The sequence below is a fragment of the Schistocerca gregaria genome, chromosome 2, assembly GCF_023897955.1.
Source record: "Schistocerca gregaria isolate iqSchGreg1 chromosome 2, iqSchGreg1.2, whole genome shotgun sequence".
NCBI classification, from domain to species: domain Eukaryota; kingdom Metazoa; phylum Arthropoda; class Insecta; order Orthoptera; family Acrididae; genus Schistocerca; species Schistocerca gregaria.
The window spans coordinates 283,212,397-283,789,112 of NC_064921.1; the positions used below are offsets into that span (position 1 = coordinate 283,212,397).

The following is a 576,716-nucleotide window of genomic DNA, read 5'->3' on the forward strand; positions in this document are numbered from 1 at the left end:
AAGAACGCCGTGAATAAAACACGATTCCCTTCTCAGTCGCCATCTGAACTGGACTAATGAGCATTTCACTTTCATCGTTGAAACGTTTATCAAAAACGACCGTTCTGTGACAACAACTTAGGCAGTTTTTTGAGTATACTTTCAACCTGGTCGACAAGATGCCGTACATGTTCGAAACACGATATTGCTGTGGGTCAACAGCTTCCGCAGTATTGGACCCGCACTGAAACGAAAACAATCTAAGCGACCTCAGACGACCGGAACCACTGAACATGTGGCAATGGTAAGAGAGTTCATCCAACACCTTGCTATAAATTTCCTTTAATTTACGTCTATGGTCACAAAATTTTTTGGTCACAGATTACCGGTTTCGGTCTATAATGACCACCTTGATATATGTGTTTTGTAAAAAACAGTGTCCTAAAGTACTGCAGTCATAGTGGCATCGTCAAATGTTAAATGAAAAATCAGCACCAGCATCATCAAATATACACTCCTGGAAGTGGAAAAAAGAACACATTGACTCCGGTGTGTCAGACCCACCATACTTGCTCCGGACACTGCGAGAGGGCTGTACAAGCAATGATCACACGCACGGCACAGCGGACACACCAGGAACCGCGGTGTTGGCCGTCGAATGGCGCTAGCTGCGCAGCATTTGTGCACCGCCGCCGTCAGTGTCAGCCAGTTTGCCGTGGCATACGGAGCTCCATCGCAGTCTTTAACACTGGTCGCATGCAGCGACAGCGTGGACGTGAACCGTATGTGCAGTTGACGGACTTTGAGCGAGGGCGTATAGTGGGCATGCGGGAGGCCGGGTGGACGTACCGCCGAATTGCTCAACACGTGGGGCGTGAGGTCTCCACAGTACATCGATGTTGTCGCCAGTGGTCGGCGGAAGGTGCACGTGCCCGTCGACCTGGGACCGGACCGCAGCGACGCACGGATGCACGCCAAGACCGTAGGATCCTACGCAGTGCCGTAGGGGACCGCACCGCCACTTCCCAGCAAATTAGGGACACTGTTGCTCCTGGGGTATCGGCGAGGACCATTCGCAACCGTCTCCATGAAGCTGGGCTACGGTCCCGCACACCGTTAGGCCGTCTTCCGCTCACGCCCCGACATCGTGCAGCCCGCCTCCAGTGGTGTCGCGACAGGCGTGAATGGAGGGACGAATGGAGACGTGTCGTCTTCAGCGATGAGAGTCGCTTCTGCCTTGGTGCCAATGATGGTCGTATGCGTGTTTGGCGCCGTGCAGGTGAGCGCCACAATCAGGACTGCATACGACCGAGGCACACAGGGCCAACACCCGGCATCATGGTGTGGGGAGCGATCTCCTACACTGGCCGTACACCTCTGGTGATCGTCGAGGGGACACTGAATAGTGCACGGTACATCCAAACCGTCATTGAACCCATCGTTCTACCATTCCTAGACCGGCAAGGGAACTTGCTGTTCCAACAGGACAATGCACGTCCGCATGTATCCCGTGCCACCCAACGTGCTCTAGAAGGTGTAAGTCAACTACCCTGGCCAGCAAGATCTCCGGATCTGTCCCCCATTGAGCATGTTTGGGACTGGATGAAGCGTCGTCTCACGCGGTCTGCACGTCCAGCACGAACGCTGGTCCAACTGAGGCGCCAGGTGGAAATGGTATGGCAAGCCGTTCCACAGGACTACATCCAGCATCTCTACGATCGTCTCCATGGGAGAATAGCAGCCTGCATTGCTGCGAAAGGTGGATATACACTGTACTAGTGCCGACATTGTGCATGCTCTGTTGCCTGTGTCTATGTGCCTGTGGTTCTGTCAGTGTGATCATGTGATGTATCTGACCCCGGGAATGTGTCAATAAAGTTTCCCCTTCCTGGGACAATGAATTCACGGTGTTCTTATTTCAATTTCCAGGAGTGTATATAAATAACAGTATATGCATGTTGTCAGTGTCTCACCACTAGCTCGTAAACAGCCGACCAGCTTCCACTTTTCCATGATGCTCGTTCCCAAGCACCAGGTCATGGAAATCTGTCGAAGCTGATCTGTTAATAGATTTTTTCTTCCATTTGCGATCGATATAGTCACTAGAATGATTCCTCATTCATCTCCGTTCCATCGACAAAATTTCATATCAGGCGACATTCAGACATTTATCACAGTGTATTGGCTCATCAGTTCACCGGTTACATATTCTCTCCCTGGAAATGAGCACACTTCCTGGAAATGAATTCAGTTATATATATATAGATTAAATTCACTTAAATAGACCACGACGACTTTGAAATATATTTGGTGCAAATTGAGTTCTACAGCTCATATGTAGCCCATATTTTGAAACAACGCATTTCAAAATCGCCAAGGTCTGCTGATAAAATAATTTGTTTTGTACTAAGTTTCGATTTTCTTCTTATCTTCAGAGATCATAAAAGTATTTACAATGGCTTACGTGGCAATGTTCTTATTGTGGCGTCAAATAAAATAATACTCTTGGTAGATCACTGCCATCAGCTGTGAAATACAAGGGTCTACATTATACGTCGCTAATCTCATAATCAGGTTCTGCCTTTTGTGTAGAGTACATTCTTCATACGTAAAAATAAAAGTGCTTGCAAAGCAATCGCCTTTGTAGATCGACAGTATTTTCTCAGCATCCTGGCAATAAACCAAGGCATGCGACCTGCTTTACCTGCGACTGGGCCTAAGTTTTCATTCCATTTCATACACCCACTAACTGCTTTTGTCTGGAATTTGTTTGAGTTAACTAATTCCAACTGTAAATCACTGATATTGTACTCACAGCATACTATGTTTATTGAGTTTTGTGTAGTGCATTATTTTACATTTAACATTTGAAACAAGTTGTCCATCCTTGCACCACTTTCGAGGCGTATCTGATACGACATTTGTGCAGCTTTTTTCCAAATATTTCTTCATTATAGACAACTGAATCGTCTGCTAAAGGCCTGAAGTTACTGTTAATATTGTGGTTAAGCTCGTCAGTAAAGCAATACAACACAAACAGTAATCGTGTGAACACTTGCCCACGGGGCACGTTTGAAATTACTGTTACATCTAGCGACCTTCCGTCCAATGAATGCTGCGGCCTTCCTAGAAACAAATCCACAGCCTACTCACAAAATTCGTTTGATATCTCTTTTGATCATACTTTATTTAATAATCGTTGATATGGTGATGACAAAGGGAACTCTGATACAATCGAAACGTCGCTTGGTGAAAGAAGGGAGAAAATAAAGGACATCTATTTTGGCTTAGGTTGTCAGCCCTCAATAGTTTCCAGGAAATGACAATCAACGGAACTAGACCAGTTGGTTCACACAGCATCTATTAAAAGTGAGTTCGGAGCTCAGCGGTGAGGGTACAGCTTCGAAATTTTTTTCAAATTTTGTTAAACAGTAGATTTTATCATCACAAATCTAATATAATTAACGCCAAGTGAAAATTAAAAACACTTAAATTCTAGTATTTTAATTTTTGTTTTGATTTTTATTTTTATGCTTCAATAGAACCAGGATACTGTATGTATCACCAAAAAAGAAAAAAAATACAAAGCATAAGACTTCGAAGCACATGAACAACGTGTTTAATGTGAATGTATTTAGAAAGAGTCCTCTTTAACGTAGCTAAATACTTTTGCGACAAGCTACGTATATTAAAACATTTTCTCGAAAGCTCGAGCCTGCAATTGATTATGGGTCAAGCAGTGTATTTTAGTTCCATCACTTCCACTAGCGGTTTTGTTTTGCTGTGCAATGAAAACAGAACTCCTCTGTCATCGGCGAATGTCATTCTTCACCTGTCAGCAAAACTACACGTCGCAAGGCTAACATAAAGGCATATACTTTGGTGGTATTATTTTTAACGACAACATTGATTTTCCAATGATGGGGTACTCTGAAATATACGACACTAAATTTGCTGCAAAATGCTACATTGCTACTACTCTACACTCTGTGTACTGGGTTTAAGGGTCACGAGCACGCCTTCAGTTGTGCACGTTTTAAGGAGCTTTTGAGCATGCGCAACTGGCATGACGTAATTGCCTTATGGGCCAAATACACAGGGATTTGATAATCAACATGTATGGTTCACGGCGTGCACAGCTACCCTTATCACTTAACTACAAGTTTACGTAGCTGCCACCAGGTGGTAGCACACTGCATCAAACTACCTTTCCTGTTCGCTTGGCATAAATCCCGCTAGATAGCAGCACACTCCCTAGATCCACCAATTCCGTCACTAGATTGTAAAATTAGATCGCACACCAGTATATGTTACAATTACACTGACAGAAAAACCTATTTTGTGGGATTCTGAATCATATATAGGACATCAAGTTATGGATTTTATCAGATAGTTATCCAGCTCAGAAGCTGAGAACTGAAAAGTACATCATAGTCGATTGTGAGACTGTAGCATTTATACATGCTCCGAACATCTATTAATCTTATGGGGAAGTCAGGTTTATCTGTAATGTACACCCACACTGCATACATCAACATTCATGAAACGCTGTTTCTCGTTGAGCAAGGTGGTGCAGTGATTAGCTCACTGGACACGCATTCGGGAGGACGATGGTTCAAACCTGTGTCCGGCCATCGTGATTTAGGTTTTCCGTAAATTTCATCATCCAGGTTCTCTTGAGAGGGCAAGGCCGACTTTCTTTCCCATATTTCCCTAATGTGATGGGATCGATGACCTCGCTGTTAGGTCCCCTCCCCCAAATCCACCAACAAAAAGCTGTCTCACTAGTTTCTCTGATATTCACTAAAATGTGGGATCAAAGACGGCGTGTTTTTGGCCCATATGGCTCTCAGCGCCTCATTTGCATTTTAGGCAATTTCCACAAACGACAGTTTGTATTTGACGATGGGTTAGAAATTGGGTTTCGTATGCAGTGTCAACATAAAACTTGTTGAATTTGTTTTAATTGCCAACAGAAAAGAAAATTACCTGGAAAAGTTAACCGCAATGGAACTTGGGCCTCACACACAATATATGTGACCGAGAAAGTGACAAAATCAAATAATAGTGACTGTAAGTGAATGTTAAACAAATAAATGTATAACAGGCTTAAGTTATGTGGATGCAACATAAGATTGCCTGATTATCAGCCCGGAAGTTAATTCATTTACCAATTCATACACTAGGGATCTTGTACATCTGTCCGAAAAAAACAAACAAGCATAGAAACTCCCATTTACCCAAAAATGCGAAATCGTGAGTAGTAAAAACGTAAACATTATTTCGTTTTTGCCCTAAACTGTACTTACTTATGTATAAAACAACAGAATTCCACTAAAGCAATTCTTTCTCTTTTCAGTCAAGTTCCGCACATAATTATTATTATTATTATTTCTATTGGCAGTGGTTGTTGTTGTACAAATAAGTTGATAAGCATAACTGTTATACAGCAGATGCTATTAATTTCACATTCTCATATTTACCTGAATCTAAACATCTGTGAACACCCAGAATGCATAACTAAGAGCTGCCACTGGTCAAGCCAACAGACTCAAAACTGCTTTGTTCTGTTTCAAGATACAGCATATAATGGTGTATTAATCATCAGCTGTTTAAACCTACCGGTACAGCAGATAATGGTATCCCTTAGCAAAGTGACAGCAAGGGACTGGAAGGAACACCAACTGTGCTCAATTTGTATGCCTGGGGTCCCATTCTAAAAGTTAAAGCTATTCCAACAGCTACTGAGGGAACAGGGTGCAGCCAATGGCAGTTTGTGATGCAAATTGGAACAAACAATGTCTGTCAACTGGGCTCCGAGGTCTCACTTAAATCATCCCAGCGATCGGTGTAAAAGATTGAGAGGACTAGCATTGCACTAGGAGTTTAAGAGAAGCTCATAATTTGCAGCATTGTCACCAGGGCCGATTTAGATTAGATTAGATTAGCACTTGTTCCATACATCATGAATACGACACTTTGTAATGATGTGGAACGTTGCAGGGTAATAAAAAGTGTTTATATAAGATATTACATTAGACAAAATATTACATGACGCTCAATATTTTTAATTTTATTGTGGGGGTTGGGAAATTACCCACTTACTATATCCAAAAATTCATCTAATGAGTAGAAGGAGTTGCCATTAAGAAATTCATTTAATTTCCTTTTAAATGCTATAAGGCTATCTGTCAGACTTTTGATGCTATTAGGTAAGTGACCAAAGACTTTTGTGGCAACATAATTTACCCCCTTCTGAGCCAAAGTTAGATTTAACCTTGAGTAGTGAAGATCGTCCTTTCTCCTAGTGTTGTAGCCATGTACACTGCTTATACTATTGAATTCGTTTGGATTGTTAATAACAAATTTCATAAGTGAATATATATATTGTGAGGCTACAGTGAAGATCTCTAGCTCTTTAAATAGGTGTCTGCAGGATGATCTTGAATGAGCTCCACCAATTATTCTGATTACACGCTCCTTTGCAATGAACACTCTTTTACTCAATGATGAGTCACCCCAGAATATGATGCCATACAAAAGCAGAGAATGAAAATAATCATGGTAACCTAATTTACTCAGATGTATATCACCAAAATTTGCAATGCTTGTGTCTGTATATGTGCAGATGGATGTGTGTGTGTGTGTGTGTGTGTGTGTGTGTGTGTGTGTGTGTGTGTGTGTGTGTGTGCGCGAGTGTATACCTGTCCTTTTTTCCTCCTAAGGTAAGTCTTTCCGCTCCCGGGATTGGAATGACTCCTTAACCTCTCCCTTAAAACCCACATCATTTCGTCTTTCCCTCTCCTTCCCTCTTTCCTGATGAAGCATCCGTCAGTTCCGAATGCTTGAATTTTGTGTGTGTGTTTGTGTTTGTTTTTGTGTCTATCAACATGCCAATGCTTTCATTTGGTAAGTTACATCATCTTTGTTTTTAGATATAATTATGTTCTATAATAGATTTGTGCTTTAGAATTTAATATATATATGCCATGAGACAAAATGAGTAGATCTTTTTGCAGCTCTGAAATGAGACAATATTCATAATTTGTACTGAAAAAATTAGGAATAGTATCTGAGCATACCTGTGTGTAATACCTTAATAGTCCATTTTTTATTGCATTTAACTGTGTTTGTTAATTTTCACGACTGATCAATTTTTAATCACAACTGACATAAATTCCATATAACTGATTTTAGAAAATGAGTAAGGAGAACATCTTGTGTGATGTGAAGAAGGTATTGAACAGCATAATTAGTACCCAAAACAATGTTTCAGGATTTGATGTGAATGCTAGACAGGAAGTTGCCTATACGTTGGAACGTGTGATGAGAATTCGAAGGAGAAAGCTGAAAGATGTGGGCGGATCCACTTCCCACACTGCTGTAGGGCTGTATCCTGCAAGACTAGTCAAGTTGCAAGAGGTGGTAGGTGCTGGATAGCATACTTGAGCATCTGTCAACTAAATCAGTGTTGTGACTGATATTTGTGAATTGTTAGCCAAGGCTGCTAAAGACAGTGTTATTCAGCATAAATGCTTGTTTTTTCAAGTGCAATACATTATGTAACTTTCAATCAGTATGTATTTTTTTAATCATTTTTAAATGAATCTTCTTGGTCTTTGTGTACATAGGTTATTTTTTATGGACAGTTATCAAATAATGAGGAAGACATTTACTAGTAAGGAGAGTATAACAGGATGCATGCATCTCTGCTTTCAAACCCTGATTTTGGTTCTCAGTTTACTGGATTGTGTCATTACATTTGTATTTATTTATTTATTTATTTATTGTTCTGTGGGACCAAATTAAGGAGAAGTCTCCACGGCCATGGAACGAGTCAATACATGAAATTATAACATGATAGTAGAAACAGATAAAATGAAACATAAAAAACATATTCAGGCAACAAGTCATAAGTTTAAATAAAGAAAATAAACAATGTAACACTGGAATTTGCTTAATTTTTTAGCTCTTCGAGGAGCTCCTCGACAGAATAGAAGGAGTGAGCCACGAGGAAACTCTTCAGTTTAGACTTAAAAGAGTTTGGGCTACTGCTAAGATTTTTGACTTCTTGTGGTAGCTTATTGAAAACGGATGCAGCAGAATACTGCACTCCTTTCTGCACAAGAGTCAAGGAAGTGCATTCCACATGCAGATTTGATTTCTACCTGGTATTAACTGAGTGAAAGCTGCTAACTTTTGGGAATAGGCGAATATTGCTAACAACAAATAACATTAAAGAAAATATATACTGTGATGGCAATGTCAGAATTCGCAGACTGTTGAATAGGGGTCGACAAGAGGTTCTCAAACTTACACCACATAGAGCTTGAACAGCCCGTTTTTGAACCAAAAATACCCTTTTTGAATCAGAAGAATTACCCCAAAAAATAATACCACATGACATAAGCGTATGAAAATATGTGAAGTAGACTACTTTTCATGTTGAACTGTCACTTATTTCAGATACTGTTCCAATGGTAAATAAAGCAGCATTTAGTTTCTAAACAAGATCCTGAACATAGGCTTTCCACAACAGCTTACTATCTATCCGAACGCCTAGGAACTTGAACTGTTCCGTCTCGCTTATAATATGCCCATTCTATCTGATCAAAATATCGGTTCTTGTTGAATGGGAGTTAGAAACTGTAAAAACTGAGTCTTACTGTGATTTAGCATCTAATTATTTTCTACAAGCCATGAACTTATTTCATGAACTACATTATTTGATACTGTTTCAATATTACACACAAGATCCTTCACTACCAAGCTGGTGTCATCAGCAAACATAAATATTTTTGAATCACTTGTAATACTAGAAGGCATATCATTTATATAAATAAGAAACAGCAGTGTCCCCAGCACCGACCCTTGGGGAACGCCCCACTTAACAGTGCTCCATTGGGACTGAACATCACTACCACTCTCAATATTGCGGAGAATTACAGTCTGCTTTCTGTTCTTAAAGTAAGAGGTGAACCAATTGTAAGCTACTCCCCTTACTCCATAATGGCCCAACTTGTGCAGTAATATTTTGTGGTCAACAGTCAAAAGCCTTCATTAAATCAAATAAAACACCTAGTGTTAGCAAACTTTTATTTAATCCATCCAGAACCTCACGAAGAAAAGAGAATATAGCATTTTCAGTTGTTAAACCATTTCTAAAACCAAACTGTACATTTGACAGCAAATTGTGTGAATTTAAATGCTCCATTAACCTTGTATATACAACCTTCTTGATAACTTTAGCAAACATTGCTGGCATAGAAATAGGTCTAAAATTGTCAACATTATCCCTGTCTCCCTTTTTATAAAGTGGCTTCACTACCGAGTACTTTAATCGGTCAGGAAACTGACCACCCCTAAAGGTTAAGTTACAGATATCGCTAAGTGCTGGGCTAACATACATAGAACAATACTTCAGTATTCTGCTAGATACCCTGTCATATCCATGAGAGTTCTTGGTCTTCAGTGATTTAATTATTAACTCAATCTCCCTCTTGTCAGTATCATGGAGGAGCATTTCAGGTAACAGTCTCGGAGCACTTTTTTCTACGAGCGCTATATGATTCCCTGTTGGGACAAGGTTTCTATTTAGTTCAATAGTTCAGAAAGTGATTATTAAATACTGTACATATATGCAACTTATCAGTAACATGGACATTCCCACTACGCACTGATTCTATATCCTCGACCTGTCTCTGCAGACAAGCCAGTTCCTTTATGACTGATCATACGGTTTTAATTTTATCCTGAGACTTAGCTATTCTATCTGCATACCACATACTTTTTGCATTCCTAATGATATTTTTAAGCATCTTACAATACTGTTTGTAATGGGCTGCTGCATTTAGATTTTGCCTCTTTCTAACATTTTGATATAATTGCCACTTTGTTGTACAAGATATTCTTATCCCTCTAGTCAGCCACCCAAGCTGCCTGTTTGTGCTAGTACCTTGTTTTGAACGTTCTAACGGAAAGCAACTTTCAAAGAGCTAGAGAAAAGTCTTGAGAAAAGCATTATATTTATCATCTACTGTATCAGCGCTATAAACATCTTGCCACTTTTGTTCCTTGATAAGGTTTACAAAGGTCTCTACAGCAACTGGATCAGCTTTCCTAAACAGTTGATAATTATATTTAACATGTGTTGCAGCACAAAAATCTTTTAGAGTTAAAATTTGTGCATCATGATCTGAAAGGCCATTCACCTTTTTGCTAACAGAATGCCCTTCTAGTAATGAGGAATGAATAAATATGTTGTCTATGGTTGTTCTACTGTTCCCTTGCACTCTCGTTGGAAAGAATACGGTTCGCATAAGATTATATTAATTGAGGAGGTCTACCAGCATTCTTTTCTTTGCACAATCACTTATAAAATTAATGTTGAAGTCACCACTTATAACTAACTTTTGCATTTCCTATAAAGTGAACCAAGAACCTCCTCTAGCTTTAGCAAAAATTTTGTAAAATCGGAGTCTGGGGATCTATAAATAACAATAGTTAAAAGTTTAGCTCCATTAAATTTAACCACACCTGCACAACATTCAAACACGTTTTCAGTGCAGTACTTTGAAACATCAATTGACTCAAATGGGATGCCAATTTTCACATACATGGCTACTCCCCCACACCACAAAGAGCTCCTAGAAAAGCTACCAGCCAACCTGTATCCTGGTAAAGGAAGCCTCTGAATTATCTCCTTATTTAAGAAGTGTTCAGATATACCAATAATTTCAGAGCCAACATCTATAAGCAGTTCACTAACTTTATCTCGAATACCTTGTATATTTTGATGAAATATACTAATTCCCTCATTACTCAGATACCTAAGCTTTGTCAAAAGTGGTTCCTTTGTTAGAGAGACTTCCCTTAAGCAGGAATACCTGTCAGCTGACTTCAGTCTAAAAATGGTGCAGCTCTAATACCCACTACTGCAGGAATTTTCCCACGAGTGATTCCCCCCTCCCCCCCCCCCCCCCCCCTACGCTGTCACCTACAAGCTTTGCCAATCTCCCCTTCCCATACCTGTTGAGGTGCAGGCCATGTCTAGTGAGCCCCGTCCTGCTGATAGACTCAACCGACACCATTGAAATGTGACCCATGCTTTCTGTCATCATCGCACCCCCAAGTCTCATGTTATCATGTCTGACGGCTGTATTAAAATGAGGCCGATCGTGACGCTGAAACAGTTCCACGAAATGCACATTTGTGTTGCCAGTCTGAGTGGCTATCTTTTCCAGGTCACCATCTGTGTCAAACTCCCCATCCCTATCAATACTATTGCCAGCCCCACCCACTATCACTGCTTGATCTTCTTTAGTAAAATCCCTACATAAGCCCCCTATGTTAACCATCACCTGAGCCAATCCTGCATTAGGCTTCACAATGCTGGTGACCTGGTACTCACTCCCCAGCACTTCCTGCAACTGCTGACCTACACCTCTGCCATGAGAACTACCTAACAGCAGAACCTTCTTCTTCCTCTTTGACTTTGCAACTGTCCTAGCCACCGTAGCTGCTGAGGTCTGCTGCATACTTCCTACATCTACAGCTACTAGAGATTCCTCTCCACTAGACTCTGACAGTTGGTCATATCTATTGCAAACACCAATAGTAAAACTAGTAAAGCTAATTTATTACTGTTTACATGTATTTATCCTGAGTTCTGCAATATTGTATCTGATTGAAATTTGCGTTGTGGAAATATTCATGCTTAGCTCTATTATGGGTATCACGACTGTGTGTGTGTGTGTGTGTGTGTGTGTGTGTGTGTGTGTGTGTGTGTGTGTGTGTGTGTGCATACTCAAGAAGAGTGTCAACCATTGATTGATGCTAGATGCTTCTTACAATTACTCATTGCATATTATTGAACTCATTGATATGATTATGAACTTTATTCATTTTGCTGTGTCGAAACATTTTTTGCTGGTTTGTACCCAGTGTGGTTTGGATTCATGGGTCGATCCCTACATGATAAATTTAGGTGCTAATATTTTTCAGTTATCTTGTTCTTTCATGAGTCAACATGTTCTTGAATACTCTGGTTTATGTGTCTGATTGATTCCCACTCATGATTGAGTATATTCTTCTGGTCTGTACCTGTCATTGTGAGTTTTTTGAGTAGGCTCACTCATCATACACTTAGGCTCTGACATTTTTCTCTTCTCTTTTGAAGATTTGGAAGGTTTGACTGCATGGATTTAACTTAAAATTTGTAATTTTAGTAATTCACATTGTCTCTGTAATTATTTCTATAGTTTAGTGGTGTGATATTGTAGTTTTGACCTTGTATTATTTGTCTTGTGACAGTATGTTCCACATAACTGAAAATCTGAATGCCATCTCCGGATACATGTGCAAATTATGATTTGTATAGTAGATATTTTCTTATGTTTTCTGTAATACATTGTGAATCAGATACTCCTATGCAACCATCTACTATTCCAAGCATCATTTTGTACACCATTAGTCTGTCACAAAATATTGTAAACAATGTTTCCAGATTTTTTGAGGGGGATATTGGAATGGGACACCCTCCTCTAACACTACCTTTTTCTTATAGAAATAACCAATATGATGTACACTATCAATTCTTGTATAGGTGAACATTATATCAACTGTTTAAATGAATGAATTTCATGTGATTTTGTATGCAATGTATTATATTTCAGGCTAAAATGTATAAAAGGAAATTAATTTGTTACAATCAATATGTACTAAGTGTTAAAATTATTCTTATTTTAGAAATATTTGAAATTAGAAATTCCAGCATATTTAAAATTCATATTATTAATTGCACAATCTGATGATAGTTATTAAATTTATTTCTGGACTCATTTATAAAATAAGGATATAACTTGGTGATGATTCTTCTTTTGTCGAGAAAGTTTGTAAACTCTTTTGCTGTGTAAACTCTTTGGAATATTGTGAGTACTGCAGAAAGTGGGAGTAGTGAACACACCTCTGATGGAAGCAGATGATTTTCTAAGTTTGTCAACAACAATTTAATTATTGTTTTTTTTCTTTTTTTTCTTTTTTAATGCAAGACTGTACCCCTAGACGTAAGACTTAGAGCCAGCAACAAGAAGAGAAAATGAAGATAACTAAAAAGTTTTTGTTTTGTACATCTTATGTCCCTCGAAGCTTTTGAAACTAATGAAGATACTAAGATGTGAGGGAGGGTAAGATTACAAGGGGCATCAAAGGGAAGTAGTGGTTGAGAAGGGAGTAAGAAAGGGTTGTAGCCTGTCTCCAGTGGTATGCAATCAGTACATTGAACATGTAGTAAAGGAAAAAAAATTGGTGAAGAAATGATAACTTTGAGGTTTGCCAGTGATAGTGTAATCTCCCCCCCCCCCCCCCCCCCCCATAGCCAGTAAAGGAGCAGGAAGAGCAGTTAAATGGAAAGTACTGTGTCTGAAAGGAGGATATAAGATGAACATCAACAAAAGCAATAAGGATGATGGAATATAGTAGAATTAAATTAGGCAATACTGAGGAGACTAATTTGGGAAACAAGACACTTAAAGTAGATGAGTTTTGCCATTTGGGCAGCAAAATAACTTTAGCCAGCATGGTAGCTCATCCTGTTCAGTCAGAGAGCTGGCTGTTCTCTGTAATAAAGAACTGAATGAAGGGATCAACAACGAACTTCAGTGGATGTCATGTGACATCTGCTATGACCAAATGCAATGGACAATAACGAACAAAATTCCAAAAAAAAAAAAAAAAAAAGAAGGGTAGCATCTTTGATCAGTAATGAAGATCTCCTTGGTTCCAGACTTGAAGCCCACCTGTGCTTAAATTTTGATTAATAATCAGCATTGGCAACTTAAGACTTCCAGCATAAGAAATCAACCTCATTCTGGCAATAGTCTTGAAGGGCGGAGGACCAGACAGAGCGTCAGGGCACTCTTTAGGCCTTTGGGTGGGAAACTCCGCCTAAAGGCAGAAGAATCTCCAATGATAAACAGCATGAGGATGCAGAAAGCAATGGAAACCACTGAAGTAAAGACAAATAATACGTATCTGCAGGACATGTGGCATGTAATTGGAAAAAGTGTCATGATTATCTCTCAATTGGCAACAGATTCCAGAACAGTCCCCCATTCAGATCTCTGGGAGGGGACTGCCAATGGGGAGGTGGCCATGAAAAAAAGATTGAATAACCAATGAAAGGATAACATTCTATGGTTCAGAACATGGGATGTCAGAAGCTTGAACATGGTGGGAAGCTAGTAAATCTGAAAAAGGAAATGCAAAGGCTCAATCTAGATGTAGAAGGGGTCAGTGAAATTGTGAATTGTGGTTTATTGTCTCGTAACATACACTTACAAATCATGTGATTATGCTATAGGAGACAAGTCAAAAATTACAAACTAGAACCTAATATTAATTTTTAAAACTATATTTAGTCTATGTAGCAGTATCTACACTCCTGGAAATGGAAAAAAGAACACATTGACACCGGTGTGTCAGACCCACCATACTTGCACCGGACACTGCGAGAGGGCTGTACAAGCAATGATCACACGCACGGCACAGAGGACACACCAGGAACCGAGGTGTTGGCCGTCGAATGGCGCTAGCTGCGCAGCATTTGTGCACCGCCGCCGTCAGTGTCAGCCAGTTTGCCGTGGCATACAGAGTCCATCGCAGTCTTTAACACTGGTAGCATGCCGCGACAGCGTGGACGTGAACCGTATGTGCAGTTGACGGACTTTGAGTGAGGGCGTATACTGGGCTTGCGGGAGGCCGGGTGGACGTACCGCCGAATTGCTCAACACGTGGGGCGTGAGGTCTCCACAGTACATCGATGTTGTCGCCAGTGGTCGGCGGAAGGTGCACGTGCCCGTCGACCTGGGACCGGACCGCAGCGACGCACGGATGCACGCCAAGACCGTAGGATCCTACGCAGTGCCGTAGGGGAACGCACCGCCACTTCCCAGCAAATTAGGGACACTGTTGCTCCTGGGGTATCAGCTAGGACCATTCGCAACCGTCTCCATGAAGCTGGGCTACGGTCCCGCACACCGTTAGGCCGTCTTCCGCTCACGCCCCAACATCATGTAGCCCGCCTCCAGTGGTGTCGCGACAGGCGTGAATGGAGGGACGAATGGAGACGTTTCGTCTTCAGCGATGAGAGTCGCTTCTGCCTTGGTGCCAATGATGGTCGTATGTGTGTTTGGCGCCGTGCAGGTGAGCGCCACAATCAGGACTGCATACAACCAAGGCACACAGGGCCAACACCCGGCATCATGGTGTGGGGAGCGATCTCCTACACTGGCCGTACACCTCTGGTGATCGTCGAGGGGACACTGAATAGTGCACGGTACATCCAAACCGTCATCGAACCCATCGTTCTACCATTCCTAGACCGGCAAGGGAACTTGCTGTTCCAACAGGACAATGCACGTCCGCATGTATCCCGTGCCACCCAACGTGCTCTAGAAGGTGTAAGTCAACTACCCTGGCCAGCAAGATCTCCGGATCTGTCCCCCATTGAGCATGTTTGGGACTGGATGAAGCGTCGTCTCACGCGGTCTGCACGTCCAGCACGAACGCTGGTCCAACTGAGGCGCCAGGTGGAAATGGCATGGCAAGCCGTTCCACAGGACTACATCCAGCATCTCTACGATCGTCTCCATGGGAGAATAGCAGCCTGCATTGCTGCGAAAGGTGGATATACACTGTACTAGTGCCGACATTGTGCATGCTCTGTTGCCTGTGTCTATGTGCCTGTGGTTCTGTCAGTGTGATCATGTGATGTATCTGACCCCGGGAATGTGTCAATAAAGTTTCCCCTTCCTGGGACAATGAATTCACGGTGTTCTTATTTCAATTTCCAGGAGTGTATATTTTCTTATTTTCCAGCATAGATAAATATCTTTATTGATGATGGACATGTTTTTTGACAATATAATGCTAATTTGTCATCAGATTCTGCTCAAATTATCAGTTCACCTTCCATGAACTCTTCTAATGAGTAATAACATTTGTGTATAAGAATTTCATGTAACTCCATTTTTTTGGTATCCCTAGTTCCACATTAGAATGTTTTTGCCTTTAAGTTTGTTGTGGGGATTGAGCATATAATTTCAATCTATGGGCAGGAAGCAGAAAATTATCTTTATTCCTTGTACTGTATGGATGATCAAATTGGTTTTTACTGAACAATTCTGGTTTGTTGTGTAAAAATATCATTAGCTCGTATATGTATAGGGAGGGTACATTCAAAATTTTTCGTTTATGTCATAATGGATGACATGATTCTCTTTTCTGTGCAGTGCACATATTTCTGATAATTTTCTTCTGGAGCTTCAGTACACGAGATATATTATTGGAGCTCCCCCAGAAAATAGTGCTGTATCTTATCACTGATTCAGAGTAACTTAGATATGCTACTTTGCGAGTAGACATGTTAGTAGCACTTGAAAATATATGCATAGCATGTGCAAAGCTACCTAGTTTGCTGCACAGGTACTCAATAAGTGTGTTCCAGTTTAAATTCTTATTGAGGTGTAGACCTAGAAATTTGGCAGAATGTACTTCTATTAATTGTCCACTTTTATGATTTATACTAATTTCCTGGTATCTTGACTGTTCGGTCATGAATTCAGTCAAGTTTGTTTTTGATATGTTAAGCTTCAGACCATTTAACTGGAACCATGACTCTAGCCTGTCTAATGACCCAGTGACTCTATCAGGAATCGTTTCTGTTTCTTTGCTTTCTATCAAGACAGATGTGTCATCAGCAAACAGAACGGATGGTGAATTTATGTTTAATGGTAAGTCGTTGATGAGGATCGAATCTTGCAGGACACCCTGTGTTATTGTTTTCCAGTCTGAATGGTAATTTACACCATTTGAAGAGATGATTGTTCTTTTTTTTCTATTAGATAAGTAGGAAGTAAGCTATTGAAGTACTGCATCCTTAATCCCATATTTTTCTAGTTTGTGGATTAGCAAGGAATGATTTACGGAATCGAAAGCCTTTGTCAGGTCATAGAAAATTCCGGCTACTTCTTTTATCTAGAGCTGCGCTAATTTTTTCTATGAAATTATTTATGGCATCTGTTTTATTTTTCCCTTGCTGGAAGCCAAACTGATTGCACAAAATAATCCCCTGTGATACAATGAAGTTTTGGATTTGCATAGGAAAGAAGACTCTGCAGTGGGAATGCATGCTATCTACAGTTAAACAGTTTTTTTAATGTGGTCAAACAGATAATAATTCAAAGCACTCAGGTTGTGGAAACCATGAATCTACTTCTCCCCAACTTACCCATGTGTCATGATATACCAATCATTTACAGTGTAACTGACATCTGCTGAAGAATTGTCATCTATAACTCACATGCTTCCTCTGAATTGTAGGGGCACATCATGTAGCTAATTTGGAAGAGTGTTCTAAACAGAATCACTATAGACAGTACCTGTAAGACCTTGCAGAACATACAGCCCCACAAGACAGTCACCTTACAATTCCAGTCCCTGCATCAATCTTAAACTGCTGATAGTATGTACCCTGAATTGTAGCATGTGGATTTTTGTCCAAATGTGAGAATTCATCACAGGAATGTTGTCTCAAATGTAAAAAAGACTATCAGTTTATGCAATAAACCATCAGGCAAAGTTCTCATGTTATAAGTGACTGGCAGGGAAAAGAAAATGCATGAGTTGAGGATGGTACACATTCAAGAATGGCCCATGAATAAACTCCCTTGTGGTACCAAAAGATGCACCATATGCTTCTGTCATATATGAAAAGGTATTTTTTCTTGTTAGGTGTGTAAATGAATCTTTGTGTACCTCATATCACTATCTGAGATGCTATGGATCACGTTTCAACAATACAGTATTAGAAAACACCAAAGCTGGAATTTTTTTGGTTGAACATCTCTTCCTTGCTTTGATGTGATGAATACACCTCCAAAGTTTCTGATACAGTTTTTTTTATATAATCTGTATAAATCTCTGACTACTAATCAAAATGTCTTGGTTCCCAGGTTCAGACCTAGTCAGGGATTAAATTTTGAATAAAAATCATCAGCACTGGTGGCTAAAGACTTCTGGCATAAGAAGTCACCCTCTTTCTGCGAGCAGCATTGTCAAAGAGGGTGGAGGAGTGGATGGAGCACTCTCTTGGCCTTGTGGTTGGAAACTGACCCTAAAAGACAGAAGAATCAGCAATGATCACTGGCTTGAGGATGCAGAAAGCAATGGAAACCACTGCATTAAAGACAAAAATGTGTATCCACAGGAGACGTGACCTGTAACTGAAAAAAAGTGTTGTATTAACCTCTCAATTGGCAGAAAGATTCCAAGCTAGTCTCACATTCAGATCTCCAAAGCGAATGCCAAGGGAGGGAGGTGACCATGTACATGTACATGACAATTCAGAAGATCACACTTAAATGCATGGTAGAGGGTTCATCGAACCACACTCATGCTAATTTTCTACTATTCCACTCTCAAACAGCACACAGAAAAAACAAACACCTATATCTTCCAATATGAGCTCATGAGCTCTGATTTCCCTTATTTTATTATGATGATTGTTTATTAATGTGTAGTTTGGCATCAACAAAATATTTTCACACTTGAAGAAAAAGTTGGTAGTGGAAATTTCATGAGAAGATGCCTTTGTTTTAACGGTTTCCACCCCAAATCCTGTATCATGTCCCTATTTCTCGATAATACAAAATGTGTTGCCTTCTTTGAACTTTCACAATGTACTCCATTAATCCCATCTGGGAAGGATTCCCCACTGCACAGCAGTACTCTAAAAGAGAATGGATAACCATAGTGTAGGTAGTCTCTTTAGTGATTCATTGCATCTTCCTAGTGTTCTACCAATAAAATGCAGTCTTTGGTTCATTTCCCACAACATTTTCTATGTGTTCTTTCCACTTTAAGTAGTTCATAATTACAATTACTAGGTATTTAGTTGAATTTACAACTTTTATATTTGTTTAGTTTATCACATAAACAATGTTTAATTGATTCCTTTTAGCACTCATGAGGACAACCTCACATTTTTCACTATTTAGGATCAATTGCCAATTTTCACGCCATACAGATATCTGTTCTAGTCATTTTGCAATTTGTTTTGATGTTGTGATGACTTTGTTAGACGATACATGACAACATCATCTACAAACAACCTAAGACAGCTGCTGAGGCTGTCACCTAAATTATTTATACAGATAAGAACAATCAGAGGGTCTATAACATTCTCTTGAGGAATGCAAGAAATACTTCCACTTTAGTTAATGACTTTCCATCAGCTACTATGAACAGTGACATCTCTGACAGGAAATCATGAATCCAGTCACATAACTGAGACAATATTCCACAAGCAAGCAATTTGACTACAAGCTGCTTGTGAGATACAGTGTTAAAAGCCTTCTGGAAATCTAGTGCTCAACACTTTGTCTGAGTAAGGAGCCAGCTGTATTTCACAAGAATGATCCTTCCTAAATCTGTATTGACTGTGTTTCAATAGACTGTTCTCTTCAAGGTAATTCATAATGCTCGAACACAGTTTATGTTCCAAAATCCTGCTGCATATCAAGATTAATGATACTGGTCTGCAATTTAGTGGGTTATTCCAATTGCTTTTCCTGAATATTGGTGTGACCTGTGGAGCTTTCCAGTCTTTGGGTATGGATCTTTCATCAAGTGAAAAAAGGTGGAAGAACTAACTGTGAGATAACATTCTATGAGTCAGAGAATGGAATGCCAGAAGTCTGAATGTCGTAGAAAACCAAGAAAATCTGAAAAGGGAAATGAAGGGGCTTAGTCTAGATGTAGTGAAGTGAAATGGAAAGAGGATCAGGATTTCTGGTCAGACAAATGTAACATAATATTAACAGCAGCACAGAGTGGTATACCTGATGTAGTCAGACAGTTGAAAATTCAGGACAGAAGGTAACAATGGCAATGAGGCTTTGGTTGCCTGAGACTGCAGTCCTGTGTGTGTCAGTTGCATTTGCACATGTGTGTGTGTGTGTGTGTGTGTGTGTGTGTGTGTGTGTGTGTGTGTGTGTGTGTGTGTGTGTGTCATCTATTTTTGACGAAGGCCTTACTGGATGAGAACATTATTTTTGTGACAGTCTTTTTTTGTCCTATGTGCAACTCAGTATCTCCACTAACTTGATGCAGTATTTGTTATGAATACAAAAGGAGGGCAGAGGGTGAGCTGATGTGGACAGTTTAATGATAAGGTTGTTTTCATCAGGTTCTATAGAAAACCAACACTGACGAGGATAGTTCACATATACATGGTGATGATTCAAGCAGGAGATATAAAGATAGAGACAGTATATTTGGAAATTGAGCAGGTAATTCAGTATGGAACAGGAGATCATAGTTAGATTATCATGGGGGATTGGAATGCGGTAGTAGGGAAAGGAGTAGAAGAAAGATTTCTTGTAGAATGTGTGCTTGGTAGGAGGAATGACAGAGGAGAGTCTAATTTAGTTCTGCAATAAATTTCATATGGTAACAGTGAATTCTTTGTTTGAGAATCATAGGTGGAGGAGGTATACTTGGAAAATGGGAAATATGGGAATGTTCCAGCTCAATTACATCAGGGTCAGGCACAGATTCCAAAATGAGAAAGTGGATTGTAAGGTGTACTCAGGTGCAGATACAGAACCAGATCATAATTTAGTAATGGTGAAGACTAGACTGAAGGTTAAGAGAATCATACAAAATAATCAAACAGGAATGCAGCAGTATACTGAAGTTCTGAGGAATGATGAGACGTGTTTGAAGTTTGCTAAGAATGTGGATACTACAAAAGAAACACCCAAGTAGGTAGCTCAGTTGTGGAGGAATGGGCACCTTTAAAAAGGACAATAATGTATGTTGAACAGACAACCATAGGTACAAGGAATGTAACTGCAAAGAAACCTTGAGTAACAGATGAAATACTTCAATTAGTCGACAAAAGAAGGAAGTACAATAATGTTCAGGGAAAGACAGGAATACAGCAACATAAATCCTTTTGTAATGAAATAAACTGAAAATGCACGGTAGCCAAGGTGAAATGGCTGAGAGAAAGATGTGGAGAAATCTACAAAGAAATGATAATCATGAGGACTGATTCAGCACAAAGAAAAGTCAAAACAATTTTTGGTGAAATTAAAAGCAACAGTGGTAACATTTAGCATGCAATGCAAATTCTGCCATAAAATTTACAAGAGAGAGCAGGCAGATGGAAAGATTACAATGGCCTCTATGAAGTGGAGGATTTGTCTGATGTCATGTTAAAGAAGAAATGGGTGTCAATAGAGATGACATGGGGGATACACTAGTAGAGTCAGAATTTAAAACAGCTTTGGAAGACCTGAGATTAAATAAGGCAGAAGGGGTAGATACCATTCCATCAGAATTTCTAAAATCATTGGGGAAAGTGATAGTTAAATGACTGTTCAAATTGGTGTATAAGATCTATGAGATCAGTGATACAACATAAGACTTTTGGAAAAGATTTATCCACACAATTCCAATGATAGAAAGTATAGGTAAATGTGAGGACTATCACACAATTATCTTAACAGCTCATGCCTCCAAACTGCTGACAATAATAATATAGAGAAAAATGGAAAAGCAAATTGAAGATGTGTTGGATGATGATCAGTTTGGCTTTAGGAAAGGTAAAGGCACCAGAGAGGTATTTCAGACATTGGGGTTGATAATGGTAGCAAGACTGGAGAAAAATCAAGACAAAATTATATGATTTGTTGACCAGGAAAAAGCATTTGACAATTTCAAATGGTGAAGATGTTTGAAATTCTGTGAAAAACAGGGGTAAGCTACAAGGAAAGATGGCAAATGTGCAGTATGTACAAGAGCCAGGAGGGTACAATAAGAATGGAAGACCAAGAATGAAGTGCTAATATTAAAAAGGCTTAAGACAGAAATATAGTCTTTCACTCCTACTGTTCAATCTACACACTGAAGAAGCAATGATGGAAATAAAAGAAAGTTTTAAGAGTGGGATTAAAAGTCAAGGTGGAAGTATATCACTGACAAGATTTGCTGATGATGTTGCTATCCACAGTGTATGTGAAAAAAAAAATTACAAGATATGTTCAATGGTGTGAAGTCTAATGAGTACAAAATACGGACTGAGAATAATTTGAAGAAAGACAGTAGTAATGAGAAAAAGCAGGAATGAGGTTATCAAGAAACTTTACGTCAGAAAAGTGGAGCACGAAGCAGGCAAAGTTAAGGAATTCTGCTGTCTAGGCAGCAAATAACTGACAATGGACAAAGCAAGGAGGACATAAAAAGCAGACTAGCACAGAAATTTTCTGAGAATGTACTGTTAAAGCACAGCATTGTATGGCAGTGAAACATGGACAGTAAAGAAGCTGGGACAGAAGTGAATCTAAGCATTTTGAGATGTGATGCTACAGAAAGTGTTGCAAATCAGGAGGACTGATATGATAAGGAATAAGGTGTTTCTCCACAGAATTGATGAAGGAAGGAACATAAACAAAATACTAACAAGAAGAAGAGACAAGACGATAAGACATATGGAATAACCTCTATGGTTAAGAGGGGACTGTTGAGGGTAAAAACTGTAGGGGAAGACAGATATTTTAATGCATCCAACAAGTAACTGAGGACGTATGGCACCACTGTTGTAGAAAAAAGGACCTAGTAGAACATTAGAAGGGTTGTTCAGCAATGACTGACACTGATTTTGTTTTCATAGATGTTTATTACTCCATTTCACTATTTACATGAATTTTTCCAAAGTACTCTCCTCCTGAATGAGAATTTCACTCTGCAGCGGAGTGTACACTGATATTAAACTTCCTGACGGATTAAAACTGTGTGCCAGAGCGAGACTGAGTGCCGGACTGGGCACTTGCCTGTGAAAGGTAAAGGTCCCGAGTTTGAGTCTTGGCCTGGCACTCAGTTTTAATCTGCCAGGAAGTTTAATATCAGCGCCCATTCCACTTCAGAGTGAAAATCTCATTCTGGAAACATCCCTCAGGCTGTGGCTAAGCCATGTCCCTGCAGTATCCTTTCTTTCAGGAGTGCTAGTCCTGCAAGGTTTGCAAAAGAGCTTCTATAAAGTTTGGAAGGTAGGAGACGAGGTAATGGCAGAAGTAAAGCCGTGAGGATGGGGCGTGAGTCATGCTTGGGTAGCTCAGTTGGTAGAGCACTTGCCTGCGAAAGGCTTAGGTCCTGAGTTTGAGTCTTGGTCCGGCACACAGTTATAATCTGCCAGGAAGTTACTCTCCTCCTAATTGAATGCACTTTTTATGGCATCTCTGCTAGTCGTTTGTCAGGTCCTTGAGAACTGCCTGATTTTCAGAATTCTCAAAGCCAATGACCAAAAGTTTTGCCTTTAGTGATGGGAATAAAGAAAAAAAGTCACAGGGTGTAAGATCAGGGCTCTGAGGCAGATGCAGTACACAGATGATGTTGAAGCTCACTCAAACAATAATTCAGAACAACTTCCTTTAAATATTCTTTAAAAAATAAAGAAAATGGAAATTCCAATTAAAAAAAATAAACTTATTTAAATTGAATAAAATCCTTAAAAATTCTGTGTACACATTCAAAAGATAAATGCCAAAATACAATTATATAAAAATAATTCAAGAAATTTAAAATCAGTCTCACATGCCCAGTTGCACGGTACTTCAACATTTGAAGGCCTGGTTACATTTGAATCCAACACAACTGTTAACTAGCCATGTGCCTGCATCATTATGGCTTCTGCAAATGATAAGCTCAGCAGAGGAAAATAGCCAAATATAAGATTTCCTGCAGCACATGAAAACTACTTAAGTGCTGAAACATGAAATAAATAGATGAACTAAATTGATTGCAAAACTTAATCCAAAGTCACAGAAAATTATACTACCAACAAACAAGGTGAAGTAGCCACAAGATTGATTATTATCATTTAAGCATGCCTCAAGGGTACAACAGTTTTAAACATACTATTTTACTGTGATCATGACTTTGTGAGGCAATGGCCCTGCCACAGTAGATACACCGGTTCCCGTCAGATCACCAAAGTTAAGTGCTGTCGGGTGGGGCCGGCACTTGGATGGGTGATCATCCGGGCCACCATGCACTGTTGCCATTTTTCGGGGTGCACTCAGCCTCATGATGCCAAGTGAGGAGCTAATTGACCTAATAGTAGTGGCTCCGATCACAGAAAACCATCATAACGACCGGGAGAGCAGTGTGCTGACCACACGCCCCTCCTTTCCACATCCTCATCTGAGGATGACACGACAGTCAGATGGTTCCAATAGGCCACTTGTGGCCTGAAGACAGAGTGCTATAACTTTGGGAACACAAACTGATGGAAAATCTACTATGTACCAGCTCATTTCAGAGGCCCTTGCCCACTGATAACAATGTCTGAAGATAATTATATTTTTAATAAAAACACACATTAAACTTTGTACACTGCCTTAACTGACATCAGTGTGAGAATTAGATTATGGCACTCATTTCACAGTTATAACATAATCATAAAATTACCAAATACAAAATTTACTACTGAAAGCCAGGATGGTGGTGAGTAACAGTTTTATATTTGCAGACCAATTTCATTACTTGACACCTAGCAAAGTATAAGTGCTCACTACATTGACATAAGTCCATACTGCATACACAACATTTATGGTGGACGTCCAAATGTTTGCAGACTTTTGCAAAATCAGAGTGGGGATCAATACATGCCCACATTCCCATCCAAGGAACAGCAATGACTCCTCCCTAGGTGTCACACCCAAAATCATTGCATTCACTTACTTCCCAAAACAACAAATCCTTGGGGTGCCTTCCTGCCTTCTTCAAGGATCTTGAATCAATTGCTCTCAGTTGGCCAGTTTCTCTCTCTTTCTCTCTCTCAGCAGTATAGGGAACACTTCCCATACTCACTCTCCATCATGAAGCCAACAGCCATAAACACACACAGCTATACAGCCATCTGCCACTATCCACAGCACTTCATATCCCCCACTCCACTTCCTGTGTGCATGCACTCGATCTTCAACTTGAACTCATGAGTCTCCACCACTTGATGAGGACCGCCACACAACCAACTTGCCACTCACAAGTTAAACATCATATTGACTGAATGTCTGTACTGATAATGACCATGTTGTGGCTCAACTCTTCCCCATTGAAAACAAAGTGAGGGAGGGGGGGGGGGGGGGGGGGGAACACTGAGTAACCAGTGTACTTCCTACATTCTGGTTGCCAAAACCTATCATAACTGACTAAGGTAGGGCCTTACTTGTTTCCTAGTGCTGTATCCAGGGTAGGACAGCTTATTGGGGAAAATACTTTCACCACATTGTAATGCCCAACAAACCTTGGAAGCATCTTTCCTGTAATTTTCAGTCTCCCTTTACTCTGGGGTCCGAAATTCTGTAAGAACACGTCATCACCTTATTACAACAGTCATCTCTCCTCAGGTGTGTCAGCTGGATGTTTTTCCTAGCAGCCTCCCAGTTCTTTTTGATAACATCCATTTGGTTTTTATCCAGAAGCCAATCATTTGTAGACCAAAGATTTGACAATGGTGAATTAACCTAGAAGGTAAACAATAATTTAGCTAGAAAGGATTTATGTCTGTTGTGAACTGCTATGTTTAAGGCAAAGTTAATTCAGGAAATAGATTTATACCACTTCATCTGAGAGCTGGTATGGTAAATTATTGAGGCTGACTTTAAGTTCCTATTGACCTGCCTCACAAATGATGATTGGTGATAACACAGGATTGTGGTAACATGCAAAATCACACTGTTAAAACAGACATCCATGAATTGTCTGGACCAGTGGTTCCCAACAGGTGGCCCGCAGACCCCAAGGGTCCGCAAGCTATGCTAGCGAGGTCCACAAGTTGCTATTAGAATAAAAAATCTATTAAATACATTTCGTATGATAACAGATTTTTTGTTTTGGCCATTTCCTGCATGAGCAGAGCTTTAGCGGAGGCTAGCTTCTGCGTCCAGCGTCTTCCTGGAGCCAACTGACACTGGCACACTCTAGCGCAAAACTAGAATTAGATAGAGGCAAATAGTTCTGCTGTATGCCATTAGACTGATAAGGCGATGAAAAGATCGTTCCATTTGCAACCACATATTGGTGTGAGCAAGCATTTTCTTCCATGTGTTTCATGAAAAACAAGTATAGGAATCGGCTTGACATGCGGGCGGATTTCAGAGTGAAAGTTTCAAGTTTGGAACCTAATATTTCAGAAATAATGGACTCATAGGTCAGAGTGAACTCATCGCATTAAGAACTGAAAATTAAAACTAACTGTATACGGATGGAGTACTCTGTTGTAACTGTGTTTTTTCAAATAAATAATACCTTGCATGAAATTACTGTTTTCTTATTTTTCACACATGTCTACTGAATGCAATCTCAAGTGTAGTACACTTGAAAGACCAACACACTCAGTTTTCATGTTTTCCTGTCATTTTCAGTTCATACTCAATTTTTATATTTTAAAGGAATTTGTTATACTAAACACTCAGATTTGAAGAAAGAGATTTTGAGCAATAATCAAAAATTTAACAATAACAGTGATGGCTAAATTGAAAAAGTTTTAAGCTCGATATTTTTTCAATAATGAATATGTCAATGTTTTTTAAGTACCAAAAATAGAAAACATATAAAGGCTATTAATTTGGCTTTTTTAGGTACTTGATACTGTGATGTGACAAGGTACCAATCATGCTCGATGAGGGGTCCTCGAGAAAATTTTGTTGGGAACCCTTGCTTTAGACAAAAGGTAAGAACACGGTTGCTCACAAGAGCTTCAGTGCCCCATACATCCTACTCAGTAATTTGATTTGACTTCAGTATTCATGCACATATTAGGGAGCAATCACACTAACCTGGAAAAGGCATCCATCAGTACAGGACAATAACAGTTGCCTTGCTTCACGTGGCTCAAGGGACCCAAGTAGTCAATAAGTATTTTATCCATTGGGCATTGTTCTCTACTAGACTGAAGCTCTCTCACCAGAGGTTCCCTTAAGGAATGCAGATGCCCACACCTGTTCCACCTTTCAGATGGCCTTTTTGAAGTTTAAGGCTTTTCTTGAAATGTTTGACAGATGAGATAACCATCTGCATTGAAACTGTCGTAGAATGGAAATGATATGTTTCTGGACGTGGATTCCCATTCAAAATGTAATGTACTCACTACCCTCTACATGTCCTAGAAGTTTGTAATGGGAATTTCCGACCACCCTGTATAGCGGTATGATAAGGATGAATTGTATATGTCTAATAAAGGATACAGTATATATATTTCTGTCACTTTTATAATATAATCTGAAATATCATCTATACCAGTTGAATAATTACTCTTCAGTGAATTAATGGCATTTAGGAGTTCTGTTGGGCCTATTGAACTGAGGAATGTGGATATATTATTTATTTCAATAGATGAAAGTTCTTTCAATTTTGTATTAGGTGGATTACCAAATTTTTGCTTTACTAATTTTCTGGCAACAGTTGCATAATAGGAACTGAAGCTGTTTGCAACTGCTATAGGGTCAGTGACATCCTTGCCATTGTGCAGCATAACACTTGTCCATGTTTACACATACTTGATCAAGTGGAGTGAACTAGTTTTTGTTACATGTGGTGCAGAGCTAACAGTCAGACACATCCCTTTCTTGTGACATTATTCTCATCGCATAAATTGATTTTCTTTTGTTATGTTCCCAAAAACTATGCCTGCCTAACACTACACCAAGAAAGACAGTTGAATCATCAAATTTTTTATGTACCATCATCAGACACAAGATCCAACTGCACTCCATCAGGTTGGTGGTATATTTGAAAGTCCCTTTATGTGTGCTATGAAAGTTTAAGCTCAAGCAACTATTTTGGAAACAATTCTTCAAGCCAAGTATGATACCAGTAGAATTCAGAGCCAGATTATTCTCATTTGCACCCCAGTTAGTAACTGTTGAGTCATTTTCATAGTTAAGTACCTTGCTATTGTGCACTGTTAGTAGGAGATTAATATACACACAGTTCAAAAAAGTTTTGCATCACCCCCATTCCCAGAACTCCTGAAGAAAGATGTTGACTGTGGATATTGTATCACAGACACAGTCTCTTTGACTATTCAGAGTTGTCACTAAACCTGCCCAAAGATGGAAACAACCATGCATCAGCAGCACCTATTAGATGGAGGGGGTCCAACAGCCAATCAGTTCTAGTCATCCCACCGGGAAAGAGGTACATGCCTCATGTTGTCTGTAGTTCAACCAAGCCTAGATGGTCAATACTGCAGTTTGATCACGTCTACATTGTTACTTTGTGCCAGGAAGGGCTGTCTACAAGGGAAGTGTCCAGGCGTCTCAGAGTGAACCAAAGTGATGTTGTTCGGACATGGAGGAGATACAGAGAGACAGGAACTGTCGATGACATGCCTTGCTCAGGCCGCCCTAGGGCTACTACTGCTGTGGATGACAACTACCTATGGATTATCGCCAGGAGGAATCCTGACAGCAATGCCACCGTGTTGAATAATGCTTTTTGTGCAGCCACAGGACATCATGCAATAGGATGCATGATGCGCAATGTCACTCCCAGTGTCCATGTTGAGGTCCATCTTTGCAACCACAACATCATGCAGCTTGGTACAGATGGGCCCAACAATATACCAAATGGACAGCTCAGGACAGGCATCACATTCTCTTCACCAATGAGTGTTGCATATGCCATCAACCAGACAATCGTCAGAGACATGTTTTGAGGCAACCCCATCAGGCTGAATGCCTCAGACACACTGTGCAGTGAGTGCAGCAAGGTGGAGGTTCCCTGCTGATTTGGGGTAGCATTATATGGGGCCGACATATGCCGCTGGTTGTCATGGAAGGCGCTGTAATGGCTGTATGATACTTGAATGGCATCCTCTGACCTATAGTGCAACCAAATCGGTAGCATGTTGGCAAAGGCATTCATTTTCATGGATGAAAATCAGCACCCCTATTGTGCACATCTTGTGAATGACTTCCTTCAGGATAACAACATCGCTCGACTAGAGTGGCCAGCCTTTTCTCGAGACATGTACCATATTGAACATGCCTGGGATAGATTTAAAAGGGATGTTTATGTACAACGTTACCCACCAGACATCCTTGGGATCTACATCGAATCGCCATTGAGGAGTGGGACAATCTGGACCAACAGTGCTTTGATGAACTTGTGGACGGTCACGACGAAAACAAGCATGCATCCATTGCAAGAGGACATGCTACTGTGTATCAGAGATACCAGTGTGTACAGCAATCTGGACCACCACCTCTGAAGGTCTCGCAGTATGGTGGTACAACATGCAATGTGTCATTTTCATGAGCAATAAAAAGGGCAGAAATGATGTTTATGTTGATCTCTATTCCAGTTTTCTGTACAGGTTCCAGAACTCTCAGAACCAAGGTGATGCAAAACTTTTTTTGATGTGTGTATTATGAACTATAAAGGTTCCAGAACTGAACCTCAGGGAACACCACACTTGACTGTAGCTGGACTGAAGCTATACTTCTTAATAATGTCACCCACTTGATCTGTGCCTTGCGTAACCCGATATGTCTTGTAGTTAAGGTTGGAGGATACTTTTAGCATATTCTTTTGATACCTTAAGTTTCCATTTTATCATGTAGAACGTCTTGGATATTGTTGCAAATAGATGTGATAGATCTAGGAAAAACAAGCCAACCCGTACTTATCATCTAATTTCATTTATATTATAGGCACTAGATCACATTTAGCAGATGATGTTGAACAGTCTTTCTTAAAACTGTATTGGGTTTCTCATAACACTTTTTCTTTGGCAAAGTATTGTTCTAATTTCAGTGTTTTTTTTTTCATAACATTTTACTTAGAATTGAAATCAAATTGTTTGATCAGTAGTTTTCAACTTTGTCATTATTACCCTTTTATGTGATGGTTTGACTGTTGTAAATTTAAATTTGGACGGAGAACCTGTACACGAATGAGTGAGCATTTGCATCATTTTAAGATAACGGGGGATATTTCATCTAATCCAGTAGAATCTTTATTCTGCATATTATTTGTGATTGCCTCTATTTCAGTTGAATGTGATTCATAAATATACACAGATTTTTGTGCTTGAAAAGTAGTTATTTAATCATCAGAACTAGAGTTCACATATGAGTTATTGGAATTTAGGGGGACTGGGACTCCAATGCAAAAACTTAAACTTTTGGTAATTATCAAACAAGTCCTATAATGCTATACCTTTTTTCTGGTGTAAAATAGCGTATAATTTGTCACTATATGCCCCTTAGATATATTTAATTTTTCATTTTATTACAGTAGTTGCATATCACTGAAACTACCTACTTTTGGACATGCATCTCTTTATATATGGATATCTCAAAAACTACTCTGCATAGAAGTCTGTGGTTTTCATCCATCAGTAGTAGATATGTAGTGCTCATTGTTGGATACCTTGCTGTTTACAGTATCTCCAAAACGGGAATGGATACACATCTCAGAAAACTGAAGCAAACTCTGAGCAACACCAGACTGTCAGTTAGAAGCAAAGCCACCGAGGCAGTGAGTTGCTGATAAAACACTAAGTGCACTTTAGCAGTATTATGGAATGGTCATTTGGAATAATAAATGATTTAGGAAGGTATGAAGAAAAAGTCTGAGCCACATACTTCCATGAACTTTCAGATGACAAGAAACAAATACATTCGCTTTAGTTACTTGACCCTGAATCATGGTGTACATTTTGGAAGGCTTAAGTTTCGGAAACTTGTGTTGAATTCAGGAATAACATTCCTGAAAGTGTTACAGAAACCATCAAGTAAGTTTATAGGGACCTAGTTCCCCTAGACCTCCTCTGGTAGTGTCTACATGTGTGCACTCAGAATCCCAATGAGTCGGGCAATAATATGATTTGGATACTAGTGCCCAAGAACATCTTTGTGGGGTTAAATACTCAGAAATGTGGAATAAGTAATTGTGTTTTTTCATTTAATGATGGAAAAACAGGAAAAATATGAGTGCTGCTTCTTCTCAACATCATCCCTGTCTGTCATACTGTAAATGTGCTGCAACTTTTTGACAAATGAAGAGTTGCCAAGTCACAGCATGCAGCTGAATTAAACACGAAAGAAACAAGGATAGTCCAAAGGGAGATGCTTTTAGAGAAAGAGAAGAACAAGGACTATGCTTATGGGCACTTTTGCGTTGTCCTATAAGAATCTGAGTGAGATTTTATTGTGTTCAGCTTTGAGCTCAATTTTCTCAACATGATTTCTTTACTGTTAATGTTCCTATATGCATAAAACTACTTGTGATAGATATGGGAAACTTCATGAGTAGCTTTATTATAACTACTACACCTGCTGAAGCAATATCGTGGCAGTGGATTGAATAGGTATGATGTTAGTTATTTGGTTGTGCAAGTCTTGGATGTAAGAGACTGCATATTTTCAGCAAATTAATACCCTTGATTCTTTTGCATTTCATTCCTTTGTCCTGCTACATTCAATATAAATTTGTTACCCATAAAAAATTTAGAGCATTATCATCTTCATTTATTCTGAAGATAAAGTTACATTAACTTGCTTTATTTAACATTGGCAGCAGAGGCCCTGCAAGACCTTCTTCATGAAACAGATATTAAAAATGCTACTGACCATATAAATGTCAAAAATACATATTATACTATTGTCAGGTTTTAGTTTCCTGCTGAGCCTCTTACTTAGGCCTAAAAAATTCTATATTATTTTGCTAATTTTACCTGAGTTTGCTATTTTTGGTGGTGAAATTTTCTAGTTATTTATACTCAACTCAAAAACTAGGTAGTGCATACTTTGCCCAAGAAGAATCTCTTCCAAGATATGGGATAAGGTTTTGGGTAAGTCACCTGTCAGTAGAAGTTGCTCTCTAGATCGAAAAAGGATAGTGAGAACGATGTGAAATGCAGGACCCAATACATGCAGGTCTCTGTTGAAAAAAACTTACATGTCAAGAACTTCAGGCATACATACAACAGTAAAAAAAACTGAACTGTATGCTGACTATGCAAGCACAAACTTCAGACAGAATGGTCAATTTCATGCCTCAGACAGATTGGTCAATTTCATGCACGCATGGAATTGAGATAATAAATTACATGAGCATATAAAAGAAATAAAATAGAATACAAAATTTAGAGCATCCGTGTACAATTACCTCTTCAGTAAATATTTTTATGGTATAAATCAATGTTTATTGGTGTAAAGAAGTATAATATAATGCAACACATTTTTATCATGATGTCATACAAATTATAAATACCTTTTAATTTTCAAATTTTTGATGTACAAATGCAGACTGCAGTGACAAGTGAAAATTTGTACTGAGGCCATGATTCAAACCCAGTATAAATTTTTATTTGTTGTGTTAGTCTGCATAACTTGAAAAAGTCTCTGGACTATATAGTTTCATTTCAAGTTGAAGTTTTAAACTATAGTCATGAAAATGCTGCATAAATTGCACATATTCTTTTGCTGTTTTTAACTAGGTTAACTGTAAATTCATAAGAAGAATATAATGATGCTGTGTAAATTTGTATCCTTTGTATGAAATCTATATATTGTTGTAAAATATGATCAACATGATACTGTACGACTTGTAAACATTTTTTTTTTTTTTTTTTTTTTTTTTTTTTAATAACTAGACTATTGCACGTTCTTAAAGAGTATAGGCATAGCCATGAATGGATGTACATTTTGTGAAATCTAATCACAGAATTAACTTAAAAAAAAAAAAAAAAAAAACAGAAAAATGGCAAGGAATTTGGTTGTGAACACCATAAAATTCGGCATAGAATTTGATTGTGAACGCCATAAAATTCTACTAAGGGAAACTAAAAGACATTATCCCTTGGATGGATAGAGGCTTGGCTTAGATGTGAGCTCTCTTATAGCCTTCAACACTCTGCAGTTGGAAAAAAAGAACTATGGCATGTTTAATAGCACTGCATCAAGAAAACATGAGAAGACAACTGTAAATATCCAATAAGGTAAAAGTGATCATGAGCAATACCAAGGTGACAAATCATTTGTGAAGTCTTTGGTTCAGTTACAACCTATAACCACAGCCATCATCATAGAATTGCAACCAGAGAGAAGCAGTATGGATTCAGAAATAACAGTTCAACAGTAGATCTAATTTTCAGTACCTACATGCTTGTGGAAAACTAACGGGAGAAACAAGAATTTGTTAACTGCATTTTTAGAAATAAACAAGGGAGAAGATTTGGGAGTGTCTCAGGAAAAGTAGTGAACCTGAAGACTGGTAAAGAAAATCTAGATGCTGTATAAGGAGTGTACTAGCTATGTACACATGGATTCAGACCAAAAGTGACTCCAGGAACGCATTGCACTCTCCCCACTGCTGTTCATGGTGATATAGTAAAGAACACTAAGAAAAGTTTTGAGGAAATTAATGCAGCTCCCTTTACTGATAATGTCATGATCAAAGATGAAATAGAAGAGGAAGTTCCGATAAGACTCAATGTACCGAAATTTTAGTGCCAGACATACAACCTCCACACCAATGTGGCCAGGACTGTGGCGATGACAATCAACAGAGATGGGCATCCTGCAACTGCGGAACTTTGGGACCACCTCCTAGAGTATATGGACAGTTTTCTATACCCTATAAGTATAAGTACCAAGGATAATTTGATTAGAGAGGAGATTATGAAAAGAACGCAACACAGTTCTAAATTCCTTCAACAAATAAGAGCCCTTGTATGTGATGCTAAGATTCCAGAAAAAGCAAAATTTGTGAAGCTCAGCAGTTACTGCATACAAATGTTATTCCGTGGTATTGAAGCGTGCATCCTCACAAAGAGAGAGTCATCAAGATGCCAGGAATCGGAAATGAAATTCCTGAGATCTGTCACTCACAGAACAAGACAGATAACTAAGGAATGAGGAGATGAAGAAGAAAGTTTGACTCAGGACATCCCTTTTAGGCTGAATCTGCACATACCGAATATGATGATATGGTTATGTAATGATGCTGGAACCTGTAACAACAGACTGAATAAATTTGGAAAGAGATATGGATAGAAAATGTCCTGCAGAAATATCCAGAACTATTTGGTTGGACATGATCGAGGAAGACCTCACTGCCAGAGAAGGGACAATGGATGATGCTCTCCATAACAGACTACACATGGACAGAAGGGAATGGAAGAATATCATTGACAGTACTTGGAAAACTAGAACTGTACAACAATAATGATGATGATGAAAGTCCAAAACAGCCCACAAGAAAGTTCATATGGCTAAGATAACATCAAAGGCACGACAGTAGCTGGGAGTGACTCTAACTTCTAAAAGTCTGCAAATATAAGAATAATCATGTTAAAGCTTTTGGAATTAATGCTAGAAAATGTTCTCAAGAAGTGTAAGCAAAATTTCTTAGATGTGATACACATGTAGGGAGGCTAATGGAAAGAATGCTGATCCAGCAACTTTCATAAGAAAGGATGTTCACAAGAAAGAAATTTCACAAGAAAGACACCCACATACATGCATATGAAGATGATAATGTGGGGCATTGGAAGGCATAAAATGAATTACCCTGTGGGGAAAGTGATATCCAACTCCTTGATAACCTTAGCTGTAAGAAAGATTATGTTTGATTCAAAAGATCAGCCAAATGTTTGTCTATCAAAAGGGCAATGTGTGAAACTTTCGGTAACTACTACAGCAGACTCTTGAAACATGCAGAGGTGAAATCATACCACTTGTTATCATTCTGTCTGATTCCAGGATTTGACATTATGCTTTTCTTGCCCTAAGTTATTTTATCCTTTGCATCCTATTAAGAAATAGCTCAAATAAATAAGATAATGAACATGGTGATTTTATTTGAAAACAGAGAATCTACCACATGTGCATACTTTTCTAGTCATCTATCATGCAGTTAGACCTAAACCAAATTATTTTTGGAATCAATAGATTGACAACCGATCTAAATATTCCCCTTGCATTATTATAAACCAAAATGTCATCACTGAGTTCACAAAATATCATTATGCCAGTCTTTGTGTCCCACCACATTTTCATGTCAGTTCCCACAACAATGTGTAGTCTCTGCCTCATTAAGAGTCTCTGTTTAATTAGTAACTGATCATCACCTCAATGTTAAAGCCTGAATTAATTATATTATTAATTCTTGAATGTCAACAACATGAACATTTGTGTATCATTATCAGAAAATCTATTGTGTTCAATGGCTGTGTAATTAAAATCAAATATATGATGTTCTGTCAGGATTCACTTGATAAAAGTCCACTGTACAAACCGTGCCATAGTTTAAATGTTTCATAGTTTATTGGAAATGTCTACCTGTGATTAGCAGTCTAAGTGATATATGAAGCTGGTCATCATATGGTAAGGAGTGATAATTAATGTAAAAAGCATTCAAGTTAACTAAATTCTGTATTGTATCCATTATTTAACAGCATATTACATCATCATTTCATAGCAAAATGATGGGTATTTGGCAACACACTACCCAGAGAAATCAAGAAATCACAGGTAAGGTATAGTGTGGTCTTATTGAAAGACCTCTCACAAAATCCAAATTAACTGCCCTCATAAGTTAAAGCTATCAGTGACATCATAGTTTCCAAACACTCATACATGATTCAGGAACCAAAATAGTAGATGGAATAGTAAAATCGAAATTTATGATGCTTTCCCTTCTTTCCCCTTGTTATGTTTCCAGCCCCTCTGCTCCCCCTCCCAAATATATGTATATTTATTTATGTTTTGCAAATACCTTCAAGATTCTCACTTATATGGCATGTGCACTGTACATAAATCTCAAATATTAACTCAGGACTTTATTATACAGTCCAAACATTTAATTATTCAGAACCTACTGGTGTGAATAGTTTACCTAAATAAACACTGTCATAATTATAAATACCAGTAATTGCAAACTTCTTATCATTGTTCATATGTAAACATAGATCCCATTATTAGCTTCCATATGAAGTAGACCAAAAATATATATAAATCTACATCTACATCTATACTCTGCAAACCATCATGAGGTGCATGGTGAGGGGTGCATCCCACTATATCAATTATTGGTGTTTCTTCTTGTTCGATTCATATATGGAGCACGGGAAGACTGATTGTTTGAATGCCTCTGTGCTTGCAGTAATTATTCTAATATTATCTTCATGATCCCTATGTGAGTGATATTTAGGGTTTGTAGTATATTCCTAGAATAATCATTTGAAGCTGGCACTTGGAACTTTAATAGACTTTCTCAAGATAGAAGTAAACTATCTTCAAGTTAATGATTTCAGATGTTTCTCAACACCACTGATACAACTGATACATATTTAATTCATCTTTTCAGTATTACAAGGATTAAACTGGAGCGTTTCTCTTGGCTTTTCTGTTGTAAAGGAACATTTGAAAATTGAGTTAAGCAGTTCATCTTTTGCTTTTGCTATTCTCAATTTCACTTTCTGTCTCATTTGCTAGTGATTGGACACTAATGTTGGTGCCACCAAAAGGCTTTACATATGACCAGAATATCTTTGGGTTTTGTGAAATATCATTTGACAATATACTGCTACAGTAGTCATTGAAGGCACATTGTTCTCTTGACAGCCAAACATGTTATATTTGGCATCTCTCTGTCTACAGCCCTAAATTTTATTTTACAACTACTGTAGCATGCAGTGATCTCTGTTTCTTTACAGTGACTGTATGTGATGGAGGTTCCCTCCTATTATGAATTGTTCTACTGGCTACATATCTCTCCAGTGCATGTTCAACTATTCTTTTAAACTTGAGCCATAGTTCTTCTACATGCCCCTGATGTTTTGAGTTCCTCATTGAGATATGACACTAATGATTTTTTATATAACTTACTGACCATATATATCTTTCTGCTCGTGTTAGTTGTCCTTTGTACTTTGGTACATTGTTGTCACAACCATGTCATGGTCACTGATACCAGTTTTGATGCAGATGTCCTCAGAGGTCATGTCTATTTGTTACTATTAGATCCAATATAATTTGATCATGGGTGGGGTTCCTAACTATCTGTTCTTGGTAGTTGTCAGAGATGGCACTTACTAATGTTTCACAGGATGTCTTGTTACACCCACCACTAACAAAACTGTAATTTTTCCAATTAATTGTAGGATTGTTAAAGCCATCTATTTATTTTATTTTATTTAGCATCCAATAGGTCACACATGTGATATTGGATTTGTCATTTGATTACGTGTAACACATAACAACACATACACATAATAAATTGACAAACACATACAAACAGCAAACAAATTACATGCACATAGTACATAAGTAGTGTACAAGAACTTATTACACAAAAACAAAAGTACGTGCTCATGATAAAAAATTATAGATCATGAACTACACCTTATACACAAAACGTATTATGGATATTTAACAGTTTTTTCCAAGTATCATAATTATGAAGTTGAAAACATAATTAAATTAGTTTGAATTTTTAAAAAATATGTACTTGTTTCAATCCACAGTCTGAGACAGGTATTCATTTACACTGTAGTAGCATTTTTCCATCAAGCATTTTGTTACTTCCTGCTTGAAATTATATTTGCCTTTCAATTCTTTAATTTGAGATGGAAGTGCATTTAAAAGCTTTATTCCTAAGTGGCTAACATGTTTCTGACTTCTAGTTTTTGCTACATAGGGAATGTGGAAGTTTTTACAATGCCTTGTATTATGATCATGGTAGCTTGAGTTGGTTTGGAGATCGCAGTTATTTTTACTGATCATTTCCAGGCATTTAAAGATATATATATTGACGGTATTGTAAGTATCTTTAGTTGGCTGAATAAGGGTCTACAGTGAGTTTGTGGTGGGCAGTGTGTCATGATACGAATAGCTCTTTTTTTGCGTAATAAAAATGTCATTTAGTATCGACCTGGTTTTTCCCCAAAAACTTATGCCATAGCTTGCAACTGATTGGAAATAACTAAAGTACACTGCTCTAATATATTTTTTGCTACATACCTTGGATATTATTCTTAAGGCTAAACATGCTGAGCTGAGTTGCTGAGTAAGATATACACTGTATTCATTCCAGATTAAATATTGGTCAATTCGCATTCCCAGAAACTTTGGGGGGCACACTTTTTCTATTTGTTTGCTATCCAACATAAGGCACATATTTTCCCCTTGACACTTGCTTCCATACTGTATAAAGTTTGTTTTCTTTGTATTTAATGTCAGCTTATTTTAATAAAACCATGACTGTATGTATGAGAGCTTTTTTTCTGCTCTAGTACACAATGATTCTTTTATATCATTAATTATGATACTCATGTCATCTGCAAATAGTAGAATTTTGGCTGAGCTGTCTGGAGCCTGTATATCATTGATATAAATTAGAAATAAGAATGGGTCCAGAATGCTGCCCTGTGGAACACCTATTTCAATTTGTTTTGGTTCAGATCTGAGTTTAAAATTTTGAAGATTGTTGGATGACCTCAGCTCAACAAGTTGTAACCTGTTTTGCAGATAGGATTCAAACCATTTGTTAACAGTACTCCTGATGCCTATTGCTTCAAGTTTCTCTAGTAATATTAAAGTGGTTCACAGTATCGGAGGCTTTGGATAAACCTAGATTAATTCCAACAACCTGTTTATTTGACTTCAAATTTCTTACTAGTGATTACAGTACGACTGAGAAACTTGTGTACAAGTGAACTGAGGCTTTCCCTAAAGTTTTTGGTTACATCAGGGTATGAGTCTGGTGAGTGAAAGAAGGATTCAATTATCATTTTATGCCCACCCCTGATACTGAGTCTTTCCCAGACAGTCTCACTTGCAGCTTCAATTTCTGTCTTGGTGGATTTGGGTTTCTTGTCTATAGGGACAAATACACCACCTCCATGTCCCACCTGGCTATCCTTTAGATATACACTGGGAAAAACTTCACTACTATCAGTTTCAGGTTTCTACCTCCTTTCTGTACCTACTATTATGTGAGTTTCACTGCTTTCCATGAGCACTCCAAACTCTGGCACTCTGTTATGAATGCTTAAGCAGTTTACCATTACAATTTTAATACTCTTACCTGTGGGAGGCATAAATCAGTGAGATATCTAGACAGCTAATGCCGGAAATACATTGGAAATTATTGCACTCATTTAGTTTCAAAGTAATTAGTTTTCTTATCTAAAACATTGTTACTGAAGTAGAATCCCATATTTTGGCAAACTAGACAGTGTAATCCAATATCATAATTCTTGTTTTATGTAAAAGTTCTCAGTCAAACAAATCTTGTTCCTCTCCTCAGATATTCAGAAGTAGAAAGCTTTAATTGTAACTTACAAGAACACAGCAAACAACAATAACTGAATGTACTGCTAATTATTGTAGTCTTACAAAACAGAGGCTGCTTGGAGTCATTTTAGTCAGTCTGTGGAGGTGTATAATATGAGCAAGATCTGTGCCCCAAATTAATGCACAATGTATACAGACATGCTGTCACAAATCACAAGTAGTGGAAAGATGCTGAGTTTTATCTAAATCATGTGTCTGAGGGTTTACACAAGGACTGTGAACTTGCAGGTAGTTACAAGACCTGTGATAGCTTTCAGTAATGCTTATTGTGAAAACAGGATCAGAACTTGAAGTGTGTTATTTCCAAATAAAATTTACTGCACATATAGTTTTTGTTTTGATGTAACTGCCTACTTGGAAGTACAATTTAATTAAGGAATGTGTTAATGATTTACTTGCCACATGTAAGCTTTTGGGTCATTCCAGTTTGGTTACTGCACTTGAACAATCTCATTATAGGACATAAATAAAGTGCAGTATGTGGCTAGCTGTTTATGATAGATGAGTCTGAACCTGGCCATAAACCATAGGTTATCTGCCATCAAACTGCAGTCAAAATGGTTAAACTGTAAATGTTGTAAAGAACAATTATTTAAAATAGCCTACCTCGACAACCACTTTTCAGCTAGATTTGATAGGGGCACAACTAACAATGGAAAATTAGTACAAGTGAAAATAGCAACACTCCGTTTGATGTCCCATTGGTTCAGAGGACTTTATAGTGAAAGTATCTTGACTACATATTGCTGTGAACTTGGCAACTACTCACAGTGACAAGATGATTTTAGTAACTGATAATGTGTCTGTTATGTAACGAGAGTAAAGTTAGTTTACAATACTGGGATTTGTTGCTGTGGAGTGCAGTGTAGTAGATTCTTTCTTTGCATACGAGGGGCAGAGCAGGTACTTATTTATTAGCTTCTGGAGAAATTAGGTAATAATGAAGGTTTAGTGATGTAATGAAGTAATGAAGTAAAAATGAGAAATGTTTTAGGTAGTGTATTAATGATTAGGGACTTTGTCTTTGCAGTAGAGTAATTTTTGAGACTACACTCTTTTAGATAATAAGGTTATAACTGAAAGGTTATGATAGAACTAACAGATATGAATGAGTGATGCAGTGCTAACAGTATACAGGTAACTGTGGTTTTGTTATAGTGAAAAACTGTTTGAGGTAGGCAACATTTGGTACTATTTATATTTGTAGTTATTGTTCATGAAACTGGAACTAGAAAGTTAACCAAAACTGTAATAATTTTCTAAAGTACTTGTTATATACTGCTGAATATTTGGTTTTACATATACTAAAAATTGGTGTTTATGTTATGGTTAATGACTGGCATAAGGTACTGATGAAAGAATGGAGCAGAAATTTTTTGCTAATTTGCTGTTTGGTAACAGTAACTCATAAATAATATGAACTGTATGACAAGAGTGAATTAACTGGTGACAGTTCTGGTTGAATCCAGTCTGAGTGAAATAATATAATCATGTGAAACAGCTTCCATCCCCTTAATTAGTAATTATGTAATGGTATTGTGATCATGGTTTTGTTCTCTTTGGAATATGTAAAGCAGTTGCTTAGTCATTTGAAATATAAAATTGGATACTTGACTTTTGAGTTTGAAGATATGAGGCAGTGATTTGAGTTAACAGGAGAACATAGAATGGATTACATATTCTTGATATTATCTTTATAGGTAAATTATTGTGACATTTTGAGGCATATGTTACACATACATACAACATCATGTAATGAATATATCTGAAAAAGGAAACATTTTCTTATAGGATCAGTTATCATTGTTGTTTGTATACTGTAATACGATGTTTTGTTTTGTTTTGCTTTGCTTTGCATGTACAATGACAGGATAGCAACCTCCAATGACACTGGTGAAACTGGTTTTCTTTTCTTTTTTTTTAACCACTATTGTTGTGTCTAATTACACAGGACAACAAAAATTTTTTTGAAACCTTTTTTTTACTTTGATAGCTGATCTTTATAGATTTTTATGAGCTGAATCCAAATCTAGCCTTAGTTTTATTGTGTCACCCATAGTTTTAGAGCAATATGCTTTCTATTATATAGTATAAGAATCCTACGCTATTCGGTAAATGCGGAAATTAATGAAATGCTTTCTTACAACCTAAGCAAGATTTGTATTTACAGTAAGATACTTAAAAAAAATCCTTGGGTAACACAAGAAATATTGAATTTAATTGATGAAAGGAGAAAATATAAAAATGCAGTAAATGAAGCAGGCAAAAAGGAATACAAACATCTCAAAAATGAGATCGACAGAAGGTGAAAAATGGCTAAGCAGCAATGGCTAGAAGACAAATGTAAGTATGTAGAGGCTTATCTCACTAGGGGTAAGATAGATACTGTGTACAGGAAAATTAAAGAAACCTTTGGAAAAAAGACAGCCACTTGTATGAATATCAAGAGTGCAGATGGAAACCCAGCTCTAAGCAAAGAAGGGAAAGCAGAAAGGTGGAAGGAGTATATAGAGGGTCTAGGGGTAGCGTCTTTGATTCATAATCAAAAACGTCTTCGGTCCCGGGTTCGATCCCCACCACTGCCTAAATTTTGATAAATAATCAGCATTGCCGGCCGAAGACTTCTGGCATAAGAAGTCAGCCCCATTCCTGCCAACGGCCTTGTCAAAGAGGGTGGAGGAGCGGATAGAGGTTCAGGGCACTCTCTTGTCCTAGGGGTGGGAAATTGCCCCTAAAGGCAGAAGAATCAGCAATGATCAACGACATGAGGATGCAGAAGGCAATGGAAACCACTGCATTAAAGACACATAACTTGTATCCACAGGACATGTGGACTGTAGTTGACGAAGTGTCATGATGATCTCTCCATTGGCAAAAGATTCTGGAATAGTCCCCCATTCGGATCTCCGGGAGGGGACTGCCAAGGGGGAGGTTACCATGAGAAAAAGATTGAATAATCAACGAAAGGATAATGTTCTACGAGTCGGGGCACGGAATGTCAGAAGCTTGAACGTGGTAGGGAAACTAGAAAATCTGAAAAGGGAAATGCAAAGGCTCAATCTAGATATAGTAGGGGTCACTGAAGTGAAGTGGAAGGAAGACAAGGATTTCTGGTCAGATGAGTATCGGGTAATATCAACAGCAGCAGAAAATGGTATAACAGGTGTAGGATTCGTCATGAATAGGAAGGTAGGGCAGAGGGTGCGTTACTGTGAACAGTTCAGTGACCAGGTTGTTCTAATCAGAATTGACAGCAGACCAACACTGACAACGATAGTTCAGGTATACATGCCGACGTCACATGCTGAAGATGAACAGATAGAGAAAGTGTATGAGGATATTGAAAGGGTAATGCAGTATGTAAAGGGGGACAAAAATCTAATAGTCATGGGCGACTGGAATGCAGTTGTAGGGGAAGGAGTAGAAGAAAAGGTTACAGGAGAATATGGTCTTGGGACAAGGAATGAAAGAGGAGAAAGACTAATTGAGTTCTGTAACAAGTTTCAGCTAGTAATAGCGAATACCCTGTTCAAGAATCACAAGAGGAGGAGGTATACTTGGAAAAGGCTGGGAGATACGGGAAGATTTCAATTAGATTACATCATGGTCAGACAGAGATTCCGAAATCAGATACTGGATTGTAAGGCATACCCAGGAGCAGATATAGACTCAGATCACAATATAGTAGTGATGAAGAGTAGGCTGAAGTTCAAGACATTAGTCAGGAAGAATCAATATGCTAAGAAGTGGGATACGGAAGTTCTAAGGAATGACGAGATACGTTTGAAGTTCTCTAACGCTATAGATACAGCAATAAGGAATAGCGCAGTAGGCAACACAGTTGAAGAGGAATGGAAATCTCTAAAAAGGGCCATCACAGAAGTTGAGAAGGAAAACATAAGTACAAAGAAGGTAGCTACGAAGAAACCATGGGTAGCAGAAGAAATACTTCAGTTGATTGATGAAAGGAGAAAGTACAAACATGTTCCGGGAAAATCAGGAATACAGAAATACAAGTCGCTGAGGAATGAAATAAATAGGAAGTGCAGGGAAGCTAAGACGAAATGGCTGTAGGAAAAATGTGAAGACATCGAAAAAGATATGATTGTCAGAAGGACAGACTCAGCATACAGGAAAGTCAAAACAACCTTTGGTAACATTAAGAGTGCAACGGGAATTCCACTGTTAAATGCAGAGGAGAGAGCAGATAGGTGGAAAGAATACGTTGAAAGCCTATTGAGGGTGAAGATTTGTCTGATGTGATAGAAGAAGAAACAGGAGTCGATTTAGAAGAGATAGGGGATCCAGTATTAGAATCGGAATGTAAAAGAGCTTTGGAGGACTTACAGTCAAATAAGGCAGAAGGGATAGATAACATTCCATCAGAATACCTAAAATCATTAGGGGAAGTGGCAACAAAAGGACTATTCACGTTGGTGTGTAGAATATATGAGTCTGGCGACATACCATCTGACTTTCAGAAAAGCATCATCCACACAATTCCGAAAAAGGCAAGAGCTGACAAGTGCGAGAATTATCAGACAATCAGCTTAACAGCTCATGCATTGAAGCTGCTTACAAGAATAATATACAGAAGAATGGAAAAGAAAATTGAGAATGTGCTAGGTGACGATCAGTTCGGCTTTAGGAGAAGTAAAGGCACGAGAGAGGCAATTCTGACGTTACAGGTAATAATGGAAGCAAGGGTAAAGAAAAATCAAGACACGTTCATAGGATTTGTCGACCTGGAAAAAACGTTCGACAATATGAAATGGTGCAAGCTGTTCAAGATTCTGAAAAAAGTAGGGGTAGGCTGTAGGGAGAGACGGGTCATATACAATACGTACAACAACCAAGAGGGAATAATAAGAGTGGATGATCAAGAACGAAGTGCTCATATTGAGAAAGGAGTAAGACAAGGCTGTAGCCTTTCGCCCCTACTCTTCAATCTGTACATCGAAGAAGCAATGATGGAAATAAAAGAAAGGTTCAGGAGTGGAATTAAAATACAAGGTGAAAGGATATCAATGATACAATTCGCTGATGACATTGCTATCCTGAGTGAAAGTGAAGACGAATTAAATGATCTGCTGAACGGAATGAACAGTCTAATGATTACTCAGTATGGTTTGAGAGTAAATCAGAGAAAGACGAAGGAAATGAGAAGTAGTAGGAATGAGAATAGCGAGAAACTTAACATTAGGATTGATGGTCACGAAGTCAATGAAGTTAAGAAATTCTGCTACCTAGGCAGTAAAATAACCAATGACGGATGGAGCAAGGAGGACATAGAAAGCAGACTCGTTATGGCAAAAAAGACATTTCTGGTCAAGAGAAGTCTACTAATATCAAATACCGGCCTTAATTTGAGGAAGAAATTTCTGAGGATGTACGTCTGGAGTACAGCATTGTATGGTAGTGAAACATGGACTGTGGGAATACCGGAACAGAAGAGAATCGAAGCATTTGAGATGTGGTGCTATAGACGAATGTTGAAAGAACCACTTGCATGAATATCAAGAGCTCAGATGGATATCCAGTTCTAAGCAAAGAAGGGAAAACAGAAAGGTGGAAGGAGTATGTAGAGGGTCTATACAAGGGCTATGATCTTGAGGAAAATATTATGGAAATGGAAGAGGATGTAGATGAAGATGAAATGGGAGATATGACACTGCATGAAGAGTTTGACACAGCACTGAAAGACCTGAGTCGCAACAAAGCTTCGGGAGTAGACAACATTCCATTAGAAATACTGACAGCCTTGGGAGAGCCAGTCCTGACAAAACTCTGCCATTTGGTGAGCAAGATGTATGAGTCAGGCGAAATACCCTCAGACTTCAAGAGGAATATAATAATTCCAATCCCAAAGAAAGCAGGTGTTGACAGAAGTGAAAATTACCAAACTATCAGTTTAATAAGTCACGGCTGCAAAATACTAACATGAATTCTTTACAGAAGAATGGAAAAACTAGTAGAAGCCAACCTCAGGGAAGATCAGTTTGGATTCTGTAGAAATCTTGGAACATGTGAGGCAATACTGACCCTATGACATATCTTAGAAGCTAGATTAAGAAAAGGCAAAACCTACATTCCTAGCATTTGTAGACTTAGAGGAAGCTTTTCACAATGTTGACTGGAATACTCTCTTTCAAATTCTGAAGGTGGCAGGGGCAAAATACAGGGAGCAAAAAGCTATTCACAATTTGTACAGAAACCAGATGGCAGTTATAAGAGTCGAGGGTCATTAAAAGGAAGCAGTGGTTGACAAGGGAGTGAGACAGGCGTGTCACCTCTACAAGATGTTGTTCAGTCTGTATATTGAGCAAGCAGTAAAGGAAACAAAAGAAAAATTTGGAGTAGGTATTAAAATCCATGGAGAAGAAATAAAAACTTTAAGGTTCGCCGATGACGTTGTAATTCTGTCAGAGACGGCAAAGGACTTGGAAGAGCAGTTGAACGGAATGGATAGTGTCTCGAGAGGAGGATATAAGATGAACATTAACAAAAGCAAAAAAAGGATATGGAATGTAGTTGAATTAAGTCGGGCGATGCTGAGGGAATTAGATTAGGAAATGAGACACTTAAAGTAGTAAAGGAGTTCTGCTATTTGGGGAGCAAAATAACTGATGATGGTTGAAGTAGAGAGGATATAAAATGTAGACTGGCAATGGCAAGGAAAGCATTTCTGAAGAAGAGAAATCTGTTAACATTGAGTATAGGTTTAAGTGTCAGGAAGTCGTTTCTGAAAGTGTTTGTTTGGAGTGTAGCCTTGTATGGAAGTGAAACATGCACGATAAGTAGTTTGGACAAGAACAGAGTAGAGGCTTTTGAAATGTGGTGCTACAGAAAAATGCTGAAGAATAGATGGGTAGATCACATAACTAATGAGGAAGTATTGAATAGGATTGGGGAGAAGGGAAGTTTGTGGCACAACTTGACTAGAAGAAGGGACCGGTTGGCAGGACATGTTCTGAGGCTTCAAAGGATCACCAGTTTAGTATTGGAGGGCAGCGTGGAGCGTATAAATCGCAGAGGGAGACCAAGAGATGAATACACTAAGCAGATTCAGAAGGATGTAGGTTGCAGTAGGTACTGGGAGATGAAGAAGCTTGCACAGGATAGAGTAGCATGGAGAGCTGCATCAAACCAGTCTCAGGACTGAAGACCACAACAACAACAACAACAACAACAACAACAACTTAAAACAATGTTATTTATGTGTTAATAGAGGTTTCACTTGTCAGCTGGAATTGGTTTGTATTTTCTTTCTCTTTTTCCTTTGAAGCCTTTTGTGTAGCTTTTTCTATGATAAGTCACTTGCTGAACTTCTCGGTGACGTGACCAAAAGTAGTCCCCCATCATGTTGGTGTTCCAGCAACATTGATAGTGTTTTTCCATCACTTTAATGTCCTGGTGAAATAGCTCTCCTTGCTCCTCACTAACATCTCCCATATTGCCTGGGTAGTAATCAAGGTGGCTGTACAAAAAGTGAACTTTCAGGCTCATTAAACATCCTAAAGTAATAAAGTTCTTTAACATTGTAGCTATAATAGAAACATATTCTGGGACTTTTTCATGCCCTAAGGACTTTGTGATGACTTACTTGAATGATACCCATGCATCTTTCTCATTTAATGTCAGTGTGGATTCAAAGTTAACATCAAATTTCTATTTTCTAATGTCAGGTCTGACAAAGATGCCTTCTTTTACTTTAGCTTCTGAAAGGTAGTAATAGTAGTAGTAGTAGTAGTAGTAGTAGTAGTATCTTTATTCGTCTGTAGATCTCTTTTTACAAGGATATAGGGCATGTAAAATTATTTACAAATTTTGATCAATTTAAGATAAGCTAATTCACATATATTTACAGTCTTCTAGGTAGAGGGAATCATTAGATTTAATCTTGGTTCAAAAATGGCTCTGAGCACTATGGGACTCAACTGCTGTGGTCATCAGTCCCCTAGAACTTAGAACTACTTAAACCTAACTAACCTAAGGACATCACACACATCCATGCCCGAGGCAGGATTCGAACCTGCGACCGTAGCAGTCGCACGGTTCCGGACTGCGCGCCTAGAACCGCAAGACCACCGCGGCCGGCATTTACTCTTGGTATACAATACTTTTTTTTATTTTTTTTACCAATAATTTATTAAATAATGTAAAGCCACACTGTCCACTCATATCTCACTATAAGTCACTGCACGCACTATTCACACATTGTTTCATAACACTTCAATCACTACACATACACACACACACACACACACACACACACACACACATACACACACGCTGGTGATCTCTGGGCCATTTTCTGCACCGCAACTTCAAACCCTTACTCTGTTTTATCTAAGTAATCCTTCAATGTATAAAACGTATTGCATAACAGGTACTTTTTAGCTGCCTTTTTAAATAAGTGTATTTTTGCCATTTCTTTAATCTCTCTTGGTAATTTATTGTAAAGTTTTATTTTTTGGTAGAAAATGATGTTTTGAGTTTTATGTTTATTTTTTTCTTGGTAAATGTGAGGAGTCTATCTCTTGTTGTATGGACATGGACAGAGCTGTTTGTGCAGTAATTACCAATGTTAGTTTTGATGTGCACGACTGACTGGTAAATGTATTCTCATGGGGCAGTTAAAATTCCCAGTATTTTGAACAGATCTTTACGATGGGCCTGACTAGTATTTTTGGTTATTATTCTTATGGCTCTTTTCTGGAGTTTGAAAATTGTGTTCATATTTTGTGCTTTTGTTCCCCAAAAAAGAATGCCATAGCTAAGAATTGAGAGTACATATGAATAATATGTAACTAAAAGACACTGATTGTTAAACATGCTGATAACATTTTGTTTGTAAGTACCTTTGTGTGTTCACACCACTTCCACTAAGAATCAATATTCATTCCTAGAAATTCTGCATTTGTTACACAGTCTATAGAGGTGCCATCTACATTTAATCTAACATAATCATTTTTCCGCTTCAAACAAATTCATGGCATTAGTTTTCTTTATGTTCAATATCACTCTATTGCTTATTGATCAATCATAAACTTCATTTGCTTTCTTGGCAAGATGTTCTCTTGTTTTCTCAGTGACTATAATATTGCTGTCATCAGCAAAGAGAATTTTTGCACCATGAGTAACACTACTGGGAAAGTCAGGAACAGTACTGGTCCTAATTTGTTACCTTGTGGAACCATTATGTTAAGGTATTTTAATTCCGATAAGTGTTTTACTAAATGTTTAGAGCTATCTGAAGGTACTCTTTGTACCCTATCTGTTAGGTATGATTGAAACCACTCATTAGCTACACCTCTTATTCCCAATGTTTCTAATTTATTTAATAGAATCTTGTGGTCGACTGTATCAGACGCCTTAGAAAGATCCAAAAATATGCCTGTGACACAATATACATAAATGACCTGGTGGATGACATCGGAAGTTCACTGAGGCTTTTTGCAGATGATGCTGTGGTGTATCGAGAGGTTGCAACAATGGAAAATTGTACTGAAATGCAGGAGGATCTGCAGTGAATTGACGCATAGTGCACGGAATGGCAATTGAATCTCAATGTAGACAAGTGTAATGTGATGCGAATACATAGAAAGATAGGTCCCTTATCATTTAGCTAGAAAATAGCAGGTCAGCAACTGGAAGCAGTTAATTCCATAAATTATCTGGGAGTACGCATTAAGAGTGATTTAAAATGGAATGATCATATGAAGTTGATCGTTGGTAAAGCAGATGCCAGACTGAGATTCATTGGAAGAATCCTAAGGAAATGCAATCCGACAACAAAGGAAGTAGGTTACATTACGCTTGTTCGCCCACTGCTTGAATACTCCTCAGCAGTGTGGGATCTGCACCAGATAGGGTTGATAGAAGAGATAGAGAAGATCCAACGGAGAGCAGCGCGCTTCGTTACAGGAGCATTTAGTAATCGCGAAAGCGTTACGGAGATGATAGATAAACTCCAGTGGAAGACTCTGCAGGAGAGACGCTCAGTAGCTCGGTACGGGCTTTTCTTAAAGTTTCGAGAACATACCTTCACTGAAGAGTCAAGCAGTATATTGCTCCCTCCTACGTATATGTCGCGAAGAGACCATGAGGATAAAATCAGAGAGATTAGAGCCCACACAGAAGCATACCGACAATCCTTCTTTCCACGTACAATACGAGACTGGAATAGAAGAGAGAACCGATAGAGGTACTCAGGGTACCCTCCGCCACACACCATCAGGTGGCTTGCGGAGTATGGATGTAGATGTAGATGTAGAATCATTTTTACCAAAAGCTTCAAGTACAACTTTCATGAATTCTACTATGACTGACTCCATATTTTTTCCACTTCGGAAACCAAACTGTGACTTGCTTAAAAAATTGTATTTATTCAGGTAATTCATTACACTGTATTCCTCAATTGCTTCTATTATTTTTGAGAATGCTGATAGCACGGAAATGAGCCAATAATTTTCTATATCTCCTGCATTACCTTTCTTAAGCGAAGGTACAATTCTTGCTCTCTTTAACTGCTCTGAAAATGTCCCTGATGTGAAGGATTCAGTCATTATATTTGTTAAGGGGCCTTGTATTATCCCTGTGCATTGTCTCCATACACAAATTGGTACTTCATCTAAGCCTACTGACTTTTTATTTTTTAATTTTTGAACAGTTTTATTGACTTCAGTCTCTGTGGTTGGAAGTAACATCACTGCATTTAGTGCAACTGTGGAAGGTGTCAGATAGACTATATAATGGTAAGAACCATGTAGGAACCAGATTATAAATTGTAAGACATTTCCAGGGGCAGATGTGGACTCTGACCACAATCTATTGGTTATGAATTGTAGATTAAAACTGAAGAAACTGCAAAAAGGTAGGAATTTAAGGAGATGGGATCTGGATAAACTGAAAGAACCAGAGGTTGTAGAGAGGTTCAGAAAGAGCGTTAGGGAACGATTGATAAAAATGGGGGAAAGAAATACAGTAGAAGAATAATGTGCAGCTCTGACAGATGAAATAGTGAAAGCAGCAGAGGATCAAGTAGGTAAAAAGATGAGGGCTAGTATAAATCCTGGGGTAACAGAAGAGATATTGAATTTAATTGATGAAAGTAGAAAATACAAAAATGCAGTAAATGAAGCAGGCAAAAAGGAATAAAAATGTCTCAAAAATGACATCGACAGGAAGTGTAAAATGGCTAAGCAGGGTTGGCTAGAGGACAAATGTAAGGATGTAGAAGCATGTATCACTAGGGGTAAGGTAGATACTGCCTACAAGAAAATTAAAGAGACCTTTGGAGAAAAAAGAACCACTTGCATGAATATCAAGAGCTCAGATGGATATCCAGTTCTACGCAAAGAAGGGAAAACAGAAAGGTGGAAGGAGTATGTAGAGGGTCTATACAAGGGCTATGATCTTGAGAAAAATATTATGGAAATGGAAGAGGAGGTAGAAGAAGATGAAATGGGAGATATGATACTGCATGAAGAGCTTGACAGAGCACTGAAAGACCTAAGTCAAAACAAGGCCCTGGGAGTAGACAACATTCAATTAGAACTACTGATAGCCTTGGGAGAGCCAGCCCTGACAAAACTCTTCCATCTGGTGAGCAAGATGTATGAGACAGGCGAAATACCCTCAGACTTCAAGAAGAATATAATAATTCCAATCCTGAAGAAAGCAGGTGCTGACAGATGTGAAAATTAACAAACTATCAGTTTAATAAGTCACAGCTCCAAAATACTAACACGAATTCTTTACAGACAAATGGAAAAACTAGTAGAAGCCAACCTCAGGGAAGATTAGTTTGGATTCTGTAGAAATGTTGGAACACGTGAGGCAATACTGACCCTATGACTTATCTTAGAGAACAGATTAAGGAAAGGCAAACCTACATTTCTAGCATTTGTAGACTTAGAGAAAGCTTTGACAATGTTGACTGGAATACTCTCAAATTCTGAAGGTGGCAGGGGTAAAATACAGGGAACGAAAAGCTATTTACAATTTGTACAGAAACCAGATGGCAGTTATAAGAGTCGAGGGGCATGAAAGGGAAGCAGTGGTTGGGAAGGGAGTGAGATAGGCTTGTAGCCTATCCCTGATATTATTCAAGCGGTATATTGAGCAAGCAGTAAAGGAAACAAAAGAAAAATTCAGAGTAGGAATTAAAATCCATAGAGAAGAGATAAACACTTTTGAGTTTCGCCGATGACATTGTAATTCTGTCAGAGACGGCAAAGGACCTGGAAGAGCAGTTGAACGGAATGGACAGTGTCTTGAAAGGAGCAAAATGAGGATAATGGAATGTAGTCGGATTAAATCGGGTGGTGCTGCAGGAATTACATTTGGAAATGAGACGCTTAAAGTAGTAAATGAATTTTGATATTTGGGGAGCAAAATAACTGATGATGGTCAAAGTAGAGAGGATATAACATGTAGACTGGCAATGGCAAGGAAAGCATTTCTGAAGAAGAGAAATTTGTTAACATCGAGTATAGATTTAAACATCAGGAAGTCATTTCTGAAAGTATTTGTATGGAGTGTAGCCATTTATGGAAGTGAAATGCGGACAATAAATAGTTTGGACAAGAAGAGAATAAAAGCTTTCAAAATGCGGTGTTACAGAAGAATGCTGAAGATTATATGGGTAGATCACATAACTAATGAGGAGGTGTTGAATAAAATTGGGGAGAAGAGAAATTTGTGGTACAACTTGACTTGAAGAAGGGATTGGTTGGTAGGACACATTCTGAGGCATCAAGGGATCACCTATTTCACATTGGAGGGCAGAGAGCGTGAAAGGTAAAAATCGTAGAGGAAGACCCAGAGATAAATACATTAAACCGATTCAGAAGGATGTAGGTTGCATTAGGTATTGGGAGATGAAGTAACCTGCACAGGATAGAGTAGCATGGAGAGCTGCATCAAACCAGCCTCAGGACTGATACCACAATAACAACATTTACAGGTGTTATATTTGTTTTGGAGAATTTTTGCTGTAACTTCTCTGCAATGCTTGAAAAATGCTCGTTTACGTAGTTTGCTAAGTTTTGTGGATCATTTATTACCTTATCCCCCTCCCTGAGCAGTATGTTATTCTGCGTTTGTTGCCTCTCCCCATTTACTTTTTATAGCATCCCAGACTGCTTTGCTTTTATTCTCTGAATTAAATATTATTTTGTAATTAAATGATTTTCTTTTTGCAACAATCAGCACCTTCTTGTAGATCTTTTCGTATCTGTGATAGAAATTTATGAATTCTGGATCATTGTGAATCTTTCTCAAGGAAATGAGGTGTTTAAGTGTTTGGAAGTACTTCTTAATACCTGCTGTTATCCACCTGTTTTTGTGAGATGTTGATACAGACTTGATATTTTTGGAAATACTTTTTCAAAGTTCAATTTAAACAATGTGGAGAATTTAGAGAATTTCATATTCACATTGGTTTTGTTATACACTTCATCCCAGCTTTGTTTTTCTAGTTCTTTTGAAAAATCTTTTATTTTGGTTTCTGATAGATGTCGTTTGTAGGCCTGTAGTTTAGGGAATGATTCAATGCCTGATTTTACTGTTGTCATTTGACAGAGATGGTCTGATAGTCCGAGATCTTTTACAGCTATATCACATTTTTCCCTGTCCATATTTGTGGCCACATGGTCAATTACTGTTGCAGTTGTTGAAGCAACCCTTGTTGCGCTATTGATCAATAGCAACATGCCAAAACTTTGAAGGATGTTTATGAAGGAGCTGCTGGATTCATTTATGATATTAGTGTTGATGTTAATGTCCCCACACAGAACTATGTTGACCTTTGTACTTGAGACTTTAGCTAGAACTTCTGTTAATTTATTGAAAAAGTGTCAACACCACCACTGGGAGATCTACCCACACATGAAATAATGAATTTCTTGGTGATATCAAGCCCTGTTAATTCAATAGCTGATATTTCAAATTCTTTGTCTTCAATTACTGTACTGAGGTCATGTCTTGATTTGAACTTTGTTCCTTTTCTGATATAAATGCATGATTCTCCACCCTGTAATGTACCCTCTTTTGTCTGGGGTGAAAATCAAATATCAAGCGACAAACTTTCAATTCATTTAAATGCTATTTCAAACCCTGAAATTATGATGATCAATTGATGACACCCCGCCAGCTTGGGTGGTCTGTATCTACAACAGATGATGTTAAGCTAAATATTTAGACAAAAGAATGATACATCACAGAATACTAAAACTAATTAAAATACCTTACCTTTAGATGCTGAATTTGGTCTCATTGTCTTGATTCTCACCATGGTGCATTCCATCCATCTAACATTGTTAATATTAGGTCCGGGTCTTTGTGTGCTAATGAAAACTGGTACTCGCTTTTTGTTTTACTATTGATTCTTCATTTTTATTAATTTAACTTTTTCACAATAATTTCCATCTTCATATCATATACTATTTATAGAAACTCTCTATATAAGACGACAGACTTCCTTCTGTACTCCCATCAACAGTCCACCTCACAAAACCATGCTCTCCCCACAACAGACCAACTACCTCACTCCAAGAGTCACCTTAACAATGTCAGACTCTCTACCTTTCACACACAAATGTCTTTGGCTCACACTGGTGCCAACATATTCTCCAGAAATAAACAAATAAAGTTCACATTATAGAATAATATAATAAAAAAGATTTGGGCAAAATTAAATACTACATACAATAATATTAAATAAAAAAATCATAGAAATGAAATTGGAGCACTGACCCTGCAAGGGCAGATGCGACTGTAAGGGTGGTATCGCACTCTTCAGTAGTCCGTTACATTACATACCCCCCCTCAAGATCTCGACAGATACGCAAAGCAACGAACCACTGTTTTTTTCTTTTTTTTTTTAAATTAATGTAATCTTCAATAGTTGTCTTCTCATCTCTTTCTGCTGGTCTTCTCCTCTTGAATATGTCCCCTTAATCACCTCATCTGTCAAATTATATCATGGTAATTTTCCTGAAATCATACAACACTTAATTAGTCACATATAAATACATTGGTATCTCACCCAGGATGCCTCTTCCCTGCCATACTGGGTTTGATTACCAGAGTTCACTTACATATTTATATAATGATTGTACAAATATATTAGACACTAAAAGTAAGACATAAAAGAGATAAATGTGGTCTTATATCGACTTGGTTTTATCATCAGCTAAAAAGGTTATTTGCAATTTAGTTCAGACATCTATTGAGAAATATGTGACTAATATTTTTTTTATGTAAAGAGTATCATTTGAACAATCTCAGTTAAAGAAGCGTCTCAGCATCCTCATATCAATAAGTTTTCCATAATGTAATGTAAAATAGCTAAAAAGTGAGAGTTTAGAAATGGCAGTGCAAGGGGATCATGTTAACCCAGCCATCATCAGTGGTATCATGCTTCACTTGTACATATGTGTAAAATAATTCAAATGTACAAATTCAGAGGTGGCACTGCAATGGGAATCTGTAAACCCCGTCAAATGTATTGGGAAAACACTTTTCTCACAAATATAAATTAAATAGTAATAAAGTGAATACATGTAAATACTGCACAAAGTTTTGTGTTTGTCAGTTCCTGCATGTACTTTATCCTCTAATCCTAATCCACTCCATGCTGACACTCATCCAACCTACCCTTATCTCATATTCTGTGTCTATACAAGATCAATTTCTTTCAGAGTTAGCCAGTAAAACATAAATCTGCGGAGATACAGAGCTCCATCCACATAAAAGTGTTGTTGTTTTCTCAACTGATCAGAACAGAAGCTAGCAATTGCTTGGTCAGGTCAGTTTTTCAATATAAGGTAATAAAATAGCAAACACACTTCTAATCCTAAAATTCAAAGAAAATATAAATACATATATATGAAAATTCCCTCTACTCATGGCATAGGCAATGTGTAATCATGTGAAGTGTACATCTATGTACAGTGTGTAGTCCTCTCTCCATACCCAGTTCCTTTGTCACATAAAACATGTAGATTAGTTAATTATATTGCAGAATCATCCACCTTGTGCCACCAATACTCAGCCTTCAATCAATCTTGGCCATATGCACAGGACGCAAGACTAAACAGTATGCCGAAGTCCAACCAGTACCAAGGCGCACGGTGTCTATGTGTCTCCATGAGAACCACATAGTATACACAACTGTGGCAAAACAGAATCACCATCACTATTAGAGTATGAACGCTGGTTCACTCAAGATTAATTGCAGTTTTTCATCCTCGTACTTCAACTCACATAGTTTGTAGTAAAGACAGGTTACTCTGGTCATAACTTCTCGCAGTCACATATCCATATCGTAGCATATAAGTCACTTCACAAGTGTAAATTTGTGGTTAGTGTAGTTGCCTATGTCATAAGACATGACGTCTACTCCCCATTTCATTAACCCCTACTGAGCTGACCACACAACAAAACCAAAGTTTCATAGCTTTGTGCATAAGTAAGTGAAATAGTCAGCATTTTGATATCTGCAGTTTCAATGTATATCTTCAATAAGTTATTAATTCCAGATTTCTAATGCTATTTAGAGTGTACAGTTTTATCATATATAGACTGCTTTCACAGTTATTTCATAGATCTCAGAATCAAATCTTAGAATTACCTAAGTGTTTGTGTATTACAGACACAACATTGTCAGTGGTAAGGTAAGTTTCAAATGAGATGTCTCAGTGGTATAGAACAAATGTCACACCTCCAGAATTTTGACTAAGTAATAACACAAGGCATAAAGAAATTTAAATATTACATAAAAAGGATTCACGAATAAAAGGTTACCACTGAAAAATCTCATCTACTGTTATTTCTCTCCAGTCCTATCATTGTGTTTTTATGTTAGGTATCAGTAAATCAAAATGTACATTTCTAAGGGGTATGGTATCCTATTAAATCCATATATACTTGAGGTAATAGTAGATGAGCCTCACAACAGGCAATGGTACAAATTATTATACTTCAGTACTCATATTTTGTGAGTTATGCCTCAACAAGAAAAACAATGTATAGCATATATATAAGTGTTCTAAAACTATAGTTCAGGTAAGTTTCTCACAGAAATGATAATTGTTTCACTGGTTCAAGAGTAAATGCCTGTTCAGGTATCTACTTATGTGCACAGTGCACATGTTTTCAAACAAGATAAGACTAGTGATCTGTCTTGAAGCAACATGGCCCAATAGTGCGTTAAAAGTCCATAGTTATTGGACAAGACAAAGTTATGCAATAAAAATGATAATACAAAAGTTAAAACTCCATAAGCATAAACAAGAATAGAAACATGAAAACTTCTCTCCCCAACACAAATACTTAGCATAAGAGTATGTTGGCCAGTTACTCATAAAGTCTGGTTCATAAAGGATCTTCATGAACAAAATGTTACAAACAGTTTACACTGTGTATAATAAATATCAATAACAAAGATATTAAGCATAATGTCTAAATGAATAAGCTCTTTTGAGCACAACATAGCCATATTCAAACAGATAAAGTATGGCCTCATCAACTTACACTAACATAATGATACTAAGATTAAAAATTTATATTTTCAAATCACATGAGTATAAAGAAACATTTAAGTTTTGCACTCATCGTGCAAGGCAAGAGCATAAGATATTCATTGTAATAACCATAAATATATACAAAGCAAAATGCAAGATTAAACACCAAAGATACAGATCAAGACAGAGTCCCAAGTTTTCAAAATTGTGACACTGTAAACTTAGCTTGGACTTTTATAATGCTTCAACTCCATGATGTTACATAGACAAAAAAGTTTTCTAGATTCAGGATAGATCAACCTATAGGCATTTGGATGTGGGTTCTCAGATATCGCAAATGGTCCTATATAAATATCAAAGAATTTTTCTACTATTTTCACTAGGACTAAATCTCCCACATTAAACTCGCACATTTTCCCCCTCTTATTATGTCTACTTTTCCTAATTTCCCCTTGCTTTTTCATGTTATTCCTTACAATCTCCTCTCTTTCTTCTTTTGACAAGCTGTTACATGCTGGAAACTCAATCAATTTCCTAATAAGATTTGGTGGCTTTTTATCATAAAGTATCTCATGTGGAGAGAATCCTGTTGAACTGTGCTGTAAGCTATTCATCACATCTTCAAGTTTGCTAATGTAATGTATCCAAGTGTTGTGGTCAGTATGACAGTAAGTCCTAAATAATCTCCCAATTTCACGCATGTATCTTTCGGCTGGGTTGCTGGATGGGTGATAAGCTGAAATAAGTATGCGGTTGATCTCCTCTCTATATATAAATGTTTCCCAACTTTTGGATGTAAACTGTGATCCATTGTCACTAAGAATTGCCTTGGGTACACCTACACATATAAAATAGTCATGGGTAAAACATGAAATAATGTTTTTGCTAGTAGCATTCCTCAATGGGTACAACTTAATAAATTTGGAAAATAAGTCCACCACTACAAAAACATACATAAACCCTCCTCTAAGGGTTGGCAGTCGCCCATACAAGTCAATTGCTACAACATCAAGCTGCTGTTTTGGAAGTATATTTTGCATCAGACCTCTACTCGTTTGATTGGTTACCTTGACTCTCTGAAACAAGTCACAAGTGGGCAAGTTTTTCCTCACAGTCCTTGCCATATTGTAAAAGTAAATGTTTTCTTGAATCTTTTGTATACATTTTGCTGCCCCACAATGACCATAACTTTCATGGGTATATTTTACAAGTAATTTGACAAATTCATATGGCCAACATAACTTCCATACCTCACTATCTTCCTTCATCCTCCAAAATAATATTCCCCTATGAACTTTGTAATACTGCCCTACTTTTTCTTTTCCCTTCTTTCCAAAATAACTTTTCACCAGTTTCCACTCTTCATCATGATTCTGAAACTGTCTAATGTCACTGCAGATTTTCACAACATCTTTCTCCTCATTTATCCCTTTTAAATACATAATTTTAAATTCATTCCCTCCTTCATCACCATTGTCACCAATAGATTCTCCCAAAGGATGCCTTGAAAGAGCATCTGCTATGCAATTTTCATCACCTTTAATATATTTGATGGTGTAGTTAAACTGCTGAAGAAAAAGTGCCCATCTCGTGATTCTACTATGGTATAATTTACATTCTTGTAAGTAGGATAGTGCTTTATGATCTAAAAAGACTATCACCTCGTGACCCAATAAATAATTCTTAAATTTGGAGAAAGCCCAATGAACGGCTAATAGTTCCTTTTCTGTAATGGTGTACTGCCTCTCGTGTTTCTGCAATGTCCTGCTGGCAAAAGCAATAGATTTATGTTCTTCCACCCCATTCTGACTTCTCACTTGGAAAAGGTGTGCCCCTAAACCATAGTTACTACTGTCAGTCTTAATACAGAAAGGCAACCCAAAATCTGGCCTACATAAGATTTTACTATTTACCAACTGGTGTTTAATCTCTTCAAAAGCAATCTGACAATCTTTATTCCAATCCCATATAGTATTATTTTTAAGCAAATTCCCTAAACAAGGTGCATTAAGAGCCTGAGTAGCACAATACTTCCTATAGAATCCACACAGTCTGAGAAATGACTTTAGCTGTTTCTTATTCCTAGGTGGTGGAAACTTTGCAATTGCTTCAATTTTCTCATCATCTGGCATGATTCCATTGTCAGATATAATGTGCCCCAAAAATTTTAATTGTTTCACTGCAAATTTACATTTCGATAACTTCAGTGGCATTCCTCGTTTTCTAAACTCCTCACAAATTTCCTTAAGTAACCCTATGTGTTCTTCCCAACTTTTACTGAATACCAAAATATCATCTACATATTTAGTTAATTTATGTAACAATTCCTTTCCCGACACATAATCTAAAGCTCTGATAAACTCTGCAACAGATACATTCAGCTCAAATGGTACTACACTAAAGGCATAACATTTTCCATTATATAAGAATGCTGTGTATTTCTGAGATTCCCTTGCTAATGGTATTTGATGAAATCCAATGGTCAGATCGAGGCTAGACATAAACTTTACATGTTCAAACTTGTGTAGTAATTCATCAATGTTTTCAGAATGATCAGTTTCCCTACATAATAATTTATTGAGGAACCTAGAATCTAGGACAAGTCTTACACTATTATCCTTCTTGGCAATGGCTATGATAGGATTATTATATTCGCTATTACACCTCTGAATAACCCCCCAAGTCTGCATCTTTTCCAACTCCCTCTCTACAGCTTTCCTCCTGCTTAATGGAATCCCATAAGGTTTAATGAAAAATGGATCATGCGGTTTGAGTACAAGTTTACATTCATACCCTTTCACTCTGCCTGGACTGTCACTAAATACATCAGAATATTCCCATAAAAGTTCCATGACATCAGATTGTTGTTCCCTAGTTAAACTCTCTGCTTCTGCAATCTTATTTTCTACTATGCTTTGATAATTTTTGTCATCAATATAAGTCTGTTTTTCAAAAGGATCAGTGCATCTCCCATCATCTAAATAATCCACCCCCATGATCTGATTATGACTATTACTATTCTTCTAAATGAAGCTCTCTGTATACAACTTATTTTTATCTGTTGGTTCCCTAAATTTGACAGTTTTGTTTTTCCAATTAAATCCCATATCCACTTTTACTATCCAATCCATACCTAGACTTATGTCCTCACTCAGGTCCGGAATGACAAGACAACCCAGATCAAAGACCACATCTCCCACTTTGAAAGACAAAAGAATTTGACATTTTACTGTTTTACTGAATCTTCCTGTCGCTCCCCTAATTTTAACCCCAACTACTGGTAATTCTGCAAATTCATAGTTTTTATTTATCCTATCCCTCAATTTTTCACTGACTCCTGATATCAGGCTTCCAGTATCAATCAAACAATAACCTGTCCAATCATTAATACAAATTTGCATGTATGGGCCTCCTACAATTTCACTCTCCTGCTCACCAACATCTTCATGCATCAAGTCATCTTCTACGCTTTTAAAATTCATTTTGTTTGACATAAGCTAAACTATTTTCAGTCTGCACATTGTGCAGAAGCCAACTAGGATTCCCAACACAAACATAATTAGACAGATTATTATTATCAGTAATCATAGGCAATTCTTTACATTTTATGCCTGTTTTTGCTTTTTCCCACCAAATAGGATATACCTGGCAGATGGATAACAATTGTTTCCAAAACATATTATGTTTATTAGCCTCATTAAGGCTGTCCCACAATCTACAAATGAACTCTTGTCCCTGGTTTCCTAAGTTAATAATTACCTTCTCTTCATTCGCAATATTAATGTCATCCCTGTCTATCCCCTCGATTACTGGTGATGTATTAACCCATGTGACTGCAGCCTGATCCTCTTGTACTGAATGATTATTTTCCCTAACACTATTACCCTCCTCCTTCATAACTACATCTGCATCATTCTTAATCACAACAAATACTCTTATCTCACTTCTATATTCCATATCATCACTATCATCAACTGCCTCTTCCTCAGCATCGTTTAACATCTCACCATTTGACTCAACTTCCCTAACCTTAGCTACTTCAGCACGACTTCTCACATCAACATCACACTCTACTTCTTCTAATTCTACAACCTTATTATTCAGTACTTGATTGACATTCTCACCCACAGAAGTTTTTACATCACTCAGATCTCGATTTACTGCAATATCATCAGAATACATTAATGCATTTATTCCGAAGGTATCATAACTATTATTAACATAGGAACACCCACCTACATCCCCCTCACATCACTTTCTTCCTGCCTAAACAACTTATTCATTATCTCCCCACTAACCTCTGAATCTTCATTACTAATGTGTCTAGAATTATCTGTGGTCACAGCCTTCTCACTGACTTGCTGCCAAAACTGTTTATCAAATGGTCTCTTATCAATTTCTGGTGCTCTTGTCATGTTATTACTATGTCTTTTTCTGTAATCATTTTGCTCATACCTATTCTGATTCCACTTAGCCTGATTTCTAGCATTATATCTGTTCGTCCCAAACTGACAGGCCCTCATTGCGACGGCTCTTAGTTTAACCGGCCTTGCCCATTCCCATCTTGTCTTCTATCTGGATTTTCCCATTGTCTATTTCTGTTCACACCATAATAATTACCTCCCTTATTCTCATGTTGACGCCAGTTGCTATTCTCTCCTCTATTGAAATCTCCCTGAAAATTACCTTGATGATCCTGCTGATTATTCCCATTATGATTATTTTGCCTACCATTATTCCCATTATTAGAATTTTGGTTCCACCCTCCATGATTTTGTTCATACTGATGCCCATTAAATCTTTTGCTTCTTTCTAATGCACGATCCAATTTCTCCATGTAATTCAAAAATTCTTCAACTGAATCATCTGGCCCATATACCAAGTCCCACTGAACTCTATTTGGTAACCTCCTTTTTAAAGCAACTATTTGCGTTAGTTCATCAAAAGGTCTGTCTAAATGCGCCAACTTTCTTAGCTGTTTCTCGCACAATTCCCTCATTGTACCAACACATTCTTTATAATTAGCCCCATTAAGAAAATCGCTTTTGATTTTGGCCTGAACAGACGCTGAGAAAAATTTGTTCAAAAACACTTTTTTTCGAATTGACTATAGGTTAAATCAGAACTGGCCGTTAGATTAGCCCACGACAATGCTTCTCCGTCTAAGAATTTTTTAACAAATTTGATCTTTACAGTGTCACTCATTTCGAACGAAAAATTGTCACGACAGTTCATAATGAAATCAACTGTGTGTAATTTTCCGTCTCCCGGAAAATTACGCACGTTTGTACCTGGCCGTTAAATGAAGTCGCTGCCGATTTCATAGCTAAATTATTCCAAATTTCATTTAATTGTTTCTGTAGTCGAACTACCTCATGCGCATTGTCTTTAATTACATTGTTACAAGAATCTACATTATGTTCAATAATTTTCACTTTTTCTGTTACCTTGTTTTCGAACAATGACAATTTGTCATCGACATTTTTCGTATGTAAGTCACTTCTGGTAATCATTTCCCTATCTTTAATTTTTCTCTCACTCGAAAATGATTCAAAATACTTCGCGGTTTCTTCCACTTCCTGTTTGATTGTTAATTCGACTTTATTGAGTTTATCTTCCACATTGTCTATCCTATCTTCAATTTCGTCTGTTCGCTCCTCCAAACTGGTTTTCGTCTCTTTCATTTCCGATCTGATAGTTGATCATTCATTAAAGAATTCCTTAGCCAATTCGCTATTTTCTTTTAAAAGCTTCTCTTCTAAATGAGACACTTTCTTTTCCATACTTTTCGCGTTTTCTGTAATTACATTATTCAAGAAACTAAATTGTTCAGAACATTTCTTATTCAAACAACTAAACCGTTTGTTCAAAGTATCGAATTGTTCAGCATTCTGTGTTAACAGTAATTGCAACATAGCGGACATATCTAATTCTTCAACCTTTCCTTCCGATTTTTTTACCTGCCATTTCTGTACGAGCACTTGCTTGAACACTATCGATAGACTTTTTATCCCCCTGCTGACTTTGTTCCAACTCGTCTGTCACGGTCATTTTTAATCGAATTAAGAAACTCTTGCTCCGACAAAACGCCCAAAATGTCAACAATACAAATAACTTAATAGGTGTACTTATCTCGTTTTTCCGCGTGGTCCCACGTCCGTTATTATTTACTTTTCTTATTCTTGTTGGGTTGTTACTTCCATTTGTCAGTAGATAATATTTCCTTTCATTTAGATCGTTCTCTCTTCTTTCTAATACATTATTAGTCCATACCTGTTAACATAAAACGAGTATCAGTCCAATAATGCAACAGATCCCGGACAAGAGCCCCCAAATGTAATGTACCCTCTTTCGTCCGGGGTGAAAATCAAATATCAAGCGACAAACTTTCAATTCATTTAAATGCTATTTCAAACCCTGAGATTATGATGATCAATTGACGACACCCCGCCAGCTTGGGTGGTCTGTATCTACAACAGATGATGTTAAGCTTAATATTTAGACAAAAGAATGATACATCACAGAATACTAAAACTAATTAAAATACCTTACCTTTAGATGCTGAATTTGGTCTCATTGTCTTGATTCTCGCCATGGTGCATTCCATCCATCTAACATTGTTAATATTAGGTCCGGGTCTTTGTGTGCTAATGAAAACTGGTACTCGCTTTTTGTTTTACTATTGATTCTTCATTTTTATTAATTTAACTTTTTCACAATAATTTCCATCTTCATATCACATACTATTTATAGATACTCTTTATATAAGACGACAGACTTCCTTCCGTACTCCCATCAACAGTCCACCTCACAAAACCACGCTCTCCCCACAACAGTCCAACTACCTCACTCCAAGAGTCACCTTAACAATGTCCGACTCTCTACCTTTCACACACGAATGTCTTTGGCTCACACTGGTGCCAACATATTCTCCAGAAATAAACAAATAAAGTTCACAGTATAGAATAATATAATAAAAAAGATTTGGGCAAAATTAAATACTACATACAATAATATTAAATAAAAAAATCATAGAAATGAAATTGGAGCACTGACCCTGCAAGGGCAGATGCAGGGTGGTATCGCACTCTTCAGTAGTCCGTTACATTACAACCCCTTGCAGTAATTCTGCAGTAAGAGTTTGCCTTTTCATACAATGATAATACCACATGTTAGATTTCTGTGTCTCTACACCAGTGCTCAGTAATATAAACTACTGTGCAGTTCAAAGACTGGAGCTCAACTTCTAATAGTTGTATTTTATTTTTTATTGATCGCATGTTTTGATGGAGGATTGTTAAGTCTGTGAAATGCCTCATGTTACTCTTTCCAATGGTTTGATTTTCTTTGTGACATCTGGTATATGTGATATTTGAAGTGATAACATCTGTCTTGTGAGTGATTGTATCAGTATTTTCTAAACTGCTGGAGATACACTTTAGGTAGGGGAACCTGTTGTCTGGATTCATCCTAAAAAAGACCTACTTTTCCTACCTATGACAACAGGTATTTAACCATGTGAGGGCCGAGATCCACCCCCTATATTTTCATGAATTAGCTGTACCATATCTTCCATTCCTAGTCCTGTTTAGGTGTAGGCCACACCTAGTGACACCCCATCTGTAGATAGTTCCGATGAGCAAAGCTGGCTCTCCTCAGAGCCATCCTTAAGCCCACACTGATTCACCTCACAGCTCCATTAAGGTGTGGTTGATCATGACACCAGGACAACTCAAAAAAGTGTATGACAGTGCCAAGTGACAGGGAAGCTATCTTGTCCAGGTCACCACCTATGTCATATGCCCCATCCCTGTCCAAACTGATTCCCGTCCCACCCACTATCACTACATGGTCCTCTTTTGTAAAGTCCTTGCATAAAGACCCTAGGTCCTCTATCACATGACTTAGCCCTGCATTTGGCTTGAAGATACTGGTGGCCTGGTAAGCTGCCCCCTGCCCCTAAACTTTCCTGTAAATGAGGGCCTACACCTTGCCAATGGCTACTACCTAGCAGTAGCACTTTCTTCTTCCTAAGACTTTGTACATTCCTAGGCTTCTTTGCCTCAGTTGAAGTGTGCTGCACATTTCCTGTTCCTCATTTTACCTGAGACTCTGTAGTGTGGAAACTTTTGGCAGAGATACTTAAAACCTGGTCCATCTTTAGGCAAAGCCTTTACAAACTGTTTCATTAGGCCTAACTTTATATGTAGGGGTAGTAGGAGAATGTTTTTTTTTTTTTTTTTTGTATCTACAAGTTTTTTGCATAGAAAGGTCTCCGCAGGTTTTAAAGACTCCCTCACAGGCCAGACCTTTCTGCACCAATTTTGATCCCTAGCCCAACTGTCCCATTCACACAAGAAACATGGAAATTTGGTAAAGCTACCTTGCTCACCAAGGAGCATGCATGTTACTTTTAGATTACCACTTATCATACAATCATGAGCAGAATGACCTATATTATGTACCACTATTTCTAGGTTTTCATGTACAGGATATTCAACAGGTATAGATGATTACATGTTACCATTATGTGATAAAACAGTCTTTAAACTAGTTTTGGATGAATCAATAAACAGCCTCCAGTCTTTCTTTTTGTATTCAATACCAAACTCATTCATCAGACCAGGAATCTCCAAGCAATACATTAAATCGCCTTCTTGTTGAAAAAACTTGGAAAATTACTGCTCTCTCTTTCTATACACGTATATGGTGGCTCCAGCTGCCAATAAGTTCTTTTCTTTTAATCTAGAACCAAGTAATTCAGCTTTTTCTTTTGTTAAGCCCAAATCCCTAACAAAATTGTTTAGGTCAGTCTTAGAAAAAAAAATTGGGCTTTACACTTTCTGTATTACAATAGAATTCATCATCACCTGGTTCATCTAAATCAAATTGTACATCAGAAAATACTTCTGTTGGAATAGAATTTAAATCATCTGGTGGTTCATGAAGTGGCAAATCTACACCATGCCCTACTGGTTGAATGGCGGATGGAAGGTTAGGGTAGCTTATTACCTTCTTGTTTTTCGAATTATGACCGGTAATACCACCACTCCAAAAGTAGCAGTCATTGGAATGATTTCTTGGCCCCATCCATATCGTCGGAACAGCAAATCTGAAAGCTTTTCTCTCCTTTTTGGACCTTTTTCTCAGATCTTCAACATACACATAGCATACCTCATGAAGCTCCCAAGATTTATCTTTATCACCAAGTTTAGATCCAAAGTATGATAGATAAACCTTTTTCACAAAGTCTGTGATGTTTCCGTGGTGTTTTTAAATCACATATTCACCACAAATGTAACAAAAACTGTCAGCAGAGTTTTTGCAATCATGATTAGAATTGTACTGAGCACATATACAGGAAACAGGAAAGTGAGGTTAGGCTGACAGTACAAAAAACATCATCTGTTAACACAAATATAGAGTCGACCTTTTTTTTGCAACCAAATGTTTTTCAGCAGTGCTACCAATGTCATCTACATTCATTATACCTCCTTTTTAAATTATATAAAAGCTGTTAAATTCTTTAACTGTAAAATGTGAAGAAATGGTGGGTGATACAGTTTTTTAGGTAGCCTATCATATTTCGATTTCCCACCCTAAAAAAACATAAGAATAAGGAATTTTCAGCAAAAAAGTTTTTCGTTGTTGACCTGTGTTATTATTTTTTTCTCTTCAGGCTATGTAACTTCTGATTTTCAGGAACAAACTTTTGACACTGAAATATGTTTTTCTTTATGAAATATGATTTTGTGTTTGAGTGTGGTTTGAACTGTTTGTACTTCTTTGTATTAGAAGTTTATGGGCAGTTTAGGCAACCATAACAGTTTCAAAACTTAGTATGTAGCTGCTCTGTAAAAATGTTGTGGATTGTTGTTTAGATATTGTATTATACAAGGTAAATATTAATAAAACTGACAAATGCTAGGGGCAAATTCCTGACTGGAAGTGGAGGAAACAAAGGTTCTATGAACATATGTCCGGAAATGGACTGTGTGCATGCAATGACAAGCAATTGTCCCAGAGCACAGCAGAGTTTCATCACATTTACATCACAACATATATTCAAAGTCACCTTCATGGGATGCAGTGCACACATTCACAGTCAAAAGATGGATTGCCACACTCCTTCACACACCCTGGCCTCTATCTGAATAGTGTCACAGGAGTCATGAACATACTGTTGAAGGATTTGTACAACTGGTTCAGCATAAACAGTCTTTTCCAAATGCCCCCAGAAGTAAAACTGCAGAGGTTTTAAGTCTGTGATCTAGCATGCTAAAGGCCCTCTGTGTCCTATTCAGTGTCCAGGGAAGACATTAAGGTGTCAGTGAACTGTAAAGCAGAAGTAGAGTGGTGCTCCATAATCCAAAAACCACATAACCTGCCGTATTGCCAGAGCCACATTCTCCAGTAAACCAAGTAGAGTATTTCCACACTAAACATAGGTACATTCCCTTGTTGAGGTGTTGTGGAATGATAACCAGTCAAAGTATGTGGTTGCCAAAAATCCATGCCCACACATTGATGCTGAACCAATGCTGATTAGATGCCTCAACTTTTCCCCGAGGATTGTCTGTAGTCCACAGATGATGATTATGCAGATTCATGATGCCATTTCTGGTAAGGATTGCATCATCACTAAAAATGAGTGGTGGCAGAAATCCCATAATTATGATGGTCTGGTGCAAAAACCATCAGGGATGGTAGCAGTTGTCATACAGGATCTACACAATCATACTTTGGCTTACACTTTGTTGGTGGGCCACTTGCCTGGAATTTATACTTTGGTTCATCCCAAAGTCCTGTTGAACCTGGTCCTCAGAAACTGGTGTAAGCACAGTTCACCACATCCCTGCATGTTCATCTGTTTCAAAAGATTGATGATCACACAAATACTCTATAAGGGCTTGAAATGTTGTGTGATATGGTTGTTGTCTATGAAGGTATTTGTTTTGGTATAGTTACACTACCTCTCAATCATTTCCATCTGCTTGGCCTTATAGAAATACCATCTTAGCTTCTTCCCTGGATGAACACCAAACCATTCTGCTGCTTACAGTATGCTGCATCAAAATAACAGCCTGCAACACACAAGGAACACATGGCACATGACACAGGAACTTTCATTCGTTCACGCCATTTATTAGGGCATTGATGCATTACCAGATACATGTTCATAGACATTTTTCCCTCCAATCCCAGCCAGGAATCTGTCCCTGCAGTTTGCTGGTTTTATTAATGTTCACCCTCTACAACCAGAAATTAGATAAATACCTGTATGAGCCATGTATCAACTCGTGCTGCACCTTGTGTTTAAATTGCATTGGTCTTCATTTTCTTCCCCTGACATGTTTGTTTGATATGTTGTCTGTCATTAAGTGGCTGCTTGGTTGTCTTTTCACTCTGTTATCGATATCTGCATTCTTGCTTCCGGGAAACTGCTGTGGAGGAAGTGAGATCTTTGACCATTGGTAACTTCATCTGGTGGACACGGGAGGGAAGGGAGGCTCACCAGTGCAGACAAGGCATGGTTGGTTGAGTGTAACGGGTGGGTTAAGTTGATGGAAGAGCTCCCTGCAGGTTGGTTGTATACAGAATTGTCCCATGAGTAGTTGCTATTCATTTCACCTTGGTGGGACATTAACAAGCTTTTTTAAGTCCTCCGTTTCAACACTGGAGTTAAAAAAGGAGACACCTAACATGAAGGAGTGGTCACTGCCTGCCAACGTTGCAGAGAAGCCGTGAACTCTAGCGACAGAGCATGTTGTCATGTGACCGTGGCATGTTGGGTACACTGGCGATGTGTGTGCGGTCGGATGTGTGGATCCTTGCCATCGGAGGTTGTGTACTTCCTGTTCGAGCATTATTGCAAGTTAAGTTATTGGAAGGTTTAATCATTAAGTAATAAGTTTGCGTAACCAGTGTCTCTTCTGCCTTGTGGCCTCCGGCAATCAGGTTTCCTGTCCCTGGCACCGGTGTAACTGAAGACAGTGATCTTTCCTCCTCCTCTCGTTACAGCCCAGTGAGAGCTGTAGTTTTGGCAGTTTAACTGTTTTGCTATTCTGTCGTGTGTTATGAGTAAATTTATGCATCTTGTTGGTTCATCATGTGGTCACTCATTCAGAACTGTGTGGTGTAACGTTTCCTTGCATGAGGTTAGCTCTAATTCTGTCAGCAAGTTAAGCCATCTTATTACAAATTTTCGCTGGCTAAAAGTCAGTGCAGTGACCAGCCTAAGAGTGGCAATTATGTTTATGGGTGTATTTAAATTGGTCAGTATTCTGCCTAGCCTGAGAATCCCTTATTGGGTGATTTGTGGCTGCCTTACACGGGTCCGTCATATCTGTTATGTTCTAAAGATATTCCAGGACACTTTTGTTTAAAAACTTTTTAAATTCCTCCGTTCCTTTATTGCCATTAATTGTGTGTTTGCTGAGACCTTCAATTTTTTATTTTTTTATTTTATTTTTTTATTTTATTGGCGGTGTTGGTAGCTTTACTACCTCACCGTACGTTATTAACGAAGTTCCCTATTTACTTTAGTAGCTTGTTTACTAATGTTCTTTAATTTTTTAAATCTGTTGTATTGCTATAAATTACTTGATTGCCATTAGTGGCATCTTTTGAAAGGTTGTTTATTGCCGTACCGCTAGCTTCTGTGTTTATTTTTAAAAAAGAATTTTTTTTTAAAATTGTGGTATTGCTATAAATTACTTGATTGCCGTTAGCCGTGTGTTTTGAAAGGTTGTTTATGGCAGTACTATTACTACATTTTTTAAAAAAAAAATATTTTTTAAAAAAATTGTTGTATTGCTATAAATTACTTTATTGCCATTAGCGGAGTGTTTAAAAGGCTGTTTATTGCCATACTGCTAGTTTCTGTAAGATATGAATAAAACATTTGTGTGTGAAAATCTCAATTCGACAGTAAACTACTAGAAATTTGGCTCCGTTTCACAACTTGTGGTGTGGCTTATAGTAACCATAACCACTGTGTGTGTCGCTGTCCTTATAATCCAATGTGGGGGTGTGTAACACAGTAGATGGATTCCTTACCCTTGGTATGCCTTTCTTCTCTCCAATATTGTTCTTCTTCTTTTGTTTCAAAAATAGCTACGAGATTATATGGCATGTGCACAGTGCCAAAAATCTCAAATATTAAATCAGGACTTAGCCAACCTGACTGTATTATCTGGTACATTCATTTAGCTAATCAGAATCTGTTGGTGGGATTAGTTTACCTAAACAGTGTGGTAATTTCAAATACCAGTAGCTGCAAAATTTATCAATGTTAGATATGTAAACATAGTTGTATATGAAGTAGGTCAACACATATACACTCCTGGAAATTGAAATAAGAACACCGTGAATTCATTGTCCCAGGAAGGGGAAACTTTATTGACACATGCCTGAGGTCAGATACATCACATGATCTCACTGACAGAACCACAGGCACATAGACACAGGCAACAGAGCATGCACAATGTTGGCACTAGTACAGTGTATATCCACCTTTCGCAGCAATGCAGGCTGCTATTCTCCCATGGAGACGATCGTAGAGATGCTGGATGTAGTCCTGTGGAACGGCTTGCCATGCCATTTCCACCTGGCGCCTCAGTTGGACCAGCGTTCATGCTGGACGTGCAGACCACGTGAGACGACGCTTCATCCAGTCCCAAACATGCTCAATGGGGGACAGATCCGGAGATCTTGCTGGCCAGGGTAGTTGACTTACACCTTCTAGAGCACATTGGGTGGCACGGGATACATGCGGACGTGCATTGTCCTGTTGGAACAGCAAGTTCCCTTGCCGGTCTAGGAATGGTAGAACGATGAGTTCGATGACGGTTTGGATGTTCCATGCACTATTCAGTGTCCCCTCGACGATCACCAGAGGTGTACGGCCAGTGTAGGAGATCGCTCCCCACACCATGATGCCGGGTGTTGGCCCTGTGTGCCTCGGTCGTATGCAGTCCTGATTGTGGCGCTCACCTGCACGGCGCCAAACACGCATACGACCATCATTGGCACCAAGGCAGAAGCGACTCTCATCGCTGAAGACGACACGTCTCCATTCGTCCCTCCATTCACGCCTGTCGCGACACCACTGGAGGCGGGCTGCACGATGTTGGAGCATGAGCGGAAGACGGCCTAACGGTGTGCGGGACCGTAGCCCAGCTTCATGGAGACGGTTGCGAATGGTCCTCGCCGATACCCCAGGAGCAACAGTGTCCCTAATTTGCTGGGAAGTGGCGGTGCAGTCCCCTACGGCACTGCGTAGGATCCTACGGTCTTGGCGTGCATCCGTGCGTCACTGCGGTCCGGTCCCAGGTCGACGGGCACGTGCACCTTCCGCCGACCACTGGCGACGACATCGATGTACTGTGGAGACCTCACGCCCCCACGTGTTGAGCAATTCGGCGGAACGTCCACCCGGCCTCCCACATGCCCACTATATGCCCTCGCTCAAAGTCCGTCAACTGCACATACGGTTCACATCCACGCTGTCGCAGCATGCTACCAGTGTTAAAGACTGCGATGGAGCTCCGTATGCCACAGCAAACTGGCTGCCACTGACGGCGGCGGTGCACAAATGCTGCACAGCTAGCGCGATTCGTCGGCCAACACCATGGTTCCTGGTGTGTCCACTGTGCCGTGCGTGTGATCATTGCTTGTACAGCCCTCTCGCAGTGTCCGGAGCAAGTATGGTGGGTCTGACACACCGGTGTCAATGTGTTCTTTTTTCCATTTCCAGGAGTATATAAATAACTTAAGTATCTAGACAACTAATGCTGGAAATGTTGGCAAACTTTTGCACTCATTTAGTTTCAGAGTAATTAGTATTATTTACTAACACATTGTTACTGACGTAAAATCACATATTTTGGCAAAATAGACAGCATAATCCAATAGCAATTATTGTTTTATCTACAACTTCTCAGTCAAACAAATCTTATTCCATTATTCAGTTATACAGAAACAGAAATCTTTAGCTGTAACTTCAAAACAGGCAGCAAACAACAGTAGCTGAATGCATTACTAATTATTGTAATCTTATAAAAGAGAAGCTGCTAGAAGCCATTTTAGTCAGGTTGTGGTGGTGTATGATGTGTGCAGGATCTGTACCAGAAATTAATGCACAATGGATGCAGAAAAACTGTCTTAAAAAAAAAAGTAGTAGAAGGGTACCAAATTTTATTTAAATCATGTGTCAGAGTTTTCACAACAATTGCTTTTAATGACTGACTGTGACAATGGGCTCAGACTGTGAAGTGTATTAGTTTCAAATGATAGTTACTGTGCATATAGTTTTCATTTTGATATAACCATCTGCCTGGAAGGACGGTGTAATTAGGGAAAATGTTAAAGATTTCCTTGCTGCACATAATCTTATGGGTCACTTCAGTGTTAGGTTAATGCACTTGAACAATCTTATTGTAGGACATAGAGCATAGTATGTGACTACCTGTTTATCTGAGATTCAATCTGGCCCTAAACTCTAGGTTATCGAACACCAAAGTGCAGTTGAAGTGTTTAAACTGCAAACTTTGTGTGGACTAATTATTTGTAAGACCAGTAACCTATTTCAGACAACCACTTTCGAACCAGATTCAACAGGAGTGCAACTTCCAATGACAAATTAGTTCACGTAAATACAGCATTATTTCAAGCCATTTTAAAATGTTTGATTAGAAAGGTAGATCCTGATACTACCGCAGTTTAATTTTTGCACCACTACAAGGATTGTATTGTATTGTATGGAACTGGGGATCCACAAATGACGGAGCGGCTTTGTCCCGCCGCAGTCCTAAGTGGTGCACACCCCCACAACAGGCTACAGCAGCGCATTCACTCTACCGCTGTCCCACACCGAACCCAGGGTTATTGTGCAGTTAGATGAATTACAGTGCATACAGAGACATTTCAGCAATAATTCTTCTTGTGTACCGTGTGTCAATGGAATGGGAGGAAACCCTAGTGTGTATGTAGGTAGCACAAAGAAAGTAGCCTTCGCCATGAGCTTTACAGTGGTTTTCAAAGTACAGAGTAGTTATTGATGCTGATATAAACTGATTACAAAGGTAATCCAAGTAGAATGCTACAAACTCAGCAAAGATTTTACTACTTTGGTTAGAAATAGAGTCATACACAGAAGATATACTGCATTTCAGTGACAAAGATTTTTGTGGTCTCATTGACTGCTGATACTGCCATTGTCCATAGTGTATGTAGGATGGTGCAGTGATTACTGTTTGTTTTCTTTGTGTTCAACGTTAATTTATTATGTACTTCCAATTTGTAAATATCATTAAGGGTTTCATTTGCTTTTTCTAATAGGAGTTCTGATGTTTGATCAGTGACTATGATGTTGCTTTCATTGGCAAAGAGAATTTTTCTCCATGTCTTACACTGTTTGGAAAGTCATTAGTATATATTAAGAACAGAATTGTACCCAATACATTATCCTCAGGAGCACCTGTGTTTATATATTTCCTGCCTGACAATTGTTTAGCTAAAAATTAATCATCCACAGATGTGTGTAACCTTTTGTACTCTGTTTTCCAAGTAAAACTGAAAGCACTCATTCACTGTTCCCCTTATACCTAGTGCTACTAGCTTGCTCATTAGTATTTTATGGCCAACAGTGTCAAAAGCCTTGGAAAAAATCTAAGAAAACACAATCATCCCTTCCAAGAGCAGCACTTTTGTGAGCTGTGCAGTAGCCAATATTTTACTTTTTCCACTTCTGAAACCAAAAACCAAATTGTGCTTCATTAAATAGGTTGTGTTTACTCATGTAACTTATCAATCTATCTTCCATAACAGCTTCAATTATCTTTGAGACTGAAGATAGTTGTGAAACAGGTCTGTAGTTTTCCATACTTTCTGCATTATCTTTCTTTAGCTTGGGCACCACTCATGCATACTTTAGGTATCCTGGGAAAACACCTGAACTAAAAGCTCATTTATTATGTTAGTTTATGGGGCTTTGCTATCTATGTACACTTTCAGAGCAAAGGTGGAACCTCATCTATGAATGTTTATTTGATTTGATTTGATTTGAATTGATTTAATTTGTGTTCCATAGGTTGTACTGTACCTCTTTCTCCAGGGGACAAATAATAACTGTTATCAGTAGTAGTATATTAAGCTGAAAATTATCATTTTAAACCTGTGTGGTCTCCCTGGTGTGCCTAGTCGACCACAAGTCCCCTTCATGCTGTTCGCTCTAACAACGGCGTACATACATGGTTGAAGACATGGGGAAAGAAAGGTACCATCACAATTTGAATTTAGAGTAATATAACTTTCTTACCTCTATTGGTTGTTGTTGCACACTTATGGTCCAGTGATGAATCTCGCCATCCGCTGTTTGTTAACACAATTTGAGGTCCAGGGTGTGTATTCTGCTGCGTAAGAACTGACACATATTTAAACTTCCAACTTTTATTTTATAAATGCTGATCGTGATGATATTCAATAATTTTCAATGTAACAGCTTTTCCAAAACATCATTTCATTCCTTCTATCCTTGACCTTCTCAAAGCAAGCGTAATACAAGACATCTCCACACCAACTGCCCATTGTCTCTACACCCGTCAACAACCGGCTCCTGTTCACCGAGCTTACAAACTGTGTAGTACTGCCAACCATGGTTGTATATCGACATTTTACACATCACACATATACATATATGAAAAACATAGTATGAAAAATGAAAAGCGCTTATGATATAGTTATGTGGCAATATACCTCATGATTGTCCTCATATTAATAGTTTTGTAACAAAATAATAATATTTCAGTTTGTGATTATGTAGTTAAAGTTCACTTGCTCCTTCAAGTTGATTGACGCCACCACACACCTCGCCAGCTGGTGGTATCAGTAGTTTCAGTAGTCCGTTACATTACAAGGTCCAACTGTGTTGAATTCACAAGGATGTGGAACGAGTCAGTTTCTTATTGTTTAATTGTCATACTGTCTTCCTTGCTATATGTTCTTCAGAGAGATCTTGCTGTAGCTTCTCCACAATACCACAGGAATAATCATCTACTAAATTTGCTATTTACTGAGCACTTTCTATTATTCTATTCCCATCTTTGATTTTTATGTTATTATGCCTGTGTCTGCCTTTTCCAGTCACTTGTTTTATAACCCCCTGAACTACTTTGTGTTTACTCTCTGCCTTCTATATTAATTTGTCATTGAATGATTTTTTTGCCACAAGAAATACCCTCCTATATATTTTTTTGTACCCATGATATCACCCAAGAAATTTTAGATTAATGCAGTGATTTGCAAGGAACGGTGGAATTTAAGTGTCAGTGAGGACCTTCTAGTACCCTCCATTATACATCTATTTTCCTTACTGCAGCAGTAGAAATGGCTGCTTTTGGGTATGTCCCTCAAAAATTAATTTAAATAATGTGCAAAATTTAGAGACTTTAGTATCTATATTGTTTTCCATATACACTTCATCCCAGGTTTGATATGCTGCACCCTGGAAAAAGCATGTATCTTATGATCTAAGAAAATCCCTATGTAGGCCTGCAGTTTTGCAGGTTTTGCTGACCCTGCGTTCGCTTTGTTATCTGACATTAATGATCTGAAATGCCATGATTTCTTATAAATACTGTACAATTTTCCATGTAAATTCATGCTTAAAACTGAACCTGAACATTTTGAAACCCTCATAGCAGTGTTTAAAATTTATACCATACCAAAAGTGCTCAAAATGTTGAAGTTATTATTAATTTCATCCTCAACACTCTTGTTAATACTCATGTCTCTACATATTATTATGCTACTTTCAGGGTTGAGATCCTTTCCAGGACTTCAGTTAATTTGTTGAAGCTAATCATGAAACTAATCATGCTGTTGCACCAACCCTGCTATGCTCACATTGGTGCCACCAGTTAGGGAAGTTATGTTTGTAATAACTGAATATTCTGGTATATTCAATGTTTTTATAGGATATTCAGTGTTTGTATAAATAGCTGCTCTTCTGTCCAGGAGGTCAGTTCTGTTCTGGTTGTTTGTTGGTATCAGCAGTAAACATGCTTCCAGTCACTGATGACCCTAGCTTCAGATATGGACTTGATTGTGGTTTTGACATGACACTGTTGGGTGGAGACACTGGGTGCTTTAAAACATGCATGTCATTAGGCAACATAAAAGCCATTGCCTACATGGTTAGGAAATGGAATACAAACAGTACATCATTCATAAGGCCTGATATCCAGCACACAGGTGGATTCCAAAACAGAAGTAAGTCAGCTATTCAAGAGCATTTACTGGAGACACTGGTCAGGACCCAACAAAATTGCTGAAAGGATTCACCAAATACAGGAGTCACCAAATACAGCCACTGAGTTAACATGATATTTTTTTCAAACATGTATTTTTCCTTGGACAGCACAGCCAAACAGTGGTCTGAGGACAATAAAGAGAAGCCCAGTAGCTGGGACAAATTCTAGGCTGAACTGAAGAAAATGTTTGCTGACAATCATTACCAAGTCTGCTTAGCAAAAGAACAACTGACGAATAGGGGACAACCTCATGGGAAAATGACATAACTCCACACACAGAATGTTATGGCGCTATGCCACATTGTCATTCCACATATGACATCAGCCAACAAAATCTCATACTTAATTAAACAAATGGCAGAAGAATTGTACCAGACTCTTCTCATATAGTATGTTATAACAACCAAGGAATCCATCAAGTGATGTGATATGACTTGGACTGAACAAGTCACTGAAAGTTCCCTGCAGATATATTGAGCCATGCACCATCCATAAGTGCGAAAGCATTGTCAGCACAGGATTTTGTGCATGAACTAATCTCTCGATTGCAGCCCATGAATGTTCAATTGGATTCAGGTTGGGTGATCTGGGTGACCAAATCATTAAGTTGAATTGTCCAGAACGTTCTTCAAACCAGTCATGAACAATTGTGGCCTGGTGACATGATGCATTGTTATCCATAAAAATTCTATCGTTGTTTGGAAACATGAAGTCCATGAATGGGTGCAGATGGTCTCCATGCAGCTGAACATAACCATTTACAGTCAATGATTGGTTCAGTTGGACCAGAGGATCCAGTCCACACCATTATGGAGCAACTGCCAGCTTTCACAGTGCCTTGTTGACAACTTGGGTTCATGGCTTCATGGAGTCTGCACCCATTCTTGAACCTTACCGTCACTCTTACCAGCTGAAATCAGGACTCATCTGACCAGGCCATGGATATCCATACAGTCTAGGGTCCAACCAGTATTGTCACAAGCCAAGGGAGGTGCTGCAGGTGATATGCTTTTAGCAAATGCATTCATGTCAGTTGTCTACTGCCATAGCTGACTAACATCAAATTTTGCTGCACTGTCCTAATGTATATGTTTTTCATGCCTCCTGCATTGATTTCTGTGGTTATTTCATGCAGCGTTACTTGTCTGTTAGCACTGATAACTCTATACAAATGCCGCTGCTCTTGGTTGTTAAGTGAAACCTATCAGCCATTGCATTGTATGTGGTGAAATGTGATATTTGAAATTTACTGTCATTGGAATACTCTTGACACTGTGGATCTTGGAATACTGAATGCCCTAATGATTTTTGAAATGGGAAGTCCCATGTGTCTTGCCCCCATTACAGTTCCAATACTGAAATCTGTTAATTCCCAGCCTGTGGCCATAATCACATCGACATCCTTTTAATGAGACTCACCTGAGCACAAATGACAGTTAAAGAAGACTATGTTTCAACAATGGAAAAGCCAGGATGTAATGTAACAATATTATGAGAAGGAAAGTTGCTACTCATCTTATAGTGGAGATACTGAGTCACAGAACATTGTGAATGGGGTTGCAGCCCATACTGACCCAGAGAAAATAACAGCTGTCACAGATTTTCTGACTCCTCAGCACATTCATGATATGGGAAGTTTACTCAGAATTTGCTTATACTACTGGTACCAGTGATTCATAAAGGACTTCTTTAGCAACACATGTCACTTGCAACAACTACAGCAAGGAAACACCAAATTTTCTTGGAATGAGGTGCAAAAAGATTTTACCTTGCCCTTAAGGAAGCACTAGCATCTTCTCCAGTCCTACCATTGTATGATGAGAATACTGAGACAGCACTTCACACTGATACTAATAATTGTGGGGTAGCTGCAGTTCCAGTACAAATTCAGGAAGGTGCTGAAAAGGTGATAGCTTAGGCTGTCAGAGTACTTCTCAAGTTCAAGTAACCAAGTATGAGGCCTTGTAGTTATTTGGGCCATCAGCATGTTGTGGCCTTATTTGTTTGGCAAACTACTCATTGTTGTGACCATTCTCTATGCTAGCTGATTAGCCTGAAGCATCCATTGGGTCAACGGGGAAGAAAGGCACTAAAGCTTCAAAAGTACAGTGTCACCATGGTATATTGACTACCAATCAAGGAATCCTATAGCAGAAAACAGCAGCATGGATAAAATCCCAGTTATTGCTGCATTAAATGACATTGCTGCTGAACATTGGGGAGATCGAGCACTGCTGAAAACCATAAAAGCTTCTCAGAGGGAGGAATCAACTAAAGAAGAATTCCAATTAATTTTTATTTGTTTTATTTCTGTATTTTATATATCCATAAAATAGAAAATATATCAAAATTCTGCCATGCACTGTTGATTTTCTGTTAGATGGACTGTAAAGTTCCATAGTTCCACTACATTTATGGTCTCATCACTTGCCAGATACAAATCTTCTATGGTGTAATGATCAGGCAGATTTCTAAATGTCACCACACTCAGAGAATTCATCTTCAGTCAAGAAGCCCCACCTCCTGAGGCTCACCTTGCATTGTGGCACTCCTGACCTCAGTTGGTTTAATCCCTTCCATATTATGTGGCAGATGAAAGTCTGCAGTAGGTTCTTCTTCAATATTTGACCTAATCCTTTTGGCTAATGAATTTTGCCATAGCTCTGGTTGACAAGTTACACATACTAATGGAACTGCTGATGATGTGCAAATGAAGCTCCTCCTCGAACTCAACCTAGGTTTTTGTGCCAGATATCCAAACAGGGGTGCCTGGATCAATTTCCTGCATATATTTCTCCATATCTGCAGCTGTTCCTCTGTGATTTTCATGTGATGCTATACCCATGGTTTGATAAATATTGTTCACAGGAGTTGGACACACATGGAATTTTGCCAGGTTGGTGCTGTGCATTCTGCTGCCGAGAAGCATAGTGCCATAGTAGATGTATAGACCTCATTTGGATGTGTGCCCCAGGTGGTGCCATTAAGTTTATGGTAATGTTCCAGGTAGATACTTTTAGCTATGTTTCTTGACAATGATATTTGAATGGAGACTAAGATCCAGCTTTGCTCTCAAGTTTATTGGAGTACTGTGGTGGCATAGTGCTTGCTCTCCAGCTATTATTGAGTTTCCTCCTAGCTTTCTGGTTTCTCTGATGAAAGGCACAGACATGCATCTTTCCAGGATTTGGCCTGAGATGGTTATCATCATAATACTTGCCAGATTTTCAATGGCTGGCATCAGCAACATCTCCACTTCCTGCAAAGTTCTGCCTTCAGCTACAGTTTCTGTGTCATCTGCGTAAATAAATGTTTTTGTTCAGGGTTGATTGGTTGGTCATTAATATAGGTGTTGTACAGCAGGGGTGTCAGTTCACTGCCCTGAGGGAGACAATTCTTGAAGATCCTCCATCAGATCCTCTTATTAAGCAGAGTGGCAAGAAACCTACTGTTTCACTGGATAAACTACTCTAGATAGTAATCTTTGTGATTGAATATATCTTTCTAATCACCTTCTTTTGGTTGACAGTGGCATATGTTGCTGACAGACCTATGAATGCCTCTCCTGAAACTTATCTTCTTACATATCCATCTTGTTTGTACTGAGTCAAATTAAGGATTTAACCAAAGCATTACATTCTTGACGAACATGTGAATGCTCATTTATAAGATTTTTATCACCATATTGTGAGATGAAAGTAAGAATCAGCATTTCTAATGCTGTATGCAATTGTCAAAGAAGAGAATCTGGTCAGAAGTTTATACAATCTGTTAGTTCCTTTCCAGGCTTCAGAAATGCATGAGAGTTGTAGGTGTTATTGATACCTCTGCATGTAAATGTAGCCTCTTATGTAAATACTGCATGATGTCTCTGTACAGCCTGCCATTCACAAATTTGTTGTCTGCTTGCTGAGTCACCTGGATACAGGTTTTGTGTGGGCTGCACGTCGAAAGGGTACAAGCCCTTGAAATGTAATGTACACCACACTTGCATTTGTAGAATATTGAGCTGACAGCTAATGTGCCATGTACTATTGCAGTAATGTCATCCCTTTCCTCAGCTGACTGGATGGCCTCACATTCTAATGTTACATGTACACTGGGTAGTATTCTAGAGTCTTGAAATGTTTGAAATGCCCTGTGAAATACCCTGGCACAGTGGGTTCATTGATAAGGGAAACGTCTCTGGTATTTTGTCACAAGCACACAGGCACTGCCATTACAGTACTCATACGCAAACAATATGTCTGTGTATCATGGATGGGTGAACATATAGAGCTTGTTGATATTTACAGACACAATGGACTAACTCAATCAAACAACATTCAAGCACAACATGCACATGGCTGTCACGACTGACTGCTCATTGATCGAAAACTCCACACTATGTATGCTTGCAGCTGTTGCCTCAGAGTGGCATCACAGTGCTGCCACCTGTTGGAGAAACGCTGCACCTCTTGTCAGATGGATCAGTTGTCCATCACAATGCCTACAGAGCACTTTGGTAAGTAATATTCACATTTCTCTTCATATCTATTATGGACAGTGTAGTCTTCAACCCCTCCAGTTCCACAGTGATCATATGTTCACAGGACTTTTTCAGTTTATTTCCATATGTCAAATCACCTCAAGAATTGTGTCACATTCCTCCTGAATCACCCTGTATAACAGCAGTAGCTGTAGTGTCTCAGAATTACACCAGTTAGTCATGTGATAGTATTATATCAGTTTTAGGCCAGTTTTGTGTTAGTCCTGGGTGAAATGGGTGTATGCTGTCAAAGAAATAAATTCGTGATAGAATAATTCCAACATGTTGATTATATCATTTTAATAATTAGAGTACTACAAAAAGGGTTCAAAATGGTTCAAATGGCTCTGAGCACTATGGGGCTTAACTACTGAGGTCATCAGTCCCCTAGAACTTAGAACTACTTAAACCTAACTAGAACCACTCGGCCATCCCGGCCAGCTATAATATTGCACAGTTTCATCACAAAATAAGTGAGAAACTACTACAAAATTTAAGAATTCAAATTTATTCCTGGAAATTATAAATATTTCTTTGAAACTTTATGTTCATAGTTCTTCTTTTAGTTTTCCTCTTCAGAGGAGGTTTGTGCAGTTTGATCAAGAGTTATTCTGGTTCATCTGGTGCCAACCGCCCTCCCTGCAGCAGTGCTATTCTACCAAATTGGACTTGACCTCTTTGGAAGGTTCCCAAAGGCAACAAATGGAAGTCATTGGATAACAGTTTGCACTGACTACCTCACCTGCTACCTGCAGCAGCGCTATTCTACCAAATTGGGCTTGACCTCTTTGGAAGGTTCCCAAAGGCAACAAATGGAAGTCATTGGATAACAGTTTGCACTGACTACCTCACCTGCTACGCTGTCACCAAAGCTGTGCTGATTGCCAAAGCTCCAAAAATGGTGTGGTTTGTTCTAGAAGACATAATTTGGCACCCAGAGGAGCCTGAGTAATAATCTCTGAACACGGAAAAGTTTTACAGTTGACACTAGTTGTTGTTGTTGTGGTCTTCAGTCCCGAGACTGGTTTGATGCAGCTCTCCATGCTAATCTATCCTGTGCAAGCTCCTTCATCTCCCAGTACCTACTGCAACCTACATCCTTCTGAATCTGCTTAGTGTATTCATCTCTTGGTCTCCCTCTATGATTTTTACCTTCCACACTGCCCTCCAGTGCTAAATTTGTGACCCCTTGATGCCTCAGGACATGTCCTACCAACCAATCCCTTCTTCTGGTCAAGTTGTGCCACAAAATTCTCTTCTCCCCAATCCTATTCAATACCTCTGCATTAGTTATGTGATCTACCCACCTAATCTTCAGCATTTTTCTGTAGCACCACATTTCAAAAGAGCTTCTATTCTCTTCTTGTCCAAACTGTTTATTGTCCATGTTTCGCTTCCATACATGGCTACACTCCATACAAACACTTTCAGGAATGACTTTCTGACATTTAAATCTATACTCAATGTTAACAAATTTCTCTTCTTCAGAAACGCTTTCCTTGCCATTGCCAGTCTACATTTTATATCCTCTCTACTTCGACCATCATCAGTTATTTTGCTCCCCAAATAGGAGAACTCCTTTACTACTTTAAGTGTCTTATTTCTTAATCTAATTCCCTCAGCATCACCTGATTTAATTAGACTACATTCCATTATCCTCGTTTTGCTTTTGTTGATGTTCATCTTATACCCTGCTTTCAAGACACTGTCCATTCCATTCAACTGCTCTTCCAAGTTCTTTGCTGTCTCTGACAGAATTACAATGTCATCGGCGAACCTCAAAGTTTTTATTTCTTCTCCATGGATTTTAATGCCTACTCCAAATTTTTCTTTTATTTCCTTTACTGCTTGCTCAATATATAGATTGAATAACATCGGGGAGAGGCTACAACCCTGTCTCACTCCCTTGCCAACCACTGCTTCCCTTTCATGCCCCTCGACTCTTATAACTGCCATCTGGTTTCTGTACAAATTGTAAATAGCTTTTCGTTCCCTGTATTTTACCCCTGCCACCTTCAGAATTTGAGAGTATTCCAATCAACATTCTCAAAAGCTTTCTCAAAGTCTACAAATGCTAGAAACGTAAGTTTGCCTTTCCTTAATCTTTCTTGTAAGATAAGTTGTAAGTTCACTATTGCCTCACATGTTCCAACATTTCTATGGAATCCAAACTGATCTTCCCCGAGGTCAGCTTCTACCAGTTTTTCCATTCATTTGTAAATAATTCGCGTTAGTATTTTGCAGCTGTGACTTATTAAACTGATAGTTTGGTAATTTTCACATCTGTGAACACCTGCTTTCTTTGGGATTGGAATTATTATATTCTTCTTGAAGTCTGAGGGTATTTCACCTGTCTCATACATCTTGCTCACAACATGGTAGAGTTTTGTCAGGACTGGCTCTCCCAAGGCCATCAGTAGTTCTAATGGAAAGTTGTCTACTCCCGGGGCCATGTTTCGACTCAGGTCTTTCAGTGCTCTATCAAACTCTTCACGCAGTATCGTATCTCCCATTTCATCTTCATCTAAATCCTTATCCATTTCCATAATATTGTCCTCAAGTACATCGCCCTTGTATAGACCTTCTATATACTGCTTCAACCTTTCCCCTCTTTGCTTAGAACTGGGTTTCCATCTGAGCTCTTGATATTCATACAAGTGGATCTCTTTTCTCCAAAGGTCTCTTTAATTTTCCTGTAGGCTGTATCTATCTTACCCCTAGTGAGATAAGCCTCTACATCCTTACATTTGTCCTCTAGCCATACCTGCTTAGCCAATTTGCACTTCCTGTCGATCTCATTTTTGAGACGTTTGTATTCTTTTTTGCCTGCTTCATTTACTGCATTTTTATATTTTCTCCTTTCATAAATTAAATTCAATATTTCTTCTGTTACCCAAGGATTTCTACTAGCCCTTGTCTTTTTACCTACTTGATCCTCTGCTGCCTTCACTACTTCATCCATCAGAGCTACCCACTCTTCTTCTACTGTTTTTCTTTCCCTCGTTCCTGTCAATTGTTCCCTTATGCTCTCCCTGAAACTCTGTACAACCCCTGGTTTAGTCAGTTTATCCAGGTCCCACCTCCTTAAATTCCCACCTTTTTGCAATTTCTTCAGTTTTAATCTACAGTTCATAACCAATAGATTGTGGTCAGAGTCCATATCTGCCCCTGGAAATGTCCTACAATTTAAAACCTGGTTCCTAAATCTCTGTCTTACCATTATATAATCTATCAGATACCTTTTAGTATCTTCAGGATTCTTCTTTTATGATTCTTGAACCAAGTGTTAGCTATGATTAAGTAATGCTCTGTGCAAAATTCTAACAGACGGCTTCCTCTTTCATTTCTTAGCCCCAATCCATATTCACCTACTATGTTTCCTTCTCTCCCTTTTTCTACTGTCAAATTCCAGTCACCCATGACTATTAAATTTTCATCCGCCTTCACTACCTAAATAATTTCTTTTATCTCATCATACATTTCTTCAATTTCTTCGTCATCTGCACAGCTAGTTGGCATATAGACTTGTACTACTGTAGTAGGCATCAGCTTCAAGTCTATCTTGGCCACTATCATACGTTCACTATGCTGTTTGTAGTAGCTTACCTGCACTCCTATTTTTTTATTCATTATTAAACCTACTCCTGCATTACCCCTATTTGATTTTCTATTTATAACCCTGTATTTACCTGACTAGAAATCTTGATCCTCCTGCCACCAAAGTTCACTAATTTCCACTATATCTAACTTTAACCTATCCATTTTCCTTTTTAAGCTTCTAACCTACCTGTCCGATTAAGGGATCTGACATTCCATGCTCTGATCCGCAGAATGCCAGTTTCTTTCTCCTGATAATGACGCCCTCTTGAGTAGTCCCCACTCGGAGATCCAAATGGGGGACTATTTTACCTCCGGAATATTTTACCCAAGAGGATGCCATCATCATTCACCCATACAGTAAATCTGCATGCCCTCGGGAAAAATTACGGCTGTAGTTTCCCCTTGCTTTCAGCTGTTCGCAGTACCACAACAGCAAGGTCGTTTTGGTTAATGTTACAAGGCCAGATCAGTCAATCATCCAGGCTGTTGCCCCTGCAACTACTGAAGAGGCTGCTGCCCCTCTTCAGGAACCACACGTTTGTCCAGCCTCTCAACAGCAGCTACGGTACGACTATCTGTATCGTTGAGGCACACAAACCTCCCCACCAATGGCAAGGTCCATGGTTCATGGGGGGAGGTTGACACTAGTATCAGGGGTAATTTCATGTCACATCACCCACAGAATAACAACTGCCTACATCTACAGACAAATGGTCTCACTGAATGCTTTAATAAGACATTGGCAGATATGTTCTTGATGTATGCTGATCTTGAACAGAGAGATTGGGATTCAGTACTATTCACCATGACAGTCACATACAACACTGTGAAGAAACACAATAAAGGCTTCACACCAATGTTTCTGCTCCACAGTCACAAGGCTGAAATGATAATGGATAGACCTATGTTCACAATTCCTCCATATGATGATTCATCCAAGGACCAGAACGCTTATGAAGAGACCCAGACCTCATGTTTTGGCTTTTTGTGACAGATTCAAATTTGCTGGTTGGTTGGTTTGGAGTGGAAGGGTCTAAACTGCAAGGTCATCATTCCCTTCATCCATTAAGTGGCAAACTATGAGTTATAAACAGAAGGAGGCAAAAGGAAAACCCTGGAAAGCCAAAATGCAACTAACACAGTAAAAATCAGACATAAAGCTCAGAAAAAAGACAGCACAGACAATTCGTTGAAAGATTAGTCAAATTATTAAAACCAAGAGATGAAAAAGAATAAAGAGAGTAAAAAGGTGGCACTGCAGAGTCCAGGCTGGATCACCCAGAAGGGCTGTCAAGAGAGCCCAGGGGCAGAGGGGAGTGGAGAGGGGTGCTGCTCCAACTCTATAGGCAGTCAATGATGCTAAAAAGTCCTACCTTATAGGGATGAGTAATAACTACCTTTGCAAGCAAAATGTAACACCAGGTCAGCCAAGTTGGCTTCATCTCCTAGTGCCAGAGGGAGTGTGTCAGAAAGATTAATATGCCATCTCAAAGCAGCCAAATTAGGGCAGTCTATGAGTAAGTTGGCCACCATCAGGTGGGCTCCGCATTGGCAGTGATGGAGTCCTCACATCTGAGACTGTGGTAATGGGTCAGCCAAATGTGGCCAATGCAGAGTCTACAGGGGATATTGGATTCCCTTCAAGAAGCACACAGGAAAACTACCAAGTGGTCATACTCTCCTTACTTGTTTTCAGTTTGTTTGGGGAGATCAGGGCAAACCATTCTGAGTTACAGACTTCTACCAATCAATGGTGTATAAATGACCGAAGGTCCAATTCTGGAACCCCATATCCAGAATTTGCATCCTGGTGGCGAGCATGACCTACCAGTCAGCTCAGTCATTTCCTGAAATCCCAACATGACCAGAAGTCAAAATGAACACATCTACCCGCCCAGCTTGATGGAGGTCTGAGACAAGATCATGGATAGCTGTGAGGAGAGTAGTGCTGGTCTATAGCCTGAAGGCTGCTAAGGGAGTCACTGCAAAGTAGGATACTCTTGCCACTGCGAGAATGAAGATTGCTAAGGGCTAATTTAATGCCCATCAGTTCAGCAGTGAAGACACTGCAGCCATATGGCAGAGAGAGGAGTTCATTACATGATGCATGTATGTATGCAATGTCTGTTAGTCCATAAACTGTTGAACCATCAGTAAATAGCTCATCCAAACCCAGATAATTCTCAAGGACAGCCAAGAACAAGTGGTGAAAATCATGGCATCAGTGAAATCTTTGAGGCAAATCCAAGGTCAGGGCACAAGCCATGGGGGGCAAATTCAATGTGTTTCTAAAGGCTCCTGCTCGCTCAAGGCCTACAAATAAAAACTACCAAATGTGCCTTCACCTCCTGAACCAGTAGGAACTTGTTGGGCTATGTGGATCGAAGCTGTGTTGTTTTACAATGAACATTTTGAGGCCATTAGAGGGGTAATAAATGACTTTGAGAGGGCAGAGGCTTTCGCAGTTTGTCAGTGCAAGGAAACTTTAAACGATTAAAGGTATTATAAAAGACATTGCTGTGATTAGCACTCATTTTTCCCACATGGCTGCAACTATTAAAAAGCTTGAAACTCAAGGTTTGGTACTGAATGAATCTATTCAGTTAATGAATAAAATTATTCTAGTGAACTACTCATTGCCATAGGTATTCCCAAGAAAACTCCAGGAAAAGTTTTTCATGAATATTTTAAGGTTTTTATGATGAACATACTCCAGTCTCTAATAATGACTAGTTGTCATGCACTTGCAGAAACTGTGAGATTGTAGAAACATCACAAATTAGTAAAACTAGTACACCAGCAACTTGGTATCATAAATCATCTCTAGTTTTGAAAGCAAACATCTACTGTGGTGGGACCAACCTCTTTCAACTGATAAAAGCATTGACTATGAAGGTGGTATATTGCTACAAGTGACAAAATTTGCAGGATGTCAAAACATTGCTACAGAGATTTCTGCAGAATGATTGTTATTGTAGACCCTCTGGACCGTAGAGCTACTGGAGAACACTTTTGAACAATGTCAGGAAATTGTTTTATTACAGGCACAAAAGATGATCAGAGAATTCAAGTGTAATTAAGTGAATGAATTCACTCATCACAAATGGTCTTTAATACCTAGTGAGGAAGCCAGCTACCTTACACAGCAGCTGTTATTCTGTAGTAGGGAGTTTGCTTCCTAGGTTCACTTGATGTTGGGCATCAGACTTGCTTTGGTGAGTACAACATCCAACATAACTATTACTTCGGTATTTCAGAGAAGCTGTACCAAAATTTCCCTAAATGATGTACATCTACATCTACAACTACATCCATACTCCGCAAGCCACCTGACGGTGTGTGACGGAGGGTACCTTGTGTACTTCTATCGGTTCTCCCTTCTATTCCAGTCTCGTATTGTTTGGGGAAAGAAAGATTGTCGGTATGCCTCTGTGTGGGCTACAGTCTCTCTGATCGTATTCTCATGGTCTCTTTGCGAGATATACATAGGAGGGAGCAATATACTGCTTGACTCCTCGGTGAAGGTATGTTCTCGAAACTTCAACAAAAGACCATACTGAGCTACTGAGCATCCCTCTTGCAGAGTCGTCCACTGGAGTTTATCTATCATATCAGTAACACTTTCATGATCACTAAATGATCCTCTAATGAAGTGTGCTGCTCTCTGTTGGATCTTCTCTATCTCTTCTATCAACCCTATCTGGTACCGATCCCACACTGGTGAGCAGTATTCAAGCAGTGGGTGAACAAGTGTACTGTAACCTTCTTCCCTTGTTTTCAGACTGCATTTCCTTAGGACTCTTCCAATGAATCTCATTCTGGCATCTGCTTTACCAATGATTAATTGTATATGGTCATTCCATTTTAAATCACTCCTAATGCCTACTCCCAGATAATTTATGGAATTAACTGTTTCCAGTTGCTGACCTGCTATATTATAGCTAAATGATGAAGGATTTTTCTTTCTATGTATTCCCAGCACATTACACTTGTCTACTTTAAGATTCAATTGCCATTCCCTGCACCATGCATCAGTTCGTTGCAGATCCTCCTGCTTTTCAGTACAATTTTCCATTGTTACAACCTCTCGATATACTACAGCATCATCCGCAAAAAGCCTCAGTGAACTTCCAATGTTATCCAAAAGGTCATTTATATACATTGTGAATAGCAATGGTCCTACGACACACCCCTGCGGCACAACTGAAATCGCTCTTACTTCGGAAGACTTCTCTCCATTGAGAAGGACATGCTCCATTCTGTTACCTAGGAACTCTTCAAACCAATCACACAACTGGTCTGATAATCCATATGCTCTTACTTTGTTCATTAAACGACTGTGGGAAACTGTACCAAACACATTGCAGAAGTCAAGAAACATGGCATCCACCTGGTAACCTGTGTCTATGACCCTTGAGTCTTGTGGACGAATAGCGTGAGGTGGGTTTCACACAATCATCTTTTTTGAAACCCATGCAGATTCCTACAGAGTAGATTTCTAGTCTCCAGAAAAGTCATTATACATAAACATAATACATGTTCCAAAATTCTACAACTGATCGATCTTAGAGATATAGGACTACACTTTTGCACATCTGTTGGACGTCCCTTGTTGAAAACGGGGATGACCTGTGCCCTTTTCCAATCTTTTGGAATGATATGCTCTTCTAGAGACCTATGGTACACCACTGCAAGTAGAAGAGCATGTTCCTTCATGTTGTTATTGTGGTCTTCAGTCCTGAGACTGGTTTGATGCAGCTCTCCATGCTACTCTATCCTGTGTAAGCTTCTTCATCTCCCAGTACCTACTGCAGTCTACATCCTTCTGAATCTGCTTAGTGTATTCATCTCTTGGTCTCCCTCTACGATTTTTACCCTCCACACTGCCCACCAATACTAAATTGGTGATCCCTTGTTGTCACAGAACATGTCCTACCAACCGATCGCTTCTTCTAGTCAAGTTGTGCCACAAGCTCCTCTTCTCCCCAAATCTATTCAATACCTCCTCATTAGTCATCAGATCTATCCATCTAATCTTCAACATTCTTCTGTAGCACCACATTTTGAAAGCTTCTATTCTCTTCTTGTCCAAACTATTTATTGTCCACATTTCACTTCCATACCTGGCTACACTCCATAGAAATACTTTCAGAAACGACATCCTGACATTTAAATCTATACTCGATGTTAACAAATTTTTCTTCTTCTGAAATGATTTCCTTGCCATTGCCAGTGTACATTTTATATCCTCTCTACTTCGACCATCATCAGTTATTTTGCTCCCCAAATAGCAAAACTCCTTTACTACAGTAAGTGTCTCGTTTCCTAATCTAATTCCCTCAGCATCACTCGACTTAATTTGACTACATTCCATTATCCTCATTTTGCTTTTGTTGATGTTCATCTTATACCCTCCTTTCAAGACACTGTCCATTCCGTTCAACTGCTCTCACAAGTCCTTTGCTGTCTCTGACAGAATTACAGTATCATCGGCGAACCTAAAAGTTTTTATTTCTTCTCCGGGGATTTTAATACCTGCTCCAAACTTTTCTTTTGTTTCCTTTATTGCTTGCTCAATAAACAGATTGAATAACGTTGCGGATAGGCTACAACCCTCTCTTACTCCCTTCCCAACCACTGCTTCCCTTTCATGCCCCTCGACTCTTATATCTGCCATCTGGTTTCTGTACAAATTGTAAATACCCTTTCGCTCCCTGTATTTTACCCATTCCACCTTCAGAATTTGAAAGAGAGTATTCCAATCAAAATTGCAAAAAGCTTTCTCTAAGTCTACAAATTCTAGAAATGTAGATTTGCCTTTCCTTAATCTTTCTTCTAAGAATAGTTGTAAGGTCAGTATTGCCTCACGTGTTCCAACATTTCTATGGAATCCAAACTGATCTTCCCCGAGGTCGGCTTCTACTAGTTTTTCCATTCGTCTGTAAAGAACTCGCGTTAGTATTTTGCAGCTGTGACTTATTAAACTGATAGTTCAGTAATTTTCACATCTGTGAACACCTGCTTTCTTTGGGATTGGAATTATTATATTCTTCTTGAAGTCTGAGGGTATTTCACCTGTCTCATACATCTTGCTCACCAGATGGTAAAGTTTTGTCAGGACTGGCTCTCCCAAGGCTGTCAGTACTTCTAATGGAATGTTGTCTACTCCGGGGACCTTGTTCGAATCAGGTCTTTAGTGCATTGTCAAACTCTTCACACAGTATCATATCTCCCATTTCATCTTCATCTACATCCTCTTCCATTTCCATAATATTGTCCTCAAGTACATCGCCCTTGTATAGATTCTCTATATACTCCTTCCACCTTTCTGCTTTCCCTTCTTTGCTTAGAACTGTGTTTCCGTCAAAGCTCTTTTTATTCATGCAAGTGGTTCTCCTTTCTCCAAAGATCTCTTTAATTTTCCTGTATGCAGTATCTATCTTACCCCTAGTGAGTTAAGCCTCTACATCTTTACATTTGTCCTCTACCCATCCCTGCTTATCCATTTTGCACTTCCTGTCGATATCATTTTTGAGAAATTTGTATTCCTTTTTGCCTGTTTAATATTTTCTCCTTTCATCAATTAAATTCAATATTTCTTCTGTTACCCAAGTGTTTCTACTACCTCTCGTCTTTTTACCTATTTGATCCTCTGCTGCCTTCACTATTGCATCCCTCAATTCTACCCATTCTTCTTCTACTGTATTTCTTTCCCCCATTCCTGTCAGTTGTTCCCTTATGCTCTCCCTGAAACTCTGTAAAACTTCTGGTCCTTTCAGTTTATCCATGTCCCATCTCCTTAAATTCCCACCTTTTTGCAGTTTCTTCAGTTTTAATCTACAGCTCATAACCAACAGATTGTGGTCAGAGTCCACATCTGCCCCTGGAAATGTCTTACAATTTATAACCTGGTTACTAAATCTCTGTCTTACCATTATATCCATTATATAATCTATCTTGTGATAGGCGAAGAAAATGAGGAAAAGGAAGGACGGAACTAAAGGACTGGAGACTACTAAAATGCGGAAAGGGTACAAAAAGAAATTAGGAGGTTAGAAAGTTTAAAAAGGGAAATGGATAGTTTAAAGTTAGATATAGTGGGAATCAATGAAGTTCCGTGGCAGGAGGAACAAGACTTATGGCCAGGTGAAAACAGGGTTATCAATACAAAATCAAATAGGGGTAATACAGGAGTAGGTTTAATAATGAATAAAAAAATAGGAGTGCGGGTAAGCTACTACAAACTGCATAGTGAACGCATTATTGTGGCCAAGATAGGAACGAAGCCCACACCTACTACAGTAGTAAAAGTTTATATACCAACTAGCACTGAAGATGATGATGAAATTATATAATCTATCTGATACCTTTCAGTATCTCCAAGGTTCTTCCATGTATACAACCTTCTTTCACTATTCTTGACCCTAGTGTTAGCTATGATTAAGTTATGCTCTGCGCAACATTCTACCAGGTGGCTTCCTCTTTCATTTCTTAGCCCCAATCCATATTCACCTGTGATGCTTCCTTCTCTCTGTTTTCCTACTCCTGAATTCCAGTCGCCCATGACTATTAAATTTTCATCTCCCTTCACTTCCTGAATAATTTCTTTTATCTCATCATACATTTCATCATTTTCTTCTTCATCTGCAGAGCTAGTTGGAATATAAACTTGCACTACATTAGTAAGCGTGGGCTTCCTGTCTATCTTGGCCACAATAATGCGTTCACTATGCTGTTACTAGTAGCTTATCCATACTCCTATTTTTATTATTCATGATTAAACCTACTCCTGCATTACCCCTATTTGATTTTCTATTTATAAAACTGTATTCACCTGACCAAAAGTCTTGTTCCTCCTGCCACCGAACTTCACTAATTTCCACTATATCTAACTTTAACCTATCCATTTCTTTTTTAAAATTTTCTAACCTACCTGCCCGACTAAGGGTTCTGACATTCCACACTCAGATCCGTAGAATGTCAGTTTTCTTTCTCCTGATAATGGCGTTCTCTTGAGTAGTCCCCGCCCGGAGGTCTGAATGGGGGACTATTTTACCTCTGGAATATTTTACCCAAGAGGACGCCATCATCATTTAATCATACAGTAAAGCTGCATGCCCTTGGGGAAAATGTACTCTGTTAAAATCAAACTGGTATCCCATCAGGTCCAGTAGCCTTTCTTCTTTTGAGTGATTTTATTTGTTTTTCTATCCCTCTCTCATCTATTTCAGTATCTACCATTTTGTCATCTGTGAGAAAATCTAGAGAAGGAACTGTAGTTCAGTCTTCCTCTTTTTTTTTGATCCACCTACCACTTTGACATAAGACTAAAGTTTCTTAGGATTTTCTGCCAAGTCAGTACAGAGAACTTTACTTTCGAATTTGTTGAATGCCCCTCAGGTAGCCCTCCTCACACTACACTTCACTTCATGAAATTTTTGTTTGTCTGTAAGGCTTTGGCTATGTTTATGTTTGCTGTGAAGTTCTCTTTGCTTCTGTAGCAGTTTTCTAACTTGGTTGTTGTTCCAAGGTGGCTCTTTTCCATCTCTTATGATCTTGCTTGGCACATACTTATCTAATACATATTGTGAGATGGTTTTGAACTTTGTCCACTGATCCTCAACACCATCTGTACTTGAGACAAAACTTTTGTGTTGAGCCATCAAGTACTCTGAATCTGCTTTTTGTCACTTTTCCTAAACAGAAAAGTCTTCCTTCCTTTTTTAATATTTCTATTTATGGCTGAAATCACCGATGCTGTAACCACTTTATGATCACTGATTTCCTGTTCTGCATCAACTGTTTCAAATAGTTCAGGTCTGTTTGTCACCAGAAGGTCTAATATGTTATCACCACAAGTTGGTTCTCTGTTTATCTGCTCAAGATAGTTTTCAGATAATGCACTTAAGAAAATTTCACTGGATTCTTTGTTTATGCCACCCATTATAAACATTTGTGTCTCCCAGTCTATATCTGGTAAATTAAAATCTCCACCCAAAACTATAACATGGTCAGGAAATCTATTCAAAATATTTTCCAAATTTTCCTTCAGGTTCTGTCACAACAGCTGTTGAGCCAGGGGGTCTATAGAGACATCCAGTTACCATGTTTGAGCCTGCTTTAACCACGACCTCCAACCAAATTATTTCAGTCAGGAAATCTGCTAATCTTGCTAACAAATGAATTGACCTCCTGACATATTTGGCACATTTCCACTCAATTACAAAAGTGGTACTTGAAGCTTTCAAAAAAGATGTCTGTATTACAAGCATATAAAAAACTAGAGCAAGGTACAAGGAGAATAACTAATGAATGGTTCATGGAATAATGGAATATGGGGTGTAAAATGTAGAGAAATCCTACACTTCAGATAATGCTGAATTTTTAATGGAACAATTATCAGAACCCAAATCTACTGACATTGGTCCTCAGCAGTGTATATTGTGATTAATTTTGTTACTAATATTCATCAGTGACTCTTCTGACAAAATAAGACATGGAGAAAACATTCTCTTTGAAGATAGTAACATTATAGTCACTAATGGAACACCAGAACACCTAGATAAGAAGGGAAATGAAAGATTTGAAGATCTGTATGGTTGTATAGTATGTAATAAATTAATACTGAATACAAAGAGAACAAATAATGAGAATTTCAGTTTAAAAACAAAATATTCAGACTCTTTAAACAGAAATTACAGATCTGTTGAGTGTGTAACAAGTTTTTAGGGATGAATACTAAGTCTTAACTGACATGGAATTAACATTTGAAGGTACAGGGAAAGAGAATATCATCGTCATATTATGCTCTTATGATTCTATCATCAGCATGTAGAAGCCAGTCCTTTGTGGTGGCGTAACACTGTTAGGTATATTCAGTTCTCAGTTACATGTAAAACATGGACACAGTCTTCAAACTGCAGAAAAGAGCTGTAAGGATGCTAAATACAAGTTAAATTGGACTTCCTCTAAAGAAATATTTAAACTGAATGAATATCTTCACTGTATCAAGTGATTTCATTTACCAATCTGCCATGTATATCAGGGAAAACTTTAGCTAAGTATACATGAAATATATTCACATTTGCAAATGTGGACATCCATCAACTTTACAATGGAATGGCAAAAATGAGAATTTATGCCAGACCAGGACTCAAACCTGAATTTCACCTTACCGTTAAGCTACCCGAACGTGACTCGTAACCGGACTCAAACTTCCGTATGTAGTCAACCATCATTACAGTGCTTTTTCTTCATACATGTGTGCATATCTGAAAGAATTTTGCATCATACTTGTGAACAACAAAATCACTGCAGTATCATATTTAGTTAAGTATGACACAAATAGTTACATACACAATCATGGAACAAGAGCCAGTCTGGAATTACACTTGCCAAAGAGAAACAACAAAGAGTGTCTAAACAGCATTTTCTATCAGGAAATAATTCACCCAAGGATATGAAAGAGATAAATACTGCATTTTTATTTAGAAAGGTAGTCAAGGAGTATTTCTTAAATATTGAATGTTATATGGTTAAAGATTACTTAGAGAACTCAGAGTAAGGGTTATTCATAACATAAAAGTGATTGTAGTGAATAATACAAATGTTTCACAATTTTTATGAGTTCAACATCTTATACTATATGAGGGAATATTAACTCAGTTTATCAGACAGGTAGAAGGAAAGGCATGGATATGTAATAGGGGCATAGAAGCATTGTCATGATCCTAAAGTCAGCTGCAACTGTATGGGATTATGTGCATTGGCAAGACTAAATGAACAGTGCATACTTTTTTGTTTCATTTTATTATCTAACTTATTCCAAGAACCTACAGACATAAGGGAACTGTATAAGATGCATCTGAACATTAACAAGTATTTTGTAGAATGAGATTTTCACTCTGCAGCGGAGTGTGCGCTAATATGAAACTTCCTGGCAGATTAAAACTGCCAGGAAGTTTCATATCAACGCACACTCCGCTGCAGAGTGAAAATCTCATCCTGGAAATATCCCACAGGCTGTGGCTAAGCCATGTCTCCACAGTATCCTTTCTTTCAGGAGTGCTAGTTCTGCATGTCTCGCAGAAGAGCTTCTGTAAAGTTTGGAAGGTAGGAGACGGATACTGGCAGAAGTAAAGCTGTGAGTACCGGGCGTGAGTCGTGCTTTGGTAGCTCAGTTGGTAGAGCACTTGCCCGCGAAAGGCATAGGTCCCGAGTTCGAGTCTCGGTCGGGCACACAGTTTTAATCTGCCAGGAAGTTTCAAGTATTTTGTAATTTTACATGTTGTATTAGTCTGATCTGTGCAATTTTTGTCATTGTTGTGCTGGTAAATATTTCTAAAACCTACGTGTACAGTGTTAGCTATATTAGTTATTTGGGCTGCTGTCAGCTGTCAGAATGGTTACTTCTCTCATGGTAACAGTGGTTATTACTTATTTTGTACATAAATGTATCAGACAATTTGTATTAAATTTTGTTATAAGAACAGCATAAAGTGCAACAAAGTTTGAGAAATGGTAAATATTGCTTTTGGTGAGTCTGCTATGAGTGAAACAAGGAGTTAAAAATGGCATATGCATTTCTAAGAAGGTTGTGAAGAAGTTGAAGATGACAAGCATCCTGGATGCACCAGCACACAGTTAACCAATGAAATTTTAGGGAAATGGAAAGATATGGTTATGAATGGTCACCACATCACTGTCACAGAAGTCTCTGAAGATGCTGACATGTCGAGTGTCTCATGTCATCAAATTCATTGGACATTTTTTAATGTGAAACCTGTGACAGCAAAATTTATTCAAAAATTATCAAATTTCAGACAAAAACTGTGTGGAATGCAAGTTGCTTAGGAGTTGCTAGATGACTTCAACAACAATGTAGAACTACTGAAATGAGCCATTACACACAATGAAATGTGAGTTTATGGATATGATGTCAAGTGTAGGATTGATTCATCCCAGTGGAAGCATTCTGGATCAGTAGGATGAAGAATTATCAAGTGTGGCCACATGTGGAGGTCATGCTCATTGTTTTCACAGAATCTAATGGCATAATGCTCCATGAGTTCTGTACAGTGGGGGCCATTACTGAATGGATTAATTAGTATAAAATTTTGATTTTTATTTTTCACTTGATGTTCGTCAGTGCCTTCTGCTTGGCGGCTAGTTGCAGCATCTGTCACGTTGCCCAGAACCAGACATAACCTCTTTGAAACTCACATGTTGAACCATCAGCAGCTAATCAAAATATCCACGGATGTACTGCCGGTCTATAGTGTCCAACGGGCACAATATTTCGGCGATCAAACATGTCGCCATCATCAGGTGAACTGACGGACTGAGCTCCTGTGAACGTGCCCGTTGGACACTATAGACCGGCAGTAAAACCCGTGGATATTTTGATTATCAAATACGCCGGGAGAAACTCAAGAATCACATCAGCAGCTAAATTCACAAGTTACTGACTTGGTAACACTACCAAACTATGCATCTTCAATTTGGTCGGAGGTGGTCAAGTAGGGGTGGGGCCGCGGGCAGCCACTGGGAATCGACACGCCGTCTGGTCTCTTCTGCTGACAGATGCCATCCTCTCCTGCTCTCTTGGGTGGCAGCCCATCCAGTCTTGGTGGCTTTTCCAGGCCTGCCTTTTCTTTTTATGGCATTAAACATTCATGCAGTTAAAATATGTTTGATTTTTCACCTCAACGTGTGCCTACTGCTTTCCCCTCCCGGTCAATCATGACATGTTAACAGTTCTTACTGTAAGGTCAAAAGATCAGTAAGGAGTATTACTCGTACATTCAACATCATTTGTCTGAAGCAATTGAAGTGGTTAAGCATTTGAAGCTGTTCCATTACATGTGATTTTGCCATCATGATATATGGTACAGTATGTAATGCTATTTATTATAATGAATGATAAATAATTTTGTTATCTTTTATATACTTTCCACAATAGTACAAAATATTTGTCCTTTTTTCTACTTGTTTCATGTGCAGCACAGGCTCCTTGGCATCAGTGGAGGCATCTTCTGGTACAGTTTGTGAATTGTGTTGCCAGCCCTAACTTTTGCTGAACTATCAGTCATTCATCACAAGAAGATGTTAACAATTGTGTCAAGATGCCTTTGATAATTTTTAAAAGAAGGCAAAATAAGAATACCCTATATGTTATAAAAAAACTTTTATCAGTTCTGTTCAAGATTAGCCATGTTTGATTGCACACCTTAGTGAATTAAAGTAACTTTCTTAATACATAGCAGTAGAATGTATATTGCAAAATGCCAATAAATCTTTGTGAAGAGTTGAAAATTAATCAGCTGTTCCACAAAGAATTATTATTGAGGACCTCTCTTGTAAAATATTTGATAATTATCTGATGAAGAAATACTTCTTGAAGCATTAATAGATCATAATTAAAATTGAAGTCTAAATGTGAGAGTGAGATGTTAGTATAAAGTAATCTGTTATTTTCTGAATTAAATTGACTAATGTATACAAAAGAAAATTTGTGTTTTTCAAACTGTACATTATGGACAGCATGTTTTTAATCTTCAGTACTGATTAGGGAAGACAGGTAATTGAAAGAGAAAAGATAAGTTTCATCTCTTTTAACAGAGGTGTTGTTGTATAGCTATCATCGAACAGGCTATCTCAGAATATTGTAGCATTGCAATCAACAACAGTATATTCTTATGCAGATTCAGATGAAAAACTTTAATAGAAAAATATGAAGGGCTATAGTGGCCGCTATTCTATAAATGTTTTCTTAATAAGAGCCTACAGTACTGGTTTATCTTCAGAAAAATATTTCTATGCTCACGAAATAAAACAGAGGCAAACAGGTTACAAAGCTATTTTTTGTTGAAGATGCAGCATTGTACATGCTCTTTCAGAGCACAAATGGTTCAAATGGCTCTGAGCAGTATGGGACTTAACATCTGTGGTTATCAGTCCCCTAGAACTTAGAACTACTTAAACCTAACTAGCCTAAGGACATCACACTCATCAATGCCCGAGGCAGGATTCGAACCTGCAACCGTAGCTGTCACGCGGTTCCAGACTGAAGCGCCTAGAACCGCACGGCCACACCAGCCAGCTTCAGAGCACAGCAGTAAATAATAATGGTAATAATAATAAAGCTTGATTTCTGGTGACACATTTCATGGATTTTGCGCCACAGTAATGTACCTGCTCACATGTCGTCGCTTGTCCATGAATTTTTGGAAAAAAACAGTCTCCATATTCGCCATAAATGTCTCCATGTGTCCTTTTTTCTGTTCCCAAAAACCAAAGAAAACCTGAAAGAGCCATTTCACCAGCACAGATGAGATTAAACATGTATTTCTGAGAAACTAAGAACTATCCCAAGGGAAAGAGTTCCAGAAGTGCTTAGAGAATTGGAAAAAGTGATGGCATAAGTGTATAATATCTAGTGTGGACTATTTTGATGGGGATAGCATTGATGGAGAAGAATAAAACAATTTTTTCAAAAAAAAAAAAAATCCTACTATTTTTAGAACGCATTTTCTATGTTCAATATAACCAACAGAGTTAAGGTATTTTCTAAAACAGAGTCCTCAGATTTGAAAAAATGAAGGCTTATGATCTATCCAACCATCTTTATTTATTATTTTTACTTTTCCTAAATCACTTCAAGCAAATCCTGGCACAATTCCTTCAGTAAGAACTCCCCTCATTAAATATATGGGTACATTGAAATGTCTGTATGTATGTAAGATTTACGTTTTCCTTACATTAAGCTGTCAGTACTCATAACACTGTAAAATGATCCTTTTGTCAAATGAAGGAATCAGATATCTGAACTTGAGGTTCCTCTTGTTCAGAGCAGAATTATTATACAAGGGTCACTCCAAAAGCAATGCACACTATTTTTTTTAATCCATCTTTTATTCTACAGGTTTGAAAGTTTTACAGTGTGTAGATATATACTTTAGGAATAATATTTTCATTTATCCACATAATTTCCATCCAACTGCCTTATGCCATCTTGGAACCAGCGCCTGTATACCCACATGGTAAAATTTTGGACCACACTGTTGGATCCACTGTTTGGCAGTGTGCACAAGGGAGTTATCATCTTCAAACCTTGTTCCATGAAGAGAGTCTTTCAGTTCCCCAATGAGATGATAGTCACAGGTCAGGACTGTAAGGCGGGTGTTTCAGTGTTGTCCATCCGAGTTTTGTGATTACTTCCATGGTGTTTTGACTGAAATGTGACCGTGCATTGTCGTGACACAGCAAAACATCCTGCTTTTGCCGATGTGATCAAACACGACTCAGTTGAGCTTGAAGTTTCATCACATATGCATCAGAATTTATGGTGGTCCCACTTGGCATGATGACCACAAGCAAGAGTTCTTTGGAATTGAACTTTTCCAACAGAAGGTGTAGTTTTGAATTTTTTTTTCTTGGTTGAATTTGTATGATGACACTCCATTGCTTGCCTCTTCATCTCTGGTGAAAAATGATCGAGCCATGTTTCATCACCTCCATGTTTCATCACCTCCATGTTTCATCTCCACCATTCTCGTACTATTTCAAAAGTTTGATGCATACCATTTTTATGGTTTTTTTGTGAGCCAGTGTCAACATCCTGGGAACCCAACTGGCACAAACCTTTTTTAACACCAACACTTTCAGTATTCTGCAAACACTTCCTTCCCCTATCCCAATGTGGCGTGATAATTCATTCACTGTGATGCGTCTGTCAGCAGTCACCAATTTGTTAACTCCCTGCCCATTGACTGGAGTGTGTGCAGCATGAGGCCTGCCACTGCAAGGACAATCCTTGATATTGCCGTGCCCGCTTTCATCATGTAACCTGCTTGCCCACCAACTAACTGTACTGCAATCGACAGCAGCATCTCCATACACCTGTTTCAACCTCTTATGGATGTTTCCCACTGTCTTGTTTTCACAGCACAGGAATTGTATGACAGCACGTTGCTTCTGACGAACGTCAAGTGTAGCAGCCATCTTGAAGACGTGCTGTGATGGTGCCACTCATGGGAACAGGTTGAATTGAGTTTTAAAACAAGCAGGAAGGATGTATCTACACACTGTACAACTTTCACACGTGCAGAATGAAAACTGTATTAAAAAAAAAAAAAAAGTGTGTATTTCTTTTGGAGTGACCCCCGTAGCAGTGACAGTCTTTTGTAAGCAGAAACTAATCTGCCTCACGACATATAATGCCAAAGCTGTGCAGCAAATTAATGCAGATCTGGAGGTGACACCGATAAAAAATGACTCGGAGTGCACTGCTGTAACACCTGTTGCTATTGTCAGTAGATGGATTTTCATCGTACAGGTCTAAAGCCAAAAGGGGAGATTTAATTTATGAAAATGTAAGGTGTCTTAAGTCATTCACATTATTTATTATCTGTCATTACACACTGAAGAAACTGACCAGATACTCATCACAGCCAAGGCTCCAAGGTGGTGGAAAGACTGGCAAATTGCTTTAAATGTTCAGAAATGTTGCAGTTAAAGCATATAGTAGATATTGGTTTGTTGGTGAAATACTATGGAAACACAATCAGTCTATGAAGGAAACTGTTTACAAATCGCTCATGTGACCCATCCTAGAGTACTGCTCGAGTGTGTGGGATCCATTCCAGAGCAGTGTAGCATGAAATGTCACAGGTTTGTTATATACATGGGAGAGTGTTACAGACATGCTGAGAAACTGAAGTGGCTGTCTCTTGAAGACAGACATAAACAATGCCAAGAAAATCTACTTATAAAGTTTTAAGAACTGGCTTTAAACAATGGCTTTGGAAATATACTTCAACCCTCCACATATTGCTCCTGTAGGGATCATGTGAACACATTACAGCACATGTTATAGCACACATGGAGGCATTTTAATAATCATTCTTCCCAAGTTCCATACAAGAAAGGAACAGGAAAAAACTCTAATAACTGGCTCAATGGGTGTTCTAACTCCAAACCCAACAAAAGATACAGTTTTAAGAAACCAACAACAACTTACTAGGTCAAGATTCGACAATGTATGTATAGGTAGTACAATACACTTCAGTGACAGGTACAAAACTGCTGACTGGAGCCAGTGCACAGCAATATACAAAGCAGTTGCCCACTAGGAGTCGCTGGCTATCAGCTGCAGTTTGTGATGCATGCCGTGGTAGTGCTGACACAGATGCAGCAATGTGTGGGTTACTAGAGTGGGACATACCTCTGCCATGCACCTCCCTGGGGTTTGCCAAGTATAGATGTAGATGTAGATGATGTAGATGTAGATGAGCTTACCACTTGGCACATACATAAATGTGGGAACATGAATATATAAGAGGCTGACAATTTCAAATTCTAGTGATTATGAGGACAGTAATGTCTATTGCAAGGGGTATATCAGAGAACTACTGAAAGGTGTACACAAATCTTTAACGTGAATTTTGTTATACATAGGCATTAAAAAATAAAAACAAAGATGTAATCTTTATGTTACTTTCATGAAGTGTCTGCACAAGTAAATGTGATAGATCAGTATTTGGTGGTTTGTTATTGGGTGCAGATTTTGCTGACACTGTGAGAAAGGGAACATTGAATTGGGTACCCTGTTGTTTGAATATGTTCCCAGTTTTTCTTGCGAGTTGCTCAGTTTTGTTTGGATCACTAATTATGTTTGTTTTTGATAATGATATTTTGTAATTTTTTCCAAAACAAGTTTTTCAGTTATTTTGCACTTTTTTTTATATCATCCACACATAATTAATTTGCAGTCTGGTTTTGAATAGTATTTTTTGCTTATATCACACTTTGGTATCTTTCAATGACAATTAAAAAATATTTAAGGCTGTGCAGAACCATATAGAAGGTAATGTGTTCTGTGAAATATTGCCTTCTTAATGGGAATCATTGGGGGTGATCTTTTTAACATAAGGTGAAGACTTGTTGCCCATGTGTTTATCATCATTTCCAGACAGCAGATTCTATAAATTTAGGGTGAATTAAGGAACCACAGCCAAAGGCCTTGACATAGTGGTAACACCAGTTCCTGTCAGATCACCACAGTTAAGCATTGTTGGGCTTCACTAGCACTTGGATGGATCACCCTCTAGGTCAGCTGAGCGTTGTTGATGAACGAGTTGCACTAAGTGCTTGTGAGGCCAATTGCAGAGCTACTTGATTGAGAAGTAGCAGCTCTTGTCATGAAAATTGACAACGGACAGGAGAGTGATGTGCTGACCACATGCACCTCTGTATCAGCATCCAGTGATGATCAGCTGAGGATGACACATTGGTTGGTACCAATTCTGAGGCTCTTTGGACAGAGTAAGGAACCAGTCATGAGCAACTGAATAAAAGGTGTTGGTAATGGCAACGAAAATACATGAAAGTTCTATTTCTTAAACAACACAATTACTCTCTGATACATACTTGCTGTTTGTTTTCTAATCCCCCTCTCACCCCCCCCCCTACCCAATCACCCTCCCTCTTTAGGCAACGTACCCACTGAAGTGTGCAACAGGTCTGGTGCATGGCATGGCACAAGTGAAGTCTTCAGCTTGCAACTTCGGATAGGACAAACACAGTGTAAATCAGGGCACCCACAGATCTGATGCAACAAGTGACATGGCAGATACATCACAGTAGCGTTGCATGCATGCAACCTGATGCCAATAGACGCGATTTGGCCTTAGTAACACAGCTCCATGTTTTCTTCAGATGATGAAGGTGCTCTCATTTGATTCAACTTGATCAATGTTAATCAACAAAAGTCCTTACTTGTATGCCAATGTGAACAAGTGTGGTGCTTTCAAGGTGTTTAAGGAACTTAATACATACTGTGACAGGTTTCTGTCATTATACACAACGAGCAGGATGACTTTATTTGTTGTGTAGAAATAACGGACTATCAACTCCAAATTTGTTTTTGAAAACTCATAATGAGATCACATCCTTGTAAATAATTAACTAATGGGAGGTACATATTAAATAACACATTATCCAGAGGAAGATGATCTGCAGATATTCTTTTGGTGTGCCAGTGTCAAGGATACATGTGTTGGAAACTACAATAAATTGTTTTGTGAATAAAGCTGATTTGGTAGCTTAAGCTATTTGTGTGTTTCATGACTTCATACTGTTCATGATAGAGTACACTGTAAGTCACCTGTGCAGAACAATGTAGCTCAGTCTACTGAGAACTCTTATAAAGACCCAGGAAACTTACAACTATTGCTGTGAAGTTGGAACATTATCTCTGTAGTTTCTTTTTGGGTCCAAGTGGAGAACTGTTTTGTGACAATGAAGTATGTATGTAGCTACATACTGAAAATATTTATTAAATTTAATTGAGAAAAATCAGTAAAAATATTTGCTGATGTGTTTTATAGACAACCATATCACATATTTCTATTTAACTCTGTCACTTCATTCTCTTCCACACGCAAATTGTGTAAAATTAAATTGCTATAGCCTAGCTGTCTCTGATATTGGAGTTGCAGTCCTTTCTCTCACTTTATTTTGAGCATTTCTGTGGATGTATTCAGCATTGCTGTGTTGTAAATAAATGGATATCTCTCCCCAAGAGCACAAAATGAATAATGAACCCAGGATCATTTCTAATTCTCCCAAGGTCAGGGAGAATGGCACAAAAAAGCATAAAAGTTCATAAAATGTCACCAATACTTAGCAAACATCAAGCACACCACATTCATCTGGTAGTGGTATGGTATGCCATGTGAATGAGTTATAGTGGATCAGACTGGTAGACATCACTCCATTAGATTGTGTTTGTTTCATCTGGACTAGGAAGTTAGATGCAAGGCTTATGTCAGAGAACTTGCCACATCACTCCAGTGTGTGCGCTGCTTAATGGAGTAGAGCTTACCCGACTGACACAATGTAACTGAGTTGTATGACATACCATGTCAATGTCAGATTAGTAGAACATGCTTCACTTTTGGCATCACTTCTGGCATACATCAAGCATGTGCTAATAACAGTTTTCAAAAGTTTCTGCTTTGATTGTGCCATTATCCTGTCCCCAGGAAACTGAAATGGTCTTGAGTCCAGCATTCATTTTGTTGACATTGAGGAGAGATATCAAAGTATTTACAACCAAAGCACTGCTGAATGCAGCAACAGGAACAATGAAGATAAAGCATGGGAAAAAAATTGCAAATGAAATATCATAGCCAGATACAGTAATTGAAATGAATTTAATATTTGTGAAGGTGATAAAGAAAAACTAAAAGGAAAAACATAACATAGTTTTCTATAAACATGTCTTCAAATATTGTTAGTTTTGCTGGATCTCTTGTAATATTAGATCCTTTCAGTATGTACCTACAAACATACTTAGCCTCAAAGAGATAGGTATACAATTGGGCTAAAAAAGAAACTACAATGACAAATTCTCCATTCCACAGCATTGTTCATAGATCACTGTTAGTTTTCTGACTTTTGATGTGAATGCTCTACAGCCTGGTCTACAAAGTGCTGTACAGATCACTTTGAATATACATCACCATAAACCCAGATGATGTTATGAAACAAATAAGTAACTAGAACCATCACATGGTTTTTATTCACATAATAATTACCGAAGTATCTAACAGCCAGATCTTCAACACTAACGTAACAAAAACACACTCTACGGACCATTCCCTGCAGTTAAATACAGGTTATTCAGTAATTAACTTCCTTGAGGATATAGTCTCATAGATGCCTTTGCTCCCCTGCCCCCTCCCCCACATGAACTCTGTGGCTTGTGTGTTGTCCTGCTGTACTTTTGGTCCCTATCATATCCTAGATATTTGAAAAAGTTTTCTTACAAGTGTAGGAGATCCATGGAAACCTTTCTTTGGTCATATTCTCAAGACACTGTGACTAAGGAATCTATCTGAATTCCCATAACCTATTACTCTTTTTTATTCTTTATTAATTCATTAATACTTCTCCTCCCTCTGAGAGACTTATTCAGTGACAACACTGTCCCAGCTACAGGCATTACTGCAGCCCCACCTGTGCTGTAAAATAATTATCTAGTTCTCACTACTTCTTCCCCAACTATTGGTGCTATATCAGCCCGACCTGTGTCATATATAACAAAAATAAATCCCTTTCATTCCTTTACTCCCACTTATCTTCCAGCATCTGATAGACTTTCCTGTAATGTTACTTCTTTTGCTTGGTTGGCTATTGTTGCTGGATCTGTGAACATTGCTATAATGACCATTGCTTCTTGAGGGACCTAACTAGTTTAATTATCATTATCATGATCAATTATGCAGCTCGCATCATTGTGGCATCTCAGCACTTTTGCTCTTTTGAGAAAATGCTGCCTGATTAAGATGGTAACATCTAACTATATCACATCTTAGCAATTAGGAAATGTTGATTTATAAGAGTAGGAGATCCATGGTAAACTTTCTAAGATCATATTCTCAAGACACTGGAGCTGGGGACTCTATCTGAACTTTTCATTCTTTATTAATTGAGCCCACACATCATAATCCCAAGACGGCAATAAAGTGCTGAGCTGCCCAAATGTACAGGGATTTGTGGCCCAGCAGTGGTATATATGGCTGCATCATCAGCATCATGCTGTTCATAACATAGCTGTCACAGCTGTTAGATGATGATGAGCTGATTTTATCAGGTTTAAATGCTGTTGCTGCTTGTTGACTTTGTAGTAGTAGAATCTTAGAACATATTCTAAGCTCAAACACAATTAGATATCTTTCATAGAATGACTTCCTTCATGCCAACAAGAATAGAATCCAAAAACATTGACTATGTGAAACCGAATTCTCCCTTTACTCACATGACATACTGAAAGCTTTGGATTAAGGCAGTCAGGTAGATGCAGCATTCCTTAATTTCCAATTTGACTCAGTACCACATGTATTCTTATTCTCAAAAGTATGATCATGTGGGATATCAAGTAAAATTTGTGACTGGATTGATGATATTTTGGTAGAAAAGACACAGCATGTTATCTTGGATAGAAAGTCATATTGAGATGCACATGTAAGTACAGTTGTGCCCCAGGGAAGTGTGTTGGAACCCTTGCTGTTCATGTTTTATATTAACAACCTTGCAGAGAATATTAATAGTAAGCTCAGACTTTTTGCAGATGATGCACTGATCTATAATGAGTTAGTGTCTGAAAGAAGCTGCATAAATAGTCATGTCTGGATGGGATTTCAAGATGTTGCAAAAACTGAAAACTTACTATAAATGTTCGGGAATGTAAAATTGTTCACTTCACAAAATGGAAAACACATAGTACCCTGTAACTGTAATATCAATGAGTCACAGTTGGAATCACAAGCTCATACAAACACCTGGGTGTAACTCTTTATAGGGGTATGAAACGGAATGATCTCAAAGGCTCAGTCATAGGTAAAGCAGGTGGTAGATTTCAGTTTATTGTTAGAATACTACAAAGAAGATTGCTTACAAATCACTCATGAAAACTTTCTGGAACATTGCTCAAGTTTATGGGACCTGTAAGGACTAACAGTGGATGCCAAATGTATACAGAGCAGGGCAGCACAAATGATCGTGAGTTTGCTTCACCCACGGGAGAATGTCACAAAGATTCTGGAGAAACTGAACTAACAGACTTTTGAAGACATAAAATATCCCAAGAAAGCCTACTTACAAAGTTTAAAAGATGACTTTAGGAATATGCTACAACCCCCAGTGTATCACAAACATAGGGCCCATGAGAGCCTGCATAGAAGCATACACAGAGGCACTTAGTCATTTTTCCTCCTGCACTCCATACATTAGTGGAATAGGAAGAAACCTTAATAACTGTTGTAATGGGATATACTCTCTGCCATGCACTTCACATTGGTTTGCACAGTGTAGATGTAAATGTAGATTTAGTAGTGTTTGTATGTAAAGCCAGACAATCTGGAACAGAAGTAATGACTGGCTGTGGTCTTTGGCGGTTAGTCGGACTCTGGACTGGTCCAAAATTGGCACATGGAAGTCCAATGACACAGGGGCAGTTGTTTCCACTGGTCATGCAGTTCATTGATGAATGCCAGATGACTGTATCAGTGGTCTGATTACAGCTCTGAGCTCTGCTTCCTGCTTCAATTTCTGTCATAGTTTTATTTTCTTATGTTCCGCATGCTTCTAGAAATGAGAATCTAGCCATCAATTTTGTGGGATTTAAGTTTTTCATGACATCTATAAAATTCAATTCTTTGAGTGTGATACATCTTTAAACTAACCAACTCATTTACAGCAGAGAAAATAGCAATTTTAAGTTCTGCCTCCACAGCCCCTGCCCCACCCCCCTCCAGATAAATTTCTGCAGATGCCCATGTATGCCATCTTTATGCACCAGGTGATCAAAAAGTCAGTATAAATTTGAAAACCTAATAAACCATGGAATGATGTAGATAGAGAGGTAAAAATCGACACACATGCTTGGAAAGACATGGGGTTTTATTAGAAAAAATTAAATAAATAAATAAATAAATAAAATAAAATAAAATTCACAAAATGTCCCACAGATGGTACTGGACAGAAAAATGTCAGTGACTGCGCATGACAATTGTGCATAGAAGGAGCTGTAATGAGAGAGAGAGAATCAGATGCGCCAGCAGTCGCAGCATGTTGACGTTACCTGAAAAGATGCTTTTAGTGAAGCTGTATTATCAGAATGGGGAATGTGATAGTTCAGCATTACAATACTATCACCATAGGAAGGGGTTTCGTATGGGTAAAGGTCCATTGACAAATGCAGCTGTGGCGAGAATGATTTTGAAGTTCGAAGCCACGGGTTGTTTAGACGATAGACCTCATAGTGGCCCACCAAGCACAAGGCATAATGCTGCTGAATCAGTTCAGGAAGAAATGTAGACCGTAGCAGGGAAGTCAGCGCTCGTGCAGTCGCAAGTCGCACTGGCATTCCATACACTACTGTTTGGTTGGCACTGAGGCATACCCTCCGATGCTATCCGTACAAAATCCATCAGCATCATGAACTGTTACCTGGCAATTTAGTGAAGTGGAGGGCATTTGTGGTGTGGGCGTTTCAAAATATGGCGGAAGATGATGATTTGTTGAGTAATGTGTTGTGGACCGCCGAAGCTCATTTCAGGCTCCAGGTCTGTCAACGCCCACAACTGCAGAATCTGGGCTACCGAAAATCCTAACTGTTGTGGAAACTCCATTGTCTCACAAAAAAGTCACGGTATGGGTTGGATTTACCACATCTACCATTATCGGGCGTTTTTTCTTCAAGGAAATGTGTGATTCTGGTTTTGTAACTGCTACCGTGACAGGTGAGAGGTACGCCAATATGTTGCAGAATCACATCATCCCGAGCCTGGATGATAAACACCTTCTGGAATGTACGATGTTTATGCAGGATGGCACTCCACCCCATATTGCAAGACATGTGAAATATCTCTTGCGTGCTTCCTTTGGTGATGATTGTGTGCTCAGCCGCCACTTTCGTCATGCTTGACCTCCCAGGTCCCCAGACCTCAGTCCGTGCGATTATTGGCTTTAGGGTTACCAGAAGTCGCCAGTGTATCATGATCAACTGACACCTCTAGTGATGCTGGAAGACAACATCCAATGCCAATGCCTATCATAACTCCAGACATGCTTTACAGTGCTGTTCACAACATCATTCCTCAACTACAGCTAATGTTGAGGAATGATGTTCGGCACATTGAGCATTTCCTCTAAAGAACATCATCTTTGCTTTGTCTTAATTTGTTATGCTAATTATTGCTATTCTAATCAGATGAAGTGCCATCTGTCAGATATTTTTTGAACTTTTGTATTTTTTTGGTTCTAATAAAAACCCCATATCATTCCAAGCATGTGTGTCAATTTGTACCTCTCTATCTACATTATTCCATGATTTATTCAGTTTTCAAATTTATACTGACTTTTTGATCACCCGGTATGTTGTGAAAGAAAAAGCTTCTTCTACAGAAAATAATAGGATCTGCAGTCTTATTCAATCAGAGGTGCAGTTGCTGGAAATCTGAACATACCTCCAAACAATGCTTTACCCGAAGAACTTTCTTTTAATATTTTCGACTATTGTGGCAATGCTCCACAGTTTCATTTGATAAGAATAATCTATCTGCATTCAAAATGGGAAAGTGGTTACCAAGACTAAGGATTGTAACTATATAATGTTGATTCAGATTAAGCAAGTGCTTTAACTACGGTGTGCTCTCAGTGGAATTGCCGACACAGTTCGGTGCATTTGACAGTTCTCAGCAATGATATTCTGTTTTCTACCAAATTATTGAATTGTTAATGGTAAATATTCAGGCTGCAGATATTCTATACTGCGTTTGACGTATCATCTGCAGTACTTTGAATGACTGTGTGTTCTCAGAAGAAAATAAAAGCAAAGTGGGATACATATTTAACTCTTTAAATCCTTAAAAGCACTATGTTAATCTACATTAATATGCCAGTAAGGAAGCACCCAACAGCATCTTGTAGACCTTTACTAGTTAGTGTTAATCAAATAGACTGAAGCCAGCACACCATCTTCCAATGAAGACATGGTACCATGCTATTAATATGGCATCATTTCAACTGGCATCAAGTCACGAGCATGTCACTGACATGTATCTGCCACACCATGCCATGCCACTTGTTATGACACTGCCATGCCATGTCAGTAAGTGTAGATATTGTCACTTAATTCATGTGTGAACATTTTTTGCATGGCAGAGAGACATGTTGTTGGTTGAGAATTCGTAGGATTCTCATTACTTCTATTTTTAGCATATAAATATCTATTACACTACATTAGGTGTATAGGTAATTTGGAAGGATGTTATGTTGTTCCTGAGAAGCATTTTGGCAGTGCTACATGAATAGATATCAGTTACTTATAAAAGAAATTTTATATTTTATTGAGGCTTGGTGCTTCAATGAAGACATGCTAATGTGACTTGTTGCCTATGTTGTAGTCCTTATTTTAGATCACAAAAGGCTCTTGTTAACACTTTGATAAATATACTGAAATAAACTATAAAAATGTATAATTCTTATGAGTTAGTAATCTTGTGAATTTTGCAGGACTACAATGAAAACAGTTGGAATAAAGACAACATGAATCACAGTGGTGACGCCTTGAAGCAATCGCTTGGTTGAAAGGTATCACATACACTTTGTGATCAAAAGTATCCGGACACCCCCAAAAAATACGTTTTTCATATTAGGTGCATTGTACTGCCACCTACTGCCAGGTACTCCATATCAGCGACCTCATTAGACATTGTGAGAGAGCAGAATGGGGCACCCAGCGGATCTCAGGACTTCGAATGTCATCAGGTGCTTGGGTGTCACTTGTGTCATACACGTGTATGTGAGATTTCCACATTCCTACACATCCATAGGTCCATTGTTTCCAATGAGATAATGAAGTGGAAACATGAAGGGACACCTACAGCACAAAAGCATACAGGTTGACCTCGTTTGTTGACTGACAGAGACCACCAACAGTAGAAGAGGGGTCACTATGTGTAATAGGCAGACATCTATACAGACCATCACACAGTAATTCCAAACTGCATCAGGATCCACTGCAAGTACTACTGACAGTTAGGCAGGACATGAGAAAACTTGGATTTCATGGTTGAGTGGCTGCTCATAAGCCACACATCACGCTGGTAAATGCTAAATGATGCCTCGCTTGGTGTAAGGAGCATAAACATCATAAACATTAGACGATTGAACAGTGGAAAAACATTGTGTGGAGTGACAAACCATAGTACACAATGTGGTGATCCGATGACAGGGTGTGGGTATGGTGAATGCCTGGTAAACATCATTGCCATTGTGTGTAGTGCCAACAGTAAAATATGGAGGCAGTGGTGTCATGGTGTGGTCATGCTTTTCATGGAGCCCCTTGTTGTTTTGCGTGGCACAATCACAGCTCAGGCCTACATTAATGTTTTAAGCACCTTTCTGCTTCCAACTGTTGAAGAGCAATTCGGGGACGGCGACTGCATCTTTCAAAATGATTGAGCACCTGTTCATAATGCACGGCCTGTGGCGGAGTGGTTACATGACAATAACATCCCTGTAATGACTGTCCTGAACAGAATTCTGACCAGAATCCTATAGAACTCCTTTGGGATGTTTTGGAATGCCAACTTCATGCCAGGCCTCACCGGCCAACATCAATACCTCTCCTCAGTGCAGCACTCTGTGAAGAATGGGCTGCAATTGCCCAAGAAACCTTCCAGCACCTGATTGAAGGTATGCCTGTAATATTGGAAGTTGTCATCAAGACAAGACTGAATTCCAGCATTACCGATGGAGGGTGCCACGAACTTATAAGTCATTTTCAGCCAGGTGTCCAGATACTTTTGATTGCACAGTGTAACACTAAAGTGGAACTTAGCAGAAGTAGGCACAAACGTCATTGTAGTCAAATCCCAAACAAACAAAGCTGTAAAATGATCAGCCGAGTAGAGTAGAGTGCAGAGACATCATCAACATTTCAGTTGTCCATGCGAGAAACACATTAGCTGTCAAATAGAAGTCAAAGTGATGGCTGCTTGGCTTTAAATGGCCAGCTGATAGGCCCATGTGACCAGCTGTCCAGAAACGCTTTCTTTTCACAGTCTGGTGTAAGCCTTTTCTAGTTCTTTGGTGGCTTGTACAACAGGTATCTTTAAAGTGGCTTTAGCAACATTAGTGAAATGTGTGTATGTGTGTGTGTGGTGTGTGTGTAGTGTAGTGTAGTCTTATCTTTGTGTTGGTGATGAATGCTGGGACATAGTCTACTACTCTTAAATATCAACAAGTGAGTCAACAAAAACGTAACATGAACAACAGGTGGATGGATCACCATCAACAGTATTGCATGTTGTCACTTTGATCACTTAACTTGATGCTGGCATTCTCCTCTTGTCAGCCAAATGGTACTGAAAATATCTTATAGTACCAGGATTCGAACCCACTACCTGTGAACCAAGTGCCACTGCACAAGATGTGTTGATAGCCTCAGCTAGAGACACAGGTTGCCTTCAAATTATGTACCCTTTTACAGCTTGTAGAGCATCAGCTTAATAATTTTTCTGAAGTTCGTTGATTATACTTCATAGAGGTGTCTTTGGATGTTTCCAGAATGAAATTTTCACTCTGCAGCATAGTGTGTGCTGATATGAAACTTCCTGGAAGATTAAAACTGTGTGCTGGACCAAGACTTGAACTCAGGACCTTTGTGTTTTGCAGGTTGTGGCAAAGCCATGTCTCCGCAATATCCTTTCTTCCAGGAGTGTTAGCTCTGCAAATTTTGCAGGAGAGCTTCTGTGAAGTTTGGGAGGTAGGAGATGAGGTACTGGCAGAAGTAAAGCTGTGAGCGTGGGATGTGAGCTGTGCTTGGGTAGCTCAGTTGGTAGAGCACTTGCCTGTGAAAGGCAAAGGTCCTGAGTTTGAGTCTCGGTCCAGCACACAGTTTTAATCTGCCAGGAAGTTTCAACTTTGGATGTGTTGAATCTGCAAGTATATTGTATCTCTCTTACAATATTTATGATGAGATGATTTTCCATTCCAGTAATTTATAAATGTGGTAGTATTTGATAGAGCTATTTCATAATTCTCATATTCATTTTCACGTTTTCTCATGTTTTCCTATCTCCAAGGATGCGTCCAGTGAGGAGCAGATCCTTCAAACTAGAAAAATTTTTGCAAACAATATCTGCCAGCCATTTCTGAACACTTCTCAAAACCTGGCCCAAATCCTGTCCTGGATATGCTTTTGCTTCATATGTTGAAACAAAGGATTTGTATTTTCCACTTAGATAGCTTAGATAGCTTGCTTTAGTCTTGCAACTTTTACTTTGAAGCTTTGTCCAGCACATCTTCAATATTAAGTAATTATTTTACTATTTTGCTCTCATAGACTATTCCTTGATTTTAATTTAATTGATTAAAAGCAAGGGCATCAACATTAAGAGTACAGGAGAAAGTCCACTGTCGGACACAGATGAGAAAGTGGATAGATCAAAGGAGTACATTGAAAGCCTCTACAGAGAGGACTTGGTTGACGACAGGATATAAGAAGAAATGGAAATCAGTATGTAAAACATTAGGGATCCAGTATTAGAGACAGGATTTAACAGAGATTAGGAAAATTAGTGTCAAATAAGGCAGACAAAATAGTGAAAGATCTTCAAAATCCTGAGAAAAATGAACGAGTGAGCTGCAGCAAAAGACTGGTAATGTATGATGTGTACAAGAACCAAGAAGGAGCAATAAGAATGGAAGACCAAGAATGAAGTGCTTGGTTTAAAAAGGATGTGAGACAGAGATTTAGTCTTTGAAACTAGTATTCAATCTAAAAAGCAATGGTGGAAATAAAAGAGTGGTTGAGGAGTGGAGAAAGGAGATAAATGATAAGATCTGTTATAATGAAATTGCTATACTCAGTGAAAGTGAAGAGAAATTACAGAATCGGTTGAATGGAAAGAGGAATCTGCTACTGTCAAGTATTAATGTTAAAATCGGGAATTAGTTTCTGAGAATGCATGTTTGGAGCATGTCATGGTATGGTAGTGAACCACAGACTGTCAGTAACTTTAAAAGAAGAGAATCGAATCATTTGAGCCTTAGTACCATAGAAGGTTGTTGAAAATGACGTGGACTTGTTAGGTAAAGAATGAGGGTGTTTGCCTGCAATCTGGAACTAGATTTTCTTGATCTCACTGATATCATAGAATATTTGCATTATTTCCTTACTCATTTCTTGTATCCACTTAATATGTGTCATTTTGTTCCCTCTTTCCTCTCCTGGCAGGATTGAGAAGATGAGCCAATAAGTGAAGTTGCAGTTGAAGAATTTGCCAGAGTACTTTCATCTTCTTCTAGATGTTATTCGCAGGGTCATGGGCCCATTTCCTCAACTCTCTATCTTCCAAACCACTATCTCCAAAAACTGCATTTTGAATGATTTTCCGTCATGGTTTCATGAGTAACTCAGGAAGGTTTGCCTCATGTTGCAGCAGCAATGATAATTTTGCAGAAGTATTTGTTTCAATTTTTGTTTTAGATTATTTCTCCAGATCTGGTATATTTTCTGTAAACACTGTCACCTCTTCTCAAGCGCAGTTCTTCACCATGTGTGGCTGATCTTGAAGCTAGCTTCATAACTCACAAAGCTCTTTAATCTCTGTTCAGATTGTCTCTGGAGCGATGAGAATCATTGGCAGTTGTAAAAGAAAGGAATATGAGTGGGGAAATAAAAATTACTTATAATTGTTTCCATCCAAACAATAATGAAGTTCAATAGATTTGCTTCGTCAGATTTTATTCCTAGTCAGTGCATTATCCTGATGCATTTTCAGACAAGATGACAAAGGGACTGCTGACTAACTACAGCTAAATACTTTATTTTGTGAAATCAGTGAAACAAGGCTTGACGACTGAAGTTACCACTTACTTGATCATGCAGCATGTAGGTAGCTTTTCAGACACTTTATTGTAATTAGAAGAATTGATGTATGGCAATTAATCAACTTCAGTTGTGTTCGAAACAGAACTTAACTGAAGCAAAAAAGAAATGTGGCCATAGAGCTGAGAAATCAATTTATCTTTTCCTTGAAGTTGCATATTTAGATTATTAGCAACATCAGTCAGAATTAATAAGAAGTCACATAACCAATCTGGATGAATAATTCAATAATTTTCTCTTTTTCTCAATCAGGAAAACTTCAGTTTTGTTGGCTAAATTTAGAAATCACTCAAATGCTTTACTACTACTTTGCTATGTTCTTCCTTAGTAAAAATCACTGTATTCACTGCAAATGTCTACAAGGAACATTTTGAATGGTCTGTCATTGAGATACTGAGAGCTTATGAATTACCTAGAAATCATAACTTTCATGAGATGTTCAGAATCTCATTTCCTCAATCTCAAATGTTTCTGAAAAATTTATACAGTACAGTTACATCAGATCATCAGTGTGCATTCCTGAATGCTATTTCACTAATGGTACCAAACTTGAAGTTACACAAAAGTGGTAATATATGCAGACTGACAGCATTTTCAGATGATATGCTATTCATAGTAAGTGGTGACACCGAAAGAGTATAGAGGACAAATGTAATGCAGTACTCCATGAACTTGACAGATGGTGCTGAAGTGTTAAACTGTCACTAGCACCTTACAAAACTATGTAGCTACTTCATTTTTAAAAGGAAACTAACAAAAAACCCTAAAATAAAATTAAATCATGAAACAATTAGAAATGCACTAACACAATAGCAAGGGATGTTTCTGGAAGAACATCTTAAGGTGACTTTGCATATCATTGAGAGAAAGAAGGCAGAAAAGGTGCACACATGATGAATAAAATTATTACCATTGCAAATAGGCAATTTCAGTTTTCCTTGAAAATAATCACAGTATACCATCAATCTACATTAGCATCAGTAGTAGGATAGGGTGCAAACATTTGCACTCATAGATTTATTTAACAAAGCAAGCTTCATTAATCAGAAGAGTTCAATGAGGAGTGCTACAGATATTAATGGACACCTACTCCACTACCCTGACTTATGCTTTGTTAGTAATTCTAGGACTATGCCCATTCAACTTGGAAATTAGGAAAAGGGGAACTCTTTACTGGTTAAAGAAATGCAATGAAATGGGAGTGTGAAGGATGCTTGGAACTGAGGCCAATACAAAAAGTTAATGAAAGATCGCATATTACAGTTGTGGTAAAAGGCACAGGCACAGGCAGGAGAACATATGAATTTCTGTGTGAAGGCAACAAGAGACTGAAAATGAGATTTCTCAATCCGTCGAGTTGGACTGATACATTACCTGATCTGTCATGGCATGTATGGTACATATCTGTACAAAATCAAAAGCCAGATGAATTGTAGTTACAACTGCAGCAGTGTGAGTGTGTTGGAACATACAAGTGGTGTGTGAAGTTTTGGCAGATAATGGCTATAAAACATTAAGGATGTTGGAACCCAAAGCAGCATTGAGGAACAAGTCAACCTGGCAAATCTTGGATGGTTCTGCAGCCACAGCATCCAGGAAGGCCAAGGAAGATTCATGAGGCATTCATCACATGCCAGCATGCTGCCATCCCAGCTAGACAACATACTCTGCAGATGCAGAGAGGGCAACTTCAGTCAGTGACCACTGATTGAAGTATGAAGATGATATCTGTTCTTTCGGACATGTTCGAAAGAACAGATACCATTGGTGATCTCAAAGAATTGATATTTATCGATGCCTGTCAGCAGCTTAAAGGTCTGGATTCCATTGCAATTTCATTTGAATGAAGTGGTTCCTCAAGAATTTACATTGAGTTCTTGCAAGCGATCATAGAAATGTGGACTCTAAAACGTAACAGTGAGTAGTAGAACTGCTTGTTATAGTGGAAAGCTGCTGATTTGCTGCCCAGCGCCCAATGAATCCAGCAATGGCTGTGGGCTGGGGTAGTAAGAGATCGGCGCCAAAATAAATGAAAAGAAACCAGAACAAATTCTATAGTGCTAACAGTAGTATTAGTGGATGGGTTTGTTATATTAGCAGAAGTATTAAAAAATTAAGTGTCAGGCATAAATTGTTAACATATAAATTTATTATTATTCAAGAAAATGTGATGTGCATGGTCCATTTTTAACTTTTCAGATAATATGCTGCAATTGTGAAGAATAAATAACTAATCTAGAAATAATTCCTACCTTGGAAAGTACTCCATCAGTCGTAATACATATTAAATTCGTCATATCTAGATCAATGTTGGTATTTTTTCTAAGAGTCCAGTGAGCTAAGCACTACTGCTAGTTTGTTCTGATGATGAACTCGTTCCAATCAACTCGTTACATATCGTATTTCAAACTGGTGTATATATAAGCCCTTGTGCAAATACTGGCACCTGGGTTTGGAGGTGACGTCAGTTGACAAACGAGTAAATTTCTTTTAAGTTGTTGCCATCATTGCAATAATTCTCCTTTGTGCAATCATACAGTTTAATTGCTTTTTCTCAATATGTTGCGCTGCTTTCAGATAAATCTTTTAGCTGTTTCGGGACAATCTATAAATATCCAGCAACTTTTTACAATGAGATGAGATATTTCATAATTAATTCCTGTGGCAGTTTCGGAACCTTTGACAGTCTTTGCGAACCTCTCTTCCTAGCAAGCCAAATCTCGTTTCAAGGACAAAGTTTTGTGTTTATGAAGTTCTTCTACTAATTCATATAATCCAGAAGGGAGATGGTTCAAATGGCTCTGAGCACCATGGGACTTAACATCTGAGGTCATCAGTCCCTCAGAATCTACTTAAACCTAACTAACCTAAGGACATCACACACGTCCATGCCCGAGGCAGGATTGGAACCTGCGACCGTAGCGGTCTCGCGGTTCCAGACTGACGTGCCTAGAACCGTTCTGTCACAGCGGCCGGCCCAGAAGGGAGATTTTCTTATTGTTTCTTTATGCTGAATTCCTTTGAGACAGCTACTACACTTTTACAAATAAGGCAAACGATATTACTCATAGGTTGCACAAGAAATAACTTTCTGTCCAGCTGTTTTGAAACAGTGTATTTTCTGCTTAGTCCCATTTTTACCTATTTTTTGGATTTATCTTAGACCTTCTCCAAGTGTTCATAATGAATCTTAGAAATAACCTATGAAGAAAAAAACATTTTTACGCAAAAAATGTTGTAAAATTTGATTATGGTACATTAGTGTATTATTGACCGATAATTGTGAAGTAAATGTTTACAAGTTCACAGAAATAGTGAAGAAACTGTTGCTCATTTTTTCGGAAAAAGTTTAACGCTGTAATGAAGCCCGCGTGCTCCTCGTTGATGTGATTGCGTTGTTGTGCCAGTGTGCGAGATTAAAAATGGTGTACCATGAGACTTCAGTGTAGTACACGACTATCCAAGAGCCCAGAGCATGGTACCTTGAGGCATTTGTAGTTTGCCTTTCGAATGGCTTCCAGAGGCATATGTGGATACCGCCTGTGAAATTTGTATCGAGTAGAGTACGTAGCTAGGAACTAATAAATTTAAACGTCGTGCACGATGCGGCAGTTTTTCACGCATCTCATTGTTTATGTCATATCTCCTGAACTGTGTGTCGTACAATGATATAATTTTGCAGTTATATTCTGCGGTATATGTGCATACTGTCTAAAAAATGTGTCGTGTGCACAATTGGTATTATGTTAGTGCATAAATTCGTAGCAGTTTTATTTTATATGTTGACATTCCGGTTGCTATAGGTTTATTTATCAACTGTCATTTTTTATTCGAATTTCCCTTTTGCTGTCCGAGTTTATATATAGTGTCATTTCGAGATAGTGAGTGGAGCTGTGGACGCCAGAAGTTGAGTGCCAAATGGAGAATTCGGAACATTTGCGACATGTTCTTCTGTTTGAACTGTCGTTTACTTGGTATTAAATATGGTTGAATAAATCGCAAAAAAGCGACTGGTTGCATATTTATCACCAAATAAACGCCGGTTTAAATTAGCGTCTCAGTTCGTCATCCACAATGGATATCCTGAAAATCTTCTGTTTGAGTTCAATAGAGGGGTGACAGCAGCGGAGGCAGCCAGAAACATTTGTGCTGTGTGCAGGGATAACGCCGTTGGACAGAGCACGGCAAGAAAATGGTTTTCTCGTTTTAAGGAGGATCGTTTTGACATTAGTCACTCTCCACATTCAGGGAGACCTTCGGGATGTGACAAAGATCATTTAGACGCCTTAATCCACAATGACCCACTTCGTTGTACTCGAGAACTGGGAAATGTGATGAACAGAGATCATTCCACCACATTTTCATGCAATGGGAAATATTCAAAAATCATAAATATGCTCTAAGCCAAGATCGCAAAAATCAGCATGTGCTTCTCTGTTTGTTCGTCGTCAGTTCGCTCATGAACAGACCATATCTATCGTATACCGTTACTGGTGACGAGAAATTGTGTCTTTATGCCAGCAGAAGGAAAAGAAAGGATGGTTGAACGCAAACAATGCAACATATAACTACCGTTGCGGAACCTGAGCACGGTAGCAAGGCCACAAAAATTTTATTTACATTATTTCGCATAATTATAGATTGAATTCAAAACTTTAAACGCTGCTGAAAGCTACACTTTAAGAAGTTTAATCTTGCTTTAAAAGATTAACACAGTAAGACAAGTATTGCAATGTGAACTATGTGTTTGTCTTCAGGCAGAACTCAAATGCCCGGTCCTTATTCATTCAGTAATTGAGAATGGGAGTATTTAGTGACTTCCAACAAACTTTACAAATAATTTCAAATCTTTCCGAAACTTTTTCTCTGCGACGCCCTCCATAAAATTATGAAAGAAGAAAGTTTTAGCTTACTTCTGTCTTCCTTTCTTTCGCTTACGCCATAGTCCTGCAGCGATCCCAAGGTTGGCGTGCTTACAACGGGTTTGACAGTGTCAGTGTTAGGGATGGCCGGATGCTCTTCCTGCCGCCACCTCGTACCCCCCAAGATGGTATCAATGGACCCCAACTGTCACGTCTAGTGTAAATCATGAATTAGTGTGGATGTGTTTCAAATGTGTGTGACGCGTGTAACTGAGGCGGAATGTGGGGACCAGACCCGTATTCAGTGGGATGTGGAAAACCGCCTAAAACCCACATCCAGGCTGGCCAGCACACCGGCCTTAATCCGCCGGGTGGATTCGATCTGGGGCCGGCGGGTCTACCCTAGTCCAGGAAGCAACACATTAGCGCGCTCGGCTACCCTGGCAGTTCAGAGTTTTAGCTTACTACATTTCCACTATTCACGCTGTAAAACGGCAGCATCAGGCGTGATGATTTAATTTATTATTTCTTTACTGTTAACTATTTGCAACACAACTATATGTACCACTGAAAGTACCTGAAAAAGTATATCATTCTGCGACGCAGTTCAGGAATTATTAAGTCATAAACATTAAGGCTATAGCTACACTTTTGTGTGATAAATAATACAGGAAATATGGACTACGTCTTGTGGTATATGACGTGGCTACACAGTATGGAAATTAACGCATATTGTTGAAGGACAGGCGCGTTTTCAAGGTAGTTCTGCCTGGGAAGTGGTAGAAGCTAAACGTGCATCAAATAACGAAGTATTCTGGCCAATGGCTACTGGTGGCCACGATCGTTGTGAGTTGCTCTACAGTTACTTTAGTACCTGTGGGTAGCCAGACACTCACAATGAAGTTTATTGACAGTGAAGTGCTGATAAGGACGGTTGAAAAGCATAAATGTTTAGATGACATTGTTTATCAAAATCGTTACAAGAAATAAGATTCATGTTGATTGATGGAGAAAGACAGAAGCAGAAGAAAGAAATGGAATAGGGGAGCATTTGTAGTACGTTTTATTTGTATTCTTAAAGCACATTAATGCTACTCAGTTTCACTAAATACTAAATGAGTATTGGGAAGCATATTTGACAAGTAATTAGGTGCATACTGAAAACATTATAAACAGTTCTCAACTTGTTACTTACATTTCATTTTGTATAGAAAGTAATTCAGTTCCAGCATCTATATGCAGTCATTTTGCCCCGGAAGTGATCCATGACTTGAAGCAAAATATGCAGTGAAATTTCTCGTGCATTCATTCTCCAACTTGCACGAGGTGGTACACTTTTGAAAGACCACAATAGTGTGTCTTTAAACTCGAATTCATCCCGATACCTGACATAGTAGTGTTACAATCAACATGTTTTGGTTACGGAATTCGCAAACTCAACTTAAATGTCAAGAGGACAGTGAAAGCAGTGCCAATTTCGCTAAATCTTCGGGTTCTGCTGAATCGATAAATGAAGCTCTTTTTTTTCAGATTTTCAAATTTTCCATGGATAAGACTGTATTACATTTTGACAAGATGAAAGCTTCACTAACTACGAAGACATAAAAAGTTGGTTGGAATTCACTTTAAAGTAGTTGTGATAAATTGAGGAAGCCTGAATAGATTTTCTGCCCTATGTAACCTTACAGTACATCTGGATCACAATCCCTTCCAAACGCAACAACATCAATGTGCGTGCAACAATAACTAGCATCCACTACAGCCGTCAGTGTTATAGAGAAATATGTTATGGAATTTAAAAAACTCACTGACATTGTGCGATGGATGATTTATTTACGAGGGTTGGAACTTAAATAGTGGTAACTATTTATTCACAAGCGATACAGCATATTTACATGTTTGCACCTGTTATTGTCCTCAGTAGACACCAATGTTGTGGAGAACCCGTTGCCAATGATGTGGAAGGCGTAGTACACCGTTAGCAGTGCCTGTTCTGTTGATGGTGCCAATGGAGCCGTCTACTGCCTGTCGAATCTCTGGAACAGCCCTGAAGCGAATGCCACGAAGTGGTTCCTTCATCTTCGGAATCAAATCAAAGTCACAAGGACTTACATCCGGGGAGTATGGTGGATGGTACAGTACTTCCCAGTCCCATCGACCGAACAGAGCAGCCACAGCTAGCGCTCTATGCGCCCGCGCATGGTCGTGCAAGATATGGGTGGTTTGCGCAGAAAGTGTTGCCGCTTCTTTCGCAAAGCTGGTCGGAGGTGATGATCCAAAAACGAACAGTAATACTGTGCATTGAGCGTCCGGCGTGGAGGAACGCAATACGTTAGGATAACACCATCACAGTCATACATGAGAATCACCATGACTTTAGACCTCTCCATTCGCACCATCAGCAGAACAGGTTCTGCTAATGGTATGCTACGCCTTCCACATAATTGGCAACGGGTTCTCCACAACGCTAGTGACTACTTTGAAGGACAGTAACAGATGCAAACATATAACTCTTTTGTATCGGTTGGAAGGCCGGAGTGGCCGAGCTTTACTAGGCCCTATAGTCTGGAACCGCGCGACCGCTACGGTCGCAGGTTCGAATCCTGCCAAAGGCATGGGTGTGTGTGATGTCCTTAGGTTAGTTAGGTTTAAGTAGTTCTAAGTTCTAGGGGGCTGACGACCTCAGAATTTAAGTCCCATAGATCTCAGAGCCATTTTTTTTGTATCGGTTGTGAATAAATAGTTGCCACTATTTAAGTTCCAGCCCTCATATAAAGTTTCCTTTGAGAGAACCATTTACAATTCTTGGATATATCGACCACTTTCTCTGTTTTTCTGTTTTCGTCATCTGACAATCAATAACGAAATGATCAACTTTGATGCTACGATTGTATTTCTCAGTTTTCGACTTTGCCCCCATTTCGTGCACAAGAGAGCGTGATACGACGGAAACGGCGAAATCAACCATTCCAACACTTCATACTGAATTTAGTAGAACCATGTTCTTACACATACTACTACATGTGACGTGTTAGTTTGTGGCACAGTCGCAAAATTTATTCAACATCTCACCTGAATTCAAAAGACACAAATTAGTTTATAACAACATACTTTGAATAAGTTAGATGCTACACACTGTTCAGAAAACTAATGGGAAAGATAGATTAGAAGAAGAGAATACTTTTCAACTAGTCAAATAAATATTCGCCATCGCAATTTGAGTAGCAGGGTAAAGCCAATCCTGGTGCACTTGTGATACAAAACTGATATGCTAATTAATTAAACTGATCAATTAAACCCCCCTTCCTCTTAACTTGTTGTTCTGTTAAGAGTTTAGGACCCCCTGAAGGTTGATTTATGACGCTCTGGGGATAATCAGTCCTGAGGAACCACCCACCCTTACCCCTCCCCCTCCTCTTTCCCAACACCTTTGGGAAACCCCAAACCTACCCCCCCCCCCCCTCGATGATACAAGCACCCTTTTGACATAAAAGTAATTGACTAATTAATGAAATGGTCAATTAATTAACTCCTCCACCTGTGGAAAATCCCCCAGCCATCTCCTCCCTTCCCCATCCCTCCCCTCCGCTCCTCTCCCCTCCCCCACCTGGAAATTCGTGGGAAAAAGATTCAATCTGTAATGGAGAGGAAGGATCTCATGGTACAAAATCAAATCAATGTGAATAACAATATATTGAAGCATATTCTTTATTTATATAAAACGATAGTTGTAATTTTAAATTTCAAATTATTTATACCGTCAAGGTTGTGTAATTCACTACCACCCACAGCTTTGATAGGTCTTTTTTAAAGCACTGCAGCATTCCCAAGTTGATTCTCTCTGCTACACCAGGAATAAGGAGGAGGGGAAAGGATATATCGCATGATAGATTAGTAACAAAACCAAATCCATCTTTACTGAAATAAATACCACTCCACCTTTCCTCTGCAGGAGAAAGTCCACTGGGATGTATTGAGGAACACTCAACACCACACACAGCAGCTATCAATACATCGATAGGACACTTTGTAAACACACACATACAATCCACAATGCATTCCATACCAGCTATCACTGCTACATGTTGAAGATTGCAAAAATTTCCGTAGGCCCCCATGCTCCACTGCCGAGCACTGGCCATGCTGGCAGCTGCACACTCTTCTCCTTGATGCTCAAGGGTACAGAGACTGCCACGAAGACCACCCAGCTTTCAGCCAAACAATTTATATGGAGAAATAATCATCCAGTGCAAACTCTTGTTATACAAAATCTTCTCAAATATCCATGTAAAAGTTGGAGAATACTCGCAACACATACTATTATGAAGTCTGCCCTACACATACTGAGACATGGTTAAGTCAGCTGCATCCTCATACCCCACCTGATCAATTCAGGAGGCTCTGCAGCAGCTTGCACCTAAAGCCACAAATTTCCATTCATTCCAGCCATTGCCAACCTCCAGCACATGCTTGGACACCAAGGGATGTTGTCCTAGGAAATCAGCCTTATATTTATCAGTTTAATTACAATTAAATATTACGACTGAAGCACCAATCTGGTGACATTCGACAATGAGCATAGTATTGGAAATGCCTCCTCATGACGACTGTGGCTCTGCAAATACAAAATGACTATGTTAATCTATATCCTCCTTATGTTTGGACATAGTTTTCCATGTAAAATCCTTCATGCCCCTTGTGGATATTGAGAAATTGAAATCGCAGTTTTCCATGTCAAATCTATACCACCCCCATGAACAGACATAGTTCCACCCACATAATTTCTTTGCACACGTCGGAACACTGACCACAGTAACTTTACACCCCAACAAATATGCATTTCAGACAAGTAGTATAATTATCATTCATATGCAGACAGCATCTGAAAAAAATGGTGTGTCAACACACACACACTGTGTAGATGTCTAGATTCTCCTCAGTTCTAGGAAATTACTTAAAGTTTAGGTCTTCCAGCCAATTGGATTTGAGAACAAAATGCAGGTATTTTCAATCAGTGCTTCCGGAAGGTGCTGCATCCCGTAATATTTATTAGATTACACCAACCCATATCGGTGACCAACCCTTTCATCTGTGGGAGCACTGTTGATTACCACATAGTGTCTGAAACCTGAGCTTTACAGCACTTGTTTGAAAGAGTGTTGGTGGGATGCAGCGCTTTTGGGAAGTGGTGATTTAAAATACCTGTGGTCTGTTCTCAAATATGATAGGCTGGAAAACCTAATTGTTAAATAAATTCCTAGAACTGTGGAGAATAGTAATTTAGTAGAACTGAGGAGAATCAAGAGACTAGCGAATGTATGTGTGTGTGTGTGTGTGTGTGTGTGTGTGTGTGTGTGTGTGTGTGTGTGTGTGTGTGTGTGTGTGTGTGTGTGAATTAATCTGATAAATATGAGGCTGTCCTTGGACATCATTTGGTATCTGGGTGTATGGTGAAAGTGGGTCGTGGGTGAAGGCTGGAACGAATGGACATCTGTGGCTTAAGGTGCAAGCTGCTGCTGAGCCTCCCGAAATGGTCAGATTGGGTATAAGGATGCAGTTGATTTAACAGTGTCACCCTCTGGACAGATGAATAGCAAATGTTACGAGTATTCTCCAGTTTTTCTGTAGATGTTTGAAAAGATTCAGTAGACCCTTGCCCCTTCTCCTTATTTTTGGTGTAGCAGAGAGAATCAACTCGGGAATTCTATAACGGTTTAAAAAATACACTGAGTATACCTATATGTGGTTAAGAATTACGTAACTATGACAGTAACAATTCCCATCGAAATTTGAAACGACAACTATCCTTTTATATAACACCACTTCCAATTGCTACATCAAGTTCTCAACTGATCAGTTTATTGTTTTCGACAGTGGTATTCCAGTCAAACCCTTGCCATGTCTCCTGAAACTGTTTAGGGGACATAGTGCAGTCGAACTCAAAATTTGAGATTCTCACTATCATTTTCATCTACCTCTAACATAGTGGATTTCCAGGTAAATGACCTAACAGTGCCAGTATCCACAAATTAGAGACGAGAAAAATTGTGAAGGTGGAAGAGTATGGCTTGGAAACTGAGTAGTTGCAGGACTGAATCCTGGATAGCTCCAGAATTTTCCGCCAATTATACCAGTCCTAGAACCTGACAACAGGAAGCAAGGAAAAACTGTCCCACACAGTGGGTATCGATTTATTCAATTAGTCATCCAATTTGACTGAGGGGGCAGCAGAAATGGGCTATTTCAATATATCCAAAGCCCAGAATTTTGGGGAGGGCTGGGAATTTACCATGTGTCTGCTAGTTTGTTCAGGACAAAAGAGAGGTTAGTTTGACTTCCAGCAGCACAAACAGACATTTGCTTATCAGGAAGTAACCTTTTGGGGGGAGGGAGGGAGGAGACAGAGGCAGAGAGAGAGAGAGAGAGAGAGAGAGAGAGAGAGAGAGAGAGAGAGAGAGAGAGAGCGCTTGTATTTCAACAGGAACTTACCAGGTATCAATATCAAAAAGTTGTCGCCACCTGTAGCTTTGTCTGTCAGGAAGTAACTGGAGAGACAAGAGGTATAGGAGGAGGGTTGGGGAGGTTGCTTGTCCCAGCATCCTGGGCTGGTGTTATTGTGAACAAACTCATCAGTATGGGCACAGCAGCGCGAGCAAATAGAGCAGCTGCTTCCACTGACCATATATAGAAGGTGTATGTTTGGGTGTACATCAGGAAGTGGCTCTAGTCTCAAATTTCAAAGGAAATCAATGTGGTGAATAGCCTTGATAAGGGTTATCGTATACTTATAATTATGCACAAGTCGTGTCGTGATTCAAATATTTTGTACCCGATCTGCTGTGACTGTATGCGAACATCTGCTAGTCAGTCTGATATGTTCAAGATTAATTCTACGACTTTCAGGAATCCGTGTTGGGAAAATGGGAATTATCATGGATGTTTTACTAATTTCATTGCTCGTCTAGATGGCTTTGTAAACAATTTGCGCGTACTGTCTTCTCCCATATGTTCGCATTTTTGCCTTCCAGCAACAGAAAACAAGTACGGAAAAGAAAAAAAACTTCATCCTGATTCTAAGACCCTTTCATTTTGTACCTAACGTGTTCTATCCATCCCGGCTTCTGCTTCTTCTATGCAGTTTGTCTCCTATTTTTGTGTCTTCTTAGTTCTATCTTGAGTCTTTTGTTCTTTTGCTGGACCACTCTGTCACAGATAACTTCTCTAGATTTCGGATCTCATCTGTTGTTAGCCTTTCATAGTTGATATTTTTCTTTCGTCTTATTGTGTCCTATTCAGTGTGTTGATCAAGTTAATTGCTGATGAGTTTTACTTGCATGCACGACTTTCCAATGACTGACTGCAATGTTGGCTGATTGATATAAATATGCTAATCATGGTTTGTAGACAGTTCTGTTGTTAGATAAACAGGTCTGTAGCTTTTTCACAACCAAGTACTTAAATTTTAATCTTACAGTGACTCATATTACGCAGGTCTGAAGAAGCAACAATAATTTTCTGACAGTAGAATAGATATCACTGAATACACACAACAAGAAAAACATAATTTGTGAAACTGTTTGGGGTTTAGTTAGGGAAAAAGCTAAAATGAAGTCAACAGGAAGACAAAGGAATCAAGAGGCTCAGACTTCGGCAGGCGTGTCTTACCGACTCCTGCCACAGTGCCTTCCCATAACCTTCAGCCAGACTGTGGGTAAATCACAGGACTTGTATCACTGGTATGGTCCATGACTGTAACCAGGATTTCAGTTTTATGGGGAGGTGAAGTGTGCAGGAGCACAGTTTACATGTTCACGGTGAACGATGAAATGGTTTCGAGATTTAATAGGAAATGATTCGAGGTACACTTGGTACTGGTCAGTATGCGTTAAATGTTCTGCCTTCTTACTAATTGATACTGAATTGGTACGTCTGTCTATGTGGCGGAGCGGAATTAGAATAACGTTCTGAAGGTAAGTTTTATGGAGGAATGGGGTGGGGGGTGCAGCTGTCTCCCAGTTGTGTATGTCCATGCGTGCCTTGTGCCTTTTTCAATAGACTGTATGTTGTGCAGGAAGTTATGTAGTCATTTCAAAAACAAATATAAAAGACCGCATTTTATGCAGAATATTTCACACGTAAATATTTTAATTTACCCACAATATTTATTGTTCAACATATAACTTATGTACATATCAATCAGACGTCGACTAGACTACACGTCACACATGCATCTAAAACACTCGCAGACTAAGTTGACACTAGGCGCGAGAGCTGTTGGGAGCCTCCGCATATCCCGTTTACAGTCTCCCCCATCAGCCAACGCGCCGACTGTCAATTTAGTTTGCACGTATAATACTTGAACAAGAGTCACAATTGCTCTCTCCTGCACTTACACACACCATGAGTCTTTGTACTTAACAATATAAGATGGTCATTGTTGTCCATAATATTTGTTTCCAGTCTTCACATCTTTGCAGAACTCTCCACATTTTCAGCGTCTGTTTCAGAAACTGTGGCTGGTTTGTGATGTCCATTACACTGGTTGCTCACCTGGATATCCCCGTCACACAAAACACCCTTCGAGTTTTCGGAGTCTGTGTTTACATTTGATACGTTGTATTCTTTGTGGTCGTTTCTGTCGCTCGAAGCGGACTCGTCTGTTGGCGAGCACTGCAGCTTTTCCGAGGTACTGTCGTTTTGCGATGGACAGCTGTTATTCGGAGAGAGAGAAATTTCATTACTCGACGTCTGGTCAATTGGGCGTCCGACAGCGCCGTTTGGTTCATCTCCCGAATTTGGAGCATAAATCGTGTCTCCGTCGACGTTTGGCTTGGGCCGAGACTCGCCTTCGGGATTGCCGGAGACTAATTCGGTACGAATGGGAGCCGCAGGCTGACAACTGTCTCGTTTCTTGGCAGTGGTTTTCTCGTCGTTGTCGGAGATGACGGTTTTGCCGGTGGCAACATCTGTTTGAGAGTTTGGGGCGTCACTCGCGTGAGAGCCATCGTGCGGCGAGTCGCCTTCCGATGTAGCTTCGCACCTGGTAGGGCGGGAGTCGCACCCGTTGGCGACGGTGCTGCCAGTCTCGGAAGTGGCAGAAGTGCGCGGCTTTTTAAGGGCCGGCGGCGGCTGCGGCGAGCCGCCACAGGCGTCCTCCGCGGGGCCCGCGTAGTGGCGCTCGATGTCCTGCAGGGTGCGGCCCTCAGTCTCCGCCATCAGGAAGTAGACGAACACGAACCCGACGGCGCTGATGGCGGCGTACAGGTAGAAGGCGCCGTACAGGGTCAGCTGCTCCTCCACGTTCAGGTACGTCTTGGTGGATGTGAAGGCCCACACGTACGACAGCGCCGCGGCCACCCCTGCAGCCAGCCCTCGGGTTCTGCAACATACGAAACATGGATGTTACGGCCGGTTATGTTGCGGTTGACGCTACTAAACTGGCACAGAGAAACTAGTTCTTACTCCTTTAAATTGCCAACTAATATAATGCTCTGTCCTGAGCGCTTTTTATTTTCATAAACTACACATTTAATGCGCTTCGGTGTCAACCATCAGCAGAAATATGTCATATTAGAAAGTACCAATATGAGAAGTTATGTAATTGTCGTTGTGGTCTTCAGTCCTGAGACTGGTTTGATGCAGCTCCCCAGGCTACCCTATCCTGTGCAAGCTTCTTCATCTCCCAGTACTTACTGCATCCTACATCCTTCTGAATCTGCTTTGTGTATTCATCTATTGGCCTCCCTCTACGATTTTTACCCTCCACGTTGCCCTCGAGTGCTAAATTTGTGATCCCTTGATGCCTCAGAACATGTCCTACCAAATGGTCCATTCTTCTTGTCAAATTCTGCCACAAACTCCTCTTCTCCCCAGGTCTATTCGGTACCACCTCATTAGTTATGTGATCTACCCATCTAATCTTCAGCATTCTTCTGTAGCACCACATTCCGAAAGCTTCTATTCTCTTCTTGTCCAAACTATTTATCGTCCGTGCTTCACTTCCATACATGGCTACACTCCATACAAATACTTTCAGAAACGACGTCCTAACACTTAAATCTATACTCGATGTTAACAAATCTCTCTTCTTCAGGAACGCTTTCCTTGCCATTGTCAGTCTACATTTTATATCTTCTCTACTTCGACCATCATCAGTTATTTTGCTCCCCAAATAGCAAAACTCATTTACTACTTTAAGTGTCTCATTTCCTAATCTAATTCCCTCAATATCATCCAAGTTAACTCGACTACATTCCATTATCCTCGTTTTGCTTTTGCTGATATTCATCTTATATCCTCCTTTCAAGACACTGTCCATTCCGATCAACTGCTCTTCCAAGTCCTTTGCTGTCTCTGACAGAATTACAATGTCATCGGCGAACCTCAAAGTTTTTATTTCTTCTCCATGGATTTCAATACCAACACCGAATTTTTCTTTTGTTTTCTTTACTGCTTGCCGATTATACAGATTGAATAGCATCAGGGAGAGGCTACAACCCTGTCTCACTCCCTTCCCAACCACTGCTTCCCTTTCATGTCCTTCGACTCTTACACCTGCCATCTGGTTTCTGTACACATTGTAAATAGCCTTTCGCTCCCTGTATTTTACTCTTGCCACCTATAGAATTTGAAAGAGAGTATTCCAGTAAACATTGTTAAAAGATTTCTCTAAGTCTACAAATGCTAGAAACGTAGGTCTACCTTTCCTTAATCTATTTTCTAATATAAGTTGTAGGGTCAGTATTGCCACACGTATTCCAATAATTCTACGGAATCCAAACTGATCTTCCCCGAGGTCGGCTTCTATCAGTTTTTCCATTCGTCTGTAAAGAATTCGTGTTAGTATTTTGCAGCTGTGACTTATTACACTGATAGTTCGGTAATTTTCACATCTGTCAACACCTGCTTTCTTTGGGATTGGAATTATTATATTCTTCTTGAAGTCTGAGGGTATTTCTCCTGTCTCATACATCTTGCTCACCAGATGGTAGAGTTTTGTCAGGACTGGCTCTCCCAAGGCCGTCAGTAGTTCCAATGGAATGTTGTCTACGCCCGGGGCCTTGTTTCGACTCAGGTCTTTCAGTGCTCTGTCAAACTCTTCACACAGTATCGTATCTCCCATTTCATCTTCATCTACATCCTCTTCCATTTCCATAATACTGTCCTCAAGTACATCGCCCTTGTATTGTCCCTCTATATACTCCTTCCTCCTTTCTCTTCTTTACTTAGAACTGAGTTTCCATCTGATCTCTTGATATTCAAACAAGTGATTCTCTTCTCTCCAAAGGTCTCTTTAATTTCCCTGTGGGCAGTATCTATCCTACCATAGTGATATGTGCCTCTATATCATTACATTTGTCTTCTAGACGTTCCTGCTTAGCCATTTTGCACTTTCTGTCGATCTCATTTTTGAGACGTTTGTATTACTTTTTGCCTGCTTCTTTTACTGCATTTTTATATTTTCTCCTTTCATCAATTAAATTCAGTATCTCTTCTGTTACCCAAGGATTTCTACTAGCCCTCGTCTTTTTACCTACTTGATCCTCTGCTGCCTTCACTACTTCATCCCTCAAAGCTACCCATTCTTCTTCTACTGTACTTCTTTCCCCCATTCCTGTCAATTGTTCCCTTATGCTCTCCCTGAAACTCTGTACAACCTCTGGTTTAGTCAGTTTATCCAGGCCCCGTCTCCTTAAATTCCCACCTTTTTGCAGTTTCTTCATTTTTAATCTACAGTTCATAACCAATAGATTGTGGTCAGAGTCCACATCTGCCCCTGGAAATGTCTTACAATTTAAAACCTGGTTCCTAAATCTCTGTCTTACCATTATATAATATATCTGATACCCTCTAGTATCTCCAGGATTCTTCCATGTATACAACCTTCTTTTATGATTCTTGAACCAAGTGTGAGCTATTATTAAGTTATGCTCGGTGCAAAATTCTGCCAGACGGCTTCCTGTTTCATTTCTTACCCCCAATCCATATTCACCTACTATGATTCCTTCTCTCCCTTTTCCTACTCTCGAATTCCAGTCACCCATGACTATTAAATTTTCGTCTCCCTTCACTACCTAAGTAATTTCTTTTATCTCATCATACATTTCAATAATTTCTTCATCATCTGCAGTGCTAGTTGGCATATAAACTTTTACTACTGTAGTAGGTGTGGGCTTCGTTCCTATCTTGGCCACAATAATGCGTTCACTATGCAGTTTGTAGTAGCTTACCCGCACTCCTATTTTTTATTCATTATTAAACCTGCTGTCTTTATGACAATTTTCATTGTACCAAACGTATAATGTGTAAATAACACTTCGCTCTAATTTCCCACATTCCGACTTGCTGGATGAAATTGAGGGCGTCAACTAATATGCATTTGTTACGGAGATCAACGAATTACTTACTCTCTTTTTTATGGTACCTCGGCCAGTGTGGCCGAGCGGTTCTAGGTGCTTCAGTCTGGAACCGTGCGGCCGCCACGGTCGCAGGTTCGAATCCTGTCTCGGGCATGTGTGTGTGTGTGTGTGTGTGTGTGTGTGTGTGTGTGTGTGTGTGTGTGTGTGTGTGTGTGTGTGTGTGTGTCGTCCTTAGGTTAGTTACGTTTAAATAGTTCTAAGTTCTAGAGGACTGATAACCTCAGATGTTAAGTCCCATAGTGCTCAGAGCCATTTTTCTACTTTACATACACCTGTCTTTAATGATTTTTTTATTAATTACCGTCGATCTCGATGCGCTCAGGGCCTAGCAGTGTGTAAGACGAATTGTGGAACACCCTGCGTGTGGAGTCATTTGATGCCTTTGTTATGGATGTTTTTAGAGCTTTGTTTCGAAGAGTAGTTTTGAAAGAAATCGAGAACTAACATGTAAATTTTTTACTGACTTGCAAGGGGAAATATTTTTTTTTCTTTTTTTTTACTGTGGCTAAACATGGTGAAATACACGAAGCCACGATGCTCTATTTCTAATAGTTTATTTAAGGATTTTCTGAAAACATAATAGGACTTCACGGACTCGAATAGCTGTGTGAAGCGGATATCATAACAAAGACACAGGGTCACAATTACTGAACTATATGAAAAAAATTTAAATTACTTACAAACTACGGCATACACTCACTTTATTCAACATATAAACGTCATTACAGATATTCGGATTTAGGTTATGACGTGTTCAATATGCCTGCCATCAATGGCGATGATGTGGCGCAGACGAGTAGCGAAATTCTGTATGACTCGCTGAAGCGTCGAAACATTGATACTTTCGATGACCTCCTGAATGACTGTTTTCAGCTCAGCAATGGTTTTAGGGCTATTGCTGTACACTTTGCCTTTAACATAGATCCATAAGGAGGAGTCGCACTTGCTCACATCTGGAGAATATGACGCCCAATCGAAGCCCATGCCCGTGGCCTCGGGTACCCCAGAACCTGAATACGGTCCCAAAAGTGCTCCTCCAGGACATCAAACACTATCCTGTTTCGACAGGGTCGAGATCCGTCTCGTATGAACGAACATCTTGTCGAAATCAGGTTCACTTTGGATAATGGGGATGAAATCATCTTCCAAAGCCTTGACATTCCATTCGGTAGTCACCGTGTCATCAAGGAATATCGCACCGATTATTCCGTGACTGGACATTGCACACTATACAGTCACGCGTTGAGGGTAAAGAGACTTCTCGACAGCGGATTCTCAGACCCCCAAATGCGCCAATTTTGCTTATTGACGAACCCATCCAAATGAAACTGGGCTTCGTCGCTAAACCAAACCATGTGGAAGGAGCGAGGCAGCGCAGAATTTACCGCGCGTTTTGCTGCTGCCTACATTTTGCTCCTCTGGGCGGATATCACTAGTCGAACATATTCCAGCACAAAGGCTATGTGCTTTGATTTGCACGTACCGCGAATTACGAGTATCCAGTTATCGTGGCTTTTTGTGTGAGCCTCCGAGATTACCATACGTTCCGCATGTCTCTCAAGTATCAGCAGTGATAGACGTCCGCACTAGAGCTCTCCACGGTACAAACGCCGCGAGAATCGTCTTGTGAAGTGCTTTTCAAGCCAGCAGACGTCATAACACAGCCAAGTAGTTCCGACAACACGACACCAGTGCCTCAGTGAGCGCCGTCCTTCGACGTCTGCGCCAGCAGCTGCAGACCAGTTAGCGCTCTACAGGTAACGTCGTCCTGCTCTGTGAGCAGCCTGGCTCTATTTCCTTAATCTATTACCCTTTGTGCTATTATCCTGAAGTATGGATCCTGTAGAGAAACGAAATTTAATTAAGAAAGGAGCTGTAATCAAGTCACGAATGACTACACTTTCCACATTTATTAATAGCTTTCAAGAAGGAGCCAATGTCAACATCAGAGTAAGGCGGTCACTGCTAAATAGATGCAAGGATGAATACGACATCCAAACTCAGTTAGAGATTAACGATGTAGAAAAATCTAATGATGCAGACAGGGAGTCATTTGAAGACTTGTGCTTAGATATACACTCCTGGAAATTGAAATAAGAACACCGTGAATTCATTGTCCCAGGAAGGGGAAACTTTATTGACACATTCCTGGGGTCAGATACATCACATGATCACACTGACAGAACCACAAGCACATAGACACAGACAACAGAGCATGCACAATGTCGGCACTAGTACAGTGTATATCCACCTTTCGCAGCAATGCAGGCTGCTATTCTCCCATGGAGACGATCGTAGAGATGCTGGATGTAGTCCTGTGGAACGGCTTGCCATGCCATTTCCACCTGGCGCCTCAGTTGGACCAGCGTTCGTGCTGGACGTGCAGACCGCGTGAGACGACGCTTCATCCAGTCCCAAACATGCTCAATGGGGGACAGATTCCGAGATCTTCCTGGCCAGGGTAGTTGACTTACACCTTCTAGAGCACGTTTGGGTGGCACGGGATACATGTGGACGTGCATTGTCCTGTTGGAACAGCAAGTTCCCTTGCCGGTCTAGGAATGGTAGAACGATGGGTTCGATGACGGTTTGGATGTACCGTGCACTATTCAGTGTCCTCTCGACGATCACCAGAGGTGTACGGCCAGTGTAGGAGATCGCTCCCCACACCATGATGCCGGGTGTTGGCCCTGTGTGCCTCGGTCGTATGCAGTCCTGAGTGTAGCGCTCACCTGCACGGCGCCAAACACGCATACGACCATCATTGGCACCAAGGCAGAAGCGACTCTCATCGCTGAAGACGACACGTCTCAATTCGTCCCTCCATTCACGCCTGTCGCGACACCACTGGAGGCGGGCTGCACGATGTTGGGGCGTGAGCGGAAGACGGCCTAACGGTGTGCGGGACCGTAGCCCAGCTTCATGGAGACGGTTGCGAATGGTCCTCGCCGATACCCCAGGAGCAACAGTGTCCCTAATTTGCTGGGAAGTGGCGGTGCGGTCCCCTACGGCACTGCGTAGGATCCTACGGTCTTGGCGTGCATCCGTGCGTCGGTGCGGTTCGGTCCCAGGTCGACGGGCACGTGCACCTTCCGCCGACCACTGGTGACAACATCGATGTACTGTGGAGAACTCACGCGTCACGTGTTGAGCAATTCGGCGGTACGTCCACCCGGCCTCCCGCATGCCCACTATACGCCCTCGCTCAAAGTCCGTCAGCTGCACATACGGTTCACGTCCACGCTGTCGCGGCATGCTACCAGTGTTAAAGACTGCGATGGAGCTCCGTATGCCACGGCAAACTGGCTGACACTGACGGCGGCGGTGCACAAATGCTGCGCAGCTAGCGCCATTCGACGGCCAACACCGCGGTTCCTGGTGTGTCCGCTGTGCCGTGCGTGTGATCATTGCTTGTACAGCCCTCTCGCAGTGTCCGGAGCAAGTATGGTGGGTCTGACACACCGGTGTCAATGTGTTCTGTTTTCCATTTCCAGGAGTGTAGAATCAAGGATAGTGACATTGCTCCAGTCAAATGTTGTGTTACCACCTAAGTCTGCAAGTTCACGCTCGCAGCAATTTCAGCAATTTCATTACCAAAATTATATGGTAACACAGCAGAATTCATGCAATTCTTCGATACCTTTAAGGCACTAGTTATTACCAATGAAGCCTTAACTGATGACCAGCGATATTATTATTATTATTATTATTAACTGTCATGTGTGTCTGGTGAACCTCGTAAGCTGGTTGAAAACTTACCAGTTACAGAAAGTAACTTTAAGATTGCATGGTATTTGATAATTCATAGGTATAACAATACCAAGTTAACTGTTGATTTACATGTAAAAGAACTTCTGAATCTGCCCACCGTCAAAATTGAATGTGCTATGGACTTACGGATGTTAATTTATCGGCTAATGGGAAATCTGAATGCTGAATTGCATGAAATATTGCTCTCGCAAATTTTGTTGCATCACATTAGTGTGACTCTGAGGAAACAGTGGGAATGTAAAACAGTTGACATCACATTTCCGCTTCTGAAAGATTGGGTGGCATTTCTAGAAATCAGCTCATTCATCCAGACAAAATACTGCCCCAGTCCCAGCAGCAGTCCGCGAAGCATACTAAGGCAGAAGGGTACAGTTCGCGACGTACATTTCTCGCTACTGCTCCTGACTGTGCGTTCTACAACTCAAAGCACAAGGTAAGTAGGTGCCCTAAGTTCAAAGAGAGCGACACTGCCAGCGGAACAGACTTCGTGAACAGACAAAAACTTTGTTTCAACTGTGTGGGCTCGAATCAGAGGCAGAAGGAATGCCGTGCTGGCAACTGCCGTATTTGTAACAAGCACCACAACACATTATTGCACAAGGAACAAGCCAGTAATGGCGACAGTAGAAACCAAGAAGCGAATGTACAACAGAAAACATAGTGCACAGTGAAAGGCCACCAACGTGAAGAAGTATTATTATCTACCGCACTTGAAAACATCGCCGACAAAAATGGGAAGGTTCAAAAATGGCTCTGAGCACTATGCGACTTAACTTCTGAGGTCATCAGTCGCCTAAAACTTAGAACTGATTAAACCCAACTAACCTAAGGACATCAGACACATCCAAGCCCGAGGCAGGATTCCAACCTGCGACCGTAGCGGTCGCTCGATTCCAGACTGTAGCGCCTAGAACCGCACGGCCACTCTGGCCGACAAAATGGGAAGGTGTATAAATGTATGGCACTTCTTGACAGTGCCTCACAAATGAACTTTATGTCTAGGAGCTTAGCAGCTTAGTCAGCATCTGGTACCTATAAGCGGCATCAACGATGTTCAAATGGTAGAATCGTCGCACGTTTCCAGTGTGTACATTTCCTAAAGAGTTGCTGACTACGGCAAACATGCTGTCTCTGCATTACTACCGCGTATAACAGCTCCCAACAGCAGCCCTTGAAACCTCCATCTGGCAACTTCGTAAGATGTAAGATTAGCAGACCCATCATTTAACAAACCTGGTGAGCTTGATCTTCTGCTTGGAGCATCGATCTTTTTTGATGTACTGCAGCCTGGACAACTGAAAAGGGATCACCACGCAAGCTTTCAGGAAACGTCGTTTGGTTGGATTGTGCATGGAAAGATATCTCCTCATTCAATTGCGTCCAATGCTCGAAGAGTACTATCATACCTTGCATGAATACCAACCTTAACATTCAGGTCGAAAGGTTCTGGCAGCAAGATGAAGTGAAGTCTGTTTCTGTGCACACGAAAGAAGAGTGATCGTGTGAGGAGCATTTTGTGAAAATCATTCAGAGAAATGAAAATGGCAGATTCGTGGTGAAACTACCAGTGAAACCCAATCATGCAGAACTAGGCGAGTCCGTAAATAATGCTACATGCTGCTTACAACGCTTAGACAGAAGGCTACAGCGACAGTCAGAATTAAGGGCACAGCATGCAAGTTTTATGAGAGAATATGAAGACTTGGGTCATATGGAACTGGTGACCACAGATACAGAGAACTGCACGTATTACATGCCACATCAAACAGTGCTTAAAGAATCAAGCAGTACGACTAAAATTCGAGTAGTGTTTAATGCCTCAGCAGAGATATAATCGAACAATTCTCTCAATGACATCTTGTTAGTTGGACCAACAGTACAAGATGACTTATATTCAGTTGTCCTGCAGTTCCGAACACACAGATATGCTTTCACAGCTGACATTACAAAAATGTAGACAGATTGAAGTCGGAAAAGAAGATCAAGACCTACAAAGAATTCCATGGCGTGAGTCTCCCAAGGAACCAATCAAGGCTCATCGTCTAACTAAAGTCACCTATGGTACAGCAGCAGCGCCATTTTTAGCAACAAGATGTCTATTACGACTAGCAGAAGATGAGACAACAACATATCCAAGAGCTGAAAACACGTCAGAAAGGTATTTCTATGTAGGCGATATTACGAGCGGAGCTGTCACCGTAGAGGAGACGCTTCCGTCTGCAGTAAGATCTTATTAGATTACTTCACAGTGGAGATTTTCCTCTTCGTAAATGGTGTGCAGACCATTCAAGATTACTGAAAAACATCCCACCTGAACATCGTAAAGCGCAAATACCATGGAGTCTGGGCAACGAGCAGCAAGAAACAGTGAAGACTAATTCCTAGCCACTGATGCAGAAAACAGTAACGCAAGCTGGACTAAACGACGTATACTTTCTCGGGTTGCCTCTATATTCGATCCATTGGGGCTTTTGGGACCAGTAGTAGTGACTTGCAAGGTGTTTCTGCAACATGTCTATCAAAGACAAATAGAATGGGACACGCCGTTGCCAGATGACATGAAGAGACAGTGGGAACAGATGAATGATCATCTACTGTCAATGAATATCATTCATATCGAACGAAGGGTGATCAGCAGCGGAGTTAAGTGGCTAGAGCTACATGGATTCTCAGATGCCCCCGAGCAAGCATATCAGCTTGCATTTACCTAAGAAATGTCTGTGAAGAAAATAATTTCTCCATCAAGCTTTTAACTTCGAAACCCAGAGTAGCGCCAATGAAGCAAATATCACTGCCAAGACTTGAATTGAGTGCAGCCCTACTACTGGCTGGATTGATGGAGAAGGTGAAATGTGGGCTACACTTAAACATCGCCAACACTTACTTTCAGACAAATTCTACTGTTGTCTTAGCATGGCTGGCGAAGAAACCAAAGTCATGGAAAACGTTTGTTGGAAATCGTGTCTCTGATATCTCTCAACTCTCTGCAGTAGAAGATTGGAACCACGTATCCTCTAAAAGTAATCCTGCTGACATCATTTCGAGAGGAATTTCACTGCAGCAGCTAGGCGACAGTAAGCTATGTTGTATAGGTCCTTTCTGGTTCAGTCAGCCACCATCAGCATGGCCTGTTAACACCATGAAGTATGCACACGAATCAGCGGAGGCATCAGAGAAACGTATTCAACATGTCTGCTTACTTGCAACTACTTGCGTTGTGAATGAGAAAGCGCAACATTATTGCTCATGATCAAAACCGCAAAGAGTTATGGCGTATGTCCCGAGATATAAAAACAATCTTAGGCGGCAACCCACTGAGAGGCTTGGTGGAAACCTAACAGCGGGACAACTTCGCACAGCATCGAAGGCAGTCATTCGCATGGTGCAACAGCAAGATTATTACAAGGAAATTGAAGAACTAAAACATGGCCGACCAATCCCCAAGAAAAGCAAACTGAACTCACTGCACCCCTTTCTGGATGAGGAACGGTTGTTAAGGGTGGGTGGAAGATCGGAACAATCAAAAGTTTCTTACAGTCAGAAGCACCCCATGATTCTTACTCCTAAGCATCATGTCACTAAATTAATAGTCATGAGCGAGCGTCTTCGTTTGTTGCATGCAGGATGTCAGCTACTGTTAGCAAGCCTCAAAGGTACCGGATATAAAAAAAAAAATAGTTCAAATGGCTCTAAGCACTATGGGACTTAACTTCTGAGGTCATCAGTCGCCTAGAACTTAGAACTATTTAAACCTAACTAACTTAAGGACATCACACACATCCATGCCCGAGCAGAATTCGAACCTGCGACCGTAGTGGATGCGCGGCTCCAGACTGTAGTGCCCAGAAGCGCTCGGCCACTCCGGCCGGCTACTGGATACCCAATGGAAGATCTGTAATTAGGCAAATAATCCAGAAGTACCTTCCTTTTACAGCTTGTAGGCAACCACTGCAACGCAGCTCATGGGACAACTTCCGTCAGTGAATGTAGAGCAAAGCAGACCTTTCCTTAATTGTGGGGTTGACTATGGAGGGCCACTACACGTAAGGAATGGAGGAAAGAGGAGCGAAACTAGGACAAAGGTCTACATTGCCTTGTTAGTTTGCATGGCAACAAAGGCAATACATATCGAGTTTCAAGATTTTAAACATGGCTGCAACAGCAACTGTTGAAATTCTTCACGATAAAGGATGACAGCAAAAACTGTTGCAGGATAAAAATTTATTAAAATTCTTGACCAAGGTTTAGGAACACATAAATATATCTTCATCAGAAGTAAAAAATCTAGAATTACATCATGCAATGGAGATTAATAAAACAATTGCGCCAAAGGCGTCGTCAATAATTAAGATATCTTCTCCATTTGTACAACATGACTATGGACACAGGGTCAATGCGAACAGTTTATCACCAGTACTTCGCCTATGAACTATCGAGGCAAATAAATACAACCACTTATTATGACAGCCCACCAGCAGTTAACAGAGTATAGTAAACCAGAGTAAGTATATTCATGTCGCAGTTCGATGTAACAGTCAGACGGCGATCCAGTAACAGTAAAAAAGGTAAGGAACAGTTTTGGGCTATTGCAGATAACCACTGACGACTACACATTCTATGTTTTGTCGAAATAATCAGAAAATCACTTTTAATAAACAGCAATTAAATTTGTATGCGAAGATTGAGAAAGAGAATAAATTTCAAGGGAAGATTTCATTTGTTATTATTAAGCAAGAGATAGAAATCCTAAGGAAAGGTTTCATAGGTTATTGTAGAACAAAAGAAATGTAGAGGAGACGGAAAGGTTTGACAGTGCGCACAGCAATGGGAACTTATAAACGACCACTGTCGAAGATGTGTTTTGTTCCACAGGAAACATTTAAAACATTTAATCTGGCGCACATATTTATCAAATTACTAACTGAAGTGTTTCTTTTGTTTAGAGTTGACAATTTCTTCAATCATTTTATTTTCTTGTTTGTTTGGTGCAATTTGTGCTGCATTTGATTATTTGTATTTGGGTAATTTATATAAATTACGTAGGCGGAATGTTTTGTATTAATGCAACATGCCACAAGGTCGCAGCAGCGACCGGACGCTCGCTGCAGGTAAGGATTTTTTCTGCCTGGCCATGCACACGATGCACAGCCGGAACTGGCCAGGACAGGGGAGACGGGCCGTGACCGCCAAGCAGCGTGCACGCACCACTGTGTGTCGCAATGTGGCCTCTAAATGCAGTCCACTTTTACCAATCATGTACGTACCGGGTGATCAAAAAGTCAGTATAAATTTGAAAACTCAATAAGCATGGAATAATGTAGATAGAGAGGTACAAATTGACACAAATGCTTGGAATGACGAGGGGTTGTATTAGAACCAAAAAAATACAAAAGTTCAAAAAATGTCCGACAGATGGCGCTTCATCTCACCAGAACAGCAATAATTAGAATAACAAAGTAAGACAAAGCAAAGATGATGTTCTTTACAGGTAATGCTCAAAAAGTCCACCATCATTCCTCAACAATAGCCGTAGTCGAGGAATAATGTTGTGAATATCACTGTAAAGCATGTCCGGAGTCATGGTGAGGCATTGGCGTCGGATGTTGTCTTTTAGAATCCCTAGAGATGTCGGTCGATCACGATACACTTGCGACTTCTGGTAACCCCAAAGCCAATAATCGCACGGACTGAGGTCTGGGGACCTGGGAGGCCAAGCATGACGAAAGTGGCGGCTGAGCACACGATCACCACCGAACGACGCGTGCAAGAGATGGGATGGAGCGCCATCCTGCATAAATATCGTACGTTCCAGCAGGTGTTTATCAGCCAGGCCGGGGATGATGCGATTCTCTAACATATCGGCGTACCTTTCACACGTCACGGTAGCAGTTACAAAACCAGAATCACGCATTTCCTCGAAGAAAAATGGCCCGATAACGGTAGATGTGGTAAATTCAACCCATACCGCGACTTTCTCGTCGTGCAATGGAGTTTCCACGCCAGTTCTAGGATTGTCGGTAGCCCAAATTCTGCGGTTGTGGGCGTTGACAGACCCTCGGAGCGTGAAATGAGCTTCGTCGGTCCACAACACGTTACTCAACTAATCGTCATCTTCCGCCATCTTTTGAAACGCCCACACCGCAAATGCCCTCCGCTTCACTAAATCGCCAGGTAACTGTTCACGATGCTGATGGATTTTGTACGGATAGCATCCGAGAGTACGCCTCAGTGCCAACTAAACAGTAGTGAATGGAATGCCGGTGCGACGTGCGACTGCACGAGCGCTGACTTCCCTGTGCATAGACGAACCCGCTACAGTCTCCATTTCTTCCTGAACTGTCTCAACAGCATTACGTCTTGTGCTCGGTCGGCCACTAGGGGGTCTATCGTCTAAACAACCCGTGGCTGCGAACTTCGAAATCATTCTCGCCACAGCTGCATCTGTCAACGGACCTTTACCCGTTCGAATGCCATTCCTATGGCGATAGGATCGTAATGCTGAACTAGCACATTCTCGATTCTGATAATACAGCTTCACTAAAAGTGCCTTTTCAGGTAACGCAGGTAACGACAACAAGCTGCGAGTATTGGAGCATCTGATTCTCTCTCTCTTTTTTTTCCTTTATTGTTATTTTAATACCTATACAAACAGGTAGGCTGTCAGCGGAATGTTACGCCGCTCTTCAGCCATAGTGATGACAATGACAGAACACAGGTTGGAGAGACAGAATGAACATAGTGATAGGCTAAAAAATAGTGGTCACAGATACACAAAAAAACACGGAGCCGTTCACACTCGACGATAACGACACCGAAAACACGTTGACACGGCACACAGAACACTGACGAATCCGATGGCACAAGGGAACGTAGAAGCGTGACGGCGGACACTAAAAACACAAAACGACGTCACACACACACGAGACACAGATGTCGATGATCTCCGGCGAGCGAAAGTCCACGTAGCGTGTGCGAGTCCGGGGACCTGCCAAGAGGGGAAGAAAGGTGAGGGGGGAGAGGGTGGGGAGGGGAGTACAAAGATGCCAATGGCTGAGGAGATGGGAGGAGGGGGAGAGGGACAGGGGAGGGGAAGCCCGGGGGAGGGGTGGGGAGAAAGGGAGTAGGGAGGGAGGGTGCCCAAAGGAACAGACAGAGGAAGAGGGAGGGAGGATCAAAGTTGATAGGAGAGGTAGATGGAGGGGAGGAGGACATCATCAGGGAGGGGGAGCTGCCGGAAGCCACCTTGGGAGAGGGTAAGGAGGGTGGAGAGATGGAGACCGGGTGGGACGTGGGAATACAGGCGCGGCAGCGGGCGGGGTTGGGAGAGGATGGGCGAGACAAGCGGGTGAGGAGGGCAGAGTTTGCGGGAGGTGTACAGGATCCGTATACTTTCAAGGAAAAGGAGGAGGTGGGGGAAAAGAATGAGATCGTATGATTTTCTCTCTCATTACAGCCCCTTTTATACACGATTGTCATGCGCAGTCACTGACGTTTTGCTGTCCAGCGCCATCTGTCGGACATTTTGTGAACTTCGTTTTTTTGTTCTAATAAAACACTATGTCATTCCAAGCATGTGTGTCAATTTTTACCTCTCTATCTACATTTTTCCGTGTTTTATTCAGTTTTAAAATTTATACTCCTTTTTGATCACCCAGTACTTTAATTTCAGCCGGCCTTCCTTTGCAACGAGTGATATTAATTCGTTTGGTCTGTGGAAGGAGCGAGGCTGCGCAGAACTTACCCGTGTTTTGCGGCTGCCTACAGCCTGTAATTACTAGTTAATTATTCTTCGCAACAAACTCCGCTCTTGTGGGACTGTTGCTCGAGGACGTTCGTTTTTAAGCGTCCGGTAGTGTGTGTGTGTGTGTGTGTGTGTGTGTGTGTGGTGCCGAGGAGCGCAGACCTGTAGGGGAAGATCTCGCTGAGCAACATCCAGGGGATGGGCACGATGCCGAGCGACCAGCTGAGGTAGAGCAGCACGAAGAGCAGCAGCGGCGCCCAGCTGCCCACGGGCAGCGTCTCACCCGGCGGCAGCGCGGTGTGTGCCTGCGCGTAGACGGCCAGTAGCAGGCAGCAGGCGGTGCCCAGAGCCAGCGAGGCCAGCGTCAGAGGCCGCTTGCCGGTCCAGTGCACCGCCACCATGCACAGCACGTTGCCCACGATGCCGGTCGCGCCAGTCGCCACCTGCGTACATGGGCACTGAGGAAACACTGCGAACGCTGAATGATACAAGCTGGCATCAATAAAAATAAACTACCGTTTTCCAGTCACACTTGAAACTAAGTTCCGCCTCTATTGACATCGTTGTTGACCTGACACTTAAGGTTAAACGTACTCCCAGCTCACAGTTTCATTAAAGTGTGAGGTGGCGGGAAGTTTAACCTTAAGTGTCAGGTCAACGACGATGTCAATAGAGGCGGAATTCACTTTCAAGTGCGACTGGAAAACGGTCGTGTCCTTTCACAAAGGACTCATCCTGTCTCAAATGATTTACAGACATCATGGGAAACATACATCTCGGGTGGTTTGACGGCAATCTGAACCCTCTTTCATTCTAATCAGAATTTAGGGCTATAGGAGTCACAATCGTTTGGATGATCGTTACGCATTATTCGGCAATACTGTTCTGTTTCATTCTGTTGACTGCTGGAAGAGGTTAAATCAGCAGTATTTTTACAGTACCTATCCCTGCGAGAGGTGGTTAAGGAACTTTGCTACCTACGCAGTAAAATAACCTGTGATTTATGGAGCGTGGAGAACATCAGAAGCAGACTTGTGCTGGCAAAAGGGCATTCCTGGCCAATAGAAGTCTACTAGTATCAAACGTAGGTCTTAATTGGAGGAAGAAATTTCTGAGAATGTGCGTTTGGAGCCCAGCATTGTATGGAGAGAATCATGGACTGTGGTAAAACCTGAACACAAGAGAATCGAAGCATTTGAGATGTGATGCTACAAAAGAATGCTGAGTATTAGTTGGACTCATAAGGTATGCAATGAGGAGGGTCTCTGGAGAATCGGTGAGGGAAGGAATACATGGGAGACAGTGACAAGATGAAGGGACACCACAGGATAATTTCCATGATACTAGAGGGAGCTGTAGAGGGTAAAAACTGTAGAGGGTAAAAACTGTAGAGGAAGACATAGATTGGGATAAATTCAGCATATATATATATGACGTCAAAGATTGCAAGTGCTACTTCCAGATAAAAGGCCAGCACAGGAGAGGAATTCAGGGTGGTCCAGGTCAAAGTAGTCAGAAGACTGATAAAAAAATCACAGTTTGATGTCTTAAGTACCATGGACATTACCGCAGAGTGGTAGATGTGTGCCTCAATGATACTATTGGTAAGGAGGCCACGCGCTGGACCTACTCCTGGAGTTAGGGTCAGGAGTGAGATTTCGTATGACAGCAAAAGCTCTCTCGTGGTTATCCCACGCACCCTGACTACAAATTTCTGCGTCAGTTTGGTGACTCGACTATTATGCAGCCATTCACGAACAGCATTCCAGGGAGTTTCTTCCAACAGGATAACGTTCGCCCATACATCGCTTTTGTAACACAACAAGTTCTACAGGATGTCGGCGTGTTGCCTTGGTCGACTCGATCACCAGATTCTGTTTCTAGTCCAGTACATAATGGGACACCATCGGACGACAACTCCAGCCTCATCCACAACCAGCACTAACCGTCCCTGTATTGACCGATCAACTGCTACAGGCATGGAACTCCATCCCACAAACTGACATCCGGCACCTCCACAACATACTGCAAGCACATTCGCACTCTTGCATTCAACATTGTCGCGGTTATTGCGCTTATTAATGTACCAGCATTTCACATTTGCAGAGGTTTTATCTAGTACTTACATTAACCTGTGATCTTGCAATGTTAACGACTTAAATATGTTACCTGGACAGATGTATTCCCGTAACCTCATTACTCTATATTAATTAATTTTCTGAGATCTTTTCTATTCGTGTATTACGTCAGCACTTGTTTGTTCAGGATGCTCAACGCTGAAAAATTACTCTGGAAAATCACGATGTATGTCAAATATCCAGCAAGCTTGATCAACATGCTGAAAATAATGAACCTCTCATCAAAACAAGAAGAAGAAGGAGAAAAAGAAGAAAAAAAACTATCATACTGTAGGTAGTGGTGATGCTGCAGCTCCAGCCTATCAAAGAAAGAAAAGCTGATTAGGCCCAGTGTGGTATAGAATCCAGAAACTTTGTATTCTGCTTATTGAGAATGTGGCCATATTGTATTGAAAATCCGGTCTGAGTGGCCGAGCGGTTCTAGGCGCTACAGTCTGGAACCGTACGACCGTTAGAGTCGCAGGTTTGAATCCCGCCACGGGCATGGCTGTGTGTGATGTCCTTAGGTTAGTTAGGTTTAAATAGTTCTAAGTTCTAGGGGACTGATGACCTCAGATGTTAAGTCCCATAGTGCTCAGAGCCATTTTTTGTATTGAAAAATGGCACAGTTAGCACTAACACATTATTTTTGGGACAAAAGATCATCACTGTTGTGATAATCAACTAGTCAGTGAACATAATATGTCCAATTGGACTGTGAACGTATTTAAGAATAATTTAATTATTTTGCAGTCGGTTACTAATAAACTTCGTGTTTCCTTCTCGTTGTTACTAATGTGATTTGCACTGGTTTAGAAGATGTATCCAAAAGAAAGCAGGTGCTGTCATGTGTGAATATTACCGAAAAATCTGTTTAATAAGTCATGAAAGGGGACTATCCGATGTGCCATGACGATATTCAAGAAGTTTTGCCTATAAATGTGAATGAAGTTGTGAATTTGATAAATGTACTCGACCTCTGTAGCATCGATATAACCGTACTCTTTGTAAGACCGTTCCTGAGAGCACAGATGTTGAACAGAGGTGACTTCTTTTGTAGAGAGTAGCAGTGAGTCAATGTGTGTTGGACAGTCTGGCGACGTACTTGGTTCGGAAAGGATGGAAGCTCACCTGCCGTGTAGTGGAGGCAGCATTATTTAAAAAGCAAACCCCGAGGGGGAAAAAAAAATTGGAACTGAGATGTCACGAATGCAAAGATGTCAGAAGGGAAGTTTTCTAAGGTAATTTAATTTTTTCATGTATTCGTAATTGTGTGGTTTCTTAGTGTTAGGATATTGTGTACAGTTAAAGTTTACTGTAGAAATTTTACAGTGAAACACATGGATTTATCTTATAAATGAAACAAATATCAAGGAAAGCAATTTTATACAACGAAGTTACTAACAAATATTTTACTAACTCGTCTAGCTGTGACAACTTTATCAGCCGTTAAGTTTATTCCTCATGTTTCATTCTTTACCTTTATGAATGTATTTGATACTCGCATTGCACATGTTAAGTTGTGTGCTGTAGAACTTTTTTGTGAAAATTGGTAAGATACCGTCTTGCATTGCACATCGCAGGTACTGCAAATGAAATTTGGTTGTAGACAGTCCAGTATTTCTAGTAGTATGAGTAGCCTGCAGAACAGACGAGCGTTCCGTGCGCACAGGTAGGCCACGACTTTGATTATCACTAAAAGTTATGTCCACTGTAAGGTACAGTGACTATCGCAATGTATTTGTAAAAATATCGTATTATTACAGAGGTTTCAAATTGGTTAAAAATCTCAAGGAAGTGCTATATTGCGAGTTTTCAAGCAGTTTTGTTAGAAAGTCAGATGCGTTAAATTTTATGTTCATTTGCTGTATAGTTAAATTGACACTTCTGGTACAGTCGTTGTTTTCAAGACTAAAGATAAGGATTATCAACATTCAGGGCAAACATTTTAATCTAAGTCATTTGTTTTGCAGTCAAATAGCATATGTGAATTTAAATGAAAACGAATTTCTCTCTCGTAGGAGAATTCTCTGTGTACTTGCTAATGTGGATTTCGAATGGTGTAACGTGAGCTTCACATAGTTCCGGTCAAAATATTATTTCAACACAGTTCTGTCGCCCTGCACCGAGATTTACGTATTTCGATATCAAAATAAGTTTCATACTTTTTTTTTTTGGTACGAACTTGTGACTTACAAACACGAGTTTAGAAGTTTTTTCGATATCCTTTCAGTTATGAATGCAAAACAGTAATACGAATTATTTGGTGAATAATGGTAGAAGCCGACCTCGCGGAAGATCAGTTTGGATTCCAGAGAAATATAGGAACACGCCAGGCAACACAGACCCTACGACTGCTCTTAGAAGTTAGGTTAAGCAAAGTCAAACCAATTTTTACAGCATTTGTAGACTTATGGAAAATTTTCGACAATATTAACTAGAATACACTCTTTGGAATTCTGAAGGAAGCATGGGTAAAATACACGGAGCGAAACGCTATTTACGACTTGTATAGAAACAAGGAGGCACTTAAAAGAGTCGAGGGGCATCACAAGGAAGCAGTGATTGATAAGGGGTTGAGACAGGCTTGTAGCTAATCCCTAATGTTATTCAGTCTGCACACTGAGCAGTAAAGAAAACGAAAGAGAAACATAGTGAAGGAATTAAAGTTCCTGTAGAAGAAATAAGAACTGTGAGGTTTTTGTCAGAGACCGCGAAAGAGTTGGAACAGCAGTTGAACGGAATAGACCTTGAGAGAGGGATATAAGATGAACATGAACAAAATCAAAACAAGGGCAATGGAATGCAGCAGAACTAAATCGGGCGATCCTGGGGGAATTAGAGCGAGAAAGTAGAGATGAGGTTCACTGTTTGGACAGTAAAATAACTGGCAATGGTCGCAGCAGAGAGGACATAAAATGTTGACTGGTAATGGAAGAAAAAGCGTCTCTGAAGAAGAGAAATTTGTTGCCATTGAAAACAGATTTAATTGTTAAAAAAAGTCTTTTATGAAGATGTTTGTCTGGAATGTAGTCTTGTCTGGGGGCGAAACGTGGATCATGTACAGTTCAGAAAAGGAGAAAATTGAGGCTTTTGAACTGTGGTTTTACAGGAGAATGATGATTTTCAGAGGGGTAGATCATGATAGGTACTGAATGGAAACGGGAAAAAAATAAATTTGTGGCACAACTTGACAAAAAAGGGATCGCTCGATGGAATATATTCAGAGGGATGAAGGGCTCACCAATTTAGTATTGGATAGAAGTGTAGGGGTTAAATATTGTTGAGGGACAGCAAGAGACGAATACAGTAAATGTAGGATGTAGGACGCTGTAGTTGCGTAGATGAAGAGGCTTGCTCGGAATAGAGTAGCATGGAGAGCTGCAGAAAAACCAGCCCTCGCGCAAAAGGTTATGTAAGACGTGTATGTTTCTATCATCTATTGTCAAATCACAATTTATGAAAGATGTTTATATTTTATTAATAGGATCAAGTAGGAATAATTAATATGTCATGTTGAAAATAATTATGGTAGCAGGGAATATCTGCACCAAAGTATTGTTGATATAACTTTAAAAAGGGTGGGAGAAACCGCGTACGGATACATTTTAAGAAAACAGCGGGAAAGACCGAGCATTGATACATTTTGTAATGGTAGCAGGAATTGTCTGCACCAGAAAGCAATGTTGGCAGGAGAGACCGCACTTTAGCGTTCGTAGGATGTCAGTAGCAAGCGAGAAGTGAAGCGAGTCGGTAGCAGTTCTGAAGCGAGAGGTTGAGAGAAGCGGTGTGCCTGCCAGCCACCAGCTATGATTTACAAGAAATTATAAACGGATGTACAGAGACATCAACTAACTATTATCATAAGAGGAACTAATTTTATTGAATTATTTTCTTTGCGGAACTCAAGACTACTGAAGGTATGTTTGCGCAATACTAGTTCTAAGATTATTGTAAAAGATAAGTCCCATTTGAACGTTTGTAAAATCATTTCTTTACCAACAGTAAATATTTGAAGCGCTTTCAGAATATAATTAATTTTTGCCAACAATGTTGCATTACTGATTATAATCCATCCCAAAAACCATCAACATGAATCTTTGCAAAAATTTTATTGTTGTCAAGAAAAAGTGTAACTATGAATTACGTAACTTCAGTCAAATTAATTAAAGAATAACGTCAGCTTTGCTATTAAGGAATAACGTCAGCTTTGGTAATAAATACAGCCACTTATTATGACAGCTCACCAGCAGTTAATAAAGTAGAGTAAAACCGAGTAAGTATATTCATGTCACAGTTCGATGTAGCAGTCAGATGGCGATCCAGTAACAGTAAAAAAGGTAAGGAACAGTTTTGGGTTATTGCAGATAACGACTGAGGGCCACGACGACGACACATTCTATGTTTCGTCGAAATAATCAGAAAATCACTTTTAATGAGCAGCAATTAAATTTGTATGCGAAGATTGAGAAAGAGAATAAATTTCAAAGGGAAGATTTAATTTGTTATTGTTAACAAAAATACAGGATGTTTGAAAAATGTACGGCCAAACTTTCAGGAAACATTCTTCACACACAAAGAAAGAAAATATGTTATGTGGACATGTGTCCGGAAACGCTTACTTTCCATGTTCGAGCTCATTTTATTACTTCTCTTCAAATCACATTAATCATGGAATGGAAACACACAGCAATAGAACGTACCAGCGTGACTTCAAACACTTTGTTACAGGAAATGTTCAAAATGTCCTCCGTTAGCGAGGATACATGCATCCACCCTCTGTCGCATGGAATCCCTGATACGCTGATGCAGCCCTGGAGAATGAAGTATTGTATCACAGCCGTCTACAATATGAGCACGAAGAGTCTCTACATTTGGTACCGGGGTTGCGTAAACAAGAGCTTTCAAATACCCCCATAAGTGAAAGTCAAGAGGGTTGAGGTCAGGAGAGCGTGGAGGCTATGGAATTGGTCCGCCTCTACCAATCCATCGGTCACCGAATCTGTTGTTGAGAAGCGTACGAACACTTCGACTGAAATGTGCAGGAGCTCCATCGTGCATGAACCACATGTTGTGTCGTACTTGTAAAGGCACATGTTCTAGCAGCACAGGTGGAGTATCCCGTATGAAATCATGCTAACGTGCTCCTTTATTTAGGTGACCATTACAGCTCTCCAACCCCAGTCCTCGATGCTGGTGGAAGAACATAGGACCCAATCGAGACATCACCAACAATGCCTGCCCAAACGTTCACAGAAAATCTGTGTTGATGACGTGATTGCACAACTGCTTGCGGATCCTCGTCAGCCCACACATGTTGATTGTGAAAATTTACAATTTGATCACATTGGAATGAAGCCTCATCCGTAAAGAGAACATTTTCACTGAAATGAGGACATTGTTGAATGAACCATTCGCAGAAGTGTACCCGTGTACGCCAATCAGCTGCTGATAGTGCCTGCACACGCTGTACATGGTACGGAAACAACTGGTTCTCCCGTAGCACTCTCCATACAGTGACGTGGTCAACGTTATCTTGTACAGCAGCAACTTCTCTGACGCTGACATTAGGGTTATCGTCAACTGCACGAAGAATTGCCTCGCCCATTACAGGTGTCCTCGTCGTTCTAGGTCTTCCTCAGTCGCGAGTCATAGGCTGGAATGTTCGGTGTTCCCTAAGACGCCGATCAATTGCTTCGAACGTCTTCCTGTCGGGACACCTTCGTTCTGGAAATCTGTCTCGATACAAACGTACCGCGCCACGGCTATTCCCCCGTGCTAATCCATACATCAAATGGGCATCTGCCTACTCCGAATTTGTAAACATTGCACTGACTGCAAAACCACGTTCGTGATGATCACTAACCTGTTGATCCTACGTACTGATGTGCTGGATGCTAGTACTGTGGAGCAATGAGTCACATGTCAACACAAGCACGGAAGCCAAAATTACCTTCCTTCAATTGGGCCTACTGGTGGTGAATCGAGGAAGTACAGTACATACTGACGAAACTAAAATGAGTTCTAACATAGAAATTATGCTTTCCCGGACACATGTGCTCATAACATCTTCTCTTTATTTGTGTGTGAGGAATGTTTCCTGAAAGTTTGGCCGTACCTTTTTGTAACACCCTGTAGAGGAGACGGGAAGGTTTCAGTAACAACAAAAACAATCAGGATGTATGAAGAAGAGAATGGACTAAGCTGTATGTAAGAATAACTTGTACATTCTTAACCCAATAATCAGTTCTTTACTTCTGAAACGATTACCTTAAGTTTTGTGAACGATTAGGGTCACGCGGTCATCGGGGCACGGAGATGGCTACAACAACGGAGGAGAGCAAGCAGACGCAGTACTCACGGTGGCCCAGTGCGAGTCGATGGGCATGCCGAACTTGTCGCAGACCTCGACGGCGTAGGGGCGGACGGCGGTGGCGGCGGCCCAGTTCTGGAAGAAGAAGAGCACGCTGACCACCAGCAGCGGCTTCAGCGTGCCGCGGCCCAGCAGCGCCACCACCTTGCGGCACGCCGCAGACTCGCACCACGCCGCGATCTCGTCGTCGTCGTCTTCGGGAAAGTCCTCCACCTGCCGACACAAGCGTCGTTAGATATCCGCGTACCTCCTGGACCGTAACTACGTTCTTCATCTACATCTACATTTATACTACACAAGCCACCCAACGGTGTGTGGCGAAGGGCACTTTACGTGCCACTGTCATTACCTCCCTTTCCTGTTCCAGTCGCGTATGGTTCGCGTGAAGAACCACTGCCGGAAAGCCTCCGTGCGCGCTCGAATCTCTCTCTAATTTTACATTCGTGATCTCCTCGGGAGGTATAAGCAGGGGGAAGCAACATATTCGATACCTCATCCAGAAACGCACCCTCTCGAAACCTGGACAGCAAGCTGCACCGCGATGCAGTGCGCCTCTCTTGCAGAGTCTGCCACTTGAATTTGCTAAACATCTCCGTAACGCTATCACGCTTACCAAATAACCCTGTGACGAAACGCGCCGCTCTTCTTTGGATCTTCTCTATCTCCTCTGTCAACCCGACCTGGTACGGATTCCACACTGATGAGCAACACTCAAGTATAGGTCGAACGAGTGTTTTGTAACCCACCTCCTTTGTTGATGGACTACATTTTCTAAGGACTCTCCCAATGAATCTCAACCTGGTACCCGCCTTACCAACAATTAATTTTATATGATCATTCCACTTCAAATCTTTCTGCACGCATACTCCTAGATATTTTACAGAAGTAACTGCTGCCAGTGTTTGTTCCGCTATCATATAATCATACAATAATGGATCCTTCTTTCTATGTATTCTTAATACATTACATTTGTCTATGTTAAGGGTCAGTTGCCACTCCCTGCACCAAGTGCCTATTCGCTGCAGATCTTCTACATTTCGCTGCAATTTTCTAATGCTGCAACTTCTCTGTATACTACAGCATCATCCGCGAAAAGCCGCATGGAACTTCCGACACTATCTACTAGGTCATTTATATATACTGTGAAAAGCAATGGTCCCATATCACTCCCCTGTGGCACGTCAGAGGTTACTTTAACTGTTTGCTAAAAAGTCTTCAATCAGCCACACAGCTATTCTGACATTCCGTAGGCTCTGTTTATCAGGCGACAGTGCGGAAGTGTATCGAACGCCTTCCGGTAGTCAAGGGAAATAGCGTCTACCTGGGAGCCTGTATGTAATATTTTCTGGGTCTCATGAAAAAATGAAGCGAGTTGGGTCTCACACGATCGCTGTTTCCGAAATCCATGTTCATTCCTACAGAGTAGATTCTGGGTTTCCAGAAACGACATGATACGCGAGCAAAAAATATGTTCTAAAATTCTACAACAGATCGACGATATAGGTCTATAGTTTTGCGCTTCTGCTCGACGACCCTTCTTGAAGACTGGGACTACCTGTGTTCTTTTCCAATCGTTTGGAACCTTCCGTTCCTCTAGAGACTTGCGGTACACCGGTTTTAAAAGGGGGGGGGGGGGGGCAAGCTCTTTCGTGGACTCTGTGTAGAATCGAAATAGTATCCCGTCAGGTCCAGTGGACTTTCCTCTGTTGAGTGTTTCCAGTTGCTTTTCTATTCCTTGGACACTTATTTCGATGTCAGCCATGTTTTCGTTTGTGCGAGAATTTAGAGAAGGAACTGCAGTGCGGTCTTCATCTGTGAAACAGCTTTGGAAAAATGTGTTTAGTTTTACAGCTTTACGCGTGTCATCCTCTGTTTCAATGCCATCATCATCCCGGAGTGTCTGGATATGCTGTTTCGAGCCACTTACTGATTTAACGTCAGACCAGAACTTCCTAGGATTTTCTGTCAAGTCGGTACGTATGATGCGCTATGATGTACAACTCGTCAATTTTGTAGTTCAGGCGGTCAGTTTGTAATGGTTCTTTATTTATGTGACCGTTACGGCACTCCAACCCCAGTTCTCGATACCAATAATATCGTACTACTTTTCTGCGAAGTAACAGACATATTTTTGTGACAATATTCACATTTAGTTTTATTAATTTATAGGTACTCCGATGTATCGATATAGCACAATGATATGGTTCTTGTGTGTATTCATTTCTGTGAGACTGTCATAATCTTTGACTTGCATGTAACCGTTTTGGCGCGAATGCGCGCAGAGCAGTCTTTGTTCCACTTTGCAGAGCTTAAGTTGTTATTTCGCTTTGTAAAAGAATAGTCAAGTATTGTATTTGGTTAAAGTGGAAATTAAATATATGAAGATTGATACAAAAGTGTTTTCTTGATGATGTGACAATTAAGAAGAAGTATATGTGAATTTACAAGAAGTTTAATAAAAATGTAGATCGTGACACCAAGTCAAAAATTATTTCTACTATACCATTGTTCTGAGATGGGATTGTTTGATCATTAAGTACCTCCTGAAAAACGCATTTGTTAGGTCTTTAAATATTGCTAAAATACAGATCTGGACCTTCTAGCAGTCAAAGTGGAATCGCCCTAGAATCAACAAGACGAGCCATAACAACTTCGACGAAATCTACGTGGGAATCCATTCAAGATAAGTGCCAAAATTAACGACAACTTTGTTGTTGCCCGATAAAGCGAATATATGCTCCGTGAGCAACTTTATTAATCTGTTTTCTAAACTACTTTGCAAGTGGTGGTATTGTTAGAAGTTCCAAAATTCAACATATACAAAAAATTCGAAAATCTAGAAATCGCACGTTCCAAAATGTTTGCAGCAGTCTTTGTAACGTTGTAAAAGAATTTTGTCCGTAACTTCTCGCGTCCCGTGGATATTAAAAAGCGGATTTTGCGTTCAGTTCCAGAAGTAAATATGTCTACTACATGTTCTGTTCCGAAACACTGTACAGGCTGACAGTTACTCAACTATATGAAATCAAATCGTCGTAACTTCTGAACCGTTTGATTTACGACGTTCAAACTGCACGGTTGGCCGCGGGGCATGATGGGAATTAATATGCGGTGATAGTTCAAAAATGGCTCTCAGCACTATGGGACTTAACTTCTGAGGTCATCAGTTCCGTAGAACTTGGAGCTACTTAAACCTAACTAACCTAAGGACATCACACACATTCATGCCGGAGGCAGGATTCGAACCTGCGACCGCAGCGGTCGCGCGGTTCCAGACTGTAGCGCATAGAACCGCTCGTCCACTCCGACCGGCCGTTTGGTTCAGTGACGAAGGCCGCTTTCATTTGGATGGGTTCGTCCATAAGCAAAATTGGCTCAGTTGGGGGACTGAGAATCCGTATTTCGCAATCGAGAAGTCTCTTCACCCTCAATAGGTGACTGTATGGTGTGCAATGTCCAGTCGCGGAATAATCGGCGCCATATTCTTTGATGTCACGGTGACTACCGAACTGTATGTAAATGTTCTGGAAGATGATTTCATCCCCGTTATTTAAAGTGAGCCTAATTTCGACAAGATGTAGTTTATGCAAGACGGAGTTAGACCCCATCGAAGCAGGAGAGTGATGTCCTGCAGGAGCACCTTGGGGACAGCATTCTGGCTATGGGGCACCCCGAGGCCACCGGCATGGACAGTGACAGATTGTCCGCCATATTCTCCGGATCTGAACACATGCGACTCCTTTTTATGGCGCTATATTAAAGACAAGGTGTACGGCAATAGCCTCAAAACCATTGCTGAGCTGAAAACAGCCATTCAGGAGGTCACTGACAGTATCCATGTTCTGACACTTCAATGGATCATGCAGAATTTCGCTATACGTCTGCGCCACATCACCACCAATGATGACAGGCATATCGAACATGTCATAACCTAAATCCGAATACCTCTAATGACGTTTACGTGTTAAATAAAGTTTCTGCACACCGCGGATTGAAAATAATTTACTATTTTTTTCTTTTTTTTTGCGTACACTTCAATAATTGTCGCCCTGTATGTCGAATGTGAACCTAAATTACATAGTTTCTGAAAGAAATGTTCATCTGTTATGTGTGTCATAATGTACTAAAGCAAAATAGGCCCAACTGGTCATAATACGCTCTGTAATGTGAGTCATCATTTTATTGACTCTGAGGAGACTGAAAAGAAACTGTGCTCATTTAACACTATACTGCAGGATGAAATAGTTTTATTGGTAACGTTTACAATCACAATACAAAAAAATGTTCAAATGTGTGTGAAATCTTATGGGACTTAACTGCTAAGGTCATCAGTCCGTAAGCTTACATACTACTTAACGTAAATATCCTAAGGACAAATACACACACACACACACACACACACACACCCGAGGGAGGACTCGAACCTCCGCCGGGACCAGCCGCACAATCGCAATACACACGTAAGTATCTGGAAATAATCAGTATAAAGAGTTCAAACAATGGAACAATAATGGACACTTATGTTCACAATAACCAGAAGACCTTGAACGACTGGAGGTAGGACGTTTATATTCACAGGAGATGTTCATTAGTATGTTCTACAGAGAGGATTAGCATTTGAACTACATCGACCGACTTGTTCAAGGTCGACATCGAATCGCGGCGCAACACCACCTACCGGTAAAATGTTCCTGCGGCTCTCGTTGTTGCTATAAAGTGAAGGTAATGGACCAGTGTTACTTGAGCAGACGTTCAGAACGCCTCGCAGACATATGCGCGAACCGTACCGTCAAATAAGTGAGTTTGAAAGAGGGCGCATTGTTGCCATGAGAATGTGATACATCATTCCAGGAATCTTCTGATCGTCTGAGGCGAAGTGTTTCAGCAGAGCAACTGGTTTGTGCGGAATGGTTCACGGAAGGCCGTAGAAAACGATGAGAGGGGTCAGGTCGCACCACTCAGACCATCCCCGAGAAGATCGACACCTCACCGGAATTTCATTGCAGGACTGATCTGCCTCCTACTCCGGGGAGGACGACGGTTCAATCCCGTCTCCGGCCATCCTGATTTAGGTTTTCCGTGATTTCCCAAAATCGTTTCAGGCAAATGCCGTGATGGTCCCTTTGACAGGGCACGGCCGATTTCCTTCCCAATCCTTCCCTAACCCGAGCTTGCGCTCAGTCTCTAATGACCTCGTTGTCGACGGGACGTTAAACACTGACCACCACCACCAATCCTACTCCGCTCTGGCCCAGCTGTGAAATAGTGGAACATATCATACCCTACGGTTGGTCATTGTCCGTCGCCGTTTATTATGGCATGGATTACGTGCGCGTCGAACACTTCTCCACATACATTTGACGAATGTGCATAAACATGCTAGATGACAATGACGTATGGAACGACGTCACTGGGGACAGGAATAGCACCAGACAGAATTTTCGGACCAATTCTGGTACTGTTTGTTTGGAAATGATGCCCAAATTTTGGTTCGCCGCAGACAGAGGGAGCGGCATCACACTGACTGCATTTGCATTAGACGTACAGCGCCAACTCAACGCCCTATGGTGTCGGGTACAATCACAGATCATAGTTGGTGCGTGAACAGCGCACTGTGACCAGTGTGATCAACGTGAATGATATCCTCCAACCAATCGCCATTTTTCAGTAAGACAATGCACGACCACATGTTTCTGCACGATATCACAGGATGTCAGCCTTTTGCCCTGGCCCGCCATATCACCAGAGTTGTAGCTAATCGAAAATGTGTCGGATATGGGGAAGTGACAGGTGCAGTGCTGTGACCCAGTGCTAACAACCACAGAAGAATTTTGGAATCAAGTGAACGCAGCATGGATGGCTATACTATAGGACGCCATTCGCGCCTTATACGCGTCGACACTATCACACAGGGAGCAAGTTACGAGGATCCGCCATGGGCCTACTAGGCAACAGGACACATGCGGAAACGAGGTGACTGAAATGCTAATCATTTCTGTTGTGTTGGCAGAAGACCCAACACCGTGTTACTAATGGAGGCCGAAATGCACGCGTTTTAGCTCACGCAGGCTGGCGCGAGGAGGGAAGAACTATACTGACTTGAGTTCTGGAACATTTCAAGGAATTAGAATTCAGAAAGCGGACGTAATTAGTTTAATACTTAACTTTAGTCCGTTAATGATGAGCGTCGCTCTTGACGGGACATGATTCACAGTATTATCTGTTCAGGATACATAGTAACTGAATATGGCGCCTTGCTAGGTCGTAGCAAATGACGTAGCTGAAGGCTATGCTAAACTGTCGTCTCGGCAAATGAGAGCGTATGTAGCCAGTGAACCATCGCTAGCAAAGTCGGCTGTACGACTGGGGCGAGTGCTAGTGAGTCTCTCTAGACTAGACCTGCCGTGTGGCGGCGCTCGGTCTGCAATCACTGATAGTGGCAACACGCGGGTCCAACGTATACTAACGGACCGTGGCCGATTTAAAGGCTACCACCTAGCAAGAGTGGTGTCTGGCGGTGTCACAACAATTTCTGCAGAACATACTAATGTACATGTCATGTGGAGATGAATGTCAATCTTTAGTCGTCCAAGGTGTGTTGTTTTTTTATGAACATGAGTGAACTTTTGCCCTGATTTTTGTCGAATGGATAACATTTAACGTTACTGGGCCCAGTAACTAAAATGACGCAGAGCAACAAGTATGTTGAAGAAGCTAGTGTTAGAGTTTGTGGAAGTACTATTACTGTCACTGAATCGTGACGTAGTAGGAAAATTAAATGAGATGAGCCTAGATGATAAGAAAGAGAAACGTGGAGGGTAAGGATGGTTTTGAAACATTTATTGTTTTTTTCCTAAAACATTTACCTATAGTTTATGCACAGCATCTTTCAAATTAAAGCGTGGATCTCCGTAAAACTATAAATTAACCTTTACTGAATCTTATTTGCGTTGCCATTTTTGCGTTTTACGTTTATACGTGTGTCTCATGAATGCCATTTGTATGTACTGCATTAAGTAGTCCAAATATAACAGACACACATTTTTTCAACATTTCACTTATCCAAATCTCTTCTAAAGAAACCTACTTAGAATTATCCTCGAATGTTTGACTTTAAATGTCACGATCTTGGAATTCAAGATATCAGAAGGCTTCGCCAGTCATTTTACAAATCTCACAATAACGTATTTCAGGTTTCATTCATTCTTTGTTACGTCACGAAAGAAGGTCCACAATGACAAAGACAATGAATAATTACAAGAAATAAGCAAAGAAGTTACATTCAGATTTCATACACGTAAACTTATTTCTGGAAAGAGAGACTTATTCCGAGTGTGTCTAAATACATTTATTTTCATTTTCAGAATTTAGAAATTTAGAATTCAGGGGCTTTGTAAAGAACAGTTAAGGACTCGGTTAACACCACAAGAAAGAAAGGGGGGGGGGGTAATAACAGTTCGTAACAGTAGACGAAATAAGCAGGTGTATAGAAATTCACTTAGTCTCTGACTTCCGTTAATACGTTGCTGCCATGATAATTCAAAGCGCTAGTAACTGTCGCCTTCCTTATGAACCAAGGACCTTGCCGTTGGTGGGGAGGCTTGCGTGCCTCAGCGATACAGATGGCCGTACCTTAGGTGCAACTACAACGGAGGGGTATCTGTTGAGAGGCCAGACAAACGTGTGGTTCCTGAAGAGGGGCAGCAGCCTTTTCAGTAGTTGCAGGGGCAACAGTCTGGATGATTGACTGACTGGCCTTGCAACATTAACCAAAACGGCCTTGCTGTGCTGGTACTGCGAACGGCTGAAAGCAAGGGGAAACTACGGCCGTAATTTTTTCCGAGGGCATGCAGCTTTACTGTATGGATAAATGATGATGGCGTCCTCTTGGGTAAAATATTCCGGAGGTAAAATAGTACCCCATTCGGATCTCCGGGCGGGGACTACTCAAGAGAATGTCGTTATCAGCGGAAAGAAAAAAATAGGAGTGCGGGTAAGCTACTACAAACAGCATAGTGAATGCATTATTGTGGCCAAGATAGACACGAAGCCCATGCCAACTACGGTAGTATAATTTATATGCCAACTAGCTCTGCAGATGATGAAAAAACTGAAGAAATGTATGAGGAGATAAAAGAAATTATTCAGGTAGTGAAGGGAGACGAAAATTTAATAGTCATGGGTGACTGGAATTCGAGAATAGGAAAAGGGAGAGAAGGAAACGTAGTAGGTGAATATGGATTGGGGCTAAGAAATGAAAGGGGAAGCCGCCTGGTAGAGTTTTGCACAGAGCGTAACTTAATCATAGCTAACACTAAGTTTAAGAATTATGAAAAAAGAAGAATCCTAGAGATACTAGGAGGAATCAGATTATATAATGGGAAGACAGAGATTTAGGAACCAGGTTTTAAATTGTAAGACATTTCCAGGGGCAGATGTGGACTCCGACCACAATCTATTGGTTATGAATTGTAGATTAAAACTGAAGAAACTGCAAAAAGGTGGGAATTTAAGGAGATGGGACCTGGATGAACTGACTAAACCAGAGGTTGTACTGAGTTTCAGGGAGAACATAAGGGAACAATTGACAGAAATGGGGGAAAGAAGTACGGTAGAAGAAGAATGGGTAGCTTTGAGGGATGAAGTAGTGAAGGCAGCAGAGGAACAATTAGGTAAAAAGACGAGGGCTAGTACAAATCCTTGGGTAACAAAAGAAATATTGAACTTAATTGATGAAAGGAGAAAATATAAAAATGCAGTAAATGAAGCAGGCTAAAAGGAATATAGATGCCTCAAAAATGAGATAGACAGGTTAAGCAGGGATGGCTAGAGGACAAATGTAATGTAGAGGCTTCTCTCACTAGGGGTAAGATAGATACTGCCTACAGGAAATTAAAGAGACCTTTGGAGAAAAGAGAACCACTTGTATGAATATCAAGAGCTCAGATGGAAACCCAGTTGCAAGCAAAGAAGGGAAAGCAGAAAGGTGGAAGGAGTAAATAGAGTGTCTAACAAGGGCGATGTACTTGAGGACAATATTATGGAAATGAAAGAGGACGTACATGAAGATGAAATGGGAGATACGATACTGCGTGAAGAGTTTGACAGAGCACTGAAAGACCTGAGTCGAAACAAGGCCCCGGGAGTAGACAACATTCCACTAGAACTACTGACGGCCTTGGGAGAGCCTGTCCTGACAAAACTCTACCATCTGGTGAGCAAGATGTATAAGACAGGCGAAGTACCCTCAGACTTCAAGAAGAATATAGTAATTCCAATCCCAATGAAAGCATGTGTTGACAGATTTGAAAATTACCGAACTATCAGTTTAATAAGTCACAGCTGCAAAATACTAACGCGAATCCCTTACAGACGAATGGAAAAACTTGTAGAAGCCGACCTCGGGTAAGATCAGTTTGGATTCCGTAGAAATGTTGGAACACGTGAGACATTACTGACCCTACGACTTATCTTAGAAGCTAGATTAAGGAAAGGCAAACCTACGTTTCTAGCATTTGTAGACTTGGAGAAAGCCTTTGACAATGTTGACTGGAATACTCTCTTTCCAATTATGAAGGTGGCAGGGGTAAAATACAGGGAGCGAAAGACTATTGAGAATTTGAACAGAAAGGAGATGGCAGTTATTAGAGTCGAGGGACACGAAAGGGAGACAGTGGTTGGGAAGGGAGTGAGACAGGATTGTAGCCTCTCCCCGATGTTATTCAATCTGTATAATGAGCAAGCAGTAAAGGAAACAAAAGAAAAATTTGGAGTAGGTATTAAAATCCAGGGAGAAGAAATAAAAATGTTGAGGTTCGCCGATGGCATTGTAATTCTATCGGAGACAGCAAAGGACTTGGAAGAGCAGTTGAACGGAATGGACGGTGTCTTGAAAGGAGGATATAAGATGAACATCAACAAAAGCAAAACGAGGATAATGGAATGTGGTCGAATTAAGTCGGGTGATGCTGAGGGAATTAGATTAGGAAATGAGACACTTAAAGTAGTAAATGAGTTTTGCTATTTGGGGAGCAAAATAACTGATGATGTTCGAAGTAGAGAGGATATAAAATGTAGACTGGCATTGGCAAGGAAAGCATTTCTGAAAAAGGGAAATTTGTTAACATCGGGTATAGATTTAAATGTCAGGAAGTCGTTTCTGAAAGTATTTGTATGGAGTGTAGCCATGTATGGAGGTGAAAGGTGGACGATAAATAGTTTGGTAAAGAAGAGAATAGAAGCTTTCGAAATGTGGTGCTACAGAAGAATGCTGAAGATCAGATGGGTAGATCACATAACTAATGAGGAGGTATTGAATAGAATTGGGGAGAAGAGGAGCTTGTGGCACAACTTGACAAAAACAAGGGACTGGTTAGTATGACATGTTCTGAGGGATCAAGGGATCACCAATTTAGTACTGGAGGGTAAAAATCGTAGAGGGAGACCAAGAGATGAATACACTAAGCAGATTCAGAAGGATGTAGTTTGCAGTAGGTACTGGGAGATGAAGAAGCTTGGACAGGATAGAGTAGCATGGAGAGCTGCATGAAACCAGTCTCAGGACTGAAGACCACAACAACAACAGTAACTGTCGAGAGAGTTATACATCAATTTTTTTTCGATGATGTACAATGCAGCCCAAAATACTGAAACTAAAGTGAAACACGTTTTCTTTTATAACAATAACATTTTTAGTACTAAATTTAAGTTTCAAGACACCGGCTACAGACAAATGCCGAATATACTCTGAGTTTTTAAGAACACATCCAGAGAGTCAAAACAGCAGGAAATGGTGCATTAAAAGCTAAGTTACTTGGTGAACTTGGTTATCAAACTCTGCTAAAGTCTTAACCATATCAAAATTTAACGCAGAGAAGCAAATCATATTCTTTAATTGCATTACGACCCAAATGATAATAGGATATCTATATTGTGTATGGTGATTACATTCTTCATTGCACTATTTTATAATTATATTTGAAGTGGAAATACCACTTAGATTTCTTGTGAACTTTTCAATATTTCCAGAAACCTTCATATTTTATGCATTCCAAAACTCATTGCGTCCATGTTTGTTAGCACCAACACTGTGCATGTACCCTTGTGCTTCCCAAAAGTCAATAACTCCATTTAACATTTGCCATTATTTAAGAAAAATGACAGTGCATATTATATTAACAACAATATTCTGCATTGAACTCATTTTTATAGCTATTCAATTTCAGTATTATAAACCTAATGATTTTTTACGTTTTCCTCCATTTCACTTCATATGGACACATTCAGTTTTGGAATTGACCGTAGTACACATTACTCTAGTGTGATTAATCTTCATGGATGGAACCTCCATGTCGGTCTATACGCGACAAAAACGATTGTATGGTATTGATGGTTCGGAGTCCCCCACCTCGGTATGTTCGGCTGCCGAGTTCTAAGTCTTTTCAGTTGACACCACACTGGACAACTTGCATGTTTGTGATAATGAAATGACGATGAGAATAAAACAACACCCAGTTCCCGAGCGAGAAAATCTCCGACCCGGTCGGAATTGAACCCGGGTCCGCTGCGTGGCAGGCAGAGCCAATGACCACTCACGAGGAGGACACACCAAGTGCTATCACCTGATTTCCTAGAAGAGGAGTGTCACTAAGCGAACAAGTCTCAGCTTATCTGTAGATACTCGACCGTTTCTAAAAAAAACTATAGTCGAAGTTCTCGAGGTGCCTTATGTGCCTTCTACGGAGCGATATTCTCAGAAGAAATGGTGGCGCATGGCTAGCGTCACAACTTTTCAGTTTCGCGCACCGTGTTCCAAACTTGATTGTTTGTATTTCATTTTTATTGTTTTCATTAATCTACCTTTGTTCGTACTATGTTCAAAAATGGTTCAAATGGCTCTGAGCACTATGGGACTTGACATCTAGGGTCATCAGTCCCCTAGAACTTAGAACTACGTAAACCTAACTAACCTAAGGACATTACACAACACCCAGCCATCACGAGGCAGAGAAAATCCCAGACCCCGCCGGGAATCGAACCCGGGATCCAGGGCGTGGGAAGCGAAAACTCTACCGCACGAGCAATACTAGGTTACTACAAGAATGTTTCTTATCAAATTAGGGATTACATGGGCTTTATTCTGATTGAAAAATTGCAGTTGCATTTCACAATAAGTGCCACACATATATTATATAATATGGGTGGGTATGGTATGTTGAGGGATTTCAGCCGTTTAATATTCTCTAATTGTGCTATTTGATTCTCATATCAATTCTTATATTAATTCTTATATCTTTATTCGCATGTTTATTCTTTAGGGAGATTTGGTGCATTGCCTTTGACAATACCGATCGTAGAAACATTCTGAACACAGATATTCCAAACAGTACGAGCATCGTGCGAAGGCAGTTTGCCACAGTGAGCTTCCTTCGTATGAATCTCACTCGGTACGGAAAAGTCGTTAACAGTGATGAACATTTCGTCTTTGGCAATTTTTTGCGGCAAGGTTTATATAATGGAACAGTTTTCTGAAAACTGGCGCTTGCAGTTGTTTATGAATCAAGATATACTACGAGATTTTCATGAAAAACAGTTTCACATAATGTTTTAATTCTTTTTAAATTTATTCGTATGACATAAAATTAGTAGACGAATAAGGACAGTTTTATATCAGTCTACACAAGGAAGACAGTGTACTAATCTTCTACAGACATGGGTATACAGGTTGCTTCTGTAAGGGCGTGCAAAAATTTAACAGGACATAGAGGATAAGTTTCACCATGAATTTTAAGAATTATTTGTCGTCTGAATAACTCCACCTACAAACATGCATTCGCTACGTCCTATTACGTTTTCTACACGCTCTTACGGAAGCACCCTGTATAAATTTCAAACAAAAACAAGAGTAATAATAGGATTTTTCGAACACGGGATGCAGAATTAAGACGACACGAAGATAACCACTGTGCCACCGTTTCGTCTAAGGATATCGCGCGGCAAAAGGCACATAAAGTATCTGGACAATAATTCGATAACTTAACGTGCTCGGCGTGGGTCAGCAAGTCGTGTGTACGTGCGACTTCGCTATTGAGGAGTGGGAAGAATGAACAGCGAGGTTTAGTGTGGTTTCTGGCAGCAGAATGAGTGTCAGGAAGTGAAATTCATGCCCTAATGTCTGCAGTGTACAGCGAACGTAGTATGTCACTTGCAAGTTTGTTTCAATGGAATAGACGATTTCGAGAGGGTCGGATTTCATTGAAAGAGAGCAGTTGGCCAGGACATGCTCATCGTGACATTACACCATCTGTCATGGCTGCGATGGATACTGCCGTCAGAAATGACCAGCGGTGCATGGTCGAAGACATTCGGCCCGTGCTGGGCGTAAGTCACAGTACCGTTCACGCCATCGAGACAGAGCGTACGATGTTCTGGAAGATGTGTGCCCAGTGGATTCCGACAGCCTGACGGAGGAGCGGAAGTTAAACAGAATGTCGACATCACTGCAGCACCTGGGACGGGTTCACGATGAATAGGATTGTATCCTGAGGAATGTTGACGGACGGTGTCATATTGTTGCAGGACGGTGTCATATTGCTTCCATGTTATCGAGGCTGTTTCGACTGCACTTCAGGAATTTCCCTGGGAAGCTCTTACACACCCTCCATACAGCCCCGATCTCTCCTCATCAGATTTCGTTACTTTTGGACCCCTGAAGAAAGACTTTCGTGGCTGTCAATTTGCTTTGTATGAAGAAGTGCACGCCTGGGTACAATCATGGTTCCGTAGACAACAAAATGTTTCTCCATGAAGTCGCCGAAGAGCTTTCCTTACACTGCGGTAAGTGTATAAACAGTTATGGCCTTTTTTTAAATAAAAAAAGTTGACTTGACTTTTTGTCCATCTGTCTCATTTTCATTTGACTGCCCCGTACAATTCATTTGATATACTACTCCTGGATGATCTACTCAACTGTCGTGTTGTTGATATTTAATTCGCATGATAGATTTCGAAATTAAACAATTTCGTCTTCTGGCGTGCTTGTGGCTGTTCAACTCAAACGAAACACTAAAGTAGATAAAGTAATCCAAAACGTAACCTCAGCAGTGCTACTGTAATCATAAAATGTGCTAGTTCGTGAGTGCACCGTATCTGAAGACGAAACATACAGTATCCGAAGTTTCAAGCTTGCCTAATGAAGACGGAGGTCCCCTAGGAGAGGCTCAAGAGAAGTAGGCTGTATACTATTTTCACACTCTCCCTTCCCTCGATGCGTAATGTGAACATGACGCTGCCCTGTACAACACCCATCACAGCAATCCACACGACACCGAAACACACTTGCCACTTCGTAACAGGCCGTGGGTAGGGCAGTGAACCACATGCACTAGAACCAAGGGACTCTCGCGTCAACTCCCTAACGTTTGTTTCCATAGCATACAACTGATTGTTATTGTAAGAGGCAGAGTATGAGATCTCTCAAACCACCCGCGGAACCTGGGATGCCATCGTTAATCGATAATCGATTGTAAATTAAATGTTTCTCGAAACAACAGAATGGCTCTTTCTGTGGTTTTGTTCATTTTCGTTCAGTCGCTTTCATTTATTTTCAGTGCGTCAGCGTACGCATTGTCAGTAGTAATGTAGGTCTATGGATTTTTTGTTTTCATTCAGTTTAGTTTTCAGCCGATGTCAATGACTGTGATGATGTACTTTATATCGTCGCTCGTTTTGTCACTGCTATTGTCTTTAATGAAGAAAGGGTTGTGTTGCAAACTATAATATTTTGACTCAGCAGACTTTGTGTACAGAGCAGCCGCAGCCTGGGTATATCATTTAGAAAAGGTAATACCGCTTCAGCTATAAGTCATTGGTTTATTGGCACGATCGGTTTTGCAACATTTTAGCTGCATCATCAGGTGAAACTATACTAATTGGTAGACAAAAACTCTTGTAAGGCAAGAAATCATAATTAAAATGAAAAGTATATACGGGACGAAAATACTAAATGAAGTCAAAAATATTTGAATCACATGTCTCACCGGCATAATTTCATTCCACAGTACAGTTCAGTGTCAAGTGGTCTACTTCCCTCACTAGGTCAGTTCTGATCAGTTTGTGTGAGAATTTTCCAAATGATTAAAAGAAGATACACAAATTTATACGCCTCAAATTTCAATTAGTTGTGAGTAAAAACCTCTTAAGTGGAAGGAGATAAAATGTAGCTACGTTTCAGATTCAGAATTTCTTGCCTAAGTTTGAAGCTCGTTGTTTCAATGAATAATTGTGGTGAAGCTGTAATACTTAGCTAGGTGCTTGAACAGTTTGCACTATGGACTATCCGTAGATTTTACGTTATTTAAGACAATATTTTTTTACTTGAAGCGATATTCAAAGTTGTCAATAAATTCTTAGCTAGATGCTTGAATAGTTTGCACTGTGGACTTTCTGTAGATTTTACATAATGTAAGTCACTATTTTTTACTCAAAGCGGTATTCAAAATTGTCAATAAATTCTTGTTACGACAAAATTTCTTCCACCTTTGTATAATTTGATCTCTTCAGATAGTTTACAGAGTACCAGAGGTATAAATGCAGATATTTCTACTGATGACTGAGGACAGTGCATGAACAACATTACGTAGGTATTTACTTCATTTGCAATATAATAATTACAGGTCTTAAGAGTAGAATGCTTTCACGTTAGTTAGTAACTCCAAAGTAAAAATGACACAAGCAGGGCATTAATGTTCATTTTCCCTGGGCAGCGGATATGGTTCTGAAGTGTTGACACTTCGATGCAAAACGGTTAGTCTATACCGACAGGGGCAACAGCCTTGCCGCAGTGGATACACCGGTTCCCGTGAGATCACCGAAGTTAAGCGCTGTTGGGCGTGGCCCACTTGGATGGGTGACCATCCAGCCGCCATGCGCTGTTGCCATTTTTCGGGCTACACTCAGCCTCGTGATGCCAATTGAGGAGCTACTCGACCGAATAGTAGCGGCTCCGGTCAAAGAAAACCATCACGACGACTGGGAGAGCGGTGTGCTGACCACACACCCCTCCTATCTGCATCCTCATTGAGGATGACACGGCGGTCGGATGGTCCCGATAGACCACTTGTGGCCTGAAGGCGGAGTGCTTTTTTTTCTTATACCGACAGGCAAGGTCTACTTCGTGGTGCAGTTACGATTGTGCAGGAAACATCAGGTAGTAAATTATGTAATGTGTTTGTGAGACAGCTGTTAGACGCAGAGAACAACAACAATCATACTTAAGTACGGTACCCATTACTACCAATATCTGTACCTATATCCCTAACACCCTGTATAACGTTGGCTAGCGGCGTGTTCATACTACCTCTAAGTTTAATCACTTTAATCACTGAAGTTGGTGGAAAACAAATTTCCTACGAAGGTAAGTGTTTTTTAAATATTTGTTTCTCAAATATGATGCTTGACGCATACTTCTGTGAACCACAGTACGAAAGAGTAATTTCCTTTCCGCAAAATATGAAGATTCTCACATTTGCTTTTTCCTTGAAGCTCTGCGGTTATATAGTAAACTTTTCCACGCAAGTGACTGTATTGGAGGAGTGTTGTAATATCACACCACGTGCTGGAAAGCAATAGTAAATACAACCATTAATTTAGTAAGTTTTGAGTAAGGACTGAAACATAGGGCTTCTCATGAAATTTTCCGCCTTTTTGAACCGCCTTACACAAGAAAAAAGTAATCGATTATTAAAAACTTCAATTAACTTTTGTTCTGCAGGTGAGTTTTCGTATTATTACTTTGAAAATCTGATGAATTTAGAAAGTGGAGAAGCTCTACCGAATAATACTTTCGCTATTTTGGATAGTTCAATTAACATTTGCTGACCTACAATTCAAGCAAAAGGCTGCAAAATATTGGAAAATTTTCTTCTGAGCAAAAGAAACCGTTATTTAGACGTTGCAGTCCGAGTTTCAGTGCAGAATTTACCACTCAGTCACTGGCCAGAAAATCTGAACCTTTGCGAAGATCATATTGTAATGCGTTTTTAAAGGAGGACAATTAAATTCGAACGAACTGCTGACTACTCAATGAAATTCTGACAAATCAACCACAAAAATTCAGCAAGTATGTTTGAGCTGGGCAATATTTTGTCACGTGGAGCTCTGTAACAAATATTATGAACAATTGTAGAAACTACTAAACAATAAGATCCCGAATCAAGAAAAGAAATGAAGCTACGTAAATGTGGAAGAAATTTTACCCTGACACAAATTAACGAAGACTTTGGATGTAGCTTGGGACAAAAATAGTGAATCAAAGGACACGAACCTTTCAGAATGAGCAAAGTGCAAACTGTTCAAACATCTTGCCAAGTTTTACAGTCTTACCACAGTTTTAATCACTGAAATACAGCACTTCAGACACAGCTAAAATTTTGTAATTATTGGCATTTTTTCACCCTTCAGTTAAGAGGCTCCTATTCACAAAATGGTGAAAATTGTGGACTAGAAATTTGAATACTTTTCTTTTATCGTTTAGCGTAACTGTACGCAAGGTGTGAACAAAATGTTGGGTTCCGTAACAACAGCTCTAGAACTATACCAGCTTTCATGGAATGAGTTAGACAATTGGTTACGATTCCCACCGTGGAGAACACACGATAAGTTTTAAAGAGAAAGTATTCACTTCCTGTCTTTTCTATGAGAAGAACGCTTGTTCGTGATATAACCATTCTGTATAGTAGGCCTATATTTCGCATCTTTAGTCTTGCATACAGTCTCAACCTCTTGGTGAATTGCTGTAGGAGCAGACAACAGCAGGATAACAGAGTCGTTACCGCCGGTGACGAGGTAGTAGAAAAACCTGTTCAGCTCATTAACATCGCTAATAGCGGAAGGTTCCTAGACGATGCGAGCCAACACAAAGGCGTTGAAATCACACAGCGAGCGTAACAGGGAGTCAGATCCTGGATCTCCATTCAGAGGACACTGTAGACTAGAAAGAGGGCACTTCACTTCAAAATAACAAAAATATGCTGTGAAAAAGTGTAAGTAAAATCATTTTCCTCCAATAAATTGGAAAATTATTTGTGTAAAGGAATGTATGCGGTGTGGATGTAATCTGTCCGTCCGAAAAGTTTTGAGACTGATTCTGTTCCTGTCGTATAACTGACGTCAGCGCAGTAAGTACGTTGCAGCTTCAACTGTAAACGTCCGCGATGTGCATTCGACCAGTCAGATGTGAACAGGCCAGAGTTAAGCAGTGAACTTGTGGCCATATCGTGCCCACGTTGTTGTGCCACAAATAGCAAAAGAGTAACGAATAAAAACTAAACTAAATTCTGCCAAAAGCAGACCACGAAAGCTCAATGATACCTACCGGCCGCCGTGTCATCTCAGCCAGCAGGTGTCACTGGATGCGGATATGGAGGGGCATGTGGTCAGGACACCGCTCTCTCCGCCGCAAGTCAATTTATTAGACCGGAACCGCTTCTTCTCAATCAAATAGCTCCTCAGTTTGCCACACAAGGGGTGAGTGCATCCCACTTGCCAACAGCCCTCGGCAGACCGGATGGTCACCCATCCAAGTGCTAGCCCAGCCCGAAAGAGCTTAGCTTCAGTGATCTGACAGGAACCGTTGGTACCTCTGCGGCAAGGCCGTTGGGGGAGCAACGAACTGAACGTGTCTAAATCAAGTGTTCAAAATATTCTGGAGAATGTTTTGAAGAATAGAAAATTTTATGCAAATATCCAAATGTACCTAAGAAAAACAAAGACGCGTCGACGCCTGCTGCAACGTGATTGAAATTCAAAACATGAACATTTCCTTTCTGAAAGAAAATCATCGCGGGTGGTAAGACTATGTTATCACTAAGAACCTACTACAGAGCGACAAAATTCTGAATTCACATTCAAGTCTATGTGATGCGTGAGGTAAGCAACACCCAAGGAAGAATTTTTCTGACAGTTTCACACGATTTTATGAACGTTCTGTGCGTTGTACTCAGTTTTGGGGAGACTGGAGTATTAACACCAACATCGTAAGGTTTCTATACCTTTTGTTTAAATCCAGTCTCGAAACTTTTTGGACTGACGACTGTATATTGGGAACTACTTTCGAGCCGTGTTATAAAATAAGCAACCGAGGAAAAACCATACGAGCAGCTTTCGAAGTACTTTAACGGCACCTCATGAGTAGGTCTGACAGTAACTGCTGCACCTGATGAATAGGTCTGACAGTAACTGCCACAAGCGAACAGGAAATTCTCACACAATTCTCACACAAACGAACACTATGCAGCCTGTCCCTATCTTTCTCTGTGTACCTTCTTGAGACAGAAATTGAGATTTTTCTGCACATTGTTCAGGAAAGACAAAAATCACTTAAAATAGGAAAAAATTCGCATACCTCGATATGTGAGAATCTATTGTCGACAGGAAAGCGAGAAGATGCGTAGCTGCAATATACGATGTTTACCAAACTGCACCGACAAAATTTCGGAAAATGTTCATGGAGCTTTTCTGAGTATTTTGATAGAAAGGACCCATGATCTCCTGTAGCTCGTTACGGAATAATTACATTTGGTTTAATTTCTTACTCCACTTATCTTTGTTTCTATGTTGCACTGAAAGTATCTACACAACAGTATAATGGCGACCGTGTGCGCTATGTCTCTTTTTTTGGAAACAAACATTCTCGTGACACTCGTGCTACATTGTTCTTCGCCCTTAAGCTGATAAAGAGCATTGTTCGGGTACCTTTTTCCGGCAATGTTCTTTGTCCGTTATCAGTGATAAACAGCATTATGGATAGATATACTGATTAACAGGTGGCCAACATGGATGTCCTGTACGCATTCACTGAATACAACGAAAGGGCGGCAGAATGACGCATGCTGAGCTGTTCCCGTAGCGACGGCGACCAAATCGCCGTAGTTGTGCGCCTGTGTGAGGTTTGTTGCAGTATTCTGCGTTTTAAGTTGTACGTTTTCATGATTACATACAACAGGTTTTTCGCTGTTGCGAGCGCATCTTCACAGAACATAGGCAGCTGAGGTAACAAACTCAATAATTTATTATTACTCTGTAACGAACCACCGTTGATGACAGGTCTGTTATAGCAAAGTCCTCAAAAAATATCCCTGAACAACCACCGAAATTTTATCGGTGAAGTTCGGGTTCACCCTACAGATACAGACCCCTTCAAGGTTCCAGACTGCTATATTTCAACATTTTTTCTCCTGGTAAAAATATCCTGTATATTGGACATAACAGACAGGTTTTCCGATGCTACAGCTTGAATAACAGACTGCGCTATGAGAGGAAGTCTCTACATTTCAAATTATTTAGCAGACTCCATTAGTAACCCTGCCGAATCGTACGTATTTTCAATAAATCTGCTACACTGAAGAGAACAATAAACCACCGTAAGTCACGAAATATGTCAATAATATGCTAGGAGCAAAACAATTAGTCATATTGATCTGACAAGCTAATATGCCACGTCACATTACCCAGTATACTGCCAGTTAGACAGCCACTATAGAAAGTAATTTGAGGGAGATGAGCGGCTGCCCTACGTTGTTAACGACGTGGTAATGGCTCTAATACAGTGCACCTGTACAAGATAACACCAAACGCAGTTTCGTTGCATTAAACTTATTTTTGTGCAATAATTACACCTGACTAGACTGTGGCGCGTGGGGCGTCTTGTCACGTTATGCACGGCTCCCCCCATCGGAGGTTTTAGTCATCCCTCGAGCATCGGTGTGTGTGTGTGTGTGTGTGTGTGTGTGTGTGTGTGTGTGTGTGTGTGTGTGTGTGTGTGTGTATTGTCCTTAGCGTAAATTAGTATAAGTTAGATTAAGTAGTGCTTAAGCCTAGGGACCGTTGACTTCAGCAGTTTGGTCCCATAGTCCTTACTACAAATTTCCAGATTTTGACTAGACTGTAGTGTACAAGTATTATCGTTTTGTTTTTGTAGGTTCTACTGTTTTAATCAGTAGTTTTAGTTGCATAGTAGTTTCTAGTTTGCGATGCTTGTTTAATCTGTTGGCATCTGTGATGCAGGTGCCACAAAACTGTGGACAGACAGGGACAGACTGATTATGATTAATGGTTTACCATCTAATGTAATTTCCCATTCAATCTTATATGTTGACTATACAACGTTTATCAACAATGACCCTGACATTGAATTGTTAAAAAAATAACAGAAAATACCATCAGTGAAACATCAAAATGGTTCAGAGCAAACGGTTTTTTATTAAATGAAAATAAAAGACAGTTCAAATTTTTCAGCTTAAGTGATACCTTATTTCTGAATTTTTTAAATAATGTTAAATTTCTTGGTATATATTTAGATAGTAAACTTAATAGGAATTACCATGTTAACTATATATCTGCTAGGTTTTCTAGAATAATCTGTTTGTTGAGAAGGTTAAGAGGTTCTGTATCACATCAGTATATTAGATCAGCATATGTTTCCTTCTTTCAGAGCATTGTTTCTTACGGTTTACTATTATGGGGAAACTGTAGCCATGTACATGATATTATACTACTGAAAAAAAAAGTTGTAAGAATTATCACTGATTCTGGTAGACTAGATTCCTGCAAGGCATTGTTTGTGAAACTTAAAGTTATGACTGTTGTTGATATACAGGGTGATTCAAAAAGAATCCCACAACTTTAAAAATGTGTATTTAATGAAAGAAACATAATATAACCTTCTGTTACACATCATTACAAAGAGTATTTAAAAAGGTTTTTCTTCACTCAAAAACAAGTTCAGAGATGTTCAATATGGCCCCCTCCAGACACTCGAGCAATATCAACCCGATACTCCAACTCGTTCCACACTCTCTGTAGCATATCAGGCGTAACAGTTTGGATAGCTGCTGTTATTTCTCGTTTCAAATCATCAATGGTGGCTGGGAGAGGTGGCCGAAACACCATATCCTTAACATACCCCCATAAGAAAAAATCGCAGGGGGTAAGATCAGGATTTCTTGGAGGCCAGTGATGAAGTGCTCTGTCACGGGCTGCCTGGCGGCCGATCCATGGCCTCGGGTAGTTGACGTTCAGGTAGTTCCGGACAGATAAGTGCCAATGTGGTGGCGCTCCATCCTGCTGAAATATGAATTGTTGTGTATTCTTGTTCGAGCTGAGGGAACAGCCAATTCTCTAACATTTCCAGATACTGTAGTCCAGTTACAATAGCACCTTCGAAGAAAAAGGGACCAAAAACTTTATTGGCTGAAATGGCACAGCGCCTCAAGCTAACAAATGTACAACTAAATGAAACTTTATAGCTCCCTTAATTCGCCGACAAATAGTGCTTAGCTCTGCCTTTTGTCGTATATATATATATATATATATATATATATATATATATATATATATATATATATATATATATATATATATGCTGTTGTTCTACATACCACGAACAATTTACCAAACCAGCAATTAAGAGAAAATATACATTCGTATAATACGAGGAACAGGAAACACATTGATGTACCTTTTCGACGTTTAACTAAGTCTTGAAAAAGCTATCATGTAATAGGTTCCAAATGTTGCTGTAAATTTTCTCTTTGTAAATTCGATTGTCCTATCGCAAAATCAAGCCAAAACTGTATGAGTGGCTGGTTGAGCATCCTTTTTATTCCCTTGATGAATTTCTTGATTGCAGTCAAAAAGAAATAATATTATAAAATTTGGCTGCACCTGATATACTATGTTAATTATTTCATTAGCAGTTCTAGTTACCTATTGGTTAGAAGCTAGTAATAAGCATTAATCTGTTTTTCTCTGCACAGTTGCAGTTATTATAATCTGATGTAATATTTCTTTGTATATAATATGTTTTCCTGCCTTGGTACTCTGTATTCTTTTTGTTCTGGTACATTCTGATTGATTTGGTTGCACTACCTCACTTCATATATTGTATCTCCTTTCTATTGATTACTTATAAAACTATTGTAATATTGTACTTATAACTCCTGCATATAATTTTGTTTAAATTTTGTAATTTGACGTTGTCTATTGTTTCTGTAAGCTTAACGACAATAAAATCTTCTTATTATTATTGTAATAAAGTATCCTTTAACGGCACCTTATCGTGGAATGTGCAAAATGTAATCTCCTGAGCAGTTAACACAAGAAAATAATTATCCGTCAGATTCAATTAGGAGACGTAAGAGAGGCAGCTAAGAAGTGAGTGGCTCTGAGCACTATGGGACTTAACATGTGAGCTCATCAGTCCCCTAGAACTTAGAACTACTTAAACCTAACTAACCTAAGGACATCACACACATCCATGTCCGAGGCAAGATTCGAACCTGCGACCGTAGCAGTCGCGCGGTTCCGGACTGAGCGCCTAGAACCGCTAGACCACCGCGGCCGGCACAAGCTAAGAAGTGAAATATCATGCTAATGCCTTATTTGGTTCTGCCCATCCCACTGTTTAAAGCCATTGACTCTGAGGACATGCCAGGTGCCGTTAAGTGCCCAAGTGAGAACAGGCTAATGGTTGTGGCAGTCAGGTTATGCTCAGAGGTGTTTTAAAAGCCTCCTTATCAATCTTTAAGCGCAGATGGAATGAAATTTATGTCCAGAAAGCAGACAGAAAACTGTTTTCGAAATATCTTACATATAATAATGAAACATCCTATTAGAGGCAAGTTTCACGTTTTTTTTTCTGAGATGTAATCCGTCAGGTTATTTCACTTGCAGTTTTGGTATTGGACACTACACTCACGGGATGCGTTATACGAGCGTATCAGTAGTGCTATGCTGTTCCGTCTTCCTCATTCCGTCCAATAAGACCGTTGCCCAATTTTAAATATGGCGTAAGGTTCTCTCTGACTTCCAGTGTCAGAGCTGTTGTTGGGAATATCTGCTATCAGTAAAATAAAATAGCTGTTTTTATCACATCATTAGTTCACTGTCTCGATCCAAAATATAAGCAAAATTACAGCTTTCAGTCACAGCATAAGCTGTTATCGTTTTGAAACCGAGGTAACAGAAACTTTATCAATTATACAATCTGTTGTCGATTCGAACATCAGTGTGTCCACTATAGCCCGAGATGTCGACTGTTCAGGTTACGTTACAACATACATCTTAGGGCATTATACAAAAAGAAAGATGTCCCTGGAAGGCAAAAAGGAATTAATTAAAATTATACTTTGCAGGATGTAGACACCAAACGCTAAAATCATGTGCACTGCTGGTATTTATTTCCAAGACGATGTCCAAATGCAAAAGACGTAGAACAATGAAAAAGGGATACTGTCATTTTGCAAAACACGTCACCTACTCGACTCGTGTCTCATGGTGATTCCACAATTCCATCTCGTTATTTACTACATACTAATGTTCATTTTATGTTCAAGTAACTGTTCTGACATTTTTTTAAGCAAATCGCTCTGGGGCTAGAAACAGCATTTCTTCCCCTAATACCCAAGCTACAATACAAAAAACACCACACAGCATTTTAACACCATAAAAATAAAAATAAAGTCTGACATCGAAAAATAACTTTAACCGTGATATATAATATCACAAAATAACTGTGAGGGGGATCTGTTAGATCCCTCTCATATCGTTGTTACTTTTCTAAACTATATAGTCAACCTTTCGGCAAGGAGTGTACCATTTCATTCTTTAGGTTTGCATGCTGGTATACAATCTGTGTCTGCACTTATGACTCCGTTCGTAAAAATCTGACTATTATCAAAATCCAGTCTGGCAGCGAACTGCAGATAGAAGATTTGTAAAAGTAACATGCGAAGATGCTGGATTGTATTTCACTACTTACACTTTGTTCGAGACATCAGCCTCGGTGATTGTAAGCCGGTTCATGTTGGTTTCCACCAGCAGTTTCAGTACGACCAGAAGTAATTTCTGTCACCTTTGTAATTAGCTCCTTTTCATATAATCTAGATAGGAACAAGCAAGTCAGATCTTACTTAAATAATAGTTTTTCGTTTGTATGACGTAATGCATTGGACGGTCGAGTTTCACATGCTATTCCGGTGCATCTTCCGCCAAGGCGGCCCATATGCCCTGTGGACAACAGAGTTCTCAAGTTATACAGCGGAGCCGCTTCCCAGACCGGTCGCTTTACAAGCCCGACAGGGGCTCGTCATGGTCCAGTCTCAGAGGTACTCCTGGGGGAACACATCACTGATTAATCTGCAGTCTCACCTCTTGCAGACGGAACGGTTCCTACCTGGAATTAAGAGCTCAGAAACTGATGACCGTTTATGCCTCGAAGCGACATGCTGGCTGATGTCAAAAGTTGGCAGCCTGCTGACAAAGTAGAAAGTTATGCTCCCAGCAGACGCAGCGAGCCAAATGTGTTTACCAAAACAATGGGAAGGACTAAAACGCTTTCGAAAAACATTCAGGATGGTAGGGGGAGAAATGAGCATTTGCTAATGTCTCATAGACTAACTCCAAGAGTAGAGGCTCACTGGTCGCTAATATGTGGTGTGAATATTGCTGAGGATCATAACACGAGTGAAGGGGAATCGTGTAGAAAGTTCTCTCTTATAGGTCAAGCAAATAAGCATAAGCCCTGGTCTGCTGACGTGGGTTTTTGGCGGAATTATTTGTTGAAACACCAGAATTGAAGAAAAGAAAGAACAGACAAGCTTTGGTTTCAGAGAGTGGTAGAGACAAGGTTCGTTTCAGAGAGTGGTAGAGACAAGGTTCGTTTCAGAGAGTGGTAGAGACAAGGTTCGTTTCAGAGAGTGGTAGAGACAAGGTTCGTTTCAGAGAGTGGTAGAGACAAGGTTCGTTTCAGAGAGTGGTAGAGACAAGGTTCGTTTCAGAGAGTGGTAGAGACAAGGTTCGTTTCAGAGAGTGGTAGAGACAAAGTTTGGTTTCAAAGACCGGTAGAGTAAAGGTGAGGTTTCCGAGAGCGACGGAGAGGAGATTTGCTGTTGGAGGGCGACACAGAGAAGATTCCATTTCGGAAAGCGATGGAGAGAAGATACCAGTTTGGAAGGAAGATTCAGTGTCGGAGAACGACGGAGAGGAGATTCGGTGTCGGAGAGCAATGGAAAGAAGAAGACGCGGTGTTGGAGAGCGACGGAGAGGAGATTCGGTGTCGGAGAGCGACGGAGAGGAGATTCGGTGTCGGAGAGCGACGGAGAGGAGATTCGGTGTCGGAGAGCGACGGAGAGGAGATTCGGTGTCGGAGAGCGACGGAGAGGAGATTCGGTGTCGGAGAGCGACGGAGAGGAGATTCGGTGTCGGAGAGCGACGGAGAGGAGATTCGGTGTCGGAGAGCGACGGAGAGGAGATTCGGTGTCGGAGAGCGACGGAGAGGAGATTCGGTGTCGGAGAGCGACCGAGACGGTTCTTTGTTGGAGTTATTCAGGCACACACTAACGGACATGTATTTCCTGCACAGGAACCAATATTATGAGCAAGCTGAAGGTGTAGCTATGGGCCCATTGTCTCCTGTGGTTGCCAACATGTTTATGAAGAGATTTTAGGAGAGGGCATTAGAGACAGCCAGATATTAATTCATATGCTTCTTCAAGCATGTGTACGATACATTCGTGATCTGTCCTCATGGGAAGGACAGGCTTAATGAGTTCCTGGAACATTTTAACTGATGCCACCCTAGAATCAAGTACACGATAGAACTGGAGAATAATAGCCAGATGCCATTTCTAGATGTACTAGTCAAAAGGAAAGCAGATGAATCAATCGGCCACAGTGTGTATCGAAAACGCACTCGCACTGATTTGTATCTGCAAGCCAGCAACTGTTACCACCCTGCACAGAGGAATGAGGTACTTAAAACATTGGTCCACAGAGCACGAGCCCTGTCAAAGAGCGTCTACTGACATAACAGGGCATCTTAAAACTGTGTTCTGCAGAAATGGATACAAACGAAACAGGTTCCAGAAGCAGGGAAAGATGAAACAAAGAAGGTGATGTATCTGCCATATGCTGGCTCTATTACTGCCAGAGTCAGTAGAATCGTTCGTAAACACAATATCAAGTGTGTTTACTGTCCATCCAGAACGATCGGGAGACTAGTGAGGAGTGTTAAAGAGGACCTGTGGTTATGGATACCAGAGATTTATAATATACTTTGGCGCTTTGGCATGTACTACATTGGCCAAACGGTAAGAACAATGGATATCGCGTGCAAAGAACATCAGAGCCACACTCGATTAAGCCAACCAAGTCAGCCATTGCTGAACTATGCCTAAAACTAAATCTTGCTATGAATTATGATAAAACCAAGATTCTAGCACACACCCAGATTCTGGGACAGTGTTATCAAGGAATCGACTGACATATAAGTGACTGACAATCTCATGAACCGCAACATTAGGTACCAGCTAATTAGAGCTTGGGATCGTGCTCTGGAAATGTTAAAGGTGCAATGAGGAAAGCTGCAGCTCCACGAACAGAAGAACGGAAGACGTGGATATAGAAAACGATCACCAGACGGACCGAAGATGGAACGTCCAGGAGCGGGTCCACTGGCGCGGACCACAGAGGGAACATCCATAATCGCATCGGACCGAAAACGGAACGGCAACGCTCCAGCACATCTCAGTGATCGGTAGCGGATTGCAGGGAGAGCGCCTGGTACCTCAGACAAAATTCCCGACCGAAGATGGAACGCCGTGGAGCGGGTCTGGTTGGCGTGGATCGCAGAGAGAACACCCATAACAGCAGCGGACGGAAAACGAGACGGCAACGTTCCAGAAGATCACAGCGAGCGGGCGCGAGCCTCAGGGGACGCCTGCAACCGCCGATGGCGGGGGAAGGCCACAGGCATAAATACCGAACCAGGTCCACTCGACCAATCTTGTTCTCCACATCCGCTAATACCCACCTCCCACTCACCCAAAAGACGAATTATACTAAAACACGCCAGGGAAGACTGTAACAAATACCAGAATGTAATGACTGAAGAACTATACACCCCCCGTGACTATCACAGACGAAAATAATTTGCACCAAACAACCAACAGACTCAAAACAGCAATCAATAAAGCAACACAAGAAGCAAGCCCCTCCAAAACTGTAGAAAACTGGAGACGATCCATCCCCCTAGTCCTCTATGACAAGAGAAGCAACTACAAAGACAAATGAGACGAAATAACAACCATGACTTTAAAAGACAGTGGAACACACACAATGCAGAAAAAAAAGAACGATTTCCGAATATAGACAGGACAATGGGACAACGCTTGCAGCAGACTTGACTACAGGAATTGGTTGGGGGGGGGGGGGGGGGGCGGGGGGAGGATTCTGGAGGCGATTCAAAACCCTAACAGGGCAACGCCGGGCAGCCACCTGCATTCTAGTCCTACAGGAAGTATTCTCCTTCCCCAACGATAATAAATTTGACGGACGGTTCAGGGTGCAAGTAGACACCCAACTGTCACTCTTGCTGGATACCCCCACCACCGAAACAGAAGAGCAGCAGACACTCATCTAACCCAAGACTGACCCTAAGTCCTATAGACCAATATCCTTAATCGATGTATCAGCCAAGACTGACTAACAGATACTAACCAACCGGCTGAGAACATACACAGGAAAGGACTACTCCCCCTCATGGAGACAGGGTTCGGACACAACCCTTTGACAAGTGACCCACTCCTCAAACTAACTGACTTAATTACCATAGCGTTCAACCGTTGCAGTGTTCCTGGATATCGAACGAGCTTTTGACAAGCTAGCGCACCAGGGCTTGCTGTTCAAACTGGTTAACATGGGTAATCCAACAAAAATGGTCAGACTGATAAAAGCATACATCAGTGAGCGGAAATGCACAGTCCATGTAGCAAATCAATCGTCTGAAGTCTTCACATTACGGCATACCCTCTTGTACACCCTATATACAGCTGACCTACCCACCATAAAAACACGGAACGAAATAACAGGACTATACGCAAACGACACAGCCTTCTAGGTCACTGAGCTACGAACAACGGCCATAAAATGCCAGACGCAATCGTTCCTCCAGCGACTAGAAACGTGGATGGCGAAACGAGGATACGGCCAGACATTACAAAGACTCAGACAGTAATTTACTGACACAGACTCTTCACAAAAAAAGTCAATAAAACGGAGACGACATCAGACACTCATTACGGGACACACCCTCATGGTTCAACGACACAGCCACATGCCTTTGGGTATATCTGGACAGACACCTCAATCGCAAAACCCACCTAACACACCTGCTGAACAAAACCAGACAGACAGAACGTTATCCGCCAGGTACGATATAAGCAAAGGGTGGACACACTGATAGGTATCTGGGTATTCCTGATGAGACATATAGACTTGCTATACAAAATATAATCCTTATGTTTAAAGCCCTAGCAGCGGGCAGTAAGTGCATTCTTATTATGATTACTGTATGTCTTGATAAGGAGACACCCAATACCGAATAGTGACGCAAGCCAGACAAGAAAAAGATCCTGCAAGAACGGGACCAAAGAAGACTGAAATTGCTGCAGATTTCGATGCTGAGCCATCAACAAGTGTCAGCATGCGAACCAATCAACGAAACATCAACAATATGGGCTTTCGGAACCGAAGGCCCACTCGTATACCCTTGATGGCCGCACGACACAAAGCTGCACGCCTCGCCTGGACCCGTCAACAGCGGCATTGGACTGTTGACGATTGGAACATGTTGCCTGGTCGGAAGGGTCTCGTTTCAAATTGTATCGAGCGGATGGACGAGTACAGTATGGAGACAACGTCATGAATCCATGGACTCTTCATATCAAGCTGGTGGAAGCTCTGTAATGGTGTGGGGCGTGTGCAGTTGGAATGATATAAGACCCCTCATACGCCTAGATACGGTTCTGACGGGTGACACGTACGTAAGCATAGTTCATTCGTGTCCAACGTGCATTCCTACGGACTTGGGCAATTTCAGCAGGACAATGCGAGACCCCACACACACAAAATTGCGATAGGGTGGCTTCAGGTACACTCTTCTGAGTTTAAACATTTCCGCTGGCCACCAAGCACCCCAGAGATGAAAATTTATGGGCGTATCTGGGATTCCTTGCAACGTGTTGTTCAGAAGAGATCTCCACCCCTTCGTACTCTTACGGTTTGATGGACAGCCCTGCAGGATTCATAGTGTCAGTTCCCTCCAGCACTACCTCAGACTTTAGTAGAGTTCATGCCCCGTCCTGTGGTGGCGCTATGTACTCGCGTGGCAGTACTCGATGTTAGGCAGGTGTACCTGTTTCTTTGGCTATTTAGTGTACACCGCAGTGTCGCCTCCTGCTGTCAGCCGATCAGTTCTGCAGCAACGGTTATTGGCTACGTTCGCCAAAACATCCATCAGTGACATTTCAACTATTACAAAGCTAATCAAGTTGGCTACTGGCGACCTGATTGTGAAGTGGAAACGTAAAGGTACAACCACAGCTTATCAGAGAACAGGCGAACCTTATGTAGTGACGGAGAGGGACCGTCGAGCAATTGGGAAGGGGTTGTAAAAAAATCTCATGAAATCGTTTGAGTTCCAAAGCGCTACGAGCAGTCCAGGCAGCACAATGGCTTTGCTTAGAAAGTAAACAAGAGCAGAGTCTTAAAATACCGCTTCAGTTGTAAATTACTTTATATCCACACGAACCGTTTCGGACTGTTATAAGTCCATCCTCAGGTGTCGTAGCTGTGCTGTGGTCCCCGAGTGCCGCTTATACCAGGCGCGGTGCAGATATTCTGCCAACAGGACTGTTTGAAGTAAACAAGAATTGGGCCCAATAGTCGTGAAGTCCTCTCAAGCCACACATTTCTGTATCAATGAGGTGGTGTAAAGAGCGACGCCTCTGAACTCTGGATGACTGGAAACGATTGAATTGGAGAGATGAATCACGCTATACCATCTGGGAATCAGAAGTATCTGGATTTGGCGAATGGCTGTAGAACGTTACATGCCAACAGTGGTGTATGGAGGAAGTGGGAAGGTAGTGCTAGTGTACTGGGGTGATTTTCGTGTGTTCCACTTATTGCAATTAACAAAACGCTAAATGCGGAAGGATGTCAACACATCAGCAATATGTATTGTGTACAGTAGAGGAGCAGTTCGGAGACGATTTTCTTGTATCAGCATGGCAGTGTATCGTGTCAAAGCAGCATCTCTGAGACAGAAGTTCGTGGACAACAACATTCCTGAAACGGACTGACCTGCCCAGAGTCCCAACGTGAACCCAATGGAAAGGATTTAGGCAGAGACTAAACGTCGAATTACTCCAGTCCCCCGAGTGTAACAGCGCTAGATTATCTGGTTTCGGCTCTTGAGGAAGAACGGGCTAGCTTTCCTCCACAGATATTCGGACACCTCACTGAAAGTGCCCCCAGCAGAGTTCAAGCCGTCATAAAGGCGAAGGGTGGACACACCCTATACTGATGTCCACTGATAGGTATCTGGGTATTCCTGATGAGACATACAGACATGCGATACAAAATATAATCCTTATGTTTAAAGCCCTAGCAGCGGGCAGTAAGTGCATTATTATTATTATGATTAATATATGTCTTGACAAGGGGACATCTAATAAGGAATAGCCAGACAACAGTTGTCAGTGCGGCAGTGCGCAGGTGGTGCGACCAGAGGCAAACTAAGGCCATCAGAGACCCGGGGCAACGAATCCAAATGAGGCCCCTGGTCTGGTTTGAAACTGATGTATCTCTGTGTACCTTTTGTAATAAATTAATATCATACATTTAATGGCTGATAAAAAGATCAAGTATTTGTAGTGTGTGTACTCTACGCTCTAGTAATTATAATGCACTTACATAAACACTTACGTGAGGAATTAAGAACATTAATCCGATTTTAGCACAGTAATCATCACTAGAGTGCAAAGAAATAATGAACAATAGAATAAAAACTTCCTGGCAGATTAAAACTGTGTGCCAGACCGAGACTCGAACTCGGGACCTTTGCCTTTCGCGGGTAAGTGCGCTACCAACTGAGCTACCCAAGCACGACTCAGGCCCCGTCCTCATAGCTTTACTTCAGCCAGTACCTCGTCTCCTACCCTCCGAACTTTCGAGTCTCGGTCTGGCACACAGTATTAATCTTCCAGGAAGTTTCATATCAGCGCACACTCCGCTGCAGAGTGAAAATCTCATTCTGAATAGAATAAAAAATTACCTTTTATTTCACAACTGTTAACATCATTTAGCTTCGTACCTTTGTACTAGACAGTATTTATTATTGATATTGTTGTAGTACAACTTGTCGTGCCTTTATTTTACCGAATTCTCAGAAAGGTCGCTGAAACCTGTTTCATTTGAAATTTTTATCTCAGTTGATGAAATTACAGATTGGCTAGTCGTTCTTGGTTCACAGTAGAGCGAAGATAATTTTTATTTAGTCTCACTTTAGAAAAAACTTTCGCATGATGTGATGCGAAAGGTCAAAAAATATTGAGTTTTGAATAATGTATAGGGCAATATAACTATAAATTTAAGGATTTCTTGGGCTGTCAGTCTAGCAACAAAATCCACAGACGTAACTCGTAGCTCCCTACGATACCTTTTTATTTATTACAGCATCTGCTCCTTATCAAATTCATGTTAAACTTCTACCAAATTCTCCAACGCAGCACCCAGGGTGTCAAAGGAAGCTTCAAGCACAAATTTTGTTTCAACAATTAAAAAAATCGATAATTTCCTTCATGGCCTTGTATCGCTGTGCCAATTCTACGAAACGCTTTATGCCTTCAAACACTGACCGAGAAATTTTTTATTGAATCGATAATCCAGTATCGTGAGCTACTTCACCCGGTATTGTTTTATTTATCCATTATCTTTCTCGAGGTTAATGTTAATAGCAAAGGATTTTAGAGGCAAAAGTTCCAACATTTACTATAGGTGTAGTTTGTTCCGTCACTAAAACTTCATTTAGGGTTTGCGATTCAGCGAGTCTTTCATCCAAAATCATTTTGTATACCGTATATATTGTTGGACTAAATTTACTTTTTCCAGTATCGTGTGCCGAAAGTTGATATAGGTCAAAATTTAAAATCACATATAACTGGAAGGAGCAATCTCGATGCTGATCTAGTGACAAGGTTGGCCTTGGATGGATCTCTCGCATCTTCCAAAGTGCTCACTATCGTTTTCTTCTGTGAATTTAATCGAATTGTAATCAGCACTCCTGCGATTATCAGGCAATCGTTTCAACCTTTTTCCTGTTTTCTCTACAAGTAATCCGACCTATATGTAGAACACGAGAAGAATGAATGTAACTTTTCTGCAGTTCCAAAACAAAGTGATGGTAGGGGAACATTTAAAAATGCATGGAGTCCATAAGGATTTAAGGAATGATTAGCAGAGGTACTGAATATATATCTCGTATTGAGTTCTTGAACTGTTCGTTGTAGTGCGTACTGGTTTACAAACAACTGATAAGCACCATCATAACCTTGGGCACTGCATGCCATCTGTTTCAAGCTGCTCATGAATATGTTTTGATATATTTTCTAGTTTTTCTAGTTGATTTTCACATTGTAAAATAAACTACATAATAACTGTGGATAAACTTTTTCAGAATATGGCAACGGCCTTGCCGCAGTGGATACACCGGTTCCCGTCAGATCACCGAAGTTAAGCGCTGTCGGGCGTGGCTGGCACTTGGATGGTTGACCATCTGGGCGCCCTGCGCTGTTGCCGTTTTTTGGGGTGCACTGAGCCTCGTGATGCCAATTGAGGAGCTACTCGTCCAAACAGTAGTGACAGAAAAAAAACGTCATAACGACCGGAAGAGCGGTGTGCTGACCACACACCCATCCTATCCGCATCCTCAGTGAGGATGACACGGCGGTCGGATGGTCCTGTTGGGCCACTTGTCGCCTGAGGACGGAGTGCTTGTGCTTTTTTAGAACATAGTATTTCAGTTAAAAATTAATAACCCGTTGATAAGCTCTTCGCTGCACTTTTAGAGCATGTTTCCAAACTCTACTTATAGTAAACCTACGCAGATGTCATAGGCATTAAAAAGTTTCATATATAATTAATGCGTCCAGCAGAAATTTTTAAGTTCCATGCAAAGTTATACAAATGTTCATTCTCAACCCACCCACTGACTAATGCTATGACTTGACAATAGATAAGTAGGTATCTATGATTTCCATGCTTATGGCGCCACTATTTTCTGAACATACGCTGAAGAGCCACAGAAACTGGTACATCTGCCTAATATCGCGTAGGGCCCACATGAGCACGCAAAGTGCCGCAACACGACCGGCATGCACTCGCCTAGCGTCTGAAGTAATGCTGGAGGGAACTGACACCATAAATCCTGCAGGGCTGAAAATAAATCTGTAAGTGTACGAGAGGGTGGAAATCTCTTCTGAACGGCACGTTGTAAGGCATCCCAGATATGCTCAATAATGTTCTTGTCTAGGGAGTTTGGTGGCCAGCGGAAGTGTTTGAAGAGTGTTCCTGGAGCCTTTCCGTAGAAATTCTGGACGTGTGAGGTGTCACGCTGTCCTACTGGAATTGACCAACTCTGTCGGAATGCACAATGGAGATGAATGGATGCAGGTGATCGGACAGGATGCTTACGTACATATCACCTGTCAAGAGTCGTATCTAGACTTATCAGGGGGTCCCTTATCATTCCAACTGCACACGCCCCACACCATTACAGAGCCTCCACCAGCTAGAAGAGCCCTTGATGACATGCATGAATTCATGAGGTTGTCTCCATACCCATACACGTCCATCCGCTCGATAAAATTTGAAACGAAACTCGTCTGACTGTTTCCAGTCATCAACAGTCCAATTTTGGTATTCATGATCCCAGGCGAGGCGTAAAGATTAGTGTCGTGCAGTCATCAATGGTACATGAGTCGGCCTTCGGCTCCGAAAGCCCACATCGATGATGTTTTGTTGAACATTTCGCATGCCGTAGTTGTTGATGGGCCAGCACTGAAATATGCAGCAATTTGCGGAAGGGTTGCACTTCTATCACGCTGAACGACTCTCCTCGGTCCCATTCTTGCAGTATCTTTTTCCGGCCGCAAAGATGTCTGAGATTTGATGTTTTACTGGATTCCTGATATTCACGATACACTAGTGAAATGGTGCACGGGAAAATCCCCACTTCATCGTTACCTCGGAGATGCAGTGCCCCATCACTGATGCGCCGACTACAACACCACGTTCAAACTCACTTAAATCTTGATAATCTGCCAGTGTAACAGCAGTAACCGATCTAACAACTGCGCAGGACACTTGCTGTCTTATATAGATGTTGCCGACCGCTTCGCCTTATTTGCCTGTTTACATACAGGGTGTCCCAGCTATCTTGTCCACCCAAAATATCTCTGGAAGAATAACAACAATTGGAAAACGACTTTCACTGGTATCAATGTAAGGCTGGGGCCCATGAATGTACATATTTGGAAACATTCTAAAACGAAAGCATATGTGTTTCTTAACACAAACTTATGTTTTTTTAAATGGACCTCCTATATTTTTTCTTCGGCAATCCATAGCATGACAAAGCACATACACAATGGCGTTGATTGCATCGCAATATTCCCATTATATCCCGAGACATTAAGACGCGAAGTTGACACTTGAAACACCCGACATGCGCTGCTAGCGCACGTCCTGAGGCTCAGGCGTGAACCCCAGGCTGCCTGTAATCGCGATGTGATTGACATGCGTAATCACACTTCCATACTTATCAAGAGGTCCGGAACGAATAATACGGTCTGCTGCCATCAACTCTCATAAGCGCATAATGATTTCCCTCTTGCACGTTTTACGTGTCTACGTACACAATATGAACCAGTACCGATCGGTGTACACCCGTCAGGTTGTCTTATTTATCCTGCACACCCAAAATAAGGTTTATCTAATGCGTTATATGACCCATTGTGCCTGTCATGTTACAGAACCGCATCACCCCTAGCCTATTCGATAAATACCTGCTGGAATGTACGACGTTAATGCAGGATGGCAGGAAAGTCCCAGAACTGCTCTCATTAATAAATGGTCACAACGCCCATATAGTACTAGGGACAGAAGGTTGGCTGAAACCAGACGTAAACAGTAATGAAATCCTAAACTCAGATTGGAATGTATACCGCAGAGACAGGCTGGACAGTGAAGGGGGAGGCGTATTTACAGCGATAAGAAGTGCAACAGTATCGAAGGAAATTGACGGAGATCCGAATTGTGAAATGATTTGGGTGAAGGTCACGGTTAAAGCAGGCTCAGACATGGTAATTGGATGTCTTTATAGGCCCCCGGGCTCAGCAGCTGTTGTGGCTGAGCACCTGTAGAATACTTTGGAAAATATTTCGAGGAGATTTCCCCACCATGTTATAGTTCTGGGTGGAGATTTTAATTTGCCGAATATAGACTGGGAGACTCAAACGTTCATAACGGGTGGCAGGGACAAAGAATCCAGTGAAATATTTTTAAGTGCTTTATCTGAAAACTACCTTGAGCAGTTAAACAGAGAACCGACTCGTGGCGATAACATACACTCCTGGAAATGGAAAAAAGAACACATTGACACCGGTGTGTCAGACCAACCATACTTGCTCCGGACACTGCGAGAGGGCTGTACAAGCAATGATCACACGCACGGCACAGCGGACACACCAGAAACCGCGGTGTTGGCCGTCGAATAGCGCTAGCTGCGCAGCATTTGTGCACCGCCGCCGTCAGTGTCAGCCAGTTTGCCGTGGCATACGGAGCTCCATCGCAGTCTTTAACACTGGTAGCATGCCGCGACCTCGTGGACGTGAACCGTATGTGCAGCTGACGGACTTTGAGCGAGGGCGTATAGTGGGCATGCGGGAGGCCGGGTGGACGTACCGCCGAACTGCTCAACACGTGGGGCGTGAGGTCTCCAAAGTACATCGATGTTACCGCCAGTGGTCGGCGGAAGGTGCACGTGCCCGTCGACCTGGGACCGGACCGCAGCGACGCACGGATGCACGCCAAGACCGTAGGATCCTACGCAGTGCCGTAGGGGACCGCACTGCCACTTCCCAGCAAATTAGGGACACTGTTGCTCCTGGGGTATCGGCGAGGACCATTCGCAACCGTCTCCATGAAGCTGGGCTACGGTCCCGCACACCATTAGGCCGTCTTCCGCTCACGCCCCAACATCGTGCAGCCCGCCTCCAGTGGTGTCGCGACAGGCGTGAATGGAGGGACGAATGGAGACGTGTCGTCTTCAGAGATGAGAGTCGCTTCTGCCTTGGTGCCAATGATGGTCGTATGCGTGTTTGGCGCCGTGCAGGTGAGCGCCGCAATCAGGACTGCATACGACCGAGGCACACAGGGCCAACACCCAGCATCATGGTGTGGGGAGCGATCTCCTACACTGGCCGTACACCTCTGGTGATCGTCGAGGGGACACTGAATAGTGCACGGTACATCTAAACCGTCATCGAACCCATCGTTCTACCATTCCTAGACCGGCAAGGGAACTTGCTGTTCCAACAGGACAATGCACGTCCGCATGTATCCCGTGCCACCCAACGTGCTCTAGAAGGTGTACGTCAACTACCCTGGCCAGCAAGATCTCCGGATCTGTCCCCCATTGAGCATGTTTGGGACTGGATGAAGCGTCGTCTCACGCGGTCTGCACGTCCAGCACGAACGCTGGTCCAACTGAGGCGCCAGGTGGAAATGGCATGGTAAGCCGTTCCACAGGACTACATCCAGCATCTCTACGATCGTCTCCATGGGAGAATAGCAGCCTGCATTGCTGCGAAAGGTGGATATACACTGTACTAGTGCCGACATTGTGCATGCTCTGTTGCCTGTGTCTATGTACCTGTGGTTCTGTCAGTGTGATCATATGATGTATCTGACCCCAGGAATGTGTCAATAAAGTTTCCCCTTCCTGGGACAATGAATTCACGGTGTTCTTATTTCAATTTCCAGGAGTGTATTAGGCCTTCTGGTGACAAACAGACCCGAACTATTTGAAACAGTTAACGCAGAACAGGGAATCAGCGATCATAAAGCTGTTACGGCATCGATGATTTCAGCCTTAAATAGAAATATTAAAAAAGGCAGGGAGATTTTTCTGTTTAGCAAAAGTGACAAAAAGCAGATTTCAGAGTACTTGATTGCTCAACACTAAAGTTTTGTCTCATGTACTGATAGTGTTGAGGATCAGTGGACAAAGTTCAAAACCATCGTACAATATGCGTTAGATGAGTATGTGCCAAGTAAGATCGTAAGAGATGTAAAAGAGCCACCGTGGTACAACAACCGAGTTAGAAAACTGCTGCGGAAGCAAAGGGAACTTCACAGCAAACATAAACATAGCCAAAGCCTTGCAGACAAACAAAAATTACTCGAAGCGAAATGTAGTGTGAGGAGGGCTATGCGAGAGGCGTTCAATGAATTCGAAAGTAAAGTTCTATGTACTGACTTGGGAGAAAATCCTAAAAAATTTTGGTCCTATATCAAAGCGGTAGGTGGATCAAAACAAAATGTCCAGACACTCTGTGACCAAAATGGTACTGAAACAGAGGATGACAGACGAAAGGCCGAAATACTAAATGTCTTCTTCCAAAGCTGTTTCACAGAGGAAGACTGCACTGTAGTTCCTTCTCTAGATTTTCGCACAGATGACAAAATGGTAGATATCGAAATAGACGACAGAGGGATAGAGAAACAATTAAAATCGCTCAAAAGAGGAAAGGCCACTGGACCTGATGGGATACCAGTTCGATTTTCCACAGAGTACGCGAAGGAACTTACCCCTCTTCTTGCAGCGGTGTACCGTAGGTCTCTAGAAGAGCGAAGCGTCCCAAAGGATTGGAAAAGGGTAGAAGTCATCACCGTTTTGAAGAAGGGACGTCGAACAGATGTGCAGAATTATAGACCTATATCTCTAACGTCGATCAGTTGTAGAATTTTGGAACACGTATTATGTTCGAGTATAATGACTTTTCTGGAGACTAGAAATCGACTCTGTAGGAATCAGCACGGGTTTCGAAAAAGACGGTCGTGTGAAACCCAGCTCGCGTTATTCGTCCACGACAATCAGAGGGCCATTGACACGGGTTCACAGGTAGATGCCGTGTTTCTTGACTTCCGCAAGGCGTTTGACACAGTTCCCCACAGTCGTTTAATGAACAAAGTAAGAACGTACGGACTACCAGACCAATTGTGTGGTTGGATTGAGGTGTTCGTAGATAACAGAACGCAGCATGTCATTCTCAACTGAGAGAAGTCTTCCGAAGTAAGAGTGATTTCAGGTGTGCCGCAGGGGAGTGTCATAGGACCGTTGCTATTCACAATATACATAAATGACTTGGTGGATGACATCGGAAGTTCACTGAGGCTTTTTGCAGATGATGCTGTGGTATATCGAAAGGTTGCAACAATGAAAAATTGTACTGAAATGCAGGAGGATCTGAAGCGAATTGACGCATGGTGCAGGGAATGGCAATTGAATCTCAATATAGACAAGTGTAATGTGCTGCGAATACATATAAAGATAGATCCCTTATCATTTAGCTACAAAATAGCAGGTCAGCAATTGGAAGCAGTTAATTCCGTAAATTATCTGGGAGTACGCATTAGAAGTGATTTAAAATGGAATGATCATATAAAGTTGATCGTCGGTAAAGCAGATGCCAGACTGAGATTCATTAGCAGAATCCTAAGGAAATGCAATCCGACAACAAACGAAGGTTACAGTACGCTTGTTCGCCCACTGTTTGAATACTGCTCAACAGTGTGGGATACGTACCAGATAGGGTTGATAGAAGAGATAGAGAAGATCCAACGGAGAGCAGCGCGCTTCGTTACAGGATCATTTAGTAATCGCGAAAGCGTTACGGAAATGATAGATAAACTCCAGTGGAAAACTCTGCAGGAGAGTCGCTCAGTAGCTCGGTACGGGCTTTTGTTAAAGTTTCGAGAACATACCTTCACCGAAGAGTCAAGCAGTATATTGCTCCCTCCTACGTATATCTCGCGAGGAGACCACGAGGATAAAATCAGGGAGATTAGAGCCCACACAGAAGCATATCGTTCTTTCCACGAACAATACGAGACTGGAATAGAAGGGAGAACCGATAGAGGTACTCAGGGTACCCTCCGCCACACACCGTCAGGTGGCTTGCGGAGTATAGATGTAGATGTACATTCAGGGGCCCCCAGCCTTACATTGATACCGATGAAAGTCGTTTCCCAATAGCTGTTATTGTTCCAGAGATATTTTGGGTGGACAAGATAGCTGGGACACCCTGTATACCTGTATTTGAATCCGCGTGCCTGTACTAGTTTTTCTGGCGCTTCTGTATATATGTCCTTGTTTGGGATTTGGTCAAAATTTGTCTGTTTCTGGAAAGCATCCAAATCTATAGTCTCTTGAGATTTGGATACCCCTGGACCAGAGGGACGGGGCAGGTCGCCCTTCCACCTCCATCTTAGTTATCTTAGTCCGCCACTGGCTGCGACGTACCTCCTTGCGGGGGGCGGCGAAGGCGGGCAGTCCGACGGGGAAGTTCTGGGAGCCGCGGTGGCGCTCGTGCAGCGCGGCCAGCGCGGCCGCCGCCTCCTCGTCGGGCGTCATCATCTCGGCGGACATGCGCCGCAGCGAGAGCGCCCTCGCCGGGACGACGTCCGGCGCGCGGCGCAGCGGCGGCGGCTGGGGCGGCGCCGGCTTGCGGTAGCGGCCCGGCGTGCCGGCCTGCGCCGCCGACGCCTCGTCCGCGTCCGTCTGCTTGTAGTAGGCGCACAGCTCGTTCAGCTCGGCCTGCACGTCCGCCGGCTGCACCCACCCCCGCAGCCAGCGAAGCGCGTTCTCCGCGTCCTTGGTGCGGCCGCGCGACACCAGCCAGATCGGTGTCTCCGGCACCTGCCGACCGCGGAACAGCGTTACTGATGCCTGCGCTTTCTACTACAGATCTAGCTAGCAACGGAACTTCCTCATCGCACCCCCCCCCCCCCCCTCAGATTTAGTTATAAGTTGGCACAGTGGATAGGCCTTGAAAAACTGAACACAGATCAATCGAGGAAACAGGAAGATGTTGTGTAGAACTATGAAAAAAATAAGCAAAATATACAAACCGAGTAGTCCATGCGCAACATAGACAACATCAAGGCGTACCTCAGTTCAGGAGCGCGGTGGTCCCGTTGTTAGTGTGAGGAGCTGCAGAAAAAGAGGTCCTCGGTTCAAACCTTCCCTCGAGTGAAAATTTTACTTTATTTATTTTCGCAAAGCTATGATTTGTCCGTCCGTTGATTGACGTCTCTGTTCACTGTAATAAGTTCTGTATCTGTGTTTTGCGACTGCACCGCAAAACCGTGCGATTAGTCGACGAAAGGACGTGCCTATCCAACTGGAACCGAAAACATTTGATGGGAAGGTCATAGGCAACCCATTCCCCCACAGAAAAACACGTCTAATATATTCTATACGACACTGGTGACGACATGTGCGTCACGTGAAAGGAATATGTTGTCGACTCACCTAACTTGCACACTTGGCAAATGGGTAAAAAGATTCTTCTACCTTGCCCGATTTAGGTTTTCTTGTGGATGTGATAATCACTCCCAAAAAAGTGATGAAAACATAAGAGTTTGTCACATAAACTGCAACAAATGAATGCAACAGTTTCACAGTCTCACAGTTTTCCCTGTGCTCTCTCAAAAAACATTTTTTTATCGTTTTCATACAACGTCCCCATACTACGGTGCAGTTACCTCGCATCGGACGGGCGGACGGACAGTAACAACTGTCTGAAAATAAAAAATTGAACTTTTCAGTCGAGGGGAGATTTGAACGAAGGACCTCTGACTCCGCAGCTCCTTACACTAACCACAGGACCACGGCTCTCCTGTACTCAGCTGTGCCTTGATGTTGCCTATATTGCAATTTTACTACTCGGTTTGTATATTTTGCTTATTTTTTTCATAGTTACACACAACTTCTTCCTGTTTTATCGATTGATTTGTCTTCAGTTTTTCAAGACCTATCCACTGTGCCAACTTATAAGTAAATATGAGGAGGGGGGGGGGGGGGTGCGAAGGGGAGGTACCCTTGTAAGAGCAAGACTCGGTCACGACGTTTGCAGTGATAGACGGAGAGAAAGAGAGAGACAGAGATTTAAAGCGAAAGAAGCAAAGCAAAGCAACAACCAATGACAGCTTTCTACTCTGGAGGATGGGGGACCATTGCAGCAACACTGCCTGCATCTCGTGGTCGCGCGGTAGCGCTCTCGCTTCCCGCGCCCTGCTTCCCGGGTTCGATTCCCGGCGGGGTCAGGGATTTTCTCTGCCTCGTGATGGCTGGGTGTTGTGTGTTGTCCTTAGGTTAGTTAGGTTTAAGTAGTTCTAAGTTCTAGGGGACTGACGACCATAGATGTTAAGTCCCATAGTGCTCGGAGCCAATTCTTTTCTTTTTTTTCTTTTTTTTTTTTTTTTTTTTTTTTTTTTTTTTTTTTTTTGCAGTAACACTGATGTGAAACCGGGAAAGGGGGCACATTGGAAAGAAGAGACGGTTCATATCCCCCGTCTGGCCATGAACTGCTTTAGGCAAATGCCAGGATGGTTCCTATGAAGAGCCATGGGAGATTTCCTTCCCCATCCTTCCCTAATCCGGGCTTATGACCCGTCTCTAATGACCTTGTTGTCGACTGAGTGTTCAACTCTGATCTTCCTTCCTTCACACGACGTCAGACACTGCAACCTCTGATAGGACATGGGTAAAAACTTTGGTTGTGAATACAGAATGTTAAAAAAAAAGTATTCCATAATTAGATATTGACTCTGCAGCCAAGTGTGCGCTGATATGAAACTTCATGGCAGATTAAAATTGTGTGCCGGAACTCATCAGGATGGATAACGTAACAATGTCTTAAAAAGCGTTTAGGCTGTCATATGAGATCCACTGTTTTCACGATCTGGATTGTTCTTGTTTTATTTCGTGGCAGGATGTCCTTTTTGCCGCCTAAGACATCAGTTAACGTAAGGGAGAGAAGTAGCGAGAGCCATCTGTCTGCTAAACGTGTGACCTACGTTCTGTGTGTAAGCGGATTTTACCTGAAACTTCCTGACAGATTAAAAGTGTGTGCCGGACCGAGACTCGAACTCGGGACCTTTGCCTTTTGCGGGCAAGTGCTCTACCAGCTGCGCTATCCAAGCACGACTCACAACCCGTCCTCGCAGCTTCAGTTCTGCCAGTACCTAGTCTCCTACCTTCCAAACTTCACAGAAACTCTACTGCGAACCTAGCAGAACGAGCACTCCTGGAAGAACGGATATTGCGGAGACATTGCTTAGCCACAGCCTAGAGGAAGGAGGTCCCGAGTTTGAGCCTCGGTCCGGCACACAGTTTTAACCTGTCAGGAAGTTTCGTATCAGCGCACAGTCCGCTGCAGAGTGAAAATCTAATTCCGGATTTTACCTGTCTGCGTATAGTATTGTCTGAAGCAGTGATCGGGGACCAGCCCAGCATTAGCGTAAACGATCGTGGAAAACTACCCGAAAATCTCACCAGTTGTCAATGACTTGAGCGGATCGTATCTAGGTTTGGTTCACGACCCCGGCTCACCATCTAGCGAGTCGTATGTCGAGTTACACGATAGGATCGGGTAAAGTAATAATTTATCACCACATAACTAGCCTTTCTAACACGATATTAAACAGCTGTTTAGCTCGATACGGTCTAAAAGAGATCTGCAACCCGTCTTCTGCCTCTACAAGTGTGTAGCAGCATTTGTGAAATCATTTAAAGCCACATTGATCGTTAATCGATAGCGACTATTTCCAAGGTTTTTCAGAGACGGCTAGCAGCCACAATATTTGTTGAGTTACTTAAATTATTTAATGAAGCAATATGTTCGAGGTAAAAAAATTCATGCTGCAGTTGCAATACAGAAACATTTAACGAAAGTACACATAATACTACAGTCGTTCTTCAGAGTCTTGGCATGTGCTGTGGTCATCCTGCGCACAAAAAGAAGCGCAACCTAGTATGAGGGAATATTCAGTTAGATCGCTGATCGGCTGTTCACGTAATTTTTTTAAAGTGATCACTCACTTTCTTAATGTGAAAAGGCCTTACTCCTTGTAGCCGAAACTAAATTACTGATTTTAAGAACTTATTTCTCCAACGACTTTAAATTCAGTACTACTAAAATAGAAAATATTTTACTATTAAGAAAACATAAGAAAATCTTTGTTCCAGTAGCTGTATCTTCGTTATTATTTAAAATAATTTTTATACTGTCATTTCTAACACAAAATTACCACAGTCACTTATTGAAACAAATTTCGTTAACGAACATCAGCGTTGCGGCAATAAGATGTGCTGAAGACATTGCAGGTGATCGATAACACCAGCGTTGACATATCGAAGGGTAAATCAAAGAAAACTTTGTTTTCACCGCTATTTTGTTCCTACTACACAATATTGTTGATTTGCAAGAATCCTTAAAATCCAAGGAGTCAGAATGATGGAGGTAACTGAACACACCAGAAGAAGACAGCCGTTACAATCAACAAAGTGAGTGATCATTTAGGTATTTTTACGTGAACAGCAGATCAACCAAGTGAATATTCTCTCGCAGTTAGGGTATTATCTTCTTTCTCCACAACATGACCACAACACATGCCAAGATTGTAAACGGCACCTTTAATATCTAAGTGACCTTTTGTTAAATGTTTTTTGTACTGGAACCTGAAGATGAAGTTTCTAGTTCGAAATATTTTGCTTTATTAAATCATTTGGGTAAGTCAACAAATTTTGTCAATGGCAGCGGTATGTGAAAAAACTTTTCATGGAACTGTCAGATACGCCTGTTATCCTTCTACTTATGACTTCAGATCACAGAAAAAGTTCATCGTTCCGTATTTTGTTCGTTTTGATCCGCACATAGAAAGAAATGGTGTAAAGAGATGTGGGGAGTGTATGTAGGCTGTTTAGGTTTTTATGCTGGTAACACCACGTAGCGCTCTGTATGAAAATCACTGACTGTGCTGTGTGCAGTCGGTGGCTGGTTTGCATTGTTGGAATTTTTGCTATTGTAGTGTTGGGCAGCTGGATGTTAACAGCGCGTAGTGTTGCGCAGTTGGAGGTGAGCCGCCAGCAGTGGTGGATGTGGGGAGAGAGATGGCAGAGTTTTGAGAGAGGACGATCTGGACGTGTGTCCGTCTGAAAAACGAGATTTGTAAGACTGGATGTCATGAACCTATATATATTATGACTTTTGAACACTATTAAGGTAAATACATTGTTTGTTCTCTATCAAAATCTTTCATTTGCTAACTATGCCTATCAGTAGTTAGAATCCTTTATTTAGCTGGCAGTATTGGCGCTCGTTGTATTGCAGTAGTATGAGTAACGAAGATTTATGTGACGTAAGTGATTCATGAAAGGTATAGGTTATTGTTAGTCAGGGCCATTCTTTTGTGGGGATTATTGACAGTCAGATTGCGTTGCGCTAAAAATATTGTTTGTCAGTTTAATGTTGATCAGAATAAGTAAAGATAGAAATGTCTGCGTATGTTCCGTTTTGCTCAGCTGTTTGAAAATCAAATAACGTAAGAGGTTTTATCAGCACAGTCATTAATAATTTTCCAATGGGGGCATTTCATGTGGATGAGAAGAGGGAGTTTTACCTGAGTGATCAGTATGACAGAGATGATAGGCAGCAGGGCACTGATCAGAGCAGCGTTTCTCCAGTCGGTGACCGTGCCCAGTAGGTACTCCACGAAGAAGCCCACAGACACGCACAGTTCTGAAAAAAAAAAGAAAGCGGCAGAGGCTGAAGTGCCAGCTGTCACAGTCGCGTTTTGCCTACAGTAGACAGTGACTTCCGTGCGGTGGAAAATATCTATCTTCTCTCTCTCTCTCTCTCTCTCTCTCTCTCTCTCTCTCTCTCTCTGTGCGTGTGTGTGTGTGTGTGTGTGTGTGTGTGTGTGTGTGTATGTGTGTGTGTGTGTGTGTGTGTGTGTGTCTCGCTATGTATGTATGGCACGCCACGGCACGAGGTTCATGGACGATTGCCACAGCAGCTGACTTCATCCGACGAGCGCCCTCGTCGGCTTGTTGTTTGTGCTGACCCGTGATTTACGTAGTCCCGACTGCCACTGTGCTGGCTAAACTTCTGGTAGGGTACGCCGTTTGTCTCGTCATCTTATGTTTGCCATATCGAAACGAATATTGAGCATCCTCGGCGAATTGCAAAATCAGCTTGGGTTTGGGAAAGCACTTGGGAGTTCACTGGGCACAACTTTACCTCTGTGGTGCATATGCCCAATACAGTAGACGGCTGTTAATGGTCGCTTCTTTGGCGTTTTCAATCATTCCTGAGGCTGCAAATGCACTCAGTTTTCTCCAATGATACCCATTATTTACAGGATTAACCATAAACAATACGTGAGGTGGTGTGACTAGCGTGCGTTTTCACCCTTAGGGCTGATTGGAAACGCCAAAGAAGCGTCCATGAACAGCTGTGCACTTCTGTGGACATGTGCACCACGGGGTTATGAACCTATACTGTGCAGGATATTTCAGTAAATGTGTCATATTCCTGTAGGAGGCAGGTTGTCAAAACTGGAAGGAATATTCCTTTAATGGTATGTCTGGAAATCAATACCTGTTCAGATATGAGCCAATCAGTCTCTATATAGAAGTAGACACTTAAAGTGTCCAAAGTTTAGACAGTGCTGCATGTAGTTACCACACATCTTGACATTAGAAGTGAATTGCGCATTCTCTCAAATAAACCTGGCTCCATTCAGATTGCGCTAAATGCATTGGTCACACGTTCCTGTAACGTCTGTACATTGTCGGTGGATTGGACCTACACCAGCGTCATTATATGTTCCATTAGCGAGAATACAACGGATTCTGGTCCAGTAGATGGGAAGACTACGCTAGCGGACCACCTCGATCAATCTCTCACCCATGAAATGTTGTGGGCAGGTACTGTCGCATCATTCGAAGAAAATTAGGTATTCCCTGTCGTGCATAAAGAACAGTTGTTTTTCTGCAACAGTGACGTTCCCCAATAGCGCTGGTAAGTCACTACACAGAAATAGCTGATATACAGCACCGTCAGTTTGTTTAGTGAAGTGAATTACCGTATGTGTCTGTCACCGGTTGTCCCTCCCCGTTCTCTGATACCAAACCGATTCTGATGCCTCATTCCATGATTTCTCGAGGGTTTGCATGCATGCCTATCGTGATAATTTACTATACCGTCTCTTGTGAATCTTACCTCATCTGTAAATAAAATGGAAGCTGTGAATTGCGAATCTTCAAGGCCCATGTCAACAGGTATTTGTTTTCGGACGTATTATACTGGTTGATTAGAATTACACTAACAGTGTTCCGACCGCTACAGTGCGAGCTGCATACATCGCAGGACACTGAAACAGTGTAGGTATGTTCATTAATCGGTGGGCTCGCAGAATATACTGAAAAATAATAGTTCTACTTTCTCTCACGAGGTAAAAATATGGCGCTGTAAGCAGTCAAAATGTGGTGTGGGTGCAGCAAAAAAGAAGGGACGATCAAACACATGATAACGGTGGTTCTGGCACCTTTACTTGGTATTGGTCCCACCTTACAGCATACGTTCAGTACGGTCTCGTGACTCAGCAACTCGCTGCACCCATAAGACGGCACAGCTGCTCGCAGCATACCTGGTGTAATCAGAGTGATATGTCTTCGTATGCTGTTCTGCAGATCAGGAAGAGACCGGATACAGCGCTGATACACACCATCTTTTAGATTTCCCCACAACCAGAAATCACATGGATTTAGATCGGGGTATCTGGAAGGCCACATATCTAGCAATTGTCTCTAGAGGTGACGCAGTCGTTACCGAAGACTACTCGAAACAAATCTTTCATCTGGCGATTTACATATGGAATAGTCCCATCTCGCATCAAAATAGTGTGGGGATAAAGCTGTGTTTTTGCAAAGTTGGAGTCACGTGCTGCACAAGGAGGTCTTTACAACGTGCAAGTGTCACTGTAAATCTGATAAGCGTTACTCCTCCAAGAAAAACGAACCGAGAATGAAGGAGCTTGTGAAATCACACTACACAGTCACTAAGCTGAGTGCAGTGGCTATACCTTCACATCATGTAGCATGGTAGAACCCCATATGCGACAGTTCTGTGCGCTCACGGCACCTTGCAGAGTAAGATGTGCCTCGTCCGCCCAAAGATAATTCCCGGTTCCCTGACCATATGTCATCCATTTCCATGCTTGTCGAAAAACAAAGTACAAAGTCACGGCGTTGTAGCCCATATTGGAGCTTCATTTGGTGCACATTCTGAATCTTGTAGGGATACCAGTCTGAAATGCGCCGCAAAATATTTTGAACTGTTGACCAGGAAAAGGAGAATTTCCGCGAGACTGCTCGAACACTGGCTGCAGAGTTCGAGGTATGTACTATACAGATATGTACTATACAGTCGGCTATAGCTGCAGCAACTTCTTTAACAACTGACACGAGAATGGGCCGTATCTCTCTCCCTGCTGCACCATCTAATTATTCACACGTTTCTTCAAATTTCTTGTTCATGTACTTCAGCCCGTTTACTGTCGTTGGGGCCCCTATGCAGCTTTTTCTGTCTGTGGTTTTCCGCAATGCAGCGCTGTTATCGGTGCCGTTCAGATAAAACGACTTTACCAACAGTACACAGTCTTTCGTCTAAACAGCCATTGCGTTTCGCTCTAACGCCCCAGTAGGAACTCAACTTCCAGTTTTGACCAATTATATCTCCTGTAGAAATACGTGGCACTTAAAAAAAACTCTGTTTATTTGCGCTGGGGAAGTGGAAAGTGTTACAATCAGCACCTTAACCGAAGGCTACCTAACAGGTACTCCAATATTTCTACAGTTGTGACTTCATACTTGAAATTTGGAGCATGAGCAGGAATAGTAGGAACATCAATAAGAATACTTATTCGTGCTATATTGATCAAAATTTCATATTTTTAAGGGCTTATTTTCAAACAACACTTGCTGTTCGTTAGAGATACACTGAAAAGCAACGGTATACAGCTTGTTACAACCACGAGTCAGCAGTGGCGTAACATTGCACAGATACGGGCTTTTGTAGTGCTGCTCTGTAAGTTCTGTTCGTCGTATTTTCCGTTGCCCATGGGTATTACTAAATTTAATTTAATCTCTTTCTCACTGTCGACTAAAGAAAGCTATTGGTTTCATACTAGCTAGTAGGAAGTTTCAAGACAGCTGCTTAGCTGTCTGAGGAGGGTAGACAGAGTTTACAACTCAGAAAATCGTTTGATATTCTAAATTTAAGTAAATGTAAATAAAGTTAAGTCACAATGTCGAGAGCAGATTTCAAAAACGTACTAATCGTGCCTACACAACAGGGAGACACTAACGCACACAGCAAGAAGTCAGCACAGGAAATTGAATAAAATACAATGATAATTACTTAAAAGCAATGGGCGTTGTTGATGCGCTGCTAAAACTGGGTACTATGAGGGCAACTGGGGAAGTACGGTTCAGTCGGGTGCACTGTGGAGTCCAGAGAGAAAATCCGATGACGTTTTGCACAGATGTGTTGGGCAGTGTCTTTAGTAGTAGCACTTGTGACTAGATTCCATTTCTATACTGGTGATACTGACAGTGAATAATTTCGCGATAGAGCAGAGAGAGAGAGAGAGAGAGAGAGAGAGAGAGAGAGAGTAATCACATGAAGGGACGATGGAGGCAACCAGGCTTTGGGGAGAGGGTGTGGCGGGGGGGGGGGGGGGGGGGGGGCTCTAGGTGTCACTTCTTACCACATGATGATATAGATGCAGGTTTGCACTTCTGCCACGCTGTGTCACAACTCCTGCACGACGCAGTTGCCTTCACCGCGGCAAAAAAGAGGCGTTTAATCAACGGCGACATTACGAGCCATTGTCCACGGTAATGGATAGTAAAAAACTGTATCGTGGCCCAAGATAAAACGCGCCAAGAGCTGCCATCTCCGCCAGCGTCTTCGAAGTGGAACATGTTACTGCAACGTTGAAGTCGGTGGAAGTGGGCTCAGGCCCCTGTGCTCAGGAGATTTATTACCTCGGAGTCATCACACTTCAGCAAGTTCCCAACCTCAAAAAGTATACTGCGCTAACAGCTGGTAACAGCAAGTTCCACCTGCCGGGATACACAACGCAATTTCTTTGGTCCACAGAGGTTCAACATCGTGCCTTGATGCAAACAGGCGCGAGCAGCGTCGTTTTACGTATCTCTTCATCGCCTCGCAGAAAGAAACTTCCAACTGAGTGGAACGGTAGTCTTAATTTTGTGAGAATAGGTGAATCCTCGAGTAAGAAATCAGGTTCGGGACTACTATTTTCCAGTACGTAAAGAATCTGGCTATTACTGTCTCCTTTCTCTCAGATTTTTTTCTGAGGAAGTACTTTGCAAATTAAGTTTTACATATTGCAAAATGAAATTAATTGCAAACAGCTCACCAGCGTGACAGTAGTAAAGAACGAATGCAGATTTTGTACCAGTATGTATGGACTTTGAATTATTTCGGCCCTTTCTCTTTGCTTACAAAATCTAGCCAAAGCACATGTGCGCGGTTCAGCGCGTGGTGCTACGGTCGCAGGTTCGAATCCTGCCTCGGGCATGGATGTGTGTGAAGTCCTTAGCATAGTTGGGTTTAAGTAGTTCTAAGTCTAGGGTACTGATGACCTCAGATGTTAAGTCTCATAGTGCTCAGAGCCATTTGAACCATTCAGCGAGTGGTGAGGTTGGCTAATGTCCGTGTGTTCCCTTACTGTGAGTTGTAGGAATGTGAAGATTACTTCCACCTCGCCGTGTTGAAACTGTTCAATTAAGCCTTAGAGATTCTCTTAAAAGAATGTGTAATAATCACGACACTCCAATTAGTTTGGGCAAGGCATGGATACGGTGCTTTCTGTAACTGCATCGCAGAGCAGCCGTGACAATTTTGCTGCCACCGCAGACACATTGAGAAACGATTAGCGTTCTCTAACTGCCGATGGGGTTGGGAAGGGGAACTGCATCTGACGCCGACCAGAAACTGTGGTGTGGACTCGCTTTCGCAATGCAACCTCAATGGACCATTGGTCGTCAGTCTCTTGGCTTAGACTGAGGATGACCGGAAGATAGATGGCTAAGAGGCTAGTATAAGAACTGTAAATACTCGGCATTTTCGGCGGGAGAGCGACCAATGAATTAAATGTCATGAAAGCTTCTGATATGAAGTTTTTATTGCCTTGATCGCTTTTATGTGAACTGTATTAGTATTTTAGACAGGATTAAACTGCCTCGTTTAGATCCATAGAGCACAGTTAATGAAATCATGCTGTGCAGTTTATCATAGTTTGTGTTTCAGTATTTGAGGCAGACAACGTTTGAATAGAAAGAAAAGAAATAAACAGGCGAATGCAAATGGCAACGAGTGATTTTGGTAAACTAAGTAGTATTTTTAAAACAATAGAGAGTGGAATCTTACAAAACCGGGAACAACTCAATAAACGGCAGAAACGGTCGTGCGCTCAAGCCATCACCTAGAGTAACAGGACGACGATGACGACAACAGAGAGACAGGCAACAGAGATGGCACAGCTGAACAACAAGTCCCACGAGTAAGCCAAGATCAAAAAACTAGGGTGTAACGAATAGTATGACCACAACGATGTGAAGTGACAAACTGATTTGTGACCAGCAAACAAAGGAGAGATGATTGTGTGGAGAGGTAGGAAAACAAATAAATGAGTCAAGGAACAAACAACAGTCAAAGGTGAAATTGTGGCTGTAACGAAAGTCAAACGAGAGTGGTTGATGGTCCAAGGAAGTACTCGGCTAGAGTACAACAAATAAGAAAGTGGTAGATGACACTGGAAAAGATACAGTAACAATGGTTCAAATGGCTCTAAGCACTATGGGACTTCAACATCTGAGGTCATCAGTCCTCTAGACTTAGAACTACTTAAACGTAACTAACCTAAGGACAACACACACACATCCATGCCCGAGGCAGGATTTGAACCTCCGAGCGTAGCAGCAGCGCGGTTCCGGACTGAAGTGCCTAGAACAGCTCGGCCACAGCGGCCGGCCTACAGGAACAATATGACTGCATATTACTGAAAACTGTGGTGCCTGTACACTGAGTAGACATTTTTCGAGCAGTGTATATCAGATACCGGCTGCTGCTGATGATTAAATTGTCAGTAGATGCTCAAAGGATTCTGGTGACCGTTGCAATATTTTTAGCTATGTGATTGCCCTGTAAGTTACTACATCATTATTTTCTTTAAGAATTGGATGGACCCATGAGTGTATTTAAAGGGAAAAGGAAACAGTAGCCACCATTTTTTTTTTTGAAATTGCGTCATGTCCAATGGTAGGTGACGTTTATAAGGAGAGACATCAGCCGTAGTTTACTTGGATGACTTTTCTTACAAGGTAGCCCACATCTCTAGCTCATAGTAATTGCTGGGATTGTCCAGGAACTATGCTTTTACTATTATTATTATATTATATTATTATTATTATTATTATTATTATTATTATTGTTGTTGTTGTTGTTGTTGATTTTAGCTTCAGTTAGAAGAGGGATATGATGCAGCTGTCCTGTGAAAGACTCTTCAGCTCTTCGTAACCACTGGAATGTGCAATCCTTTGAACTTCGCTAATGTATTCAAGTCTTGTTGTTCTCACTCTTCTATTTTTACAACCGCACCACATCGCGCGATTGTCCTCTGTAAACCATTCATTTTGCTTTTCTTAAAAACGTTCCTTCAGTGAAATGATAACACTTGGTAGTGGCCTCGTGCAGAAGTGGCGCTGTAATTATCATATTCGGAGGAAATCCTTAACTACTCTGAAGTACAGAATACACAATTGTTCTTTTTCAAGGGCTGTCTTTTATACTTTTGATCACAGCACTGTCAACACTAAATTCGATGTGTTGCACGATATATCGTTTACTACTAAAATTCTGAAATCAGTCTCAGATTAAATCTTTAATTAGTTCTGGTTGACGGCGCTAATCACCAACACACGGATTATTCTTTTTAATACAATGATTAACACATTTTAGCGAACATATTGTTAGGGTCACCACCTGTCCGATCACCTACTGTAGTCCCCAATTCCAGACGCCTTTACAACGCACTAATTAACACATTTTCACGAATAATTTTTCGAGCTATAACCATTCTAACTTTATTCTCTGGCCGCCAGTACTACGCTCTGTACCTCCAATATTTTCCATGATAGTTAACTGCGAAGAGACTGTCCCCTGCTACCAGACTGAGCTACCAGATAAGAAATCAGAGTTCCTATCTATGCTTCTGCTGGAGCGCTTTAGTCAAAAACAGCAAAGGAATTGTATATACAGGGTGAGTTACTAACTATTGCCACCTAGAATAACTCCGAAAGTATAACAGTAGCTGAAAAGTTTGTGGGACAAACATTGCATGGGACAACTGGGGCCATAATATGACGTTAGGTTTTTGTTGCTAGGCGGGATCGCATCAAAGATATGAAGGTCAACTATGTTTTTTTTTTTTAAATGGGATACATTGGCAATCACCCTTTCATATGCCAGTTCATATGAAAAGGAGCAAACAAGATCAGATCAACTACATTGCAACTCATAATATTAATTCTCTACTTAAAGTAGGAAAACTAAAGAAATTAACAAATGAATTAGATAAACAGAAAATTTTAGTAGCAGCACTCCAGGAAATGAGAAATACTACAGAAGAACCATTTGAATCACAAGGCCACAGAATTTACAATAGGAAATCTGGAATACGGGTTATGACAGAATGTCCCCAATTTGGAACTGGGTTTATAGTCAATGTGAAAATAATAGATTTGATTATCGATTTTCAAGCCATCTCCCCTAGAACTGCAACTTTGAGTTTAAAAGCATCGAACAAAATTTATACCATCATTAATGCCCATGCCCCTACTAATGGAAAGAATTTACTAACAAAGACTAGGAAAGAAGGGGAAAGGTTTTAGAATCTTCTTGACCAAACAATAAACCAAGAAAATATTAACAATGTTAATATCCTGTTAGGGGACTTCAATGCCCAACTCTGAAGAGAAAAGAAATACCGGGATATCATCGGGAAATGGGCTCCACATAAACAAACAAATAAGAATGGCCAAAGACATGTTGAACTCTGTAGGGAACACAAACTGATCTCAAAGTCCACGTACTTCAAAAGGAGGGCGAACAAACGTAAAATTTAGAAACATCCCGACTAGAGAAAAGGAGAGCGGCAACTGGATCATATATTTATGGACAAATTCTTCCACAGAGAAATCTACACTGTTAAAGTATTAAGAGGGGTAGATACAGATTCAGACCATCACATTGTCAAAATCAAAATTAAGTTCACACCACTAAAAAAGAAACCAAAATGCAATGAGCGACAGAGGAACTTCGATCCCCACCAATTAATTAGAAATGATAAACATAGAGAAGTCACACAAAACATAAAACTGACAGATAATTCTCTCTCTTAGACTGCACACACAAGATTTTCTCCAGAATTCTATACAAGAGGATCATGGAGCTACTAGAGGAAGAATTAGGTGAATACCAAGGAGGTTTCAGACCGTGGATAAACTGTGCAGAACAGATCATCACTTTAAAATTAGCCATAGCATTTTACAAGAAACGAAATAAACGTCTTGTAATAATCTTTGTGGACTTTAAAAAAAGCAGATGACTGCATTTATAGACGTTCAATGTTAAAAATCTTAAGAAATTTCGGACTCCATACGAAATTAATCAAATTGATAGAACTCACCTTAACCAACACTGTATCAAAAGTCAAGTTCAGGGGGGAACTCTCTGAGCCCTTAATCATAAAAACGGGTTTAAGACAAGGAGATTGCGTGGCATCCCTGCTGTTCAACTGTGCTTTAGAATACATAATGAGGGAATGGTACAAAATTAACATGAAGAACATCCAAATTGGAAGACCCAAAGACAACGTAAGTTTAAATTGTCTAGGATTTGCTGATGACATTGCTCTTCAGTCCAACAGTATTCAGCAAACCAAACAAGAAGTTATCTCACTACAGGAAATAGCACACAAAATTGGTCTTGGAATATCCTTTGAAAAAACAGTCATGTTAACTGACCCGCCACACATAAACAAAATTGCCATAGGAAACAAAGAAATAAAAATTGTAGGTAAATTTAAATATCTGGGAGAAATCATAACATATAACTTCAATGAAAAGCCAACATGGCATAACAGAATAAACAAATTGACTCGAGCACCATATATATCACCAAGAAAACCTACAGTAAAAAGATCCTGTCAATAGCAACAAAACTAAAACACTACAAAACAGTCACTCTACCAGAAATAACATACACAAGTGAAACCACCTTCAAAACAACTAACACTGCACGAATAGACGAAATACTCAAAATAGAGAGAAGAATCATCAGAACGTGCTTCAACAAAATCGTAACAGAAAGATGGACGCTGGAGAGTAGCTAGAAATGAAACAGTCTACAAGGAAATAGAACCGGTAATGAGTACAATCATGAATAAACGCAATAAGAACACCAGTGAACAGAATCACCAGGAGAATAATAGAAAAATTGTAGAACAGTAAGTGCAACATTAAGTGGATTACAGAACTCAAGGAAGATATGGATGAGCTACTGATTACATTGGAAGACCTAAGAAACAAAAGTAACAAAATCAGGAAACTCACAGACAAACGAACCCGACTGCAAACGAGAATCAACAAACAGACAATAGGAAGGGTGATTTCCGATGAAGAAAGAATGAGATCCGAGAGAATGAGGAAGTACTGGTCTGACATGAAAATGAAAAATTCTTTGTATAAAGTTGGCTAGAGTGGTCCAATGAAGGCCATAAAATGTAAATAAATAAAATGCGGTGCCATAGTTTGGTACTTATTTTCTTATAGCAGCTATCGAGATAAATCCAGTGATGTGTAACAGTAAGGTCTTTAAAGGTCACAAAGGTAGCATGAACGTCCATTTACAGAAGGTGTGATGACCATTGGTATCAATGCAGTGCTGCAATCTTCTTATCATAGATTGAGTAGTATTCCTTATTACTTCGGCACTTATCGAAACAAATACTCTGACAATTCTCTCTCGTATATCGTGCAAATACTAAATATTCGCCGAATACGACGTATCCGTATAAAGTGCCATTGACAAGTAAGTACCATTCGATGGTTTCGCAATACAACACTAATAGGATGGTAAGACTAGTATCGCCGAATCAAGCGGATGTGAATGATGTTTTCCTTCGAGGAACAAGTCGATATGCTTCTCCTTTACGGAGAATGCCAACGAAATTCAGTGAGAGCTAGAGACTTATACGCTGCAAGATTTCCTCAACCTACTCACCCTACACGTCGTACATTTAAATATGTGTATGATAAATTGAAAACAATTGCATGTTTAATGCATCGGACACACATCCAACATTGGAAAGTTACTAAACAGGAAACAGTAATTGGTACTCCTGCCACTGTCGTTGGAGATCCTTGTGTTAGTTCGCGTCAAATCGAAATGGAATCTGGAAAGAGCCAGAGTAGTGTTGTTCGTGTTCTGCACCGCAATAAAAATCATCCTTACCATATCAGTCTCCACTAAGAATTAACTGATACGGATTGTATGAGTGGCATTGAAGTCTGCCGATGGACTCAACTTCATATTTAGAGGAATGATACATTTGTTAATTTGATTTTATTTATTGACGACTACATTCACGAAGCATGGAAATGTATATTTGCATAACATGCATTAGTGGCCAACTGAGAATCCACGATGACTGCTGAACGTTGCACACCAGAAGCAGTGGTCGGTGAATGAGTGGTGTGCGATTCTGGAGGACAGAATTATAGGCCCCTATTTCATCGAAGTAAATCCTAATGGTAGGAAGTACACTACATTCCTGCAAGGAAGATTAAGTATGTTATTGGAAGAAATACCTTTAGGAACAAGGAACAGAATGTGGTATCAACATGATGGGTATCCGGCATATTTCTAGCTGATGGCTAGAAATGAGTTGCAGAGATAATTCTCAAATCGTTGGGTTGGACGCGGAGGAAATGTGTCGTGGCCCGCTTGTTCGCCAGACTTAAGGCCTCTGGATTTTTTCTTGTGGGGAATCGTAAAGAACATTGTTTGTAGAGACTTCCAACGGCACCTGAAGATATGCGAGAGAGAATGTCAGAGCATGTGACTCAATATGTGCTGAAGTGATAACTAATACCACACAATCCATGATAAGAAGATTGCAGTACTGCGTTGATACCAATGGTGATCACTTCGAACGCTTTCAGTAAATTGATGTTCGTGCCACCTTTTTGACCTTAATTGACCTTCAAAATCCCAACAGCCTCGTATCACTAGCATTCAAGATGACAGGCATCTTATCTGCATGACTGTAACGGACCTTGCAGCCACGTCTCGATCCCTGAGTCAACAGATGGGGACGTTTGCAAGACAACAACCATCTGCACGAACAGTTCGACGACGTTTGCAGCAATATGGACTATCAGCTCGGAGACCATGGCTGCGGTTATCCTTGACGCTGCATCACAGACAGGAGAGCCTGCGATGGTGTACTCAACGACGAACCCGGGTGCACGAATGGGAAAACGTCATGTTTTCGGATGAATCCAGGTTCTGTTTACAGCATCATGATAGTCGCATCCATGTTTGGCGACATCGCGGCGAACGCACATTGGAAGCGTGTATTCGTCATCGTCATACTGGCGTATCACCCGGCGTGATGGTATGGGGTGCCATTGGTTACACGTCTCGGTCACCTCTTGTTCGCATTGACGGCCCTTTGAACAGTGGACGTTATATTTCAGATGTGTTACGACCCATGGCTCCACCCTTCATTCGATCCCTGCAAAATCCTACATTTCAGCAGGATAATGCACGACCGCATGTTACAGGTCCTGTACGGGCCTTTCTGGATACAGAAAATCTTCGACTTCTACCATGGCCAGTACATTCTCCAGATATCTCACCAATTGAAAACGTCTGGTCAATGGTGTCCGAGAAACTGGCTCGTCACAATACGCCAGTCACTACTCTTTATGAACTGTGGTATCGTGTTGAAGCTGCGTGGGCAGCTGTACCTGTACACGCCATCCAAGCTTTGTTTGACTCAATGCCCAGGCGTATCAAGGCCTTTATTACGGCCAGAGGTGGTTGATCTGGGTACTGATTTCTCAGGATCTATGCTCCCAAATTGCGTGAAAATATATTCACATGTCAGTTCTAGTATAATATATTTGTCCAATGAATACCCGTTTATCATCTGCATTTCTTCTTGGTGTAGCAATTTTTACGGCCAATAGTGTAGTTTATCTCTCCCTGATTCGATTCAGTACCTGTTCATTGATTATCGGATCTATGCATTGAATTTTCATTTTTGCACCGTAAAATTTTAAAATCTTAGACTGTCTTTTTGGTAGCACTGTAGTTTACGTTTAGCAATATATGAACCAATTACTAATACGCAGCGGTATGACTTTTTTTAAATTGCACCCTGTATTTTTTATTAGGTACTTCATTTCCTCTCCTAAAGATCTATTCAAAAATGTATCACTGAGTACCATTCACTGAAACACAACGTTATTAATTACATAAACAACACTGACGTTGAGCAGGTACTTGGGGTAGTGGAACTCATCCACGTGCTGACGTTGAGAGAGAAAAAATGTAAACATAAGTAGAATGCACACCCGTCATTCCGTTAACCATCGTCAGTTAAAGAGTTTTGGGAGTAGAATGTATACCAACGAAGAGAAGGTAGAAATGCTACTCACCTATGAGGAATGTAAGTTAGCAGAACAGTAACTGCAATACGTTTTATTATGTGCGGGTACATTTAGTACAGTACTACTGTTGTGTAGAGTAGGCATACAGTAAAGGCTGTCCTTCCTACAAACTGCATCGACATAACGTTATTATTATTATTATTTTTATTATTATTATTGTTGTTGAAGGTAGGCGAAATACTACGCAGGCACCAGAACTGTACAGAGAGCGATATCTTGACGGGAAACCACCTTTCCGACGGATGTTTTCTCGACTTGTTGCGACGCTTCGGGAAACGGAAATTTTCAACCCACGAATCAGAATCAATGGAGAGTTAACGTCTGGTGTGGGTTGCTTGGTTCTGCAATAATTGGCCCTTATTTCATCAATGGTAGTCTAAACGCCACAGCTTATGCCAGCTTTCTCAGATGAATTCTTCCTTCTCTTGTGGAAGAAGTGCCGCTAAGAACCAGAAAGCTTGTGTGGCATCAACGCGTTGGTCAAGGTAAATGGGACATCCTGTATATTGTCGAACGCTTTTTTCAGGATGACAAAGCCTATGAACGATTTTTCTTTAGTCTTGCTTCCATTATCAACGGCAACGTCAGAATTGCTTTTACCTTTCATAAAGCCAAACTGATCGTCATCTAACACACAATTTCCTTTCCTATTTTTGTATATGTTATTCTTGTCAGTGACTTGGATGCATGAGCTTTTAAGCTGACTGTGCGATAATTGTCACAATTGTCAGCTCTTGAAATCTTCGAAATTGTGTGTACTCGTATGATATTTTTCCGAAAGTCAGATGATATGTCGCCAGATTCATACATTCTACGCACCAACATGAATAGCAGTTTTGTTGCCACTTCCCTCAATGATTTAGAAATTCTGATGGAATGTTATCTATCCCTTCTGCCTTATTTGATCTTAATCTATAGTTATTACTTATTCAGTACATTTTAAGTGGACTTGACTGCACACCGCTCACAGTAATATTTCTTTCTGATATGATGGGGTGGATTTAAAAAGAAGGAACAGTTTTTGACAAACACAGTCCAGATCGCTAAGTTCACTGTCTTTCAAAACCATGAGAGGTTTTTAGGAACTCATTCTGCCATTGAAAGTATTACAAGGATAATTTTGTATTCGTTTTGAGCACACTTTTCGAGACCGTTTGCGGGATTCTGTTGCAAGAACTCACGTGCATGTGCGGATGTAACTGATCAAACTGCAAAGTAATTCTCGTTTTAAAGACAAATCGTTTTAAGTTAAAACAGTTCAGAATGTGTACAATGCTTTCCTTAGGTAGATTTTTGACGTCTCCATAATTAGGTCGGAGAAGTTTTACAATATTTCGATGAACAATGTGCGTGAAAGACCGTTTTAGATTATGAAAGTTAATAAATCAACGATTATATGGCAACCTAAGTACGAAGCTATGTGAAGTTATCTGTTTCTGTCCATATGCCGACAGTTTGTTCAAATGGCTCTGAGCACTATGGGACTTAATATCTGAGGTCATCAGTCCCCTAAAACTTAGAAGTACTTAAACCTAACTAACCTAAGGACATCACACACATCCATACCCGAGGCAGGATTCGAACCTGCAACCGTAGCGGTTTCGCGGTTCCAGACTGAAGCGCCTAGGACCGCCTGGCCACAGCGGCCGGCGACAGTTTGTACCAGGGTCCCCAGTGCACCAGAATAATTAAGTAATTACTGAAAATTTGTGTTTTTTTTGTGATCGATGTTGCTGAGAAATGCGAAGTAGTAAACCAGGTGTGGAATGCGCTGGACTGCCCATCAAATGCAGCGCGTTCGCCGTTTCAACTTTTTCCCCTCCTCGAGCTCATACAGTGTCGTGTTGGTGTGGAAATGTGCAGCGAGAGAAAGCTTTATGGCACTCGTGTCAGGGCATGGCACCTGAACTAAAGCATTTCCTGCAGGGTAAAGAATGTCTGTATATGCTGTTAAGCCAAACTAGTGAATAAATTAATACACAACCTGTAACGGTTTATCTGCACATTAAGTTCTCCCTTTGTGCATTTGCTGTGCATGACTTCCGCGTTTATGCTAGCTCAACACAACGTTGAGGTCACAGATTTACTTCAAACTTTGTACACCTTTAGTAGTCCACTAAAACAACATAATCTGCAAGTAATAAGGAGCACTACTCTGGAAATTCCGAGAAAATCGCAAGAGAAGTTTTACCCGTATGTTATGTGGTTTACGTATCTGTGCGTAGGTGCCCGACGTTAGAGTTCATGGAGGCCAAGTGATTAGCATCCGAGCTTCATAAGAAGAACGTGTATGACGCGGTGGTTTGACTCCCGCTCAAACTTAATTATTAACCTATTTTTTTCATCATTGGTCATATTATTTAATTTTCAAAATGTCAGATGTGTTTTCCCATATAAAATCTGAACATTCCCTGTAGACGAGGGAAAACTGCAGTCATTCGATGTAGTAATTGCCATCTGAATTTATGGCAGTGTGAAAAATACCATCCTGCGACGTGTAATGTCCGGAGCCCATCTGACGAGTAACTGTACATTACTAGTGTGGTGTGGCATATTGTGGCTTACTTCATTAATGACTGTGAATAACGTCATTCACATCATTATTTATGGAGGTTTGACTATGGATTTCTAAACCATTCCCTCGTTCATGAAAATTTAATTAAAAAAATAATACATAGTGAAATAACATAATTATGAAATTCACTACATTTCCTGAATATGTTCGTGTTTTTTTTTTCATTAGATTATCTCTTAAATGTCATATAAATTAAATAATGCACGCGGTCTGAGGTGGCTTGCCACGGTTCGAGCGGCTCCTCTCATAGGAGGTTCCAGTCTTCCGTCAGGCGTGTGTGTGTGTGTGTGTGTGTGTGTGTGTGTGTGTGTCGTCCTTAGCATTAGTTACTTTAAGATAGATTAAATAGTGTGTAAGCCTAGGGACCGATGACCTCAGCAGTTTCGTCCAAGAGGAATTTACAACAATCTCCAAAAATGGTTCAAATGGCTCTGAGCACTATAAGATTTAACATCTGAGGTCAACAGTCCCCTAGACTTAGAACTACTTAAACCTAACTTATATAAGGACATAAGGACATCACACATGCCCATGACCGAGACAGGATTCGAACCTGCGACCGTAGCAGGGGCCGGACTGAAGCTGCTAGAACCTCTTGGCCACATCAGCTGGCTCAACAATTTACAACAACAATTAAATAATTTGATGAAAAATTATAGATTAGAAATAGCTATTGGGAGGATTCGACATTGCCTCGTGCACGATCCGTTTGCAACGCACGAATGCTAACCACTGTTTTGGTTTTAATCTCATTTTGTTTGTCATTGTTCGTTGTGAACGTCCCATGACATCCGTTCATTGTTGATCCATTCACTCAGTTTTTTTTTAAATAATTATTACAGACAGCACTTAACAGTCTGAACGAACACTCTGAGCTACCGTGCCGGCGACCACTTGACCACGATGACCTCTAACGGCCGGGAACTCCGCACAGATATATCGGTGACGTAATAGACGCGTAAAAATTCTCTTGCGATTTTCTCGGCATTGCCAGATTAGTGAACCTTGTTACTTGTACGTTATGTTGTTTTAATGGCCTACAAAAGGTTTACCAAGTTCGAAGTACTCTACTGGCCATTAAAACTGCTGCACCACGAAGATGACGTGCTATAGACGCGAAATTTAACCGACGGGAAGAAGATGCTGTGATATGCAAATGATTAGCTTTTCAGAGCATTCACACAAGGTTAGCGTCGGTGGCGACATGAGGGAAGTTTCCAACCGATTTCTCATACAGAAACAACAGTTGAGTGGCGTTGCCTGGTGAAACGTTGTTATGCCTCGTCTGAGGTAGAGAAATGCGTACCATCACGTTTCCGACTTTGATAGGATTGTAGCCTATTGCGATTGCGGTTTATCGTATCGCGACATTGCTGCTCGCGTTGGTCGAGATCCAATGACTTTTAGCAGAATATGGAATTGGTGGGTTCAGGAGGGTAATACGGAACGCAGTGTTGGATCCCAACAGCCTCGTATCACTAGCAGTCGAGATGACAGGCATCTTATCCGCACGGCTGTAACGGATCGTGCAGCCACGTCTCGATCCCTGACTCAACAGATGGGGACGTTTCCAAGACAACAACCATCTGCACGAACAGTTCGACGACGTTTGCAGCAGTATGAACAATCAGCTCCGAGACCATGGCTGCGGTTACCCTTGACGCTGCATCACAGACAGGAGCGCCTGCGATGGCGTACTCAACGACGAACCTGGGTGCACGAATGGCGAAACGTCATTTTTTCGGATGAATTCAGATTCTATTTACAGCATCATGATGCTCGCATCCGTGTTTATCGACATCGCGGTGAACGCATATTGGAAGCGTGTATTCGTCATCGGAATACTGGCGTTTCACCCGGCGTGATGGTATGGCGTCCCATTCGTTACGGGTCTCGGTCACCTCTTGTTCGCATTGACGGCACTTTGAACAGTGGACGTTACATTTCAGATGTGTTACGACCGGTGGCCCTACCTTTCATTCGATCCCTGCGAAACCCTACATTTCAGCAGGATAATACACGACCGCATGTTGCGGGTCCTGTGCTGGCCTTTCTGGATACCATGGCCAGCATATTCTCCAGATCTCTCTCCAATTGAAAACGTCTGTTCAATGGTGTCTGAGCAACTGGCTCGTCACAATACGCCAGTCACTACTCTTGATGAACTGTGGTATCATGTTGAAGCTGCATCGGCAGCTGGACCTGTACACGCCATCCAAGCTTTGTTTGACTCAATGCCCAGGCGCATCTAGGCCGTTATCACGGCCAGAGGTGGTTGATCTGGGTACTGATTTCTCAGGATCTAAGCACCCAAACTGCGCGAAAATGTAATCACGTGTTAGTTCTAGTGTAATATATTTGTCCAATGGATACCCTCTGATCATCTACATTTCTTCTTGGTGTAGCAATTTTAATGGCTAGTAGTGTAAATCCGTGATCCCGATGTCATGGCCTCCCCTTGATAAGTACATCCACATAAACGAGAACACAGCTGAGTGCAGACAGCACAAAGCAAATGAGCACGATAAGTATCAAGTGTTCCCCTGCCACAGTCACGGTGCTTGCTTTCCTCGCCGTCGTTCTTTTTTTTTTAAGCCACGTAACAGGAAACGTCGCGTTCCGCCGTTACGTGGCCGGTGTTTAGCATATGGCTGGCAAGAAGTGGCCACTGGGAGTTCCCAGAGTGCTAGCAGCGCGCCGGCGTACCTGCGTACGAGGTGAGCATGCCGCGTAGCTCCGGCTGGCTGATCTCGCCCACGTAGGTGACCACGGAGGACTCCATGAAGCCGACGCTGAGCCCCAGCACGGCGCAGGCGGCGTACAGCGCCTCGGGCCGCGCCGCCCAGTAGAAGACGAGCCAGCCGGCGAGCAGCGGCGCGTTCACCAGCAGCATCGAGCGCTTGCGGCCCAGCGTCTCGAGCAGCGCGCCTGCCACCACCGCCCCCACCGGCTGGCAGATGTACGCGATGCTGCCTGCGACACACACCGAGGCGAGGGCGCTCCTCTCACACACTTACAGCAGCACCAGCAACCACTTAACACGTTTTATCAAGAGCAGTGTGCAAGCCGAGAACGCACGAGACGATAATAACGTAGCTCAAACTTCCTGGCAGATCAAAACTGTGTGCCGGACCGTGATTCGAACTCGGGACCTTCGCCTTACGCGGGCAAGTGCTCTACCAACTGAGCTACCCAAACACGACTCACGCCCCGTCTTCACAGTTTTACTTCTGCCACTACCTCGTCTCCTACCTTCCAAACTTTACACAAGCTCTCCTGCAAACCTCGCAGAACTAGCGCTCCTGAAAGAAAAGATATCGGCTACAAGGAGTAAGGCCTTTTCACATTAAGAAAGTGAGTGATCACTTTAAAAAAATTACGTGAACAGCAGATCAGCGATCTAACTGAATATACCCTCATACTAGGTTGCGCTTCTCTGTGTGCGCAGGATGACCACAGCACATGCCAAGACTCTGAAGAACGACTGTAGTATTATGTGTACTTTCGTTAAATGTTTCTGTATTGCAACTGCAGCATGAATTTTTTTACCTCGAACATATTACTTCATTAAATAATTTAAGTAACTCAACAAATATTGTGGCTGCTAGCCGTCTCTGAAAAACCTTGGAAATAGTCGCTATCGATTAACGATCAATGTGGCTTTAAATGATTTCACAAATGCTGCTACACACTTCTAGAGGCAGAAGACGGGTTGCAGATCTCTTTTAGACCGTATCGAGCTAAACAGCTGTTTAATATCGTGTTAGAAAGGCTAGTTATGTGGTGATAAATTATTACTTTACCCGATCCTCTCGTGTAACTCGACATACGACTCGCTAGATGGTGAGCCGGGGTCGTGAACCAAACCTAGATACGATCCGCTCAAGTCATTGACAACTGGTGAGATTTTCGGGTAGTTTTCCACGATCGTTTACGCTAATGCTGGGCTGGTCCCCGATCACTGCTTCAGACAATACTATACGCAGACAGGTAAAATCCGGAATTAGATTTCCCTCTGCAGCGGACTGTGCGCTGATACGAAACTTCCTGACAGGTTAAAACTGTGTGCCGGACCGAGGCTCAAACTCGGGACCTCCTTCCCCTAAGCTGTGGCTAAGCAATGTCTCCGCAATATCCGTTCTTCCAGGAGTGCTCGTTCTGCAAGGTTCGCAGTAGAGTTTCTGTGAAGTTTGGAAGGTAGGAGACAAGGTACTCGCAGAAGTAAAGCTGTGAGGACGGGGCGTGAGTCGTGCTTGGGTAACTCAGTTGGTAGAGAACTTACCCGCGAACTGCAAAGGTCCCGTGTTCGAGTCTCGGTCCGGCACACAGTTTTAATCTGCCAGGAAGTGTCATATCAGCGCACACTGCGCTGCACAGTGAAAATATCATTCTGGGAACATAACTCAAGTTTCCGTCGGACACAGTCTAGTGTAACCAAGGTGCATATCATATGCAATCTGGACTTTGAGCAAGCAGTAGTGGCGAAGTTCAGTGAGAAGAAATAAAAAATTATGTTTGCTGATGACATTAGAATCCTGGCACAGACAATAAAGCATATGGAAGAGTAGTTGATTCGAATGGACGTTGTCTTGAAGGGCGGATGACAGTATAAGATGAACTTTAACAAGAACAAAACTAGGATAATGGAATGTAGTTGAATTAAGACAGGCGAATCTGATGGAACTGGATTAGGAAAAAAGGCGCTAAAAGCAGTAGATGCGGTTTGCTATATGGGCAGTAAAAGTAGAGAGGGTATAACATGCCCACTGGAAATGCCAAGAAATGCATTCCTGTAGAAGAGAAATTTTTTATCATCGATTATAGCTCTGTATGTTGCAAGTCTGTTCTGAAGGTATGTGTGTGGAGAGTAGCATCGATGGAACTGAAGCGTGGATGACAAAAAGTTCCGACAAGAAGAGAATAGAGGCTTGTAGTTGCGGTGCTACAGAAATCTGAAGATCAGAAGGGTGTATCATATAATTAATAAGGAGGCACTGCATAGAATTTAGGAGAAAATAAATAGACTAAAAGAAGACGTCGTTGGGTAGGACACAACCTCCGACATCGAGGTGTTACCAATATACTCCCAGAGGCACTGGTGGGGTAAAAATTATAGAAGGAAACCAAGAGATGACTACAGTAAGCAGATTCGGAAGAATGTAGTTTGTAGTATTTATTCGGAGGTGGAGAGCCTTGTACAGGATACAGTAGAGTGGAGGGGAGGGGTCCATCAAACCAGTCTTCGGACTCAAGACCACAACAAAAAGAAAAATATTATACCATTTCTGTCCTCGCAGTGGCGTCGTCCTCATAGCTGTTAAGGACACCAGAACCAGTTTCCAGCATCATGGGGAAATGGCTCTGAGCACTATGGGACTTAACTTCTGAGGTCATCAGTCCCCTAGAACTTAGAACTACTTAAACCTAACTAACCTAAGGACATGACACACATCCATGCACGAGGTAGGATTCGAACCTGCGACCGTAGCGGTCGCGCGATTCCGGACTGTAGCGCCTAGAACCACTTGGCCACTCCGGCCGGCTTAAATAACTTAATTAGAGACCACTGATGATGCTTTGGGTCAATAAAGAGAAACGCGTCTGATGAGACAAAATCACGCATCTTTGTAGTTGCAACGACAGAACAAAAATATCCTCAAGAATTCTAAAGCAACTACGGATAGTATGGCCACACAAATGAAGAATTTAAAGCCATAGTAGCTCTTTGACGTTCAGTTGTTGTATTTTCTCTACTTACATTTGCGTTTCACACATCTATAGATATATTAATCACATTTATTAGTGCCTATGCTATAATTCTGTGTTCCATGTTATACTTCTGAGTTCCTTCTCCTACTTCTTTGTCGTCTGCTAGAGAGAGAGTGTGTGTGAGCTTCTGAGTGTGATGTTTCCATATATGACGGACATTCCGAAAGTCAGTTTCGTCACTGCGTTTTAAAGAGATGGTGGTACACCAGGCGACACAAACAAACGCCGTATGAATCCATACCCGTTGCTGTTTCAACGACGGAAGGGACGTTAGCGGAAGTGGAATGACGCATGCGTAGAGCGCCAAGCAAGAGAGAGTAGGAGTAGGCCGGTATCCCCGAAGTTATTCGAGTACAAATCGCTATGGCAGACGGACGTGTACTGATAACGTGGTCGCCAGTGAAAGTTCGCCGTGTTTCCGTTATTAATGGGCACGTGGAACTAGTGTCTCCATCGTCCATAAATGCCTAAAGACCGTGTATGGCGACGCCGTGTCTCGTCAAATGGTTGGTGGCTTTCATCAACCCGTCGGGCTTTCATCTGTTCCCTGCACTGAAAGCCACACTCTCGGGACATCAGATCCAAACCAATGCTGTGATGGAGCAGGCTGTGCGACAATTACTTGCATCGCAAGATACAGAGTGGTTTCTTCAAAGTGATTGCCCACCAAGACCAATGCCTCAATGTCGGTGGCGACAACGTCGAAAAAGTGTGAGGTCTATAGTTCATGAAGCCATGGTGTGCTTGTTTTTAATAATAACGTTTCAGTGTGAAAAAAAAATTACGAAACTTACTTTTGCAACGTCCCTCGCATCTGGTTCACAGGCACGAGTTCTTTGAATGGTAGTGGCAGTTTAGTCAACTTTTATGAAGAACTTGCATTCCGATGGGCCAAAGAGACACTAGGGGACACTGGTCAGCAGGTATTGTATAGGTGGGTATAGGTAATCGGAATGTATTTCCTCTGGCTATTTCCACTGCTATCCCTTGATCTCAGGACCATAGCATGGAACGACATTGTACGCTGGGTCATGTAAGTGATGGTCACTGTTGTGGTCATATCTAGTAATGTAAGTTTGGGAGTGGAAATATGTAAGATCTTAGTTGAGTTCACATACTAATGTGTTCTTTGAAATATAACCATAGTAAATCATACCGTAAATTTTTTTTCAGTTAGGGAGTGCTACCTACTTTCTCTATATTACCCCTTAACTCGATTATTTGTTCTTACGCAGCTTAGCAGTGGGAGAGAGCCTTGACCAATCTGTATCTCGTTTCAGTTGCTGTGAATATCTTGTGTAACTGTGTCATATTTCCTTATAATTTCTCTAAGATCGCATTAGAATCCGATTTGATTTCATTTCGCGAGTTTCGTGTTCGTTGTACATTGTGAACGGAGATTGCAAGCACGTGTTTCTCATGTTGTATACTGACCCTTCCCCTCCGGTAACTCATTCTTCTCTTATTGTAAGAAATTTCTGTGCGAGTTCAGCTTTAATTAAGATGAACAATTCTGCGTGTTACACTGTGTTTATTTTTTTTTTAAATCTGAATTGGACTAAGTGTATTTCCTCCATCCAGTGAGTCCTCAATTCAACCTTATTATTCGTTCAAGTTCGTTGTTCAACTTGTATTTCATATTTTGTTTTTGGTCATCAGTCTACTGACTGGTTTGATGCGGCCCTCCACGAATTCCTTTCCTGTGCTAACCTCTTCATCTCAGAGTAGCACTAGCAACCTACGTCCTCAATTATTTGTTTGACGTATTCCAATCTCTGTCTTCCTCTATAGTTTTTGCCCTCTACAGCTCCCTCTAGTAGCATGGAAGTCATTCCCTCATTTCTTAGCAGATGTTCTATCATCCTGTCCCTTCTCCTTATCAGTGTTTTCCACATATTCCTTTCCTCTCCGATTCTGCGTAGAACCACCTCATTCCTTACCTTATCAGTCCACCTAATTTTCAACATTCGTCTATAGCACCACATCTCAAATGCTTCGATTCTCTTCTGTTCTGGTTTTCCCACAGTCCACGTTTCACTACCATCCTACGATATTTCAGCATCCAGCGATGTACGCAACCCACACTGCAGCACTCTGAACACCGTCTATCTGATTGTAACCACCCGGTACATGAGATTAGTACACCCTCAGAAATTTCTTCCTCAAGTTAAGGTCGGTATTTGATATTGGTAGACTTCTCTTGGCCAGAAATGCCTTTTTTGCCATAGCGAGTCTGCTTTTGATGTCCTCCTTACTCCGTCCGTCATTGGTTATTTTACTGCCTAGGTATCAGAATTCCTTAACTTCATTGACTTAGTGACCATCAATCCTGATGTTAAGTTTCTCGCTGTTCTCATTTCTACTACTTATCATTACCTTCGTCTTTCTCCGATTTACTCTCAAACCATACTGTGTACACATTAGACTGTTCATTCTGTTCAGCACATCATTTAATTCTTCTTCATCTTCACTCAGGATAGCAATGTCATCAGCGAATCGTATCATTGATAGCCTTTCACCTATTTTAATTCCACTCCTGAACCTTTCTTTTATTTCCATCATTGCTTCCTCGATGTACAGATTGAAGAGTAGGGGCGAAAGGCTACAGACTTGTCTTACACCCTTCTTAATACGAGCACTTCGTTCTTGATCGTCCACTCTTATTATTCCCTCTTAGTTGTTGTACATATTGTATATGACCCGTCTCTCCCTATAGCTTACCCCTACTTTTTTCAGAATCCTCAACAGCTTGCACCATTTTATATTGTCGAACGCTTTTTCCAGGTCGACAAATCCTATGAACGTGTCTTGATTTTTCTTTAGCCTTGCTTCCATTATTAGCCGTAACGTCAGAATTGCCTCTCTCGTGCCATTACTTTTCCTAAAGCCAAACCTAGCGCATTCTCAATTTTCTTTTCCATTCTTCTTTATATTATTCTTGTAAGCAGCTGATAAGCTGAATGTGCGATAATTCTCGCACTTGTCAGCCCTTACCGCCTTCGGAATTGTGTGGATGATGCTTTTCCGAAAGTCAGATGGTATGTCGCCAGACCTTAAGTCATTCAAAGCTCTTTTCAATTCCGATTCTAATACTGGATCCCCTATCTCTTCTAAATCTACTCCTGTTTCTTCTTCTATCACATGAGACAAATCTTCACCCTCATAGAGGCTTTCAATGTATTCTTTCCACCTATCTGCTCTCTCCTCTGCATTTAACAGTGGAATTCCCGTTGCACTCTTAATGTTACCACCGTTGCTTTTAATGTCACCAAAGGTTGTTTTGACTTTCCTGTATGCTGAGTCTGTCCTTCCGAAAATCATATCTTTTTTTTCGATGCCTTCACATTTTTCCTGCAGCCATTTCGTTTTAGCTTCCCAGCACTTCCTATTTATTTCATTCCTCAGCGACTTGTATTTCTGCATTTCTGATTTTTCCGGAACATGTTTGTACTTCCTCCTTTCATCAATCATCTGAAGTATTTCTTCTGTTACCCATGGTTTCTTCGCAGCTACCTTCTTTGTACCTATGTTTTCCTTCCCAAATTCTGTGATGGTCTTTTTAGAGACGTCCATTCCTCTTCAACTGTGTTGCCTACTGCGCTATTCTTTATTGCTGTATCTATAGCGTTAGAGAACTTCAAACGTATATCGTCATTCCTTAGAACTTCCGTATCCCACTTCTTAGCGTATTGATTCTTCCTGACTAATGTCTTGAACTTCAGCCTACTCTTCATCACTACTATATTGTGATCTGAGTCTATCTGCTCCTGGGTACGCCTTACAACCCAGTATCTGATTTCGGAATCTCTGTCTGACCATGATGTAATCTAATTGAAATCTTCCCGTATCTCCCGGCCTTTTCCAAGTATACCACCTCCTCTTGTGATTCTTGAACAGGGTATTCCCTATTACTAGCTGAAACTTGTTACAGAACCCAATTAGTCTTTCTCCTCTTTCATTCCTTGCCCGAAGCCGATATTCTCCTGTAACCTTTTCTTCTACTCCTTCCCCTACAACTGCATTCCAGTCGCCCATGACTATTAGATTTTCGTCCCCCTTTACATACTGCATTACCGTTTCAATATCCTCATACACTTTCTCTATCTGTTCATCTTCAGCTTGCGACGTCGGCATGTATACCTGAACTATCGTTGTCGGTATTGGTCTGCTGTCGATTCTGATTAGAACAACCCGGTCACTGAACTGTTCACAGTAACACACCCTCTGCCCTACCTTCCTATTCATAACGAATCCTACACCTGTTATACCATTTTCTGCCGCTGTTGATATTACCCGATACTCATCTGACCAGAAATCCTTGTCTTCCTTCGACTTCACTTCACTGACCCATACTATATCTAGATTGAGCCTTTGCATTTTCCTTTTCAGATTTTATAGTTTTCTTTTTCTCATGGTAACCTCTCCCTTGGCAGTCCCCTCCCGGAGATCCGAATGGGGGACTATTCCGGAATCTTTTGCCAATGGAGAGATCATCTTGACACTTCAGTTACAGGCCACATGTCCTGTGGATACACGTTACGTGTTTTTAATGCAGTGGTTTCCATTGCCTTATGCATCCTCATGTCGTTGATCATTGCTGATTCTTCCGCCTTTAGGGGCAATTTTCCAACCCTAGGACAAGAGAGTGCCCTGAACCTCTATCCGCTCCTCCGCCCTCTTTGACAAGGCGGTTGGCAGAATGAGGCTGACTTCTTATGCCGTAAGTCTTCGGCCGCCAATGTGTGCCAATTTGCTTTATTTGTTAATGTTACCATAATTTTCGTACTTCCGAAAATGAGAACGTTTGTGCGAGTTACTGACCACTCGGCTGACCGATAAATCTAATTGGTCTCCAAACTCTCGTGCATGAGGTAGGTGTATGGTATTGTCCTCATGGTTTCTTCCTTCCGCGTGTGGATTACTGGTATGACTGTGCGTTTAGTTTAACGAATCTTTGTTTTCTTACTTATCCTCCATTGTTTCCATGTGTTGAGATACGAATTACGAAGTGGTATTGTAACGAGTATGAAACATCTCTCTGAAATTATTTTAGTGGATTCTGTTTTTGTTATCTAAATCAGTGAATAAATGTTCAATTCTCTCTCAATTGTGATACTAACGTTATTCAGTACAACCTACTCAACCTTTTGCTCTGGCTTCTTCAAAGCCAGCTGATTATCAAAGAATATTTGGTTTTTTAATATTTTGTGTGTTAATCTGAGAGTCTTTAATTTGAATTTAATCAAATCTGGGGGATAATCTTAACTGATTTAATTACTCATCAACTCATAAATTTAACTGACTGAGACTTACCCCTTACAAAACAGCAGTAGGGTCGCTTTCAGTCTGACTACAGAGTGGGATGCATAGTTGAAAGCTGGTAGGAATCATTCACGTTCCGCGCAAGTGGCTTCTAATGGAACTCGCACCTATTGAGTATTGACTCACTTTTGCAACTGGATTCGTCATTTCTTGTCACAAATCTCACACTTCATAGAAACCGACAGGAAATCTAATGAAACAGATGTTATATCCGGGTCTCTCCAAGCTACTGTTATAGGCCCCCTGCTGTTCTTATCGTTTACTGTCTAGTAGTCATCTTAGCCGAGGTCGTTAACGCACGACTGTGCCGTGGCGCTAGTTTCGAATGTAAGCCAGTCCGAATCCTGAAGATGAATGAAAATTTCGCTGCCAGTATTTGGCCGGCACGTGGAGGAGAAGTGGTGGCGTGCATCCGAGATTAGAAATCTTTGCGCCAATCTCGTGGATTAAATTCTAAACTTCAATGTGGAGTCTCGTGAAAAGAGGACACGTGACACTGTTGATGGTCACCCGCACAGTGCAGTGCACAGTACAGTGCAGGCACATAATCCACACAGTGGATTATGTGCCTGCACTGTACTTCCAGCCTCTCAGTTCTCACATAATCATCATCATCATCATCATCATCATCATCATCATCATCATCATCATCACCACACCACAACATTTACACATCTATTACAGTCGCTTACACTATAAATACGAGTAGCATACGACAGAATTCCCAAAATACCCGCAAAGGAAAGGGGCCAATGTGCACAGAGGAAGAACATTCTTTTCGAAAGGTGGCTGGAACGACCTCTTTGGGATATCCCAGCCAACAATCTCGTAAGACATTTACATTTTTACATCAGAAGATCAAAACGAATTGGAAACCGACTAACGCAATGGAGTGAAAAGCTGCACTTGATCCTAAACGATAAAAAGTCAGTTAAATCTCGGTTATTTGATAAATCAGACATTTAAGCAACTAAATACCGAGAGATTACAATGTTTGTTTAGTCGTCAGTCTTCTGCAGGTTTGATGCGGTCCACCACAAAATTCCTCTCCAATGCCAACTTCTTCACTTAAGAGTACATCTTAGCCCCTAAGTGCTCAATTATTTGCTCAGTATATTCCTTCCCCTATGTTCAATATATACCTTCACCTGCAGTTTTTACCCTCTGGTTACTTGATCTCTTAACAAACATTCTATCATTCTGTCCCCTTGTCTTGTCAATTATCTCCATATGCACTGAAGCTCCAAAGAAACTGGTATAGCCATGCCTATTCAAATGCAGAGGTACGTGAACAGGCAACGCCTATATAAGACAAGTTTCTGACGCAGTCGCTAGATCACTTCCTGCTGCTACAATGGCAGGTTATCACAATTTAAGTAGTGCTGTAGTCGGCGCACGAGAGATGGGACACAGGATTTCCAAGGTAGCACAAGCGGCAAGACGCAGTCAATACCTTCGCTGCGCAGTGCCGATGGTACTGTTATCGACGACTGTGCCGCTAAAGCGGAGTTATTGAACGCAGTTTTCCGAAATTCTTTCACCAGGGAAGACGAATGGAATATTCCAGAATTTGAAACACGATCATCTGCTAGCCTGAGTTTCTTAGAAGTAGATACCTTAGGGGTTGCAAAGCAACTCAAATCGCTTGATACGGGCAAGTCTTCAGGTCCAGATTGTATACCGATTAGGTTCCTTTCAGATTACGCTGATACTATAGCTCCCTACTTAGCACTCATATACAACCGCTCGCTCACCGATAGATCTGTACCTACAGATTGGAAAATTGCGCAGGTCGCACCAGTGTTCAAGAAGGGTAGTAGAAGTAATCCATTTAACTACAGACCTATATCATTGCCGTCGGTTTGCAGTAGTGTTTTGGAGCATATACTGTATTCAAACATTATGAATCACCTCGAAGGGAACGATCTATTGACACGTAACGAGCATGGCTTCAGAAAACATCGCTCTTGTGCAACGCAGCTAGCTCTTTATTCGCACGAAGTAATGGCCGCTATCGACAGGGGATCTCAAGTTGATTCCGTATTTCTAGATTTCTGGAAAGCTTTTGACACCGTTCCTCACAAGCGACTTCTAATCAAGCTGCGGAGCTATGGGGTATCGTCTCAGTTGTGTGACTAGATTCGTGATTTCCTATCAGCAAGGTCGCAGTTCGTAGTAATAGACGGCAAATCATCGAGTAAAACTGAAGTGATATCAGGTGTTCCCCAGGGAAGCGTCCTGGGACCTCTACTGTTCCTGATCTATATAAATGACCTGGGTGACAATCTGAGCAGTTCTCTTGGACTGTTCGCAGATGATGCAGTAATTTACCGTCTAGTAAGGTCATCCGAAGACCAGTATCAGCTGCAAAGCGATTTAGAAAAGATTGCTGTATGGTGTGTCAGGTGGCAGTTGACGCTAAATAACGAAAAGTGTGAGTTGATCCACATGAGTTCCAAAAGAAATCCGTTGGAATTCGATTACTCGATAAATAGTACAATTCTCAAGGCTGTCAATTCAACTAAGTACCTGGGTGTTAAAATTACGAACAACTTCAGTTGGAAGGACCACATAGATACTATTGTCGGGAAGGCTAGCCAAAGGTTGCGTTTCATTGGAAGGACACTTAGAAGATGCAACAAGTCCACTAAAGAGACAGCTTACACTACACTCGTTCGTCCTCTGTTAGAATATTGCTGCGCGGTGTGGGATCCTTACCAGGTGGGATTGACGGAGGACATCGAAAGGGTGCAAAAAAGGGCAGCTCGTTTTGTATTATCGCGTTATAGGGGAGAGAGTGTGGCAGATATGATACACGAGGTGGGATGGAAGTCATTACAGCATAGACGTTTTTCGTCGCGGCGAGACCTTTTTACGAAATTTCAGTCACCAACTTTCTCTTCCGAATGCGAAAATATTTTGTTGAGCCCAACCTACATAGGTAGGAATGATCATCAAAATAAAATAAGAGAAATCAGAGCTCGAACAGAAAGGTTTAGGTGTTCGTTTTTCCCGCTCGCTGTTCGGGAGTGGAATAGTAGAGAGATAGTATGATTGTGGTTCGATGAACCCTCTGCCAAGCACTTAAATGTGAATTGCAGAGTAGTGATGTAGATGTAGATGTAGCGATGAAGTGGGCATTTTCCCGTACGGCCATTTCACTAGTGTACCGTAAAATATCCAATCTCTAACATCGATGCGGTCGGAAAAAGATCCTACAAGAATGGGAACAACGACGACTGAAGAGAATCGTCCAGTGTGACAGAAGTGCAACCCTTCCACAAAATTGCCGCAGATTTCAATGCTCGGCCATCAACAATTGCAAACCATTCAAGGAAACATCGTCAATATGGGCTATCGGAGACGAAGGCCCACTCGTGAACCCTTGATGACTGCACGACACTAAGCTTTACGCCTCGCCTGGGCCCATCAACACCGAAATTCGACTGTTCATCACTGGAAAATGTTGCCTTGTCGGACGAGTCTCGTTTCAAAATGTATCGAGCGGATGGACATGTACGTGTATGGAGACAATCTCATAAATCTGTGGACCCTGCATGTCAGCAGGAAACTTTTCGAGCTGGTGGAGGCTCTATAATGGTGAGGGGAGTGTACAGTTGAAGTGATATGGGGCCCCCGACACGTGTAGATACGACTCTGATAGGTGAGCATCCTTTCTGATCGCCTGCATCCATTCATGTCCATCGTGCACTCCGACGGACTTAAGCAATTCCAGCAGGACAATGCGACATTGCACATGTCCGGAATTGCTAAAGAGTGGCTCCAGGAACACTTTTCTGAGTTTAGACACTTGCGATAGCCACCAAACTCCCCCGACATGAATCTTATTGACTAAATCTTGGATGCCTTGCAACGTGCTGTTCAGAAGAGATCTCCACCCCCTCGTACTCTCAGGATTTATGGACAGCGCAGCGGAATTCATGGTGTCAGTTCCCTCCGGCACTACTTCAGACATTAGTCGAATTCATCCCACGTCGTGTTGAGGCACTTCTGAGTGGTCGGGTGGGCTCTACGCGATATTAGGCACGTGTTTCAGTTTCTTTGACTTTTCAGAGTATTTCTGTCCTCGCAGACTCGGCCGAGAATCTCATCAGTCTACGTAATTTTCTATATCCTCCTAAAGCACCGCATTTCAAACTCTTCGATTCCTTTCTGTTTTGATTTTCCTTGTGTCCAAGCTTCACTACAATACACTGATGTGCTCCAGGCGCACCTTCTTCCTCAAACTAAGGCGTTTGTTCGATACTAGTAGACTTCTCTAGCCCAGCAAGATCCTCTTGACTCGTGCTACCCTGTTTTTTGTGTGCTTCTCGTTTCGTCCGCCATTTGTTATTTTGTTTCCAACGTTGAAGAATATCCGAAATTTTCTATTTTGCTGTCAGAAATTTTAATTTGAAGATGTTTACTATTCTCGTTTCTAATATTTTTCATTACTTCCTTTTCATTTTACTCTCAATCCATATTTTGTACTCATTAGACTGCATACTCCATTCAACAGGTGTTGTCATTCTTCTTAACTTTCGCTGAGAATACCTTGTTGTCCGTATTTTCTTTCATGTTGGATATTAATGCCACTCCTGCAATGTTCTTTCATTGCTTCTTCGATTTACGGATTGAAAAGTAGTGGCGAGAAACTGCGTCCCTGTCTTACACCCTTTTTAATTCTAGCATTTCGATCTTTATGTTCAGCTCTCACTGTCCTCTCTTAGTTCTTGTACGTAGTGTATATTACCCATCATTCCCTAAATCTTACACAAATGTTTCTCAAAATTTTGAAGATCTTTCACCATTTAACATTGTCGAATCCTTTTTCTAGGTCGACAGATCCTATGAACGTGCCTTTTTTCCCCAAGTCTTGCCTCCATTATCAAGCGCAACGTCAGAACTGCCTCTCTGATGCCTTGTCTTTCCTAAATTTAAACTGACGGTCATCTAATAATCGATATTTTTTCCTTAAGTATGATGGTATGACTGAGATTCTACTCACCAACGTGGATAACAGTTTTGCTACCACATCTCTTATTGATATTAGAAATTCCAAAGTAGGTCTATTATCGTCTAACCCTCCTGCCTTACTTGATCGAAAGACTTCCAAAGCTCTATTAATGGATCTCCTATGTCTTCCAGATCAACTCTTATTTCTTCTTCTACCACATCCTCTCCCTGTAAAAGTCCTTCACTGTACTTTTTCCATGTATCAGCTCTCTCCTCTGCGTTTAACAGAGAAATTCCTTTAGCACTCTTTTTGTTGCAGCAGTTGCGTTTAATTTCATCGGATGTTGTTTTGACTTTCCTACATGCCGAGTCAGTTCTTGGACTTCAATTTTCTCACATTTTTCTTGCAGCTATTTCATCTCGGCTTCCCTGTATCTCCAACTTAATTCGTTCCTAAGAGACTTAGAGTGCTCAGTTCCCGTCTTTCTCTAAACATCTTCGTACCTCCTCCTTTCGTCGATCAGTTGAAGTATTTCTTCTGTTACCCATGGTTTCTTCGCTATCACCTTCCATATACACATGTGTTTGTCCAGCTTTGGCGATTGCCTTTTTAAATACATTAATTCCTCTTCAAGTGAACTGACCGCTGTGGTATCTACAGCCTTAGCTAAGTGCAGACAAATCTCATCACTCCTCAGTACTTCAGTATCACACTTCTTCCCACATTCATTTTAATGGAAGATTCTCTTAAACGCCGCTCTACTTTTTCATCATTACTAAATTGCCATCCGAGTCTGTATGCCTTACAACCCAGAATTTGATTTCAGAATCTCTGTCTGACCATGATGTAATCCAACTGCAATTTTCTCTTGTATTCGCATCTTTTCCAAGAATATCGGTCTCTTAAATGCGCGCATGGGAAGGTGGATGCCTAATTTCTGTACTCTTTCTGCCAGGTACCAAACATGTCTGTTTCTACCAGCCTCTTGTATACATGTATCGTTGATTAAAATACTTCGTTAGCAAAAACCGACTTCATAATCTCTGAATCTTTATTGTGCTGGCTAACCACCTCCATCCCTGGGTACCTCTTCACTATACTCTTAAAAGAGAATTTTTAGCATGTATTAACAGCGGCGGAACTGTGGAACTATCCTTAGATACAATAATTACCGTGAAGTACTACGCCCCCCATGAACCATGGACCTTGCCGTTGGTGGAGAGGGTTGCGTGGCTCAGCGATACAGATGGCCGTATCGTAGTTGCAACCACAACGGAGGGGTATCTGTTGAGAGGCCAGACAAACGTGTGGTTCCTGAAGAGGGGCAGCAGCCTTTTCAGTAGCTGCAGGGGCAACAGTCTGGATGATTGACTGATCTGGCCTTGTAACACTAACCGAAACAGCCTTGCTGTGCTGGTACTGCGAACAGCTGAAAACAAGGGGAAACTACAGCCGCAATTATTCCTGAGGGCATGCAGCTTCACTGTATGGTAAAATGATGATTGGGTCCTCTTGGGTAAAATATTCCGAAAGTAGAATAGTCCCACATTCGGATCTCCGGGCGGGGACTACTGAAGAGGACGTAGTTATCAGGAGAAAGAAAACTGGAGTTCTCCTGATCGGAGCGTGGAATGTCAGATCCCTTAATCGGGCAGGTAGGTTAGAAAAGTTAAAAAGGGTAATGGATAGGTTAAAGTTGGATATAGTGGGAATTAGTGAAGTTCGGTGGCAGATAAATACTGCCTACAGGAAATTAAAGAGACCTTTGGAGAAAACAGAGCCACTTGTAAGAATATCAAGAACTCAGATGGAAACCCAGTTCTAAGCAAAGAAGGGAAAACAGAGAAGTGGGAGTATATAGAGGGTCTATACAAGGGCGATGTACTTGAGGACAATATCATGGAAATGGAAGAGGATGTAGATGAAGATGAAATGGGTGATACGATACTGCGTGAAGAGTCTGACAGGGCGCTGCAAGACCCGAGTCAAAACAAGGCCCCGGCAGTAGACAACATTCCATTGGAACTACTGACGGCCTTGGGACAGGCAGTCCTGACAAAACTCTACCATCCGTTGAGCAAGATGTATGAGACAGGCGAAATAACCTCAGACTTCAAGAAGAATATAATAATTCCAATCCCAAAGAAAGCAGGTGTTGACAGATGTGAAAATTACCGAACTATCAGTTTAACAAGTCACAGCTGCAAAATACTAACGGGAATTATCTACAGACGAATGGAAAAACTGATAGAAGCCGACCTCGGGGAAGATCAGTTTGGATTCCGTAGGAAGGTTGGAACACGTGAGGCAATACTGAACTTACGACTTATCATAGAAGAGAGATTAAGGTAAGGCAAACCTACATTTCCAGCATTTGTAAACTTAGAGAATGCTTTTGGCAATGTTGACTGGAATACTCTCTTTCAAATTCTAAAGGTGGCAGGGGTAAAATACAGGGAGCGTAAGGCTATTCACAATTTGCACAGAAACCAGATGGCAGTTATAAGAGTCGAAGGGCATGAAAGGGAAGCAATGGTTGGGAAGGGAGTGAGACAGGGTTGTAGCCTCTCCCAGATGTTATTCAATCTGTATATTGAGAAAGCACTGAAGGAAACAAAATAAAAATTCCGAGCAGGTATTAAAATCCATAGAGAAGAATTCGCCGATGACATTGTAATTCTGTCAGAGACAGCAAAGGACTTTGGAAGAGCAGTTGAACGAAATGGACAGTGTCTTGAGAGGAGGATATAAGATGAACATCAACAAAAGCAAAATGAGGATCTTGGAATTTAGTCGAAGTAAGTCGGGTGATGCTGAGGGAATTAGATTAGGAAATGAGACACATAATGTAGTAAATGACTTTTGCTATTTGGTGAGCAAAATAACTGATGATGGTCGAAGTAGAGAGGATATAAAATGTAGACTGGCAATGGCAAGGAAAGCGTTTCTGAAGAAGAGAAATTTGCTTACATCGAGTATAGATTTAAGTATCAGGAAGTAATTTCTGAATGTATTTGTATGGAGTGTAACCATGTATGGAAGTGAAACATGGACGATAAATAGTTTGGACAAGAAGAGAATAGAAGCTTTCGAAATGTGGTGCTAAAGAAGAATGCTGAAGATTAGATGGGTAGATCACATAACTGAGGAGGCATTCAATAGAATGGGTGAGAAGAGGAGATTGTGGCACAACTTGACAAGAAGAAGGGACCGGCTGGTAGGACATGTTCTGAGGCATCAAGAAATCACCAATTTAGTATTGGAGGGCAGCGTGGAGGGTAAAAATCATAGAGGGAGACCAAGAGATTAATACACTAAGCAGATTCAGAAGGATGTAGGTTGCAGTAAGTACTGGGGGATGACGAGGCTTGCACGGGATAGAGTAACATGGAGAGCTGCATCAAACCAGTGCCAGGACTGAAGACAACAACAACAACAACAACAACAACATTAACACTATGTCGTTGGGACTAAAGGCGCTCGCAGAACCTATTACTCGTAGGAATTGTATTGGCACGTTGCGTTCACTAACCGGTAGGTAGTATGATACCACAGCGTTCAAGTTGCTGGGCCCCGACACCGTGCCTGTTTGGAATCCATCCCTCTCATATTTAGGTACAATGAATAAAGAGCTTAGTTCCAGTAATAAAGGTAGCTAAATAAATTACAACTGTAAACCTGCTATGTTCTAATCTCGAAAAATTTCTTTACTAATACTCATTGGCACTATACCAAAGAGGGAGAAACTGCCAAGTGTGAGTGTAGATGAGCCTTCACTTGAGTAAGTCATGCTTATAAAATATTAACACGAATTGTTGACGCTAAGTAATGTAAAGTTTGAGTTCGTCCATGTGAACACTAAAAGGAATCCGATAAATTTCGGTTACGCTAAAGATTGTCAGTTCAATTAGATACCTAGGGATTACTGTCACGAACAAGTTACATGGAACGACCACATGGAAAAAGTTGTGGGCAAGGCGAACCAAAAACTAGGTTTTACTGGCAGAATACTTAGAAGATGCCACAAATTCATTAGAAACTATGTACACTACACTTGTCCGCCCTCTGACAGAGTACTGCTGTGCAATATGTTATACTTAGAGATGACATCGAGAAAGTTCAAAGACGGGTAGCTCGTTTTGTATTACCATGAAATATGATACGGGAGCTGGGATAGTAATCGTTAAAGCAAAGGTGTTTCCACTGCGGCGAGATCTTTTCACTAAATTTCAATCACCAACTTCCTCCTCCAAAGGCGAGAATACTTTGTTGATACTACAAAAGGAGAAATAATCATCGTAATAAAATAAGAGAAATCAGGGCTCGCACGGAACGATTTAAGTGTTCTTTTTTCACGTGCGCTGTTGCAGAATGGAACGGTAGAATAATAGTCTGAAGATGGTTTGTTGAACTCGCTGCCACTCACTTAAATGCGAACTGCATAGATATCAGGTAGATGTAGATCTACGACTGATGAAGTTAACCTGAGGGAATATCACCTTTAGTTCCAAAGAAATGTAGGAACATGTGTTGCAATACTGACCCTATCTCCCTGAGACTGAAGAAAGACAATGCACATATTTAGAATTTACGATACTGAGTTGAACATTCTTTGAAATTCGGAAGGTATCAGGAATAAAATACAGGGAGCGGAACGCTACATACAAGTTGTACAGAAACCGGACTGAAGTTGAAAGAACCGAAGGGCAAGAAAGGGAAGCAGTAGTTGAGAATGCAAGCAGACAGTGTTGCAGCCTATTCCGCCAGTATTCAGTCTGTACGTAGAGCAAGCAATAAAGGGAACCAAGGAGAAATTTAGAAACGGAATTAAACTCTAAGGAAAAGAAGTATTGGCTTACGAATCATAACGAGCAGTATTTAAATCCTGCTAATCAGTACAGCAGCCATTCTCCCATCTCGTTCGAAAAAACTTTTAGCGTTAGGCAGAACACCTACACGTTCCACATATGTGGGATGATTAGGAAATTATCGTCAATAACTGTGTCAGCAATAGATTTTTAAACTTTCTAGTTAACATTTGGATACAATATTGCCTTACCTCTACGCAATAGGTCAACGACATCCTACGAATCGTCACATTCAGTTGTCCTTTGTATTTTGTCCTCCGTGCATACTTGCGCAACCAAATTTGAGACGGTCACGGTCGCCTCTTACCTGCGTTCAGTTCGCTATTAGAGGATGACTTGCTGTTTGACACTCTATCACTGCTTATTTTACCGCAGGTTGTATGTGATGGTGCTGACCTCTAAAATCTCATTAAAATGAAATACTCGGCAATGGTGTGAGGTAACAATCGTCTCAGAAAGGGAGGAAGATTATCGTTGAAAGAATCGTCGACGACAAGGTCATTGCAGGTGAAGCGTAATAATAATAAAGAGATGATAATAATAAAGAGATAATAATAAAGAGGTGGGGGGTTGGGTGTGAGGGGGAGCGTGTAAGGCCCTACAGGGATTTCAAAGCAGTTCATCTCGAATGCGAGTCTAGTGGCCATATTTAAAACGTGGCGTATGTAGATTCGATCTGCTTTATGTGTGTGTTGTTAACAGTCCTTTTCTGACAGTTCAGCATGTGATTCGTACTGCGCGCGTTGTGCAACAAGTTTCTGAAATAAATGTCCATCATCGACTGGCGCCGAATAAGAGATCAAATAATTTCTCAAGCATGTTTTTAGTTTACTAATATTTCCCGTATGGTCTTAATAGCTGGGTGTTCCCTCCGATCTACATCAGACGTAATGACTAGAAGTCGATTTATAATGGGCGAATGTAAGTGACATCAGCTAGTTGAAGGAAGCAATTTAGGCGGCCGAAAGAGGAGAAAGTATGGAAGAGCGAATGACCAAATTGTGCAATTAAGAAGAGGAGGTCGTGAAGATTACGTTTTCGTAACATTTGTATTACGGCGCGGTGAGTCAGGTTGGGTTTCAAGTTTGGGTCACGACAATAAAAGAAAACTTAATGCAGTCAGTAGCGCATATTCTCAAAAATGGCTCTGAGCACTATGGGACTTAATTTCTGAGGTCATCAGTCCCCTAGAACTTAGAATTACTTAAACCTAATTAACCTAAGGACATCGCACACACACATGTCAGAGGCAGGATTCGAACATGCGACCGTAGCGGTCGCGCGGTTCCAGACTGTAGCGCCTAGAACCGCTCGGCCATCAAGACCGGCTGTAAATTCTCACTTATGATGCTTGTAAATCAGTTTGCTGCTGCTACCCAGCCCATTCGTTCGAGGAGGTGACTCCTAGCTAAAGATGAGTGCTTGTGGACAATATTTTGTGTCCTACATTTTGAAGACGTTATGGAGAAGGTTCTGATAATAATCTGAAATAGTGTATAATCTCTTTCCTCCGTATTAGTCAAATCTCTTTGATGATTTCTTTTGTGCTGACGTGGAGATGGATATTGACTTCCTTCCGTTCAATGGTTGAAGTGTCACCTCTAGTCTGTTACCTGGGAGACCGGTTCGGAAATATATGGTCACTGTCTCCTACAAAGAAAGCTCACGTAACTCTGTACATGCCTTGTACATGTAGTAGTATATTGTAGGCAATAACAGTATTGTCAGTTTATGTAAAATATGGCGACAAGATGAGGAAGTGAAAATTTAAAAGGAAGTATAGTGCTCGGAGCGTTATTTAGCAGTGACGGTCACCATTTTTGCCAAATCATATCCAGGTAATGGAACTTCCGTTGTGGTCTCCGGTCCAAAGACTGGTCTCATGCAGCGCTCCACGCTAATCTGTCCTGTACAAGCCTCTTCATCTCTGTCTCAACTGGTGCGACTACACCCACTCTATCCTGCATACTGCAGAAGCCTCGGTTTCCCCTCTACAGTTGTTGCTCCCCACGCTTTCCTCCGATGTCAGATTACTGATTTATTTTCTCCCTAGCGCAACCCTGCACGATTTCATTAGTTTTCTAAGCTGTCCATATGAGCTTTAGCACTTGTCTGAACAGTCTATAGTGCAAACTTCAGTTTCCTACAAGGCCGCTCTCCAAACAAATACATACAGAAAAGACGTCAGAACACACAAACTTGTGTCCGATGTTAACAACTTTCAGAATTGTTTTTTACAACTACTTGTCTGAATTTTATATCATTTCCACTGCAGCCATCCTAATTTCAGTAGTCTTTTCTGCGAAATAGCAAAACTCATGTGTCTTCCTGCCTTTAGTATTTGGAAAGAAGCTGGAACGATACAGTCACGCTCAGAAGAAACTGGAAAACGAATTTCGTCGCAAAGGGAAAAGATAAAGGATAAAATTTCACACATTGACAAACGCAGCAAAAGACGACGGCAATTTCACAACCTAATAACTGACTTGCAAAGTCTTACGTGACGAGGTGGCCCATAAAAGCATGCATTTGCTTTTCTCGACGACTCAGCTGTTATAAGGTATTACAACGTTTTCATTTGTTGGGAGTTTCGTGTGACACGATTGGTTGAGGACACATTTACGCAAATGCCATGCACGTGTTATGTTGTATCGTAAGTATTCATTGTATTGTCGTACTGTAACCACCACGATAACGCAAAGAAAACTAACGTGACTGCAAACTCGGGCGTCAGCTGTTGATCTACTTTCGGCAGTTTTCAGTCCAGTTCGCGAGAAAGAGAATGTGAGCTGCTCGCGCACTGTGCCCTAGTCAGTTGACGCGCCCAGCCCTGGTCTCAGCAGAGTCGAGAAGTGAGAATAAAACTGGTTCCGCCTTGGTAAACACGTGGCAGTCATAGATGCACCTCACTGCCAGGTAACTACTAGCTTCTTGATGTGCGCGCAGAAGCCACGTGACAAAGTGATGATGTAATCGGAGAGACTTTTCACGCCTGCTGACAGTGAAACGTGTAAACAACTGGACTGTTGCACGAAGAAATCAAGGCAGTCGAGAAAGCGCAACGCATATTAAAGTTCTCGTGCATAGAAGCAGCCAAGCCAGAAGAGGAGAGAACGCTAAAGTGGAAGGAGTTGTTTTATCAAAAATAGGGAAAGAAATACAGGGAAACAAGTGTTTCATCTCTATTTATTTGCGAAAGCGACTCAGATAGTACCATCCTAAATTTAGTCCAGAGTTCCACATTTTAGACAAATTGGTGTGTAAGTAAGAGGGACACCTTGCAATTTAATGCTGTAACATTATAATTCGTGCTCTTCTGCTGAAAGTCTCTCTTTGCCTGTGCTCCACTCTAAAACGAAAACAGTCGCAAATATTTACCGATCCAAGACGTCTGTTCGTCGTTGAGGCTGAGTTCGCCGGCAGACGGTTCGTTCTGCAGGGCGGGTATCAAGATGGTGGGGTAGGCGACCACCATCCCCAGGTCGAGGAGCAGAAGGTTCTTCACCGAGCTCGCCAGAATCTGTAACAAACGTGACGAGGTCGTCAGACAACAGAACCACGTGTTGCATAAATGGTTCTCGGACGAAACGTAGGAAATCCTTACGAAGTACCCACATTTAATCGGCATAACTGCCCGACGCCTGAATATGTGTAACAATGAAGCACTTTAGGGATTTCACAGCGATATCCGACGTTCCGCCTGAGACGTAAATAGTCCATTGGGAAAGTCTTGCGCAACATAAGTATATACAAGGTGTTTATAAATGATTATCGATGTTTTAACTCTTTATAATATTACATTAAACTAACAGTTATAAATGATATGTCAAATGAAAGAGCAACTCAAACAGTTTTACCAAGTACCTTATAACAGTTCAATGTGAGCTCCTTATGTCACACGGCACACATCAAGTCTATAGCCGAGTTCTTCCCGAGCGTGTTTTCAGTAAATATAGGAACAGGTGCTTCAACCCGGTTTCTTAATTCAAGGTGGTGTGCTGGTAGCGGAGGCACGTACACACGATCCTTGATGAAGCCCAAAGGAAAAAATCGCACGGCGTTAGGTCGGGTGAACGTGGAGGCCATGCAAAGCAAGCCCTGTCATTGGGCCCCTTGCGGCCTATCCAGCGCTTGGGAAGAACTCGGCTAGGAACTGCCTTGTGACAGATGGTGCTCACATTGAACATTTATAAGGTTCTTGGTAAAACTGTTTGAGTTGCTCTTTCATTTGACATATCATCAAGTTTCATATAATAATAATTATAAAGCGTTAAAACACCGATATTCATTTATAAACACACTGTAGTTATCAATCACAGATTTTTAAAGGCGATTAGATTTGTCTTGCGCAACAGAAGTATATAGTTATCAATCATAGATTTCTAAAGGTGAATAAAGGACTTAGAATTATTGAATAGTTTATGGGACGGTGCAGTGCATCTGTAAAGGAAATCTCATACAAGAAGCTGGTGCGACCATTTCTATTGTTCCAGTCCTTGCAGTCCTTATGAAGTAGTCGTGACAACAGACTGAGAAACGCGCTGAGCCTCGAAAGCGTAACAGAGACGCTCGGCGAACGTGAGTTGGAATCCTCAGGAGAAAGATAAAGTAGTTCTCGCAAAATCCTATTTTCTAAATTTAGAGAACTTGTATTCGAAAAATTCAGCAAACAATTATACCGCCACCCTAGGTAATGAAAATGAGGTAAGACACAGTACATGGTCCGGTCACATTAATGCGATCACCGCTAATGTTGGACACCAACGTGCAATAACCACCCACGAATGAGAGGTGTTCAAATGGCTCTGAGCACTATGGGACTTAACAGCTGTGGTCATCAGTCCCCTAGAACTTAGAACTACTTAAATCTAACTAACCTAAGGACATCACACACATCCATGCCCCAGGCAGGATTCGAACCTGCGACCGTAGCAGTCGCACGGTTCCGGACTGCACGTCTAGAACCGCGAGACCACAGCGGCCGGCAGGTGTCAATGCTCGAAGTGGAGAAATAAAGCGTGTCGGTGGCAAACGGAAAACTGTGAAATCTTTGTGTAATACAGAAAAGGAGTGATTTATCTGACGTCCAAACAGGCTTGATCATCGTCCTTCGGGGCAAGACTGGAACCATTTAGGGAAACGGCTAATTTTGTAAACTGGCTGCGAGCTGCCGTGGTTAAAGTATACCGTGCATTGGAAAATAGCAGTATCCAAAATCTGCACAGAGGCATCTGTGGAGTAACATGGGCCGGCCGCTGCGGCCGAGCTGTTTTCGGCGCTTCAGTCCGGAACCGCGCTGCTGCTACGGTCGCAGCTTCGAATCCTGCCTCGCGCATGGATGTGTGTGATGTCCTTAGGTTGGTTAGGTTTAAGTAGTTCTAAGTCTAAGGAACTGATGACCTCAGATATTAAGTCCCATAGTGCTTAGAGCCATTTGAACCATTTTTGGAGCAACAGGGGTCATAGATGACAGGGGTGGATGACGGCTACGGAGATGTGTATGGGCGAATAGACGTACAACTTATGAGCAACAGAACGCCCAGAGCAGCCAGGGGTAGCCAACAGGTATCTTCTCAATGGCCTCCGCAGTATGCACCCATGCTGTCTGCTGTTCAGCGGCGACGAAGGTTGGAGTTTGCTCGCCAATACCGCAACTGGACGTCCATAGTGTGGCTACAGTTGGCCTTCTGAGATGAACCACATTTTATGCTCTATCGGACAGATGGCAATTTGCGTGTAAGGTGTGGAATGTCTGAAAGCAAACACCCCGCAACAGTCATGGGAAGGAGTCCGACCCGATGGCTGATAATTCAGCTTTACGGACTGGCGTCCTAAGAGCCCGGGTTCGATTTTCTCCGCTCAGGAACTGGGTGTTATGTTTTCAAATAACTTCCGGGAATTCAGCCAGGTAACACTTTCAGCGACCGCCGATATTTCGGCAGTTTGCCTTGAAAATAGCGGGGTGTCCTCCCGCCGAAATATCGGCAGTCGCTGAAAGTGTTACCTGGCAGAATTCCCGGAAGTTATTTGAAAGTTGTATACGCCAGAAGAAACTCTGGGTGTTATGTTGTCTTCATCATCATTTCATCCCCATCCGGTTCGCAGGTCACCCAAAGTGCAATCGAATGTAATAAGACCTGCCCTGTAAGGGGCTTCCCGGTCAATGAAGCCAAACGCTCATTTCCATTTCCATTGGAAGGAAAATGTTTCCGCGGGTTTCCGTCGGTGATCTCGTCATGGAGGCACACTGGCTTAAGTTCAAAAAATGGTTCAAGTGGTTCTGAGCACTATGGGACATCTGTGGTCATCAGTCACCTAGAACTTAGAACTACTTAAACCTAAGTATCCTAAGGACATCACACACATCCATGCCCGAGGCAGGATTCGAACCTGCGACCGTACTGGCTTAAGTACCCTCCTATCGTTGTTGACCATGTCCATCCCAAAATGCTGTTTGTTTGTTCCTCGGCATGATGGCATTTTGCAGCAGGACAATGCAATGTGTCAGACAGCTCGTAGCTTACCGCACTGCTTGGCCACCAAACTCTTCGTGTTTAAAGCTAGTCGGGATTCTGTGAGACCATTTCTATCAGCGTGTTCGCTCCATGGATCCTCAACCGAGAAACCCAACGCTGCTCACTAGAGATGGGTAGTTCGCGAACGAACGGGTGCAAAGGAACGGTTCACCAAGATGAACGAAAGGACCGAGGAACGAATTCCAAGGAACGATCGCTTCGTAGTTCACTTGGGCAGTTTTCGTTCCAGCCTCGGTAGCGTACTCGTCTCAGTCTCGGTCTCCCTCGGCCGCACTCGTTCTTCGCATGACCACCGGTCTCAGTTCCACTGCCGACTCCTCCTAGTTAGTTCAGTATTCAGTTATTCGTTTAGTTCATTGCGCTCGTCCATTTTACATGTGTTCCAAACTGTTCTTGCACTTGGTTCTGGCTATTCAGCGTCCACGACCAGTAATCAAAAAGTATTTTATAGTTACGTAAATTACATAAAAATTACGTTGTATCTAATAGGTACGTCTTTTCAGGTAACAAGAGGGCATATCAGCTCACTTCATTGTATCGTTGAACAGCAGAAAACATACTTATATCAAGGCAATTTTCTTTTTGTTATTAATAATTTTTTGGTTTCATCGATTTGATTTAGCAACTAACTTTCAATAATTTGCTTAATTTTTACTGTAAGAAAATTCATATAGAACGATTTTCGTGTATGTTTCATGCGCAAAACATTAGATTTAGGAAGGCTCTAATTATTTTTAAGTTTAGTTGTTTCCAATTTGCATTACCTGCTAGTTTGGTTTCTTTGGAAAAAAAAAGTGGGCTGTGGGTCATTTTGGTTCAGTAGGAAAAGCGGTGCCTCTCCATTTGAAAAGACATAGATTGACATAAAATAGTATTTACTTATCTCAAAAACATTTGTTCAGAAGAAGCTTTCAAACCATAAACTTTATTACTGCGAACTGAATTATTATTATTGTTGCTGCATTAACTTTAATAATGCAACATAAAAACATAATTTTTACGAAGGGTGTGACGCAAGTATGATGAGAAAACAACACTTTATTTTATGCTTCCATAAAGTCTCTACTTCCCTTACGAAATCAGAGACAACGTGAAGTATATATAGTGTGTAAACGATTATTGTTTACAACGTAGCATAGCTATGGAGTGGAAGTCTAAGAACTTTATATAAGACACCTGTGGTCTATAAAGTTGGGAAACAGCCACCAACAGGTTTACAAGACCACATGAGCTATAACCTATGCGCGTCGCGTGAGATTTTCATGCTCTCTTAAACCAGCTCTCTACACATCGTCATCGATTGTTTCGCAACTGTTGCTTGCATTAGCTTGTTATTTCTTCACTGCCTAATTATTACATGTTTGTCTGTTTTATCTCCTCGTAACGGGCAACACATCGTCTTTAATTGGCGATCAGTCTGTACTCGGGGCCGGTTTTCCGTGCGCCACCCTATATTAATCCCCTGCGATCAGCCACACAACACTACAGATGGCTAAACGAGAGGTTCTGCTGAATCTCAGGAATTACTTCTAAAAGTGTGTAAGAAATCTGTAATGAATAAAAACTCTATTTCTCCAGGGGCGAAGCAAGTGCCCTCTCTTGGTGCCCTCCATCCTTCAGTCACCTACACTACTAGTTTTCAGTTTTTCATAAGAACCAACTACAGGTGGAAACACAAGTGGCCAAAGACACTGGTAGCTAGGGCATAGCCACCTGTGGTAAACTAACATACGCTAACAGCGACAAACGTCGGTAAGCCCCTGCACATCAGCAACACAGACTGGCAACTACCAGCTGCTACTAGAGCCGATCAACAGGCCACAGCAGGGACACCGACCGAGCTCGCCCACAGGCGCACAAACAAACTGCCAACATTCCCTCACACTGTGTCCCCGGTATATGACCTATCGGACACAAGATCGCTAACAAACCTAACTGTTACAGGTTGCTGACGCTGAACGAGGACTCCGTACCAGCACCCAGCGCCAGCCGCCGAGCAACACAACGCACAACGCCAAGGTATCGACTACCATGATACCCACTACTAACAAAGCCTATCCTTGCACAACCTATTGCAGGCAGCAAGAAAACCGCTACTGCTCTTACCACCCGACCTAACTATCGCAGAGGTTTTTTTCCCTTGGCTCTTGCCCTGACACTTTTTTTCCTCTGCCCTTAAAACCGCAACCCTTCGTCAGGTTTCGACCAATCTATCTCCAGATGAGCGCGTATTAATGGTTAATCCTAACCAGACGTACGCAAACATCGCAGTACCCACATCCCGCGACACTTCACTTTAGTGAATACTAACCCTTATGCAGAGATGGCAGTAGACCTTTTGTGTTGGCCATCATGCCGGTATGGGCGTGGAGGGGCTCCACCTCTTATATAAAAAAAAAGAACCATATACCAAGCACAAATGAACGGTGAACGAGTAGAAGTGACGGTTCCCAAAAAAGAACGATCAGCAGTGAACTAGTTCCCAAGGATGAACGAGTATGCCCATCTCTACTGCTCACCACTGCAGTGGAGCCGGCATGGCTCCACATTCCTATCAGTACCTCCTAGAAACCCAGCTGAAACCCTTCCTGCATGTCTCGCAATGGTTATTTGGGCTTTTGGCAGGTGGTCACATTAATGTGAGTGGACACTGTATTAGGGTGTTTAGAGAGACGTATGGTTAGTCATTTTTCCGTCGCTCGATACACATATGGAACAGGACAGTAAATCGCCGACAGATTTACGAGGCAACCTCTGCCATGAACTGAAGACTGACGTACGGAGCATAACGTGTATCTCTCCTAAGAGTCGTCAAGCGAGTTTTCTCTGATGTTTCGGTAGTTATTTGTAGTTTCATTCTTGCTGAGTGTAGCAGGAGTCATTCCAAGAAAATACTGTTCATCAATTCCTGCGACTCCCGGTGTCACCGGAAAAAAATTGTGTATTTCCTGTTACAAGCAAAATTACTTTTAAAGCGTAATTTTCCTTTCCCATTCTATATAGTAATCCGAAATTAGTTTAGCGCGATATTAGTTTTATCAATATGCATTAACAGGATCTGTAAAACAGAGAAAAACTGGTGTCCAGCAGCAGTCCTCATCCGACTTGCCGCATCTCGTGTGGTACCCTGACACGCGCTGTCTGCTGCCGCCATGCAGCAGCGCTACTGAGTCGCTGCTGGAATACTGGTTAACATTCGTATTTTACTCTCCTTGTTAATGTACACACTCATGCTCATAAATTAAGGATAATTGCAGGATGTTGTGCCACACAACGTGGCACTACACAAAACTGGCGCTAATAGCATAGGCACATAGGGAATACACACGACGCAGATCTGTAAGTCCACGGTATTGGTGGTAAGTTGAGAAAATCGTCCCGAAACACATGTGCTACAAAACTCCACTGTTTCCTGCGCCTGTACCCCGACATCAACATGGCATATGATAAACATCAATAGGCCGCACAACGGGTGAGCATACTCTGGATCAGGTGGTCGAGCAGCTGCTGGGGTATAGCCTCCCATTCCTGCACCAGTGCCTGTCGGAGCTCCTGAACTGTCCTAGGGGTTTGAAGACGTGCAGCGATACGTCGACCGAGAGCATCCAACACGTGATCGATAGGGTTTAGGTCTGCAGAACAGGCAGGCGACTCCATTCGCCTGATATTTTCAGTTTCAAGGTACTCCCACACGATGGCAGCTCGGTGGGGCCGTGCGTTATCAACCTTCAAGGGTGAAGGTGGGACCCACTGCAGCCCTGGAAAATGACGTTCCGATACACTTGACCTGTTACAGTTCCTCTGTCAAAGCCATGCAGGGGTGTACGTGCACCAATCATAATCCCATCCACGCACCATCAAACCACGACCTCCATACACGTCACTTTCAATGACATTAAGGGGTTGGTATCTGGTTCCTGGCTCACACCAGATGAAAACTCGGCGAAAATCACTGTTCACACTAACCTGGACTCGTCCGTGAACATAACCTGGCACCACTCTCCCAATGACCATGTACTGTGTTCTTGACACCAGAATTTACGGGCTCTCCTGTGACCAGGTGTCAGTGGAATGCACTTTGCAGGTCTCTGGGCGAATAAACCAAGTCTCTTCAGTCGTCTGTAGGTTGTGTGTCTGGAGACGACTGTTCCAGTGGCTGGAGTAAGGTTCCGAGCAAGGCTACCTGCAGTACCCTGTGGCCGTCTGCGGGCACTAATGGTGAGATATCGGTCTTCCTGTGGTGTTGTACACTGTGGACGTCCCTTACTGTAGCGCCTGCACACGTTTCCTGTCTCCTGGAACCGTTGCATTAACCTTGAGATCACAGTGGCACACGGAGGGCCCGTCCTACGACCTGCTATGTTTGACCACCCTCCAGTCTACCCCTCATAACGTCATCAGTATGTGTTCTTTGAGCTATTTGCAACACACCGTCACCATTAGCACGTCTGAAAACGTCCCCACACTTACTAACTGCACAGTACTCTGACATGCACCAACACACTTCTGCGTATCTGCACTGCAGCCAGAGACATCGTGCGACGACCACAGGTCAAATGCACCGCATGGTCATACCCCGACGTGATTCAAACCCGCAAACCGCCCACTGGAGCGTTGTTTCACCATGTATCAGCATTATCCTTAATTTATGAGCATGAGTGTATTTTTAAGCCGAACACTGCACTGGATTAATTTCGGGCAGTTTTATCGAATGGATATGTAAAATTTCCGCTTCAAGAATCATTTTGTTTGGAATGGGAAAAAATCCAACGCTTTCCTTTGACATTGGGCGTCGAATGAAACGTGATGATCTATATTTGTATACACCTACACAGTGAAAAAACGAAATTGCGGATATCCACTGAAACACACAGAAAATGCGCCTAGTGACACTTAGGAGACACCCTGTAAATGTAAAAGACATGGGTGTGACTGTAGTTGAATGTCAACCTATCAGTTACTGCTACATTCAGCTGGAAACCATACAGGATTTTATAGTCATTGCTAATATATTTTTTTTGGGTGTCTGGAAAGCCATTAATTCGTATCATTCATACTTACCATTTATGTCATCATATTGTCCACACAATATTAGAGGTGGGGGAGGCATATTGTTATCTGCCATTCACCAAAGAAGTATAGAGACTACACGTGACAGATATTCACAACAGCTTTGCTGGCTTACGTGTTTATACTACAGTCTTCAACAAAAGAAGAGATTCGTTTCACAAGCATATCTTAAGATATTTTCTTTGAGAGTGCGGTTAGCGACATTTCACTTCATGTGCATTTTTCAGATTGAGTTCAGTCAAAATTACTTCTACATTCACAGAACATTGAGGGCGTGCTGAGAGGTATTGCCTCCGAATTTGTGATAAGACTCTTGAAGCTTTTTAAATAAAACAAATCTACATCTTTATTCCTTCTGTCTACGTATTTGCAGCCCTCTGTCGCTAGAGGGCTCCGAATTATAGAGTGAAACATGGCTCTGAACAACGTAATTAAGTCGGTACGTGAGAAACAAGTGCTGTAAGCGTGGACTTCACTTTGATAGTGATTAAGCGTTGCGGGCAGCTGTGAGACTGGGGCTTCGTTATCAAAGTCAAACATTCTACAATGAAGGTATCAAGAAACCGGCCTATCGTTGGCAGAAATGTGTTCGTCGCCATAGTGGCTACGTTGAGAAGTAAATATGCAGATACGAAGAATGAATATGCACAATATTAATAAACTGTTTTATTTTAAAAAGCTGTAATAGTTTTCACTTAGCAAATCGGGAATCGCTAATTTTCAAAAAATAGCTCTGAGCGCTATGGGACAATATCTGAGGTCATCAGTCCCCTAGAACTTAGAACTACTTCAACGTAACTAACCTAAGAACATCACACACATCCATGCCCGAGGCAGGATTCGTGCTGCGACCGTAGCGGCATTAATTTTCAACATGCCTTCGTATGTAATGCATTTTAGTTTGTTTCCAACTAATGGACCCTGTAAATATTACCGTGCTGTAAACACGGACTGCTACAAGAGAGGGAAAAAATGCGAAAAATGGGACTGAAGCTGAACGCTGTGGTATGTAGGACCGTAGGACCGTAAGTTCATCAAGGAAGACAAAGCGTCGTATGTTACTGGACGACATCATGGGGGATATTCCTGTTGACATCTTAACTCCGTGATAACTGAAATATCAGTTCTTTAGTCAAAAGTAATAAGGAAATGAAACTAGAGATTTAAATACTATCAACGCGGAGATTTTCAGAAACGGGACACTGGTTCGGTTAGGCAAAGACAGGGAAAGAAATCTGTTGTTGCCTTAATTAAGGAAGATCTCAGCATTCGCTCAGGAGCCCTATAGAGGAGCAGACGATTGGTCAGAGAATTGAAGAAGCTCGTATTGGACAACAATTGAAGCCGTACCATAATCTTCGGTTAAAGTGCAAAGCTGCTTCTTTTCTGTTGCGTGTGTTTATGCTGTACAATTACAATACGTTAACAGTACTGAATTTATGAGGAAAAAAGTTGCGAGGGAATTTCAAGATACATCGAGGATTACCGACGAGCGTGATGACCTTGCAACAGTCTTCCATACATTATTTCTTTGTAACGCTATTGAGGTAAAATTAGCTAAATGCGACTGAAAAAATTTAATTATCCTCCCTGATGCATAAAGAATAATCCGTGTTAATTGGAAAGGTGATACAATTACAAAATAAGAAAGATGTCTAGAACTGTGCAGTAAAATGTTTCAAATGGCTCTGAACACATGGGACTTAACAGCTGAGGTCATCAGTCCCCTATAACTTAGAACTACTTAAACCTAACTAACCTATGGACATCACAGACATCAATGCCCGAGGCAGGATTCGAACTTGCGATCGTAGTGGTCACGCGGTTCCATACTGAAGCTCCTAGAACCGCTCGGCCACAACGGCCGGCACTGTGCAGTAACAACCATAAGTCACACCAACAATAAAGTAATTAAAATCCCACACACAACACTATAAAAACAGCGTATCATGGTGCACAGTAGCTGCCAGAAGTACTGAGACATTCCGATGCCAGCTTTGGATGTTTTATTCCTTGGAGGTACCCCGTAGAGTTATCCACTCAGAGATCATTGAGCACCTCTCCCTTAAGATTTTAGGGATGAGGGCTGATATTTCACAGACTTTTCGCACATGTGTTACGTTCGTGTCGGTGTCGACAAAGACACACAAAATGACAGTCTTCGAATACATAGAAAGAAAGATCCTTTATCATTTAGCTACAATAAAGCAGGTCAGCAACTGGAATCAATTCCGTGAATTATCTGGGAGTAGGCATTAGGAGTGATTTAAAAAGGAATGATCATATAAAGTTGATCGTCGGAAAAGCGAATGCCAGACTGAGATTCATTGGAAGAATCCTAAGAAAATGCAATCCGAAAACAAAAAAAAGTAGGTTACAGAACAATTGTTCGCCCACTACTTGGATATTGCTCACCAGTGTGGTATCCGTACCAGATAGGGTTGATAGAAGAGAGAGAGAAGATCCAACTGAGAGCAGCGCGCTTCGTTACAGGATCATTTAGTAATAGCGAAAGCGTTACGGAGATGATAAACTCCACTGGAAGACTCTGCAGGAGAGACGCTCAATAGTTCGGTACGGGCTTTTTTTGGAGTTTCGAGGACATACATTCACCGAGGAGTCAAGCAGTATATTGCTCCCTCCTACGTACATCTCACGAAGAGATCTTGAGGATAAAATCAGAGAGATTAGAGCTCACGCAGGGGCATACCGGCAATCTTTCTTTCCACGAAAAATACGAGACTGGAATAGAAGGGAGAACCGATAGAGGTACTCAAAGTACCCTCCGCCACACACCGTCAGGTGGCTTGCATAGTATGGATGTAGATGTAGACAGCTCCCCTGTCAGCACTCAAAATGCATCTAGTTAAAACACGATGTACCGATAGTGGGATACTACACTCCTGGAAATTGAAATAAGAACACCGTGCATTCATTGTCCCAGGAAGGGGAAACTTTATTGACACATTCCTGGGGTCAGATACATCACATGATCACACTGACAGCACCACAGGCACATAGACACAGGCAACAGAACATGCACAATGTCGGCACTAGTACAGTGTATATCCACCTTTCGCAGCAATCCAGGCTGCTATTCTCCCATGGAGACGATCGTAGAGATGCTGGATGTAGTCCTGTGGAACGGCTTGCCATGCCATTTCCACCTGGCGCCTCAGTTGGACCAGCGTTCGTGCTGGACGTGCAGACCGCGTGAGACGACGCTTCATCCAGTCCCAAACATGCTCAATGGGGGACAGATCCGGAGATCTTGCTGGCCAGAGTGACTTACACCTTCTAGAGCACGTTAGGTGGCACGGGATACATGCGGACGTGCATTGTCCTGTTGGAACAGCAAGTTACCTTGCCGGTCTAGGAATGGTAGAACGATGGGTTCGATGACGGTTTGGATGTACCGTGCACTATTCAGTGTCCCCTCGACGATCACCAGAGGTGTACGGCCAGTGTAGGAGATCGCTCCCCACACCATGATGCCGGGTGTTGGCCCTGTGTGCCTCGGTCGTATGCAGTCCTGATTGTGGCGCTCACCTGCACGGCGCCAAACACGCATACGACCATCATTGGCACCAAGGCAGAAGCGACTCTCATCACTGAAGACGACACATCTCCATTCGTCCCTCCATTCACGCCTGTCGCAACACCACTGGAGGCGGGCTGCACGATGTTGGGGCGTGAGCGGAAGAGGGCCTAACGGTGTGCGGGACCGTAGCCCAGCTTCATGGAGACGGTTGCGAATGGTCCTCGCCGATACCCCAGGAGCAACAGTATCCCTAATTTGCTGGGAAGTGGCGGTGCGGTCCCCTACGGCACTGCGTAGGATCCTACGGTCTTGGCGTGCATCCGTGCGTCGCTGCGGTCCGGTCCCAGGTCGACGGGCACGTGCACCTTCCGCCGACCACTAGCGACAACATCGATATACTGTGGAGATCTCACGCCCCACGTGTTGAGCAATTCGGCGGTACGTCCACCCGGCCTCCCGCATGCTCACTATACGCCCTCGCTCAAAGTCCGTCATCTGCACATGCGGTTCACGTCCACGCTGTCGCGGCATGCTACCAGTGTTAAAGACTGCGATGGAGCTCCGTATGCCACGGCAAACTGGCTGACACTGACGGCGGCGGTGCACAAATGCTGCGCAGCTAGCGCCAACTCCGCGGTTTCTGGTGTGTCCGCTGTGCCGTGCGTGTGATCATTGCTTGTACAGCCCTCTCGCAGTGTCCGGAGCAAGTATGGTGGGTCTGACACACCGGTGTCAATGTGTTCTTTTTTCCATTTCCAGGAGTGTACAAACCTCCAACACTGGTGAAATGTTCCCAGCGTGAAGAAACTGTCAGTGAACGGTTAGTGTCTTATCTTATACTGGTGAACATCACTTCTTGCTATCGCTGTGGGTGGTATGAGGTTCGCCATGCACTTGTGGTCGATTTAATTGGCCACAGTTTGTTGTTCGCCACTTCCAACAGCTCATTTATCCACTGACGCATGTCTTTTCTGCGAGACAATAAGACGACGGCATGTTGGAGGACGGTACACCGAATTACAAAAGCACAGTCTCTACTCGCTTGTCTGGCTATTTCCCCGTATCCAGATGTGTCCTTAGACCCATGTAAGTACCCTGTCACTTTCGCTGTTTTAGGGCACCTGTTTACAGAGTAGGAACCGATACAACCTTGTGACTGAAGGTGAGCTACGCTACAAAATAAACTCAAAGTCCCACCATGAAGGAATTATCCGGATGGGGTGTAGATGTACAGACAAACAAATGATTACAATTTGAAAAAGTTTGGAGGCTTTATTCAAGAGAAAGAGCTTCAAAAACTCAGGAAGTCAAAAATGCGTTGGTCCACCTCTGGTCCTTGTGAAAGCAGTATCTCAGCTTGGCAGTGAAGAGTTGTTAGATGTCGTCCCGAGGGATATCATGCAAATTCTGTCCAAATGGAGCGTTCGATCGTCAAACTTCCTAGCTGGTTGGAGAGCCCTCCCCATAATGGTGTAAATGTTCTCAATTGGGGAGAGATCCATCTACCCTGCTGGCCAAGATAGGATTTGGAAAGCACTAAGACAAGCAGCAGAAGCTCTCGCCTTGTATGGGCGGGCATTATCTTGCTGAAATATAAGCCCAGGATGGCATACGCTGAAGAGCAACAAAACGGGGCACAGAATATTGTCGACGTACCGTGTGCTGTAAGAGTGCTGCGGATGGCAAACAAAGTGGTTCTGCTCTGCAAAGAAATAACTCCCCAGACCATCACTCCTGGTTTTCGGGCCTTATGGCCGGGGTCAGTCGGTTTGATATCCCACCGTTGTCCGGATAGACTCCAGACACATCTTCGGTCTGAAATCTCACTAGTCTTCAGTTACGAATCCCGATTCCAATTGAGCTCCGATGAACAGCGAAAATGTTTATTGAGACGCCCCGGACAGCGGTGGGATACCAATCTGACAGTAGCCGGCCACACTGTCGACAACCAGAAGTCATGGTTTGGGGTGCTATTTCTTTTGATAGCAGGATCCCTTTGGCTGTCCTCCACGGCACCCTTAAAGCACAGCGATACGTTGGCGATACTCTACGCCCAGTTTTGTTGCCCTTCGTGGCAAGCCATCCAGGGTCCACATTTCAGGAAGATAATGCCCACCCGCACACGGCAAGAGCTTCTACTGCTTGACTTCGTGCCAGCCAAACCCTACACTGGCCAGAAAGGTCGCCGGATCTCTCCACATCTGAGAACAAAAAAAGGGTTCAAATGGCTCTGATCACTATGGGACTTAACTTCTGAGGTCATCAGTCCCCTAGAACTTAGAACTACTTAAATCTAACTAACCTAAGGACATCACACACATCCATGCCCGAGGTTGGATTTGAATCTGCGTCCATAGCGGTCCCGCGGTTCCAGAGTGAAGCGCCTAGAACCACTCGGCCACACCGGCCATCTAGGAATGAAGTGAGAAATATTGATTTTAAAGTCGCGTTGACGCCGAGAACATCAGAAATGGAACACAACAAACTCCAGGGGGATCTAAAATCCCACGCGAGCTCCGAACCACATTGCTACTCCCCGTTTTTAATATCCACAAACATTGCTGCAGGTGGAAGAAGTGGTAAGTGTCTTATGAGAATTCTAGGACTAGTGGAGGATTGATCCCCTTACCTTTAACTCCATAGTGTGACTCTTTACCATCGAGCAGATAGGGAAACGAAATCGACTGTGTCCTTTTCAACCTATCCATCCCGACATTCGGCTAAAGAGATGCAAGGAAATCAAGAAGAACCTAAATGTGGTTGATCGGCCGGGGATCTGCTCCATCAACTACCTGAATACCAAAGTTTTTCATGGGTTTCTGTTGCTGTTATGTTAAACTAGGGAACTGGAAATCCCTCTCAAATATTTTCAGTTTGCATTCTTCTACTCGGTTACTAGGTGGCTTGGTATTTGGCTGAAAAACAACCAAGTTCAACCGTTGGCTGGATCTCAAAGACTCTACTAAGACTACACGGCGAAAGAATATAAATTAAGTATATCTCAAGCTCTACAACGAAATACATGGGTGACATATTTGACTCAGTCCTCATCAAAAACGGCCACCGACATGGCGACAGTCTGCCTTCCTTCCTCTGTAACACAGTTGTGGACAAATTCATTTGACACTGGGAAAAAGAATCGAAAATTCCGACCTACTGGAAAATCTTTACAACTAGGACGAGGGAAATATGAAATTGTATTTCTAGCCGTTTGCAGACAACTTGATGACATTAACAAATGACGAAACCAATGGAGTTGCCATCGAAGACGGAGAAATTCTCAAAGGGTGTACTGAAAAAAATTGGCTAACTAATGTGCTTGCAAAAACCTCAATTGATGTGCTTAAAACTTGAAATACCAAAGCTGTCCACAAAGCATGACCAAACAGTCCGAGTTCCGTACATCACGTACCTAGCCAAAATCTTTGAACGTAATAGAGGAGAACAAATAACCTACTGAAACTAAAGAGGAAATATGGAATAAATCTGCAAAGAATAATGTCTCTCCTCACTTATAAAAATCAGTCATTATAAAGCAGTTATTAAATCATAAGTCAAACTTATGAGAAACATTCTCTGCCAAATAAAACAGGAGACTGTTACAGACTAAACTCCCCGAAAACAAAAAGAAAAGTTATCCAACCTCACGGCAGACATTCTAAAATGAAGAATAACATTTGACACACACACACACACACACACACACACACACACACACATACACAAGAAATTTTCACTGTTACGGCCTACCCATAAACAATAAACGTACACAGAACATACGGAAATTGACACCGGATTCAATTAGCCAAAAAGATACAGAAAGGACCGCAATTTCTTGAAATCCAAGAGCAGAAACTCGAATAGACAAAACAATGGCAGATGGACAGTGCAGATGGGAGAAGAAACTGCTAGAAAGAATTCAAGGACAAAAAGTGAGAGCTGCAAGGAAACTCAGAAAATTGAATATGAAAGCTTTGTGCGATTCAGTAATATTAACAAACAAGTAAAATATATATTAAGCTCGTGGAACAAATTTGTTCGCGGTGTACAATATTTTTCACTCAGTCCTTGTCAAATTACTATAAACGGTGAAGAACTCTTTCAAAATTTCTATTCGATACCAGCAGCACGGCCGCAAGTTTCCATGTTGGATGTATACTGTTTCCTCAGTCCAGGCGTATAAAAGAGAAAGTAATGGCTGCTCTGCTGCGTTTCTGCGACATTACCCGATTTCAGCCAAATGGTTAAGTAACAGACCTAACAGAATCAGCAGTTCAAATTTCCGTCATCTTGCTGTGGGATGGCAGCCCGTCCCTTAATTTCAAGCCGTTGTTGAAGAAATAGGGCTTGCTCACTCGCGGTAAGTAACACACACACACAATCACAATGGAGACGTGCTGTTGGTGCCTTGGGAGCGATGTCCTGAGTCTGCGCGATAGCCTATCGCAGCGTGGAAGGTTATGCACGAACTAGCTGCCAAAAACATGAAACAGCTCTTTCAGGAAAACTAGTTGCCCGTACCTGCAAAAGAACTGGCTCAGTTAGCGAGAACTTAGCTAATTCAAATTGAAGTCGTAAAATACTTGTGTATTTCTTGAGCACAGAAGGCAACAGACTATGCGAAATTTAAGAAAGCATGTTCTCCGTCAAGCAGTTAGCACGGCTTGTCGTAGCATGTTTGGTGACTGAATATTATCGCTGTAAACATGGTGCTGAGAAACTGTTTACGAAGTCTTCCCGATTTTTCATATCAGAATTTTTGGAAAGTGAGTTTGCTTTAAAGAAAATATAGTTGTGGATTGGCGTTTATTTAGACGGTAAGAATGATCCAAATTTGACCTAGTTTGTAACCGCCAATTTTAGTTTTAAAATAGGTACATTAGTAATAGTTTCACACAGCGTATAAAGAGACGATTGCAACGATTTTGAAGAAAGATATCATTTACAAATATTTTGACAGAACAAGGAGGCTACTTGTGTTGAAGATGATATGATGTAATCAAGTAAATTGCAAATCACACCACACGTAAGAAAGGAGTATTAGATAGTAAAAATTGTGTATGAAAAAAATTGTACGTTATTTACCATAAACAAATTAAATACTAACAAAAGGGTGACATGCACAGGGTAAAACGAAGTTTCCGTAAACATAAAACATATTTGGCATGAAGTGATCCGATTGCTAAATAAATTACGGCTATTTGTACCTGAGAGATTTGGTAACAGTAACAACTGTAAATGATACAAAGATCAGTCTTGACTGGTTTGGACTTACATATATCATACAACTCAACACGTTTCATCTTGTCATCAGAATCACATTTAAGAGAATATAGCTCATCTCATCGGCATTCTAAGTGAGACTACTTATTTATCGAGATGGAGGGCTATTATGTGCTGTTACGATGGCAGCCGCATATTTTAAATTACATCCTTTGTTTTTAAACGCGATTATAGACAAAACGAATTTGAACGGAATGGATAGTGTCTTGAAAGGAGGATATAAGATGAACAACAAAAGCAAAACAAGGATAATGGAATGATAATGAAGATTAGATGGGTAGATCACATAACTAATGAGGAAGTATTAAATAGGATTGTGGAGAAGAGAAGTTTGTGGCACAACTTGACCAGAAGAAGGGATCGGTTGGTAGGACATGTTCTGAGGCATCAAGGGATCACCAATTTAGTATTGGAGTGCAGAGTGGAGGGTAAAAATCGTAGAGGGAGACCAAGAGATGAATACACTAAACCTATACAGAAGTATGTAGGTTGCAGCAGGTACTGGGAGATGAAGAAGCTTGCACAGGATAGAGCAGCATGGAGAGCTGCATCAAACCAGTCTCAGGACTGAAGACCACAACAACAACAAAGACAAAACGAAACAACGGAGTCCCAGGGTCAAATGGCATCCACCACAATTATGTAAGATATTCAGAGATACTTAACAGGACTACTAAACAGCTCTTCCAGATTTTAATGAGTTCCGAGGATCTGGAAGGTATCGAATGCAATCATCAAAATGTCGAATAATGATACTGTGTATTGCATGTTTTATAGGAAATTTACGTACGGTGCAAAGAATCGTTTTTTGGGATTCTGAGACGCTTTGTTAATTTCCCTGAATGTCGTTACACGATGACTTATGTGTCTGAACAGTAAGTACTTTTCTGAGATTGATGTTTCGTAGAGTACAATAGTAATTTATCTGTTTTATATATCTCTGTTTATGAGTTGCAATTTATTTTTGAAGTGGAATACATATTGTGTGTGGGATTTCTCAGCTTTGTGACGAGCTCCCAACCACAGAAAAAATCAGAGCAAAGCACACTGCTAGCGCCTTATGCTGCAGCAGATCGACTGTCGTGCTTGAAGGCTATTAGTTATTTCCCTGCTTCTGGTTTCCGATAATATGCTAGGTAGACAGTCTAACATTCGATAGACAAAGTTGCAAGGTTAGAGAACAAAAAAGATGCGTAATACGTCTGCATATAGATTAACTCAAAATACTAACCAGGCCTCGACAATGTAAAATTTATAACCTCATATAACTCCGTACTATAAAAGTGTAATGTGAAATTAGAAATAAGACTACACTGAGCCCAAATTAAATAAGAAAATGATAAAGGTACCTATTTATCCGGATGAAAAGCTCCTTCTCGCTTCGGTGAACACAGGCACCGTTCGTTAATGACACAGTAAATGCTGAGGGCCCATTCTATTGAACTACCAGACTACCACCCACAACTCATGAACAACGATCGAAGTTATGTCCAGTTATTCGATCTTCAGTCCCAAGGTAAGTTCGACCCAACGCTCCAAATTAGCCCCTCCTGTGCAAGCTACTGCAGCCGGCATGCAACTTGTAAGTGGTACTTACTGTAGTAAAGCCTTAGCTGCCCGCTGCAATTGCTGCCCCTCCGCCACAGACTTCACTGCATTAACAAATATTCCTCAATGCCTTAGCATGCCCTACCAACCTACAGCTCGTCTGTGCTGCTTATTATTCGCATTTTACTTCTGTTTAATGTTACACACCATACACACATTTTCAGAAAATATTTACTAACCCTTTAATTTATTTACAGTGTCAACAAATTTGACGTTTTCAAAACCATTTTCCTTGCTGTAGCCAGCCCAAATTTTATATTCCATTTTTTCTTCTACAGTCTGGTTTTTTACTGCCCAAATTTATTAACAGAGGCGTTCAAAAAGTAATTTTTCTGAAAGCATGTCAGTTTTATTCAGGATCTCAATCACCATATTATTCTCCACTCTTTTTTGGATACAAACCCTATAATTCAACATAACTTTCGTTCAATGCGATGTCCTTAAGCCACTTTATTGGAAGGGCTTGTATGCCCGTGTGGTTCTACTCTACTGGTCGACTTCGAAGCCAATGTCGTATTGTGACAATAGTCGACAAAAAATTGTCACGTTCAGCCTAGTAACGCCCAAGTAATTCCGCATAGAAGTTTCTTTGTTTCTCTTTATGATCTTTTGTTAGGCTGCGAGGAACCCAGGGAGTGGACGAATGTGTCAGCACTACCAAGAGAGACGTCCAGTTGAGCAGCGGTGTGTTTGTTTGAGAGTGTCCGCACGTTCTAACATTGCAGGCGCTAGTCATAGCTTTGTGCGGATGGCCGGCACGCTGGAGAATGGACACGTTTGCGCGACCTTGTTGCGATGGTGACTGACGCTTCGACCAACAACTCACCGTGCTTTTGTTCAGTGGTAGGTGTCCGTAAACATTTTGCAAGTGCCTACGAACATCTGCGACGCTCTGGTTTTCTGCCATAAGAAACTCAATGACGATTCTCCGCTTGGAACTATAGGGCCTAAAACGGGAATGCTCCACGATGTCCCACAGCAAATTCCGCATTTTTGAACCAAAACTAGCAGAGAAAAAAATGTGCTGCATTACTTATTGAACACCCCTCGTACTTTTAGTATCTTATGATACACTTCTCTCAGCAGCGCCTTATTTGATTCGTCCACATTCTGTTAGCCTTGTTTACCTTCTGTTGAAGTTCATCTTATAAATTATTTTCTTTCAGTAACTCTTGCAAATACTTGACTGTCTCTGAAAGAATTACACCATCACAAGGAACTCTCAAAGGTTTTATTTATTTTACTTTTGTCCAAATTAATTTAGTGTTTCTTGCTGCCTATTTTGCGTGCAGACTGCAAACGCGAGGAATATACTGCAAACTTGCCTCATTATCTTCTCAGTTGCTGTTACCCTTAATGTTCTTCGCACTTGTAGCTGCTACCTGTTTTCTGTAAAAGTTGCAGACAGCTTTTCTCTCCTTTTACTTTATCTCTGACAACTTGTGAGTTTCAAAGTCAACTTGAAAGTTGCTAGTAAACATTGCGAAAAGTTTTTTTAAAAAAAATCTACGAATGCTTTAAATGTAGGCTTGTCTTTCTTGTGTAAGGTAAGTCATAGATCAGTAGTCGCCCGCTTTTGATACATTTCTCTGGAACCCAGAGTGATCTCCCCCGTCCACCGCCCCCCCCCCCCCTCCCCCCAGTTCATTTTCCATCATTCGTTACCTTTGCCTTGCCACGTAAATCTGGCAACATGTGTCCAAGTTGTGCTGTTTAGGATTTAGGGTACATTAGTCACACACACCATCAATGTGTACTGGAAACTATTGACATTTCAGTGGCGACGGGGCAGTGCATTTTGTTTAATGTACAAGTTGACTGCAGCTTGCTGTATGAGAACAACCGTATGCTCGTGATCGAACGGTAGATTCCCGAATTGTTTTCTGGTGAGAGACGATATCTGCTCCAGTCGCGGCCTACTGCATAGTCATGACTGATTGGAAGATGGAACTTGACGCTAGGAAATGTGCTAAGACACCAGGGAATAACTTCCACTGAATCAGAGGGAGTCATATAAGGGGTGAGGGGGGGGGGGGGACTGTAGGGGAAGTCAGAGATTGGAATAAAACCAACAAAACAATTTAGGTCTTTGGATGTAAATGTTGCTCTCAAATGAGTGGTTACGAACAATACAGGAGAGAGAGTCTGTAGGGTCGTATTAAACCAGCCGATGGGAATTAAAAGATACGCCTATGGAATATGCCGTGCCGGCTATAGTGGCCGAGCGGTTCTAGGCGCTACAGTCTGGAACCGCGCGACCACTACGGTCGCAGGTTAGAATCCTACCTCGGGCATGGATGGGTGTGATGTCCTTAGGTTAGTTAGGTTTAATTAGTTCTAAGTCCTAGGGGGCTGATGACCTCAGACGTTAAGTCCCATAGTGTTCACAGCGATTTGAACCAGTTGTGAATAATCAGTATTTTCGTCCTTTAGGCAGGCAGTCCTAGTTATGAGATATGATATCAGTTCTCCCCGCGTGTTTTCGTTCTTCTGACACACACATTCCGCCAAATCGTTATGTATCTGCAGTATGCAGGAACTGGCACCTTTGTATTAATTCAGACATGCGTGTTGGTGCTGATGACACACCAATTACACACGCGAACTAGCGTTGTAGATGAGAAAACTAGATCTCGCCGAACACCTGTCTGTGTAGTTTCACTGGGAGCTGTTTGTCTTGCAGACACGAAAGAACGTTCAGTCTCTTTGTGAACCGTAGGCGGCAGATGCATGCCAGAATAGTGCATCCTTAATGAGACCACAGCGGATAGTAGCATTGCTTCTTGTCAGACCTCATTATTTACTTCATTTCTATAGAGCAAATGTACACCATTTTACTTGTGTCAAAGACCGTGACACAAGACTATGGAATTATCTCTCTGACGAAATCAGGGAGCTCATACTCCCAGCTAATGAACTATTTACTAAACCAACAATAATGTCTCACCTTAACTTTAGATCCGTCATTTGCCCCTGACCTCGTTCATAATGCCCTTATTAAACCGGTTCTTTCTTCTTCTGTTTCTTCTTCGGGGTTTAATTCTAAGAGTAAGCCTAGACCATACAGGCCTCTTCCATTCCAGTCATCCGGTCCTAGATTTCTGTTCGCCATGTCACCCAGTATTTATTTTTCCCATCATGCCGCTGGCCATTCTCGACTTCTTCCTGCGCGCGGCTCCCAGTTTAAACTCTCCATTGGCCGCCTATGGATATTCTCTGCACATGCGTGTACCATTGAAGCGCTCTATTCTCCAAGGTTTTTTGTAATGGAGCACGTTTCTTCCACCCGCCTCCATACCTCCTCATTTCGTATCCTATCATGTCTCATCAACTGCAAACATCTTCTCATATAGTCCATTTCCATTCTCCTAATTTTCTCCCCAACTTTCACTGTATGAGGCCATATTTCAGCTCCACACCGTTAGCGTCCTAAAACTAAAACTAAACTGCGCCCGAGCAGGCCGTGAAGGCCCAACGGTACCGACCGGCCGCTGTGTCATCCTCGTCCCACAGGCGTCCCTGGATGCGGATATGGAGATATATGTGGTCAGCACACCGCTCTCCCGGCCGTATGTGAGTTTACGAGACTTTTTTGCGTCGAACCAAATAATATTGTTCCATGTTATCCCATGCAAAGCGATAGAAGCTCTCTTCTCCATTACTCTTCTGTAACTAATACTCTTGCCGCATGTGCCGGAGATATCTATTATTGTTCCCCTGTTTTTGTAGCTTCTATAGGATTTTATTTCTCCTTCCTCTGTGTCAATTTTCACCAAATCCTGTCCAATGCACACACTGTCTTGCCCATATTTACCGGCCGGAGTGGCCGTGTGGTTCTAGGCGCTACTGTCTAGAACCGAGCGACCGCTCCGGTCGCAGGTTCGAATCCTGCCTTGGGCATGGATGTGTGTGATGTCCTTAGGTTAGTTAGGTTTAATTAGTTCTAACTTCTAGGCGGCTGATGACCTCAGAAGTTAAGTCACATAGTGCTCAGAGCCATTTGAACCATTTTTTGGTCCATATTTACTCCTAAGTCACTTTCTCTGTCTTCTCTTTAAGCTTTCTCGGCATGTGTTCCACATCCTCTTTATCTTGAGAGAATATTAACTGGTTATTCGCAAATAAAAATGAATGGAGAGGATCGTAACCACTCTTTATTGCCATGTCCGAGCATTTCCTGTACCAACCATTCAGTAACAATCCCAAATAAGAGTTTAACAAAATATGTGAAATTTCACAACTTTTGTTTTTGACCTATGCCAACTAAAATACTTCAGATGATTTATTTTCCAGTTTACTCATTACTCTTATATTCGTGTACAACTTTTTAACCAAACTAACCACTTTCTTCTCACATTAAATCCTCTCTTTGCTTCTCATAATTTTATTTTGGGGGCATTGTCGTACACTTTCTGCAGTTCCTCAAAGGTCGTGTATTAAGTTTTAATATTTATTTTTGCATTTTTCAGTAACTGTGTGATACGGTGCATGCTATCAAGACATGATCGTCCTTGCCTAAAATCACAATGGTCTTCACTTAAAGCAGACATGTCCTACTCAAAATACTGGAGAAAGGCCTAGCTGTTGCTGAGAAACACTTATTCCTCTATAATTTGTGCACTCTCTCTCGTCGCCATTTTTATATATAAAAAATGGTTCAAATGGTTCTGAGCACTATAGGACTTAACTTCTGAACTCATCAGTCTCCGAGGCAGGAGTCGAATTTGCGACCGCAGCGGTAGCGCGGGTCCAGACCTAAGACCGCTCGGCCACCCCGGCCGGCCAAATTATTTCAATTTAAAAGTGACATTAACATTTAATAATCACAGCATATTTATAATTAGATGTGGATAATAATTACTATTATTTGGAGGATAAGGAGGCTTCTTTAACTGATAAGCAAAACACGGGTTAATTGCAAACTCTGAGTAACATTCTCGAGCCTAACCCTGCAATCGCGCTTTACGCTATGCTTGCGAATTTTACTTTGAATTCCATCTTCAAGCGTAGTTAAGCCATCTAAATCTTTCCTGGCTATATAAATGAAATCAGTCCTTGAGTATGGAAAGATCTGCCATCACCGACGTGAGGGCAGCGTGACACGTCTTCTGTCTCCGAGCTCTCGACCGACACTACTACTTCCACTCTCGCAGACAGACCTCGTCTCACAACAGTTCTTAGAACTGCGCTCCCATGTTTCGCCCTCAGATTTTTACTATCGATATCTGAGTGTTAACACAATGCAAAGAATAGCGTTAAGTTGATTACATTTTTTTCGATGTAATGGGGAGTTCTGACACACTCCTTACACTGATACGGGGTGTACTCAACCTCGTGGTGCTAACTGAGGAGCTACTTGACCGGGCAGTAGCGGCTCTGAGTTCTGGGAAGTCTGCTAAACGGCTGGGAGACCGGTGTGCTGGCCACATGCTCCTCAATTCCGCATCCGTATGGTGCCACAAGGCAAAGGATGACACGGTGGCCGGTATACATCTATTGGGGCTTCATTGCCGGGTGAGGAGCTCCTATATGGTTATTGCTGGACACTCAGGTTGTCTATATTCTCTCGCAGGGTGGCGTATATTGAACTAGATGAAATAAAACTACCGTAACTTCTGAACGGTTTGCGGAGGACGTTCAAACTGCAAGGTTGGCTGCGGAGCACGATGGGAATTAGTATGCGCACGAATGGTTTGATTTAGCGACGAAGCATACTTTCATTTGGGTGGGTTCGTCAATAAGCAAAATTGGCGCGTTTGTGGGACTAAGAGTTTGCATTTTGCGATCGAGAAATTTCTTCACCCTCAATGGGTAACTGTGTGACGTGCAACGTCCAGTCATGGAATAATCGGAGCGAAATTCCATGATGTGGTTCATGCAAGACAGAGCTCAGTCCCATCGAAGCAGGAGAGTGTTTGATGTCCTGGAGGAGCACTTCGTTCTGTATTAATTATATATTCTCATCCTCTTATTGTGTGTTGATATCGATATTGCTCTATCACGCTGGGATTCTGCTCTCACCTCTACTACTGGAGCTCTAGAGCTCCCCAGAACCCTTCTTCTTAGTTTCAGTTACAATTATTACACATAGTTCTAACATATTTATTTCAGCTAAGACTTTCGGTTGTTTCGATCTCAGACCAGTATCAACAGAAATTGTTCTTTTGCGTAGCCGAAGTAGTCGTCTGTTAATCTTTCCTGTCCGAGGTCTGTGTCGAGGACTAAATGCACGCATGTCTTTTCCCAGTGTGTGGGGTACAGGCCAACCCCTTTAAACTCGTTCCAGGAGGACCAAGTTATTTTTTCAGGGGCTTCCACCCTTAGATTTAGACTTTGGAGTTCAATCCAACGCTGTATTGGTGGTCACTCCCGAGCCATCGGTACCACCCATAGCTGGGAGGCTGTCTCGTATGAGCCAACTGGGGAGGCCCCTGTTGGGGAACTAGCAACCTCGGACATAATAGCGGCAACAATTTATGACGTGAACCATTAAAAGTAAATTCAGCCAATTGCAAATACACAGATGCTGACAAGGTGTCGGTTACCAAGTTGACACAGAGCTGTGCAATAGCGTATTGCACCAGTTTGTTCCGAGAGTCAAATGACATCGAAGAGATAGTAGGTGGTAGCGTTCTAGGACATTGTTGCGAAACATTAGTGCTAAATTTAGTCTTGAAACACTGGCAAAGATTCCAGGATGCCCACACATCGATGTTAGTGACGTAAATGACTGGCCACGAAATATCTGTGATATTGTGTGATTTCTGTGATACGGTATGATTTCGGATGCGCCGTTTTTTCGACTGTAGGCAATGGCGATAGTGATGATGGAGTATCTGACTAAATTTGTGCCCTATCTTAAGAAATTATTCAAGACACACAGCGAAGAATGCAGCTGGACAAATTAATGACATTCGGATGACATACGGTAGCGTCTAGTTCGGACGAATCAGATTCCATGCTGCCCCATTACAACCGATAACCATTCCCTAGCACTACGTCTGTCTGTCCCCACATCACAAATGTATTAGGTGACACAGAATCTGCACTACCTTACTTCCCCTCTTAAGCGTGCCGTCACGGTCTTACTTTTGTACCTTTCCTTGTGTTTATGTGAGCAGTTTCCACAGTTTTTCTGTCATCGGCTTTCTCACTGATTTGATGCAGCCCACCACTAATTCGTCTCATGTGCCAACTTCTTCATCTCAGACCACTGTCGTCAGTTGTTGAACGTAGTTCGATTCCTGTCTTCTCCTACTGTCTGTGCTCTCTACAGCTGCCTTCAATGGTATCTAGGTCATTCCGTAATGTCTTAATGTACACGCTATCGTTCTGTACGTATTTATTGTCAGTGTTTTACACTTGTTCGTTTCCTAGCCAGTTTTGTAGAGAATCTCTTCATTTATGATCATTTCTGATTTTCAATATACTTCTACAGCACCACTTCTCAAACGGGTAGATGCTCCTCTTCCCCACAGTTGACGATTCACTCCCATGCAGTCTGTGCTCCAGACATGCTTTCTCAGAAAATTCTCCTTGAAATTAGATGGGTGATACTAGTAGACTTCTTTTGACAAGAAATTGCCTTTTACCCTTTCAATGTCCTCCTCGCTTCGAGTTTCATACTTATATTGTTTCCAAGGTACCAGAATTGCTTTATTCAGAGGTTCGCAAATTTATTACATGCTCCATTTCTGCTACTCCCTATTGTACGCCTTCCTTTAGTTTGCTCTCAGTTCCTATTCTGTGCTCATTAAATTATACCATTCAATGGGTGCTGTAATTCTCCCTCCTTCACTGAGGATAGAAATGTCATCAGCGATTCTTGTCTGTGATATCCTTTCCCCTTGATTTTAATCCCACTCCTCAACCTCCTTCCAACATGGCTTCTTCGTATTTCTGGTGTGGGAGTATGCATACGGAGACATCTAGAGTGGAATGATTACATAAAATTAATTCCAGCTAAGGCAGATGCCAGACAGATTCACTGGAAGAATCCTCAGGAAATTTAGTCCATCTACAAAGAAAGTAACTTACTAAACCCTCGTTCGACCAATACTTGAATATTGTTCCGAAAGTGTGCGCTCCGCACAAAATAGGGCTCATAAAGGAACTAGAGAAGATCCCCAGAAGAACAGGGCGTTGATTACAGATTTATTTAGTAAGCACGAAAGCGTTACAGAGATGATCAATGAACTCCAGTGGTAGATGCTACAAGAGGCGTTCTGCATCACTTTTCTTGTTAAAGTTTCGAGAGCACCACGTTCGTAGAAAATTTACTCTCAAAGAGAACAAGAAAAAATAAAATTAGATATTCGAGCTCACACGGAGGCTTACCGGCAATCGTTCTTCCGCGATTTATTCACGACTGGGAAGGGAAAGTGTGTTGGCGAGTGAACAGTGACAGTGGTAGGGAAAGTACCATCCGCCAGACATCGCAAGGATGCAGACGTAAAACTTTTCTAGAGGTAAACGAATATTTAAATCCAACACGAACTCAGTCTCAAGTTCACGAAGCAGTTTTATGAGAAAAGGCACCAGTAAGAAGAGAAAATTGCTTAAAAGATGCACAATGTGATCAAAAGTATCCAGATACCTGGCTGAAAACGTCTTAAGTTCGTGGTACCCTCCACCGGTAATACTGGAATTAAAAATGGTGTTGGCCCGCCCTTAGCCTTGATGGCAGCTTCCACTCTCGCACGCATACGTTCAGTCAGGTGCTGGAACGTTTCTTGGAGAATAACAGCCCATATTCCAAGGAGTGCCGTGCCGAGGAAAGGTATCGATATCGGTCGGCGAGGCCTGGCACGAAGTCGGCGTTCCAAAACATCCCAAAGGTATTCTATAGGATTCAGGTCAGAACTCTGTGTTGGCCAGTCCATTACAGGGATGTTATTGTCTTGTAACCACTCTGCCACAGGCTGTGCGTTATGAACAGATGCTCGATCGTGTTAAAAGATGCAGTCACCATCACCGAATTGCTCTTCAACGTTGGGAAGCAACAAGGTGCTTAAAACATCGATGTAATCCTGTGCTGTGATAGTCTCACGCAAAACAACAAGGGGTTCAAGCACCCTTCAATGAAAACACAACCACACCATATCACCACGGCCTCCGAATTTTACTGTTGGCACTACACACACTGGCAGATGACGTTCACCGGGCATTCGCCATACCCACACCCTGCCATCGGATCGCCACATTGTGTACCGTGATTCGTCACTCCACACAACGTTTTTCCACTGTTCAATCGTCCAATGATTACACTCCTTACACCACCCGAGGCATTGTCTGGCATTTACCGGCGTAATGTGTGCCTTATGAGCAGCCGCTCGACTAAAGAAATCCAAATTTTCTCACATCCCGCCTAACTGCCATAGTATCTGCAGTGGGTCCTGATGCAATTTGGAATTGCTGTGTGACGGTCTGGATAGATGTCTGCCTATTACACATTCCGACCCCCTTCGCTGTCGGCGGTCGCTGTCAGTCAATAGACGAGGTCGGACTGTACAATTTTGGGCTGTACGTGTCCCTTCACGTTTCCACTTCACTATGATATGGCAAACAGTGGACCTAGAAATGTTTAGGAGTGCGGAAATCTCACGTACAGACGTATGACACACCCAGTCACCCTATCACATTCGAAGTCCGTGAGTTCCGCAGAGCGTCCCATTCTGCTCTCTCACGATGTCTAATGACTAGTGAGGACGCTGATCTACATCTACATCTACATTTATACTCCGAAAGCCACCCAACTGTGTGTTGCAGAGGGCACTTTACGTGCCACTGTCGTTACATCCGTTTCCTGTTTCAGTCGCGTATGGTTCGCGGGAAGAACGACTGCCGGAAAACCTCCATGCGCTCTCGAATCTCTCAGATTTTACATTCGTGATCTCCTCGGGACGTGTAAGTAGGGGGAAGCAATATATTCGATACCTCATCCAGAAATGCACCCTCTCGAAACCTGGACAGCAAGCTACACCGCGATGCAGAGCGCCTCTCTTGCAGGGTCTGCCACTTGAGTTTGCTAAACATCGCCGTAACGGTATCACGCTTACCAAATAACCCTGTGACGAAACGGTCTGCTATTCTTTGGATGTGTTCTACCTTCTCTATGTCCTCCGTCAACCCGACCTGGTACGGATCCCACACTGGTGAGCAATACTCAAGTATAGGTCGAACGAGTGATTTGTAAGTCACCTCCTTTGTACCTGGCAGCAAAATGCACTTAATATGAAAAACTTTTGTTTTTGGCGGTGTCCGGATACTTTTGATCACATAGTGTATTATAATCTTCGACTAATTGCATTAAACCAAAAGGTGAATTTGTGGAGCAATTTGTTCATAACTGCACAACTTGTTATAAGCCAGGCCCATTTGTTGCCATAGATGAGCAACTGTTCTGTTTTCATGGTCCTTTCCGCAGCTACGTCCCAATCGAATAAATGTGGGCCCAAAATAGTAATAGCCTGTAATACGAAGACAAAATACATGATTGAGAGTCCTTACTTAGGGTAAAAAACAGACAAATGGAATGCTTCTCGGGGACTTTTATCTAAAGGAAATGACGAAGACTTTTGGAGGGTCAAATAGAAACACCACCATAGACGGCTGGTTTACCTCATTGATACTGGCAGACAGTCTTTTGAAGGATAAACCCAAACTGGTTGGCACTATTCGCTCCAACAAACCGGAACTATCGCCTGAACTACCGTGCACGAAAAACAGAAATGTAGGTACGTCTTTGTTTTGTTTTGATAAATAAAAAAACACTAGGTCCAGACAAAGCAAAACCAAATAAAATGGTTGTCCTGCCGTGAGCTTCTCACGATCACCTCTCTATCATTGCGTCAGCAAGAAACCACACATAACAGAGGATTACAACGCCACCATATTTGGAGTAGACGTGCCGGAGCACATGATATCATCTATTCAAGCAGTCGGGAAACCAGAAGACGGCCACTATTGTGGGTGTTATGGCATCATAAATATTGAGTGTGTGGATGCTTGGGTTATACATACACACAATAATCAGCAGCAGGGAGCCAACAGATTGCCAAAAAAAGACATTCTCATACGCCGAGGTCAAGTACTCGCTGTACCCTGGGTGACGAAGAAGCTAGAAACTCCCAGTCTACAAATACACCTACATAAACTATGTGATCAAAAGTATCCGGCCACCTGGCTGAAAACGACTTACAAGTTCGTGGTGCCCTCCATCGGTAATGCTGGAATTCAGTATGGTATTGGCCCACACTTAGCCTTGATGACAGCTTCCACTCTCGCAGGCATACGTTCAATCTGGGGCTGGTAGCTTTCTTGGAGAATAGCAGACCCTTCTTCACGGAGTGCTGTACTGAGGAGAGGTGTCGATGTCGGTGAGGTTTGACACGAAGTTCGGCGTTCCAAAACATACCAAAGGTGTTCTGTAGGATTCAGGACAGGACTTTGTGCAAGCCAGTCCATTACAGGGATGTTATTGTCGTGTAACCACGCCACCACGGGCAGTACATTGGGAACAGGTGCTCGATCGTGTTGAAAGATGCAGTCGCATCCCCGAATTGCTCCTCCACAGTAGGAAGCAAGAAGGTGCTTAAAACATCACTGTAGGCCTGTGCTGTGATAGTGCCACGCAAAACAACAAAGGGTGCAAGCCCCCTCCATGAAAAACACGATCACACTATACCACCACCGCCTCCGAATTTTACTGTTGGCGTTACACACGATGGTAGATGACGTTCACCGGGAACTCGCCATACCCACACCCTGCCATCGGATCGCCACATTGTGGACCGTGATTCGTCACTTCACACAACGTTTTTCCACAGTTCAATCGTCCAATGCTTACGCTTCTTCCACCAAGCGTGGCGTCGTATAGCATTTACCGGCGTGATGTGTGGCTTATGGGCAGCCACTCCACCACGAAAACCAAGTTTCCTCACCTCGCGCCTAACTGTCATAGAACTTGCAGTGGATCCTGATGCAGTTTGGAATTCCTGTGTGGTGGTCTCGATAGGTGTCTGCCTGTTACACATTACGACCCTCTTCAACTGTCAGCAGTCTCTGTCAGTCAACAGACACGGTCGACCAGTACGATTATGTGCTGCTAGTTTTCCTTCACGTTTCCACTTCACTATCACATGGACCTAGAATGTTTAGGGGTTTGGAAATCTCGCGTATGACACGAGTGATACCCAATCACCTGACCACGTTGGAAGTCCGTGAGTCCGCGGAGCACCCCATTCTGCACTCTCATAATGAGGTCGCTGATATGGAGTACCTGGCAGTAGACGGCAGCACAATGCAACTAATTCGAAAAACGTTTGTTTTTGGGGTGTCCGGATACTTTTGAACACATAGTGTGGCTATACAAGATATCCTAACTGAAGACTCATCATCACAAACGTAAGAACAACCGTCGACTGGCAAGAGAACCCTTTGTCTCAAATGCCTTTCTAAAAAAATAAGATAAACAGTCACATATTTCAGAGAATGTTGATGTGCTTCTGCAAAGAACATCGAGCAAATCTGTGGAAAAACTGCTGTAAATGAAGCAAGAAAAACTGTAAAATTGCAGGAAAATATTCAAGGAGATATTTTTGTTTTGAATTATACCATTTTCGTTACATTTTCAATTACTAGTAGTGTGTAATTTACGAGGATGTGTGTTACGTACGGCAGGAATAGGATTTGTGATCTAGGATTAAAAGTAGAATCAGTGTCGATGGTCTGAGTGGTCAGAAGTGCTCTCGCTAACTGCAGTCAATCTTAGTGTTTATATTTCCAGTCCGTTATTTTGAGATCGCTTATTTTCGTGATAAGTGCTTTTTGTGTTGTCTCGCCAAGGTTGCAGAGTAGGATATTAATATATAACGAATGAAATGTGAAGTGCTGTGTATGTGATGACACTGCAGGATAACTCGATAATTATACGACATCCCTTTTTAAACCGTTGTATATTCTTTACTACCGAAAGCAGTAACTGAGGATTCACATTTGCAGCTACACCTCCTCATTCGGACATTATGAGCTCGTGACTAGGAATTCCACTGTAGCGAAAGAGACATTATCCGAATAAAGCAGGTTAGAAGATCTCAAAACAACAATCGTGAGATGTGACGGACTTGCATATCTCCAAGACGACCTCACCGTGTATAGTGCAGATGGGCTGATACAGGTCTTGCCAACACAAGTGGAGCGTTGTAGCCTGTAGTTTTCTGGATCTTCATCACCTGTCTTTGGTTGAGGAACAAATGTTGTGTTCAGACGCTGCACAAAGTTACCTGTGCTCAAAGACGCATTTATTAAGACAATTAATGGGACATACTGCATATACATTCTGTAAGTACTTCATCTGTGTCTTATGACTTCTTTTTATGTTTTTACTCTTTTCGTGATTCCATATTCTGTAGTGGCTAATAACATTTTTGAGACCATAATAATTTTGCGATATACAAATAGAACAGTTTCTGCATCAGTAATGTGTTTATTTTGTCACTAAATGTTTCGATTGTTCACACCGTGATCTTCAGGTGAAGAGTTGTTTGTGTTGGTGAAGAATACAGACGTCTTTTCACAGTCGCAGACAACAGACAGTGTAGGATTTTGCATCTTTTGCTAATGATAAAAAAATATTGATTTACACAAGGCACCTTAGAGGCTAAAAATCATGAATTTCTGACAGTGAATTGTACTTACGAGAACAATAGAGCTGTAAACTGTCTTCATACTCTTGCCTGAGGTATGTCCTCCCACTGCACAATGTATGCGTTTCAAAAAGTTACAGATATGTTTGTTTACCTTAGACACAGAGATACAATATTAAGTGGTTTCTACAAAATTTGTTTTCATTTTTTTTAGTATATGAATGGTTGCCCTCCAGCCTTGAACCATGAACCTTGGCATGCGTGCCTCAGAGATACAGGTAGCCGTACCGTAGGTGCAACCATAACGGAGGGTATATGTTGAGAGGACAGACAAATGTGTGGTTCCTGAAGAGGGGCAGCAGCTATTTCAATAGTTGCAGGGGCAACAGCCTGGATGATTGGCTGATCTGGCCTTGTAACATTAACCAAAACTGCCTTCCTGTGATGGTACTGCGAACAGCTGAAAGCAACGGGGAAGAGTTAGGGCAACATGTGCGCATTCCCACAGACAACACGAATTCATTACAGACGAATAGAAAAAGTGGTACAAGCCGACCTCGGGTAAGATCAGTTTGGATTTCGTAGAAATTTTGGAACACGTGAGGCAATACCGACCCAACGACTTATCTTAGAAGACAGATTAAGGAAAGGCAAACCTATATTTCTTGCATTTGTAGACTTAGAGAAAGCTTTTGAAAATGTTGACTCAATACTCTCTTTCAAATTACAGGTCACAAGAGTCAAATACAGGGAGCGAAAGGCTGTTTACTGTTTGTAGAGAAACCAGATGGCAGAAGACTCAAGGGACATGAAAGGGAAGGGATGGTTGGGAAAGGAGGAGACAGAGTTGTAGTCTACACCCACTGTTATTCAATCGGTGTAGTGAGTAAGCAGTGAAGGAAACCAAAGAAAAATTTTGAGTAGGAATTAAAATCCACGATGGTGGTGGTGGTGGTGGTGGTGGTGGTGGTGGTGGTGGTTAGTGTTTAACGTGCCGTCGACAACGAGGTCATTAGAGACGGAGCGCAAGCTCGAGTTAGGGAAGGATTGGGAAGGAAATCGGCCGTGCCCTTTCAAAGGAACCATCCCGGCATTTGCCTGAAACGATTTAGGGAAATCACGGAAAACCTAAATCAGGATGGTCGGAGACGGGATTGAACCGTCGTCCTCCCGAATGCGAGTCCAGTGTGCTAACTACTGCGCCACCTCGCTCGGCTAAAATCCATGGAGAAGAAATAAAGACTTTGAGGTTTGCCGAAGAGATTGTAATTCCGTCACAGGCAGCAAAGGACCTGGAAGAGTAGTTGAACGGAATGGACAGAGTCTTGAAAGGAGGACATAAGAGGTACATCAATAAAAGCAGAACGAGGTTAATGGAATGTAGCCGAATTAAATCAGGTGATGCTGTGGGAATTAGATTAGGAAATGAGACAAAGTAGTAGATGCGTTTTGCTTTTTGGGGAGCAAAATAACTGATGATCGTCGAAGTAGAGAGGACATAAAATGTAGACTGGCAATGGCAAGGAAAGCGTTTCTGAAAAAGAGAAATTTGTTTTCATCGAGTGTAGATTTAAGTGTCAGGAAGTCATTTCTGAAAGTATTTGTATGGAGTGTAGCCATGTATGGAAGTGAAACATGGACGATAAATAGTTTAGACAAGAAGAGAATAGAAGCTTTCGAAATATGGTACTACAGAAGAATGCTGAAGATTATACGGGTAAATCACATAACTAATGAGGAGGTACTTAATAGAATTGGGGCGAAGAGGAATTTGTGGCACAACTTACCTAGAAGAAGGGATCGGTTGGTAGGACACGTTGTGAGGCATCAAGGGATTAGCAATTTTATATTGGAGGGAAACATGCAGGGTAAAACCCGTAGAGGGAGACCAAGGCAAGAATACACTAAACAAATTCGGAAGGATGTATGTTGGAGTAGTTACACAGAGATGAAGAAGCTTGCACAGGAGAGAATAGCATGGAAAGCTGCATCAAACCAGTGTCTGGACTAGAGACCACAACAACAACAACAACAACAACAACAACAACGACAACATGAATTGCTGCACCAGAATACTGACATGTGCATAACACAGCTACTGTATTAGCTAGCTATTCTTCTTCTTTTTATGTAACCGTGATGCAGCATTGGACACAGAAATAATGATTAAATAGTTATGTATATAAGGTGTTTTCCTTTTATTTTAAAAATTGTTAATGAGCTGCTCTTCAATACACGTATGTGCACAATTCACTGTCAGAAATTCATGTTTTTCAGCTTTTAAGGTGCCTTTTCTAAGTCAATAATTTTTTACATTAGCAAAAGTCACAAAATAACCTACACTGCCCTTAGTCTGAGGCTGTAAAAGGACGTTTGTACTCTTCACCTACACCAGCCATATAAATGAACAGTTCTCCACCTGAAGATGATGATGGTGTGAACCATCGAAACCCGTAGTGGGAAAATAAACAGGTGACTGACTCTCAGAAAGTGTGAAACATCCCCTTTGAAAAATTAATGAATCACTGTGCTGGTAAACCTCTTACGTTATTTGATTTTCAAACAGCTGAGCAAAACTGAACGTACTCAGACTTTTCTCTCTTTACTTATTGCGATCAACACTAAACTGACACACAATATTTTTAGCGCAACGCAATCTGACTTTCAATAATCCCTATAAACGAATGGACCTGACTAACAATAACCTATACCTTTCATTAATCACTTACGTCACATAAATCTTCGTTACTCGAACTACTGCACTACAGCGAGCGCCAATACTGCCAGCTAAATAAAAGATTCTAACAACTGAAGGCACTAACTACTGATAGGCATAGTTAGCAAATGAAATATTTTGATAGTGAACAATGTATTTACCTTAACAGTGTTCAAAAGTAAAAAAAAATGTCTCTGAGGACTTTGGGACTTAACTGCTGTGGTCATCAGTTCCCCAGAACTTAGAACTACTTGAACCAACTAAGCTAAGGATATCACACACATCCATGCCCGAGGCAGGATTCGAGCCTGCGACCATAGCTGCCGCGCGGTTCCAGACTGTAGCGCCTAGAACCGCTCGGCTACTCTGGGCGGCTATCCAATATTACAAATTTACTCTCTCTGATGGACACACGTCCAGATCGTCCGCTCTCAAAATTCTGCCATCTCTCCCCCCACATCCACCACTGCTGTCAGCTCACCTCCAACTGCGGAACGCTGCGGGCTGTTCACATCCAATTGCCCAACACTACAATAGCTAATATTCCAACAATGCAAACCAGCCACAGACTTCACACATTACAGTCAGTGATTTTCATATAGAGCGTTACGTGGCGTTACCAGCGTAGGAACCTAAACAGCCTACTTACAAGTGTTTTATTTGTATTTATCAACAGTCGCAGCCCTCATAATGCTGTCCCTTATGGACGACATGTTCATAGTAATTTGGCGAAAATTGTTTGGAGAAAATCTTGTGTGGAAAGTAAGGATCGTCGGTTGTACCTGAGGAAGGGCAGTCCTGAAGACGCTGATGTGCCGTGCGGGCTCCGGCGGCGGGGGGCTGAGGGTGGCGACGGCGGCCGTGTTGGCCCAGGAGACGCGCCGGCCGCCGCAGTGCTGCGAAGACGGCGGCGGCGTCGCCGGAGGCGCTTCGCAGTCCGCCTCGTCCTTGCTGCAACACAGGGGACACGTCCAGTCACTGTACCAGGGGCAAAGCTACAGTTACCACATCGAAACACAAAGTTGTTCGTTTGTTGGGACGTGGCTATAGTCTGGTAAAGGCTGGAAGCCCCGCGCTGCAGTACTGTAACACTCCGCAAGAGGGGCCAGAACAAAATTGGAGTAAAACACTGACAAAGTGTACTACTGCGCATTTGAAGGGGAACATCGCTACAATAGTCCATTGCGAGTTGGCAGACACTTACGTCAAAAAATGCATCATTATATTACGCAGTGGTTGCATGGTGCAGACACTTCCATTGTGGTCAGACAAGTCTGATAGACGATGAAAGAAACGTCAGACTATCTCTTTGTGAAGATCCAGGAATCGCAAAAGGAGACACTGGTGCTCGAAATCAACTGGATCACTATACAAGTATAAGGGAAAATATGAAAATCAGTGAAGGATTGACTCTCAAGTTGTTCTACGATATTTTGAATACGAACGACGTCGCTACCCACTAGGTTCAGCGTCTGATCACACACATTCAGGAACTCCGCGGTACCAATGTAGCAGTGGCAGTGTTTTAACTGTGTCAGGCCAATCCATAAAAATTTCTTTTGGAACCTAATCACCACGGACAGGTGCTGCATTTGCCACTATTACCCTGAGACAAAGGAGCAGAGCATGTGTATTTGCCTCAATCGAGAAGAGGAAAGAGTCAAACTACATCCGGCAAGGTGAAGCTGAGCATTTTATCAACTGCCCTGGTTTGGTGTTCAGATGTTTGTGAAATCTTATGGAACTGAACTGCTAAGATCATCAGTCCCCAAGCTTACACACTAATTAACCTAAATTATCCTAAGGACAAACACACAAACCCATACCCGAGGGAGGACTCGAACCTCCACCAGGACCAGCAGCACAGTCCATGACTGCAGCGCCCTAGACCGCTCGGCGAATCCCACGCGGCCCTGGTGTGGTGCTAACAGAGTATGCTCGTAAGGGGGGCAACAGTCCCAGCGGCTTCCTACCTACATCCCTTGACAAGGTTACGGGAGGCAGTCAAGACGTAACGCCGCGAAAAGCTGTAGATGAGGGTATTTGCCTCGAACACAACGTTCAGGCTCATATTGCACAGGACACAGTCACACATGTGGCTTCTTTGTATATAAAATTTTGCTTCGTCCTCCCTGTTCTTCTGACGCGGCACCCAATCAGTGTCTTTTTTCTCTCTCTCTCTCTCTCTCTCTCTCTCTCTGTTCGGATGAGGGACCCATTGCCTCCGAAGCATTTAAAGAACGACGACGAGGTTATTTTTGTGGTGGCTGTTTCCTCAACACCCAAAATGCAGGCGTCTGCCAAGTCAGCCATCGTTAGAAAACGTGTGTCGCATCGAACCGTGTCTATGGAGAGAAGGACTAGCACCATCACGAGGTTTGAGGTCACCGATCTTTTTTTTTTCTTTTAAGGTGATAGCTAAAAGCTTATGTCACCCCTCGTGTAGCAGATTAACTGACGTTTGTCACATGTGGCGAAATGCGATCATTCCACTCGTCGTGTCGGCCATACACTAACAAGCGAAACACGCATCCACGGGGGTCATCGATTTTAGTAACTTTTTGCATGGCTGTAGCACTCTGCACTTCTTAAGCGTTTACCAGAAATCGTTCTTAGTTTTACGAAGCTGATGAGTACCAAAGGACGCCGTCAGCAATCGAGCAGCAGCGTTAGTGCAACTAGGTAAGGCAGTAGACGAGAAGTGTGTACTCTATTGGAACTCTGTTTTTGTAGCCTTCCGTAAACACCTGTATCGCTATAACGAATCGCATTTGGTCGAAAAAGAACAACAACAACAGTGGTGACTTGTAATTGGAAACCATCGAGGTCAGCAAAAAACTAGAAAATTCACAGAAAACGGGATCAAACACTGGAAAACACAGCTGTTTATCGGAGAAGAAAGTTACATGCTAGGTAATAGCAAGAGAACCTTTTTTCTCCGCCTTCCCTGCTGTTCATCATTGCCTTTATTCCATTTCAATCTCCTTAAAGAAAACAAACAAGGACTATAACCAAGGGAGAAATTCTAAAAAATACCCCATCTACTGCACAAGAGTGATATGTAGCTCTGTGGAAAATATGAAACTGAAATCCAGTCTCTGACGAATATCGTTCGAATCTTCAGCGACGACATCAGCGTGGAATTTTTTGCTTAGGCACACAGAAGGCAAAATCCTAGAATATGAAGACATGGAAATGCCAAATGGACAAACCATCAACTGCCACCAGCTGGAAGCCGACAAATAACTGGGCATTTTGCACCGGAACAATGTTAAGCACGGTCACGTAAAACATGTGTTCAGCAAACGGTACATCCAAAGAGTCAGAAATATTTTGAAAAGCAAACTGAACGTCGGAAACGGCAGCAAGGCACTACGTGAGTCATATCCGTCATCAGATACACTGCACCTACTGTGGACTGGACGAAAGTAGAGCTGCATAATCTCCACCCTTGCAGTGTTGTCGACGGGCTGCATTTGTCCAGAAAAACAAGCGCCAGAGGTCACTCGAAAATGAAGCAGAGAGTGGAAGAACAGAAACATACATTGTCAGATTGTATCAAAGACAGCAAAGAAGTCAACAAAAGAAGGCTTCTCAGTGTACAGTAAACCAAGAAACAATATTGGGAAGCTAGACTCCACTGTCGAACTGATAGCCTGCGCGATAAAGCACTGCGTCGGTAGTTTTTGGAGAAGATTGAAGATAAAATAAATAGAGAAAAAAATCAGGTCTTGTCCGTCCAATGGAACCGTAAGGGACGATTGATTTTTGTTACAGAGGGACAAGAAATAATGTCTTCAAAGCCAAAATCAAGAAATGAGCAAAACATGCTGCTAAGAAGATGCCGAAGCAATACAGAATGTCATGAGCTGTTGCAAAAACATCTCGCTCAGTGATTACAAGCAGAGGCACAATGATGTGCATGAATTATTCTTTGAAACTTATGCTAAAATTGACACTTGCCATTGGCAAAGAACAAGCCACAGCGAGTTGTCGAAAACTAACATGGCTGTTTACTATGGTACTTCCAGCTTTAGACTGATCGGATGCTAGAACTCAATACACCAGACATCACAATCTTGGAGAAAAGAATGTGTGGATCGTTGATATGGCCATCTCAGACAATAGCAGAATCGATGAAAGACTTGAAAACTTTGTCAGATACGAGGATTTGAAAACCGAACTACAGCGACTCTAGCTATCACTTTCCGGCACACGGGAAGCGAAAAGTGTCAAAAGATCTCAGTGGGCACTTGAAGACCTTTGAGACTGCTAAAACATCCAACTGCTAACTATAAATTCCGTTTTACTGGGATCTGCACGAATTATCCGCCAACACACCACGGAGCCCTTGACGCTTGGGAAACGTTCAACTAATGATAAAATACGAAATCCGGTAGAGAACGATTCGCCGTGTTTGCTGTTATACTGATCATAATGACAATCATAGCGGCGGAGTTGGGTCGAGGTTCAGTGTAGGTTTATTAAGACATTCATTCACGTAGTAAATAACGTGTTGTAGTGAAGTCGTTTCACTTTCAATTCTTCGTTAACATGAGACGATATTTCTCTCTGATTCTGCAATAATGTAGGAGCACTGTTCAGTGATATCACACGGCCCAAGACAAACACAACGGTGTCCTGATTCCTTATTATACTTCGCCAGGAATGTGGCACTTCTACTAATTGGCCGGCCGCGGTGGTCTCGCGGTTCTAGGCGCGCAGTCCGGAAGCGCGCGACTGCTACGGTCGCAGGTTCGAATCCTGCCTCGGGCATGGATGTGTGTGATGTCTGTAGGTTAGTTAGGTTTAAGTAGTTCTAAGTTCTAGGGGACTGATGACCACAGATGTTAAGTCCCATAGTGCTCAGAGCCATTTGAACCATTTTTTTTACTAATTTTTATAGGTTGATGTGTCCTCGACTTTCAAAAGGCATTCGACTCAGTTCCGCACTGTGGCTTGATCCAAAAAGTGCGCGCTTACGGTCTATCCGATGACATATGCCGTTGGATATAAAGATTTCTAACAGACGGAGAGCAGTATGTCGTCCTGAATGGGGAGCCTTCAACAGAAACAAGCGTAACATCAGGTTTGCTCCAATGCAGCTTAATAGGTCCGCTGCTTTTTACAATTTACGTAAACGATATGTTTGATGGTATTGACAGCGGTATTAGACTGTTTGCCCACGATCCTCTAGTCTACAGGAAAGTAGTATCACACGAAATTTGTGAACAAATCAATGAGGATTTGCAGAAAATAAATGCGTGGTGTAACGACTGGCAGTTACCTCTCAATATTAGTAAGTGTACTCTAGTGTGTATAACAAATCGAAAATCCCCATTTTTGTACAAGTACAAAATAAATACCCAGTGTTTGGAAGCGGTAACATCCGTCAAGTATCTGGGTGTGACTATTCTAAATGATCTCAAATGGAACGATCAGATTACACGAGTAACGGGTAAGGCGAACTCTACGATGAGGTGCAACCCTGAAGCGATGCAGTCCTTCAACAAAGGAAATTGCTCACAATACATTAGTTCGTCCAGTCTTAGAGTACTGTTAGTCTGTATGGGGCCCTTACCAGTTGGGTCTGATTCAAGAGATTGAGAAGGTCCAAAGAAGAGCGGCAAGATTCGTGACTGGCACATTTAGCCATCGCGGGAGCGTTAGAAATATAGAAAGCTTGAAGTGGGACGCGCTTGCAGATAGAAGACGCGCTAACCGCAAGGGGCTGCTCTCTAAATTCCCAAATCCGATCTTCACCGAGCATATATTATTACCACCAACTTTCAAATCGTGCAATGATTGCCATTCAAAGGTAAGGGAAATTAGAGCTCTTACTGAGGCGTTCAGACAGTCGTTTCTCCCTCGCACGACCCGCGAGTGGTAAAGAGGAGGGAGGGGGGAGGGGGGGGGGGAATGTGGCTTTAGCCCGTATAGTGCCCTCCGCTACATACCGATTGGTGGCTAGCGGAGGATATATGAGATGGGATAAAAAAGGAAGATATCAGCAACAATACACTGCTGTAGCGTTATCTCCTATTTACCCAGTAATCAATAACATGTATTTGTGATTATGAAGACAAAAATTCTACAAATTCAAGTAAATTTAGTCTAATAAGGCCTCCGACAGTTTTTATCTTTTCAGTCTAAGATAACAGCTTCCGAACTCAGACGATCGGGACAACATAGAAATTGTTAAGGCCTCACGCAATATTGAAAAAGGATCATATAAATTAGGTGAGCAAGGAATGTGGTTTAGCATATAATGTAGAAGAGAATGTGGTTTTAAATAAAACGCGTCCGGGTAAGTGACCGCGTCGTTATGTTGCTGTAGTCGGTACTGCAAAGCAAGATAAAAAAGTATGGGTACCGGCACGTCAGAGAAACACGTATTACGATATTGAGAAACAGTTAATTTCTGCTGGTTGGAGCAGCAGACGAAAGTGAGAGGCCAAAGATCTGCATTTTTCCAGTCGATTGTAGGTAGAAAGTACACTAGAAAACATAGGCATTTGAAATACAGGTGAAATTTTCAGAAAATTTAAAGCTGTGGTAACTAAGATCCCTCTTCCCCTCACAAAAATGCATAGGACAGGAGTGGAGAGGAGGAACTACCAATTTCTAACGGTTCCTCAGGTAACAGTGAGTGGTTACTGGCATTCAAGCTACGACAACGTGATTAGTGAGAAGTTTATTTCGATTTGATTATGTGTTATGACAAAATGTATCTAATACTTCGATTCTCATTGCTATGAGCCTAATTTTGAGTACCAGTCACGTTCATTGTAAACAGATGTCACTAGAGCCCAAGGGTATTTTTTTTTTTCAGAGGAGAACTATGTAAAAATAAGAGAGTTATTACTTGGAAAAGAATGATACTTGCAGCTTTCATTACAAATTCGTTGCTGCCATAGCCATTCAGACCTTGATGATCAGGTAAGCTTTTTCTTGAAGGATGCCATGCGACGTGCAGAAGTATGGAAGCGGTCTCATATTTGGGGTAAAAGCCACCTTCAGACTGCCCTAATCGAAATCTCCTGGTGTTACTTAATGCGTTAATTGCAGTCAGTACCGTATCGGTTTCGTTAAACAGGCACAGGACTAACTTTCTGTATTCTTTTCTTCTTTCTGTTGAATGATTATTAAGATATTAAATAGTGAACAACCTAATATTTAATAAAATCCAGTTTGTTGCTATATTAGTTTAGTGATGTATTCATTTTCAGTGATCCATTCCCGTTCGACTACCTTCTTCAGACCATATGCTAAAGTAACATAACATTTTTTAATTTTATTATAATGTTGGTTAATCACATTTTCGAATATAAAAATTAGGTACTTACGTCCATATACAAAACAGCTTAAAGCATAAGAGTCCTAAACCTACACCACGTTGTAATACAATACAGAGTGACTGAGACCACTGATGGTATACGGACGTAAGTATCAAATTTATATGTCCGAAAATATGATTAACCAACACCAGGTTCTAATTCTGCCTCCCTCAGGCATGGATGTGTGTGATGTCCTTAGGTTAGTTACGTTTAAATAGTTATAAGTTACAGGGGACTGATGACCTCAGATGTTAAGTCTCATAGTGCTCAGACCCATTTGAGCCAACACCATAATAAAGTGTTGTGCTACTATCGCAGATGGTTTGAAATGGCATTCTAGCCACAATGGGTCCTTCACAATAAATACATCATTGAGCTACTACAGCAGCAATTTGGACTTTATTAAGTCTTAGGCTGTTCACTAGTTTTGTCTTTAATAATCATTCAACGGACAGAAGAAAATAAGAAAAGTTAGAGATCCTCTGCCTGTTTAACGTAACCATGCTTTTACCCCAATACGTGTCCACTCCCACACTTCTGCACGTCGCATGGTATACTTCAAGAAAAAGGTTACCTTATCACAGAGGTCTGAATGGCTATGGCGGAAACGATTTTACAATGAATGAAATTTCTATTCTCCATAACGACTAGTGAACTGTCCGTTCACTTCTTACCGTACATTATAGGGCATATATATATAATGGACGAAACGTAAGCGCAATGGAAAACTGAAAGTGATAATTTCGCAATAACGTAGATTTCCTCACGTTTTATAGAGGGCGTGCACTACATACGATCATGATTAGAGGACTTATGGACAAGGTGTGTAGTTCACTGATTTCAGCATCTTTAACAGCCACTTCTGGTTACTGCATTGCCACTCATTGGGCACAGTATGAATACGGTCTCAAAAGTGTACTTTCGATGGCGTTACTTCCACCAGTTGTTGTTCATGATCCAAGAATTGCTCTGGTAATGAAGACTGGGCCCATAATGTATCGGAGATACTTGATGGGATAGATCTGTTCATGCTGTCCACTATTTGGAGAACAAACTGGATAATGCAAGAAGTGTATACCTAAACATGGAACTGTTGGTGGAGCGCCTCACCTTGACACAGAAACAACAAAGATTCTGCTGATAGTTTGGGTGTGTACGTGTATTCTGGCCAACTCCATTTCATCGAACTGAAGGTATCGTCGCTGGAGCTGTGGCTCTTCCAACTATGTCGCTCGAAGTTGATACTGTATGTGCTATGTACTTTGGTAGTTCTAGCTATCCTAGTCGACATCGATCTTGTTATTAATAATTAACACATGGGCAATATCTGCTTTCATCATTTTGCACCATTTATGTCTCCGGTAGCTTCTTTCGCTAGAACACTGGATGCGAAATTCACAGAGATGGATATCAACTGTAGACTGGCTCGCTTCACCTGGATGCATTGTCGTTTCCATGGGTACAGAGAGAATCACGTTGACACGCAACATGATTCTGTATACTATTGTCACTGACGCGAGTGCAGATACTCCCTAATTTGTTTGGACACCCCCTTGATACGAAACCTGACGTTCATCTCGCTTTTTTATTTCGAATGAATCACACCCCACAGCCACGATTGCGGTACGTTTGAATACCCTCTTCTGTAGTACACATCTATTCTATTAGAGACGACAGAGGAAAGACCAGTTGAACGGAATGGACAATTTATCGAAAGAAAGTTATGAGGCCAACATCAATGGAAGTAAAATAAGTGTTATGGAGAGTGGTAAATCGAAGTTAATAGATGACGTTCGGAGAGTTAAATTAGTGAACAAGGCACTATACACTGAGATGACAAGTCATAGGACAGCGATATGCACATGTACAGATGGCGGTAGTATCGCATGTTTCAGTCGATGTAGGTTGCGGTAGTGCAGCAAACATGAAGAAACTCTTACAAGTCAGAACAGTGTGAAAAGCAGCACCAAACTGAAGACTACAAGAACATTCCAAGTGACTTGGCTGTTAAATAAAAGACGTAGAACTAGCAACGTGCATATGGTAATGCTTCACGGTTAGCTACCTAGGGCATTTACTTAGACATTCATTTTGCGCTCATTAACTTGTCATACGCTGCGGACTTTGAACGGCAAACCACAAAGAAAAAGAAACAGGATGCAGTCCCACATAGCCTTCGGCACCTGTTGATAAGCACGCAAGGGAATATTCCTGTTGCGCTCCGAAGTAAACAGACTGTTGCGTGTGAGCCTCTGTTGGTGTTGCGTCTAACGAAATTCAGCTTTCTCAGTATCCCAATCAGTCGAGTCTTCTGCCTTCGTGGATTAGATTTGCACTAATTCGCAGCAAAACTTGCTAATACGTGCTAACTAAATGGCACCCCAATATTAATTTTGCAGTTTGTAATTACTAAATGTATGTATCAGTTTCTTTTTTTCTATTACTCGCTCTGTTGTGTAGTTTAAGTGCATGATTGGAATAGCTATGTTTTGTAACAATACTTACGAGTTGCTGCTAGGAAATGGGTAGAAGCAAACCACTTTGCAAAATAACTGCACATTACATCGGCATGACTGGTTTTGGTGTATTACATTTCCCCATTTATTTCATTAATAGTTTAATGGGATTGTTGCAGCCATTACGCAGCTTAGTAAATAACAGCGTTATTAGGTATCATCGAACACACTGCCTGTCTATATTACGAGCCATATGTTTGAAGCCTTAACATCAAGAAGTTATATGTACGTGGTCTGTTATTGCGGACATGTCAAAAAGAATAGGCACACGCACGCGCGCGCGCACACACACACACACACACACACACACACACACACACACACAGACACACACACACACACACACACACACACACAATATATATATATAATCTGAAGTCAAGGGGAGGCTGGCCAGTGATCCCTCCACGGGATTCGACGAAATACCGTGAGTAATGAGGATAATGGGCACTCCAATAACAGTGTGTGGATTATTGAGAATTTCGGTCTGACTGGAGGCCTGCTAGGGTAGTTCGTGTGCTAGCTGGTGGTGGTTAGTGTTTAACGTCCCGTCGACAACGAGGTCATTAGAGACGGAGCGCAAGCTCGGGTTAGGGAAGGACTGGGAAGGAAATCGGCCGTGCCCTTTCAGAGGAACCATCCCGGCATTTGCCTGAAACGATTTAGGGAAATCACGGAAAACCTAAATCAGGATGGCTGGAGACGGGATTGAACCGTCGTCCTCCCGAATGCGAGTCCAGTGTGCTAACCACTGCGCCACCTCGCTCGGTGTGTGCTAGCTAGGGTAGCCGGTGCAGTTGGGAAGACCACTGTGTCCGGATGACGCAGTTGCAGCGCATCAGCCCAGTAAGGGGGAGGACCGGCTTCGAATCCCGGTGTAACACAAATTTTCAACTCTTCCCATGGATTTCAGTCAGTGCTCACTAGCAGCTAAATGTCATTAATTCCTTTTTGTGTTGATAAATAAGTAAATAAGTTACTCAACAGTCGGTCATATAAGTTGCGAAGTGGGGAGATGATTAGCACGTTAACCTCTCTTTTTGGAAGGAGCTTCAAATGTCGCTCTGGTGATCATTATGTACACTTTATTACAACTGAAATAACCATCTTGAGATATTCAGCATTTTTATTGACATTTAAGATAATTCTCAGTTATTGTTCCGTTTCAGTTGCTCATTTTTAATTAGATCACGTGTTTCGATCACTCTTGACAATCCTCGGATCTAAGCAGTTGCCTCAGTTCAAAATGGTTCAAATGTCTCTAAGCACTTTGAGGCTTAAGATTTGAGGTCATCAGTCCCCTAGACTTAGACCTGCTTAAACCTAAATAACCTAAGGAAATCACACACATCCATGCCCGAAGCAGGATTCGAACCTGCGACCGTAGCAGCAGCAGCACGGTTCCGGACTGAAGCGCCTAGAACCGCTCGGCCGCTGCGGCAAGCAGTTGCGTCAGTAACCTATCTTGTCAGAAACAAATATAAGAGTACTGACAGTACTCTGGTATGTGGTTCTGAGTAGACAATACAGGTTGCTGATGCGACTACTTAGATCTGAACGTGGTCCGAAGTGATCCGAACATGTCCTCTAATTAAAAACGTGCAACTAAAACGGAACAAGAACTAAGAATTATCTTAAATTATTTAGATTTCCCTAAATAGACGTTTCCTTAAACGGAATAAGGCAGAACGCTAGGGTGCTTTCTCTGGAAAGGATATAGAGGACCTCATTCTCTATTACTGTCCTATCCAAGTTTGTGCTTCGTCTCTAACAATCTGTCGTTGATGGGTCATTAAATCCTAGTATTCCATCCTTCCACTAAACACAGGATCACGTAACTCAGATGGCGGAAGATTTGTGCAAACCTTGTACCGTTTCCCGATTCTCCTTTCGTGGGATCATGTTTATTTTAATAGGAGCGTAATTAAGCTTACGTAACAGTTTATAAGCGGCGTTAAGCCGGCACGTGTAGCAGCGGCGAACCTGAAATTCCTTGGCACCATTCGAGCCAGGGCTGCTATGACGCCGGCCTGTTTCTCAAGACAGCGTATCTATGACAGCATCTTTCATATCTTACGTAGCATGACAATAAACTGCAGTCTGACAACGGACGTCAGCAAACAATCGTTTTGTATCATTTCAGCGAATTGTAGGTTACGGAAACATTTGACTACATTTCTTTGCTGTAAGAAATGTGCTGTTTACATTATTTGGAAAGATTCCTTAACATCTCTCTCTCTCTCTCTCTCTCTCTCTCTCTCTCTCTCTCTCTCTCTCTCACACACACACACACACACACACACACACACACACACACACACACACAAATGCTCTCCTCTCACTAAGCCAAGTTTTCGGAGTTTCGAGACACGTCCTTTCTTTGAATATCTGCTGTTTTTAGAATAACTTCATCGCAGGAGAAGAACATAGATATATAGATAGATAGAGAGAAAGAGAGGTTGTTGAAAGTCATCATTCTCTCAACGTGCAGGGAGAAAGGGAAGTAAGGCAGACTAGAATCGTATCCGAGTGTTGAGTTAAAAACTGACCACTCCAATTTGCGTTATAGGCATATACAGGTTTGGTACCCAGGCCTCACCTTAGGAGTTGAGGTACACAAACAAAATTCGGTAACACATGTGGTGATACGATTTTACTCCCTTTCATCTAAGCCATATTCCACAAGCCACTTAATGGTGTGTGGCAAAGAGTACTTCTGTTACCTATAATTCTCCCTTTCTCCTTCCACTCGCGTGGGGAAATGACTGATGGCAGGCCTCTGTATTGGCTAAAATTTTTCGAATTTTCTCGTCATGATCATTACGCGAGGAGTATGTAGTAGGAAGTAATAGGTTGTCTGACACTTCCTGGAAAGTATTCCCTCGAAATTTCAATGGTAAACTTTCCGTAACGCGCAATACCTCTCTTGTAACATCTAACGACCGCATGATGGAACGCACCGCTCTTCATTGGATCTTCTTTCCTTAGGTTAAACGATTGAGGATAGTGAAGGATGTTAGACTGCAAAGTTAAAACGAATGGCCATATCATAAAACAGACGACTTAAACATTAGCGAAATGCGTGACCACACGACAAATTTTGGGAAAAAGTAATTTTAATCATATTAACCGGGATATATCTGATCTCGTAAGCCGATTCGTTATCGTGAATGAGACATAGGTCGAAACCTTCACGTCAGAGAGGGGCAGCTGTAGGAGACGTGGATAGGAGCCTGTCCATGTCCATATTAGTGGAAGTTGACACCACCTGCCGCTAAGGTTACGCCCATTGTTTACTGGAGTACAAGACGGATTCGTCTTTTGATTATTTTGGTGAAAGTAAAATGACATGTGGCTTTTAAAGTCCAACCGACGATGTCATTAAAAAACGGAAGGAATATTACGTTTTAACTTCCGTCTACAACGAGGGACTGGGAATTGATGGTGAAAAAATCGACAGTCTCTTTCAAATGAACCCTACAGGCATTTGCCTTAAGCGATTTATGTAAACAATGGAAAATAAAAATTAGGATAGCAGAGCGGGATCTAAAGCAATAATCTCCCAAATACAGTCCATTCTCTTGCCACAAAGTCGCTTCCCTCTGTGAGCGAAACCTGAGCACCATTGTGGATCACCTGGTTGAAGGAAGCGATTTCAAACAGGCTGGGGCTGCACCTTTCGAGTGTTATGCTTTGGTTCTACGAACTGTTAGAAAATCCATCCTATTGAACAGATTTGGCGTGCTGTGTTATTACTGTTACGGTCGTCAGTCTGAAGCCTGGTATGACGTGGCTCTCCGCGCTACTTTATCCCGGGCAAGCCTCTTCATCTCAGAATAACCACTGAAATGTATATTCATTCGAGCCTGGTTAATGTAGCCATCTCACGGTTTCCCTCTACAGTTTTTACTCTTACCTCCGCTACTAAACTGCATGTTCCTTGATGTCTCTTGTGTCCTATCAATCGATCATTTCTTTCAGTCAAGTTGTCCCACAAATTTTCTTCCTCCCCAGTTCTGTTCTGTATATCCTCATCGTGACTTTCACATATCATCATTTCTAAACAATATTGTGGGTAGTAAACGTTAGATCCAGGTAAAAGTCCAGTTAAGATGCCATATTAATTACAGATTAACATTTTGCAGCTCATCCAGAATTTCATCCCAAGGATAAAATATAACTATGCGAGAAACTTGGGACGAACTGCTTTGAAATAAAAGGAACTAAACTTAAGTTCCGAGAACAATCATTGTTCTTTGTATTAAGTCGAAATCACTTAATGAAGATGAAGGGGTATTTCAGTGTTTGCCTAAATTCGCAGAAAAAATTACTCATCTTTGTGTCAGCCGATAAGTACTCACGAGTATCTCAAAATACCTACAGTACAAGCCAAAGTAATGACTTCCAAAACATTCTCAGATGAAGAATAGACTTTTTCTTGAGTCATCAGTCGTCTGACTGGTCTAATGCGGCCATCCACGGATTTCTCTATAACGCTAACCTCTCTGTTTCAGAGAAGTCCTTGGTACCCTATGAAATTATTTGCTGGATATATTCCAGTCTGTCAAGTTCGAGTCCTGCCTCGGGCATGGGTGTGTGTGATGTCCTTAGATTATTTAGGTTTAAGTAGTTCTAAGTCTAGGGGTATGATGACCTCAAATGTTAAGTCCCATAGTGCTCAGAGCCATTTGAACCATTTATATTCCAGTCTCAGTCTTGCCCTATAGTTTCCACCGTATAAAGTTCCATGTAGTCTCATGGAAAATAATACGCCATGATGAGTTCATACATTCTACTATACTGTTCATTCTTCTTGCCAGTGTTTACCATACGTTCCCCTCTTCGCCGATTTAGGGGGAGAACCTCCTTATTCCGGATATTATCAGCCCGATTTTCAACTTTCTTCTATAGCACCAATCTAAAACGCGTCAATACTCTTCTGCTCCGGTTTTTCCCCACAGTCCGCGTTTAGCTACCACACAACGCTGTGCTTCAAAAGAAAGTTCCGGAATTTCTTCCTCAAAGTAAAGCATATTTTGGCACCAGTAGACTTCTCTTGGTCAGTAATGCTCTCTTTGTCAGTGCTAATCTACTTTTGATGCCCCGCTTGCGTCGTCCATTATGGATTATTTTGCTTCCACAGAAGCAGAATTCCTTAACTTCATCTACTTCATGTCCACTGGATCTCAAGTTTCTCACTGTTCGCATTTCTGCTACTTCGTATAACTTTTGTCTTTTTCCAATTTACTCTCAATCCTCATTCTTTGCTTATGAGTTTCTGTAGTTTTTTCTTCACCTTCACACCAGATTTTAATCCCATTCTTGAACCTTTCTTTTATTTTCGTTATTACTCCTTCGATGTGCAGATCGAACAGTACCGGGTGACAGACTGCATCCCTGTTTTACTCTCTTTGTAATTCGAGTAAGTCGTTCTTGGTCTTCCAGTCATCCATTCGTCCTGTCCCCTCTTGGTTTTTATCAGTTCTGTGTATCAACCGTCTTCCCTTTTATTTTACTCTTCCATTTTTCTAAGAGTTTCGAACAAGTTGTACAATTTCACATTGTGAAAGGCTACTTCTAGTTTAACAAATTATAAGAGAGTATCTTGATTTTTCTTCCGTCTTGCTTCCATTAACAAGTAGAAAGTCATAACTGCCTTTCTGGCGGTTTCACCTTTCCTAAAACCAAAGTAAATAGTCATTCGGCAGACGTTCAGTTTCCTTTTTCGTACGTTTTTTGGTCAGTAGCTTAGACGCACGAGATGTTAAGCTGGTTGTGCGATAGCAGGTAGGTGCGAATACTATATTCGGCATTGTGTGGATGATATTTTTGCGAAAGTCTGACGGTAAGTAGCCAGTCTCATAGATTCTACACGCCGATTTGAATAGTCGTTTGGTTTCCATTTCCCATAATGATTTTAGAAGTGTCTTCTGCCTTACTTCTTTCAGAGCTCTACTAAATTCTGACTTCACTACTCGACTCGCTGTGTCTTTCTTATTGACTCCGGTTTCTTTTTATATCAAGTCATCAGTCCTCTTCCTCACAGAAGACCCTCGGTGTATTCTTTACACCTGTCCGCTCTTACCTCTGCGTTTAGGTGTGGGATGTCCGCCCCCGGTAGATGAGTGGTCAGTGCGACAGAATGTCAATCCTAAGGGCCCGGCTTCGATTCCAGGCTGAGTCGGAGATTTTCTCCATTTATGTATTGGGTGTTGTGTTGTCCTAATCATCATCATATCATCCCCATCGACACGCAAGGCGCCGAAGTGGCGTCAAATCGAAAAACTTCCCCGCGGCGAGCGGTCTACTCGACGGGGCCCTTGTCACATGACATTTACACTTGTTTCTTGTTTTATAATCGGTCCTATGTTTACATTGTAGTACATCAGTTAACGGTCTACCAGAAGGCTTTCTCTTTCATTCCTTACCCTTTTCCATATTCACCTACTAGTTTTCCTTCTCTTGCTTTTCCTACTATCGAATTTTCATCTCCCCTCACCATCTGAATGATTTCTTTTATCTCATCACACATTTCTTCAATCTCTTTGTCATCTGCAGAGCTAGTTGGCATATAAACTTGTACTACTGTGGTAGGCGTGGATTCGTGTCTATCTTGCTACAATAATGCTTTCACTATACTTTTTGTAGTAACTTACCAGTGCTCCTATTTTTTATTCATTATTAAACCTACTCCCTAACTGATTTCGTATATATTGTCGCAGACGAAGCTGAGTAGCACCGTGGCGTAGCGGTTATGGTACTAAACTATTGCATGGAGGGTACTGAGTTGAAAACTCACCTAGACCGTACAATTTTAGTTTCTATATTCGGTTCGAGTATATTCTATAAGTATCCACATATGTCAAGAATCATTGTACTGGAATGTTCTGTAGCTGTACATATACTTGTGTGTTCTGGCCGGAAGCAGTTTGCTCTGCCCTCATATGTGCAAATGCTGAATAAACCTTCGTTAAGTGAAGTTAGTGCTCGCCATTCATCCAATTACACCTTCAGCGTGACAATATAACCCTGTATTCACCTGACCAAAAGTCTTGTTCCTCCTGCCACCGAACTTCACTAATTTCCACTATCAATCATGTAGAAAAGTTTCCAATTATGAGAAAATACATGTGTGGATGAAAGGACTTTGGTTGCAATATACTAACGCAAATTATTTACAGAAGAGTGAAAGAACTGATACAAGCTGTGGAAAGACGAGTCTGGATTCCATAAAAATTTAGGAACACACGAGGCAATACTGATCTTGCAACTGGTCTCAGAAGATACATTAAAGAAAGACAAACCTACGTTTATAGTATTTGTAGACTTAGAAACTTTTAATAATGATAACTAGAATACTCTCTTTGAAATTCTGAAGATAGCAGGAGTAAAATACAGGGAGCGAAAATGTATTTACAACTTGTACAGAAACCAGACGTAAGCTATGAGAGTCGAAGGGCATGAAAGGGATGCAGTAGTAGAGAAAAAAGTGAGACAAGGTTGCGGCCTCTCCCCGATGATGAGCCTAGTGAGAATAAATAAAAATTTTCAGGTTTGCCGATGTCATTGTAATTCTATGAGAGACGGCAAGAGAGTGGAATAACAGTTAAATGGAATGGAAATAGTCTTGAAGGAGGATATAAGATGAACACCAACTAAAAAAAATACAAGAATATTGGAATTTAGTTGAATTAAATGTGGTCATGCTGAGGGAATTCGATTAACAAACAAGACACTTAAAGTAGTAGATGCGTTTTGCTATCTGGGCAGCAAAATAACCGACTTTGGCAGAAGTAGAGGTTAGAAAATAATTCACTGGCAATGGCAAGAAAAGCGTTTCCGAATAAGAGAAATTCGTTAATATCGAATTACACTTAAGTGTTAGGAAATCGTTTACGATGGGATCTTCATGGAGTTTAGGATTGTATGGAATTGAAACTCAGACAATGAATAGTTAAAGAAGATGAGAACAGGAACTTTTGAAATGTTGTCCCATAGAAGAATGCTAAAGATTAGATGGGTAGATTACGTAACTAATGAGGAAGTAGTGAGCAGAACTGGGGAGAAAAGAAATTTGTGGCACAACCTGACTAAAAGAAGGCGTCGGCTGACAGTTAAAATTCTGAGGAATCAAGGGAACACCAATTCTGTATTGAAGGGAAATTTGAGAGATAAGAATCGTAGGAGACCAAGAGATGAATAAAGTAAGTTGCGGTAGCTATTCGGAGACGAAAGGAGTAGCATGGAGAACTACATCAAACCAGTCTTCGGACTGAAAACCACAACAACAAAGCCAGCCGCTGTGGCCTAGCGGTTCCGCGAGACTGTTACGGTCGCAAGTTAGAATCCTGTCTTGGGCATGGATGTGTGTGATGTCCTTAGGTTAGTTAGGTTTAAGTAGTTTTAAGTTCTAGGGAACTAATGACCTCAGATGTCAAGGCCCATGGTGCTCAGAGCCATTTGAACCACAATAAGAACAACAACAATTTCTTTGAGCACTAAATCCCACAGCTTCTTTTGGATGACGAAATTTTGAAACCCGCAACGCTTAATAAAGAATTGTGTGATCAAAACCTTTTCATATTTGCAAGTTGTGACAAATGTGCCATTGGTGGCAGGAGGGTAATGTGACTACTTCATGATGGTGCTCCAGCTTACTACCCTCTTGAGTGTAGAGTTAAAATACTAGTTTAGACAGAATAGTTAGTCAGTTGGTAGAGAACTGCTACAAATTCGGTCGAAACGTCGGCATTTTAGTTGCTTTTGCGTTTTATAATGACGTGTCCTAATTCCCAAAACGATTTTATTCAAAGTGGCCTTGAACTCACCAATTTCCACAATATTCACTCTCGCGTGGCGTGTTCTTAAGTATGCTTTCAACAACTGAAATCTTTTCCGCCAAAGATCTTTTATATCCATCTTCAGGTGCATGTTCCTCACTTAGAACACATTTCGCGCAATGTGTCAATAGTAGCTTAGCGTTAGCTGCTTCGCTCGCTTATACTGTACGGATTGCAGACATGTATTTTTTGTACATATTTAATGGAAGTTTTCCGTTCTTCACAATTTGCAACACCTAAGCTTTTCACGCTACTCGGGGTCATAAAAGCATGGTCTTTTCCGAATGCACTTCTGATCAAAAGGCGATTCTGGTAGCTTGAGTCCAAAGTAGGTGTTAATCACGCCATTTGCGTTCTTGTGAAGACATTTCACAGCAACTTACATCCCTAACAAATATTTCTTTATATGTAACCGAGAAGTGAAATTCCAGTTGTCATAGATGAAGCGTTAAAAAATCCTTTACTAGTGCTTTACTAATTATTTATGTAAAAACAACGTTCACCCAGGATTTTATCCCTTAAGTTGTTGAATTTCCAAAAATGCTTGCAGATGTGTATTTTCTGACTGAGAAACCAAATACCAATTTTCGAACGTCTAGCTACAAAATTGCCTTAATAGCGACCGTCTTCAAAAAAAAAAAAACCCTTCAGCCCCTATTTCACCCTCCTTAGCGCTGGAATTTCAAAAAATCCCTTCTTAAACGACGCCTATAGTATAATATAGACACCTTGTCCAAATTTCAAATTTCCATCTTTAGCGGCTTGGGCTGAATTCTCAGTCAGTCAGTCCATTGTCCTTGTATAAATAGAGATGAACTTGCTTTCTCCTTATTCTCTCAGAGGCAGTGTTCTGCAGTTTGTCTCCATTTAGAGAAAACATGAGCACTGCGTGTAATTTTCAATATCCTCTCGCCCTCTTACGCCTCGGCTAAGTGGGCTATTTCAATTACATCATTAATTTAAAATTTTGCTTGAGGTTAATGAAACAGAAAAGACTTTGTAAACGTTGTGCTAAAGCTAGTTATGGTTGTATGTAAGTACATAAATCTGCAACAAGTCATTGGTTGCAGTGACTGGTTTTAGTTGTATGTATTTACGTTCAATTAACAGTCAGCGGGTCTAAAAAATCTGTAATGAATAAGCATAATCTAATTGTATTTGCAATCCGCCGTAAACTTAAGCCTTACATGCACTGTAGTTTAGTAGTAAGAATTCTTGACACACAGAACTATTTGTTAATTCCATCCTTTTAAAATTCAGAATATTTTGAGGTAAAAATTACACAAAAATCAATTTTAGTATCTGAAAGTGAAAGAACAAAGAATTTTAAATACTCAAAAACGATTTTAGCAAGAAAGGTTGTGTAGCACCCATGTAATAAATCTCGTGCAGCGTCCATACTTTGCAGCTTAGAGGCTTTTGTACGGCCATTTGAGCCCTTTTCTCAGTCTTAAAGACCCCAAGTATTCTGCATCAATTTGTCCGTTTCGACTTCACCTTCACCACTGTTATATGTTGTCAGCAATTATCATTTATACACACATCACATACACAGTATATTTATACAATGAAGAGCCCAGGAAACTGTCCGCGCGGAGTGGCCGTGCGGTTTGAGGCACCATGGCAACGATTGCGGGGCCCCTACAGCTGGAGGTTCGCGTCCTCGCTCGGGCATGGGTTGTGTGGTGTTGTTAGCATAAGTTAATTTAAGTCATGTGTGAGTCTTGTGTAAGTCTAGGAACCGATGGTCTCAGCAGTTTGGTCCATTAGGAATTCACACACATTTGAACAAAAACTGGTATGGTTGCCTAATATAGTGTAGGGCCCCCCGCAAGCTCGCAGAAGTGCCACAATACGAAGTGGCATGGACTCAACTCAACTAATGTCTGAAGTACGGCTGGAGAGAATTAACACCATGAATCCTGCAGGGCTTTCCATAAATCCGTATGAGTACGAAGGGGTGGAGATCTTTTTGTGAACAGCACGTTGCAAGGCATCCCAGATATGCTCAATAATGTACATGTCTGTAGAGTTTGGTGGCCAGCGGAAGTGTTTAAACTCGGAAGAGTGCTCCTGGAGCCACTCTGTAGCAATTCTAGACGTGTGGGGTGTTGCATGGTCGTGCTGGAATAGCCCAAGTCCGTCGGAATGGACAATGGACATGAAAGGAAGCAGGTAATCAGACAGATGCTTACGTATGTGTCACCTTCAGAGTCGTATCTAGACGTATCAGGGGTCCCTTATCATTCCAACTGCACACGCTCCAAACCTTTACAGAGCCTGTACCAGGTTGAACAGTCCCCTGCTGAAATTCAGGGTCTAGGGGGTTAATGAGGTTGTCTCCATACCCGTACACGTCCATCCGCTCGACACAATTTGAAACGACACTCGTCCGACCAGGCTACATGTTTTCAGTTATCAACAGTCCAATGTCGATGGGCCCAGGCGAGGTGTAAAGCTTTGAGTCGTGCAGTCAAGGGTATACGAGTGGGCTTTCGGCTCCGGAAGCCCATACCGATGATATTTCGTTGAATGGTTCGTACGCAGACGCTTGTTGATGGCCCAGCCTTGAAATCTGCAGCAATTTTCGGCAGGCTTGCACTTCTGTCACGTTGAACGATTTTCTTCAGTCATCGTTGGTCCCGTTCTTGGTGGATCTTTTTCCGGCCGCAGCGATGTCGAAGATTTGATATTTTACCGCATTCCTGATATTCACGGTACACTCTTGAAATGTTCGTACGGGAAACTCCCCGTTTTATGGCTACCTCGGCGGTGCTGTGTCCCATCGCTCGTGCGCCGACTATGAACACCAAGTTCCGACTCAAATCTTGATAACCTGCCGATGTCGCAGCACTAACCGGTCTAACAACTGCGCCAGAAACTTGTCTTGTATAGGCGTTGCCGACCGTAGCGCCGTACTCTGCCTCTTTACCTATCTCTTTATTTGAATACATATGCCTGTACCAGTTTATTCGGCGCTTCTGTGTATGTTGGAATAGCATGCCACCTTTGTAAGTAATGGGCCAATATCGGAGAGTTGTACGGAAAAGTGAATAAAAGTTTTTGTAGAAAATTTAACTGTAGTTAGAAGCCCAACAAAAACTCTTGTTCATTTTTGCTGTGGAACTGATAGTTTGTGCATAGCGAGTGAGAAGACGTGAAAGCTCGCACATGGCTTCAGAAACCATTATAGGTTGCTTAAATGCCATTGGTAGGAGCAGCTTAATCACCATATATTAGTGTGTGTGTGTGTGTGTGTGTGTGTGTGTGTGTGTGTGTGTGTGAATTTATAGGTATGTCGTTCCACGAGATGAACTAGCGAAATCGCGATTCTCACACTAGTCAGATGTTTTTCATCTTCTTCACCGGGGAAAACCACATTGCCATTGTGAAGCGTATTTGTTATGCATGACGATAAGATCTTGTGAGACCGTAATAACTTCGTGGTGCAAGCAGTGTAGTGTCATGGCTGGTGCTGGACTGTGGACAGCGGATGCGGCTCGGCTCGGCAACGGCAGTTCCCAACCCAAGTCTTCCTTCCGTCCCGGGCTATGGCCGACGAGCGCTCACTCGTCGTGGGGCGACCTCAGGCATTGAGTAACAGCCAGGTCCTTGACCGCGTGAGGGCGAATTACGTCGCTGGGCGCGCATCCTTCGCGCCCGGGAGAAATAGAAAAAGGCAGCCTCGCACCGTAATTACCTCCAGATTCGCCGTGAGAGGCATGAGTACGCTTAAATACAGCCCAATGCAAGATTTGTAGCTCTGGTCGCAGGCGACGAGTTCTTCAGCTTGCTTCCTCTTTCGGCGATGACCAAATACTCCAACAGTAATCACAGCAAAAAAATAAAATTTTTCTCTCTCCCGTAGTAAAGTGTGAACTGCCGTCCAGTTCGAAAAATAGCAGCGTATCCTTAGCGTATTTGCTGTGGAATATGTATGCTGTGGTCATAATACTCACCTGAAGAACTGTTTGGTTTGTGTGTGTGTGGTTTGGGATCTTATGGGACCTGTTTGGTTTATCCGAAGGTTGCATCTACCGGGTGTTCAAAAAGTCTCTCTGCAGTGCCGGAAGAATGTTAGCCGCGCGTGCCGTATGCCACAGTGAACATACCGAAATGAAACTCAGTGAAATACAAATTATTTATTTATTGAATATTCGTTTTTACTTACAAATTTTAACATTAAATGTTGAAAGTGCTCCCCATCCTTGTCGTTGGATACACAAATTCGTCTAATCATGTTTCCAAACACAAGCTGTAACATTTCTTATGTAACAGAAGCGGTGAATGTGGAAGTTTCAGTTTTCAATTCATCGATGGATTTTGGACGGTTTTTATAGATAGTTGCTTTCACTGCACCCCAGAAGAAAAAGTCAGTTGGTGTTAGGTCAGGCGATCGTGGAGGCCTAAGTACCCGTGAAATTATGCAATCATCAAAACCATCAACAAAGCAGTGACATCCAAACGTGACCTGTATGCGCGATTGCACAATATTGTTGAAATTAACCGTTCAGTATTTCACTCAACATCAGTTCTATGAATAGGTACATAGTATCACTGCACTATCGTTGTGCGTTTATTGTTTCGTTGAAAAACCCAGGCAGGCGAACAATCATACGGCTCGCGTGACTAACAATCATAGGGCACTGCGGAGAGACTTTTTGAACTCCCCGTATAATTCACCTACAAATATACCCATTAATTCATTGTACATATGATTTCCATATTCAACTTTTGTAGTCTTGTCGTCCTGAGTTGCCTATAGTATTGCGGTATGTTGATGAGTATTTTTGTACCATTTAATTACAACTGAATGAAACAATTTTTGTGCTATATGCGTTTCGTCTTTTTTTGCGTGTCTTTTACAGTGGACAGGAATGTGTACATATTTTTGTTTACACTACACTCCTGGAAATTGAAATAAGAACACCATGAATTCATTGTCCCAGGAAGGGGAAACTTAATTGACACATTCCTGGGGTCAGATACATCACATGATCACACTGACAGAACCACAGGCACATATACAAAGGCAACAGAGCATGCACAATGTCGGCATTAGTACAGTGTATATCCACCTTTTGCAGCAATGCAGGCTGCTATTCTCCCATGGAGACGATCGTAGAGATGCTGGATGCAGTCCTGTGGAATGGCTTGCCATGCCATTTCCACCTGGCGCCTCAGTTGGACCAGCGTTCGTGCTGGACGTGCAGACCGCGTGAGACGACGCTTCATCCAGTCCCAAACATGCTCAATGAGGGACAGATCCGGAGATCTTGCTGGCCAGGGTAGTTGACTTACACCTTCTAGAGCACGTTGGGTGGCACGGGATACATGCGGACGTGCATTGTCCTGTTGGAACAGCAAGTTCCCTTGCCGGTCTAGGAATGGTAGAACGATGGGTTCGATGACGGTTTGGATGTACCGTGCACTATTCAGTGTCCCCTCGACGATCACCAGAGGTGTACGGCCAGTGTAGGAGATCGCTCCCCACACCATGATGCCGGGTGTTGGCCCTGTGTGCCTCGGTCGTATGCAGTCCTGATTGTGGCGCTCACCTGCACGGCGTCTAACACGCATACGACCATCATTGGCACCAAAGCAGAAGCGACTCTCATCGCTGAAGACGACATGTCTCCATTCGTCCCTCCATTCACGCCTGTCGCGACACCACTGGAGGCGGGCTGCACGATGTTGGGGCGTGAGCGGAAGACGGCCTAACGGTGTGTGGGACCGTATCCCAGCTTCATGGAGACGATTGCGAATGGTCCTCGCCGATACCCCAGGAGCAACAGTGTCCCTAATTTGCTGGGAAGTGGCGGTGCGGTCCCCTACGGCACTGCGTAGGATCCTACGGTCTTGGCGTGCATCCGTGCGTCGCTGCGGTCCGGTCCCAGGTCGACGGGCACGTGCACCTTCCGCCGATCACTGGCGACAACATCGATGTACTGTGGAGACCTCACGTCCCACGTGTTGAGCAATTCGGCGGTACGTCCACCCGGCCCCCCGCATGCCCACTATACGCTCTCGCTCAAAGTCCGTCAACTGCACATACGGTTCACGTCCACGCTGTCGCGGCATGCTACCAGTGTTAAAGACTGCGATGGAGCTCCGTATGCCACGGCAAACTGGCTGACACTGACGGCGGCGGTGCACAAATGCTGCGCAGCTAGCGCCATTCGACGGCCTACACCGCGGTTCCTGGTGTGTCCGCTGTGCCGTGCGTGTGATCATTGCTTGTACAGCCCTCTCGCAGTGTCCGGAGCAAGTATGGTGGGTCTGACACACCGGTGTCAATGTGTTCTTTTTTCCATTTCCAGGAGTGTATTTAATTTACATTTAGGACGTTGTATATAGATAGCGAACATTAATGAAACCAACGAACTGCAAGGACGAATGCCTGAGTGGAAATGAAGGTAAAAGGGCCCCATGAACATCTGTCCAGAAATGCATCTATTCCACGGTAAATGGCGCTGACGAATGACGGTCCCTCTGACTTCGTGCCTTTTGTTCCTTGTGTGTAGCGGGCTGCGTGATTGACACAGCGTATTGTAAGCAGCAGAATGGTCCGGTGTTCATGGCGGGAACAAGATGGCCAAGCAGATGGAAACGGCCGAGAGGCAGCTACCAAAAGAAGTACCCTCAAAGACACCAACCACAACATTTCAAGCCCTTTGTGGGCATTTGTATGATCCTGAGTGCTTTCAGACAAACGAACAAGCAGCGAGGTGGCGGACTGTGCTTACACCAGGACCGAGTTCTGCCGGGTACTGACGCGAACCCTAGAACGAGCACCAGGCAAGTGGCCCAGCAACATGGTTTAAGCTAAACTACGGTTGTGTGTCTCCTGCCTGAGAACCGCTACTATCACTATCACCTGCAACCCCGTGGAGGCCGCTCTGAACATCTGTTCTGACTTGGATGCGAAGCAGCTGTGCACTATGTTCCGGGGCGATTTGTTGTTGCACGCACACCGTCTATTTCCCGGCACATGTTCATGAGACCTTTGATTAATCTTTTGCTCACGATCACCTCCCCCTTGGCAGTCCCCTCCCAGAGATCCGAATGGGGGACTATTTCGGAATCTTTCGCCAATGGAGATATCATCGTGACACTTTTTCAATTACAGGCCTCAAGTCTGTGGATACACGTTATGGTCTTTAATGCAGCGGTTTCCATTGCCTTCTGCATTGAAAGGTGGCTGCACTGAGTCACAGCGCCAGAAATTGCGCCAAAGAGTATTATTCAGCCGTCTCCACTGTTAGTTGCAGCTGAGAAGTTGCTGAAGGCAGTTGTAGTTCTGAGGTAGCCGTAGTTAGAATACTAATTGTGACCATGTCGTGTGCAGTTGTTCTGTTGGGCAAGACACCAGATGTTGTTCGATTGGGGATATTGTAATGATCAGAGTGTATTTTTCGTCAATATATATATGAAGATGAAGAAAATTTTTTATTTAAAATGTCTACTGCCTCTTGGTCACAGGTTCAGTCAACAAAGCATTTGGTTCGTGTTCTTGTGTTAGACTGTAATTCTGGTTTCTATATGCAATTATAGTATTTCTAGTTTTTTTTAATTTCTTTAGTGTAAATGGTGTTTAAAATATCTTGACTTATTGAGGTAGAACCGTGCCAGATGTGTACGTTGAATCACACTTTCACACACAGAACAGTTACATTTGTACTTTGTTGTTTCGTAGCTTTTATAGTTGCTGGGGATCTAATTAATTAATTGTGCTAACGGAAATTTCCTTTCATTCTTTGTTGTTATTCTCTGCAGTTTCAGGGCCAACCTGTTACGAGACTGCGTAACCGGACAAACAGCGACTAAAATTAAAAATATTCGCATACTATTTAATTAAGCCCCCATGCAGCATACTCGTGCTGTTGAGCATTGCTGATTCTTCCGCATTTAGGGACAGTTTCCCACCCTAGGACAAGAGAGTGCCCTGAACCTCTGACCGCTCCTCCGCCCTCTTTGACGAGGACGTTGGCAGAATGAGGGTGACTTCTTATGCCGGAAGTCTTCGGCCTCCAATGCTGATTATTAATAAAAAAATTATGCCTTGGCGGGATCCGAAAACGGGGCCGAGAAAGTTTTAGATTACTAATCAGAGACGCTACTCCCTTTTTTTGCGTTTTGCTCGTTACTGTTCGTTGTATTCGGCCGTAGTGGACGTCACATGACATCCATTGAAGTTCTTTTGTCGGTCCATTGACTCCGTTTCTTTATTACAGGGGCGAGCCTGCTCTCTGACCGAACACGCTGAGCTATTGTGTTGGCATACACGGGACCGAGAACGTTTCAGATTACTGATCAGAGACGCTACCCCTAGACCACGGGTGCATGACCTATTGCCATACATTTTCAGTCATTAATCCACCCCTGCAGTTTGTCGGTTTTATTAATCTGCACCCTGTATAGATTATAAACTTTTCTGGCATTTTGCTTGCCAATGATGTAATAATAATTTGAACTTCTACTTACAAGTTTAGTGGACGTCGTTCTACATATTGTGTTTTTTGTTCTTTTATTAGCGCTGCTCTTCTTCTTGTAATTGGTATTTGCAGACTTTTGTTTTCAGCTAGTTTCATTCACTTCTAAGTGATTGTCCAAAGTAAAAATTATCAATATACCGTAATGGTTTCTTCATTACGATTGCTAATGAAAAATTTATCATGATCAGGTTGTGATATGAACCAAAGAGAAACGAACTGTTATGTAGGCAAGTTGGGAGAAACTGAGGGAAACGATCCCTGTGAGGAGAACGAAACAGGACATACATACATGCTAGTATAGCCAGAAATGCGTTCCAGGGGATGTACACTTAATTGAAGGCGCAGATCAAAGACCTTTGAGAGTGTACGTTTCAATGATGGAAAGCATTATTTGAGAACACACCAGACCAAGTGGGAATTTTTCATCTGAACTAGTGTTTTAGCTCCACACTCGAGGGGGCACTGGACTTGCATTCAGTGGGAGGACAGTTCAAACAGTCCGGCCATCCAGAGTTAGGTTTCCCTTAATTTCTCTGAATCGCTCCACAAAAATGGTTCCTTTGAATGGGTATGGCCGATTTCCTTTCCCATCCTTGACACAATCCGAACTTCTGCTCCGTCTGTAGCGACCTCGCTGCCGACGAGACGTTGAACCCAATTCTTCTTCTTCCTTCGAGGGAGCATGCTCGGTGTCTACGCACGAGGATCACCTCCTCAAAGGCAAGACCATAAATAATTTCTGCAAGTAAGTTATCCGGACAGTGACATTACCGTGGACATGTTTCTGCCCTCTTCAGTGTGGAGATAAGACACTAGGACCGACACAGTATTCTTACTTGCTTCGTTTGTTCTCATATTGAATTCAGTCAGTGAAACCTACACCGTCAAAAATCTTTCATCTCGACTTTCAAGTGGGTGTACCTCCCTTGAAACGGATTTCCGGCCACAGCTCCATATGAATAAGAATTACAGGATCTGTTGAATGGATGAACAGTCAAGTGAGTAGAGTGTTATGGAGTGAGAGCAGCTTGAAGAAAGACGAAGGTGATGAGAAGTAGCATAAATGAGAACAGAGACGAACATAACATCAGCATTGACGATCACGAAGGAGATGAAGTTAAGGAATTGTGCTACCCAGGCAGCAAAATAATCCCATGATGGACGGAGCAAGGAGGACATCGAAAGCACACTAGTACTGGAAAAAAGTGAAGTTTATTAGTATCAAAGATAGGCCTTAATTTGAGGAAGAGATTTCCGAGAATGCACATTATGAGCCCAGCATTAGATGGTAGTGAAACATGGACTTAGGGAAACCAGAAAAGAAGAGAAGAGGATCGATACATTTGAGATGTGGTGCTACAGAAGAATGTTGAAAGTTAGGTAGACTGATAAGACAACAAATGAGGTTCTCTAGAGAATCGGCGACAGAAAAAAAAATGGTTCAAATGGCTCTGAGCACTATGGGACTTAACATCTGTGGTCATCAGTCCCCTAGAGGCCCAGGAGCGCACTCGGCGAGAAAAGACTCAACAAGAAGAAGGGACAGGATGGTAGGAACATCTGCTGAGAAGTCAGGGAATAACGTCTGTGTTACTAGAGGGAACTGTGGAGGGCAAAAACTGTAGAGGAAAACCGAGATTGGAGTACATTCAGCAAATAACTGAGGACTTAGGCTGTAAGTACTTATCTGAGATGAAGACGCTGGCACAGGACAGGAATCAAACAACTCAGAAGACTGATGAATCAAACAGAAAATTTGAAAGACGTGGATATACGCTCAAGTGTTTAAGCTTGAATGATTCTGATGTCTGAGGAACAGGTGACTGAACATGTGAGACTTCTGACAACATACAAAAGCCATGCTTAGTGGGACAGTATCTCATTAGGAAACACCGAATATGTCGGCTCTCTGAGTATAATGCCCTTAATCTTGGGCAGTGTTAGCTCCATTTATTAAAAGAATTTTTCAGTCAATACAGTAGCCAGGGTGTTGTCTCGCTGATAAAGAAAACCGTCTTCGTAGCCCTATAGTTTCCATTCTGAAGACCTGTCAGTTCAAGATTTATGGATTAATTGCCCAGCACGCAGAATTTCAAGGACACTTCCTTAGATTCTTCGATTCCATGCCAGTACTATTACCGACTTGTTTTTGCAGCTCCTACGGACTTCAAAAACCACTGGTTTTACTGCATGAATACGGTGGCATTCACGTAAAGCTTTATTTTTATGTGCCATTAAGTTCACGCGGCTTTAGTGTTTCGTTCCTGGCATTCTGTTTGTTCGTATGTTCTTGCACAGGTAACAGGTCCCACGAGCAACATGGCGGTGAGCTAAACTATCATTATATATTCATTTACGTCATTACCCAGAGCCGGGTCAAAGTGTACGTGCCTCCACGTGGATGTCAGGACAACAGCAAGCCGGCGAAGGAGGAAATTACTTGCAAACGTAAAACAAGCGGAAAAGTGGGCTTTCGGTGATTATGATGACAGTAATTTGTGTTTAAATTATAACATGAAAAATTCTGTATGAAATACACAATTTGTCAAGCCACTTAAATGCTCGACTGTGACCCGAAGAGAAAACGAATGTGTTGAACGATTGTTGTAATAATAATCGCCTTCAGGGCTTAAATGGTCTCCAAAATTAATCGCACAAATTCAAGTCTCTCCATTAAAAATATCAGTATCTTTCCTACATCTTTATATTATGTACTCTTATCACTGTATTTTGTTTCAGTTCGTGGCATGTTTGTACGCGGTCGAAATGAAAAATATCATAAGGATTAATACTAAAATCTGTAGATAAGGCGCTTCCCTCAACAGAACGTTACGGTCGTAGAAATCTCTCGTCCTCAGCTCGTGGTCGTTCGGTAGCGTTCTCGCTTCCCACGCCCGGGTTCCCGGGTTCGATTCCCGGCGGGGTCATGGATTTTCTCTGCCCCGTGATGACTGGGCGTTGTGTGCTGTCCTTAGGTTAGTTACGTTTAAGCAGTTCTAAGTTCTGGGGGACTGGTGACCACAGATGTAAAGTGCCATAGTGCTCAGATCCATTTGAACCATTCGTAGAAATCTCGTAATAAACGGAAGGACTCAGTCGTGGGTATTAGTTTGAAGTTTTTTCAACTGCTCTACAGTTTTATAAGAGAGCTGTTTTGAGAAACTATAGTAACAATTATGTATCAATATTATTTGAACTGGAACGCTGTTTCAGTTCATTCTTAATTGAGGGATCACAGCAGCGGTACATAGCCAAAAAACCCCAGTTACTCTGACTTGAATTACGTTTCCTTCAGCGACAGCTAAATGTGTATCTACATAAAGCAAGGACTCTGTTGCAGAACTAAAACTGTTTCCAGCACACTCCTATACACGCGTACGTACTTCTATTAGTTCAATAATTTTGCTACCTTAAAGTCCAACGGCCTTGATCCAGCGCTAACACCGATTGGCGTCAAATCACCGAAGTTACGCTTTGTCGGGCTTGGATGGGTGAATGTCCGCGTCTCTCGAGCTCTCTCGGTAACCGAGGTGCCCTCAGTCCTTGACACCTACTGAGGACCTACCTCACTAAGAAATAGCGGCTTCGGTCAGGGACAGCGATGTGCTGTCTACATGCACCTGCATTTTCGCATTTGTGACGCCTGTAAGCTCAGGATGACTCGGGGTGGGTCGGTACAGTTTGGCCTTCGATACTTGTTCGGAGAGAGTTTATTTCTTTTTTGATTCTTAAATGTCGACGAAAGGAATAAAAATTGAGGTTTCACACTGAAGAGCCAAAGAAACTGGTACACCTGCCTAATATAGTTTAGGGCCCCCGAGAGCACATACAAGTGCCGCAGCACGACGTGACATGGACTAGACTCCTGTTTGAAGCAGTGCCTTGCAACTGACACCATGAATCCTGCAGGGCTGTCCATAAATCCGTAAGATTACGAGGAATGGAGGTGCCTTCAGAACAACAAGTTGCAAGGCATCCCAGATATGCTCAACAATGTTCATGTCCGGGGAGTTTTATGGCCAGCGGATGTGTTTAAACGTAGAAGAGTGTTCCTGGAGCCACTCTGTAGCAATTATGGATGTGCGAGGTGTCGCATTGTCCTGCAAGAATTGTCCAAGTCCGTCGAAATGCACAGTGGCCATGAATGGATGCAAGCGATCAGGCAGGAATGCTCAAGTATGGGTCACCTGTCAGTCGTATCAAGGCATATCAGGGGTTCTATATCACTCCAACTGCACACACCCCTCACCATTACAAAGCCTCGACCAACTTGAACACTCCCCTGCTGTCATGCAGGGCCATGGACCCATGAGGTGGTCTCCGTACCCGTACAGTCCATCCTCTCGATGTAATTTGATACGAGACTCGTCGGACAAGGCAACATGTTTTCGGTCATCAACAGTCCAATGTAGGTTTTGACGGGCCCAGGCGGGGCGTAAAGCTTCGTGTAGCGCAGTTATCAAGGGTACACGAGTGGGCCTTCGGCTCCGAAACTCCATATCGATGATGATTCGTTGAATAGTTCGCATGCTGAGGAAGGGTTGCACTTCTGTCACGTAGAACGAGGATCTTCAGTCGCCGTGCTTGTAGGATCTTTTTTCGGCCGCAGCGATGTGAGACATTTGATGTTTTACTGGATTCCTTATATTCATGGTACACTCGTGAAATGGTCTTACGGGAAAATTCGCAATTCATCGCTATCTCGGAGATGCCGTGTCCCATCGCTCGTGCGCCGACTGTAACACCACGTTCAAACTCACTTAAATGTTGATAGCCTGCCACTGTAGCAGCAGTAACCGATCTAATACTGTGCCTGACACTTATTCTGTTATATGGGCGTTTCCGACCGCAGCGCCGTATACTGCCTGTTTACGTATATCTGTCTTTAAATACGCTTGCCTATACCAGTTTCTTTTGCGCTTCAGTGTACATCTTCTCGTCGACTAAAGTTATTGAAGACGAAGCTGAAGTCGATTTGAAGCATATTGGAGATTTATTGGAGAAATTGTACATTATGGAAGAAAAGCAATAATAAACAAAACCCACTGAAGATAGCACAGAATATGCTGAAACCTATATGGTAAAAGAAAATAATCAATTATTTTGTGTTGTTAATTTTATCCGTACTTCACAATTCGGAGCATATCATGGCTTCTGCAGCTTATTGATGTTCCCAATTTTTTTATATGTGTTAACACATTTTCTTTAAGGGAAAAAAGACTACAGCGTCAAAAACCGTGTCAAGCTGTAGAATGCACGGTAAATGTAAAACTACCAGTAAAAGTAACTGATAGCACTGGACAGAATAATAAGGAAAAACTCACTGAAGAGCGCACAGGAAGTCCTGAAACACGTTTGGCTGAAGCAAAATGAAACAGTGTTTGGCACACCAGTCTTTCTTTCTGAGGTCAGAAAGTAAGAAGAGCTGCATCATCCAAAAGAGATGGGGATCGAAATTGGCACGTCCTTTCCAATGCAGTCGTTCTGGAATTCAGGTTTTAACTGACTTTGGGACCGAGATAAGATCAAATCGTGACGATCGGAGAAGGATTTTAAGTCCAGTCCTTCCCATTACGCGCCCATTGCCTTGCACAATTCAGGAATACTGAATGCTTGATGTCTAATAAATTTAATGAATTCTTGAGAACTAGGTGCTAGAATGTTTTGGGTGTAATATTATTTCGCCCATCACGTGTATGGAGACTTAGCTGTACAAGTGCATGTACACTTACGAAAATAAATAATAACCGCAAGAAATAATTAATGTAAAATAATGAAATTTTGGAAATACATTTGTCTAGGTAAGATATTGCAACGTCATAGGTTAAGATAAATGCGAGATAGAACTTCGCAAATGTGAAATGCTGGTGGTACTTTAACAACCAACGTAACCGCCAGAATGTTGAATGGAAGCATGCAAACATGGAGGCATTGTGTTGTGCAGGTACCGGATGTCAGTTTGTGGTATGGAGTTCCATGCCTGTTACACTGATCAACCATTAGAATGACGGTTAATGCTGTTTGTGGATGACGCTGGAGTTGTCCAGTATGTCCTCGATTGGAAACAGATCTAATGATCGAGTAGGCCAAGACAGTATTTCAACCCTCTGTATATTCTTTACAATAGCCGTGTGTGGGCTAGTGTTATCCTGTTGGACAACACCGGCCTGTAATGCTGTTCACGAATGTCAGCGCGACAGGACGAATCACCAGACTGACGTACAATTCTGCAGCCAGGGTCCATGGGACAACTGCGAGAATGTTCCTGCTATCGTAAGAAATCGCACCCGAGACCATAGCAACAGGTGCAGGTCCATTGTGTCTAGCACGAAGACAGGTTGGCTGGAAGCCCTCAACTGGCCCCCTCCTAAACAAGAAGCGGCCATCACTGGCAACGAGGCAGAACCAGCTTTCACCAGAAAACACAACAGACCTCCACGCTCTTCTCGAAAGAGCTCTCGCCTGACACCACTGAAGTCGAAAAAGACAGTGGTATGGGGTCGGAGGAATGCACGCTACAAGGTGTGTAGCTCGGAGCTGTCGAAGTAGCCGATTTGTAGCAGTTTGTTGTGGTGCCAGTTGCTTCTCAAATTGCTGCTGCAGATTCTGTTCAAAACTGGTTCAAATGGCTCTGAGCACTATGGGACTTGACTTGCTGAGGTCATCAGTCCCCTAGAACTGAGAACTACTTAAACCTAAGTAACCTAAGGACAGCACACACATCCATGCCCGAGGCAGGATTCGAACCTGCGACAGTAGCGGTCGCGCGGTTCCGGAGTGTAGCGCCTAGAACCGGTCGGCGCAGATTCTATACGACGTGCCAGAGCCATAAGCCGAACGCGACGGTCTTCCGTCTCTGTAATGCCACGTGGTCATTCGGAGCCAAGTCTTCTTGCGACCGTCCAGTCTCGTGATCACCGCTTTCAGCAGTCATGTACAGTGGCAGCATTCCTGCCTAGTCTCTCTGCAGTACAGCACAAGAAACATCCAACTTGTCAAAGCTCTACTACACGACCTAGTTTTTACTCAGCGGGGTGTCGATAACGGCGCCTTTCTCACCTTAAAGAATTCTCAGCTAACATCAACTCACCGCTGCCAATCTCAAGGGTATCGCTCGCGGCCGTTACTGCGTGTATTTAAAGGAAATCTGATTTGCATCCTCCTAGTGGCACTACTGCGTCACTCTTATGCGACTGGTGCGAAAGGTGAATAGACATCATCTTTCTGATGCAGAAACACGCCAAAAAAACTTTCGTTTTATGTCGCACAACTCCTTGTTGTTGCGATTCTTTTCCGTAAGCGTGTTTTCTTCTCCATGCCCTTGCTAATTAGGTTTTGGTTTCTCTATCTTCGTGATGCGCTGATTTTCCTAATGACAGGTTATGCTGGCTACTATACTGTTCGGAAATATCATTTAGAGAGAACTTAAGTCTCAGTATTGTTTATTAAGAGACCGCTTATTCGTGCCATTCACGAGTAGCTCTATGCTGATTACGCATTGCAACGAAGCGTAGGACGTGGAATTTACATCATCGTCCGGTAGCAAAGGGTTGGCCCAGCTTTCCATAGATGATTTAAGGAACTGTACGATCGGACGTATTTGCCAAGATTGTCCTTAAACTGTGGTGCACATTAGCAGAACGGCGGGCGCTTCCAGAAGCGTCGATGCGAGTCGCGTCTGGCTGGCGTCATAGGGACCGTGACCTTGAGAGGACGCTCGGTCCTCCGCCACCTGCACGATGCGTTGCGTAATCCCACTCTGCCTCGTCTTTAGGCCAGTGCCGAGTCAGTCTTCTCAGTAATGGCGAGCACAAATGTCAAGAGTTGCACCCTCAGAAGCATTTTGGTGCAGCGACAGACTTCGAACAGGATTAGCAGTGCGCACGACAGCTTGTTCTCTCCCACAGTGCAAGGTGACGTAGAGATTTAAAACAGAATACCGTTAGAATAGAGGACCTTCTTAAGTCTTGCCCAGGCTGCCTCTCAGAACCAAAATCTCTAGTTCCCAGTAAAGTGTCGACGCGAAAACAAACGAACAAACGGTGAGACTTCTTAGGTTGTCACTATGACTGGCTAATTATCGCAGCAATATATGCTCCTCCAAGCCTCTATTACTGGCTATGACGCTACGTCTAGCACACACTTAACTCGTTACTCGCTGTTTTTGTGTCTCATAAATCGGGCTTTATGCCTGTAGTACAAGAGAACTAAAAGGTGAATGTTCAATTATAATACATAACTGTCTACGACACTAAGTAAACTTGTTAGTTAGAATATTCGTGCTTACTGCCTAGTCTGCATTAATGCATAGCGCGCATATGCATCTAAATCTACGTCATACTCGTCAAACCAGCTACCGGTGTATGGCGCAGGGTAATTCTGGTACCACTAACAATCCTTCCTTCCTTAGTCCACTTGCGAACGATGCGTCGGTAGAATGACTGTCGGTAAGTCTCTATATTAGCTCCTATTTCTCGAATTTTCTCGGCGTAGGAATTTCGCGAGATGTATGTGGAAGGAAGTAATATGCTGTCTGACTCTGCCCGGAAAGTGCTATCTCGATATTTCAGTAGAAAACCTGTCCGTGATGCAAAGCCCCTCTCTTCTAACTTCTGCCACTGGAGATCGTTGAAGATGTCTGTAACGCTCTCGAGCCAGCAAAACGATCCCGTGAAGAAACGCGCTGCTCTTCGTTAGATCTACTCTGTCTGTCAAATTACCCCTACCTGGTAAGGATCCCAGAGTGATGAACAGTTCTCAGGAATCGATGGAACAAGCACCTCCTAAGCCACTTCCTTCATGGATGAGATACATTTCCTTAAGACCTTTCCTATGAATCTCAGTGTGGCATGTGATTTTCCTACTATTTGCTTTACGTCAACCCTACCTAGGAAGGATCCCAGATTGATGACAACACACAGGAATCTATAGAACAAGCGCCTCCTAAGCCCCATCCTTCATAGATGAGTTACTTTTCCTTAAGACGTTTCCTATGAATCTCAGTCTGGCATTTGATTTTCCTACTATTTGTTTGGTGTGGTTACTCCACTTAAGGTCGCTCTCGACGATTACTCCCATATATTTTACTGTAGATAATGTTTCCAGCAGTTTATCATCAGAGTGTAGTTGAGCAGGTATGTAGCATCTCCTAAGAATACCAGTCCGGAGATACCACGCTTCACCGTGTAATACTGCCTCTGGTCTACACAATAGGCTGAAGACAGCGAGGGAAATACTCCCCAAGTTTCTTGAAATATGCCATATTCAACTTAAGTCACTCTTTGATGAATAAACCTCACAGCGATACCAAGTAGAGAATGAGGTCTCTACCACGTTTCAGCGGTGTTCTAGATAGTCTCAGACATTTTCTAAGTATTACTCGGGCATTGATGTATGTGATGTCCTTAGGTTAATTAGGTTTAAGTACTTCTAAGTTCTAGAGGACTGATGACCACAGATGTTGAGTCCCATAGTGCTCAGAGCCAACCACCTAATATCTTGAAGACCCCGCCAGCACCCAGAAGTGCCGCAACATGACGTAGCATGGACTCGACTAATGTATGAAGCAGTGCTGGAGGGAACTGACACCGTGTATCCTACAGGGCACATAAATCCATAAGAGTACGAGGGGGTGGAGATTTCTGAACAACACGTAGCAAGGCATCGCAGAATGTTCATGTCTGGAGAGTTTGGTAGCCGGTGGTAAGTGTTTAAATTCAGAAGAGTGTTCCTGGAGCCACTCTGTAGCAGTTATGCACGTGTAGGGTGTCGCAGTATCCTGCTGGAACAGACCAAGTCCGTTGGCTAGCGCAATGGACGTGAATAGATTCAGGTGACAAGACAGGATGCTTACGTACGTGTCACCTTTCAGAGTCTTATCTAGATATAATAGTGGTGCCATATCACTGCAGCTACACATGCTCCATGCCATTACAGAGCCTCCTTCAACTTGAACAGCTCCCTGCTGACATCCAGGGTCCATGGATTCATGAGGATGTCTCCATGCCCGCTCGACACAATTTGAAACGAGATCCGTCCGACCAGGAAACAAGTTTCCAGTCATCAACAGTCCAATGTCGGTATTGACGGACCTAGGCGAGGCATAAATCCTTCGGCTCGTATACATGATGTTTCGTCGAAGGCTTCGCAAGCCGTCATTTGTTGATGCCCCAGCGTTGAAATCTGCAGGAATTTGCGGTACGGCTACACTTCTCCCACGCTGAACGATTCTCCTCGGTTGCCGTTGGTTCCGTTCTTGCTGGATCTTTTCCGGTCGCAGCGCTATCAGAGGTTTTATGTTTTACCGGATTCCTGATATTGACGGTACGCTCGTGAAATTCTCATACGGGAAAATCCTTGCTTTATGCTCCGACTATAACACCACTTTCAAACTCACTTCAATCTTGATAACCTACCACTGTAGCAGCAGTAGCCGATCTAATTACTGCGCCAGACACTTTTTGTCTTATGTAGGCGTTGCTGACCGCAGCGCCGTAACCTAGCTGTTTAGCATACCTCTGTATTTGTATACGAATTACTTGTAACAACACAATGAATTAAGTACGTTGACAATTACAATAAAATAAATAATTAGAGGTAAAATTGAAGAGTAGGACGGAACAGACAGTGTGGGGAGCATTGGAAAACTGCAAGGGTTAAGTGAAGTTTAGAAGAGTGGCAGGATTGAACTATGTTTAGTCTTTCATTCATGACTGTGGGCCAGATGTTTGTTATTTTCCAGCGTTTCCAGCTGATTACAGTTTCGGCCTTGTTTTGGGATGGTAAGAACATGAAACTGCCGTTTGTGGCTGTGGCCCTCTCTCAGTACATGCCCAGCAATCAGGCAGAAACATAGCAACTTGCTTGGCTGGACATTCACGCGCCTCGAATTACGATCCCTCTTGGATGGAACACTAAAACCACCTTTTTGGAATCTCAATTCCTTCTAAGAGGAGGTTATGGATACCATTTGGGGGGTGGAGAGGAGGAGGTTAACCTAATTTTTAATGGAACGGAACTGTGGTGAACGTAGAAATATCATTTGGACGGAACGCGAAACGTTACCTCAAGAACGCCATTCTTTGCAGTATTATAGACAATCTAAGTTATTTTATTTTTAGTTTTGGAGGGAGTCAATCTGACTGGTTCTATGAAACCCGTGATGAATCCTTCTGATGTCGAACTCTTCATTTCCGTTTTATACCTAAAAAAATGGTTCAAATGGCTCTGAGCACTGTGCTACTTCACTTCTAAGGTCATCAGTCGCCTAGAATTTAGAACTAATTAAACCTAACTAACCTAAGGACATCACACACAACCATGCCCGAGGCAGGATACGAACCTGCGACCGTAGCGGTCGCACGGCTCCAGACTGTAGCGCCTAGAGCCGCACGGCCGCTACGGCCGGCTTTATACCTAAGGTACTCGATTATGTTTCATATATTCCAGTCTCTGTCTTCCCCTATAGCTTTTACACGTAAGTACCGTGGAAGGTATCCCTTGATGCCTGTCCCTACTTGCAACCCGTGTTTCCTACATATTCGTTCCCCCGTATATACTATAGAAAATCCAATCTGTTTTCTCCTCAGTTCAATTAATTTTCAGCGTACTTTTGAAATGTTAAATCAGATTATCTTTTCTGGATTTCCGACTTTCATCTTAGTCTCTGTCTATATTCTGTGCTCATTAGGTTGTCCATTACACCCCATAGGCCCCGTACTTCCGTCCCACTTATAGTGAAAATAGCAACATCATCAGCAAATCTTATCACTGACATAGTTTCAACCTTCATTTTACAAGCAATTTCACTTCTGTATCATTGTCGTTTTCGTTATTGCTTCTTTGACCTACAGCATGGGAGAACGACATGGGAGAAATCATTCGTCCTTGCCTTATCTCTTTTTTAATTCTAGTATTTCATTCGTTGTCTTCGGTTCTTAATTCTCTCTCTTGGTTCTTGGGCATGTTGCAAATGACAATTTTTTCCCTGTGTTGAATAAGTCTACACATTTTTCCGAAGATTTCAATTCAAGAAAGGTATAAAACTAGCAGGTAGGTTGGCAGATTAAAATTGTGAGTCAGACAGGAACTCGAACTTGGGGTTTTGCAATTCGTGGTCAGGTGCCATACTTAAGAGGTACTGACGGAAGTAAGGCTGCGAGGGCAGGTCGTTAGTATTGCAGAGATGGCTCAGTTGATAGAACACGGGTTCGAGTCCCGTTCTGGCTAAATTTCAACCAGTCAGTAAGTTACAAAACAGCGTACTCTCTACCACAGAACGAAACGTCATTCTACACTACTGGCCAGTAAAATTGCTGCACTAAGAACAAATGCAGATGATAAACGGGTATTCACTGGACAAATATATTATAATAGAACTGACATGTGGTTACATTTTCACGCAATTTGGGTGCATAGATCCTGAGAAATCAGTACCCAGAACAACCACCTCTGGCCGTAATAACGGCCTTGATACGCCTGGGCATTGAGTCAAACAGAGCTTGGATGGCTTGTACAGGTACAGCTGCCCATGCAGCTTCAACACGATACCACAGTTCATTTAGAGTAGTGACTGGCGTATTGAGACGAGCCAGTTGCTCGACCACCATTGACCAGACGATTTCAGTTGGTCAGAGATCTGGAGATGTGCTGGCCAGGGCAGCAGTCGAACATTTTCTGTATCCAGGAAGGCCCGTACAGGACTTGCAACACGCGGTCGTACATTGTCGTGCTGAAATGTAGGGTTTAGCAGGGATCAAATGAAGGGTAGAGCCACGGGTTGTAACACATCTGAAATTTAACGTCCATTTTTCAAAGTGCGGTCAATGCGAACAAGAGATGAGAGACTTGTAACCCATGGCACCCTATGCCATCACGCCGGGTGATACTCCAGTATGGCGATGACGAATATAGACTTCCAATGTGCGTTCACCGCGATGTCGCCAAACACGGATGCGACCATCATGATGCTGTAAACAGAACCTGGATTCATCCGACGATTTCCCATTCGTTCAGCCGGGTTCGTCGTTGAGTACACCATCGCAGGCGCTCCTGTCTGTGATGCAGCGTCAAGGGTAACAGCAGCCATGGTCCCCGAGCTGATTTTCCATGCTGCTGCAAACGTCGTCGATCTGTTTGTTCAGATGGTTGTTGTCTTGCAAACGTCCACATCTGTTGACTCAGGGATCGAGACGTGGCTGCACGATACGTTACAGCCACGCCGATAAGATGTCTGTCATCTCGACTGCTAGTGATATGAGGCCGTTGGGACCCAGCACGACGTTCCGTATTATCCTCCTGAACCCACCGAGTCCATCTTCAGCTAACAGTCATTGGATCTCGACCAACGGCAACAGCAATGTAGCGATACGATAAACCGCAATCGCGATAGGCTACAATCCGACCTTTATCAATGTCGGAAACGTGATGGTACGCTTTTCTGCTCCTTACACGAGGAATCATAACAACTTGTCACCAGGCAACGCCGGTCAACTGCTGTTTGTGTATGAGAAATCGGTTGCAAACATTCCTAATGCCAGGGCGTTGTAGGTGTCGCCACCGGCGCCAACCTTGTGTAAATGCTGTGAAAAGCAAGTGGTCCCGTGTGCCCTGAACTCATGTTTATACGTGACAGAGCCCATCCCCAATGAACCACTTGCCGTACTGAGACGCATGAGATAGAGGAGAAAAGTGGAATAGAATGACTTTCACAGTCGCTGGAATTGGAACTCACGCTTTTGAGGGGCTTGTTATTCAGGGACCTACTCTTCGTATCTTCCGGAACTCTAAAATAGCTTTTTGTTAGAATGGAACAACAACAACGTGGATACTGTAGCAAGCAATGATAGATTTCTGCTTTCTCTTCAAACATGCTTGTCCATCATGGATATTGCTGCCGAATTGTGGCAATAAAGAATATATAATTTATAGATATTCATGTCGGCTTTTTATATTCTACTACCGACGTCAGCAACACCTAAAGGACTGTAGATTAATGTTTCTAGCCGCTTAGAGTAAAGTAAAGAGAACTGAAGCATAAAACTAGGTTACTATATCATTGACGTAGGACTGCCGGAAAGGGAAAGTATTGGAAGTCATGATTTATTTTTAACGAACTTTTATTTGATCTAGTTTCCAATAAATATTCTGGAAACGCAATTCAACCAATCCAGAATGCCATTGGCATAGGTCATCAAGTTGATTATGATGGTCGGAATATTCTCAAAGCTTCGAGAAACAGAGAAACTACGCTAGTACGGGAAATATGAAATATAGTAAACAGAACAGTCCAAGAAGATCTACTTATTGTCGATGAGGAATGAGGATTTCATTCTTTGGCTCAATATTCGATAATTATAGTTCTTTCACGAACTAACTGTATAGAAAACGTTACAACCGTTTAATATGTAATGTATCAGATTTGGAACAGAGACATTTAACACTACAAGATTTCACAGGCGTTTCAATTCCAGAGTGTGACACAAAAATTCTGGAATATCCCAATGGGGGAATATTTGAAGAAATGCGTCGCTGACATAACTTGAAATAGTTTTAAGCTAACTAGCACTCTAGAAATATTCTGTTTGCTCCTGAGCATTAGTCACAAGTGAACAATGACACTTATTTTATCCATAGTAATGATGATTGATGTCTGTGTCTGTGGATTAAATTACTTGAAGAAATACAACACCTAACTGGTTGCAGTATTTCTTCTAATAATAATTGAAATTGTATTCATAACAGTACCGTACATAAAATTATGTTAGGAAAACATTTCCCCAAACCTAGAAGCATGATTTGATGTTTTTAAGCTGTTAGAAGATAAGACAGCCGCAATTGTCTGAAATGAGGAGATGTGACATTCTTGAGATGTTACACTTCCTTTCTGATGACTAAACGTACGCATAAACTATATGAGCTGTATTGCTGTGAGAACACGTGCATTAGACTGGACATTTTGACTATCACATAGTTAGGACGTGGAATCTCTTAGGAAGCAGTCAACCATAGTTATAGTGTAGTACCGTTCTGAAGCTGTATAGGTCGCTTCAAAAAAGTCATAGAGCTGGTAAAAATGACTTACTACTCAAATTTTTCACTTGATGCATTTCGGTTTTATATCTGTCGTCGGATATTAAAGTGTACAGAGAGTTACGGGACACAAGCGCTACTAGGTATTGATGATAGAAACAAAAAACGCGTCAAGTTATCAATTTGACTGATAAAGTCATTTTGCACAGGCTGTGTAATTTTTATTATGTGACCTATTCAGCTTCAATACAATACTACAGCATAATATTTTGATTGGCGTCTGATGTGTTCATCTAATTAACTTCTTCCGCAGGTAGAGTGAGGAATTGAAAGCCGGGAAATGGGTAGAATAATTATTAATTCCTGATTTAATATTGTAATGTCAGTCTTTTATTGCTTTCCAACGAATTTACAGAATTCAGTTTTATTGGCATCCACTTCACAAGCTAGCATATAAAATACGAATTTACTCTTCAGTTATTAAATATGTTGGTGACTAATGGTAAGATCATTACATCAGTTTAAGACTGCATCTTCAAACTATTAACCTATGATGAGTTTTACAGGAAGCTCAAGGGAAAAATTCTTGTCATTAATGATCCTGGTGTTAGCCTGTATATACACTATGTGATCAAAAGTATCCAGATACCCCAAAAAACATACGATTTTCATGTTAGGTTCATTGTGCTGCTACCTACTGCCAGGTATTCCATATCAGCGACCTCAGTAGTCATTAGACATAATGATAGAGCAGAATAGGGAGCTCCACGAAAGTCACGGGCTTCTAACGTGGTTATGTGATTGGGTGACATGTGTCATACGTGAGTCATACGTGTGTACCCGAGATCTGCACACTCCTAAACATCCCTAGGTGCACTGTTTCCGATGTGATAGTGAAGTGGAAACGAGAAGGGACGCTTACAGTAAAAACCGTAGAGGCCGACCTCATCTGTTGACTGACAGAGACCGTAGAAAGTTTAAGAGGGTCGTATCGTGTAGTAGGCAGATGTCTATCCAGACCATCACACAGGAATCCCAAACTGCAGCAGTATCCGCTGCAAGTACTATGACGGTTAGGCGGGAGGTAAGAAAGCTTGGACGCCTCGCTTGGGGTAAGGATCGTAAACGTTGGACGACTGAACAGTGTAAAAACGGTGTGTGGAGTGACGAATCACAGTACACAATGTGGCGATCCGATGGCGAATGCCCGGTGAACGTCATCTGCCAGCGTGTGTAGCGCCAACAGTAAATTTCGGAAGCGATGGTGTTATGGTGTGGTTGTGTTTTTCAAGGGGGGCTTGCACTCCCTGATGTTTTGCGTTGCACAATCACAGCACGGGCCTACACTGATGTTTTAAGCACCTTCTTTATTTCCACTGTTGAAGAGCACTTCGGGGATGGCGACTGCATCTTTAAGCAAGATCGAGCAAATGTTTATAATGTACGACCTGTGGCAGAGTGGTTACACAACAATAACATCCCTATAATGGACTGGCCTGCAGAGAGTCCTGACCTGCATCCTACAGAACATCTTTGGGACAGAATGAAATTTTCACTCTACAGCGGAGTGTGCGCTGATATAAAACTTCCTGGCAGATGAAAACTGTGTGCCGGACCGACACTCGAACTCGGGACCTTTGCCGTTCGCGGGCAAGTGCTCTGCCGCCTGAGCTACCCAAGCACGACTCACGCCCCGTCCTCACAGCTTTACTTGTGCCAGTACCTCGTCTCCTACCTTTCAAGGTCCCTAGTTCGAGTCTCGGTCCGTCACACAGCTTTAATCTGCCAGAAAGTTTCATCTTTGGGATGTTTTGGAACGCCGACTTCGTGTCAGGCGTCACCGACCGACGTTGATTCCTGTCCTCAGTGCAGCACTCCGTGAAGAATGGGCTGTCTTCCCCAAGAAACCTTCCAGCAGCTGTTTGAACGCATGCCTGCGAGAGTGGAAGCTGCCATCGACGCTAAGGATGGGCAACAGCATACTGAATTTCAGCATTACCGATGGAGGGCGCCACGAACTTTTAAGTCATTTTGATCCCGGTGTCCGGATACTTTTGATCACAGTGTATAATACGGAATTAGAGAGACCGGTTAATTTTGTGAGCAGGTAGGTAGATGAGGTAGGGAGGGGGCTTAATTTCCAATAAAAAGACGCTAGCTCATCTCGCTTTCGGAAAATCACAAGTGTGTGGGTACATATTTGCTGACATAATGACATGCACATGGCTGTGTCACGTGATGGACGGCGACGTGGCTGAAGCTGACAGATTTCTGAGTAAGAACTACGCCTAGCGGTCAGACGTACGTGCCTCCTCATCTCTAACTTAAGTCAACATGTATTCCACGTTACGTTCTGCGGAGAGAGATACACAGAAAAAACGAAAATGCTCGCACGTGGATACCGTGTTTCTTTAGAACAGCTTTTCTCACGTAGTGCAGCTTTCAATCCCCAAATAACACGGAGTTTATCATTTACGCATTGCTGTACTTTTAATTCTCATCATTACCAAAGGAACTAATTTATGGCTACAATTTAGGATTAAGTCACGCAGTAAATCTCTGGAACGACAGCAGGCACGGAAATTTAAAATAATTAATTTTCTGTTTACGTTTTACCTAACAGTTAATGTACACTTTTTACTCTTTCCATTCCTTGACAAGATCTTGCATTTATGTGCAAAATTTCTAACTTTTGTACTGAATTACGCTTCACCGTTAACTGTACTGGAACTGTTATAAAGTATTGGAGTGTGCCGTGCCATAGTTTTCGTTACGTTTGTCTTTACGAAGAAAGATATGGTGAAAATAAGTCATTTTAATGCTCTTGTTGGCTAGTCTATTAGGTTTTCTTTGACTCGTATACTTCATTAATTGTCTTACCAAGATAAGCAGTACTGCTTTTGATAGCCTTATCTTGAGGTCTTCAATACATGTGCTCTAGGTAATTGCGCCGCAGCAATATGTACTTGTTGAAAGTGAGAGAATTGGTTTATTTCTCTCTCCTCCCCCCCCCCCCCCCCCCCACCAACATCTGGCCAACTGCGAGAACGAACGGGTAACATTTCATGTTGTGCACACTGAAATAACAAAAGAGGTTCGCAGCAGCATGAGTGGTGTCCCGTCGTGCTGATAGAGTTCTGGAAAACAGCCATGGGTAATAATGCCACTTTTCGTAATCCTGTCTGGTTGTTCTTTTTTAATCTGAAGTGGTCCATACAGTAAACTTACTTGGTCTCTTAAGTGTGTTCAATTTCAGTCTTTCGAAGTTCTTCATTAGATATTTTATCAAATTACGTAATTTTCTGAAGAACAAAATTATTTTTTCTATCATAGGATGTTTTCCTTATTTCATTATGACGTTGAACGCTTATTAATTTTCCCTTCCTTCGTTTCTTCCTTCCTTCCTTCTTGCATTCTTTCTGGCTACAAATGCCGAAGGATACGCCGATTTACGATAGCTAATTTTGATGTGTTATTGTTTTGACTAACTACCGAACTGCATGAAATACTAATCGAAGGACGGCAAAAACTAACAACACATGATCGGGTCCCCAGGCCTGACGAACTACCAGTTTGTTGGTGTATCACAGATACATAGTTTTTCTGTTATTACACATTTTTCTTTTCGCAGCATTTACCACACATTTCATCTGCTCTACTCAGTTAGTTGAACACTCAAAATATGAACCTGGATGTTGTGTGCTTCCCGGAAATTTTTTTTTTTTTTTTTTTTTTTTTTTTTTGCTTTCACCACGCTTAGAGAGAACACCTGCTGCGGGACCTGACATGAGGTTAAGGCTGGGACTTTTAAGTTGTAGTAGACTGATATAATTTTTTGTTTATTTTTCCAATAAAAAAATTTTAATATGTAGTATGTTAAGCGAAATTTGTAAATTCACAGAAAAAAATCCCCCATAATGGCACTCTCAATAGTAACAGAGTTTCTGTCTTAGTTTCTGTCTTTTGCTTCTTTTTTCGAATGGGACTACGGTGGACCACGCTTGTTCAACTGTTGGGCTTTGAACTTTGCCCATACTGTCGTTTCCTCTGCCGATGTAACTCCCCCCTTTCTTCCGTCCAGGAGGTACCTTTCATTCGGGGCTTTTCCTGAAATCTTCGGACTTCCTTCAGCATATGTCTCACAGACTGTCTGTTCTGAAGATCAGTTACTCCCAGTTCATTAACGTCCTTTTGAGTTTCTGTCAACCAAGTGGTGAGAACCTTCTTGTTTCTGTCTAACATTAAGATTGCAAACGAACAGAAATATTTTAATATTGTGCAAAAGTAAAATCAAGGAACACATTCTTTTTAAGTTTTGAGAGCTATAATTTATAAATCTTTCGTTTGGAGAACCGGAAGTACCGTTAGTCATTCACTTGTACTTCCAGCTTACGATATTGTAAATAATAAACTATGAAAATGGATTATTAAAACCAGTAAACAGTTTTTTTCAAAACAAAACAGGCAGTTTTAAATACTAGCAGTAATTCAGGATGGAACTCCGGAAGAAAGAAGACACTCGAGTGTGATTTGCAACAGAAAAGACGTTCTCACACAATCAACAAAAATGGAAGTAAATTCTATTTGTTATGATTTTCACAGAATGTATGTTGTATGCAACGAAAATAAGATATTATTCTAACGTTCCACGATGAACTTTGTAGTATAAACTGAGAATACCTACGGTCGCGCTATCTGCTACTTGAAGTTAAACTGATGTCATATAGCGCGAAATAAATGGGGAGCAGTTTGCTGCATTTCAGAAATAGAAAAATATTCGTTAAGTGTGTGTCACATTACTGGTTTTCTGTTGCTAGAGGACACACACATCAATTTTACGTAAATTGTTCCAAAGAAAGTGAATGTTCTAGTTTTAAACTGAATCTCTATAGTTGTTGGACTAGCTGTAGGAGACGCCTCTGTACTTCCTGCAGAATCTAATCTCTGCATGTGACCTTGTGGTTTTCTGTCCCTCACTTACGTCATCTTAAGACGTCCGCAACTGAAGTTCCATTACCACATACGCAGGTGTCTACTCTTTTACTTTTATTTAATTTTTTTTTAAAGTGGGCGCGGTCTTGAGGGCTTGGATGTCCTGTTTACACCGAGAGATCACTCATTGCTCTGACAACATGCCAGACGTTTTGTGCTTTCTATTGCGCATTGTAAACGGTGGCACTTGGGATTCATCGAAGGACTTGTTTCCTGTGCTGTCCTCTAAGCGCCTTACAAAAAAAAACGAAAATAAAATAGCTGAACGAGACGAAAAAAATATAAACACTTTTTTCCATTATTTAGGCAAATAGCCCAGTTACGAGATCTCTTCATCAAAAACGTCTACATTCGTTAGGGGAAGTGTCTTCCGAGATTTATACAGGTTAACTGCATCCACTTATATTATTGTACGCTATTACACTAGACGTGTACGTGTGTGAGAATGTGCATAGCTACTGTGGTGCAAAGCACGATTAATGTTTTAATCCCACTACTGTTAGTCTCACATTTCCATAGATGTCCTTTTGTGACGTGATCCGTCACGTGTTTGCGATCAGTGTCGCTCGTGTGTAATTTTTATTCCCGGAATGAATTAGATCCGTTGCAAAACTCTGAACTCATACTGATCTGAAGTACTAAAATTCATCTGCTTTTGCACTGAGATTGCTCCGTCGGTTATTGGTAGAATATTTGCTACATTATGAATGAAACAGACAACAGTGTTGTAATGTTCTGCAATATTTATTATTTGTTACACGAAACGTTTTTCGGCTGTTACGCCATCATAAGGTACAAAGGTATTTACCTTTGTAAAAAGGTAATATTTATCTTTGTAAAAAGGTAATATTTATCTTTGTAAAAAGGTAATATTTATCTTTGTAAAAAGGTAATATTTACCTCTGTAAATGATAAATGTTACACGACTGTTGTGTGTTTCATTCAGCCGGCTTTGTTCTGGCGAATTTTTTGTTGCCACGCACGCCATTTGCCGTGCACACTTTTCTTTCTCATTTTTGGCAGGTCGCGACCATTTCTGAAGGCATGTGCATTGCCTTCTCTGTAGTTGTGTCTATTAATCTGCTCTTTACAGGGTTTGCCATTTTATCTACGACTTAGAATACGAAAAGTCTCTTAAGAATTGTGGAACGTATTCATTACAATTTAGAAGAAATTATAATGTCCAGTACATAGTAATAGCAATAAAAGCAATTCTGACCAAAAGAAATTTAGTAATATTGAACATAAATTTAAGTATTGTGAAGTCTTTTCTGAAAATGTGTGTTTGGAGTGAAGCCTTGATAGGAAGTGAAACGTGGGTAAGAAATTCAGACAATAAGAGGTAAAAGCTTTTGAAAATTGGTGCTACAGAAGAATGTTGAAGACTGGGTGTGTAATTCCCACGCCCGGGTTCCCGGGTTCGATTCCCGGCGGGGTCAGAGATTTTCTCTGCCTCGTGATGGCTGGGTGTTGTGTGCTGTCCTTAGGTTAGTTAGGTTTAAGTAGTTCTAAGTTCTAGGGGACTGATGACCATAGATGTTAAGTCCTATAGTGCTCAGAGCCATTTGAACCATTTGAACTGGGTGTGTATACCGGATAACTACTATGCATTACTATTAACGGATCACTTTTTCGAAACCCTGTAGTTTCCTCCCATTGCGGCGCAGAAATTTCAAATGTGGCTCATACGTGAGAACAGCCTCCCTCTGTAACGGTGCAAAAGCATGGCACCATGCGACGACGCCTTCTTGGTCGGCGTAGCTTCAGACAGCAAGGTGTCAGCACATGCGCAAAAAGGCCAGAGCTTGGAAGTTCATGCGAGGTGTAAGGTGGGCTAATGATGTCACACTGGCACCAAATTTCGCCACAGTTCTGCCCATTGCCAGTAAGGGCGTGTCATACGATGGGAAGCTCGTTACATCCCCTTTTACGAACATTTCACCCCTTCTTTTTGACTCCTCCGTGATGGAGGTCAGAACCGCAACACCCAGCGTTGAAATCATACGTTTTTTTATAGATGGATGAGGAAAACAATTCAGACACACCGTACTTCAGAATGGACATGAAGAGGCCTCAAGGGCTTGGTATAAAGGTCGTCAGTGACATCACCTCTTCCCTTGGGCCGTTGATTTCCACACATTTCAGGGTCGAAAACGATAGTCAGCACTGCGATGAGCAACAGGAATACTCTCTTGACAGCCCTTAACACTACTTCTCTAAGGATATCGTGAGTTTGCAACCCCACTGAACGTGATCGGACCCTTTGTAGCGTCGTGCGACCAGTCAAGACACGAATTCAAGAATCACTCAGGTAAAATATCCATGACAACTACAAGCAAATCAACTACGCAGGCGCAACGTTTGTCGTCGTGGCACCGGCCTAACCTTCCGTAGTAGATGGTTCATGTTGAGTTTGCTCGGCAGTTACGGGGAGCTGTGACTGCTGGTGACGGGCGGCTTATCGAGCTTCCATTATGTAGCGTGGATGTCATCCACAGCCAATTCTGCTCCTATCCGCACCCTTTCGATGATATTCACCAGTGAAGGAATGCCCGAGACCCTGGTGTCGTAACTAGCCCCAGTGTACGCCGATGTAGCTCTAGGACGGCAGCCGCCATCTTTTTTTCTTTAATTTTACATTGGACCACTGGTTTGATGCAACCCGCCAGGAATTCCTCTCCTGTGCCAACCTCCTCATCTCACAGTAGCACTTGCAACCTACTTCCTCTATCACTTGCTGGATGTATTCCAATTTCTGTCTTCCCCTGCAGTTTTTACCCGCTACAGCTCCCTCGAGTAGCATGTCCCTTCTTGTCAGTGTTTTTTACCTATATTCGTTTCCTCGTAGATTCTGCGGAGAATATCCTCACTCCTTACCTCATCAGTCCACCTAACTTTCAACGTTCTTCTATAGCTCCACATCTCAAATGCTTCTATTCTGTTCCTATTTTCTCACAGTCCATGTTTCATTACCGTACAATGCTATGTTCTAAACGTACATCCTCAAACTTTTTCCGCAAAGTAAGGCCTATACAGACTTCTCTTGGCCAGAATGACCTTTCTGCCAGTGCCGGTCTGCTTTTGGTCTCGCCCTTGCTCCTTCCATCTTGGGTTATTTGGCTGCCCAGGTAGCAGAATTACGTAACTTCATCCACTTCGTGATCACAAATCCTGATGTTCGTTTCTCACTCTTCTCACTGATGCTAAATCTGATTACATTCGTCTTTCTTCGATTCACCCTCAATCCATATTCTGTACTCCTTAGACTGTTCATTCCATTCAACTCATCCTGTAATTCTTCATCTTTCTCACCGAGGATAGCAATGTTATCATTCATATATTTTCACATTCAATTTTAATTACACTTCAACCTTTCTGTCCGCAATTGCATCTTCTATCTATCGGTTGGATAGATGGGCGGAAGATTATGTCCCTGTCTAAAACTCTTCTTAATCCGAGCACTTTTTGGTCTTTCACTCATATTTCTCTCTCTTGGCTGTTGCACGTAATGCGTATCACCCGTCTTCCCCTCCAGCTTATCCCTACATCTAGAATCGCTTTAAATTATGCTGTTTCTAGGTCGATAGCTCCTATGAACGAGTCTTGATTTACCTTAACTCTTGCTTCCGTTTTCAGCTGCAACGTCAAAACAGCGTCTCTGATGTCTTCATCTTTCATAAATCCAAACAGATCGGTATATAACACATCCTCAAATTCCTTTTCCATTCTTCTGTTTCTTATCAGAAATTTGGGTGCTTGAGCTGTTAAGCTGATTGTGCGCTATTCTTGCACTTGTCTGTTGCGTTCTTGGGAACTATGTGGATGGTATTTCTCCGAAAGACAGATAGTTTAACACCAAACGTCTACAGACCAACGTGAATTGTCATTTTGTTTCCACTTTCCAAACTGATTTTGAAATTCCGATTGAATTTTATCTGTCCCTGCTGCCTTATTTGATTTTAGGTCTTCCAAAGCTGTTTGCTGGCCGGTGTGGCCGAGCGGTTCTAGGCGCTTCAGTCTGGAACCGCGTGACCGCTACGTCGCAGGTTCCAATCCTGCCTGGGGCATGGATGTGTGTGATGTCCTTAGGCTAGTTAGGTTTAAGTAGTTCTAAGTCTAGGGGACTGACGACCACAGATGTTAAGTCCCATAGTGCTTAGAGCCATTTGAACCATTTTTCTTCCATAGCTGTTTCAAATTCTGCTTCTAAAACTGCGTTCCATATTTCTTCATTACTGACTTCTGCTGCTTCTCCTGTCAGGTCATCAGTCACGTCTCCCCCCCCCCCCCCTCCTCCCCTCCATAGAGGCCTTCAGTATACTCTTTCCACCTAACTGCTTTCTCCTCTGCATTTAACGGTGGAATTCCCATTCCACTGTTAATGCTACCACCCTTGCTTTAGTTTCACAGAAGGCTGGTTTGACTTTTCTCTATGCTGAGTCATTCCTTTCTACAATCATTTCTTTTTCGATTTCTTCAATTTTTCATTCAGACATTTCGTCTTACCTATCCTGCATCAACGATTTCATTCCTAAGTGACTTGTATTTCTGTATTCTTTTATTTCCATGAGCATTTCTGAAAGTCCTTCTTTAATCGATCAACTGAAGTATTTCGGCTGTTACCCGTGGTTTCTTCGTAGTTACCTCCTCTTCCCACTGAGCCTCCTACTAAGCTATTCATTATCGCGGTATCTATTGCCTTAGAGAACTGCAAGCGTATCTCTTCTTTCCTTACTACGAGGGTTGTCCAGGAAAGTAAGTTGCGATCGGTCGCGAAATGGAAACCGCAGTGAAAACCAGAAACGTTGTATTTGCAACACTTAGGTACAACTTCCACTTACTTCTCTTCATAGTCACCGCTCCAACTTCGAATTTTCTCGTAGTGTTGTATCAACTTTCCAATACCCTCGTCATAGAAAGCAGCCGCCTGTGCTTTCGGCCAGTTATCTGCTCTGGTCTGCAGCTCGTTATCTGTGTAAAAATTTTGTCTTCATAGCCAGCGGTGCTTGTGAGCAGAGATGAGACTCAGGGGGGAGCCAATTACGGACTGTATTGTGGGTGATCAAACATTTCTCATCGGAAACGCTGCAGGAGAGTCTTCATTGCCACTGCAGCGTGCGGCCGAGAATTGGCATGAAGAAGGAACACCTCAACAGTTGTGTTATATGGGCTGCATAACACAGGCGAAATCTCTAACCAGGCCCTCATACTTGGAGGGAGGCGCTATTCCCTACGCATCTTTGCGTGCTCACTGTTCACTCAGAACTGAAAAGAGCGACGCGACACGATCGACGGGCATACTAGACACACTTCCCAACACACCCGTGCAAAGCTTTACCGGATTTTTCCCGGCGGTTTGCATTTCGCGACCGATCGGAACTTACTTTCTGGACAACCCTCGTATTTCCATACGCCACATGTTTGCGAATTCATTCTTCGTGACTAGCCTCAAACTTCAGTCTGCTCTTCGTCACTACTAAATTGTGACCTGAGTCTGTCTCTGCTTCTGGGTATGCCTTGCACTCCAATAAATGATTTCGCAATATCTGTCTGACCATGACGTAACCTAATTGAAATCTTCCCAATCTCCCGTCCTTTCCCAAGTACATCAACATCTCTTGTGATTCTTGAACAGAGTATTCGCCATTACCGTTTGAAATTTATTGTAGAACTCGATTAGTGCTTCTCCTCTCCCATTCCTAGTACCAAGCACCTATTCTCCTACAACCGACTTTCATTCCGCCATGACTATTAGATTTTCATCTCACTTTATGCCCTGAATTACCCGTGCAGTATTTTAATATAGTTTGTCTATCTCATGTTCGGCTTCCTTTGTCTGCATCTATAACTGAACTATCACTGTCGGTATTTGTTTGCATCCGGTTCTTATAACAACCACCATATCACTGAACCCTTCACAGTAACACCCTCTCGGCCCCAACTCTTTATTCAAAATGAATCCTATTCCCGTTGTACCATTTTTTGCTGTTGTTGATATTACCCTATCCTCATCTGACCAGAAATCCTCTTCTTTTCATTTCACTTCACTGACCTCCCTGTACCTAGACTGAGCTTAGAATTTCCCTTTTGCAATTATCTAGCTTCCCTACCAGGTTTATACTTCTGGCATTCCACGCCCCAACTTGTAGAACATTATCCTTTCGTTGGTTATTCAGTTTTTCTGATGTTCACGTCCGCCTCTGCAGTCCCCTGCCGGATATCCAAATTGGGGACTATTGCAGAATCTTTTGCCAATGGATAGATCATCATTACACTTTCGATTACAGGCCACATGTCCTTTGGATACACACTATGTGTCTTTAATGCAGTGGCTTCCATTGGCTTCTGCCCCTCATGGCACTGATGACTCTTTCGCCTTTAGGGGCAGTGCAAGAGAGTGCCCTGAGCCTCTGTCCAATCCTCCAACATCGTTGACAATACCGTTGGCTGATGAAGGTAGACTTCTGATGCCGGAAGTCTTAGGCCGCTATTGTTGATGATTTCTGTTCAAAATTTAAACTGTTGCAAGGTTGGAATCCGCGACAGAGGACTACCCCTTGACCACGGGCCGCCGTAACGGCATCAAACACCTGACAACCGTCATCTTTAACTCTGCCTGCAATGTGGAACCTGAGAGGGTGATGGACTGTACGTTGTGGAAGGCCTTGTGTGCATGATCTGCTGAGGAAACCGTGTACGGCTTCCTTGCAATGTACTGTTGCACTCCCACCAGCAGGGTCAGGCAGGCAGAAATACTGCATGAGCAATGGCATCCTATCCTGTTCGACTTGTGCCACCCATGCAGGAAGACCAGCCCGAGTACAGGCCAGTCTACACGTGGGGGACATGTACATCGGCACGCACATTTGGCCAGCGTCTTGGGGGGACTGAAGGGCTCGTCGTCGCCAACAGTGTGCTTCCGTTGTTTGTCGTCGTTGCCGATCATGTGTGTCTGTCCGACCACTTCATTACACTAGCAATCAGCGCCCCCACCCTTACTGCCGACTGCTGGGCCGGACACAAGTCACCACCAACCCTGCCTCACCCCTGGACCCGGCAGAACCTTTGGTCCCTCATCTTTATTTGCCAGAGTACTGGTGAGGGTGTAATGCTATTCCAGTGGAGGTGGAACCACTCCTTTTGCCCCGACCTTCACAAAGCCTTGTTACAGTTGTGCCATCTGCAGCCATCCTGCTACCCTATATTGTCTGGGACGCCTGGGTCTGCTGGTGACAGGCCTGTGATTCTGGATCCTGGTGGGGAGTTTTACCGATACACCTACTCCCATCATCTGACCCACCAGCATTTTCATCAACCTAGATAGTTTTTAGCTCAGGAAAGAGCGATTTAAAATCCCTGCCAATAGCCTATATTGAAAGCAGGACAGAGGCATTACAAGTCGCACTAGACAAACGCTACTTAGGTCGTGCATGGCATTTCACGTGGTCCAAGGCACTCACACTGGGACAGACAGGGAGCCCTGGTAAGTCTAATACTGCCTGCTGCTTGCAGTACTATCAATCTCTCCATTCTATTGGTTAATCGACTTATTCTTCTTGTAAACTGACGGGGAAAAACGCAACACCAAAAAAAATTAATTTAGAGTTATGAAATTTCGAAAATACGTTTGTCTGTGTAATGTATATAGGTGGTTATCATTTTAAGATCATAGGTTAATGTAATCCCAAGAAAAGCCAATGCAAATGTGAAATTCTGGGACAGTAATAAATGGTGTAACCTCTAGAACGTTGAATGCAGGCATGCAAACATGCATGCATGCTTGCATGCATGCATTGTGTTGTACAGGTACTGGACGTCAGTTTCTGGGATAGAGTTCCGCGGCTGTTGCACAAAGACTATCAATACAGGGGCGGTTAATTCTATTTGTTGATGAAGCTGTAGTTGTCAGGTGATATCCCATGTGTGGTCGATTGGAGACAGATGTAATGATCGAGTAGGCCATGGCAACTCGTCGACACTATGTAGGTCATGTTTGGTTACAACAGCGGTATGTAGGCGATCGTTGTCCTGCTGGAAAATACCCTCTGGAAATGCTATCGCGAATGCAGCAAAATAGAACGAATCACCAGACTGCCGTTCAGATTTGCTGTCCGGGTGCATGGCAGAAGCATGAGAGTGCTCCTGCTGTCATACGAAATCGCACCCCGGACCACAACTCCAGGTGTAATGCTTCTTTATTTACGTGACCATTACGGCACTCCAACCCCAGTTCTCGATACCAGTAATATCGTACTATTCTGCGAAGCGGCAGACATATTTTTGTGGCAATATTCACATTTGGTTCTATCAATGTATAGGTACCCCGATGTATCGATATATTACAGTGATATGGTTCTTGTGTGTATTCATTTCTGTGAGACTGTCATAATCTTTGACTTACTTGTAACCGTTTTGGGGTGAATGCGCACAGAGCAGTCTTTGTTTCACTTTGCAGAAATTGTTATTTCGCTTTGTAAAAGAATAGTCAAGTCTTGTGTTTGGTTAAAGTGAATATTTAATATATGAAGATTGATACAAAACTGTTTTCTTGATGATGTGACAATTAAGAAGAAGTATATGTGAATTTACAAGACGTTTAATAAAAACGTGGATCGTGAACACCAATTCAAAAATTATTTCTACCATACCATTGTTCTGAGATGGGATTGTTTGATCATTAACAATTACCTGAAATATGCATTTTTTAGGTCTTCAAATATTGCTAAAATACAGATCTGGACTTTCTAGCAGTCGAAGTGGAATCGCCCTAGAATCAACAAGAAGAGCCGTAACAACTTCGACGAAATCTACGTGGGAATCCATTCTAGATAAGAGCCAAAATCAATGACTTTTTTTTACAATAACTTCATTATTTCCATTCTGACCATACCATCCACAGCCAATAACTTCGTTGTTGCTCGATAAAGCGAACATATGCTGCGTGAGCAACATTATTAATCTGATGTCTAACCTACTTTGCAAGTGGTGGTATTGTTAGAAGGTCCAATGTGTCTAGCACTCAGACAGACTGGTTACAGGCACTCAACTGGCTCCCTCCTACGCAACATACGGCCATCACTTGCACCGAGGCAGAACCAGCTTTCAATGGGAACCACAACAGACCTAAATGCACTCCTCCAACGACCTCTCGCTGGACGCCACAGAAGTCGCAAATGGTTTGAGGTCAGCGGAATGCACGCTACAGTGCGTGTGTCTCGAAGCTGTCGTTGAAGTAAACGATTTGTAACAGTTAGTTGTGTCACTGTGGTGCCATCCGACGCCCAAATTGCTGCAGCAGATGCAGTAGGATGCAGTTCTGCCACGCTCATCGTGCTAAGAAGCAAAACATCAACGCAATTTGTGTCATCCCATCCTCTTGGATAAAATATGTGTCAGGAATGTGTCTCCTGTTAAAGAGGGAAAGAGACAGAGGCGAATATGTTGTGAAGGAAACAACGAGCAGGGCTTATCTCTTGAGCCTAATCACGCTGTACGTGACGTGACGCCATGCCTACACGCTAAGAAGCGGGCGACGGACAGCACGCCCGTTGTAATCTGACTGCGTGCCACCTGCTGCTCGTTGTTCGTGACTTGCAAGACACGCTTCAGAGGCCGCTCCGGTACGTTGCAAGACGCCGTGCTGGTCTGAAGATGGCTGGATTGCCTAGACATACACCGAGGTGATACAAGTCATGGGATAGCAATGTTCACATATACGGACGGTTGTACTATCGTGTACACAAGGTACAAAAGGGCGTTGTTGGTGAAATGGTCATTTGTACCCAGGTGATTCATGTGAGTAGCTTTCCGACGTGATTTTGGCCTCACAGCAGGGTTAACAGACTTTGAACGCGGAATGGTAGTGAGAACTAGACCAATGGGACATTCCGTTTCGGAAATCGTTAGGGAATTCATGTTCTGAGGTCCGCAAGGTCAAGAATCTGCCCACAGTACCGTATTTCAGGCACTACCTCTGACCGTGGACAACGCAGTGGCCGACGGCCTTCACTTAACGACCGAGGGCAGCGACGTTTGCGTAGATTGTCAGTGCTAACAGACAAGCAACACCGCGTCAAATAAACGCAGAAATCAGTGCGGGACGTACGACGAACGTATCCGGTGGGACACTGCGACAAAATACGTTAATGGGCTATGGCAGCAGACGACCCATACGAATGCCTTGGCTAAACGCACGACGTCGCCTGCAACGCTTCTGGTGGGCTCGTGACCATATCGGTTGGACCGTAGACGGTCGGGAAACAGTAACCTGGCCAGATGAGTCCTGATTTCAGTTGGAAAGAGCTGATAAGATCATCTTGTGGTGCAGACCCCACGAATCCCTGGACGAAGTTGTCAGCAAGGCATTGTGCAAACTAGTGGTGACTAGGTAATGATGTGGGACCTCAGGTCCAACTGAACCCACCATTGACTGGGTCATGGGATAGCAATGTTCACATATACGGACGGTTGTACTATCGTGTACACAAGGTACAAAAGGGCATTGTTGGTGAAATGGTCATATATTTTGGGTTACCTTATTTTGTATATCAAATTCTACCAGTTTCGAAATGCTTATGTGACCTCATGATGACAATATTGAGTTGCAGAAACTGACAGAATGTGTTATATAAAATAAAATAATCCAAAACATACAGCTGTTGGTAAAGTTTTTCTGGAATCGAGAGTCACGTACCAGCCGATGTGCCGTTGCCACAATGGACCGACAGAGACGGAAACGAAAATGTCTCGCTACTTGGAGACCATTTGCAGCGAACAGTGATGAAATTCTTATGGATGTCAATGTGCCATTTCACCGGGCCACAGTTGCTCACGTATGGCTTAAGAACATTTTGGACAATTCGAGCGAATGATATGGTCACTCAGATCGCCCGACGTAAACCCCATCGTACATTTATAGGAGCTAATCGAGACGTCATTTCGTGCACAAAATCCTGAACCGGCAGCATTTTCGCAGTTCTGGACTGCTATAGAGGCATCAAGCCCCAATATTTCTGGAAGGGGATTCCAGTGACTTGTTGAATCCATGCTATGTGGAGATGCTGCACTACGCCGGGCAAAAGGAGGTCCGACACGAAATTAGGAGGTGTCCCGTGACTTTTGTCACTTCAGTGTAATACTGCAGATTAACTAGATTTACTGCTGTCGAAGGATGCTTATACTTCTACCAATGCAAATATTTCTGTAAAACACGCTGTACGTTAAGGACACCGACATACAGCGAAAGACACCCTCTTTTGTGCTAACCTCTTCAACCCATAATAATACTTACAACTAACATCTTCAACTGTTTGTTGGATATATTATAACCTCTGCCTTCCCCTACAGCTCTTTTTCTCTATGACTTCCTATAAAACCCCGGATCTGTTCCCTGATGCCTTCTAGTCTGAATTTTTCCACGTAGAGGAAATCGCAATGGAACGGGATTCTTAATATTTAAAAAATTTTCTAAAATAAAGGAATACCAAAAAACACTCCTTAAAAGTGTAAAAAATCACATTCTTTTCTTGAAAATCACTTAAAACTGTATGCTTTTTTTTACGTTTTTTCGGAGATATGATTGCGTATTTCCCCTTCCGCGTCAACCACGTGGCAAAATGCGGTGAGGCAATGGAATAAACTTGAAAATTATTAGGAATATCATCTTGAAACTAAGACACAAAGCAATTTAGTTAACAATGTAGACTGAAGTATATGGAATCTCAAAAAATGTAAATAATAGGAAAGTTAACAATAAAAAATATTTTAATATAGTTTTGAAAAACGTTAAATTGTTTTTATGCTTAATACCAAGTTACTGTTAACGCTACTTGGATTCCTAGCAATAAATACTATAATCCAGTCCTATCCTGTTAGACATGTTGCTTTGTCAAATCTGTGTGGTAATCCATATCTTTCTTCTAGCTGACGTTGCATCGTTGGAGTAAAAAGTCTGCTCACCATTGACTTCAGGTTACCAGGTCGTCTTTTGGTTCTGCAATCGACTATTTTCTGTGTTTTCCATTTGATTTGTCAATTATGTTCTTGGGATTAATCTTAGCTTTAGGAACGTATCTTTCCAACGTTGAACTCCTTTGGAGTTTTTGAAATCCCGATTTTAGAGGAAAAAATTGTGAAAAGTGCCCTTTACGTTGATTAAATATCCCATTGCTATCTATAACTCTTTCTAATGTGTGTTCATACCATGCCTCTACTTACATTAGGAAGTTACGAGGCAGAACGGGACAGTATAGCATTCGACACCTTCCCGTTGCACATCAATGGCATATTTCATGTTATCAACTTTTATAGAGAATAATAGCTGACAGATTCAACCGCAGTTCACAGCTAGTGCATGGCGACTGACAGCCAAATGAAGATTACTTAAGGGTGCACAGTTAATACAGTAATTAACGGCTTATCTCGCGTTGAAATTCACCAAATGCTATAGAAATTCAACTGTAAATCGTAACCACGCTCTTTTACTTACAAGTTGTACTTCAAACCAAATAAAAATGGCCATGGAACCTTCCATTCCATTTAGAGACATAGCTATATGTGACTACAATAGGTTGTAGCACTCCCCAGTCTAGAGAACAGCACGCACCCCTTGTGTCCCTCTCTCCCGTTCTGCCCCGAATTCCTCTATTCCTTCCCTCGTCGATATTGCGATAATATATTTTAATTTTGTTGTCCTGTCGTTTTCGGTTACATGTTGTATTCTGTTGGTAACTACTAAAATTTCCTGACAGATTAAAACTGTGTGCTGACCGAGAATCGAAGTCGGGGTCTTTGCCTTTCGCGGACAAGTGCTCTACCTACTAAGCTACCCAAACACGACTCACGACCCGTCCCCGTAACTTCATTTCCAAGAAGTTCCACTCTTCACAGAAGGTCCGTCTAGTGAAAACCAAATAAAATGAAATGAAATTTACGAATGTGTTTGGCCTTTGTTATTTCAAATCATCATCAGTGGCCTGAAATCATATATATTTCTGTTTATGCTATTTTGTTTTACATTTTGGACAATGGACATTGGCATTAAGTTTCGGTATGACGCAATAAGAGTTTCAATAAATATTTACATATTTCGTAGATGCTGTCCAACATGTGATCTTATTCAGATTATATAACTATTCTTCTTCTTATTGTCGTTCGAAATTTCATTTGCACGCTAACATCAACGCAAAAGTAGGCGTCAACAAAATTATAATTATTCTGTTCGACCTGCAGTATGAACAATAAAGGAAAATTTGAATGGCTATACCGAATGAGCTACGTTGGGTCTTTGTTTAAAAAAGTAATTTTTTTTTTGGTCATCAGTCTACTGACTGGTTTGATGCGGCCCGCCACGAATTCCTTTCCTGTGCTAACCTCTTCATCTCAGAGTAGCACTTGCAACCAACGTCCTCAATTATTTGCTTGACGTATTCCAATCTCTGTCTTCCTCTACAGTTTTTGCCCTCTACAGCTCCCTCTAGTACCATGGAAGTCATTCCCTCATGTCTTAGCAGATGTTCTATCATCCTGTCCTTTCTCCTTATCAGTGTTTTCCACATATTCCTTTCCTCTCCGATTCTGCGTAGAACCACCTCATTCCTTACCTGATCAGTCCACCTAATTTTCAACATTCGTCTATAGCACCACATCTCAGATGCTTCGATACTCTTCTGTTCCGGTTTTCCCACAGTCCATGTTTCACTACCATACAATGCTGTACTCCAGACTACATCCTCAGAAATTTCTTCCTCAGATTAAGGCCGGTATTTGATATTAGTAGACTTCTCTTGTCCTCCTTGATCCGTCTGTCATTGGTTATTTTACTGCCTAGGTAGCAAAATTCCTTAACTTCATTGACTTCGTGACCATCAATCCTGATGTTAAGTTTCTCGCTTTTCTCATCTCTACTACTTCTCATTACCTTCGTCTTTCTCCGATTTACTCTCAAATCAGACTGTGTACTCATTAGACTGTTCATTCCGTTCAGCAGATCATTTAATTCTTCTTCACTTTGACTCAGGATAGCAATGTCATCAGCGAATCTTATCATTGATATCCTTTCACCTTGTATTTTAATTCCACTCCTGAACCTTTATTTTATTTCCATCATTGCTTCCTCAATGTACAGATTGAAGAGTAGGGGCGAAAGGCTACAGCCTTGTCTTACTCCCTTCTTAATCCGAGCACTTCGTTCTTGATCATCCACTCTTATTATGCCCTCTTGGTTGTTGTAAATATTGTATATGACCCGTCTCTCCCTATAGCTTACCCCTACTTTTTTCAGAATCTTCAACAGCTTGCACCATTTTATATTGTCGAACGCTTTTTCCAGGTCGACAAATCCTATGAACGTAAATATGTAAGTTAAAATAGTAATATAAAATGGTACATGGTGTTCGAAATTCTGAATAAAATAATAGTAAGTTACAGGGAAAGACAGGTAATCAACAATACTTACATGAGCTAAGAGGAAACAATAAGAATGGAAGACGAAGAACAAAGTATTCGGATAAAAAAGAGTTTAAGACTGGGATGTAGTCTTTCGCAACTGCTGTCCAGTCTTTAAGCGGAAAAAGCTACGACGAAACTTAAAGAAAGGTTCAAAGAGTGAATTTAAAATTCTAGGTGAGAGGATATCACTGATAAGACTCGCTGACGACATTGCTATTCTCAATTTAAGTGAAGAAGAATTACACTATCTGTTGAATGGAATGAACAATCTTATGACTGCAGGATATGCAGACGAAAGTAATGAGATGTAACAGAAGTGAGAACTTAGTGTCAGAATCAGCGATCACGAAGAAGTTAAGGAATTCTGTTACTTAGGAAGTAACATAAACCATAATGGGTGGAGCAAAGAGCGCATAAGACGCAGACAAGCACTGGCAAAAAGGGCTTTCCTGGCCAATAGAAGTCGACTAGTACCAAACACAGGTCACAATTCGAGGAAGAAATTTCTGAGAATGTACGTTTGGAGCACAACATTGTACGGTAACGAAACATGGACTGTGGGAAAACCTGAACAGAAGAGACTCGAAACATTAGAGATGCGATGCTACAGAAGAATGGTGAACATTAAAACGACTGATAAGGTAAGGCATGAGAAGGTTCTCCGCAGAATCGGTTGTGAAAGGAATGTAGGGGAAACAAGAAGAATGGACAAAATGATGGTAAGTTCATGTGGGATCAAACTGCTGAGGTCATCAGTCCCTAGGTTCACACTGCTTAATCTAACAAACTAAGACATCAGGGAATAACTTTCACGGAACTAGCTGTAGAGGGTGGAAACTGTGGAGAAATACATAGATTGGAATACATCCAGCAAATAATTGAGGACGTAGGTCGCAATTGCCACTCTGAGGTGGAAAAATTGGTGCAGGAGACTAATTCGAAGCAGGTCGCATCGACCAATCATAAGACTTAACCCACTGTTCGAAAACGAGTACAGTGTGTCAAGGTGATAGAACAGAAGGTAGTGAATAGCGCATTTTGATGGTGGAAGACAGAGATCACAGCACAGCTGAAAACCTATGCTGTTATGTGCTTGACGCGAAATTTAAAACCAGCCAAAAAGATATTTGAATTCCGTGTTTCTTTCACAGACCTTAAGCCACGGCGTTTCTTTGCACAGTATGATGATCTTGACAGTCACCTGGTAACCCTGCTAAACTAGCATTGCCACGCTCATTCAACAAAGACTCGAGTCAGTTGCCACTGAGCTATAAACGTTTATTAGCACGGTTTCTCGCGTCACCTGAAGCTGTTAAATGTTTATCTGGAGCGTGACACTCAGACAAGGACAGCATTCGCAAACCAGGAGCGAAAACCGCAGTGGCCGTCGAGAGTGATTTGATCCGTCATAGCGTCACGCCACGGTGGTTTTGAGAGCGTGTGTTTCCATTCAGCTGTCGTTTCGGGTACTAAGCACCGTTTTTATTGCAGGGAACTGCCGTTTGTGAAGGTTGTAAACTTCAGCTGCTGGACTCGAAAGTTTCATGTGGGAGTCGAGATGGCTTCTGTAAGCTCCTTAGGCTCGAGTTGATAGTTGCCATTTGCAGTGTAGTAAACAAAGTCCAGATAGATACACTCTTTTATATAATTAATCAGATAAAAAATTTTACGTTCGGCCGTCGATGCCATTCATATGGTAATACTAGGAGAACTGAAAAGTTAAACCGACAGAATATTGTTTAATACACTGCGTTAAGGATCTCAGCAGTTTAGCCCCATAGAACTTACCACATACCCCCCATACATTGGATCACTGTTAATGCACAGAACATTGGTCGATCTGACATCCTGAAAGGTCACCTCATCGTAAGATGCGTAATTATTTCGCTCACAGTTTCGTCTACACTTCTCACGAGAAGAGAATTTTAACCTTAGAGAAATGATTAAGCATAACTATGTTTTAAATGATTTAACCATAACCATGGGGTTCTTGCGAAACATTGATTATTCTAATGTTAACAAACTTTACTATTTCTGCACAACATACGGTGCAATAAGCCAGTTTCTAGTACGTAACTCTTTCCAAAGATGAGAATCAAGCGAAGATAAACACATCAACTATTTAATTTATCGATTCTTTACTTAAACTATAAAAGTTATCTCTGTTGACAACTTTAACAAAATTACATATGGATTTTAAAAATTCATAACGACAACAAGCATAATAATTAGTCATAGTGTAATGAATTTTGTAAATTCAATGTATTTTTTGTCAAGACTGCCAACAGAGACAACTTTTACATTTTGTCAAGAATCGATAGATTTAAAAGTTGACTTGTTTATCTTTGCTTGGTTCTCATCTTTGGAATCAGTTATGTACTAGAAAATATAACCCGAAACCTGGATTATACAATAATAGAAAAATTTGTAAAACAAGGTTAAAACAGTGTTTCATTCAGTTAATAAAATAATAGTACGTGCAATCCATAATTTCAACAATACTGCATTAATGAAGTATCAAAACTTTACTACTTGAGAAGCAGCTAATAATACTTATTTGCAATTCGATATTACAGCTCAATAGGACCCGTCCTTAGAACCCCGCCAGGATATTTTCGGGAGTCAATAAGAGGTGTATAATGTGCTGTATTTTATTCACCATAATACCAACGTGACATCAGTTACTATATCACGATAGGACACGTTTCATAACAAAAAATTTATGAACACCAGAATATGACAGTTTAAACTGTCGAAACGGGTAGACAACAATAGAGACTAATTTGTGTGATCTTTACTATGGAAAGTTTAGCATTTTGTAACGTTTTTTTGGATTTACAACAAATGACTTTATTTATTTTCATGGTTTTTGAGTACAAACCAAATTCACGTGGCTGGCTAGGTATCGACAGGCATAGATAGTACCCCATCAATTAAGACACGAGGAAAGTACATTTCAAAGAAAGTACTGTAGTCTAGCAGCATTTGTGCAAGGAATATAACCACAATTCGCACGCTTTCAGACAATATTTGCAGTTGATAAGGCACTGATATCTGTACTAAATGTATATTTTTCGCGTAGCAGGCTATACTACCTTTGATGTAAAATATTGACGCATTTATAATATTTTTCGTGGCAAATTATTGTCCTAGAAAATAAGGTTCCCAGTCATATTTAAATTCAAAATACATTGGAAAAGATGAGAATGCTATGACATTTACGGATCACAAAAGTACACTTTTTCTGCTTTACCGATTTTTGTTCATTTCAATCTACACTCCTGGAAATGGAAAAAAGAACACATTGACACCGGTGTGTCAGACCCACCATACTTGCTCCGGACACTGCGAGAGGGCTGTACAAGCAATGATCACACGCACGGCACAGCGGACACACCAGGAACCGCGGTGTTGGCCGTCGAATGGCGCTAGCTGCGCAGCATTTGTGCACCGTCGCCGTCAGTGTCAGCCAGTTTGCCGTGGCATACGGAGCTCCATCGCAATTTTTCAACACTGGTAGCATGCCGCGACAGCGTGGACGTGAACCGTATGTGCAGTTGACGGACTTTGAGCGAGGGCGTATAGTGGGCATGCGGGAGGCCGGGTGGACGTACTGCCGAATTGCTCAACACGCGGGGCGTGAGGTCTCCACAGTACATCGATGTTGTCGCCAGTGGTCGGCGCAAGGTGCACGTGCCCGTCGACCTGGGACCGGACCGCAGCGACGCACGGATGCACGCCAAGACCGTAGGATCCTACGCAGTGACATAGGGGACCGCACCGCCACTTCCCAGCAAATTAGGGACACTTGCTCCTGGGGTATCGGCGAGGACCATTCGCAACCGTCTCCACGAAGCTGGGCTACGGTCCCGCACACCATTAGGCCGTCTTCCGCTCACGCCCCAACATCGTGCAGCCCGCCTCCAATGGTGTCGCGACAGGCGTGAATGGAGGGACGAATGGAGACGTGTCGTCTTCAGCGATGAGAGTCGCTTCTGCCTTGGTGCCAATGATGGTCGTATGCGTGTTTAGCGCCGTGCAGGTGAGCGCCACAATCAGGACTGCATACGACCGAGGCACACAGGGCCAACACCCGGCATCATGGTGTGGGGAGCGATCTCCTACACTGGCCGTACACCTCTGGTGATCGTCGAGGGGACACTGAATAGTGCACGGTACATCCAAACCGTCATCGAACCCATCGTTCTAGCATTCCTAGACCGGCAAGGGAACTTGCTGTTCCAACAGGACAATGCACGTCCGCATGTATCCCGTGCCACCCAACGTGCTCTAGAAGGTGTAAGTCAACTACCCTGGCCAGCAAGATCTCCGGATCTGTCCCCCATTGAGCATGTTTGGGACTGGATGGAGCGTCGTCTCACGCGGTCTGCACGTCCAGCACGAACGCTGGTCCAACTGAGGCGCCAGGTGGAAATGGCATGGCAAGCCGTTCCACAGGACTACATCCAGCATCTCTACTATCGTCTCCATGGGAGAATAGCAGCCTGCATTGCTGCGAAAGGTGGATATACACTGTACTAGTGCCGACATTGTGCATGCTCTGTTGCCTGTGTCTATGTGCCTGTGGTTCTGTCAGTGTGATCATGTGATGTATCTGACCCCAGGAATGTGTCAATAAAGTTTACCCTTCCTGGGACAATGAATTCACGGTGTTCTTATTTCAATTTCCAGGAGTGTAGTTTTCGGCTTATTAGTTAATCTTCAAGAAACAACTGACCATCATCTTAAAAGGAGATTGGTTCTTAGGTAACCAAACATTATGGGCGAAGATACAATCTCTTTCTTAGAGTGTTGTGCATCAAACTTGTTTCTTAACGTTGAAATTACACTTTATACGATTGACAATGTTAATCACTATAAATAAATAAACTGTACACTACTACAGGTTAATTTTTATAATCGGCCCTTTTTCTTATTTCCTGAGAAACTATTAAACTGATCATTCTTCATATATGTTGAGTTACAAATATATTTTTTAACACTGTAAACTAAACTTCAGGCGGTGGACAGTAATATATATTATAACTTGGTTACACTTATGTGGATCGTTAATTAGTGGACAGTGATCGAAATTAAGGCAGGCAAGTCGCGTTAGAAACGACAGCCACATCCATTGAAGTTCGACGCAACATTAATGTAAACAAGAGTTAATCCGAACGGGTAAAATCTTAACTATGGACGAATTCATCCACCTAGATAACCGAATAACATCTGATGCACATAACAGAGGATAGTATTCACCGTCTACACAGTGATTTCATTGACGGTTTACAAAGGGCGAGTCAGGAGGAAAAGTACATCCTCTGAGGGATGATAGACATTCTGAACAACAAACTTCATACGGACATATGCCCTGTTCCAAATGGTTTTCGAGACGAACACATTTACTGTGCTTTATTATCTATCATTTATATTATTCAGACATTGTCTTTGTTTACCACGTACCACAGAAGCGTAGAGGAGGTCGAGACGAACAGTTTCATAAAGGACACTAGCGGTCTGTCAAATCGGAAACTACATCAGATTGGCCTGTGAATACTACCTAAGCTATAGGCATGTGAAACGCGAGAGATTTTCAGTATTCTCTCGCTCTCTTCGCACGAACAGTTAGTCCTAGAGAAAAAATACGACCTTTTTTGTAGGAAATTTAATGATGTTTAATTTTGTTCTGCAACTCGTTTTCGCTGAAGGTCGCGGTTTTCGATTTACTCGAGAAAACGTACAAAACTGATATCAAATGTTACTGTCATTGAAAAAATTCTGAATAGGTCATATGTCCAGCAGAAAATTTTTTTAGTTCAGAATCACTATAATATCACCCCTAATAGGATGTACCTTTCCCCCTACCTCACCCCGTGTATAAGTGACAATGTAAATCACAGTCGCTGTTCGTCATTTCAATGGACATGATCAAGCAGTTTCACATGGATACACCTGAAGCTGTATGTCATATAGCTGAGAAAGTATTCTACATTATCATAGATATCCTTTCTCATTCTTTTCTTTACTCCCTAAGCACGATCATTGTGCTGGCTGGACTGAAGGCACTTTGGCACTAACGAGTGATTTCTGCCTCTAAACCAAGCATTTTTTATACAAGTATCCTCCACAATGTTCGACGCTCCCGTCCATACATGAGGTCTGCCTGATCATTTCGTTTGCACTTGACAATCACGCCATTAACAGTGAATTAATTGAGTAAGCAGTCTTCTAACTCGTTTGATGCGACCCGCAACGAATTCCTCTACTGTGCAAACCTTTTCTTCTCAGAGTAGCGCATGCAACCTACATCCTCACGTATTTGCTGCTTGTATTTCAATCTCCACCTTCCTCTACAATTTTTACCCTTTACATCTTCCTCGATGTCTTAATAGATGTATCATACTGTCTCTTCTTCTTGAGAAAGTTTTCCATATCTCTCTTTCCTCGCCGTTTCTGCGGAGAACCTCATACCTTACCTTATCAGTCCACATAATTGTGGCCGAGCGGTTTTAGGCTCTACAGTCTGGAATCGCGCGACCGCTACGGTCGCAGGTTCGAATCCTGCCTCGGGCATGGATGTATGTGATGTCCTTAAGTTAGTTACTTTTAAGTAGTTCTAAATTATAGGTGACTGATGACCTCAGAAGTTAAGTCCCATAGTGGTCAGAGCCATATGAACCATTTTGAACAAAGTTATAAAGGGAGCAATCATGTTAGTTACCGTTCCCATAAAACACGGGGCCAAAAAAAAGTGTGTTCTTCCAAGACCTTACAATCCAGAATCGGTAAACCAACCAGCTAAAACCACATAGTGCCAGTCGTCCCACAGATTCACCAGGTTGAAGATACCCTTTTGTTAAAACACCATGTCTTGCGCCTTGAGAAAGGCAGTGTGCCATGCGGGCACTTCTTAATTTCGATAGTACCTACTCGTTATTAGCCTCTCTGTCCGCCCCAGTAGCTGAATGGTCAGCTTGATGGAATGTCATGCCAACGGGCCCTGATTCTATTCCCGGCTCGGTGGTGGTGGTGGTGGTGGTCAGTGTTAATAACGTCCAGTCGACAACGAGGTCGTTAGAGACGGAGCGCAAGCTCGGGTTAGAGAAGGATTGGGAAGGAAATCGGCCGTGCCCTTTCAAAGGAACCATCCCGGCATTTGCCTGAAACGATTTAGGGAAATCACGGAAAACCTAAATAAAAATGGCCGGAGACGGGATTTTTTTTTATTTTTTTTTTATTTTTTTTTAAATTTCTAATAAGACGCTACCCCCCTTTTTTTTATCTGGACAGGAAAGGAAAAACTACAAAAAAAATGTCTATTTGCCACCGCCACTTGTATTCTAACAAAAAAATAAAATTAAATGCACCTCTTCAGGCGTTGGCACCTATCTACACCTATTCCAAAACAACTAACCTATTACTGCAAAGGTGTAGGAAAGGAAGAAAGTAGGGGGGAAGAAACATAGAGAGTAGCGATAAAAAAAATGAAATTTGTTGTGAACAGGAACTTTTTTTTTAGTTTATTGTATTGCATTTTTGTTTTCTTTATTTTTCTTTGTTTTTTTTGTATGTATGTTTTTATTTATTCATTTTTTTTTTTTTTGTATTATGGCAGTCGTTGCACCAGAATTCTAGGAGTCGCTTGCGCCGTCTGATTGGCGGAACATCCAAACGTGTCTTCTCGAAATTTTAGTGGGGATTCCGTGTGTAGTACGTTCAGAACATCATATCGGCAAAAAAACATCAGCATCTCATGGCTTGGACGTTCCAGCTGGAAGGCGGGTCATGAAAGGCGCTCCGTAGAAAATTGGAAAAGAACTGCTTGTATCTGGGGTTGCGAACAAGTGCACAATGTCGATCGTTAAGGTACGTCCAATAACCTAGTTCTGATTTCTCATCGGGCCCAAAAAGGTAGCGGACTGTATGACCGCGTATCCAATTCACGGCATTAGTTTTTGTTGTGGGGTAATGAATCACATCCGGGAATAGAAGCGTCAGGAAAATAATCTGAGCAGGCGGCTGTCGGGTGAGGAAAGCCAGGATACGCTGCGCGAGCCTCCAGACGTCAGCAGACGGACCACATGAGAACCGATGAGCGTCCGTGTCCTCTACACCACAGTGAACACAGAGTGGTGTGTCAGCAAGGCGGATGCGGTGCAAACGAGACTGGTTGACCTGTTTGCCATTGACGGTGATATACCAGGTGGACTGAACGCTGGTGTCGAGGTAACCAGCATGCACTGCTTTCCACACACGGCGCCATATGATCTGGGGAAACTTGTGTTCAATGGGGTTGAGGGTTTGACACATTTGTAAGGTGTCGTATACAGTCTTTGTCTGGAGTATACGGAGAAGGGGTAAGGAGTGCAGAATGTAACTGATTTCAAAGAAGAAGTACCGAAAGTGATAAAAGGGGGGTGGAATGTCGGATAACATGACCGGGGCTGACATGGAGACTGGTGCGTATTCACGCAAAAGCAGTCCGGTCAGGCTCGTCGGGCAGCGACGCCAGACTTTCAGTTGGGAGCTAACAAAAAGTGCGGTAACTCTGTCTGGCACATGGAATAAGCCCACTCCACCACGCTCCCGCGGGAGGGCAAGGGAGGAATATTGAACTTTAAATAACATCCCGGCACAGACAAAGGATCCGATCGCCATCAACATACGACGTGCGAGGGTAATCGGAACCGGGAACACTTGTGCCACATGGGGGATGCGTGAGGCGTGATAAACATTCACGTATTGCGCGCGCTGTATAATGTCGAGGGATCGAAGCCGGTGGTCCACAAGGCCAGCCCTGATCGTTTGTAGGAGACGTCGACCGTTGGTTGCCGCTGAGCGACGGAGGTCATTCATAAAATCAATGCCCAAACAGCGGACGCTGGTGGCCACACTTAGAGGAGCGACAGATCTTTCTGGTAGACCCTCACCAATGAGCAGAACCTTCGATTTGGAAATGTTAAGAGAACTGCCCGATGCCTCCCCATAAGTCGTCACCCAAGTCAGAGCAGCGCGAACATCGTCTTCATTGAGGAAGTAGAGGACTAGATCGTCAGCATAGGCTGTACAACAGAAGCGGTGCCCATGCAATGTCAGGCCCACCAGGCGTTGGCGAAGCCCCTGTAGGAGGGGCTCTAATGCCAAAGCATACAGTATCGTGGAAAGTGGGCATCCCTGTCGGACAGAGCGCTCGATCGCTAGAGGCGCGGTGAGGCGACCATTACAGAGTATTCTTGAAGTTGCGCCGCTCAAGAGCCGCATTACCACGGTGATTGTACGAACCGGAAAACCCATGTGTTGGAGGACCGATTTCAGAAAAGTATGGTCGACACGGTCGAAAGCTTGACGAAAGTCAAGCGATGCCAATGCGCCAGGTAAATGTCGCGAGCGCGCGAGCGCAATCATGTCCCTATAACGGCAAATGGCCGTATGGATGTTGTTGTCACCGCCCAACGAAGTCTGATCAAGGGAGGTGACGGATCTTGCTGCCTTCTTGAGGCGTGAGGCCAACAAACGGGTGAAAATTTTCATGTCACTGTTGAGTAGAGTGATGGGCCGGTAATCACAGATCCGTGATCGCCCATGTGGCTTAGGGACCAGGATGATGACCCCATCAAGGAAGGCGGCTGGGATCATCGTTGTGGGTGACATCAATTCACGACAGATGGACGTCCAAGCAGGTAACAAAAGGTAGCTAAAATACTTGTAAAAGTCGAGGGGGAGGCCGTCAGGTCCAGGGGACTTGTTGGCAGCCCCCACCTTGATTGCATCTAGGACTTCATCAGAGGTCACTTGTTCCTGAAGTTCTTGAGCCACATCCTCTGGCATGGTGTTGACAGTCATTGCTGCCACCTCCTCAATTAAGGTCGGGGGATGAGGGACGGCAGCGAACAGTTGACGGAAATGAGAATAGAAAGCGTGACCAATGTCGCATTGCGTAGTGTGTCGTCGTCCTTCCGCATCTGTGAGATCGTGGATGAGGGTTCGACGACGACGTCGGCGTTCCCTGAGAAGGTGGTACATCGATGGCGTTTCATGAGGCATATGGTCACGGGTGCAGGATCTGACAAGAGTCCCTTCTAAGCGCCGTCGTGTGAGGGAAGTGATCTGCGCTTTAGCACGATGCACCATCATCTGACGATCAGGAGAGAAGGCCATCGAAGTGCAGTCACGAAGGACTGCATAATAAAAGTCCATGGTGCTCGCTTGCCAGGCTTTGAAGTCTTTGCCATATCCTATCAGCGCCCTGCGCAGAGCTGGTTTCGCGCATGATACCCACCACGATAAGGTGGATGCGAAGGCGGGGCGACGAAGATGACAGAGGGCCCACGCATCCTCAACGATTCGTCGGCAGTCAGGGACAGTCAGGTGGGAAACGTTGAATTTCCACAAGCCGCGGCTGTGCCACACTTGTTGGCGGGCGAGGACGACATCGCAGATGTAGGCGTCATGGTCAGAGAAAGCCAGAGGCCATACTTCGGCATGTCGAGTGTCGGCAGCAAGGGAACGTGTGAGGTATATACGATCGAGACGACTAGATGAATGCGCCGTATAATATGTGAAACCTGCGCGGGTGCCATGCACCTTTGTCCATGTGTCAACAAGCTGGAGTCTGTCGATGATGACGGAGAGGGCCGCACAAGGGGAATGATGCGGTAATTGATCTTCAGGCCTTTGCGTGGAGTTGAAATCGCCACCGAGGACCATATCATCTAGGGGACCCTCAAACAGCGGCGTTACCTCGTCAGCAAAGAAAGTGTGTCGATCACGACGTCGACTGGAGCCGGACGGCGCATATACATTGAGGATACGGACGCCGAACAGCGTGAGAGCCATACCCCTAGCATTAGCAAGGTACACTACATCTTCAGCAGGGAGTCCAGAACGGAGGAGGATGGCAACTCCACTACCGTTGTCAGAAGCATGGGAGATGTGTGCCACATAGCCAGTGGGGGCATGGAAATCGGCGACAAACACTTCTTGGAGGAGGGCAATGTCGACATCAGCAGCATAAATGGTCTCACGGAACATTGCCAGTTTATGGGGGGCCCGAATGGTGGCCAGATTCATCGTCGCTATGCGGTAATGTTGGGGGCGTGCTCCCACCATTGGCACAGATGTTCCGGCAGAGATGTCTGGCTGGCGTGTAACATCTGACGTAGTCACCGTTGTCGTAATCACTGGCTGGAAGGTGGGTCAGGCACCTCCATGGGGCACTGCCTGATGGGAGGACCACCATCTCGAACTGCTCCTTCGTCGATATCATCAGCCCAGGAGACTGGAACAGACGGTGAGCGACTGTCACACTCCTCGAGGGCGAGTTGTAGCGACGCTACTGTAGTGGGGACCAGGGAGGCACCCTCCTTGGAATCCGTCATATTCGTGTGAGATCGTTCTTCAGATGGGACATCAGGAGCAGCCTCTCCTGTCGTCAGAACGCTCGAAGGGAGATCACTGTCGTGTATCAGCTCCACTGCCTGTGATGCCACATGAAGAAGTGTGTCGTCAGATGGCGTTTGACTCCTCTTCTTCCGTTTTCTGGGCGACCGTTGCTTTCGGAGGTGCTGTTCTGAATCAGAATGTGGATGTTCGATGTCCGAGGTCGCGCCAGTCTGAAGAAAGGCAGAGGTAGGCACAGCATTCGCGTCGATGTCCATCGAGCTCTGGAGAGTTGGTGGTGTCGTAGCCGTCAGAGGAGATGGTGCCGGTGAGGCCATGGCAGCACCGTCATTTCCAGTGGGGAGTGCCGGGTGGAGTAGAGGTGCTTCCTGAAGTGACGCATCGGGGCTGCGTACAGCTGTGGCGTAGCTATCTGGTAAAGAAGCGGCCGTCACTTTGGGAGCTGAGTCACTGGTCGGGACCTGGAGCAAACGTCGGCGGAGACATTCTGACCGAACATGGCCCTCCTGTCCGCAACCGGCACACGTCCGCGGCTGGCCATCATACATAACGATGGCTCGCACGCCACCTATCAGCAGATAGGATGGTACATGTTTGGAGAGTTCGATTTTGATTTGGCGGACACCATTCAACACGTTGTATGTCGTAAATGTCTGCCATTTCTCCGCGATGTGCCCCACAACATTGCCATAGGGTCGGAAAGCTTCGACGACCACATCTTGCGGCACTTCGAAAGGGAGCTCAAAAACCCGGATTGTTCGAAGTCCGAAACCAGCGTGATCGACCGTCACCTCTCCAATATGCCCGTCAGAATCTTTGAACTTAAGTCCGCGTGCGTGTTGTCGAACTACGTTAGCACACGCTTCCTCCGTCGTCATCTTAATATAGACGATGCTGCTAGTGATAGAGAAATGAATACCTATCACTTCCTGAGGGTCCAGACGTAGCTCTTCGCGAATGAATTGCTCAATTTCAAAAGCGCGTGGTCTAGCATGTTCGGCTTGGAATGTTACTTTAACTGTCGCTCGGCGGTAACAGTGCGCCATGAGGTGCAATAGAAATGGACGCTACACAACACGAAATACCGCGACGCGGAAGTAAACAAACTACGGTGCGCTGTCCGGCGCGCGGAGCCGGTCCGCACGCGACCACGGCCGAAAGCCGACTGACTGAACCGTCGTCCTCCCGAATGGGAGTCCAGTGTGCTAACCACTGCGCCACCTCTCATCCTCATCGACAAGCAAGTCGCTTAGCGTCAAACTCAGAAGACTTTCACCAGGTGAACGGTCTACCCGAGGGAAGGCCCTAGCCACACGACATGGCATTGCTTTAGCCCCTCTGACCGCAGTAGCTTCTTGAAAGGTTTATTGCCTGCAGACGGCAGGTCTGTGCGCCGGAATTTAAGCGCTGTTGCGGCGGGGGGGGGGGGGGGGGGGTCTCTAAGTAACGGGCGGTTGGGCGGTTGGAGACGACGTCGTGGCCGGCAGTATCCTTGATCCGCGGCTAAAAGTTGAGTGTTTTGTGGGACTGAGTGCCGGCCGGGCCGTGAAGACTGCTCATCGAAAAAGCGATCGATGCACGGAACCCGACTTGTTCCCGGCATCTGAATTTGCAAGAAGCCTGTGTCCGCTACGTTGTCGTGTTGTGATACTGTCTGCCATTTTCCAGAACCGGAGCCAGAAGCATCTGGTGAATAGCATCCATTGGTTTCTGATTCTTAGCAAAGTCGTCATAACACCTACTTGATGGCAGCCCTTGGTCGAGCGGTTCTCAACGATTCGACCTGTGGTATTACGGTGAGCGTCCGATTCTCGTGTGCGTGATTATATTGTCTCGCGCAGTGATTGTTATAACTCGCCATTCTGGTTATCCATCGGTACATGTAAACATCTTTATTTACAAATATTTTAAATAATCTGACTCAAGTTCCGTTTCTGAGAATGTGTGAGTGACTAAGCTAGTGGTTATCAAGTTGTTTGACTAAGTTTCGCTGGACCTATTACTGAAAGTAGTTGTTTATTTTAGAATTATGTGCTCCAGGCGCAGCGTTCCCATTTCTCAAGTGTATTTACAGTGTATTTCTGTTGTAACTGCAAATTCTTAATTATTGGTTGGTATGTTACAGGATGGCTTGATGTATCTTCTGTTTACATTGTGGGGCCAACTAAAGAGGCCTGGGTACGATAAACGCCTTTACTGAGAACGTCTGTCTAGTGGCGATAGTCATCCACACTTTCACGAAGAAAGAGAAATTATTTGCCTCTCCAACTCCCAGTTGTGTTCTACTATTTAATTGTGTTAGGTTATTCCCCTTGCTTGGAACTAGCGGTCTTCCTGCTAATTATCTGCGAGCAGTCACTTCGTAAAGGATGGCTGATGTTAATGGCTCTGAGCACTATGCGACTTAACTACTGAGGTCATCAGTCGCCTAGAAATAAGAACTAATTAAACCTAACTAACCTAAGGACATCACACACATCCATGCCCGAGGCAGGATTCGAACCTGCGACCGTAGCGGTCACGCGGTTCCAGACTGAAGCGCCTAGAAGCGCACGGCCACACCAGACGGCTGATATTAATGACCTGTTAAATATTCTCAGTATGTTTTTGAAACTCGTAACGTCGAATACGCAGATTAATTGTATAAACTTGTGATCTGATTAGACTTCTGTATCAAAAAACCAATTAAAATTTTTTTAACCTTATGTTTTCCTCAAAGCATAATTTTTTTTATAGTTTCATTTAGTTTGAGCTGGTGCGCTGCTGGCGCCAGTCTCCATCGATTTTTATCCCGATCGTTGTGAGTCAAACTTCGATGCCTGTTTGTCTTCTTCGCATATATCGCGGATGGCTATTCAACTGCGGCGTGCCTTCTCTGCAGGGGCTTACGTTCGGGTATCAGCTGCGTCAGCGACAGTTGTGTGTGGCGCTGGCGAGTGGCCGAGATGGTACGGCGAAGGAGAGTGGGCAGCTGCTGCGGCGTGTTTAGCCGTTTGAATGCAGATCCGCTGCCGACGGTGATTGGGATTTCCTGGAGGTTTGAAGGACAGATTTCCTTCGCGTCTGTTACATGTTGCTCAAAGTGAACGGACTGGAGTCATCGAATTGTTTCTTGGCGGGTTCTGTTGTTGTTGTGGTCTTCAGTCCTGAGACTGGTTTGATGCAGCTCCCCATGATTATCTACCTGTGCAAGCTCCATCTCCCAGTACCTACTGCAACCTACATCCTTCTGAATCTGCTTAGTGTATTTATCTCTTGGTCTCCCTCTTCGATTTGTAACCTCCACGCTGCCCTCCAGTCCTAAAATGGTGATCCCTTAATGCTTCAGAACATGCCCTACCAAACGGTCCCTTCTTCTAGTCAAGTTGTGCCACAAACTTCTCTTCTCCCCAATCCTATTCAGTGCCTCCTCATTAGTTACGTGATCTACCCACTTAATCTTCAACACTCTTCTGTAACACCACATTTCGAAAGCGTCTATTCTCTTCTTGTCCAAACTATATATCGTCCATGTCTCATTTCCATACATGGCTACACTCCAAACAAACACTTTCAGAAACGACTTCCTGATACATAAATCTATATTCGATGTTAACAAATTTCTCTTCTTCTGAAACGCTTTCCTTGCCATTGCCAGTCTACATTTTATATCCTCTCTACTTCGACTATCATCAGTTATTTTGCTCCCCGAATAGCAAAACTCCTTTACTACTTTAAGTGTCTCATTTCCTAATCTAATTCCCTCAGCATTATCCAACTTAACTCGACTACATTCCATTATCCTTGTTTTGCTTTTGTTGATGTTCATCTTATATCCTCCTTTCGAGACACTCTCCTTTCCGTTCAACTGCTCTTCCAAGTGCTTTGCTGTGTCTGATAGAATTACAATGTCATCGGCGAACCTCAAAGTTTTTATTTCTTCTCCCTGGATTTTAATACCTACTCCAAATTTTTCTGTTGTTTCCTTTACTGCTTGCTCAATATACAGATTGAATAACATCGGGGAGAGTCTACGACCCTGTCTCACTCCCTTCCCAACCACTGCTTCCCTTTCATGCCCCTCGATTCTTACAACTGCCATCTGGTTTCTGTAAAAATTGTAAATAGCCTTTCGCTCCCTGTATTTTAGCCCTGTTCACGTTAATTGAATAACCGAGTGCACTGAGAACTATCTTGGTTGCTTCAGTTATTTGTCACTCTGCTTGGTGTGGGCACCTGCTTAATGTGTAGCTAGAGGCCGTAACAAATAGTACATAAGTCTGTGCCCGACGTTCAAGAGAGGGCCCAAATAATTTTCCTATTTCTTGTTCCTCTGTTATTATTTCATTTCTTTGTTCTAGAGAATTGGCTAATCAGATTTTAAGAGCCGTTATTGGGCAAGTGCTCATCTAGGTTAGTCAGACTTGGTTTCATTGGTGCCATGCATAATTAAAGGTTTATTTATAAGCAGTTGCGCAGATTTGTCTGTCTATCTGGTGCGCCAGAATGTTGTCTGCTGCTGCTGTGTTTGTGTTTCAGATAATTGGCAATGGTGGACGCGAGCAAACTCCGATCGGGGTATCGCGCAGGAAGAGGGAAATTTAAGGACCTGGATCGGTGTCTGTGGTTACGTTGTTGGTGTCCTGAAATTCCATCTTTCCGGTGGAGCGTTGTGGTTTTCTGGAGCTTAACTGTAGCCCAAACTTGAATATAGTTCCATTTTACTTTCTCGTCCGTGAATGTCCTCTATCTGGTAGTTCCTTTCAATCTGCTCGCCTCCATGTTAAGACTATTTAATATCCTATTATTATATTCTCGCCATAAAATGTATGTGGACCTCGTATCTGTGAGTAATACTAAAGAGGAGCTAATTCGAGTGTATTAATCTGATAATACCTTTAATTTGTTACATTGCTAAAAACCAATCCATGGAAGCAGTTTTAGAAGTTGATATGGGTTGTGTGGAAACCAGTTTCTATGTAAGTCATTAAGCATTCACTTACATCTGTTAAATTTTATTAATGGGGTTTTATGAACATTGTTTTAATTAGTGAAAATTTATTGACTATATTTTGTGAAATCTGTTTACTGCTGTTGGTTTTGTAGGCCAGGTGCCTTTATTATAATCGTATTGTTCTTGGTTTCATGAATAGCAGGTGTTTGGAATGAAGAAATGTTTGGCAGCTACAAACTGGTTACATGTTTAATTTCGATGCGTCGAAAGGAACGACACATCATAGTAATTTCGGAAAGTTATGTGATAGCTACCAAGATTTGTGTTGCTAGAAGTTAATTTAATTAATTTAATTAGTTTCGGGGTATCTGCTCAGATTGTTCTGCATAATTTCCTGTGTTTTAATAAACTGGTTTGTTTTTTTAAGAAAATAATATGTTAATAAATTTGTTGCCCATTATCCTTCCACTCAGCACCAGATCTTTACCACAATACAGTCCGTAACAACCTCCTGCACATCCTCGTTCAACAACAATCTTCAAACCTTCAAGGCTTTTCTTAAGGGACCCAAGGCGTGATAGTCACATACGGAGAGGACTATATGGCGAGTGCACGAGTGTCTCCCACTTGGATGAGGCTAGCCTCCCAGATCGACCGGAGTCTTGTGTTAAACATCGACCAGCACAAAACCTGTCTCACCATTCCAAAAAGGTAGCTTTCGACAGACGTGCTCCCCTTACACATTCTCCTTTCTCCTGCCGCACTGGGTAGCGTAAGTAGTGAATAAGTTTAGGGACCGATGACCTCAGCAGTTTGGTCCCATAAGACCTTACGACAAATTTCCAAACAGTTTTTCTCCTTCCTCTGATGGATGCCTACAGGTGTTTGTCGTTCGGTATCATTTGGTAATAATGTCACCATAGTTCACGTTTCCGCGCTTACCGCACGCACAACCGAAAGACAAAAATGGCACACTAGTCCCCCGCCTACATATCAGTGCTTCTATACCTGCATCAGAGTCGTGTTGTCTCGCACATACGCAGGAGCTATGTCCTAAAGCTAAACAACTTTTCACTGATATATTTTTGATTTAAATATTTCAAACAACAGAAACAGAGCATCTTCTTGTCAACAACATTTTTGAGATACAGGGGTTGGGTATTCGATTTTCTGTGATACAGTTCAGAAAATTTGTGTACGGTGTAGCTGCAATCCAAGGAAGAGAGGTTATGTTTAATTTCGCAGATCAGGAGATTAATAGGTAATGGTAATCAAAATTCATAGAAGGTCATGTTTTAAGTTAAATGTTTCTAGACAGTCTATCGGAGTACCATGCAGCAATGGCAAACACCGCAGCAGCACAGGAGGAAAAAGGGTTAAGTTGACAAATATCTCAGTGTAATGGAAATCGACCAAGATTCCAGTCCATCAAAATTCAACTTCACAATTGCACATAGTACCCCAGAGGTTGCAGCCAAAGCATTCAAACAACAACGTATGGGTAACAGGAAAGATGATGATGGGATTCGAGATGTCACCTAGAAGATTTTCTCACATGATGAGAAGAAAAAAACAGTTCCTTCGTGGACATAATGCCCTTTTTGCTTGACACCCAGCGTGACACATGCCAAAAACAACCAACGGAGAAAGCTGTCTACATGTGTGACAACTATTGTTAACATTACACTTATGAAGGTGAGAAATGACGACGCAGGGCGATTGATATTTTGTACACCTCAACAACGAATTAGCTTAGTTTATCTGCAACTAGCTGAGTACCTGGCAGTGCCCAGGTAAGTGTTTATTACATTCGCTCATCTAGTTATCCCCTCTGCCTGTCCACCTCCTTCTCCCCCTCCTACCACTCTCTCTCTCTTATCCCCCTCTCGGTCAATCTCCTCCCTCCTCTCTCTCTCTCTCTCTCTCTCTCTCTCTCTCTCTCTCTCCCTCTCTCCCTCTCCCTCTCCCTCTCCCTCTCCCTCCCGTCTATCTGTCCATCTCGTCTTTCCTTACTCTGTTTATTCCCTCCTCCTCATCTCTCTATCCATCTTCTCCCCCACACTCTTAGTCCATCTTCACCTCTTTCTTCTTTTATTCATATCCACCCTCCCCTTGCCCGTCTCCTCCCCTTTCCTTCTGTCCGTCTCCTCCCCTTTCCTTTCTCTGTCCATTTCCGTGTACCTCTGTGTCCATCTCCTCCTCCCTCAAATCTGTGCCCATGTGCTCCTTCCCCCTCCCTGTCTGTCTCTCTCTCTCCCTCCCCCTTGTGTGCCCGCATGAACACTCTCCTCTAGTCACAGGTTGCTGGTTCCCCACAGTATTTCTTTTCCGACACAAGTTTGGTTTAAATCGATCCCGTGGTTTAGGAACAGCTTTTTAGCTGTGGCTTTGCCACAGTACACACATATCACATATACAGGGTGAGTCACCTAACATTACCGCTGGATATATTTCGTAAACCACATCAAATACCGACGAGTCGATTCCACAGACCGAACGTGAGGAGAGGGGCTAGTGTAATTGTTTAATACAAACCATACAAAAATGCACGGAAGTATGTTTTTTAACTCAAACCTACGTTTTTTTTAAAAAATGGGACCACGTTAGTTTCGTTAGCACACCTGAACAGATAAGCAAATACGTAATCAGTTCCGTTTGTTGCATTGTAAAATGTTAATTACATCCGGAGATATTGTAATCTAAAGTTGACGCTTGAGTATCACTCCTCCGCTGTTATATCGTGTGTATCGGACAGCACCGAATTACTTAGTGATCCAAAGGGAACGGTGATGGGCCTTAGGTACAGAAGAGACTGGAACAGCACGTTACGTCCACATGCTAACACCTTTTTATTGATCTTTTTCACTGACGCACATTTACATTACCGTGAGGGGTGAGGTACACGTACACACGGTTTCCGTTTTCAATTACGGAGTGGAATAGAGTGTGTCCCCCGACATGTCAGACCAATAGATGTTCAATGTGGTGGCCATCATTTGCTGCACACAATTGCAATCTCTGGCGTAATGAATATCGTACACGCCGCAGTACATCTGGTGTAATGTCGCCGCAGGCTACCACAATACGTTGTTTCACATCCTCTGGGGTTGTAGGCACATCACGGTACACAATCTCCCTTAACGAACCCCACAGAAAGAAGTCCACAGGTGTAAGGTCAGGAGAACAGGCTGGCCAATTTATGCGTCCTCCATGTCCTATGAAACGCCCGTCCAACATCCTGTCAAGTGTCAGCCTAGTGTTAATTGCGGAATGTGCAGGTGCACCATCATGCTGATACCACATACGTCGACGCGTTTCCAGTGGGACATTTTCGAGAAACGTTGGCAGATCATTCTGCAGAAACGCGATGTATGTTGCAGCTGTTTGGACCCCTGCAATGAAGTGAGAACCAATGAGGTGGTCGCCAATGATTCCGCACCATACATTTACAGTCCACGGTCGCTGTCCTCTACCTGTCTGAGCCAGCGAGCATTGTCCACGGACCAGTAATGCATGTTCCGTAGATTCACTGCCCCGTAGTTTGTGAAACCCGCTTCATCGGTAAACAGGTAGAACTGCAACGCATTCTCTGTTAAAGCCCATTGACAGAATTGCACACGACGATTAAAGTCATCACCGTGTAGTTGCTGATGTAGCGACACATGAAACGGGTGAAAGCGGTGACGATGCAGTATGTGCGTGACACTACTTTGACTCAGTCCACCGGCTCTCGCAATGTCCCGTGTACTCATGTGTGGGTTCATGGCAACAACAGCTAACACACCAACTGCACCCGCTTCTCCTGTGACGGGCCTGTTCGGACCCGTTTGCGTGCTACGACCATACGTGTTGCATACAGTTGGCGGTAGATGTTTTGCAATGTGCGGCACGTTGGATGCTCTCTGTCCGGGTACCCTTCTGCATACACCATGCAGGCTTCAGCTGCATTTCGTAGACACTCGCCATAGACGAGTATCATCTCCGCCTTTTCAGAGTTCGAATACACCATGGTCACAGTTCCTACAACACTACACTATCACAGACGTCTGGTAACACGGTGTATTACAGTTTGTCTGCGTGCGGAGACCAATGCAGAATATCAATAGCAGGAAGCGCTACATGCGGACACTGCGACAGCTAGACCAAACCACAACTGTGCACTACAGCCACACTCGTAAACACGGTCGTCATCGTAAACATGTCCCTGCAGATGCTGCTCGCCGACCCTGGCCCGTGTTTGTTTCAACACGCAACTGAACGTCGGAAATTTCAAGCGTCAACTTTAGGTTACAATATCTCCGGTTGTAATTAACATTTTACAATGCAACAAACGGCACTAATTACGTATTTGTTTATATGTTCAGATGTTCTAACAAAACTAACGTGATTCAATTTAAAAAAAACATAGGTTTGTGTTAAAAACATACTTCCGTGCATTTTTGTATGATTTGTATTAAACAATTACACTAGCCCCTCTCCTCACGTTCGGTCTGTGGAATCTGTTGGTCAGTATTTGATGTGGTTTACGAAATATATCTAGCGGTAACGTTAGGTGACTCACCCTGTATATCAATTATATTTAACACATCTGACACATCTGTAAGGATATTTCAGCTGTATATCTAGCGACTTTCATCCCGTCATTTCGCTTTCCCGCAGTTCAGTATCTATGCCTTGTTATCTCTTGAATTGTGTGATACAATTTTTCAGGTATATTCAGTGTTATAGGTGAATAAAGTCTGCAAAATGTGTTGTCAGTACAGTTAGTAGTAAAGAGACTCTAAATTGTCACTGCATGAAAAGCGAAAATGTTTTATGCGATAAACTTTTTTCCATTCACTTTTTGTAGGAATTGTCAGCGGGAAAAGTTTCTTAAATGTTTTAAATTGTGCAAGTCACTAAGCGCTCTCACTCTCAGATACTCGGTGAATAAAGTCTCCCAACTCGCGCGGTGCGAGCTACACTACTTTTTCACCCCCACTCCTTTAATAGCTACGTAATTGTTAACCCCAGAGCGATTCTTTCTAAACAGTATGCGATACGTGCGCTAAGATTGCTTGAAATCGATCTGGTGGTTTGGGAGGAAATGTGGAGCATACATATATACACAGATACGTACATAAATTTATACGTGTACTCATTTTTATGGGTTATGAAGAGTTCGAGTGATAAAAGTATAATGGGTTTACAAGATGTGTTCACATACGTGATTGCTTAATAAAATGAATAACAAGTTTTATGATTTTGCTCTTATAAAAGAATATGTGTTGTTGAAAATACTGTCAAATCGTGAACAATAACGGTCCCGTAACACTTCTTTGGATACGTCCGAGATCGTACCCTGAAGATTTCTCTCCTTAAAAAAAAAAAAAAGCAAAAGGCTCTGAGCACTATTGAACTTAACATCTGAGGTCATCAGTCCCCTAGAACTTATAACTACTTAAACCTAACTAACCTAAGGACAACACACACATCCATGCCCGAGAAAGGATTCGAACCTGCGACCGTAGCGGTCGCGCGGTTCCAGACTGAAGTGCCATACCAGTATTTGGGCTAGCCGTGGGAGCGATGCAACATTTGCGTACACGTGTGTAGTAAATAAAATAAATAAGAGAGAATAAAGGCTTCGGTGTCCCGCCAATCCGACGACTGCTACCAGGCGCGGTATGCGTCGTGGATTTAGAGAAACAGTGTGCGACCTGCCTTTAGCGGGCAGGTGCGCAGTCCTCGGCAAACTGGTGGAAAGTCACTGGCATACAAGGTGGTAGGCAGCCAGCGGGAGAAAGTAGTCGCTGCCGCCGCTCGCACCGCGTCTGCATTCGTAAAGGCGGGCCGGCGATAACGTAATGCCTGTTGTCCACGCGCCGGGCGCCCTCACAGCAGCGATAAGCGACTCAGCGCCTGGCTTTGGCCGGCAGGCAGCCACCTGCTGCCTCACTCTCTTCTGCCGCCGTTTGTTTATATACACTGCTGAACCAAAACGTTCCCAGCGGAAAAATGCTCTTGTCGGAGCACAAGAAAGACGAATATGCTATGTTCAAAAGACTCCGTCAGCACTTTGAAAAACTTTTCTAAAAGTTTAGGCATGCGAAAATATTCGTGCTCCTTTTAACATGCAGTTAACCTTTAACTCCCAGAAATCGCTCTCACTGTAATCGTTGGTACCGACTAGACCATCGCTGTAAGCCGATTACCCTTCCAACTTCCCTATTCTTACTCATTCAGCCCACCTCATTGTCATTATCTCTGAGTGTCTCATTGACTGTCACTGTACCCTGTGTCACAGCCACAGTTTCCATTGTTATGTCCTACTAATACTGTCTCCTCCAGTATCATTCTGCCCCTCTTGCTCTCTCTTACTGCTACCATCCCATTCATTACTTCGCAACGCTGCTGTATCTTCTCACTGTCACTATCTCTCTATCGTTGTCATAGACTGTCTCATCATCACTAGCTCTCACCTACTTCCAGTTTCTCCGTCTCTTTGTTCCTCTCCCACTAGCAGTTCCATCACTGTTTTCGTAACACTGTCCTGGGACTGTAACTACAGGATGGTCCATTGATCGAGAGCGAGCGAAATATCTCACTTAATAAGCCTCGAACGAAAAAACGAGAAAGAACGAAACTTGTCTAGCTTGAAGGGGGAAACCAGATGGCGCTACAGTGGGCCCGCTAGATGGCACTGCCATACGCCAAACGGATATCAACTGCGTTTTTTTAAAAATAGGAACCCCCATTTTTTTTTACTACACATACGTATAGTATGTAAAGAAATATGAATGTTTTGGTTGGACCAAGTTCTCCACTTTGTGACAGATGGCGCTGTAATAGTCAAACATATGGCTCACAATTTTAGACGAACTGTTGGTAACAGGTAGGTTTTTTAAATTAATATACAGAACGTACGTACGTTTGAACATTTTATTTCTGTTATTCCCATGTGATACATGTACCTTTGTGAACTTATCATTTCTGAGAACGCATGGTGTTACAGGGTGATTACCAGTAAATACCACATTAATACAATAAATGCTCAAAATGATGAGCCTAAACCTCAATGCGTTTGGCAATACGTGTAACGACATTCCTCTCAACAGCGAGTAGTTCGCCTTTCGTAATGTTCGCACATGCATTGACAATGCGCTGACGCCAGTTGTCAGGCGTTGTCGGTGGATCACGATAGCAAATATCCTTCACCTTTCTCCACAGAAAGAAATCCGGGGACGTCAGATCCGGTCAACGTGCGGGCTATGGTATGGTGCTTCGACGACCAATCCACCAGCCATGAAATATGCTATTCAATACCGCTTCAACTGCACGCGAGCTACGTGCCGGACATCCATCATGTTGGAAGTACATCGCCATGCCGTGAAACATCTTATAGTAACATCGGTAGAACATTACGTAAGAAATCAGCGTACATTGCACCATTTAGATTGCCATCGATAAAATGGGGCCAATTATCCTTCCTCCCATAATGCCACACCACACAATAACCCGCCAAAATCGCTCATGTTCCACTTGTCGCAGCCATCGTGGATTTTCCGTTGCCCAAGTGCATATTATATCGGTTCACGTTACCGCTGTTCGTGAATGACACTTCGTCGCTAAATAGAATGCGTTCCAAAAATCTGTCATTGTCCAGTAATTTCTATTGTGCCCAGTGGCAGAACTGTAGACGACGTTCAAAGTCGTCGCCATGGAATTCCTGGTGCATAGAAATATGATACGGGTGCAATGGATGTTTATGTAGCATTCTCAACACTGACGTTTTTGACATTCCCGATTCTCGCGAAATTTGTGTGTTACTGATGTGCGGATTAGCCGCGACTGCAGCTAAAACACCTACTTGGGCATTATCATTTGTTGCATGTGGCGGAACCATTCCTGTTTTGTTAAATGATTTAACTATCCGGCTAACGGTCAGGACACTTGGATGATGTCGTCCAGGATACCGAGCAGCATACATAGCACACGTCCGTTGGACATTTTGAACACAATAGCCATACGTCAACACGATATCGGCCTTTTCCGCAGTTGGTAAACGGTCCATTTTAACACGGGTAATATATGGCGAAGCAAATACCGTCCGCATTGGCGGAATGTTACGTGATACCAGGTACTTATACGTTTGTGACTATTACAGCGCCATCTATCACAAAGCGAAAAAAGTGGTCCAACTAAACCATTCATATTTCTCTACGTACTACACGAAAATATAATAAAAACTGAGGTTTTCTATTTTTAAAAACGCGGTTGATATCCGTTTGACCTATGACAGTGCCACCTAGCGGACAAACCATAGCGCCATCTGGGTTCCACCTTCGAGCTAGACGAGTTTCGTTCTTTGTGGTGTTTTCGTTTGATTCTTAATTCGTGAGATATTTGGCCCGGGCGCTATCAATGGAGCACCCTGTATATTGCACTGCCACTGAATCCCTCTATTTCTCTCACTTGCCGTTGTCACCTTCGCTCTTTCTATATCACGACGTCACAACCACTGTCTACTATCTTTCAGTACTTTTTACTTTTCCGTCTCTTTTCCACTGCAATTGTCTTCTCTCTCAGTACAATAAACCGCGAAAATGTTAGCATGCCAAAATGTTTGCGAGACTTTTTAAAGGTACTGAGAAAGGTAGAATGAGAAAGCTGGTACCCCACTTCTTAGTCCGAGTTTTTAAACAGGAGCATATTCGCCTTTTTTATTCTCCGATAGGACTATTTTTCCACCGGTTCCCTTCTTTCTCCAGCCACAGCAGGGCACGTCACTCGTATGGAAAGAACCACATGGGTTGGAAATATTTTGATAATTTACTTATGTGAAACTGAAATAACGCAAAACTAATTTTACACTTCACACTGGATTTTACACTTTTATGTGACCAGCACTTCTGTGTGTTTCCGCGGTACTGTTAGCTGCTCGAGAGATTTTTGATAATAATGAACTAGGAATGAGGCTGATGCCTCAGCGTACTTAACGTAAAATCTACAAGAAATTCCATCAGTGAACGTTCTTTTTGAGTAGTTTTAATTGCTTTTAAATTCGCTTACCAGCTGTTGTAGGTACCAATAATGCATTATGGGGACTCGTCTTCCAGCGGAGTGTTAATTGCTCCAGGTCTTCAACCAGAGATTTGGTATCCATTTCGGGAGCCTACAGACGCAAATAGAGTATATGCGGTGTCACTAACCATTTCTTGGACAACGCAAATTTTTGTTTCTTTATCACAAGTATTCTGAAAGATGTAGACCACAGAACAACGACTTATCGTAAGTTGGAGACCCCTGCTGAGGTTCAAGAACGGTCCCAATGCGATCAACCATTAGAGGTTTGGTCAACAAGTTACAGCCAAACAGGAATGTTTAAGACGAGGAACGTTTTAGGCGGGTGTTGATCTGGCAGAAAACTATCCAGAATATTCGCTATCGAACAGAGTCGAAAAGCGTCGAAATGTCTCAGCCAGAAGCACGGGTTCCTAAATTCCACTGTGAGAGAAACCTTGGGTTTGCACCGAACGAAAAGGCTTATCACATCCAGGTGCTCCATCGTCTTGAACCTGATGACTATATGCCACGTATTCCCGTACGCCACGACTTAACTGAGGCAGTGAAGAATGAAAATAATGAACCTTTGTTGCTACTTGTCCTGTTCAATGATGAGGCTACCTCTCATACCTGCGGTCTTGTCAGTCGTCGTAATAGCAGGATATTGCGAGATGAACAACCACACATCGCCTTGGAATTTGAATGTAACACTTCAAAGGTAAATATGTGGGACTTCACACAACATACAGGGTGTTTCAAAAATGACCAGTATATTTGAAACGGCAATACAAACTAAACGAGCAGCGATAGAAATACACCGTTTGTTGCAATATGCTTGGGACAACAGTACATTTTCAGGCAGACAAACTTTCGAAATTACAGTAGTTACAATTGTCAACAACAGATGGCGCTGCGATCTGGGAAACTCTATAGTACGATATTTTCCACATATCCACCATGCGTAGCAATAATATTGCGTAGTCTCTGAATGAAATTACCCGAAACCTTTGACAACGTGTCTGGCGGAATGGCTTCACATGCAGATGAGATGTACTGCTTCAGCTGTTCAATTGTTTCTGGATTCTGGCGGTACACCTGGTCTTTCAAGTGTCCCCACAGAAAGAAGTCACAGGGGTTCATATCTGGCGAATAGGGAGGCCAATCCACCCCGCCTCCTGTATGTTTCGGATAGCCCAAAGCAATCACACGATCATCGAAATATTCATTCAGGAAATTAAAGACGTCGGCCGTGCGATGTGGCCGGCCACCATCTTGCATAAACCACGAGGTGTTCGCAGTGTCGTCTAAAGCAGTTTATACCGCCACAAATTCACGAAGAATGTCCGGATAGCGTGATGCAGTAATCGTTTCGGATCTGAAAAATGGGCCAATGATTCCTTTGGAAGAAATGGCGGCCCAGACCAGTACTTTTTGAGGATGCAGAGACGATGGGACTGCAACATGGGGCTTTTTGGTTCCCCATATGCGCCAGTTCTGTTTATTGACGAAGCCGTCCAGGTAAAAATAAGCTTCGCCAGTAAACCAAATGCTGCCCACATGCATATAGCCGTCATCAATCCTGTGCACTATATCGTTAGCGAATGTCTCTCGTGCAGCAATGGTAGCGGCGCTGAGGGGTTGCCGCGTTTGAATTTTGTATGGATAGAGGTGTAAACTCTGGCGCATGAGACGATACGTGGACGTTGGCGTCATTTGGACCACAGCTGCAACACGGCGAACGGAAACCCGAGGCCGCTGTTGAATCACCTGCTGCACTAGCTGCACGTTGCCCTCTGTGGTTGCCGTACGCGTACGTGGTCGCCCTACCTTTCCAGCACGTTCATCCGTCACGTTCCCAGTCCGTTGAAATTTTTCAAACAGATCCTTTATTGTATCGCTTTTCGGTCCTTTGGTCACATTAAACCTCCGTTGAAAACTTCGTCTTGTTGCAACAACACTGTGTTCTAGGCGGTAGAATTCCAACACCAGAAAAATCCTCTTTTGTAAGGAATAAACCATGTTGTCCACAGCACACTTGCACGTTGTGAACAGCACACGCTTACAGCAGAAAGACGACGTACAGAATGGCGCACCCACAGACTGCGTTGTCTTCTATATCTTTCACATCATTTGCAGCGCCATCTGTTGTTGAAAATTGTAACTACTGTAATTTCGAAAGTTTGTCCGCCTGAAGATGTACTGTTGTCCCAAGCATATTGCAACAAACGGTGTATTTCTATCGCTGCTCGTTTAGTTTTTATTTCCGTTTCAAACATATCGGTCTCTTTCTTTCTGACACTCACTCTCTGATGAAGCAACAACCACGTCAACACCTAAGCTAGAATTACTGGACTGATTTATGGAGCCCCAACTGTCTGGCGGCAAAATTCTGGATATTCGGTAGTGCTTCAGTAAAAGAACGGCGCCGTAACGAATTTGCACCCATTGTCCGTAATTAACTCAACAAGACTTTCCATGGACGCTGTATTGGACTCGGCTCATCGCGCTTCTGGGCGCCACCCTCTCCTGATGTAAGGTACTTGGACGTCTTTGCATGTGGTCACATCAAGAGTCAGGTATACAAGCTTAAGATCAGAGATTTGCAGCACCCAGGTGAAAGGATTTCGGCAGCGGTGCGCGCAGTTATCCCAACAGTGTTGTAGCGTGATTTCAGGTACATCAAGAAGAGGTGGATATGGAGGCCAATCATGTCAAACGGCAGTGGTTTTGTTGTTCATTACGGTGTCTTCTTCCACTTTATATTAATATTCTTTCGAATTATAAATATTTTATTTTACATGAAGTTTCCTCCCCTGAAATGGTTAGGGACTTCTCAGGAACCTTGTAGATAATCACGTTCCTGTCTGTTTTCGGAGAATGATTTAGTCTTGAGCGCGTAGCGATAGCTCACGTATTCCAGCTTGAGTAGAAATTTATCGCGTCTCTCGCAGCCTTTCCACGAATTCTGTGCCACGGACGGTCTGGCTTGAAAACAAGTGGCACCGATTCCCTGGCTGGCTGGCACCTGACTGATCCCATCGCTCAGGAATGCGGCTTTCGCCTGCCTGCCTGTGAGCCACACGTCCAAACAGGAAATCAAATGGCACGGTGCTTCATCTCTCTATCACACAGTTAAACAGTCTGCATCGCAGCATTATATACGTACATTACTATGTTTTCGACCCCTCTGGCTTTCATTTACGGTTCAATAATTCACTGGGATTAATATTCGCGATGTTTATTTACGTCATAGTCTTCTCGGTTTTCAACAGCACTGTCGTTGATCGCGCGAAAATGTTATACCTTCAAACAATATCGCCTTTCTTCCTTACTGCTGTGAACTTTCTGAGATTGAAGAGAGCTCATTTCGAGTGTTAGCTATCAATTATATAAAGTCTCCATTTGCACTTACTGCCTAATTATGTTCGTTATCGGCTCAAAAACAAGACTGTATTCTTTGGAAGTGGAGAATACTTGCGGGACTAATTATGGTGCCGATTTATGTGCGCGTTTGCTTGGAAATGGAAAACATTTTCGTAGGGGGAGTAAGCGTTACTCTTAGATAGCGTACTGTCTACCATTGGCCGCAATGCAAAGGTGGGCAGTAAGTAGCGGAACTCTGTTTCTGAGCAGGATGCCTTGCATTGGCGACTGAAGTTCGATTCACATTGTGGAGCTACAAATCATTCTATAATTAATTAAAAATGACGGCTTTCAGATCAACGATACAGAACTGAACGGGTCGAGGCAGAACGGAACGTCAAAGTCAAGGATACTCGGGAAAAATTTTGACGGTGGTGGTGGTGGTGGTGGTGGTGGTGGTGGTGGTGGTGGTGGTGGTGATGGTGGTGGTGGCGGCGGCGGTGGTGGTGATGATGATGATGTGCGTGTGTGGGGGGGGGGGGGGTTGTGAGAGAAGGGGGAGGTAGGTTACATCGAGCATTTGCGTCTTCTAGGCACGCTCAATACCTGGACAAAGAAATAGCCTGCACTGTGCATAAATGAACCTCGAGAGAGGCGGTCGCCTCTTTCCAGCCTGTGCGCTTGTTGACGACGATGAGGGTCTACACTGAGAAGCAACTGGTGCGCGCCTCCAGTATGGCAGAACAAGTACCCGCCCCTTTACTTCACACTACTGCGCGCTGCGCGTGGTACGTCACCGTCAATAGGAAACAACCCAGTAGTTCTCGTCTCCACCAAGTTCACTTCGCTGACTCTCCGCTTTCCGTGGCTTGTGGGGTACCGGACACGGACGATCATCGCTTCTTTTGTAGCCCAGCAGCAGTAAACGTCTGGAACTTGGTCCAGTTAAGTCTGGCCTCCCTCACACGTGCCGCTCCTGACCGAATTACATCGCACGTGATGTTGTTCCCTGAAAACGTGTACTACCCGCAGATGAAGAATCCTCTGAATTGGTTCCATGGCCTTACAGTTAAAATATTTTTTGGCGATTAGCGAAAAGAGTGTTCCCGGTTTTTAGACGTACGCGAACGAACGACGTTGCACATTTGTGCGTATTCTGAAATACAGGCAATATTTCCCAACTGTCTATGGAATGTTTCCTACGACACGCAATGAGCAACTGATATGTTCTTATCCACTATTCTTGGATTGTTGATACTACGATCGCCAAAGATATTCCACTTTGCTTTCGAGAAGACGTGGATGGATTTCTCCTCTGTTTCACGGACTTCACTCCATAGATTAAAAAAAAAAAAAAAAAAAAAAAAAACTGAAGAAATAAGTGCAACATCACATGGTCAATCGAAACCGAAAAAAGCCCTCCTCCTCTGTTACAGACATATCAACCTTCTCCCACCCTTCCTTTCCACCTTTTTTAGTTTAGGTAGAGTTATTGGGACTCGCATTCGAGAGGATGACGATTCAACCCCCGTCCAACCATCCGGATTCAGGTTTTTCCGTGATTTTCCTGAAACGCTCCAGCCAAATTATAGGATGCTTCCTCTGAAAAGGCACGGTCGATTACTTCCTTAATCCGAGTTGGTGCTCCTTTGACGGGACATTAAGCATTAATATTCCTTCCTTCTTCGTAAATAAATGAAAATGAATTCATATTAAAATTTTTGTAGCAATAATGAGAAACGTACACTTGTTTTCGACGTAATTTGGTACATAGGAAAAAATACAAGGGACTGGAAAGGTAAAATGGTTGTACGTACTGACTTCTAAATATTGATCACATGCACACGAGCAGTGGTTGACTCTGAATTATATAGAAGATGTTAAAGGTAACATTAAATACCCATATACGGAAGTAATGATGAAATATGATAATGTCAGACTATTTTTAAGGTTTTGACTCGTACCAAAGCACAAATTAGCACTATTTCGCTACACGCTCGGAAAATGAAATAGTTGTTTTATAAACAAATAATTTTGCGATTAAAGGTGACCATGAGATCCTTTAAAAACTTGTATTCTCATTGGCTACTGTCGACAAGTGAAATGTTTGGCGGCTGCTGTTATCGGTTTCGAACCTGTTGTAATTTGAGTGATTTCTTTTTCTTTCCTGGCTGGCCGGGGTGGCCAAGCAGTTCTAAGCGCTACAGTCTGGACCCGCGCGACCGCTACGGTCGCAGGTTCGAATCCTGCCTTGGGCATGGATGTGTGTGATGTCCTTAGGTTAGTGTTTAAGTACTTCTAAGCTTCAGGGGACTGATGACCTCAGATGTTAAGTCGCATAGTGCTCAGAGCCATTTGAACTGTTTGTAGCGTCTGCTAGCTGGTGTATAGCTGAGAGCTAAGAGCTAATGGTCAGCGTGTGGCGTGACCTATATCTGAACACAACCTGGTGGAGCGGTTGGTGTCTCTCCCGAGCTGAAAGGACGGCAATTCCAGTGGAGGCGGAGAAAGGGCCTCCTGTCTATCAAGATAAGTGCTACCTGAGTGCTTTATTGGCCGATAGTTGCATCCTGGTGCTTGAGTGATTCTGTACATCAAATTACCTTTCACTAGGAAAGTTGAATGCGCTCAACGATTGTGGTGTGACTTTCAAAATGGTAAACAGCAGCAGTCAGTCGTCTTTTCCTTTCGAGCTTTATTAAGGCACATTCGGATTCAGCTATTAACTAGCCATTTATCCGTTCAGTATTTCAGAGCTTTTATATCCGCCCTAGTACACCCATACCTGTTGTTTGGACTCCTATCACAGTTCATACAAGACTTGAATGCACTAGGGCAGGCAGAAGAGCTTTGAAATACTGTGTCGATAATGGGTAGTTAATACCTAATATTTGGATCTGCTTTAGTAAAGCTAGAAAGAAAACGACTACTGATTGCTGGTCTCCATCATTTTAATTCCGTACAGTGTGCAGTGCTGATTACTATCGGTGCCCTGAATGAAATCGTCAGTAAGCGGTGTTATGCTTGAAGTCCACTATTATGTGACAAGTTTTTCATGGCATGCTTTGCATGCCGGTGTGTTCGCTGAAAGCTAGAGCCATTTTCATTTTCTTAAATTACACGCTGTGAGCACTCATGATTTGTACTATGCAGAAAGGGATTTTGTTTGTATTACGCTGAGTGTGACTGATTTGTTGATTCCTTTTGTACGTTCACTGTGTTAGTTGTTTTCTACATGTGACCATTTTATTTGTTTTATTGTGCAGGGGTTGGAGATATATGCATAGGTAGTTATTGTGATATTGTCAGATATGACTGTGCCACAGCAAAGGCGGCAACACGAATCGATTCCACAATCATTAGTGAGGGCTTGCTGCAATCCGCAGCAACCTGTGGGAGGTGGTCATGAAGACCACGCCTCCCATCTCAACACTGCAGTAAAACCGAGCTAGAAAGAGCTCTCCCCAACTGGTGACCTCAGTTACAGCAGTAAACACCATCAAGCAGGGCAGAGTTTTTGTCGAAGTCTCGGTGGAAAATGAAGCTGTGTAGTTGCCTTAATGTTGAGACTGTACTTCAAGAGAACAGCTTGTGATTGTGAGCATCAAATGGTGCTTTCCTAGTCAATAACAGTTGTAAATATCCTACATGCTCCTACGGCAAAGAACTTTCTATTTACTCTTGTAATAAAGTGAAATAATATTTCATCTGTTGTACTGAAAAATGAAATATCTCTCAGAGCACTCAGAAAGCCCCAGCTATGACTACGCGACAGTGGTTATGGACAGTCACAACAGTTTTGTTGACCTGTGATGCTAGCTTATCACAGCAGCTTGTTGGTTGGTGATGGCAGTAGTGGTAGACCAATATTCAGATAATTAATATGTGGATAATCACAATTAAGTCAGATCTGTTTTGGTTTGTTAGGGTTAACTGCAGAAATTATATCAATTTTATTTCCTGTGTTTGGCCGAGGGCCATATAATGTAATTGTTACTGTTGTTGCCTGATTCTAAGCACTGGGGCAACAGCTTGGTTTTAATTCTGTTTGGTGTACTGAAATCATTTTATTGGTATTCTGTTGTTTGAGCCCAGCTTTCAAAACTCATACAAGGCTGCAGATTAATTTCAACATCACGGTTATTGATTATTGTTCTCGTATCAAAAAGAATTTTGTGTTTAATTAATTAGTTGTTAGATTGAGCCCATGTCTGCACAACTCCCAACCCGAACCCGATTCACTCGCAACATACGCTACAACCGTTACGGCATGACGTTTATTTCGACTTTGTACACACCTCTAATGACATACCAGTATGAAGACCTAAATGATGCAATAATTTTCTTTGACTGCCTTCCAATGCTACTTGTTTCTCGAAGACTGATGTGTCACTTACGACTGCAAGAGGCACGGACTGCAGGTTATACAACATTCGGGGCCTGCCTTCCTCCCAACGCAATACTAAACACAGAAGTTTCATCATAGGTGAAACACCCTGAGTTTTTGATATAATGGCCAAACAGTTGCCTATGGAAGGTTACTTAATTTGTATACCACATTTTTCTCCTGAGCCGGCCGGACTGGCCGAGCGGTTCTAGGCGCAACAGTCTGGGACCACGTGACCGCTGCGGTCGAAGGTTCGAATCCTGCCTTGGGCATGGATGTGTGTGGTGTCCTTAGGTTAGTTAGGTTTAAGTAGTTCTAAGTTCTAGGGGACTGATGACCTCAGCAGTTAAGTCCCATAGTGCTCAGAGCCATTTGAACCATTTTTTTTCTCCTGACGGGCCATCCACAACTGTTGATATTCATCATCAAATACAAAATCCGCCATAGTTGTAAAAAGTGGTGCAAATGGCTCTGAGCACTATGGGATTTAACATCTGAGGTGATCAGTCCCTATAACTTAGAACTACTTAAACCTAACTAACCTAAGGACATCACACACATCCATGCCCGAGGCAGGATTCGAACCTGCGACCGTAGCGGTCGCGCGGTTCCAGACTGAAGCGCCTAGAACCTCTCGGCCACACCGCCCGGCTGTAAAAATTATTTATTTCTAAAAATTCAAGCAGAAGCCGGTTTCTTGATATTCTGGTGCATATATGATGTGATCCTATAAAGGATGACCTGAGATTAAGTTAGATTAAAATATGTTAACTTCAGGTTTGCACCCTTTATGGAATCATAATTTAATACGCACCTGGGAGACAAGCCTTGAAAAAGGGATGCTTTCCTTTTTAGATACAATTTTTACAGCTGTAGCGGATTTTATCATTGATGGTTAAACTGTATGATGCTAATGACTCTGCATCATAAAGAAAGGTATTTTTCGGTTGTGGCTATGAGCTGAACATATTGTTAAGTAATTGGGGCAATAAACAACGCAAATTTATCTTACAAAAATCAACGGCTGTGTTTTTAAATGCACTGGCTGGCTGTTCCGTCGGTTCCTGGAATAATATTTTATACACTACGAAGGGAACCACGCACTGCACTGAAGCAATATTACACCGGTTTTGTGTGTGTTTTCATTCATAATATACTTTTAAATATATTGTCAGTTTTTATTTAAAATGTAGAAACCAGGAAAGAGAGAAACTTACAGCGTGACTTCACATGGGTATTCGAGACACTACGTGCTTTGCCGTGATTTCGCGGCACATTTGCAGTCCTGCCCTACTAGGCACGTGGAGCCAAAGCTGTAGCACATTTCTCACTTTGCGTAGGAGGCTCGTATCAGGTGAGGTTCCCGTGGCAGCTCCAGCTCTGAATAAAAACAGTTTGCATCACATATAACGCCTTTGTCGTGACTGTCACAATTCATAATACAATACTGTTATTCGAATTATAGGTACTGTATTTTAACACTCAGAAATTTTGCTCTTTTCATTGCGAATTTATTACCAAGTGTATCAATTAACGTTTCTATGGCTACTGTACTCTAATATACCACTTGGTCTCTTAAGAACTGAATCCAGTTTTAGACGTGTTAACAACTTATGTAGTCAAGTAAAATATACTGGGTGCCCATCCTACGAGTCGAAGGCGCGTTTTCCCTGGTATTTCGGCGGATGTTTCGTTTATGCAACGTGTGGCTGGACACAGTCCATCCAATACTGCTTGTCCCATGTCGGTGGAAAGTGTCTGTTAATTTACCTTTACGAGTAAAGTGATTTTTAAATCGCAACTTCACGTGCCCATTTTATAGAACAGTATTCGCGTTAGCGGTACGTATTAACAGGGGACAGTAAAACACGAAGAACTCTGAGCTCTCTGTCAGCGACAGTATTGCCCTCGCCCGCGCTGAGAACTGCCAGCATCCGACAGCGCTTCTCGGTCGCTGTTTATTCTTTGTGAACTACTCTCACTGTTTACACATATCGATAAAAATATCCAAAGCATACCACAAATCATTACGTCTAATACAGTACAATCACTTTCGTCATGCCCCTCCAAATCCTTAATATTGTTTCATTATGAGATACATTGGAAAGAACATCCAGCTTCGCAGAGAGCGTATATAACAAGAATGTTGCCCATTTGTATTTTCAATTGATACTCATAACGACGGTCAAGCCTAACTATAACTTCAAATTTAAACTGAGAACTTAACATCGTCTCTCCATTCTGAGTATTTGAATCTGCTTACGTACAAGGAGACAGATGTAACTGTTGTCAAACTACATGCGCGTTCATGCTGAAGGCATCCAAAAGTAAACATAGTACTGTACCAACTTATATCACTCCCTGGATTCGAGGACAAATTGTGTCGAATATTTCGGTGGTTGCTTGCAGTTGCCAGGTGAGCAGCGAAGGTGCCCTCTGCGACCTCTGTTGTCCGCGACCTTGGCGAACCTGCCAGCAGGCCGGGAGGGCAGTTGGGAAAACTCGTACCCGGCGGATACAGCGGACCAGGTGGTCAAACGCCGTTGCGCGCCCGTTCCGCTGAGGAGTGTTTTAACACCACAGTGGTGTCGTGTACATAGTATCGCGCTTTGGCAGGTGGCAGCACTTTAGTATCTTTTTCATTCTGTTGGAGTTTTGTTTAGGAAACAATAAGTTACACACGTGAACAAGTTGCTTTTTTTATGTACTAGTGCACGTTTATCATGGCAGACGGAAGTGACGATACGATTATTTAAGATGAATGCGCGGACGTCTTGTCTGACGTTCCGGACGACTTGGACGACTGGGAATAAGACACTGGATATAAAAAAATGAAAGTGAAGTAGAATCGTCGGAAGACAGTGAAATAGGTCCAGGAAGACCTCGGCGAACGCTGCGGTTGCCAACAGATTCGGATGAACCAGACGAAGAAGACAGACTATGACCAATAGTAAATTTGGAGGATTTCCAGGTCAACACATATTTCCCAACGGTACAGAGAGCGTCGTGGACATCTAAGAATTATACATTGGGAAAGATCTATTTGAATATACACTCCTGAAATTGAAATAAGAACACCGTGAATTCCTGGGGTCAGATACATCACATGATCACACTGACAGAACCACAGGCACATAGACACAGGCAACAGAGCATGCACAATGTCGGCACTACTACAGTGTATATCCACCTTTCGCAGCAATGCAGGCTGCTATTCTCCCATGGAGACGATCGTAGAGATGCTGGATGTAGTCCTGTGGAACGGCTTGCCATGCCATTTCCACCTGGCGCCTCAGTTGGACCAGCGTTCGTGCTGGACGTGCAGACCGCGTGAGACGACGCTTCATCCAGTCCCAAACATGCTCAATGGGGGACAGATCCGGAGATCTTGCTGGCCAGGGTAGTTGACTTACACCTTCTAGAGCACGTTGGGTGGCACGGGATACATGCGGACGTGTATTGTCCTGTTGGAACACCAAGTTCCCTTGCCGGTCTAGGAATGGTAGAACGATGGGTTCGATGACGGTTTGGATGTACCGGGCAGTATTCAGTGTCCCCTCGACGATCACCAGAGGTGTACGGCCAGTGTAGGAGATCGCTCCCCCACACCATGATGCCGGGTGTTGGCCCTGTGTGCCTCGGTCGTATGCAGTCCTGATTGTGGCGCTCACCTGCACGGCGCCAAACACGCATACGACCATCATTGGCACCAAGGCAGAAGCGACTCTCATCGCTGAAGACGACACGTCTCCATTCGTCCCTCCATTCACGCCTGTCGCGACACCACTGGAGGCGGGCTGCACGATGTTGGGGGCGTGAGCGGAAGACGGCCTAACGGTGTGCGGGACCGTAGCCCAGCTTCATGGAGACGGTTGCGAATGGTCCTCGCCGATACCCCAGGAGCAACAGTGTCCCTAATTTGCTGGGAAGTGGCGGTGCGGTCCCCTACGGCACTGCGTAGGATCCTACGGTCTTGGCGTGCATCAGTGCGTCGCTGCGGTCCGGTCCCAGGTCGACGGGCACGTGCACCTTCCGCTGACCACTGGCGACAACATCGATGTACTGTGGAGACCTCACGCCACACGTGTTGAGCAATTCGGCGGTACGTCCATCCGGCCTCCCGTATGCCCACTATACGCCCTCGCTCAAAGTCTGTCAACTGCACATACGGTTCACGTCCACGCTCTCGCGGCATGCTACCAGTGTTAAAGACTGCGATGGAGCTCCGTATGCCACGGCAAACTGGCTGACACTGACGGCGGCGGTGCACAAATGCTGTGCAGCTAGCGCCATTCGACGGCCAACACCGCGGTTCCTGGTGTGTCCGCTGTGCCGTGCGTGTGATCATTGCTTGTACAGCCCTCTCGCAGTGTCCGGAGCAAGTTTGGTGGGTCTGACACACCGGTGTCAATGTGTTCCTTTTTCCATTTCAAGGAGTGTATTAGCAACGAAACCAACAAGCAGTACAGTCAAAATGGCAATAGAAGGAAACTGGATAAAAAAATTGCCAGATTTGTGCACGTTACGGTACTCTAACTTAGAAAATGGTTGAGCTTGCTATCCGTACGTAAAAAAAAAGATTGCTGGTCAAGGAGTACGTTGATAGACACATTGATATTTTGCAAAACGATGTCCTGCAACCGACTCAACAATACACCGGATAATGCCGATCGGCTTTTCAAAGTGCAATTCTTAACTGGTTATTTTTCCAAAAACTTTAAAGAAACGTTTAATCTAAGTCAAAACATCTCAATTAATGAATGATACCGTGGCGTGGAGAGTTAAATTTTTAAGTTTAAAATCAGTCGAAAATTACGAAATGTGGCATACTCATTCGAATGCTGTGTAAATAGAGTACGGGACACATTTCCTCATTCAAGATATACACCGGTGCTGGACAACCCTTAGCAAAAGTAGTGATGGAACTACTGACACCTTCTTGTGGGAAGCGGCTTCACCTTTACACGGATAATTATTATAACAGTGTAGAACTTGTAGAGTAGGAACTTGAGAAAGAAAGACACGGCATATTGTAGGATTTCCGGGAAAATTAAAACGCGCAGAAGTCAGTGTGTTTGAAGCTTGTCATCAACGGAAAGGTGACAAGCAGCCGGCAACAAGCCAAGTAATCGGAATTAGCGCTGCCGGCGCCAAGCGAATAAATTTGTACGAGGCGTGCGGACGTCTCAAGGTGTTAAGCGATGTATTTTTTTTCTTATGTGTTTTAAAAATTCATCGCCTACTTAAGAATGCATCAACGAGCACCTGGTTACGTATCAGTGAGATCACTAGTCACGGAAGACGAAATACTATCATCTACATAGCTGCTACGTCAACTGGACTTTTTAGTATCGTGGTTTACAATAACATTGACAACTTAGGGACCAAATATCAAGGTAAGGGTTGTAAGATGTATGCTGTAAAATGTGAACTTTCACAGTCGAATATGTCTCACAACATATTCCAGGCTATTTTGTCATGGTAATACGAATTTCTTACTGAAACCTAACGTTTCGCCTACTTCTTCTTCAAGAAAGGTTGTAGCTGTTCTGAAGGTTCGACTCACAACTTGGTTCGCTACTGTTAGTAGTGATTTGTTGTGTCTATGTCTGTTGTGTCTCTAGAACGGCAGTGTATTTTACGTTTTCTATTCGCTCTTTAATTTGCGAAGAGCATAATCAGAAATTCTGGAATTTACAATTTACAGTAGTTACCAGTTAAATTAAAGAGCAAAACTATTGAACAAAACACTCAGTGCGACGTGTGGATGTCCTGGAAAGTTTAATTTCAACAGTCACTGTTTATCCTGCAGGCAATGACCGCTGTCGCTAGGAGGTTCATTACGTTTCAAAATACTGTTGTATAGAGCGATATGTGGAAAGGGCATTAAAGCTGAGAGTGTCTTATGGTGGACGGAAATATTAATGGGCCCCTACGACCTGCGATTATAAAAACAAATTGAAAAGACTACACTCTTGGAGGAAAATAACACGACAATGGAAGATGTGAAACAGAAAATGGAGTATGTATTGATATATTTTCGCCGTGAACACCAGAACGCTTTCTGCTGCAGCCACAGCTGTCTCAATGAGGTGTTATCTTTCGTCCCACCAGAGTGCTCCCTACTTTTTGAAAGAAAAGTCGTCCACCAGTCTCGTCCCCTCTTTTTTTTTCTCTGCTGATCAGTTTCTTGCAGTAAAATGAACGCTGCACGTGCAACTGCTGCTAAATCCTCTTCTACGCTCATAATATTGGTCGCTGAAATTGTAATCAAAGCGCTGCTTTGTAACAATAATGAAAGGAGCGCAACTTCTGTAAGTGGTCACAGCCACCTGCGATTCCACTTCGCCACAAGCCCTATGGTGTCAATGAGAAGGCCCGCATCTCGTGGTCGTGCGGTAGCGTTATCGCTTCCCACGCCCGGGTTCCCGGGTTCGATTCCCTGCGGGGTCACGAATTTTCTCTGTCTCGTGATGGCTGGGTGTTGTGTGGTGTCCTTAGGTTAGTTAGGTTTAAGTAGTTCTAAGTTCTGTTTCTTCAATACAAATTATTACAAAAAAGAAACAAAAAAAGGATGTTATATTTTGTTGTATTTAATGTTATTCTAATAATTTGTTTACCTAACACTGATTTGTATATGTTTAACTGGTACCTTGAAGAACTGTTGCTTTGTGTATAAAAAAATGGGGGGGGGGGGGCTGATGATCATAGATGTCAAGTCCCACAGTGATCAGAGCCATTTGAACCTTTTTTTTTTTTTTTTTTGGATGAGAAGCCGAACGCCAATGCATTGGCGACCAACGTTCGGCCGAATCAAGTCTCGTTGGCTTTCGTTGGCCAAGCGTGTACGCGGCTTTACAGAACTTGGCACCCTGTCAGTTTGAACGTGGATTTGCTAATAAGTGTATAACGTGTGGGCTCGCCGCACAGGACGACGGCAAGCATCTGATAAACGGGCGCACGTCGACACCGCAGAGCCACGTACTAATCGACGCTGATTTGAATGAGGGAGGTACCAAGAATCCGTTACTTAAAGGAGACAAATGCCTCCATGAAACTTTTACCTTGCCGTTGGTGGGGGAGACTTGCGTGCCTCAGAGGTACAGATAGCCGTACCGTAGGTGCAACCGAAATGAAGGGGCTATCTGTTGAGAGGTCAGACAAACGTGTGGTTCCTGTATAGGAGCAGCAGCCTCTTCACTAGTTGCAGGGCGACAGTCTGCATGATTGACTGATCTGGCCTTGTAACATTAAATAAAACGGCCTTGCTGTGCACGAACTGCGAACGGCTGAAAGCAAGGGGAAACTACAGCCGTAATTTTTCCCGAGGGCATGCACCACGTGGGCAAAGATAATGCCGTCCTCTGAGGCTCTCCGGGCTGGGAGTACTCAGTAGGAGATCCTTATTAGGAGAAACAAAACTGGCGTTCTATGGATCGGAGTGTGGAATGTCAGATCGCTTCATCGGGCAGGTAGGTTCGGAGCTTTATAAACGAAAATGGATAGGTTACAGTTAGATATCGTGGGAAGTAGTGAAATTCGGTGGCAGGAGGAACAAGACTTCTGGTCAGATAAATAGCTTACTCTGTTATAAACACAAAATCAAATAGGGGTAATGCAGGAGTATGTTCAGTAATGAATAAGAAAATAGCAACGCAGATAAGCTACTACAAACAGCATAAACAACGCATTATTGCAGACAAGACAGACACGAAGCCCACACCTACAACAGCAGTACACGTTTTCATGCCAACTAGTTTTGCAGAGGATGAACAGACTGAAGGAATGTATCATGAGATAAAAGAAATTATTCAGATAGTTACAGGAGATCAAAAATTAATAGTCATTGCAGACTGGAATTCGATAGTAGGAGGGGCAAGAGAAGCGAGGGGCAAGAGAAGCGAGGGGCAAGAGAAGCGAGGGGCAAGAGAAGCGAGGGGCAAGAGAAGCGAGGGGCAAGAGAAGCGAGGGGCAAGAGAAGCGAGGGGCAAGAGAAGCGAGGGGCAAGAGAAGCGAGGGGCAAGAGAAGCGAGAGGCAAGAGAAGCGAGAGGCAAGAGAAGGGAGAGGCAAGAGAAGGGAGAGGCAAGAGAAGGGAGAGGCAAGAGAAGGGAGAGGCAAGAGAAGGGAGAGGCAAGAGAAAGGGAGAGGCAAGAGAAAGGGAGAGGCAAGAGAAAGGGAGAGGCAAGAGAAAGGGAGAGGCAAGAGAAAGGGAGAGGCAAGAGAAAGGGAGAGGCAAGAGAAAGGGAGAGGCAAGAGAAAGGAGAGGCAAGAGAAAGGAGAGGCAAGAGAAAGGAGAGGCAAGAGAAGGGAGAGGCAAGAGAAGGGAGAGGCAAGAGAAGGGAGAGGCAAGAGAAGGGAGAGGCAAGAGAAGGGAGAGGCAAGAGAAGGGAGAGGCAAGAGAAGGGAGAGGCAAGAGAAGGGAGAGGCAAGAGAAGGGAGAGGCAAGAGAAGGGAGAGGCAAGAGAAGGGAGAGGCAAGAGAAGGGAGAGGCAAGAGAAGGGAGAGGCAAGAGAAGGGAGAGGCAAGAGAAGGGAGAGGCAAGAGAAGGGAGAGGCAAGAGAAGGGAGAGGCAAGAGAAGGGAGAGGCAAGAGAAGGGAGAGGCAAGAGAAGGGAGAGGCAAGAGAAGGGAGAGGCAAGAGAAGGGAGAGGCAAGAGAAGGGAGAGGCAAGAGAAGGGAGAGGCAAGAGAAGGGAGAGGCAAGAGAAGGGAGAGGCAAGAGAAGGGAGAGGCAAGAGAAGGGAGAGGCAAGAGAAGGGAGAGGCAAGAGAAGGGAGAGGCAAGAGAAGGGAGAGGCAAGAGAAGGGAGAGGCAAGAGAAGGGAGAGGCAAGAGAAGGGAGAGGCAAGAGAAGGGAGAGGCAAGAGAAGGGAGAGGCAAGAGAAGGGAGAGGCAAGAGAAGGGAGAGGCAAGAGAAGGGAGAGGCAAGAGAAGGGAGAGGCAAGAGAAGGGAGAGGCAAGAGAAGGGAGAGGCAAGAGAAGGGAGAGGCAAGAGAAGGGAGAGGCAAGAGAAGGGAGAGGCAAGAGAAGGGAGAGGCAAGAGAAGGGAGAGGCAAGAGAAGGGAGAGGCAAGAGAAGGGAGAGGCAAGAGAAGGGAGAGGCAAGAGAAGGGAGAGGCAAGAGAAGGGAGAGGCAAGAGAAGGGAGAGGCAAGAGAAGGGAGAGGCAAGAGAAGGGAGAGGCAAGAGAAGGGAGAGGCAAGAGAAGGGAGAGGCAAGAGAAGGGAGAGGCAAGAGAAGGGAGAGGCAAGAGAAGGGAGAGGCAAGAGAAGGGAGAGGCAAGAGAAGGGAGAGGCAAGAGAAGGGAGAGGCAAGAGAAGGGAGAGGCAAGAGAAGGGAGAGGCAAGAGAAGGGAGAGGCAAGAGAAGGGAGAGGCAAGAGAAGGGAGAGGCAAGAGAAGGGAGAGGCAAGAGAAGGGAGAGGCAAGAGAAGGGAGAGGCAAGAGAAGGGAGAGGCAAGAGAAGGGAGAGGCAAGAGAAGGGAGAGGCAAGAGAAGGGAGAGGCAAGAGAAGGGAGAGGCAAGAGAAGGGAGAGGCAAGAGAAGGGAGAGGCAAGAGAAGGGAGAGGCAAGAGAAGGGAGAGGCAAGAGAAGGGAGAGGCAAGAGAAGGGAGAGGCAAGAGAAGGGAGAGGCAAGAGAAGGGAGAGGCAAGAGAAGGGAGAGGCAAGAGAAGGGAGAGGCAAGAGAAGGAAAGGGACAAGGTTAAAATGGACTGGAGTTAAGGAATGAAAGAGGAATCCGCCTGGTAGAATTTTTCATAGAGCATAACTTAATCGTAGCTATCATTTGGTTTAAGAATCCTAAAAGAAGGCTGAATACATGGAAGAGACCTGGAGACACAGGAATCGTTCAGATTGATTATATAATGGTAAAACGGAGATTTAGGTACCAGATTTTAAATTGCAAGGCATTTCCAGTGTCTGATGTGGACGTATATGAGATGGGAGATATGATACTGCATGAAGAATACGACGGAGCTCTGAAAGACCTACGTCGAAACAAGGCCCCGGGAGTGGACAAAATTCCGTTAGAACTACTGATAGCCTTGGGAGAGCCAGCCATGACAAAACTCTCCCATCTGGTGAGCAAGATGTATGAGACAGGCGAAATACTATCAGACTTCACGAAGGATATAATAATACCAATTCCAAAGATAGCAGGTGCTGACAAATGTGAAAATTGCCGAACTATAATATAATTTAATAAATCTTAGTTGCAAAATATTAACACCAGTTCTTTACAGACAAATGGAAAAACTGGTAGAAGCCGACCTCGGGGAAGGACAGTTTGGATTCCATAGAAATGTATGAACACACAAGGCAATACTGACCCTACGACTTAGCTTAGAAGATAGGTTAAGGAAGGCAAACTTACTTTTACAATGTTTTTAGACTTACAGAAAGCGTTTCACAATGTTGATTGCAATACACTGTTTCAAATTCTGAAGATAGTAGAGGTAAAATACAGAGTAAAAGGCTATTTACAATTTGTACAGAAACGTTATAGCTGCTGTAAGAGTCGAGGGGCACGGAAGGGAAGCTGTCGTTGAGAAAGGCTTGTAGCCTAGCCTCAATGTAATTAAGTCTGTGTATTGAGTAAGCGGTAAAGTAAACAAAATAAAAATTTGGAGTAGGAATTGAAACTTTGAGGTTTCTCGATGACACTGTAATTCTGTCAGAGACAGAAAAGAACTTGGTAGAACAGTTGAGCGGAATGGACAGTCTTGAAAGGAAGATATAAACTGAAAAAAAAGCAAAACTAGGATAGTTGGATGTAGTCGAAATAAAACAGATGACGCTGAGGGAATTAGATTAGGAAATGAGACACTTAAAGTAGTAGATAGTTTTGCTATTAGGAAGCAAAATAATTGATGGTGGTTTAAGTAGAGAAGATATGAAATGTAGACTGGCGATGGTAAGGGAAGAGCTTCTGAAGAAGAGAAATGTCAACATCGAATGTAGATTTAAGTGTCCGGAAGAGTTTTATGGCAGTATTTGTGTGGAGTGTAGCCATGTATGGATGTGAAACATGGACGATAAACAGTGGACGAGAAGAGAATACATGCTTTTGAAATGTGGTGCTACAGATGAACGCTGAAAATTAGGTGCGTAGATCACGTAACTAATGAGGAAGGACTTAGCAGAATTGGGGAGAAGAATTTGTGGCACAACTTGATTAGGTGAAGGGATCGGTTGGTAGGACCGTTCTGAGGCATCAAGGGATCACGAATTTAGTAATGGGGGGAAGAGTGGAGGGTAAAAGTCGTAGAGAAAGACCGAGAGATGAATACAGTAAACTGATTCAGAAGTATGTAGGTTGCAGTAGAGTCTTGTAGAGTCTCTGGACTGAAGACCACAACGACATTCATGAGACAATTGTGAAGAAGGCGAATTAAGTAAATGCTAGGGACAGTCGCTGAAAATTAGGAAGAATTGTAGGATCTGCCGAATGGAATGAACAGTCTAATGAGTGCAGAATATGGAGTGAGTGTAAATCGAAGAAAGATCGAATTAATGAGAAGTAACAAAATTGAGAAACGTACCATCAAAATTCATTCTCACGAAGTAGGTTTAGGAATTATGATACCTTGAAAGCAAGGAACTCATGATGGATGGTGCAAGGAGGATATAAAAAGCACACTAGCACCGGCAGATAGGGCATTCCTGGCCAACTGAAGTATTTTAGTAACATAGGTCTTAATTTCAGCAAGAAATTTCTGAGAATGTACGTTTCGAGCAAAAATTTGCATCGTAGTGAAACAAGAACTCTGGGAAAAGTGAACAAAAGAGTCAAAGCATCTGAGATGTGGTGTACAGAATAATGTTGAAAATTAGGTGGGTGGTAAGATACGAATTGGGAGGTTTCTCTGCAGAATCGGTGAAGAAAGAACTATATGGAGGATACTGACAAGAAGAAGGGACAGGGCGCCCTCTAAGACAGGACATCTGCTAAGACATCAGGGAGCAACTTCAGTGGTACTGGGGATAAGTTTTAGAGGAGAAAATCTGTAGAGGAAGGAGAGATTAGGGCATGAACTGCAAGTAGTATGAAAAGGTTGGCACAGGAGAGTCAAGTCGCATCGAACCAGTCAGAAGACTGATGGAGAAGAAAAAAAACCTCTTCGCAGTATATTCATTTTCTCTGTATTCAGGTCCTCGCTGCAGCAACGGAGGGTAGCACATCTGTCTGTGAAAAGCGAAGGAACCGCAAGGAATTTAGAAAAATTAAGACATTTACTTTGTTAAGCGGCAGTGTCCTAAAAAGAAGTCACAAACGTCATACAGTCTGTATTCAAATCCGCAGCAAATAGTCTCGACATATATGCAGCTAATATCTCTGCGACCTCAGCCGCGACTTTGCAACAGACGCCATAAACAGGAACTACTTGTAGCCATTTCCGTAGTGAACACGGGCAAAGGGACTCTCAGTTTCACAGTCCACTGTAGGTATGACGCAATATTTATGACATACTTCATAGTTGCGTCGTGACTAACACTGATTGTAGTCGCTGAGGATTACCAGAGATATGCGCTAAGCTACCTGGTGACATGAAGTCATGTCAGTCTTTCTTTCGAAGTCATAAAGCTATTTAACACATGTATATGCTGTGAGGTGGATGCATCTACTTAGATACTGCCGACCACTGCACTTGTACTAACGCGTCGTCACATTGTGGAAAGCGAATAGATGTTGGTAGACTGCAGAGCAGCCGTCGATCGTTGGCAGTGAGTCGTTCTTCCACAGAGTGACAACTCGGACTAGTAAGAAACGAATGTATGTTGAATAAAACATTTATGTTTTCTATATAATCTTTATTTCAATGGCTGTTTACCTTGAGTTAACTATATTACATACGAAACAGGTTGCGACAGTTGGTAAAAATACTGCCACTAATCTGATAGTAAGAGGGATATTAGCAACCTCTATCTCTGATTCTTCATTAGTGACAGAGTACACCGATATAACTAAAAACCGTCGCAATGTCAGTACAGATGATGACCGTGCAAGGACTTCGAGGGAATAAGACTATGCTGGCACTAGATAAAGAACTAAATACAGGATCGTAATTGTCGTTCGACCTACTCACATCAGGTTAGTCCCCCATCTGAACACCATTTCAATACCGAAATACAGCTGTAATCTTGGCAGAAGTTATGTCCTTATTTCTGTTAGAACTAGCGCTGTCTAGGACACGAATGGGCAACTGACAGCCCGCGGGCCAAATTCGGGCAGCGACACGTTTAAACCCGGCGAGCGGATGAATTTTGTGGGAGAGCGAGGCCCTTGCATTGTACTTCGCCTGGGACGCATTTTCGGACATGCCCCATTCTGTTCGCATTTTTCCAGTTTGGCTTCTGTGTCATTCCATATATGCTATCTTCCAGCGATATAGACTTTTGAACTTTTTAAAACCAAGAAAGAAATGATGGCTTAATGTATTAGTATCACGGAAAAAAATCCATTCCTATGCAGTCACTAATAAAAATGTTGCTACACAAATACTTCAAAAATTCTTGCTAATTGTGTTTGTGGATTTTAAACCACTAGATTTGGAACTCCTTAATCCGGTATGTGGCCCAAAATCCTACAGTCGCTCCTAACTAGTTGTCGATAAGGTTTCTTGTCTCACACCAATGCCCGAGGGAGGACTCGAACCTCCGCCGGGACCAGCCATACACAGTCCATGACTGCAGCGCCCCAGAAAGCTCGGCTAATCTCGCGCAGCTTTTCCATTGTTTCTCGTATTAACATTAGTAAATACACCCCTGGAAATGGAAAAAAGAACACATTGACACCGGTGTGTCAGACCCACCATACTTGCTCCGGACACTGCGAGAGGGCTGTACAAGCAATGATCACACGCACGGCACAGCGGACACACCAGGAACCGCGGTGTTGGCCGTCGAATGAAGCTAGCTGCGCAGCATTTGTGCACCGCCGCCTTCAGTGTCAGCCAGTTTGCCGTGGCATACGGATCTCCATCTCAGTCTTTAACACTGGTAGCATGCCGCGACAGCGTGGACGTGAACCGTATGTGCAGTTGACGGACTTTGAGCGAGGGCGTATAGTGGACATGCGGGAGGCCGGGTGGACATACCGCCGAATTGCTCAACACGTGGGGCGTGAGGTCTCCACAGTACATCGATGTTGTCGCCAGTGGTCGGCGGAAGGTGCACGTGCCCGTCGACCTGGGACCGGACCGCAGCGACGCACGGATGCACGCCAAAACCGTAGGATCCTACGCAGTGCCGTAGGGGACCGCACCGCCACTTCCCAGCAAATTAGGGACACTGTTGCTCCTGGGGTATCGGCGAGGACCATTCGCAACCGTCTCCATGAAGCTGGGCTACGGTCCCGCACACCGTTAGGCCGTCTTCCGCTCACGCCCCAACATCGTGCAGCCCGCCTCCATTGGTGTCGCGACAGGCGTGAATGGAGGGACGAATGGAGACGTGTCGTCATCAGCGATGAGAGTCGCTTCTGCCTTGGTGCCAATGATGGTCGAATGCGTGTTTGGCGCCGTGCAGGTGAGCGCCACAATCAGGACTGCATACGACCGAGGAACACAGGACCAACACCCAGCATCATGGTGTGGGGAGCGATCTCCTACACTGGCCGGAAACCTCTGGTGATCGTCGAGGGGACACTGAATAGTGCACGGTACATCCAAACCGTCATCGAACCCATCGTTCTACCATTCCTAGACCGGCAAGGGAACTTGCTGTTCCAACAGGACAATGCACGTCCGCATGTATCCCGTGCCACCCAACGTGCTCTAGAAGGTGTAACTCAACTACCCTGGCCAGCAAGATCTCCGGATCTGTCCCCCATTGAGCATGTTTGGGACTGGATGAAGCGTCGTCTCACGCTGTCTGCATGTCCAGCACGAACGCTGGTCCAACTGAGGCGCCAGGTGGAAATGGCATGGCAAGCCGTTCCACAGGACTACATCCAGCATCTCTACGATCGTCTCCATGGGAGAATAGCAGCCTGCATTGCTGCGAAAGGTGGATATACACTGTAGTAGTGCCGACATTGTGCATGCTCTGTTGCCTGTGTCTATGTGCCTGTGGTTCTGTCAGTGTGATAATGTGATGTATCGGACCCCAGGAATGTGTCAATAAAGTTTCCCCTTCCTGGGACAATGAATTCACGGTGTTCTTATTTCAGTTTCCAGGAGTGTAATTATAGTCCTTGGTGGACACATTAGCACACTGCAATTGTTGAAACTGAAAGGAATTTATAGTGAATTAGGTGCAAACAGTTGTTTTTATAGGCGTTCATTCTTCCATGACAACGTTTCAAGATGTTTTGTATCAGATGATCAGATGTTTATTTGTGTGTAGTGAACATTGTTTCTTACTAACGGTATTGTAGAATTTAGCAACGACAGTTTCTAATGCGGCTCTTACAAAACGTCTTTAGTAAAGGAACAGTGTTCAATAAGCGTAAATATGCATAAATATGCATAAATATCTTAAATGGGCTGAACAATAACGAATTTGCTGTCAAAAAAGCATGTTTGGAGGCATAATCTGTTCCGTTGCGTGTCGGGGAAGGGCTGCTGTTCATACTGGTACGTTATTCCACAAACGTTAACGCGAATGCCGAAGTTATGACCATGCGCTAGGATCGCTACAGTCGCGCTACGTTATTAGGCCGCCCGCGAGCTTACGTATATGAATCAAGCTTGCGCGTCACGAAGTGTTGCCAATGCTTGATCCAGGATTTGTCGATTTGGCTTTTGAGGTACACAATTCTTCAGTCACGGAAAAGTTTCTGCACGATTAATTTCTTGTCTGACGTGTAGGAAGTTGTGGCACAGGTTCCGCAACTGTTGTGATTACTTGGAATCAAATAACACCGCCAGTTGCACTTTTATTTGCGATCAACACGACCGGTTTCGGGCGCCAAGGCCGTTTTCTAGCTGCTGTGCGTCGGTCGTTGTGGGGTACACTGACAGACTGTCTGCGTACTCCTACGACGATTCATAACCACTGGTGGTCGAAATCCGTAGTGTTGATCAAAAGTAGAAGCGCAGCTGCTGCCGTTATTTGATTCTGGTTTTTGCAGTGTTAGGAGCACATCCCTTCTTTAATGACGATGCCGTTGACGGAACTTTAAACACTATCCTTCCTCCCACGAGCGTGTCAGTGCATTACTGAGGTTTCTTATACTGTCCCACTTCGATACTGGATGATTCATCGATGCCAAAATGTTGTGTCGGCTTGGTGGCCGCATTTAGATTCCACACATTCCATCATTTCCTCTTTTATGGCAAATATGTTTATTCTTCCAATAATTTATGGGAACGCAGCAGGATTGTGTCCTCAACAACCGCAGGTATTTTGACAGGTGAACACTTCGTCAGTTTCAAGGATCGAATCCAACGTAAAGTAGCGGTCGCGCGGTTCCTAGAACCGCTCGGCCACCCCGGTAGGCAAACACAGAGGTCATCGGTCCCATCGAATTAGACAAGCATTGGGAAGGACGTCGTCTGTGTCCTTTCAAAGGAACCAACCCGGCATTTGCCTGAAGCCATTTAGGGAAATCACGGAAAATCCAATTCAGGATAGCCGGACGGGGTTTGAAGTCCTTCTCCCGAATGCGAGTCAAGTGTGCTAACCACTCCGCCGGTGCATCTAATGTAAGAAATGTTATGGTGTAGTACGAATTGCTTCCCCGAGGTATAACCAATATTGCTGACATATGCTGTCAATAAGTCAGACGTCTTGCAGGTGCAGTCGAAGAACAACGACCAGGCAGACTGCGCCAAGTGATGCCACTCCACGACAACGGCCGCCTGAATTCTGCTAGGCTGACAAAAAAAAATACACTGTACAGGAGTTGGGAAGCCATTCCGCTTCCACCTTGTTCATTTAATTTTGCGCCATCACATTTTCAACTTTTCCACTTTCTGTTGAACTTCCTTTCCCGATGAAAACGTGCTCCGGACATGGTTCTACGAGTTTTCCCCCTCAAAATCACGTGATTTCTACAGTCGCACAATCGGTAAGTTACCCCAGCGTTGGTAAACTGTAGCAAATAGTAAAGGAGAATATACATTACTGGCATCTAAGGTCTCTTATTAATATCTGTTCTATTTATTAAAAATGGCACTAATTTATTGATCAACCCAGTACGCGTCATGTACTTAACCTCGATAGCTAAAAACTTCGGAAGATCTAAAGGTTTTGTTACATATTTTCTTACTTTGACTGCTAACGTAAAAGTTGCAGTGTCCAGTCAACCTGAAAGGTTAATACACACTGAAGATGATAACGGCTATCTGAAACTTAACGTTTACTCTGGTGGTGACTTAAGATGTCAGTTAAAATGAACCGACTTAATGCTCGAGTTTGTTATCAGTGAACACACACGAGTTGATTAAGTGACCGAAACATGTTTGTTGCTAGTTTTCGCACATGTACAGCTTTCTTTCTGTAAGTACGTCTTAACATACCCACTGTATTTTAACATTTACCTTTTTTGTGTTATCCAGGTGAAGGTAAATGAATTATACAAAATTTTTCAGCAAGAAAGTGCACCATTTCATTTGAGCGCGAAAGGCACGTATTTTATAACAACAATACTGAACGCTGAATCAGCCGTGAAGTCTTTTCTGACAGCACTGTCCACAGTAAGAACGACAATTGTTACTGTGTTGCTGACTAGTAAAATGTCTACAATTTAAAATTGACTAGAAATGCAGCGTACTACTAAGAATGTTCATAATTTTTGGGTTTTCTGTCAGATTTATATTGCTAATAAACCTTTATTTACTTTCAGAGTTTCAAAAAGGATATTTTCGAAGTTATTTTGCCATGGAACGTCATACTGAATGCCGTGCGGAAGTATCCATTTTGTCAGAAAGAAAAATGTGAAATCTACAGTTCAGGAGTTAAACTGATTCTATAAAAACTTCAAAATTAACTGTTTAGCTACAAAATAGCAGGTCAGCAACTGGAAGCAGTTAATTCCATAAATTATCTGGAAGTACGCATTAGGAGTGATTTAAAATGGAATGATCATATAAAGTTGATCGTCGGTAAAGCAGATGCCAGACTGAGATTCATTGGAAGAATCCTAAGGAAATGCAATCCGACAACAAAGGAAGTAGGTTACAGTACGCTTGTTCGCCCAATGCTTGAATACTGCTCAGCAGTGTGGGATCCGCACCAGGTAGGGTTGATAGAAGAGAGAGAGAAGATCCAACGGAGAGCAGGGCGCTTCGTTACAGGATCATTTAGTAATTGCGAAAGCGTTACGGAGATGATAGATAAACTCCAGTGGAAGACTCTGCAGGAGAGACGCTCAGTAGCTCGGTACGGGCTTTTGTTAAAGTTTCGAGAACATACCTTCACCGAAGAGTCAAGCAGTATATTGCTCCCTCCTACGTATATCTCGCGAAGAGACCCTGAGGATAAAATCAGAGAGATTAGAGCCCACACAGAAGCATACCGACAATCCTTCTTTCCACGTACAATACGAGACTGGAATAGAAGGGAGAACCGATAGAGGTACTCAGGGTACCCTCCGCCACACACCGTCAGGTGGCTTGCGGAGTACGGATGTAGATGTAGATGTAGATGTAGACTGTACAGAAAACACCACAGTGAATGACTAGAAGGTATCGTATCTATTACCATATCATATTGTATTCACACTAGCGAACCTGCAAATGTTTTGCAGTTGCTAAATATGTATGGAAATGGGATCTATGTCCTAATTTCCTTCGCCTCCTCTCTCTACCCATCACATTCCCTCTTTGCGTTTGTGCTGCTTCTCTCTGTCTCTCTCTCTCTCTCTCTCTCTCTCTCTCTCTCTCTCTCTCTCTCTCTCTCTCTCCCTCCCCACCTCCCCCTCCTCCACCCTCTTTCTAGCCATCTCCTTCTTCCGCCTGTCACTGACCTTGAGCCTTGTTTATTGTTATTGCCAACGAAACATTGACAGGGAATTTAAGTCGTTTAAAATAAAGGGTAAATCGGTTGAGACCACAGGCAAAAGGGGTATGAGAGACCAGTCAGCACCTGTGAGGCAAGTAGCTTCAGTGACAGCATTTCGCATTGTCCTAATCCACAAATGGTGTGATTAACGAGTTTCGGAAGTTTCAGATTCAGTGGTTGTATTCTAATCATAAAGCAATACGTCACACATACACCTTTCCTGTTTTCTTTTGAAACCCACGGCAAGAAGACAACAAAACACCACATACTCGTGTATACAATTTTGTTTAAAATTACGTATAAGGAGAAAAGATATACGTGGGAGAATCAGTTTGTTTAATGGCTTAAATGAGAGAGAGAAAACGAAACTGCACATTTTCACACCGTAGCACATTCTTTCTCCCTTTCTTTTAACAGAAAACCAGTGCTTCGATTTTGCATAGAGAGAGAGAGAGAGAGAGAGAGAGAGAGAGAGAGAGAGAGAGAGAGAGAGAGAGAGAGAGATTTTTGGTAATAACGTTAATTACTAATATTTTATTTTTATTATTTTTTAATTTTTTGCTGTTTTCTCCTCCCAGAGGGGGAAGAGAGCTTTTCAGCCATTAGTTTCAACAACGTTTATTGTTATTGCATTTGTTTACCTTCTCCTGTACAAAGTGCGTGATTCGAAGGTCAAACATCGACTTCTCTTTATATATCAAAAAAATTTTGTAGCCTATGTCCCTCGAAATGTTTTTTATATTATCGTGTAAGAACGTGAAGTGAATCGGTCGAGAAGTTTTCTACCTTTATGCTGATAACATCAAAGAACGACTTCTTATATAGTAGTATAAACTGGTAGCTGACAAAGCCGTAACATGGAGCTCTGTTGTATCCGGAAATGCCACTTTCGTGGAGGGGTATGAATTGGATCTTTACCATCAACTAAAGACTTCAGAACCGAAGAGACGCTTAGTTCTACTCTGAATTTTGATGGCCTGTACACTAAAATGTCAAGAAACACGATAGTAACTGTAGAACTAACCGAAGCCATAGCACATGAAAATGCTGATGAATGTCTATGAAACATGTAAGTCTTACTCAAATTTAAGAGATATCTCCTGTATTACTAAATGGCTTATCCGGTTCATGGTGCGTACTGCCAGTTGCTGGTTGCCTATCAAACGACTTTCAGGGGAGAAAGAAATTTGATTTATTATTTCACTTCATTATTTGGGGAACTTAAAATTTTAAATACGGTCATAACCTAATAATTCTATATCTACATCTACATTTATACTCCACAAGCCACCCAACGGTGTGTTGCGGAGGGCACTTTACGTGCCACTGTCATTACCTCTCTTTCCTGTTCCAGTCTCGTATGGTTCGCGGGAAGAACGACTGTCTGAAAGCCTCCGTGCGCGCTCTGATCTCTCTAATTTTACATTCGTGATCTCCTCGGGAAGTATAAGTAGGGGGAAGCAATATATTCGATACCTCATCCAGAAACGCACCCTCTCGAAACCTGGCGAGCAAGCTACACCGCGATGCAGAGCGCCTCTCTTGCTGAGTCTGCCACTTGAATTTGCTAAACATCTCCGTAAGGCTATCACGGTTACCAAATAACCCTGTGACGAAACGCGCCGCTCTTCTTTGGATCTTCTCTATCTCCGTCAACCCGAGCTGGCACGGATCCCACACTGATGAGCAATACTCAAGTACAGGTAGAACGAGTGTTTTGTAACCCACCTCCTTTGTTGATGGACTACATTTTCTAAGGACTCCCCCAATGAATCTCAACCTGGTACCCGCCTTACCAACAATTTTATATGATCATTCCACTTCAAATCGTTCCTCGCGCATAATCCCAGATATTTTACAGAAGTAACTGCTACCAGTGTTTGTTCCGCTATCATATAATCATACAATAAAGGATCCTTCTTTCTACGTATTCGCAATACATTCCATTCATCTATGTTAAGGGTCAGTTGCCACTCCCTGCACCAAGTACCTATCCGCTGGAGATCTTTGTGCATATCTTTACAATTTTCTAATGCCACAACTTCTCTATATACTACAGCATCATCCGCGAAAAGCGGCATGGAACTTCCGACACTATCTACTAGGTCATTTATATTTATTGTGAAAAGCAATGGTCCCATAACACTCCCCTGTGGCACACGAGAGGTTACTTTAACGTCTGTAGACGTCTCTCCATTGACAACAACATGCTGTGTTCTGTTTGCTAAAAACTCTTCAATCCAGCCACACAGCTGGTCTGATATTCCGTAGGATCTTACTTTATTTACCAGGCGACAGTGCGGAACTGCATCAAACGTCTTCCGGAAGTCAAGAAAAATAGCATCTACCTGGGAGCCTATATCTAATATTTTCTGGGTCTCATGCACAAATAAAGCGAGTTGGCTCTCACACTAATCATTATGATTAGTAATATAATAGCTACCTTCGTTGTAATGATATTCTTAACGAGTTTATTATTGTGGCATGAGCATTGTAATTTGAACTGTAATACTCCAACTTGAAAATGGCAGAGTTATCCATGTAAAGCTGCGATAAAAATTCTATTTGATAGCGGTTTGGTAATTATTGTTCGACATAGGCTGTTGAGAAATTACTAATAGTTTCGATATTGCGTTAAGCTATCAACGTTCACACCGAATGTCTGCAGTGCAAACAAAACTAACATACCGTAATAAGAGTCCTGTGATAATATTAATAGTTGTACCTGAATTGTTCCCAGTAGTGCATGCTTTGCGGGTACAGGAATTTCAGAATTGTTCTGTGAACCACAGTTTTACATTCAGTGATAGTAAAGTGTAGGTCTATAAAACAATACAGTGTCACGTGTGGAGAAATTTGCGGTCGCAAACGTTTTGTGATCTGAGTACGCCTTACAATCCAGTATCTCATTTCGGAATGTTTGTCTGACCATGATGTAATCCAACTGAAATCTTCGTGGATGACACGGTCTTTTCCAAATTACCTCATTTTCTTGTGGTTCTTGAACAGAGTATTCGGTAGTACTAGCTGAAATTTATTACAGATCGCAATTAGTCTTTCTCTTCTCTCATTCCTTGTCCCAAGCCCACATTCTTCTGTAGCCTTTTCTTCTACTCTTTCCCTTACAACTGCCATTCCAAACCCCCATGACTACTAGACTTTGCCAGCCGCGGTGGTGTAGCGGTTCAGGCGCTCAGTCCGGAACCGCGCGACTGTTACGGTCGTAGGTTCGAATCCTGCCTCGGGCATGGATGTGTATGATGTCTTTAGGTTAGTTAGGTTTAAGTAGTTTTAAGTCTAGGGGACTGATGACCACAGCAGTATAGTCCCATAGTGCTCAGAGCCATTTTTTTGTTTTTGTTTATCTAAACATGTTGGATAGGGCTGCATTTCCAAACGTCGACAAACTGCAACACGACATCATGCGTTAGCGGGATGGTACCCCTCCTCACTGGTCCTCGATCATTGGGAAGGCTTGTTGGACTGACAGAAGAGCACCTAGGTCTTGATCCCCGAGCTCTGCTGACGTAACAATAGACTGTCTTCTCTGGGGCTTCGCGATGGATGGCGTCTACCACACTCTGGTGAGGGAACTCGCGTAACAGCAGCAATGCAGCAGGGCATACTAGGTAGGACATAGGGGAACTGGATTATCGATAGGTATCTTGCGTGTTACACACGACGCAGGCATTGAACTCTGTTAAATGGCTACTAAAAAGTGAACATTGTTCCACAAATCGCACTTTCTGCTTATCACCATTTCTGAAAAATACGTGATCAAACCTGTGAAGATCAATTTGGAACCCCCTCTACATTAAATAAGTTTCGAAAAATTTACCTTTAGGATAGCAAAGTATTGTTTTCGCTCCAATGTCTGTTGCCATAGGTTTAACAGGAAAGACTTACTCCTATCCTTCTTCCTTCGGGTGTAACATATGGACACATGGTGTTATAAGTGTGGCTCATTACATTAATATGTTGTATGTAAGTGGGTATTCCCCTTAGCTTATCACCAGGTAGCAGACAAGGGCACTTGTCCACGTAATGGCTTTCCTGTGCCATTAACATATGTGATTACACGTCTCCTTGACTTAACGGACTTGACAAAAGACGTGGTCCATTATATCTCTAACTCCACGGGAGTAACTGTTGGTCCTCAAGCACAAAATTCTTTCCTACTGATTCCTGGATAATAGTTACATTGCCATGTAAAATACTCTATTTTTGCGAAAAATGAAGCACAAAATACTAGAGTGTGCTGAAAATTAAGGTCTCCGAATTTTTCATGTGAATTACTAAATGTTTTAAAACAAAAACTTCACTAACATTTTACATCTTTTTTCTTTACGTCTACATAGTTATTTTTCAACATACTCACCGCAGTGACCACATTTCTCCCGACGAGAGACCAGCTTGTTGCTACCGTCACTGTAGAATGTTTGACTCTCTCGACGGTGACACAAACTCACTCCTGCTTGCACCGATTGATCATTATCGAAGGGAAGTCCTCGAAGGTGTTCTTTAAGTTTTTTAAACAGATGAAAATCGGATGGGGGTGAGACTTTTTAAATCGCACTATCTTTGTGAGTGTTAGGTACCTTGATGATGTACGGGATGCTGTGAAACTAACTACTCACAAAATAAATTGCTCAAGATAATTCACAGTGTCTATCACGTTTTCTAGAAACAAAATCCGTCTTGTAGATTCATCGAAATTTAAGAGCTAACTGTGAAAGAGATCTAACATCACGTCCTCTGTCACGGGTTCAAGACCCGACACGGCTTAAATTATGATCAACTATCAGTACTGGCGAGCGAAGAGTTCTTTCATAAGAAGTTACCCCATGCTACCAACGGCATTGTCAAAGTGGGCGAAACAACGGACAGACGGCACTCTTGTCCTATGGGTGGAAAACCGCCCCTAAAGGCGGAAGAATCAGTCCTGATCAATGGCATGAGGTTGCAGAAGACAATGGAAACCACTGTAGTAAATACACACAACGAGTACCCATGGAACATGTGGCCTGTAACTGAAAAAGTGTCAGGATAATCTCTCCATTGGCAAAAGATTCCGGAATAGTCTCCCTTTTGGATCACCGGGAGGGACTGCCATGGGGGAGGTGGCCACGAGGAAAAGATTCAATATTCAAAGAAAGGATAACGTACTACAAGTTGTGGCGTGGAATGTCAGAAGCTTGTACGTGGTAAGGAAATCTGAAGGGAAATGCAAAGGCTCAATCTAGATGTAGTACGGGTCAGTGAAGTGAAGTGGAAAGAAGACGAGGATTTGTTGTCAGATGATTATAGGGTAATATCAACAGCAGCAAAAAATGGTATTACGGGAGTAGGATTCGTTATGAATAGGAAGGTAGGACGAAGAGAATGTTACTGTCAACAGTTCAATGATAGGGTTGTTCTTAAAAGAATCGACATCAAACCAACAACGATAACCATACTTCAGTTATACAAGCCGGCGTCGTAAGCAGAAAATGAAATACTTTTAAAACAAATCGTAATGTAATGTGCTCTATACGAGTTAAAGACTAGGGAATGTGTTAACAGGCGTTAGATGATTAATGTAAAAAAAAGTAAGCGGTGTCAGTTGTGCGCTCTTCCTGGATCTTATTCTTGCTCTTCGTATGTACTCAAATGTTCAAATGTGTGTGAATTCCTAAGGGACCAAACTGCTGAGATCATCGGTCCCTCGACTTACACACTGCTTAAACTTATGGTAAGAACAACACAGACATCCATGCCCGAGGGAAGACTAGAACCTCCGGTGGGAGGTTCCGTGACATGGCGCCTCGAACCATGCGACCTCTGTACATTCCATCATCTCCTCCTTTGACGCGATCTGGTGTCACAATTAGTCCGAGTCTGCCAATAAATGTTTCCAATTAATGTGCAGAGCAGTACGTCGCGGACTTCCTGTTGCGCGGCGCACACCGCCTAGGCTGCGAATATCCTAGACATGTCCGCGAGTATGATTTTGTTCCACAAAAGCTTCGGGGATGGACGAAAAGGACGTTTGCCGTTCTTATAGAAGTTACAGCAATCTATGCCTCTTGCTAATTGGTTATCAAAATCTGGAAATAGAATTGTGGAGACTGTTTAATATGCTCTCCACTTCTCGCATTTACTTCGAGGCACGTGATTGCTGATTCTGAAAATAGTGGACTTCGCAGATATTTTCCACAGAATTTCCCTCTCCTGGTTTCTCTCAGCGACTTCGACCTTCAGAGTTTCAGTATGTAGAAAACCTTAGCACATGCGAGTCCATAGTTCTACTGATCATATCTACTAACAGCCAACGAATTCATTCGTTACGGGACTTTGCGTAGTTTTCACAGATCGACGGATTGAAGCTTTGCTTTACATGCTGCGAGGGCATGCTGAAAAGTGGTCACTGATTTTTTTATATCGAAATTTTTAAAGCTTTTAAAATGAAATAAATGTCATTAACATTGTGCATCTTTAGTGTTCATGTCTACGTATTTATTTCACAGCGTTGTCACTCTGGCGGCTAGCTTATTGGTTTATTTATGAGACATTAGTTTACTGATATCGTCACTGTAGAATGTTTAGCTCTGTCAACGGAGCCACAACATCATCGCTTGGACAGCCTTGCCACTATCAAAGGTAAATCCTCGAAAGTAATGTTTCAGTTTTGGAAACAGGTGAAAATCGGATGGAGGATGATCGATGACAGTGAACCGAAGGCGTCTGATTGTTGCACCGCTTGTGTGTGGTGTGGCACTGTGCTGAAGGAAAAAGTGTTTCAAGTATGGACGAACTCTTCGAATTCGAAACTTGAGTGCAGCACACTGTTTCTCAAGCACCAATGCAGTTGCGTTACACGCCGCCATACTAGCCCTACATTCGGAGCCCTCTAGCGGCAAAGGCTGCAAACATGTAGATATTAAGAATAATGGTGTAGAATATCAATAATTTTAGTTTTATTTAAAAATGTTTAAGAGTTTTTACATAAAAAATTGGGAGGCACAGACTTTCAGCGTCTCGTACGTTACCGCATAGCAGCCACAGTTTCGCCTGTTCAGATTTACAAAGTAGTGGGAAAATTAATGTAGCCTTTCAAAAGAGCAACATCAACTTTTCAAGTTAATTCCTCTCCAAGTGCTGACAACTCATTTCTTTTCACTCATATGATGACTACTACTCTTGTGGTCGCATGAATGTGAAATGACGCGTAAAACGAGCCTTCTTCGCAGAGCAACTAGAGCAATGGTATCAGAAAGGCCGTTGGGAATTTCCAACCTGGCTAACTTGTTAGACTGCCTTCGCGCTATGTTGCTGTAGTCCGTGGCCTTGGTATATGTGGTGGCAATCCACGCCAAGGACGAAAGGCTCTGCCCAGAGAGAGAGAGAGAGAGAGAGAGAGAGAGAGAGAGAGAGAGCAACCCTTTCTCTTTAGTGAAAGTAACCCTCAACGAACTACTTTAGTAGTACTTCTCGCAGTCCGTGAAATTACATTCTCAAAGCAATCGCGTGTTTGACAGTATTTTTCTCAAAAAGTTAGCTTCGATGATGGTATACAATTTCGCGTCTCGAGTGAGGTAATGATACCTAACTACTCAAATCTCCTACCGAGCGAGGTAGCATAGTGGTAAGACGCAGAACTGGCATTTGAGAGGAAGATCCAGTCAGACATATTAACTTCTTGCTTTGGCCGTATGTTTCTTTCGAAATAACGCACTCTCCTTTTCGCATCAAAGTTTTTGCGCCTTCCTTAATGGCGTCGTAGTAGAAGGGGCGTTGAACCCTAGGATTCGTTCCTTTTTCTGGAATATCAGGTTGTTGGTACGTAGTTTTAAACGAGAAATATTGTAGAACAAACAAATGATGATTCGTATGCATGAAATATTACAAGCAATAACACTGAAAAAAAGTAACTGCCACGTAATATAGTTCGATGAAACTTGGACTGTACGTGGAAACAATTACAAAATGTAGTACAGAAGGTAACTAATGAAATACGCAGCGACACGAACAGACGTGCCAGTTTTATTGAAGAACAGTAATTAATCTGATGTCACTCCGATTTATGATGGTCCACTGAACATTACAAAATGAGAGACATGGTTCTTAACACCATGTGCCCACCATGGACGACCCTCCATGTTCTCCAGCGTGCTGCCATGCTGGCCACAAGGCTGATAAGGTGTTATTGCGGTGGAGCGTTCCTCCCGCCACCAGCGCGGTTAACTGCTGGATGGTCGTTGGTGCACATGGACGTGCTGTAGTACTCCTCCCCTCCGCATCGAACAGCGCAGGCGGGGTAGTCCTTGGAACGAGAGTGTATTTTGCGAATGGACTGACCTGCCCCTACCCCCCACTTAAGGGGACACACCGTGGTTCAGGTCGAAAAAAGTCGATTTTCTGTTTTCATCATATTGCGATAGAGTAAGGTTTTAATTGAGTACTCTGAAAAGGATTTTTCAGAATTTTTTTTTTTTCGAGCATTTAAAGAGCATTTTCCTACCACATTTATGTGCCACGCCCACTTTTCTGTCACCCACTTTTCTGCATATATTTTAGATCTTTTTATCCCTTACATAGCACGTTAGGGATTTTTTTTTACTCCGGAGTGTGTAGGCTATCCTTGGAATGCAACGGTCGGCATTATTTTGTTTCTGCTGTTTGCAAACACGCTTTCAAACACGGGGTTAGTTTTGTTCAAGTGTGATTGCGAGTAGTTGTTATACTTACGTGTGCAGTGCTTGTTTACGTGTGTCTTGTTGTGTTTATTGAAGATGACGGAAAGTAAAGACATTCTGAAGAAACGATTTAGAGGAAACAAGTTTAGAAAGCTTTCTGTACAAGAGGTTATATCACCTGGAAACGATGTTTCTAGCTCTAATTCTTCAACATCTGCATCTTCAAAGAAGCTCTCACCATTAAAGAGGGTCACAACGATTTTATTGTAATTGACAGGGGGTGCAGTAACATTATTATAAATTTGAGAATATTATCAGATATATTTTCTAAATTAGTACAATGCAGACAGTATGGTAAGCCACAGAGTGTGAAAATATGTGAGAGTGCCGGTGGCAGAGAAGGCCTAGCAAATGCTTTGGATTTAATTTGCACTAAATGCTCAGCTGTGGTTTCATTTATGAGTTCTTCAAAACGTGATGCACGTGGCCCTTATGAAATCAATACTAGATTAGTTTATACCTTACAATCCATTGGCAAGGGCATGGCTGCAGGGAGAACATTTTGTTTAGTGATGAACTTACATAAACCACCAAATAAATCTGAAAAACTGACTGCAATATTAGAGGAACCTGTATGTGAGGTCAGTGAGGAAAGCATGAAACTGGCTGCTAGGGAAGCAGTGGAAGAAAATGATGGATGTTCGGATATTGCAGTTGCACTTGATGGAAGTTGGCAGAAAAGAGGACATACTTCTCTTAATGGAGTAGTTACTGCCACGAGTGTAGACACCGTTAAAGTGTTGGATGTGGAGATAATGTATAATACTGCAAAAGTTGTAAAATCAATGAACATAAAGAACACGACTGTGTGGCTAATTTGAGAGGAACAAGTGGTGGTATGGAAGTTCATGGAGTACAACAAATACATTATCTCTCCATAGAAACAAGAGGCGTACGGTACACCTAATATTTGGGCGATGCTGACATTAAGGCATACAACAATGTGTTGAACTCTAAGCCATATGGAGATGCCATTATTAGCAAAATAGAATCTGTAGGCCATGTTCAAAAACGTTTGGGAACAAGGCTGAGAAAACTGCTGGTATGAGAGGAAAAAAATTAGAAGATGGAAAATTGTTGGCCGAACAAGGTCGGTTATCTAAACTGAAATAGAAAACTTACAGGTATACTATGGGCAGGCAATTAGGAGAAATGTTTGGACCATATTCTTCAATAAGTCCTCTACTGATGATAAGTCATATCATGGATTGTGTCCATCAGGAGAAATTCGTGGAGCAAATACAATAGGGCTCAGCCAACTGGAGAATCTTATTCTCTACAGCATTCTCTTCCTGCTGCTGTTATTGTAGCAATTAAACCAACTTTCAGAGACTTGGCTCATCCAGAAGTTCTAAGGAAATGTCTGCATGTGCAGACACAGAACCCAAATGAATGTTTCATCAACATAATTTGGAACCGCCTTCCTAAAACTGTATTTGTAGGCATGCATACAATGAATCTAGGAGTTCATGATGCTGTTATTAGAGTCAATTGTGGTAATATTGGAAAGTGTTGGGTACTGAAAAAGCTGGGAATTAAGCCTGGTGAAAATATTATCACTGGGCTGCAACAGTGCGATAAAATGACGATAGCTGATGCAGACAGATCTGCATCTAATATGGCCAATAAAGCAAGACAAACATCCAGGAAGGTGAAAAGAAGCTGGAAGACCTGCTAGAGGCCAAAGAAGGGCCATCATATGCAACAAGACAGTTTTAATTAACTGTGAGTAACAAATATGAAAAGTTTTTTCTTTAAACTCAATTTCCCGCAAAGTAAAATTTTTCAGTACAGTAAAATGGATAAAGTACATTCTAGTACAGTTGACTGTTAGCATCATACAGTAAAAATATTAAGGTTCTGCATCAAATAGTTTTTTTTCAGAAATGGGTCAAATACTTGCCTAAATTAACATGGGTTAGATAGTCAGGGTGCTGTCTCCTTAACAGGGCATGTGCCAACCAGGGGCGGCTGCATGTTCTCCAGCGTACTCCCACGCTGGCCACAAGGTTGAGAAAGTGTTAATGTGGTGGAGCGTTCCAAACCTCCATCAGGGCGGTTAACTGCTGTATGGTCGTTGGTGCACGTGGAAGTGCTATAGTATTCCTCCCCATCGCATCGAACAGCGCAGGTGGGGTAGCCATTGGAACGAGAGTATATTCTGCGAATGGACTGGCCTGCTCCTTCCTCCGACTTAAATCCCATCAAGAATATGTGGGATGCTCTGGGGAGACATATGGCAGTACAGCTGCTTGCATTAACGACCATGCAGCGGTTGTTAGCCGTGATAGTGGAGGAATGGAATGCCTCACCACAAGAACTTCCTCACCAGCGTTGTGGCCAGCATGAGAGCACATTACAGAGCACGAAGTGTCACCTGTGGTGATCACACACTCTAATAAGAAGCTTGTCTCTCCTCCTGCAATGTCCAGGAAAACTTCATGAATCCCAGTGATTTTCAAGTAATTGTTGTCATTGAAAAAAGTGTTACTTTTGCTCGCCGCACTGCTTATTTCTTTCAGTTGCGTTCTGTAGTATACAGTAGCAGTTCTTTCTACGTAGAATCTCCAAGTTTTATCGAGCTGTGCTACTTGGCAGTGAAACACCATGTAAATGGTATTTTCGTTCTTAAGTTTTGCACACTAGCGACGTAACGGTATCTGTGAGTTACCACAGATCAGTAAACTGCAGAATAACGCTAAAAATAAGAGAAAATATGAGAGTTCCAATGCAGCTGGTTAATTCAAGGACGCAGAAGATACATTCATACAGGATGACAGTTATTGAACTATATGAAATTGAACAGTTTGCGTTAGGGCGTTCAAACTGCGGTTGGGAGTGAGGCATGATGGGATTCAGTATGATGCAAAACCAAACCATGCATGCCCAAAGTCCACATTCATTTGGATCGGTCTGTCAATAAGCAAAATTGGTCCATTTGGGAAACTCAGAATCTGCATTTCACGATCGAGATGTCTCTTCACCCCCAACGGACCACAGCGTGGTGTGCAATGTACAGTCACGTAATAGGGGGTGCGGTATTCCTTGATGGCACGGTGACTAACAAACGGTACGTGAAGGTTTTGGAAAATTATTTCATCCCCGTTTTCCAAAGTGACCCCAATTCTAACAAGATGTGGTTCATGGAAGACTGAGATCGACCCATCGAAGCAGAAGAGTGATGTCCTGGAGGAGCACATTCTGGCTGTGGGATACCTAGAGCCCATTGGTATAGGCCTCGATTGGCCGCCATATTCTCTGGATCTGAACAAAGGAGACTCCTTTTCGTGGGGCTATATTAAAGCCAAAGTGTACAGTAATAGAACCACTGCTGAGCTGAAAGTGGTCATTCAGGAGGTCATCGACAGCATCGGTGTTGCGACACTTCAGCGTGTCATGCAGAATTTCTCTAGTCGCCTGAGCCACATCATCGTCAATGATCGCCGGCATATCGAACATGTCGTAAACTAAATCCGAATACCTGCAGTGACGTTCACATGGTGAATAAAGCGTGTGCACGCAGTAGTTTGTAACTAATTTACGTTTCTTTTCATATAGTTCAATAATTCGGAAATTTTGGAAATTCGTGGTAAGATCTTATGCGACCAAACTGCTGAGGTCATCGGTCCATTAGCTTACACACTACTTAATCTAAGGACGACACACACACCCAGGACCGAGGGAGGACTCGAACCTCGGACGGGGGAAGTCGCGCGGACCGTGACGAGACGCCTCAGAACTCTCTGCTACCCGCCACGGCCAGTTCAATAATTGTCACCCTGTATACAGGAGAGGAAGAAAATTGGGACTGGAAATTTCTTCCTTCCTGGGAAGTCTATGGAATACGAGGGGCGGTAGTCGCATCCGTGTAACGGCAGTTGCTATACACGGTTGACCATTACCATTTCTGGCGATTTCTGGGTGAGATACCACTAATTGAACCACCGCTAAAGAATCAGTCACCGCACAATGCAAAGAACTATATCTATTCTAGAGATAGATTTTTCGTTCCGCACGTACGTTTAATTAAGTATCATTCTGGTAACTGTCCTAAGTAGGTTTCTGAAGGTGGAACGATGTGTTCTCAACTTGCAGTACGGTCGTAAATTTTTTTCGGGAAAAACAAGTACTTTTACGAAAGACTAGAAATATTTTTTAGAAATTTTACGCACGTTGAAGATACACTCGAGTTATTTACTAACATCCCACCAGTAGATCTTATGAAGATATAGCGGAGGAAGTTGCTCCATATATTTGTGACCTGATCGAGCTATGTCTACGACCGAGCTATTTGAATTTGCATCGCCCCGGTCTCCAGAACTCCGGAAGATAGACGCTGACTGTGGGTATTGTATCACAAACAGAGATTTCACTAGACCCACCCAAACGTGTAAACAACCATGAATGAGTAGCGCCTATTAGATGGAAGGGATACAACAGCCAATCATTTCTAGTCATTCCACCAGGAAGGACGTAAACGGCTCGGGTTTTCTGTAGTTCAACCATTCCAGCTTCGTTCGCGTCCGCATTGTTACATTTAGCCAGAAAGGGATCTCTACACAGTATGTGGGACTATCTAGACAAACAGTGCCTTGATGAACTTGTGGATAGTATGCCACGACGAATACAGGCATGCATCAATGCAAGAGGACGTGCTAGTGGATTAGAGGTACCGGTGCTTACAGCAATCGGGACCACCAATTCTGAAGGTCTCGCTGTATGGTGGTAAAGCATGTTATGTGTGGTTTTCATAAGCAATAAAAATGGCGGGAAAGATGTTTATGTTTATATCTTTTCCAATTTTCAGTACAGATTCCGGAACCAAACTTTTTTTGATGTATGTATAAAGGAGAATTTTAGGAACAATCTGACTGCGCTGCTATGGGTTCACATCAGTAACAGCTGACATTTTTACGGGACATTTAAAACAACAGGCATTAAGTAATGAGCCACTAATACCTTCGTACTGGAGCCGCTATATAGATGAGCCATTTGTTACATGGGCACACAGTGATGAATAGCTTCACAAATTCCACAAATTCTTAAAAGGGACTCATCCCAAAATGAATTTCGCCTTGGAGGTAGAGAATAATGTCGGCCTTCTAGAAAATCTGATAGTACTCTACGACACAGTAGTTACAAAGCCTACAAACATAAAAAGGAATTCAAATGCCACTTCGCAACACCACCTAGCCCACAAGCAATCAGTGCTCAATAGTTTCTTCACGGGCCTTTGTATCAATAACAGTAACAGCTTGGAATTGGAATTTAACTTCTTATACTGATGGTCAAGGGCTACGAATGTTTGTCAAAAGATTGGAGTTTCAAACAAAATATCGTTTATGTTTCTCATTGTTAATATACCGTTCCTTTCTAAAGTTCGCATACGCAGAATTATTCATAAAGTATTATCAAGACCACTTTTTCTAACCAGAATCGAATGCGTTTCTCCATCGCAAAATGAGCGCACTTGATTACCTCCACGCTGTGGCAGGCTTTAAAGTGATGTGTGTCTGTGATAAAGTGTGTATGCGCGAAATATAACAGTAAAAGGACGAATTGAAGAGGACGAACGACGCGTGCGGTTCGTCAAGGAAAGCAAGATTTACAGAACGTGGCTTCCCGCGATGAAGCAAGAAAATGCAAGCAGCGTACGTAAAGATCACGACGACGACCACGAATCTCCCCTCGCTGCACGGTAATAATATATTGATAAATTTTCCCCCTCTCTCACCGTGTCTGTTAAGCTTTTGTTCACTGACAATGGTCCACCTACATGCCACCCAGTAACGCCACTTCCTCTGACTAAACTCGGAAAAACTATTAGTAACGCTGCCTAACAACCCAAAAGATTTTAAATTCCGTGACGACGGCCACGAATACTTGCAGACCTACATGAACAAGGATGTTAATTTCAACATTTTCTGTAACATTCCTTTCCACAGCGCTAGTGTGGCGTGCATTCAGTCGTCTTATTGCACGTCGATTGCACCGCCTACAGAAAATGTGTGCGCCAGTTCAGAGGAGCAGAAGAAAGGTAGGACTGAACGTATCAGCAATTTATTTGTGCTACCGTGTTCAATCGTTAGTGGACGGCTTTAGCTGGATATTGCTCACATGAATAAATTTGTGTAGTCTTCTTCTCGAAGAACTGAGGCCATTATGAAGAGTACAGACTGTGTTATACGGTATTAGCGTGATGCCTGTTGAGGGTGACAAGTTTATTGTCCCGTTTGTTTACATGTTCTTGCGTTCAGAATACACTGTCCAGGAATGTGACCAGTGTCAAAATCGGACTTCTGAGAGGCGTGGAGGAAGATAGTCTGAGTTTCTAGAAGGTACCGCACGACGTGTGTAGCTGAGCCGCCTCCAGGGCCAAGCCAGCTGCACTACCAGGGAGTTTGGTGGCCAGGGGAGTACGGTAAACTTACCCTGGTGCTCTTCGAACAACTCACGTACACAGAGGTGTGTGGCACCTTGCATTGTCCTGGTAGATGCCATAGTACCGAGAAAAAAAAACGAAGCACATCTGGGGCCGGATGCGATCACCAAGGATAGAAGTGTACTTGTGTTGAACCATTGCGCCTTAAGAGTGACGAGATCACCTAGGCAAAACCACAAAAACATTCCACAGACCATAACGACCCCTCCTAGATGCGGGAATTTGCTTTCAGACGTTTCGCGCCGTTCACGCAAACGGCCATCTGTCCGATGGAGCGTAAAACGTGATTCATCTGAAAAGGCCACCTGTTGCCACTCAGTGGACGGTAAATTTCGGTACTGAAGGGCAAATTCAAGCCTTCGTCGTCGAAGAACGGCAATCAGCATTGGTGCTTGAACCAGGCTCCAGGTGCAGAACCTACGCAGCAACGTTCGCTGAAATGTCGTTGAGCAGACACTGTTGGTAACCCCTCGATTCATCTGGGCGATAAGTAGCCCGACAGCTGCACGTCTATTTGCCCGTACACAGCACCACAGCCACATTCACCCCTGTCATCTGTGGCTCGTGGTGCACCATAGATGCCTCGGCGCCACTTTTGGTTAGTGCCATTTTCCTTGTCGGGTACAGCCGTTTCCGAATTGTTCCACCCTTGGCCCGAAAGCCAGAGATGATGCCCTTTTGGAGGTTAGATGAATCGCTCCGTTTCCGCATTACAACAAATATATCTACATCCATACTCAGCAAGCCACCTGACGGTGTGTGGCGGAGGGTACCCTGAGTACCTCTATTAGTTCTCCCTTCTACTCCAGTCTCGTATTTTTCGTGGAAAGAAGGATTGTCGGTATGCTTCTGTGGGGGCTCTAATCTCTCTAATTTTATCCTCATGGACTCTTTGCGAGATATACGTAGGAGGGAGCAATATACTGCTTGACTCTTCGGTGAAGGTATGTTCTCGAAACTTTAACAAAAGCCCGTACCGAGCTACTGAGCGTTTCTCCTGCAGAGTCTTCCACTGGAGTTTATCATATCCGTAACGCTTTCGTGATGATCCTGTAACGAAGAGGGCTGCTCTCCGTTGGATCTTCTCTCTCTCTTCTATCAACCCTATCTGGTACGGATCCCACACTGCTGAGCAGTATTTAAGCAGTGGGCGAACAAGCGTACTGTAACCTATTTCCATTGTTTTCGGATTGCATTTCCTTAGGATTCTTCCAATGAATCTGTCTGGCATCTGCCTTACCGACGATCAACTTTATATGATCATTCCATTTTAAATCACTCCTAATGCGTACTCCCAGATAATTTATGGAATTAACTGCTTCCAGTTGCTGACCTGCTATTTTGTAGCTAAATGATAAGGGATCTATCTTTCTATGTATTCGCAGCACATTACACTTGGCTATATTGAGATTCAATTGCCATTCACTGCCATGCGTCAATTCGCTGCAGATCCTCATGCATTTCAGTACAATTTTCCATTGTTACAACCTCTCGATGCACCACAGCATCATCTGCAAAAAGCCTCAGAGAACTTCCGATGTCATCCATCAGGTCATTTATGTATATTGTGAATAGCAACGGCCGTATGATACTCCCCTGCGGAACACCTGAAATCACTCTTACTTCGGAACACTTCTCTGCATTGAGAATGACATGCTGCGTTCTGTTATCTAGGAACTCCTCAATCCAATCACACAATTAGCCTGATAGTCCATATGCTCTTCCTATTTTCATTAAACGACAGTGGGGAACTGTATCGAACGCCTTGCGGAAGTAAAGAAACACGGCATCTACCTGTGAACCCGTGTCTATGGCCCTCTGAATCTCGTGGACGAATAACGCGAGCTGGGTTTCACACGACCGTCTTTTTCGAACCCAATGCTGATTCCTACAGAGTAGGTTTCTAGTCTCCAGAACAGTCATTACACTCGAACATAATACGTGTTCCAAAATTCTACAACTGATCGACGTCAGAGATATAGGTCTATAGTTCTGCACATCTGTTCGACGTCCCTTCTTGAAAACGGGAATGACCTGTGCCCTTTTCCAATCCTTTGGAACGCTACGCTCTTCTAGATACCTACGGTACACCGCTGCAAGAAGGGGCGCAAGTTCCTTCGCTTACTCTGTGTAAAATTGAACTGGTATCCCATCAGGTCCAGCGGCCTTTCCTCTTTTGAGGAATTTTAATTGTTTCTCTTTCCCTCTATACCGTATTATTTTCCGCGTTTCCCCGACACGCTTTATATACCCTCCACTGCTGGTGCCTGCCATTTACCGCCTGTGAGTAGTTACTGCACGTTGACGACGAATGAAGGCGGTGGTCACATTGATGTGGCTGCACTGTGCAGATCAGTTTATTACATACTACAAGGAAAGATACACGGATTCTCACATTGCACTGGTGGAATTACTGACTTACTTTTTTCTGGATCAGGTTTCATTCAAATTCATAAATTCGTCATTACCCATTACATATTGCACTTCAAAGTTTTTGTATTCATCATGGAAACATCCTGAACATGTCAGCATATCACGGCGCGCAGAATACACTCCTTTTCATACTGAACATAAATCTTTGCTTTTTGTTACATCAGATTTCCACAGTAATTTCAGGTCATCCCACTGATCCCTCACTACAGCAAATCATGTGAAGAATCTTGATATTACCATTATAACAAGAATGCATAGATCTTATAATATTATCGTTAGATAACTAAGAACTAAATCTCAGAGCATGCGCTTGTTTTTCGCAGGCAGCAGTACGAAGAAAACACTCCAGTGTGGGGCAAATGTCACACATTACCTACTAAATACAAAGGTAAGCAAGTCAGTTAGGTTTCACGTTTTATTAAGAAGCTGTCCGACGGACTGGTGGTGGTTTTACATTAAAGTGAGAGAACCTCGTGGTCTCGACGTAAGGTGTCCTATATTCAAAGGCCACTCAGTGACTTCATCGCCTGTTGATATTTCAACGTCTGCGAAGCCCCCACGTGTTATTAATGGGCGCTTTGTCTGAAAATCCAGTCCCGCATCGCAGTAGCTTGTGTTGGAACACCTGGCAATTATTCTCTCGCAACTAGCGCTTGCGGCTACAAATGGAAAACAACAGCTTTATGACCATCGTTGTAGATGCTGTCCCGGCTGCAGGATTAGCTTAGTGTGGGCTCGAGAAGTAAATAATTATGCGAAGTGTTGGCACAAACACTTTGTTACTCAGGATGTGCGACTGCAGCTGTGGAAAACAAGAGATTCTTAAATGATAGACGCTCGACTGAATGGTGACGCAGGGATATAAACGAGAGATTGGTTGCGCCTTAATAGCTCTCCTCACCACAACACAGCATCCCATTCAAGTGATGGTGGTGTTGAAGCCACGAACTCAATGCTTTTCTTTTAATTCCACATTCAGCCAAAAGTTGTTCGGATTTTGTAACTTCCATGATGCTTCCCTTTGTACAGTACTTAGATAAATTTCGCACACAAGCCCTAATTATTATTGAACTGTGCACAGAATACAGCAGTAATTAAGGATGACTCTTTCTGAGTCATCCTTTCTTTAATGGTCAAGCACTTAAAAAATGTTCTAGATGAAACTTGCCGCAGTTAAAGCTATAAAATGAAACCTCCGGTGACGTTCACCATCAACGGTGGTACACGATGATAACGAATGACGTCTGTCAATATTGTAGGGAAATAACTGAAAACCGATTCATGTGAAATGAGCGCGTCACGTAAGAAGTGTATGATGTATGTTATTAATTTAAAGAACTTTAAGGATTAAAAATTATCTAGGCGGAGAATCAGAGATGATTCTGACACTGATGTTTCACTTGTCTGTAGTATTTTTGACAGTGTCAGTGAAGTCTGATCAAAAAGCCGTTCGAATGGCAGACAGAGAAGATACTGTTAATCCCTATTTGCCAAGAATGTGGCAAGGAAGCTTTCGGTTTAAGATCCCATCAATATCTAGGCCGTTAGCATACGGCAAAGAATCTGCCGCAGCCCTGCTTAAGGAACAAATGCTGTGTGAGGGTGACACGTCGGCCAGTCGGTACCTTTGGGTCTTCAAGACTTGGGCGCCGGTGTTTTTCTCTTTTTCCTATATCGATTGATAGAATTCAGATCACTTAAATGCACACAGATCGACTGATTTCGGTTTCTTAACAAGATGGAAGTTTGATGGATCGTTCGCAATCCAGAATTAACTAATTCTCGCCACTTGTTTTCACTTGGATACACTAGAGTGCTAAATCCGCAGATCTGCTGAATCAGTAAATTATTGCTCGTCTATTACTAATTGTTCAACGGTTAGTTAACGTCTGTGTAATATGTTTAAACTTTGCTTTTATGGGAGATCAGAGATACTAAAGGATGTTTGATGTGGTGACCGAGAGTCGCTACCTTTCTATTGATAAGGTGCTTTATGATTCTTTTGTTGATCTCTTGGTCTTGTTCCCATGAACGACAGCTGAAATACTGTCAGTTATTTCAAAGCCGTTACTGCAGGTGAAGCAACGTAGTGCTGCATGGTTGACTGGGTGATCCCTAGGGGCAGAATCAAGCACCTCACTGGAGGTGTTTTTCTTTCCTTCGCTCATTGTGTCACAATTCCTTCGAGAATTATAAAAATGTGCGCTATGTTTGTGTGTTGAGTCTTGGTGACTATAAGGAGCATGTGTGGCGTGGTTCCATTTTGGTGACGTAGGATGATAGAAGGGAAAGGGTGATGATGATGATGATGATGATTCGTTTGTGGGGCGCTCAACTGCGCGGTCATCAGCGCCCGTACAAAGTCCCAATTTTTTTACACTCCAGTTTTTTTCACAATCCAATCTAGCAACTGCCGCGAATGGTGAGAATGATAATGAAATGATGAGGACAACACAAACACCCAGTCCCCGGGCAGAGAAAATTCCCATCCCGCCCAGGAATCCAACCCGGTGCCCCGTGATCTAGAGGTGGCAACGCTAGCTACTGGACCACGAGCTTCGGACGAAGAGAGAGGATGAAACCCGGCCCAGCACATAGCCAACTCCTCTCCAACGGCACCAAGGACAACGCCGGGTGGAACATCCCCAATCGTCGGACGTATAATCACCAACAGTGATAATGCCCTCACTCCGCGAAACGCAGCAGAAAGTTTTGGGATTCAGACCAGGGCACTGGCACATAGCCTAGTAACCAGCGTTTCACACCACCTCCTCTCCTCCCCTTGTCGGCACGTATTGGTGGTTAAAATTTCTTCCCCCACCAGTATTCGAACCGGCTACCTCCGAAAAGAACGCCATCTTAATGTCGTGCGTTAATTACCTCTGCTACAGAGGCAGAGGAGGTGCTACACATTGCATTTTGCTCGTTTGTAATATAATTGGTGTTAAGTATATGGTTATACAGGGTGATTCAGAAGTGATAGTCAATAATTTACACTTGTAATGTACAGGCCGAAAGTAGCTAAAAAGCTCCGATGAACATGGGTCCACAAATTAACCGTTGCCGAGGTATCGCACTAATTCGATTTGAGAACCAATTGTAAACTCCCCTGAATACCATGGTATGGTATCTCAAGGTTTGCGCATGCCCAACTTCTTTCCCCTCCGTGCACTGTGCCGTACACCGGCTGCACAGTCAATTACGAATGTGAAGGCACCTTGGACAGAGCTTACATCAACGAAGAGTGCGTTGACATGCGCTTCACGTATTGCAAAGAGAATGGCAGTGCCCTTGAGGCTGCACGATTGTATGAAGAAGCTTTTCCTCTCCGCAGGCAGCCCGACAAGCGTAAATTTAACCGGTTACCCCAGGGCATTTGAGAAACCGGGAGTTTCGCACACCATGTACGACAAGATCAATCCAGATTCATATCACCCGATGTTGAGGAAAGGGTATTACGCGTTGTACACGAAAGTCCGAGTACTTCAACAAGGAAGATTGCTACCAAAGAACGAGTCCTGAGTCATAGCAGTGTGTGGTGGATTTTACATCGGCATCCATGTCACCAGCAAGTACAAGCTATCAACAATCCAGACTTCCCTCCTACAAAGAATTTCCGTCAATGTGTGCAACAACAGTGTATCCTGACTCCCCTGTTTGTAAGCAGTATTCTGTTCACGGATGAGGCTGAATTTACCCGTCACGGTATTTTTAACTACCAAGACTGTCACATTTGGGCCGATGTCACGGCAACACGTATCACGACATCAGCTGAGTTATTCGTTCAAAGTCTGGGCAGGACTGCTCGGAGACAGCAAAATTGGACCACACTTCCTACCACAGAGAGTAACCGGACAGCAGTACATGCTGTTTCTGCGGACAGTACTTCCAGATGTACATGATGATGTTCCGCTGAACCAATGCATGAACACGTGGTTCTTGCATGGCGTTGCTCCAGCACAATTTCATTTGCGAGTGCGCCGGCTTCTTACTTTGATGTACGGTCAAACTTGGATAGGTAGAAGAGGTCCTGTGCCATGGTCTCCAAGGCCTCCGGAATTAAATCCCATCGATTTCTGTGTGTGGGGCCATGTCAAAAGCTTGATCTACGCTACTGTGGTCAACTCTCTTGAGGAATTATGTTTGCGAATTGAAGCAGCGTACCAGAATATACAGAAATCCCAAGGACTGTCTGAGAGACTTCGCAATTCATTACAGAGACGAGTTCAATGGTGTATTCAGACGCGTGTACAACATTTCGAATCCCTACTTTAACGTTTAGAGATGCCGTGTGTTCCTAAGCTACGGTCGCAGGTTCGAATCCTGCCTCGGGCATGGATGTGTGTGATGTCCTTAGGTTAGTTAGGTTTAAGTAGTTCTAAATTCTAGGGGACTGATGACCTCAGATGTTAAGTCCCATAGTGCTCAGAGCCATTTGAACCATTTTTGAGCTGATGAACCGCAACAGAAAATGTGTTATACCTCGACGGCGATTGATTTGTGGACCCATGTTTAATGGAGCTTTTTAACTACTTTTGGCCTGTAGTTTCCATTATTGACCCTCACTTCTCAAACACCGTGTATATTTATTGCCACTGTATTACCTAACATAGCAATCAAATGCTAGTCTTACACACGAAATTTTACAGCGAGTATTTAAAACGTCGAACACTTGTCTAGACTGAATATTGTGCAATTTTTAAAATCTTCGTCTCATAGCGCTGTGTAATCGTTCGTTCGAAGCACTTACTTCCCATGGAATAGATAAATAATCTGACATTACCGAATGATGGAAAAAACTGACAGTATTTTGGCCTCCCAAATTGCGAGATCCGAAAGTCGTCAAAACTAATACGTATTTACTCTGGTAACTGCGGTGAACGTGTGAAGCGGCAGAACTCTTTGATGATGATGGCGACGTGGGGAGAGTGAATTCCGTCGCCAACACTTACCTGATCACTGCTACCGAAAACAGATCGATGCAATGTTCAAACGGTTTCTTTCGATGAAATGCACTACAGACTAAAATTTAGACGGTTGTCATAAGAGCATTGAACACAAATAACGCAGCTTTTCAGCAGTTAATTGCAAAATAACTAACCATCATGTCTCCTAATAACTGAGTACAATTATCCTCTATGTCACAGAGCACCAAATTGCTATTTTCTACGTAAATTTTGCACTACGTTCTGTTGAAAATTCGACTGCTCTTCTAATCTGGTCGCTTTATGGAGGCTAACTTTCGGTGGTTGTGGATATTATCATAAAATCCTCAACATCGTTCATCGTTACTTGGTACAAAATCTTTTCTTGCAGCCTTTTTCCACCATTTTGAAGTTTCACTCTACTTTAGCAAGCACAAGTCATCGCTAAATTTATATCCATATTTTCCCGTTGATTTCCATATACGGCTCATGGTTGATGCTATTTTGTTTTGTTTACCGTTGACAAACATGAATCCGTTCTCAATTTTTTTTCTTCGTAGATTTCTTGTACGTAGGCACACTTACAGTAATAATAAACAAAGAGTGTCAATTCAATTCACTTTTCTTGTGCTAATTATTTAACCAGTACTCAACATCACTTAAAATACTCTTTAAACTGTTGTCAGTTCACCCTATGTGGTTTATGTGCTCACTGTTCCTCGTGCAGTCACTAGTCCATCGTGAATGACGGGTAACATCTGAACACACATCTAGTCGTTAGCAGTGGTAGTTAACTGCATTCACTGTTCCAGTTTCATTGATCCAGTGCCTACAGGTCGAGGTGCATATATTCAGCTGTCAGTTACACAAGGCTTTTACCGGTCGCAGAAAACTTCGCAATAAACGCTGGACTGTTAGGAATAGAAGGATTTAATTGTTCGTCGACATTGAGGTCAATGAGATGGAGCACTGGCTCAGTGGGACAAGGGTGGTTGAGGAATCATCCATGAATTTGTCCAAGGAACCATCCCGGTTTTTGTCTAAAATGAAATTTGAAAATAATGAAAACTGAACAAACATGGCTGGGTGCAGATACAAACCACGAAACGAAAACAGTGTTTAAACCACTAACCAGTTCTCTTAGTAGCTTGACACGTTGCTCAAGAAATTATGAACGGTGTAACAGGAAATGTATTAACTGAGTCGGGGATATCAGTTGAAATAAAGTCTCTGATCTTCTCCTAGGACAGTATTTCTAAAAAGACTTCAAGTGATGGGACTACAAAAGTTCTTAATTTAGGAATGCTTCTAATGCGAAGTCAGGTTCAAGAAAACTTTTTAAGGACCCATTTTCTAATCCGTCCATCTGAGGTACTGAAGTATGCTATGAGAGAAAACGGTTCATATATGAAAAATACAAACTTGACAGGAGCTATAATCGTGTAAGTACAAAGTTGTAATTTTGTCAAGTGATAAAGTTTCGTTTGTGGTTTGCTATAAATATACCGTCTAAGAAGCACGATCTGTCGAGTGCTGTTATTGGCTCCAAGGGAAGTAAGCCGTATGAAGGATAACCTTTCTACGAGGCGTCCTCCTTATCACACCTCTGAGGCAGCGGTCTCAGTGATACTGACATCGGTTGTTTCCGCCGATGACCGACATCGCCCGAAGACGACTGATCTTTTCTAATCGTTACGCGACCGCACTCGCGGTCACAATGTTGCCGGCCTCATCGCCGGAATATGGAGACTTCGAACGAAAGTCGATGAAATTAATAGCAGTTTTCTTCGATAGTACCAGTCGACGTTCTCACACACGAAAAATGGACTGTAAGAAACTGATAAGCTTAGAGGAAGATAGAAGGGGATTGTGGCATACCGTGAGTGAAAAATACCATAATCCGGATACAGCTATGGACTGAAATCGCAGTTCTATTGGGAACCGAAAGTTAGCAAATTCTTTACCAGAAATTTTGAGCGTAAATTATAATTTAAAAAATAATTTTTTCAAGCGAGGACTTTATCGTATCTTATGCTTAAAGTTACTGTAATGGATCTTTTCTAGTTGTGGTAGATGGGCATTAGTAGTCTACAAATTATTAATAAAGCTTACTGGCGATTTTATGCAGGTAGTGATTATGTTACATGAGGTGGTTTGCAAATGCAGTGTATAGGTTTTCACTTTCCAGTGATTTAGCTCTTTAGAATCAGTCTTTCACACGTACAGTGAATGACAGTCCCTGAAAGTTGATTTACATATGTATGTTTTGCTAAATTTATTTAAAGCTGTACAGAGTCTTGGCGATTTTGCATCTCACTGTCTTCTCGAATCATCTAGTGTATGCAACAGACAGTCTCTCTCTTACCCTCATATATTTGTAAAAATTGTCTCGTTATTGCAGTAACTGCGGCAGTGGTATACGGTGTAAGGTGTCAGGCAAATCCAACACCTTCCATGAAAACCCTGACATAATAAGCAAATCTACTAGTATGTCACATTGCTCCGAATAAATCGTGACATTAAATTAACCAAAGTAATACGAGTAACGAGCGAGCAAATGGAATACAACAGACTAACACAAGAATGCCTAAATGCATGTCTTACCTTCCCACCGTGAGGCAGACGCAGTTCCGAGGGGAGAAACGAGGACAGAAGCCGAGAGCAGAACCGTGTTAAGCTAGAAGGCCCTACGATAAGGGAGAACGGGCCAGACTACCTGTACGACTACCACCCGCACGTTTTAGCGTGAGACTGTTTCGCGTGTCTGTTACATTAGGACAATCCTCCAGCCCATGTTAAAAGCTAGAGCCCTCCAGAAAAGCAGTATAGATCTTACGATAACACAAAAAGGGCCACTACCACCCGCAAGTTTTAGCGTGAGACTTTTTAGCGTGTCTGTTACATTAGGACAATCCTCCAGCCCATGTTAAAAGATAGAGCCCTCCAGAAGAACAGTATAGATCTCACGATAACGCTAAAAGGACCACACCAGCTGCAGGTTTTAGCGTGAGACTTTTTAGCGTCTCTGTTAAGTTGCAAACTTTAAAAAACATTGCCCCACCACGAAAAGTATAACGTTTCTCATTGGATAGACAGAATTTTTGTAGGCGGAGCTTAAGGTTAACATTGAGACCCTGATTGGTCAGATTAAAACACAGCCAGATAGTTTTTTTAAACTAACTTCGGTAAATTGTAGTAAGGAGAAGTTAGGAGGGTTGCTTCCGAGATGGCGATGTGAGCGGAGCTGTGCCGCCGACCGCTGCCGCCCTGACGCTGCTTAAACACCGACAAGGTAATGAACGCACGCGATGCCGCATTTTCGAGCGCATAAGGCTTCACTCAGAACTGCAGAAGTCTCATCTGTTACACCCCTTTTTTGCGTAATACTAGTGTCGATCGTTAATTAAAACTCATGGTGTTCACATTTGCCATTTGAAGAACAGATCTGAAACTCTATGATTTTTCTTTTATATAGTTATTGAGAAGCCACATCAGCCACTGTAATTTACGACAAGTTAAATAAGTAATTAAAGATAATTGAGGGTCACTGTAGACCATTTTGATAGTTTTCTCTTTTTGTGAAACTTAATTTAAACCTAGATTATATATGTGATATGGCATAGGTCATCCTTCGATCGATTGTAGAACTTGGAAACCCATTTAGGGAATATTCGTTCACATTTTTGTTGAACGCAGTTGGTTTTTACCATCCTGTATTAAAACATTTCCTTTTATCAATAGTGCAATTTATAAACGATGTTTTGTGAGTAGAATAAAATTTCCAATGGTAAACTTAACTGCTTTTTCGACGTTATTTTACCAGCTAACTAAAAATAGAAAAGCCTTGAACCCTTTCCACTAAATTTAGTTAGTATTAAGATTCTTTTACAGGGAGTGCAGTGGAGCTGACGCTGAGATCATTAAGCATTTGATTTTATCATCGCTAGTCTCACTGAACTCTTCTGAATTCTACATGTCATGTGTGGTCTGGCGTCTCCTTACCAGCAACAGATCCCAGGTTCAAACTAGTTCCCTAAAAAACACGCTCAGAGCGTCGTTGCGCGAAAGTGGTAGGGAGACACGATATAGTACAAACAGACACCACCATGAATGTTTAGAACGGTACACGCCACGTTTTGTTCGAGACGGATGTAGCTCATTCACAGGCATTCAGAGTCTTCCTAAAGCAAAAGCCAAAATGCAGCACTCTTCTTCTACCTCAGAGGTATTGAGGTTTCCATACCATGCACGGTGGTTAGAACAGATGAATGATGCAGTATCTAGTTAATAGCGTTCAGTTACGTGTTATTGTGCTACAGAACACAGTAAATATTGCACTTAAACTATGTCATTCCTCTTCGAATTCGAGCTGGAAATCTCACTAAAACTAACGAAAACAACGCCATTTCTCTTCAATTGCGTCCTGGTGTGCCAATGAAATTAACGAAAACACATTTTGCAGCGCTCTCAGCACGATAAATAGAAACGAGTGTCCAGAGGTAAGTGACGATCAGCAGCGCTACGATCAACTCAGAGAAGTGACGCAGCTTTCTGTTTTAGACTGTGTGATGCGACGTCATCCCTTCCGGAACTGAGTGGTACATCGGTCACTACACCAGATCGGTATTTTTCTTTGAAAGTGCAAGTGTAGAGTATGAGGGATTTCTAAGGAGCAATTGAAGTAACGGTGGTGTGGCACAGTGGTCAAGCGCACTGACGGCAGTTTGTTGGCTTGGGTTCTATTCCTACTGCTACTCATTTTTCTTTCCGTTTTATTTTAGCCCTCACAATGGAGAAGCATTAATTATAAAATTTAAATATGGTCAAGCTGCTCAATTTATATAAGTAAAATTAATAATCAAATTTGTTCTTGTGACTCAAAAGAAAAGGCCACGATATTGTAACACTTTTTGTACAATTTTGCTTGAGTCACCACTGATTCCAACCCAGCCTAAATTGACCAGAGCCATGCCCCCAGACCAGAGCCATGCCCCCAGACCAGAGCCATACCCCCAGACCAGAGCCATGCCCCCAGACCAGAGCCATGCCCCCAGACCAGAGCCATGCCCCCAGACCAGAGCCATGCCCCCAGACCAGAGCCATGCCCCCAGACCAGAGCCATGCCCCCAGACCAGAGCCATGCCCCCAGACCAGAGCCATGCCCCCAGACCAGAGCCATGCCCCCAGACCAGAGCCATGCCCCCAGACCAGAGCCATGCCCCCAGACCAGAGCCATGCCCCCAGACCAGAGCCATGCCCCCAGACCAGAGCCATGCCCCCAGACCAGAGCCATGCCCCCAGACCAGAGCCATGCCCCCAGACCAGAGCCATGCCCCCAGACCAGAGCCATGCCCCCAGACCAGAGCCATGCCCCCAGACCAGAGCCATGCCCCCAGACCAGAGCCATGCCCCCAGACCAGAGCCATGCCCCCAGACCAGAGCCATGCCCCCAGACCAGAGCCATGCCCCCAGACCAGAGCCATGCCCCCAGACCAGAGCCATGCCCCCAGACCAGAGCCATGCCCCCAGACCAGAGCCATGCCCCCAGACCAGAGCCATGCCACCAGACCAGAGACATGCCCCCGGAGTAACCTATCCTCAAACTAACATACCCTACCCAAACTAAACCTCCTTGATGCCACCTCCTGATCAAGGGGATTGGATGCACTGTGACCAAGCTTTCGGCCGATGTTATCGGATAATCTGTGGCGACGACGCCTGGCAATCACAGTCGGTGCCTCTGTGAACGCAGTCTGCAACCTTCTGAAGAGTCGCGTTTTGTATTTGTAAGACGGCGCACTCCGCTTTGACGGCTGCAGTCGCACCTGCTTGGTCGTAACACCGGCTGATACCTCATTGTGGGCTGGCAGCAGTGTCGGCACGCACTAACGGGTCTGCCAAGGCCGCCAGTTCCAGAAGCTGGTAGCGCCGCCGGTGCCACGGCGCCTCCATTAATCGCCTGCCTGCCCAGGAGGCACTGCGGAATCTCGCCCGGTCGCTTTCTACCAGTAAAAACCCCTCGCAGGTAATTGGTTTGGAAATGCACACAGAGATTTGTTACTTTGACGTAGTGTTCTGCTGATGCTTCTGTTCACTTTCTGATAGCGAAGTAACGCTCCATGCAGCTTCCTCTATTCGATTCAGAGGCAAAACAGCAGAAAATTTGCATCACTGCCATCTTGCATATTTATTTATTTAACGTAAAATGAGGTTATGAAAACGGTAAAAGTGATGCATGCTCTCTCTTTATTCGCTGCGTCACACCTCATATTTGTACACGGGCCATTTTTCGAACGGGAGTCTACAGTAGTCGCCACGTTACGGCACTGAGGTTCTGTGAGCAAGCAAAGAGATCTTTGGTTGTTAATAGCATTGACGTAACCAGTGCAGGAATCAGTGAGAAGTAAGTCAGAGAATCTGGTGTTGGCCATGCTGCTAAGCAATCTGGAAACCTAGCAGAACACAGATGAAAATGCAGAGAATATCGCTTTTTTGGAAATATGATTTTGTAAAGACTGATTTGAGAAGTGTGAAGATATTCAGGCCATGCTGTCATTGCATTAACTGCTTGCACGTAATTTACCACGCTTGAAAGAGGCGAATTTTTAGCGTGGTTTTGCGTTATTGGTTCAGGTCAGTTAATCTGATTGTCGAGACGAGCAAAGTTATCTGCTCACATGGCTTGCATTCAGAGTTACAGCTTCTTTACCATTTCAGTAACGTGTTATATGGCACAGTAATATTCTTTTTAGTAAGAAATGAATTTTGTGAAGATTGTTGCAACTATTAAGCAATGAGTTTCATAATTCGAAGTCAATGCCGTGCATAAAACACCAAGAAGTTCGGAACAACTCTGTCTGATGAGTGGAAAGAGTCCATTCTGAGAGAATGAGAGCAGTGTGACCACAAAAAACATCTACAACACACTTCCGATAATGCCTTTAGTTGTATGTTGCATGGTCCAATAGGGTCCAAACGTGAGTAGTAGTAGTAGTAATAATAACCTCGCGGTTAGCCGTGCGGTCTAACGCACGGATTTCCGGAGTGGGAAGGAGCGCCTGGTCCCGGGCACGAATCCATCCGGCGGGCTTGTGTTGAGGTCCGGTGAGTTGGCCACTCTGTCGATGGTTTTTAGGCGGTTTTCCATCTGCCTCGGCGAATGCGGGCTGGTTCTCCTTATTCCGCCTCAGCTACACTATGTTGGCGATTGCTGCGCAAACAAGTTCTCCACGTACGCATACACCACCATTACTCTACCACGCAAACATAGGGGTTACACTCCACCGGGGGCCGAACTGCACATTAACTCTGAAAGAGTGGTTCAGTGTGGAGCGGCGGAAGGGTGAAGTGGACTGAGGTATTCGTCATTGGATTGTGAACCACTGCGGCTGCGGCAGGGACATAGCCTCACCGTCGTTTCTAAGCCGCCGGTTAACATACAATACAATACAATAATAATAGCATCAATTCAAAGCTTGTAAATTGTGAGCTCTAATGATTAGCACGAAAATCAACGTAATGCAAGCAAAACTATATTACAAATTGATTTTGAGAAATCCTCCCCGTAGAGTCTTCTGATTGTAGAATGAATGCTTTCACGACCGGGTGACATGGCTGTTGATATACTTTCCGGGATGTGTGGTCGTGGTCCAAGAACTTTTCTGCTCCTTACGTTTATAATTTTCATAGCTGATATTTTTCCAGAAGATTTGACTGTTCTTTTCAGACATTGTCTTACATCAAGTCAGTCCCAGTGGGATAATGAATTTTATGAACAACTTGATGGCCCTGCGATTGCCAATCTTTACATGGAGGAATTTTAACAATCAACCCTAGACAAAGCTAATAACAAACCATCTCGTTGGTATCGATATGTAGATGACACATTTGTGGTTTGGTCCCGTGGCAGAAAGGCCTTGGACGATTTCTTTGATTATCTAAATAAAATTCACCCAAAAATTCAGTTTACCATGGAAATAGAAAAGAATAACAGAATATCTTTCTTGAATGTCTTAGTTATGAGACGGTCCGATAGAAGCTTGGAATATAAAGTTTTTCGGAAGGCAACACATACGGACAGATATTTACACAAAACTTCTAATCATCATCCACAACAAAAAAGGGGTGTCATAAAAAGTCTTGTCGATCGAGCGCAACGGATGTGCACACCTGAACATCTGGATGCTGAAGTGAAACATCTGAAGCAGGCTTTTGAAAAAAAGGGCTACTCAGAAAAAGAGATAAATAGAATTTTGCGTCCAAGGAACAGAAGACCAAAAGATAAGAATGAACCACAACGACAGAAAAATACAGTAGTTCTCCATTTTATTAAAAAAGTAACAGATCGGATCGGTATGATTTTACGAAAACATGACATAACACCGGTCTTTAAACCAAGAAAGAAAATAAGTCAAGTACTACCATCTGTGAAGGATAAACGCCCTCCCCTGTCAACATGTGGTATGTATAAAATTCCATGTACCCGTGGTAAAGTTTATATTGGTACTACCAAAAGAAGCGTAAATACGCGACTAAAAGAGTATAAAAGTCTTTGTCGACTTGGAAAAATAGAAAAATCAGCTGTAGCGGAACATCCTCTTCAACCAGGCAACCACCAAGTGAAGTTTTCGGATACCGAAGTTTTATCTACAACGCTAAATTACTATCCACGGCTATATAGACAAGCTATTTAAATTTATGAACATGACGATAATTTTAATAGGAAAGAGGAGGCTATGAAACTTAGCGATATATGGACAGTGGCTCTACAAAATTGCTAACAATTTTTATCTTTGACAAGGTGGTAATCGATAGTCAACCTTATCTTTGATATGGATTATCACTGCTCGTCACGTGTCACCTGAACCACGCCCCCCTTTCTCACAATATATAAGTCGCTCTCAGACACCCGACCAGTCAGTCGGCAAGACTCAGCGGAGCAGCGCCTCTGAGGAAGTCCAGCGCAGTCCTGGACGAAACGTAAGGAGCAGAAAAGTTATTGGGCAACGACCTCACATTCCGGAAAGTATATCAACAGCTATATTACAAACGTTGAAGTGGAATAAGTAATTACACAGCAACCAGCAGCAAGTACTACACAGATGTACACGCACGCCAGGGTAATGAAAAGCAGTGCTGTCCTAAGTGATCATCAGGTACACGCCTGCACGCTGCTAAGGTTCGGAGCCCAGCCTCTCGCTTACAGGAGCGTGGATGTTGCCAGTGGCCACCAGAAGTCTGTGTGTAGCATCACACTCATACAAAAACGAGTCTTTTGCGAAATATATGCCAGAGTCGCCAGTCGGAAACATCTCTACTGGTTCTGTCGCTAGTGACTTCGTTGGCCGGTCGTTGTGGCCGAACGGCATAAGGCGCTTTAGTCCGGAACTGCGCTGCTGCTACGGCCACAGGTTCAAATCCAGCCTCGGGCATAGATGTGTGTGATGTCCTTAGGTTAGTTACGTTTAAGTAGATTTAAGTCTAGGGGACTTATGACCTCAGATGTTAAGTCCTCAGAGCCATCTGAACCATCTGAAAGGACCACACACTGCGACTGACAAACAGTTCGTCGGCTGACTCACAGAAACTAATTTTTAACTAACTGGAAGAATAGTGAAATTTTATGTATATACCAGCTAAGCACCCAGAGTTGCCCGAGCACGTATTTATTCCAGTCTTTTATGTCTATCTTCTCGTCTGCTGGTTCTGACATCCACAGTACTTTTCAAATAGCAAGTAAAATGTGTACCAAGTTTGGTTGAAAACGAGCCAGTGACTCAGGGGGAAATGTAGAACATATATACATCCACAAATATACACTGAAGCGACAAATAAACTACACTCCTGGAAATTGAAATAAGAACACGGTGAATTCATTGTCCCAGGAAGGGGAAACGTTATTGACACATTCCTGGGGTCAGATACATCACATGATCACACTGACAGAACCACAGGCACATAGACACAGGCAACAGAGCATGCACAATGTCGGCACTAGTACATTGTATATCCACCTTTCGCAGCAATGCAGGCTGCTATTCTCCCATGAAGACGATCGTAGGGATGCTGGATGTAGTCCTGTGGAACGGCTTGCCATGCCATTTCCACCTGGCGCCTCAGTTGGACCAGCGTTCGTGCTGGACGTGCAGACCGCGTGAGACGACGCTTCATCCAGTCCCAAACATGCTCAATGGGGGACAGATCCGGAGATCTTGCTGGCTAGGGTAGTTGACTTACACCTTCTAGAGCACGTTGGGTGGCACGGGATACATGTGGACGTGCATTGTCCTGTTGGAACAGCAAGTTCCCTTGCCGGTCTAGGAATGGTAGAACGATGGGTTCGATGACGGTTTGGATGTACCGTGTACTATTCAGTGTCCCCTCGACGATCACCAGAGGTGTACGGCCAGTGTAGGAGATCGCTCCCCACACCATGACGCCGGGTGTTGGCTCTGTGTGCCTCGGTCGTATGCAGTCCTGATTGTGGCGCTCACCTGCACGGCGCCAAACACGCATACGACCATCATTGGCACCAAGGCAGAAGCGACTCTCATCGCTGAAGACGACACGTCTCCATTCGTCCCTCCATTCACGCCTGTCGCGACACCACTGGAGGCGGGCTGCACGATGTTGGGGCGTGAGCGGAAGACGGCCTAACGGTGTGCGGGACCGTAGCCCCGCTTCATGGAGACGGTTGCGAATGGTCCTCGCCGATACCCCAGGAGCAACAGTGTCCCTAATTTGCTGGGAAGTGGCTGTGCGGTACCCTACGGCACTGTGTAGGATCCTATGGTCTTGGCGTGCATCCGTGCGTCGCTGCGGTCCGGTCCCAAGTCGACGGGCACGTGCACCTTCCGCCGACCACTGGTGACAACATCGATGTACTGTGGAGACCTCACGCCCCACGTGTTGAGCAATTCGGCGGTACGTCCACGCGGCCTCCGGCATGCCCACTATACGCCCTCGCTCAAAGTCCGTCAACTGCACATACGGTTCACGTCCACGCTGTCGCGGCATGCTACCAGTGTTAAAGACTGCGATGGAGCTCCGTATGCCACGGCAAACTGGCTGACACTGACGGCGACGGTGCACAAATGCTGCGCAGCTAGCGCCATTCGACGGCCAACACCGCGGTTCCTGGTGGTGTCCGCTGTGCCGTGCGTGTTATCATTGCTTGTACAGCCCTCTCGCAGTGTCCGGAGCAAGTATGGTGGGTCTGACACACCGGTGTCAATGTGTTCTTTTTTCCATTTCCAGGAGTGTAGTATAGGCTTGTGTATCCAAATACATAGATATGTGAACAGCTGGAATGCGGCGCTGCGGTCGGCAACGACTATACAGGACAAGTGTCTGGCGCAGTTGTCCGTTCGTTTACTGCTGCTACAATGGCAGGTTATCAATATGTAAGTGAGTTTGAACTAGTGTTACACTTTGCCCACGAGCGGTGGGACACAGCGTCTCCGAGGTAGTCATGAAGTGGGGATTTTTCCGTCTGACCATTTCAAGAGTGTACCGTGAATATCAGGAATCCAGTAAAACATCACATCTCTGACACTGCTGCGGCCGGAAAAAGATCCTGCAAGAACGGGACGACGACTGAAGAGAATTGTTCACCGTGTCAGACGTGCAGCCCTTCCGCAAATTACTGCAGATTCAAGGCTGGGCCATCAACAAGTGTGAGTGGGCGAACTATTCAAAGAAAATAATCGATACGATCTTTCGGAGTCGAAGGACCAATCGTGTGCCCTTGATTGCTGCAGGACACAAAGCTTTACTCCTCGCATGAGCCCGTCAACACCGACATTGGACTGTTGATGATTGCAAACATGTTGCCTGGTCGGACGAGTCTCGTTTCAAATTGTATCCTGTGGTTGAACGTGTACGGGTATGAAGACAACCTCATGAATCGATGGACCCTGAATGTCATCAGGGGACTGTTCAGCTGGTGGAGGCTCTTTAAGGGTGTGGGACGTATACAGATACGACTCTGACAGGCGACACGTGCGTAAGCATTCTGTCTAATTACCTGATTCCATTCATGTCCATTGTGTATTACGGCTACCCCGCGCGGCTCCCGCAAGGCCACTACATGATGTTAGGTAGGTGTATTAATTTCTTCGTCATTTTATGCATATCTTTTGTAATACGCTATGTATGAGTATAAAACGCCAGAGACAAGAAGTTATAGCGTTCCGTCCGGCAATTAGAGCAATGAAATTTACGGACCCTTTTAGAAGCTTGCCTGCCACAGCCCACTGGGTCTTGCTTTCTCTTTCATATTCACCCACATTGACTGGGGCAATTACACGAGAAAGTAACTGGCAAAAGCTTTTACAGAGGAAGAGCACAGGAATGAAAACCAGTAGTAAGTGTTTTTTATTGGGTTTCGGAATGTGTCCATACAACCTCATCAACAAGGGAAATGTTATATTATAGTTTGTTTTAACAATTCGTATACATTAGTGTAAGTCGTACTCTGGTACGAAGTTACACACTCACACACACACACACACACACACACACACACACACACACACACACACACACACACACACCAAGTCCAAGTCGTATTCTGGAGTATCACGTAATGCGGATTCCGTGCTAGCAGTCGTTCTGCGTTACAAACTTCGCGACTAAACTGGACATAAACTCCGGCACCTAATGGAAGGAAACCATCTTTCGCTACTGGATCGCTTTAACTCTGTTTGACAGAAACGGATTATGAATTAATTCACTGTTCTTCAGTAATAAAATTCTCTCTTCGAAGACTATGCTAACATAAATATGAAATAATTCTTGTTTTTAAACTTAAATTTTCTAGCACAGAAAAAATTCCTTTTTTGTATGCTTCAGCTCTCTCAGATAACAGAGCTAAAGGAAAATGACTACTAGCACAAAAACATCGTTCAAGTAACAATAGACGTATTTCGGAAGAAGCTTATCTTTGTCAAGGAACTAAATCTAACTGCTGATTGACTATATATTCGGCAACAACTATTTTAATATAAAACCCTTGCAAGTTATATTTAAAATGTATTCAGAATATCCCATAACGTAACTTGAGTGTTTCACAACAATTTATCCGGATCGCTAAGCTTCATATTTAAACACGTAATAAAATAAATGAGAATTAATACAAGGAGATTTTCGGGGTTGTTTATACCTTCTTTCTACACCTACTGAACAACTCCACAAGGTACCTAATGGAAGAGACCATCTTTCAGTATCTTGAACGTTTTAACGCAATTTGTCTGAGAACTTCAAAAGAAGGAGACCTGGATTTTTTATCAATGCCGACGCCTTCCAAGAATTTCCAGCCTCATAAATAAGTTAAGTGTGATTTGTGTTTCGGTCACTCACTAAGGGATGACAAACATCTGACACGTCACGTTTGTCCTCTTGCGACAGTTGACGCAACCTGTTTTACAACTTTGCCTATCTAGTAAATAACAGTTGAAACCTGCCATACACAGGATATTTATCAGCGAAGTACCTGTAGAGCTATATAAAAGATGTTCATTTTTGCAAAGTACGTTCAGGATTGTACAAGGTGTTCGGAAAGACCCGTTACGAACTTCTAAGACTTTTCGAGAAGAATGAGTAGATAAGATTTTTAACTGGAACACATGTCCGGAAACGTACTGTTTCCCTGCTACAACCGTTTGAAACATGATGGTAACGCGACTACTTTTACAAGTAGTATATTAGGTGTGACCCAGTATATCACTTGATCTACAATTCCACCCGTTAAAAACAAAGAAACAGAAAAGAAATACGCAGTTTTCACAAACCCTGATCTTTATAAGACGGTGTTGCGTCTCTTTGGAGCACCAAGTAAAGCCTGCTGACAGTGAAGTTACACTTCATGAAGTCGCAATTGTGGGAATGGAGTTGGACGTTGTGGATAACGATCTTGATAAAGACACCTAGCAGCTCTTCCATTACCGTGTGCTTCGCCGTACAGACGTAGCATGTCTGTGTATTCTGCAAACGTGTACTTAACCATATTGCTCTAACAGTCACAGACACGTGAAAGAAGCTCGAACCAGGTCAGAGAGGCAGGATAGCCATAAAATAACATCAGTCGACCTGCGGTAAGGGCCCTGTCACCATAACCACCCTTTGCATACCTACCTAGTAAACGCGTTTTCAAACGCCTGTAGCATGCAAACGGTACGTTTCTGGACAAGGGCTCAGATTCAAATATTGTGTACTTAGTCTTCTCTACAAGTCTTAGAAGTTCGTAACGGGAACTCCCTAACACCTTGTATAATTGCTGAACATTCAATGCAAAAATGAACAACTTGCATAGACTACTTTGAGCTTTAACGTCTGCCCTCTACAAGTCACAGAAATTTATACGGGAATTTCCGAAAACCCCGTATAGTTAACGCTGTGGGAGCAGGTGTGGATAATGTCGCGATGTCACGCCGTACACGCGACTCATTTGTTTCAGAACCATTGACATCCTCTGCAATTTTGAACATGTGGTACATATCACTTTGGATTTTAAAGTAGTTGCAGCAAAAAAAATTTTTATGGCAGCGTTTTGGTTGTAAGTACAAAAAAAGTGTTTCTAGGTGTCCTTATCTCACACTTACTTGTACTGTTCGATAAACTTGTAGCTCACTTACGAAAGATGTCTAATTTTCTTGTGTGTGTGTGTGTGTGTGACAGAGAGAGAGAGAGAGAGAGAGAGAGAGAGAGAGAGAGAGAGAGAGACTTATTTTCGTTAGCAGGAAACGTCGCTGAGATACCTACACGATCCTGCTCTACATTACTTATTACTTGAACAAAAGTATTCGGACATTCCTCTGTGACGTGGCATTGACCATAAGATGTAACGAGTACAAAAGGAAGCGGGAAATGTAGTATCGAAGCACTAACAGCAGAAAGGACCGGACAGGAGAACTCAGAGGTTTCGAATGTGGAATACTCAGTGAATGTCATCTGAGCAACAGACCTATGAGGGAAATGTTAAAAAATTTATCGGCTCAACCACTTATTCAACTGAACTTAGATTTTATCCATACTGGATGAGAGGTCGTGGTTGTGAATGTGAAAGTTAAAAAGTTTTTAACATTGGCACTCACAACCACGACCTCTCATCCAGTATGGATAAAATCAAACCCATCAGGGAATTTTCCACCCTTTTGAAGCTGCTCAGGTCTACTGTCAGTGATGTGACTAAAGTGGAAACGAATAGGAACAACGAAAGCCAAACCAGGAACATGTAAGCCGCATGTATTGACGGACAGGAGCCGTCGAACAGCGTGGAGGATTGTTGTAAAGAATCGCATGACATCAGCAGGACGAATCGCTCGTGATTTGCGAAGTGCTAACAGCACTTCAGAAAGCTCGTTAACGAATCGGGAGTTAAAAAGAATGGCGTAAAATGGTCGAGTAGCTCTTCATAAGTAACACATTTGTGTAGTCAGTCCTAAGTGACACTAGACGTGGGGTGAACAGGGATGCCAATGAACAGGAATTAAGTGATCTGGAGAGATGAATCACACACCACCCTTTGACAATCAGATTGCAAGTGGTGTTGCAGTATTGGGATGTTTTTCCTGATTTGCAAGTGTCCCTCTTACCAAGCTTAAGGAAACGCTAAATGTGGAATGAAAACATTTTACAGTTTGTGTAACTGTGTACTGCGTACAGTAGAGAAACATTTCGGAGACAATGACTGGTTGCATGAGCATGACAATGCACCCTGTCATAAAGCAGCATATGTGACGCAATGGTTTGTGGACAGTGACATTTCTGAAATGGACTGGTGTTCCCAGAGTCCAGATCTAAACCAAACAGAACACCTTTGAGTAACAACGTTAACTTCACTCCAGGTCGCAGCGTCCAGCTTCACTACCTTCTCTGGTTTCGGACCATCACACTCTTCACAGAGTTCAAGCCGTCGTGAAGGCTAAGGAAGTACACACTCCAATATTATGTCCACTTACACACACATCAAAAAAAAGTTTTGCATCACCCCGGTTCCAAGAACTGCTGAAGATAGACGTTGCTGTGTATCTTGTATCACAGACATAGTCCCTTCGACTGTTCAGAGATGTTACTATACGTGCCCAAAGATGTGAACAACCATGCACGAGCAACGCCTATTAGACGGAGGGGGTCCGATCAGTTCCAATCATTCCACCAGGATGGAGATTCACGACTCGTGTTGTCTGTAGTTCAACCATGCCAAGACTGTCAATACCGCGATTCGATGGCGTCCACTTTGTTACTTTGTGCCAGGGAGGGCTCTCAACGAGGGAAGTGTCCAGGGGTCCCTGAGTGAACCAAAGCGATGTTGTTCGGACAGGGAGGAGGTACAGAGAGACAGGAACTGTCGATGACATGCCTCGCTCAGGCCGCTCAAGGGCTACTACTGCAGTGGACGACCGCTGCCTACGGATTGTGACCCGGAGGAATCCTGACAGCAACGTCACCATGTTGAATAATGCTTTTCGGGCAGCCACAGAACATCGTTTTATGACTCAAGCTGTGCGTAACAGGCTGCATGATGTGGAACTTCACTCCCGATGTCCATGGCCACGTTCATCTTTGCAACCACAACGCCATGCAGCGCGGTGCAGATGGGCCCAACAACATTCCGAATGGACCGCTCATTATTGGCATCACATACTCTTCACTAGTGAGTGTCGCATATGTCTTCGTATGTTTGGAGACAACCCGCTCAGACTGAACGACTACTGTCCAGCGAGTGCAGCAAGGTGGAGGTTCCCTGCTGTTTTGAGGTGGCATTATGCGGGGTCGACGTACGCCGCTGGTGGTCATGGAAGACGCCGTAACGGCTGTACAATACCTGAATGCCATCCTCCGATCGATAGTGCAACCATATCGGCAGCATACTGGCCAGGCATTCGTCTTCATGGACGACAATTCGCGCCCCCATCGTGCACATCTTGTGAGTGAGTTCCTTCAGGTTAGCGACATCGCTTGACTAGAGTGGCCAGCATATTCTCCTGACATGAACCCTATCGAACATGCCTGGGATAGATTGAAAAGGGCTGTTTACGGACGATGTGGCACAACAAGCACTGTAAGGGATCTACGCCGAATCGCCGTTGAGTAGTGGGACAATCTGGACTAACAATGCCTTGATGAACTTGAGGACAGTATGCCACGACGAATACAAGCATGCACCAATGCAAGAGGACATGCTACTGGGTATTAGAGGTACCCGTGTGTATAGCAATCTGGAAGACCACCTCTGAATGTCTCGCTGTAATGTGTTATAACATGCAATGTGTGGTTTTCATAAACAATAAAAAGGGTGGACATGATGTTTATATTGATCTCTATTCCAATTGTCTGTACAGGTTCCATATCTCTCGGAACCTAGGCGATGCAAAACATTTTTTGCTATGTGTAGGTGGCATGATGTCTAATCACAGATCGTGCGCTTTTGTCACGTATAGCCGACACGACACACACTGTTAGTCTAGAAACACCGCCCAACGTTTAACAATCTGTTGCGTTTCATTCAACTCATTAGTTCCTTGTGTTCGTAAGTAATGAGAGATAAATTCTCGTTGACAGCCATTGTAAAATGCTGTAACTTATTGCTAAAGGTGTGCTTGTCACTTACATTACTACATACTGTGCTTAGTTTCAAAATGTCTTTGGATCTAAGTACTGTTTGTGCGCTCCATCTTCGGTCGTACAGCAACTGTCGATGCTGTCACGTCTGGATAGAAATATAGCATCATTAGTTGCTTCGGGTTGCTGATGTCATGGTCACGTTTTTCTGTGTGGCGTAAACCTGTGGTAACTAACAGATGTCGACAATAACACTGAAGAATATGTGGAGACAGCGTAGCCATTGTCTAAAGGGGGATCTCTGCGGTAAGGCATTCGCTTACAAATCTACGTATCGTGTTTTCAACATGCCGGTAAGAGAAAGGTTAATGAGAAACAGATGGTAACCACACAAAAATGTAATGATGGTGTCCATAAACAGGGAAGTTCCTTTTATAAAGTGACTTAAAGCCTTGAGACGAGAGATTACCGTGAACAGGAACCAGGATGTTTATTTGTTGTCGCTTCTTTGTACATCGTGATGCTTGTTAGCGATTAGCGCTTTTTCACACTACTGCAGTTCAGAGAAAAAAATCCCTTACGTCTCTTGAACATGCCAAGAGCAATCCCACGAGCATGAGCTTGCGTAAACAGGACGCTTAATCTGAAGAACTGAATTGATCAACATCTTCCCTAGGACTTCTTACCGTTACCGTACGTATACAACAATTGCAACGATGCCAACTCCAACATTGCGCTTGATAGCACACGGCTCGTCACTTATCCGTCCAACTGGAATCATGGCGATGGGGGAAAATTTACGCTCATATTAGATCGTAAAGGAAGGGGTAGCGTGGAAGCTGGGCAGATTGTTTGTTGGGGGGGGGGGGGGGGAGGGGGGGAGGCGGATGGAGGAAGTGGTGGTGGTGGTGGCACTAAGAAAAAGCAAAAGAGATGAGTACATCGGGGCCGACCTATCAAAGTGTAGGGTCGTTACACCGCTCTCCCGACCGTTGGCGACTTTTCTAGACGTTGGAGCCGCTGCTGCACATTCAATTAGCTCCCCAATTGGCCTGACGTCGCTGTGACTAGCAGGGTTAAATTTCAAATACCATGCTAAGGCGATATGACTGCAACTTCTTTTTATAATATGCGTATACAAAGCTGGGGTGTTCGCAAGGTTCGGTGGGCATTACATTCGAGTGTAAATCTGAATCCTTCGTTCACCGGCAACGTCACAAGGCATTGCTGTAACTCTCAACTTGGTTACATTATTGTTGGCCTATTACTGCGTAGTGCATTGGTGTTAGGTAGTCTCTATATGGAGAATGGGAAGCAGAGAAGAATAGGGTATGATACTACTTTCAAGTGTAAAGCTTTTCTTTATGCTGAAAAATATGGTAACTTTAGGGTAAGGCGAGAGTTCAATGTAGTTGAGAGTAACATTCGTCGATGGGAGAATCAGAAATTGGCATTATTCGCAACTAGCGCTTCTAGAAAGAAATTCACAGGTCTTCAAAAAGGAAGACATCCTGAAGATGAAGTAAAAGTTTTGGAATTCTTCCTTGGAAGGAGGAAGAATGCCTGTTGCTCAGAAATAAAGCAAAAGAGATGGCTGCAGCACTTAATACACAGAGACAAGGGTTTAAGGTTAGCCGTGGGCGGTTATATTGCTTTAGTTTTATCTCTGCGGTACCGCACAATAGTATTTTAACTGCTTCCAAGGATTTTGAGAACAAAACTTCAAGAATTTTAACGGCATGTCATCATTTATGAAAGAGAAGGAATTTTCAATGGGCCAAGTAGGCAAAGCTGATGAGGTATCAGTTTGGCGTAACATGCCACGTAATTTCACGACTGATGAAAAGGGCACAAAAGAAGTTACCATCTCAGGGAGTGAAGAACAGCGCGGAACTGAATGCTGGCAATCACAGCAGATGGGCGCGAACTTACCCCTTCCCTAATCTCGAAGCGGCAAACAACGCCAAGGTCTCTAAAAATAAAAAGCTGTTCCTGATGACGTCATTGCTCGAAATCAAGAGAGGGGATAGATGACTCAAACTTTAATGCCCGATTGACTTCAAAACATGTGAGCTCCATCCTGATGGGTTTCCGAGCTAGCATCAGTGCTTTTCCTTGATCTCATTTCGACGTAAAAAAGGACATCCTCTGCCTAGCCAGTTACTTTAATTTCTATTCCTAGATGAATGACTTCTGTTTTACAGCCTTTGGAAGTCAGTGTAAAAGCGTTCAGAGTTTCAGTCAGGAACGGTACGAAATTGACAGAACGAAAATTTTCACCCTGCAGTAGTGTGTGCGCAGATATGAACGTTCCTGGCAGACTAAAACTGTGTGCAGGCCCGGGACTCAAACTCGGGACCTTTATCTTTCACGGGCAAGTGCTCCACCGCCTATTTTATTTTGTGTTACCCGACTTTTTTCCAGCTGTCGCAGTCTTGTGCATACTCACATTTTAGAAACAAACACTAGGAGACGTTATACGGAATATATTAAACCTGACTACCCAACGGCCACAGCAAAGCACATTTAAAGAAAAACAAATAAGGCTGCAAATGCAGAGCCATCTCTGAATAAGCATTGTGACGAAAAAGATTTATAAGATGAAGAAAAATCAGGAAGACTTGTTGCTCCTATCTCTGCATCGTCGCGCTGTTAGGACGTCAGTTCTGTCGTTGGATGGGGGACGTGGGATCGTCCTGTCTTGGTTAGCACGTTACATCGAGAACTCAGCTTCTGGGCGGGTTGGCTAAAATCCTCTGTAAATAATTCGCGAAAGAGGTCCCGATAGTGTCGATGTCGGCGCAGAGTGTGCTGTTGTATTTGGAGACGTGTCCAGAAGTCCGCTGGATCGACGATGTCGTCTCAGAAGAGCTAGTTGAGAGCCGTGTCAGTGATCCAAGTGATGGCGTACCACTTGGATGATGGAAAGCAAATGGCATCAGAATGTATCAGTATGTTAGGAGCGAAGAAATGTGGGGGTACTGGGCGTTAGAAAGCCACGGTCTTCTGTACAAGGTAAAGAGAGCTGCTGTTGAGCCCATTCGAAACGGTGTAAATTTTTGTCTTTGCACTTGAGGCACAGGGGTGAGTCCACTAGTTTCTTTCATGTAGCATATTTGCCGTGGAAGACAAGGCACCACATCGCGTGATGTCAGTGGTGTGGTATGGCAGATGGATCCTTTTCCAAACTGTAGACGTGCTTCAATTGTGTTTCAGGGTGCGTGCAGTTGGAGAAGGCGGTAAATGTCGCGGGTGGTTGTCTTTCTGATCCTGGTCCTGGGGAGCTCGGTGCATATGAAGCTGTATACCATAAAGAACCGGCCGATGTGTGAAGTCGGTGGTGGGATATCTGTCAATGACGTCGGCGGGCGTCTCGAAACTGTACGAACACGGTGGTCAACATTCCAATGAAACTAATATCCTGGACTTTGAAGGTGTGTCTGGAACATATAAAACATCCGAAACTCTCTTGCAGTCTGGCAGTCATTGTCGCAGTGATGGTCAGAATCTGTGCGATGTGAGGTATTCGGGCTGTCAGACAAATACTGACGAAGGTGACTGGCACATATTTAGCGGGTGTAGGAGGTGATTCTGCATTTTTCCTCAAGGCCACGGCCGGTCCTCATGGCTCATGATTTTGCGACGTTCATAGCGCTCCCTGCTCCCTCACTGTAACGGGTAATCTATTGCATCATAGATCCGTGCTGTCGATATGCTCATAGCTGGTGAAGGATGTCGTTGAAGTCCATAGTGGTCACAGGAGTCGTCGTAGGAACATATCCTGTTTTAGTGTTGGACTAACGGGGGCGCAGATCTCATTTCCCATCGAATGGAGATGGTGAATCCACGTCATCCGCCCATGAAAACTGTTCGTCATTTTCAACATTGGTCAGAGGTGGCGGCCCTGGACGAGTCGGCTCAATCACTTCGGTGACGTACGGCTCTTCCTCACATTCTCTGTAGGGCAGATTACAGTCTTGTGGAAGACGCGTCTCCGTGGCAGTGGGAAAAGATTTGTCGTGTATGTCATCAGATGTGTGTGCCACCTCTTCGTCCTTGAGGCGTTCAGGCGGCTTTTGCTTTCAGCAATGTGTATCGGTTTCTGAGGAAGGAAGCGATTTGCATCGTTGCGCTACAAAAGCTGCGGCTGCTATTAAGCGATCTTCAAACTCCGTAAGACTGTCGCAGGTATCCTAGTGACCTTCGAGCTTGGGTGTCTCCGATTGTAAATCACTTACGAGGGCGGCATTGCTTGTGGCAACATGCTGTGACGCCACCGGGTGCATCGGTCCTGTGAGATGCTCTGAACTGCGTCATACACTCCTGGAAATGGAAAAAAGAACACATTGACACCGGTGTGTCAGACCCACCATACTTGCTACGGACACTGCGAGAGGGCTGTACAGGCAATGATCACACGCACGGCACAGCGGACACACCAGGAACCGCGGTGTTGGCCGTCGAATGGCGCTAGCTGCGCAGCATTTGTGCACCGCCGCCGTCAGTGTCAGCCAGTTTGCCGTGGAATACGGAGCTCCATCGCAGTCTTTAACACTGGTAGCATGCCGCGACAGCGTGGACGTGAACCGTATGTGCAGTTGACGGACTTTGAGCGAGGGCGTATAGTGGGCATGCGGGAGGCCGGGTGGACGTACCGCCGAATTGCTCAACACATGGGGCGTGAGGTATCCACAGTACATCGATGTTGTCACCAGTGGTCGGCGGAAGGTGCACGTGCCCGTCGACCTGGGACCGGACCGCAGCGACGCACGGATGCACGCCAAGACCGTAGGATCCTACGCAGTGCCGTAGGGGACCGCACCGCCACTTCCCAGCAAATTAGGGACACTGTTGCTCCTGGGGTATCGGCGAGGACCATTCGCAACCGTCTCCATGAAGCTGGGCTACGGTCCCGCACACCGTTAGGCCGTCTTCCACTCACGCTCCAACATCGTGCAGCCCGCCTCCAGTGGTGTCGCGACAGGCGTGAATAGAGGGACGAATGGAGACGTGTCGTCTTCAGCGATGAGAGTCGCTTCTGCCTTGATGCCACTGATGGTCGTATGCGTGTTTGGCGCCGTGCAGGTGAGCGCCACAATCAGGACTGCATACGACCGAAGCACACAGGACCAACACCCGGCATCATGGTGTGGGGAGCGATCTCCTACACTGGCCGTACACCTCTGGTGATCGTCGAGGGGACACTGAATTGTGCACGGTACATCCAAACCGTCATCGAACCCATCGTTCTACCATTCCTAGACCGGCAAGGGAACTTGCTGTTCCAACAGGACAATGCACGTCTGCATGTATCCCGTGCCACCCAACGTGCTCTAGAAGGTGTAAGTGAACTACCCTGGCCAGCAAGATCTCCGGATCTGTCCCCCATTGAGCACCGTATACGTCGTAAATTGTGCCCATGTTTCGGCTAATGACTGCACTTTTCCATACGGTCTTTGCGCAGGGATGACTTCGTCTCGATGCACCTCGAACGGGATTTCGAAAATACGGATTGTTCGAAGGCAGAGTCCTGCGTGGTCCACATTCATTGATGGAATTTCAGTCAACGACGCATCCGTTGGATAATCTCTTTGCAGGCAGCGTCGTAAGTCATTTTAAAATAAACGACGCTGCTAATGATTGATAGATGTACGCCGATGAGACCGTCAATGGGGATCTTCACGTCTTCACTTAGGGAGTGATAGAGGGCCAGTGTTTGGGTTGTGGGTATTCATTCCAAAAGGTGAACTTAAGAGTGTTCTTCCTGTAAGAATTGAAGATACACATGGCTCGCACAACAGTGGAGACGGCTGAGCGCGGTCCGCACTGATACCCTACCAAATGCATACTTGGAGCGACTGAGTTACCCAAACATGACTCATGACCCTTCCTCATAGCATTGCTTCCATAAGTATATTCCTCCTTCCCCCCAAACTTTACAGTTCTCCTGCGAAACTTGCGATGCTAGCACCCATGAAAGAAAGGATATTGACGGAGACAAGGCTTAACTACAGCCTCGGCCATGTTTCCAGGATGAAATTTTCGCTCTGGAACAGAGTGGGTGCTGATGTGAAACTTCGAGAAGACCTTCATCGGAGTGTGGAAGGTAGGAAACGAGGTACTGTCGAAAATACAGTTGTAAGGACGGATCGTGAGTCTTACTTGGAAAACTCAGTCGGCAGAGCACTTGCCTGCCAAAGGCAAATGTCCCGAGTTCGAGCCTCGGTCCGGCATACGGTTTAAATCTACCAGTAAGTTTCCGTAAGAAAAATTGTTTTGCAAACCGTACCGATATTTGGCTTAGAAAGGAAAAATTAAGTGTGCTTCACCCGACATTATCGCACACTGGGTTTTGGCTGACTGGAAAAGCACCGAAACACGAATGATCGTAAAATCACTCAACAAATGTTGTGTTTCAAATATTCTGGACGAGAGTGACATTGATATGCTTTGAAACGATATCGAGGAAGATGGCGAAAAAGGAAATGTATCTGTTTGCAATGTAGACTCCTAACGAGGATACCAGCATTGATATTAGTAAACAATGACAAGTAACGCCTGCGATTTACACTATGTTAGTTTGCATGTCATGCAGATAATTAAGTTAGGCGTTCTTTTTTAATAAAGACTGCGTTACTTAAACGTTGTTGTAGTTTTGATAGTTTACGTATACATCCATTGTTGTGTAAAATAAATGTAGCCTACCAGTGATGCGCCAACCAACGCCTCACGTTTTTAGTCTTTAAAGATGGGGCGCGCTTTACATTCCCTGGCGGGTTGGAGTCACGTAAATACAGCTCAGCTAACACAGTACGTCTGGCAAAGCGCGAGGCTTTTTGTAGGGGTTCATCCATGACATGAGAACGTTAAGCACGGCGCCCTGCTTGGAGAAGCAGCTTGTTACCCGGCACCAGGTGCAACAGACTGCAGTCATAAAAGTTATGGGAAATCTCTTTACATCGTTTCGGACCTCCTTTTACGCGGCTTAGTGCTGCAAATCGACGTGGCGTGGATGCAACAAGTCGCTTAGTCCCCTGCAAAAATGTTGAGCCATGCTGCCTCCATAGCCGTCCATAATTGCAGAAGTGTTGTTCGTACACGATGTTGTGCACGAACTGACCTCTCGATTATGTGGCTTAAGTGTTCGATGGGTTTCGTGTCGGGTGACACGAAACAAATTGAAAATTTGTGGTGAGTTCTATGCTGCCAGGCTCCTGAGGTCATCGGTCCTTAAGCTCACGCGCTACTTAAATGTAATTTAAAATAATTTACACTAAGGACAACACACACACACACACACACACACACACACACACACACACACACACACACACACACACATGCCCGAGGGAGGACTCTAACCTCCAATGGGGGCAGTCGCGCGATCCGTGACAAGGAGCCCTACACAACGCGGCTCTCCCGCGCGACCTCAATCATTCTCTCGAATTGTCCAGAATCTTCTTCGAACAATTGTGGCTAGGTGAAAAGGCGAATTGCCATTCATAAAAGTTCCATCGTTTTTTGGAAACGGTCTGCGAATTGCTGCGAATGACCGCCGAGTAGCTGAAAATAACCATTTCCAGTCAAAAATTGGTTCTGCTTGACCAAAGGACCCAGTCCATTCCATGTAAAAACAGCCCACACCATTATGGAGCCACCAACACCTTGCACAGTGGCATGTTGGCAACTGCGATCCAGGACTTGGTGGGTTCTGCGCCACAGTCGAACCCTGCTATCCGCTATTACCAACTGTAATCTGGACTAATTTGATCAGGTCACCGTTTTCCACTCGTTTAAGGTCCAACCGATATAGTCACGAGCCCAGGAGAGGAGGCGCAGGCGATATCGAGCTGTTACAACAGACACTCGCGTTGGAGGAGGAGGAGGAGGAGGAGATTAGTGTTTAACGTCCCGTCGACAACGAGGTCATTAGAGACGGAGCGCAAGCTCCGATCAGGGAAGGAAATCGGCAGTGCCTTTTCAAAGGAACCATCCCGGCATTTGCCTGAAGCGATTCAGGGAAATCACGGAAAACCTAAATCAGGATAGCCGGAGACAGGATTGAACCGTCGTCCTCCCGAATGCGAGTCCAGTGTGCTAACCACTGCGCCACCTCGCTCGGTTCTCGCTCTGGACATCTGCTGCCATATTCCTTAACTACATATTGCACCGCACTATCCTAACGGATACGTTCGTCATACGAACCACATTGATTTCTGCAGATATTTCACACAATATTTCTTGTCTGTTAGCATTGATAACTCTACGTAAACGCCGCTGCTTTACATAGTTGCCCGCAGCTCGTGGTCGTGTGGTAACGTTCTCGCTTCCCACGCCAGGGTTCCCGGGTTCGATTCCCGGCAGGGTCAGGGATTTTCTCTGCCTCGTGATGGCTGGGTGCTGTGTGATGTCCTTAGGTTAGTTAGGTTTAAGTAGTTCTAAGTTCTAGGGGACTGATGACCATAGATGTTAAGTCCCATAGTGCTCAGAGCCGTTTGAACCTTTACATAGTTAAGTGAAGGCCGTCGGCCACTGTGTTGTCTGTGGTGGTAAGTAATCCCTGAAATTTAGTATTCTCGGCACATTCTTGACAGTATGGCACTCGGAATATTGAATTCCCTGATTAATCACAGAATGGAATGTCTCAGGCGTCTAGCTCAAACTACCGGGTTCAAAATATGATTATTCCGTCGTGCGGCCATAATCACATCGGAAACCTTATGACATGAATCACCCGATTACAAATGAGAGCTCTGCAAATGCACTGCCCTTTTTACCTTGTGTATGTGATACTATCGCATCTAAAAAGTCTGCACATCCCTGTCCCTTGACTTCTGTCGCCTCAGTGTAAAGCGATTCATATATCAGGTTGGGACGCTTAGTGCGCCGTATGTTTGGAGGAGCAGCTTGTTGCCCGCCGCGAGGTACAATTTCTCAGCCCACACTCGCCCTTAACTACTCTACCGGCCATTAAAATAGCTACACCAACAAGAAATGCAGATAAACGCGTATTCATTGGACAAATATATTATACTAGAACTGACATGTGATTACATTTTCACGCAATTTGGGTGCATAGATCCCGAGAAATCAGTACCCAGAGCTACCACATCTGACAGTAATAACGGCCTTGCTACGCCTGGGCATTGAGTCAAACAGAGCTTGCATGGCATGTACAGGTACAGCTCCCCATGCAGCTTCAACGCATACCAAAGTTCATCTAGAGTAGTGACTGGCGTATTGTAACGAGCCAGTTGCTCGGCCACCATTGACCAGACGTTTTCAGTTGGTGAGAGATCTGGAGAATGTACTGCCCAGGGAGCAGTCGAACATTTCCTGTATCCAGAAAAGCCCGTACAGGACCTGGAACATGCGGTCGTGCACTATCCTGCTGAAATGTAGGGTTTCGCAGGGATCGAATGTGGGGTATAGCCATGGGTCGTAACACATCTGAAATGTAACGTCAACAGTTCAAAGTGCCGTCAGTGTGACCGAGACGTGTAACCAATGGCAGCCCATACATCACGCCGGGTGATACGCCAGTATGGCGATGACGAATACACGCTTGTAAAGTGCGTTCACCGCGATGTCGCCAAACACGAACGCGACCATCATGATACTGTAAACAGAACCTGGATTAATCCAAAAAAAATGACGTTTTGCTACTTGTGCACCCAGGTTCGAAGTTGAAGACACCATCGCAGGCGCTTCTGTCTGTGATGCAGCGTCAAGGGTAACCGCAGCCATGGTCTCCGAACTGAAAGTCCATGCTGCTGCAAACGTCGTCGAACTGTTCGTGCAGATGGTTGTTGCCTTGGAAACGTCGCTATCTGTTGATTCAGGGATCGACACGTGGCTGCACGATCTGTTATAGCCATGCGGGGAAGATGCCTGTCATCTCGACTGCTAGTGATACAAGGCCGTTGGGATCCAGCATGGCGTTCCGTATTACCCTCCTGAACCCACCGATTCCATATTCTGCTAACTGTCATTGGATCTCGACCAACGCGAGAAACAATGTCGCGATACGTGAAACCGCTATCTCGATAGGCTACAGTCCGACCTTTCTCACAGTCGTACATGTAGCCGTGGTCTAGGGGTAGCGTCTTCGGTTCCTAATCAAAACGTCTTCGGTCCCGGATTCGATCCCCGCCGCTGCCTAAATTTTGATAAATAGTCAGCATTGGCGGCCGAAGACTTCCGGCATAAGAAATCAGCCTTATTCTGTCAACGGCCTTGTCGAAGAGGACGGAGGAGCGAATAGAGGTTCAGGGCACTCTCTTGTCCTAGGGGTGGGAAATTGCCCCTAAAGGCGGAAGAATCAGCAATGATCAACGACATGAGGATGCAGAAGGCAATGGAAACCACTGCATTAAAGACAAGTAAAGTGTATCCACGGGCCATGTGGCCTGCAGTTGAAGATGTGTCATGATGATCTCTCCATTGGCAAAAGATTCCGGAATAGTCCCCCATTCGGATCTCCGGGAAGGGACTGCCGAGGGGGAGGTTACCATGAGAAAAAGATTGAATAATCAACGAAAGGATAATGCTCTACGAGTCGGGGCGTGGAATGTCAGAAGCTTGAACGTGGTAGGGAAAACTAGAAAGTCTGAAAAGGGAAAGGCAACGGCTCAATCTAGATATAGTAGGGGTCAGTGAAGTGAAGTGGAAGGAAGACAAGGAATTCTGGTCAGATGAGTATCGGATAATATCAACAGCAGCAGAGAATGGTATAACAGGTGTAGGATTCGTTATGAATAGGAAGGTAGGGCAGAGGGTGTATTACTGTGAACAGTTCAGTAACCGGGTTGTTCTAATGAGAATCGACAACAGACCAACACCGACAACGATAGTTCAGGTCATGCCGACGTCGCAAGCTGAAGATGAACAGATAGAGAAAGTGTATAAGGGTATTGAAAGGGTAAGCAGTATGTAAAGGGGGACGAAAATCTAATAGTCATGGGCGACTGGAATGCAGTTGTAGGGGAAGGAGCAGAAGAAAAGGTTACAGGAGAATATGGGCTTGTGGCAAGGAATGAAAGAGGAGAAAGACTAATTGTGTTCTGTAACAAGTTTCAGCTAGTAATAGCGAATACCCTGTTCCAGAATCACAAGAGGAGGTGGTATACTTGGAAAAGGCTGGGAGATACGGGAAGATTTCAATTAGATTACATCATGGTCAGACATAGATTCCGAAGTCAGATACTGGATTGTAAGGCGTACCCACGATCAGACATAGACTCAGATCACAATATAGTAGTGATTAAGAGTAGGCTGAAGTTCAAGACATTAGTCAGGAAGTATCAATTCGCAAAGAAGTGGGATCCGGAAGTACTAGAGGATGACTAGATACGTTTGAAGTTCTCTAACGTTATAGAGAGACCAATAAGGAATAGTGCAGTAGGCAGCACAGTTGAAGAGGAATGGACATCTCTAAAAAGATCCATCACAGAAGTTGGGAAGGAAAACATAGGTACAAAGAAGGTAGCTGCGAAGAAACCATGGGTAACAGAAGAAATACTTCAGTTGATTGATGAAAGGAGGAAGTACAAACATGTTCCGGGAAAATCAGGAATACAGAAATACAAGTCGCTGAGAAATGAAATAAATAGGAAGTGCAGGGAAGCTAAGACGAAATGGCTGGAGGAAAAATGCGAAGACATCGAAAAAGATATGATTGTCGGAAAGACAGACTCAGCATACAGGAAAGTCAAAACAACCTTTGGTGACATTAAAAGCAACGGTGGTGACATTAAGAGTGCAACGGGAATTCCACTGTTAAATGTAGAGGAAAGAGCAGATAGATGGAAAGAATACATTGAAAGCCTTTACGAGGGTGAAGAATTGTCTGATGTGTTAGAAGAAGAAACAGGAGTCGATTTAGAAGAGATAGGGGATCCAGTATTAGAATCGGAATTTAAAAGAGCTTTGGAGGACTTACGGTCAAATACGGCAGAAGGGATAGATAACATTCCATCAGAATTTCTAAAATCATTAGGGGAAGTGGCAACAAAACGACTATTCACGCTCGTGTGTAGAATATATGAGTCTGGCGACATACCATCTGACTTTCGGAAAAGCATCATCCACACAATTCCGAAGACGGCAAGAGCTGACAAGTGCGAAAATTATCGCACAATCAGCTTAACAGCTCATGCATCGAAGCTGCTTACAAGAATAATGTACAGAATAATGGAAAAGAAAATTGAGAATGCGCTAGGTGACGGTCAGTTTGGCTTTAGGAAAAGTAAAGGCACGTGAGAGGCAATTCTGACGTTACGGCTAATAATGGAAGCAAGGCTAAAGAAAAATCAGGACACGTTCATAGGATTTGTCGACCTGGAAAAAGTGTTCGACAATGTAAAATGGTGCAAGCTGTTCGAGATTATGAAAAAAGTAGGGGTAAGCTATAGGGAGAGACGGGTCGTATACAATATGTACAACAAACAAGAGGGAAAATAAGAGTGGACGATCAAGAACGAAGTGCTCATATTAAGAAGGGTGGAAGACAAGGCTGTAGCCTTTCGCCCCTACTTTTCAATCTGTACATCGAGGAAGCAATGATAGAATTAAAAGAAAGGTTCAGGAGTGGAATTAAAATACAAAGTGAAAGGATATCAATGATACGATTCGCTGATGACATTGCTATCCTGAGTGAAAGTGAAGAAGAATTAAATGATCTGCTGAACGGAATGAACAGTCTAATGAGTGCACAGTATGGTTTGAGAGTAAATCGGAGAAAGACGAAGGTAATGAGAAGTGGTAGAAATGAGAGCAGCGAGAAACTTAACATCAGGATTGATGGTCACGAAGTCAATGAAGTTGAGGAATTTTGCTACCTAGGCAGTAAAATAACCAATGATGGACGGAGCAAGGAGGACATCAAAAGTAGACTCGCTATGGCAAGAAAGGCATTTCTGACCAAGAGAAGTCTACTAATATCAAATACCGGCCTTAATTTGAGGAAGAAATTTCTGAGGATGTACGTCTGGAGTACAGCATTGTATAGTAGTGAAAATGGACTGTGGGAAAACCGGAACAGAAGAGAATCGAAGCATTTGAGATGTGGTGCTTTAGACCAATGTTGAAAATTAGGTGGACTGATAAGGTAATAAATGAGGAGGTTCTACGCAGAATCGGAGAGGAAAGGGATATTTGGAAAACACTGATAAGGAGAAGGGAAAGGAAGATAGGACATCTGCTAAGGCATGAGGGAATGACTTCCATGGTACTAGAGTGAGCTGTAGAGGGCAAAAACTGAAGAGGATGACAGAGATTGGAATACGTCAAGCAAATAATTGAGGACGTAGGTTGTAAGTGCTACTCTGAGATGAAGAGGTTAGCATAGGAAAGGAATTCGTGGCGGGCCGCATCAAACCACTCAGTAGACTGATGACAAAAAAAAAAAAATGTGATGGTACACATTTCTCCTCCTTACACAAGGCATCAGAACGTTTCACCAGGCAACGCAGGTCAACTGCTGTTTGTGTATGAGAAATCGGTTGGAAACTTTCCTCATGTCAGCACTTTGTAGGTGTCGCCAACCTTGTGTGAATACTCTGAAAAGCTAATCATTAGCATATCACAGCATCTTGTACCTGTCCGTTAAATTTCGCGTCTGTAACACGTCAGCTTCGTGGTGTTGCAATTTTAATGGCCAGTAGTGTACAACACCACACTTATCAGGCACGTTCCAGCTGAACGATGGAGAGCTACTGTTATCCCACTTGCCAAATTATTACCTGCCCTCTTAAAAGAGCACGGTAGTCAGTCTGGAGGGCTGAAGATGGGATACAACTGGTACAGGTGGTCATCTGACCCTCGAATTCTGCTATGTCATACCAGGGAGATGGTGTTTGTCTGCCGACTTATTGTATCGAATCAGCAAAATAAGACTGGCCGATATGTAGGCAGCAGTTAAAGGTAGAGAGAAAATGGGTGTTGAACGTGCCCATGGCCATACATTGAATGAACTATGTCCGATCTGTTTTCATTAATGCATGCGTACGAGGAATGCTGTAGTTATCGCAGCCATGTAACACAGCCTAAGAACAGTGATTGTAAAAAGATCTGGGAGGCGCGCGTCACGCTTTAACAGTAACAATGTTTCCAAGCCGACAGGATCTGCTGTTGTCACTGAACGGGATTCTAAGAGAACATAGCGAATTTATTTGTCATTGCTCACAGCGGTACATATACGATCCGGTAACATTAATGCGACCACCGGCTGTAATTGACGTCAACGTGCTGTAGCCACGCACAAACAGGTGACAGGTGGCAGCAATAGCAGTGAGTGGTTTATGTAGTGTGTCGGTGGGACCCGGAAAATAGTGCAGTTGTCTTAACGGGTTAACTGAGCGATTTATCTGATGTCCGAAAGGGCATCATTATTCGCTGCAGGCCAGGGTTGGAAGCATTTCCAAAACGTCTAACTTTGTAGACTGTTCCCGTGTCGCCGTAGTCAAAGTATACCGTGTGTGGCAAGATGGCACTGACGAAAGCTGGCGCCAAGGTAGCTGTGGTGAACACGGGCCACAGATGAGATAGGTGAACAACGGTTGTGGGTATGTGTACAGGCGAACAGACGTTCAGCTGTTCAGAAACTGACCACCCAGATGAACCAAGCGGTTGCCAACAGTGTCTTCTCAACGATCGAACAGCAAATGTTGCTGCTTATTAGCCTTTGCAGCAGACGCCTGGTTCATGCAGTCATGCTGGTTCATCGGCGATGAAGGCTGGAATTTGGAATTTGCACGTGAATACGGGTGCTCGTCGTCGACTGAGTGGTCATTGGCGTGTACAGAAAAGAAAACATTGTGCGGTAGGGTCCAGACCAGAGGAGGGAGTGTTACGGTCTGGGAAAGTTTTCCGCGCCATTCTCTAGGTTTTCTCGTCATGTTGGAAGTCACAAAGGATCAATACAAGTATGCATCTATCCTTACGGACCATATAAGCAGTTTGTTTTTCCTCGGTACCAAGGCATGTAAGAGTAGAACAAGTGTCATAGAGCTCGCTGTGTACATGCGTGGTTTGAAGAGCACCAGGAGCAGTTTACTTACTTTTCTGGCCACAAAACTGCTCCGATTAAAACCCAATCGAGAATATTCGGACTACGTTGATCAGACTGTTCGCGCCATTGATCCTCAATGGCGAAACCTAGCGCAGCTGGCGACGGAGCAGGAGTCGGCAAGGCTGCACAACACTGTCGGTACCTTTCAGAACCTCATTGGTTTTCTCCCAGCATAAGAAATCTATTCGGCTTTTGGCGGGTGGTCACATTCATCTGACTGGGCAGTGGATATCTGCACGTCCTCTGCACACAGGACACAACTGACTGGAAATGTTTAGCGTGTTACGACGGGCTAGGATTTTGCTCTTGTTTTTTCGTTACGTGCACCGATCATATAACTGATCATTTAAAACGAAGTGTGTGAAGGGCGAAGTCACGGCCGGATGTAGTTCCATGATATTTTGGAGGTGTTCTTCGTAGACTTTGGTCCACTCTATGCAGGATGTTTATTCTTTGGCTTTCTTTCCTACATCGTCATGATTTTTTGTGACAACAACCGTGTACACTGACGTGGACGTACAGATTCCTGATTTGACAGTCACACACCCTGTTGCACCTCACCTGCTATATCACCAGACCTTAATCCCATACAAAATACATGGGACTATTTGGAGCGAAAGGTAAAATGTAGCAATACATATCACCGCACTTTGGTAGCATTACTGGAGATAACCATCAATGAGACTTTTTTGCTGGATATGGCATACCTGAAGAAATTGTATACACCCTTTCCCACCAAACTGAAGCCATTAGCAAGGCTAGAGGTTACGTCCCCTCAGATCTTCGAATAGCATTACATAATTTGCGCATTGTCTGCTGTTTGTATGGAAGAAACATCGAATTTGAAAACACGAGTAAGTTCATGAGTTAGTGTGCTAAGTCATCGAGGCAAATGAAGTGAGTGCGGTAGACAAATTAGGAAGAAATCTTGTACATGAATAATTTGTAAATTAGTGGCTTGTCGTCTGGTGGACAAGATTTATAGGAAGACACATTGTCAGATAAACCACAGTCTGGCCAGGTTTATCAGTTTACCGACGCACGAAGTATTTTTATGGAGCGGAACAGGAAATATCTTATTTCGGATCTGTGTAAGTCAGATATTCTCTGATACACGCTGCCATTGCTTTGGGAGGTAAGCAATACACAGTTACATGTGTGAAAAGGATCTCTATGTGCTTATCAACTATGTATCTTTATTCGTACATGAGTGTCTAATGAAACACGCCCAATATTTTCAACAAAATACGTTACAGGCAGGAAGGGAAACAACACCACATTTTAACCTACAGCATTAGATGTAGCACCAAACGGTGACATCCCAGAAGTCGTAGGCCGATGACATTATAAATGAATGTGAACTACGTGTTCGGCCATTAGCAGCTATCGATGACGACCATGAGGCACGTCAGTGGTTAACGTTCTATTGACAGTGAAGACACTAGACGTGGAGGATATAAGCTTCTGTTAGGCAAATATGAACAAAATCTGCTTTATAACTCTGAAAGAAATTTTTACCCGTAATTCACATTAAGGCAAAAATTATGAACTAAATCTAAATGGCCGGCTTGGGATCTGATCACCATTCCCACTGAATGCTAGTCCAAAACTTGTAACTACTATACCACCTCGGGCGGATTTGATATGATGATGATGGCGCACATTTCCGCTTCGTTAAAAGAAGATTTTGAAAATTCAGATGACATAGTCAATCGAATAACGCACGACCTTTCGACTGGAAACGAGCATCACCTATTCTCCTCAATCGCGAAATAGCTACAAATTATGTCTTCTACAAGGCCATTTGGCATTACAGGCTGGTATTTCATTGACAAAGTTATGTACACTCCTGGAAATTGAAATAAGAACACCGTGAATTCATTGTCCCAGGAAGGGGAAACTTTATTGACACATTCCTGGGATCAGATACATCACATGATCACACTGACAGAACCACAGGCACATAGACACAGGCAATAGAGCATGCACAATTTCGGCACTAGTACAGTGTATATCCACCTTTCGCAGCAATGCAGGCTGCTATTCTCCCATGGAGACGATCGTAGAGATGCTGGATGTAGTCCTGTGGAACGGCTTGCATTGCCATTTCCACCTGGCGCCTCAGTTGGACCAGCGTTCGTGCTGGACGTGCAGACCGCGTGAGACGACGCTTCATCCAGTCCCAAACATGCTCAATGGGGGACAGATCCGGAGATCTTGCTGGCCAGGGTAGTTGACTTACACCTTCTAGAGCACGTTGGGTGGCACGGGATACATGCGGACGTGCATTGTCCTGTTGGAACAGCAAGTTCCCTTGCCGGTCTAGGAATGGTAGAACGATGGGTTCGATGACGGTTGGGATGTACCGTGCACTATTCAGTGTCACCTCGACGATCACCAGAGGTGTACGGCCAGTGTAGGAGATCGCTCCCCACACCATGATGCCGGGTGTTGGCCCTGTGTGCCTCGGTCGTATGCAGTCCTGATTGTGGCGCTCACCTGCATGGCGCCAAACACGCATACGACCATCATTGGCACCAAGGCAGAAGCGACTCTCATCGCTGAAGACGACACGTCTCCATTCGTCCCTCCATTCACGCCTGTCGCGACACCACTGGAGGCGGGCTGCACGATGTTGGGGCGTGAGCGGAAGACGGCCTAACGGTGTGCGGGACCGTAGCCCAGCTTCATGGAGACGGTTGCGAATGGTCCTCGCCGATACCCCAGGAGCAACAGTGTCCCTAATTTGCTGGGAAGTGGCGGTGCGGTCCCCTACGGCACTGCGTAGGATCCTATGGTCTTGGCGTGCATCCGTGCGTCGCTGCAGTCCAGTCCCAGGTCGACGGGCACGTGCACCTTCCGCCGACCACTGGCGACAACATCGATGTACTGTGGAGACCTCACGCCCCACGTGTTGAGCAATTCGGCGGTACGTCCACCCGGCCTCCCGCATGCCCACTATACGCCCTCGCTCAAAGTCCGTCAACTGCACATACGGTTCACGTCCACGCTGTCGCGGCATGCTACCAGTGTTAAAGACTGCGATGGAGCTCCGTATGCCACGGAAAACTGGCTGCCACTGACGCGGCGGTGCACAAATGCTGCGCAGCTAGCGCCATTCGACGGCCAACACCGCGGTTCCTGGTGTGTCCGCTGTGCCGTGCGTGTGATCATTGCTTGTACAGCCCTCTCGCAGTGTCCGGAGCAAGTATGGTGGGTCTGACACACCAGTGTCAATGTGTTCTTTTTTCCATTTCCATTTAATACATCACATAGCATTCAGTAGTGGGTAAGGTTGCCTTATTTAATAAGCCTTGTAAGAGAGATGCGACACCGATTCTAAATATTGTATTATGAGTGAAGTAATTTGTCCGTTTACAAAAATCTATGATCCACAATGGGCGGCAGGTGTCGCGCCGAACCAAAAGCCGAAATGAGAATCACTTAAAGGAAGAAAAATTATATGACACAAATCATTTACGTTTCTTACACGCAATAAAACCTCATCTTATAGTCAATGATTCTCTTAGGAATTACATATTTTCACTTTTTGTATTGTTAACAAAATGCAAAGCAAAATACTTATTCCGAGGGGTGAGAATAAGAAGTAACGTGTTGCATATTTACCAGTACATTGTATTTAGGTTTACCATAAAATAATAAAAAACAGATTTTCTGTTTTCTTTTTTGTAAGTCATCAGTCCTCTTACTAGAAGATCCGACCCGAAAAGAATTCCTATCTCATGCCAAATTCTTCACCTCAGATAGCGGTTGAAGAACGTATTTCTGTCAGTTTTCGCCTACTCATTTTATCCACTATAGATCGCTCTAGTGCCGTGGAAGTTATTCCCTAGTGTCTTGAAACATGTTCTATCATCCTGTCACTTTTTTGTGTTTTCCACATGTTTTCTTTGCTGAATCTGCAGCAAAACTCATTAGTACACTTAATTTCCAGTGCTCATTTCGAAAACCACATCTCAAACGGCAAGATTCTCTTCTTTTCTGGTTTTCTGATATTTCTTTCTTAGCCATTATTAATAGTACTGCGATGACGGCAGGGACTGAAGTATGTGCCCCCCTCCTGTAATAATGGTTTATTGTTAATTACGTTCACTTATTGAGATGCAGCTTTCCCTATCGTTCCTCTATGGGATTCATAGGAACGATCCAAAGGAAATGTAATTATCCACGAAGGAAGTGACTTACAAGGCGCTTGTTCGACCCGTTCTGGAGTACTGTTTATCAGTCTGGGACCCTTACCATGTAGAATGATGAGATTCTCAACAAACTCTAGTGGCAGACGTTGCAAGAGAGGCGTTGTGAATCACACACGGGTTTTCTATTGAAATTTTTTCAACAAACATCTCGTGAAATGACCATGACGAGAAAATTCGAAAAGTTAGAGCTAATAGAGAGATTTATCCAGATTCATTCTTCCTACGCGCCATTCGCGAGAGGAATGGGGAAAATATGGTTCAAATGGCTCTGAGCACTATGGGACTCAACCTCTGACGTCATCAGTCCCCTAGAACTTAGAACTACTTAACCCTAACTAACATAAGTACATCACACGTGTCCTTGCCCGAGGCAGGATTCGAACCTGCGACCGATGCAGTGGAATGGGGAAGGGGGTGCGTCAGTGATACCAGAAGTACACTCCACCACAAATCGTCCGGTGGCTTTGCGGAGTATTGAAGAAGATGAGAATGTAAACGACATTAGTCGAACCATATTAATTTTTTGTGAGGTGCTTTCCGTGCTGAAGTTTTCTGCTGGTGGAAACTTTCCCTAACCTGGCTGATCATTTGTTTCCTTATGAAGCGAAGCGTCTTCAGCGTTATGGAAAGCGTAATCCTGGATTACTGATTGAGTCGGGCTGCGCGGTGGGTAGTACTCGTGACAGACTTATTCAAGATACAGCTTTGTATTTCTCTGAAGCTTCTTTCGTGCAACCGAACACAGTGTGATCACACTGTCGGACACTTGTTACGATGTCCTGAAAGGCTCGAAAGTAATTAGAGCTTTGTGCAAGTGCCCGGCAACTGCGACATACTGAACCTGCCGGTACCATCCGCCTCTTCTGACCCATGAAATCATTAAATTGACCAAATACAGTATGCGTTCTAATTGCATGAATTATAAAAATAGTATTTCAACAGCTGTTTTTATAGCTTTTTGCTTAGGCTACCAGCTTCGACTCCTCGTTAGTGTCGTCTTTAGGCACTGTAGAATGAACGGAAAAAAAATCCAGTCGTACAAGTATGTAACTGGGAACCAATATGTACGCCTGGTTTCAGTAGGAAACTTCACAGCAATGTGTGCTCTGCACACACGTAACAGTAGCTCACTAATTTGTGAAGAGCAGCCGCGCGGGATTAGCCGAACGGTCTCAGGCGCTGCAGTCAAGGACTGTACAGCTGGTCCCGGCGGAGGTTCGAGTCCTCCCTTGGCCGTGTGTGTGTGTGTGTGTGTGTGTGTGTGTGTGTGTGTGTGTGTGTGTGTGTGTGTGTGTGTGTCCTTAGGATAATTTAGGTTAAGTAGTTTGTCAGCTTAGGGATTAATGACCTTAGCAGTTAAGTCCCATAAGATTTCTCACACATTAACTTTTTTTTGTGAAGAGCACACATTGCTCGTGAAGCTTTCTACGGAAACCAGGCGCAGATATTGGTTCTCTATGATATACTTGTACTACCAGGTGCTTTTTGCCGTTGATACTACGGAGCCTGAAGAAATCCTTACTGTGGGGTCGAAACTAGTAGCCTAAATAGAAAGCTTTAACAGCTGTTGGAATACTACTTTCACAATTCATCGACCAGCCACTGTTACACAGTCCATAATCACAGGATGATATAAATGCGTCGTGTCTGTCCTTTCGCATCTGCCTAGTAAGCAGGAAATGCCGAGTTCGAATCCCGGTATGGCACACATTTTCATTCTTCGCCGCTGATTTTGCTTGATGTTCCGATGCAGCTAACATCGACAGTCCCCTTTCCCCTCCCCGTCCAATTTACATCTAATTACATGAGTCATATTCTTTGACCTTAACTCACAACCAGTTGCTTACTCTATTCATCGAATGGTCTCCCTCTACGATTTTTATCTCCCCACTCACGCTTCCCTCCTGTACTAAACTGGTCATCTCTTGATGTCTCAAAGTTTGCCTTACCAACGGATCCCTTCTTTTAGTCAGATTGTATCACAGATTTCTCCTCTCACAAATTCTATTCAGTACCTCCTCATTAGGTATGTGATCGACCCATCCAGTCTTCAGCACTCTTCCGTAGCACCACATTTCAAAAGCTATTTCCTCCTTGTCTAAACTGTTTATCACCTATGGTTCACTTTCATATATAGCTACACTCCATTCTAATACTTTCAGAAAAGACTTCCCGACAAATGTATACTCGATGTTAACAAATTCTCTTCTTCAGAAACGCTTTTCTTGCCAGTGCCAGTCGACATTTTAAATCCTCTCTACTTGAACCATTATCCGTTATTTTGCTTCCCAAATAGAATTTATTACTTTGTCTCATTTCCTCATCGCCATCATTCCATTATCCTCGTTTGGTTTTTATTTATATTCATTTTATATCATCCTTTCTGGAAAGGAAATTTGAAATCTGGTTCCTAAATTCTGTCTAGTCATTATGTAATCAATCTGAAACCTTCCGGTGTCTCGAGGTCTCTTCCACCTATACAACCTCTTCTCTCTTGGTTCTTAAGCCAAGTTTTAGCAATAATTATTCCAGTCTCCCATAACTATTAAATTTTCAGCTCTCTTAACTGTGTCAATAATTTAATATATAAGAAAGTATCAACCTCGATTGCGGTAATAAACCAACTTTACCTAGGTTTCAGCCCAAATAATTGAGCCTTCTGCAGAAGATATACCTTAATCTACAATTTGTCTAAGAGGCCATGGTCTAGAAATAAAACTAAGAACAGCCTGAATAAGCATAGTCATATTTTATTTCTAGATTATGCCCTATTAGACAAGTTATAGATTCAGGTATAGCCTCTGAAAAAGGCTCAATTATTTGGGCTGAAACCTAGGTAAAGGTTGGTTTCATTACCGCAATCGAGGCTGATAGTTTCTCATATATTAGATTATTACGATTGCTGACTGTGTTGCAATGTTGAAAGCACAAAAATTTCAATTTCTCGTATCTCTTCATATATTTCCTTAATCTCCTCATCTGCGGAGTTAGTTGACATATAAACTTGTACTCTTGTGGTGGGTGTGTGTTTCGAGTCTATGTTACGTATAGTAATGCATTCACTATGCTGTTCATAATAGCTTATCCTATGTTTTTACTCATTATTAAACTTACTCCTGCACTACACCTACTTGAGTTTGTATTTATAAACCCGTATTTACCTGACCAGAAATCCTGTACCTCCTGTGCCTAAACTTCAGTAGTTCCCACTGTACCCAACTTTAACCTATAGATTTTACTTTTTCTGACCTACCTGCCCGATTAAGGTATCTGACATTCCACGCTCCGATCCTTAGAACGCAGGATTTGTTTCTCCTGATAACGACGACCTCCTGAGTAGTCCCCGCCCAGAGATCCGAATGCGGGACTATTTTACCTCCGGAATATTTTACCCAAGAGGACGCCATCATTCAGCCACACAGTATAGCTGCATGCTCTCGGGAAAACTTACGGCTCTAGTTTCCCTTTGCTTTCAGCCGTACGTGGTGCCAGCACAGAAAGACCGTTTTGGTTGATTTTACAAGGCCAGAACAATCAGCCATAAAGACTATTGCCCCTCTTCAGGTACCACAAGTTTGTCTGCCCTTTCAACGGACATCGCTCCGCTGTGGTTGCACCTACGGTATTGCCGAGGCACGCAAGCTTTCACACCAACGGCAAGGTCACACGTATAAATTTGTGGTTGATAGATGGTACTGAAAAAAATACTAAAACCTCCAAAATCATTATCTTAAAAAATAATTTCAGAAAGGGAATAAAAGCTGTCAACCTACACACGAATGCAGAACTGTTATTTATTGTCAAGAGATAGTAACAGAAGGAAAACTGGAAAATAAAAAATGAAAATTCGGACGTCATTATAGTTTAATCAAACTGTTATTCACAGTACGAAACACTGTCAAGAGCACATTGTGAGCTAAGACAGAAATTATGCTGGAACGGGGGTATAGGGGTGAATCGCTCCACCTTAATTTTCTTTATTTGCTTCTGCGATGTATCTACAAGGTAAGCTGTTTGAAAGGAACGTCGAGCAAAGATCACTGACAGACATCCAGCCTTGCTTTTATGAACACGCCATTTTCTCAGATCATGATCCTGGAATTCAACCTTGACAATCGGGTTTTATTGGCAAAAAAAAAAAAAAAAAAAAAAAAAAAAAAAAAACAGATGTTGCTTGCACTTTATCGTACTTTATACTCGGTTGACGCATTCCCAGCCAGTTGGCTTCGTTTTCAGCAAAATGTTTTCCTCTCTTCGTGACACACTCTTTAAGGTATTTATCAGAAAATCTTAAGATTAGATTTCATAAACGACAAGGTGGTGCCAGGAATATGCCATGAGCATTTTCAGTCAGTGTGAGGTAACTACTGATCTAGGAACCACGCCACTCGTCGTATGCAAAGGTCTGCCTTTGCTCCCTGTATCTTAGCCAGTCACCTTTAAAATTTGAAAGGATATTTTAGTCAACAATGACATAAGCTTTGTCTAAGTCTACAGACGCTATAAATGGAGGTTTGACTTTCCTTCACCTATCATCCATGAGAATTGCAAACTGATCTTCCCTGATTACCAGCCCATTTGCCAGCCAACCCGCACATATGTCTGACACAGTTTAAACTCAAAAAGCAATTTCCACTGGACAAATTGAATGGTTCTGTATTTTTAAATGCGGGAAAATGAAATATATTTCCCCTAACAAAGAGAAAGAATCTCATAATACGCGATAACGAGGCTAATGATGTGTACGGACGCAGGAGGAGCTGGCCACTGTTCGCGAACAGCTGAACGTGTTGATGGCCGCGGTCAGCCGTCTTCAGGCTGCTGCCTCTGAGTGTAGCGGCAGTGGGGAGTCTGGTGCGTCGCAAGGTACACCCCAGGTGTTACATGCTTCACCCACTGTCCCTGCTGTCGAGACGTCTTCACGGGTACCGGGCGCGGTTGGGTCACCCTCTCCCCAAGGCGAGTGGCGGGTTCAGCGCCGTTCGAGGCGCACGAGGCGGAGGGTAAATGTGGAGGCTGGCCGTGTGGCATCGCCCGCTCTGCTGGTCATGACGGCACCAATGACTCCTGCCGTCTGGGTTGAGAGGTCATCATTTCGTACAGGCGGTTGGCGGAATTGGTGAAGGCGGGAAGCCTCGCTCGCGGGGTGGAATCAGAGCTAACTATTTGTTGTATCATTCCCAGAACCGATCGCGGTCCTCTGGTTTGGAGCCGAGTGGAAGGCTTAAACCAGAGGCTCAGACGATTCAGCGGAGATCTGAGGTGCAAATTTCTCGACCTCCGCTATCGGGTGGATAAATGTAGGGTTCCCCTGAATAGGTCAGGCGTGCACTACACGCCGGAAGCGGCTACAAGGGTAGCGGACTACGTGTCGATAGCACATGGGGTTTTTCTAGGTTACAGAATTCCCTCCGTAGGCGCGACAAGACGCCTCCTGAGACGCAGCAAGGTAGGAGTAGGCAAAATGCAACAGGGAATAACAATATTAATGTGCTAATAACAAACTGCAGGAGCGTCTATAGAAAGGTCCCAGAACTGCTATCATTAATAAACGGTCACAAAGCCCATATAGAACTAGGGACAGAAAGTTGGCTGAAACCAGACAAACAGTAATGAAATCCTAAACTCAGATTGGAATGTATACCGCAGAGACAGGCTGGACAGTGAAGGGGGAGGCGTGTTTATAGCGCTAAGAAGTGCAATAGTATCGAACGAAATTGATGGAGATCCGAAATGTCAAATGATTTAGGTGAAGGTCACGGATAAACCAGGCTCATTCATGGTAATTGGATGTCTCAATAGGCCCCATGGCTCAGCAGCTGTTGTGGCTGAGCACCTGAAGGATAATTTGGAAAATATTTCGAGTAGATTTCCCCACCATGTTATAGTTCTGGGTGGAGATTTTAATTTGCCGGATATAGACTGGGAGACTCAAACGTTCATAACGGGCGACAGGGAAAAAGAATCCAGTGAAATCTTTTTAAGTGCTTTATCTGAAAACTACCTTGAGCAGTTAAACAGAGAACCGACTCGTGGCGCTAACATATTAGGCCTTCTGGTGACAAACAGACCCGAACTATTTGAAACAGTTAACGCAGAACAGGGAATCAGCGATCATAAAGCTGTTACGGCATCTATGATTTCAGCCGTAAATAGAAATATTAAGAGGTAGGAAGATTTTTCTGTTTAGCAAAAGTGACAAAAAGCAGATTACATAGTACGTGACGGCTCAACACAAAAGTTTTGTCGCAAGTACAGGTAGTCTTGAGGATCCGTGGACAAAGTTCAAAACCATCGTAAAATATGCGTTAGATGAGAACGTGCCAAGAAAGATCGTAAGAGATAGAAAAGAGTCACCGTGGTACAACAAACTAGTTAGAAAACTGCTGCGGAAGCAAAGGGAACTTCACAGCAAACATAAACATAGCCAAACCCTTGCAGACAAAAATTACGCGAAGCGAAATTTAGTGTGAAGAGGGCTATGCGAGAGGCGTTCAATGAATTCGAAAGTAGAGTTCTATGTACTGACTTGGCAGAAAATACAAAGAAATTTTGGTCTTATGTCAAAGCGGTAGGTGGATCAAAACAAAATGTCCAGACACTCTGTGACCAAAATGGTACTGAAACAGAGAGTGACAGACTAAAGACCGAAATACTAAATGTCTTTTTCCAAAGCTGCTTCACAGAGGAAGACTGGACTGTAGTTCCCTCTCTAAATTGTCGCACAGTTGACAAAATGGTAGATATCGAAATAGACGACAGAGGGATAGAGAAACAATTAAAATCTCTCAAAAGAGGAAAGACCACTGGACCTGATGGGATACCAGTTCGATTTTACACAGAGTACGCGAAGGAACTTGCCGCCGCCCCCCCCCCCCCCCCCCTTCTTGCAGCGGTGTACCGTAGATCTCTAGAAGAGCGTAGCGTTCCAAAGGATTCGGAAGGGGCACAGGTCATCCCCGTTTTCAAGAAGGGACGTTGAACAGATGTGCAGAACTATAGACCTATATCTCTAACGTCGATCAGTTGTAGAATTTTGGAACACGTATTATGTTCGAGTATAATGATTTTTCTGGAGACTAGAAATCTACTCTGTAGGAATCAGCATGGGTTTCGAAAAAGACGGTCGTATGAAACCCAGCTCGCGCTATTCGTCCACGAGACTCAGAGGGCTATAGACACGGGTTTACAGGTAGATGCCGTGTTTCTTGACTTCCGCAAGGCGTTCGATACAGTTCCCCCAGTTGTTTAATGAACAAAGTAAGAGCATATGGACTATCAGACCAATTGTGTGATTGGATTGAGAAGTTCCTAGAACGCAGCATGTCATTCTCAATGCAGAGAAGTCTTCCGAAGTAAGAGTGATTTCAGGTGTGCCGCAGGGGAGTATCATACGGCCGTTGCTGTTCACAATATACATAAATGACCTGATGGATGACATCGGAAGTTCTCTGAGGCTTTTTGCAGATGATGCTGTGGTGCATCGAGAGGTTGTAACAATGGAAAATTGTACTGAAATGCAGGAGGATCTGCAGCGAATTGACGCATGGCAGGGAATGGCAACTGAATCTCAATATAGGGAAGTGTAATGTGCTGCAAATACATAGAAAGATAGATCCCTTATCATTTAGCTACAAAATAGCAGGTCAGCAACTGGAAGCAGTTAATTCCATAAATTATCTGGGAGTACGCATTAGGAGTGATTTAAAATGAAATGATCATATAAAGTTGATCGTCGGTAAGGCAGATGCCAGACAGATTCATTGGAAGAATCCTAAGGAAATTCAGTCCGAAAACAATGGAAGTAGGTTACAGTACGCTTGTTCGCCCACTGCTTGAATACTGCTCAGCAGTGTGAGATCCGTACCAGATAGGGTTGATAGAAGAGAGAAGATCCAACGGAGAGCAGCGCGCTTCGTTACCGGATCATTTGGTAATCGCGAAAGCGTTACGGAGATGACAAAGTCCAGTGGAAGACTGCAGGAGAGACGCTCAGTAGTTCGGTACGGGCCTTTGTTAAAGTTTCGAGAACATTCCTTTCACCGAAGAGTCAACCAGTATATTGCTCCCTCCTACGTATATCTCGCGAAGAGACCATGAGAATAAAATCAGAGATATTAGAGCCCACACAGAAGCATACAGACAATCCTCCTTTCCACCAACAATACGAGACTGGAATAGAAGGGAGAACCGATAGAGGGACTCAGGGTACCCTCCGCCACACACCGTCAGGTGGCTTGCGGAATATGGATGTAGATGTAGATGAACTTCTGAAGTCGATCTCATGATTTAAATATATACCGATAATCCTAAGCCGGCCGTTGTAGCCGAGCGGTTCTAGGCGCTACAGTCTGGAACCGCGCGACCGCTACGGTCTCTGCTTCGAATCCTGCCTCGGGCATGGATGTGTGTGATGTCCTTAGGTTAGTTACGTATAAGTAGTTCTACGTTCTAGGGGACTGATGACATTAGAAGTTAACTCCGATAGTGTTCAGAGCCATTTTTGATTATCCTAAGAAGCGAAAGGAAATAGGACGATCAAGAGAAACTTACGGTAGGAAAGGCGAATGGAATATTTAAATTTGTAGCTGAACTTTTGAAAAAGTGCAGTGCATCTAGGAAGGAAATGTAAACTGAGACCCTAGTCCTTATAAAGTAGGAATGAGTAGAGACAACGAATACAGGATCGTAAAATATCTGCCCGATCTACACTCCTGGAAATGGAAAAAAGAACACATTGACACCGGTGTGTCAGACCCATCATACTTGCTCCGGACACTGCGAGATGGCTGTACAAGCAATGATCACACGCACGGCACAGCGGACACACCAGGAACCGCGGTGTTGGCCGTCGTATGGCGCTAGCTGCGCAGCATTTGTGCTCCGCCGCCGTCAGTGTCAGCCAGTTTGCCGTGGCATACGGAGCTCCATCGCAGTCTTTCAACACTGGTAGCATGCCGCGACAGCGTGGACGTGAACCGTATGTGCAGTTGACGGACTTTGAGCGAGAGCGTATAGTGGGCATGCGGGGGGCCGGGTGGACGTACCGCCGAATTGCTCAACACGCGGGGCGTGAGGTCTCCACAGTACATCGATGTTGTCGCCAGTGGTCGGCGGAAGGTGCACGTGCCCGTCGACCTGGGACCGGACCGCAGCGACGCACGGATGCACGCTAAGACCGTAGGATCCTACGCAGTGCCGTAGGGGACCGCACCGCCACTTCCCAGCAAATTAGGGACACTGTTGCTCCTGGGGTATCGGCGAGGACCATTCGCAACCGTCTCCATGAAGCTGGGCTACGGTCCCGCACACCGTTAGGCCGTCTTCCGCTCACGCCCCAACATCGTGCAGCCCGCCTCCAGTGGTGTCGCGACAGGCGTGAATGGAGGGACGAATGAAGACGTGTCGTCTTCAGTGATGAGAGTCGCTTCTGCCTTGGTGCCAATGATGGTCGTATGCGTGTTGGGCGCCGTGCAGGTGAGCGCCACAATCAGGACTGCATACGACCGAGGCACACAGGGCCAACACCCGGTATCATGGTGTGGGGAGCGATCTCCTACACTGGCCGTACACCTCTGGTGATCGTCGAGGGGACACTGAATACTGCACGGTACATCCAAACCGTCATCGAACCCATCGTTCTACCATTCCTAGACCGGCAAGGGAACTTGCTGTTCCAACAGGACAATGCACGTCCGCATGTATCCCGTGCCACCCAACGTGCTCTAGAAGGTGTAAGTCAACTACCCTGGCCAGCAAGATCTCCGGATCTGTCCCCCATTGAGCATGTTTGGGACTGGATGAAGCGTCGTCTCACGCGGTCTGCACGTCCAGCACGAACGCTGGTCCAACTGAGGCGCCAGGTGGAAATGGCATGGCAAGCCGTTCCACAGGACTACATCGAGCATCTCTACGATCGTCTCCATGGGAGAATAGCAGCCTGCATTGCTGCGAAAGGTGGATATACACTGTACTAGTGCCGACATTGTGCATGCTCTGTTGCCTGTGTCTATGTGCCTGTGGTTCTGTCAGTGTGATCATGTGATGTATCTGACCCCAGGAATGTGTCAATAAAGTTTCCCCTTCCTGGGACAATGAATTCACGGTGTTCTTATTTCAATTTCCAGGAGTGTATATGAAGCTGTAACAGGTATCAGAGCATTTGCAAGAAAGTAGTTTAAAAGAATCCGAACATGACTGTGCGAGAGTTTTGCTGTTACCATATGATATCACGCATAGGGATAGTAGGAATAAGGCACAAGAGATTAGGACGAGTTCAAAGGCACAGTGAGAATTCCTTGTCTCTCTAACACTAAATCGCTAGTGACTTGAAGAATATGTATGTAGAAAATGACAAAGAAGCGCTCGTGAGAAAAAAGAAATGTGGTACCACTACCTTATTTAGACTTTCATGCAGAAAGAAGCCACGTACCAACAGTTTAAATACTCTTGCCACAGCTCGAATTCCAGTAACTTTTGTTCAGGAAATGTGCTATCTTTTCGGTGTATTCGTGACTGTGGCGGGTATGTGTTTATAATGTGAAGTAGACCCATTCAGACAGCCACTACACAGTTTTTCGAAACAGAGTGAACTATTGCGGAACTTTCGACCGCTTTTGCCGCTGCTGTTATCGCGCCTCAGCCGACCGTTATACTATGTTTATTTTGTCATTACGCGGCGCCCGAGATGCATTGCTTTCCAAGTTCCTAGGTGTAAGATACCCTTCTCTGGTTAATTCCCCTCTTCGAGTCTGCGAAGGTCGTGCTCCAGCATTCCAGACAACCTGTCCTCTGAATGGCGTCATTCTGCAAAGACATCCGTCTGACAAGTGGGCAAGTCTGCTGTTGAAGCAAATAACCCGCCGACAGTGACGTCAGCAAACATTACTTTTTATCTGGCTAGAGACGTAAGAAACTGCAACTTCTCTGAACGAACGATCGTAACTTCAGACTAGAACGAAATACGAAAGGCATGAGCACGCCACCAGACCAGTATTCAGCAAGTGCCTCTCAGTTGCCAGACCGTAAAACTGCCGTTGGAAAAATTCTGCAGCTGCGCACTGTTCTATCAAGCATGTTGGGAAGTCAAGTAATCTTTCCCTTTAAACATATAGTCCTCAACAATAAAGGCGTATTCCAAGCTGTCATCGTCAGTCTGTATCATTTCTAGCTGTTCCATTGTGACTAATAAATACCAAGAACAAAATTGGTTGTTGGACATTTAAAGTGTCTGTCTGGACTCCAACTGAAAACTGTCATCACTTGAAAAGGAGCGAAACAGTTCCTGGAGATACTTTGTCGCAACAGGTGCTGTGATTCAATAAAACAAATGAACACACAGAAATTTTTATCTATTATTATATAATTATTTAATTAACTAACTTCATATAAAATTAATTATATTGTTCTAATTAACGTTGTGATTGTAGTGACGAATGCTCATGTATGGTGCAGGAGGAAAAATGGCCTTCGAGCTAACTGTCAAATTGTAATTTACCAATTTTTAGTTTTTCCGTCTTAAACTTACTCCAAACAGAGAAAATTTTCCACCGGACGCGTTTCCCTATTACCGGTATTCCTGAAGAATATTCGGTAATTATTCAAGAAATGTCGGTACATAATACGTACATCGTTGTTGTTGTGGTCTTCAGTCCAGAGATTGGTTTGATTCAGCTCTCCATGCTACTCTGTCCTTTGCAAGCCGCTTCATCACCGATTAACTACTGCAACCTACATCCTCCTAAATCTGCTTAATGTATTCATCTCTGTCTGCCTCTACAATTTTTACCCTCAACGCTGCCCTCCAGTACTAAACTGGTGATCTCTTGAGGCCTCAGATATGTCCAACCAAGCGATCCACTAGTCAAGTTGTGCCACAAATTCCTGTTCTCCCAAATTCTGTTCAGTACCTCCTCAGTAGAGACGTGATCTACTCATCTAATCTCCAGCATTCTACTCTAGCACCACATTTCAAATGCTTCTATTCTCTTCTTGTCTAAACTGTTTACTGTCCATGTTTCACATCCATACAGGGCTACACTCCTTACAAATACTTTCAGAAATAAACTTCCTGACACCTAAATCTTTACTCGACACTAACAAATTCGTCTTCTTGCGAAACGCTTCCACAGCCACTCTACGTTTTATATCCTCTCTACTTCGACCATCATCATTTATTTTGCTCGCCGAATAATAAAACTCATCTACTACTTTAAGTGTGTCGTTTTCTAATCTAATTCCCCAGTATGACCTGATTTATTTCGAGTGCCTTCCATTATCCTCGTTTTGCTTTTGTTGATGTTCTTCGCATATCCTCCGCTCAAGACACTGTCCATCCCGTTCAACTGTTCTTCCAGATCCTTTGCTGTCTCTGACAGAATTACAATGTCGTCAGCAAACTTCAGAGTTCTTATTTTTGTCTGCATGCACTTTAATTCCAACTCCACATTTTCTTTTGTTTCCTTTCCTGCTTGCTCAATATACAGATTGAATAACATCAGGGAGAGGCTACAGACCTGTTTCACTTCCTACTCAACCGCTGCTTCGTTTTCATGCCCCTTGACTCTTCTGACTGAAATATGGTTTCTGTACAAATTGTAAATAGCCTTTCGGTCCCTGTATTTTACCCTTGCCAACTTCAGAATTTGAACGAGAGTATTCCAGTCAACATATTCAAACGCTTTCTCTAAGTCTATGAATGCTAGAAACGTATGTTTGGCTTTCCTTTATCTTCCAAAATAAGTCTTAGGGTCATTATTGCCTCGCGTATTCCAACATTTCTCCGGAATCCAAACCGATCTTCACTTCGTCTGTAAAGAATTCGTGCTAGTATTTTTCAACTGTGTCTTATCAAACTGATAGGTAATATTCACAACTGTCAACACCTGCTTTCTTTGGGATTGGCATTATTTTATTCTTCTTGAAGTCTGAGGGTACTTCGCTGTTTCAAATGGAGGAGTTTTCCACGTCTGGCTCACTCAAGGCTATTAGAAGCTCTAATGGAATGTTGTCTATTCCCGGGGCCTTGTTTCGACTTAGGTCTTTCAGTGCTCTTTCAATTTCTTAGAGCAATATATTTCCCTTTTCATCTTCATCTACATCCTTTTCTATTTCCATAATATTGCCCTCAAATACCTCGCTCTTTTGCAGACCCTCTATACAGGGTGTTACAAAAAGGTACGGCCAAACTTTCAGGAAACATTCCTCACACACTAATAAAGAAAAGATGTTATGTGGACAAGTGTCCGGAAACCCGTAATTTCCATGTTAGAGCTCATTTAGTTTCGTCACCTACGCTCCCACCTATGCTCAATGGAGCACGTTATCATGATTTCATACAGGATACTCTACCTGTGCTGCTAGAACATGTGCCTTTACAAGTACGACACAACATGTGGTTCATGCACGATGGAGCTCCCGCACATTGCAGTCTAAGTGCTCGTACGCTTCTCAACAACAGATTCGGTGACCGATCGATTGGTAGAGGCGGACCAATTCCATGGCCTCCATGCTCTCCATACCTCAACCCTCTTGACTTTCACTTATGGGGGCATTTGAAACTCTTGTCTGCGCAACCCCGGTACCAAATGTAAAGACTCTTCGTGCTCGTATTGTGGACGGCTGTGATACAATACGCCATTCTCCAGGGCTGCATCAGCACATCAGGGATTCCATGCGACGGGGGGTGGATGCATGTATCCTCGCTAACGGAGGACATTTTGAACATTTCCTGTAACAAAGTGTTTGAAGTCACGCTGGTACGTTCTGTTGCTGTGTGTTTCCATTCCATGATTAATGTGATTGGAAGAGAAGTAATAAAATGAGTTCTAACATGGAAAGTAAGCGTTTCTGGACACATGTCCACATAACATATTTTCTTTCTTTGTGTGTGTGGAATTTTTCCTGAAAGTTTGGCCGTACGTTTTTGTAACACCCTGTATAATACGTGTACAAAGTTTAGTATTTACAGATTATAAACATTATATCCTTACAAAATTGGCGTACAAATACTCGGTGATTTTGCCTATCGCATTTTCCTTCGTTGTTAGCAGAGATTAAGGTCATAACACATGTTGAACATTCACTTTCGTCAGTCTTTCGCCTCTTCGAAACCATTTTTTCTTAGGGTGTATTGCTGTTTTTTACCACTGCACCTCACTTTTGTAAAAATTGCACAGAACAAAGAATACCGTAGTGTCCTTTGGCCAGCACTCACTACAGCGTCTATGTTTACTCACTGTTTTGCGTATAAGTTGTGAGTGCTGCGAATGCATTTTTTGTCCAGTAGTCTTGTGTGAGAGAACGTGTGCTCAGTGGTCAGCAATTCTGGCAGCATTAGTGAACACATCTTAAAGATGTATTTTATTTCTTCAATCACACAAGCAAAGAAAATTCTAATTAAATGCAACACCTTTAAAGAAATCTGATATGTAAAATAAGTTAATGTACTTTTTTCGTATTTCATGCGCATATAACTTTTTGTTTCTTATTACACCCATCATGAAGATAATTATGTAGACACAGTAGTGGATACCATGTACTTACATCTGCAATAGCCACCATCGTTATTACAGTTTGCATCCCTTTGCGATATTTTAAAAGAGAATTAAATAATCAGACTACAACGGTACTGCTAAGAGTACAATGTATATTGATATATCCAAGAGCGTACCCGGGATCTGAGTAATAGGGGTTGGCTAGGGGGGAGATCTCTTATTAATTTTGCCATGAGTAACAAAATAGTTTTCATAATTCAAGACCAATAGTTCTAGACACACTATCAGTAAGAGTTCATCACAAGTTCCTCCTTTCTTCAAACAAATACAGAGCTGATATGTCTGCTTGTGTACCAGAGCACGATGCAAGCTCGCTTTATAAAAATAATTTTTCTATGTCTTGCCTCTCCCCAATTCCCCCTCCCCCATACTGAAAGTATATCTATGAATATGAATATACCTCTAGACTAAACGCAGCGGAACTAATAGCTGACCGAATTTCATAGACTGTATGACGTGAAGCAATATTGATATAAATTTTTACTTTTAGAATTTGTTCGTTAATTGTCTGGTTCACAGAATTACAAAAGACTGTGAGAGGCTTCCGGTATGACTAGCGATTTTTCTGCAGATTTCTAGCACTAAAGAGATCATAGTTAGAACTGAAAGGTGGCACTGTGTCGCATGGAAATGATGCATGCCATACTCTGGACATTAATGCTACCAAATCTGGTACTCGTACGGTAATTAGTTTCCATGTTATAATGTGTTAGATAGGAAAAGTTTAATTATGACAGTCCGGTATTTAGAAGCAGATGCGGGAAGCACCACTGCACGAGTTTGCCGTGACTCACTGTACAGTCAGTTCATAAACAAATAGACAAATCCAGCACGAGACTGGAGAAGCCTGTGGAAAAACACACACATAAGAGGATCTTAACGAATAACGTGATGCCGACTTGTTGTGGAGCAGTAAATGAAACCCTTGTCAAGGACGCACGGCCTTTCAACGTCAAACAACGAAGCAGTCTTTATTGCGAGCAACGTAGCACGACAGCCTTCTTCGCTCACGTCTTTGCCTGCAAAGACGAAGTATCTAAGTCGACACATAAGAAACTTGCAGCCTTGCACAGAAATGCACCGAGCACCACCGAGGTCACAGGTATATTACGAGCCGACTGACGTTTGTATTCCAAGCCAAAGTAAAATTACTACAGTTGGCTCTTTGCACTTCATTCCTGACACAGGGTTACCACCAACGACCGAACTATAAAACAATTCGTTACACATTGCACATCAAAAGATCAAGTAGTGCAGCGTAAGCTACATGAAGCTTTTCAAAATGGGAGTCTGACCTACTTTATGCGTCGTGGTGCAGTATGTATTAAAATCTACTAGTAACAGAGACTTGGGCATAAGATATGGCAAGTGAGAAAGTTTTCTTCCGAAGTTGGGAATGAAAAGAATTTCATCTGGGCATCAGTAGAGGTACACTCAAACACTTGAACGTTACTTTTATTTTGTATTAGCACGCTGATGAAGATTTTATGCTGAGAACAGTGAGATTTTCTGTGAAAGGTTGCTCCTGACTGTAGTTATAATTATTTTACTTACTTTTGCGAAGTAACTCTTCCACAGCTACAAGATGTATTTGGCCGCTACGAGTTTCGAGGCTCAAACCAGATTACGAAGCGCTCATTCTCGATAAACCTAGACGAGATGTCATCGTATTGCGTGATACAAGCACGTGAGTCAGAGAGCTTCTAGCATGCCGCTCTTCTCAGGCGAACGGTAAGACAAATTCTTCCACGGTTTGCCTACGAGGAGATGCAGGGGTCGATGTGATCTGAATCATGGGTGTGCCAGATAATACGACCACAGCATGTCTGGCTTAACTAGCACGAGCACTTGATAATGTTGGTTCGTCCTTGAAGCTAGTAATGAAGAAGTGAATAGTTATCAGCTTTAGACAGGGAATATATTCGCTCTGAAAAATTGAAATCAGTTATCGTGATTCATGGTCACACACTCCTGACCACTCGCAGTGTACTTGCTGACGTGTCAACATGAGCTTGGACGAAAGGAGTGGGTCATTACTGGTAAAGATCTATTATCAAAACTATAGTAATGGTGCAGCTGCACTTCGAGAATATCACCGGCTGGAAGGATTACGGAGCGGTCCCCTTTCTTCACCTGCTGTGCGGAGCATGATGGAAAAGTTCGGGTCAGCTAGAGAAATGGGTGTCGCTTCGGGAAGTGGCCCCGTGACCGGTTGCACCACAGTTGCTTGATGAAGTTGCTGTTGCTATGGCTGACAACGCTGCCTGCAATTCCCGATCGTCAGGCAGATCGCGTGCAGCGTCACGACAGTTGAACACCCCGTGATCCACTGTACGGAAGGTGTTTCGAACCATTCTCGTAGAGCAGCTTTCGCCAAGGGCGCACAACGACGTGTTGACTTCGCTCTCCACTTTCTCGCAAGGATTGACGTTGACGCGGCCTGGCTCTCGACCATCCTATAGACAGACGATGCCCATTTTTCTCTGTCGGGTGAGGTGAAGACACCAACTGTCGAATGTGGGATCTTCACCTCCAGTCACTGTGCACGAAGTCCCTCTGTACGGTGAACATGTCACCGTATGGAGTGGCTTCGTGGATACGTTCATCATCGCCCAGTCTTTTTTGAAAAGGAGGGAGCTCAAGGAGCAAAGACGTGATGTACGACTGGCCGCATTACTGCGATATCCCTCGTCAGTATGTCATAACTGCGAGACGCACAGAACTCAACTAGTTTCATACAAAATGGGGACCCCACCGCACATCGCTCGTGTTCACCCGCTTCTCCGGAACATCTTTGGAAATGGTCGAATTATCAGCCGACCGTTTCCAAATGCTGGGCCGGCACGATCACCTGTTCCCACTCCCTGTGATTTCTGGTTGTGGGGCTACCTGAAGGGCAGGGTTTACCAGGAGAACATTCACACCTGTGCTGACCTGAAGCGTAGCATACCGAAAGAGGTAGCCAGCATACCTACGAACATGCTTCGTTCTGCTGTGCAGATCCTGCGTTTTCTTACTCTTCTGGACACTGCGGGCGCCATATTTAGCCATTTTTTGTAGCAGTAATGGTACCCGATATGTAATGGTATGATGTACCGTAGCAGCACATTAAAAGTGTTTTAATTGAACTGATTCTGCATTATCTCTCTTCCCCATGTCTTTCACATTAGTGCTGCCAAGTTTGGTACTCGTAATTAGTTTCCATGTTATAACGTGTTAAACAGGGAAAGTTTAACTACAACCATTCGGTAGTATTGCCCAAAGTATTTTATTTGACGATGGGGACCACACAGCAATCTGATTTATGTAATTTTTTATACTTGCGGTACGCGAAGTTTAGAGCTCAGATATTAATCCTTCGAAAACATTCGATGCTAGTCTAATAAATTCTCGATAAAATGCACTGTTAAATTTTCCGACGGTGGTTAATATGCCAAAGCGAAGTCTGTTGTTCTCGACAGGCCGTGTGGCTGTGTGAAACAATGCTCGACGGTGACAAAGAGCTTTCTGGTTCGATTCCCGGCTGACGCGAACTTTTAAACGGAGGTTTATGTTCCACTGGCATTTCCATGAAGTTTAAAATACATAAAGATGGAAAAAATCAGAAGCGCTCGAGACTGGTAATGACTGGTCCGAGTCTCATTTCGGCCATTACTTTTTTGTTGTTTTTTTTTTACGTTACGTCACTTACATACAAAATTCATCAAGTGCATGCTAATTAACACCCCTATAATTCTTATTTGTAAGGAAAATGCACGTCTCCTTATTTGTACTTACATATAAAATAAAAACAATTTTCATTGCAAATATAATTCTTACTTAATGATCCATTGAATGTTTTGGCTCTGAGCACTATGGGACTTAACATCTATGGTCATCAGTCCCCTAGAACTTAGAACTACTTAAATCTAACTAACCTAAGGACATCACACAACACCCAGTCATCACGAGGCAGAGAAAATCCCTGACCCTGCCAGGAATCGAACCCGGGAAGCCGGGGGTGGGAAGCGAGAACGCTACCGCACGACCACGAGCTGCGGACTAATCATCCATTATAAAAGACTTTAAATAAAAAACCATTACAAATTACAATACCTTCCATCCTGATGTATTTTGGGCTTCGTGGAAATGTTCACGAAGCATTACACCTTCCTTTAAAGTTTTTCTACGACTGGGAATTGAACCCGAAACACACAGCCACACGACCTCTCGAGGAAAGTTGACTTTCCTTTAGCGCATTAAATACGGTCTCAAAAATTCTAATTTTCTCGAGAATTTTTGAGTATTGCATCGAACTGCTGCTGCTGACGTATTTGAGTTCTGAACTTAACGTTACCATAGATATAAAAAAAATACAAAAAAATGATTGTCATGTGGACTCCTTGTTAGTGATGGTGGCTCTTCGGGGGGAAAACACGGCAAGTGGCATAATCCGATTTCCCAGAAACTTCTCACGGTGGAAGAGGAATCAAAATAAGCGAACACGTCTCGACGTATCCATAGACACACTACCGTTTCTGAGAAATTGATGGTAAAAGCTTTCCAAGTAATTTAAATGCTTTTAAGCTCGCGAAAATCTCAGCCGAAATGGTGGCACATTGACTAGCGTCGCGCTCTCCCACTTTTGCCGCCCCCCCCTCCCCCCGGTGTTCGAAATTCAATTAGTGTTCCCATGTCAGTAGAAACGGATCGCTTTACCGAAAACTGGTGCTTGCAGATGATTACGAATCAAGATACGCTACAAGAATTTCAGGCAAAAACAATTTCAAATAATTTTCTCATTTATTTATTGGTGCTTTGTTTAAATTCATTCACCCTACATATGATTAGTAGAACGTTAAGGACAACGTTATTTTAATACACAGTGGAAAACATTAGCGTGGTTACCTTCTACGGATATTGGTAAACAAATGAAAAAGGAAAGTGTAAAGCCGCGACACCAATCACTGTCCCACTGATACAGCTCAACTATATATTCACTAAAACGCACAGAGTACCTCGAAAACGTTGACCGTCTTTTTCTCATAAACGGTCAAGTATCTAAAGATACGCCGAGGCACCTATTCGCTTATTTTGACTACATCTTCTATTGAGCAAGTTTTCTGGGAAATCAGGTTATGGCACTTACTGTGTCCTCCTCCTTATCTGACCAAAGGACCTACAATCAGTGGTTTTCGTTCTTGAAAAAGGCTTTTGATGACACAGTCATGGTTGCCTTTTATGATTTTATCAGTGTGCTTAGCTGCTGGCATTTCTAAGCAAGCGTCTGCAACCTATTATTTGTTTTCTGTTTTAGCATTTGCCTTCTAATACAATCGACAACACCGACAAGAATGTGACCACTGAACAGTACGTTCTAAGTGTGAAACTATTGCAAAACGAAGCAGTGACAAGTATCATGAATAGTTTCAACTCACATGTTGGTACACGTGATATTCTCCTAATTCGTAAACAGTGTTTCCGAACCGACTTTTTATGAGCTCCTTATTTTGATACAAGGAATCCAGTCTGCCCATTGGACCACCTGGGTAGCCGTCCGTGTTAAACTGTCGCGTCCGGAACCCACCCGAAGGTCGGTGTGCTGGCCAGTCTGAATGTCGTTTTTAGGCTGTTTTTCACATCTGAGTAGGTGAATATCGGCTTGGATCCTAGTCCCGCATCACTTACACGATTCAGAAACATTCAGAAAACTGTCGCTCATTTCCACACGAATAAAACCGCATACGGCAAGAGGGGTACACACTTGCCATTCTAGGAGTATACTCAACCCCTTAAAACAAAACATAAGAAATTCCTTAATAACCACATCAATCCTGCGCCGATTCGGCACAAAGGCACAGGAAAAAGAAGAAGAATCCAGTGTGCCCACTGGTATACTGTAGTTGCATGAAAGCAGATGAGCAGTTAGCGTATAATTAATCAACACACTAAGACGAACAGAGCAGCTGGTGGTCAGCGGTGGTAAATACATGAAAGAATGAGATTTTCACTCTGCAGCGGAGTGTGCGCTGATATCAAACTTCCTGGCAGATTAAAACTGTGTGCCGGACCGAGACTCGAACTCTGGACCTTTGCCTTTCGCGGGCAAGTGCTCTGCCAACTGAGCTACCCAAACACGACTCACGCCCCGTCCTCTTAGCTTTACTTCCGTAGGTACCACGTCTCCTACTTTTCAAACTTTACAGAAGCTCTCCTGCGAAGCTTGCAGAACTAGCACTCCTGGAAGAAAGGATACAGCGGAGACATGGCTTAGGAGACGAGGTACTGGCGGAAGTAAAGCTGTGAGGACGGGGCGTGAGTCGTGCTTGGGTAGCTCAGTTTGCAGAGCACTTGCCCGCGAAAGGCAAAGGTCCAGAGTTCGAGTCTCGGTCAGGCACACAGTTTTAATCTGCCAGGAAGTTTCAATACCTGAAAGAGTTTGCTATCACGGAATCACCAAGCCCTGTTCAGGGACAAGCAGTTTCCGCCAAGCGATCGTCTTCACGTCAGGGATTACTGCTACATCAAGCTGAAGTAAGGTTCTTTGGCGTCAAATACATAATTGTTTTCGCTCTTCATCTGTCACGTGCATCTTTTATACGTGTTTCATCAGTTACCAGTGTGTGACTTTAAGGTAAACGCCTGGCCGAAAATGTTTCCCTGTGGATCAATACCTACTTCAACAGCTTTAGTAGTTTACTAAAAGTCGGTTAGACATACACTTCCATGAAGAATCGAAGACTAGAAATGGAAATGGCGAAACTGCCAAAACTGGATATTTTCGTCTATTTCTTCTGTAAAACACTGCGTGTGTCGAGGCTACTAACTTGAGATATGTTGTAAGCACCAGAGACGCCTCCATTTACTTCAGAATACCTTCACTGGGTTCAGCAGTATGTTCCTCTGTTTGTGACATGAGAAACGCTGAATGTGTCTATCCCGCCTGACCGCGGTGATAAAGACACCTGTTTCTCTCTCGCTTTCCTACGAGTAACAACACACAGTAACTTCGACTTAATTTCAGTTATTTTCGACTTTAAGTTGTTGTGCGCAGCGTTTTATGAAGGAATAGAGAAGAATACTGAACTAAGAATTCGAGGAAACTTGTACGTAACAAACAAATGGACAGCTGTTTGCTCAGAAGGAAACAACACAACATGGTGTAAGCGTGTAACTCATTAGAATTTAACTGTGTACTGTGTAGAATAAGGAAATAAAACCAAATATCGTACTTTTGGGGTTCAAACTGCATGTATCGTGCCTAGACTTCCACTGAACAACAAATTAAGTGCTGAAAAAAAAAGAACGATCTATCAGCTATGCTCGATTTTATTTAAGTGAAATAGAGGGAAATTAGATGTCAACACTGTATAATTTAATACTGATCAAAAATAAATGAGGTGGTGCTGTGCATATTCAGCGATTGCTAGTTAATGAAGAATGGCACTTGCATGTTTACCTAAATTTTCATTTTTACGATTTTTTTTAAAATTCTAAGCGTATTATATTTTTGCAACTTTTTTCTACTAGGCGTTACAAATGGTGCGAAACTATCACAACTTTCATTTCGTCGAATAAAACGATTCGTACTGTGAGTCCATCACGGTTTTTCCTTGTTTTCTTACATTTTGACATTTCGCACTTTCACAGAGTTTCGCATATCCAGTCTGAAATTGTCAACATCAGCGGGTTGCAAGCGTCGACGAACAACCCGGTGAAAACTGCATGCGGGCCACTAACCTCATGGGTGGCGGCGTCTAAGAGTCTCTGGAAGCAGCACTAGCGTGGCGTACGCTCGGGTCGGGTCGGCTCGCAGTTGCGCCTGTCTCGTCTGTGGAGCGTCGTCCAACTGCCGGTGCCGCCGACAGCCGCGGCACTCTCTCTCGCTGCCGTGACGTCACGAGCCACGTAGTGGGAGGCCTCGGTGATGCTTGCCGGCCGCCTTGTTTGTAAATAAATGGCAGACGCAGCCGACCGTCTACCTGCGTCGCGCTCACGGGGTCAAGGCGCCCGCTAAATGCAAGTTACCCAGCCGAGTTGGGGCCTGGCGTACCAGGAGACGGTCACTCAGTCGACCTCGTCTGCACTGCGGAAGGCCGCTGAGGCGAGGCCGTGCCAGCAAACCACGAAACGAGCAATCCCTCACTGCTTCGATGGAATTTCGTGGATTGCGAGTGGTGAAACTTGGCGCGGCGTTATCGAATGTACAAATAGTTTACGGGAATGCAGCCGGGTGATGTCTTCCACAACCGTCGATATTTTGACAGGTGAGCACCATGTCATTTTCAAGGCACAAGTCAAACGACAGATAGCCGTAACTTAGGGTCGCGAAGAAGAATCAAAAATGCTTCACTCAGCCGTTGTTAATTAACATTTCATTGTCGATATCGTCTGACGTTGGTCATTTTCGGTCCGTGGTGGTGCTATATGTTGAAATGTCTCTGTTAGATTCGTTTCATATGCTGCCAAGCACAGCTATTTGTAATGTAGTTTTGTACTTCATGTTTGTCCCCATTCAGTGGCACACAGTTACATAAAAATATCAATTTTTCCATTAAGCATCTAATCCTATCTACGTTACCTACAATTTGTGTTCCCAGATTTCCGTTCTGCGTTTATCATCTGTATGAATGAGTGAGTGAGTATGTATGTTGAATCTGTCTCACGTATGGTTGCAGTGCAGCATCTGGCTGCCTGCTGTGGTAGCAGTAGTGTAGCGAACGTAACTTTATCAATCGAGGCAAAGAGATTTGTACTCTTTCGGCAGTGATTCGACTGTGGTTAAGCTAGTGGAGGAAAGGACCTCTCTGACCTCTTCTGGCTACCTGAATAGGCTCTGAGCACTATGGGACTTAAATTCTGAGGTCATCAGAACCACTTAAACCTAACTAACCTAAGGACATTACACACATCCATGCCCGGGGCAGGATTCGAACCTGCGACCGTAGCGGACGCGCGGTTCCAGACTGAAGCGCCTAGAACCGCTCGGCCACCCCGGCCGGCTTCTCGCTACCTGGAGGAAGTTCGTTGCAGGGAGAGCGTGTTCTTGGCACTTGGTGCTGGTTCTTTGGTGAGTGAAGACGGTATTCTCAAGAGGGACTTGCAGCTGGTGAGTGTGTTAATATGCAATGGTTTGTAGCTATTCCAACTGATGTACAAGTTTGATCTGATAGTTCATTCTCAAGTTCGGTAGTCGGATTCTTACACTTTTCAGAGGGTAAGTAGTAAGTTTTTCCGGTCGTTGCTTTGCGCAATCAGAACACGTAGTGTAGGAAGTTCGTTACTCAGCACAGGTTTAAAATTCAGTTGTCTGACTTCTCTTTTAACTGTAATGTATTAAACTGTGATGACTGTTTCTCAGACAAACCCGTCCCCTTTTGTAAGATTTTTAATACATCCCACCTGGCGTTTCTGAAGGACACAAGGCAGGCCTTGTATCTGTAGACTTTTGTCTGATTATCTTATTGTTTGCTCAGGCTTAAGCTCCTGCTTTCTCTGAAATATTTGATTTAACGTTTGTACTTAAATTGTTACCATGCGCTCATTCCATAATTAATTTCGATCTTTTTATTAGTATCAGCGCTTTAGTTATTCTTATCAGTTCAGTGATTAACTCAGTTCTTATGTTAAACGTTCCAGTTTTAATTAAATCGGATGGCGACCTATAAAAATTTTGTGGATCGCGAAACTTACGGTACACGGCAGAGTTCCACGTTGACTTATTTCACCTCGTTTCTGTTTGCAAATCACTTTCCAGATAGACATTCACCTCGTAATAACCACTGAATGTTTACGGTGTGTGTCGTCTTTCTGCACACGCCTTATTTTCATTCCAGGGTGGTGTAACACCGCCCAACGAGCGTTTACGTGGCCATGCACAGCTATTTCTCGTTCTATTTGTGTCACATAAATGGCAGATTGTTACTTGTCGAAACGTCGGTAGTTGTTAAGAACATTACGAAGTCATTTTAATTTTTGTGAGCCATAAACTTTTAATGACTTTACTTGTACATCCTCGACTTCTGAGTCTCGTTTGTGTGATGTCATTTTAAGTGGTGTTCTGGATTACGTTACATCGTCAAGAGAAGACCACCCTTCGTATCTCGCTACGTGCACTGTGAATACGATCTCCGAGTTATCAGCAACAGAAGAACCAGTGAGTCACAGCAACAGTACACTGTTTACAGGAACTTCTCTGGGTTGTGTTGCACACCTTTTATAACAGTCATTTTTATTCCTTCTTAAATTGCTATAATCTGTATAAGGCTGCATCCAGTTACGACAGTAGGTAATTGCTTGGAAGACTTCATAATGCGAAGCGATGTATAGCACATGCTCTTTATTTTAAATTACGTTATATAGGTTTATTTTTTAAAAAAAAGTTCCTATTTTGAGAGGTTGTAGTGTGAAATAAAAAAAAAAGATAAAGTCTTGAAAAATTTGGCTCTAAAATGGGTACGTTAAGAGCTACGATCACTTTTTCATCTTCGCTACTATGGAACACGTCTCGTGTACAGCGTCATCTCGACCTACAGAATGCAGTAAACGAATGAGAACACGTTACTCTGCTAGTGTGAAACAGCAGAGATTCTAATGTAATATGCTTGTTGTTACACAACCTACACCTGTGAGCCATATCTGCCATTTCAGGTGAGAAATAAAAAGTTTCCATTACGCTGGTAAGTGGAAAGATGAAAGTACAATACAATGTAAAAGCATTTCACAAACTTATCAAAACACAAACTGGTTTCATTAGAGCTAACGTATGAGTTGCACTAACCCCAGAATTGCGAATGCGGTTTACAGTAGCAACACTAACAGGAGTTTACCGCATGCGCAATCCATGGACAACGACAGAGAAATGCGTCCTCGTTTGGTTACTACATTGTGTAGATCGTTCGTAATAGCAAATAGCTTGCAGTACATGAACTGTGTCTTACAGTGGCGAAAATGCACATGTGCTCGTAGTTTTTAATGTATGCACTTTAGAACCCATTTCTTCATGTTTTATTGCATACTGCTACCTTTCAAAATAAGGAATAACTTTATTAATGCACTATATGTCTGGTAAGCACTCTCCTGGGCCGTTATTATGACAACACAAATGGAAATCGCTGGGGAAAGAATAAAATTTTCGGTACTCTGCACCTGTAACAAAATTCATCACTGCCTTTTTTGAACAGCGCGTTACTGTGTTACGTTAAGGTTTCCTGACATTAAATTCTAGTTCTAACCAGGGCCTATAGATATAATGACAGAATTCCAAATGCTTCATCGTTAAAAAAATTGAACACAGTACATTTTCATGTGTTTTGCATTCTATTTTCTGTTGAGTTATATATTATTAACGTTATCTTCTCTAACCCAACTGAGAAACAAGATGTGTATTTCTGTCAGTGTGTTTCGCTCTTCATTCGCAAAACTACGTGAGATTACTCAAAAACTGTAAATATTTGTAGGTGCCTAACTTCTCACGCTAGAAATAATGAAGAAAGCAGATACGAAAATTATTTAAAATGGCCGTATACAAAACCTTGCGAGAAGCGTTTACTGAACTCAAAGGTATAATTTTGCCCACTAATCGGGCGAACAAATCATAATGTGTTTCGGTCGCATGTAAAGGAAGTAAGCGGCTCAAAATCACTTATCACTCTGCTGAGTGACACACTGACAACAAACGGAAGGAGTCGTTGAGAATGCCGACAAACTGACTGCAGACTTCGAAAACTGTTTTACTGCGGGCAAACGAAATACGATATTTCCTTTCAGTCGTCGAACGTACGCCGAAATGACAAGTTTTTCTGAGATATGTGAAATGAAATTTTCTAAATTCGCACGAAATAATTAGCACGACATATAACAGCATTCTGTCATAATCAGTGAACCAAGAGAGCGTTTCAAAAGAGTAGGAGGAGACACAGCTTATTCTAGTTTTCAGGAATGGTTATCCCTCAGATGCACTTAGGTGTAGGTCTAGTATATGAACGATAAAATCTGATACAATTATGAAACACATTTCATGCTGCCTTGTTTGGACCTCTTTGAAGAACGTATATGTCATCTGTAGGAATCAACACGAATACCGAAAATAGTATTCTTAAACTCAGCTCGAGACGAGATTGATGCCTTATTACCTGACTTGAGGAAAGCGTTCAACACATTTCCGTACTGTCACCTAGCGAAGAACATACGAGATTAGCCAGTATGTGAACACTTTCGTGAGACCTCCTAACGAACGCAGCCCATCCCACCAAGACGTTCGTGATAGGCAGAAATGAAAGTAGATTCGAGACTACCCCGATATAGGGGTTACCGATATAGGGAAATAATATGGAACGACCACATAAAACCAGCTTCTGGGAAAGCATGTTCCGGGAAACGATTCACTGGGAGGATTCGGACGAAAAATTATTTACGGTAACAATTATTTACAGTAATAATTGAGAACAAAGTCTTTCGCGACGGCACTGTTGAATGAAATATTCTCGTCACGATGGTGGTGAATATCGTCGAAAGCTCGAGGTTTTACCAAGATTTGACGCGGCAAGAAGTCCGAGAATATTTTATTCTACGGTAATAATTATTTACGGTAATAACAAAACCTTCGTTTGGCCATTGTGTGTACTCCATGTCTGTCTGGGAACGTTACCAAGCAGCATTAATCGATCAGGTAGAGAAAATCCTAAGGAGAGCTGCACCTTTCGTCACTGATTCGTTTAGTAAGTGTGAGAGCGTCACGGACGTGCTCAGCAATCTGTGGTGTCTGCAGATTCGTTGTGCATCAAGAAAAGGCTTCATGTTAAAATTCTGAGAAGAGTTAACCATAGGCCTTCCTTGTTGGCTTCTAGTCTGGAATCTAACTCTGTTTATGACGTAGGATATAAATTTAAAAAATTATCTTTTTCACTGTTTTTTTTTTTTTTTTTTTTTCTCCCAGGACGAATTTCGACGGCTTACACTGTCATCTTCGGGTCAAATAGTGGTTTAAGTTACTATTTTGTTTGCTGGATGTAGCTTGTTGTCTGATCTTAACTTACATATTTCACTACAAAGAATGTATAATTTGCACTTACAGGATATTCCAGCAGAAAGAACGCTGATGTTCGTTATAAATATACATTTTCATCGTTAGGTAGGACACAGACATGGAAGAACACAAATAATTTAGAGGTTGAACACATGTAGAAATACAATTCATTGAAGAGTAAGAGTTTTACATCTACATCACCATGACTGCTCTGGAGTTCTCAAGTGCCTGGCAGACGGTTCATCGAACCGCGTTTACGTTAGGGTAGTAAAGAAATCGTTGAAACAGATATTTGGAATAACAAATTTGTACGTAATGATTGAAGAATAGAATGATGAAACGCTAGTTAAGGCAATCAACATCTACACAGTTAAAAAAAATACGAGAAGAGTATCAAATGAAGTGAACGGGGTACATGACCAAAAACTGTACCTCCATGAAAAACTTGAAATTTTTCTCCGGAACAGAAAACTGAAGATGCTTTAGATCAATATCAGTTTGGCTTTAGGAAAGGTTCTAGAGAGGCAATTCTGACGTGCTTGACAGGGGGCATAAGAAAAATGGAGGCACGTTCATAGAAGCATTCGACCTACAAAAAATGTACGACAATGTAAAATGGTGCAACATGATCGAAATTCTGAGAAGAATAGGAGTACTCTGCATGAAAGGACGGATAACATAGAGTGGGTAGAAGAAACAGGAGGAAATAATAAAAAAACTAGGAAAGAAGTGCTCGAACTAAAAAGGACGTATGACGTGTCTTTCGGTCCAGTTGTTCAATCTATACATAGAAGTAGTGACGGATATAAAAGAAATGTCCGAGAGTGGGATTAAAATTCAGGGTGAACGGATATAAATGTTAATATTCGCTGATCATATTGCTAAATACAGTTAGAGTGAAGAAGAATTAAAGGGTCTGTTGAATGCAGTGAGCAGTCTAACAAGTACAGAATATGGATAAACAGTAAATCGAAGAAGGACGAATATAATGATGAGTAACAGAAATGAGAACGGCGAAAAAAATTAAAAATCATAATTGGTGGTCACAAAGTAGACGAAATTAAGGAATTCTGCTACTTTGAAAGCAAGGTAACGACAACGGAAGAAGGACAAAGGACATAAAAGGCAGACGAGCACAGCCAAAGAAGAGATGTCTGGCAAAAAGCAGACTGTTGGGATCAAACAAAGGAGGAAGAAATTTTTGGGAACAGAGCACAGCATTGTATGGTAATGAATCGTGGACGGTGGGAACAGAAGACTCGATGTATTTGATATGTGTTGTTATAGAGTTCCGCCTTGATCAAACACATTTTTTGCTTTTTTTTACCCAGTTATGTTACGTTGAAGTTATAGCTTATCAGCGCTTTTTTATAATTTTTTGTTGTACACAAATAAAATGAAGTTTCTACCGTGTTTATGGTGAATCTGATGGTTATATGCAGAAGTACGTGACTACATTTGACGGATTTGAGATAATACATGTCTTGAGATAATGAAAATAGTAAAACAGTACATTGTTGAAAATGTTTGTAAGAAAGGGATGTCGCTGAATAATATGTTGTACCAAGTTATTCCGTTATTCTGGCTCAGTTACACTAAGTCCGCGATTGCTGCGCAAACAAGTTCTCCACGTACATAGGGGTTACACTCGTCTGGTGTAAGTCGTTCGCTGGGGGGGGGGGGGGGGGGGGGAAGTCCACTGGTGGCCGAACCGCACAATAACCCTGGGTTCGGTGTGCGGCGGCGGAGGGGTGAAGTGAACTGCGGTAGTCGTATGGGGTTGTGGACCACTGCAGCTGTGGCGAGGACGGAGTCTCTCCGTTGTTTCTAGGTCCCCGGTTAACATACAATACAAAGGACGATAAACGCATTGGAACACATCTGTTTAGAAGCACACTCTATCTGAAACTACTGTGGGATTATACTTACAGCTTTTGTACCATTCGTTGTAGGAAATACAAATGACTTCAAGGATAGTTTTAAATTCGTTTGAGATAGTAATTCAGTAAAGAACGGATTTTGCCACTACTGCAGTCTGTAGGAGTATTTAAATAGGCAGATCTTAATAACTAATAATGACAGTCACTACTGAAACAAGATATGTTTAGTAGGATGTTGAGTATTTTTTAGTGATAAATAATTTCTGACTTTTCTTTTGTCAAAGTTTGTATAGTATATTCTTGCAGCAACTTCCTTTGTTACCCGATTATTTGCTAAGTGCATCGACTTTCAATAGTCCTGTATTAATCACAGTTTTGTGTGACAATATACGATGTAAAATTTTCTGAACTGCTATGGATGATATTTATGTTAGCGATTTGTACTAAATTATTGCACACTGTTTCAAAAGACAAAGTTGTGTATACATTACATACACTGCACTAACAAGGAATAAGTTACATACTTATGGTCACGTAATTATACATTTTAGCTGTAAGCCTACTGTGATAATGCTGAGAACATTGCTATTCTATTTTGGCTGTGTTCTGACAGTATCTGAATAAGAATCAATGAGGGAAGATAATGTAATACATTATGGCGGATTTGTGAAGAAATACAAGAGTTTGTTGCATAATGTGTGATGCTAAGGATAACAAGGAGAATAAAGGATTTTTTTCTTAAACAGAGATTTAAAGATATATTTGTTTTACTGTACATTTACTGGTGGATGTGAAAAGAAGGATTGAATTATCTGCTGAAGACAATTTTTATATAAATTTTGAGTACAGGTCAATGTATTGTCAATAGTTGTAAATCATTCAGTTTATTTCATTGCTCGAGAGGTACAATTTATTATCGTTCTTCCATATGTTGTGTTGTTGTTTTGTATTGATGATCATGTACACACTACACAATTTTCTATAGAGTATTTACTTTTTGAGTCTGTCTTCTTAACTTGCTCAGAAATATAATATTCATAGTTTTCTTTTCGGTTTCAGTTTCGGTTTACTGGGAGAATTAAAGGACAGTGTGGTTGGTCGATCTGGGGGAGGGGACAAAACAGCAAGGTCATTGGTCCCATCGGATAGGGAAAGGATGGGGAAGGAAATCGGTGGTGCCATTTTAAAGGAACCATCCTAGCATTTGCTTGGAGTGCTTTAGGGAAATTACGGTAAATCGAAATCAGGATGACAGGACGCTAGCTTGAACCATCGTCTTCCCGAATAAAAGTCCAGTGTGTTAACCACTGCACCAGCTTGCTCGCTATTATTTTTTCTCTTTTCAGTTACTAATAAAATAATATGTATTTAGCTGTCTATATCGCATTACCACTACTCATTTTTATTCTGTATGTTTCATGTGTTTGATGTTTCAGCACACAATGATTTTTGTTGTGTTTTATTATCACTGGATCCTGCACAACTTTATGTACGTTTGGATAATTTCTCATATATTCACATATCAACAGTCTTATCTCTTATTTATGAACGAATTTCTTGAACATTGGCATCTATGTGTCTTAGCAATAAACATTCTGCGAAGTCATTGTATGGCAGGATGGCTTATGAGAGATTGTTACAATATGAAGTGTGACAGCTTTGTACGTGGTACTGTCTGTAGATAACACTTTTTCTGAATGCGTTTATAAACAAGGCTCTCTGGATTCCAAAGTTAATGTTATCAGGAAGTCAGTCCACGGAAGAGAGAGAGAGAGATGAGAGTTTAACGTTGATATGTGTGTAGGTGCGAAGGCCTAATTTCAGAATGCAGTTTCTGTAACTTGGAACATATTAAAGAAGGTGATTTCCCAGGTGCACCAGCTTTGCTTAAAGTAGATTGTCTCATTTAGGGAACATCGTCAGTTTTGCTTTGTAAATTTTTGTTACTCACATTGTCTGATTATTTGGTAAAGTTTTTTTATTATACCATAAATACATGAACTCAAGAAAGAAATACATCACTCTGTACGGAAGTAGACTTCAAGTAAGTTCTGTTTAAAGAGTTAACCTTGTAAATTTACTGTTTATTTCCAGATTTCAGCTAGTTGTTAATATCTATGTCCAATGACGTAGATATATTCACAGTTTATAAATTTTGATAATTAATACAAGCATTAAGAGCAATTAGTTTTCAATGTATTCGACAGCGAACGTCTCTATCCCACTTGGTATCTACAAGTTTTGAAAAAAAAATTCAGACTCACATTGCAGCTCATGGGATCCTAGTGTTAACTGTGTATTATGATGATGCGTAATACTCCTGCTTTGCACATGGCAATAGTTATTTAAGTAGCTTTATTTCGGCTTGCAGCAGAGGAATGTAGCCACAATGCATAGATCAGTTATCCACTGCTGCAGAGGCTATTAGGGCCAGACCTAAACATTGTTTATACGCGTTAATTCATCTAGATTGTATTCAAAATCTGGTGTAGTTTAGTTCAGTGTCTCGGTAAATGTTTTACATTAGAGATCCAACATTCAGACTGTGTATAAAGTGTATACATCAATATAGTTACCACATGTGTTAGGTCGTGGTTTGTTTTCCTAATTACTGTATGCAATGTACATAGTAATTCACCTAAGCACTTTAAAACAGAATCTTTGTATTCGGAACAAGTAATAGCAACATACAGCGACTAGTGAGCATAAAAGTACATTATATACAAAGCCAGGTTATAGTATAAAGGTTTCACTAAGATGCAAAAGTTAAAAACAACGAAACTTAGCTGAATACTTGTCTCGGCATAAAATTGTGCAAGATAACTCTTCAAAATTCGAAATCGGTGATAAGCTTTGTATCTTGTGATCATAACAAATACATTTACGTTGTAATATGTTATTAACTGGGCACTGGAAAGACATATAGTGTGAAAGAGCGTGTGAGCCGACAAAGTTTAGAATACTACCGTAGGCGTTGCGTATGCTAGCTGGCTAGGGGTAGAAAAATTAACTTGAGGTAGAAGAGATGATGGGCATCATGAAACGAGGTTAACGACTGGCATCATAAAAGGAAAGAAACTATATTCACAAGAAAGAAGTTATTACTTCTAAGGTAAGAATGATTTGCAGTATGGCACTAAGCTCCCAGGCGGCCTAGCCAGACGAAAGACGAGGCAATACAGGAGCATTTTAGCTGCACTTCGAAAACTAATGAACTGTTTGCAAAGAGGCGGTAACTCTGCACGTGGGTAATGAAAGCCGTATAAATGAAACTAAATGAACCTAACTTGTCAGTCGTTTCTTCCAAAAGTAATACTGAAGAGAACTGTGTAAACGGCCTGAAAAACCTAACCATGAGAGAGACACATTTGCCATTTATGGGTATGAAATCGACATCGATGTTAAGACACTACATAAAAAAAAAACAGAAACTGTGATGCTTCTTGTACATAGATGTCCTGCGGAATACATTTTGTATAAAAATGTGGCATCAGGTATGCGATTAAAATGAAAGTTTATTAATAAGCAGAGTAAAGCACATTGTCACCTAGAAAGAATTTTACAGACACAGAAGTAACGTTTTGTTGACTCCAGGTAACGGGAACACGACAATTATTGTTCTTCTTGCATATTAATGACAGAGGACATTAATAACAGATGTTTCGCAGATTATCCTGTTGTCTGTAATTAAGTTTTTTTGATAACGTATGTAGCAATATTCTTCATCAAAAAAGTCTGGAAACTGATATTTCTGGAGCGAAGTGATAAGCTATGCACTTTCCAAACTGAAAGAAAGTTGTAGTCATTGACTACATGAAGTTAAAACTAGTTAGCCACACAAAAATAACAGTTATTAAAAATAGGGAGAGGTTTGGACACGGCCGGGTTTACAGATGGCGGTCTCCAAGGCGGCTGTCATTTTCAAAGAAACAGAACTTGCATTCGTCCAAAAGCACTATCTGATGCCATTCCTATCTCAGAGACGTCGTTGCATACACCACTATCGCCTAGCATGTTTCTGCACGTTCGTCAAAGGGAGGTGGAGAAGAGCACGATGCGCACATAACCCACGCCCTAGTGAACAGCGACGGACTGTCACCTCTGATAGTGCAGGTTGTGTTCCACTTTCAACTGTTGCGCCACAGCCGAGGAGGACGCAGATCTACAGTGCCATTCTTATGAGGTACCGATCTTGTCAGAGGGTGGTCTGAGCGGAGCGACCTAGCAGATCTCGTCGTGTTCTACGGTCTTCAGTGAACCATTCTGCACACACACACACACACACACACACACACACGCTGCACTGCCGAAACACTTCGTCTCACACGAGCAGTAATTTCACGAGTGGATGCATCAGATTCTCTGACGACAATAAAGCGCCCTCTTTCACGATCAGTGATCTGACGGAATGGTTCGCGCATACGTCTGCGAGGCATCCTGCGCGTCTGCTCAAGTCACACTGATCGTTTCTCTCGGTTTATTGCGAAAACGAGAGCCGTTGGCACATTTTACCCCTGGGTGGTGTTACGCCGCGATACCGATGTTGATCCGCGTGCCGACATGGTTCAAATGCTAATTATTTTTGCAGAACATACTAATGTACATGTCCTGTGAATATAGGCGTCCTATCTCTAGTCGTTCAAGGTATCCTGTTTTATCTGAACAGGTGCGAGTAATACACATTTCTAAAATTTCATGGAGATAAGATATAGTTCAAATATTATGTTCTATTCAAAATTCTGCTCTCTTTCCATTGCGTCCTTGGTTTTAACTGGGACTCTGCCTTTTAGATATGCTAAAGTATTAGGGAAAGCCACACCATTCATATTATTACGCCGTGGAAGCTTAAATGTATGTTAAGTGAAGTCGCTACACATCCTTTCAGATTCGAAGAATGCTTAAATTCCATATAGTCACAAGGTTCAGATCGGAGCATAGAACGTTTCGTTTTTCCATTGTTAGCGTTGTTTTCTTATAGTATTGTGGCTGTCAGGTATTAAACACTCAACATATCATATGATTCGTAGCTCTTAACAGTTTCTTCGTACTTATAATGTATTGTTGTCCATTTACATGAGCTTGTTTTATTACATTCCTTGAATAAAATGTCATTCCTCACACCCTTCCCCTGTTATATTTTGTTGTTGTTGTTTCATTAACAGTTTCACTTAAGTCAGCCATCTTCACACTCCAAATATTCATGGACGACAAAAAAAAAAAAACAAAAAAAACAGAATCACGTCTTCTTCTCGACTATGTATGTGGTCAGAGATTAATATGTTGTATCCATGTGTAATCGCTTTCATTCTGTTCATATACAAAGTTTAGTGTTAAAAGGGCTTAAGTCCTACTGACACTACAAAGAAGGATTAAAGCCTTGGTGTTTGGTCTAGGACTGGTACGAGTAAATTCCTTTTAACATTAACGTATGTATTAATGTGTCAAGGTCCTGAGGTCCTGCCAACATACTTCACTAACAAAAGTAAAACTGGGCATAAGCCTTTTTAACAGGGCATGATTTATTTACTAAACAACACTAACCGATAAATTTATCATCACTTAGTATATACAGAAATCAAGGTCAGCTTACCTAGTCAATCTATCTCTTTCACTTCATCAGACCAGCATGTAGCCCAGATTTTTATTAGTAGTACGCTGTCATTTTAAGTTCACGCTATAGGCTTTCATAGTTTTATTTCTGTAGCAACAGAACAGCAATGATATTGGTGAATAAAGTTTCTTTACATTTTAATTACATTACTAACACAAACAGTTTATCGTTACCGTTGTTTACAGTAATCCTTTAGAAGCTTTCATTCGTTAAAATGAATAGTTACCTAACTACGAATGAAAGACGTCCCCAGATAGTTTGCTGCACTGTATTTCCTTAAGTAAATAACTTCCATTGTATGCGGTCCTTTACTCTTATCATCATAAGGTGAAAAGCTCGCTTTACCTCTACAGAATGCCAATATAACATTTTGACACAAAGGCTGTTGCTTGAAAGTTAACAAACCAGGCTTCAGGCTAGAATACACATATTTATTCTATTAGCGACTACAGGTACATTTATACTTTTATAGAAGGTTTCCACACCATCTGTTGTTCATGCAAATCTCCGAGAAGAGAAACAGTATTGGGCGCGACCCACCAGAAAAACGATATGTACAAAATGAACTGACATCCTGCTCTCATACCCATTCACACTCACCCATCTGCCAGCTCACACACACACACAACACACACACACACACACACACACACACACACACACACACACACACACACACACATGTACAGATGTATCAACCCACTATCACTTTGAAGAAAGTTGGAACATACAACTGACAGTGACTAGTAAAAATTGTAAACAAAAGCATTTGTCGTAAAATATCAAACCGTTTCCCTTCTCACGGTGAAAGTAATATTTGTACCCCCTACCGCCTCGCCACCACTGCCTCAGATCACTGGTAATCATGGGTAAGCTCACATGGTTCCGGTTGAGAAGAAAAATACAATGAGATACACTAGCCCCTGGGCCGCAGAAATTACAATATATAGCGACATCTGATGTTGGGTTGGTCACTGCAGTGACCACGATAGGCTACGAACGATGGGACAGCTACAGACAATCACAGAGTTGTTTGCATCGTAATAGCTTTAAGCTTTAGGGAGTGACAGGTAACTGATGAGCTTTGCGTCTGGCACGCGTGATGTCACAACACAACAAGAACAGGGACACTGAGGCGCATATGACGGGTAGTAAGAATGTCGCCGTGTGCAATAAGCAGTGTTGAAGTAACCCGGACCACGAGCTCCCAATTACATGCTGTCTCTTGTCAGATCAGTTTCCCGCCATTTGCCGGTACTTCTCCGTGTGAAACTTCCAGTTTACCTTAGAGCCTTCATTAATCAGAGATTCACTTTCGACCTTGCATTCGACCTTCTCCCTCGGCAGCGGTTCTGTCGGCATTCATTCTTAATGAGTTTCTTGAAGGTCGCTCCCATCTCCTGGAGGTAATGAAAGACTCTTTAACTGCAAGGAGGCTGCTGAGAGCAGTAGCCGGTTGCCAGAAGCACTTCACCGTAGTGTCAGTGCGTTTATGAACAAAGAATTTTAGTGTGCTAAGAAATCTAGGACTAATTCACACTCATGTGACAAGCGTCATGGGTCCCTTACTATCGTGTAGGGCCTCCTTTTGGCGGGCGCAGTGCAGCACTCGACGTGACATGGACCTCACTAGCCATTGGAAGTCCCCTGCAGAAATACTGAGCCATGTTGCCTCCGTAGATGTCCATAACTGCGAAGGCTTTGCCACGGCAAGATTTTGTGCACGAACTGACCTTTCAATTAAGTTCCACAAATGTTCGATTTCATATGGGGCGATCTGGGTGGCCAGGTCGCTTGCTCGAATTGTCCAGAACGTTGTTCAAAAGACTCGCGAACAACTGAGGCCCGGTCACATGACATCGTTGTTTGAGAAAATAAGTCCATGAATGGCTGCAAAGTAGCCGAACGTAACTATTGCCAGTGAATGATGTGTACATTTGGATCAGAGGACAAGCCCATTCCACGTAAACACAGCCCACACCATTCTAGAGCCACCATCAGCTTCGGTCGTCTGCTCCCATAGTCAATTAATGTCAAATTCCGCCACACTGGCCCAACGGATACGTTCGTCTACATCCCACGATGATTTCTGTGGTTATTTTACGCAGTGTTGCTTGCCTGTTAACACAAATAACTCTATACAAACGCCGCTGCTCTCGCTTTCTAAGTGAAGGTCGTGGGCCACTGCGTAATCCGCGGTAAGAGGTAAAGCCTGAAATTATTCTTGGCACACTCTTGACACTGTGGATCTCGCAATATTGAATTCGCTAACGATTTCCGAAATGGAATGTCCCATGCGTGTAGTTCCGACTACAATTCCGCCTTCACAGACCGTTAATTACCATTCTGTTGATCTCCGTCGTGTGGCCATAACCATGTCGGGAACCTTTTCATATTAATCACCTGAGTACAAATGACAGCTCCGCCATTGCGCAGCCCATTTGTACCTTGTGTGCGCGATACTACAGTCATCTGTGTAAGGTATCCCACGATTTTGCCAAATCAGTGCAAGATCAACACATACATTTCCAGTTAATTACGAATTGTGGCGGAATGTGAGAAACACCTTTTCACGAACGCGACTTTATCCTGAAGTTCTGGTAGCAACTCAGATCAATAAAGCTACGATCACGGAACAGAATATACGTTTTACATAGGAGCCTGATCCCCTCCGTAGCCCTTGTGAGGTCAAATGAGGAGTGCTTCAATAAACAAATAGCGGCATCATCAATTCGTCAGCGATAGTAACAATTTTGAAATTTTTGGAAACATAGTCAGCGATCTTAAAATTTGTTAAAATTAAAATTTAAAACAGTCTTGACCGCAATGTTGTTAAAATATTTTTGATTGGAGTCGAAACCGGTCACTCACTCAAATAAATAAATAAATAAGTAAATAAATTTACAAGATCGCAATCAAGACTGTTTTAAATTTTAATTTTAACGATAGCAACGGTTGGGGGACTGGCAACATGCAGATCACGTGTCCCATGACCATACATAGCTTCTCGTACTACCTTGCAGGCTGGAGTCTGGTAACTGAACCCGTCTAAGGCTTAATCACTGAGTAGTGTTTACGTTGACATAGGGTCCTACAGTGTATTAGGGCATGCTGAAAGGTTATGCCTACGAATTTTTACATGAAAACTCATGAACCCTTTAAAATAAAACGAACTTTATTAACATCCTACACCTTCGTTCTTCGTGTCTAAATAATTATTTCTCACCACAGTGAACCTGGCGCAAAGACATTTGGCGACAAAGACATTTCTCCCAGTGAGAAGCAATTTTGTTGATACCGTCACTGCAGAATATTCGAATTTGTTGATGGAGCCACCACTTCATATCTGCTTGTTCCGCTTTATCAATGTCCAGATGAAGTCCTTTAAGTTTCGGAATCAGATGAAAATCAGACGGAGCCAAGTGGGGTCTGTATGGAGCTTGAATAGTGATGGTGAAACAAAGGCGTTGAACCAAAGACGTAGGATTGCTGCAGATGTCGTAGCGTTCATGTCTGGTCATGCATTATCATGATGAAGTGGAGGATGCTCCATGTGTGGATGAACTCTTCGAAATCGAAGCTTGATTACGGCAAGCTGTTTCTCATGCACCGATATCATTATCTTACACATAGTCACATTACACGCTACTATTTGAAACCGACTACCAGCACTGGAATATACATATGTATCATGAAGCATAAAAATGTAGAATGCTAATAACTTCGTTTTATGTAAAAAGCATTAAGAGTTTCCACACAAAAAATTTGGAAACAATTTTGAACACACACTTTACCTTCGTTTTGCTCGAGTAATAGCGTTTATGACAGCTCCATTCATTTGGCAGTTTGTTACTTAGTTAAGAGTTCCACACAGCATTTGAACGATTATCTAAACAGGATATGTTTGTAGGTACAGGCTCATTTTGTTATAAGAAAAGATAATGATTGTTTTCCTTATAATACTAGGAGCCTAAACCTAAAAATTTGTCATTGTATCCTTACTTTCTTTCAACTCATTCAGATCAGTCTAAAAGCAATAAAAAGTAAATAGTTTGGAAGTGACCAATTATATATATATGCTTGTAATAAGTGAACTAAATAATTTTCAGATAACAATTCTCAGTTAATATCCTGTACTGTGCATCATATGAGATCCTTTTTACCATGCATAATTAAATAATCTATGGTATCTGTAGGAACAGAAATTTTGTGATTAAGAGCTGCACAAATTTCCATTGTTGTTTTTTGAGTGGCAGCTATATTTTTTCTACAATTCATATTTAAGAAATAAATTGGATAATTCATTATGAAATTATGAAGTTTCACATCAACTTCGTCTTTCAACTGAGAGTAACACGTTTAAAATCCAGGAAAGAATTATAAGCCTTCAAACAATAATTTGGCAGATGTAAGTTCCACATTTCTTACAGAAAAACTTCGTTTCTTCCATTTTTCAAAAATGGGGTTTAGTGTTTTGCATGATCATACAGTGATGTATAATCAGTTGGATATTTTTATGATTAGCTTGAAGCAAAACAATAACAAAATAAGGCATATCAAATTCTGCAGAGTTATATTAACTGGTGATATCTAGCTCAACATTCTTCTTCCCAGGTAATGCATCGACCTCTCGAGTTTGTTTGTAGAAAGATATCAGACTTCAAAAAATAATTTCTTGTTGTTAAGCTCATAATTCGGTTTGTATTTGATAATAGGTACACGAATTTCCACAGATTCTACAACAATTAGATCTTTATTTGCTAGGGTACCTTTTACTCCAATTCGAGCATCATTTCATTCAGCTCATCTAAGCATAGGATCTCCAGCACTTGAAGACAATATCAAAATTACAGGAAGATAAACCTCAAACAAGAGCTCATTATAAACTTTGAAAAATACACTGAGCATTCCAAGTAGATAAAGCACCTTATTTTTCTTGTTCTTTATTTTTCTACTGTTGAGTATATGACCTTCCACATTTTTTTTATCTGCAAGAGATGAAGTCAACTGCACCAAAACTGATAATGAAAGAAAATGATATTCAACTCTAGAAAAACATTATTTCCTTTCTTTATGGATGTAAAATTTGGTAGCTGTGCTACATAATTATTGATTAATTTTTTGTGTATATAGAGTGAAGGGACAAGTGACAATTTATACCAAGGCTGGGAATCAAACCTGTGCCTCCAACTTACTGAGCAGGTGCATTAGCAACTAAGCGACACTGGGATATATTACAATATATATCTTACAAATGGTAAGCCTAAATGCTTTAAAGTTAGCGAACTGAAAGCTAGAGCAAAAGAATTAAGCTAAAAGGGTTATTCCAAAATCAGAAAACAACAATTTATTGATATCATCATCATTGTCAATGACAACAATAACAAGATCAACAACAAACAATAAATGGACTAACTTTACTCTAAAAGGTCTAAAGGCTATAGAAAAAAAGAGAATTAATGGGCATTCTAGACTAAACAAGGAATGACATTGTATGAACTGAAAATGTTTCACAAATATACATTTTGAAACGTTGTTTATGTTGATTTCAAAAACTGAAATATTCAAAAATAAAGATACTGATTATATTAATACAATGACAATCTATATGATGAAGCTGTACCGAATTTTATGCCAGTATATTATGCATTATCTGAAGGTTTCATGAGAGAATTTCAAGAGCAAATTAATAGGGATATTATGTCAAGTAAACAAACTTTATCTATAGATTTTATATAAGAATTTCAAGGCAAAATAAATTATGGAATTATATAATATCAAAACAAAAATAATTCAAAAAATGATTTCAGGTTTAAATTAATTTGGATATGAGATCTCAATGAAACTAAACAAAAATTTCATAACAGAATTTCAAAATAAATTAGATTGTCAATATATATATATATATATATATATATATATATATATATATATATATATATATATATCTCAAGGAATTGAAAATGATGTGAAGAATTTATTACAGAATTTCATGATAAAGTGAATTGGAGAAATACATCATTTAATCAAAAATTTATTGGAGAATTTCAAGACAAATTAGACTGGGGTATACTTCAAGTGAACAACAATAACAGAAGATATTATGAGAGAATTTCAAGACAGAATATACTAGAATACTATATCACTAACACAAGAAGTACCTGGAAGTTTTATGAGAGAATTTTAAGATAAATTCAGTTGGAAGGATATATCAAGTGATCAAGCATTGTCTGAAGGTTTCATAGAAGAGTTTAAAGATAAAGGTGATTGTGATGTCATTTTGTGGTGGTAAATTTATCTGAATCTTTAAAATAAAGAATAATACCAACAAGTTATGTAATAATGGAGCAACCTGAAGCAGCAACAGGCACAGCCAAGAGGTTGCTTCAGCTGTTGCTTCCTCATATATGTTTACTCAATCAAAATCATCAATTTGTGGAAATTAAAAATAAAATGATTCATAAAGAATGTATTGATCAATGGTTAACACCACATTCTTCTTCTCCAATGTGTAGACCTGCTTTTAAATATTTTGTAAGACTAGTTATATCATTAATCAGTTGTCCTTGTGTGTAGCTGTCCAGAATTAGAAATAGTCATGAGAACAAATGATACTCAAACTTTATAATGGAATGAATTTATTGACATTCATTCACAGTTTGGATGTCCATCTACAATTTTGTGTAACTGTCTTTGTTAAGTTTTCCATTGCACTCCAATGACATATTAATTATGTTCAAAGTTTACATCAAATAGTCTTAGAAGAAGGAAAATTTGTCTCAAAATAAGATTCTTCAGTTTTCTGTATTATGTGTGGTAATAATCTGCCTACTTCTTTGTTCCTTTCTTGTATCATTTCTCAAGTGTTATCAACCGTTCCGTTAAAATATTGTATGTGATGTAGAATTTTATTTAAATTTTCCAAATGAGTTCTCTGACCTTGATAAATTTCTTTTACTTCATTTTTGATCGTATATGACCCACATTATTCCCTAAATTTACGAACTGGTGGTAAAACTTCGAGTGTAACCCATTTTCTGAATTGTTTTGCTCCTTCATTTCGTGATTTTAAAATTAATGAATATAAACCAGCTTCATTGATGAAAATGGCACTTTTTTCATTGAGGATTAGGGGCATTTCAAAGACACCCTATAGATTTTCTAATATTTTAGTGTCATCCACATCTCTATTTTTTCTAATTGCTTGTTTAGAACCTTTATAGCCTAAAATTTCAGCAACATGCTTATTCTTAAACTTAGGATTATTCTGTTGATCAGTTATCACAAATTCTTGCTTGCCTTTGTATACAAGTTTGCAGCTGCTGATGTCTAGAAGTACCTCCATTCACTGGAAAAATGTTTTATTAGAAATATTATTTAAATTCACAATATTTTAAGTGTATAGAAATGAAGGTACTTCCACTGCTAATGTTTGTGAAAACAGTAGTATCAGACAGTAGGAGAAAAAGAAATGAAATATTTGAATAATTTTGATTATCTGGATATTTTATCAACAGCTGAAGCGGCTTAAGTGAGTGAGACTATTCAAACAAAAATTAAAGTTATTTTGGTTAACACACTATCTTGAGATAAATGGTAAGTTAAGGAAGAGACTTTAATTTTTATGAATAGGTCTAGATGTGATGTAAAAGATATACTTCGTAGCTATAGAACCACTATGTATAAATGGAAAAAAATGAAATGGAATTGCAAAGGAGCAAATATAAAATTATTAGATGATACAAAGGGAGCATTTCGTTTATGGCAAAAACATACTGATATTGAATTTGTTCGTAATAGGAACGAAACTTACATTTCAATTAAAAGTCTGAATCAGAGGCTCGGACAGTTCTGTGACCGTGTAGGCTGCAGATTCCTTGATTTGCTCCATTGGGTAATGGGTTTCCGTGTTCTGCTTCCACTACACACAGGAATCAGCTACACGGGTAGCGAGGGCTGTGTGGAAGGCACTGAGCGATTTTTTAGGTTAGAGGGTCTCACGAAACCACAGAAAAGGCACCTGTCTAAAAGGGGGCTGGTAAAACTAAGTAAGGTAGTTATAGAAACTATGGGTATTGTAGTTGTAAATTGTCGTAGCTGTGTTGGGAAAGAACCATAGCTCTAAGACCTAATAGAAAGTACTGAAGCTCCAATACTTACAGGTAACGAAATCTGGCTAAAGCCAGAAATAAGTTTAGACGAAATTTTTTCAAACAATCTAACAATGTTCAGAGAGAATAGATTAAATACAATTGGTGATGGAGTATTTATTGCTGTCGGAAGTAGTTTACCTTGTGGTGAAATTGAAGTAGATAGTTCCTGCGAAATAGTATGGGCGGAGGTTATACTTGACAATCGGACTAAACTCTTAATTGGATTGTTTTACTGAAGTTTGACTCAGAAGATACAGTTGCTGAACAATTCGAAGAAGGCTTGAGTCTCGTTTCAAATAGGTACTCAACTCACACAATTATACTCGGTGGAGACTTCAATCTACCCTCGATATGCTGGAAAATTTATACTTTTAAAGCAGGCGGCAGGACTAAAACGTCATCCGAAACTGTGCTGAATACTATATCAGAAAATTATTTTGAACAATTAGTTCATGAGCCCACTTGAAGTGAAAATGGTTGCGAAAACATACTTGACCTCTTAGCAACAAATAATCCCGGACAAAAAGTGAATATCGTGACGAATACAGGGATTAGCGACAGGAGGAAGTTGCTGCTAGGCTGAATACCGTAACTCCTACAACCATCAAAAAGAAACACGAAGTATATCTATTAAAAAAACATAAAATGCTCTTAACGCCTTTTTAAGAGACAGTCTTCATTCCTTCCGATCTGATCATATAAGCGTAGAAAAGATATGGAATGATTTCAAAGAGATAGTATTGACGGCAATTGGGAGATATACAGGGTGGTCCATTGATATTGACTGCGTCTAGCTTGAAGGGGGAAACCACATGGAGCTATGGTTGGCTCGCTAGATGGCGCTGCCATAGGTCAGACGGATATCAAATGCGTTTTTTAAAAAATAGGATAACACATTTTTTTATTATATATTCGCGTAGTACGTAAAGAAATATGAATGTTTTAGTTGGATCTCTTTTTTCGCTTTGTGATAGATGGCGCTGTAAATGTCACAAACGTATAAGTACGTGGTATCACGTAACATTCCGTCAGTGTGGACGGTATTTGATTCTTGATACATTACCCGTGTTAAAATGGACCGTTTACCAATTGCGGAAAAGATCGATATCGTGTTGACGTATGGCTATTGTGATCAAAATGCCCAACGGGCGTGTGCTATGTGTGCTGCTCGGTATCCTGGACGACATCATTCAAGTGTCCGGACCGTTCGCCGGATAGTTACGTTATTTAAGGAAACAGGAAGTTTTCAGCCACATGTGAAACGCCAACCACGATCTGCAACAAATGATGATGTCCAAGTAGGTGTTTTAGCTGCTGTCACGGCTAATCCGCACATCAGTAGCAGACAAATTGCGCGAGAATCGGGAATCTCAAAAACGTCGCTGTTGAGAATGCTACATAAACATCGATTGCAACCGTACCGTATTTCTGTGCACCAGGAATTGCATGGCGACGACTTTGAACGTAGTGTACAGTTCTGCTACTGCGCAAAAGAGAAATTACGGGACGATGACAGATTTTTTGCACGCGTTCTATTTAGCGACGAAGCGTCATTCACCAAAAGCGGTAACGTAAACGGGCATAATATGCACTATTGGCAACGGAAAATCCACGATGGCTGCGACAAGTGGAACATCAGCGACCTTCGCAGGTTAATGTATGGCGCGGCATTATGGAAGGAAGGATAATTGGCCACCATTTTATCAATGGCAATCTAAATGGTGCAATGTATGCTGTTTTCCTACGTAATGTTCTACCAATGTTACTACAAGATGTTTCACTGCATGAAAGAATGGCGATGTACTTCCAATATGATGGATGTCCGGCACATAGCTCGCGTGCAGTTGAAGCGGTATTGAATAGCATATTTCATGACAGGTGGATTAGCCGTCGAAGCAAAATACCATGGCCCTCACATTCCCCGGATCTGACGTCCGCGGATTCCTTTCTGTGGGGAAAGTTGAAGGATATTTGCTATCGTGATCCACCGACAGCGCCTGAGAACGTGCATCAGCGTATTGTCAATGCATGTGCGAACATTACAGAAGGCGAACTCTCGCTGTTGAGAGGAATGTCGTTACACGTATTGCCAAATGCATTGAGGTTGACGGACGTCATTTTGAGCAATTATTGCATTAATGTGGTATTTACAGGTAATCACGCTGTAGCACCATGCGTTCTCAGAAATGATAAGTTCACAAAGGTATATGTATGACATTCGATCAACCGAAATAAAATGTTCAAACGTACCTACGTTCTGTATTTTAATTTAAAAAACCTACCTGTTACCAACTGTTCGTCTAAAATTGTGAGCCATATGTTTGTGGCTATTACAGCGCCATGTATCACAAAGCGAGAAAAGTGATCCAACTAAAACATTCATATTCCTACACGAACATGTAATAAAAATGGGATTCCTATTTTTTAAAAACGCAGTTGATATCCGTTTGACCTATGGTAGTGCCATCTATGGGGCCAACCATAGCGCTTTCTGGTTTCCCCCTTCGAATTTCGTTCTTTGTAGTTTTTTCGTTTGACGCTTATTTCGTTAGATATTTCGCCCGGTCACGATCAATGGTCCACCCTGTATACCACATAAATCAGTAAGTAATGGAACTGATCCCACATAGTACACAAAACGGGTCCGATCGTTGTTGCAGAAGCAACGAAAAAAGCACCCCAAATTTAAAAGAACGCAAAATCCCCAAGATTGGCAAAGTTTTGCAGAATTTCGAATTATAGAACGTACTTCAATGCGAGATGCTTTTAATAATTTCCACAACGAAACTCGGTCTCGAAATCTGGCAGAAAAGCCAAAGAGATTTTGGTCACACATAAAGCATACCATTGGCAAGGCTCAATCAATATCTTCACTGCTGGATAACAACGGTGAAGTCACTGATAATAGTGCAACTAAAGCAGAGTTATTGATGACTGTTTTCCAAAACTCCTTCACCAAAGAAGACGAAGTAAATATTCCTGAATTCCAGTCAAGAACAACCGCAAGGTGAGAAACATAGAAGTCACTTAATTAATGAAGACCTCCGGTCCAGATTGTATATCAGCCAGGTTCCTTTCAGAGTATACAGATGCAATAGCTCCATATTTAGCAATTATGTACAACTGCTCGCTCATGGAAAGATCCCTTCCTAAAGACTGGAAAATCACATCAATATCGAAAAAGGGAAATAGAGTAATCCGCTGAATTACAGCTCCATACGTCTAACGTCGATTTGTAGTAGCGTTTCGGAATATATACTGTGTTCGAACATTATGAAGTACTTCGAGAAAAACGATTAATTGACACATACTCAGAAAGGATTCAGAAAATATCGTTCTTATGAAACGCAACTAGCTCTTTATTCTCGTGAAGTAATGAGTGCTATCGACAGGGGATGTCAAATTGATTGCATATTTTTAGATTTCCAGAAGGCTTTCCACACCGTTTCTCACAAGCGTCTTCTAACCAAACTACGTGCTTACGGAATATCGCGTCAGTTGTGCGACTGGATTCGTGATCTCCTGTCAGAAAGGTCACAGTTCGAAGCAATAGACGGAAAGTCATCGAGTAAAACAGAAGTAATATCCCAAGGAAGTGTTATAGACCCCTATTGTTCCTGATCTATATTAACGACATAGCAGACAATCTGAGTAGCCGCCTTAGACTGTTTGCAGATGAAGCTGTCATTTACAGTCTTGTTAAGTCATCAGATGACCAAAACAATTTGCAAAATGATTTAGATAAAATATCTGTATGCTGCGAAAAGTGGGAATAGGCCCTGAATAAAGAAAAGTGTGAAGTTATTCGCGAGAGTACTAACAGAAATCCGCTAAATTTCGATTACGCGATAAGTCACAGAAATCTGAAGGCCGTAAATTCAACTAAATACTTAGGGATTACAATTACCAATAACTTAAATTGGAACTATCACATACATAATGTTGTGAGTAGAGCAAACCAAAGACTGTGATTCATTGGCAGAACACTTAGGAGGTGCAACAGGTCTACTAAAGAGACTGCTTACACCACGCTTGTGGCATCCGCATCAGGTGGGACTGACGGACGACAGAAAAAGTTAAAGAAAGGGCAACTCATTTTGTATTATCGCGAAATAGTGGAAATAGTGCCACAGATATGATACGTGAATTGGAGTGGCAGTCATTACCAGTTTTGTTCTCCGATTGCAAAAACGTTCTGTTGAACCCACCTACATAGGGGAAATGATAATCACGATAAAATAAGAGAAATCAGGGCTCCTACAGTAAAATTTAAGTGCTCGTTTTTCCCGTGCACTGTTCGGAAGTGGAACGGTAGAGAGAAGGTGGTTCATTGAACCCTCTGCCAGGCACTTTATTGTGAATAGCAGAGTAATCACGCAGATCTAGATGAAGTAAAAGACGAGTATATACATATGAAATATCTGCTCACCAGTGCTCAAAGGATCTAGACGGAAAAAGCAATGCACCAGGTATTTTTTTTTTCAAATATGAATAATGATTCAGTAGCGATACATATGGATAAAGATGAAATATGGTACTCGGAGATTGATGAGAATACACCAGAATGCCAAAAAAATCAATTTGAGGTTTTAGTTCATGAAATTGTTCATGTATTATATTTGCAACATTCAGATGTTAATGAAGCAATAATGTATCTTTACTATAATGATTCAGATTTAGGGTTATCTCAAGATATTGATGCTGTTGTGTGTTAAAAAAGTAACGACACAGTCTAACGACTGAGTGAGCTGTTTTTCAGTACCAGCAGCACAGCCATCTATACCAACTGTAGCACCTGAACTAATTGAATCATTATAAGAATTTTGATAACTTATCATTAGTGAATGGAATTTTAAATACTTTTATATCGGAAATGGGTGTGGATAGGTAATGGTATGAAATCACAGTTAATAAATAATTGCCTAACGTTTTTGTCACAAGATATACAAAAAGTACGTGGACCAAGTGGCGAAATTGTATTTTTTGGTAGAAAGTTGATACACAGGTAGTTCAATAGAAGTGCCGAGTACTTTGAGAGGTGGTAGTACTTACCGAAACAAGAAAAATTACTCCAATAAACTCGGGTCCAGAAATGCATAATTTCTGCAATAAACACGTATGTACAGCAGGTGTTCAATGTGGCGTCCGTTCATGACAATCCACTCCCCTGCCCTCCTGCGTGAGGAATGACGCACGCATTGAAGTATAGCCGGTTGTTGTTGTAATAGCTGACACGCACTCAAGACGTGACCCTGTAGTGTCCACATATCGTTGATTGGGTTGGCGTAGACCAGTTCCTTCAGGTATCCCCGTAACCAAAACTGTAGGGTATTGAGATGTGGGGAAGGAGTAGGCCAAGGTGAGCCCCCCCCCCCCCGCCCCCTCTCCCAGCCACTTCACCAGTTATGAAATATCTGTGTCAGATGGTCATGCACACTGTGACGAAAGAGCGCAGGTGCGCCATCATGCAAGAACCCCATTTGTATTCGTTGCTGCAGTGGTGCAACCTCCATCAAAGTAGGCAATACAATAATGGGAAAGTCCAGATAATACCCCCCAGCTAACCTTATGGTAGTCCATAGGGCGCTATTAATCTCTCGCCAAGTATGGGTATACGCTGATAGAGAATCGGTGTTGATGTCGTCTTTCCTGAACTGCTTTGAGATTTTTGTCTGCCCGTAGATTCTGGTTATGGAAATTCGCAACATCATCTCTTGTGAACCCTGCCCCATCGGTAAATATCACCTTGGATATGAACAGTTGATCTGAGGCATACTTTTGCAGCATCCTTTGATAGAACATCTGTCTGCCATGATGATCCAGTGGTCTTAGGGACTGAACACGCTGATACAGGTACCCACGACCCCGAGATAAGAGACTGAGAGGTGCCTTCTGCTGCTGCTAATCGCCGCACACTGGTCCCAGGGTTTCTTCCACCGAACGCAGCACAGGCTCTTCCATGTCAGGTATACGGATTGCGCGGAGCCCTCCACTGTCAGTTCTCCGAGGTGCAAGCGTATCTCTGTTGCTCAGACGCTGCGAACGTCCGTCGAACAGCTTATCAGAGGGCACTCTGCGCTGTGGATATTTTTCAGTGTGGAGGGTATGAGCTCGCAGGCTACGTCCATTTTCTAATCCGTAGCTGAATATCATATCTACCATTTCACTTGTCGAGTAGTGGGCTTCCATTGCTAACAAATGGTACAAGAGAGAAAATGTAAATGTGCTACGCCATTTGTACGTAGAAAAAGCACAATAACAGTAAACACAAAAGTCAATGCCTGTTTTGAAGAAGGTAGAACACCATTACGTACCCATGGTTGACATTACTGTACAATAAGGCAAACACGCTAAAACTAACTCAGCCTACATCACGACTCGAACCACACCACTAAGTGCAGACCACTTAATAGTAAGTAGAGTACTGTGAGTAAGGCATCGTAATAGCCTGCTGACACATTTGACGGAGAGCCAGTGCAACGACTCTGGTGATATCCGCAACCAAGCGTCTCGCAGCCCTTCCCGTAAACAAGTGTTTATCTCGGGAAGTGTGCTTACCAAACCCATGTTTAATGGACTTATTTTTCTTCTCTGGATGAGTACTACCACTTCTCAAAGTATTCGACACTTTTTCTTGAAAACCCTGCGTTTTGTGCAATTAGTACGTTCTTTCTAAGAGAGGATTTACCCCACAAAATTGTGGCGTTCAACATTTTTGAATGGAAATATGCAACATATGTCTGAAGGAAAGCATTTCTGAAGAAGAGAAATTTGTTAACATCGAATATAGATTTATGTATCAGGAAGACGTTTCTGAAAGTATTTGTTTGGAGTGTAGCCATGTATGGAAGTGAAACATGGACGATAACTAGTTTGGACAAGAAGAGAATAGAAGCTTTCGAAATGTGGTGCTACAGAAGAATACTGAAGATAAGGTGGATAGAGCACGTAACTAATGAGGAGGTATTGAATAGGATTGGGGAGAAGAGAAGTTTGTGGCACAACTTGACTAGAAGAAGGGATCGGTTGGTAGGACATGTTTTGAGGCATCAAGGGATCACAAATTTAGCATTGGAGGGCAGCGTGGAGGGTAAAAATCGTAGAGGGAGACCGAGAGATGAGTACACTAAGCAGATTCAGAAGGATGTAGGTTGCAGTAGGTACTGGGAGATGAAGCAGCTTGCACAGGATAGAGTAGCATGGAGAGCTGCATCAAACCAGTCTCAGGACTGAAGACAACAACAACATGTCTGAAGGCGAGCAAAAGTAGCTGAACTTAATGTGCGCTGTGTGTCTTATTTGGAAACAAGTATGTTTCATTCATCTATGGTACCCGCTGCTGCCAATATTAATGCTCACTTTTCATCCTGAAGCTTGAGTTCAGTACTACACAGTTCAATACTGTGTCTTTTTTTCTGCCATCGTCAACAATGCTACACAGCAACATGGATAGTTTTACTGATGGAGAGTTGATGGACGCACAACTCGAGCATGAGTTCACTGAATGTAATGGAAAAGAGGCACAACAACACTTATAATGTGTTATTCCAACGGCGATGGCAACCATATCACGGAAGTTTTGCTTCCCCAGTTTGCTACGTTGTCCAGTGCCCCGTGTTTGAAATGGTTCAAATGGCTGAGCACTATGGGACATAACATCTGTCATCAGTCCCCTAGAACTGAGAACTACTTAAACCTAACTAACCTAAGTACATCACACACATCCATGCCAGAGGCAGGATTCGAACCTGCGACCGTAGTGGTCGCGCGGTTCCAGACTTAGCGCCTAGAGCCGCTCGACCACTACGGCCAGTATAGAGCAGAAGTCAAATTAAAAAAAAAAGTGCATTTCTTTTGTAGTGACCCTCATACACGGCCTCCAGAGGTAACGCTTGGCCTGGAAACATATAGACAAGTGACAAACGTATATGGATACAAGGCTTACAATTTGCGGTAGTCTATCCTCGAAAGCATACAGAATGCGAATACTGTTTGATGCTTTCACCTGGGTATGTAGGATGCATAACGCCTGGCAGTATGGTCGATCTATGGAATGACTATCAGAAGCATCAAAACGTTTCGTTTAAGGGTGGTGCTGCAGCTATGTGCAATCTAATGTGACTCCGATGCAGGTGTATAAGCACCGATATGTAGGGAAAGGATTAGTGTGGCATTAGCGTCTTTCGTCCATTCCTATGTTAAATGCGGATATATGCATTAAGATGACGTTATTACTAAATGCGTCCAAAGAGGACCAACACGGTGTTGCTGTTTTCTTGTCTGCCACGCAGGAAAAACACCGGCAGACACCCAACACAGAACGAAGTGTATGACGCAACATGTGTTTCGATAACCACAGTTTTGGAGCACAAAATTCGGTGCTGGTCGCAGTTCGACACAAGACGCCGTCGATGGAGGAGGCTAGTATTGTCCACTACGGAGACAGTCGAACACTCACCACCATGCAGTCACAACGCCTTCAGTGCATTGAAACATGCGTTGGAAAGTAAACGATTCCTGTCGGACGAGGTTGCGCAACAGGTCGTTACGGAGTTTTTCACGCAGCATGACAAGGTGTTTTAACAAAGGAGTATCTTCAACCTGTTGCGTCACTGGTTTGATTGCCTTAGTGCTCATGGAGAGCATGCCTAATTGGCATACCAGTTCTGCACTGTATGGCCTCTGGCCCTTATAACATCATTCGCATACAGACAAACCTTCTCTGAAAGTATTGTTATGGCTGCGGTCCTTCCGCTTAATGTTCCGAGCGTGAAACGTTAGATTCAAGACCTGGGAGCATGTTATCTCCTCTAGACATGTGAATTTTGTGGGTATTCAGGCATAAAAGGAAAGAAGAAAGATGAGGATTTAATGTGCTACCAACGACGAAGGCATTAGAAACGAAGTGGGGGAGGGGCGGGGGGGTCCTTCCGAATGAAATGTCCCGGTGTGCCTTAAGTGAGCGAGGCAAAACGCAGGACAAGTCAATGTGGATGACTTGATGGGGATTTGAACCACGGCCCTCCAGAATGCGACTCCAGTGCGCTAAACGCTGCGCGGCCTTGCTCGCTTTCGCGATGAGGCAGTCCATCTAGTAGAACCGAGGCACCACGGGAATGAAGCGCATATTGTAGCTGGATGTCACCCCCTACTGTTCACAGGAAAAACTTGCTGTGCCGTACGAGCTCCTAACATGAAACCAACCCAGAGGACACGGTTGCTGACGAGCCGAGACATTGTGATCAGTGCCCAGTATGAGACTGAATTCCACTTGGCAGTATCGAGGAAACGTGGGGCGGTGTGGAAATTACAGCATGTGTGGGAGAATAAGAGACACTTTCGCCATCTGTTAGCGTCTTACAGAAAACTGTACAGGGTGAAGAAAAATTCGAGCAGTCTGACTTCGCAGCTCGATTCCTCACATACTAGCAATACGGAAATGTGTCTCACAAAATTTCGTCCTGCGCGTATTTCCCATAGTAAATGGACATTACAGACTGACAGTCTGGCAACACTGTAATTACATGTACGGTAACTAACTCTGCAGTGCTATGCAGTTGGCGCAATGGCTAGCGTTTCGGGTTAGCATGCAGGAGGTCAAGGGTTCGATTCGTATTTGTTGTTATTAGTTAAATGTTGTCTGCGTGGTACGGTACCTGACTTCTTAACCGTCGCGATAACAGTGGGTCTCCTACAAACGTATGCAATTACTTAACACGAACAGAGAAATGTAAGTACAGTCGTTTTCATTGGTCAGCTCTTGAAGAAGCCTTTTGCACGTCGTGGACGCGTATTGTAAAACGTGGTAAATAAACAATGTTCCTGACTCGTAAATAAATGTAAATATCTGAATATGGGATGCACACAAAAAGATGTTAATGTCAAAAATGCATTTTTGTGGCTTAATTTGTTAGCATGGCGTGTTGGGTAAGGGGTGCTACCCTATAAAGATTAACATCATGGGCGATATGTATTTGATGCCATGCGCCTAGAGCGGTGTAGTTGCGTCACGTAACGAGATGGTCCGAGAGCTTAAGTATGTGAATGAAGCTCGTGGGTCATCAAACGTTTCCTGTGCCTGCTTTAAATACCAATGAGTAGCAACGGGTGGGCAAAATGAAACTGACTCGCAAAATGTTTACGAAACTAAAGCTGCATTGACCCTTGTTGAAGAACATCACGGAATATGCTGGAAATGGCCACCGTCACCGTCGATGCAGCACTCTGCTTGAAATATCCAACAGTAATACATGCGTAGCAGTTCATACGCAATGGACGAGATTGTCAAAGAGTTGTGTGCAATTGTTCCATCTTGCTGAAAACATTCATACAGCCTTTCATCTTCCGCGAGGTGAACCATATATGTATTCAGTCAGATACCACCGACAGAACTTAACACGCGAAAATAAATTTATAACAATGAAGATGAATGTTTCGACACGACGATCTCTAAATTTCCGCAGATAAACGGCGCTGAGATTTCGTGGGTCTTTCTTCCTCTAATGTTCGAACGCTTTTCGAAGAATTACTGCTTCTATTCGAAACACAGCCAGTTTCGCGCCATTTTGACACTACGTTTAGCGCTGCAGACTTTGCTGGATGTTTAAACAGTTTCACACATATTCAAAAAAATTTTATGCGTTTGTGAACGCATTGTCAATATATAAAACTACCGACTTTTCGCTCCCTGTTGCAAGTGACCTTTTTCAGCGTGTTTTTTTTACTGTAAACAAAAACACCAAGAAGAAGGTTTTTCTGGATTTCTGAACGCATTTTCAATATATAAAACTATGAAGTTTGCTTATAGTAAACAAAAAACCTTCTTTACGGTGTTTTTGTTTACAGTAAACAAAAACACTCTGAAGGTCACTTGCAACATGGACCGAAACGTCTGTAGTTTTATACATTGAAAATGCATTCTCAAACCCATAAAAAATTTTTGAATGTGTGTGAAACTGTTTAAACATCCAACAAAGTCTGGAGCGCTAAACGTAGTGTCAAAATTTTATTGAATGTGACGATGGCCGCGGTTTCGCACACGTTTTCACAAATTTGTTCTTCGCGTTACATATAGCAATGTACACGCGCTGTTATATCGTAAGCACCATTTTATGTTGCATTCAATTAGTCACTGACCATGTCTGCTCCTCTCACACTCTCAGACGTTATAACACAGCAAATTACTCCCGGATAGAACATGCTGAACATGTGCATGTGCAAACATGTTCGCAATCTTTTCTGAGCTTAAGGTTCGTGGGCATTTATTGCCGTTGTTGTTTCTGATATTCCAAACTTTTCAGTGGCTCAGAACCACTTCCAAGACCACAACTTTCTATTCCAGAGCTTTTGTATTTGTATTCCTCCATCAACAACTTCGGTTTGGTGGCAATCTTTTGAATTATCCTGTATATCCTGCAATAATTCATAAGAGTGCTGTACTTCCAATATTTGAAATCATGCGGTCCACAACTTCTCCTCAATTTTTCAGTTTAGTTAGTTTCACATCATTTGTACTACATAGTGCAAGAATGTGAGAAAGTTATTTTACTAGCAATTTATATTTCAGTATCTCAGAGTCGGCAGATTTTGCGCCACGTGAACGACTACTAGAAATAAAATATCTTTATGTTAGGCATCAGAAAGTGATCACATAAGATTGTGGTACCAGAGTAACAGAGACTGCAAAGGACTTGGAAGAGCAGTTGAACGGAATGGACAGTCTTGAAAGGAGGATATAAGATGAACATAAAAAAAACGAGGATAATGGAATGTAGTCGAATTAAGTAGGGTGATGCTGAGGGAATTAGATTAGGAAATGAGACACTTAAAGTAGTAAAGGAGTTTTGCTATTTGGGGAGCAAAATAACTGATGATGGTCGAAGTAGAGAGGATATAAAATGAAGACTGGCCAGGAAAGCGTTTCTGAAGAGAAATATGTTAACATCGAGCATTGATTTCAGTGTCAGGAAGTCGTTTCTGAAAGTATTTGTATGGAGTGTAGCCATGTATGGAAGTGAAACATGGACGATAAATAGTTTGGACAACAAGGGAATAAAAGCTTTCGAAATGTGGTGCTACAGAAGAATGCTGAAGATTAGATGGGTAGATCACATAACTAATGAGGAGGTATTGAGTAGAATTGGGGAGAAGAGGAGTTTGTGGCACAACTTGACTAGAAGAAGGGACCAGTTGGTAGGACATGTTCTGAGACATCAAGAGATCACAAATTTAGCATTGGAGGGCAGTGTGGAGGGTAAAAATCGTAGAAGGAGACCAAGAGATGAATACACTAAGGAGATTCAGAAGGCTGTAGGTTGCAATAAGTACTGGGAGATGAAGAAGCTTGCACAGGATAGGGTAGCATGGAGAGCTGGATCCAACCAGTCTCAGGACTGAAGACCACAACAACAACAATTAACATTCGAATATAGTGCTACTGGAAATTACTTCGTGAAAAACAATGTTTTATAATAAATCAAATTTTTTCCCGGTGGCATCCTTGTGTAAAATCTTCTCGTTGTTCAGATAGCTTCAAGTCACAGCAAGAACTCGAGCCTACGAAGATATGCTTCGAAAGTTCGAACTCTACGACAGAATTACAATGTACCTGGCTAAATTATGTTTCTTGTCTCTTAACTTTATTTCACATTCTAAATTTGTCCTTGCTTTTCTTTTCTGTCTTCTCAGTATAGAGTCGCTGCAGAGCTGAATAAGGCACTCTCGAACACTCTGGCACTAAAACAGCACGGAGGGAACTCATAAGCAAGAAAGTGAAGGCCGAGCTGGAATTCCAAAAACACCAGTGATGCAACAGCAAAACGTGGTTCAAATGGCTCCAAGCACTACGGGACTTATCATCTGAGGTCATCAGTCCCCTAGGCTTCGAACTACTTAAACCTAACTAACCTAAGGACATCACACACATCCGTGCCCGAGGCAGGATTCGAACCTGCGACCGTAGCAACAGTGCGGTTCCTGACTGAAGCGCCTAGAACCGCTCGGCCACGGCGGCCGGCGGAAAACTTGGTGCCGAAGCCATAAAACTGAAACGTCCCCTTAGAAAAATTGTACAAGACTGTGCTTAAACTGACACACAATATTTTTAGTGCAACGCAATCTGACTTTCAATAATTCCTACAAAAGAATGGCCCTGACTATCATTAACCAATACGTTTCACAAATCACTTACCTCACAAAAATCTTCGTTACTCGAACTACTGCAATACAGCGAGCGCCACTACTGGCAGCTAAATAAAAGATTCAAACTACTGAAGGCACTAACTACTGATAGGCATAGTTAGCAAATGAACGATTTTGATAGAGAACAAACAATGTATTTACCTTAATATCATCAAAAGTCATAATATATATAGCAGTTCATGACATCCAGTCTTACAAATTTCAAAACTCCGCCATTTCTCTCCCCACATCCACCACTGCTGGCGGCTCACCTCCAACTGCGTAACGCTACGCGCTGTTAACACCCAGCTGCCCAACACTACAATGTCGAGTATTACAACAATGCCAACCAGCCACTGACTGCACACAGCACAGCCAGTGATTTTTCATACAGAGCGCTACGTGGCGGCGGCGTTACCAAAAAAAAACCTAAGCAGCCTACTTACATAGCCCCCATCCTCCCCACAAAAAAATTTACAGATTGTTTTGGGCAGTGGCCAATACAGATTTGAAAAAAATTTTCATAATTACAATAAGAAAGAAATGAAATGCACACACTTATTGATACAATGTTGATCAAAAGCTAAAATTTTCACACAGTCCATAAAGACAGTCCTGATCATTCATCACAGTAAAATTTCAGATTTTTTGTTCTCAAAGTCTCTGCAGTAAAAGAAAATGCACACGGAAGTAGTGGATTTCCATGCTGTCTTGAAGAAGTAGTGTTGTCCTTCCAACGGACAGACAGTGCTGACTCTTGACACACAGACTGGTAATGGGCCACAACAGAGCAAACCCACAGCAGAGTCAGTCGAAGTTGAAGACTATTGGTAGGTAGGTCATCACAGAGCAGACCCACTGTAGTCCTGGTAGAGATTATGGCATTGGTGGGCCACCAGAGGTGCAGACCCACTGCATTCCTTGTAGAAATAATGGTATTGGTGAGTCATCAAATGTGTAGATCCACTGTAGTCCTTGTAGAGATGGCTAGCAGCCAACTGTTGCGACTGTGCAGGTGCACAATCACCATCGAAGAGTCTTGCGGACAATATAGCAAGTCCATAAACCCCACTTGTGCACTCACAAAGTCATTGGAATTGTCCTTAGAATGAGCAATGCTGTCATCCAGTCCCTTGCTGAATTATTAACACATGTGCAAATACTAACAGTCCCTACTTCTCACATATTGTCCATATACTATGACCAACAGAAACGTGTGCAGTGAAATGTAACTTACAAGTTACTTAATTTGATGAACTGGTGTCAATTATAATTTTATAACATAAGAATACAATAACAAAGGTACAAAATACATCATTAAAACATAATAATACAGATAACATTTGTAGTAATAGGGGCTTTACAAAAGAATCGAAATAACAAATACATCAGTGTTACAAAAATTACGACATAAGTACATACATAAAAGATCAGAATAACTTTTGAAACATCAACTTCACACATGAGCATTAGAACAAAACAGAATAAATGATGTGTAAACATCTTTACGAAGTAAATAACATGTTATTAATGCTAATTATATTTGAGGATAACAGTATTCCTCATCATAGTGAATGTAGCTTAGTATTAGAAGAGAAAAAATTCTATGAAACAGTACACAGAGACAGGAAGAAAATAAATACACAATGCTAAGCAAACACATAGTGGGATAACACAAAAGGAAAGGACAGGGTTTGTTTTCAGGGTAACATTTGGTACTGCAGTCCAGCCCAAAACTTCATTCCATAGATCGTCCCTCTTATTCAAACATTTGCTCCAGCCAAAAAAAAAAAAAAAAAAAAAAAAAATTCCTATCCAAGCATGCTTTCTGTATTCTGTTCACATCCTCTTTCACAAATAGTTTTTCTCCGCTGTACACTACTTTTTTGACCAAACCATTTTCTTATAGCTTCTCAATGCTTTTCTTCCAATTCATCATAGTTAGTTTCTTATATAGTCTACCCCATCTTAAGCTAACTTAAACCTACTGAGCTCAGATGCTAAACTAAGGGACGACGCAATGCAGCAGCACAAAACAATTAACACAAACAGCAATGACAAAAAAATGCCAATTGACAAAAAAGGCAGCAATACCTGTACTATGTAGCAATGGAGGAATTTTATTTGAGTGGGCGAGTCTTGTTTCACACTGCTTTCAACGCCTGGTCGAGTTTTTGCATCAAGAGTGGGGAATGGTAGGGATTCGGGAATGATTTCTAGAGTAATATCCGTATTCCATGGGCCACATGGTTACTCTGCTAAGTCGCATTACTGCCAAGTATTATGTGACCATTTTGGATTCTCAGGTCCACCCCATGATACAGTGTTTGTTACACAATGGCGATGGCGTTGTTCACACAGCTCGTATCGTCCGGGACTAGCTTTGCGAGGATGAGGAAGAACTTTCACATCTCTCTTGGGCTCCTCAGTCACTGATCTCAATGTTGCTGAGTCTACGTTGCCTACTTTGGAAAGAAGAGTGCGTGATCGCTACGCACCTCCATCATCGTTTTTTGGACTTACCGTGATTTTGCAGGGAGAATACTATAAGATTCTCCTGTAAACCACACAGGACCTGCATTTATTTTTGCCACAGAAAAGCATGCTCCTGCGGCTTTGCATTTCTCCGGCAGCCTAACACGCTTTGCCTTTTTCACTACGTGTTGATTCTTTTTTTTTTAGATGTATGTTTTTCCTTTTGCTTTTATTTAATGTATCTTCCCCCTTCATCAGACCCAGTATCTCATTTGTTATCCAAGAAGTTCTTCTAGGCTTCGTCTTTTTGCTAATTTGATCCCCTGCTGCAATCACTGTTTCATCTCTCACCTCTTCATCTTTGTCTTATTCCTAGATCAATCGTTGCCTAATGTTCCCTTCGAATTTCTCAAAAACTGCTTCCTTCCATTTTTTCGAGTGCCAACTCCTTAATTTCTTACCAATCGGCTGCTTCTTCAGTTTTAATCTGAAAGTCGCAGCCAATAAATTGTGATCAGAGTCGGCATCTTGCCTGCAAATGTTTTGCAGCTTGAAATCTAGTTTCTAAATGTTGTATTTCCATTACGTAACCCATCTGAAACTCACCGGTACCTCCAAGTCTCTCCCATGTACAAGGTCTTCCTTCATGGCTCTTGAAACAAGTGTTAGCAGTGATCAAATTTTCCTCCGAACTTCAGTCTACCGGACGGATTCGTCTCCCATTCATTTCCCGCAAGTCTCGTCTCCTTATCGATTTTCCTGAGCATCCTTTTGCTACTATCGAATTCCAGTTCCTCAAAGTAATTAAATTTTCTGCTTCATTAACTACCTGAATAATTTATTTTATTTCATCATCATACATTGTTTCAACTAATTCATCAGCCTGAAATGTATTCGCGGTTGCGAGTACGAACAACCATCAGCTTTATAAGGGAATGACAATAATGAATATGAGTTCCTGAGCGGGGTCCGAACACGAATTTCCCATTTTATGCGAGCGGTAGCGTTATCTCATTTCGTTATATCTGTGCACGGCACAGGGGCAGACGCATACTTTTCCATATGTTGTCGTTCCGAATTCACAGCCTGTAGCCGTACAAACGTTATGTAATTCCTGTACAAGGGAGAACATACTAATTGAAAGACGTTACTTAGTATCGGCGAATAAATACGATATTGTAGTGCCTCTGTTGTTAACAAGAACGATGGAATGTTCCTTCGGAGATGGATGCCCAGCTCCCCCTGTGGGTTCGGGGGTAAGAATAGGCCCACGGTAATCCTGCCTGTCGTAAGAGGCGACTAAAAGGAGTCTCAAACGTTTTGGCCTTGTGAGATGGTCCCCTAACGGGTTTGACCTCCATCCTTCTAAATTTTCGGAAGAGCGAGCCGATTGGGGAAGGGCGCCTTACAAGGAATGATATGTCCATCATGCATTACCATCTCTAGCCAGGTTTGTCGTCATCGCTTAGCAGTCCCGCTCACCTACCATCTCTTGGGCGTGGATTTGTTCTTGGGTGCAGTTTATTGCAGTCTGCTATGCTGTGTCGCTTTATGCGCCAATGACGATATTGGACTACATCACCTGAAATCCAGCACGGTAGCCAGTCCGTTGTGGTGGGGCCGCCATGTACCCTGTTGGTTGTAGCCCCCTGACTACACAGGGATCGCTCTGCTGATGCCAGCGCCGTTAACTCCCCACGTATGCCAAGGAGTAGATGCCTATCTCCTTGGGGCATTGGGACTCCCGGCAATGGCCATCCTGCCAGGTGGTCGTTGCTGAGGCTGGGTGGCGCCCGTGGGGAGGGCCCTTGGTCGGAGTAGGTGGCATCAGGGCGGATGACCCGCAATGAGGCGTGGTACATCATCTCTTGCTGGCGGCCAGCCGCCAGCAGTCTCTAAGCGTTCCAGGGCTCAATACAACGCAACTACATGTGACCCCAAATCGTTCCCCTCCCTGGCTACACCATGGGACGAACGACAGACTAAGGATGCCAGCGAAACATACTCGCCCCGCTACCTGGTGTGTACGAGAGCTGATGGTGAATCCTTTACATCCATGAAGCCTCAGTTCTTCGTCGAGCACTTAGAGGACAAGTTCGGGGAGGTGGAGGGCTTGTCCAAAATGCGCTCGGGCTCGGTTTTGATCAAATCGGCGTCCTCCGCCCAGTCCCGCCGGTTACTCATTGTAACAAGCTGGGGGATGTTCCGGTTACAATCACGCCCCATAAGAGTCTTAATATGGTCCAGGGCATAATATTCCATCGGGACCTTCTATTGCAGTCCGATGTCGAGCTTCGCGCCAATTTAGAGTGGCGAGGTGTTCACTTCGTCCGGCGCGTACATCTTGGTCCAAGGGATAAGCAGGTTGCCACCGGTGCCTTCATCTTGGCCTTCGAGGGTGATACTTTACCTGAGAAGGTCAAGGTGATGGTCTATCGTTGTGACGTCAAGCCATATATCCCTCCCCCGATGCGGTGCTTTAAGTGCTGGAAGTTCGGGCATATGTCTTCCCGCTGTACTTCCAGCCTCACATGTCGAGATTGTGGACGCCCATCACATCCCAATACTCCATGTGCTCCGCCTCCCATCTGTGTAAACTGCGGAGAGCACCACTCGCCTTGCTCGCCGGACTGCAGGATCTTCCAGAAAGAGCGCAAAATCATGGAGTATAAGACCCTGGACCGCCTGACATACACTGAGGCCAGGCACAAGTTCGAACGCATCCATCCTGTTCGAATGACTTCCTCTTACGCCGCGGCTACTACTGTTATGGCCCCATTAGCTCTCCCTCAGACTGCCACCTCTCAGAGCCGGAATGCTACACCTGCCCCCTTGACGGTGGGGGGCACTTCACTCACTGCTGCTCCTGCACTACCTGCCTCAGGAGCAGCAACCCCCCCAACCATCGGGGACATCAGTCCCCACTTCTAAGCTGGGGAAGCCTCAAACTTCCCCGGCTCGAATAGCACGGAAAGGGTCCCTTGGGTCCCTTCCCTCCCAGGTTTCCGCCTCTGGGAAGGGTGACGTCAGCCAATGGAAGAAAAGCAGACCAGCGGCTGGTCGCAGGGCTTCCCGCTCCTCCTCCGTCCCGGAGACTGACTCGCTGGAGCCCTCCCAGCCAATGAAACCCAAGGACCAGAGAGACAAGACGAAGAAGAAGACCTCTAAGGCCAAGGATCACGCGGTGGCAGCCACCCCACTGCTCCCTACAGGCCCTGCGTCCGATGATAAGGTGGAGATCCGGGCGTCCGCTGAGGACCTGGATCTCGCCGGACCCTCAGACACCATGGAAGCAGATTGTACTGGTCCTCCATCGGTGGCAGCACGTGACCCAGTGGCGTGATCTGCCTCCTCGGTCCCTTCACGACTTTTTCGGACATGGACAAAGCGATACTCCAGTGGAACTGCAGCGCTTTTTTCCACCACCTTGCTGAGCTTCGCCAACTCATCAGCAGTCACCCTTTCCTCTGCATTGCCCTACAGGAAACTTGGTTTCTGGCAATGCGGACCCCTGCCCTACGTGGGTATCGGGGTTATTACAAGAACCGGGCAGCTTATGAGAGGGTATCTGGTGGAGTCTGCGTCTACATCCTTAACTCTGTCTACAGCGAATGTGTACCTCTTCACACACCTTTAGAGGCTGTCGCTGTAAGGATGTGGACGCCTCAGCCTATTACTGTCTGCAGTTTGTATCTTCCGCCAGATGGTGATGTCTCGCGTCATGTGTTGGCTGCATTGATAGCACAACTGCCTCCTCCTTTTGTGTTACTGCGCGACCTTAACGCCCATAACCCCCTGTGGGGTAGCGCCGCGATTACTGGCCGGGGTAGAGATGTCGAGACTCTTCTCTCGCAGCTTGACCTCTGCCTCTTAAACACGGGAGAGCCGACACATTTCAGCGTAGTCCATGGCACATTTTCGGCCATCGACCTTTCTATCTGCAGCCCCGGACTTTCACCATCCATCCACTGGAGTGTCCATGACGACTTATGTGGTAGTGACCATTTCCCCATCTTTCTGTCACTACCACAGCGTCACTCTTCTGAACGCCCCTCCAGATGGGCTCTGAATAAGGCTGATTGGGGCTTGTTCTCCTCTCTCGCCACTATCGCACCTCCTTCCCATGACACCATTGATGCGGTGGTTCAGTCAGTCACCACCGGCATCGTTTCTGCGGCGGCATCTGCGATTCCCTGTTCATCCGGGTCCCCTCGGTTGAGGACTGTGCCTTGGTGGGCGCCCGAGATCGCAGAGGCGATTAGAGATCGCCGGCGGGCTCTTCAACGCCATAATTGGCATCCGTCCTTGGAGAACCTCATTGTTTTTAAACAGCTCCGTGCCCGTGCCCGACGCCTTATTCGCCAACGGAAGCAGGAGTGCTGGGAATGGTATGTTTCCACCATTGGCGTCCGTACCTCTGCATCGCAGGTTTGGGTTAAGATTAGGCGACTCCATGGCTATCGGCCACCTGTCTCTGTCCCTGGGCTTTCGCTGAATGGAGTGGTGTGTCCTGACTCCGACACGATTGCGGACCGGTTAGCAGCGCATTTTGCTCAGTGTTCCGCATCTACGAATTACTCACTGGCCTTCCGCTCCCGGAAAGAGCGGTTGGAAAGTTGGAGGCTTTCCTTTCACACGCGCCACGCGGAGTCGTACAATGCTCCTTTCAGCGACTGGGAATTCCAGAGTGCACTATCTGCTTGCCCTGATACGGCTCCTGGGCCAGACCGCATCCACAGCCAGATGCTGAAACACCTCTCTGTGAATTGCCAGCGACGCCTTCTAGATGTTTTCAACCGCATCTGGGTTGAGGGTGTGTTCCCGTCTCAATGGCGAGAAAGCATCGTCCTCCCCGTGTTGAAACCTGGCAAGAACCCGCTGGAGGTGGACAGCTACCGCCCCATAAGCCTCACCAACGTTCTTTGCAAGTTGCTAGAACGTATGGTGAGCCGGAGGTTGAGTTGGCTCCTCGAGTCTCGAGGCCTTCTGGCTCCGTCTCAGGGTGGGTTCCGTAAAGGCCGCTCTGCCGTCGATAATCTGGTCTCCCTAGAGTCTGCCGTCCGTACAGCCTTTGCACGCCGCCAACATCTGGTTGCCGTCTTCTTCGACATGCGGAAGGCGTACGATACGACTTGGCGATATCACATCCTGGTCGCACTTCATGGGTGGGGTCTTAGGGACCCGCTCCCGATTTTTATTCAGAATTTTCTGTCGTCTCATTCCTTCCGCGTGCAAGTTGCTGCGTCCCATAGTTCCTCCCGGGTCCAGGAGAACGGGGTCCCACAGGGGTCTGTCCTCAGTGTCTCCCTGTTTTTAATTGCGATCAATGGGCTCGCTGAGGCGGTGGGATCGTCCGTCGCAGCTTCGTTGTATGCAGACGACTTCTGCCTCTACTACAGCTCCGCTGGCATTGCAGTTGCTAAGCGCCAGCTGCAGGGCGCTATCCGCAAGGCGCAGTCGTGGGCTGTAGCGCACGGCTTCCAGTTTTCGGCCGCTAAGACCTGCGTTATGCATTTCTGCCGGCGTCGCACGGTTCACCCTGAGCCACGCCTTTACCTTGACGGTGAACCTCTTGCTGTGGTAGAGACGCATCGGTTCTTGGGACTGGTATTTGATTCCCGGTTGACTTGGCTGCCTCATATTAGGCAGCTTAAACAAACATGCTGGCGGCATTTAAACGCTCTCCGTTGCCTTAGCCACACCGGATGGGGTGCCGATCGGTCCACCCTTCTCCGGCTGTATCAAGCGCTGATCCAGTGCCGCCTTGATTATGGGTGTGTGGCTTATGGTTCGGCATCGCCATCGGCATTGCAATTGCTGGATCCCATCCATCACTGCGGGATCCGACTCGCCACAGGAGCATTTCGGACAAGCCTCCACAGCTTACTTGTGGAGGCTGGTGTTCCGGCGGATCCGGCGCGACCGACTTCTGGCCGCTTATGCTGCCCACATTTGTAGCTTGCCAGGGTATCCCAACTACCGTCTCCTGTTCCCGCACTCGATCGTCCATCTTCCAGACAGGCGGCCCCAGTCAGGGTGTACGATCGTGGTTCGCATCCGGGCTCAACTGTGTGGGATTGAGTTTTTCCTCTCCCGCCTGTTTTCCGGGCCAATCTCCGTCTGCCCCCTTGGTGTGTGCGCCGACCATGCATTCGGCTGGATTTGGCACAGGGTCCGAAAGACTCGGTCCCTCCTCCGGCCCTCCGCCGCCGCTTTGTTTCTCTCCTTGCCGAGTTTCCCGGATCTGCCGTGGCCTATACCGACGGTTCGATGGTCTCTGGTGGCACTGGTTACGCTCGTACTCTAGAGGATCATTGTGAGCAACGGTCGCTGGCACCCGGGAACAGTGTATACACTGCTGAGTTGGTTGCCATCTATCGCGCCCTAGAGTATATTCGCTCCCGCTCAGGTGAGTCCTTTGTCATCTGTAGTGACTCCCTGAGTGGTTTACGAGCTCTTGACCAGTGCTTTCCTCGTTCCCGTCTGGTGATGGCCATCCACGAGTCGCTCCATGCTTTTGCCCGTTGCGGCCGCTCCGTGGTCTTTGTTTGGACCCCAGGTCATGTCGGCATCCCGGGCAATGAGCGGGTTGACACGCTGGCTAAACAGGCAGTGAGTTCACCGGCTCTGGAACTCGGCCTTATGGAGTGTGATCTCCTGTCGCTTTTGCGCCAGAAAGTGCTTGGTGCCTGGGGTGACGAGTGGCGCACCCTGCCCACGCCCAACAAACTTCGGGCGGTGAAGGAGACGACCCGTGTGTGGCGCTCCTCCATGCGGGCCTCTCGGAAGGACTCTGTCGTCCTCTGCCGGCTGCGCGTTGGCCACACGTGGCTGACGCACGGCCATTTGTTGCGCCGGGAGGACCCACCGCTATGTCGCTGCGGGGCAGCTCTGACGGTGGTCCACATTTTGGTGGACTGCCCGCTTTTAACAGGACTCAGGCAGACGTTTGCGCTGCCTGATACCCTCCCTGCCCTTTTATGTGATGACGTTGCTATGGCGGACCTCGTGTTGAGTTTTAGTCGGGCAGGGGGTTTTTATCGTATGATTTGAGTGTTTGTCCTTTTATTTCCTGTATTGACTTGGGCCTTTGGCCTGTGGTTTTAAACTGTGGGTTTTAATGTCATTTGGTGGTTGGCTTTTCCTTATTTTCATGGTCGGCCAACCACCTTCACACTCGGTGTGATTTTAGTTCCGTTTGTCTGGTCTTTGTCTGTCTTTCTTGTATTGTGTCGTCCCTTGTCTCAGTTCTCCGTTTTTAACGACTGACAGTTTTTATTCCGTGTTATTTTATCGTGGAACAAGGGACCGAAGACCTTAGCAGTCTGGTCCCTTCAATCCCACACCCAACCATGGATGCCCAGCATCGTTCTTCTTAACACAGGCATTACAATATCCTAATTCATCATCTGCGGAGTTAGCTTGTACTTCAGTGATGGGTGTTGAAATTGTGTCCGTCTTGGATAAGGAATTGCGTTCATTATGTTGGTTATAGAAGCTTACCCACATTCCAGATTTCTCATTCATACACTAACTTCAGTTCTAACTTCTTTGATTTTGTGTTGGAAAGCCTTTATTCGCCGGGTCTCCGTATCACAGACACGAGCAAGCTTCTCTCCCACGGTAAATTCCACGGCTCTTGTGGGACTACGGAATATATTGAGCTTTACTGCTGATCAGCCCAGCGCGTTCTTATCTTAGTTGGGCACAGTACTGGAAAGATGAGTACACTGTTCTTAAGATTTTCCCAAATGAAATGTTATTGCTCTCATTCAAAAGAACTTTTGTGTTATTTCAGTGTGACTGGTCTCAGAAAACGGATTCGTGAGGTGTGCATTGTCGTGAGAATGAATAAACAGGAGAGTCCCGGAAGCCATATATCCATAACTGAATGTTGTAATGAAGGACAGAAAGGGAAAAGCTTATGCTATTAAAAAGTCTTACAATTTTATACTCGTAGCTTCTGACACTCTTTTCTAAAAAAAAAAAAAAAAAAAAAAAAGTAATTAAGGCCATTGAGACCTGTAGTGGAGTTCCTGTGTCCAGTGGTTAATTGCTACTCGTAAAACTAGCGATTATGACGCACTAAAAGAGTACACGGAACAAGATATAGCAGTAACTGTTTCTCTGTAATTAACTGAGTCGGTGTAGGACAAGTGGGAGTTTGTTCGTGAATTACGTTTACCCAGTCCATACAAAGAGAAACACAACTTTATTTCAGCTCTTTGTTTGTTCTCGTAGAGACGCTTCCAAAACCTTTCTGAGAACTTCTACGCTATATGCTGACAAAATAATAAACTTCCTAACCCTGGCCTATACTGCAGTTGGAATGGGTCAGAGCTCTTAGTCATGTACTGACAGTACAAACGTTAATAATTGCTGACGCTAAGGTAATAACTAAAATAAAGTTTTGGAATTCCCTGACAGAACACGACTGTCACGAATGACGAAACAAGAAGATTGCTGGGGGATACGGCGAACAATGAGCAGCGATAAAAAAAAATTGTTTTGTGAATAGGCTGAAGTATATGCGATGCTGTGATAAAACTGATAACCTGTCATGCGCATTAAAGTATATAAATAAGTTTCACATCTGTTTTTGCGATACTGTGTGCTTTTATTTAATTTTAGGAATATTTTGGAGATCTGTTTTTTATAATGGACTTTTATCTCAAGTGCTTTTGTAACGACAACCGAATAAATGCAAAGTAAGTTTTTCATATTTCGTAATGAATCAGCCACCACATTTAATACACAGATTTCGTAATCGCACTGTGATACTTTGGTTGGTTGGTTGATTGATTTGGGGGAGGGCACCAAACAGCGAGATCATCGCTCCCATCGGGTTAGGGAAGGATGGGGAAGGAAGTCGTTAGTGCCCTTTCAAAGTAACCATCCCTACATTTGCCTGAAGCGATTTAGAGAAAACATGGAAAACCTAAATCAGGATGGCCAGACGCGGGTTTGAACCGTGTCCCCCTCGAATGAGAAATTTTCTTTGAATTAGACATTTTTACTGTACTGTGCTAATCCTTTCAGTACTACGTAAATCACACACCCAATGTCATTTATCATCTATGGTGTGTAGTAAATTCGAGAAAGTGATACTGAGTCATGGAAAGTGACACGCAAATCGCCTCACATAAGGCTTCAAGTGAAAGAGATGTAGTGAAAGAGACTAAAACACAGAAATATTTACAAACATGTTCAGAAAAAAATAGAACACATCGGATGACTAGAAATAGGGAGTTCATATTCACAGGACATGTACATTAGTATGTTCTGCAGAAATGGTTAGCAATTCAGTCACCTCGATTCAGTATGTGTCCTGTTGCCTAATAGGGGCACGGTCTGCCACGGGCCCTGATAAATTTTCCATTCGTGACGGCATCGACGTGTATAAGGAGCGAATAGCGGCCTGTGGTATTGTCATCCATGCAGCATTTACCTGGTTCCAAGGTTCATTGGTTGACATTGGGTCACAGTGCTAGACCCACCGTTTCACCGTATCCCACATTTTTTCCATTGGCAGCAAGTCTGGTAATCTGTCGGGCCAGTGCAGAAGGCTGACATCCTATGACACGAAGGAGGCACTTGTTCGTACAGCAACGTGTGGTCGTCCGTCGTCTTGTTGAGAAATGGCGTCTGGGATGTTGTACAGAGAGGGCATGGCTACAGTTACAGGATGTTTTCCATGTAGGCAACAATGGTCACAGTGGCCTGGACACGCACCAATTGTAATCAGTGGTTGTACACTTTAATATCCCACACATTTCGGCCTAGAGTTGGCGCTGTATGCCTTGTGGGAATGTAACACTAAGATGCCGCTACCCCTGTATGCGGCGAACCAAAATGAGGCCATCATTTCCAAGCAAACGGAACCTGCATTCATCCGAGAACACTGTCTGATGCCATTACTGTCCCCAGTGGTGTCGTACCATATATCATTGCCGTCTAGCATGTTTCTGCACATTCGCCAAAGGTAGGCGGAGAAGTGGACGACACGCACGTAACCCACGCCGTAATAAACGATGACGGACTGCCAACGCAGATAGTGTACGATGTGTCACAATGTTCCACCGTCGCACCAGTCCCACCGAGGGTAAATATCTGTCCTTCAATACCATTCGGATGAGGTGTAGATTTTCTCCGAGGGAGTCGTTTGGGTGAAGCGACCAGTAGGGAAGTAGGTTACAGTACGCTTGTTCGCCTACTGCTTGAATACTGCTCAGCAGTGTGGGATCCGTACCAGATAGGGTTGATAGAAGAGATAGAGTAGATCCAACGGAGAGCAGCGCGCTTCGTTACAGGATCATTTAGTAATCGCGAAAGCGTTACGGAGATGATAGATAAACACCAGTGGAAGACTCTGCAGGAGAGACGCTCAGTAGCTCGGTACGGGCTTTTGTTAAAGTTTCGAGAACATACCTTCACCGAAGAGTCAAGCAGTATATTGCTCCCTCCTACGTATATCTCGCGAAGAGACCATGAGGATAAAATCAGAGAGATTAGAGCCCACACAGAAGCATACCGACAATCCTTCTTTCCACGAACAATACGAGGCTGGAATAGAAGGGAGAACCGATAGAGGTACTCAGGGTACCCTCCGCCAGACACCGTCCGGTGGCTTGCGGAGTATGAATGTAGATGTAGATGTAGATGTAGTTGTAGTCCCATCTCGTCATGTTCTTCGGCCTTCCGTGAAAAATTCTGCGCACACCCGTTGTACTGCCCAAACACTTCGTCCCACACGAGCAGAAATTTCTCGGATGGGTGGAGCACTTTCTCTCGTGCCAATAACGCGCCCTCTTCCAAACTCACTTTGACGTTACAGTTCACGCATACGTCTGCGAGGCATCCTGCACGTCTGCCCAAGTCACAGTGATCCATTACCTTCGGTTTATAGCGAAAACGAGAGTCGCTGGCACATTTTACCGGTGGTTGGTGTTGCACCACAATGTCGATCTTGACCTTGAACCCGCTGGTTGACATGGATTAAATGCTAATCTTTCTGCAGAACGTACTAATGTACATATCCTGTGAATATGAAAATTGAATCTATGGTAGTTCAAGGTATTGCAGTTTTTTCTGAACTTGAGTGTACCTTTATTTTTATATTATCGATACAAATATAAGTCTCTGGGTCTATTTGACTGGCCAGAGACACGACTCAGTGTTTGTAAAAGTAGAAAGGGGAGAGAATTAACAATATCATCTCTCCACTCGACGAACTCAGTTTTATACGAAGGCATGGATGCATGCAAGATCGGTTTGACGCGTCATTCACCCTTCACTGTTTCTGTGGATTAAGAGCAGGCAGCTTTCATCTGAAATTTTCTGTGGCATTTCGGCAACACCCCGGCCAACTTGTATTGTTCCTTCTTATCCAGTGGCCATCTAAACCCGTCAAGTATAGCACGCTCGGTAGCTGAAGCGGTGTTCGTGTATTGGTATGTGGTAACTGTTTCACACAAATGGATGTTGGCATAATATTTGCAGGTTGAGGTCACACAAGCAAGAGTAAGCGGATGCTTAAAGATTCGTGTATCAGATGGCAAGTATTTGCCCATCCTTCATGGATCGAATATGAGTGTCTCACGAAGTCACGATAAAAATAGGAAATAATGTAGAGATCTGACTGAGTCCTAAGACCAAGTCTACATTAGGTTGGCATGCCTCCAAATGAAAAACTCACTGTCTCTTCCGAATGCCCTGACTGCCTGTTGACCATCTCATTACTATCTGCTCACCGTCTCCTCCTCTACTGTCAACTGTCTGGTGTCTGTCTGCCCATTGTCTAATGACTGCCTGCTCTATCACCCTCTGTTCATATAACTTGCTGGCTGAGCGATTACTGTCCAACTGACTATCTCCCCTCTCTCTGCTCGGCAATTTTGTCCATAGACTCTCACACGCAGTTGTCCAGGGTGTTGGATTTTCCGTCATATCATCTCTGTCATTGAGAGGCCCAATTTGAAATCTTACTCAGTGGACGATTGACATTGCAAAAATTGATAATTTATGATCTTGAGGCAGCTGCCATGAAATTTTGGAATTTCCATCTAGTTCTCACGCTATTACACATTGTGGCAGTTCCTAGCAGTGGCTGCAATCTCCTCAGCGAAATATTCATTGCTAGGCGTTGCTTCAAGAGTCACCCAACAAAAAACCCACTCACTTGCAACAACAATGTCTATGCTTCGCTCAAGTGTTCTGGGGAGGTGCTCGTGAATAGGCTGCCGTTCAGATTTATCATCGGGCAACAATACCTGTTTGAGGCAAATGCTTGACTTATGCGATCCCTGTCTGACTTTTATAAAAGTCTTGCATAATATTCATGACTTGAGCATCTATCTCGTCCTCACATCCGGTGATCCTCTGCATCCGGTGGTGAATTTTTGCGATTCTATATTGCTCTTGTTCCTTTCACTCCACTGAGCCTTATAGCATACAACCGACATTATTCACTGTATCAAGATTTTACATGTGATTCTGATGATGGCTGTGGCTACAATGTGCAACCATTCTAGCGTATACTGCAGACCATACCGCTACATATTCCACAATCACATCGGGATTCGACTAATCATTACTCCATTAATATTGTCTCGAAAGTATTGCTCAAATCCGGGTCATACCAAAACAGTTCCGAGGTATATAGCACGTATATTGCATAAGTTAATCTTCTTTTGGCTAGATGTGTGACTTTTGATGATTGGTGGTTCTAATTGATTAGAGTTTTCCTTGCCGTGGTAACGAGCCAAAGTATCTTTACAATAGAGCCCTTTTCACGCAAAATTAATATAGCTTTCGTGGAGGGTAATATCCAAAAGAATTTCTGAATGTAAATCTCTAGATGTCGAAAACGTGTTACCAGTAAATCATGATTTATCAACGATCAGTTTTCCGACTGCAGCTATCCAAATATTGAAAAATATAGAGTTGTGATAAAGGTAGTGTCAAATTCAAGCTTCGAAGTAGGTCATGAGTCAAGGCTGTATAGTTCAGTCGGTAAGAGTGATACATTTCTGACTTCTTGGATAGTACGGCGCTTGAAACGGAAAGTTACTGGTTCATTTACTCATCCAGCACATAGCTGTCATCGTCTAGCTGTCAGGAAATCACGCGACGGACAGGTTTCAAAATTTCTTACGTATCATTCCAGTCTGATGGAAGTCTATTGATACTTTCCGTTCCACACAAATGCAGCTGAAACAAATTTTTCTCGTATCTCTCTACACACTTTTTGCGGATTCGTTACACACGAACATTTTACCAGCGAACAAACTTCATTTCCTAAAAAAATAGTACAGTCTTCCAAACAAGTTTTACACAGTGAAATAAGCGTTTGTAAATCTACTGTATAAAATTCATTTGCCTGGTGTTTTAGATTAACGTGGGGCAATATCAGGACTATAACGAAGTAAGTTATATCGAAAAATTTCCAAAACTAATTTACTATGTTATATATTTATTTCTTGTACATCTTGGAGAATTGAAGGCCCCCACCACGCACAGTGTTCGATTTTCGACAACATTCTTCGAGAAAATTCAGGAAATCCGAGGAAATATTTCTCATCCGAATTTCTCGATTTTCTCTCACGTCTGCATGGAGAACAGCAGTTCGGACACAAGGCCTGTCATTTCTCTGACGTTAAGGTCACCTCCGTTAAATCTGAGATGTCATTGCTTTCTTTTCCCTCTCTTGTTGTGGTAGTCTTATAGCTTCCTCACAACTGGTCGTCAATTCCAGTAACATTGCGAACTCTTGCATGTTGAAAACTGATGACTTTTAGAATTTCTTAACTGGTGAGATTTGTTATTAGTGCACTAATTTCGACAAGCAATGACACACAACACTGAAAAGTCAGCAATATGAAAATTCCATCCCGAGTACATTAGGTAACGCTACAAAGCATGCGCGAACGAACCGCTTTTTTACGTGGTTGACCTGTGTTTCAGCACCGCGCCTCGTAATTCTTTACTCTCAAGAATTATTGTAGTCAGTAAAGCAAATGTCAGAACCTTTGAACCCACAGGATCAGACTGTTATATCCAAGGGCATCGCGCTAAGGAAGTTTGAGTTTCAGTTCCAGTCAACTGTGACGGAGCATACGCCAGGACTGAACAAGAACTGATAACAAAATCAGTACTCCGTTTTTCAAAGAAAGAATAATTTTGCCTAATGCTTTTATGGACTCTATGGAACTTAACTCCTAGAGTCTGCACGGAGTTTTGAGTCCTGAACCTCAAAAACTGACTCGGGCGTCTTAACTACTGCACTGTCTCAGGTCGATGAGGGGATCGAGGAAGTTCTCTGACGACAGTTTCTCATGCGTACATTAAGAGCCCTTGAATCAGTGGAAGGGCAACAGCTTCCAAGAATCGTGAGGCAAATTTGTCAAGATCTGAGAAAAATGAATGAGCAGAAAACAGCGAATGTCTCGCGCAGTTTACCTGAAGTGCCGTTTGAATATCTGATCGAAAACATTTGTAATGTTTTGTGTAGATGGCTACTGATAGGTTTAAGATATTTTTGCACAACGTACTTTTTCTTTGCTGAACAATCAATTTATTTTTATGCTGTGCGTTAGTTATAATCGGAATAACTAGCAAATTTTTTGAAATATGGAACTCAAATTTAAAAAGATAGACGCTCATATTCTGTTCAGACATCCTGATTTACCCGATTTAGTTTTTCTTGAATCACTTCAGGTAAATGCTGGGATAGTGCAATCGACAAGGACATATCCGTGTCTGTATAAATGACATCAGGTAGCCGGCCGGAGTGGCCGAGCGGTTCTAGGCGCTTCAGTCTGGAACCGCTCGACCGCTACGGTCGCAAGTTGGAATCCTGCCTCGGGCATGGATGTGTGTAATGTCCTTAGGTTAGTTAGGTTCAAGTAGTTCTAAGTTCTAGGGGACTGATGACCTCAGATGTTAAGTCCCATAGTCCTCAGAGCCACTTGAACCATTACCCTAGCGTTTACATACTGTGAGATAAGACATAGTGAACCATTCATTAGATTTTGTGTATGGAAAATTTCATCTAAAATTAAGCTTGGCAACAGTTTCACCGTCACCAATCCAGCCTTCGTTGATGAAGGTAAGGACACGTGCAACTATATCACTATCGAAACACTCTGTACATATCAGGATAGCTGACTCTCTCTTTCCTCGTTTCTTTCCCCAGGTTCTTCCCACCCTTTTCCCGGGGATTTCACGTTCTATTGACTGCAAGGTCGCTAGAAGCGGAACAGTTCAGTTGCACAACAGTGTGGGAAGGAGTAGTCCGTGGCCCCGTTGAATACACCATTCAGGTTGTCGGATGTTGCGATCTAGCCACATATCTCCTGAAAGGTATGAGTCCGTCCCTCAAACAACGTCCATCGAAGTGTGTCATGTTTTAATTAAGACGTTGTTATTTAGGCCACTGCCGTGTGAAAGAAAAGCGAATTACATAGATCTTCAGACACGTATTTGCTCTTAGTGAATTCTTCCAAGACTTCGTCGTGTCAGAAACGATTGTGTTTATACACAGTATGTGTCAATTTCTTTGGGAAGACGTGCACCGGCGGGGTCAGGGATTTTCTCTGCCTCGTGATGGCTGGGTGTTGTGTGATGTCCTTAGGTTAGTTAGGTTTAAGTAGTTCTAAGTTCTAGGGGACTGATGACCATAGACGTTAAGTCCCATAGTGCTCAGAGCCATTTGAACCATTTTTGAAGACGTGCACATAAGGGAAATATCAAAATACAGACAGGGAAGATTCTTTAATTTCTGTGCGTTGAAAAATGTTTTGCAGAGAATCTTTATCGTATGTTTACACAGCTGTATTTTTTTTTGTACTGTCTCGGTCTGGTTAGGACCATCTTAAGGTTATATCAAAAGTAATTAAAACCATTGTATGTTTTTTATATAAATACGAAATCTAATAGAATTACATATATGTTGCGTCACAATACATGGGTATTCTGCAAGTTTCTTATTTATGCATATCACGAATTGGGTAAAAACTTGTAAAACAAGTTCATGTATGACGCTAAACTACTTACTTCTTCCATAACCTGCAGATTAGTTTTGGTACCGAATAATTTGTCCAAGGATCATTTTAGAATTATGTAGAATCTGTCAGCTTAGTAGTAACACATTTGTTGAGATATGGACCTCAAAATTGGGAAGATGAAGGCTCATTTTCTATTCAGTCATCCTGATTTACTTAATGTCAAATGGTTCAAGTGGCTCTGAGGACTATGGGACTTAACATCTGAGGTCATCAGTCCCCTAGAACATAGACCTACTTCAACCTAACTAACCTAAGGACATTACACACATCCATGCCCGAGGCAGGATTCGAACCTGCGACAGTAGGAGCAGCGCGGTTCCGGACTGAAGCGCCTAGAACCGCTCGGTCACAACGGCCGGCTCCGCAAGGTAGTGTCATAGTCCCCTGCTGTTCCTGATTTACATAAATGGTCTAGGTGATAATCTGAGCAGTCCTCTTAGATTGTTAGCAGATGACGCTGTAATTTATCGTCTAGTAAAATTATCAGACGTTCCATTCAAATTACAAAATTATCTAGAGAGAATTTCTGTATGGTGCGAAAAGTGGCAATCGGCACTAAAAAAAAGGAAAGTGCGAGGTCATCCACATGACTACTAAAAGAAATCCGATAAATTTTGAACATACGATAAATCGCACAAATCTAAGTGCTGTCAATTCGACTAAGTACCTAGGATTTATAATTACGAGCAACTTAAATTGGTAAGACCACATAGATAATATTGTGGGGTATGCGAAACAAAGATTGTGCTTTACTGGCAGAACACTTATAAGATGCGTCAAACCCACTAAAGAAACAGCCTACATTACACTTGACCGTCGTCTGCTGGAATATTGCTGCGCGGTGTGGGATCCTTACCAGGTAGGATTGATGGACATCGAAGAAGTGCAAAGAAAGGCAGCTCGTTTCGTGTTATCGCGCAATAGGGGTGAGAGTGTCATAGGTATGATACGTGAGTAGGGGTGGCTGTCACTGAAACAAAGGCGGTTTTCTTTGCGGCGAAATCTATTTACGGAATTTCAATCACCAAGTTTCTCTTCCGAATGTGAAAATGTTTTGTTGACACCCACCTACGTAGGGAGAAATGATCATCACAATAAAATAAGAGAAATCAGAACTCGAAAGGAAAGATTTAGGCGTTCCTTTTTCCCACGCGCAATTCTAGAGTGAATTGGTAGAGAAGTAGTACGTAAATGGTTCGATGAGCCCTCTGCGAGGCACTTAAGTGTGAGTTGCAGAGTAACCATGTAGATGTAGATGTTGATGTGGATGGTGAGAAATAAGTATGTAGACATGAATAATGAAGATGTAGGAGGTTAATAACGTTTGTTTTATTTAAAAACATTGAAGAGTGCTCACATAAAAAATTCGGAGACATTACTTTCGCGACCTGGCTGTTTACCAGGTGCAACTGCCTATCTTTTGGACTGCTGTGCTACAGATAGATAGACTTGTTCCACTCCGAACACACAGAGTAATCCTGTTAGTGTGTTCTACAGTATACGACTCGTAGTTAAGTGAAATTGTGAAATATAAGGGGTGATGAACAAGTTTCCGTCCGAAGGCTGCACAATCCAGAATCGACACGCCAACCAGTCAAACTCACCGAGAGGTTTGATGCAAACATCCTTCCGCCGCACCAGGTTGACTGTGCTGTACCGTAGCAGGTTTTACGATTAGGATCAAAGTTTTCATTTAGGCCCCTACCTGCCACAAATGTTCAATGTGTCCCACACTGGACATGGGACAGCAATTCAGACGACAGCGAAACTCGTCCTCCAATACTTTTCGGAGAATGTTTACAGCTAGTGGAGTGACTACTGTCGCAGTTCACTGATAGTTTTTGGAAGGGCGGAGTATTTCACAAACACCCGCAACAAAAAATACGTACTATAAGATCAGACGACCTGAGAAACCGATGGCGCGACACGCCTTGCATTCTAGAAGGTGCAGTGCAGTAATCCAAATGAAAATACCATCCCACAGGTGCAGCTGAACTGCAGCTGTTGAAACAGAGAACGCAAAACATCTTTCTGTGTAATAAACAAGCGAGGGAGCAATCTAGGTGCACCGCAGGGAGATCTACTGGAAATCATGTGAACGGGCAGCTTAAAACTGGTGCTAATGAAATTTCTAGAAGTGAAGTTAAAATGTATGCTAAGTCCTCTCATGCAGATCATACAGTCTTAGTAAATTCGAGGTTCTGCAACACTTCTTCCAACGTATATCTCCTTTGGGGCTGTTTACATTCCTAGATCCAAACATTCATATAGACAATAATTTTTCCGTTGCTGCACTCACGAACGGGATGAGACATACACTACTGGCCATTAAACTTGCTACACAACGAAGATGACGGGCTATGACTCGAAATTTAACCGACAGGAAGAAGACGCTGTAATATGCAAATGATTAGCTTTTCAGACCATTCACACAAGGTTGGCGCCGGTGGCGACACCTACAAAGAGCTGACATGAGGAAAGTTTCAAAGCGATTTCTCATACACAAACAGTAGTTAAACGGCGTTGCCTGGTGAAACGTTGTTATGATACCTTGTGTAAGTAGGAGAAATGCGTTCCATCACGTTTCAGACTTTGATAAAGGTCGGATTATAGCCTAACGCGATTGTGGTTTATCGTATCGCGACACTGTTGCTCGCGTTGGTCAAGATCCAATGATTGTTAGCAGAATATGGAATCGGTGGGTTCAGGAGGGTAATACGGAACGCCTTGCTGGATCCCAGCGGCCACATATCACTAGCAGTCGAGATGACGCGTCTTATCCGCATGGCTGTAACGGATCGTGTAGCCACGTCTCGATCCCTGAGTCAACAGATAGCGACGTTTCCAAGGCAACAACCATCTGCACGAATAGTTCGATGACGTTTGCAGCAGCATGGACTATCAGCTCGGAGACCATGGCTGCGGTTACCCTAGACGTTGCATCACAGACAGGAGCGCCTGCGATGGTGTACTCAACGACGAACCTGGCTGCACGAATGGCAAAACGTCATTTTTTCGGATGAATTCAGGTTCTGTTTACAGCATCATGATGGTCGCATCCGTGTTTGGCGACATCGCGCTGAACGCCGTGTATTCGTCATCGCCATAGTGGCGTATCACCTGGCGTGATGCAATGGGGTGCCATTGGTTACACGTTTCAGTCACCTCTTGTTCGCACTGACGGCACTTTCAACAGCTGACGTTACATTTCAGATGTTTTACGACCCATGGCTCTACACTTCATTCGATCACTGCGAAACGCTACATTTCAGCAGGATAATGCATGACCGCATGTTCCAGGTCCTGTACGGGCCTTTCTGGATACACAAAATGTTCGACTGCTGCCCTGGCCAGCACATTCTCCAGATTTCTCACCAACTGAAAACGTCTGGTTAATGGAGGCCGAGCAACTGGCTCGTTACAATACGCCAGTCACTACTCTTGATGACCTGTGGTATCGTGTTGAAGCTGCATGGGCAGCTTAACCTGTACACGCCAACCAAGCTCTGTTTGACTCAATGCCCAGGCGTATCAAGGCCGTTATTACGGCCAGAGGTGGTTGCTCTGGGTACTGATTTCTCAGGATCTATGCACCCAAATTTCGTGAAAATGTAATCACAGGTCAGTTCTAGTATAATATATATGTATCATGAATACCCGTTTATCATCTGCATTTCTACTTGGTGTAACAGTTGTAATGGCCAGTGGTGTATATCTGACATACTTGTGCAAATAACGCTCTGGAATGTTCGGCGATTATCTACACAGATGAACGTGACGGGTATTTCCTGTTACGCACTCTTCCAGTCACAACTGCTGCTGATGCAGCTACTTAGAGGCTGACTTCATTGAGTAATCTGTGCACAAGACTTCACGATTACTGTACGTGTGCACACATACCCTTATAAGAGGAAACGTGTTTACGTTGACTCTTCAGCATATACACTGGAGTGCACGAGCTTTCTCCAATTCCTATGTCAGACGCAAGACAGGCGTTGTGCGTTTCAGTGCAATATAGTGTTGAAATTCCCAAAGCGTATGCTCCTAGAAGAGTCAGCCAATTTATTGTTTCCTCATACGCTAATCTCACGAAAATACTGTGCAAATAAAGTTATTAAGCTTACCAACAATCGTTTTTCCAGCACGCAATTCTTTCCTCCATTGCGACATCTCTTGGCTCCGGCTTGAGCACAACAATTTCTCATTCACGTTACACCTACGTGTATTTCCTATTACTCGCCTTGAACAAGAACAGAAATAACCTATCGTTGATACATTTAGGCAGGGAGTCATTCTGATAGTCATTAATTAGTAAACTAGGAACAAACCACACGAGGTAAACGCCATCTGGACTGGTACGATTATTTTTTCCACTACTGGCTTCAAACTTTGCTGATTATTAAAGGAATCAGTTTATGCAAAAAGTACTCACGCACGACCAGACACACGCGCATATTGTAAGAGAACAAGTGCGAAGAGATTTGCTGACATTAGAGGGGCAGTACTTGGTATCAGCAATAAGAGGAAATACTAGCCGCAATCCCGAAGGATGGCTCATCTCCTTCATGTAGTTTGTTATAATTACACAATTAGGACTCATATTTTAGTTCTGTCGGTACTTCTTGTATTTACTGATTAATCTAATATTTATGAGTTCATTCCGTAACCAGTAGCGTAACGAAGCAGACGTACTGATATCGATTTTGTGAGGTTCGACTACCACTAGTTACGATACTACACCAGCAACCAAAATGATACAAAAACGTCGCCGTATAATTTTGTTTCTATACAGGAGCAAGTCAAAGTGTGTTGTTGGCCGAAGAGTAATGTCCCAGTTTACGGTTGATACCACACGGCGGCACCAAACGACAAAAAGGCGCCGCCAGATGCAAAATCAAAATGGCTTTGAGCACTATGGGGCTTAACATCTGAGGTCATCAGTCCCCTAGAAGTTAGAACTAGTTGAACCTAACTAACCTATGAACATCACACACATCCATGCCCGAGGCAGGATTTGAAGCTGCGACCGCAGCGGTCACGCGGTTCCACACTGCAGCGCCTAGAACCGCTCGGCCACAACGGCCGGCTCAGCCCGATGCAACTTCGAATGAGGGACGTCGGCGAAGGCACGTCCGCAAGAGGCACCATATGCCCCCGCTGGCTGTTGGGTGTCTACTTTCGTCAGAGCTTAGCATTGCTGGTTCCAATGAAGAGAGCAACGCCAACCAAGTCCAGATCCGGCATGGCCCATATTATTAACCATAACTGTACACCAAAGTGTAAATTAAATATACAGTAATGCTCAAAAGTATCCGAACGACCTGAACTGCATTTCGCCTGATTCGCATGCAACCCACATGACGCAGCTGTCTAGCAGGGCCTCTAATCGCTCCTCGGTACAGTCGTTTCACTATTGAAAATTGTTCCAAAGAATCATCACGAGAAAACACTTCTCTGTATCGCAATAGCTCAAGATGTAAAGTTATACCACGATACTACAAATATCAGGGAACACCTTACACAGGTAATGCTGTCCTTAAGGCTTGTAACCTCACAACTAATAAAAATAAATGAAATGTTACCACTCTCATTGTAACGTCAGATAGGTAATGCACTTAGTAAGTTGGTAGTATTCATAATTTCCTCTTCAAAGTAACATACCGTACTTATTATTTAACACAAAATGAGATTAATAATTTAAGTTATTCACGAGCAGCTAGTGGAGAATATGTATGAACTTCAAATGACACGACGAACCGTCTCTTTCTGCATATGGGTTAAAATCCAGGTCATGAAGACTAAGCAATGATTTCGTTACTGACGGAAACTTAAGTCATTCCTGACTATGCATACAGAGAGTGATATATCTCGGTTTTAGACAGTATCAGTTAAAAAATATCAACTATAAATTACATAACGGAAACATTTTTAACGGACAGGAATCCCTACCCAGCATCTATTGCCCTATTAACAAACTACGAGAGATGTTCAATACTGCTTTCCTCACAATTAATTTATTTGAAATGCCGTGAGGTAAACCTTTGTGTTGGACAGGGATTCGAACCTAGAACCTAATCAGATCGTTATCGAAGCACAATCAACTGTGCATATCGGATTTTCTCTGTAGTAGCTAGATGTTTTAACTGAAATGACGAGACGAAACATTAATTTTTTCTTCCCAGGACTCCAACCCGACGCCTATCGCTGTTATATTTTAGAGAAAACGAACGTTAAATATGGTTTTGTTACACCAGCAGCGACGTGTGAGCATGTTTGAACTAGAAATAATATGACGAAGAGTTCAGTGCTGACTGGGAATAGAGCTCCACACATATCGTTGTTGACTGCACACAAAGAGACGTCAGCTACCGAATTTTTCTCCACCAGCATCCTTGAACTTCCAGTGATCTCGCAAATAGTTCTGTGTCTCACTGGGAGTCAAAAACGTCAGATATCGTTAGTGTTGACAACGAATGAAAATACTTTGAAATCAAAATTTTTATCCACTAGAAGATAGGTGTTCTAATGCTAGAGCTTGATAATTCATAATGAAAACTTAAGTGCTGCCCAGGATTCGAACCCATTCACTTGCAATATGTGGAGATGTTGAAGAATCTGCAGTTTTGAACAAACAACAAATTGTAGTCGAGCTGTCTTCTCATGAACGGATCAGATTCCGCGTTAAGGGCGGTCTGAGTTGCATTCTAAGTTCAGAACCAATTTGATAGACATACAGAAGCTCAAATAAAAGATGGAATAAGGGCCCTGTGCCCCTACATAGCGTTTGTTTCGTCACTAGATATAAATAACTAGTATAATAAAGGTTACTCGTGATAGAGTTTCTACATGTCACCACACCTAAATTTATTGTGGTTCAACTTAACGTATACTTGGTAGAGAAGGAATATCATGATTAATGTGAATTTCAGACCACAATGCCATTACACCTTCTTCACCTGGCGTAGCCAGATGAGAAATCACCGGCAGAAGTTGGAATCGAACCCAGACCATAAGTATACAAACCTATTACCAATCCAACAGACCACCGCAACCTCAGCTCATAATGCCATTGCGCCACATTGGATGAGAATTTTGACACACAGGCTCCCTGTAGTGGTTTGCAACATGTACAGTACATTCATTTGCTTGGTTGACCGAATCTCCATGAACTAACTGCCACAGCTACTCAGTGTATACATTCGACTCCATTTCGTAATCACCGAAATAAAATCATGTAACTGCCACCTATACAGAACTGCCAACAGTGTAGCATGCAGAAAATTAAATAGGAAGTGTTCCTTTCCGCTTGAGCTACTCTATTGCGCTATCTGTTTGTTGAAAACGTCGTGCAGTGCAAAGGAAAGGCTGTGACTGTCTGTCTCTCAGAAGTCTAGATCCGGTCATATGCATTATCTCCCAGCACTGTGGAATGCGGAAGTTCTGGAGGAATTGTTATTGACTTCTGGAGGTGCCACAGCTACCGGTCAGGTAGTAGCGTAATCGTAAGCGTCGTGCATCCTAGGTAAGATGTCGCGAGTACGAGTACATTCAGTGCTACATTTCTTAAAACGCATGTCTGTTGTCTACTGAAGTTATCAATCTAATGGAACTTTGAACATAATTCCCTTCACTTCTCAACCAAAAATAGTCGCTTGTGGAAAAATGGCTAAATTCTGGAACATTTTGTTCTTTTCAGGTTTAATAGACGGCCAGACAGCAAATGTTTCTCGAAACTTTTGTATTATGTATGGGGAGAGAGCATCGTGCCAAAATAGGTCAGAAAAGTATTTTCTACTTCAGCTGTCGTGTGGTAGTGGCATTTTATAACTCTTCAAACCTTGTTTGACTGCTTCAACTCAGAACATGTTTTCTACATGCATGTAATCAATAAACTGTATGTGCATTGTCAGACTGTTACAAAGAACATAAGAGAATACGCATATTTCACTGATGATTAATGTCTCTCTCATGTTTACTATTTTTAACAACACTAAAAGATACCTTACGAAAACTGTGCACTGTATTATAAGGAATGAAATAAAACTACCCACGCTAACCTTACGACGAAAGTCTGTTTTAATAAAACTGAGTATCTGTACACAAGCGTACCTCTATCGGCACGAATCAGTAAAATACTACTCACTTAGATTTCCACGGGACTGTGTCATACTCAAGATGTATGCAAATGTGTCATTTCATAAAGTTATGTATTCCTAGAAACCCAAAATTTGCTTGTCAGTAGCGGAAAGAGGCGTTATCTGTAGTGCAGCATTGTAAGTTTTTCACCACAGCACTGAGACGAAAGTATTTTCTTGCGATTTCCTTACCAATGTTTGATCTGATTGCTTGTAGCTCTTTCACAGAAGGGATAAAAACATTATTGTCAGCGAGACTGGAACCACGAACCATAGCAAATGCTCCTTCGCAGGTAAGTACGTAACCACACAGCTAGAGAAGAGATTTTTCTTTGGGTTCCTATTACGAGGCCAATAGGGGCTAAAACTCGTAAACAGCTATTTAAAGGACGAGATTAGTTGCGATTTCCACATTCAACGACTTTCCTTGGCCGAAAACAGTAAATTCACAATCTTTTGTTATACATCAAGTGATAATAACTCAGATTATTCAATGGAAATGACAGGAAACATCAAATGAACTTTGAAGCTTAATTCCGTGCACTCCAGGAAGTAACTCGTTGGTTACAGAGTTGCCAAACATACCTTGCCATGTTGCCAAATCTCAGTTACTGTACCAGCAGGAAGACGACGAAGCGATGTGATTCTACAGTGGGCTGGGAAGTGACCAGAGCTGTCGTCTCAAAGACGCAGCTGCTATGGCCAGGAATACGTAATGCTTCTGATTCGCATTTCTGTAACTAGGTTTACGGACTGGAACGTAGTTACTAATAATACCTATAGCTGACTGCAAACTAAGCAGCACAAATCAGTAACTCTCATAGTTGTTTTTGTATTTCTTTCGTAAGTGTACTTAAAACTAAGAAACTCATTCACGGACGTTTTCGTGTCTCACGAATAGTTGAGCACAACAAACAAATAAAAAAATTGTGTGTGTGTGTGTGTGTGTGTGAGAGAGAGAGAGAGAGAGAGAGAGAGAGAGAGAGAGAGAGAGAGAGAGAGAGAGAGAGAAATAAAAAAGAATGAGAGAGAGAGTAAAAAACTGTTGTAAAGAAATTGAATCATGGTACATAAAGAAATCTTTCATTAAAATGACACGTTCCGTATCATTACAAAATGTCGTATTCATGCCGGCCGCAGTGGCCGAGCGGTTCTAGGCGCTTCAGTCCGGAACCGCGCGACTGCTACGGTCGCAGGTTCGAATTCTACTTTGGGCATGTGTGATGTCCTTAGGTTAGTTAGGTTCAACTAGTTCTAAGTTCTAGGAGACTAATGACCTCAGAAGTTAAGTCCCATTGTGCTCAGAGCCATTTGAACCATTTTGAACAGTTTTTGTATTAAACCAGGACTCCTATCAAGACCCTTTCGTCCCTGTTAACTAATCACGAAATTTGTCTGATATACCTCCATTCAGAAGTAACAAAGTGTGCATGCATTTGAAGATGAAGAGCATCATGTGAAGTTCTGTGATGGAGATACGAACCAAACACATAATCGTATTGTTACCTAAGTAAAATCAAATGTTACTTATCGGTTTTTCTTATCAGCTGCTGGGTGATTGAATCTAAAATAAGGATACACATTTTTGTGCCTGAAAGGCAATCTAACCCCACAACTACCGTCCTTCTTTATCAACCACGAATATAGCTTAAGTGTCAATTGCTTACTCACCAACAGTAATATGAGTGCGTGTTTGACCAGAAATAACGACACCTTTTGCGATTGTTGGCAACACATGAACAGACATCAAAAATGCACATTAATTTTCACTTGCCGGCCGGTGTGCAAGTGATAGGGCTTGAAATGAAATTATGAATACTTTTGTGCTGGATCAGGATTCGGACCCACATACTTACCTTTGGAGGAAACCTAGAAAAGATAGCAGTCTTGGGAAAATGAACGAAATGATTGAACTATACTGTTCCAAGAGATTGAGATCCTCGAAAGAAGGGATACGAATTCGAATCACAGTCCAGCGCCAAATTTTTCGTCTCTAGTTCAATCAAATACAAGTAAAATAAGAGCTCCGTTTCTTTAAATGGCTATCAGTTCATCAAATAAAATAAAATTTTCTTATGTAACTAAGTTTACTGGCGACAATATTTCTGTTTACCATGACTTCCGCCTATGTCAGAGACCAGCGTAAACCGGCTCTACCCAGTTGGTAATAAAGGAACATGATGTTTAATGCGGATTCTGGATTATAACGTCTTTCTCTTGAGGTTACCAGAGGTATAGTAAATCTGTTTGCTCCTCTTAAAAGTAAACGTCTGAAGCCACGCATTGCACCTGCAATAGCTCGTTCCACCAGAACATTGTGGCTGCATTTCCCAGCCCCAGGAGTGTGCTGTAACAGATAATGTGCTTAGCTTACAATATTAGTCACGGTGGAAAAAATAAGAGGCTATAAAATGGTTAAGTAGAAGGAAGCGTCTGACGCGGAGATTATTCTGTTCTCATGGCAGCAGGGTGGAAAGACTCTTTTAGGCATCATAGCCTCGATGTGAAACCATTTTGAAATTTTTACTAATTCAACAAAATTCATAAAACTTTGTCAGCATGATCAGGAAGGATTCAGAATTCTCACTCATAGCAGTGGAAGTTCGAAAACATGGCGAAATGATTTTTGTAACATGTGAAATTTCATCATTTTTTCACTTACTAATGTCAGTATTTGTTGCTATAGGTACACTTTTCTTCATAAGTAAGAGAGATTCTTCGCTCAATTTTGCACAGCATACAAACCATACATAATGGTATATGACACTCTAATTTTCCAAAAATTTGTGTTTCTTCTAAACATGAAGTTTAATATACAACAGTTCATTAATTTTTTCATAAATAAAATAAATTCTAGAGTTTCATACACCTGTAAGTATGGTATGTATGCTATGCAAAATTCATCGAAGAATCTCTCTAACTTATGAAGAAAAGTGTACCTATAGCAACAAATGCAGCCATTAGTAAGTGAAAAAATTATGACATTTCACACGTAAAAAAAAATTTTGTTATGTTTACGAACTTCCACTGCAATGGGTGTGAATCCTGAATCCCTTCTGGTGATTCTGACAAAGTTTTATGAACATATTCGTAAAATTAAAATGTCGTGTGATGCCTCTCCTGCTCCAAGTTTGCCCTACCTGCTGCTGGATAAGTCAGGTTTTTAATGTATTTTCATTCGTTGTCAACACACACGCGACTACAAATTGTTATTTGTTCCAAACTGCAGATTCTTCAACATCTCCACATATTGCAAGTGAATGGGTTCGAATCCTGGGCAGCACTAAAGTTTTCATTATGTATTATCAAGCTCTAGCATGAGGACAACTACCTGCTGGTGGATAATTTTGATTTTTAATGTATTTTCATTCGTTGTCAACTCTAGCGATATCTGACTGTTTTACTCCCAGTGAGACACAGAACTATTTGCGAGATCACTGGCAGTTCAAGGATGCTGGGGGAGAAAAATTCGGTAGCTGACGTCTCTTTGTGTGCAGTCAACAACGATATGTGTGGAGCTCTATTCCCAGTCAGCACTGAACTCTTCGTCATATTATTTCTAGTTCAAACATGCTCACACGTCGCTGCTGGTGTAACAAAACCATATTTAACGTTCGTTTTCTCTAAAATATAACAGCGATAGGCGTCGGGTTGGAGTCTTGGGAAGAAAAAATTAATGTTTCGTCTCGTCATTTCAGTTAAAACATCTAGCTACTACAGAGAAAATCCGATATGCACAGTTGATTGTGCTTCGATAACGATCTGATTAGGTTCTAGGTTCGAATCCCTGTCTAACACAAAGGTTTACCTCACGGCATTTCAAATAAATTAATTGTGAAGAAGCAATATTGAACATCTCTCGTAGTTTGTAAATAGGACAATAGACGCTGGGTAGGGATTCCTGCCCGTTAAAAATGTTTCCGTTATGTAATTTTAAAGTTGATATTTGGTAACTGATACTGTCTAAAACCGAGATATATCACTCTCTGTATGCATAGTCAGGAATGACTTAAGTTTCCGTCAGTCACGACATCATTGCTTAGTCTGCGTGACCTGGATTTGAACCCATATGCAGATAGAGACGGTTCGTCGTGTCGTTTGAAGTTCATACATATTCTGAACTAGTTGCTCGTGAATAACTTAAATTTTTAATCTCATTTTGTGTTAAATAATAAGTACGGTATGTTACTTTGAAGAGGAAATCATGAATACGACCAACTTACTACGTGCATTACCTATCTGACGTTACAATGAAAGTGGTAACATTTCATTTATTTTTATTTGTTGTGAGCTTACAAGCCTTAAGAACAGCATTACCTGTGATAAGGTGTTCCCTGATATTTGTAGTATCGTGGTATAACATTGCATCTTGAGTTATTGCGATACAGAGCAGTGTTTTCTGGTGATGACTAGGTGGAACCATTTTCAAAAGTGAAACGACCGAACCGAGGAGCGATTAGAGGACCCGCTAGACAGTTGCGTTATGTGGGTTGCATGCGAATCAGGCGAAATGCAGTTCAGGTCGTTCGGGTACTTTTGAACAGAACTGTACATGCGACTGTTCCTCAGTATTAGTCAAGTATAAACAGTTCTTCTTGTATTCGGCGACAGTAATAAATATACAGGATGATTTAGCTGCCTCTAGATATAGGTTTTATGCAACCCGCAACGCCTTAAAAAAACCACGCGTGATATTTTCATATTCGCTCGCTCGCTACACGCAAACTACTAATTCCACTGAAAAAATAACCAGTATATATATTTTTAGGAAAGCTACTGTAGTTAAATTGTGTACTGGGATACGTTTTCTCTGGAGGTCATGGTTTTCGAGTTAGTAAAAAAATGCATTTGAAAAACACTTCTGCACGATTTTCTTGAATAATTCGAGAACTATGGCCTCTTGCGAAAATGTATCTCAGTACAAAATTTAATTATATTAAATTTCCTTCAAAAATATTCTGGCCATTTATCTGTAGGACTAATAGTTTGCATTTAGCGCGTGAGAAAACACGGAAATTGGGCATGTGATATTTGAAGGTGTTGCGGGTTGCGCAAAACAAATAAGTAAGGGCAGCTGATTCACCCTGTATATTGTCATTCAACTGGATATGCAATACATCTCAGTTAAGTAGTTAGTTAATTAATTAGTTAGGTAGTTACGTGTTCCATAAATCATTTAAAGATTGTTTTGTTGAAATGGTGTGGAATGAGTCAGTTTACAGGATGTACACACACGAGTACTGTTTATGTTAATGAACACATCATTTTATTCCTATTCATGCATCTACACTTTAAAAAAAGTTTGTTGTTTTCTTCCCTATACCAACGAGTTATACTAAAATAAACTTATATATGTGTCATAGTACTTGTTCGAGCTCCTACTGAAGTAAATCTAGGCTTTTTAGGACATATAGAACAAGGAAAATGTTGCAAATGGAGCACTGTGACGTACACACCATGAAACTGGCTTTTGTGGTAACTTACATAGCTGTCCGCCCTTGAACTTGTTCGCACAAACTGTCAGCCACGAATACCTCCATCTTTGTGCGAAAACATTTCATTCGCAGTTTTACATGTGGTTTTAATAGGAGCTAATGAGCTGTTGCTGAACAACATTATGTTTGAATCTAGTAACTGCTTTACATAGATCAGAAGAAGAACGCCAACTGCCGTAGAAATGAGGCATAGAAAACCTATGAATATCGTTGGACCAAAAAAAAAAAATTTGTAGCACCATCAGTTTTGCCGTTAGTTCTGGAGATAAGTTATGCGGATAAGACAAAATATACTATTATGCCCTCAGTTTCCTTTTGCAACAGTATGAAAAAGATGACCAGAACAGATGACATTTACATGTGAAATAATATCTGTAATATGATCTGGAGAATTATTTTGGGTCGCGCAACCTTCGAATAATGAAGTTTCGTGACGTGATGGACACTACTGCTAGACCGAAACTCGTTCTCGGAATGACCCCAGCGAGGTATGCTGGAGAACTCTCATGGAAATAACAGTGGGTTTGAAGAACCAGTGCAGTGTGCTCAATCGGTAAGAGCACTGCCTGCAGCAATATAATTGTCTGCGTTCGTGTTCCGGTGCAACAGCTTTAATTTTTAGGAGCTTACAACTCTTAAGGCTACAGTGTTGTGTCCGCAAACGACAAATCGCACGTATGCTTTAGATATACGGAATACGCAAGACGATGTTCGACACGTAGGATACCTTAATGCTAAAAAAGAAATCCTAGTATAAAATAGCCACATATTACGATAGCTGGTAACGTCTGATCCACGTCGTTGGGGTCGAAAAGGCTCATCTAGGGTCTTACATGACTGCTGCATCCAACTGAATGTAACTGTCGTAGGAATGAAGGAAAAAGACATTAACATTCCAATTGCTTCGCCAGGGTCGGTGTTTTTATTGACCTTGCTGTGAATAAAATTCAAGGTTACATGCTGTGCGCGCAATAGGTTGAGTCAGCATGTTATTCACCATTAAATAAAGATTAAAAGCGTAAACAAACCCAACGTCTAGCAATTCCTAATGAGTAAACGTTAATGTCAAAAAATTCTCGCAGTAAATAATAAATGAGTGCTGCGACGTAAAACTGTTTCCTGCTGAATTCTGCCTATCTTGTCATCCTGTGTGTCTGTGTGCAATAATCTAAAATACTGCGGTGTCACGACAGAGCCAGTTTAACATTGTGCGTACTTCATAGTACCGATGGCCTGTTCCGCTCCAGTTCAGCAGCATTTCCTCATATATTTTAATGGTCCATATAAAGTTACCCCCCCCCCTCCTCCCCCCCCTCCTCCTCCCCCCCCCCCCCCCATGAACCACAGACCTTGCCGTTGGTGGGGAGGCTTTCGTGCCTCAGCGATACAGATAGCCGTACCGTAGGTGCAACCACAACGGAGGGGTATCTATTGAGAGGCCAGACAAGCGTGTGGTTCCTGAAGAGGAGCAGCAGCCTTTTCAGTAGTTGCAGGGGTAACAGTTTGGATGATTGACTGATCTGGCCTTGTAACACTAACCAAAACGACCTTGCTGTGCTGGTACTGCAAACAGCTGAAAGCAAGGGGAAATTAAACCCGTATTTTTTCCCGAGGACATGCAGGCTTACTGTATGGTTAATTGATGATGGCGTCCCCTTGGGTAAAATATTCCGGAGGTAAAATAGTCCCCCATTCGGATCTCCGAGCGGGGATTACACAGGAGGAAGTTGTTATCAGGTGAAAGAAAACTCTTGTTCTACGGGTTGGAGCGTTGAATGTTAGATCCCTTACTCGGACAGGTAAGTTAGAAAATTTAAAAAGGGAAATGGATAGGTTAAAGTTAGATATAGTAAGAATAAGTGAAGTTCGGTGGCATTAGGAACAAGACTTCTGGTCAGGTGACTACAGGGTTATAAACACAAAATCAAATAGGGGTAATGCAGGTGTAGGTATAATAACGAATAAAAAATAGGAGTATGAGTAAGCTACTACCAACAGCATAGTGAATACATTATTGTGGCCAAGATAGACACGAAGCCCACGCCTACCACAGTAGTACAACTTTATATGCCGGCTAGCTCCACAGATGACGAAGAAAATGATGAAATGTATGATGAGACAAAAGAAATTATTCAGATAGTGAACGGAGATGAAAATTTAATAGACATGGGTGACTGGAATTCGATAGTAGGAAAAGGAAAGGAAGGAAACGTAGTAGGTGAATATGGAATGGGGGTAAGGAATGAAAGACGAAGCCGCCTGGTAGAATTTTGCACCGAGCAAAACTTAATCATAGCTAATACTTGGTTCAACAATCATAAAAAAAGGTTGTATACATGGAAGAAGCCTGGAGATACTGACAGGTTTCAGATAGATTATATCGTGATAAGACAGAGATTTAGGAACGAGGTTTTAAATTGTAAGACATTCCCATTGGCAGATGTAGCCTCTGACCACAATCTATTGGGTATGAACTGTAGATTAAAACTCAAGAAACTGCAAAATGGTGGTAATTTGAGGAGATGGGACCTGGATAAAATGAAAGAACCAGAGGTTTTAGAGAGCTTCAGGGACAGCATTAGAGAACTATTGCCAAAAACGGGGACAAGAAATACAGTAGAAGAAGAATAGGTACCTTTGAGAGATTAAATAGTGAAGGTAGCAGAGTAGGTAAAAAGAGGAGGGCTAGTAGAAATCCTTGGGTAACAAAAGACATATTGAATTTAATTGATGAAAGGAGAAAAAATAAAAGTGCAGTAAATGAAGCAGACAAAAGTAATACAAACGTCTCAAAAATGAGATCAACTGGATGTGCAAAATGGCTAAGCAGGGATGGCTAAAAGACAAATGTAAGGATGTAGAGGCTTATCTCACTAGGGGTAAGATAGATACTGCCTACAGGAAAATTAAAGAGACCTTTGGAGAAAAGAGAACCACTTGTATGGATATTAAGAGCTCAAATGGAAACCCAGTTCCAAGAAAAGAAGGGAAAGCAGAAAGGTGGAAGGAGTATATAGAGGGTCTATACAAGGGCGACGTTCTTGAGGACAGTATTATAGAAATGGAAAAGTATGTAGATGAGATATGATACTGTGTGAAGAGTTTGACAGAGCACTGAAAGACCTAAGTCGATACATGGCCCTGGGAGTAGACAACATTCCATTAGAACTACTGACAGCCTAGGGAGAGCCAGGCCTCACAAAATAGACGAAATACCCTCAGACATCAAGAAGAATATAATAATTCCAATCACAAAAAAGCAGGTGTTGACAGATGTGAAAATTACCGAACTATCAGTTTAATAAGCCATGGCTGCAAAATATAACACGAATTCTTTACAGACGAATGGAACAACTGGTAGAAGCCGACCTCGGGGAAGATCAGTTTGGATTCCGTAGAAATGTTGGACACGTGAGGCAATACTGACCCTACGACTTATCTTAAGAAATAGATTGAGGAAAGGCAAACCTACGTTTCTAGCAATTGTAGACATAGAGAAAGCTTTTGACAATATTGACTAGAATACTCTCTTCCAAATTCTGAAGGTGGCAGGGATAAAATACAGGGAGCGAAAGGCTGTTTACAATTTGTACAGAAACAAGATGGCACTTATAAGAGTCCCCACATCCACCACTGCTGGCGGCTCACCTCCAACTGCCCAACGCTAGGCGCTGTTAACAGCTAACTGCCCAACGCTAGGCGCTGTTAACAGCTAACTGCCCAACGCTACAATTGCGTGTATTACAACAATGCCAACCAGCCGAAGACTGCACACACCACAGCCAGTGATTTTCATACAAAGCGCTACGTGGCGTTACCAATATAAAAACCTAAACAGCCTACTTACATAGCCCACATGCTCCCCACAAAAATTTACAAATGGTTTTGAGCAGTGGGCAATAATGATTTGATAAAATTTTTCAGAATTAAAATAACAAAGATATCAAATGCACACACTTATTGATACAATGTTGGTCAAAAGCTAAAATTTTCTCACAGTCCATAAAGACAGTCCTGATCATTCATCACAGTAATAATTACAATTTTATGCACAAAGTCTGAGCAGTAAAAGAAAATGCAAACGGAGGTAGTGAATTTCTATGCAGTCTTGAAGAAGTAGTGTTGTCCTTCTAACAGAAAGATAATACTGACTCTCGACATGCAGACAGGTAATGGGCCCAACAGAGTAAACCCACAGCAGAGTCAGTCGAAGTTTTGAAGAATATCGGTAGTTAGGTAATCACAGAGCAGACCCACTGTTGTCCTGGTAGAGAGTATGGTGTTGGTGGGTCATCAAAGGTGCAGACCCACTGCAGTCCTTGTACAGATGGCCAGCAGCCATCTGCTGCGACTGTGCAGGTGCACAATCACCATCGAAGAGTCTTGTGGACAATATAGCAAGTCCATAAACCACCGCTTGTGTACTCACAAAACATTTTGGAATGTCCTTAGAACCAGCAATGCTGTTAACCAGTCCCTTGCTGAATTATGAACACACGTGCAAGCACTAGCAGTCCTTCTTTTCACATATTGTGCATGTACTATGACCAACAGAAATGTGTGCAGTGAAATGATACTTAATTTGAAGAACTGGTATCTATTGAATTATAAATTTACAACATAAGAATACAATTACAAAGGTACAAAATACATCATTAAAGAACATAACAATACAGATAACATTTATGGTAATGCAGGCTTTACGAAAGAATCGAAATAACATATACATCAGGAATTATGACATAAGTAATTACATAAAAGGTCAGAATGACTTCGGAAACATCAAATTCATACGTGAGCATTAAAACAAAACAGAATAAATTGTGTCTAAACATCTTTACAAACTAAATAATATGTTATAAATGCAAATTATATTTGAGGATAACAGTATTCCTCATCAGGCAGTACTTGAATCTGGCAGTCCCGTTTCAGTAATTAGTGAAACAGCCTTTAGCAAATGCAACAAATCGAACGATTGCCCCACACTTCCGTTACGTAATCACTAACCACAGCAGCTACGTCGTCAGCTTCATAGGTATGTTTTGTGGCTGCCAGCGGTATGAGTTGTTGCTTATTGTCTCTTTGTTGGCGCGCGTCGTTATTGGGATTTGGACATCTAACTTCTACAAATTCACCTTGTCGAGAGGGCCCTACCCCGTTTGAATCCCGCCAGTTCTGACGGAATTGAGGTCTATCGCTTTGTCTGCAGTTTACATACACTGCTGGAAATTGAAATAAGAACACCGTGAATTCATTGTCCCAGGAAGGGGAAACTTTATTGGCACATTCCTGGGGTCATATACATCACATGATCACACTGACACAACCACAGGCACATAGACACAGGCAACAGAGCATGCACAATGTCGGCACTAGTACAGTGTATATCCACCTTTCGCAGCAATGCAGGCTGCTATTCTCCCATGGAGACGATCGTAGAGATGCTGGATGTAGTCCTGTGGAACGGCTTGCCATGCCATTTCCACCTGGCGCCTCAGTTCGACCAGCGTTCGTGCTGGACGTGCAGACCGCGTGAGACGACGCTTCATCCAGTCCCAAACATGCTCAATGGGGGACAGATCAGGAGATCTTGCTGGCCAGGGTAGTTGACTTACACCTTCTAGAGCACGTTGGGTGGCACGGGAAACATGCGGACGTGCATTGTCCTGTTGGAACAGCAAGTTCCCTTGCCGGTCTAGGAATGGTAGAACGATGGGTTCGATGACGGTTTGGATGTACCGTGCACTATTCAGTGTCCCCTCGACGATCACCAGAGGTGTACGGCCAGTGTAGAAGATCGCTCCCCACACCATGATGCCGGGTGTTGGCCCTGTGTGCCTCGGTCGTATGCAGTCCTGATTGTGGCGCTCACCTGCACGGCGCCAAACACGCATACGACCATCATTGGCACCAAGGCAGAAGCGACTGTCATCGCTGAAGACGACACGTCTCCATTCGTCCCTCCATTCACGCCTGTCGCGACACCACTGGAGGCGGGCTGCACGATGTCGGGGCGTGAGCGGAAGGCGGCCTAACGGTGTGTGGGACCGTAGCCCAGCTTCATGGAGACGGTTGCGAATGGTCCTCGCCGATAACCCAGGAGCAACAGTCTCCCTAATTTGCTGGGAAGTGGCGGTGCGGTGCCCTACGGCTCTGCGTAGGATCCTACGGTCTTGGCGTGCATCCGTGCGTCGCTGCGGTCCGGTCCCAGGTCAACGTGCACGTGCACCTTCCGCCGACCACTGGCGACAACATCGATGTACTGTGGAGACCTCAGGCCCCACGTGTTGAGCAAGTCGGCGGTACGTCCACCCGGCCTCCCGCATGCCCACTATACGCCCTCGCTCAAAGTCCGTCAACTGCTCATACGGTTCACGTCCACGCTGTCGAGGCATGCTGCCAGTGTTAAAGACTGCGATGGAGCTCCGTATGCTACGGCAAACTGGCTGATACTGACGGCGGCGGTGCACAAATGCTGCGCAGCTAGCACCATTCGACGGCCAACACCGCGGTTCCTGGTGTGTTCGCTGTGCCGTGCGTGAGATCATTGCTTGTACAGCCCTCTCGCAGTGTCCGGAGCAAGTATGGTGGGTCTGACACACCGGTGTCAATGTGTTCTTTTTTCCATTTCCAGGAGTGTAGTTTCTTGTTTGTCGGTCACGTGGCGGAGAATTTCTCCCGGAATCGTAACTGCGCGGTGGACCGTTGCGTCTGAAGTTATTCTGTCTCCCTTGATAATAATTATTTTGGTTCCCATATTGTCTGTTTCTCTCATTGACTCTGTGGTAGCCATTACCGCGGAGAGGTGATCTTTCCCTGTAATTATTACTGCTCTGCCAACGGTTGTCATACGGGTGGTGTCGGTTTTGATCACGATTTACGTTGTGAGAATAGCCTTGTCGTGTCCAGTTATTATTTCTTTCATCGCGGAATGGTGACGGATGTGACCTGTAATTGTTGTGCTCCTGTTTTCGCGTTCCGCGATGTCAGTGTCAATTTCCAGTTCCTGTAAGAGTCCCTGAATAGTTTCAATGTCGTCTTTGCAACGTCCAGCCCAAATTATATGCCGTAAATGTTCAGGGAACTTGATTAAGCAAATGCGGATGATTTCTGATGGGCTGTATGGGTTTGAAAGATACTGATTCTTATGTAACATGTCTTCGAAATATTTCACAAGACTGGAAAATTCAGATTGTTCGAAATGTTTCATCATTATGATGCTATGTTTTACTCGGTCTTGTGTAGCTTGAGACCAATATGCTGAGGGGAAGGCATGATAAAGTTCTGCTTCTCTGTGACAATCGCATTCATACAGCTGGTTCATTCTCCAAGTAGCCACACATACTTTCTAACCTGTGCTCCAATGACTAGTTGGGAGGAAAACAATGAGAAAATGGATGAAGCCATGCTTGCGGATGAATGTCGTTGCCAGAATTCTTAAATGTTTTGAATTTACGTGCAGTAATAAACAACTTGCAGTCAAAATCATCATGTCGGCAAGTCACATATCGCTCATTGTTACTTCGCTTCGGCGGTTCATTCTCAAAATTCAGTGCGCGTTGCCAGTTTCTTTCATAATTTCCAAAATACCCTGTGTTATTATTTTGTGACTTTTCCGTATTTCTAAGTCCCTCTTCCCGTGTTGGAGAGCGAGTCTCCTCTGAAATATGCAATTCTTGTATTACCTGTGTCAACTGATCTTGTACTTCCTGGATTTCTCTTTTGTACTGCGTATTGATTTAATTTTGATTTTGATTTTGTTTGAAATTTCTAATTTGTCCATACTTTTCTGTGTCAGTGAAGGCTACGGGTCTTGTGTCATTCATATCATCATCTACCTTTGTGGATAAGTTTGTGAACTGATCCGAAAGTTCAGCTACTTTCTCCGATAGATAACTTATTTCCTCAGTGTGTTTTCCTGACCCAAGTTTCAGAGTGTCCATTTGTGTTGAAATCGTATCTACTGTGTCCTTTAAGTTTTCTGGATTTTTTCCAAGTTGCGTAACCGAAACCGTAGGTGCTACTTAGCCAATTTTAGCTTGCAAGGTGTCGTGATTTTCATGAACAATAGTTTGCAGTTCCTGGCTGCTTCGTGATTCTGTAACTCATTTTTACTACGTGAAAAAATAGGTTGGAAATGCTCACAAATTTGTGTTTTTACGTCATTACAGACTTTTCGACATTTCTATTCGATTTTAAGTAACTCAGCAGTTAAACCTTCACATGTTTGTTCAAGCGTGGTGTCTAACTTTTGAAGCTGTTGCTGTGACTGTTTTTGATTTTGTTCCATTGCGTGTAACTGTTGCTGTGTTTGTCTCTGGTGTTGTTCCATTGTGTCTAACTTTTGAAGATTTTGTTCCATTGTGTCTAACTGTTGCTGTGTTAGTCTCTGATTTTGTTTCATTTGTTGCATTAATTGCAATAATAATGTATTAGTGTCTCGAATCTGTTCCTCTATGCTTTTCGGCAGTGCATTTTCACCGGCAACATTCTCATTTTGACGAGCAGAAAATGTGTCTTGACTTATTTGAGAAAAAGGTGAGGACGCAAAACCTGAATCTACAGTATTTGCAAGATTGTGTCCTGTCATTTCGGATTCCAGAGGCAAACTCTTGCCGACCGATCGATCGATAATGCTACCCTGTTCACTAGTTGTTTCATTGGCTACACCATTATTTGCCGCCCGCTCCATTTCCCTATGCACAGTAACAAAATTACTTTGTTGAATGTTGTTAATTCATTACACGGTGGTGCTGATAAGCTACAATCGTCGTCACTATCATTTCTCAGTTTACTTTGGAGCCTAGTGTTACATTTTTCACACACCATAATTATCACGTATTTCACACGGTAACAATAAAAGCACAATTTGAAGAGCAAAAACAAGGAAACACATTAGCATAGCACTGAAAATAATATCTCGTTAATTGCAAGCACAGCTGCGAAACACTTGGTGGAAATCTACATGCATGCCGCAACTGTTTTACTGTCCAATACTGGCAAACTACAACTACAAAGAATATTCTCTCTACAATTACGCGCTATCAATAAACAATAGCTAAACTAATTACATACACTACAAGAAAAAATCAGAAGATTCCAGTGAGTTATCCTCGGCTAAGGATCGACATATGAAACGCCCCTTAAAAAAATGTATGATTTGTTTTTCAAACAACTCAGCAAAACTGAACGTACTTAGACATTCACTAAAGTGACACACAATATTTTTAGCGCAACGCAATCTGTCTTTCAGTAATCCCTACAAAAGAATGGCCCTGACTAACAATAACCTATACCTTTCATGAATTCTTACCTCACAAAAATCTTCGTTACTCGAACTGCTGCAATACAGCGAGCGCCAATACTGCCAGCTAAATAAAAGATTCTAACTACTGAAGGCACTAACTACTCAAAGGCATAGTTAGTAAATGAAAGATTTTGGTAGAGAACAAACACTGTATTTACCTTAATAGTGTTCAAAAGTCATTATATATATATATATATATATATATATATATATATATATATATATATATATATATATATATAATCAGTTCATGACATCCACTCTTACAAATTTACTCTGTCCAGATCATCCGCTCTCAAAACTACGCCATCTCACTCCCCACATCCACCACTGCTGGCGGCTCACCTCCAACTGCCCAACGCTACTCGCTGTTAACAGCCAACTGCCCAACGCTACAATGGCGAGTATTACCACAATGCCAACCAGTCACAGACTGCACACAGCACAGCCAGTGATTTTCATACAGAGCGCTACGTGGCGTTACCAATATAAAAACCTAAACAGCCTACTTACAAATGTAGAATGACAAAGCCAAGGAAAGCGTTTCTGAAGAAGAGAAATTTGTTAACATCGAGTATAGATTTAAGCGTCTGAAAGTATTTGTATGGAGTGAAGACATGTATGGAAGTGAAACATGGACGATAAATAGTTTAGACAAGAAGAGAATAGAGGCTTTCGAAATGTGGTGCTACAGAAGAATGCTGAAGATTAGAAGGGTGGATCGCATAACTAATGAGGAGGTATTGAACAGAATTGGAGAGAAGAGAAATTTGTGACGCAACTTCACTAGAAGAAGGGATCGGTTGGTAGGGCATATTCTGAGGCATCAAGGAATCACCAATTCCATTCTCAAGCGACGGTTTACTGTGAAGTGCGTCAATGTACAACCATTCTCTTCAAGGAGTACACTTCCCTTGTGTCAAACATATTCTGTCACCTGAAAACGGAACATAAGGCCAAAATTTCTATCACAAATAAATGCATTTAAGAACATTCGCTACGGAAAATATCATTTCTAAAACACTGCAGGACTGCAGACATAAGTCAAAAGAAGAAGCAGTCTGTACTGTTGAGACACTCAGGCCATCAAAATGCGGCAGGGTCCGTGTTACGTGAAGGAAAATATGCATGATAGCTGTGATGAATAGTGAAATAAATAAGAGTTTTTCCTCGTGGTTACAGGGAAAATCATCAACGCATTCTCTTACCTCTTTCTTTCTTCCGTTATGAACTTGGGCTGGTCTGCCAGCCTACGACAGAAGCTTTCAAATACACTTTAAGACTTTACAAACACGGTTGAAGGATGTAAATTTACAAACTTTTAAAAAATATATATGATAAGATGTATGTTTGATGTACTTAGAATAAACTGCGATAAACTGCGAATAAACTCAGCGATACAGATTGCCGTACCGTAGGTGCAACCACAACGGAGGGGTATCTGTTGAGAGGCCAGACAAACATGTGGTTCCTGAAGAGGGGCAGCAGCCTTTTCAGTAGTTGCAGGGGCAACAGTCTGGATGATTGACTGATCTGGCCTTGCAACATTAACCAAAACGGCCTTGCTGTGCTGGTACTGCGAATGGCTGAAAGCAAGGGGAAACTACATCCGTAATTTTTCCCGAGGACATGCAGCTTTACTGTATGATTAAATGATGATGGCGTCCTCTTGGGTAAAATATTCCGGAGGTAAAATAGTCCCCCATTCGGATCTCCGGGCGGGGACTACTCAAGAGGATGTCGTTATCAGGAGAAAGAAAACTGGCGTTCTACGGATCGGAGCGTGGAATGTCAGATCCCTTAATCGGGCCGGTAGGTTAGAAAATTTAAAAAGGGAAATGGATAGGTTAAAGTTAGATATAGTGGGAATTAGTGAAGTTCGGTGGCAGGAGGAACAAGACTTCTGGTCAGGTGACTACAGGGTTATAAACACAAAATCAAATAGGGGTAATGCAGGAGTAGGTTTAATAATGAATAGGAAAATAGGAATGCGGGTAAGCTACTACAAACAGCATAGTGAACGCATTATTGTGGCCAAGATAGAAACGAAGCCCACACCTACTACAATAGTACAAGTTTATATGCCAACTAGCTCTGCAGATGATGAAGAAATTGAAGAAATGTACTATGAAATAAAAGAAATTATTCAGATAGTGAAGGGAGACGAAAATTTAATAGTAATGGGTGACTGGAATTCGAGTGTAGGAAAAGGGAGAGAAGGAAACATAGTAGGTGAATATGGATTGGGGCTAAGAAATGAAAGAGGAAGCCGCCTAGTAGAATTTTGCACAGAGCACAACATAATCATAGCTAACACTTGGTTTAAGAATCATGAAAGAAGGTTGTATACATGGAAGAACCCTGGAGATACTAAAAGGTATCAGATAGATTATATAATGGTAAGACAGAGATTTAGGAACCAGGTTTTAAGTTGTAAGACATTTCCACGGGCAGATGTGGACTCTGACCACAATCTATTGGTTATGACCTGTAGATTAAAACTGAAGAAACTGCAAAAATGTGGGAAATTGAGGAGATGGGACCTGGATAAACTGAAAGAACGAGAGGTTGTACAGAGTTTCAGGGAGAGCATAAGGGAACAATTGACAGGAATGGGGGAAGGAAATACAGTAGAAGAAGAATGAGTAGCTCTGAGGGATGAAGTAGTGAAGGCAGCAGAGGATAAAGTAGGTAAAAAGACGAGGGCTGCTAGAAATCCTTGGGTAACAGAAGAAATATTGAATTTAATTTATGAAAGGAGAAAATATAAAAATGCAGTAAATGAAGCAGGCAAAAAGGAATACAAACGCCTCAAAAATGAGATCGACAGGAAGTGCAAAATGGCTAAACAGGGATGGATAGAGGACAAATGTAAGGATGTAGAAGCTTATCTCACTAGGGGTAAGATAGATACTGCCTACAGGAAAATTAAAGAGACCTTTGGGGAGAAGAGAACCACGTGTATGAATATCAAGAGCTCAGATGGCAACCCAGTTCTAAGCAAAGAAGGGAAAGCAGAAAGGTGGAAGGAGTATATAGAAGGTTTATACAAGGGCGATGTACTTGAGGACAATATTATGGAAATGGAAGAGGATGTAGATGAAGACGAAATGGGAGATACAATACTGCGTGAAGAGTTTGACAGAGCACTGAAAGACCTAAGTCGAAACAAGGCCCCCGGAGTAGACAACATTGCATTAGAACTACTGACGGCCTTGGGAGAGCCAGTCATGACAAAACTCTACCAGCTGGTGAGCAAAATGTATGAGACAGGCGAAATACCCTCAGACGTCAAGAAGAATATAATAATTCCAATCCCGAAGAAAGCAAGTGCTGACAGATGTGAAAATTACCGAACTATCAGTTTAATAAGTCACAGCTGCAAAATACTAACGCGAATTCTATACAGACGAATGGAAAAACTGGTAGATGCATACCTTGGGGAGGATCAGTTTGGATTTCGTAGAAATGTTGGAACACGTGAGGCAATACTGACCTTACGACTTATCTTAGAAGAAAGATTAAGAAAAGGCAAACCTACGTTTCTAGCATTTGTAGACTTAGAGAAAGCTTTTGACAATGTTGATTGGAATACTCTTTTTCAGATTCTAAAGGTGGCAGGGGTAAAATACAGGGAGCGAAAGACTATTTACAATTTGTACAGGAACCAGATGGCAGTCATAAGAGTCGAGGGGCATGAAAGGGAAGCAGTGGTTGGGAAAGGAGTGAGACAGGGTTGTACCCTCTCCCCGATGTTATTCAATCTGTATATTGAGCAAGTTGTAAAGGAAACAAAAGAAAAATTCGGAGTAGGTATTAAAATTCATGGAGAAGAAGTAAAAACTTTGAGGTTCGCCGATGACATTGTAATTCTGTCAGAGACGGCAAAGGACTTGGAAGAGCAGTTGAACGGAATGGACAGTGTCTTGAAAGGAGGATATAAGATGAACATCAACAAAAGCAAAACGAGGATAATGGAATGTAGTCAAATTAAATCGGGTGATGCTGAGGGAATTAGATTAGGAAATGAGACACTTAAAGTAGTAAAGGAGTTTTGCTATTTAGGAAGTAAAATAACTGATGATGGTCGAAGTAGAGAGGATATAAAATGTAGACTGGCAATGGCAAGGAAAGCGTTTCTGAAGAAGAGAAATTTGTTAACATCGAGTATAGATTTATGTATCAGGAAGTCGTTTCTGAAAGTATTTGTTTGGAGTGTAGCCATGTATGGAAGTGAAACATGGACGATAACTAGTTTGGGCAAGAAGAGAACACAAGCTTTCGAAATGTGGTGCTACAGAAGAATACTGAAGATAAGGTGGATAGTGCACGTAACTAATGAGGAGGTATTGAATAGGATTGGGGAGAAGAGAAGTTTGTGGCACAACTTGTCTAGAAGAAGGGATCGGTTGGTAGGACATGTTTTGAGGCATCAAGGGATCACAAATTTAGCATTGGAGGGCAGCTTGGAGGGTAAAAATCGTAGAGGGAGACCGAGAGATGAGTACACTAAGCAGATTCAGAAGGATGTAGGTTGCAGTAGGTACTGGGAGATGAGGCAGCTTGCACAGGATAGAGTAGCGTGGAGAGCTGCATCAAACCAGTCTCAGGACTGAAGACAACAACAACAACAACAAGTCTAGAACGGAAAGACAAAAACAAAAAATAGATTTTTTAAACAAGTTGAAGATGACAGTGACGTTCATTAAAAATGCCTACTGTACTTCCACTACGAAGCTGAAGTAGCTGCACTAAGGAAAATTGGTTGTAGAGAAGAGGAAACATTGGGTGTTCTGTAGGATTGAGGGCTCTAGGTATCAATATAGAACCATTGAGTGGAAACTATGGAAATGATACTAGATGTTGGGATGTATAGTAGGAAGATGACAGAGGAGTTTGGTGTGTGGACAGGGACTAGTACACTATCTGATCAAAAGTATCCGGACACCTGGCTGAAAATGACTTACAAGTTCGTGGCGCCTTCTATCGGTAATGCAGGAATTCAATATGGTGTTGGCCCACCCTTAGCCTTGATGACAGCTTCCACTCTCACAGGCATACGTTCATTCAGGTGCTGGAAGGTATCTTGGGGAATGGCAGCGCATTCTTCATGAAGTGCTGCACTGAGGAGAGGTATCGAAGAAGGCGTTCCAAAACATCCCAAAGGTGTTCCATAGAATTAAGGTCAGGACTCTGTCCAGGTCTGTCCATTACAGGGATGTTATTATTGTGTAACCACTCCGCCACAGGACGTGCATTATGAATAGGTGCTCGATCGTGTTGAAAGATGCAATCGCCATCCCCGAATTGCTCTCCAACAGGGGGAATCAAGGAGGTGCTTAAAACATCAATGTAGGCCTGTGCTGTGATAGTGACACGCAAAACAAGGCATACAAGCTCCTTCCATGAAAAACACAACCACACCACAACACCACAGCCTCCGAATTTTACTGTTGGCACTACACACGCTAGCAGATGACGTTCACCGTGTATTCGCCATACGCACACCCTACCATCGGATCACCACATTGTGTACCGTGATTCGTCACTCCACACTGTTTTTCCACTGTTCAATCGTTCAATATTTACGCTCCTTACACCAAGCGAGGCGTCGTTTGTCATTTGCCGTCGTGATGTGTGGCTTGTGAGCCGGTCTGCCATGAAATCCAAGTTCTCTCACCTCCTGCCTAACTGTCATAGTACGTGCGGTGGATCCTGATGCAGTTTGGAATTCCTGTGTGATGGTCTGGATAGATGTCTGCCTATTACACATTACGACCCTCTTCAACAGTCGGCGGTCTCTGTCAGTCAACAGACGAGGTGGGCCTGTACGCGTTTGTGCTGTACGTGTCCCTTCACGTTTCCACTTCACAATCACATCGGCAACGGTGGACATAGGGTTGATTAGGAGTTTTGAAATCTCGCATAGAAGCGTTCGACACAAGTGACACCCAATCACCCGACCACCTTCGAAGTCTGTATGTTTCGCGAAGCGCCGTATTCTGCTGTCTCACGATGGCTAATGACTACTGAGGTAGTTGATATGGATGGAGTACCTGGCAGTAGGTGGCAGCACAATGCACCTCATATCCAAATCGAAAGTTTAGGGGGTGTCCGTATACTTTTGATCACATTGTGTATAAGGTGGCAATGTGATGGAGAAACACAGAGAGGAAAGGGGAAGGGACAGTAATGATATAGTGTGTGATATAGCTGGTGAGGAATTTTAGTTAATATGGCGGATTTCATTGTCGGGGAGGGGAGGGGTGTCGGCTCAAATTACATTGGCATAGTTATGAACTGTGTATAAGGGTAGAGACGGTGGTACGTGCTCGTAATAGCGCCGCAGTATATCAGGATTCGCGGTCAGAGGGGAAACAATGGGGTTGTTGGAATATAGTTCGCCGTTAGTACAGGACATGCGGAGGTGTTCCAAGTGTTGAGAATTAGGTGATGGAATACATGGTGCTCAAGGATTTGCAGAGTATGTAAGAGGACCATGATTAAGGAATTTGTTGTTAGCGCACTCGAGCAGATGTAATTTCGATGGATTTCTCACGCGCTGCCTGCGATATGTAAGCTATAAGAGAATCTCAGACCAAAGAGCAGTGTTGACTGCAGTAGGAACTGTGTGTTAGTAGCAGTAAGTAGTTGCTAGCGATCAGTTGTGTGTGTGGAGTTGGCTGGGCCGGTCGTGGGAGCGATGGCAGTGCCTGAGCGGTATAATATGAGGTAAAAGCAGCCTCGCGCATATGTAGTATTGTTATATCAAGTCCCATTTAAATGTTTTAAAAAAACTCTTAATAATCTTTCTCATAAAAAGTAACTTTTGACAATCATTCACTGCAGTTTAAAGATTTTACTAATTTCTCCAACCCTTAGTCATCCTGATTATTGTAAAGAAAAATCAGTTCTTTCTTTTTATACATGACAAATCTTCCGGCCAACATTGCACTGAGCTGTGCCAGAAAAATTTCTTATAGGAGCAGATATATACGCGTTATCTTGCGACCTAATTGAGGTAAGATTTTTCAATTTATTCAGAATGAATTTTCAGGGCCATGACGCAGCACTGCTGACGTCCAAAATTTACCAGTTTAAATTCACAGTTAATTATTGAAAGGTTATAAGTGAGTCACATTTTTTATTATTGAGAGATTAGTCACATTTTATTGTTGATAGGTTACGCAATTTTCCTGTTGGTTGGTTATACTGAATATGAACGACATAAGTATATTTTTTACTGTTGGGAGGTTTCGGAATTTTTCTGTTTTGAGGTTACACTAAATGTGAATATTTATTCATATTTTTTATTTTGTGGGGAGGTCACACTTGTCGACAACCGGCCAGGATCGTATTTTTGTGAATTTCTGAGAAGTAGTCAGTTATATATCTGTTCTTATTTACTTAATTTTAAATGTAGTTTACATCAGGCGCAACGCATTTACTAACTTCTCACTCTTTCTTTCACAGATCATCGGAAATTTATTGCTCTTTATTGTTATTGTATTTGTTTCATTTTTGCTTTGTCCTTGTTTGAGTTTGTGCTTAGCTTTGATTTGTGAAAATGCCGCAAAAAACTGCTAACAGTCCATCGCGATGTGCAATGAGGAAGAAAGCCGACTCGAATAATTTGACCGATAATACTAGCGATACACAGTATCATAATGATAATCCTCTAATTACAGATAATCAGTGCGTATCGACCACTAGTAATGATTTTAATCCTAATGATGAGCAAACAAATTCAATTGTATCCACTGTACGTTTAACGACAATTGAGGACGCGGCACGTTCCGTTACAATGAACGCTGCCATTTTGAAACACCTGATTTGCAAAGTTTACACAGTGAACAGACAAATGTTTCTGACGAAGGTGAACAATATACACAAAACGCGTCAGATTTATTTGATTCCGATTATTTGATTGAAGAAAGAACAAGACGACAATTTCAAACGACTTAATGAATCGAACAAACAACTTAATGAAAATCTCAAACAGATTAATGAAAAACTTGACACCTCTACCGAACAGGTTACTGAACAGATTACAGCCGTTGCCGAACAATGTAACGAAACTAAAGAACAATTACGCGAGGAAATTAAGGCTTGTGCTAGGAACAGTAGTGAAGAAATTAGATCTGTGGCACAAGAATTAAGTAATTCACATGCAGCACAACCAAATTACTTAGAGATGAAATTAGTGCAGTCGCTAAACAATGTTCTGAAAACGCAACACAGTTACGCGACGAGTTTAAATAAATGTCATCAGAACTTTCGCGCACACTGTATGCCAAAGTAGACACGAAATGTGACCAACAGAACAGCCAAATTGACGAACGTTTTAATCACCACCTACAAAACAGTGAAACGCGCTACCGTAAATTTATACAGGAACAGATTAAAGTAAAGAAACAAATCATGGAAGCGTAAGTTATTTACGGAAGCAAAAACATACGTAGACAACAACATTGCTACAGTATCAGACGAAATCAAACGGTTGAACACCGAATTGTATGGTGAAATATCCGATCTAAAAACAAAAACAGATACTAATATTCAAAGTTTGGAAAATAAATATACAGTAGACTTTCAGACAGTGGCCAACAGACTTGAACAATTAGAATTAATACAGGATCCCGATGCTATGAAAGCAGACGTTAAGAAATTAAACAAAACCACACGTAAAATCCAAAAACAAATTAATGCTTGTGATACTAAAAATGATGATCAGGTTAAAGCATTGACTGAAAAATTTGTTGAATTAGCCTATCGTATTGATATTATCGAAAATAACAATGACACCAAATCAGACGATACGTCACCAATTTAGATCAATCAGACACCCGAATTCCAAAATTTACAGCAGACAATCAGTGAGATGAGTTCGTCCAATAATACATTGTGTAGAAAAGTATCGTCTTTACAGCAAGAAGTGACAGAGATGAAAAATGTTTCAGCCTCTAACACGGCACAGCATACGCCACATTCCGATCATTTCTCACACTCACACAGCCAGTATAATTTAGGTAATTTACAGAGAGTACGTGACTTAGATTCCGAACAGTTACAGACAAACAGATTAGCATAAATCTTGAACCTGTTCAGACATTCCGAGACGATAATTTTGATTATAAGCACTTTCTATCCGCGAGAAAATTTAAGGTATTTAGGAATGACAGAACGCAGATTCACCCCTTTGAATTGGATACAAAAATTTGGCTTTGCTTTTCCACTAACTTGGCCCGTAACACACAAACTTGAATTTATTTGCAGTTTTTTGGAAGGCGAACCGGCAACTCGTATGAGACCGATCGCGAGACAATGTTATTCGGTAGAAGAATTTCAGAATGCTTTTCTGTCAGCGTATTGGTCGAAGACGACACAGCGCGGAATCAAGGATCAATTAATTAGCTTACCGAATTATGAGAACTCAAATTTTCCCACTGTCACGCAATTTTTTGAATACATGGTCCAACAAAACCAATACTTAAGTGAGCCATATAGTGAATTAGCACTTATCCAATTGTGTATTTCTAAATTACCACGATCGTTAAGAGTATCTCTTTTAACAGGACAGCAGATAGAAAATATTTCGGCATTTAGAGATCTGTTACAGCTTTTGGAAGTTCAGCAATCAGATTATTCTTTCATTAACAAAAATTTTTCACATCATAACCAAGGCCAACCAACATACAGTAATTACGATCAGCCACGCTATTTCAATAGCAAAGGTGATACACAGTCCAGGAATGACAACCACCAGAACCGTAATAACAGACAAAATTTTAATTATCAGTATCCTCATGGTTATTAGCAACAGCAAAGACAGTTTGGCAACAATAGAGGCTTTTCCCCCACAACATCAACAAAACCAGTCGGTTAGCATACCTAACCAACAATGTAGTCTGCAAGGTCAACCAAGTCTTAATGTTTCATCGTCTACACATATAGTGTCGGCTCCGCCAAATAGTAACGCACAGCAACAAGGAAATCACTACGTACAGTAGACGCATTACTTCAATTCCTATCGCAAAGCGCCGTATAGCAATGATTATCATAACGGATGTCATGCAATACTTTTGACACAGAGAATCTTGTTCACGAAAATGTTATTACTTTTGACGACATTCGAGACATTCTTTTGCAGGAAAAACCAGTTATTCAAAAAACCATTTCCCACCCTGTCATTGAAGTAAAGATTGGATCATCCAAATTTTCAGCAGTAAACGATTCTGGATCACCTATGTCAGTCATAAATGAAGAAACCTTCAATGAATGTAACAAAGAGAATATTTATCCTACGTTACCATTAGGCAAAACTAAAGTAAAAGGAGCAGTATCTGGTAAAGGGGTAGATGTAAAATTAGAGACACACTTAACATTTTGTATTGCAGGTCATACGTTTCACTCAAATTTTTAGATTGTTCTCTTATTGACAACAGACGTTATTTTAGGTACGAATTTTCTGGCACAACACGACGCAGTTTTTGACTAAAGGATGAAAATGTCCAACTGGCATTAGAATTTCAGCACGCTTTATCTGCAGAAGAACAACCAATTAATCGAACGAAGGTCATTTCGACATCGCGTAACACCGACTGTCATTCTACATTTTTCACAGCTACGTGCGTACACAACTATAATACACAAGACGAAGCCAACTATGACGTTATGCAAATGATTTCTGATAAAGTTAAACAAAGCAGTGCAAATACAGACGTCAAACGTACTCAGCTACGCAATATTCTTTTACAGCAAGCTCCAGTTTTTAACAACATCCCTGGTACTATGTCTGGTTTCATGTATGAATTTCAAGTTAAACAGCACGACACGTTTAAAACCAAACATTATCCCATTCCGTATATTCACAGAGAACAAGTTAAGAAAGAATTGCAAGCTATGCTTGACCAAGGCATATTGAACCGGCAGTTAGTCCGTACATAAACCCGCTCCATACTGTTAAGAAAAAAGATGTATCACTTCGACTCGTACTTGATTCGCGTAATGTCAACGACATTACTATTAATGAAACAGATCGCCCACAGACACTAGAAGAACTTCTACAGAAATTTCATGGTACTGCTGTTTATTCCACATTAGATTTGAAATCGGGATTTTCGCAAATTCAGCTCCATCCTAACTGCAGAAATTACACAGCATTTCTCTGTTTTGGTGACTGTTATCAATTTTGCAAACTACCGTTCGGTTTAACAATTTCTTCAGCAGCATTTATTCGCGGTTTGAATACTATACTTCTGACAGATCTTTTCGTGCACAAGGACTCACAGTTAATCTTAACAAATCGCACTTTGGCAGAACTTCCATAAAAGTTCTTGGACATTTAATTTCAGCAGAAGGCATTGCGCCTGACCCGGAAAAACTTCAAGCTTTACGTGACATTACGATCCAACGACGAAGAAACAACTACGCAACTTTCTGGGTTTAATTAACTTTTTCCGTAAATTTATTCATTACTCTGCTTTAGACACCCCTAGATTATGCCAACTGACGGGTAAAAACACTATAGCCAAGCGCAGTCTGAATTTCTCAATCTGAAACAAGCTTTGTTGGACGCAACACTTTTATCACACCCAGATCTTACTAGAAATTTTTCCATTGCCACCGACTGTTCTAACACAGCTTTAGGCGTACACATTTTTCAGGAAATTGAAGAAGACGATAATACAGTAATTAAAAACATCGCCTTTGCAAGTCGCATTCTGTCACCTGCTGAACGCAATTATTCTGTTACAGAACTTGAAACTTTATGTGTTGTATGGGCATTTACGAGGTTTAGGCATTTTCTTTGTGGAAGACATACGACCGTTTACACAGATCATAGAGCTATTCAGTTTTTACTTTCCGCTAAATTTACACACGACAGATTAATCAGATGGAAACTTTATTTACAGGAATTTAATTTTACAATTGTTCACATTCCCGGTACACAAAATATCGTAGCAGACGCACTATCCCGCTCTCTCAGCAACAATCAGCAAGACATCGCAACCAACTTCTGCTAAGTAAATTCTAGCGTCATGTACATTCAACATGTCGCATTTGAAAATTTCAAATCATCGTCATTACGAGACATAGCACAAGAGCAGAGTAAAGACAACGTATGGAAAGAAATTAAACATCGTTGGCAAGATAAGAATAACGTTATCATTAGAAACCATTACACCGTACGCAATAGCATTCTGTTCCGCCGCTCACACCCTGACGGCAAGAACTGGTAATTATGCATTCCTAACGAACTTGTTAACAAATTAATTTGGTATACTCATTTGAGTTACGCACATTATGGGGCCAGAAAATGTTTTCTTATACTGAGACAGAATTGTTATTTTGCGAACATGGAGAAACGTATTCGACGAATTTTAGCGTCATGTAAAATCTGCCAGAAACCTAAATCTGACACTTCTTCACATATTCCTCCGTTATATCCCATTGTACCCGTTGAATTGAGACACATGGCCGCTGTAGACATTTTTGGACCGATTCCCAGAACTAATAGAGGTTTCTGCTACATCTTTGTCGCTGTTGAACTCACTTCGAAATTTGTTACCTTCACTCCGTTACGCAAAGCTACTGCGAAATCTGTTTGGAATGCATTTGTAAAACATTTTCTACTTAATGTAGGGCATGTATTGAAAGTAATTTCCAACAATGGAACGCAATTTCGATCTGCTGTATGGACACGTATGTTACGAGCTAGAAACATTTCTCCGATCTATATATCCAGGTATCACGCATCTTCGTACACTTGCGAACGACTAATGAAAGAAATTGGTAAACTATGTAGAATATACTACCATAAAAGACATATTGATTGGGATACACACATACTCTCATTCCTGGATGTAATTAACTCCATACCAAATGAATCTACTATGCTATCTCCGACTGTTATACTGAAAAATGTTGAACCATCTAACAAAATTAAAAAATTAGAATCTTTTCCTACATCTCGTCGTCTACGCCACCATGAAATAATTGACATTGCACTCATCAACATCAAACGTGCTGCACAGCGCCGGAGAAGACAGCAAAAACAGGTTTGTACACGCCGTGACTTTCACATAGGACAGAAGATATTAGTACGTACGCACTATTTATCCAACAGAGGAAAGAGTAGATGAAGTAAATTTGAGCTTCTATACGCAGGTCCATATAGAATTCGCAGCATTCCTCACCCCAATGTAGTACATGTCGAAACTTTGAGAACCAGAAAAAGCAAAGGCAATCACCATGTCTCCAATATTAAGCCCTTTATGAATGAACATACTTTATGATTGATCACACTGTAATGCCATTTCCAGATATTTATATGACCACATACTGATGATGATTATTTTTTTTTTCTTCGCAAGTGCCCGGCAAGGTATGGTTAGCAGGTCTCTTTTCTTGTCGTTAGACATCAGACCGTGCACATTTTCCATTTTTTTGTGTATGTATGTTTGTTTTCCTATCAAAAGTAGAATTTTTCTCTGTATGTACTATGAAACCTTTAAGATGTAACAAACACCAGTTGACACCGACATTTTGTCTTATGATATCTCAACATCGTGACTATTTTACATTTTTTACAACTGCATTATGAGACTGTGTGTACATTGTTTGCACTTTAAAACTCTCTATGTTTTTGACATAATACGTTTCCTGTCATGCTATGGTGTATGCTTAATTATATCACTAGAAACGAGTTTTTATTTAATGGGTATATGAATTAAATGCAAGATATTAATCCATATTCATCATTTTCAGAAAGCAATAACGTGTAAAAGAAATAAATTAAACAAACCACAGTGGCTTACTATGAAATAGAAGTTTAACCATCGGAATGAACGAAAGAAAATGCAATACCTTGTCATGAAGAGTAAATGTATCAGAATTAACAAGCATTAACAAGAATATACTACACACACTGTATGATAGCAGTCTTGACTAATTATTTTTCTTTCAGAATACAACGCGATTATTGCAGGCTGTCAGACAGAACTACACGTGTTAATTTTAGTGATGAAATATGTTAGAAGTAAGAAACTCTATACCATGAATAGTTGTATGAAGTAAATGGTAATATGAATATGAATAATGAAGTGTCTATTTTTTTTTTTTGCAGATGATGATAAATGATGATGAATAGTTATATGAAGAATATGGTAGTATGAATTATCAAGTTTTTCTTTACAGATGATGATAATTGCGAAGTTATGGTAATATGAAAAATGACGTTTTTCTTTGCAGATGAGAATAATGATGAAGTTTATACATTTACTATTAGTTAAGAGAAGCTATGTAGTTATTTAAGTATTTGTTGCAGTTCCTTTTGACAGTATGTCTTATGTCGCAGAGTATAATGATTGAATGTTTTGGGAAAGACACCTATAGTACATACATATTGAGTACACGTTTCATTACCTGTTAATTTGAAGTTCACTACTTTTCAGTATAATATACATTTGTTCTTTCAGCTCAATAATCCATTTTGTATTTTTTCCAGGAGAAGCTTTTCATGATATTAATATGCTATAAGCATTTAGTCATTAAACCTGTTCTAATACTTGCATTTTTTTACCCATTTATGTGTATCATTCATGAACGTGATCACATATACTCTTCTTGTTTCATAACCTTTCTACAGCTGACTCATGACGAATGAACGAATGACGTTATCAATCCTTATTTCCAGCAATAAGTCAAAAGCAAATATTTTCATGCCCCAGCAATTAATTATCGATCCCAACACAATGCATTGCTAGCAAAAAAAAAAAAAAAAAAAAATAAAAGAAAAATTACCAATCCCAACTATTACCAGTATACAACTAAATAACGCTTCCAATTTAACATATATGTCTAGTCCTAAATATAATGCAAATTTTTCTGATGTATTGATTCCCTTATGTCTATGTATTATTAGACTACAGACCTTGAGTAATAGTTACAGTGTGTTACATTTTAAATATGTCCTATGTCACTTGAATGATAAGTTCTGAGTAATACTGAATGATGTTTTGTAATAATGAATAAATGCTATACCAGTGATTACTTTTATAAGATGACTTATGCATAAATGCAATGTCAATGATTACTGTAAACTGTAATGAGATGACATGATGCGAATAATTACTGTAATGAGATGACTTATGATGCCAATTATTACTGAAATAAGATGACTTGTGCATAAATCCTATGCCAATAATTAACTCTTGTTTTGAATGATGACTTCTGAATAATGCATAAAAAATGCTTTGTGACTAGCCAATGAGTGCCAATAATTACTGTAATGAGATGACTTATGATGCCAATGTTTACTGTAATTAAATGACTTATGGATAAATGGTATGCCAATAATTTCTGTACATAATATTTTGTTGTACTTTATAAATGTTATTCCAATGATTACTGTAATGAGAAGACTGATGATGCCACTAATTACTGTAATTAGATGACTTAATGAATAATGTTTTGTATTAATTACTGTAATGAGATGTCTTATGATGCCAATGATTACTGTAATGAGATGACTTACGCATAAATGCAATGCCAATGATTACTGTAAACTGTAATGAGATGACTTATGATGCCAATAGTTACTATAATTAGATGACTTATGCATAAATGATATGCCAATAATTAACTCATTTTGAAAGATAACTTCTGAATAATGCATAGAAAATGCTTTTTAACTGGCCAATGAGTGCCGATAATTACTGTATTGAGGTGACTTATGAATAATGTTCTGTAATACTACATACGTACTACTTAAATGCTGTGTAAATAGCGAATGAATGCCAATAATTATTCAGATCGGTTGTTACACTAGTGTAATTCTATGATGACTAGCATAAGACGTAATATATCCTTGACTTTCTGACCTAATTAACTGCAATTACTGCAATATCCGTATGTCCTGTCCAACCTCATGATCATGGAGCACTATATTTGGTTTTGCACTAATTCTACGTTGCTGTAAGAGCACGGATTCTACAAGAATGTGGTGCTGACATATCAAGCTGTCCACCACCTTGAACGATGGAGATGTTTTTATGGTCCTACGATTATCGGAAGGACTGCCTGAGCATATAGAAAAACCAAAACGATCTTCTTTGAAATTAAAAGTAAGGGTTGTAACATTAAGACTGCAATGGGAACACCACTATTAAATGTAAAAGACAGAGCGGGTAAGAGGAAGGAGTACATTGAAGACGTCTATGAGGGGAAAGACTTGTCTGATGTGATAATGGAAGAAACAGGAGTCGATATGATAGGTGATGGAGTATTAAAATCAGAATGTAAAAGAGCATTGGAAGACTTAAGATCAGATAAGGCAGAAGGAGTAGATAACATCCCGTCAGAATATCTAAATCATTGGGAGAAATGGCAACAAATCGACTATTCTCCATGGTGTGTAGAATTTATGAGTCTGGCGGTATACCAACCGACTTTCAGAAAAATTTCATCCACACAATTCCGAATACTGCAAGACATGGCTAGAGCGAGAATTATCGTATAATCAGCTTAACAGCTCAAGCACCTAGTATATAACAAGAATAATATACAGAAGAATAGAAATTCAAACTGAGGGTGAATTAGATGACTGCCAGTTTAGCATTGGAATTTAAAGGCACCATAGAGGCAATTCTGACGTTGAGGATCGTAATGGAAGCAAGACTAAAGAAAAATAAAGACAGGTTCATAACATATATCAACTTGGAAGAAGCGTTCGACAGTGTAAAATGGTGTACGATTTTCGAATTTCTGATGAAAATAGGGGTAATCTATGGGGAGAGACGGGCAATATACAACCTTGTAACAGAGCGAAGTGGGAACAAACAGTAAGAGTGGAAGACCAAGAACGAAATGCTCGGTTTAAAAAGGGTGTAAGACCAGGATGTAGTCTTTGACTGCTACTGTTCACTCTATACATCGAAGGAGCAATGATGGAAATAAAACAAAGATTCAGGAGTGGAATTAATTTTCGGGGTGAAAGGATATCAATGAGAAGATTCGCTGATGGCACTGCTACCCTCAGTGAATCTGAAGAAGAATTACAGGATCTTCTGAATGGAATGTATAGGCTAATGAGTACAGAATATGGATTGAGAGTAAATTGAAAGAAGGAAAAAGGAATGACAAGTAGCAGAAATGACAGCAGTGAGAAACTTATCAATACTGACGTTCACGATGTAGATGAAGTTAAGGAATTCTGATACCTAGGCAGCAAAGTAAGCGATGACGGAAGGAGCAAGGAGGACATCAAAAGCAGACTAGCATTAGCAAAAAGCGCATTCCTAGTCGAGAGAAGTCTACTAGAGTCAAACATAGGCCTTGAGGAAGAAATTTCTGAGAATGTACGTTTGCAGCACAGTAGTGTATGGTAATAAACATGAACTCCGGGAAAACCGGAACAGAAGAGAATCGAAGCACTTGAGATGTGGTCCTACGGACGAATGTTGAAGATTATGAGGTCTGATACGGTAAGGAATAAGAAGGTTTTCGAGAGAATCGGCGAAGAAAGGAATATATGGAAAGGAATATATGGAAAGGAATATATGGAAAGGTGTATATGGAAAGGTGTATATGGAAAGGTGTATATGGAAAGGTATATATGGAAAGGACAAAGAGGGACAGGATGATGGGACATTTAATAAGGAATCAAGGAATAACTTCCATGGTACTAGAGGGAGCTGCAGAGGGTAAAAACTGTAGAGGAAGACGGAGGGTGGGGTATATTCAGCAAATAACAGAGGATGTAGGTTGCAAGTGCTACTCTGAAATGAAGAGTCTGGTACAGGAGACAAATTCGTGATGCGCCACATCAAACCAGTGAGAAGATTTTTGACTCAAAAAAGTGAAAGCAAATATTAGGAACTATTTCTTTTTAATAACCTTGTGTTGCGCAGTCAGATCAGTCTGAACTGGAAGTTACAATTTGCATAATAATTTATAACATTCAAAGTCATACTTGGGTCTAAGGACAGTATATCACATTATCATGTATGGACTGTTATGATATTTCAGCTGCACACGGTAATGGTATCAGTCACTGGTAGCAACTAAAAGAAGCATTATCTATGGCATTTGTTGTCCATAGTTTATTCGTAGTTTATGTACGATATAGGCCAATAATATGCATCAAAATACTCATCAGAGACTTGTCCATAAAGTAATATAAGAAATCTGGATTTATTTTCTAGTTGTAATTCTTCTGACGAATGTTGCATTGCATTGGCCAAAGTGTTCAAATGGTTCAAATGGCTCTGAGCACTATGGGACTTAACTTCTGTGGTCATCAGTCCCCTAGAACTTAGAACTACTTAAACCTAAGTAACCTAAGGACATCACACACACCCATGCTTGAGGCAGGATTCGAACCTGAGACCGTAGCGGGTGCGCGGTTCCAGACTGTAGCACCAAGTACTGCCGTTTTACCTCCGGGGATGTCTCCCGCAGTCGGAGACGAAACGTCAGGAGACTTCGACCACGGCCTACCAGCCCGGAAGTTTTAAGTGTATCTTAAGAACGTAAACGTTAGTTTACGCTACAAGTCAGTGTGTTACCACAGCCTTTATTTAGCATTCACATTCGTTTGCTTTGCCACTCACAACCATATTATTACCTTCTAGCCTAACCTAGACCTCTGTCGAAGGTACATATTAGTCTGTCACCACAATTTAGATTTCAATGGTGGACCAATATTATACTTAAGGGAGTCTTTGTCAATAACTACATGCCGTAAAATGTTAGGGTATGAGACACGGCTTTAATAAAGGAGAAACGAATTTTCATTATTCACTCATCCCTTTGAGATGGCATAACGCAACCAAATTATTACCGTCGAATCCAACCTAGACCTCGGTCTAAGCTACATATTAATCTGTCAACACAACCTAGATTTCACTGGAGAATCAATATACGCTCAGTAGTCTATGTCATCAACTAGATGGCATGAAATTTTATGGTATGTGTTGCCTTTAATAGAGCAGAAGAGAATTTTCACTATTCACTCATCCGCTTCAGAACGCATAGTAACTTCAATGACACTTTGGCCTAATTCTCTGTTTCTACACTTATGTTATCAGTTATGGCTCTTTAAGCTGCGAGTTTCACAAATGTTGTCTTGAATGTCCACGATTCTCTCTCCTAGAGTGGGAAACCATGAAGATTATTAACTTTCCTACTAGTACTAATTACTAGCGATGTAATATTTCCGGCAATGAGAGAACTTGAGTAGGGGAAATCCTTACACTTGCAATGAACAATCCCACTTAAGCTCGTTCACAACGACCAGACGAAGACGGTTAAAATGAACAGTGGCAACTTTTCTAGTTCTGTTGTCAATGGTATTTTGATTTATGTGTTTATGTAGAGTGAGTAAAATGTAGTTCAGACACCCATGAACATAACAAAGCGGTTAGAATACGCATTCTAAACGCTAATTCTTATTGTACTGTGTTCCAAATTACGATCCTCATTATTTTCACTCTTGATACAATAAAAAATTTAAAGCCAAACGAAGTGAAACCTGGAACTAAGGGAGGGCAGGAAAAGGTGTGGACGGGGCCTTAGCCAGTTACTGTTGGTTGCTCAGTATTTTTTTTTATTTACGCTTTATTTAGAGCCAATTGCATATAAGGTTGACAACAAGGAACAATTTGAAATTTGACTGTTAAGACAATATCTAATTAAAAATTCTTTAGACAAACTGCATTCACAGCTGAAGGCCTTATTGACCAGATATTCGAATTTTTTGTCGGCTGAAGGTCCCAATAGTAACTACTCTAAAAACCTTGTTGGCTGAAGGCCTAGATAGCAAATTCTTACTAAAATATTATAAAGAACAAACGTAAGTGATGTGAGACAGGAAGCCCAGTGTTATACTCACTTAACAGGATGGCATCTCGAACCAGTCACAGCTTGAACACAAGACCAACACTCTCGCAAAATCTGTCTAACGACCGATGCCCAACACAACGATGGAGTAACCCATGCCAGGCTGACGGGCGGACTAAACTCTTGACATCATAAAACGACAAACATTATACAAGAGGACATGTTTAAACGCAAGAATAATCCGGGGTAATCACAACAAGTTGTCTCCACGAATCCAGTACGCAGACAGCGTTAAAATGACTGCTCATTCAAAACCACACTAGATACACTAGGTACAATACCTCAAACAACTCAAACAATACAAAAACCAGTCACTGTGGAGCAACAAGGACCAATTACAAGTCGACACAAACGCAGAGAATCCAGAAGCGGTCGGAACACCAAGTACACGTCGTCCGTTGAGACGACCAACAAAACGAACAACCAACGGTCGCTCTCGATCAGGTCAGGCAAGGCAAACGTCCTAGTATATGAATCGTCGACTGACAGCTTATTCCGTGAGGCCACTTCGACGGCCGGACACACACATACCAGTGAAGGTTGCACTACTCGAATATAGTGATCCATTCAACTTAAACTCGCCGAATCCGGACCTCGACTTGGTCGTGAACTCTGGCGACCACATCCTTCCATCGGGCAGCGCATGTATCACCAGCTGTCCCGGCGAGTACTGGCGCTGTGCGGACCCCACTGCTGCTCCGTGCCAACTCAACTGAACTCCAACACACGACGACCCGGAAATTCTAGAGGTCACTCCAAAGATAGTACCACATTACTCGCTGTCGATAAACGCCGCTGCTGCCACTCACAGACAGACAAAGCGAGCAAACGTAGTGGCGCCAGTGAACGCACTAAGAAAACGAGAGGTCACAATCCGAATACACGATGCCAACCTGTCAACGGCACAAACGCGAGCCGGAGCACGGCTCAGGATGAGCAGATGTAAATCGTACACTATTGGCCGTTAAAATTGCTACACCAAAAAGAAATGCAGATGATAAACGGATATTCATTGGACAAATATATTATACTAGAACTGGCATGTGATTACATTTTCACGCAGTTTGGGCGCATATATCCTGAGAAATCAGTACCCAGTACAACCACCTCTGGCCATAATAACTGCCATGATATGCCTGGGCATTGAGTCAAACAGAGCTTGGATGCCGTGTACAGGTACAGCTGCCCATGCAGCTTCAAAACGACACCACAATTCATCAAGAGTAGTGACTGGCGTATTGTGACGAGCCAGTTGATCAGCCACCATTGACCAGACGTTTTCAGTTGGTGAGATATCTGGAGAATGTGTTGGCCAGGGCAGCAGTCGAACATTTTGTGTATCCAGAAAGGCCCGTACAGGACCTGCAACATGTGGTCGTGCTTTATCCTGCTGAAATGTAGGGTTTCGCAGGGATCGAACGAAGAGTAGAGCCACCGGTCGTAACACATCTGAAATGTAACGTCCACTGTTCAAAGCGGCGTCAATGTGAACGAGAGGTGACCGAAACGTGTAACCAATGGCACCCCATACCATCACGCCGAGTGATACGCCAGTATGGCGATGACGAACACACGCTTGAAATGTGCGCTCACGGCGATGTCGCCAAACACGGATGCAACATGTGTCGTGCATTATCATGCTGAAATGTAGGGTTTCGCAGGGATCGAATGAAGAGTAGAGCCACCGGTCGTAACACATCTGAAATGTAACGTCCACTGTTCAAAGCGCCGTCAATGTGAACGAGAGGTGACCGAGACGTGTAATCAATGGCACCCCATACCATCACGCCGAGTGATAAGCCAGTATGGCGATGACGAACACACGCTACCAATGTGCGCTCACGGCGATGTCGCCAAACACGGATGCGACCATCATGATGCTGTAAACAGAAACTGGATTTATCCGAAAAAATTACTTTTTGCCATTCATGCACCCAGGTTCGTCGTTGAGTACACCATCGCAGGCGCTCCTGTCTGATGTAGCGTGAAGGGTAACCGCAGCCATGGTCTCCGAGCTGATAGTCCATGCTGCTACAAACGTCATCGAACTGTTCGTGCAGATCGTTGTTGTCTTGCAAACGTCCCCATCTGTTGACTCAGGGATCGAGACGTGGCTGCAAGGTCCGTTACAGCCATGCGGATAAGATGTCTTTCTTCTCGACTGCTAGTGATACGAGGCCGTTGGGATTCAGCACGGCGTTCCTTATCACCCTCCTGAACCCACCGATTCCATATTCTGCTAATAGTCATTGTATCTCGACCAACGCGAGGAGCAATGTCGCTATACGATAAACCGCAATCGCGATAGGCTACAATCCGACCTTTATCAAAGTCGGAAACGTGAAGATACCTATTTCTCCGCCTTACACGAGGCATCACAACGTTTCACCGGGCAACGCCAGTCAACTGCCGTTTGTGTATGAGAAATCGGTTGGAAACTTTCCTCATGTCAGCACGTTGTAGGTGTCGCCACCGATGCCAACCTTGTGTGAATGCTCTGAAAAGCTAATCATTTGCATATCACAGCATCTTCTTCCTGACGGTTTAATTTCGCATCTGTAGCACGTCTTCATCGTGGTGTAGCAATTTTAATGTCCAGTAGTGTACTTTACTTTGCTGGCACGAAATTTTCTCCTTTCCCCGTTTTCTCATGTAACTTACGGATAATAATTGGAAATATTAGCAGAATCCTCTCACATACCTTATTGTTAGTTGGATTATCGAAAACATTAACGTTAGGCCTTGACAAGTAATTACCTTTACTGGCAAGAACGTAACACTTCCGTTGCGCACAGTTCACCTGGCAAGAATACCACTTATCAGACATACCGTAATTGCCAGTGCGTGTATTTGTTACTTATGACTCATCACAGTGTAAAGACTGTGGTGATAAATAGCAGAAAGAACTTTCTAGCCAGGGCTGGTTCGAGGACATTTTCCCTTCAAATTATACATTAGTTAGTTTTCGAACTTTTTCGACTTGCCAAGAATTCTTTTGTTTATTTCAGATTAGCGCTTGCGCCAACTGCCTTAATTATTTGTTGCGCATGTTCCAAACTCTCATTGACTTCAGTTTTTTTTTTTAGTGCTCCCTCAAATACCAATGTAATTATTATTTCTTGGCCAATGTAATTATTATTTCTTGACGTGCTGCTAACACACATCTCATCACCCTCTCCATTCTTATTTGTAGTGTTTAGCACTCGGTTCTCTTCTTGCTGACTGTGTAGAAAACTTTTTTACTTATTGTCTTATCACTCCACATAATTTTCACCGTACGTTGTGGCCGAGCGGTTCTAGGCGCTTCAATCCTGAACCGTGCTGCCGCTACGGTCGCAGGTTCGAATCCTGCCTCGGGCATGGATATGTGTGATGTCCTTAGGTTAATTAGGTTTAAGTAGTTCTACGTTCTGTGGGACTGATGGCCTCAGATGTTACGTCACATTGTGCTTAGAACCATTTGAACCACATGATTTTCAACACCCTTCCATGGCACCACAAGAATTTCGTCATAAAGTATGCTAGTCTGCTTTTTATGTTCTCCTTTCTTCCTCTGTCACGTGTTCTTTGGCTTCCAAGGTACTAGAATTACTTCGTTTCGTCTACTTTGTGGTCACGTTTTGTTGTTACGTTTATCTCATTAGATAGTCCATTCCTTTTAACAAGTCCTGGTATATTCCTCATGTTAACTGACGATAGCAGTGTCATAAGTATATCCTATCACTGATATCCATTCACCCTTTGTTTATAATCCCACTCATCATCCTTTCCTTTATTTCCCCCCACAGCTTCTTGCTGTACAGATTGAATAGCAGAGGTGAACTACATCTCTGCTCGGTACCGTTTCTAATCCGGGCACTTCGATTATAGTTATTCATTCTCATTTCTCCCTCTTGGTTATTGTACTTACTGTACTGTATCTTTTCCTATATCATACTCCGTTTTTCTGAGCATTTCGTGCACTTAACAAAATATAACATTATCGAACGGTTTTTGCTATTTCATTGTTGTTATTAACTTGGATGCATGGACTCATAAATTGATCGTGCAATAGTCCTCCCACTTATTTGCCATTGCTGTCTTTGGAATTCTGGGAGCCATGTCTTTCTGCTGGTATGTCTCCAGGCTCACAAATTCTACAAACCAAGCTAAATACCTCTTAGATTGGTATTTCCTCCAGTGATTTTAGAAATTGCATAGGAATGGTGTCTTTCGGTAATATTATTTCTTGGTAAGACATTTAAAGTTTTTCGCTTGGATTGCCGCTTCTGTCACTTAGCCTTTAATTCGTAAAATGTTCCTATACTGTGACAAATCGCAACTAAAAACAACAGTAACAGAAAAGCAACATTCAAAGAAATCACTAATATCAGGAAGTCAGTTACCTATCCCTACAATGTATACTGGTTTTCCAGCAATGGGAAGTTCCTGCTGACATCTACTGGTGAGGCAACAGCTTTGCGCTTGGAAAACATGCCACTAGAGAGCAGCACCATATTGAGATTACAACGCTCCTTGTCTACGTAGTTCAACGAAATGTTCGCAGATGGCACTGCTGAGGACCCAACGACTACAGCTCTGTAGATAAATATTATCCTGCATATTACAGACGAGTGCAAAGATTTTCCCGCAATATTGAATTATCAGTTTGTACCTTGACACGACTGTTACCTTAATAAACGCACAGAAAATTTTTTGAAATGAAGAAAGGAGGAGAAAATGATTTTGATCACGAACAGACGGGAAAATATCAAGCGTGTGCGCGTCCCACAATAATTGTTATTTCATTTTATTTGATCAGCCTCACCATTTAAAGTGTTAGCTGTAGGAATCTGTACGTAGTACTACCAGGATGTCTCATCACATCGCACTAGATATTCAAGCGTTGTTTTATTGAGGGTATTAACAGTTTTCAAATCTTTCCTAATTTCATTATTTCAGACTGTGTGACGGTGTCAGCTGCGGACATTCTGAGTGTCTACTCCGACATGCTAAGGGCATTCAGTTTGTTAGCAGTTTTATTCACTTTTGGTGGCTCAGCTCGCTTAACATTGAAAACACTGTATTTAAGCAGTGTAACTTCGTCTGGAATCTAGGTAAGTTGAAATAAGAGAACGTGAGCCAACAACTGATAGAAAAAGAGAATAGTAACAGTACAGAAAATGAACGGGTACAGATGAGAAAACAAATATTCAAGTGAGCTGAAAAATAACCAGGTAAAATTGCAAAACCCGGTAGAAACCATTGAATAACACGTGAGGCATTAAGTACAACTGTGGAAAGGAGAAAATATAAAAATGCAACAAGTGCATCTGGAAAGGGGAAGATGTCTAAAAGACGAGAATGACATATGGTGGAAATTGGCAAAGCCGGAATGGGAATGCAATACTGTAAAAGCAAGCACGAGTACTGAGAGATGCCGCATAGCATACGAAAAAACACAAAGAAATTGTGGATAATATAGAATCAAATGCATTAAGGTCAAGGTTTCCGTGGTGTCACCGCCAGACACCACACCTGCTAACTGGTAGCCTTTAAATCGGCCGCGGTCCGTTAGTATAAGTCGGACCCATGTGTCGCCACTGTCAGTGATTGCAGACCGAGCGCCGTCACACGCCAGGTCTAGTCTAGAGAGACTCCCTAGCACTCTCCCAGTTGTACAGCCGACTTTGCTAGCGATGGTTCACTGCTTACATACGCTCTCATTTGCAGAGACGACAATTTAGCATAGCCTTGAGCTACGTCATTTGCTACGACCTAGCAAGGCGCCATATTCAGTTACTATAATTACTATCTTCAAGAATGTCTTCTGAAGAGATAATGTTGTGAATCACGTACCGTCAAGAGCGACGTTCATCATTAATGGATTAAATTTAAGTATCAAACTAATTACGTCCGCTTTCTGAATTCTCATTCCTTGTCATGTTCCAGACCTCGCGTCAGTGTACTTTTTCCATCCCCAAGTCAGCCTGCGTTAGCTAAAACGCGTGGATTTCGGCCTCCACTCGTAACACGGAGTTGGCTCTTCTGCTAACAGAAAAGTTTCCAGTAAGCACAGAACGGAAGGCCGAAAGGTGAAAGGAATGTGTCGATGAGATGCATAGACGAAGTGAAGATAACAGTATGGAAACGGAAGAGGAAATGAATGAAATTGCTGAAGAGAGTGCGATAGCGTGAGAAGAATTTGACAGACGACTGAAAGACCTATGACGAAACAAACAACAAGGCACCTCGCTCGTGATGCACATGTACAGACAAACAAATGATAACAATTTCAGAAAGAAAACCGACGAATTGTTCAATAGAAAAAGCTTCATAAATTGAGCAAATCAACACGTTTGACCATCTCTGGCATTTATGCAAGCAGTTATTCAGTTTGGAATTGACTGGCAGAGTTGTTGGATATACTCTTGAGGGGTATCGTTACAAATTGTGGCCAACCGAAGCTCTACATCGCCCGAGCTGGTTGGAGGGTCCTGTCCAATATGCTGCATGTGTTCTCAGTTGGGGAGAGATCCGGAGACTTTTCTGGCCAAGTTAGTGTTTGACAAGCATCAGAAACTCTCGCCGTTTGCGGGTGGACATTAACATTTTGAAATGTAAGCCCAGGTTGGTTTGCCATGAAGGGCGTAGAATATCGTCGACGTATCGCTGTTCTACAAGCTTGGCACTAAAGGGTCCCTGCTATGAAAAGAAATGACACCTCGGACCATCACTCCCGGCTTTTTGGCAGTATGGCGGGTGACAATCAGTATCCCACCTGTCCGGGCCGTCTCCAAACACCTCTTCGTTGGTCATCGGTGCTCAGTTCGAAGCCGGACTCGTCCTTGTAGGCAGTTTTACTCCAGGGTATGAGATTCCATGCAGACCACTGCAGACAGGTTTGTTGGTGCACGAATGTGACTGGTAGTCCGCGCAAGGGGTGGCGTGAGTTCAGCCCCTGTCTGTTAGCCGCCTATTGGCGGTCCTTGTGGTCCCGTGGCTTCGCTCCTTTTCAGATGTCGAGTGATTCGTCGATGACTCCAACTGCCTTCTTTGAGCTCATAAATGCGTCATCTCTCAAGTGCTGACATCTTCGTATAATGTTCAAGCCCGCCTGTCTACGAGGCATAGTTACCGTACAACAGAGTACACAGAGTGACCTGCCGCGTGTTTACTACCCTAGTCACATGAGCGGTGAAATTGCTCTGCAGTGTCACACTTTCATCCATCGGCGGCCAAAGTTTACAGTTTTCCATTTTCTGTCGATACTTGTACAAATATCAGTTTGCAACCAATTTGTGTAGCTCCGTCACGGTGTGTTGCCTTTTTTTTCTTTTTTGTGTCAGAGTGCAACTCAATGAAGGCTCTTGTGGTCAGTGTTTACTTATGTTAAAACTCCCGGTCTGAGGCACGGTAAATGTATAAAATTGTTCACCGATGTTTCGTCAGAGGGACATCTTCATAGATAAATTCCAGTAAGAAGGCGTAACGAGTACTACAGCCGAGAAGAGACAATTCCTGGTTTGATGAGGAACAACGATTAGCAAAAGTGAAATTTATTTCCCTTACACTCGTATTGACAAGGTTTCCGGAAAAATTTGGCCAAGCATGGGCCCAAAACGGTCTTTGAGCTCACTGGAAAAATAAAGATATGCTTGAGATATGCAAAGGTGTACGTCATCAAATAGCGACGACTATTATACATCAAATTGCATGAAGTTTGGACGACATAATTGAGGAATCCAATAAATAAAGTATTAATACGCGCTTCGCCAAAGATAAGGGAAGCTATCTTTTTTCGGCAAACTTATAAATGCGGTGCATGTTTTTCAAAACGGAGTCTACGGAACAAACAGTAATGAGACTAACGTTTGAGCATTATCATACTCGCTTGTATAGACCTGCAAAAGAACTTTATAAATACATGATACTTTTAACAGAAAGGAACAGAAAGATAAGTGAATTAAATGAAATAAAATGGATACCGACTTTGAGCCAAGCGAGACTAACTGAGAATGTAACCAGCCAGAGATAAGGACGCATTCGGCACACTGTGACGAATAGTTGTGCCCTAGATTCAGGTCATGGTGTTATGTTGTTGCAGTTCCGATTTTACTTTGGTTTGAAAAAATTCTCAACACTACTTCACCTGTGCGTAACTACAGCAACCTAAATCCCTTTGGACCTACTTTCTGTACTACTTCATTGTAGGGATCTAATCTAAACTACTTTTTGTATTATTCCTATTTAGCTACCTAATCTGCAGAATCCCTCTATAACATTACGCTTCAGTAGTTTCCTCTTCTTGTCTGAACTTCCGTGCAAAGACCAATCTTCAGAATAGTCCTTTAAAATATAGTTTCTTTTTAAAAACTGTGTTTCTTCCTATAGCCAATTTGCATTATATATTCTCTACAGGGGAAAAACGTAGATGTGGGAAAAGAGTTAACATGGGAAAAATGCAGATATGAGATAAATACGTATGTGACAGAATGAAGTGTATGGCAAATACGTATGCACGGGAAAAATGTAGACCTGGGAAACACGCGGATGTTGATGAACTACAGATATGAAGCAAACAAGAGTGTGTAAAAAATGGTACATAAAAAAAGGAGATTTAGAAAAACTAAAGGTATGATAAAAGCAGAAACATGAAACAGGATGAACGCAGACAGAAGGAAACCGCAGGTGTGGAGAAAATGAAGATATGGGAGATACATGTAGTCACAGAAACCTTGTAGGTATGGAAAACACAGAGATGTAGAAAAATGCAGGTACTGGAAAACCTCAAATAAGGGAAAACTGCAGATATGTGTAAATTGTAGATGTGGGTAAACGCCACATGAGGGTAAACTGCAGATGTGGGTAAACCGCAGATTTGGGTAAACTACAGATAAGGGTAAACCGTAGACGTCGGCAAATAACAGATGTGGGCAAGCCACAGATGTAGGGATACCGCAAATGTGAAAAAATGCAGATAGGAAAAACAGAATGTGGGAAAACAGAGATAGTGAGAAACACAGATACTGAAAAGAGTCTGACAAGAAAATATATATGGAAAAATAAATAGTGGAAAAAATGCAGATGTGACAAAAACACAGATATTGCAAAATGCAAATACCCAAAAAAATTAAGGTATGGGAAAAGCGAAGATGTGGGACAAACAAAGATACTCCGGAAATCTATTCAAGTTAAGAGAAAAACATACATATTGTAAAATGAAGATACGTATAGAAGATCATAAATAAGGGAAATACGAAGAAGTGGGAAATATGTACACACGGAATAATTGCAGAGACATGTAAAAGCAGATGTGGGTAAAGGCAGGTACCGGTACGTGAAAAATGTAAATGTGAAGAAACCTTGAGTCAACTGATCAATGAAACAGGATTTTACAAAAAGTTAAGAAATAGACAGGAATACAGGAATGTATCACTTAGGAATGAAATAAATAGGAAGTGCAGAGAAGCTAAGGCGAAGTGGCTCCAGGAAAAGAAATGAAGAAACCGAAAAAAGAATAGTCATCGAAAAATCTGATTTAGCATACAGGAAAGTGAAAACGAGACTCAGTGAAATTAAAAGGAAGGACAACATTAAGAGTTCAATGGGAATTACGCTATTAAGCGCAGAAGAGAGAGCAGGCAGATAGGAAGGGTACACCAAAGGCGTCTATGAGGGGGAGGACTTGTCCAATGACAAAACAGAAGAAATGTGTGTCGAGAAGGAAAACATATGGGATCCATCATCAGAGATTAAGAAAACAGTGGAAGATCTGAGCTCAAAAAGACACAACGGATTGATAAAATTCCTTCGGAATTTCTAAAGTCATTAAGGAAGCGTCAACCAAACGACTGTTCAAGAATCTGTGAGACAGGAGGCGTACCATCAGACTTCCAGAAAAATATTATGCACGTAGCCGCCGAAGAGAGCAATTAGACTAATAGCTCATGCATGAAAGTTGCTGACAAGAATAATATACAGACGAATGGAAAACTGAGGAACTTTAAGAAAATCTTCAGTTTGGCTTAAGGAAGGTAAAGGTGTCACATAGGCAGTTCTGACGTTGCTGTTGAGAAATGAAGCAAGACTAAAGAAAAAACCTGGAAAAAGCGTTCGGCAATATGAAATGGTGCAAGTCGTTCGAAATTCTGAGATAAAACTAGTAAGCTATAGGGAAAGACGGGTAATACACGAATGTACAGGAATCAAGAGTGCAGTAAGATTGGAAGACCAAAAACTAAGTCCTTGAAAATGATCCTCATCCCATAGGAAATGTCAAAGAGTATGAAGAAGAGCAGGTGAAAAAAGCAGTCAACATTCCCCTTATTTATATGAAGATGGTATCTGTTCTTTCGGTGACCATGCAGCTCTCTTAGAATGAAATGATAATTAAATCAAGAGCCTAAGCTGTCGACAGGCGTTGATATACATCAACGGGGACAGTTGAAAATGTGTGCCCCGACCGGGACTCGAACCCGAGATCTCCTGCTTACATGGCAGAGTCTCTATCCATTTATTTTTTTACATCTCGATTTGTTCGCCACGGGCCGTTGTATTAGTTGAGGGTGGACGCCCTATGACGCTTGTTCAGATTTATCGTTGATCCAGTACGGAGGGCAGCTACCCCTCTGACCGCACACGCTGAGCTACCGTGCCAGCGATCCAGCTGAGCCACCGACGGCACAGAGGATTGTGCGACTGCATGGATTTATTCTTTGCACAGTCCCCGTGAGATCCACCCTCCCAACTTATGTCCACACACTACATTCGTAGTGCCCCTGCCCATTACATTCATTACTCACGGCAGACAATGTCACCGAGTCCCGCCATTTGCAAGACCGTCTACTACATCGTTATGCCTTACCCATATTAGATGTACAGAATTATTTTAGCTGTTAGCTTTCTTTATTAATTCCACGACATCGTAGATACAATTGTTATGAGCTTCCACTTTCCATGCAGTTCCAAACTTAATTAATTCTTTAACAGTTGTTACTTGTGCAGTATAAATACTACTCAATGGTGGAACAAAAACTTTTTAGCTACCTACAGCCTACGGCAGTAAATCTGGGTGTTAGATTTACAGGTTAATTATTACTTTCTTATTAGCTCTAAGTTTGTAACCGCCCCCTAACTAATTTGTTGAAGCGATAATGTGGCAGTGAATCTATATGCCCAATAAATATGATTTTGGATAAGGCTGTCGCCTGCGATGAAGTTTTTACCAGTTGGTAGAGAGAAGTGTACAAAAAGTTGTTCTAGCAAACAACGTATTCTTGTCTTGCACTTTCTACTTACTGAATACTTAAAGCAATGCCATGCCTCACATAAAATACGGAACGAATAGAGGCACTACATGAATCAAAGAGTCCACCAAAAAAAAAAACTAATTGGGATCATACAGAAATTAATAGTTGCCGACCCATTTGGGCACTGTCTGTTCGATATCTGATCAATAATGTGGACAGCAATGAATACGTGACCGTCTGGCTGTAACATGGCAAGAGACGTTTCACACATCGTTCGTGATAAAACAACACGTTCCGAATAATTTACGTTACCTCAGATTATGGCTCCATGGAAAAGAAATAAAAACTTTGAGGACATTATAATTCTGTCAGAGACAGCAAAGGATTTGGAAGAACAGTTGAACGGTATGGACAGTGTCTTGAAAGGAGGATATAAGATGAAAATCAACAAAACCAAAACGAGGATAATGTAGTCTAATTAAATGAGTTGGTACTGAGGGAACTAGATTAGACGATGAGACACTTAAAGTCGTTGATGGGTTTTGCTATTTGAAAAGCAAAAAACTGATTATGGGCGAAGTGGAGAGGATGTAAAATGTAAACTGGCTATAGCATGGAAAGCGTTTCTGAAGAAGAGAAATTTGTTAACATCAAGTGTACTTTTAAGCGACAGAAAGTTTTTTCTGAAAGTATTTATGTGGAGTGTAGCCTTGTATGGAAGTGAAACATGGACGATAAAATAGTTTAGACAAGATGAGAATAGAAGCTTTCGAAATTTGTTGCTACAGGATAGTGCTAAAGATTAGATGGGTAGATCACATATATTATGAGGAGATGCCGAATAGAATTGGGGAGAAGAATTTGTGGCACGGCGTGTATAGAAGATGGGATCTGTTGGTATGAGACATTCTGAAGCATTAAGGGATCACCAGTTTAGTGTTGGAGTGAAGCGTGGAGGGCAAAAATCGTAGAGAGAGATCAAGAGATGCATAAACTAAGGACACTCAGAAGGATGTGGGTAGCAGCCCTGGCGGTCGCGCGGTTCCAGACTGAAGCGCCTAGAACCGCTCGGTCACACTGGTCGGCGATTTCAAATTGGATCCATATTTCTAGATTTTCAGAAGGCTTTGACACAGTCCCTCATGCAACTTCTAATGAAATTGTGTGCTTATGGAATAAAGTTTCAGTTCGTTTCGTAGTAACTGATGGAAATTCATCGAGTAAAACAGAAATGATTTCAGACGTTCCCCAAGATTGAGTTATATGCCCTCTGCTGATTCACGAGACAGTCTGAGCAGCCGTCTTAGGTTGTTTGCAGATGATGATGTCGTTAGTCATCTAGTAAAGTCATCAAAGATAAAAAAACAATTGCAAAACGATTTATAGAAGATAACTTTATGGTACGAAAATTGTCAATTGACCCCAAAGAACGAAAACTGTGACATTATCCGCATGAGTGCTAAAAGGAATCCGTTAAACTTCGGTTACACGATAAATCAATCTAAATGCTGTAAATACGTAGGAATTACAATTAATAACAATTTACATTGGAAATAACACGTAGAAAATGTTGTGGGGAAGTCAAACCAAACGCTACGTTTCACTGTCAAAACACTTACGAGATACAACATATCTACTGAAGAGAGTGGGGTACTGTAAGTTTGTCCGTTCTCTTTTGGAGTACTGCTGTGCGTTGTGGGATCCTTACCAGATAGGAGTACATCG

General features: G+C 42.2%; 1 protein-coding gene and 2 pseudogenes across 1 annotated transcript; 2 read left to right on the forward strand and 1 right to left on the reverse strand.

The window, feature by feature from the left end:
• Positions 1-127,812: 127,812 nt before the first annotated feature.
• On the reverse strand, positions 127,813-468,446 carry LOC126336871 (facilitated trehalose transporter Tret1-2 homolog). Its single transcript, XM_050000979.1, has 9 exons — positions 468,273-468,446; positions 273,666-273,834; positions 237,862-238,003; positions 216,274-216,540; positions 197,780-197,898; positions 192,618-193,013; positions 152,123-152,347; positions 143,807-144,087; positions 127,813-129,092 (listed from the first exon to the last, which is right to left on the reverse strand). Exons 1-9 carry the CDS (start codon positions 468,275-468,277, stop codon positions 128,177-128,179), a joined length of 2,520 nt encoding a protein of 839 aa, XP_049856936.1. The 5' UTR covers positions 468,278-468,446; the 3' UTR covers positions 127,813-128,176.
• LOC126337287 (5S ribosomal RNA) lies at positions 167,958-168,072 on the forward strand (annotated as a pseudogene).
• Positions 185,714-185,830, forward strand: LOC126337182 (5S ribosomal RNA; annotated as a pseudogene).
• Positions 468,447-576,716: the final 108,270 nt, after the last annotated feature.

Bases quoted from the DNA above. Each gene is read 5' to 3' on its own strand.
- LOC126336871 (XM_050000979.1), bottom strand. The intron at 152,348-192,617 runs GTACGTCGCAGC...TTGTGTCGGCAG, and splicing joins TCGCCGCCCCCCGCAAGGAG to GTGGAGGACTTTCCCGAAGA. The intron at 144,088-152,122 runs GTGAGTACTGCG...CCATGTACGCAG, and splicing joins TCGACTCGCACTGGGCCACC to GTGGCGACTGGCGCGACCGG.